We start from the raw sequence: 510,302 nt of genomic DNA, 5'->3' as shown, positions 1-510,302 counted from the left end.
AATAATAGTGGCCTTGGAGTTTAGTTTAACTACTTATTCTCTATGACCTTTGGAGGTTTTTCTACCTTCTGCTATCAACAGCTCTGTACTACTGAGTAGTACCCTTTTGCCATGTCTTAATTGTCTGAAGATCCTCATTTCACTTCTGATTTTACTCTTCAGGCCAATTTTAATTATTTCTCTGTCTTCAGTTGTCCAAACAAAATAGGCTCTGTATCTTACTATTTTTCTATTAGTTGAGAATGGGGTTTTGAGTAAATCAGATAACTGATTACAACAAGCCATATAGTATGTTATTTCCTCACAGATGATCAAATAAGTGGTGATAAATTAGCTCAGACTCAAGTGTCTGTGCATAGTACAAGATCTAGAATCTCAGCTGTGGTGAGGTTTTAATGCAGGCCCTGGGTAAAACTGGAAAACTCTTACTAGTACAGGTGTGTGTGATAATTATACCAGCAAGGCAAAATAATCATTAAAATGTGAAGAGTAAATTTCTGATAATAAGAATACAACACATTGCCACAAAACAATATTTTCAAAAAAAAAAACCCTTTTAAAGTTACATCTAATGGAATATGAAAGTACATTATTATCATTTTTTTTTAAATTTTGGAGATCAAAAAACTGAGGCTTAGGTTAGGTAATTTATCTGAGAGCTTTACCAGAAAATGGGAGAGCTATGATATGGATCCCTATTTATGTAGCTTCAAAACTCATTATTTTAATCCTTATATCTATCATCTTTTTAATGAAGTCATATGGGCTAAAGCTAAAAGAGAAGTTCATAGAATAACAAAAAGCCTCGAATGTAGTTATGAGAAGTAAAGTGAGGGCAGTGGAGACAGACAGGGGGTATTAGAAAAAGGGAGTCAAGAGGTACAAACTTCCAGTTACAAGATGAGTAAGTTCTGGGGACAGGAAGTACAGCATGATGACTCTAGTCAACATGGTTCTAAGAAATACATATGAGTTTTTAAGGGAGTAGCTCCTAAGGGCTCTCATCACAAGGAAAAATATTCATTTTCCTTTTTTTGTTTTCTCTTTTCATTGTGTCTATATGAGATGATGAATGGCAAGTAAAGTTATTAAGGTAATTATTTCACAATATCTGTGGTAAGTGAAATCCTTATGCTGTCCACCTTAAACTTGCACAATGATGCATGGCAATTATATCTCGATACAACTGGGGGAAAATTCAATTAAAAAAACACCCCCCTTTTTTTTTAAGTGAGTACATATCTTTTATTATTTTATTTTTTATTTTTTTAAAGACTTTATTTATTCATGAGACACACACAGAGAGACAGAGAGAGAGAGAGAGAGAGAGAGAGAGGCAGAGACACAGGCAGAGGGAGAAGCAGGCTCCATGCAGGGAGCCCGATGTGGGACTCGATCCCAGGACTCCAGGATCAAGCCATGGGCTGAAGGCGGCGCTAAACCGCTGAGCCACCCGGGCTGCCCAGTAAATATCTTTTAATAAATTATTAAACAGTATACAAAATAAAGCTTCCCTCAGAATTATAGATACATGAAATTTGAAATAGGTAAGAATAAATAAAAACAAAATGGGAGAAGGAGGAAATTTATTTCAAATTAGGATGTGGATTACTTGGGAACATTGTAAATATTATTTTTCAACGTGTTTATTTTAAATCAAATTTAGACATTCAATAGTTTAAAAATAAGGGATTCAACCTTTTTAGTTTCTCAGGATGAGTCTCGGTGAGACCGGCTTGATTTTTAAGACCCTGTGATTTTAGATGGAAAATTTTCTACAAAGAAGGATCCAATGGCCAACATACTAATAATGGTGATTCTAGGGGCTGTCCTCAAAAATGCTCAGTCCTTTCAGCAGACATTCACTTTTTAACCATAACTCATACCTCTGAGCAAATGCATTTTATTCACTGAAATTTGGCATTTGATAAAATGTACAGATCTTCCTGAATGTGCCAATGGCTGTGGCTTAGGTAGCTCTGTCTCCAACTCTTAAGTCCATCAGTTTATAAAAAGAGATGTGAAGGGGACAAGTCTGACTCTTTTTTTTAAAGTTGGGGTTCGATTTGCCAATATGTAGCATAACACCAAGTGCTCATCCAGTCAAGTGCCCCCCATCAGTGTCCATCACTCAGTCACCCCCACCCCCCGCCCACCTCCCCTTCCACTACCTCCCCTTCCACTACCCCTTGTTCATTTCCCAAAGTTAGGAGTCTCATGGTCTGTCTCCCTCACTGATATTTCCCACTCATTTTCTCTCCTTTCCCCTTTATTCCCTTTCACTATTTTTTATATTCCCCAAATGAATGAGACCATATAATGTTTGTCCTTCTCCAATTGACTTATTTCACTAAGCATAATACCCTCCAGGTCCATCCACGTTGAAGCAGATGGTGGGTATTTGTCGTTTCTAATGGCTGAGTATATCCCATTGTATACATAAACCACATCTTCTTTATCCACTCATCTTTCGATGGACACCGAGGCTCCTTCCACAGTTTGGCTACTGTGGACATTGCTGCTATCAACATTGGGGTGCAGGTGTCACTGCATCTGTATCTTTGGGGTAAATCCCCAGCAGTGCAATTGCTGGGTCGTAGGGCAGGTCTATTTTTCACTCTTTGAGGAACCTCCACACAGTTTTCCAGGGTGGTTGCACCAGTTCACATTCCTACCAAAAACCTTTCTTATACAAAGAGAGGCTGGAGGGATCCCTAGGTGGCGCAGCGGGTTAGCGCCTGCCTTTGGCCCAGGGCGCGATCCTGGAGACCCAGGATCGAATCCCAGGTCGGGCTCCCGGTGCATGGAGCCTGCTTCTCCCTCTGCCTATGTCTGGGCCTCTCTCTCTCTCTGTGACTATCATAAATAAAAAAAAATAAAAAGACAGAGGCTGGATCCATGAATAAACTAGAACAAGAATTGATACACTTATTTGTTTCTTTTCTGTTTCAAAACAGGAGTTTCCATCTGCAGATATGCTCTCACCCTGTTTAGCTATTGATATCAACTCCACCACAGATTACATAATCCCCCTTTGATTGGAGATTATTCATTCATTCTTTCATTAAGCACAATGCACCATCTTCCATGTTGATTTTTCATACCTTAATCTAAATGTGTAAGGAAATAGACATCTATTTATTTTGGCTGAGCTTCATATTCATAGATGAGTGAGAGGACATTTTAACTATTCTCTACCATCAAAAATCATTTTTACACATTATATCTTTTTTTTTTTTTTTTTTTTTTATCTGAGAGAAAGAGAGCCCAGAAGCAGGGAGAGAGGCAGAGGGAGAGAAGCAGTCTCCCCACAGAGCAGGGAGCCCAACTCAGTTAATCCTAGGACCTCGGGATCATGACCTGAGCCAAAGGCAGATGCTTAACCAACCGAGCCACCCAGGCGGCCCTATACATTATATCTTTTAAGAAAGGTAGAGATTGTATAGATAAGTACCCATCTGTCTTCTATGGGTAGAAGACTTCCTACTAGTTCAGAAAAAAACTGATGCAAGCTCAGTGTTATTAAAAGTATAATTTTCAAAAAACTGAAATGTATGAATCTCATAGAAATACATGGTGGGCAAGTGTCAAAGATTTAACTTTTTAATGAGGGTTCTAGTAGAACAGCAAAGCTGGTCCAAAGGTAGATAGGAAAGACTGCTATATATAGTTAGTGAACTAAAGAAAGAATGTTGAAATAAAAATGGGTTGAGTATAAAAGTAGTTGATATCCTACAGGGCAATAAAACCCTAACCTTTTGTGTGCTCTTTCTACCAGACAAAATCATTTGTAATACTTTCTGAACAAAATTTACAATTTACCTTTTTTTAAAAAAATAATTTAACATCTGATTTCAGAGTTTGGGCCGAATCAACAGTAAATGGTGTGTTAAAATATGCATCATTCCAGAGAATTGGGTAATCTTTGGGAGGATCTACTAGACAATGCTCCAGTATATCATTGAAAAGACAATGCATTCATTAGTTTGCCTTACTTTCAAGTTGAGGTAATTTTTCATACCATTTTTTTTTTGTATATCTTTTTATTGGAGTTTGACTTGCCAACATAGAGTATAACACCCAGTGCTCATCCCATCAAGTGCCCCCCTCAGTGCCCGTCACCTTTTCATACCATTCTTTACCCTGTACAAGAAATAGTACTTTGTCTAATACTATGTGTCAACACCTTGTATGCAATATTTTATTTAGTTCCCATGAATATCAATAAGCATAGGCTTTATTTGAAACTCTGATTATTTCCTTGGAAAATAATTTTACAAAAAAAAAAACTTGGATAGAGCAGTTTTGCTATTTTGAAGATTACTGATATTTAGAGCCAAATTAATTTCTACAAGGGATATCTACACTACTCATGTAGAGAAGTCTACTCAGACAATCATACTGATGGAGTTGGGTATCATCATTTTAAAAATCATGCAATTTGGTAGATGCAAAATAAAACCTCATTTCAATTCACCTATATAACATCTGGTTAGTTAGAAAGTTCCTATTTTAAAACATGGTTTTATTATTTTCTTTTAAAATTGTTTTTTGCTTATTTTTCTTTTTAGATACTAGTGCCCATGTTTTCTATTCCTTTCAGCTTTTAATATCTAAGAGACATTAACTCTGTGTTTTATTCTTACACATCAAAGCGTTTGTCTTGAATAATATCAATAGAATATTTTATGTGAGGAATAATAACATCCTAAATGAGATTCATCTGTGCTAACTTGAAACTCAACGTAAGATTATGCTAATAAAGATGTAACGCTGTTTCCTCTTGTTCCATTAAAGCTCTTAATGAAAAATGTTTTATATGAAAACTATATATACACTTAATAGGGTGGAGAACCGAAACTACAGGGAACAGGGATATTTGTAAATGCAAAATTCTTTGTAAATTGACTGCAATCATTATATTAATAAGTAAAGAGTATGGCTTTAGGGATTATATTTTCAGCAATTTAGAGTAACTGGAAAATCTCTCATAATAGTTTAAATCATTGTTTTTGTGACATGCTGGTAATATAAACTGAAAACTGAAACCAAAGTATACCCAAGATTATTTATGTTGTATGTAATGTGTATGTTGAATATATACACACACACATACACACACACATATATATAACAAGAATATATCATCACTGCTTTTGGTATTTTAAAGGTTTTCTCTGGTAACACTACTATAGATCCATTTAAAAGATGGGTATATTTTCTTAAATTAAAAAAAGGTCATTGAATTAAGGGCATTGTCTAGTGTAATGTTTTCTAATTTCTAACACCTTGGGATTTGAATATATTTATGAACTCATAAACAATACATCACAAATTTAAAATAAGATAAGGTCATGTTAAGTCCATCGATGTCTGTATACATGTAGAAATGCACACATATAGAATATGGAGAACTAGGGAGCCATTATGGTGGTAAATATTGGGAAAAATGATTTTTTCGAGCTCCGTAGAACCTTGCCTACATCAATGCACATGGAGATCATCGACACCTTTAGGACCACTTTCTTGTTCGCTGTTGCTGGGGTGAGAGAAAGTCTCCTGACCTCGGTGGAGGTGCAGGGTCCGCCAGCCTGAGCGTGGGTGCGCGGAACCCACAGGCCGCAGATTTCCTCCGCGGGGCCCGGGGCTGGGGGGGGTGGGGGTGGGGGTGGGGAGGGGGGAGGGGGCGGTGAGGGGGGTGAGGGGGGTGAGGAGGCCGGGACAAATCCTAGACAAAAAACGTGCTCCTCGGAAAATTCTGCGCCCCCCCCCACCCCGGACCCGGGCCGCTGCTCCCCCCCGCCGCTCCCCCACCCCCTTCCCCCCTCCGCCCCCCTTCCCCCTCCCCCCCGCAGGGGTGCGCGGGTCGTGGGTCCGAGCCCGCGTGGGGCCGGGGGCGCCCGCTGTCGCCCCCCGACCTTCCCCGCGCGCTTCGCCTTCGCCCGGGCCCCGGGCGCGTCCTCCCCACTGGACGGGGGTGCGGGGGGGCGGGGGGCAAACGGGAGCAAACGGTCGGCGCGTCCTCCCGCAGACGGGGCGGGCGCCTCGGGGGTCGGGCCCCAGGCCCTGCCGGGACCTCCCGCCCCCGCCGCCCCCTCCACTTCCGGACACCAACTTGGGGAGGGCGGGGGCGGGGGGGGCGCGGGGCGACCCCGGGGCTCCGCGTTCCACGGGACCTGGAGTGGCGGCTCCGGCTTCCCCCCGGGCCTCGGCCCCGCCCCGCCCGTCTCTCCTCGGCCGCGACCCGCTCGTTCCGCCCGAGCCGCGGGCTGGGAGGGGGGGGTGGCTCCGGCCCACCGGGTCCGGGGCTCGGTTCCCGGGACGGACGGAGGCGCTCGGCGGGGGTCGGGGCGTCCGCTGGTGGCCCCGGAACCCGGCAGGGGCCCCGCCCCCCCGCCCTTCCCGCTCCGGACGCCGCCCGGAGGTCGAGGCTGGGCGGCCGCCCGAGGCGCCGGGGCACCGCGATCGGGACCCCGCCCCCGCCCCGCCCCCGCCCCGCCCCCGCCCCGCCCCCGCCCCGCCCCCGCCCCGCCCCGCCGGCCCGGCCCGCGAGCCTCCTGCCGCTGCCGCTGCTGCTGCGCTGGGCGCCCGCCCGTCCGGGAGCCCCGGCCCCGCCGCCCGCGCAGCCCCCGCAGCCCCCGCAGCCCCCGGCGCGACCTCGGCCCCGCGGCGCCGGCCCCATGGCTCCCTTCGGGCGGAGCCTGCTGCGGACCCGGCACCGGAGCAGGTGAGGCGCGGCGGGCGCCCCTCGGGGAGGCCGGGCCCCGGGGGGGGGGGGCGCTGGCCCGGGGCGGCCGGGGCGGGGTCGGCGCCGGGGGAAGCGCGGTGGCGGCCGCGGGGCTCGGGGCCGGGCAGGCCGGGAACGTGCCCGGAGGAGGTCGGGACCGGGCGCGGGAGGCTCCCGGCAGCTGCCCCCCCCCCCCCACGGGCGTTTTCCTGCGATTTAACTTTGATTCCTTTTGCTGCTTCAGGCCTGCAGTGCGCGTGGTGGAAATGTGCTAAATACGGGTTTTTCGCTCTTTCTCCCTCTCTCTGTTGCTGTGTCTCCCTCACACAACACACAGAGTTTTCTTGAGCCGGTAGGTGTGTCTCAGTCCCATTAAATATTTTAGTAACACCCCAGTGTTACTTTTTTTTTTTTTTTTTGTGCTAAAACCATGTGAGGATCATTTTGGACACGGGTTTTGGTCTTTTAATATATTTATTTGGGGAATAAGGGCTTTTCCATAACTCTCCTCTCCATCATGCTTGTTAGTACTTGTCAAAATTTACTCAGGGTAGATTTCAAAGCATCCAATTACACGGTAGGAAGTGACACAATTATTTCAGAGTGTCTGCAAGATAATTTGTGGTGATACAACCTAAAAGTCCATCTTTACATTTGGTGCGCAGACGGCTGCTTGAAAAATTCTGTTTTTAACTCATTCCAGATGCATTCATGATTCAGTTGATTGTTTGCTTAAGAAGCCAGAACAATAATGAGTACCATGAAACTCCCTAAACCAGTTCTATTTGCTAATAATTTGGTAACGGATCACAAATATGGCATTTCTTGTACCTAGTGAGACTACGCTAAAATAAAGGATTCTGGCTGGATATTCTTTAAAAACATGTTAATGATGGTGGTTGAAAATAAGTGTGTATTTTAGTCGGGTCAGGGCATTAAAACTATCCCAAAAGTCTTTCCTTGCCAACAGAAGACACTTACTACCTCTTTTTTTTAAAGAAATTTTTTTTGAGACTTACTACTTCCTAAATGATTGTTCAGTAGCATTATTTTTGAAGTATGTTGGTTTAAATGCCATCAAAAAAATATTAAAATTACTGGGGGCAAAGTTCGTGGTCTTACAAAACAGATGATGTTTCTGGCATGCTGATCCTTCTAAGCGTACTCTTACATCTTATAGTTCAGGGCTGCTTCATGTATGTGTGTTTTTGTTTTTGATTATTATTAATTCTAGAATTCTGTAACTGGTATGCCAAGAACTTTGTGGTGCGCCCCTGTGAGTTTCCCTCAGGGAGGTGCATGTCTACTTCGGTTATTTCAATTTTGCCACTGTGCCATCTACCCACAAAACTGGCTTTCATCCAGGGAGGTGAGTATACAGTTTTTAATATGAGAGCTTCTATGCAAAATTTTAAAATAATGGAGAGAACAATAAAAAATGAGGAGTTCAACAGTATTTCAAGTTTCTCTGAGAAAATGGAATGGTGCTCCCGGCGGTGATGCTTTATTAAGAACGTGTTTTGATAAAAGCGGTAATAGTGAGGTTATGTAGAAGTTGCTCTGATCCTTGAGTGCTTCCCTTTACAAATTTGTATTTTTCCACCCTTAAGAAAAATGTAAGCCACAGCAGCGGTCAGAGAGATAAAAATATGGGTATCTCAAACTAAGGGGTACAGAAGCCGCATGGTGTATTGAGATAGAATTAATGTGTATTTCTTTTTTTCAGTGTCCAGTATTTGCTATACAGGAGATATTTTTATTTTGTTCTATTTTTGCACCTTCTCAAAGGTGAAACTGTAGATAAAACTTAGTGACATGATTACATCTATCTATTTTGTTTGCTGGGTTCCATAATTATTTGAATAATCTTATTTGGACATATAAAAACTATCTTTCCTTAAATGACAGGTGATTCATCCTTTGATTGTAAATGCAATTGACGATAAGACATTTATCTGATAACAGCTAAGGCATTCCTCAAATATATAGTTTAAAACTTGTAGAATGTAAAGGAAGAATTTGAGAAACGCATTTGTCTATCTTGCGATGTATAATTTACACAAGTAAAGGAGCTACTTGAACATCATTGCATCTTTGTCAGCAAGGGAAAAAAATGCAGATTACTAAAAGGAATAGTAGGAATTTGAGATCATAAAATTTTGACAAAGTTTATTTATTGAACTTCTCTGCATCTATTCTCTTTCCGTCTTTTCAAAGTCTGAGGCATGAAATCTAGAAAATACGGCTTTAGAGAGAGCAGTGCCCTCTCTAGTCACCATTGTGTTTCTATGCCTAGGACGGTGCCTGGCATATTATGGACCTGTGATGCAGTTATTTATATGATGTTGTAAATTAAATTATAAAACATAGTTGCTATTTTATTCTCTACTCAGTGTCTGAGCTCAGCTGGTATTGTATACAAATGAATACTTCTTAAAGGATTGGTTGACATTTGATATAATCCAAAACCCAAGGAAATAGATAAACAATTTTATGGATTTGGACGCCGAGTTAATCCTATTCCACTAGATAATCTTTTTCTAAAATTTAAGAAGCATATAAATAAAAAACTGGGAAACAGTCTTTAGGAAATTTGAGAATAACGCATAGCCGTGAATGATTGTATTTTGGCACACAAAACTGGTATGCTTTTCATTTCTAACTTTCATGTAAATAAAAGAAATGGGGCCAATCTAGGATCCTTTATGTTTATAATCAGAATTAATCTTTTAAAATTTTCTAATTGTAATAACAGTGCCACAAAGGCTTCATCAGAAGGAAGAATTAAGTTTTGCGGTTAGGGTAAAAGTTGTGGGCAAGATGGATGTTTTCTCTGAAATTAGAAATATGGTGTTTTGTGAATTCTGCAGAATGGAGAATTGTTGTGTACTATTTTGTCTAACCTCAAATAATACTTAAAATGTCCCTGAAATTGGATTGAGAAATGTCTGATATTTGAGTACGTACATCTTTTTAGTTCCCAGGAGTTTCTGAAAGAGATTTTCCCTAATGATACTTGGTAACTTAAGTAGTTATTAGTTGGCAGCAGATAGCCCATTAGGAACAATGACTGGAATGCTCTATCTCTGGCAAAACTACACCGAGGGCAGTGAAGGCCGTGAAATTGAGCTCTAGGTTAAATCTTGAATTGTTACCCCAACTGTAAGCCAACTTAAAAATCCACTACATAAGATGTTGTATTATGTACTGTATTAATTCATGAAACATGTCAAGGCGATAAAGGTTCTTAAGTGGACTTTTTGAAAAAAGAATGTTTAAAAGTTTGTAGCTGGTTAACAGTTTTATTTATAGAACAACTTTATTACCCGGACTGCATAACTTAGAAAGTTTGGATGTTATTTGATTGGCATGTAGTTCCAGGAGATCTGATGATAGCTCTAAAAATTCCCTAAAAATGGGGCTGTCTTCTTTTAATTTTAGTTCTGAAAATAGAATCAAGTTGGGTAGTGGCATGTATTTACCTCCTCCAGAAGTATGTAGGTTCCAGTCCTTGATAGTTAATCTTTGTCTCTAGCAAATTGGCTTTCTAAAATGAGGAAATATGTTATCTGTACTATGTGTATGTGGAAAAGAAAAATTCAAAATGCTTCTGTGCTCTAATGTTCTTTAATGTATACTTGCCTCGGAATTTTTAAAGACATCTTTTTGGCAAAACACGTACAACACGTACTAGCTTTTTAAAAAGCTAGACTGTGATTCCATTTCTGTGTAACCTGTTGTAATTCTGCTCCTTCTAGAGAAAGTTTGCGTATTTGTTGATTATCATTTAAGAAAAATTACTAAGGTGAATGGTCACCCAAGGGCAAAGTAATTACTTCATGTAAATGGAATAGAATCGTGGGTATGTGTTGAGCACTGGAGGCGAAATGCAAGGTATTTCAAGAATAAGAATGACCAGTGAGTATTAAATATGCCAACAAACAAGGGAAGTTATCCTCAAAGGTTTCTATCTGCAGGTTAGAGTGGCCTCTGTTTTGATAAAGTGACATAAGATATCTATAAAACATTCTCATGAGTATACTCAGTGAGAGCAGGGACCTTACCCGTCTTGTTCCTTTTTAGATAAGCAGTGAATAGCTTCTCAAATATTTGTTGATTGAATAAATGAATTCAACATATACTCTTCAAATATAGCTGGTCCCCATACAGTACATGGGTCAGGGTACATCGGTACATTTATGTTGACTGGATGCATAGGTAACTGGAATGAATCCATAAGTTCAAAGTGGACCTCCCATTATTCCTGCTCTTAGGCGCAGCTCCTCCTTCCTATCAAGGGCCATATCTGATAAATAGACTTTACTGGGCTTTTGATAGAAAACAAACCAAAAGAGCAGGATAGCTCATCTTCTCAAGAGATGCTCTTCCTTCCTTTCCTGTTCCAAGCATGTATATCAGTGAGGTTTGGCAGGTGGTGGTGAATGGCTACTATAGATGCCACCACTAAGTGTGGAACATCTTCTTTTGAGATAAGAGGGAAATATGATTAGCAAATATTTGTTTTCTTACATGATACGAGGATCTGTTCTCTTTGTATAAGATAATTATACTTCATGAGACAAAGGGATATTCTAGAAATAGGCAGAAAAATATCTTGGCTAAGAATTCCAGCAGACATTAGGTTATATCTCAGATATACCATTACTAATCATGTGCCCTTGGGCAAATATTTAATCTTTTTAATACAACCACAACAATAATAATAGCATACAAGGGAAAATCCAAGTTTGGCAGTTAGAGGAGGGTTGCTTTTTAATACACAATTATGAATAAAAGTATTACTAAGGTGATTTTGGAAAAGACAACTGTACAAATGAGGCAGTCCTTCTGTTTAAGCTTCATTAGCTTCAGGGTAAGTCCACCTCTGCTAATACTTCTTAGAGCACTATGTGCTCTGAGTGATTTACACAATACATAAAATAATGTTGTGAAGAAGGTACTATTATTATTTTGCCTGTTTTACATTTGAAGCCATTAAGACTGAGCAGTGCAATAATTAGTAAGTGGCAGAGGTAGGATTCAAATCTGTGCCTTTAACCATTATTGCATATGGCCTATTTAGGACTTAGTTTTCTCATCTCTAAAACAGAGTTAATCCTAAACCATTAGTATGAGATTAAAGCTAGTTATATTTAAAGGACAGCACAATATTAGAATAGTAATACAAGCTCAATAAATATTCACTCTTTGTTTAGGCCTATAGGATTGAAATGCGATGAAGTATATCTAAGTTTTTAATATTTAGACATGGTATATTTTGGTCTTTGAAATGTCAGCAGAACTTCTCTATCCCCACTGATCATTTTTCCTCCTTAGATTTAAAGAGGTATATTATAAATTACTGAATATGGTTAGAATGAGTCTATCAGTGTTATATAAAACTATCTTTTGATCTTGACATAATATTTGAATTCTAAATTTTTTTTTTAATTTTTATTTATTTATGATAGTCACACACACACACACACACAGAGAGAGAGGCAGAGACACAGGCAGAGGGAGAAGCAGGCTCCATGCACCGGGAGCCCGACGTGGGATTCGATCCCGGATCTCCAGGATCGCGCCCTGGGCCAAAGGCAGGCGCCGAACCGCTGCGCCACCCAGGGATCCCAATATTTGAATTCTGATAGCTTTTAGGCTTAATCCTCACACCTCTTTTGAGCCAAATTTTTAGACCATTAACGATTTGGCAATGTGTAGCACGCCATAGTTTAAGGGATGTTTCCTTATGTGTCCTTGAGGAGTTTTTATAAAAAGAAAGGATACATAATTTAATTTTTTTAGTCTTAGATTTATCTAATAAAATGAGAGATTGAATTCGATTTTTATTTTTTTAATTGTTTTAAAGATTTTATTTATTTATTTATTTGAGAGAGAGAATGAGCGAAGAATGCACATGCGAGAGAGCACTAGTTGGGGAGGGAGAGGAGAAGCAGACTCTAAATGGGGGGGGGGGGCTGGAACCCGAACCATGACCTGAGCCAAAGGTAGATGCTTAACAGACTAAGCCACCCAGACACCCCTGAATTAGATTTTTAAAGTCCCTTTAATTTCTAAGGTTCTATAATTCTAAAATACCCACTGCAGAATAGAGTTTAATTCTCTTGTCTTGCTTGTTTACCTTTTCAAGATAACTTATGAAAGAGAATTAAAAGATGTGGACGCCTGGTGGCTCAGTGGTTGAGCCTCGGCCTTCAGCTCAGGCTGTGATCCCAGGGAGCCTGCTTCTCTCACTGCCTGTGTCTCTGCCTCCCTCTCTCTATGTCTCTCATAAATAAATAAATCTTTTTTGTTTTTTTTAAAGAAAGAAAATAGAATTAAAAGATAGATTTTTTTTTATGTGTAATTTTATTTTACCCAAAACATGATGCCTTGCCACATAACTCCTACCATGAAAGGTAGTATTATGGCAAAAATCAAATGTTTATTTCCAACTTGATTAGTTTATAAATTATAATATCTGGGAATTATTGAGAGTTTGCTGTTTGCTATGCAGAATTTTAAGCTTAATAACACAAGTATAAGAATATTAGGAGTAGCTGTCTTTTTATTTCAGTTCTTCAGGCCTCGTGGACTCTCTATTTGGTATTGTACCAGACATGCAAAGACACAACCTCATTCCTAAGAGATTAAACTAATTGAGAGAACAGCAGTGTAGTTAAATATCTCAAGCATGAACTTTCTTCCAAATCACTCTTCCATGGGAAACTATCTTTGACAGGATAGGTAAAATCACAATCTTTATGAAGCAATTAAGAAGACGAGAGTATACTCTCTTGCAGTTGTAGAAGGCTGTTCCTTTGTACAGTAGGTGCTCAATAAATGTTTTTGATTGCCTCTAAGAAGAAGTCTATGAAAGAGGAGTACATGGAGGTAAAGGAAAATAAAAGGAGCATCATCGTAATTAGATAGCATTTATTAAACTCCCACAGTGAGGGGACAGGCTTGGACAAGAGTAGGGAACACAATACGATGCATAAAAATATGTAGGAGGGGGCTGAATCACACGGTGGTAAGTCTGACTAAGATACAGGATAATCAAGAGATAAGGATCAAGAAGCAGGTGGAAATGGGGTCAGTTTGGCAAGATTCCATAATCTCAGCTGGGTTGGTTTAAAAAAAAAAGAATTTACAATTGAGGAAGTATACAGAAAAATTTTAAAGATCTGTGTATATAGCAGTATTAGACTTACAGTCAAATAGTGGCTGATGTTCCTTCTAATAATCATATTAATATTTTAAAGATTTTATTTATTTATTCACAAGACAGAGAGAGAGGCAGAGGGAGAAGCAGGCTCCCCTCGGAGAGCCTGATGGGGGACTTGATTCCAGGACCCCAGGATCATGCCCTGAGCCAAAGGCAGACACTGAACCACTGAGCCACCCAGGCGTCCCCTAATAATAGTATTAAATTGGTCAGTTTACATCAGTTTGTAAAATGGGGTTATTCTATTTTGTGGACATTTTTAACTTTATTAATGCAGATAGTGGTCCAACTTTAGCTAAAGTTTTTATGCTCACTGATTATGGTACACGATGGCTGAGGCTTCATGACGGACTGCACAGTGTAGGCTTGTTCTCAACCAATGACTAGGATGTTTTTTAGCCACCTCGGATACCTTCGGCTACTCTAATGCTCCTCATTCACTCTGATGGTTTTCAATCCCTTTGGAATTCCCTAAAGTGATGGTCCAACTGAGGGTACTTATGATCCAGGGACAAAGCATTAGTCTGGGGAGACCATAGTCTTTCATAGGAGATAGAGCTCGAGGATACCTATTTTTCGATCTGCAGCTAAGGAGCTTACATTTGCCTGGAAGCCATGAGGGATGCTCTTGAAAAACCGTGGGTGTTTCCATGGGGTAGACATATAATAACTGCAATCTCCTATGAAGAAAAGAGTTGTACACAATTAGGAAAAGTACTTGTGAGGCTATTGTGGACCTGAGATGCCATCTTTTTTTAATAGTGCCAAGAATTAGGCATTTTTTAGCAGAAGATTTTAAACTATTAGCCTTGGTTTCTTGACCATCTGTTCTCCTACTCTGATAATGAAAGCCAAGGAATTTCTTCCTAGAACTATTAATGATAGGCATGAAACTTAGGCTATGTTACTTTTTAAAAAACTGTTGATCATCTTTAGTGGTTCTACCTTTAATTAGGAGAACTTGATGTGATCACAGTCTCCAGGATTAAGTGAAATGACAACTTGTGCTATATAATACTTTCCACAGTCCGAGCATACTGCTGTTTTATCTGCCTTAGCTTCTAAAAACAAACCATTCATCAACTATCCCGCTTTGTCAGATTTGGCATCTACTTATATTTATTTGCCTGTGCTGACTCAAGATGATGGTTATTTGATGATTTTTTAAAAAATTCAGAAATATTAGATGAACCACATATTTGGAGGAGGATGAAAGATTAAAAATGAATCAGATATAGGCTATATCTGAGATATACAGACATACATAAATAATTAAAATATAAGGCAGGCATTTTAAGGTATCAATAAAATTCATGCATTCAACAATAAAATTTATTTACCTTGTAATATGTGCTAGATGTTTTAGGTGCTGGGGATAAAATAGCGGGAGAGATAGTCGAGATCTCTGCTCTCACTGAACTGATGGTGATGGGGTGGATAGGCAAACAACAGACAATAAATGAACAAGACATGTCAGATGGTGATTGTTGTTAAAAGTCATTATGGAAGCAGAATTTATAGGAATTCAAAATTGAGTGGATGGGGCAACAGAAAATATCGGGATGAGAAAAAAAGAATCAATAATAACTATAATTTTGAGTCTCAACTGGGAACATGATTGTATCATCACAAAGAACAGAAAAAATGGCACAGGTGATTTTGGGGAGGGAACATCAGGGTGAAGAGTGAAAAATGCAAGGTGTAATTTGTATGTTCCCAAATATTCCACCTCCAAACACCTGGTGTTTGGACACATTGCACCTGAGATAGGACTGTGAAAGCAGCCTTTCATCCAGCCTACTCTCATACCTCTGACGTCCATATGGGACTGATTAATATGGATTGTACTGCACCTGGAACAGGGCTTTAAAGGCAAAAGACTGGTTTCCTAGTCAGGGCCTTCGAGCTGACTAATCCTGTGCTAAACCCACTCAATCTCCGTGAAGCATTTAGCATCCATCCTTTTAGTGATCCTTTAATCATTACCTGTGGTCTAAGTTACTTCCAAGATGGCCATCACTTCCAAGATGGTCCAAGAGATTGTAAATTTCTTCTGTTTAGAGACTACAGGATCCCTATAATCCCTTGGAGAGTCATACATAGAATGATGTGGATATGGGAGTTTAAATAATGTCATAGTATTTAGATAATGTATTCTCGATTTTTGGTGCAGGTAAATCATCTAGGTCAGCGGTCAGCAAACATTTTGTGAAAAGGCCAAATAATTAATATTTTAGGTTTCTTGGACCATGATATCACTACCTCAACTACTAAACTCTGTCAATGTAGTATTGGAACAGTTGCAGACAATCCATAATTAAAAGAGCATGACTGTATTCCAATAAAACTTTACTTACAAAAATAGGTGGTGGGACAGTTGTAACTACCAGGCCCTAGTTGACTGGCAAATTCTCATTGCTTACTTCCCCCAAACGTACTTCCACCTCCATGCTGCAAAACATCAAACAAACATTTAGCATCTACTATGTTAGGCACTTAGGCTTTGTAGATGAAAGATTCAGTCCAGGACCCAACTGACAAACTAGAGAAAGAGAAAAGTAGAAAATGCTGTTACTGAATGCATCAAGAAAGGGCACCCATTTCCATCTGGGGTGGAGGCAAGGGGGTTATTCAGAGAAGGAAAGGGAATTTCCCTAACAGAAGGGACATTTGAAGAAGAGCGTGAGCCAAATGGAGAAGAGAGAGAAAGGGTAATTCAGGCAAGGAAATAGGTTACAAGAAAAGCCCGGAGTGAAAACAAAACATGAAATCTAAAGTGATAGATGACAATCCTCAGAGGGTTATCAGTAAATTAGGGATAGCTAGTTATCTACATATTAATGTGCATATTGACAAGTGCTTGCCTATGATTTGGGGGCATCCGGTCATGGAAGCAATCCTAGGAGTAGGCAGGAGAGAGAGGGAGAGGCAAAGACAGGAGAGGGGGGAGACAGATTTAAAAAGGACTTAGAGACCATTTAAAGACTTTAATAGGGACGCCTGGGTGGCTCAGCGTTTGAGCATCTGCCTTCAGCTCAGGTCATGATCCCAGGGTCCTGGGATCAAGTCCCACGTTGGGCTTCCCACAGGGAGCCTGCTTCTCCCTCTCCCTGTGTCTCTGCCTCTTTCTCTAGGTCTCTCATGAATAAAAAAATAAAATCTTAAAAAAAAAAAGACTTTGATCAAGGAAGATATAGAGGGAGATTTGTAGTTTTAAAGGAGCAGACTGGCAATATTCTGGAGCACAGATGTGAAGTGAGCAGAAGTTTATAATGAGACCGTATGTAATAGCTTACTGCAGTAATCTGTTGTGAAACAGAGTTGTCTGAATCATAATAATCGTGGTAGACATAAAGGCGCATATTTAAGACATTTGGGGGAATGAATAAAGCAGACTTACTGACTGGTTGTTAGAGGGGAATGAGACAAAAAGGAACCTGGGAAGACCATGGTTTTCAAGGTTGAGAGAAAGGATGGGTGGACCGCAATCACATTCTAGAAGGCAGATGGAAGAGTTTGGAATCTGAGAGAAGAGGATGATGAATTAGTTTTGATCCATCAAATTTGAGGTTCCTGTGGATTATACCATGTAAAGATGAAGTAAACAGGCAAAAAAGGAAGTTGGGAATGCAGGTCCGGAGCTCAAGGACAAAATATTTAGATTTGAGAATATCAGCATACAATTGACTGATAAAGTTGTTGACAACATTAGAGTCACCCACTAAAATGAGTTTAGTGAGACAAGAAATGAGTCACAGGAACCAAGGGGATGCCATTTGTATAGTTATTATTACTTATTGCATAATAAAACTTCCTAAAGTTAGTGGCTGAAAACAACACCTTGTTATTTGTCTTGATTCTTTTTAGATTTTTGTTATTTTAAAATATTTTATTTATTTACTTACATATTACTTGTTTATTTTGATTCTGTGGGTAAACTGGGGGAGGTTTTTCTTCTGGTTTCACCTGGGCTCTCTCAATGAAGGCCTCGGGTTGGCCGAGGTCTAGGTTCAGATGGGACAACTGAGAAGGCTGGGTCTCTCTCTCCATATGGTCTTTCATCTCAGGCTTTTTCATCAAGCAGCTGTACCAGGACGGCATTCCAGGAGGAAGAAAGCAGAAGCTGCAAGACTTCTTGAGGCCTGGACTCCAGAAATTGCATACATGGTTCTTACCACATGCTACTGGCCATGGCAAGTCCCAAGGTCTATTCAGGGAGGAGGAAATAGATTCCACCTCTTGATGGAAGACTCTGTGGCCACCCTGCATGACACCTACATTTATTGAATGTGCAGAGGAAGCAGAGCCTGGGCGGGATCTGTGAAGGAGAAGCTAGAAAGGTAAAGCAAGAAGCTTCGAGGGTGAAATCCAGGAGTCAAGACGTGGATTGCTTCAAGAATGGGAAGGAAAGATCACAATACATAATGTTGCAAAGAGGTCAAGTTGAATCAGTTCCAGGGTGCTGGGTTTGGCAGTTAGGAGATCTCTGACAAGCCTAAGAAGAAACGTGTCTGTTGAGGGTGGGTGCGGTGGAAATCACTTTATGGTCACTTTATGGTCACTTTGTGGTGGGCTCTTGTAACTGAAAAGTGGAGAATTAATGAAAGTGACTGTGGATTGCTATTTGAGTTTGTGAAGGAAAGAGTTGGTGCAAATGTGTGGCCAAAATGATAGTAGTTACAATGTGACAGGAAAGTGGGAAGGACCAGGGGAAAAGGTAGAGGATGAAAGGAGTTTAAAAGGGGATACATTTTAGGGCAAAGTTCTAGAGAAGGTGGAGGCAGTGAGATTCAGAGCATATGAAAAAGTTTAAAGTTTGGGGAAAGCAAATGGATATATGATGCTTTTGACCTGGATGACCACTGTGTTTCTCTTATCAGTGATACTTTCAAGTATCTGCTTTTTTAAACAAAATGACATGACAAGCCCCAGTATATTCCTGCTTCTACAAGGTAGACATCTTTTTGTTGCTCTGCAGGTAATTTATTTGTGACTAATGCAAAGAGCTGATTATTTCAGATGAAGCTTCCATTTGGAAGTCACATATTATTATAGAGTATGTTCAGAAAGTGAAAATCAGGGATAAAGGAGCTCATCTTGTGTTTTTAGCTATCCTACTGGATAATGTAAATTCTTACATATTTTTAGTGCCATTCAAATGCCAACAGATTTCAGAATCCATTTAGGGAGGGAAGAGTAGGTGGCTGCAGGCAGGTACAAGCTAAAAAGTCACCATCATTAGGAAATATCTTCCACTAAGTAGGCAAAACCTATTATGGATTTAGCTGCCCACAGGAAAACCCATGCTAATAGTTGGCATAACTACAACTGTCATTAAACTAAATATTCAGGCTAGGGAACTTTCCTTTAATAAGTATATGTATGGTTTGTTATAAAATATTTCTCTCAAAAGTACAAATAAACAAGGAAACTTGAGGTATTTGCCAGGCACAGGTGACACTGGGAATTGAGCCTAAGAATCTCCAATGAGATTAGATATTTGCTCAGCATTTCATCTGGTAAATACTATGTGTTAAATATTTACATTTTTTATTAAATCAATTTCCGGAATCTGAACTAGGAGCTTAATTTACTTAACCCCCAGTTGTCTCCAATACACATTCTTTACACATTCCTTTCCCTTTTCTCTGTTTATGGGATTTATATATTACAGCTTACCCTGCAATTATGTTACGTGGAGGGTTTTTCTTACCCTGCATGTCTGGCTTACTTCCTAGGAGATTAAATTGGCATTAGTAGAACATAAAATTTGTGATTTCCGTGTGTGTGTGTGTGTGTGTGTAAATCCTTAACCTCTTTGCCTCAGTTTCCTAATCTGTAAAATGGGTTTAACAGTAGGACCCATCTGGCAGGGTTGTGATAAAAATGAACTGAGTTAATGTATATAAAACATTTAGAACAATGCCTGGCACATACTAAGCATTCAAGAAAGTGAGCTACTATCCAATGTACCCTTCATGCACACCCCTTTTCTCCTTAGTCACGTCACTATTTTTTGAGTACCTGTCCTTCTACTATCAGGTCCACACATAATCATGTGAAATCACAATTTGAAGGGGTCTTCTTTACAGTCAAGATCTAAAGTATTTTTATTTGTTTATTTATTTATTTTTACATAAACTCTACTCCCAATTTGGGGCTCAAACTCATGACATCATCAGGATCAAGAGTCGCGTGCTATACCTACTGAGCCAGCCAAGTACCCTTCTAGACAAGATCTCAATTGGCATATTGCCCCAAGTTAAATCTCTTGAACCTCTTTTATTTAATCAGACTTTCTTCAAAGAGTTACAGGACTGGATAATGAACTGAAGACATTGAGGCCAATTACTATGCCTTTATTATTATTTATTAAATATGACTTAAGTTTTATGATTGTTTTTTAGTTTTTGGAATTTTATACTATATCGGTTCAGAGTCTGTCTCATGATTTTCAATAATGTTGAAAAAATGTTGGTCTTGAATTTTTAGAATCTAAGTGCAGCTTTTCTCCTTCTGAGCTACATGACAAATTCCTGAACATAAGGATCATCGTATCTTCTCTATCATTTTATCCTCAGCATTTATTCACATTGGCTAAAACTACAGTTTCATTAACAACTATTGAAACAAGTTATAAAACTCATAAGACCGTGATTCAGAATGGACAAGTTGTTTGGAAGATAACTAACTTGGGATGGATTCAATTACTTTTGCATAGAACTTAAAAAAAAAAATACATTTAAGCTTTTATCCTTACCCAATTTTGTCTTTAGATTTCTGTTTGTGTTTGGGTCATTCCTTTTATTACAAAGTTGCCCATTCATATACAAAATATAAATTTTTCTTTTTTTTTTTTTAATTTATGATAGTCACACAGAGAGAGAGAGAGAGAGGCAGAGACATAGGCAGAGGAAGAAGCAGGCTCCATGCACCAGGAGCCCGACGTGGGATTCAATCCTGGGTCTCCAGGATTGCACCCTGGGCCAAAGGCAGGCGCCAAACCGCTGCGCCACCCAGGGATCCCAAATTTTTCTCTTATATAATATTGATGAAGCTAAGTAATTTATTAACTAATTATAGTTGTACTGTGATAATTTTGATTATTGGGAAAAGATGCTATTAAATTTGGAAGTATGTGGTATTTTTGTTTGAAAATAGCATGTGATTTGAATGTTCAGCATCCAGACTAATTATTTATGGCATCCTCAACATTTTAAATTTTATGATTGGCATGAATTTGGGCTTGTAAACTCAAAATTAGTTCATAACCTTTGGTATGGAACTTAATTTGGCAGACTTGCTTTTTATCATCATCCATCTTTATTCTTCAATGAATTATGTGCTTTTATTCAAAGAAATGTGAATTTTTACAGGGTATTGTCAGGTTTGAGCCTGAGATAAATGTGCTGAGTTCAAATTTCTCTTCTTAATATTGTCTTGTAGCTCCCATTTCCATTCATCATTTCTGAAGCTTGCATTGTTGGGTTATTCTATCTCCCAGTATTATTTACTGATATGTTTTTAATATGAGTGCCACATCTAGTGAGCTATACATTGAAGGGTCTATTTGATTGGATGTCATACAGTGTGAGAGTCATACCTCTCTCTAGGGTAAGATGTTTTGAGAAAGAACTGCCTAAGAATGGTTTTCATAATTTCATAGCCATCCATCTTTTCTATAAAAAATACATTATGAGGCACTAAACCTGCTTTCTGCTGGATCAGAATCTGTGCAAGAACTAAGTTTTTTTCTCTGTTTTGCTATCTTGGATTTCATTAATCAGGATACAGGACACAAAAATGAATTGCATATGTATTCATGTTCATATGTTCCTCACTATAGCGTTGAATTGCACAGTGATATCAGGATAAAATTAACTTCTATCTTTTGAGGAGTATAAATGTTTTGGGGTTTAATAAATAACTTGAAGGGAATAGGTTGTATTATGAATGAAGAAAATACACAGGAGACAGTTCTCATTTCCTTATGGAATGAGAAGTTTGAAAAGCATTTATTTACTTTCACCCTCATAGAAAAAAACATATTATGACAATATCTTTGCTTGACCAAAGGTTGGTAAAATGTAGAACATTCACAACCCTTGCTTTGTATTCGGCAATCAGCACAAAGCCCCAGATTTGTAAATATAATGTCATCTGCCATTTCATTTGAGCAATAGTGACTTCTGGACAGTATTAAAATTCAGGGTGTCTTCTAAATAACCCAAGCGAGACAGTGTTTTGTTCAGTGTAGTTTTATCCCTAGGGTAGTTTTAAAGGCTATTTCTGACTTATCTAGACATTTTACGTGCCTACAAGGCCCCCTGCCTTGCCTGGGCACTAGAGATATTTTCTCTCATTTCCCACGGTTGTTTCTGGGAATTTCCCTTTCTTTTCTTTTTTTTTTTTTTTTTTTTTTATTTTGAGAGAGAGCAGGAGCAGGGGGAGAGGCAGAGGCAGAAGGAGAGGGAGAAGCAGACTCCCAGTGAGCAGGGAGCAAGGCTTGATCCCGGGACCCTGAGATCATGACCCCAGTGGAAGGCAGTTGGGTTAACCAACTGAGCCACCTGGGGGAGCCTGGGCTCAGTGGGTTGGGAGCTTCCCTTTTATCCTGTAAAGACTAAGGTATTGTTGGGCCAGCTCCTGGGGGGCTTGGTCAGTTAAGTGGCTACTTTTCGGCTCAGGTCATGACCTCCAGGTCCTGGGATTGAGCCCTACATCATCTCATCAGGCTCCCTGCGCAACAGGGAGTCTTCCTCTCCCTTTCCCCCTCCCCCCACCTGCTCATGTTCTCTCTCTCTCTCTCAAATAAATAAAATCTTAAAAAAAAGAAAAAGCTAAGATATTGTCTTGACCTCCTCTTCTCTCAAACTCTGGGTCCGTTCCTATTTCTGGTCTTTGTCCCTTCTGTCAGGGCAGAAGAGATTGCAAAGTAGTAAGAGAGCAACACAAAAGCCCCTTCTACAGACTCCCATCTCCCAGCACACCGCTGACACTGTGCTGGCCTCTTGACCATTTCCTTCATGTCATAGGTATTCAACTACTATTTCTTAATGAAGAACAAAGATTTACTAGTCCTGAATGGAAATTAAAGATTTACTAGTCCTAAACTAAAATTAACCCTATTCTGAATGTTTGTGTTTCTATTGGATCTAAATGCAGATATCAATATTCCTTAGGACCGGTTCTGAGATTAACAGAGGGAAATCCAGTTGGGCAGGATTAATAATAACAAACATAAAACAGGCTGTGGGGTGAAAGGAGAAAAGAATGTTGCGTTTGTATTCCATTAAGGAGAATGCCAACTTTCATCATTTATTTTAGAGTACTTAAGATGGGAAATGTCTCCTTTGTTTATTATTTCTGTTTTCATAAATTTTAGTATTAGATTTTCCAAGAAGATGCAAAAAAAAAAAGGGGGGGTGGTAAAAGGTGAAGCTTTGTAGTAGTAAATCTGGAACACAATTTTTCCATTGCACCACTATTAACATTTGTGGCTGGATAAGCTTTTACTGCTAGACAACTATTCTGTGCATTGTGGGATGATTATGTTCCCAGACTCAACACACTAGATGGTAGTAGCACCCCTGGGCTCTAACATAAAAATCAAAAATGTCTCCATGTATTGTTAATATCTCCTGGGGTGGGGGGGCCAAAATCACCCCTGATAGAGAACCATTGGTTTAGAAGGAAGGAATCTCCAGTTTAAAAAATAGGTAATAGGAATAAGAAGGAAACAGAATAGTGTTTGAGCATTGGACCAAGACTGAGATACGCCCCCAAAGCTCCACAGTTCTTCATCTTTCATACGGATGGATCCTTCCGTCAGAATGTTCAGGCACAGGTACCAGCAATAGCTGGGAACTGAAAAAGTTCTAACTATTGATTTCTAAGCATGGAATATGGTTCCCAAGAGATATAAGCAATTAAAACATTTCACTGAGTCACTCCTATACATAGCAGCTAGCTTGTGCCAGTATCAGACTTTCTGGGCTGACCTCCGAAATAGTTGTAATAGAGGTTCTATGGAAAATTTATTTGCATGTTCAAATATTTTCCATAAATATCTATAGACTGCATTCTAGTGATCATATACTGGGTTTTAAAAGCATATCTTGTAATGTAATTCTTAATTAGTGAATTATCATTTTAATGATTCTTATTGGTTTGAAAAGTAGGCCTCCATATGAAACATTTGTCCTAATAAGTTTTATATGTCAACTTTCAATTAAACTTTAATGTTAATATACACTAGGGATAAATGTTGCTCTTTGATTTTTTCCCTGTACCCCAACTTCAGCGTCCTTTTCCTCTGGACAACTGAATAAAGATGGCCACAGTTTATCCATTTATCTTCATTTTTCTCTGCTTTCACACAGAGTCTTTTCTCAGGAAATATGTATTTCCCGAGATCTTCAAATTGTCACTGTAATATCGTAGTAAGTATTTTATCTTAACTCCAGATTTAGATAGTTAATTTATCCTCTGATGCTTTGTGCATAATTACTCAGTGGAAGTGTGTTGAAGAAATATTTGGGTGTATTAACATTGCATTTGTAATTACAAGCCAACTCAGTTCTGTGTCATTGTTTTTGTGGTATTAAAATTAATTATCAATGGAGAAATATTTTCAATTTCATAATTGACAATAGAGTGAAGGCAAGAAATCCAATATTTAATTTTTATTATTTCAGAGTGAATATGGAAAAGTACCCGTAAGTGAAGTTAATACATGTTGTTTAAGAGTTTTATTTAGCATATAAATCTTATTTTTCTGATGATATTCCAAAAAAGGTAAACAGTGAATTATGAAATAGTTGAAATATATATATATATACACACACACATATATGTATATATGTATTAGTGTATTGAACCTCATTAGTACAATTTTAATCAAAATCAGAGGGTTATAAATCAGAGAAAGAATAAAATCATTCTTGGCTTATCTGTGATCCAAAGATTCTATTAATGATGCTTTAAAATGTCTCTTATTGACCAAACAGTTATGTTACACTGGAAGTACACATGCAAAAAAACTGATGAGTTGAAACAGGTGAAAAAATATAGTGAGGCAGGTTGGAAAATATTTGTAAAATAATATTGTTAACTACCATAGCAAGGTCAATAAGATTGCTGAATGGGCATACTAAAAACACTCCTCCCCTCTCTGCTTTAATAACAGTAATTTTGTTATTAGTGTTAATAACCTATATTTACCCAGTAAATTTTTCACAGTTCTCAAAGGTCTCTTACTCATTCTGTTATTTAATATTTGCAGCAACCTTATGAAAAATGCGAGTCAGATATTGCAGTATTACAGTGAAGGGTACAGAGGATTGGAAAATGAATGGATAGAAACTTCATCAGAGGCCATATTGTAAAATAAATACAGTTTTCAAAGTTAGAGGTCTGTTTAAAAAGTAGATTTTAAACATGATGAATCTTTTACTAGGTATGGAAGATTTATTATGGAAATTCATTGGTCATTACTTTTAAACATATTCAATCTAAGGGCAGAACTTTTGAAAATTATCTGGTTTGAATGATGGTTGTAAAAATCCCTCAAAATATTTAGAGATAAATGACTCAAGAAAATATAAAGATGTTTAAGGTAGACTTAAAAAAATGGAACAAGTGAGACTGTGAGGTTGCTATTAAGGCACTAATTTGCCTATACATAATGTGGAAATAATAGTATCTTTAGGTGTGCTTAATGACTATTAGGGTTACATTATCCACATGGGCTGAAAAGTAGCAGATATCTATGGGAGGCCACAATACACAAGCACTTAATCTTCCAAAACAAAAAAGGTCCCAACTGGGATAGGGGTATGGAAGTATTGGGGAATTGTCACCTACATCATCATTATTATTCGACGAAGGGTACCAAAGGATTCCCTGATCTCTGCCTCTCAGTCTGCTTCGCCACTATAGTGTAGGGCTGAAGAAGTTACAGGTCATGTGTCATCCTTTCTTACAGACCCAGAGCTCATGTTTCCAGAAAATGGAACAGGGCATAGGGATGACTCTTAAGAAAACAACAGTAAGGTCTGAATATATATTATGTGATCTGTCAGCTAATGCCGGTGCCCAGGCCTGTCAGTAGTTTTTTAGTATTGCATCAGAGTAAGAACAAGATTAACAAGGAAAAGGCACAGAAGAAGATAACACATTCTTGCACACTTTTCTCCATGACTGGCCATTGGGAAAAGTCTTCCCTTGACCAATGGAGTATTCTAATGGGACATTAGAGTTCCATTCCTGTCAAAGGCAAATTTATAAAATAATGTTCCTAGTAAAAAAGTAGTGTATTTTATGATTTTTTTCTCCAACTTAATCCACATATCTAAATGATCAAACTAGGGATGCCTGGCTGGCTCAGTCAATAGAGCACGTGACTCTTGATCTTGGGGATGTAAGTTCCAGCCTCATATTGGGTTTAAACATTTTTTTATTTTTTATTTATTTATGATAGTCACACACAGTGAGAGAGAGAGGCAGAGACACAGGCAGAGGGAGAAGCAGGCTCCATGCACCGGGAGCCCGACGTGGGATTCGATCCTGGGTCTCCAGGATTGCGCCCTGGGCCAAAGGCAGGTGCCCAACCACTGCGCCACCCAGGGATCCCCTCGTATTGGGTTTAGAGATTACTTAAAAAATTTTTTAAAAAGAGAATCATCAAACTAATAAACTTGTTTTTACATTGCACTCTGGAGCCTACTTTCTTGCTTGGGTTTGAATCCTCAATGCACCTCGAACTGTGCAAGTCATTAAAAACCCCTGTGCTTTAGTTTCTTTATCTGTAAAATGGTGATAATATTATTACCTACCTTATTATCCTACCTTGTGAGGATTAAATGACTTGAGACTTGATATACGCAAGAGCTTAGAACAGTTTATTAAATGTTTTATGGCCGATGGTTATAATCTTTAGTGTTATTTATTTTTAGTAGGATATTTTTTTAGTTTAACCATGAATACTAAAAAAATAGTATAAAATAAAGATGTCCTATGTTCTTAGTTTTAATGTAATAGCTATTGGCATTATCTTATAAGCTTGACAATTACAACAGTTACTCCATTTTGTTATTTTTACCATTATTTATGCAAATTACATATTGAAATACTTGTAATTTTTAAAAATATTTTATTTTTATTTATTCATGAGAGACACAGAGAGAGGCAGAGACACAGGCAGAGGGAGAAGCAGGCTCCATGCAGGGATCCCGATGTGGGACTCGATCTCGGGACTCCAGGATCACACCCTGGGCTGAAGGCAGGCGCTAAACTGCCGAGCCACCCAGGGATCCCCAAAATAGTTGTAATTTAATATAAAGTAAGTGCATGGCGCATGGTTTACTTCTTTTCAAATTATGCAATTTGAAAGGTAAACTTCCAACACCTGCATAAAGTAAAAAAAAAAAAAAAAAAAGTTAATTTTGAGTATCTCGTATGCATGATCCAAACAGATGAAAGTAATGATTAATTTAGAAGTAATTTGTGCTGTAGAGCCATAACACAAACAGTAGTTACTTTAAGTGCTTATTTATTTTTGCTTAGAATGTATTTGTGTGCTATTCCTCTACTAATTAAAATATGAAATAATTCTATTGTTCTAAATTCTATTCTACCCACTTGTTGCTGCTTAGAATTATTGAATGATGAGTTGTAAATATTATCAAATATCACATTATTCAATGCTGGCTCATTAAATGTTAAATATTTTATAAGAGAATAATTACAGCCCCGTATGACTTTTTGAATAATTATTTATAAAATTTTGGTAGAGTTGGATATTTAAATTTGGAGGGTATCCTTTTTTATTTGGTGTCATTGATTTGTTCTTTCACTGTTAGTAGTCACTCTATGACCTCAGGAAAGTCAATAACCAAGGTGTAATAATTGGGCATTTAAAATAAAGATAATCCTGCAGGATTAGTCACTATTGGTACTAAAACATAAACACTATAAATTCTAAGTGTTAAAACATTCTAGAAGCCAGGGAAAATTTCTTTCATATAATACTTCAAGAATCATATGCTTTGAGGGTGCTACATAAATAAAGTAACTTTCACAGCAAGCCAATTACTATTTGAAAATCTTGTCTCCACAAATCATATTGGATTATAATTCAGTATATGTCATTTCTTACCATTCTTTTAAGGAGATATTATGAAAGACAGGGTCAATTTGATTTACGCTCATGATGGAAATACAATCATAAAAATTCTCTACAGGGAATAGCCTAGAAACCACTGAACTTTCTTCTTTTACTACCTCTGTGGTTTTTTCTTTTCTTCAGAAAGCTGATTTTTCCCTGCCCCTCTGTGCTACAAAGGAGATTACAATCAAGTCTTTACTTGTATATACGTCCCACCTCTGACCACTTCCTAATACCTCTGCTGCTAAAACCCTAGTCCAGGCAATTCTCTCTTTTTTAGATCTCTGCACAAGGCTTTCAACTAAGCTTTCCTGCCTCTGCTTTTGCCCTCCCCCCCCCCCCCTTTTTACACCCATGCCATTAAACAAGCCAGATATACCTAAAGCATAAATTTGATCATAAATCTCCTTTGCATAAACCTTTCTCATGGCTTCTCCGTAAAACTGGAACAAAATCCAAATGCCTTATCCTGGGATATGCATTTCTGCTAGATCTCATCACCTTTCATTCGACCGTTCCTCCAGCAACAATCCCCACCTCCACTACCCTCAAGTCTCCCAACTACATTCTCATTCTTTCTGTCTTTAGAACACATGCCTCATGACCCTTGCACTTCTGTTCACTTTTAGAATTCTTCCCTCAGATCTTTGATTGCCTCCTCAAAATTTATGCCCCTATTCAAAGGTCATCTTCTTAGAGAAGTCTCTCCTAAATACTCCGAATAAAATAGACTTCTCTTTCTTCCAAGTCTTTCTCTGTCTCTTTACCCTGTTTAATTTTGTTTAGTATTTACCACTACCTGCTATTACAATAATCATCTGTGTTGTCTTCTCCTTTGTGTACTGCTGTGTCTTTAGTATTGTCAGACATGTCTGGCATATGGTTGGCATATAATAAACATCTGTTGAACGAAAGTATGGCTGTTTTCAATAATGGGCTGTTTTTTAGCTCTATGACTCTACTATCATCCCAGCATTCCTACCTATGCTTCCATCGTCTTTCTCTGGTCCTAAGGCTCCAGGCAAAATGGTCGTATTTTATCTCTTTTTATTCATCTCCACTTTGATTATTGTCTTAACTCTAGCCATTCTGATCGTAGTTATATTGTGGCTGACTTCTGTAGATAAAATAGCCTCAGTTGTCTTTGATGACAGTTTGCTCTTTCCAGAGCCCACCAGGGAATAAAAGGAATTAAGATATTTTCCAATTTTTTTCTTGCAGTAAAACTTCTGATTCATATGTAGTCTCAAGCTCAAGATACAGCTCTCATTAAGGATAAAATCTGGAAAGAGTATTAAAGTTAAATCATGTTTCTGAGCTTACACAGGTGATGACAGAAATATAATGTACTTTGTTTTTCTTTTAGATCTCCCACTAAAGGCATGGATTCAGAGGAGAAGGAAATTGTGGTTTGGGTTTGCCAAGAAGAGAAGATCGTCTGTGGGTTAACTAAACGCACCACCTCTGCTGATGTCATCCAGGCTTTGCTTGAGGAACATGAGACTACATTTGGAGAGAAACGATTTCTGCTGGGGAAGCCCAGTGATTACTGCATCATAGAAAAGTGGAGAGGCTCAGAACGGGTTCTTCCTCCACTCACTAGGATCCTGAAGCTTTGGAAAGCTTGGGGAGATGAGCAGCCCAATATGCAATTTGTTTTGGTTAAAGCAGATGCTTTTCTTCCGGTTCCATTGTGGCGGACAGCTGAAGCCAAATTAGTGCAAAACACAGAAAAAGTGTGGGAACTCAGTCCAGCAAATTACATGAAGACATTACCACCAGATAAACAAAAAAGAATAGTCAGAAAAACGTTCCGGAAACTGGCTAAAATTAAGCAGGACACCGTTTCCCATGATCGAGATAGTATGGAGACATTAGTTCATCTGATCATTTCCCAGGACCATACTATTCATCAGCAAGTCAAGAGAATGAAAGAGCTGGATCTGGAAATTGAAAAGTGTGAAGCTAAGTTCCACCTTGATAGGGTAGAAAATGATGGAGAAAATTATGTCCAGGATGCATATTTAATGCCCAGTTTCAGTGAAGTTGCGCAAAAGCTGGACTTGCATTCTGATGAAAACCAGATTTTGGAGGACCTGACTGAAAATGACGGAATCGTACACCTGGAGGAAAGATTAGCATATTACCGAATGCTCATTGAGAAGCTCTCTGCTGAAATAGAAAAAGAGGTAAAAAGTGTTTGCACAGAGATAAATGAGGACGCAGAAGGGGCAGCTGCAGGTGAGCTTGAAAGCTCCAATTTAGAGAATGTCAAGTGTGATTTGGAGAAAAGCATGAAAGCTGGTTTGAAAATCCACTCTCACTTGAGTGGCATCCAGAAGGAGATTAAATACACTGACTCATTGCTTCAGATGAAAGCAAAAGAGTATGAATTCCTGGCCAAGGAGTTTAATTCACTTCATATTAGCAACAAAGATGGATACCAGCTAAAGGAAAACAGAGGGAAGGAATCTGAGGTCCCCAACAGCAGTGGGGAGGTTCCCTCCTTGACTCAAAGAGTATTTAACTTGTATACAAATGACACGGACTCAGACACTGGTATCAGCTCTAACCATAGTCAGGACTCAGAAACAACTGGAGGAGACATGGTGCTATTGTCAACATAATTTGACTGGCTTGTCTCTGATCTACCTTAATGTTCATGTTTGTTTAATAGGAAACTTTATTTTAGATGTCACATTCTGAGAACGATGTAAATCATGTTAAGTATTCAGTAGCTAATACAAACGAGAAAATTTATTTTTGATTTAAGAGTTCTAAAGTGACCTAATTATTACAAGTTCAGGCGGTGAGCTGTTTATTAGGAATGCAGCACAAATAGCTTGCAGGTGTAGAACAGAAATAATTTGATGGGAATTATAATCTCTTACAGTTTCTTTGAGAAATGATTTATGCAAACAGAACCAGTTCTTAATATTGCAGTCAATATATTGGAACTATTCACGTGAACAAGTAAAATCAAAAATGCGCTGTAACATATTTTTTCAAAGCTGTATTATTGGAATTTTTAAGTCTGTAAAGTACATGACAGCTATTCTGTTGTAACTGTATGAATTCAAGTCTTGGTTCTTCCTGTTGATACTTAGAATGCACTTCATCTCTGTCACTTTCTGAACCCCTCTACCTGTTTTAAGATGACGAGAAGTGGGAAGGGCTGCCCATGGGACATGTATATAGATCTAGCAGTGGATTGGATGGGGGTTACAGAGGAGAAAGAACCATGTTGTTAAGAACTAAGTCTGGGCTTTCTCTGACAAAGCAAAAATCTTCTGATCGAACAAATAGTGGGAGCAGGTTCGTTTTTTGAGTGAGGTGTGATGTGGGTTACAGAGAAAATCACAGGGTCGCAGTCCTGTTTATTTACACCCTGTCTACAAAAGTCCAAGAGAGGCAACTTGTGGTCCTTTGTGTGGGTAAAACAGAGTTCTGTATACTCTAAGTATTAGCATTTTGTCTCTGAACCTACAGAGGGGAACTCACATGGACAGAAACCTTTTATTCTGTTACACTGGAATTCAGATTGTCTCTGTAGATCTTCAGCTAAGGTGCAAAAAAAAAAAAAAAAAAAAAAAGATTAGCTTTAGCTCTAACCCCACTCCTCCCCCAAGGATGCTAGTAAATATCCAACAAACTGAACGGATAATATAGGATAATTTAGATCCTACCTTGAGTGACACTCATTAGAGTGCCAAACTAGGCTTGGTTTTACCTGGTGTTTAGTTAGGAAGTTTTCCTCCCTCTCTCCCTTCTCTGCTTCTTGCCAGTAAACACATGATGTCATCATATTGTAAACAGTTAGTTTTATTGTACTGTTAAATAAATATCACTGTGGTTTTTTTTTCTTTAAGACACTTTTCCTGTATGTCAGTGTCCATGCAAGTAAGAATATTATTTTACTTAAGTTTTCATATGTGGATATGGTGAAGATTTGTTTTTCTCATTCCTTTTTATTCCCATTCTTACTGTAGTGCATGTTTTAACTGAGTTTCCTATTTTTTCATTTCTCCATCCCCCAGACTTTTCACCAGTCTTTGGGAAGATATTTAGAATGTTTAGGATTTCACTTTTGGAGAGCATCTATCTGTGTTATTATTTCTCACACCTAAGATAATGCTAAGGCTTCGGTTGAAATTGGCTAGTAGAGAATGTAGGAATTTCAGGGAAAACATATTGATTAAAAAGTAATAATGTTAACATTACTAATTTAAAAAAAGAAGGGAATTGAATAGTCATCTGAGAAAGGGAAGTTTATTTGCCAAATATCTCATTAAATCATTCAACAATAGGGCAAGTTATTGATAAAGTCATTGTTCACTTCTGGGGATTAAATTCCTAAGATTGTCATTAGTGATAAACCAATTGCAATGTTGAAAGCAATCTCTTTGGATTACTCTGGTGAGAAAATAATGAAAAGAACATTACTTATATGCTATAAAATTTGATTACTTATCTGAATTCAGAAGAGGTTCTGATAAGAGATCAGACTGGACAGATAATTTCATTTTAGAATCTTTGAATTAACTTCTGCTTTTATATAGTTAAGTACAGTGATACATTCTAAGGACCACTCCTATATTTTTACAATATGTTATATTATAAGCTCTTGTCAGAAAGCAGAACCATTGATTTTTAAATTCACTTTAGAATTTCTATTTGTTTTTTAGTTACACAAATGTATTTGTGCTTTTGATTCATGAGAATATTAAATCTTCAGTTACCATGCTGAATCTTTAATTTAGAGTAATATATTAGTACAGATATAAGGCAACTACAATTGCCCTCATCTCTGGATACTGAGCTATTCTTTATTAAATTGAGAATTTGAATTATAAATATAGAACTTGACCTAAGCTTTAATGTTTAGTTTTAATTATGTATAGAATCTTTAAAGTGTTTATAAATTTTTGAGTAACCTAACAGGTTAACTATGAAATTGCTATATGCAGCTAGAAGTAGCAAACCAAAGCTGACTATTCTTCCTTCTTGTAACATCTTATATTTTCATGGACTGTACTGTGTTCATTCTCCCCCTCGTAATGCCTTTTTTCCCCTCCATCCACCATACATGGAAACCTACCCATTTTGCTTTTTTAACATGTTATGTCTTCTACGAAACACTTATTCCATTTAATCAGTTGTAATATCTTATCTCTGAGCCTACAACTATTTTAGGTGTACTTTTCATAGAGGAGCACTTATATTACTGCTTAGTTTATATTTATTTATGCACTTACCTAATTTCCCTTGCCCAATGTATTTTTTACTGTTTTATTACTTTGTTTTCTGTCTTATTAACTGTAATCCCTCCAATCAACCTCTTTACCTCTTTGCCCTTCAATTTTTGAATTGAAATGGTAAATTTTAGAAGGCCGCAGCCATTTAAAAAAATCATTTCTATGTGTGATAAATGATGCTCATGAGTTTTATATGTAAATATGCATTTTAGCAGACTTAAAAGAGTAACAGTAATTCTACTTATGAATTCTTTAGGGGAGGCACTAAATCTTTGTGGTATGAAAAAAATTTTAAATTGGTAAATTTTTTATTTTAAAGTCAAGGTTACTGATTTAAGGCAATGCAAATATTACCTTTTAAAGGGCTCTCAATGGTTAAATTATGGTATTTTCCTTTGCATTGTATGCATGTAGGAAAAAATATATTATCCTGCATAATATATTGAATTGAATGGAGTTGAATTTTAAGTAGTAGACACAAACTTTCAAACAATGTCCTAAATGAAATAATCTATTTTATTTTCTCTAACTCAAAAAAATAAATGTCCTCTCAGTGTATTGAACCTATTCTAATCTATTAAATTTTTATTTTTATATTATTTAAACATTGTACGTGACAAAATATACTTCTGTGGCTGCATTTTATAGTTTTTCAAAATAGGATTGTTGTTTTATTTAGAATGTATTTTTCTAGTTGACAAAAGCAATATCTTTTAATCCAGATATAGATTTTTAAAAAATATTTAGGCTATTTCTTCTCATACTACCTGACTGGTTTAATAAACCTGATGTAACAAATATAAAATATATATCATTTCTTCAAGTGTAACTAATCCAGAATAATAAAAGAAATAGTTGTATCCTTTCATGTGATATTGCTTGTCTTTCTGGGTGTGTTATTTGACTATATTAAAAATAAATTTTATATTAGAATTATATAATTGTTGAGCTAACTTAAACAAATTAAGATCAGGTATTATTTCATGAGAATATATAGCAAATAAGACCTAATAAAACTTTTTATTAGGTTTCATACATATCTGTTTCAATTTGTCATGAAAACATGTCCTTACTTCTATACTAAATGACTGTTTTTATGAGCTGGTATCTTCCTTTCCAGAATGAAATCCATTTCAGTGTAATAATATTCAAATGCACATCTTCAAGTGTAATAATATTCAAGTGTAAATTTTCCCTGCTATTATTTAGTTGGTCACTACCCTTATTTCTCAAAATAGTCCTGTAATTTTGACTGTCTTTAATAATTGAATCACTTGAAAATTAAGAAAACTCATTTGGTCTTTCTATAAATAACCAGGAAATGACTCTACTAAAAGATTGTATATAATGTCCAGTGGCAACACATAGGAATAAGTTAACCCTATTTTCTTAGCCATAGATTATCTCTAGAACAACTCATAAATAACACTTAACAATGGACATTTCGGAGGATACCTGGGAACTTAGGCCATGGAGTAGAAGGAAGACTTATTTTTCATGCTGTACATTTTTTAGTAATTTGAATTATAGTAATAATGATTTGAATATGAGTTTGTTTTACTTGTGACAATTTTTACATTAACCTGTAAATGTAATGTATACAGGATCCTATATTATTCATATAGAGAGTCCTTTTTCTGTTTGACAGCAGCAGGGAATCCTATTATATCAATTATCATAATTTATTTCACCATTTCCCAATGCGCATTTAGGTGCTTTCCAATCATATACTGTTATAAAAAGTGTTATCCAATCAATAACATTACTGTGAGGGTGTATTTCTAGATTAGAAATGCTGTGTCAAAGGATGAGAAATGGATTTTTAAATTTTAATAAGCTTTACTAATTATACTTTATGGAAATTGATCATTTATGACCTGAGTTGAAAATATAGCCCCCCCACCCCCAGTGAGTGCTGTTTGTCTCTTTATTGGTTATTTTATTTTATTTTTAAAATATTTTATTTATTTATTCATGAGAGACACAGAGCAGGAGAGAGAGGCAGAGACACAGGCAGAGGGAGAAGCAGGCTCCATTCAGGGAGCCTGATCTGGGACTCAATCCCCGGCCCCCAGGATCAGGCCCTGGGCTGAAGGCGGCACTAAACCACTGAGCCACCCGGGCTGCCCTTTATTGGTTATTTTAATGCAAAAATTGTTAAGGATATTTTTGAATTTAAAGTTAAGGATTTTTCTCATTAACAACTCATGAGGGCAGCCCGGGTGGCTCAGTGGTTTAGCTCCTGCCTTTGGCCCAGGGCCTGATCCTGGAGTCCTAGGATCGAGTCCCACGTCAGGCTCCCTGCATGGAGCCTGCTTCTCCCTCTGCCTGTGTCTCTGCCTCTCTCTCTCTCTCTGTGTCTCTCATGAATAAATAAAATCTTAAAAAAAAAACAAAAAAAAAAAACCTCTCATGAGCTGTTTTTTTCTTTGTTGTTCTTGAAAAGGCCTTCCCACTGCATGATAACTCATTTTAAAAGTACATTTCTTCCATGCATTCTTTGTACTACATATTTTTTAGTTTTACTTTTAAACATTTGAACTGTCTGGAATTTATTTTGTTACAATATGCAAAAGTGTACAATATTTTTTCTTTTTTGCAAAAGTAAACAATATTTTTTCTTTTTTGATACATACCAGTTATCCCACATCACTTACTGAAGAATGTTGTTCCACTTTTTAAAAGTCACCTTTTTTTGGGAAGCAAATTCTGGTATATAGTTGAGATCTATTTCTGGACTTTCCGTACCATACCATTAATTTGGCAGTGTATTTTACCCCTGAAGAACACGTTCTCCGACCAAAAATAATATCAAAGAAAATCTGAATATGAAAGAAGTCTAATATTTCTCCTGATTTGTGTAGGACAAAGACTATGAAGTATATATACTTAGTAATATTTGTAATGACCATGACCATAAGATAGCACTAATCAAATTATCAGTTTTCGAAACCACTGTCTCGTTACAAGTATTCTGTAGTTTTTGCTGCAATGAAATCAAAGTTCAAAAGAAATCTTGGTGGCGGGAAGCATATTTCCCTTCAGTATTGTTTGATCCTTATCTATAGAGATGGTTAATAATAGGTTAAAAAACTATTCTGAGATAAGAAAATGTTGCTTACAAAAGTTACTACTTCAGACTCCAGACAATGGGCAGAAAGAAAAGCAAAAAGATAGACTGATTAAAGAACAGTTACTAAATTTATCCATAACGACTGATTTCTTTTTTTTTTTTTTTCATAACGACTGATTTCTATGGGGGTTCCTGGTATTTAGTTCTTATGCTTTTTGGCATTATTAGGACTCATGCTGGTACCAGGCTCCAGCCCCACCATTCAAATTACTGAAGAATTTCCCACTTTGAAGATAAAATAAATAAGATGGCTTTACGTGATAGCCACCGAGATTTACTCCTGGTGATTGCTGTAACACACTGGAAAGTAATTTGGAAAAATTGGTATCTATTGACAGTCTTCAATTATTAACAGCTTTGAATCAGTATTCCTATCATTCATAATAAATGGAAGAAATGTGAAAACGGCATTTAGGTATTCATCTAGCTTTATTTATAAAAGCAAAGTAAAAGCACGATACTGAATTTAGTTAAGTTCTGAGGTATTATTTGGGTGAGAAAGTTGTAAATATTGATGGTCATGAGGCCATACCAAGTGAAATCCAGTTTAAAAGAGAGGAATTAAAAATATATACAGAACAATGATGTTTAAAAAAAACACGCACCCCAAAAAGCAAATACAAATGAAAATGGACATGCATAGTTTTTGCTGATAGTTTTGAATTCAAGTGATAATTTGGGGCTTGGTATATTTCTTTTCATTATATTTTAAAATATAGATTATTTAGACTTTTAACTCTAGAGAACAAACTGATGATTGCCAGAGAGAAGGGGTGATGGGTGGAGAATGGGTGAAATAGGTGAAGGGGATTAAAAATACACTTCTCATGATGAGCACTGAGTAATGTATAGAATTGTTGAATCACTAAATTGCACAACTGAAACTAATATAACTCTGTATATTAAGTATACTGGAGTTAAAAATTTTTAAATGCACAACTTTTATAATTTGAATACATTAAAAACATTTCTTGTATATAATATCCCTGACTTTTTTCTTTTTCTATCTCTTTAGAGCCTTTTACAAACATCAGAGAGTGATAAGACAAGATCAACTAATTGGAGACTAGAAGCCTGAATCCTGTAAACAAACCATCTGAATCCCAGAATGTCTGATTCTTAACTATAAAAAAACATTGTCTTTAAAGAAAAGTTAAAAAATCAAATTAGATAACTCTTATAGTTCTCAGCTTAGTTAAATTATGTGAGGTAACACATTCAATGTATTTGGTAAATGCGTAACAAATACTGGATATTTGCTTATTGTTCCTGGCTCTATTCTCTTTATTTTTAAAGCCAACACAACGTTAAATTGAAATAGCCTTTGGACGCCTGGGTGGCTCAGCAATTGAGCCTCTGCCTTTGGCTCAGGGCGTGACCCCGGAGTACCTGGGACTGAGTCCCACATCAGGCTTCCTGCATGGAGCCTGCTTCTCCCTCTGCCTGTGTCTCTGCCTCTCATGAATAAATAAATAAATAAAATCTTTAGAAAAATAATAAATTAAAATAGCCCACTGACAAAAGAGGGGGTTAAAACTCAGAACTCTTGTCTCTCTGGACACTTTCACTTTTATATCATTTATTTCCAAATTAGTTAGGGTGGGACTGCATGGCCGTTAGTATGGGCCTGAATAGACAAAAAAGTCACATTTATGTTAGCTAACCAGTATATGGCCAGGAAAAAGAGAACACCATTTGTGTTTCCAGAACAGAAAAACTATGTTGGAAATAGAGGTGGAGAGGAAAGTAACTTGTTTTATTTTTATAGTGCCCCAGTGTCTAACAGAGATTAGCACCTAGTATTTGCCAAAAAAAAAAAGAAAAAAAAAGCTAATAAAATCAGATGTGTAACTAAAGGGCTAGCACAGTTTTTGGAACATGAGTTGTTCTATTTTTATTTTAAGTAGTGAAAGGACAGTGAAACTTCTATCCTTGAGAAAAAAATGCGTACATATGTAATAGATTTGAATCTACATTATGTAGATTCTATTATAGAATTATGTAGAATCTATTATAGATTCTAAATGAACATACCTCTTTCCCTTCCTGCAAATTAATTCTTTCCTTATTATAATTTAAGTATCTTGGAAGGTACATATCATAAGTGTCTATCATTCAGCCCAAATACACTGGCACTCATTCAAATACATACTCAAAGTTAGGTTTTTTCATTACAATTCCTATTTTTTAAAGGTTGTGTTTGGCTTTTTCCCCCCTCTAAGTAGCATTGATCATACCTCAGACAAGAGAGTAGGAAAAGTCTTACATCTTTTTAGAACTCAAACTAAGATTTTAAAATGCTTCTCAGCATTACCTTCTATATATGTGAAATTCTCATGAGTCACTCTCCTCTAATTACATGCAGGTATTTGATACAGAGACTTTAAAGATTTTTCTGCTTTTCAAGTATAGATCATTGACCGAAAAACTAAATTATCTGAAGGGCAAAGAGCCCCCAAGTGGAAAATGATCTGGTAGGTTGTATCAGAACCCAGCCACACTATCTGCTCCCAAGTTCATCTTCCAATAAAATGGACAAATGTCAGCTAAAAGTAGGACAGACTAGAGAGGAAAATGCCCTTGGGTTGGATATTTAAGTTTGAGGTCATCCTGAGCCATGAGTTGTTCTGTGGCAATTCCCAAACCTGTCTCCACAACACAATCACAAAGAGTGTTTATTTAAAATATAGATTCCTGAACTTCACCCTGGAGAATTTGATTGAGGAAGTCTGGAATACGGCCCCACCTTTTGTGTTTTTAAAAAACTACTCAAAGGGTTCTAAAGCAATGCCATTCGAGTGTGGTTTATTAATTCTAGGATTGCTGGTGAGTAACTAAAGACTTTTCACTGCTAAAATGAAAGGATGTGAAGAGCAAGCATTCTCAAGATGACCAAGGGAAGTCATGGGCTTTGAAAAGACGTAAAAGGTTGTAGGGTCCCAAGCCAAAGGCAGTCTGAGAATAGAAACTTATTAAAAGCTCCAGAGACTGTGGGTGCCCAAGGACAGAGGGTTATTGTTTCATTCTAGATAAGGTACTTAGAAATGCTAAATGAAATTAGGCTATTGTGGGGATTGCTGTCATACGAGTACTACAGCTATTTTTGCTGTGTCTTATATTCTTTTCCTCAAATTTGCCCAGAAGAGGGCTTGAATATTAAGAATAATAAACTGTCCAAAAGTGACGTTTTCTTAGCTCAAATGTGATTTCTCCTCCAAGATAACTAAGATAGTTCTCATTCAAGAAGCCATGTAGATTCAGTTCAAATTTGGGTTCCAGCCTTTGCTACCTGTATGATTTTAGTCAAACTATTCAACCATTCTGTGCCTGAATTTCCTCAACTAGAAAAGTGAGATAATTGGAATGTTTTAAGGAGGAGATGTAGCATGAAAAACACCTACCATTGCACCAAGCACAGAGTAAGCTTTTATTATGATGACAACTATTACTACTACAATATTTTCTTGATTTTATACCTTTTAAATATGTTAGTGATAATAAAAGGAGCATGCAGTTTTCTATATACATCAAAATGACTAAAATGCTCATCAGTTTGAAGAGCAGGTTATACCGTAGTTTTTGCTATCAGTTTTGGGGGATTATTTACAGAGTATCTATTTGTTCACCTTATTGTCACTTCAGTTGGTCTTTTTTTTTTTTAAGATTTATTTATTCATGATAGAGAGAGAGAGAGAGGCAGAGACACAGGCAAAGGGAGAAGCAGGCTCTATGCTGGGAGCCCGATGTGGGACTCGATCCTGGGACTCCAGGATCACACCCTGGGCCAAAGGCAGGCGCCAAACCACTGAGCCACCCAGGGATCCCCTTCAGTTGGGTCTTTATGCAATTTGCACCACATTGTAAAACTTCACTTAATATATTTTGCGACAATCCAGCAGCATTGAAATGAAAAAAAAAAAAGTGCATGGAAAAAATAGAAAATATAATACAGGTTTTACAAGCAATGCATGCAGTTTTTCTTGGAGGGCGACCACTTAACTTGAGGCAACAATCAAAAGTTTTATATGCTTCAAGTCATCAAGATAAAGTTACACTATATTTGGTCATTGAAACATATTAGGAATGGATTGCCTATTTACAAAACAGACAATTGCAATTAAAGGTGACAAAAATTGTCAAGTATCTCAAAAGAGAGCACAGAATTTTGAAAGTTAAGAGATGCTAATATGAGTAACTTATGTGTCTCAGGCACCAAATGATAATTTGTCAAAAACATCTGATTGATTTTCAGGAAAAATTAATTACCAGCAATATTTAATTTAATTATGTTAAGAAATCAAGTTAAAGCAGAAGGTACAGATTGTTAAGAGATCACATTCATAAATATTCATTATGAAAATTAGAAGTTTATATATATATGAACAAGTTATAATCTCCAAGGCTCAAAAGTGATCTAGAGCAACCTAGGGACGTTTCATGGGAAGATTTAGACCTCAACTCCTGTTATAACAGAAGAAGACAGTGACAGAACTGTTGGCTAAAAATGCTATAGCATGGAGAATTTCTCTTATTTCTCAAAAAATTATTGAGCAAATATGCATTATTGTAAGTATAGTACATTTTATTTTATAATGAACGTTTTATAGCAGATAACATCAAGAATGACATAATCAAGATCCCAGTTTCCAAAAGGTGCATCTTCCTCTAATTTTATTTCACTTTAGTGGAGCTAGAGAGAGCATTTGTGACAGAACTTGGGCTTCTAAGGAATTACACAATGGCTGTGATACAATCAGAGATCTGACCTTTATCTGATGTCACAATTTTAAAGATTGTTTTAGCAGTCAATATGTTGGAGATACAAGGGATAAAAAACATGGGGAAAAGTTACATGACTGTTATATTATAAACTCAATATCAATCACAATGAGAATAAAGAATTACCAAATTACTATAAAAGACAAAGTTATCTACTTATTTTGAACTTGAAATATTATAAACTTGTCATATAGATATAGATAAATAGGCAACTATTCTGTAGATAATGGAATTGGAGTATGTGGTAAGAGTTAAAGCCTTGACGCAGTCATGGGTCATTCCAAGTAGACTTTTACAGCATTTTATGTGGGTCTTTGTCACCATGGAAACTCACTTGAAACTGGCTCTGGAAGCCTCTGAAAGCCTCTGTCTCCACCTTATAGTACTTATTATCACCATTACCTGAGATCATGGGTGGTCACAACTTCATGCTTTACCACACTATCTCAAAATCATAGTTCAGGCCCATGCTTAGTGTTCATCATTCCTTGTAAATACAGATTAAATGAGCCTTGAAGAGTGTATGCTTTCTGCACGCTAACTGAGTAATGAGTTTTTATGCATTATGCCAGGGGAATTTTCTAGAATGATAGAACAAGAACACACACGTCAGAGACAGGAAAAAAAAAAAAAAAAAAACGGTTATAGTTTTCCCAGGCAATCAGTGCTTAATTGTCAAACATGTGAATCACCCTGGCTGCTGCTTTCTCCTCCGTTTGCCTGCATTTTGAAGGAGGTACCAGGGAACTAACTTCTCTAAAACTGTTACCAGATATCTGTTATCCAAATTGAAATCCTTAAGTTCTCCTTGGACTCCCCAATCTATGCAATCCTCAGATGCAATGTTTCCAAATCCTATTGCTTTTTGACGCTCACATAATTCTCAAAAATCCCATCTTTCTTTATCATGGTTTTAAGGTAGATGGTGACTGAAACAAACTGAAGAGTTCATGTACTCCAAATGTTTCCTCTCATAAAAGAGTAAACAGAGTCCCAGACAACCAAAGTTTTATAGTTAATGGTGGAATTATGACTGAGATTCAGGCCTTTGAATTCACAAGTGCCCTTTTCTGCCACAAATGCCTCTAGGAAAGTGGATTCCTCACGGTCTTTGCATTGATATAGCACTTGGTGTTTCAATTCTAATTTTCTAAGAATATTTACCTTACTGTCATTTTCTTTGGAGAAAACAAAACAAAACAAAAAACAAACCGAGAATGGAGAGAAAAGTATCATGGAGACCTGGAAGAGCTAGAGCCTGGGACCAACTCCTGCAGTTCACACCACATATCCATAGGAGCAACAATGGTCCGGGACACCATCTTCCTTACTTTTTCCATCCTTAGTCACTAAAAAAATGCCTAGAGTTGATAAGCATTTAATGAACATTGGTTGAGTTCAATTCACCTCAGTCACTGGCAACTAGCTGCACAACTAGAAGGTGTGTGTGTGTCTACCCAAATATCTCAAAAAAGCAGTTTATATTTTTCTGTGTATCTACTACAGGAAAATCAACAGCACTTTCCAAAGAAGCTGAAGAGGGACTGTTTCTGAATTGGGCAATCTTTATAGAAACATTTTTAAAAATGTATTTTATTTATTTATTCATGAGAGACATACAGAGAGAGGCAGAGACACAGGCAGAGGGAGAAGCAGGCTGATCCCAGGACCCCAGGATCATGACCAGAGCCAAAGACAGACACTCAACCATTGAGCCACCCAGGTGACCCCAGAAGCATTAATCTATATTTAGCATTTTTTAAAAAATTTTTTTTCATTTATTTATGATAGTCACACACAGAGAGAGAGAGAGAGGCAGAGACATAGGCAGAGGGAGAAGCAGGCTCCATGCACCGGGAGCCTGACGTGGGATTCGATCCCAGGTCTCCAGGATCGCGCCCTGGGCCAAAGGCAGGGTCTAAACCGCTGCGCCACCCAGGGATCCCTATATTTAGCATTATTTTAAAATGCTTCATTGTTGTTTGTTGCCTTATTGCAGTTGATACATTTTATAGAACACCCACCAAAAATGTCTCACATTCAACTATAGCTGCCTTAGTTAAGAGTTTGCATCACCAGTCTCTGCAGTGAAGTGTATTTATTTATTTCACACTTGTGAAGCTCCACCAAGTACATCCTCTCATTTATTCATTTACCAAACAAATGTTTGCTGCTAGGGGCTCTGCATTTTGTCAGGCCTTTTGCCCACAAGAAGTGAATGACACAGGGACACTGCAGAAGTTAACTGTGAAGCTTCCCTCCACAGCTAGAGTCTCTGTGAGGAGCAAGCCTGCCTGCTTCTCCCACCCTGCTCTTTCTGCCCCTCCCAAGGGAGGGGAGAGTTTACTCAAGGTGACGAATTTCCAAAGCGATTTGTTGATACAGACTCTCCCAGTAACCCATTATCATAGATAATTGAGAGTTTACTGCACTCTGATTATAATAAAGACATCTCCAGGCTTAGTCTGAAACTAAATGCCGACAGTCCTAGGGATGGGTGAAGAAGCCAAACCTGGATGGGCCTCCACTTCAAGGGAGCATGTTCAGCAAGAGATGCAGGAGAGGAAGAGTAGTCATATCATGTGTAATGTGTGATATGTAAACAAAAACTAGGACTAATCAGAAGAAATTTTAAGAAAAAATCAAATATTAGAAATCTTTGGGAAGAAACACATCTATACAATATTTGTACTATATACAATGATCTCATTTTATGTTTAGTAGTTCTTTGACATTTTTCAAAGCCTTCAGATCTCTGTATATGATATCATCCTACCATCATAACTCACATGGAAGACAGTGAAAAGAGAATTTACCTACATTTTAAAGATATGAAAACTAGGGTACATTGGAGTATTTCCCTCCCAGCATTACCATGTGGTCAATGTTGTAGGAAGAAAAATCAAACCAGTTTTCTGACTCTCATATCAGTATCTTGTCTTAGACTGTATACATATTTTGCTTTTCAAAAAAAGATTTTAATCCATCCTTCCTTCTGCCTTTCCATCTTATTTTCCTTTCTTTGCTTTCTTTTCTTTCTTTTCCCTTTCTTTCTATCATCCTTCCTTTTTTGTGTTTTTTAAAAATATGAAAAGTTAGGTTTTTATTTTTAATCTATCATATTAGGAGCTCCCATGAGATCCTTCACCATTCAAACTTGCAAGATTTTGATTTGTACTTCAACAGAAGATTTCATAATTTCTTTAGAAAAATCTACTCAACAAATATTTGATGATCCTAACAATAAATATAATACATGTTAAGTACTATGAGGGATACAAAAGAAGTATGATTCAAGACAGGGGTGCAGTTTCCTAAGCGCTTACTGAAGAAGCAAGATGCATAACCATAAAAGAGTTGAATGATTATTATAATAGAAAGAAACATGTCAGAAATTTAAAGAAGGTTTATATAGCAGGGAAAATCAGTTAGGAAAGAAAGCTAACATTTTGAAGATCTATATTTAGCTAGGGACTTTGCAATCATTATCTCATATTTCAATTTCACAACTCTGAGAGATATCATCTCAACCATATAGATAAAAACAATCAAACAAAAGACTGAGGCCAAAAAAGAATAAACAAATTTCCCATGATAATATGTCAGATTTGAAACTAAATCCATGAGTCAAAAATCTTATTTTGGATCCTGAAGGACTTGGAAAGTTACAACTGGAGATAAAACATAAGCAAAGTACTATAGATTAACGAGTGAGCAAGAGATCTGAAGAATCTAGTCTGGCTAAAGGAAATGTACTTGGAAAAAGAGATAAAAAATAATGCATTTGTTTATAATTGGTTTTTTGAAAAAAATATTTGATTTATGGGGCACCTGGGTGGCTCAGTGGTTGAGTGTCTACCTTCAGCTCAGGGCATGATCCCAGGGTCCTGGGATCAAGTCCCTTATCAGGCTCCCCACAGGGAGCCTGCTTCTCCCTCTGCCTATGTCTCTGCTTCTCTCTGTGTCCCTCATGAATAAATAAATAAAATCTTAAAAAAAAAAGCTTTTATTTATTTGAGAGAGAGAGTGCAACGTGTACACGCATGCACACAAAGGTGGGGCAGGGGCAGAGAGAGAGAGGGAGAAGCTGACTCTTCACTGGGCCGGGAGCCTGAAATGGGGTTCATTCCTAGCACTTCAAGATCATGATCTGAGATAAAGGCAGATGCTTACGCTACTGAGCCACCCAGGAGCCCCTATATTTGATTTGAATAGGCAATAAACTGGGAATAACATGATCAAAAAATTGAGACTATTATTGAGACTATTGTGCATAAATGTTATTGCAAAAATCTAGGCCAGAGTCAACGAGGCACTTAAGAGTGGCTGCCGTTGGGAATATAGAAGAAAAGATATTAGAGATGCTCAGCAATATTATCTATAGTAAAGGATATGAAAATTTGCGTTATGGTGGAGAAAGGAGACAGAAAATATATAAAATTATAAATCAATCTGGACTTAGTGCAACCAAAAAGAGATAAAAGATTTAAGATTCTGATTTGCTGATTTTAAGTCTGAAAAATTCATTGCTCTACTAAGAGAAAATAGAGCAATGGCCTTAAGCCTAGGCTGTTCATTATAATGACTTTAAGAGTTCCAATTGGTTATATTGATAAATTCAAGGTGGAGGAAAGAGGGAAAGGTACATTGAATTCTGGACTGTGAGGTTTAGTGACAGGGAATTTGTTCAATTAAGAAAAGAAATAAGAGAAGTAAGGACAGAAGAGGTAATAAAAGAAATATTTCAGAGTTGAGATTAAGCAGTAGAAATTGATATTGAAATACTTTGAGGGCAGCCTGGTGGCTCAGCGGTTTAGCGCTGCCTTAAGCCCAGGGCATGAATCTGGGGACCCAGGATACAGTCCCACATCAGGCTCCCTGCATGGAGCCTGCTTCTCCCTCTGCCTGTGTCTCTGTCTCTCTCTCCCTGTGTCTCTCATGAATAAACAAATAAAATCTTAAAAAAAAAAAAAAAAAAAAACTTTAAGAAATACTTTGAGAACTAAAGAGTAAATGTGCCTGAACTTAAAGAGTTCAGTGTCATATGAGGCTATCATGTTAGAAAATTTGCATAAGGCTAACAATGTAACATAGACCGCTGAACAGGAGCTACAAAGGGAAACGTGCCATGTATTCAAAAAGAATAGTTTTTGGTATTTTTATACAAGCATATTTGTCAGGAAATGTTCACTGAAATACTAGCTAGATCTTTTAAATCTAAGAAGTGAAGGAGTTCCTTGGCTAAAAGTTTTGGGAACTATTGCATTCTACTTCACTTTACTAGATACTTGCAATGTCCATCAGCATATTAAAAGATCTAGAATGTCTGTGTTAAGAACAAAAGGAATACACAATAAGAAACAATGACAACAAATAACCTCCTTTACTTAAGATACCTATGTCCAAACTCATTTGGTTACTAAACTCTTTTTTTCTGTTACACCTAGAAAGATCCACCAAAAAAGTATTTTTTGAAGCATTTTAGAAAACATGGCTTATTGGGATCACTGGGTGGCGCAGCGGTTTAGCGCCTGCCTTTGGCCCAGGGTGCGATCCTGGAGACCTGGGATCGAATCCCATGTCGGGCTCCCGGTGCATGGAGCCTGCTTCTCCCTCTGCCTATGTCTCTGCCTCTCTCTCTCTCTCTCTCTCTCTCTCTCTGTGTGTGACTATCATAAATAAATAAAAATTTAAAGAAAAAAAATAAAACATGGCTTATCTAATCCAAATTAAATTGTAGTTATTTTCTCCTATTCATTGAAAGGTAATTAAATTCTCCTAGAATCTTTTATTTTTTTCAATTTTACTTTATTTTTTAAGTAGTCAGTGGATTTCTATTTTGCCTTGACCTCATAGACAAAGCTTTGTTTCCATTACATTTAATTTTACCTGAGTTGAAGCACACATTTGTATACTAGCATCAAAGGAATATACAAATACTCATATTTCTAAGATAATGAGTTATTAATAGGTTAGTGTTTGCCTCAAAATGTTCACAGATGCAGAGAAAAAGAGAATAGATACTACAGTAACAAGAATATACTAGCAGGTCCATCAAGCTATGTTTTTTTTCTATTTAACTACACACAGAAGCACACAAAATAAGTCATGCATGTGCCTATATTGATTTGTGTAAATACAGGGGGGAAAAATAGAAGGACATACATCAGAGTAGTTCAGGGTGTTCAGTAGTAACAGGGTGTTCTATGTAGAAACTGGTTTTAAGTTTTTTATTTGACTCAATTATATATTCTAGGTTTTCTACAGTGAGAATATGCTATATCTGCAATAAAAAAATAAAATAAATCAAGTTGGTCAATCTCTTCCACTGATCATAAGAGAAGTTTAGCCCTGGCTTTAAAAGGCTAATTCATGTTCTTATAGAAAATAGACAGATAATTGAACACAAATATGAGCCTGTGTCAGCTGCAGGTCCACACCTGGGTCAAGAGGCAATCTAATTGGTATTATATATACTATTATGTTGTCTGAAGTCTAGACATATGCTGAAAAGTATGATTATAATTAGGTTTGGAAAAGATGAAATCTTCTCATGCAAACATGTTCATTGTGTTGTGGGTTTCTTTTAAGATTTTTTTTTTTTTTAATTCATGAGCGACACAGAGACAGAGGCAGAGGAAGAAGCAGGCTCCATGCGGGGAACCTGATGTGGGACTTGATCCCTTGTCTCCAGAAATACGCCCTTGGCTGAAGGCACGCGCTAAACCGCTGAGCCACCCAGGGATCCCCTTAAATGTGTTTTTAAAACAATGTAGGAGGGGTGCCTGGTGGCCCAGGTGCTTAAGTGTCTGACTTGATTTTGGCTCAGGTCATGGTATCAGGGTCGTGAGATTGGGATCCACTGGGTGTGCAGCATGCTTAGGATTCTCTCGCTCTCCCTCTCCCCCTGCCCACCTCCACCTCTCTCCCTCTGTAAACAACAATGTGGAAAGTGGTAAGCAAATATTCTTTTCAAGTGAACAATAACCCAGATGTAGGTTAACATTTCTTAAAAGAATAATTGGAAATCAAGTATCCTGCTAGGTTCAGCTATAAAAAAAATTACTGCTATTAAGCCATTTTTCACTTAAGAGATTTGCAATTTCACTGCTCAAACCAACACTTGAACATGCATGAAATCAGAAAGTTAATCATTTACCATTAGAATATATCTGCTGAGTGGAGGGCTAGTTCCTGCGAAGAAAATAACATGAAGAAGGAAAATAAGTGTTTTTGCTCTTCAGGACTGAAAAGTCATTCTGTTGCTTTCTCTCTCCTATTTTCTTGTATTTTATGGTAAGGACTTCCAAGGACAAATAATTAATAGTTTGACTTGCATTATATTGAAGACACATAATTAAGCTCCAGGGTATAGTTATACATGGAGACATATCACTAAGTCATGGAGGAAAGAAATATAGTAGTTTTCTTTCAGGAATCCAGTGAGATGAAGGGTATTCCTTCAGGTTACAGCAAACCTTTAATTACATAGATGCAACTCACCGGTAGGAGAAAGGGGCAAGTAATTGCTTTCTTTCTAGCATGAGCCGATCCTAAAATCATGACTGTCTGTTTTCATTCCTCACCTGTTGAAAACTGAGTATATCTTACTTGATCCCATAAGCTCTTTTTCGTCAAGATATTGACCACCCACTGCTTTCATGGAGCTTTAGAGACAGAAATTTTAGGGTAATGATGCTAATTTGGTGACCTCTAAATTCCATTAGTTTTAGTTCCAGCCAATTCTTTTTCTCTAAGAAAAAACTCCTTTTGAGTTTCTTATTTTTACAAGTGACCTACTATTGTGTGGTAATCCAAAGGTGCTACCGTGGCTTTGTTGAAGTAGGACAGTAACCCCTAAAGCCTTGGAGGTCTTTGGTATTGTTTTTGTTGTTGTTCTTTGGGATATAAGGTCTTAATTACATAAAGTAAAAGAAAAAAAAGTTAATATATCACTCTGAGGGGAAAAAAATCCAGTAAATTAAAGGAAAACAAGGGTGAGTCAGAAAGAAAAGAAAAAAAAAAAACAGTAGTCATAAAATTGAGAGATTGTGTAGGCAAAGACTAATCTCAATGATGTGCCAAAACCAAAAACAGAATAAACAATCAAAAAGGCTCTAGAAGAGATAAGAAATGGAAAGTCCCACAGATAAGCAATTTCTTTTAGAAGCAATAAAATAGACTGTGTGGGAAACCAATTGAACACAATAAATAATTCAAAGCAATATTTAACCTTTACATGTAATAGGTGATGGAATAATTTATCTAACATTTCCTATTTTTCTAAAAAAAGAAAAAAACTTTTCAAGAAGTTTTGATTAGTCTTAGCTCTGGGTGATGATGCCTTTGAGGGTTAAGAAAAATTTATTTTGGAAGAAACTATACTTCACTAATGATAAATTGCTGAATGAATAAATGAATGAATGTGTTCAGGAAAACACCAGAAAAAATTTATTTTTCAAGTTCTATGCACAAATAAATTCATGCAAAATTACTTCATTTGATTAGTTATTGATTGCAGCATAACAAAGTATCTCAAAGCTTAGCAGACTAAAAACAATACCGATTTATTATTTCACAGCCTCGGTGAGCAGCAGCCTGGGGAGCTAGGTCCTCCTCTCTTTCAGAAGCTCTCACAAAGCTGTAATCAACGTGATCTCTGCTGAAGGCTCAAATTGGAAAGGAAGCACTTTGAATCACTTGGTAACTTGGAAGAAATACAAATATATGTCATATTTACTTTAAAGTTACACATCTAACTCCAAGGTAGTCTTTGTCAAAATCATTTAAAATAAAAACAACAAACTTTGAAATGGAAATGATTGAAGTAATGACAATAATTAGGAAGTTATATTCTTAAATGCTCCATTAAAAATTACAGATGCTGCTCTTCTTTTCATTCATTCTTTCATCCAGTATATATTTTTGAGTCCTCATTTGTTTCTGAGGATATGGCAGTGAACAAAACAATGTCCCTGCCCTCATGAAGCTTATATTGTAGTAAATGGAGATGGAAAATAAACATTCAAAATATTAGCTGGCGATACTTGCCACGAGACAGTAAAGCATGTTACAGGAATGTGGCTAATATAAATGATGGTTAATCAGGGTCTCTATGAACAGGTGACATTTGTGCAGAAGGAAGCAAATAAGCAAGGTGTATAAATAATTGGGTGTAGAGCACTTCGGAGAGAAGAGACAGTACATACCCTGAATTGTAGGCATATGTGATGTGTTCCCAGAACAGCCAAGAAGAGAAGAGTGGGTGGGGTGAAAGCATGGTGAAGGGTATTCAGTAACTGGGAAGCTGAGAGGTAACTGTTAGGTTGTGCAGCCATGAAAGGTCACCATACAGGCTACAGTTTCTCTAAGTAAGTTGAGAAGACATAGGAAGGACAAAATCTAAGCTATGTTTTAATAGGATCCCAATGATACCATATGTTGAACAGAAAGCTGGAAGTGGGGTATACAGGGCAGTAAAACACAGTGACTAGGTAAGAATCCACGGAAATAATTCAAGTGAGAAATGGTGATTGACATAGGGATAGCCGTCAAGGTAATGAGGACTAGTCAAATGGGATATTCTTAGATGTTATGGTGAACTTTTTATTGAAAAACTAGAGGAGAGGGCACCTGGGTGGCTCGGTGGTTGAGTGTTTGCCTTCAGCTCAGGCAGACAGGGCGTGATCTTGGGGTCCTGGGATTGGATCCTGCATTGGACTCCCTGCGGGGAGCCTGCTTCTCCCTCTGCCTAAATCTCTGCTTCTCTGTGTCTCTCATGAATAAATAAATAAAATATTTAAAAAAAATTAGATGTGGTTCAGAGGTTAAACAAGGAGGGATTTTTTTGTTGTTGTCGCTACAGTTTTTTGCAGATATTAAATTCAATAGATGAAATTAATGCCCAATTGTACTGAGGGAATTTTCATAAAAATAGGTTAAATTAGATGCTTTTTACTCAAAAATATTTTTTACTCAAAAAAACCCCCTGAATGTTGCCTTTTTTATTTCACACTCTTTATATGATTTAGAATTTGTTATAACTTTAAAATATTTACACATATTTTTGGAATATTTCCTTTCTCACGAAGTACTCTGAGAAGTATTCAGAGAAAGTGGTGTAAATCTGATTCACATTTATGTTCACTATTTCTAATAAAGGAAAAAAAATCTTTAAAAAGTCTCAGTGGATGATGCTCACAGTATACAATTATGGTAAATGTCAAAAGCTTAAGAATCAATTCTGTATCCTGGAATGTCATATTGACAGACTCACTCTCTTTTTTACTATTGATTTATTCTCTGTTGGACAAACACAAATATATAAAAGAGAAAGATATCTATTTTTTACAGTGTTAAATTTATAGAATTTTAATTCCAGGGATTTATTGTTAAAAGCAGAAACAATAAATATGAATAATGGGGCAATCCCTGGTGGCCCAGCAGTTTAGAGCCTGCCATTGGCTCAGGGCATGATCCTGGAGACCCCAGATTGAGTCCCACGTCAGGCTCCCTGCATGGAGCCTGCTTCTCCCTCTGCCTGTGTCTCTGCCTCTCTCTCTCTCTCTCTCTCTGTGTCTCTCATGAATAAATAAATAAACAAAATCTTAAAAAAATATATGAACAATGGAACTTATACATAAATGGAAGCAATGACACTAATAAGATAATGAAGTAATTCTATGTAATTTAATTTATTATCTAATTTAATTTATTATTACTTTTGCTTGGATATTCCTTTTTTACTATTTTTGTTGTCGTTGCTAAGAAGGATGCCACAAACCAACTGTGTGATCTTGGTAAAATTTCATCATTTGGATACCTATACCATTCATCTGCAAAATGACAATATTGGGTTTTATGCACTGCGGTCAAACATAATTTATAATTTTATTATGAGAAAAAAGCTAAAAATATATTATTTTAAAGTTTATAATTGCATATTTGTTTAAATTTGCTTTATTTTAAAAGCTTGCTAGGACATCTATTAATGCATTTATTCAATTATTATATATTACTGTGTTAATATTTTGCAGAATCAGACATGAGGCACCATCGTCTCTCCTTCCCACCCCCCAACAAAACCCAATTTTCAGTCTTATTTGGGTAATAAAATAAATACAAGAGAAAATGAAAGTACTCTGATGGATGTGATCCAAAGGAGTCACTGTTATTCATTAGGGCTCTGTGGTTGTGAGTGACAGAAATGCAAGTAATTTACTTGTATGAAAAAAAAGTAGATATGTTGGAAAGACAAAAGAGAAGCTCTCACAACGGAAGGGAGATCTAGAGTAACACTGGTATCTCTGGGAACCTCAGTGTTTAGAGAGGAATTCAACTCTGACAATACTATCTTTCTACTTGCCTTTCCTCTCTACTTGGTATCATTCTTTACCCTACAGACAAACTTTTTGTGATGGGGACTATGGGTACTGTCTGACTTAAATTCACATGTTTCCTGTCCTATGTGTCAGGAAAAATGGAGTTTTCTTGTTAGTACAGTAAGAAAAATATCGGAAAGGGACTCTGATTGGACAGGCTAAATCCATCCTAGACCAATAACCATTGTCAGTGCAGTGGGGATATTGTGACTGGCCAACTCGGGGCCATCTGGCTTTCTAGCTCTTGTGAGAGGTAAAGAAAGGGATCTGAGCAGGAAACAACAACAATAAAACAATAACTTTTCCAGTGGCTAATGCGGAATATGCAAATTCAGAGGAAGAAATATTTGACTCTTAGGGAATGAAGAGGAAGAAGAAAAGGAGATGGAAACATGAGGGCATGTTAGCACTTCCAGAGTTCAGGAAGCTGGACGCGGCACAGTGAAGAAGGCAGAGTGCTAGTGGAGGAGAGTAAGAAATAGGGTTGGAAATGTGGATTGGGGTACATTACATAATGCTTTTATATTTCAATGTAAAGTTTTAGAATTCATTGCTTTTGACAGAAGATAATTGAGAAAGGAGGCCAGGGGACAATTCACACAAAGCTGGTGAGAGCTTGAGGTGATGTAGAGATTGTGGAAAGAAAGGTGTAAGGAAGAGATGAAGTCTGAAGTATAATAATCGGGCTTTTTGCAAAGAGGTAGGGGCAAGAGAAAAAGTAAAGTCTAGAATAAATCCCTGGCTTGCCATTCATGCTGAGAGGATAATACCATTGATGTTGAGAGATAGAACATCAAAGGAGCTAACGTAATTGACTTAGGAAAACATGTTTTTGATGACTTCAGAATATGAAATTTTCTTAGGCATTTACATTATAAATCTTGTCCTGTGGTTTCAGCTTGGAAAGCATGGTAGTTTCCAGTACTAATTTCTTCGGTTTTTCTATAGTTCACACATTTCACTATTTTTTAAGTGTATCCTTGATTGGTTTGATATAATAGGATTTCAAATGGAAATATTTCAATCTTTGAATTTTACTAATCAAAACCTAAGGATGGGGAAAGGGTATACAATGGTATCAGAAGACTTACTAGTTGATTTTAACATGGGGTTAACTTGTGTGATTTAAGACCAATTAATCATTTTTAAATTGAGTAATTTTATCTGTAGAATGATAATTGAAATTACCTTGAAAATTTAAATATATTTGGAGTACAGCTGATCCTTAAATAGCATGGGTTTGGACTGCACAGGTCCATTTACACATGATTCTTTTTTTAATATAAATATAGCACAGTATTGTAAATGTATTTTCTCTTACAATTTTCTTGATAACATTTTCCTTTTTTTAAAGCTTTTTTGTAAGGATACAGTCTATAGTACACAGAACAAATACAATATGTGTTTATTGACTGTTTATGTTATCACTAGGGCTTCTGAGCAACAGTAGGCTACTAGTAGTTTAGTTTTAGGTGGAGTCAAAGGTCAGTATGTGGATTTTCAAAGGCATGGGGCAGTGGTGGTGGACGGAGGGGTCAGAACTCCTAATCCCTGCATTGGTCAAGAGTCAAGTGTATTTGCTTGGAGCAGAGAATTGATAATATAAAACAAAACTACATTGAAAGTGGCCTCATACAATACTCTAAAAATAGGTGGGGAGGAGGAAAAAGAACAAGAAAATAAGAGTCTGGTCCTCAATCACTGTCTCCTTGCATGCTCCTAGAAGGTTGGATTTAGATGAGAATCACTACACTTACTAAGTCTATTTCCTTGAGATTCTCAAATTAACCATTAGTCACCCACATTTGTTTTCTCTCTGCTTCCGGCTTATGCCTTAAGCTTTATGTAAAAGCTTTCTTCCATTGAAAGATGCTCTGGACACCTGGACTAGGGATAAAAAATAGTATGACCACACAGTTCATAATATGAACCAGGTACTGTTTTAGAGTGGTTTTTGTTGTTGTTGTTTTTTAAAGATTTTATTTATTTGAGAGAGCACAAGCAGGAGGAGGGATGGAGGGAGAGTGAGAAGCAGACTCCCCGCTGAGCAGCAGGGAGTTAGATGGCTTGATCCCAGGACCCTAAGATCATGGCCTGAGTGCAAGTCAGATGCCTAAGGGACTGAGCCACACTTGTGCCCCTGCTTTAGAGTGTTTTGCATATACACAACTATTGGCCATTTCAGTAATGCTATGACGTAGGTTTTTATTTCATTTGTCTCAAGTCCTAAAGGCAGGGAGTGATAGAGTCAGTGTTTGAATCCAGGTAGCTGTCCCTAGAATCTGTGTGGCTAACTGATGTGGAATTCTGCTTCTGGACAGGCAAGAGTTCAATGCCACTGGGTTTCTGCAGGACACGAAAGGCTGGGGTATCCAGTGGCTTTGATACATTTAAATCTTTTATTTTTGGATGAAGCAATTAAGGTTACTCACCTACTACATTTATTTCTAGGAGGCTCTCAGCCAGAAGAGAAGAATATTTAAATTTACTCTTACAGGGAACTGACTCTTTGGTTCCAAGCTTACTAATTAAGATAATTTTTACTGTACATTTGAGATTTTTTTTTAAGATTTTATTTATTTATTCATAGAGACAGAGAGAGAGAGAGAGAGAGAGAGAGGCAGAGACACAGGCAGAGGGAGAAGCAGGCCCCCATGTAGGGAGCCTGATGTGAGACTCAATCCTGGGTCTCCAGGATCACACCCTGGACCCGAGGCAGTGCTAAACCGCTGCACCACCACCGGGGCTGCCCTTACTGTACATTTAAAAATTTGATCCAATGACTGACAGTTGTGTCTGAGTATACCTTAATTATTAGAATTAGAGAAATAGCTTCCTGTGCATTATAGGCATGATGGCACTGTGTATTACCTTAAGATTTGTCTAAAATACAGTTTTAAAGCACATATTGACAATGAATTATTAACAAGGTGAAACATGTAGGCTTCTCAGATTAGTCCAATGTTGTGGGAAAACTGAGGTAACTGATATATTTTAATTTTTTTGTTATTCTCATAACAGAGAGATTCTCAGTTGTGGTGACTGCACTTATTATTTATACAAACACTGTTTTCAAAACCAGTCTGACCCAAAGATAGGTGGGTCTAATGAACACACTGGGCATAGATAGGTATCTCTTGGTTTCTTTGCTTTTCCTTCCATGTTGTTTTGTGGTGATGACTGAGAACCTTCAAATGTCAGTTAAACCTGTTTTGTCACCATGTTAATACACTGAAATATCTAACAAACTGCTTTTTTTTTTAAAGGTTTTATTTATTTATTCATGAGGGACACAGAGAGGCAGAGACACGGGCAGAGAAAGAAGCAGGCTCCATGCAGGAAGTCTGACAAGGGCTCGATCCCAGGTTTCCAGGATCATGCCATGGGCATGCCACGGAAGGCAGATGCCCAACCACTGAGCCACCCAGGCATCCCTAACAAACTGCTTTAGATAACAATTTAATTAAAATGTATCCCAACAGTAATTTCAAATTAAGTTGATATGCTGAATTATTATCTGTTTATTATCTTGATACTAATACACAAGAAAGCCCACTATAAACCTGTTCAGCTTATTGTATGATGGACAGTACGATAGTGATGTATTATGAGAAAATGAATTTCCAAAATGAAGGTTATTCAGCTCCCACACATTTTCAGGGTCCCTCTTATATTGTTTCCACTAAACAGAATTATTGATATTATTTTCCAACTAATATATTTTAAAGGAAATGGAGATTTCAGATGATTAGCATTACATTAGGATACTACTTCACCCTTTTAACTATCATACTGCATTATGTATTATGACATTCATATATTAAGCAAGTTCTACACACCTATTATAATACAATTGGAGGTTATATTAGAACACACATCAAAGTTAAAGGGATATATTTAATTTTTTTAAGTGACAAAGAATAAAAGGATTTTTATTTTTTTTAGTTTGGTTTGGGTAGATTTGGTTTACGTTTCGGATTTTCATTAGGTAAATTACAAATAACTTATTTTTAAAAAGGAATTCTAAAAGCTAGATCTTCTTGCTAATACATAAGGTGACGTATTAATAGAGTTCTACTCAGATGCCATCTAGACAATGTCACCTAAACACAAGTGAGCCGGGAGGAGTCCATTCCCCCCTAAGCTAGAATAGAATTGTAAGGGACCTTGAAAGGCTAGTGACTTTCCATTGTGGCATTTGCATGTCCTTGTTGTCCAGGCTGTTTCCTCTCACCCTACTTCTCATGACCTTCGCCCCTCATCTTCCTCCTCACCATGCTTGAATTATTTGAATTGACCAACAAACAATGCTAACCTGCAGGAAAGTTTCTCCCTCTTTCAGAACTGATTTTGATCAACTATTCTCCAAATTAGCTCAATTTCATATAGCCCCTTACCAAACGCTCTGTCAAATTCCTCCTTCCTTCCTCAGGACAGAACCATCTTCCTGAGCATTCTGGTTTCTATCATTGTCAGAGGCCAACGGTATTTTGATTTTCTTCCACAAAAGGAACAGAAAATTGAGCGATGTGTTCACCGAACAGGGTTGGTATAAGAACCAGTATGACTTTGTTTCTTTTGATACAAGTTAGGAAATTAACCAAGAACAAGGCAGTCTTATAGTGAAATGGAATCACTGTCTCTAACTCTTCAAAAGGTAATTTATACATATTCATTGAAATGATTTTAGTGTATGTGCTGCTGAAATGAGCACTATTCATTGAAATGAATGTTAACATTTGGATTTTTATCTGTTTTGGGGCATGGTTGCTCTCAGAAGGCAGGCTAATGATCATACAGAAATTAAAATAACTAAAAGAAAGAACAAAAGAGAAAAAAAGAAAGAAAGAAATCAACCACAATTGGACCTGTTTAATAGATTTAAAAGATTTAAATACATTCAAGATTTTAAAACAAAGAAAAGAAAAATATGAATTTTGGTCTCAAACTCTGAAAGAGAATCTTTATTCACCTTGAATACTACCCAAACATCTCTAAATCTCAGGTTTCTCATTTGGAATAATTATGATTACAATTAATTGGACTAAATGTAGAAAACTATGTCCACTACAGTTTTGTGAATTAGGCCTCTCAAATACAAGTGAAAATATCCTACTTAAACTGCCTTTAGCAAATGCGATGATGACTGTGAAGAAACACTTTGCAACACTTTGCATGTTATCTATGCTCAGCTATTCCTGTGTGAATAGGAGAAAACTTTTAAAATTCTGCTTACTTTTGTGGGGAAGCTAAAATGTACCAGAAATCAAATCTGCCTATTTTGCTATTATATAGGATATGGAATACTTGTTGATTTGGTCTGCTCTTAAACCTCCCTCTTTGGGGAATATTTAAATTTCCAGTTCTTAAGGTAATGGTGAGGCTGTCAATCCTATCACCTACACCACTCCTGGATATATGAGGAGTCTGATCCGGGACCTCATTCAGATCTTCAGACTGGACTGACTTTTGTCCTATTGATGGTGTTTGTTTTCAAAGGTAGGCACATCATTTAAAGTGCTGAGATGTTTTGTCCTTGCAAGTGGGGCTAAAAGTTGCTCTCTTGCTTCTGAATTCCCAGTGCAGGAAGTATATGTTAGCTAAGTGTTGGCAGAGTCCATTTTCCCCACCAAATGGAGGAAGAGAATATGGTTAAAACACAGAGAGAACAGCGCAGGTAAGAAGAGTTCTAGGAATAATGTATGTGAGTCCTAGGCTCACATTTATTCCTCTCATCTCCATACCTGTCCTGCTTAGTTAATGTGAAATCCACCTTTTTTAGATTTCTCTACTTCAAGTTAATATTTGATACATATGAGATTAGGTAGACTGAATTCTCTAGTATAGTTTAGTAGTTCAGTACATCATTATTTAGTACACTTGATAATATTAATAATATCAATACTAATAAGAAAAATGTCTTGTGGGGTGCCTGGGTGGCTCAGTCGGTTAAATGTCTACCTTTGGCTCAGGTCATGATCTCATGACCTGGGATGGAGCCCTGCACCCAACTCTCTCCTTACTGGGCAGTCTGCTTCTCCCTTTCCCTCTCCCCCCACCACTCGTTCCCTCTCTGTCTCTCTCTCTCTCTCTCTGTGTTCCTTTCAAATGAATAAATAAAATCTTTAAAAAAATGTCTTTTATGGTATGTATAGGTGAAAGTGGGTGAAAACTGACATAAATTGAAATGGATTTACATAAAAACTAGAATCAAATAAGATCAATTAATGGGTATGTATACATAGTTAATAGATTCCTATGGCTGCCTTGCCTATTCATAAAATATCTACTTTCATCTTTCTGTTATTGTTAAATTACTAATATTATAATTAATTCATTTGGACATCCTAAGGAGAATAACCTTTAATAATCAATAGCATTGTATTATTTAGGAAGGGATGGGGTGACTGCATTTTTTACAATGTCTCTTTGGTATATCTGTCTTCCCAAAATTCATCCCCTTTTTGACACCTTTTTCCCAAGTATGTTACACAGTGTGTGCCATACTTATTCCGAATGACTTACAAAATACAAACTTTTAACCAGAGTATATATATTGTATGTCCTTTATCAATAAATAACCTATGGGATTGTTATCTTTGGAGCGCTAATTTAGTAGTTCATCCTATTTCACTATGCAATTTGCCTTGAGGATTCCATGGAGCGGACACAAACAAAAGGAATTACAAAATTATTTCTTCACTATTAGTATACAGTGTTGATTTGTGGATCGCTGACTCTATGCATCAGTCAAGGGCATCTTGCAAAACCAGATTGCGTGGAGGCTGCCTAACAATGCAGCTTGTCTTTGTAGGGTTTTATAGGGCATCATTCTGTAGTGTTCTTTGAGGGCTGACTCAGTTCTGACTTTCTACTTTCTTAAAAGCAAATCAATATTTTCCACTGTGATGATCTCAGCAACCTATGATCTGTATCTTACAGAACATAGTAAATGATTTATAAGACTCACTTTGTTCTAGAACTATTCCACAACAGTCTTTTCTATGGCTCATCCCATCCTTCAAAAAAACGCCTAGCTTCTTTATTTGGAGAAGGATGAGTATAACCATTTTAGTGTAACCACGAACTTTTTAGTACAAGCTAGTTATTACACTGAAAACAATTTAAATGTTTTTTATTTTATTAAAGAGGGATTCTTTTTTTAAATTTTTTTTAAATTTTTTTTTTTTTTATTTATGATAGTCACAGAGAGAGAGAGAGGCAGAGACACAGGCAGAGGGAGAAGCAGGCTCCATGCACCGGGAGCCCGACGTGGGATTCGATCCCGGGTCTCCAGGATCATGCCCTGGGCCAAAGGCAGGCGCCAAACCGCTGCGCCACCCAGGGATCCCTAAAGAGGGATTCTATTTCAGATCTTCACATTCCAATTCACATCTTCTTTTGTTTCCCTCGTTTGTTATTAAATTTTGAATGAAATTAAAAACAAGGCAGGCCCAAATTTTGATTGATTTCACTGTCTTCCCCTTTTCTTCCTCTCCACCTTCCTTCCTTTTCTTCTTCCTTTTTCTTCCCTCTTTTCCTTCCTTCCTTCCTTCCTTCCTTCCTTCCTTCCTTCCTTCCTTCCTTCCTTCCTGTTTCTCCCTTCAATGTACCCTCTTAGCTACGTGAAACAAGACTCAAACTCTAAGGGTTGAAGGTGAGGAAAGATGGGTAATTTTATAGGCAGTGATGTTCTAGTAAAAACAAAGCAAAACAAAAGCCTAATTTGTACCATTTGCTGATTTCTGTGGCATAAAACATACCTACCGAGGCTAATTTCGAACTACCAACTTGCTGTTCACTAAACACGGAACTGGAGATAGACACAATCGCCTTAACTAGCTGCCATGAGCCTTCTCCTGCATATCACTAAATATAAGCAAGTAGGGAGGAACTGCTCAGTAATTTATTAATTTCTAAGCTCCTTGTTTTCCTTCAAAGTAGATTACATTCTATTCAGTGAAAGGCCACAAAACAATTTCTAAAAGCAGTACCAAAATCTAAGGAGATAGACATAAAAGGAGTCTTACCGCACCAGCAATTCTGAGAAATCGATGCTTATATAGTCTCAAACTTGAAAAATTCTCAAAATATTGCCATCTTCAAATATAAGTCTAAAAAATTACCTTAAGTAATAGATATAGAGTGTATTCCCTAAATCATATAACAGTTTCTAGGCTGATTGTAACTTAGAAAAATAATTGTTAAGTTCACTTAATCATTATTGTTATTTTTTAGAAATGGCAAAGTTTGGAACCGCAAGAGTCAGATAGTCTCATATGTAAAAACAGAGAAAGAGAAAAGATAGAATATATTAGGAGAAAGCGAAAGAATCCATTTATGGGAAGTGGAAGCATAAAGTTTAAATAAAGTAAAACATCAATGGTCTTTGAACTCCGCTAATGATAATGGAGAAGATCTTCAACGGACGTTACCAGAGTTTACCAGTATTTCTCAAAAAATAGTCCATGAACTGCCTATATCAGAATGAACTGTGATGATAGTTTAAAAGTTTAAAATAGAAAACTCTAGACCCTGCTCTACCCTACTGAAAAAGAATCTCTCCTTTTGAGAACTTGACCTCTATATCTTTAGTAAACTTTCTAGATGAATCAAGCATTCTGAATTTTGAAAACCTCTGCAATCATTATAATGTGTTGTAGCTCATTTTTAATCAAGAAGCAATACGATGGCAGTATATTATTTTCTTACTAAGAGAGCCCTGCTTTTATTTGGTTAAAACACACAGTTAAAAATAATTTCACTTGGGGTTGCTGTGTTCCAGCCAAAGTTATAAGTAAAGGTCCCTCGGTAGGACAGAATGAACTGCCTTTTGCTCTTCTTTCTGTCTGAAATGTGGTCAAGTTCCCCAGAAGAGTTGTCCAAAAATACATGCTAAGGATGGCAGCTCAGGAAGCCAGGATGTGTCTTGGTCTTTGATGATTTTCCTTAAGCAGTTGCACCGAACTTCAATTGCCTACTTTCTGACTCTTGTTACTTGAAAAAAAATAAAAATAAAAAAAATAAATCTTATTTGCTTTAGCCACTGTGGATAAGTCTGATAAACAAAATCCTAATTGATACAGGAACTACTGTAATACCAAACAACAGAGGCAATCACAGCAAAGGATTGGATTTGGTGAAAAGTAAAAAAAACAAACAAACATAAAAACATAAAATAACACTTAGTATCAATGTATGTATGCAGAATAAAAGTGTCTAGATAGTCCAATTTTGTTCATTTAATTCTTTAGAAGTTAGCCTATTTCTGTTTATTTTATTTTCACTATCTTCTTCATAGAATTTATATTCCAGAGTGCCTGAAAATGATATTCTTAAAAAACGAAGAGAAAAATCTAAGTACACAAAAGGAAACCAACTTTCTAAAGGGAGATTTTAAAAGGCTGTGAAAAAAAATAATAGTCACAAATTACGTAGCTGATAAAGAATTAATTGTAGCAAAATGTGGCAGGAGAAAATGTCAGCTTTTTGGTATAATCTCTTGAAGTAGTAATAGTCTGTGTAACTTAATTTGTCAGAGACTGTTGAATACAATGCTACATACGGAAACTAAAAAAATAATCAGTGTGAAATACTGGGTTGCAATCCAATAAATTTATTCTTCAAAAATCTCTGGAAAATGTTTTTTGTATATAAAATATATATTCTCTTTAGTTTTCCTGATACAACTTCAAATAAGCACAACTGCTGAGAGGGTAGGTGAAGGAACTCAAAGAAATAGATATGATAAATACTACCAACATGGTGGCATGGACCCACCCAAAACTTTAGTTGGGAAAAGACTTATATCCACAAAAAGATTAAATGGTGTATCAAAGATTCAGAACAAAAAAAAACCATTATGATAGGACAGGAAGTGGACCTAGCATTTTTTTTCAGATGAGAGGACATTTTGCAGATGTAAATATAAATCACCTAACTATATACCTTTGGAAAGAGAGGAAATCCCCAGACCAATCCTCCTCTGAGAAAGGTCCTCAGTTTTCTGTTTATATCTCCACTTCTTCTACTATCAAGTTGAGGAAAAATGATCAATTTCTTTAGATTTTATGCTCAGAAGGTAGTGATAAAGGAAAGGGAAAAAAAATCCCATCTACCATCAGAATGAAAAAACTGAAGATGAACAATTCTCTTGCTCATATTAATCTGTTCTTTGGGATACTTTAGTGCCTTATGAGGGTAGCAAGATTTAGCCTCCTGTCCTCAAAATCTTAACTGCCTTGGTTTGTTCTTAATTCTTAATTCTACTCTAGAACACTGCCAGAAAGGGAGGAATCTTTGTTCTATCACATACAGTTGCTCTATGAAGAAGAAGAAGAAGAAGAAGAAGAAGAAGAAGAAGAAGAAGAAGAAGAAGAAGAAGAAAGAAGAAGAAGAAGAAGAAGAAGAAGAAGAAGAAGAAGAAAAAGAAGAAGAAGAAGAAGAAGAAGAAGAAGAAGAAGAAGAAGAAGAAGAAGAAGAAGAAGAAGAAGAAGAAAGGAAGAAAAGAAAGAAAAAATTATTTACAAGAGGGATGTGGAAAAATAATAGAGCTTTCTCATTTCTCCTTTTGGAGGAAGAGAGAGACTACACACCTTAAGTGTTGTGTTAGGGGAGAATGCTTTATGTTGAATCCTCTTGATTCCACATGGAGGGACTTCTCTGGACAGTCCTCTTGTCTTTCAATCCTACCCAGAGAAGAAGAGGGGCTAATCCAATTGGAGAACCTAAAAAGAGCTGAGCTTGGGGCTCCACTGATCTTTAGGTCTGCCTGCCTGGCCTGCTCTTTGCCTTTTGAGGAGGCCTGTTTTTGAGTGGGTAAGCCTCAAAAACCCACTTTAAACCCACTACAACTGTCAGCTGAGTGGGTAAGCTGCTTTCCACTCTCCTACAACTTCACTGTATTTGCCTCTGCTTTAAAGAGCTATACACTCCAGATTCTTGATGTATTACTCGCTTGATGGTTCCAGCAGTCCATCAGAACTTCTGTGAATTGTTTCTCCTATATTTGTGTATAGAAAACTTGAGTCTCAGACTCTATTCTCAAATTACAAGTCACGTTTATATACTACTTTTTTAAAAAAATTCACAGATTAACCCAGTTTTGTGCCCTCCTTTGGGTTCATACCTAGTAATCTGGCCTTAAAATAACTGATCCCTAGTCTTATAGTCTAAGACTAACCTAAGCCTCCGTCTCTCTTCCTTCTTTACTTCCTCTCTCTGTCCTTTTTCCCAATGGACTTCATTTAATCTAACAGCTTCAAATTACTAGGTCTTAGCACATCCATTTCATCACTCTGTTGCTACACCTATATATATTTCCTACCACTTATTTGTCATTAGACCTGAAAGTAATACAGACACCTGGAGCTTAGTAAGACAAGTCCACTCATTATTTTCACCTGTAAACCTATATTATTCCTCTATCACTTTCTTCCAACTCATTTACTTTTGCCCCTTCCCAGTCGCTAAACATAAAGGGACTTAGGTTACCAAGGCTGAAAACCATAATCATTCTTGACACATCATTTTGCTCTTATCCCTAATTCCATGTTCTTGGCCCAGGATCTTATCAAATATACAATTAAATGAAAACACTTTTCTCTTAATACCAATTTATAAAGCATATTGTAACTGAAGGATGCCAAGGTAGATCTCAACCAAGTATTGATATTGGTCCTAGATTTATATGAAAAAGAAATATGAGATGACTTTAAATTGTTAATCTAGTTTTTTGAGAAACAGTATGTGAAATCATAAAAAAAATACTTAAGGATTGTTAAGCACTGTGCCTTGAAGGTGCATGGAGAGCAAAATGGTTAAAGAGTAGAAAGTGGTCAGAGAGGATAGTTCATACTTAATACTTGGAAATAAAGTCAGGGAGTTCTGTGAAGAACCTGTTTAGTGAAATTTTCGGAACAAAGGTTACTTCTAAAGATCCAATACATTTTTTCCTTTGATAAAAATGGCCATCTGTGCTCTCATTTCTGAGGCATACAGAGGTGCTTACATTTTTTTCAGGTGAAAAATGAGTTGTTTATGCTTTGCCTTCTTTTATAAACTTTGCATATGATTTAATATGCTCTTACTCCATAACATTTGTAATTTTTATTTATTTATTATATATTTTATTTTTAAATTGTGCTTTATTTTTAGTTAAGATACGGTTTAATATTAGTTGAAATTTAGTAACCTTTCATAGATTTCTGCCAAATGTAGTTTTTATTTTTCTTATAAAACAGTCACTTTTCACTAAGAGTACAATAATGGGGCAGCTCGGGTGGCTCAGCAGTTCAGTGCTGCCTTCAGCCCAGGGCGTGATTCTGGAGACCTGGGATCAAGTCCCACATCATGGAGCCTGCTTCTCCCTCTGCCTGTGTCTCTGCCCTCCCCTGCCCTCACTGTCTCTCATGAACAAATAAATAAAATCTTAAAAAAAAAAAGGAGTACAATAATGACGGCACAAAGTATCTAATACAAAGTGACTTTGCAAAGTACTGTACTTTCAAAAAACCATCCTGTTCAAAAGGGTACAACAAAAGTTTAATTTCACAGTAATTCTCATAAAGTTTTGGCTGGAACTTGAAAGTTTATTAGAAATAATCATGTATCTTATTTGAAACATAAAGTGGCTAATATGAAAAATGTATAATGTTGGGGATTAAATAAATGTGGCAGAGACACAAAGGCAGCTATAAGAGGGCAGTTCAGCAACATGTGGAAACAAAGCAATGATGAAATGAGGAGTGGGTCTTAATGACAAAGGAAATACAGGGCAGGGTAAAGTATCAAGGAATAACGCATCTTCCAATTCTTTGAACACATACAAGGAGTATAAAGGTCCTACTACGATACAATTTTTATTTTACTAATATAACTTAAACAGAGGCCATAGAACGTTGCTTCATTTTTGCCTAAAATAGCTTATAAATTAAGCATGAATAAGCTAACAAAGGAAAACAAAAGTGGAGAGGACAGGAAAATTTTAAAATTTAAACTTGAAGAAGCAATATAATGAAATAGAAATGACAGTGATTTAGGATAAGCAACTTACATGAGATTCTAATCAAGTCAAAGAAATTAACATCCTATTCTACATGACTGATGGAATGATGTGTTAAAGGTCACAAATAATGTTGAAGATTCCTTACATATTGCTATTTAAAATTATAACTGTAGAATGAGTACTGTGTCCAAGTGTTTCTTTATTGTTAGAATATTAAAAAGTCTGCAGTGTTCTTTTTTAAAGGTCAAACAACAAATGGAAAGTAGAGAGATAGCATATTTACAAAGCCGTATGAAAACTAATGATCAACTTTTGACTGCATGAATATAATAACAACAATAAAAAAAGGGTTTTTCTCCCCTCTTCCTCTAAAACATAAGGAAATAAAGGATGTATAAACAATGACATAATCAGGTAAGCCCATTCTTTTATGTGAGGACATAAATACACCAGACTTGTATTAGGAGAAGTGGAGTAAAATTTCATCACTGCAAATAAGTGAATGATCTTAACCAAATAATACTTCTTAATTATTGCTCATTCCTTGAAATTCCTAGTGTACTCTAAGTATATAGTGAATCGAAATTCCAATCTCTAAGCAGAGGAAGGATAACACTCTACTATTCCTCTCCTTAATTAGCTGAAACAGGAGAAGCATATAATCACAGTTAGTGCATCTACGTTATATGTTATAACCTAGAAAATATATTTTACACATATCCAGCATGCACGTTTGAAAAGCTTTACAAAGTCAGGATCCATGTCTTAGTCACATTTGTATAATCAGCATCTAGCACAGCACCTAATACAAATGGTGGGACACCTGGGTGCCTCAGCGGTTGAGTACCTGTCTTTGGCTTGGGTCGTGATCCTGGGTCCAGGGATCGAGTCCCACATCGGGGTCCCTGTGAGGAGCCTGCTTCTCTTCTCCCTCTGTCCCTCCCTCTTCTCCCTCTGTGTCCATGCCTCTCTCTCTGTGTGTGTCTCTCATGAATAAATAAATATTAAAATAAATAAATACATAAATAAACAAAGAAACAAACAATGGTAGAAGCAATGAATTTTGGAATATAGATGAGGATTGGTGGGGTGAGGTCCAGAGCTGATGACCAAGAAAGAATTCTTGAGACCTCTTTGGTGCAAAATGATGGTTTTATTAAAGCAGGGGACAGGACCTGTGGGCAGGAGGAGCTGCTGCCCTGGGCCTGTGACAGGTGACTGATTATATACCTGGGAGTTGGGAGGGGTATGAGAGTAGCGTACTAAGGAACTTTTTTTTTTTTTTTTTTTTCTAAGGAACTTTGGAAGCAAGGTTTCCAGGCCCTTGAGGGGGCTAGCTGTTGTTGGGACTTTTATACCGTCTCATAAAACTTGAGTCATGAGACCCTTCAGATGTGTATCGGTGGGCCATGTGCTTGGGGGTGATTGCCAATATATATCTTCAGAGTGTAGGGATAAAGGAAATTTCTAAAGGAATTTTTGTATGTTAAAGTAGACTTACAGGATCCTGGAGGTCGGGCTAAGATTGCCTTTTGTCCTTAGCAAAGTATGAACATTGAGGCAGTTGAATTCGTAGAGGACTGTCACTCTCCTTGCTTCAAGGACTTGTCAATGTGCTGCCCTGGGCTCATGCTTTGCCCTCAGCTAGCCCTCTGTTCCCTCATCAGAAGGAATGAATACGTCAAAATGATTTCTAAGATTCTCCCTCCGGTTTTATTTCCCTTATTCTCTGATTAACATTTTTCCACCAATTTCACTTCTGAATCCTATCCTTCTGTCTTAAATGAGAAATACTATATTTTATACTTCAATGTGACTAAAGACGAAAGAAAAAGTTGAAAATTCAAAGAAGATACTTTGGTGCCATCATAAGTGGAAATACTAAATATTGGCAAAAAGTGTCTTACTGGTTATTTTTGTACAATAGAAGTTTTAGTAAATAAAAATATAAAATTTTCAATAATGATTTTTGTCCTTTTAAAAACTTTCCAAGAGTAAAAAAAGCATTAGCACTTTTAAAAAATTTAATTTTCTAATCTGTAATTAAGATGCTTTTACTAAATCATTCTTAGTCCTAATTATCTGTTGAAAGACTTATGATACACCTCAGAGAATTATCAAACATAAAAAACATTCTAAATTAGTAAAGGTGGATAGTAAGAGCTGTAACTTTCTGAGATGATACATAACATTTTTGGATTTTATATTAATTTTGCAAAGGATGAAAGCATCAGTTTAAATCAGTCAAACACATCAGACAGCCTCATTATCATAACACATGTAATACTGATGAATGATAGCTCTCATATTATCTTGGTAATGAGAAAGTGATTCATTTTTATTAAGAAAGTAATTTATGTAATTTAGCAATTTAGAACTTTAAGTGCTCTTCAAAAAAAACCAATAAGACAAAATTAATTTTCATTCACCACAAGACAAATGTACTATACTAATTTGATGAATTGAAACACTTCTAAAAGATACTTCATAATACAATTGTCTTTTTCAAATTGGCACTTTGTGAATACTTAAGAAAGAAATATAATTTATTTATTCATTATGTGTTACTACCATTTTCTGAAACTATTTTCAAGAAAATGAGAAATGGAGCATATCCCATGCTTATGAATTTCTTAATATCCAGGAATATAAAATAATTCTATCTAACCATTAAGAAAGAGATTACAAACCAATACTTGTTTTTAATTCTTACAGAATTTATTACTGGATAAATTTATTATTGAATGAAAAACCAAAAGATTTTTTCCTATTATGCCTTTTATATATACAATGATTACTTTTATTGGCTCATGATTTATGTGAAAAAATTAAAGAGAAGTTGAGATTTTATTTTTATTAAAGACTTTACTTATTTATTCATGAAAGACACAGAGACAGAGGCAGAGACACAGGCAGAGGGAGAAGCAGGCTCCATGCAGGGAGCCCGACATGGGACTCGATCCCGGGTCCCCAGAATCAGGCCCTGGGCTGAAGGCAGTGCTAAACCGCTGAGCTACCTGGGCTGCCCTATACTCCATTTTTAAATGACTAATCCCCTCTGGGAAATCTTAATTCTCTTAAATATATGATATATATTCCTATTTTCTTCCTAATTTTCTTATTGCTCCTGTGTTTTCCTCTCACTATCTGAAGTTTTATATTATTCAAAGTCTTGTTATGCCAATCTTAGTCTTTTTCTAAAATTTTAATATTTGTGAACTCAGAATTTCAGTATGCTCTGGAGATGATTTTCAAATATATAGTTTCAGTCCTGGGCTAGGGCTAAGGTTGTGAGATAATTAAGGTAGCTTAATATATATATATAGATAGGGATACAGAGGTATATGAATTTATGAAACACATGGATATATATTGACATGTATATAAGCATGTGTGTAAATACACATATATAATATGTTGCATTATTATATTAATATATAGTATTTGTGTGTATATGTATTTAAATTTTTATACCAATGACCTATATGTGCCCTGTTAGAATTGTTGTATAGCCTCTAGCTACTTTTTAAAAAAATTACTTTTATTTCTGAGGGAGATAACATACTTTTTAAAAAAAATTAGCATCTTTATTGAGGAATAATCTACATGTAGTAAATGGCACATACTTAAAGTGTACATTTGATAAGATCTGACACATGTATACACCCTGGAAACCATCAGCAGCCAAGATAATGCTCATACTCCTATCTCTACCAAACTTTTTGTGTTCCATTGTCATCCCTCCATCCTGCCTCTGCCCCTAGCATCTCCTCACCCCATCATCAGACAACCAACCGATCTACTTTCTGTTCCTGTTGATTAATTTATGTTGTCTAGAATTTTATACAAATGAAATAAAAATGAAACTATAAAATATGTACTCTTTTTGGTCTAGCTTCTTTCAATTAGCATAAGTATTTTGGAATTTGATAATATTTTTTTGGTGTCAATAGTTTTTATTTCTCTAAGTAGTGTTCATTGTATGAAGACAGCACAGTGTAGTGATTGCTTCACTTGCTGAAGGACATTTGGTACTTTCTAGGTTTTGACTTTTACAGATAAAGGTGCTCTGAGCGCTTGTGTATAGGTTTTGTATAGACATATGCTTTCCTCTGGGTATGGTTAGATGCATATTTAACTTCTTAAGAGCTTCCACTTTACACATAGTATAATAATCTTAAAATAGTATACTTTTTTCTCCACCTCCTGGGCTTTGTCTATTTTTTCACATGTGTTATTAAAAACCGACAGACACTGTTAGTGAAAGTCAAGCAGCTGAGTTTAAAAATTACTTTATTGATTTGACCACAGGCATAACATAGAACTCTGGCTAAATTTATTTCTGTTGAATTCGCTATGGCTGTACTCATCAAACTGATTCATGTAAGAGTTACAACTCAAAAGAAGTTTGTAGGTGTGTGTGTGTGTGTGTGTGTGTGTGTGGTGAGCCTCTCTAAAAACCCTACAGAAACAACTGTTGTACTTCGATCACATCGTTTTGGTTACATTTGATCAACAATGGTCATTGATAAGATTGAATTGCTTGGAATTGGAATTGCTTTTAATTTTATTGGTTCTGTTTATTTTTCTAAACCATTAAGTGCACCTGGCACTGTGTCATAGCTTCAGTTAAAGTGAACTTAGAAGGCACTCAAAGATTGTTTAGCAACTCATGAATCTCCTTTTTTTCATAATTAAAACAGGACAAAAGGCCTTTGATAAATCAAACACTTATTACCAGGCAATGGTTCTCAAGATCCCCAAAGCAATCTCCTCTACATCAGACCCTGTGATGTGAGGTTTTAACATGTGTTAAATGGAGATGCAGCCTCTATACACTAGACAAAGAGTGTCCAAAGGTTTTATCGCTCTAGTGAGGGTCAAAGGTTTGACTACTTTGTAGTTTTGTTAGTGGGTGCTTTAAAGGAAGGAAGGCAGGAATTATCATCAAGAGAATGTTCAATAGTGTTCTGGGATGACAGTGTAATACTATGACCATCTGCTGATTGGGCAGCCCTCGACATATCCAGCTTCGTAGGGGGAAGTAAATAAAACCTTCCAAGAATACAGTCAAAAGTCAGAAACAAAATTTAAAAAGCAGATTTGAAATGATCATGTAGCCCTAAGAAATGATAGTAGTACAAAATATGGCTGAACAGAAAAATCAAAAGCTTTCTGCAAGGAAAAAAAAAACAGCTACAGTAATAAAAATAACAGGTCACAGAGGGCTTGGTCAACATGAAATCATGCAGAAGAGGAAAAAAAAAGATGGCATAATAATGCATTTCAAGAGTAGGACTGAGGAAGTTGGCAGCAAGTGCAAGTTATAGAATAAATGGATACTGATGACACTGCAAAGGGAATCTATAAGACTTTATAATTTACCTAAGGAAACTATAGCTTAAAAAAATATACTGGATAAACACATAGACTTCCCAGGTTAAATAATTATTTCCACTGAGATACAATCAAATAGCCTAAGTATCATTATATGTATAATTAGTCCTGTTTTAACTTATTTGTAAATTTAGTTACTTTTTTTTCAGACACTGGTCTCATATTCTTAAAAAATCTGTTTTAGAAACAAAGATCCTTTTATAGAAGAGCAACTTTTGAATTCAAGTGAGACCATCCTCATTAATTTGTATTGGGGTGAATTTCCTCGTACCCCACTATTGGCCCCATGAGAGCTCACATACACAGCACAACTTTCACAAAGACAAGTACTAGTATGGATGTGCAAATATAAATGGGGACACCTCGCATTTTTCAAAGTACTTTCCAAACATTTTCCCCTACGCTTTTCATATTGTAGTCATGACAGTTAGTACTTTAGCTACTTTATTTGATAGCAATACATTATAAATCAAAATTAATCAAGTTTTAAGTAGTTCTAAAGCTCTCTTACTCAGTAACTCAGTGTACCACATCGATGGCCCTTGATTAATTTAATTGCACACTATGTAACTTTCTTAAAACTATAATTTTAAGACATTCACAAAATAGAAAAAAAATTCAAGTGCAAAGACAAATTTTAAAAGAGAAATAGTTCAAGAAACTATAACACTATACTACACAATATTCTACAGATTCTATAACCCAAAGAAGGCATTTGTGTGGATGAGATAGAACAGAATCTGAAATGTTCTAGTAAATTTTACCTATTCCAACATATTTGAGAAAAAGTAGATTAAAATATCTACCTGTGAACTTGAATAGGTATTACTTTAACAATAAGTAAACAGAGAGCTCTGTAACAAATAGTTGGTATAAAATGTGCTGCATACATAATGTAATAGAATTTTAAAACACACCGCACCAAGTTTTTTTTTTTTTTCTTATGAGAGGAAGGGACTGACTGAGAGAGAGAGAGAGAGAATCTTAAGCAGGTTCCATGCCCCCAGTGTTGAGACCTAATGAGGGCTCCATCTTCTAACCCTGACTTGAACTGAAATCAAGAATTGGACGCTTAACTGACGCCACCCAGGTGCCCCCAAACTGTGTCTTTTATTTTCAAGTATGGGTATTTTATAAAGGATACTTATAAAATATTAAGAATTAGATGTTTCTCTGGATTGTCTTTTATTATAGATATTGGTGCTTCCTTTTGCAGTTCATAGGATATTTCAAATTAAATATTTAAATTATAGAAGTGATACATGTAAAACATTATAATAGGACATATGAATAAATATGAATAATTTAAAAATAAATAATTCCATTACTCAGAAAATTCCAATGGTTAAAAAAATTAGAAAAAAATTCCAACAGTTTAAGGAGCTCTATGCCAAGAACCAGGGATCAAAATCAAATATATTTCTTATCATGCCACAGTTATTAACAATTATATTTTATTTCAGTAATTTTCTTAAGTCTTTGGGGCTTGATTTGATTAAAAAACTCAAATGTAATAAACAGCATTTAAAAAATTTTTAATACAATTTTGTATTTTGTAGTATAAAACCATTAGTATGACTGGAGATCAAATAAAGGAAATGTGATCTTAATGAAATTTCCTGCAGGAACGAGAATCTTCCAAGTGGCAAAAGCTACCGGGGTCTCTTTTAATTATTTCAGATTTTTTTTGTTACATCTGTGTTGTACTCAAATGCTACTTCTTAAACGTTGGGTTCTACTTCTTGGATTTCTTTTTTATTTGCCTTGGCATGGCCTTGAGCCATATTTTCATACAGTTCGCTTTGGTAGTAAATTGTGTATGCATATTTCAGAAAATGTTTACTTTTTCTTCACATTTTATTGATAATTCAAATGTGTATAAAATTCTAGGATTACTTGGGGTTTTTTTCCTTCAAAGCTGCGACCTTATCTTTCAAATATATACAGTTATTGAGTTATTAGTATTTTTCCCCAAAGGCAATCTGATTTTCATTCATTTATTCATTCACTCTGCAAACATTTACTGAGTTTCTACCTCATATTAGGAATTTTTACAGATGCTGAGGAATCACCAGTGACCAAACCATAAAAAATTTCTACCTGGAAAGTTCTGTTAAAAATACTGACTGAGTCCTGTGGAGACTAACTGAATCATAATGTCTGAGGAGTCCAGCCTGAGAATCACTACTTTGTGAAGGCTCCTTATCTGACCTCATTGTGCCACAATGATTGAAAACTACAGCCAGGAGATTGAGGCACATTGCTCTATCATCTCTATCTCTAAATAGCTTTTCTGTTTGCATGGCAATAAGGAAAAGAAGGACAAGTGTCTAAAATGGAGTTCCTTAATGAACATTTATAATGATTGGTGTTGCTGCAATTGGGATTTGTTAATACTGAACTTGGAACTTATCTGAGACTCCCTTATGGGACATTCCCTGCTTATTCATGGATGTCTTCAACTGCAGATGCCTCTGTTCTTTTTTTTTTTTTTATGTCTCTGTTCTGATATAAGATTTTATCTAATTCCATTAGAAATTTTTTTTTGGAATTTTTCAAAATTTTTGTTTTGTTAATGGTACACTTTCTGTTCTCTAGTATTATAATGGCTTTGAACTTTGTTGAGTGGAACTTTCCCATTGATTATTCTGCAGCAACTAGGTTACTCTTTTAACCTGTTCAATAAATATTTGGTGAATAAAGTTAATAAGTAATCCTTGAGAGTTAAAAGAAAATTTTGAAATATGTAGAATTTTAATCAAAGCTCCTCAAAATAAATCTTCCATGCTATCCTCTCGCCTTTTAAGAGATTTATATGAGACATATCCTTCTCTAAAAAGTAACTTATACTCAGGAGGAGAGTACCAAAAGTTATCTAACCTTCCTAGGGTCTTTATTATTAAAAAAATTCTCTGGGAATGCTTAAGAACTGTTAGAGCAGCCAAATCCCTGTGTATCCTGAGATTTAGCATGAAATGGGAAAAGGATTCTGTTTCATTAAGTCATAGTAATATTTTATTGCATCTAAGGAGTTTAAATGCTTCCTCCTTTGCCCTGTCTTCTGAATGTGCATTTCCACCGTCTGAAATTTTCCACATTCATAGCAAAAATTATGTTCATCCTCTTCATTTGACTTTAAAATAATAGAGATTCAAATGGTCTGTCAGCCTGCCTGATCTGCTCATTATTCCTACTAGCTGCCTTTCAATTTGCTATGCTCATTCAAAACTTGAATCTGTTTTTCATCCATTTCAATGTTAATATGCACTCTTGTGGCTCCTACTTTGAAGTCAATGGGAAAATCTTTGTGTGAAAGACATGCCTTTGGGGGATAAAATAATTCAAGTTCTTTCTCGACTGAACATAGAAAAATTGGGCACAGCTCAGAAATTTGAAATATAGTCAGCCCTTTCTCTCTTTGATAAAGACAAAAAAAATCCTTCAAGTATACTTTTTAACAATTTTAGTGCTGTGAAGATGGTGAGGATGCCTTAGTGCTATATTTAAAAATGAAAATTGACATTATTTTGCTATACAAAATGTTAATTTGAAACCATTATCTGTCTCCTAGGTAAGATTAAGAGTTTACTTTTTTCATCATTTTCTCCTTCAATTATCATCATTAGTATTTTGGTTAAGTAGTTAGACACACTTTCAACAGGAAATATTAATAGGAGAAAGTAGACACTGTTTTATTCTGCTGATGATCTAATTTCCTACAATTATCAGAAATACTAAGCTATCACTGCAGCAAGCTTAGGCTTAATTTACTCAATGACTAAGAGAAATGAGTTATTTGTATCACTAAAATGAAAATCAGAGACAAAAGAGATAGAAGACATAAATGCAATTCATTTGTAATACTAACGTTAATTATCAGTTAACCTTACGCTATGTAGCATTATTCCTTTGAGGTTGATTGGAATAAAAATCACTTTTATATCTATCATTAATGTTAGCATATTATTATTTTCATACCAGCTCAGGACACTCCCTCTGCAAATAGGTATAAGTGAGAAAGAAATCTGGAATATTTAATGCTGAAAGAGTCCTAACTGAAAAGGAAATCTGCTCTGTCTGCTAAGTGCTAACACTCCTTCAAACATTTTTAGTATGCCAAGCACACCATCTGTGCTCAATTACTTGTTATTTTGTAATGTCAACATCTGCTTATAAGAAAATATATGCTTGCATATATTAAAGATTTGCTTTCCATACAAGAATGTGAAAGTTATTTGTGTCAATCCACACATAATTCATTCTTCATTCTTCTTTTTGTTCTCTCCTGAACAATGCAAGCTAAAATATTAGAACATCAGAAAAGAAAAAGACATATACAAATCTAACACACATAAAGCAAGGATACAAGGCATTGAATATATGTAGTCTTTATGCATTTCACTATATATAGACTTACATTTTATGTAAGTAGTCTGATAATGTCAGAGATAATTGAATACAAAATTATATTTGCACTCAGTTATATTTGTAATTCAATCAAATTACTTATTTGAAAGATAGAGATTGGATCACATTATATTTTTTCTATTAAAAAGCCTCTGCTTCTCTTTTCTGTCAAAGAAATGCTGAATCTCACTGTAGGTACCAAAACAAGTATTACCTCAACTAAGAATAATTCCCCAACTTTACTCACATATGTTAATCCTGCTCCTACTATGCACACACTATGTGGTTACATTTTTCTTCATTTTATTGGAAACTATTTAAAAAAAAATTGTCCATAGAAATGCATACAGTTGAGAAATCACTTAAAATGAAGACTTCTAGGGATCCCTGGGTGGCGCAGCAGTTTAGCGCCTGCCTTTGGCCGGGGGCGTGATCCTGGAGACTCAGGATCAAGTCCCACGTCGGGCTCCCGGTGCATGGAGCCTGCTTCTCCCTCTGCCTGTGTCTCTGCCTCTCTCTCTCTCTCTGTGTGACTATCATAAATAAATAAAAATTAAAAAAAAAACGAAGACTTCTAATGAAAACTAAGACTACACTCTTCAATTCTCACTCAACCTCGACCTCCCAACGGCAATTATTTTCAAATATTTCACTTATTTTTTTCAGGTATTTTAAAACAATATTTTTTGAAAATAATATTCTTAAAGTTTTATTTCCTAATCTATCAAATTTCGATACCATCTATTCATTTCCTGTTACATAGCAAGTAATGATTTAGCCCTCTATGATGTAGCTGCATCATAAGCATATATTAAATTAATAAACAGTGCTTATTTATTATGATATATGAATGTGACTTATGGGGCACCTGGGTGGCTCAGTCGGTTAAGCCTCTGCGTTCAGCTCAAGTCATGATCCTAGGGTTCTGAGGAGCCTGCTTCTCCCTCTGTCTCTGCCCCCCTTACTGCTCGTGCTCACTCTCTTGCTCTCTCTCAAATAAATAAAATCTTTTAAAAAATTAAAAAAAAATAAATGTGACTTATTATCCATCCAAGCATTGTATTGTATTTATTTTTATTTTCATATAAAATAGTTTTGATTTAATAGTTTTTGACATTTTGGCTAAATAGTTTTTCCTGGTATTAATAATTGCATTTTTCATTTGTTTACTTTTCTATATACCTACAGCTATTTTTTTCTAAATACCCAAAAGATCTGTCAAAGCATGGGAATAATGATCTAAAATGATCTTTTATATAAATAATATATAATTGCACTTTACCATTTTTCATGTTGCTCTTTCTGAATGATTACCTACTATGATTGATCTTTAGCTGTTATCCTGGAGCTTTTCTGCTTGCTCTCCTGCAGCAAGGGAGCAATGGATCTGGATGGATCACCTATTTTCCAGAAACTTCATATTATTCCTTCTGGGTTACTCCTTGTTTTGTTAAATATCCTATTTCAATACCTTCCTAACTGCTTAAGTGTTTAAAAAATAGGAGTACTCTCTCATATCAGAAAGAATGTCAAAGACCTGGAAATGATTACTGGGTGTCCTTTTAGTGGAGTTCTGGACATTATCTAGCAAACCCTTCTGGGATTTTTGATCTATAGGAGTATGTTCCTTTGATAATCTTCCCTTGACTAAACTGTTCTATAATTGTGTAGGGGTATAAACCAAGTGTACAAACTTCATAGTATTCAAATGATTGTCTCTGTAGTAATGCAAAAGAGATGCATCAATCTAGCAGGTGGAGATAAAATTGATTTTGCCTTGGAGAAAAGATGATCTCAAACATCACTTCATATTTCTACAGTTATTAATATTTTTCATAATTGCATATTAATTTTAGCATTTCTATTCAATATATATTCAAATTCTCCTTTGAACTGATTTTAACATCAATTAATGAGTGAAGGGCAGCCCCGGTGGCCCAGAGGTTTAGCGCCACCTTCGGCCCACGGCGTGATCCTGGAGTCCTGGGATCAAGTCCCACATTGGGCTCCCTGCATGCAGCTTGCTTTTCCCTCAGCCTGTGTCTTTGCCTCTCCCTCTCTCTCTCTCTGTGAGTCCGTCATGAATAAATAAATAAAAAATCTTTTAAAAAAATTGAGTGAAATAAAATCTTTGACTTATTTCATAAGTTCATAATAGTCATATTTTGTCTTAAAATAATTAACACATTTTAAAATGTCTTTGGTATAGATTCCTACTAAATTGATAGCTAAATTGGGTAGAGAACTTTAGGTTGCAAATCATTTTCTGTCACAATTTTGAGGGCATCATTTCATCATTTCACTGATTTCTAGCAGATCAGAAACCTTATATCTTTCCCATTCATGCAACCTAGTATATCACTTTTTAAAAAATCCTCTTTCTCTCTCTGAAGCTCTTAGAGTCTTCTCTTTTTCCACAGGATAAGATTTCAGAAATTGCTGAGTATTCAGTAGTTCTTTTTAGCCTAGAAATTCAGGTTTTTCTGGACAATGTTCCTTTGTTTCTTTGAGATAGCATGCGGTAATGGTTTTCTGTGTGAGCATTAACATTAGACTTATTTTAAAAATTTTTCTGTAATCTTATTATTAATTTACAAGAATTCTTTCTTTTAATCTGACTTTCCCTTTTCATGGCATAACCCTTTTATGATAAGAAATATACTGTGTATAGTTATGACTAGGATAGTAATTGGACAAAAAAGAACAGGTACAAAGACTCAGCATCAAAAGAGTTTGCAATTTGCGTAACATGTAAAAATGTTCATTTTTGACCAGAGCATTTGGGAAAAGAAGTGGTGAGAAATGGGGATGGAGAGAAAAGATATGGCCAGTAATTTAATGAGCTCTGCTACTATTATCTATGGTTTTTTAGTAGACTTACCCTCTCCTGTATTTTGTTTCTTTAACATAAACAAATTTCTCCTTATAGTTGGTTTTCCATTCTTAATTTCAATATGAAACATTTTTCTCTGGCTTCTCCAAACTCAGATTCATTCCTGGCATACTTATCCTTCTCTTCAAGATAATGTTTTTCTATTTGAAAACAAACTTTCACACTCCCTGACCCCACCAACCCAACCTATTTTCTGACATTTCCTGAGTGCTTTAGGAATTTATATCAATTTTGTACACCACTAATGGTGTGGGCAGGCAAACTACTTAAATCCCTGGATTTATTTTAAACATTTGCGAAATAAGGATAGTAATTCTTACAAATGGTAGGTGGTATTATACGAAATGATGGGCGTTGCATTAACACATGATCAAAATCACCATAGATTCTACACATTGTACATCAAAAGATGGGGATAATCAATTGGATTACATCAACTCTAAACATCACAAACATAAACATCACTTTAATGGAAAAAGAGTCTGGAAAGAAATTCCATTTTGAAACAGATTTAGAAAATTATGGTTCTATTAGTATGGGGTGCTCAAACTACTTAAGTCATTTCTGTCCCTTGAAATATCTATATCAAGGGCAGGAGCCCAACCTGTAAGGGCTGTCAAAGTCCTTAGAAATTATCCCGCCTCACCTCTTCTTTTTTGTTACAGTTAAATTCTATACCATGCAATTTAGCAACTAATTATATATTGTTTGCATTTTTCTCTAGGTATAATTATATGTCAATCTCATCTGTTCGATTCTTTAAAGTCAAGAATGTAACTTTTATTTTTCTATCTATCCCTCAAAGTGCTTTGCAGACAATTAGCACAGTCAGTTAAAACAGTATTTACTAATTAGTAGGTGATATTCATCTGAAATCAATAAAAATAATATATTATCCTTCTGTCTTTAATAGCAGGTGAAAGTTTATTCTGGTTTCTACAGTATACAGCTGTGGAACAGTTTTGCTGGTAAAGGAAGATCAACTTGACTTTATGATGAGAAACAGATGCAAGTCATTCAGTTCAAAGGAACATCCTCTCCTGTCTTCTTGGAATAGAATGGGTAAAAGGTGAATATTGTCCCCTTCAAGGCAAGAATGGTGGTAGCCATGACTCAACACCAGCTGTTTAGTTGGGTCCAGTAGAGAGATTTTTTTTTTTAATTTTTATTTATTTACGATAGTCACACACACACACAGAGAGAGAGAGAGGCAGAGACATAGGCAGAGGGAGAAGCAGGCTCCATGCACCGGGAGCCCGACGTGGGGTTCGATCCCAGGTCTCCAGGATCGCGCCCTGGGCCAAAGGCAGGCGCTAAACCGCTGCCCCACCCAGGGATCCCGAGAGATGGTTTTATAAGCATGATTTGCAACAGAGTCAGCATGAGATCCACCAAGGAGCCTTGAGGGGAAAAAGTAAAAGAACTGTTCTAAGTATTCCACATCCTGAGAAACCCTCAGAAAAATACTGACAATCATTTAGGGAAAATGAAAAATTTCTGAAATAAAACTAAACAAGTCCAATGAGATTATTACATGGAAACTAAAATTGTGTATGTATCGATATCTACCTCTGTTAACTAGAGTAATTAATAGATGTAAAATTTTGCATTCTAATGTTTTCCTCTATTAATATAGCATGTTTCTTAAAAACTGTCTTTAAGCATGATTTCTAAGACTGTATAATGCTCCACTGAGTGGACACTTCATAATTTATTTAATCATTTACCTGTTCTTGGGTATTTAATCTTAAATTACCACTAACCTTTTTTTTGGAGGGGGCTAAAAATAAACTACAACTAGATCAGTGATTATGTTATTAGGTAAAAATGTATGTGAAGTTTTGGGGTTCATAATACATATATCAAATGGTTTTCTCAAAAAACTCAATTATCTCAACTATCTTTCCTTAACTATAATGTGTTTCCCTGTAAGTTCACTAATACTTAGAGTTAAATATGGAAGCATTTTTACCCACTTGAGAAGTTTAAAATAAACTTTTATCTTAATAAAAAGACTGGATGGGATTCTGGCATTATTTTTCCTTGAGGAAAGTTTTAAATTGCCCATGGGTGGGAAGAAAGGGGCACATATATCTTTGAATGGTTAAATGGGCAGAGGGTAGCAAAGACTGCATCCACTAATTGCTATTCTTTTCTTCTGTTGCAACAAGTACATTATCCGTTGTGCACATTCTGCCTAAAGACCATATTTCTTAGACTTTCTTTCAGCTGGATTCAACCATGTGTTTATTTTTGAGTCAATGGGATATGAGCAGAAAAGGTATGTGTAAGTACCCTCATCACTTTTCCTCCTTGTCCATGATTGAAATGTAGATGTGAAGGAAGTGACTAGAATAGCCCTTTTGGAATGTTAGAGAGGAACTGCCTGTTCAGGATGGCAGGATATTAGCCCAGAAAGAAGCCATTAGAATCCTGATGAATGTGGAGGTGCCAATGAGACCTGGATTGCCTGTTCAATTTTTTACCTAAAATAAGAAATCAATCTGTATCTTATTTAAACCTCTGAGAATCTGTATTTTTCTATTACAGCAGTAGCCAGATAGCTTAAGTAGAAAAAAGGGGAAAAACTAGAGACGGGAGGCTTGGTGAGCCCTGGAATATGATGATTCTTGGTCTGTGTGACTATTCTTAATCTGGTAATATTTTAAAAATAATTTATGATTTACTATCTATTAGGACAAATAATCCTCATTATTTTTCATTTTCAAAATGTTCTTGGATATTTTGCCCTTTACTCTTCCAAATGAGCTTCAGAATCATTCTTAGAATGTTCAGGCTGCTGTAACAGAATACCATAGCCTGGGTAAGTAATAAATAACAGAAGTTTATTTCTGACAGTTTTGAGGTAGAAAGACCAAGATTAAGGCACTGGCAAATTTCATATCTGGTAAAGGCTTGCTTCCAGGTTCACAGAGGACTATCTTTTCTCTGTGTCTTCATATAGTGGAAGGGGAAAGGGAGCTTTCTGGGGTCTCTTTTACAAAAGCAGTAATCCCAATCATGATGCCTCCACTTTCATGACTTAATCATCTCACCAAGGCCCCATCTCTTAATACTACTGCAAGGAGTTAGGATTTCAACATAGGATTTTTTTTCTTTTTTTGGTAGGGGGCATAAACATTCAGTCCATTGTCAAATCATTTGCCAAATTTGCTTTGTATTTAATTAAAGTGTGATTTATGTAGAGTTGACATCAGCTTTTAAATATTGTCTTCCTAACAGGAAACAGCACATATAATTTGTTCATGTTTTGTTGCATATATATTAGCAATGTCTGAAGTTGACTACTCTTTAGTTGTGAAAGTTATTTTTGAACTATTTTCTAAATGTTTTCTGGGGTATAGATGAAGAGTACTCAATTTGTGTATATTTATTTTTTGTCCAACCTCCACTTGAAATCATTATGAATACAAAATTTTCAGTTAACTGTTCTAAACAGTCTAAAGAATATTTTGATTGCAAATATTGATATCCTTTTATTCCTAGTTTTTAAGGGTTGCTTTGGTCTTTTTGGTTTCTTTGATCAGTTTTGTTTTTACAATCAGAAATGGATCTTAAATTTGATCAAATAATTTTCAGGTTTATTAAAAGGCTCATTTTAAAATGTGGCCTGTTGACATTTTAGGACATTTCTAAATGTAATAATAAAGTTAGACTGAAATAAAAATTACTGAATGCATGAGAAAATGATGGTATTATTAAGATAAAATAAGTCATTTATAAAATAAGAACTAATGTGACAGAAATTCTGACTTTGGTTTAATTTTGTAATCTTTGACATGGTGGTGAGATATGTGGTGCAAATATCTAGTCGTGATGTTAAACTTTAAAAAAAATCCACATATATATAGCAATAAGAAAAGTCTGGAATTCCAGATGGATATAGTTACTGGAGACAATATATTAAGAGTCATTTATATCGAAATGATGACTGAAACAGAGAAGAGAATATGATTACTACAGATAGAAGAGGGAAGAGAAGGGTAGATGATCAAAGATACAGCCTTAATCAAGACCTGCACTGACAATGCTAGATGTGATAGGAGGTTTGGAGAATGACTGGACAATCAGCATTGAACAGCATTGAGGAAGTTTAGAGGAAAGTATTTCAGAGTCTGGAAGAGCATTTTAAAATGTTAAAAACAGGACTTTTTGTTATTAAAGCTAAACCAAAAATCATGGTAATGTTCTACTTTTATCCAGGCCAGGGGAAAAAACTCCCTAATAAGTAGACTCATAGGGACTATGAGGTTTAAAATTAAACTTTTTTATTGTGGCACCTGGGTGTTTCATTTGGTTAAGCATCTGCCTTCAGCTCAGGTCATGATCCTCAGGTCCTGGGTTTGAGTCCTGCATTGGGCTCCCTGCTCAGCAGGGAGACTGCTTCTTCCTCTGCCTCTATGTGTGCCTCTCTTTTCTCTCTCTCTCTAATAATCAATAAAATCTTTTTTTTTTAAATCAAACTGTTTTTTATTATTCATTCAGCAAGAATGATGTTTATCATCTGTGTGTGCATGCACATCTGTCAATTACAACTACATACAGTAATTTTATTTTACATTAGTAGATTTTTCCATAGTATTAATTTACAAACTGTACAATTACACTATATTAAAGGAAATTTATGTATGGAGTTAACAAATCTCCTTTAATTTAAAATATTTCAAAGTATCACATTATTTGTTCTTCATGGAAAGCTAACATTATCCTACTGATAATTGAAGCTTCATAGTGTTAGATCATGAAATGCAAGTATTAGTTTAAAATATTTGTGTTGGTATTTTTCATAAACTCTTATCAAATTGGTGAAAGAGACCAATGAAAGCAAAAGTGTGTGAAAGGTGTTGGGTTGAATTTAACTTTTGTAGAAGGATCTGAAATTTTAATTAAATTGTTAGAAGTAGATTTGGGGAGGTATGAAAGAAGGGGCAAGTTCTGGTCATATATTCAAATCTGATCAGCTATGTTAGTACAAATGAAGTTAGAAATTAACGTGAGAGAGGAAACACAGGACAGCTCCACCTACTGCAATAAATAAATAAATAAATAAATAAATAAATAAATAAATAAATAAATAAGTTTGCCAGTAGCAGCTGTGTTATTATAGAAAGACTTCTAGTTCAAAGACTGATTTTGAAACATTTCTTCCAACATGACAAGGCTTTATTCTACTTCATAATTTCACTAAAATTATATAGCTGTCACAAAGTCATGGTCTGTGAACTGTAGTAATATGTGTTAGGGGTACATTGTCATCTTCTTGCCATTAGCAATCATTATGGCTGCTATTTTTCACAAGTAACATTCATTTATTTAAGACTTTTAAAATTCATAGGGCTGTCTGATAAGACTTTTATGAAACCAAGAATTCCAGTGCCTGAGGTTTTGATCTTATGATCCATCTTAAAGCATTAACTACTATACATAAACACACAACATGTATATGTGTATATATATTTACATATGTGCATGTATATATACATACACATATATATGTGTATGCATATGTATATGTATATATATTTGCTAAGTGTTTAGCTTTGACGAAAAATTCTCTAAGTTCTAGATAATATGTATGTCTATTCTAACTATCTACTGGATATTTGGGCCTGGAATTTCTACTTAATCCTCAAACTCAGCTTGTTCAAAATGGAACACCTTATCATTTCTAGCTAATCTTTACCCCCATAATTTCTTTTTTTTATTTTTTTAAAACTTTTTATTTATTTATGATAGTCACACACACAGAGAGAGAGAGAGAGAGAGAGAGAGAGAGGCAGAGACACAGGCAGAGGGAGAAGCAGGCTCCATGCACCGGGAGCCCGACGTGTGATTCGATCCCGGGTCTCCAGGATCGCACCCTGGGCCAAAGGCAGGCGCTAAACCGCTGCACCACCCAGGGATCCCCTACCCCCATAATTTCTAATCTAGTAAGTCACAAATATCCTATGAACCTTCCATTACTTCAGATGCCGCCATCTTGTTCTTCATTAGTATCCAAATAGATTTAGATCCAGATGATCTCTTCTTCACTGCCATGTCATTATTCTTTTTAGATTCTGGAATATTCTCTGAATGGCTCTTCCTGTTCCCATCCTTTCCAGGCCACCTGAGTCAGACAAGGCCACCAAAAGTTGGCTAATATTTAAGACTGGTGAGAATAGGAACTTGGATAGGCTTAAGTTGTACTGACCAGTAAAAGCTAAGATACAACCAAATGGATACCACTCCCACTGCCTAACTCATTTCCTATTAAGGCAGAAACTGATTTCAGAGGCCAAGGCATGAAGAGAAGTAAAACAGTTTGAAAGCTAGGATTGATTAGTACTTGGGATATATAATAAAAGCATAAAACAACACGCATAATTGAGTATAATTCCAGAAAGTGTGAAGTGTGAATCAGGAGTTCTCCTTAATTACATGAGGAACTATAACAAAGAAGGTGACTGCATGTTCTGTACCCTTACAAATAGGTCTAAGGAAATGCATGACAAGAGCAAGAGGTCCAAGAAAAAACATATGTTGATAATGATCTTTACAGGATATAACAAATAAAAACTGTTGAGCTGAAATATACATACATTTTAATATAAGCCCTTTTCCTTTTGTCTCTCTCTAAGCACTACTTTCAAATTTTTATAGTAAAAGCTAGAAGTTGTGACCCTAAAACATAGATTATTCCATTTAATTCAAAGCAATTCTATAATAAATGTAGTATTTATATGTTAGAAGTTATACAACTGGGGTCCAAGATCACATAAACTGTAAGTGATGGATAAGTTTGGGTATGAGTATGTCTCAGCTATGGTGACTTTGCTCTTCAGAGAACATTTGGCGCATCTAGAGATACTTTTGGTTGTTACAATTGGGAAAGGGGAGTCTGCTACTGACATCTAGTGGGTAGAGAACAAAGATGTTACTAAATATGCTACAATGCACCAGACAGTCTTCCACAATTATCCCACCCATACTGATTAGTGTTGAGGTTGAGAAGCCCTGGAATGGCTGTATGTTGTCCTGTTACTACGATGAGAACTATAAAGGAACAGAGAGTGCTGTGTGCCTTATAACTTGGGAGGTGTATAGAAAAAATAGGAAAAGAAAATATGTTGCCGACTTTGTAAAAATAAGATGAAAATGAAGTTCAATAAGTTTGCTTATGCTTTATCTGTGATATATGTTTTGTTATATAAATGAAGAGGTCAAACAATCATCTAAAAAATTTCTACCTTCGCAAGATAACAAATGTGATTTCAATTATTTTAGAAAGAACATTTACAAAAACAATGGGATTTGAGTTGGTATTTTGCTTTGGGAAGTGTTAAGTACCATATAGGTACTATCCATTAAGACATATCACCTATTTTCTGGAAGCTCAGTGAAAAAATTGACGCACGTCATTTAATATAAACATTTAAAAAGACAACTATAGCAGAGTATTTGTTTCCATATAGTCACAGACTGTTTTCATTTTTAGTATCATGAAATTTAAATCTTTTCCTTATTCAGCCTAAATCATCTCCTGAGTCACTGCTATGAATATGCACAACATCAGGTGACTTCTGCTCACAGTTTTTGTGCATGATCTTGAAGTTATTTGCAACCCAAAAAACTATCATCTTACAGCACATCAAAAAATTCTAGGGTCTCCTGGCTCACCCATATGACTCTTGATCTCTGGGTTGTGAGTACAAGCCCCGTGCTGGGTATAGAGATTATCTAAATAAATAAAAACTTTATTTTTTGAAAATTTAAATTCAATTAATTAACATATAATGTATTATTGGTTTTAGAGGCAGACGTCAGTGATTCATCAGTCTAATACCCAGTGGTCATTACATCTTGCGCCCTCCCTAATGTTCATAACCCAGTTACCTCATCCTCTCACGTCCCCCACCTCCAGCAACCCTCAGTTTCCTATGATTGAGTCTTTTAAGGTTTGTCTCCCTCTCTGATTTTGTCTTTATTTTTTCCTCTCTTCCCCTATGATCCTCTGTCTTGTTTCTTAAATTCCACATATGGGTGTGACCATATAATTTTCTTTCTCTGATTGACTTATTTTGCTTGGCATAACATTCTATAGTTTCATCCACATTGTTGCAAATGTCAGGATTTCATTCTTTTTGATTGCTGAGTAGTAGTAGTGTGTGTGTGTGTATGTGCCCACATCTTTATCCATCCATCTGTTGATGGATATCTGGGCTCTTTGCATAGTTTGGCTATTGTGGACATTGCTGCTATAAACATTGGGGTGCAGGTGCCCTTTCGGATCACTACATTTGTATCCTTGGGGTAAAAACCCATAGTGCAAATGCTGGTCGCAGGGTAGCTCTATTTTCAACATTTTGAGGAGCCTCCATACTATTTTCTAGAGTAGCTGTACCAGCTTGCATTCCTACCAAAAGTGTAAGAAGGTCCCCTTTTCTCTGTATCCTCGCAAACATCTGATGTTTCCTGACTTGTTAATTTTAGCTATTCTGACTGGTGTTGAGGTTGTATTTCATTTTGTGGTTTTGATTTGTATTTCTCTGATGATGAGTGTTGTTGAGCATTTTTCATGTGTCAGTTGACCATTTGTCTTTGGAGAAATGTTTGTTCATGTCATAAAAACTTTTTAAAAAGTTCCAGAATGTTATGTGTGTTTCTTCTTTCATAACCTCTTTCCCCTTTTTATTTTATTTCAATGTTGGAAGTTAACCCGTTTCTTTTAAAAATCATCTGGAAGCTTTCTATAGACATTTCTTCAATGCCTAAGTGATAGATATTTGTGACACATCAATGAATCTTCAGTCTTTTCACCGTTTGTAAATTCTCTGGTGGTCTGAAGGGGCTTGACTAGTTCTATCCCTAAACCAATTTGCTGGGCTTGAGTATAGGTCTTTAGTGTTGTCCTCTTCCAATTCATTTATAGACACACACACACACAGAATGACTATCACTATTGACTTCTTAGATAGATAGATAGGCAGGTGTCATATTCTGATTGCATTTTTTAAAATATTTAAAAATTAAAATAGTGGATCTAGAAATTGAACAAATAAGTTTCCTTATCTTTTCATTATATTAGAATAATTTTTTAAAAATTTTTAATTTTTTTTGTTTTTTAATTTTTTGTTTTTTTTAAAAACAAAATTTGTTGTTTGGAATAATTAATTACATATTCTTCAAAATAAACTGCAGCCTTAAATCAGATATAATTTATATTCAGCATTAAAATTATTCCAAAATAATATGCATTTCCACTGTAAGCGAAGCACACATCTTTAAAAATAAACCATCAAAAGTTATACAATCTTCAAATTATGTAAATAACTAATTGATAACATTTAGATAACAAAATTTATTAAAGTAATTCTGGCTCAGAATTAATTTTGGAAAAAAAAGAATTAATTTGGGAATATTAAAATTAGTCTCAGAAACATGTTAACAAATTGACACAAGATTTGCACACTTCTAAAATGTAATCTGACAAACATTTTTTCCAAATTTTTCTTATCAGCTTTTTTTTTTTTGCTGAACTGCAAGATTGCTTTTCTTGGTTGCCATTAGTAACTGTGACAGTTATTATAGCATCAACCTGATAATTATGTATTTTTAAGAGATACTGGCAAATGCAAGAGTGACTAATTATTTAAAGTCATTTAAATTATACCTTTATAAGGTTATTAGCAGCCATGCTTTTGATATATATTTTTTGTCATATTTAGCATATAAAAGACATGTAAAGCTATTAAATGAGTCATAAAATCTATATATAACATGCCTTGAGATAAACGTATGTATATATACCTAGGGATATATAAATAATTGGATGATTTTAGTGTTATATAGTCCTAAACTATACTGTCAGTACAGTTGATCTTGCAAAAACACAATCTCTCATTCTAGGCCAAATTAATTTTGAAAAATAGATTAATATAAATATCTCAAAAGAAAAAGTTTCTGCCTTATCTGTTTTATAAACATAAGTTAAACTTTAACTTTTTTTAATTTAAACTTTATCTTAAGTCAAATTGTCACCACAAACCTTCAATAATCACAATTTATCATCTTGCCTTATTTTACTGCTTTTTTGTAGTTCCTTATAGGCAGGACATACAGAGATGAGAATTGTTTGAGGACAGAAAATGTAATATAGTTAGGAAATACCTTCTGCACTATTGAAAAAGCACTTTACAACATGAGAAATTTGATGACTAACAATCTAAATTATCTTTAACCCATCCATGTACTTCCAATAAACTAAGCACTCTTTGTATCAGACCCATCGAATAAGTGTGGCCTGGAGGAAAATGGTCTGTTTATTTGTGTGGTAAACAAGATGATGGTTCTAATGAGCTATGTCTATCATCTTTCATCATTAATTATAAGGAAGAAGACTAAATTACCTGAAAATTATTTCTCCCTTGTTAGATGAGGCTGATGATAAGTTGTGTGGGGATGCCTCTACCTGGACCATGATAAGGATGAACTGGCCTCAGGTAGATTTGTATGTCAGGTGTCTTTCAGATATGAGAAATGGAATGCCAGCTAGACAATCTATATGTTTGTCCAAGACTTAGACCATTTAGGGTAACTTTTAAAGATATGTAATCATTTCTGGCTGGCAGTATATTAAATCTTATCCAAAATTATCCTCTCTCCTCACTCCTACTCTCAGGGACTCAGCAATGTGACTTATTTTATCCAACAGAATTTTACCAGAAGTGATACAAGCAAAGCTTTGAAAATTGTTTCATTGATGTCCCTCTCACAACAAGAGGATGCTCAGCAAGCCAACTACTGCAGAAGAAAGAAGATTAGGGTAGCCTCCAGCCTGTGGGAAAATAAAACATTGTTTAAATCATTCAGTTTGGGGTGGTTTGTTCAATACTGTTTCATGCATGTACATGTGTGTGTATGTGTATGTATGACCATACTAAACTGACACAGTGTTGGAAGTGATTTGAGAACTTATAAAACAAAAAAAATATGAGAGAGATATACAGGATAATTTATATGTCAATGACCATAAAAATATTAAATATATTTGACTTCTGATGCTGTGGGTAAAGGAACATGGTAGGAGGGCTAAATATGCTTGAAGGGAGAAAGCAATAACTAATCAATGAGAACAGAGTTCTGAGTAATGCAGGACAATCTTAGAGATAATACTAAATTTGAAAACTATATATTTTTTACATTTAACAGTAAACTATAATGTCACTTCAACATTACCAGAGATGTTTGTAACAGTTATAACTGCAAGAGCAATCTTTTTGGATGTGTTTATATGGAGTGCCCTATGATAAAATAGAAAGAACTTGTATTTGGAATGAAATAGAAAAATTAAAGTTGAAGCTTCCCAATTATCTACCTATGTATTTTTCTGAATATCAGTATTCTCATTCATAAAATAATAATTCCTTAATATATTCATTGTCAAGATTAGTCAGATATGCATAGGATCTTTCTCAATAAATAGTAGATATTGCTGTTATTATCCCTGAGACTATACTTTGCCCATAGAGAATCTTCAGTGAAAGGCAGTGATATTATAATTTTTGTTGTTAGGAAAGAAATGACTATAGCAATCACAATGCTGCAGATGTAAATTGCATATTTGAGTTTGAATGAAAGAATGATGCAGAAGTCAAACTGAATGATAACAAGACTTTTCCACAGTAGTGTACTTGCTCTGATGACAAACAAAAGCAAGCATAGTATAAAAAGAAGGAAAAACTGTTTTATTTGAAAACAATCCAGACTTACCACGGGGGCATAAGACAAGATCAATAAAGCAGCAAGATAATAAATAAAATTATCAGCCTCTCATTTTATACAAGTCTGGACTGTTGAGGGAAGTAGGAATGATAGAACTATAGTTTCATAATGCTCACATAGTAATTGTATTATATATAATAGCTATTAATCAAGTTGTATATGGTTCACATTCACATGTGGACCAGACCTTATTTAAAATTATGTTATTATGAAAACTGCTGAATTAGAAGACCTTCTCATTTATATGCACAGACATTTAATATGGACAATACACCAATTACAGCTGCCATTCATGAGGTACTCATTATGAACTAGGAACTAAGTTAAGAGCTTTACATAGATTATTTAGTTTATTTCTTATAAACTCTACGTTTTACAAAGGGGAAAAATGAGGTTGCCAAATAGTAAGTAATTTGTTTAATGTCATAGAACTATTAAGTAGGGGAGGCAGGATTTGAATTTAGTATGTTTCTAAAGTCTGTGCTCTCAAGGATCAGCATTTGCAGTGTTTACCCAAGAGATGAGGTTTGTACATGAACAATGCCTATTCCGTTCTTTATCCTTGATCCTCCTGGATTTTGTTATCATAAAAATTCATCTAAACAGCTACAAATAAGGATAATGCATGTATGTACAAAGAAAGTTGAACAGGTAACAAATCTCTTATAACAATGTACTTGGACAATTATGAACTCCCACTGTACCTTTCAGTAGCATCCAGGTGCCATTTATCATCTGCTCTTTCTTGGAGCATGTTGCCTTCTTTTTTTATTACACTTTTCATTTAAAAAATTTCTTTAATGTATGTTCTCTCTTTCACTGGGGTCAATTTCCTCTGATTATCAAGATATATTCCTCTCTTTCAGACTTTTCCACAGGCCTGATAATGTTTCGCAAATATATTAATGATGACGGCTTAAGGTCTCTAAGATGGGCTATATCAAAATTTTTACAGATTACTATACAGTTCCTTAGGGAGATAAAAACTGAACTTGCTGGAATTTCTTTGTGCTAAGATGGGACAATTAGTCTATTCATATAATGAAAGCACTGGCAAAAGCTGTCAAAGTCAACTGTCTTAGAGCTCTGGAAGCTAACCAAAAGCTTGCAGCAATCTAAGGACATTTATTCAAGATAAATAGCTAAATCTAGGTAAGTACAACAAATCATTTGGTGTTTGTAACTTGTCCTATTTCCATTCCCCTTTCCCTAGATCTCTAGTAGCCTTAGAAACCACAGCTGCACAATCATGGTGAACACAAGCAACCTCTCATCCATTTTAGAGCAAAGAATAGGATTGGAGTTCCTCCAAAGCTTCAGTTCTAGAAAATTGTCACTATTGACCTGTTTGCAGTTCCCTGGAAAATTGCATTCATAGGCCATATCTCCATTTGACTTAATTCAGGCCTCACCCAGGATGAACAACTTTTCCTTTGGGCATTTAGAAAAAACAATTAGTGATAATTCTTTAACACTGTAGCTTCCTGTGGCAGCAATAAAAGTTGGAGCAAACAAGTTGACCAGCAAACTTAAAAGGAAAAGCTGATAGATGAGATACCCGTAACAGATTCTGAAAAGTGCAAAATATATTTCTGGGAATCTAGATTTTAAGACAAAAATTATTACTAAAAATTGCTAACCAAAGATCCCCAAAATATATGAAACTAAAATTTATGGAATTAAAAAGATATATAGAAAATTTAAAAATAATAACTTGAATTTTCAATATCCCACTTTCTGTAGTGAAAAGAATAACCAAAAAAAGATTCACAAGGAAAAATAGAACTTGAACAACATCACAAACCACTATACTGAATAGATATTTATAGAACATTCCATCCAATAAAATATACAACCTCTTTAAAATTGCATAAGGAACATTCTCCAGATTATGCAAAACAAATCTCAATTTAAAACTGTAGAAATTAAACAAAGTATATATATGGCCATAATAGAATGATGTTAGAAATCAGTAACAGAGGAAAATTTATAAAGTCACAAATATGTGGAAATTAGACTAACCCACTCTTAAATAACAAATAGGTACAAGAAGAAATCACAAGGGAAATTAGAAGATATTTTGAGATGACTTAAAATGAAAATAAAACATACACAAATATATGGAGTACAGCTAAGGCGGTGCTTAGAGAAAAAAATGTAGCTAGATACCTTTTTAAAAAGAAGATGGGGATCCTTGGGTGGCTCAGCGGTTTAGCGCCACCTTCAGCTCAGGGCGTGATCCTGGAGTCCCAGGATCGAGTCCCACCTCGGGCTCCCTGCATGGAGCGTGCCTCTCCTTCTGCCTGTGTCTCTGCCTCTCTCTGTGTGTGTGTAAATAAATAAAATGAATAAATAAATAAAATCTTAAAAAAAAAAACAGAGAAGAAGAAGATCAGTGTTATTCCTAAGAGTAAGAGCAGGGTGGCAGAGTAAACAAATCGAAGAGTGACAAATTAAGAAATGAGTTAGGTCATAGATTGTGGGATGTTGTAAGCAGTTTAAAGTTTATTCTAACTGTGATAGAAGCCGTTGAAGAGTGTAAAGCAGGCTGGAGGTGGAGGACGATAAGGCAAATGATAGGTCATGTTTGGTGGGATATGACCAATTTACATGACTTAAAAGTTACTCCAGTGACTTAGTAGATATAGGTTGAGAGTAGAAATAGAGACCAGTTGTGATGGTATTGTAGAAGCCAAAGTGAAAAATTAGAGTAATTATAGGTAAGTGGCAGAAAGACCAGTAGTCAGAACTGGCATACTTACTGATGTGTTAGATTAGGGATGTTAAGAAAGGGATAATGATTCCTAGGTTTGGGACCAGAGCGCACTGTCAAATTGAGTGAAAAAATTGAGGGGAGAGTTTTGGAAAGAACAGTAAGATGTCTAGAATTATTCCAGTAGAGGTATCAATTAGGAGGTTAATTTAGTAGTCCGAGTGACACATGATGATGGTTAAGTCCAGAATGTAGAGTGGTGTCAAAATTCTGGAAGTCACATAATCAGAGAAAGAGAAAAAATATTTTTAATGCTGACTAAGGGATCCCTGGGTGGAGCAGTGGTTTGGTGCCTGCCTTTGGCCCAGGGCGCGATCCTGGGGACCCGGGGTCGAATCCCACGTCGGGCTCCCTGCATGGAGCCTGCTTCTCCCTCTGCCTATGTCTCTGCCTCTCTCTCTCTCTCTGTGGGTGGCTATCATAAAAAAATTTTTAAAAAATGCTGACTAAATTCTTGGATAAGGAAAAATCTATTTTTGTAACTTATATTCATGAAAGTGAAGTGGACTGGAAATTGTCTCCCTAGATGGTTAAATCCCTGGGAGAAAAGCACTGTGAGTTGTTTATTTCTGTGACTTTTGTGTTCAATATAGAACACATGAAATAGTAAGTTTTAAAAAGTCATTGTTGAATAACTTAAATGAACACAAGGCTATAAATTCATATTTATTATGATTGCCAAAAGGGGATTTCTTTGCATATTTTTTATATAATTTCATGTGCAATTCAATGTAGAAAAAGTGTTTTATAATAACCTTTCAATGTTTTTCTGCATTGAAATTTAAGATAGGAAACTTACAGTCTGCAAGAAAACCAGAATATTTATATTCATCAGCCAGAAACATCATAGTTGACAGTCATATATTTTGCTTCCTCCCTTTTACTGTCTTCTAAGAGTGACTGACCCCCATAAACTCTAGAGTGCTAATAATCATGTGACTATTTCCCTTCCATGCTGTTTAGGAGATACAGTAGGAGATACAGTAGACAGAAAACTCACAGGATTCATAGTTACAATAGTTGAATAGTGTTTTCTGCTGTAATCCATGTCTAATGAATTTTAATAATAAGAATGTTAAAGTATAAAGGCAAATCTACTTGTAGGAGAGAAAAACTTTTAAAAAACTAAAATATGTATTAAGAACAAGGAAGTTCACTTGAGGTTGTAGCTTCTTCCTCTGGAAACACAACAATGTGCTTGAAAAATTCTTTTCAACGTGCTTTTCAGTACATTGTTTTGATTTGTAAATAAAAGCCAAGGAGGAAACCTCAAGTCAAATCTGATTTTCCCAGAATAATCAGATATCATTCATTGTCTGAAAAATAATACCCATGTAAAACATCTACAAAGCTGAGGCTAAAGTAACTATTATATTTGTTACTTTTTAAAGTGAATGCCTAGACAAATGTAGTAGGTTATCAAAATAGGACCTGTGAGTCTGTTAAAACCCCTGGGAAAGGAAAAACTTGGAACAAATTGGTATTTTTTTTAATCTCAGGATTTCTGTAATAGAGACAAACATTCTGATTTTTTTTTTTAAGATGTATAACACCAAGCTGAATATGCACTCTGAGCTCATGCAGTCAAATTTTAACTGGATTCTTTGTGTCCCTCAGATGGGGTAACAGCTCACATTTACTATTTACTATGTTGTAAATAGCTAGGCAGCTCTGCATCTTGTTGCATTTCTTCTACAGATCCTTGATTGATGAATCTTATCATCCCCATTTCACAGATGTATAAATGCAGCCTGAGAGGTTAACTATCATGCACATGGTCACAGGGTGAGATGAGGCCAGAATTCCTATGAAAGTCTGTCTGCCTGATTGGAAAAAAAAAAAAAAAATGCTCTTTTTGTTACTTGGCACTATCTTAAAATATTTTTAACCTTAATCGAAGGCTTATTATGTTATCTTAGCAACAATAAGAACTGAATTTTATTCTAGAATTCATTACTCTTCCCAGATCTTCAACATCCACCCCTTTACCACTCTAGGCAGATGAGCAAGGATCAATCTCACTCTAGGCTCAGACGGAGATCAAATCCTTCTCTCAACTTCCCTCTACATCATCTCAAATTACCTGACATCTCCCAGCAATCCCTCTTTCTTAGTTTTCTTATACCCAACTTATCTACCACTCACGTGTGAGGGCTGTCCCTGAAGTCAGAATGACATCTCTGTCCCTAAGACCAACATCCCATATCATTTGTCATGTTGCTTACATTTGAATTCTTCCAGAAGAAGATCCTGAGACAAATTTGGATTTAAGGACACAAAAAAGGTTCATTTTGTAGAAGATTGCAGGAAATGCTACTAGGAAAGTGATGAAAGAGAAGACAGGAAATAAAATGTTCTTATCATGCAAGGGTCTCCTGAGAATAAGTTCAAGTTAATGATGCCAGGAAAGTGCCACAGCCAGTTTAGAAGATGTACCTCAGTTATCTTGCTCAAGGTGCAAGGGAGCAGAGTACTTGCACACTAAGGTCACAGTCATTGGTTGAGGGCTACTGGGGTTGGCAGGAAATTCTCTGATAAGATTGGCCTGTCATGTGAGCAAGCAGGTTTAAGTTCTCAGGCAATGTCATGCAGGTTCTGGGAGCTGGAATTTGGGCAGCCATATGCTACTCTGGTTAACGTGAGGGGATACGGGTACACATTCACTTTATCATATTATTTAAAAATATTTATTGTGTTTGCAACCAATGATTTTCTTTACATAAAAACCTTTTGTGTCCCTTCCTACTTTTCTAGTCATTCCTTTATTTTTGTATCTATATTCTTTTTTTTTATTCCTACCACTTTATATAAACACTTAAATATTAACCACTTAAATATTTCCTAAGAATCTGTTCATGATTCCTCTCATTTCGACTCCTACCTGTGGCAATCTCATGGTTCTATTATATCCGTGCAGATGATTCTCACATTCATAACTCAAATCCAATCTTGTTTCCCCTGTCCAATGTTCAATATTACACTTTAAACCATCACCTAGAGCTCACCTCCTTCATTTAGCACCTGAGGATATCCAAAACTGACTTTGTAATATTCCTTAGAAATACTTCATATTTTAAAAACTACTCATATCTTCTTTCAAGTCAAATTGTTGAAAAATTCTTAATCATCTTTGACACATCTATTTTTCTTTCCCCAATATTCAGTTAGACTATTCTGCCAATTCTCTCTCTATAATATCTCTTCTCCAGTTCTTCCTCTTCAACTTCCAACAACTACTTCCATTCACAAGGATTTCATTATTCTTGACTTGGTCTACTTTAATAGCCTCCAAGTTCGTTCTTTCTTTCTTTCTTTCTTTCTTTCTTTCTTTCTTTCTTTCTTCCTTTCTTCCTTTCTTCCTTTCTTCCTTTCTTTTCTTTCTTTCTTTCTTCCTTTCTTCCTTTCTTTTCTTTCTTTCTTTCTTTCTTTCTTTCTTTCTTTCTTTCTTTCTTTCTTTCTTTCTTTCCTTTCTTTTTTTCTTTCTTTTGATTTTATTTATTTATTCATGAGAGACACAGAGGGAGAGAGAGACAGAAACACATGCAGAGGGAAAAGCAGGCTTCCCAGGAGCCCAATGTGGGACTCAATCCCAGATACCAGGATCACATCCTGAGCCGAAGGCTGAGGCTCAACCACTGAGCCCCCAGGCATCCCAGATTCTTCTTTAAAAAACAAAAACAAAACAAAACAAAACCTAAAAAACTTCCTTGTCAGCTATTGCTAAATTGTCTTTTTTTGAAGATTTATTTTATTTTAGAAAGAGAGAGCATGAGTGAGGGGAGGAACAGAGAGAGAGAACCTAAAAAAAAAAAAAAAACCCACTGGGCATAGAGCCTAATCCAGGGCTTGATCCCATGACCCTAAGATCATGACTTGAGCTGAAATCAAGAGTCAGATGCATAATGGACTGAGCCACCCAGGCACCCTAGGTGCCCATGCTAGGGTTTTCTTACAGTACAGTTCTGATCATGTCATTTACCACTCAAAACTCCAAGAGACTATCTATTCTTGTAGACTCTTGCTCTAATGGAAATAGCATAAGCTTTAAGTCAAACAAAACTAGTCTAAATTCCTATCCCACTACTTACCAACTTTGTGTCTTTGATCAAACTACCATATATTGTAGGCTTTAAGTTCCTCATGTATAATCCAAGCATAATAATACTGTTAATGATGATGGCATATTAAATATGGTCATTTATGACCCAGCCTGTAAACCACCCAGCACTATGTCAGGCACGCTACAGGCACTTGGTAAACTTTAATTAGTTTACTGACAATCTAACAATTCAGTTACATTTTTTTCTCTTGTTTTTCAAGATTCATTAACCTGGCATCAAAAGCCCTTTAGGATTTATAGGATAGAATATAAAAATTGCTGTACAAGTTAAAAACAAATGGATTCAAAAATATATAGATGTTTATTTTTCTAATTATGGGAAAGGGCTTAGTAGACATATAAACAAATGGAGGAACAAGACCACCTAATGAATGGTTTGGAGTACATATAATTTTTTAAAAAGCTCTTTATCAAAAATGTCAAGAATGATGTGAAAGATTTTAAAAATAGAGCAGTAATATATGCACTACATATAGGACTAATATATGTACTATATATAGGAAGCAAAAGCTAATGACCTTCCTGAATAAAAGGCTAGTGCAAATTAATAAGACTATACAAACACCACAATAGCAAAATTTACAAAAAACCATGAATTGGTAATTCACAATACTTATTACATATAAATACATATTATTATATACGGGCTCATGACCTGAGCCCAAGGTAGATGCTGTAACCAACTGAGCCACCCAGGCACCCCAATAATGACATATTTAAATATATGTATTTTACATATATCGGGTGGCTCAGTTGGCTAAGCATCTTCCTTAGGCTCAGGTCATGATCTCAGGGTCCTGGGATCTAGCCCTCTGTTGGGCTCGGACTTCCTGCTCAGTGGAGAGTCTGCTTCTCCTTCTCCCTCTGCCACTCCCCCTGCTCTCTCTCTCGCTCTCTCTTTCTCTCTCTCTCTCTCTCACCCCCCTAAATAAATAAATAAATAAATAAATAAATAAATAAATAAAATATTAAAAAATAAATCCATCATTCCTATTGGGGGCATTTTTGTCCTCCAAGGGACATTCAGCAATGTCAGGAGATTTTTTTGATTGTCACTATTAAGGGGTTATGCTACTAGCACCTAGTGGATAGAGACCAAGGATGCAGGTAAACATCTTGCAGTGTATAGGCAAGCCTCCTTCACCAGAGGGAATTGTTTAGTTCAAATGGCAATAGTGCTGCTTTTGAGAACCCTGAGTTAAATGATAATTTAAGTGATTTTATTTTCACAGGAAAGAAACACATTTTTATTTCTTAATTCTTAGTAAATTTTTCTGAGGGAGAAAGACTCTATAGATATGAATATTGTCAGGCTTTGAAAAAGATTATTCTCTGAATAGCTAACCAGCCATTAAGAAATTTCCCACTGGAAGTTCTGACCTCTGCTATGAGTTCCAGGTTGCAAACGTTACTCTCCTCACAAATACATTTGCATTCAGTTAGAGAAATATTTCATTTGCCTCATCATCTTGCCTATGACATTATTTTATATTTATATTTCTAGAGTGATATGTAGACTTTAAAAGGAAATTGGTTTTACATCTAAGGGATCAACAGAGCAACGATTTTGTACTGAAAACGATTTGAACGCCGGAATTCTTGTCAAATATTCTTGTAAAAATTATTCTACCTGAAAATTACCTCAGTTATTTGACTGTGAGGAAAGATATAATGTAAGATGAATAAAAATACACACATACACACCTTTGTGCAATCTACACGAAGAATCAGAGTCACAGTATTAATTTAACATATCATAAACACCATTCCCCCAGATTTGGGGAAGAACTCATAAAAATGTGGAGAAATATATGTATGCATTGTTTTTTTAAAAAAGTAACCTGAGAATATAATAAAACCTTATTTTAAACCAATGGTCTTTTTACCAAACTTGCAGTGTAAAAAAATCTCCTGTTGTCTTGATTCTAAGGAATGAACACTGATTCATAGGAACAGTGCCTGTGGGCAGCAAGAAAACAGTGGGAGCAAAATCAGAAGGGAGCAAAATCAGAAGTGCAATAGTGATGCCCTTGCTTCTTTTCTCTGGTAATAGTTAACAGTTTAACAGCACTAGCTAACCCCCTTCTTTAACAGCATTAACTAACCATATGGCAAAGTGATAATCAAATGGAAAGATACCAGCAACAAGAAATTCCAAGAAATTCGCAATACAATATGAACTACCTGGGGACAGGTGGATGGCTCATTTGGTTAGGCATCCGACCCTTGATCTCAGCTCCAGTCTTGATCTCAGGATCCTGAGTTCAAGCCCTGCTTTGGGCTCCATCCTGGGTGTGGAGCCTACATTAAAAAAAAAAAAAAAAAAAAAAACACACACACACACACAATAAAACAACATAAAAGTGAACTACCTGAGTTCTCTCAGGAAGAAAAGGGAAGATTTGATGATGGATCAGTTGGAGTCCCAATGGAGATGGTGTCAATTATTTGCTTCAAGTCCAGCAGAGAAGCAAAGCAACCTGAAAGATACTTGGGAAAACAGAATGTTAGAGGAAAAAGAGAAGTTTGACTACTTCAAGCCTCCTATCAAATGCCCTAGGCAGTGGTGAAGTGTAAAATTCTACTTCATCCAAAAAACATAGTTAGAAAAGGATGATAAATAGCAAAATTATATACATAGGGACAGTTTCTTATGAATGTATATGAAGTTAAGAAAGTATGTGGTGGGAGATATCAAAAAATCTTTTTGGAAGCTAAGAAAAGTAAATGCTAGTACCTGGATAGAAAGCAAATCAAATAATCACTGACTCTCTTTAAATGAAATTTCAAAAGCATCTTTTCTGAAATATAAGCTGTTAAACTGATGATTATTTTACTGGCAAGCATCCAGTTTAGTTTTATGTGGACACCATGGAGTCATAGTCAAGAGAAATTTACTAAGTCTATTTCTTTTTTTTTTTTAAAGATTTCATTTACTTATTTGAGAGAGAGAGAGAGAGCTAGAGAGAGAACATGAACATGGGGAAGGCCTCAAACTATACTGGCAGCTACTTTATTGCTCAATACCAGGCATCCATAGGATGGCCAGTGTCTTTTACAAATATCCTTGATTAAAGCATAATAAGTATAAATTTTATTATATCTTTATCCTTGATGTCTTTTTAATATTCTATATGATGATTTAAAAAGAAGATAAAGGTATAGTATGTTCACTAGGGATAGTCCTTAAGGAGAAAATGAAAGCAGGAAAAAGGAACATTAGGGCCCAGAGGTAAGGGAGGATTGGAATGTTTGACTGGGTTAAGAAGTTAAGGTGGAGGAGGTGAGAGAGTAAGTGACATGGGCAAGCATAGTTGTTTTGTTTGAAGAAACAGCAGGTACACAGGCTCTGCTGTGAGAGAATATCTGAAATATTTGAGGAAGAGCAAAGGGAGTCAGTGTGGGAAGAGGAGAGGGAACCAGGTAGAGAGTGATAGAAGTTGTTAAAGAAATCAAGTAGGGCCTATAAACCTCATAGGAATGTAGACTTTTATTTTTTTAAAGATTTATTTGTTTATTTACTTAAAGATTTATTTATTTATTTATTTATTTATTTGAGAGAGGGGTTGAGGAGGCGTAGAGGGAGAGGGAGAGAAAGTCTTAAGCAGACCCCATGCTGAGCACAGAGCCCAAGAGGGGCTCTATCTCATGAACCCAGGTCATAACTTGAGTGAAAACCAAGAGTCAGACACTTAACCAACTACACCATCTGGGCACCCCTAGGCTTTTATTCTTTTTTTTTAGGATTATATTTATTTATTCATGAGAGATACAGAGAGATGCAGAGAATAGGCAGAGGGAGAAGCAGTCTCCCTGCAAGGAGCCTGATGCAGGACTCGATTCCCAGACCTAGGATCACACTCTGAGCCCAAGGCAGATGCTCAACCACTGAGCCAGGCATCCTCATAGACTTTTATTCTTAATGGGTGGAAAATCCGAAGAATTTCAAAAGATGATCTATGTTTCAACAGAGGATCTAACTATGTTTTAAAAGGATAACTCTAATTTCTGTGTAGAAACAGACTAGAGTAGTAAAAAGTATAGATACGATCTGGAAAGTTGCAAAATCCAGATGGATCAGAGTGGAAGTGGAAAGGCCATAAAAAGCAGTGAATTTATGGCTATGTTTTGAGGCAAATAAGATCTTCTTTGGGATACGTGATATAATCAGATAAAGAATGATGGAGTTTCCATATACTGAAATGGACAACTATAGGTAGAACATCTTGACATTGGGAATTTGGGGAGTTGAAGTTGAGGGGCAATGTTGTTTGTGAGGCAGTAGAAGTGGGAACAGTGTTCAGAGGGGAAAAGACCAGGAACTCAGTTTTGAACTCAGTTTTGAACTTGATTAATTTGAGATGCTTTTTAGACATCCAAGGGCAGATATAAAGTAAACGGATGCTTATGTTTGCAATTCAGGGAAGAGGTGTAGGAGTGGGAAAATAAAAGTTGGGAATAATCTGTATGTAGATATTAGTACACTATGAGACTAGATGAGATAACAAAGGGAGTAAATATAAGTAAAAGAAGATAAATATAAGGAGAAGTTCAAAGATTGAGCCCTGGGATATCCTACTGCCCCAGGAGGAGGAGGCATGGAGGGATCAGAACAATGGATTAAGATATAGCTACCAGAAACCTAAGTGTAAACACAAGTAAAAGTAGTGTTCTGAAGAAAAAGTGAAAAAATATAGTATTTTAAGTATTAAAAACTGAGGATAAGTCAAAAAATAAGGTGACCAAGAATTCATCTCTAGGTTAATACAAAAGTCAATGGTGATACTGGTAGTTGCGGTTCTGATGGAGTACTGGGGTTAAAGACCTGAAATGGGTTGAAGAAGAAATGGAAGACGACAAGTTGGCACTGATTAGTTATAGATAAATGTTTTATAGGAATTTTACTATAGGAAAACAGGGCAGCATGTGCCAAAAAAAATGGTGTTGGGAAAATTGGACAGCCACAGGCAGAACACTGAAATTGAACCGTTTTCTTACACCATACACAAAAATAAACTCAAAATGGATGAAAGACCTAAATGTGAGACAGGGTCCCATCAAAATCAAATAGAGGAGCACATAGGAAGCAACCTCTTTGACCTCAGCTGTAGCAACTTCTTGCTAGACATGTCTCCAAAGGGAAGGGAAACAAAAGCAAAAAATGAACTACTGGGACTTCATCAAGATAAAAGGCTTTTGCACAGCAAAGGAAATAGTCAACACATCTCAAAAACAACCTATGGGAGGGGAGAATATATTTGCAAATGTCTTATCAAATAAAGGGTTAGCATCCAAAACTATATAGAACGTATCAAACTCAACACCCAAAAAACAAATCATCCAGTTAAGAAATGGGGAGAAGACATGAATGGAGGTTTCTCTAAAGAAGACATGCAAATGCGCCAACAGACACATGAAAAAATGCTCAACATAACTCAGCATCAGAGAAATACAAATCAAGACCACAAGGAGATACTAGCTCACACCAGTCAGAATGACTCAAATTAACAACTCAGGAAACAGCGGATACTGGCGAGGATTCAGAGAAAGGGGAACCCTCATACACGGTTGGTGGGAATGCAAGATGGTACAGACTCTGGAAAACAGTATGGAGGTTCCTCAAAAACTTAAAAATAGAGCTACCCTACAACCTAACAATTGTACTACTACGTATTTACCCAAAGGATACAAACATGGTGATTTGAAGGGGCACAAGCACCCCAATTTTTATAGCAGCAATGTCCACAACAGCCGAACTATGGAAATAGCCTAGACGTCCATTGACTGATGAATGGATAAAGAAGATGGGGTGTATATACATATGTATATATAATGGAATATTACTCAGCCATCAAAAATAATGAAATCTCACCATTTGCAATGACATAGATGGAACTGGAGGGTATTATGCTGAGTGAAATAAGTCAATCAGAGAAAGACAAATGAGTGAAATAAGTCAATCAGAGAAAGACAAATATCACATGATTCCATTCATATGTGGGATCTAAGAAGCAAAATAGATGAACATAGGGGAAGGGAGGGAAAAATAAAATAAGACAAAATCAGAGAGAGAGAGAGAGAGAGAGAAACCATAAGAGACTCTTAACTATAGGATGCAAACTGCAGACTGCTGGAGGGGAGGTGTGCAGAAGGAAGGGGTAACTGGGTGATGGGCATTAAAAAGGGCACCTGATGTAATGAGCACTGGGTGTTGTATCTAACTGATGAATCACTAACCTCTACCTCTGAAACTAATAATACACTATATGTTAATGAACTGATTTTAAATTTTAAAAAAGGGAGAAAAGAATGGGAGTAATGTGAGTTTTTTTTTTCTTTTTTGAAAGGAGATATAATAACATATTTGTAAGTTGATGGAAAGCATCAGGTAGAGAAGGAAAAACTGATATGGAAGGGACTGGTTTTAGTGAATACACCATGACATTTAAGCCTAGTAAAAAGGAGATGAGGATGTGAGAATGTATGGGACTCCTTCTGCACCTAACAGCACATAATATCAATTAAGGGCAAGACTAGGGGAGCCGGATCACTGGGTTTGGAATTCCAGTTCTGCCACTGGCTAGCAATGTGACTTAGGCAAGGTATTCTCTTCTCTGGGTCTCATTTTCCTCCCCTCCCAAATGATGATAATAATTTAACCTTCTTCAGAAAACTAGTAGGAGAAGCAAAAGTTATGTTTGTAAAAGGCTTAGAAGGCCAAGTGTTTCTCATGATTGTTAAATACATGCATATGTACATATATATTACATGTGTAAATAAATATAAGATAAATAAATTCCTACTGAGATTCCACTCATCTGAACTCCTTTTGTTCCTTTGGTCAAAATAATACTCCTGACCATCTGCTAACTGTCCCTACATAACACTTGTGTTAATAAGAATGTCAACTAGGCTCATGAACTACAAAGCATCTGTTAGAATGCAGGCCTGGTACTGGCCTACTACTACTGCATGTTCAATTTTATTATAACTCTAACTCCTCAGCTATAAAAAGAGAGTAAAAGTAAACTGATATCCTGGGAGTTTTGAGTAATAAATGAATAAGGCCTAGAAAGCATTTTTCTCAGTACGTGTAACCTGTATACACTCAGTTAAGGATGGCTTTTAATATTGTTATGTTACCTTTAGTTTCTGGCACCATGGCTGACATGGATATACTGCGAGAAAGAGAGTGGAATCCATTGAAATTAAGCCTCTTTATTTTGCTGGCCTCTCCCATTCTTCTTATCTATAGTTCATGCTGAAAGATAAAACTTCAAAAACATGGTATTCACTGCAGAATGAAAGGATTTAGGTCATAATAACAGCAACAGATTTTTTAAGTCCAAAAATGATCGTTATCAATGACAGATCCTGTAGCGTTTCTGGCAAGTAGGTGGGCAGGCAGGCAGCCAAAAACATTTATTGACAACAAAACTGTATTAAACACTTGGCAATTTTTACATGTTGTGTGGTATAGTGTATACTGATTGAAGCCAAACACCTATAAAGGACTCCAAAATGTGAGAAAAAAATAAGATTCAATAATCAAATGTATGTACATGGAGAGAGGGGGAAACATATTAGGGAAATATGTGCAATGGATGGAAGGTTTATCTTGAATGTCCCTATGTTGAAATCCTAAGCCCCATTGTGATGGTCTTAGAAGGTGGGAGATGATTAGGTTATTAGAGTGAGCCTTCCTGATTGATATTGGTACCCTTATGAAAGAGACCCCAGAAAGCTCCCCTCCCCCTTCTGCCATATTAGCCACGAGGAGAAGAAGACTATTTATGACCAAGAAGCAAGCTTCCCCCTACCCTGACTCCGTTGCCTCCTCGATCTTGGATCTTTAAGCTTCCAGCGCCGTGAGAAATCAATGCTTGTTTAGCACATCCAGTCTATGATACTTTGTTATATGGACTAAGACAATAGAATACCTACAGGGATTACCAAGTCACAGAAAAATAAATGGTCAACAAAGGGCCCTCAACTATGTCTATACAAATAAATACTGCTGGACTATGAGTCATCATAGCCAAAAAAAGGACCAATTGGGCAAGGTCTTTAAGATATACTAGTTGTGCAGCCTGAATGCTTCTATGTTGGGATTAATTTAATTTGACTGATTCTAGGTTACTAGTTTGGGGGAGAAATCCTGGGTTTGCAAGGTTATAGATAATTAGGAAGTAAAAATGAACTCTCTTAGGTAAAAAGGAAACAGAATTAGAATTTATACTTAGACACCATCTGAAAAACATTTGCAAGGACTTTTCAGGCCTGATTTTTTTTTTTTTTTTTTTTTTAAGGCATGACACTAACTTGAGAAAAACTAGAAAGAGAATTCGGAATGAGAAATTTAGGCAGTATCTTTTGTTCACTGAATAGAGATAGTAAGTCAAAAGCAATCCTGCAATTATGTTCTATAATAAACACCATGTGGAAGCATCTCCATAATAGAGATGTTACAGTTTAACATAATTAAAAACCACTTCCTCTAAGTAGTAAACAAAATTTTTAAAAACATAGAAACATGAGGTGGGATTGTTATAAACTGCAGTTGAATTTGATCTGATAGAGGATAATGAATATCCACATCAGACAAACCTGGTTTTTAGCTGAGCAATATCAGCTATAATGTACATCCAGAAAAACATACTTTGTGCATCAGTAAAATAATTTGAACAATATTTGTCTCTGAGTGTTGTTGCAAAGGTTATAAATCACTCTAAATGGGTCTAGCATAATATTTGGCACATAGGAGATTCTGTGGATATTTGTTTTGTGGAGCAATATTTTAACACAATTCATAGATAACAGGAGAATCTAAAGTGGAAGTCAGCTATCTCCTACAAAGGAAATTAAATTGGAGCAATATTATTTTTACTCTCAGCCTCTGGTGGTCATAGCCTGGTTGTATAACCCAGGTATGACGAAGTGGATGCCCTGTCCCATATTTGAATTTTGAAAGAGTAAAGTCACTTTTAGAAATATCTGCAAAGCACAGTGGTCTTCAGCTGGGTCCTTTTTATAAAGTCTGGAGAAATTTTTGATGTCAGGGCTCAGGAAGTGATATCAACAACTAATGGGCAGCGGCCAGAGATGCCACTGAGCATCATACCATTTACCAGAAAAACCCGCAAATCAAAGTTTGGTCCAAAACGTCAACAGTACTTAGGACGAACAGCCCTGGAGTAGCACTGGGGCAGAGTGGGCCGTGCAGTATCACAGCAGTGGGTGTGGGGAGTCAGGGAATGTCTAGCCAACTGACCAGGGCCAGTGTCCTGAGCAGATGGCTTCTGTGGACAGTCTTTCGGCATCTTGAATACGCCTTGACTTCTGGAACTCTTGCCTGATCTCAGACTCCAGTTTTTTAATTCAATTTTGTAAGCTATACAACACACTCTTCCAGTAAATTCCTTAATGCTTAAGTTAACTAATTTTCATGTTAGCCATCAATTAGCCATCTAATTAGCAGAGACGGTCCCTCAAAAGCATTTGTTATTACTAGTATTATCATTATCATCATCTTGAGTAATATAATTAATAATAATTAAATTAATTAGAAGGAGGGTGATCTAAGCTGCTCTTTAACGGTATCAATAGCTACCATTTATTCAGTACTTATAATTGGCTAACGGGTATACGCATGATATTCAATTTATTCCCTGAAGCCACTTTGTAAAGAAAGCATTAATGTCTCTATTTAAGAAATAATAACACTAAAAAAAAAAAAAAAAGAAATAATAACACTGAGGCAACCCAAAGTCACTCCAGCTAATAGTATCAGGCCCAAGTTTCAGACTGAGATCTTTTTAATTCTAAAGATTTTTTCATGTAACTATAATTATATACATATGTATCCGTATATATGTATACATACAGCTTTTATAGAAGAAAAACAGCCATTTTCCAGAAGAAAGGCTGTATACACACACACACACACACACACACACACACACACACACACACACACACAAATTATAGACTATGCATCCAGAGCCCAAATTACTGCCTCTTTTCCTCATCTCTCTTTAACTTCCATCCTACATCTCACTCTATTCTGGATTTCTATCCTTAATATTTTATCACACTCTCTTCACAAATCACCAATGGCATTGTTTTCTAGGTATGAAATCCAGCCAATCTGGGTGCTTTCTTCCCAAAATTCCATCATCCCTCTATTGTCAGAATTTCTCTTATAGTTTGGTTTCCTTCTCCATCTACCCTTTCTCAGTTTAATTAGCAGCTGTTCTAACTCAGTCCAGCTTTTGAAATTTGGTGTTCACATGGTCACTATCTTTGTCTCTTCTTTTTCACACACACACTCTCTAGATAGTCTCATCTGTACTCTATGTCTATAGGGTCCTACCTTATCAACTGAAACCATAATATTCCTTGCCTCCAAGGTGGGGCTAATGTTTATGCTAAAAGTTTTATGGTTCTCCAGCTTAGAATAGCACAATAGGAGGTCCTTAAAATTAAATCATTCCACGCTCCAGTTCACAGGTGGAGAGAATGGCTTTATTTCCTTGCCTATATTCTCTTTCCTGTCTGGAGGCAAAAATGGAATATCATTGCTGAGGGATATAAAGCCAGAAAGCCAGCCTAAGTTGTCAGAGAATCCCATTGTGCTGTGATTATAGCTACACAGTGAGAACTACACGCTGGCAGCAAGTAAACCTGGAGAGAGCCAGACAGTCCTACTTGCTGGTCTACAGCAGTTTCTCTGGGACAGCATCACAGTAGGTTAGGGAAGTTCTCTTTCTCCCCACATCCCATCCTGTGATTAGCAATTGTTACTCCACGAATCAAGACAGGTTAGGCTTCTAAAATAACAGTTCAATTTCACATGATTCTACATGCTCAGGTATACACATAGCCGTTTTCCAGAAGAAAAGCTGTATAGTGCCAGCATGGCTAGGCCAGAATGGGAATGTGGTCTCAACCACACAGTGTTCTAGGGATTGATTCTGAGCCCACATCAACAATCCCTATTTTACCCCCCTTTAAATGAATTCCCCTTCATGAGTACCTGCTGTCAGTATTTGCAAGCTGACCTTTGTCAAGCCTTCTAATTTCATCAAAGGTATTTTAATAATATTGAACTTCAAAAGGAAAAAGGTTAAGCTCTATATTGCTTTGCTTTGAGTAAAGGGGATCTGCTCAAATTATTCCCACTACCAGAAACATAAATGGCTGGCAATTTCTTTTAGAATTTATTTATTTATAGATTTTATTTTTTTATTCATGAGAGACACAGAGAGTGAAGCAGAGACATAGGCAGAGGGAGAAGCAGGCTCCCCACGGAGAGCCCGATGCGGGACTCGATCCCAGGAACCTGGGATCATGACCTGAGCCAAAGGCAGACCCTCAACTACTGAGCCACCCAGGTGCCCATGGCTGGCAGTTTATAAAGTCAGTTTATCTCGCTTGGCAGTTGACCATAATATAAAACACCCTTTTATAGAAAATAGTTCTGCTTAGGGTTTAATAAATAATAGTGAACAGAATGATGATCTTTGACATCTTCCTATAAGCTCTGGCTTTATAAAAGAGGTCTGTGAACAATATACTTAAAATTCCATCTTTATAAATATTTAAATTCATTTTCACCAAATTACTAAAAATAGTTCAAAATATGTTATTTTACATGGATTTCATCTGGATTCTGAGACTATTTGACTATTTAGGGATAAAAAGAAAATGACACGAGTTTAATATCTAGGATGCCTCATGTTGTGAAAAGATGTTATGTTGTAACATTTATAGTTTTATACTTTATCTGAAATACAAATTGGGCATTCAAGATTTACCTGGCATCATGAGACACAGGGCCAAACATAGTCACAACGCAGTATTTTCTATATGTTCACTACTAGAATTATAAGTGCACCACATTTTACCCTTCTTTCATGGAATTATACAAAATACATTTTATCAAAGTTCTTATATTTTTAGGGCATAAACCTATGGCACGGCTACAAATGGTGAGTTCATGTGTGTGAACTTACATTTTTTTATGTATTACAATTATATCTTAGTGTATCTGATGGATAATATACTTAGTTTCATACATCACATTATTTGGGCGTCTTTGACACGCTTCCCTTTTGACGGCTGGCTTTGGTGTAGTCACAGGCATTTTGGGGGGATCTGGATAAAGGGAAATTGAGTTGAATTGATAGTTAATTTGGTTCAGCAGTATACTATTATTTGATTTACAGTTGCTTTTGTGTATAATTTACTGCTAGCTGCAGTTAGAATGGCCTCCAGAAAGACTTCTATCACTTATCACAAGGACTCACAAAGGTGCATGTCAGGGGTTATGTGGCAATACAAGTACATCCTATATCTCCTAGCACTGGATTTATGTGGGTACTGGAGAAAAAACAGGTTTGAAATATAAAGAACCAGAATCAGAACTAGTGTGTGAAAAACTCTTCTAGTCATTACACGTGCAAAATATTAAACTGTGGACTTTAGTTGTTTCAAAGCCTTGCCAAAACAGAAGTCCTCTCATCAGGAATATATTCACTTAAGCAGCAAATGTAATTATATGTGCATCCCATTTTTTAAAGGGAATTGTACAAATTGGGACTACTCAGAATTATACTATGTTTGTAGGATAGGTGCAGACTCATCATAGCATTACAAGTCCCAAATACATCAGGAAGTCTCAAGTTTTATGTATAGGGAACATCTAACACATTTTGTCTAGCAGCTTCAGATAAAATGTGTAAAACTGATACCAGTGCAGCAAAGAGCCTGAAGAAACAAATGCTCCAGTGATAAAACTGCTATACATTTGTCAATAATTCAAAGTAACATAGTGTAAGAGTTATTTGTTTATACAATTCAGTAGCTCAGTGTCACCCAAGATAATCTAAGCATGCATTTTTAGGTGCTCTGGGGCAGGCCTTAATTTCAGATTAATTTTTTACATTTTTTTCAGAACTACTGATTTTGCTAAAATTTAAGTATAACAAAGAGAAAGTATTCTAGTGGAAAGCCAGACACTAAATAAATAAATAAATAAATAAATAAATAAATAAATAAATAAATAAATAAATAAATAAATAAAAGAGGCTCCTGGGTGGCTTAGTTAAATGTCTACCTTGTGCTCAGGTCATGATACTAGGATCCTAGGATCAAGCCCTGCGTTGGGCTCCCTGCTTAGTGGAGAGCCTGCTTCTCCCTCTCCCTCTGCCTCTCCCCACTGCTCATGTGCTCTCTCTCTCTCTCTCTCAAACAGGCAAAATCTTTAAAAATAAATAAATAAATAAGACCAGCAGAGTTTCAGATGTCAAAGCAATTTTATTACATCAGAGTGGAATTTAAAACTTCTGATGGTTAAAACAACAAAAATTGTTTTCTAAATTCTCAATCTATAAAAATAAAATTTGATTAACTACCTAGAAGAAAGACTAAATTATCTTTATATTGACACTATAGAAAATGATGCTTCAAAGTTGTGGTTATATGAGCGATAATAAAAGACTGTGCTAGGATACATTTTTTAAAAGTATAGACAGATGAGTATTCTATAATATTATGTAATAATATACAGTATTAATAAAAAAATATATTTTTCTACTTAAATTCTTTGAACATTTTTAAATGTTCAAAAATCAATGTAGGCTTCTGAGAAAATAAAGATTATTATCAATCACATTTGTATCCATAACCTAAACAATGAAGGCAAGGTAAATGATCTGCTTATTATGTCACAGTTAAAAGAGGAAAAATTCAGCTGGTGGCATAAGTATCATTCTCATCCAGACCTCATTATTTTTTTGTCAATCATATTCTTCATAGATTCTGAATAATACTGTCTAAGAGGTATAGCCATCAATTCCAGTATAGTTTTCAGAAATGACTTGCTTGATTCTCATGTCACAAATGACACATATTTATAGTGGGCAGAATGATGGCCCTGACTCCTCTCTTCCAATTGCTTAATCCAAGATCCTTCGCAGGATTCTTCACCCATCTCTTTGCCTTGTCCTTTTACCTGGTCCATTGGAAAATTTCATCAAGTTTACCTTCAGAGTATAATCAGAATCTACTCACTTCTCACCACCCCAAAGCTATCTTCCTGGTCTAATCTGCCATCATCCCTCACCTGGATTATTCCACTGGCTTCCTAATTAGTGAGCCTCCTGCCACCCTTGTCTTTCTTTCCTCCTATAAGTCAGGGAGGGTAATTCAGGTTATTCACCCAGGGTAATTCTGTTAAAAGTAAGTCAGGTCATGCCACTCTGGTGTCAAATGATTCCAATGCTTTTCCCCCTTACTGTGAATAAAAATCCAAAGTCTTGCCATGATTTATTTACAAGGGCCTGTGTGACCTGAACCCTGCAACTCCCATAAATCTCTGATCTCATCTTCTATTGCTTTAATTTCCTTTACTCCTCTCTAGTCATGGTGCCATTCCAGGAAACACCACTGTCTTGCACAGAGTTATTTCCTTTGCCAGAAATTCTCTTTCCAGTGTGTTTGGCTTCTTTATTTCCTTCAGGACTTTAATCTAAACCCACCTTCTCAGCAAGCACTTCTTTGGTAGTGTCTACATTTTCAGCTCTCAAATACCTCTAACCCTTCCTTGTTTGATTATTCCCCATAGTATTTATCAGTATCAAATGTAGAATATATTGTACTTATTACTATTGTCAGTTTTCTTTACACTCACCTGGAATGTAAACTTCATGAAAGCAGGAGATTTTAATGTTTTGTTTGTAACAATATTAGCAGTGTTCACAAAAGTGTCCTGCATGGGGTACCTCTATGGTAAGCATTTAGTTTCTTATTAATCTAAAGTGAACATCTCTGAGTGATTTTTAAAAAGTGGTCTGGCTATGTGACTTGTGTTGTAACTTCTCAATCTACCTTCTAACTTGCAGTACCTTTTAATTATCTTTTAATTAACTTTCTGCTGTGTCTGGTCTTAGCTTCACCATTCTCTGCAGAATTACTGCAGCAGCCTACAAATTGTCTCCCTGCTTCATATTTTGCTACTTTTCACAATGTGCTCTTTTCCAGATGCATATCTATCCCTACTAAATATACCTCAGTGGTTTTAATTGTATATGCTCACTGTAAGGTTACTAGCTTCCCTCCCATTCAAGGAGGAATATTGGAAAGATGTAAATGAGAATAATGTATGATAGTATGGGATGAACTTAGGTCCACATAGAGTTACTGAAAAAGGCAATTATTTATAAATTTGATACTTTAGTTTTTGTTAATACAAAACGTTTATGACATACATCATAACTCATGGCAAGTTACAAATGTCTAGAGAAAATGACATGGAGAACTGGGGTTTTAATATATAAAAGGAAAGCTTTCTATTGCTTCTCTTGTTGTGGAATTGAACAACTTGAATCATTTGTTTTCCATTCATGATGTTTGGACCAGCTGTGAGAGTGAGGGGTGTAACCCATCGTCTTGGATCAACTTAAAAGTAATTAACTTTTTGAAATAACTTCAATCTTGATTTCATTTGAACTAGCTAAGCAATGCAGGTGATTCATATACTCAACTGATTATGTGGTTTATACCTAATCCCTTTTAAATTCCTCAAATTGAAATTTTCATGTATGGGAATGCTACATAATCTCTTAATTTTGTATGGTAAAAATTCCAAAGCTAAAGCCTAGGCTATGTCTATTTTGAATATTTAGGTGTATCTGGGCCATTTATAAGTAACTATGGGGGTAGTTTCTTGGCAGGGATTTTATTTGCCTGTCAACATCGTGAGCTCAGCAAAAAATGCAAAGAACGAGTGCTTTGAGACTTGAATGAAAGATAGTGCCAAGGTCTTGACAGTGTAAGATGCCTATTTTGCAGATAAAGTCCAGAGTTGGAAACAGTCATTTTTCTCATGTCAGTATAGAGAATATAGCATAAGTGAGGAACTTCTGCATTACTGTGGACTAGAAGGGGAAAATAAACTGATAAAGACAAGAGAGCAGACACTGGGCAATAATTAATTGTCTTTAGAAAAAACTCCCGTTGGGCAGCCCTGGTGGCTCAGCAGTTTAGCACCGCCTTCAGCCTAGGGTATGATCCCGGAGACCCGGGATCGAGTCCCATGTCGGGTTCCCTGCATGGAGCCTGCTTCTCCCTCTGCCTGTGTCTCTGCCTCTCTCTCTCTCTCTGTTATGAATAAATAAAAAATCTAAAAAAAAAAAATAGAAAAAAACTCCCCTTTATTCCAGAAAAGGCCTCTCCCCTTTTTGGTGGGAACAGACTTCCTCCACTCCATTCTGAGGTAGTTTTGGGACATTTTCATCATGGAAATCCAATCCATTATCACGGGGATGGACACAGACTTAGGTCAGGCAAATCAGCATATTTACCCAATGGATTTTTGTAATTAAAGAAAAAAGAGTCAGTTTCTGATGGTGAAATGAACGAGATCCCAGAGCTGCCAGGTCTAAGCCACCAATATCTTAGAGCTTTGATAGGATAAAGCCAACCCACAGAGGAAAAAAAAAAAAAAAAAAAAAAAAAAAAAAAAAAAAAAAGAAGAAGAAGAAAAAAAGAAAAAAAAGAAAAAGGAGGAGGAAATGTGAAAAAGAAAAACTGGGTTATGGTGGCATTAGGGTTCTGTAATTGTTTTAGTTGTTAGCACAGTCTCTGACTTTCCTGTTCTGGGTTTCTTAAGCATGCTAGTGACCTTTCCTTTTTTTTTTTCTTTTTTTCTGAGCTGATTTTAATGGAGTTTCTGATGCTTTTACCAATAGAATTCTAACCACCACAAGGTCTAACTAACATTAGACCTTGTATGGAGAGGCTGTATGGATTGTATGGAGATTGTATGGAGACAGAAAGACTAGAACACAAATCAAAATAGATGAAGAGAGCTCATAATAGGCAGAATTTCAGTATACAGGTCTTTAGATGTGTTGCCATATAGTTTTGATGACCCAAATTTACTTTATTTTATTGTCAATGCATTCATAAAATTTGCAGATTTTGAGAACCCTGAGTATATATATATATTCTTTCTGGATCTTTGGAGGCATAGTATTGGTAATTACTACTAAGAATAACAACTTAAGTTAAAATTTCTTTTATATATGGAGGTAGAGGTGAAGGGAATTTTACCAGCTAGGACAAATGTGAGATGAAAGAATCTCACAGCTGGTGGGAATTCTTTCTTTTTTTTTTTTTGTTAATATTTATTTTATTTGAGAGAGAGTATGTGAGCAGGGGGAGGGACAGAGGAGGGAGAGAGAGGATTCCAAGCACCCCTCTCCACCACCACAACCCACAGTTAGTGCAGAGCCTAATGCGCGGGATCCCACAACCCTGAGATCATGCTCTGAACCAAAACCAAGAGCCAGATGCTTAACTGATTGAGTCATTCTGGCACCCCAGGGAATTTTTGATTTAAGGAATATAAGAACAGAATTGTGAGGCAGATCTCTTGGGAGCAGAAATAGTGGGAACGGTCAAAGAAACCTTGGACCTGAAAATGGTTAAACAAATAACTGTAGCAAAAAACAAGATCATAGACTTGATTTAAGATTTTATAATAATAAATTTGGGTTGTCCAGTTTACAATAGAATGGAGGTTCTTGTATGACCAATGCAATTATAAGTTAGGTGATAATGAAGGGTAAGTCTGTAACTGGAACATCCTGGGGTCCCCTTTAGGCTTATAGCAGGAGCACATGGTTTACTGAATATTTATAAACCTCTACTCATTTCTTGGCTGTCATGACTAATTATAATCAATTGGGAAAATACTGACAATTCTAGTGATTCATATTTGGGTTCCAGAGTTCTAATGAATCTTGAATTTCAATAGCCTTTTGAGAGACTGTCTCATATTCTTGCAGGCATGACTGGTGGGGGAAAATGATGTGAAGTAGAGAGCACAGGCTCTAGAGACAGTCTGCCTTAGTCAGAATCTTGGCTCAGCTACTCACTAGTGGTATGACTTTGGGAAAGTTACATAAACTCTCTGTGACTCTGTTTTCCGATCTGCAGGATGAAAACATTGATGATTAGGTAAAGCAACACTTAGAGTTCTTGGAGCTGTCTGCAACACATAGTGAGTTCAAGCTCTTTTTGACAATAAAATACTCAGGTGAACTAAATAAATGGCCAGATCCCAAAATGTTAAATCTACGTGAAAGTTCTGTATCATGTCCAAGACACACAGCATCAATTAGAGGTGGATGCAGATAACATGTTAACTGAAATTTATTGATGAGAAAACACTAGGAATAATGGTGATATGCAAAGTTGGGAAGACTGAGTGCAAGATAATCCTAGGTGGTTAAAACTATAAGGGACAAAGTCTGAGAAGGTGATATTTAAAATAGAAATAAAGTCAAAAGGTAAAAAAAAAAAGGCAAAAGGTAAAGTAAAAGAACAAACATATATATGTGATTTACATGACTAATATCAAAAAGGTGCATCTAAATAAGAGTAAATGTAGGAAAGACTTAAAGGATTTTGGTCAACTGCAAATACAGTGTGTCAATGACGTATTAAAGATGCCAACAAGCTACCTAATTAGCATGGATACAGTGTCCAGAAATGCAGGCAAGATTTTTGCTTTACTCTGTACTTATAAGACCACATCTAGAATAATATGCAGTTGTTTAAGAAAGAATATAGTTCAAAACCATAACATACAAGAAATTCCCATAAAAGTTAATGAAGTTTAGCTTTACTGGAAAGAGATTTCAAAGTAAAATATCTGCCTAACCTAAAGAATTGTAAGTGAAATAAACACTAGACTTATTATATGTTGCTCTACAGAACATATTTTATATATACTTAATGAATGAGACTCAGAGGAAACTATTTACCAACTCATTGTGTCATTTCCTGCCTTCTCAAATTCCACCCAGTTTCTAAACCTGACTTGTTTAAGTCAGAAACAATACTGAGAATTTCTCCTTGAATGCTGAATGCATTCTAGGATAGTGAGCCTAGCATTTTCTTTTAAGGGTCTGGAATGCTTGCGATGAGCACTGCATAACTTCACACCCTCTTAGTGGTTTTGCAGGGCACTTAGCATCTACTCTCTTTTGGTAACAATATCTTGAATTACTTTGAAATTACCCCTTCTACAGTCTCCATTCACTGTGCTTCGTATGTGGTTGATTCAACAACATACTGTGGGTAACGGCTCTGTGACTGGTTTAAGTACAACTATGCACCTTTATTTTGTCCAATGACTCTAAGACACAGATTATTTAAATTGTTAGATAAAGATACTGGGATCCCCCCTCCCCACACACACAGTACATGCTAACTGTACCTGACTCTGGGAAGCTATTGTCTTCACACAAAATCTTTGACAGAAGCCAACATGAAAGAGTACAGAATTAAGACATTTCTTAGAGTAGGTCCTAGTAATGTAACTTGAAGCCATGGTACTAGGATAACGTTAGACATTTAACTTGAGTGAGCCAATTAATTCCTTTTTATTTTTAAATTTGCTTAAACTTTTATGTTTATATAAAGTAATTAAAGTAATTACATTAAAGTAATTACAGACTCATGCAAAATTGCAAAAAATATACAGAGAGGTTTACTTATTATACCTATCACCCAGCTTCTCTTAAGGGTGACATCTTATATACCTATCATGAATTATCAAAACCTGGAAATTGACAAGTGTGGTATACTTAACTAGACTACAGACCTTACTCAGATTTTCTATATTTTGCATACACTCATTTTTTATGTTATTGTGTATAAGTCTGTGGTATTTTTTCATATGTATAAATTCACATAACCATCATTATAATTGAGATAAAGGATTATCATTATATCATAACATTCTTAATATTCTTAACTTTTTTTTTTTTTTTTAAATTTATGATAGTCACACAGAGAGAGAGAGAGGCAGAGACACAGGCAGAAGGAGAAGCAGGCTCCATGCACCGGGAGCCCAACGTGGGATTCGATTCCGGGTCTCCAGGATCGCGCCCTGGGCCAAAGGCAGGCGCTAAACCACTGCGCCACCCAGGGATCCCCATTCTTAACATTCTTAAAAAGCAACTCTCTTGGGTTCCCTGGGTGGTTCAGCGGTTTAGTGCCTGCCTTTGGCCCAGGTTGCGGTCCTGGGGTCCCGGGATCGAGTCCCACGTCGGGCTCCCTGCGTGGAGCCTGCATCTTCCTCTGCCAGTGTCTCTGCCTCTCTCTCTCTCTCTCTCAATGTCTATCATGAATAAAGAAAAAAAACAAAATCTTAAAAAAAAAAAAAGCAACTCTCTTGTGCTGCCTCCTTATAGTCATCCCTTTTCTCCCTGCATCCCCATCTCTGCTGGCATCTCCTGGCAACCACTTGTTCATTCACTCCAATATAATTTTCTCATTTTGAGAATATTTTATAAATTGAATTGTATAGTGGATAACCTTTTGATATTAGTCCTCTATTTTAGCAAAGCCAATTTATGTTTTATATCATTTCCATCTATGTTCCAGTTGACATAATCACCAAGTTAGACATTTTTTTAAAACCTCTGTTGTGTTTGCTCATTCAGTGTGACCACGATTCCTCCTCTGTTTCTTTAATTAGCTTCAGTCTCCTCATAGGAAATGAAATCTTATCCTGAAACCTAGTTATTTGACTGAGATCCTAATGTTTTGTCTTTTGCCTTCTCCTGCTTCCTCCTTTTAGAAGTTGCAGCTCTCAAACATCCAACCAATGTATAGCATGCTTTTAGAAAGTAGTAAACCTTCTTTAGAAAAATGTCTATTCAGGTCCTTTGCCCATTTTTCTTTCTTTCTTTCTTTCTTTCTTTCTTTCTTTCTTTCTTTCTTTCTTTCTTTCTTTATATTTTTTTTCCTTTGCCCATTTTTAAATCAAATTTTGTTGTTTTTTTGGTGTTGAGTTGTGTAAGTTCTTTATATATTTTGGATATTAACTCCTTATCACATAAATCATTTACAAGTATCCTCTCCCATTCATTAGGCTGTCCTTCTGTTTTATTGATGGTTTCCTTCACTGTGCAAAAGCTTTTTATTTTGATGTAGTCCTGGTACTTAATTTTTACTTTTATTTCCCCTACCTTCAGAGACATATCTAGAAAAATGTTGCTTTGGCCAATGTGAGAGAAATTACTGTCTGTGTTCTCTTCTAGGAGTTTTATGGTTTTAAGTCTCACATTTAGGTTTTGAATCCTTTTTTATTTTTGTATATGGTGTTAGAAAATGTTCCAGTTTCATTCTTCTACATGTAGCTGCTCAGTTCTCCCAATACCATTTATTGAAGAGACTCTCTGTATATTTTTTATCTTCTTTTTCATAGACCAATTGACTATATAAGTAGATTTATTTCTGGGTTCCCTATTATATCCCATTGATCTCTGTGTCTATTTTTGTGCTAGTACCATACTGTTTTGATTACCATAACTTTGTAGTATGTCTTGAAATCTGGAATTGCAATACTCCAGCTTTGTTTTTCTTTATTAAGAAACATACAGATGGCCAACAGACACATGAAAAGATGTTCAATATCACAGATCATCTGGCAAATGCAAATCAAAACCACAATGAGATATCACCTTATACCTGTCAGAATGGCTAAAATAAAAAAAGACAAGAAATAACAAGTTTTGGTGAGGACATGAAGAAAAAGGAACCCTTTTACACTGTTGGTGAGAATGTAAATTGGGTGCAGTCACTTTGAAAAATAATGTGGAGGTGCCTCAAAAAATTAAAAGCAGAAATGCCATATGATCCAATAATTCAACTACTAGGTTTTTACTCAAAGAAAACAAAAACCTAATGTGAAAGGATATATGCATTCCTAAATTTACTGCAGCATTATTTACAATAGCCAATGCAACCTAAATGCAACCTAAATGTTCACTAATAGATGAATGGATGAAGATGTAATGAGCATGTGCATGCATGTATGTACACAAACACACACACACACACAGAAACATAATGGAATATTATGTAGCTGTAAAAAAGGATGGGGATAAAAAGGACGAGATCGTTTGCAACATTTGCAACAACATAGATGGACCTAGAGGGTATTATACTAAGTGAAGTAAGTCAGAATGAAATAATTAGCATATAATTTTACTTATAGGTAGAATCTAAAAAAGGAAAAAAAATCCCACAAATGAATAAACAAACAAAAAGTATAATCAGACCTTAAATACAGAGAACAAACTGATGGTCGCCAGAGAGGAGGGTGGAGGGGGTGCTGGGAAAAATGGGTGAAGGAGACTGGGAGATATAGGATTCCAGTTATGGAATGAATAAGTCAGGGGAATAAAAAACACAGCATAAGGAATATAGTCAATGACACTCTAATAGTGTTGTATGGTGACAGATAGTAGCAACACTTGCAAACATACTATAACACATAAGCTTGTCAAATCACTATCTTTACACATGAAACTAATGTAACATTGTGTGCCAACTATATTAAAATAAAAACAAATAATAAGAAAAGAAAAAGAAAGTAGTAGGTCATATAGAAGTTTAACACTTTTACTTTTCAAATTTCTATTTTAGCAGCTATTAGGAAGATATGATAGCTGAATTTATCAGTAGACTTCTTTCAGAAGAAGAAATAGGAAAAGTAATACAATAGCCCTATATCTGTTAAAATTAAGTTGACACCTAACATCTTTTTCACAAAGAAAATTTCAGGGTCATATCCCATTCCTGGTAACATTATTAAACATTTAAGGAAGACACAGAAGGAGGGACATTTTCCAGATTGTCTATGACATCAGCACACACTTGATAACAAATTTATACTTGATAATGATAAAGAATTCCTATCAAATTCTTGATAATGGAAGCACAGAATGGTGCAACCACTTTGGAAAAGAGTTGTCTAGTTTCTTGAAAAGTTAAAACAATTCCAGCAATTCTATCTCTAGGAATTTACACTCAAAAAATGAAATCTCACATTCATATAAGGACTTGTAGAATGCTCATAGCAGATTAATTCATAATAAATTCAAAAAACCTGAAAACATTCCAAATATTTATCAACTGGGAAATGGATAAATTACAATATACTCAAACAATGGAACACGACTGAGTAATAAAGATGATTGAACAGCTGATATATGTAACAACATGGATAAATCACACCAACATAATTTTGAATAAAAAAAGCTAGACAGAAAGGGTACATACTCTGTAATTGTATGTTTATACAGTTCAGGAATAAGCAAGACCCTTCTCTGGTTAAATAAATCATGATAGACTCAGTTGTGGAAGCAGGGAGATCTGACTGAAAACTAGCAGAAGGGAACTTTCTGTATCTTAACTGGGGTGTTGACTACATGGGTGTATACATGTTACAACTCATTACACATAAAATATGTGCTTATTACTATTTTTGAAGTTATTATACCTTAATAAAAGTTGAAGTTAAAGGAAATATATTTTCTTGAATACAGTTTCTTGAATCAGCCCTTATTCAATACATATCTTTATACACACACAGGATTTGCATTATTGCCTGTCCCTCATGAATGTCATTCCTTTTATCAACACCAGTTTCCCAAGGCCTAATACCTGCCAATTCCAACTTTTCCCTATTTCTAACTGGCCATCTGTTGAGGCTTCAGCATGTCTCAGTAACAGTTCTGTCCAAGTCATGGAAATAAAGGCTCGTTAGTAATAATTAAAAGTATAGAAACTCACTTGCAATATGATGAGTTCAACATCATATTCACTGGGTATTCAAGTAAGTTCAGACAGTCATTTTATTTAGTAGATGCTTTGTAATAACCTATTACATTGCCGTTACTGTCTTAGACATTTGGGTGTATGGCTTCAGTAAATTGAGAATTAAGAACTTACAACTGCATTTTTCTAGTTAGTGTTTTTCTTTTTTCTAGCATTTCTTAGCTGCAACAATGACTGTTTACATATACAATTGGAAGGAAACCATAAGACCAGGTTTCCATCTGGACTCTTTTCATGATAAGCAGTTCCTTCAAATAAACCAGTTTATTGGTAATTGATACCACTTTCTGAGACAAGACAAATGAATCAATTGTGTTACATATTTTTGTCACATACTGGCATGACCTATGATTTAAAAATTTTTTGTATAAAATGTAAACTGATCATATTCGGTTATATGTTATTAAGGATAACTACCTTTTGATGAAATATATCAGAATATTTTTATTTATAAATTCAATATAGTTAAACACAAAATTGTCAAAATTTACAACAAAACATGTCTCTCTCTGTTTTGTTAATTTAGAACTATTTTGTATTTTTTTGCCTGTACACATACTATATTTATCTAATCTATACCTTGCTTGAAATAATCGGCATCATTAAGATACAGACTTTTATTATTGCTACAGCTACTATTAAATTAATCTACTAATAAATTCTGCAATAAAATCTTGTCATTCTATGATGGAATGCTTAACTTACTCAAATAATCAGAGCTGTCAAAATGATCAACTCGGTCAGCAAAACATTTATTTCATATTTGTCAATTAAATGTTTAAATTAGATAAGACTAATGCAATACTTTAATTTCATTTTCAACAGATCTGAATTTATACATATTTTTCTTTGAATTTTTTTAAATGTTAATGTACTATGCACTATCATATGTCTTCTTATAAGAATTAAAGCCTATATTACCTAAGGAATTCTGTATTTGCCAAGATGAGAATAGGAAATAAAATATCAGATTCAAGTTATTTAGAAATATTTAATTTGATAAACTTTAAAGTAATTTGCAACTTTATACTCAATGGAAATAATGTCTACCTCTTATCTGTTGTGAAATTAATTGCATATAAGTGTTACTAGTATTTTGTAACTCAGCATAGTTTAAGAGAAAATTTGAAAATATATTTTTATCAAGTCCCAGCTAATTATTAAGGATAATACCATAAACATTATTTATAACTGTGAATTCATGTTTTATTGATGGTTACCTAAATTACCCTCATGGAAAAAACATCTACCATACCTTAAAATATTTAACTTCCATTTAGGATTTTCTTGTCAGTGGTGAAATTAAGCACTATTTTATTCTAATTCCATTGAAAATGTTTTAAACTATTTCCTCTTATTTTTTTAAAGATTTTTTTTTATTTATCAGAGAGAGAGAGATCACAAGCAGGAAGTAGGAGTAGAGGGAAGAGCAGACCCCTTGCTAAGCAGGGAGCCTGCTGAGGGACTCCATCCAAGGACCTTGGGATCATGACCTGAGCCAAAGGCAGATACTTAACCGATAGAGCCACCCAGGTGCCCCTACTTCCTCTTATTAAAAGCTAATTTACTACATAAATTCTTGATTCTAAGGATGTAGAATTTGGCCAAGCATTTACCTGTTCAGCTAGTTTAATGTTGGCAAGCAAAAGTACCTACCCAAATTCCTGTCTGAATTTATTATACAATGTAACAAAGCTACAATTATGACAAATATGTCAAAGAAGTGTACAAAATTACTGGCTCAAATTATTTGCTATATGGGTTAAAGTTACACTGGAAATAGGCTTAACTGATCTTAATTTCGTTAAAGAGCATTCTTTCTGCTGTGTTCAAAGTACTGTTCCAAAAACGAATTAAAAGCACATCCCTTACTACAATTATTCCACCTCTCATTAAACCTGAGCATTCCTTTTGAATAAATGGTACTTACTTAATATTTTTTTTTATGTGCTGGGAAGTCATAAACTACATGTAAATAGTGTTACTGTTTATTATACTTTCTAAAATTCCAATAATTAATAAATAGGATTTGTCAAGCGTCAGAGTGTTTTCTTAAACTGGAAAGCCTGGCATTTAGGCTTTCTATCTCTGGAAAACAAACTGGCCTCATAAATTTCGACTTTTCCTTTCCTTTTTTCTCCAACTTGAGTTAGTTATGTTACAATCATGTCACATGATTCTTGCCCTCTGGGCTATACCTTACATTGCCATTTAGAAATGACATTTCTCTTCAACACAGTGCAGGGAGCTTTTCTACATATATTTGAATCCATTTTGATGCGGTTTGCTAATTAGGCTGTGTACAAATACGTAAACCATGGAACGATTTACTTCTAAATTATTTCATTCATGACTGTGTTGCTTTTCCAATTTTATACAGAAATGTTATCTTGATATATGACCAGCCATTTAAAAAGCTACATCGATGGATATCAACAAATGGAATGATAAGTTAGGACAAAGTGAATGAGCATATTTTGAGGTACAGTCCTCTTAATGGAAAAGTAAAACTTGAAATATTGAAAATAAAAATGCATAGCCATCCCCAAGTCTAATGTAAAGCATATGACATATGCATATTTTTGCTAATAACTGTGTAGAAGTAATTACCCAGTAACTATCCTATGGATTGATTTCCATATAATTTTTGTGACATGAAAAATATTTATCAGGTGACTATCACTTTTGTTGAAACGGTTTGGAATCACCACCATTCAATTTAACGAATTTGACACAACTCTATATTTTCTATTCACTCAAGAGATATCTTTCTCTTCATACACTGGGAAGTGGGTTTCTCACTGATACCTTCACTGAAGCATCAGCATATGAAGATATCCTTACAAAACAATAAATACAGGCATAAACATGCGTCTATTTTGCAAAGGGATTATTCTCTTACAGAGATTATAAAGAATGGGGCTTGGTTTTGTTTTTCAGCTGCAACTCTTAAATCTGGTCCTCACCCCACTCCCGGACTTCTACTCCCTAAACTGTTCCTCATTGCAGGGAATGTGAAGATAATCCAGCTGAACACTGTTCTATGCTGTTGCCATTGCTTGTCTGGGCCCCTTATGATGATCACATGGATACTCAGAAAAGGAAGATGACCTTCCCCTTCCCTACAGTGTCTCCTTCACTGAATGTGCTTTCCCCCTTCTCTTTCCTCTCTTCTATTCTTCCCTATGTTTTTCCTTCCTTCTCTCATTCTTTCCTCCTTACTTTGATTTTGTATTTACTGAGTGACTACTATGTACTAAATAGTAGTTAAAAGAATATAATCACGAGAGACTGTGGGGAGACTGACAAGTAAACCCAATTACAATACTATGGTAAGTGTAGTCGGAATCTTCTCTGAGAGCACAACGGGGTGGTACATAAACAAGTTTTGGTGAGTCAGGAAAGACATCACAGAAGTGGTTTATAGACTGAAACCAGAAGGATGGGAAGATGTTATTCAGTCAATTACTATAACACATTATTTTATCCAAGTGTTTTTCATTCACCAGTCAGGTCAAGATTGTAATTCTCTATGCTATCTTAAATACTGAGACAGAAATCTCATTTCAATTAGGGACAGGGGAAGTAGACGTGGGACGTGAATTTCATTCCAAATAACAACTCAAGTTGCCAATACCTTTTCTTTTGTATAAAATTGTGTTTTTCTTTCTTTCTTCATAATATTTGATGTCCTAGTTTTTCTTAATGTCCCCTTATTCTACCCCTGAGTTTCTTTACAACAATATTGTTATTCTACTGGAATTCAGATCTTCACTTTTAGAATCCTGTATTCAATTCTGTATTGAATCCTTGATATTAATTAATAGATCAAATATATATTTCCAATCTAATGGTAATTTCTCATCTGATAGGTAAATTACTCAGAAGAAGAAAATAAATTAAGTTAGACAAAACACCAGAGTGAAATATTTACCTTATTTAGTTCTAGCCAATAATGAGACTTATTTAGGTAGAGGCTTTTTAATGTCTATTAGATTATCTGTTATTTGTTCAGCTCTCAAAATACTATCAATATTTTAACTCAGCCATTCAGTGAGGACTAGAATCAAAATTTGATACACTCCAGGCCTAATTTTAAGTTGTTTCTATCCTTTTATGTGTGAGGGAATTTGAGAGACAATTTATGCATTGTCTTAAAGTAACACATTTTAGAATCTTCTGTGTTTATTCCTGAATGTGCAAAAACACTTAATTTTTCAATGATGAATAAAATTTGGGGGGGGGGGGCGTATGGTTTGTACTTTATGTAAATACACCACAAGCAGAAATTTCAACTCAGTATGTACTTTAGACACAATCATTTTCCAGAGGACAGGAAACATGAAGAGACAAAGAATGCTGGCTGACTGAAAAATTAGCTGTATAACACCCTTTGGATGCCCTTCAACAGTTTTTTTAAGAGAGAAGAAAAAAGTCAAACTAAGCTCTTTATTAGTTTTTATCAATAAGCCTTTGTTAGCAATTGACACAGCATTTCAAGTGATTCCTCTATCAGTAGACACTGAACATAATTGGCTCTAAAGTAGCAGAATTTTATTTCAGTAATGACATACTCTTTTGCTTCCAAAAGTATTTTCGGATACAAATATGTTAAACCAATTTAATGGTTGAAGTGATTTATCTTGGGTAAGTTAGGGAAAATTTTTTGAGATAAAATCTTAATAAGGTGAAATTTAAATTCAACAGATATTAATATTTTATGACCACCTGGCTAATTTATATTGCACATCCAGATACAATAAGTAGAATGCAACAAAAGTCCTTGAAGCCTTCATTTTAATTCCAATGGAATGACAGCAAATGTTTAAAATGATCTGGTTAAAAAAAAGTGATCTGGTTATTTTATTAAAGGTAATTGTCAATATATATAATTGAGTCTGAAGTGGATCATTTTCATTAAAATCACGTAGTATTGCTTTCTACTGAATTTAAAACAAACATTCTGCATTTTAATATGACTGCTATTTAATACAGTTATCACATGATAATAAAATCAAAGATATAACACAATTGCATGAACTCATACAGATCAAAATCATCATGTCATTCCATTTTTCATCTAATTCAAACATGTCTGCTGCACTAACTTAAATTGTACCTTTTCCATAAGAGAAAAGCACAGATTGTCCAGGAAATAAAATATTCAGAAAAACACTTCTGACATCAGAAGTGAATATATAAACCCCGAGAGCACCTTGATTACCATTCCCATGATGAATACTAGGAAATAATTTTCCAACGTTTTTGTGTAACACTCATGTGTAAACAAAAGATAAATGAATCTTTCCAAAATAAAATTAACATTAATTATGAACAGGTTGTTCACTGGGGAAGGAAACAAGATAATTAGAGGGATGCTTGGAGGTAAGTTGTGGGAAAGGCAAATAAAAGTTTTATTCACCACTCAGAAGAATTCCTTGGTGTGAGAACCCTGCAAGTAAAGGGGGTTTGGTGAGACTAGTAAAGTGCAGGCATAATGACTTTAATTTCAACAGGTTTCTGCCACAAATCCCCCACCTTAAAGAACTAAAGGACTGAAACAATATGATCAATTTACCCCTTCCTGAAACCAGGTTGAAAGGCTTCTTTCAAGTGAATGACCAACCCAAGACACTGATGTAACTACCACCCTTCACAGTACCAGAGAAACACAATGGAGAGTTTGCCTTTTAATGAGGCTGGCAGAAAAGAAAGTTGTATGCCTCAGAAACAAGTTTCCCTGAAAATAAATAGATAATATTCTTCATTTCAACTGTAGTAGGTAGTGAATTTATTTCAAAAGCATAAGATAACTTTGGATTTTATAAAAAAAGCATTTTAAACATCCATAACTTGACTATTAATTTCCTCATTTAGTAAAACAAACATGTCCTGATTATATGTGGGAATGTGTATTCTCAAAAGGATTGGCTCACTGCTAACAGAGTGAGGATGCAGGGAAAGACAATTTATTAGGCAATAAAACACATGGTTTTCTATAAGAAAATACACACAGAGGTTAATATACTTCAATTAAGTCTTTCAATAGCGAAAATAAATGAAAATGTATTATTATTAATTTAATTTATTTATATATCTCCTCTGTATTTCCTGGGAGGCTAGTAAACCAAACTTAAGTTGAAATAAAAAAGGGTTTTGTAACAAAAGAGGATAGAAAAGAAAATGTGCTAAATAAAATGGGACTTTAAATTGTTAAAATATAACCTTTATTGTCTAATAGATATACAAATATTTTGTTAAGATGATATCTTTGGTTCATGTAGCCAATATCTAAACAAGGTGATATCTATCTTCTTTGTTACCTACATAACATACTGGAACCTCCATTAAGAAAGGTGTCTGCTTTTTTGGTACATGTAACCAAAAATATAATAGAAGTTACTAAAAAAAAAAAAAAAAAAAAGGTTACTGATTAATTTGGATATTTCTTAGGTAATGTTACATTAAATTTTGTATCTAAAATTCCTATTTAATTGGTTTCATTTTATTCTGATTTTTTTAGTTACTGCTTTTTATTGTGTGTGTGTGCAAGGAACAAGAAGATAATTGGCAATTTTATTGATTATTCCATGTTTTCAAGAAATTTTTAGTTAAGTTCCATTTATAGTTATAATCCCCACTGACATAACGATTCTTCTTTAACTCCTCCTTAGGGAAAAGGATATAAATAAGAAATTGTGAAGGGAGTTTGAATGAGACGGGAGGCTCTTGAACTCCTCTCCTCTCATGGATACTCTGAAAATATAACTACATAAGGAGAAATGACTCCTGAAAGAAATCCAGAAAGTGGCTGATACATCAGGTGAATAAGAAAATATCCACATTGAAGAAGACAGGAAAAGGTGAGACACACTCTCACCTTCAATGCCACCAGTGGCAGAGTGCCATAAAATTAGAAGGGAATTCCCAACTCCCAGCTTCACCCTGAGGAGCAAAGGGTTTGAAACCCGCATTTAGTATCCCAACACTTAAGACCCCCACTAAGATACAGGTCTTCACCTAGCGAGGCTTGGGTCCAGAAGACTCACAAGACTACAGCAAACAAAGCAGCAGTTGTTAAGAGTGCACAGTGCAGAGGGGACCCGCAAAAATGCACAGACCCGGTCTTTCCCTGAAGGAGGTCTATCTGCATACTTTGAAAGCTATTATGGTCATTTGGGGGCTGGCTGTGGTCCTCCGTGGACATGAGAGGCTGGCAGACATCTGTCCCACTAGCTCCCTCTAGCCTGCTCCCACACACCAGTATCTTCCTAGAAGGAGACATATGTCTGTACCTCAGTTTTTGCACCCGATGCCTAAGAGACAGACCCCCTAGATCCTGTGGCTCTGAGAGCCAACAGTGATGGCATTCATGAGTCCCACTGGATTGCAGCCCTTTTCTTCTCATAAAGATAAGTATCATATCAGTACAAATGAAATGTGTAATATAAAATTTTGTATAAAAATGGTGTTGACTTACTGCTTAAACTTGCTACTAATGGGGGGCCCCTGGATGGTACAGTCTGTGAAGTCTCAGACTCTTGGTTTCAGCTCAGGTCATGATCTCAGCATCCTGGGATGGAGCCCCACATCAGGATCTGTGCTTAGTGTGGAGTCTGCCTGAAATTCTCCATCTCCCTCTCTGTTTCTCTCTGCCCATCTCACTCATGCTGTCTCTAATAAATAAAATAAAATCTTTTTAAAAATTGCTACTAATGAACAGAGAGGGACCTGTTTTTTTTAAATTAAATTATTTTTGGGGACCTGGTTTTTGAATTCTGACTGGATATCTCTACATTCCGTCATTTCTGTACTAAGAGAAGCTATAAAACCAGCAATATATTTAAAATTCATGCCTAAATACAAATAAAGCTACTCCGCCAATCACCTAAAGAATGGGAGTGTGTATATAGGAGAGGATACAGATATACTTGGGCTTATAAAAGTAGGAAAAAACATCTAATAATCAATATACATTTAGATATTACTGCACTGGAGCTAGAATTGATGAGATACTATCTAAATATTGTATAATATTTTAAATAGGAAATGAAGGAGCCCTCTCAACTGGTCTAAGTTCCTTGAGAAACTGAATTTCTTCTATTTAGCTTATTGTAAAAGAGCCAAGGTGCTGTTGTTCCTAGAAAAGGGATCACTTCTAATTTTGGTAAATTCCAAGTATAATCAAGTGAGAAAATAATTGTGAACTATTATATTTATATTAACTGAACCAAGAGTAATCATTTGAGTCTTCTTCTAATTAAAGCTTAAAATTAGTAGGGGTACCAGGGTCATCAGGGCAACAGATACTACCTGTGAGTTCTCTGCATGAATTTTCAAAGATGCATCCTTCTGAAAGAATTAGGGAAAGGTGACTTCTCTGGATGGGGGCAGGGGGAGGAGAGGAGTTCTGCTTCTCCCTCCCAGCTGACTGAGCCCTGTGTAGGTGCCTGAGCCTCTACATGGTGCCTGGCTTTGTGAGCTGAAATGGATCTGACTTTAGCCACCATCCACCCATCAGCCAGGGACCTTTGCAAGGAACATACACCACACAGCCATTCTCAATGGCTCTGATTGTGATCTATTCTTTGATTTCTTTTTTTTTTTTTTTTTATTCTTTGATTTCTAAATCAAATAAATAATTAAATTCACTGGGGGAGAAGTATGGCACGTTACATTTTCTTTTTATTTTGACAAATAAACGTTTTATTTATTAAAAGAATTACCAAAATCAATTCAAATTAATTACCAAAGAAGTAACTAAGTCACTGGGATACAATTCTCACTCCCTCAGAAAAGCCCTCCTATGCAACCTTTCTCAGTTATTTTCTATTACTTTGCCCTATTTCTTATATTCAAATTCTAATTAACATCTCAAATGATCTTGCTTAATTAATTAATTAATATCTGATTTCTCCCTCATCTTCAACATAAGCTCTATGAAGGCAGGGACACTCTTCTCTGTCCTTTCATCCCTGTTTTCAGTTCCCCTCTCAGTGACCAGAGAATGGGGCCACCCAGTAGAGAACTGTGTATCCATTAAGTATCCATCAAATGCTATGGTTCATTGAACCCCTATTGTAATTCACTTGTTATACAAAGGAAGGAAAGGAAACTGAAAAATCCTAATAAAACGAAGAATATATGCACTGTAGTTGGCAAGAGGACTAAGTAAACTGATGATTACGGTTTTGGCAGACTGGTTAAGACAGAAAAACATAGCTGGTGTCTTGAGAAGAGAATGAGTGACACTTCAAGCCCTAAAGGTCTCTCTCTACCTTCGTGCTGAGGATGAAGATGGTCAGTCATATACAGTTTTCTGGTAGAGGGTTTCTCTGAGCTAAGACTCAAAGGACAAAGAGTAGTTAGTTGGGAAAGGTATTTTATGCACAAATTGCAAAAGGAGTTCTCTGACAGTTGTTAATATTTCTACTATTATTATTATTTACTATCAACTCCTTTAAGAAAATCAAGCATATAATTATTATATAAATTAAATCCAGCTAAGAGTCCTGAAAACCTGGTGGATAGACTAAAACACAATGCTATTAAGTTATGTTAAGGTAACGGTGCTGAAAGAAGTAATTGCATAGCTCCAGTTCACTCACTCTGTAATTATAAATTACTTCATACAATCCCAGGATATAAACACCCAATTTATTGAATTTAGTACACAAGAACAAGTCTCCCTTACTTAAGCCTCTTCCCTTAATCCTTTTATGAAGGAATGGATTTTTATTCAGTTCTTGACAAGGGAAAAATATATGTTAATTCATGAACCTCAACAAAATTCTGTTCTTCCATCATCTTCATAGTCACACCTCTGACTACAGGGAAAATTCCCTAGATAGAGAAAATTTTCCTACTTAATTTTTATTTTTCTGAATTCCTTTCCTGACCTTGTATTTTCATGGGGCCAAAGGTTCTAAATAGATCATTCTGGCTCCCATCTTGACTCTCTTGGGGGAAGGTGAAATTATTCAAAGAGAAGTGTTATACATCCCTTCTTCATTTTCCTTGGTGGACAACTCCCTGGATGATAGCTTCCTTTTTGGTTTATTATCAGGTAAAGTGAGTGGAATAAAGGTGATCTGGGGAAAATAGCTTGCTTGAGGGGGCAAGTACCTCTCTTAAAGCCTTATTCAGAGAAAAGGGACCATGGGTCATAGGCAGAGGTAAGTGATGCTCATCTGAAGCCTAAAATTACTGGGGGCTGGAGGATGGTCTGGAGGGTTATTCTGAGTAGGAGTATGGATTAAAGAGTTAAAATGTTCTGTATTGTCTCATGAGAAAGAAGGAAACTTTGGAGAAGGAGAGCTTCCATGTTTTCTCAAATACCATGGTACTGGATTCCTAAGGCTGACATAACAAATGACAATAAACCAGATGGCTTAAAACAACCGAAATCTATCTCCTCATGGTTCTGGAGGCTAGAACCTCAGCAGGGCCATACATTCTTTGAAGTCTCTAGGGGGTAGGCTTTCTCACATCTTTCTCTTAGCTTCTGGCGATGCCAGCAATCCTTGGTGTTCCTTGTCTTGTAGACATATCACTGCAATTTCATTCCCCAGTGCTTACAATAGTTTCTGAGACACAGTAGGATCTTAACAAGTATTGGGCAAATTAATGAATAATCTGAAAACCTAATAATTGTTTATAACATTGCTTTTCTAGGTGATATGGGTTCTGAATTCCAAATGGCTTATTACTGAAGTTTAGGAAACCAACCTATATATGAACTGAAAACTTCCTGTATATTTTTCTGAGAGATGAATAGACATTTTGATTTTGTTAATAAAATCCCCTCATTGGTCAGGAGTAATTTGATTGACTGATTGCTTTTAAAGTTTTTACATAATTGCATATTAAGAATAGTTACAAAGTTACTTGGCTGTTAATTATTAATTAATATGTAGGTAATATAAGTTCTGAATAGGCAATTTAGTGAATAAAATTCTTATTTTAAAGGGATAGAAAGAAGAAAATACAATTACAATCAATCTCTATTCTCTCCATACAGGAATAAGCACTATTAATACTTAAGTATGTACCATTTGGATAATTTGATGCATTTACTTACAAAAATAACATCTTATTTTACACACTCTGTAATAAGATAAAATTTTTACTCAGTAATACATTTTGCTTATTTCCTATGTTACAAAATGTAATTACACAGAGTAATGTTAACAGCTTCATAGTATTCTACCAAAGAGGTATTTTATATCATGACTTATTTAAATAATTTCCAAAGTTAATACTGTGATTTCCAATAATGCTTCAGTGGGACTGTTGTGGCAAACTCTTTGTTAGTGACTTTAATTTTGTTCTTATGATAAATTCTTAGGATTAGAATGACTAGATGACTGGAGGATGAGTCGTTTAAGATATATCCTTGACTTGACTTTTTTTAAAAGGTTAATTTGTTTAGGACAAAATAGATTGTTATCCATTTCAAAATACTAATGAGAACAATACTCACTCAACTAACATGTCATAGATGCATAGACCTGATTATTTCTAGTGACTAATGAGTTAAAGTTAAGTGGATATACATGTATATAGTTAATTGCTAGTAGAGCTCATGGTGGTATTACACTGAGGATATACTTACTTCTTCATATTTAATCCAAAGGTAATAAATCAAAGGTAATAATTTATGACATTAGTTATAACAGCTAATTATTGGAGAAGAAACTAGGGTGTGTTTTCCCTGGCTACTCAAGTGAGTTATTTAGCACTTCTGAAGTCAATACAAGAGGAGAATTGGGGCAGATGTTTGCACGAGGTGGTTCTGGTCATTGTTCATTTAATTGGTCATTGCCAATAGCAATGTCTTACCATGTCCTTTTGCAAATATGCTCTATCCTAAGCTTCTCACTTTTATATATTTTTGCCACTTGCTCTGTTACTCAATTTTCTAAGGATTTGATTAAAGCAAGCCAATTCTGGGGGAACCTGGGTGGCTCAGTGTATTAAGAGTCCATCTTCAACTCAGGTCATGATCCCAGGGTTCTTGGATCAAGCCCTGAGTCAGACTCCCTGCTCATCTGCTTCTCCCTTTCCCTCTCCCTCTGCCCTTCTTCCCCACCACCCATTCTCTCTCTCTTTCTCAAATAAATAAAATATTTAAAAAAGCCGATTTTGAAAGAAAATATAATTAGTGACATTTAATAAATCAAAGGTAATATATATCAAAGGTAATAAATCAAAAGCCACTAGTTGGCAGCTTTTTAGTGTTTTCCTTTAGGAAATAATTTTCTAACCTTTGATGATAAGTGATTATTGGTACCGGAGATAGGTATGGATGGAATAAAGCAAAGATTTGTGACTTTACTATTTCAATTTGTTGGATGGCACATTAATGGCAAAATCCAGCAGCACACATAAATATGGCTCAGCATTCACTTAGAATTCAGAGAAGGAGTGATTAAAAAAAAGTACTTACAAAACCACGCTCTGTTCATAACTTAAGGTTTTGTAATAGTACATCCTTAAGAATTAGTTTCTTCATTTAAAACTATGATAATTTAAAAAAATAAAAATAAAACTATGATAATTAAAAAAGGATTTCTTATGACTTACTTATTTCTTAGGGGGAGAATTAAGTTTAGTTAGGAACATGGATGCATTATGAATTATAATTTTTCATATGTTTAGCGTTATTTTGAGGATAAAATAAAGAAGGGAGATGTTGGATAAACAAGAAACAGCTACAAAGACAAAATGGATGAGATTTAATCAGAACGGTCAAGAAATCTGCAGGTTTCAAAAAAAAGATACTTAGGGAAGAGATATTAAGTTTATAACATATTTTTAAACATATAAATGGAAAACAATATAAAACAAAACTTCTTGCTATATATTACTTCTTACATTTTTGTTCATCATGGTCTTAATACATATTTTCTACTTTATCATCTTCTCTAAGGGAAAGGATGCTATGCAATTGATTTATTTAAATGTATGACTATAGATTTAATTTGAAGCAGCAAAATAGCTTACTCAGCTGTACCAAGAAGCACTTGATACATGTCAGCACACATCTTGCCTCTCTTCCCATTTTTCTATCTGGGTAGTATTCACTCGTCGCTACCTATAAGGGCTAGGAGCTCTGAGAAAATAATCACAAATACAGTCTTTTCTGGCAAGATCAGTGTAAAAAATTGTCTTAATCTGCATTTCTTCAGGGAAGAATTTTTTTTTTCTCTTGTAGCAAGGAGACAACTTAACTTGAATATGTTGATTTTTATCTTTAGTGTGTTATGATGGATTGATCTGGAGGGAAGCATTCATCAAACCCCACTATGACATAAAGGACAGCAGTGGGTGACAGTGGGAAGTCATTAGAGGCAACAAATGGTAAGTGGTAAGATGGTTAAGTGGTAAGGTGGTTGACAAAGGTTGGATAATGGTAAAGCATTACCATTTGAACCTAACCCCAAGGGATAAATCCTACTTGGTCATGGTGAATAATTTTCTTAATGTATTATTGGATCCGATTGGCTAGTATCTTGTTGAGAATTTTTGCATCCATGTTCATCAGGGATATTGGTCTGTAATTCTCCTTTCTGGTGGGGTCTTTGTCTGGTTTTGGAATTAAGGTGATGCTGGCCTCATAGAACGAATTTGGAAGTACTCCATCTCTTTCTATCTTTCCAAACAGCTTTAGGAGAATAGGTATGGTTTCTTCTTTAAACGTTTGATAGAATTCCCCTGGAAAGCCATCTCCCTGGACTTTTGTGTCTTGGGAGGTTTTTGATGACTGCTTCAATTTCCTCCCTGGTTATTGGCCTGTTCAGGTTTTCTATTTCTTCCTGTTCCAGTTTTGGTAGTTTGTGGCTTTCCAGGAATGCGTCCATTTCTTCTAGATTGCCTAATTTATTGGCGTATAGCTGTTCATAATATGTTTTTAAAATCGTTTGTATTTCCTTGGTGTTGGTAGTGATCTCTCCTTTCTCATTCATGATTTTATTAATTTGAGTCTTCTCTCTCTTCTTTTTAAAAGGCTGGCTAATGGTTTATCTATCTTATTAATTCTTTCAAAGAATCAACTCCTGGTTCTGTTGATCTGTTCCACAGTTCTTCTGGTCTCAATTTCGTTGATTTCTGCTCGAATCGTTATTAACTCTCTTCTTCTGCGGGGTGTAGGATCCATTTGCTGTTTTTTCTCTAGCTCCTTTATGTGTAAGGTTAGCTTTTGTATTTGAGTTCTTTCCAGTTTTTGAATGGATGCTTGTATTGCGATGTATTTCCCCCTCAGGACTGCTTTTGCTGCATCCCAAAGATTTTGAACGGTTGTATCTTCATTCTCATTAGTTTCCATGAATCTTTTTAATTATTCCTTAATTTCCTGGTTGACCCTTTCATCTTTTAGCAGGATGGTCCTTAACCTCCACGTGTTTGAGGTCCTTCCAAACTTCTTGTTGTGATTTAGTTCTAATTTCAAAGCATTATGGTCTGAGAATATGCAGGGGACGATCCCAATCTTTTGGTATCGGTTCAGACCCGATTTGTGACCCAGTATGTGGTCTATTCTGGAGAAAGTTCCACGTGCACTTGAGAAGAATGTGTATTCAGTTGAGTTTGGATGTAAAGTTCTGTAGGTATCTGTGAAATCCATCTGGTCCAGTGTATCATTTAAAGCTCTCGTTTCTTTGGAGATGTTGTGCTTAGAACAGAAAGAGCTAGATTGAAGTCACCAAGTATAAGTGTATTATTATCTAAGTAATTCTTCACTTTGGTTATTAATTGATTTAAATATTTGGGAGCTCCCACATTCGGGGCATATATATTGAGGCGTGTTAAGTCCTCTTGTTGGATAGATCCTTTAAGTATGAGATAGTGTCCCTCTTCATCTCTCACTACAGTCTTCGGGGTAAATTTTAGTTTATCTGATATAAGGATGGCTACTCCTGCTTTCTTTTGAGGACCATTTGAATGGTAAATGGTTCTCCAACCTTTTATTTTCAGGTTGTAGGTGTCCTTCTGTCTAAAATAGGTCTCTTGTAGACAGCAAATAGATGGGTGCTGCTTTTTTATCCAGTCTGACACCCTGCGCCTTTTGATGAGGTCATTAAGCCCGTTCACGTTCAGAGTTACTATTGAAAGATATGAGTTTAGTGACATCATGATATCTATTCAGTCCTTGTTTTTGTGGATTGTTCCACTGAACTTCTTCTTAAAGGGGAATTTTAAGAGTCCCCCTTAAAATTTCTTGCAGAGCTGGTTTGGAGGTCACATATCCTTTGAGGTCACATATTCTTTCAGTTCCTGCCTGTCTTGGAAGCTCTTTATCTCTCCTTCCACTCTGAATGAGAGCCTTGCTGGATAAAGTATTCTTGGTTGCATGTTCTTCTCATTTAGGACCCTGAATATATCCTGCCAGCCCTTTCTGGCCTGCCAGGTCTCTGTGGAGAGGTCTGCTGTTACCCTAATACTCCTCGCCATAAAAGTCAGGGATTTCTTGTCTCTTGCTGCTTTAAGGATCGTCTCTTTATCTTTGGAATTTGCAAGCTTCACTATTAGATGTCGTGTTGAACGGTTTTTATTGATTTTAGGGGGGGATCTCTCTATTTCCTGGATCTGAATGCCTGTTTCCCTTCCCAGATTAGGAAAGTTTTCAGCTAGGATTTGTTCAAATACACATTCTGGCCCTCTGTTCCTTTCGGCACCCTCGGGAGTACCAATTAAACGTAGGTTTTTCTTCCTCTGGCTGTCGTTTATTTCCCTTAATCTATCCTCATGGTCTTTTGTTTGTCTCTTTTTTCCTCAGTTTCCCTCTTTGCCATCAACTTGTCTTCTATGTCACTCACTCGTTCTTCCACCTCATTAACCCTCGTGGTTAGGACTTCTAGTTTGGATTGCATCTCATTCAATTGATTTTTAATTTCTGCCTGATTAGATCTAAATTCTATAGTCATGAAGTCTCTTGAGTCTTTTATGCTTTTTTCTAGAGCCAGCAGTAGCTGTATAGTAGTGCTTCTGAATTGGCTTTCTGACATTGAGTTGTAATCCAGATTTTGTAACTCTGTGGGAGAGAGGACTGTTTCTGATTCTTTCTTTTGAGGTGAGGTTTTCCTTCTAGTCATTTTGCTCAGTGCAGAGTGGCCAAAAGCAAGTTGTATTGGGAAAAGGAGAAAAAGAGAGGAGAGAAAGAAGGAAAGAAAAGAGAAAAAGAAAAAAAAAAAGAAAAAAGGAAGAAAAAAAGAAAAAAGAGAAGAAAAAGAAAGAAAAAGAAAGAAAGGAAAAAAGGGTGGGGGAAGCAAACAGAAATGATTCTGTGCACTTTAAGCCCCTCGACTTCCCCTGGAAATTGTCCGTCTCGCTGGTCTTCTGGGGGAGGGGCCTGTTGTGATTTTCAGGTGCTAGCACTTGGGGGAGCTGCTCTGCCCCTGCCTGGTGCAGGGCTCAGTGGGGGTTGTTTACCCCGTGAGGCCGCAGGAGGAACAGCCCCAGTGGCGGGGCAGCTCTGCAGCCCTAGAGTCAGCCCCCGCAGTAGCTCCAGAGCTCTCCGTCTGCAGGGCCTGGAGGCTCCGGGGCGGGGCCGCTGATCTGCTCAGCTCGGGCAGGAGCGTCCTCGATGTCCTGGGCCCTCCTGGCCTCTGCCTGTCCCGGGGGGAGGCCAGATCCTGGGCTGTGTCCCGGCGCCCTGTGTTCCCAGGCCTGCGCTGTTGGATTCGGGTTCCCGCCCCGCAGCCCCCTCCGCGGAGCCGCCCCCGAGCCCCCCCGAGCTGCTCCCGCCCCGCAGCCCCCTCTGTGGAGCCGCCCCCGAGCCCCCCGAGCTGCTCCCGCCCTGCAGCCCCCTCCGCGGAGCCGCCCCCGAGCCCCCCGAGCTGCTCCCCCCCGCAGCCCCCCCCGCAGCCCCCTCCGCGGAGCCGCCCCCGAGCCCCCCCGAGCTGCTCCGGGTCCCCCGTGCGCGCTGCAGCCCTTAGGGAGCTCGGCGCACTCTCCCGGGGCGCAGGTCCCTGTTAGTGTCCCCGGGAGCACGAGGGCATCCCCGCCCTCCTGGGTCCTGCTCCACCTCCCCGCGAGCCCCTTTCCCCCGGGAAGGTCGGTGCAGCTCCTGCTCCTCCGGGACGGGGCTCTCCTGTCCTGGGGACACTCGCCCCGGCCTCAGCCCGGCTCCTCGCGGGGCCCCTCCCCCTCGGAGGCCTTTTGTGTCTTTATTTCTTTTTCCCCGTCTTCCTACCTGGATAGAAGCGCGAACTCTTCTCACTGTAGCGTTCCAGCTGGTCTCTCTTAAAATCTCAGGCGGAATGCGTAGATTTTCAGGATGATTTTAAGGTTATCTAGGTAATTTGGTGGGGACGGGTGATTTGGGGACCCTGCTCTTCAGCCATCTTGCCCCTCCCTCTGCATATAAAAATCTAAAGACAAATTTAATTCCAGAGCCTACCATAAGGGAGAGACCCCAGGGGATGAAAGGAGTAGCCAAGAATCAGAATGAGATAAAAGCAAGATGACACATTTGTGCCTGTGTCAAAAAAAAAAAAAAAAAAAAAAAATGGGATGTGGAGAACTTGACTAGGTCCACCAATGAGTGTCACAGAAAATTTGGAGTCAGCTACCAGAAAACAGTCTTCCCATTTGGGCAGGCACATCACTGGCACAGGTGGGTACAGTAGGCTCTGCAGGAGGCTGTATGATTTTTCCATTTCCACAAATCTTACAGAAAATTTCAATGTGGTAATCATTAAGCAGTATTTCTTATGAAGAGGCTAAAGCAAATTGGAGTGTCAGAAATCTGGAAAGTAAATGACATTTTGAAACTTTCATGATTGATTTTGCTCTTATAGAAGAATAAGTAATAAAGTAGCTCTAATTCTTGCAAAAGTGTAGAGGGGAGGTAAGAGGAGATTGAGTAGTCAAGATAGTGGCGAGGTGGTGGCAGCAGAAAAGCAAATTCACATATTCAACTTTGGCTTTGTAAGTAAGTGATTTCTTTCTCTATTCCAGGAAGAGGGATGACATTATGATAGTAGCGGAACCTCATCTTTAAAATGAGAAAATAATGTAATCTGGATAGTGTTGATTTATCAAATAAATGAAATGACTTCTCTAAAGGAAGCTTTAAAAAATTTTCTTCCTTTTTGTTTGTGAGTTTTGAACTCATTCTTTATGTGTCAGTAATTTTAGATTCCTTTTAGGATCCAGTGATTTGATATCTAATGAAATATTAGGTCTAAACTATTCATAGAAGTTTTAGACTTTCAAAAAGGTTTTAAAGATCCAATAGATCTTAAGTTATAGTATCTCTTCATTCCCCACCCTCTCCGAGCTATTCTTTGCACACATCTCAGCGCCCCCTTCTTCCTCAAGACTCCGAGGCTAACAAAAAAATTATCTCTGCTCATTACCAGTCTCATTTTTTTTTTTTTAATTTAGAGGTAACACAGAATGTGTACATATGTCAGTAAGATACCATTTGCCTCATGGGTGCACATACATTTTCACTGTTATTGTGGCTTAGGCATCTCTCATTTTATGTTTTTGATGGTTTATCTATTTTCTACCTCATGGGAATCACATTTGTAATAAAACAGCCATATAATTTAGAGTGACAAATGTTACTTAACTAGATTGTAGCATTCTACTTTGAGATTTAGAAACATTCTTAAATTAAGGTAGATCATTATTTTAGTTGCCTGAGGTAAAGAATTCTTGCCAGATCTAAGATGTTTGTTTGGTTTGGATGACTTTCTTTTCTTTAGACACATGATTAGTTCACTGTTTTAATACAGTAAAAAGAGTTCTTATTCTTAAGGATTAGAGATGCCTGCTTACTCTCACAACCCTTTTTTTCTAAAAATACAACAGAAGCAAAGCCAATAAAGCAGTATTAGACCTACTGGAACTTTTATTAGATTTTATTTGTTAAACCTTAAAGCACTGAAATCCTAAAATAGAAGTATTTTATTTTTTTCAATTTACTATAATTATTGAAATAAAACAATTGGGGGGGGGAAATAATTTTCTAAACTAAATGCCTTGTGTTTTAGTTATCCATGATCATTTTATTGTTTGTCCTAAAGTAAATACTTCTGTTTTTTAAGCATCAGTGATTATGTTGTTGTCTATCCACAACTTTGAAAGCATTGTACTTAATTAGGGCTAGAATTGGTTATCTTCATAAAAAGATTTTTTTCACAATTTAAAAATAAAAATTTAAAGTACTAGCTAAATGGTTTATGAACTTCAAGAATATGCTTGTAGAGCCAAGTATATTGTTATGGTAACAGTAAATTATGTAACTCTAAAATTGCTATAATAACATACTCTGTCAGAACAAATTAAGGTAGTTGCTATAACCCTATCAAATGAAATCATTATAGTTGTTAGATATTAAACATACGGTTTCTTATAAATTGATTGGTTTCTATTTATAAGGAACCATCTTGTTAATCTGAACATGGTTACATCATAATAATTATGATCCTTATTTATTTTCTAACATACAATTAGTATTTCTGTGGCCCTTCTGCTTAATGTGGTTTTCTTTTCTTTCTTTTCTTTTCTTTTCTTTTTTCTTTTCTTTTCTTTTCTTTTCTTTTCTTTTCTTTTCTTTTCTTTCTTTTCTTTTTCTTTTCTTTTCTTTTCTCTTTTCTTTTAATAATTATGATCCTTATTTATTTTCTAACATACAATTAGTATTTCTGTGGCCCTTCTGCTTAATGTGGTTTTCTTTTCTTTCTTTTCTTTTCTTTTCTTTTCTTTTCTTTTCTTTTCTTTTTCTTTCTTTTTAATATTTTATTTATTTATTCAGGAGAGACACAGAGAGAGAGGCAGAGACAACACAGGCAGAGGGAGAAGCAGGCTTCATGCCGGGAGCCCAACATGGGGCTCGATCCCAGATCTCCAGGATCACACCCTGGGCGGAAGGCGGCGCTAAACCGCTGAGCCACCCGGGCCGCCCTTAATGTGGTTTTAACACCTAAAAATCTGATCACCATTTCCCTGTTGGACTTTTCCCTTTATTCTGTAGAAAGATCATTTATAGATCATTTCTATATCTCATTCTGCTTAGAGCAGCTGGACTCAGGTGTCTGACTTCTCTCTGATTCTTAGACTTAACATTCCACTGGCTGCTTAATTCTTCCATCTCTTTATTCTCTGAGCTGGGATTTCATTATTTTTCTCCTCATAGTCCTTCCTTCAGTAAGACTTGACTTTTTATCTTAGCCTGGTTAGACACCTTCATCATTGGTGCCAGAAAAATGCCAATAATTAGTTTTTTTTACTATAGAATTTTCACTAGACAAAAAGTAGGTAGATTTGATTTCCACCCACTGCTTCTATTAAACTCTGGTTGGATGATCATATTCTTGTTCGGGGACTTATAATTTTCCTGTTATATGGAGGATCTGACATAGGTCATCTTTAAAATTTTTGCAACCTTATGCTCAGTCTACTGATATCAATAGGCCTCAATATATTCCCATTTCCTCAAAGTGAATGTAATGGAACAAAACTAATTTATTCCTTGGATCACCTCTATTCTATGATAAATGAGTCTTTTAAGAAAATTCTCCAAATAGGGCTTGAGAACTGCTCCCTAGCCCCTACTCTGTAATTATATTTTTCTTCTATTAGGCAGTCCTGGGAACTGTTAAATAAAATAAAACTCTCCTAATCACACTGAATATATCACCACTTCAACTAATTATTTCATGAACTATTACTTCTTTCACAGCCTATCAAATAACATAAAAATTCTTCTGCCCTGAATTGTGAAGAATCTGCTTTCCTGGCTTCAATAATTTCCTAGAGTTTTTTTTTTTCACACAATGCCACATTTCATACGACACAATATAGGTAACATTCACTCCTCACTGAACTTAGACTTATTTATGCATTTCTCAATTTCAACATAAAGACCCAAGCTAATTTCATATATAAAATATGTAAAAGAAAAAACTTAGTACTTATTCCCAATTGCCTTCTAAATAGATTATATTAATTGGATAAGTGTGACAAACATTGGCATTTAAGTACTTCAGCATTAAAAAGTGGCCATATGTGAGTTAGTTGGTTAAAATTACAACTTGAGGTAGTATTCTAATCAAGAACCTGTACCCAGGGGTGATGAGTTAGCATTTTACTAGAAAGGTCTTAATCCATATTAAATTATTACCCTAATGGAAACCAGATGCTTTGATAGTTAGCATAATAAGTGATATTAATAGTTTGTTGAATTAGTATAATGAATGTTAGAAATGGGTCTCTGCCAGTGAAATAAAAGGTATTCAAGATCTGTAAATTTGCTAATTTCTTTAGAGACACTTCCTTCACATGAACAGTGTTTAAGACTCCAGCCAGGTCTGTAGCCTTTGTCTAGGAATGGAGCCCAAGATTTCATTTCCCAAATGGTTTTATGTCCTGCCATTATTAGAATGACTCCTTGTTGCCTGGTGACGACTAGGTTAAGAGATTTCTGCTTCTGGCTTAATTCCGAGTGAGTTTTTTGGAATGATGTCAAGTGAACATGTCATGGAAACAGCCCCTGAAAAGACAATAGTATATCATGAATCTTGCCAAACAGTGTGAAAGAAAGAGTTTTATGCCTGCATAATAATGAATGATTGTTTACTAAATGGCTAAATGTGGCCGATATGATCTGAGAATCTGTTTACTTTCATTATAAATTGGTCATGATGTTACATGGCAAACTAAACTCTGACTACCACAAACTGTTTAGAGAGCGACTACTAAATGAGCTGCGATGACTTTTTGGCTTGGGTTGCTTTGTAATAGAGCCTCTGTTGGTGATCACCTTGAAAGGTGTAGATGCAAGTGGAATGCAGCAATAAGAAAAATGAATTATACTGCAAAAAAAGGGGAAGCATTTGAGAGTGGGAAAGAGAGGAAGACAAGAGAAATGGCCACATGTGGTCAGCATTTAAAATGTGGTTGAAGTGGTTCCTTACCTCACTACTCATATTGAAATATTAAATATACTTATCAATATTAATAATTGTTACCAATGATAAATTAAAATGACAGAATACTTTGTTGAATTAATATAACTTTAGAGTAAGTCATAGGTTTTCCAACCAAACTAAACCAGATATAAGTTTTAAAATTTTTTGTACATAAAAACTTAAAATTTCTCTATAGAAAAGATACAGAGAGTTTAAAAAAAGGAGAAAATGTCAATTTGTATTGACAGCATAGAGCAACAAAAATAGCTCATAGCTCATTTTCTCAAGGTAAATAAGTATATATACACAAAGCCACACGAAAATGATATGTACATCAATTACAATAAGAAAAGAAAGAGTAGCTTCCAAAAAACAAAAAACTATAGCTGTACAAATAGATTTTCAACCTCATTCATACATAAAGATATACAAATAAAACACAAGATTCTGGGGATCCCTGGGTGGCTCAGCGGTTTAGCACCCATCTTCAGCTCAGGGCTTGATTCTGGCGTCCCAGGATCGAGTCCCGCATCGGGCTCCCTGCATGGAGCCTGTTTCACCCTCTGCCTGTGTCTCTGCCTCTCTCTCTCTCTCTGGTCTCTCATGAATGAATAAATAAAATCTTAAAATAATTAAAATAAAATAAAACATGAGATTCTATGTTTTTCCCATCAGATAGACACATATGAAAAGTTGCATAGTACCCAGTATTGGTGAGAGGGTAGGTAAATAATTACTGCCACATCTTGTTGGTGGGGATGTAAAAGAATGGAAATGTTTTGAAGGAAATTTGGCCATATCTATCAAAATGTATAATGCAGGTGCTCTTTTTTCCAGCATTTCCTATCTATAAATGTGACCTTGGACAGACTCACCAAAATTATCAAAACATATGTTCAGAGGTCTTCACTGCAACATTATAATTTAAACTAGAAATAAAGTCAATAGCCAGTATTAAACAGAAAACTGGTGAAATGAGTTATAATGTGTCAATATCAGGACATAATATAAACCTTTTATGCAGACATAAAAATAGCTATATTGAGATAGACAGATCTCATATAAAAATCAAAACAGAATCATTGCAAGCATATTTGTATAGTTTTTAAAATGTTAATTAAATTATTTTAGAAGAATACATAAGAAACTTGTGCTCCTGACTTATGACCAAGTGGAGGATTTACTAAAGATCTAAAGTATATAATAACTCACTAAAAAAGTAAATAAATGATAAAATAGATATAACTTACTGTTTCCATATTTAAAAAAATGATGACTTAGCAGTAGTTCTGTTATTTTGGCCAACTTAGATACAAAATTAAAAAAAAATGTAGAGTCAACAGTTTCACCTGAATTTTCCCATATTGAATTTTTCAGGGGTCAGATTAAATAAATAATTGTCATATATTCATTTATCCTGCGTAGAAAGGTCTACAAGTCACATAAATTACTGCTTTCAACAGTATGTTATGTAAAGATGGAAGTATTTGGACAGAATTCATAATGCCACACTCCATAGAAAGAAGACCAATGTTAAAAAAACATATTTGTATCCAGAATTCTAACTTAATTCTATGAATATATATTTCTTGATTGGGTTAGAAATATCTAATTCAAATGAGTAGGTTTTTAAGGTTTGCTTTTTTTCATTCCTTAAATGTGGTGTACCTCTATTAGCATTTATTCTGATATCCTGCCTGTTATAGCATGAGAAGAGCCATTGTTCAGCTGAATAAATGTTTTCAAGGAGTAATAATATTTTGATAAGCACATATATGTTCTCTAGGGAAGAAAACAAGTACGAAGAAAACATTCTCTGTTTTCCAACTAGTAATAACTTATAACCCAATTCAGCTTTCTAATAGGCTGCTCTGGAATAAAAATTCCCATAAAACACCTGTAAAATCTCAGAAGACATTATACCATCAGCCTAAACTAAAATGTTATTGGCAGTTTCAGTGTTTTGAAACCAGAAGAAAAAATAAATATGAGGATCAGTGCCAGGTGGGGAACACTGAAATTTCATTTGTCGGGGCCATTTTCATCATGTCTGCTAGCCTTAGCAGTAGGGAACAACTTTGAAATCTAAGGTGTATACCTGCATACGCATTTAGGGAGATGTCATCACCTTTTCTTAATTGAAATACTTTTCTATTTAAGCTCAGTTCTTAAAAACTGTAATTTAGGAATTCAGCTACTTGTGTGTTTAGTGCATATTTGGATTTAGGAGAATACATTTATCCATGAAAATATGACAAGCCCAATCAGATATATGTTGAAAACAGATTAACAAACCATTCTATCTCTACTTATAGTTACATTACCTTCAAAAACTTGTTGGGCCATTCTAAAGCTTCCATAATTTAGTTATTATAAAACTATCTAAGGGCATATAAAACAATTTACCCAATTGTGAAATATGGTTATTTATAATAAAATATAATTCAGTCACTTATTTAAATACCCAGGATACAAACCTAATTTGCGTTAGACTGTAATTGGACTAAATGACTTGGTATCAAAGATTGAGTATAATCAATGGTAAAACAATAGCATAGATGAGCAAGGAAAATTGTATTGAATTATGTCAGGAAAAAAATCAGAATGGTAATATTTGAGTTGTGTGTTAAAGAAATAAACTTTACTTTAAAAAAACTATTTTAGTATAATTATTTAGAAAGGCTTTTACCTTTTCAGAGGTACTTATTACAGTCTTTATTATGAAAAGAAACTTTTACCATATTATGTTAAAATATATCTATAAATAGCTAAATCTTTCAAGAGAGCATATCTAGTTTTTTCTAAATAATATTAACCCTGAAAAAAAATGTTTCTCAAGATTCAACAAGATTCATGAAGCAGCATGTGTTTATTTTCAAGGTCTGTCATTCCTGAGAGACACAGGCCCAAGCCTGCTTGGTTTGTGACAGCTAATAATATCTCAGAATTGAAAGAACTATTATTTTTATTTTAGTTATGCCCTGTACTTGTTTGGTGAATTAAGTCTCAAGCTTTGAAAGTCTTACTTCATGAGCAAGCTCAATGTCTCGTCATCAAACATAATTTAGCTGCAGTACAACTAAAATAGCAGTGGTTGTCCAGAAATCTGTTGATACCTGAGGAAAGAAGAATGAGACAGTTTCTAATTTGAACGGGACGTGGATGGTGAGCAGTGGGCAGATGTCAGTGTCAAAGGATGGAGCTACTATGAAAATGTCATGTTTACAACAGGAGCTTTAGAGATTTTATTTGAAAGAGTGGAGGCTTCTCTCAAAGGAGGGGCCAAATCCCATTTTCTGGTAGCAATCCTGTGCAAGAGAGCAAGAGAATTCACAGGAGAATTCACCTTCAAGGAAAGGCCAGTTGGGCAAGTTTCTTGGGAACAGTGTCCATGGTGCCCTAAAGTACCAAGGCATCCAGGCTAGGCAGCCCTGGCCTGAATCAGAAAGGCAGTTTCAATTGGATTGGAACATTAAAAAAAAAAAAAAAAAAAATGATGACCTAGTCCCTGGTGGCTGTTCAAAAGCTCTTAAAGTTCATTGACATTATAAAACACCAAAGGCAAATTCACTTAGTTCACTTTAAACTTGAAAAGAAAGATGGGTGGGAGGGATTATTTGAGTACCTTCATCTCAGTGGAGAGCTGTAAATCACTCTAGTACTTAAAACATGAAAGGAATTTATTTCCCTGCAGAATGTCTCCTAATTTTGTAGTTCTGTTGATGAAAGGCCTTTCCACAGAAACTGAAAAAGAACATTGTAATAGAGCCGCTAGCATAAAAACATATAAATTTAATTCTTTCATATGGCTTTTTAAACATACCAATAAAATTCTGTAGCTTTTGACTACCTTGTAAACAACAGAATTACCAATGGGAGTAATTTAAGTTTTCATTATCTATCTATCCTGATTCTGAAAGGTAATAAAGGAGTAAGTTTTAGTGAAAAAGATATCGTAATAGGCCAGGCTTGAAACTTGCAATAACCATGATGGGACTGCATAGATAGCAAAAGATTCTTAAGCAAGATGTAACAGGGTGGAATTAGTGTTGGAGCAATTATTTTAGCAACATGCTCATTTTCTTTATGTAATTTATAACCTTAATCACTTGTAGGCAAATTCAATCATGAGGCAGTGCTCCTGCTATTTACACTTAGTAACACTGGCAGTGCACGGTGGATGAAAATTCTTCACACATGGCTTCTTCTTCCACAAAGGAAGTTTCCTATAGCTTTTTATTTGTTTTTGATTTTTCAACTCAACAAAAGGATGGAGATCTGGCTTTTGAAAATAAGCCCTTGGAAAGGAGCCACAGATAGGTGTCAACAAGCCTAGGCCTGATTTCTCATCCACAAAGCAATGCATTTATTTTCTTTTGTGCTAAACAATATATGTGGGGAAACAGACCTCAGGTTCATGTGAAATTGAGACTGAACTTGATTGCTAATCAGCATTCTGAGTTATACCCAAGAATGTTCTGACTGTATTATACTAAGCCCAAGTACACAACCACAACAAAAATATAAAAGAACTGGTTGATGAATATGGGTGTGGGTGGCAGTTTCATGTTGGTGGGCCAAGACTGGTCTGATGCAATGCTTCATTGAAGTGTTTGCTTCAAAACAGACCTTTCTAGAGAATAAAAAAAAGGTTTCAGACAAAGCTAAATAAGTAGTATTAACTTGAGAACACTTTAAATTTCTTTAGATTTAAATTCCAGCTGGCACATGTTTCAGGTCTTCTATATTCTCATGTTTTATTTACATCTCTTATCATTCAGTACTATTATTTAAATACCTATTTCTGTTATTAGGTGCTGAGCTTCTTTAGGATAAGAACTAAATGTAGTTTGTCTTTGGATCTCCAATATCTACCTTATGCCTGGTATATCCAGAAGTTAACAAAAAAATGACATTAATATATGTAAGACATAATGAGTCATTAGTTTGCTAAATAAATGACTTGATTGATTCTTGAGAGACAGAAAGATACTTATTGTCAGCCTATTTAAAATTCAACACCAGCTTTTATTATCCCAAACCATCAACAGATTCCAGTTGAAGATACTCTAGAAACCTTGTGTTAAAACCGTTAGTCAAAATACTCTTCTCAACAAAACTAACTGACCAGATTAGAGTTATGAGAGGTGTTGAAAGGACTGGGGGAAATAGGAAAACAATAACATTCGGAGGATGGATTTAGCAAAGTATTTTCATCGTACCATAAAAATTCCAGAAAGTGCAGGTTTATGGGATTTTTGGACCCAAGTAAAAAGACTACATAGCTCTAATGGAGCAATCTGCAACATTTTCTATGGGATACTTTTAGACAATATGTATATGTGAAAAAGATGACAGTGCAGTTAAATGTAAGTGAATAAATCACTACACATAATGGATGTCAATTTGAAAAGAGGTTTCTAACATGTTGCAGGCTCTTTGTGTTATATTAAAAACTACAAATTACATTTGTAATTAACATTCATGATTCCAACTTATCAACATGTTTGAAAACACAACACTGGAAAGGACTATCAGTACAGTAGATTTATGCCATTTAATATTGACTGATCAAACCTAACTATATTTCATACATACATACATATAATACATATTGAGAAAGAAAAGTAGGGCTTTATAGGAAGTTATTTCAATTTAGGCCAATAGTATCATGTTAAATGAGCTAACCACAGCACTCTGCTGAGCTTATACTCATTTATCCATTGGGAGTATCTTAGCCTTCCTCTCTATTTAGGTTAGGATACACTGTGTATACTATTTCTAAGTACCACACCAAGAAGGACATTGAAAAAGCCAAAGCTTGCTCAAATGAGAGAAGTTTGAATAAGATAGGGAGCTATATGAGAACAGTTAGTGGAGAAAAGGGGAACATCTAAAAGCTGTTCATAAAGGCAAACACTGTGCTCTACACTAGAAGAAAGAAACTCCTTCAACTCTTACCCCAAAAGAATTATAAGTCACCAAGCCCCTATCTAAGCTTCCCTTGCTGAGACACCAGGAGAGCCTGTGTCCAAGGCAACATTAGAATTCCAAACTTTAGGTCAGATCATTACAATACTCTTTACAACCTTGATCTTTACATCTGATCATAATTCATTATGGAAACCTCTCTTCTACATACTATTTATCCAATCCCACTCTCTCACAAAGCTGTTCTTTCCTTCACCCCTCTTCTCACACCTTTCAAATATGCCTAATGAATTACTAGTCTAATATTTAAAAATATTTATAAAACAAAATAAAAAGCCAAAGTCTTTCTACCTCTCTTACTAGAAGAAAATTCTTAAATCTTTCCCCAAAAGAAAATATTTGTTTTTCTACATGTTATAAGGTCTGGAAGGGTCATTACCATTATTGATTCTTAAACTCTTATTCTCTACTCTCATGTAATATTGTAATGTTCTCTATTTGGATTTCCCAACCTCTGAATATATTATTCTCTATTTTTGCTCTTTACAATAATTTAAAAAGCTTATAGTTACCCCTTCATATTGATGAAAGTTTTTGGAATCTGAATCAATATTTTTCTCTATCCCATGTTCTATAATTAATCATGGTGATTTTCAGAGTCTAGAAGGACTAATTTCATAGATTCTTACTGCTTTTATTTTTTCTCTTTTAAATTCATTTTATTTTTTTCTTTCAAATATTTTATTTAAATTCTAGTTAGTTAACAAATAATGTAATGTTGGCTTAAGGAATAGAATTTAGTGATTCATCACTTACATATAATACCCAGCACTCAACACAAGTGCCCTCCTCAATACCCATCACCCACTTAGCCCATCCCCCACCCACCTCCCTCCTCAGTTTGTTTTCTATAGTAAAGAGTCTCTTATGGTTTGCTTTCCTTTCTTTTTTCCCTTTCCCCTACATTCATCTGTTTTATTTCTTAAATTCCATATATGAGTGAAATCATTTGTCCTCTATCTTTCTCTGACTTGTTTTGCTTAGCATAAGACACTCTAGTTCTAACCAGGTTGTTGCAAATGGCAAGATTTTATTCTTTTTGACAGCTGAGTGATAGTCCATTGTGCGTGTGTGTGTGTGTGTGTGTGTGTGTGTGTATGGTGTGCATCACATTTTCTTTATTTACTCACCAACTGATGGATATTTGGGCTCTTTTCATAATTTAGCTATTGTTGATAATGCTGCTAAAGATCCGAGTGCATGTGATCCTTTGAATCAGTATTTTTATATCTTTTGGGTAAATAACTAGTAGTACAATTGCAAGGTTGTGCTGTTGCAACAACCAATACCAATGAACTATTGGTAGATCTATTTTTAAGTTTTTGAGGAACTTGCGGCTTTCAATTCTACTTCCTTCATATCAAAGGTTTTTATCACCGGACCTTTTTATCACCAAAAAAAAAAAAAAGTGCAACAGAAATCATAAGCCTTAAAATTTCTATCTTTTAATATCATGCTTCTCTCATACTGTCACTTCTATGATCTACTTTTTGACTTCATAGAGATCTCTGAGCCTTTTTCCCATACTCTATTAGTCTCATCTTGACCTTTCATTTCTGACCCACCTAAGATGCTTAGTTAATCACTGGGCCTCACTCTAACAAGTATTCTCAGCCTCTTGATACACTGTCTGCTACTACTCAAGAAAATCATAGAATTGCCTAGATTTGGGCCACTATAAGTTAATGGAATCTCATTTCAGCTGGACTACAAAAGCACCCAGCCATTCTATTTTTCTTGGTTACTTTATCCTTTCTGTTCAGTGCCTTTCATATACTTATCTTCCTCTTTGACTTTTACACAAAATCCACCCTCATATATTCAACAACCTTACCAGCATTTTTAAAATAAAATGGAAGTCATCAGGCATGAACTAACTCATCTACCTTCCCCCTTTGTATAAAATGATTTATATATGCACATGTTTTTACTTTCTTCCAGGATCAGAATGTGAGTTGTTCTCATCTTGTAAAAGTCAACCAACTTACTCTACCCATCATCTTTTGTCTTTTCTAATCTTTGTCTTTAAATTTATCTTCTCTATACATTAACTTTTCCCAATTTCAGCTGATTCTTTGCCTTCAGGCAAGGCGAGGCTCTCAGTTCTAAGTATTTTTTTCCAATGACTCAATTGACAACAACCTATCTTCAGTTCCTCAGTGGAGTCTCAACTCATACTTGTTAGTCTCCTTTTTGGCTCTGTCATCAGGTTTCTGTCCCTGAACAATCAGTGTTTTTCTTCCATGTACACACCCTCATTGGCAATATCATCACTCATGGTTTTAACCAAAACCCATAAGCCCAATAGCATCAAATATGTATGTCCAGGTTAGACCTTGAATTTAACTTCCAGAATAGTTAATAGCATCTCAAACTCAACATAATAATGTGAAGTTTCACATCATTCCTCTTTTCCATATCTACTATTCACGTACAAAACCTCAGTTAATGAAACCTCTGTTTACAGAGAATCTGTGTACAGAGATGCTGACACCTCTGAGTCATCTTCCATGCTGCATTCTCCCTCACACCTAATTCATCAAATCCTGCTAAATACACTTTTGATCTATCTCTTCTTTGCTATAGCAACTGCACTAGGTCCAGACGACCATTATATCCTAGTTAAGACTATTGAAAGTAACCATTTAATTGGGCTCCTGGTCTTCATTCTTACCTATCTTTAATTCACCTTTGATACCACTGCTAGTAACAGCACATGAAAGCACATCTAATTTATATAAATAGAGAGTGATTTGAGTATATTTGAGTATATTTGAAAGTAGGTTCAAGGAGCAATTAATCATATTGTTATACCTGGTGAATAATCTGGAATGTCATTCTTCAGGTCACCAATAGAATGTGATTAGTTTGTAAAATAATTAGTTCTTCATCCCCATAGCTATACTCCTACAAACTGATTCCTTGGAAATCTAGCTCTGTACAAATGCTCCCTCTGACTAGAAGGAGGAAGATATTTTCTGAGCTGTTTTTAAAAGAGTTATTATATCTATTTGGCTAAGATATGGCTCAAAGTGCATGTATCCACCCCTCAACACCACTCCAGCAAGTAGAACTACTCTGGCTTTCATCACAGAATAAGTGATCCACTGACATACACTGTCACAGAAAATCTGTTTAAACTCCCCTTCTACTCCCACTCTTGGCTCTATTTGACAGTAAAGAAATTTGTCCTGGCCCAAGTATAATAGGATTAAAAGAACTTCTGGGCATGAAGTTAAGGAGGAAATAGAATGAGTTTTGATCTTGGGAACTGGAAATAGCTTTGGATTTAATCTGGGCATTGGGCTCATAGTTTAAAACAGATCACAAATCTTTCCTTAGTGTTTACAGAAGCAGAGAAAGGAAAGTACAGCTTTGCCTGGAAAGGACTGAGCTCAGAAAAGAAACAATAAGAAATTCTTGAGTTCCCTCCCAAGTTGAATAACTCTCCTAAGCTAGCTAAATCCTGAACCAGTATATTGCCCATCAAGAGTGAATACCCTTAAAAAATCAATCACATTGTTGAATAACAGTGTGTTATTAGACTGCGATAGGCTCTTCTACTGAGAAAAGAATCCTGGAAAAGATTAAACATCAAGATCACACTCCAACATTAGATACAGTTTCAGAAAAAAATTTCCCAAACTGACAAAGAGACTACTGGATATGCTTTTAGTGGTTTTATCTGAGTCTACCAGAGTGTATAGCTTTAACTGGCTTTCTGTTGGTTAGGCCATTTTACATGTCTGTAAAAGCAGAAGATAACATTTAAATGATAGTAGTCCAAATCAGTATGGCCCAGGAAAGATAGATAAAATTTATTTCTGCCCTCTAGAAAACAGAACACCAAATATTACCTATTATTGCTGTATGGAAAATTAGGCAGTTTTGCATCTAATTAATTTTGCAAATTAATTTCAGCATTTCTGAAGGCCTGACTGCCAAAATCTCCTCTGAATTGATTATAATATCTTATTAGTTCCCTCATTACCTAATGAGTTAAATAAAAGTTTTGGCTCATGTTCATTTTATATGAGAGTCATGATGTTACTTTTTTGTATTATAAGTTAATAGCATCATAGTTAGAAGGAAACACTGGGAAGACCAATCAATAAATTCAGTGAACTCTCTGATAGGAAGGTACAAAAATTTTGTCACCTAGCCAGTGAATGGTGATTGACTGACTCACTTCATGCAGCTATCTATACGACAAGATGATGAAGGAAAATCTTGCCAAGCAAAATAATTTTACACTTCAGCTATCTAGATGTGTAGTATTTCTAAACATAGAAAGCTTTAATTTAGAGTTTGCCTAAAGGCAGCAGGTGCTGGATATTTCTCATCATTTGGTTTTTATGTGAATGTTTCTTGCCAGCAATGAAAATCCCCATTTTCTACTAGAGTGGTAAAATTTTTGGTAGAGGAAGTTTTGTGGTCAAGGTTAATGCTGATTGGAGTATACATTTCTAAATAGAAATTGCTTGGAGTATAATCACAAAACAATACAAATAAAGAAATCTTCCCTCTCCTCAAAATAGCTATCATCTCATGAGATTTAATCGAATGCAACTTGACTCAACAAACATTTTTTTATGTACCTACTCTAATGACTAAGGCAATGTATTATGTTCTATCAATGCTAAGAGAAATAGGTATTTTATCCACAGGAGCTCCAAATCAAGCAGGAGAGAATGAAATGCATAATTGTATGTAGAATGCAAGGTAGACTGTAAGAATTCTAATGCTGTATACCTCGTTTCATTTATAGATGATTAATTGATATGCTTTTTTTTGCAATACTGTGGTGAGATGGTATTTATTCCTTCCTGTAAAATGTATACTCAGATGAATAAGAGAAATTCAAAACTAAGAGATCCCATCATTTGAGTATTCAGCATTTGTCCTGCATAGGAACCCATTTTGGTATCCCAGTGAATGAAGGAAGCAAGATAAGTTCTGAACAAGATGACGGGTGACTTCCTAAGTGGAACTGACCTTCCCAAATGACACTGAATTCATACTGTTCAGATGCTTGCTTGGTAATATAGTTTATGAATGTAGAGTTATCCCAAGTTATAATTTTTTTTAATTTTTAAGTTAAATCAAAACTAAAAAGAAAAATCCTTTTGTTTCAAAGAAGATCTCTGATGATAACTGTTAAGAGGCCATCACCACAAAGGAAAAATGGGGCTCATCAGACACAAAGCAAACAAGAATATGTTGTTGCCTCAACTTGCTTCACCATAATGAAAACATAACCAGAGCAAAGCTAGTATGATTGAGGAAAAACTAAATATGAAAAATCCTTGATCATGACAGACCCTTGAATGTAAAAAAAAAAAAAAATTATAATGGAGAAGCAGGTAACAAATTCATGGTTATAGACTAATGCAATCTGAAGTTTCACTTTTATCTGTAAATATTAATATTTTATTCAGATGTATGTAACGTAAAAAATAACACAGGATTTTTCTCGTGTATTTCTATCATTTTTACTACTTTTGAGAAAATTCAACTTGATTAAAATTTTCAAATCACTTCTCAATTTTCAAGAATGTCACTCACCTAAAAATTAATGAGTAGAGATGGGATGCAATCAGAACTATGCTCTAGGAAGATTATATTGGCTAAATTTTTTTCTTTTCTTTTTATTATTATTATTTTTTTAATCTTTATTTATTTATGATAGTCACACACAGAGAGAGAGAGGCAGAGACACAGGCAGAGGGAGAAGCAGGCTCCATGCACCGGGAGCCTGACGTGGGATTCGATCCCGGGTCTCCAGGATCGCGCCCTGGGCCAAAGGCAGGCGCTAAACCGCTGTGCCACCCAGCCACCCAGGGATCCCCTATTATTATTATTTTTAATTGGAGTTCAATTTGCCAATATATAGCATATCACCCAGTGCTCATCCCGTCAAGTACCCCCCTCAGTGCCCGTCACCCACTCACCCCCACCCCCCGCCCACCTCCCCTTCCACTACTCCTTGTTTGTTTTCCAGAGTTAGGAGTCTCTCATGTTCTGTCTCCCTCACTGATATTTCCCACTCATTTTCTCTCCTTTCCCCTTTATTCCCTTTCACTCTTTTTTATATTCCCCAAATGACTGAGACCATATAATGATTGTCCTTCTCCGATTGACTTACTTCACTCAGCATAATACCCTCCAGTTCCACCCACGTCGAAGCAAATGGTTGGTATTTATCATTTCTAATGGCTGAGTAATATTCCATTGTATACATAGACCACATATTCTTTATCCATTCATTTTTTGATGGACACCGAGGCTCCTTCCACAGTTTGGTATTGTGGACATTGCTGCTAGAAACATTGGGATGCAGATGTTCTGGCATTTCACTGCATCAGTATCTTTGGGGTAAATCCCCAGCAGTGCAATTGCTGGGTCATAGGGCAGATCTATTTTTAATTCTTTGAGGAACTTCCACACAGTTTTCCAGAGTGGCTGCACCAGTTCACATTCCCACCAACAGTGCAAGAGGGTTCCCTTTTCTCCACATCCTCTCCAACATTTGTTGTTTCCTGTTTTGTTAATTTTCCCCATTCTCACTGGTGTGAGGTGGTATCTCATTTTGGTTTTGATTTGTATTTCCCTGATGGCTAGTGATGGGGAGCATTTTCTCACGTGCTTGTTGGCCATGTCTATGTCTTCCTCTGTGAAATTTCTGTTCATGTCTTTTTTCGCTAAATTTTCAAAGGAGTTGTTATGGTGGGTCAAGATTGAAGCTGGCAAAGGAGAGATCAAGAAGGGAGGAGAGAAAATGATGTCCACAGATTACAGTTTCTACAGCCAAGTTGGAGCCCAGCAGGGCTATAGTGCTTGCACAGCTCAGCCCACTCTAGGATATGCACAGACAACCCAGGCATATGGGCAGCAAACTTATGGAACCTATGGACAGCCCACTGATGTCAGCTATACCCAGGCTCAAACCACTGCCACCTATGGGCAGTTTGTCTATGAAACTTCTTAGGGACAGCGTCCTGCTGGTTATACTACTCCATCTGCCCCTTCCCAGCCCCTACCCAAGTGTACAGTTAGTCTGTCCAGGGGTACAGTACTGGTGCTTATGATACCACCACTGCTACAGTCACTACCACCCTGGCCTCCTATGTAGCTCAGTCTGCATATGGCACTCAGCCTGCTTATCCAGCCTACGGGCAGCAGCCAGTGGCGACTGCACTTGCAAGACCACAGGATGGTAACAAACATGCTGACACTAGTCAACCTCGGTGTAGCACAGGGGTACAACTAGCCCACCCTAGGATATGAACAGAGCAACCGTAGTATCCCCAGGTACCTGGGAGCTACTCCATGCAGCGTTAGGGCACCACCATATTATCCTCCAAATAGCCAACTAGTTATGATCAGAGCAGTTGCTCTCAGCAGAACACCTATGGGGCAGCCAAGCAGCTATGGAAAGTAGAATATCTATGGTCAACAAATCAGCTACAGGCAGCAGCCACCCACTAGTTATACCCCCCAAACTGGATCCTATAGCCAGGCTCTGAGTTTACCTTAATTCCAAAGCCAGACAAAGACCCCGCCAAAAAGGAGAATTACAGACCAATATCCCTGATGAACATGGATGCAAAAATTCTCAACAAGATACTGGCCAATAGGATCCAACAGTACATTAAGAAAATTATTCACCATGACCAAATAGGATTTATCCCTGGGACACAAGGCTGGTTCAACACCCGTAAAACAATCAATGTGATTCATCATATCAGCAAGAGAAAAACCAAGGACCATATGATCCTCTCATTGGATGCAGAGAAAGCATTTGACAAAATACAGCATCCATTCCTGATCAAAACTCTTCAGAGTGTAGGAATAGAGGGAACATTCCTCGACATCTTAAAAGCCATCTATGAAAAGCCCACAGCAAATATCATTCTCAATGGGGAAGCACTGGGAGCGTTTCCCCTAAGATCAGGAACAAGACAGGGATGTCCACTCTCACCACTGCTGTTCAACATAGTACTGGAAGTCCTAGCCTCAGCAATCAGACAACAAAAAGACATTAAAGGTATTCAAATTGGCAAAGAAGAAGTCAAACTCTCCCTCTTCGCCGATGACATGATACTCTACATAGAAAACCCAAAAGTCTCCACCCCAAGATTGCTAGAACTCATACAGCAATTCGGTAGCGTGGCAGGATACAAAATCAATGCCCAGAAGTCAGTGGCATTTCTATACACTAACAATGAGACTGAAGAAAGAGAAATTAAGGAGTCAATCCCATTTACAATTGCACCCAAAAGCATAAGATACCTAGGAATAAACCTCACCAAAGATGTAAAGGATCTATACCCTCAAAACTATAGAACACTTCTGAAAGAAATTGAGGAAGACACAAAGAGATGGAAAAATATTCCATGCTCATGGATTGGCAGAATTAATATTGTGAAAATGTCAATGTTACCCAGGGCAATATACACGTTTAATGCAATCCCTATCAAAATACCATGGACTTTCTTCAGAGAGTTAGAACAAATTATTTTAAGATTTGTGTGGAATCAGAAAAGACCCCGAATAGCCAGGGGAATTTTAAAAAAGAAAACCATATCTGGGGGCATCACAATGCCAGATTTCAGGTTGTACTACAAAGCTGTGGTCATCAAGACAGTGTGGTACTGGCACAAAAACAGACACATAGATCAGTGGAACAGAATAGAGAATCCAGAAGTGGACCCTGAACTTTATGGGCAACTAATATTCGATAAAGGAGGAAAGACTATCCATTGGAAGAAAGACAGTCTCTTCAATAAATGGTGCTGGGAAAATTATATAGCCAATAGAGCAGCAGGTACAGGAAGCAGAATTCATTCTGACAGGACCACCCCAAGAACATGGGTGTTTATGGGTAGGAGTCTGGAGGATTTTCCAGACCAGGAGAGAATTGGAGCATGAGTGGTCCTGATAATGGGAGGCAGGGGAAGAAGGAGATTTGACTGTGGAAGCATGAGCAGTGGACAGGAAGGAGGACTGAGTAGAACGGGTGCTGGAGAGCGGGGTGGCTTCAATAAGCCAAGTGGATCCATACGGGAAGAACCAGATCTTGATCTAGGCCCCACTGTGGATCCAGATAAAGATTCTGACAACAGTGCAAGGCTTAAATGACAATATGACTCTAGACAATCTGGCATACTTCTTTAAACTGTGTGGAGTTATTAGGAGGAACAAGAGAATTGGACAACCCATGAGCCATATCTACTTGGGTAAGGAAACAGGAAAGCCCAAAGGTGATTGATGTAACAGTGTCCTACAAAGACCCACCAACTGCCAAGGCTGCTATGGAGTGGTTTGATGTGAGAGATTTCCAAGGGACCAAAAGTAAGATTTCTCTTGCTGGGAAGATGCTTCTGATGAATTGCATGTTGGGTGGTATGCCTCCTCGTGAGGGGAGAAGGATGTTGCCACTACTCCGCAGAGGTCCAGGGAGCCCAGGAGATCCTGGGAGCCCCAATGGGTCACATGGGAGGCTGTGGGGTGGAGAGAGAGAACTTTCCCCCAGGAGGGCCCCAGAGTTCCTGAGGGAACTCATCCGAAGGAGGAAACATCTAGCATGGAACATGCTAGACTGGAAACTGACAGTGCTCCAGTACAGGGTGTGGAAACCAGAACTTTGCCTGGAGAACAGAATGCCATTAATGTTAAGGCTCTGAAGCCTGAAGACTTCCTTCCACCACCCTTTCCACCCCTGGGGAGTTAACATGGCAGAGGCGGCCCCGGTGGCCTGTGGGGAGTAAGGGGAGGCCTCAGGGACCACAGTGGGTACAACGTTCAGAGGTGGTCCTGGTGCAGAAAGAAGTGGCTTCCATGGTGGCCCCAGCCATGGACCAATGTGAATTTGCAGGAGGAAGATGAGGTGGCTCTGGTGCGACCCTTGGACTTCTGATGGAAGAGATGGGAGAGAGAAGAGGCAGGTATGGAGGACGGAGGAAAAATGGATAAAGGCAAGCACTGCTGTCAGGAACACAGAGACCCACTCCAACCAGGCGCAGAGATCCCGCAGAGCTGCAGGGACTACCAGATTTATTTTTTAAGCCAGAAAATGTTTTAAATTTATAATTCCATACTTACAATATTGGCAACAACATTATGATTATTCCTTGTCTATACTTTAGTATTTTTTACCATTCGTGAAGAAACATTAAAGCAACTGAAATGGTAGTGTGTCTAACTTTCTCCCCCTTCTTTTAAAGTCCATCATTTAAACAATGGGAACTCATTATGAGTATGCTCAGTATCACTGTAGAGAACCAAGAGGGCCTCTGTCACAGTATTCATTGTTGTGATGTTTTGTTTTCTTTTGTTTTAAAATAAAATTCCAAACAGTCACAAACAATTAAAAAAACCCAACAACACTGAAGCTGGAAAAAGCCACTAGGAGACTATTCAATGTCTAAGTAAAAAATAAAGAATACCCACTGTAGGAGAGATTTTGTGGAAATGAATAGACTTTTCCTTTTTTTTTTTTTAAGATTTTATTTATTTATTCATGAGAGACACATAGAGAGAGGCAGAGACATAGGCAGAGGGAGAAGCAGCCTTCCCATGGGGGGCCTGATGTGGGACTCATTCCAGGACCCCGGGATCATGACCTGAGTAAAAGGCAGACACTCAACCACTGAGCCACCCAGATGCCCCGAAGCCTTGTTTCTGAAATTACAGATGCTAGTGTTTTTGTCTTTCAGAATTAATTATAATTGTTTATTTTAAAAAAAAATTTAACCTACCGACATTCTCCCAATAGTAAACTAGTATTTTTGAATGTCATCTTTAACCTGAGCCTGCTTCAATTTATAACACATCAAAAGCTTGCCATATTTGGTTCTAAACAACTGTACTGATTTTTACAATGGCCTTTTAAAATTACAATTGCCAGGTGTTTTGGCTAAGGAACTTGTCATCTGAGCACCCTAATGCTTCCCTTCTACCATTACATAGATCTGAAAATTAATGGAAGAGTACCTGAAATTAATGGAATAGGCTTCTGGTCTCATTAAACTCTAAAAATATTCTTAATTAGAATTTTTACTTTTAATATTGACTTTCCCACTCTTCTGTATATAAATTCTCGTCGTAGCTCAAGTATCACTCACATGTGCCAAAAGGCTAGTGAAAGTCTTTTGTATACCAGGCTTAAAACAAGACAAAAACTAAATCTGAAAAAGATTTAAATAATCCAGCTCTTACTTCCTTTTTAATCTTATCCTCAGGGGATACCTTGCACCCCTGTGGTAGAGTTGTTCACTTTTGTTATTTAGTAAACATTTACTGAGTACTTACTATATGTATTTGACACTTGATTTCACAGATAACCTGGTCTTTAGGACCTTATGGTCCAAGAAAAGCTGTCATTTACTGAAGGCTCACTCTGTGCCAGCCTAAAAGCTAAGCACTTCAAATGCATTACTCATTTAATCCTTGCTACTACTCCAAGAAGGGGAAATTATACCCACTGACATATGAGAAGACTGAGGTTTAAGATCCTCAAATAACTTGACGGAAAGCACATAACTTGAAAGTGGTAGAACTGGATTCACAGCAGTCCATGCGACTTTAAAGCCTGTGCTCTATCAATTACCAACTACAGAACTGCATCATTAGTGGGAAAGAGAGTTGAATAGGGAAGTGGGCCACAGAGGTGAGGGCTGGATTTCATCAGGATAGGATTCTTGAGGGGTGCCTAGGTGGCTTGGCCAGTTAGGTGTCTGCCTTTGGCTCAGGTCATGATCCTGGGGTCCTGGGACTGAGTTCTGGATCAGGCTCCCTGCTTGATGGGCAGCCTGCTTCTCCCTCTCCATCACTTGTGCTCTCATGTGCTCTCTCTCTCTCAAATAAATGAATAAAAAACAAAACAAAACAAAACCCAGATAGGATACATGAGCTGAGCCTGACACTTAAAGCCTGACACTTAAAGAAACTTTCTTCCACACTGGGTAGAGATTTTGGTCACTCCAGGAAGCAGCAGGAGCACACTAAGTGTGAAATAGTAACTTCTGGGAGCTTTATGGAGAACTAAGGAGACTAGGACATGAGGAACTGCATATACACTGTGGAGTCTGGAGAGAAGACAGAAACCATATCCTGTTCTAAAGAGTTTTAACTTTATCACAAAGGCCCTGGAAGTGTTCTAAGCAGGAAGTTATGTGGTGAGATTGACCACACCTCTACCCAGTAAGAAGCTGTCATGTAAGGGATGGGGGGGAAGCATGCAAAAGAGATTTGAAAATAATGAGCACTAATATATCTTTTTTTTTAAGATTTTATTTTATCTATTCATGAGAGACACACACAGAGAGAGGCAGAGACATAGGCAGAGAGAGAAGCAGGCTCCATGCAGGGAGCCCAATGTGGGACTTGATCCTGGGACTCCAAGATCATGCCCTGGGCCGAAGGCAGGTGCGCTCAGCCGCTGAGCCACCCAGGCGTCCCAAGCACTAATACATCAATGACATATTAAGAAGTTTGATTTAGTGTGCATCACACAGAATACTTCAGTGCTTGAGAGAATGCACAGAAAGGATTGATTAAGGCCAGGTATGGTTAATAAGGAAAGGTTTCCTAGAAAAGCTTTGTTGGGAGCCTGAGAAACATGAATAGATAATATAAGGACAGAAAGAAACATCTAGTTGGAAGCAGTAAAGCCAAAAAACAAGAAGGAGCAAGTTACATGTGAGCAGGAGAGTGGGGCTGGTAAAGAATGAGTTGGAATATAAGAATGGAAGATAAAATTAATTTATGTTATCTAATTCATTTGGCAATGATGGAGAAAATGGTTGTTATTTCAATACAGAAACAGCAATGTTTCCAGAGAGATTTTAATCAATCTTGTAGTCACATTACTATATCGGTTAGCCCCTTGAGAAAATTCTCACTTAAAATGCATATGTAGGGATCCCTGGGTGGCTCAGCGGTTTAGTGCCTACCTTCAGCCCAGGGTGTGATCCTGGAGTCCCAGGATTGAGTCCCACATCGGGCTCCCTGCATGGAATCTGCTTCTCCCTCTGCCTTTGTCTCTGCCTCTCTCTGTGTGTCTCTTATGAATAAATAAATAAAATCTTTAAAAATAAAATAAAATAAAATGCATATGTAAGGGTGCTTGGGTGGTACAGTCTGTTAAGTGTCTGACTCTTGGTTTCTGCTCATTTTGGAATCTCAAGGTCATGGGATCCAGCCCCCTGCAGGGCTCCACACCCAGTGTGCTTGCCACACTCTCTCCATCTCCCTCTGCGCCTCCATCCCCATGCTCTTCCACGTGCATGCTCTCTCTAATAAATAAATCTTTAAAAAAAGATGCATATGTAAACACGTTAACAAAAACCTGTTAAGTGATTTCAGTTCTTTGTGAGACGTAAGATGACTAAAATAGATCCTGATTTTAAGGAGTTAAGAGATAAAGCTTACCACACATCCATAGATGCATATGACAACATAGGCCTTTACAAGTGTATGTTTACATTGACTTGTACGAAATAAAACAGGAAGTGGACTGTGTAGTAAGTACATAGAAAGTAGTATTGTTCCCTGGAGAAAAGACTTATAGTAAGCACTGGTGATTTTTTCTTGGTGATATTGAGAGTTGGTTGTATAAACTTTCCCCACAGCTTATGGGGAAAGGTGTTATCATCTAAGAAATTCTTATCTCAGTTAAGGAGGAATCTGCCAAAACCTAGAAAAAGCTCAAGAAGTTTCCTTCTGCTGAGTCATGAGAAAACGCATGATATCTCAGAAAGGAACATGAATTACATTTCTAGTAACTTGGAAGCCCGAAGGCTTTGGTGGCAGGGTTTTTGGATGGTACAGGTGGAGTTGTCATCTCTTTAACCAAAAAATGCACTTTGGAGACAAAGATACACTTGGAATTGAATCCATCCAGATGATATCAAAAAACTTAATTGTATTTTCTAGGCTATGGCTCCTCATTTCAGAATGATGGATGTCAGAGAAGGAACAAGGAGCAGTAGAAAATGAAAAGATCTAAAGTTCGGGTTTTTCCATATGCTCCTTCCTATAGGAAGGCACTTAATTTACTTTTATCATCTTTATCATTTTAGGTTATTTTTAGTTTGAGTGAAAAGAGGGAAAGCATACTTCTATACCTGAAAATATCACAAACATACAGACAGGAAGGTTTGATATGCCATAGATGCAATTGCATTGTTTGAAAAGAAAAACCTAATAAATAGGATGTATTGTAAGATATTAATGTAAATTCTTACACCTAGGTTCAGAAATTAGTTGGACAAGTACAGAAAGACAGAAAACTGGCTTAACTGCATTTTAGGTAAAAACAAACACCTGGGTGGCTAAAGTTGGTTTTACAATTCTATACAAGCCAACTGTGTGATGTGGCAGCCAAAAATATCTAATGAACCCTCAGATTGCATTAGCAAAATTATAGTGGCCAGGGAAAGCAAAGTAATAATTCTCTGGCTCTTTGCTCAGGCCAGACCACATCTGGAGTTATGTATTAATTTCTAGGCCCACTGACAGTTAATTACAGTACACCCCAGGAACATGATTAGTTGTTCAGCTTATGGAAACCATGAGGTATGAAGAACAGTTAGAAGGAACTGTGTTTAATGTAGGAGACAAGATATTCACAAAAAGTGCCTTAAAGTCTGAATGACTGTCATATAGCAAAGAGTTTTTATTTACACAGCATAGCTTTTGAATAGTGATTAATGCCAATCTAGGGGCAAATTTCATGGAAAAATATGTTGGGTCAACATTAGAGATATTTGTTTAAAAATCTGAACTGTCCTTCAATACATGGGTTACTTTATGAAGTCGTTACAGGAAACTTAAAATATTCTAGATATAGTTGAATATCTGCAACATGTGCTTGAGTCAGCTATTACCAGTGTATGAAAGCTTATTGTTAAATGTTTAGGACCTTTGCCAGCTGGTTTGGTAGCCTGAAATCAGAAAACTGGAAATATTTACACTAGAGAAATTGGTAAAAAGTATAAATTAGTATTTTTTCTTTTGAGATCCAGCTTACCAGCATACCCCTGCATTTTGAGAGATGTCAGTGTAATAGATAAAAAGTTTTCACTCTTCCGAATCTAAAAGCCTATGGATATATTAATATATAGCAGAATATAATCTGAGTTTTAAAATAAAATAAAAAAGAAGTCATATGGGTAGTAAACCCAGGGAAATTTATAAAAAGATGTTAGAGGTAAAATGTCAAGAATAAAAGAAGAATAAATACTAGTGGATTATATTCTACAGGACCAGGGAAAAACAGCATTAGGGAGAACTTTACAAATATTTTGAATTTTTGAGATTTGTCATTTTAAGAAGAAAAGCATATCTTAGACATATCTGTTTTTTTTTCTTTTTTAGAAATAGATATATTAAGGAACAAATGAGTAAAGTTTATATCCAGAAATTGCCAAGCAGTTTAACTATAAATTTTGAGTCTAGAATAATTAGCTTTCAAAACTGCAAATATATTTCACTGTATTTTTTATAGTTAATGTAAATGCTATCTGAGATCATTGCTTCTGTAACATGAGTTTATATTCTTCATTCTATAACTTAGGGATGGGCTAATTATTCCTACATTTAATCATAAACATAAATTACCTTAATTCCAGGGGTATTTAAGATTCTTTTCATATGGGTGGCCCTTTTGATATGTAGTTAATTAGTGCCTGGCTTGTATGTTTTTTGTTGAAATAGCCATAATACGATGTTCAATAAAAACAAAGCTCTGTAGTCCCTCATGCTATAAAAATTTAACTATCTCATGTTTCAAGGTGCAATAGCTTTGAAATTTAAAAAAAAGGTAATACTTCTCAAATGTCGTTAGTTTTGTGCGACATTTTAATAGACTCTTACAGATATTTTATTTCAAAATGGAAAGAAAGTTTTTCCAATTTGAAAACATTTCTTTCCTATTTTCCATCATATAGCATAGAAATAAAAACACAAAACTCCGTATTTATCTCTTCTTTCTTTGAGTAGCTATATATGATACTATGTATATGCTCCTGGTAGAGTAATGACTGAGTTAACACTATGACTCACATGTTATAATTATTTTTACATCAAATAAAATTCAAATATTTATTAGAGCCTTATGAGCAAGGTCTGTGTCTCATTCATTTTTGTGCACACATAAACACATACACAGAACAATTTACAAATATATGCGTTCAGTACATACTTTAAAACATCTTTGTTTTTCATTCTTCTTTTAAAGATTTTATTTTTATTTTATTTATTTATTTATTTATTTATTTATTTATTTATTTATTCATTCATTCATGAGAGAGAGAAGCAGAGACACAGGCAGAGGGCAAGCTCCCATACAGGGAGCCTGACGTGGGACTCGATCCCAGGTCTCCAGGATTAGGCCCTGGGCTGCAGGCGGCGCTAAACCGCTGAGCCACCCGGGCTGCCCTCTTTTAAATATTTTATTTATTTATTTGAGAGAGAGAGTGAGAGAGAATATGAGCTGCGGGGCAGTGGCAGAGGGAGAGGGAGAAGCAGGCTCCCCACTGAGCAGGTAGCCCAATGCCAACTGGATCACAGGACTTTGGGATCATGACCTGAGTCAAAGGCAGGCAGTTAACCAACTGAGCCACCCAGGCACCTCTAAAAAATATCTTTGATTGAGGAAGTTAGTTTACTCAAGATTCTATTAAATAATACAAGCAACATGCTTTTTTTGTCGGTGGTGGTATATTCAGAAGCAACATAAGTCCATTCCTCTATTATTTTCCCATAGTCTGTGAGTGCTAACTTTCTGTCATCTTCATTAAAAGTGCTGATTTTAAATTTATAGATACAAGTTAAGCCATGATTTTTTTTTTGTAGAATGGAATTTTGAAAAAATATTATGTTTAATAGGATCCAAAATAAATATATTTGCAATCAATCCATCAAAATAATAAATTGTAAGACAAATAATGCACACACATATATAAGTATATATATGTGATACATAACTATATATATATATATATATTTATTTATTCATTCAACGAATATTTTAAGAGTGCCTACTGTAAGCCAGGTACTGTTTTAAGGAACTCTGATACATCAGACAACAACAACAACAAAAAAAGAGAAAGATGCTGATCTAACAGAGTTTTCATTTTAGTAGAGGAGGTAACCACTGAACAGTACATATAATTTTTAGAAGGTGATTAATATTTTTTGTAAGAAGGTAATGTTTACCATGAAAGAAGGAAAGAAGGAAAGAAGGAAGGAAGGAAGGAAGGAAGGAAAGAAAGAAAGAAAGAAAGAAAGAAAGAAAGAAAGAAAGAAAGAAAGAAAGAAAGAAAGAAAGAAAGAAAGAAAGAAAAAGAAAGAGAGAGAGAGAGAAAGAAAGAAAGAGAAAGAAAGAAAGAAGAAGAAAGAAAGAAAGAAAGAAAGAAAGAAAGAAAGAAAGAAAGAAAGAAAGAAAGAAAGAAAAGATAAAAGGGCAAGTACAAATAGGAGTATCAATTTCATGACTATTTCAGACAGTAGTTTGAACCTGAGATTCCACATAACTTTTTGGGTAGAGTCAGCAGGATTCCTGGCAGAATAAATGTGAAGTGTGGGAAAAGGGGTCATGAATGGTGCTATTGTTTTTGGCCAGAACAATTATAAAGTGATGGATGGTGTTACTGTCAACTGAGTTGTGGAAAGCTATGCTTGTGGCAAGTTTGGGAGGGAAGCACATTAAGAGCATGAATTAGGAAATTCCAAAATAGATGTGAGCAAGAATAAGCCCACCACACACCATAAAATGACCTAGATTTCAGACCACAGAATAAATATAAGAGGTGACCAACTTTGTCCCAGTGAAATGGAACAGACCCACCGTCTTCTCGTTGGTTACCACAGAACGGTAACTAACACATATTTATATTAATTGACATAACTTATAGGATGTCTGACAACATTTCTCTTTGCATTTTTAAAAATATTACACGTGTGGTTAAGAAGCTATCCTTCCTGTGGCATAAAATTCCAAGAGGAAGGCCTTCTTCAGGGGAGGTTGAATATCCCTACAGCGTTAGAGCTAAGGATTCAGGGTATCTACCATTTAACTGTGCTCTTTCCCACTTCTGCTGGTTTTCAACTTTGTGTGGGCTGTGAACTTTCCTCACCAGGTAAAAAATGTCATTAGTTTTCACCTTAATTGAGGCGCAATTTATGATTTTATTGACTGAAACTGGAATTAAGCTGATCTTTATATCGTCAATAAAAAACAACTTGTTGAGCAAACCAATTCCATACCAAGAACAAAGAATCTTTTCAATCTACTGAAGGGAGCAAAGGTTTCTTGAGCACATTACAGTCCAGAACAACACGCAGGTGAAAGTATACCTTGTTCTAAGCAGCGCAGGGGTGCAAAAAGTAAACACTTCATGATTCCACCAGCCCCCTAACTGTTCACAGAGCAGATGACAGTCAAGAGGAAGGTTTTTCTAGGAAGAATAACCTTCCCTGGGGTCAGAAGTAGTAATTAATTCTAACAATGTGATTGTAAGAGGAGAGTGTAGCTCAGGTAAGCCCGAGATTAGTTGTAACAATTGCTTTTCTTTATTAAAATTATTTCTCTGCTAGACATTTATTCTAGTTTGAGTTCCTATATCATAAAACCAATTAACTGAATCAGTTACACTAGGTTGGGCAAAGGTAGCACAACTCTATTCTTTTGCACTTCTACTTTTTGGATTCTTCTTTTTTTTTTTTTTTAAGATTTTATTTTACTTTTGCAAGTAATCTCCACACTCAAAGTGGGGCTCGAACTCACAACCCCGAGATCAAGAGTCATGTTCTCTACCGACTAAGCCAGCCAGGAGCCCCCATTACCTTTTGGATTCTATCTGAAGATTTGTTTTTGTTTTGTTTCCTAGATGAAGTTGGGCAGATTCCATCGTTTTTAGAAAACATTTAAATAACAAAAAATGTAGGCCTTTCTCATTAAAAATACACGCCACCATCCAATTTAAATGTCTCTCCTACTTGAGCTTGTACATGACAGAGGCTGCACGGGGGAAAGTCATGATCAACTTCATTCTTTTTCTCTGATGTACTTCTGAAGTCACTCTCTGGCACTTCTTGCCTTACATTTCTGGTCTCCACGGCATCAAGTTCTGGGGAGTAGAGGATTGGTGAAGGGGCAAAAATGGCTTTACTGTGATGGATTCAGTTGTAACTTAATGTTGGGTCTTTGTATTGGATGCTGGCTTTTTTCCCCATGGGATGCTCCTCCACCCCCTCAACCCCCACCCCCTCCCAGCATCCCCTGCTGCCACTTTAATGTTGAAAGGTAATGGTTGCTCCAGGGATGCAGCTTGCTCCTAGCGCTCAAGAAAGCTGACTGCATCAATTGCCAGATCTGTGTTTAGTAACTTCATGGTGGTAACTTGAAATCGACCACAGTGGGAATAGTTACATAATGGAAATTGGCAAATGCTACAAATCAGAGCTTTTAAAAATTTTGGGGGGAGGCAGGAGCAGGAGTGGGGGGAGTACCTGGCGATTATTAAGTCATACTAGCACATCAATTCATATATCAGTTCCTCGGGCCTCCTCAGCTAGACTTTTGTTCAAAAGCTCTTTTTGAGAGTGATGGTACATACCAAGCATTGTTCTCCTTAGAAGTATAACATAAATTGTCAGAGTTCTTTTAAAAAGTTCCTTACTTTGGAGGAATAGGAAGGGAAATAGAATTCTAGCACAAGTAATGTCAAGTCTTTTTCCCAAATCTCCCACTACCGGAAACCACTGTTGATAAAGTGATGGACTGGTGTTCAATTGCACTTTCTTCAGCATTTCTCGTAATACGTAGACTTTTTCTTTCTTTCTTTCTTTTTTTTTTTTTTATCTCTGTCTAGTGCCTGTTTTAATTTTAGTGGGGTTTGAGAAGGGCAGAGAGATAAACCATATTATCAAATGGCCACTCTCATTCTGTAAGTCTCACTTCTGGCGCTTTAAAATTAGAATAACTTAATCTGCTTGCTGGGCTTTTTGTGAAGATTAAAAGTTAAAATTCATATAAAGAACTTAGTGCCATGCCTGAAACTGGCCTATAAATAAATGACTTACTTTACAATGCTGAACAGTGGAAAATATAGTAGTTGCTTTGTTTTAGATGTGGCAAATAATACTATCTCTGAGGCAAATAACACACATTATTATTGTTGTTATTATCATAAATAGCTCCCATATATATTATATATATAGCTATATTAAAAGTTTTAAATCTCTGAAGAGTTATTTTAATAACAATTGCTATCTGCTAAAAGTTTTAAGAAGCATTTTTTCCTTTTTACCTAATAGGAAAAAAGTGAATGATGGTTCAATTTCTTTATAGGGTAGTTAATTACTTTATTTTATAAAGTACTACAACTAGCCACGACTGGAACACTTATCGTTATTTCCTGCTTTGGCAGGAACTGGCTATAAACCTTTTTATCCTCTTCACAGAATCCCATATACATTAGATTTTCAATACATAATTCATAAAAAATTAATTACTCAATATTAAAATTGAGAACACCTGAAAAATTTATATATGAACTATATAATTAAAATAAAGGACACAGTATATAATTAAGCATCCTTATATTTGAAAAGTATCTGACATCTATTGAGTGCCTACCATATGCCAAAAAAGCTCATAGCATTTCTTTTTATGGAATAATCTAGTGCAGAGTTTAAATATTATGTTTCTGCTGCCAGCTTCTGATTCATAAAATTTTAAATTGTCTACTTGCTTAACAACCAGTTAGGTTTTTTTTTACTCCTCCCTCCCCACCAATGTGCTTATTAGCTCCTCTCTATCATAACTACACTGTGATAGAATCTGTGATGGTTAATTTTCTGTGACAATTTGACCTGGCCACCGGGTGCCCAGATATTTGGCGAAATAGCTCCTGTTTTGACTGCTTTCAAACTAGAACATTAGATTTTTCCTACCTTTACATTTCAACTGAAAAACTGGCTCTTCCTAGGTCTTGAAACCCTCAGCCTATGGACGGAACTATACCATTGGCTCCCCTAGTTGTCCAGCTTACTAACTTTGTACATCTTGAGGCATGTCAATCTCTCTAATTGTGCGAGCCAATTGCCTATAAAAATGTCATATATGAAAAAAATGTCATATATGTGAGATAATTAAATCTCCATCCTATTGGTTCTGTTTCTCTAGAGAACGCTAATACCAGAATCCAATGTAGTTCTAGAACAATTTTTTTAAAACAAATATTCAGCATTTATATCATTAGGACGGTGTAACTATTGCTCTCTGGAAAACCCTGTCTTCTAGGACAGAACTGGGTGGAAGGAGAAGATATTACCACTGTGTACATATACTTTCTTTTCCTCCTTAGTTTTATTATTTATTCATTTATTTTTCTGAGAGGGGTCATTATTTTTTTTCAAATTTTTATGTAAATTTTAGTTAATATATAGTGTAATATCGGTTTCAGGAATAGATTAGTGATTTATCGCTAACATATAACACCCAGTGTTCAACTGGGTGCCCTCCTTCATACCCATCACCCATTTAGCCCATCCCCCACCCACCTTTCCACCATCGACTCTTAGTTATCTACAGTTAAGATTTCTTATGGTTTGCTTCCTTCTCTTTTCTTTGTCCCCCCTTCCCCTATGCTCACCTGTTCATCTGTTTTGTTTCTTAAATTCCACATATGAGTGAAACCATATGGTATTTTCCTTTGACTTATTTTGCTTAGCATAATATACTCTAGCTCCATCTACATGATTGCAAATGGCAAGATTTCATTCTTTTTGATGGCTGAGTAATATTCCATTATATTATTTATGTATATATATTATATATATCCATATATTTATATGGATATACCACTTCTTCTTTATCCATTCATCAGTCAATGGGCATTTGAACTCTTTCTGTAATGTGGCTACTGTTGATAATGTTACTATAAACACAGGTGTATGTACACCTTTGAATCAATATTTTTGCATCCTTTGGGTAAATATCTGGTGTTGCAACTGCTGGATTATATGGTAGTTCTATTTTTAACTGTTTGAGGAACCTGCATACTGTTTTCCAGAGTGGCTGTACCAGTTTGCATTCCCACAAACAGTGTAAGATAAGAGGGTTCCTCTTTCTCCCCATCCTTGCTAACATCTATTGTTTCCTGTCTTGTTAATTTAAGCCATTCTGACAGGTGTGTGGTATCTCATCACAACTTTGATTTGTATTTCCCCAATGATAAGTGATATTGAGCATCTTTTCATGTGTCTGTTAGCCATCTGCATGTCTTCTTTGGAAAAAATGTCTATTCATGTCTTCTGCCCATTTCTTAACTGGATTGGTTTTTAAGTGTTGAGTTTGATAAGTTATAGTTTATAGATTTTGGATACTAGCCCTTTATCAGATATGTCATTTGCAATTTTTTTTTTCATTTCGAAGGTTGTCTTTAATTTTGTTGATTATTTTGATGTGTAAAAGCTTTTTATCTTGATGAAGTCCCAATAGTTTCTTTTTTGCTTTTGTTTCTCTTGCCTCCAGAGATGTGTCTAGTAAGAAGTTGCTACAGCCGAGGTCAAGGAAGTTACTGCCTGTGTTCTCTCCTAGGATTTTGATGGCTTCCTATCTCATGTTTAGGTCTTTCATCCATTTGGAATTTATTTTTGTGTACGGTCTGGTCTTAGCCTCAGCAAAGACTTCCAGTACTATGTTAAATAACAATGGTGAGTATGGATACTTCTGTCTTGTTCCTGACCTTAGAAGAAAAGCTCTCAGCTTTTCCCCATCGAGGATGATATTAGCTACCGTTCTTTCACATATGGCCTTTATGATGTTGAGGTATGTTCCCCCTATTCCGACTTTGTGTAGGGCTTTTGTCAAGAATGGATGCTATATTTTGTCAAATGCTTTTCCTGCATCTATTGAGAGGACCATATATATGGTTGTTATCCTATATCAATGTGGTGTATCACATTGATTGACTTGTGAATATTTAACCATGCTTGCAGGTTAGGAATAAATCCCACTTTATCATGGCAAATAATTTTTTTTTTCAAGTAGGGTACATGCCTAGCATGGAGCCCAATGCAGGCCTTGAATTCATGACCCATAGATTAAGACCTGAGCTTAAATCAAGAGCCAGATGCCCAACTGACTGAACCATCCAGAAACTTCCATGGTGAATAATTCTTTTAATGTACGGTTGGATTGCTAGGATTTGGTGAGGATTTCTGCATTCATGTTCATCAGGAACACTGGCCTATAATTCTCCCTTTTAGTGGAGTCTTTGCCTGGTTTTGGAATCAAGGTAATGCTGGCCTTGTAGAATGAGTTTGGAAGTCTTCCTTCTATTTCTCCTTTTTGGAACAGTTTGAGGAGAATGGGTATTACCTCTTCTTTAAATGTCTGGTAGAACTCCCTTGGGAAGCCACCTAGCTGTGGACTTTCATTTGTTGGGAGTTGTGGGGTTTTAAAAAAGATTTTATTAAAAAAAAAAAAAGATTTTATTTATTTATTCATGAGAGACAGAGAGAGAGAGGCAGAGACACAGGCAGAGGGAGAAGCAGGCTTCATGCAGGGAGCCCAACGTGGGACTCGATCCCAGGTCTCCAGGATCAGGCCCTGGGCTGAAGGCAGATGCTCAACTGCTGAGCCATCCAGGTGTCCCTTGGTGGGAAATTTTTGATTACTGATACAATTTGTTTGCTGGTTATGGGTCTGTTCGAATTTTCTATTTCTTCCTCTTTCAGCGTTGGCAGCTTATACGTTTCTAAGAATGTATCCATTTCTTCCAGATCTCCCAATTTGTTGGCATGTAATTTTTCATAATATTTTCTTATGTTGATTATGATTTCTCTACTCATTCATGGTTCTATCTATTTGGGTCGCTTTTCTTCTTTTTGATAAGTCTAGCTAGGGGTTTATCAATTTTCTTAGTTCAACTTCCAAGTTTCTTCTCCTGGAATACCACATCGTTTTTAAATGAAATGTGGGGATGAGAGACAACAGAGACTGAAAATACTCTTCTATTCCTTTTCAACCCACCATGGATTTATGCACTTATTCAACAAACAATCATTGAGCTCTTACTCTATGCCAGATATCGTGCTATGTGTTGTGAGGGAAATAGAGATGTCCTTTAAAAGCTGACCCTGAAACTCAGTCAGGAAATGGCATTGTGTGAATGCCAGTTCGATCAAGAAATACCCTTCCATGGATGCAGAATTCAACTCAGAATCTAAGTCATTAGGGAATTTAAAAAAAAACTTCTAAAAATTATATATATGTATGTATCTTTTTTAAACAATACAAAATGTCAAACCATGAATATTTTTAAATTAGTTATCTGAAAAGTCCATAGGTGATTATTACAGTTTAATGACAACCTGTGCTACTAGTTCCTAAATGCCAATTCTTTTAAGAAACCGAGAGCCACAGACAGTATATGCTAATTATCTACATTATTTGCAAGGATTTTTTTTTTTTGTAAGATTGTTAGAGTTTAGGGCAACTGAACAATGCTAAAGAAACATCAAAATAATGAACAACAACAACAACAAAAAGCCTTTAAATATAGAGAATGAATAGTTATTCCAAAGATACTGGTAGAATTTATATAAAAGAGCGAACCATTTCAGTCCTGAGAAATCATGAGTAGTTCATGAAGAGCTAATAAATAGAAGTAAAACAAAGAACACAAACATTTTTAAGGAAGTCTTTTATACTCTTTCCCCTAGTGTTTATCCTCATTCACTCAGTGGCTGGAATAGCTGCTTTTGTGGGCTGTCTTCCCAAAGGTCATGCAGGAATGAACCAAGAGAGCCCTTTACGTTAGCCTGGGTCACAGTGACTTTCAAAAAACAGTTCCATTGGAGAGGTGACAGTAGACAAAGAAGGACAGAGAGAAAGTGGTTACTGTCGCTGCCAGCTGGCATAAACCTTGTCTTCATGAAGTTCAATATAAATGAAAAGGGGAGACGTTAAATATTTCAAGACCTGATAACATTAATGAAAGTATTGAGTTGATTAATTTTAAATACAGAAGAAACCTGGTTGGAAACCAGCTGAAAAGTCAGTGAAGTGGGGGAGAGATGGAAGATACTCGAAAGGAAGGAGAGAATTCTAGCACAATAGTCTGTGTGAAGTAATCCGATCAAAGATCAGGTGAGAAGCCAGCTGAGTTAGGGACAGAATAAAGTGCTGAGACATGGACACTGGGTAATGTTGGAATAAGCATAGAGAGCCATGTGGAGAAGGGGTAAAGGATGTGTGTGGACCCTGGGGCCAGACAGCCTGGGTCTGGAGCTAAACTCTGCCAGTTTTTAACTGTGCTGTCCCAGGACAATAGTTTTTACTTCTCTGCACCTTCACTGCCTCACATGAAAAATAGGGATACTGTTAGTATCTTCAAAGTATCTTCACTGTAGCCTCCTTGTGAGAATGAAATGTGTGAATACTTACAAAGCACTCAGAATAGAGCCTCACACATGACAGACAGTCAATGATAGCTGTACCTATTTTTTAAAATATCTGCAGCACTAGGAGGGTAGAAGAGGGGAAACTGAAATCTTAGAGAGAAAAGTCTCATTAGTGGTCTACAGTGTCATCCACACATAGTAAATCACATTAACACAATAACACTGAAAGTAACAGTAAGTAACCAACAGGGGGCTTGCTCTTCCAGGGCTTGTGTACACTCATTAAATCTTCACCACAAACCTTTGTGGTAGATACTATAATCATCCTGGTTTGCAGATGAGGAAACATATAGGTTAAACAATAAAATGTGCATCAGATATCAAATGGGCTACAGAAGATTACTCTGAATTGCACTGAACTAGAATAAACTCTATGGCCTTTGCAATTTGTTTCAAACCTTATCCATATGTGAAGATGTTCGGTGAAAGCTGGGAGCAAATTCCAGCATAAGCCACACACTACAGAGGTGATATATTTATTAATAAATTTGTATAGTTGATATAGGTTAATGATAAGTTGAGAAAAAGGCAACCCACTAGGATCAGCAGAGAAGAAAGGAAAGCTAAGCTGAGGAGTGCGGGCTAGACTGTGTATGCAGAGGGGAGCCATCCAGTGAATGGAAGTGTCAAGATACTCTCAGCAGGGAACACAAGAGGAGTCTCTCCCCACCTCATTACAGAACTTGGTACCCGTGCTGCACTCTTTCGATGGTGTACACATTATGCAGCAACAAAATTATTAAATGCATTTATCCTGTCATTAGGGAAGAGTGACAGGCCCAGACCACCCGCCCATATTAACCTTTCCTTTTTTTTTTTTGTATTAAAATTTTTGCCTCCCATTCACTTTTTCCTTTCCTCCTTGCTCATAAACATTCATCCTCCATAGGCTTTGCTGAAATTTGCAAGTTTTCCCAGAGCTGCAATCCCAGTTGGTGTATCACTAGCTTTTTTTCTCCACTTATCTGCGATATGCAAGTAACCATCTGCTGTTTGAAATTGCATGGTTGCCAGCATAAACTGTGAGAGGTATGCTAGGAGGATTCAAATCTCTCACTACATTGCAGAGGAGAAAATCTGTTTTAAATATTTCTAAAGGTTGCTTTATATCAAATGCTTGATTTATTTCCACTTGAAGAAGTTAAAAAAGAAGTAGGATTGAAAAGCACAGATAATGCTACCTACAGGCAGCCAGCCGAGAGATTAGTACCTCACAGGAAAATGTGTTGTTATTGTTGGTTATAAGGCTCTGAAGTTACACAATAGAAGGAACTCTGTAATTTTAGTTTTGTTATTTTTTCATGTGTGTTCATAATTCTAATCAAAGTAATTCTTTGTGATTGTTTCATGTAACATCTTATTGCATTTTATGTATTAGTTTCATTAGTATTTTTCCAGAGCAGCTTTCACTTTATGTTTTTCTTAATAGCTAGAGACGACCACTTGGCCCAATAGGTGGTTTAAATTGGGAATCTTTAAAAAGAGGATGCTCTTCAGACCAGGGTTTGAGGTGTCTGGGTGGAAGGGTTTTTCTTACCCAATTGACTTGACTAACTACAAAGATAATGCCTTTCTTAGGTCAGATCACTGAGACTACAAAGCAAAAATCAACTGTAGGCTGTGTACAAAAGTGATCATTATAGTTTGTCATATAAAAGATCTGAGATTTAGGGCCCAAATTACTTGTTACCAAAGATTAAATAGGTGATTTCCATTTTTAAAAACATATTTGGGAGAAATCTATCCTTTTGAGAGGCAGAAGGGAAAAGACAGCGCCCTATCTTCTACCTTAGAAATTCCCCATCAAAGTCTGTCCTCGAAAAAGACCATAATATCTTCTTGAAGCAGCATCTCGGCCCCCAAAGTGAATTACCAAATTCTTTCCTTTCAGTCTAGCCACTGAAAAGTTTTTGGTAAGAATTTTCAAAGGAAAGTAATAAAATATCATTTAAAGAAGGGAAGTAAAAATCATCAGGGAATCTAAAGTGTATATAGTTATCGTGCTTGAAAGGAGAACTGGGGGAAAATGTCATATAACATAAGACACTAAATGTCTAGAAGCCATTTAGCATTTAAACATGCAGTCTTGAAATTATAAAGCAGTGATGAAGATAAAGCTGATTAAAAGGAATCTGTGCATTTAGGTCCTTTGTATGTTTGATGTGTGTATAATTTACAGAGATTTAGGGTGTGACTGCTGGAGCCAGGTCAAGGGCACTCTTGCACAACTGAGTGTACTCACTGGTCAAGTTACCCTGGGGTCTGTTTTCGAGTGGCTGCACTTATCTCCTCCAATAAACAGGATGTTGATGGAGCACAAGATTTGCTCTTCTGTTTTGTTCATCAGTGTAATTTTGCTAAAAGTATCTATCCCAAGATATATCCAGCTATACTCTCATGGAGAGTTTAAAATTTTATTCTCAGGGTAGAAGGAAAGAGAAATGTGATCTTGAGGCTCTCCACTCATTGCCTTTGAAGACATGCAATGCATAATAGGTGCTCAAAATTTTTCCTGAATGCATTATTAAATGAATTAATATGCCAGGTGGTACAAAAAGCAGTTTCAAAGACATGATGGGAATGAAGATCCAATGATAGTGAGTTAAAGAAAACATAAACAGAATAGAAGGGGAGAGAGCAAAGAAGACAACACTGCTGAATAGTTTTGCTGTAAAAGGGATGAAAGACGTGGGATAGGAGCTCAAAAGGAAAGTAGAGTGCATTGGATTTTTATTAAAGTTAATGACTTGCTATTTTAGGTGGATATACTACAGTATGTTTGTGCTTTGATAGGAATGATCCAGTGGTGGGGGAAAGTGAATTGACAGTGAGAGAGAGGGAAAAATTACTGAAGCGATGTCCTTTGGTGGATGCCAAAGGCTGGCCATGAACAAGACAGGCTTGTATCTTTGTTCTTTGGTTACAGGGAACCAAAAGCTATGCAAGCTGATGGATGCAGGCTAGTAGATGCTGGAATATAAAATAGCACTCTTCTGATTCTTTTGGTCTCCTAAGTGGAAAAGGAATCAATTTCATCGGCACAGAATGAAGCAAGAAGTATTTTCAATTTAAGGAAAAAGAAAAGGGTATGAAATAGTCCAGGAGTGTGGGAGGTTGCATGGACGATACAAATATACTGAAATTACCTACCAAGTAGCTCTAACAAAATTCTTGGGAGTCTTTAAAACTTCTTTGCTGATCTTTTCTACCCCTGAAGTTTGTTTAGAACTTGAAACTAGGTTTACAGGGAAAAGCTTTGTAAGAAAAAAATCCTGCCACATTTTTGACTGGTAATGTTTAAAAGTCACACATTTTTGGGAGGCAATATCACTATATAGTCTTTTGCAATCATACTGGTCTTTTATAGATTGACAGAACTGGTATATTTAGTGAAGCTTTGTGTTGCTGTTTCTATAGATGAGTGGCTGTTTTCAGAATAAGAACTTCACCCTGACTTTGGATTATATAAGTCAGTGAAACAGTGTGAACATTTCAATTCAATCATAATCATATGGTTTTGCAATGTGTAATCACTTTGCAATTTTGGGAAACTTTGGATATAGTTCGATGTTAGCATCTTTCTTGTGAATATGAAAAGAGAGGCTCAAAAATGGCATAACAAGAGAAAAAAAATCTGGGAAAGGGGACATTTGGGTGTCTTGGGCTTCTGGGAGTGAATTAACTGAATTACCCGAGGGTGTATGTGTTGTTTTATTGATTTGCTTCTCATACCACCTTAAGAATATGAAGGGGAAATAAAAGTAGAGATTATGGGTAAAAAAATCTTTTATATAGGAAAAAAAATGCTATCCAGGGAGTTATTTTATATATTGTTACATAAAAATATCAACTATAACAATTTCCTTGTCTGCTCAAAATTATTTTATGAAAATCTATAACTGTAAAAAGGATCTGTAAAAAAGGTAGATAGGGTAACCAAATTTCACAGATAAAGTTAAAAACAAAACAAAACAAAACAAAACAAACAAAACACATTTCAGTCCCCATCTCCTGGCTTAATTTAACTAATCTTTCTTTGGACTGAAATTGCCTCTGGTAATTTCTGACTACAAGAATCGCAATTCTTTTGGAGGTTCTGTATGGTATTCATAGAAAATATAATTATTATTTTTACTAGTGTGTGGAATGCACAGAGAATTTATAATAAACTTTTGTATGTTCAAGGTCATTACCATCATTAGTTCGCCATGACATACTCTTCCAGGAATGTTAACACCTCATGTGAAGAAACTGAGGCATAAAACTTGTTGGGGCAGTGAATGGCAAAGCAACAGTGAATAACAGCTTCCTTCTGCCATCTCCTTCCCAAGGAAAAAGAATTCATGGGCGTTATTTTCTCTTTCCTAATCCATTATCTTTTATTTCTATTCTTTGTCTAAGGCACTGAGATATTTTAGAAAAGCCTCAGTCCTTGGACACATGCTGGGATGGCCCTATAAATGCCTCTGAGAATTCTGCCTCTGGTACAGCTTGACAGACATCAGTCAGACTAGAGAGGCTGACACGTACTGAACATAAAATGACTCACAGACTTAGGGCACCGTTTCAGGGAGCGACTGAGTGTCCACAGGCTTTTGTGTCATTGTACCCCAGCAGTTACTAAGTCTTCTCACTGGCAGAAATGGCAGTGGCCTAATAAGGGATTTTCCACTGATTACCCTCTGATTGTACTTGTACAATCCTACAAGTAGGAGCCAAGAACATTTTCTCCCTTGAGAAGAGGGGGAGTCAGAAGGCAGCGGGGAGACTCTGGAAAGGAACTCTAAAAGGGATTTCAAAAGAGTTTCATGTTGCATATTGGAAAGGAGAAGGTTATAAAACTCAGGGAAATACCAGATGAGATAATGTTCTGGTTGCCCATGAAGGAGAATAAGGCTAAACACAAGGCAGTGGCAAATATGCATATATTAGCTGAAATATTTGAGTGGGGAGGCATATTAGAAAAGGAAATTCCCTGTAGGGATATTTGATTTCATCAGATTGATAAATTGTTATGCTGGGAAACTGTGAAGGTAAGCATATCAGTTCAATCCAATGACTTTGGCATGTGTAATGGAGTGTGATTTATAAGATATATGGATTCAGGCATTTCAACTTGACATGTGATTATTGATGATAACTTGATCACCTAATTCCAAAGTAAACATGGTTGGCATTCTTAGAAGTTCAGAAATATTTATTGCTCCGTGTACATGTTGATGTTTGAGGATCATTCTTTCAGAATTTTCTTTATGAGAGAAGAAGAAGGAGGGAGCAGAAAACCCGAATTACTATCTTTGTTATGAACTGAACCATCTCCTCCGAATTCACATGTTAAAGCCCTAAACACCAATAACTTGGAATATGACTTTCTGGAAATAGAGCCTTTAAAGATGTGATTAAGCTACAATGAAGTCATTAGAGTGGGCCCTAACCCAATATGACTGGTGTCCTTTTAAGGAGAGATCAGAACACAGAGAACACAGACACAGAGACCAGGAGGTAAAGATAGAAAAGGCTGTTGTCTGAAAGCCAAGGACAGAGGCCTCAGAAGAAGCCAAACATCCTGACACCTTGATCTTGGACTTCCAGCCTCCAGAAATATGAAAAATGCACTTCTGTTGTTGAAACCACCCAATGTGTGGGATTTTGTAGTCCTAGAGAACTAATATTCTTTCCTCTGTTCTCTCTAGTTGCTCTCTTCTCCAATCTAGAGATAAGGCTTAAGGACTATTTAACAACTTATTGAAGTTTCATTTACACAAAATGTACACATCTAAGGTAACTTTTGTCACTATAGGCAATCATTTTCCCTGCTTTTTGTTACAATACATTACTTTGCAATTTCCAGAATTTTATGTAAATGTATAATAGAAATAGACTTTTTTTTTTTTTTTTTTTTTTTTTTTGCCTGACGTTTTTTCACTCAACATAATGAACTTGACACTCATCCATATTCTGGGTGCATCAGTGGTTTCCTTTCTATAGTTGGGTGCATTCCGTTGTATATCTTATATGTTATTATATCTTATATGTTGTTTATCTATCTGTTGATGGACATTTTGTGTATGATTTTTTCTCTCTTGTTTGAGACTATTACAAATAAACCTATATTCAAAAATTATTTTTCCATAATCATCAAATATTGATTTCAGCAATAGGCACAGTAGCTTGGTAGTTCAAATCTTGTCACTATAAATTTTTGTATACATTGGCCAAGTTTCTTATAAGTGCTTGAAGTATCCTGTGTCTTGTTTTTCTTTTGTTTTTGTCAATACCAGAAGAACAATGAATTAGTAATTAGAAGCGAGTTTCTTTGGTGGAATGAATAATGTTCAAGATATGTAGACTGTGTAGAAATCTTCCATAGGAAATATATCCTTGCATAAACAGATAAAAAATGTAACATATCTAATAAGAGTCTGTACCCACCAGAATGATGTCCCAGAATGGGAAGACTGATGGCCTTGTGTTAAGACACTTATTAATGGGGCACCTGGGCGGCTCAGTGGTTGAGCGTCTGCCTTTGGCTCAGGACATGATCCTGGGGCCCTGGGATTGATTCCCTCTGCCTGTCTCTGCTTCTCTCTCTGTATCTCTTATGAATACGTAAATAAAAAATATTAAAAAAATACTCAGAGGATTTTCTCGTTGACCCCAACTGGAAAATTAGCTGATTTCTGCTACTCTGACTGTAATGAAATTTTGCCTGCTTTAGCTTTGAAATTTTCATGATATGTGCTGTCAGAGTGCTAAAGAATAGAGAGCTGAGATCTCATCAAGCATACATAACAGGTGGTATGACTATTTTTATACCTATTCGCTGTGAACTATGAGACAAATTTCACTTAGGAGACTTGAATTCATTATAATTCATGCCACCTGTATCAAAGTTGAATCTCAATGATAATTATAGCTACCTAGAACAATTTAATAATTGTGAACAATGAAATTGATTTAGTTTGGTTCATAACAGTGTTACTTCCTGTGTAAGATGGGCATAACAATGACTGAATAGAGTCTTTGTGAAAATTAAAGGAATAACATATAATGTGTTTAGAACAGTGCCTGGCATTTGGTAAGGGTAACAAAGGATGATATAGGTATCTATCTATCTATCTATCTATCTATCTATCTATCTATCTACCTACCTACCTACCTACCTATCTACCTATCTACCTATCTACCTATCTAATCTTAGGAATCATTCAAGCTAAAATTTTTATCAATACCAAAATGTTGATCAGAATGAAAACTTTAAAGATTTATTATTTATTCATGAGAGACAGAGAGAGAGAGGCAGAGATACAGGCAGAGGGAAAAGTAGGCTCCCTTGGGGAGCCTGTTGTTGGGACTCGTAGGAAATCTAATATTAGCAGATGCTAACACCTGAGACAATGTTGTGGGCTGAATTGTGTCCTCCCACAGAGATACGTTGCTGTCCTAAACTCCCTGTATCTGATAATGTGACCTCATTTAGGACTAGGATATTTGCAGATATAATCTAGAAGTCATCTTGGATTAGGATCTACCCAAAAAGAGGAAATTTTGGATACAAAGACATATACAGACACAGGGGAAAAGGTCATGTAAAGACTGAGGCAAAGATTGGAATTAGGGTGCCACCAACAAAGGGAATGCTAAGGATCGCTGGCAACCACCAGAAGTCAGAAAAGGGAAGGGAATATTCTCTTCCGGATCCTTCACAGGAAGCAGCCTTGTGGACATTGCAGTTTCAGATGCAGCCTCCAGAGCAGTGAGAAAATTGATTTGTTTTAAACCACCTAGTTGGTGGTACTCAATATTCGTTAACTTCAAATTAAACAAACACATAAAATCTCTCATCTCAGAAATCAGTGATTCCAATGGAAATAATCCAGAAAGATACAAAATTTCCATTTGACTGAATTCTTACATATGCTCCATTCTTTATGTCATCTCCTCTCTTTGTCTAATCATGCTTAGATGACAAAAATGGAAGACCACGTTTCACTTAAATTTTAAGTATCATGTAAAATTTTTACCATCTCAAGAATTACACTATTAAAATAATCATATTTTTAGTTTTGTTTTTTTAATTAAGATTTTATTTACTTATTTGAGAGTGAGAGAGCATGAGTGGAAGGAGGAACAAAAGAAAAGGGAGCCCAAGGCAGGCTGATCCCAGGATCTGGGGGTCATGACCTGAGCCAAAGGCAGACCCTTAACTGACTGAGCCACTCATGTGCCCCCAAATAATCAGATTTTTAAAAAAGAAAGATAATTTCATCATAGTATTTCCTCATTTGTGAAAAAAAGGAAATAAGGAACTAAATTTTGGAAACAACACTTCCAGTCAGTGACTCCACCAAGCATTTTGACTGCACTTCTATTTAAGCATTTGATCCTATTTTTGAATTCCTTTCTTGGTCTCAAATCTAAAACTCAAAAAAATATCTAATTAGGATTGATAACTTTAAAAAATTACATTCAAAGATATTTTGTTCTTTAAAAAATGTTAAGGATTGAGAAGTTCATATAATCCTCGAGTAAAAGAATAACTAAATATAAATGCAAATCTAGTGTAAGAAGAAAAGTAATGCCATTAATTAAAAGAAAACCTCCCAGTTGATTAATGTTAATTATTATTTTTCATGGATATTAAGAGACTGAATATGCAAATGAACAATGGCCAGACCACATGTAAAAACAGAATTCTGATCCACAAGCTGTAGCAACAAGTCCAGGAAACCAACCCATTCTCTAACAGTAAGCAGCTCCACAAGCCAACCTGCTATCTATAAATCAGACTTATAAAAAGTCAGACCACCATCACTAGTAGCAATCCAGGCAGCTAAATAATAATCCCTATAAAAATTGGCCCCAAATGGCCAGCACTTAATTAATAACTGACCACTTCCCTAATTTTTATCTCAGCTTCTAAATTTAAAGATCAACCAGAGAAAGCCAAATATGCACCTGTAACTAATCACAGGATTTCCAGCTTCCGGTTAGCCCACCTGCAGCTTCCCCTTGCCAACAAACTAATCAAGGCATACCTGAAGGCTTCTCTTTTCTATAAAACTTGCCCCACTCCGCTCTCTGCCTTTAAGTCTCTGCCAAGATGCAAGTGATGGTGTTGACTCTCTTGCTATAGCAAGCTCTGAATAAATAAATAATCTTTTATGTTCTCATAGAAACCTTTCCGGTAAAAGAGCCAGAGGACAAACTTAAAACTACCAGCTATTTCTATGAGCATACTACCCACAGGTGAGTGTGCAACCACAGTGCTGAAGATATGTAACTGCTGAATAATTTATTTACAGTGGAATTCTAAACTCATATTACCTTTATTCGTTTATTTGTAGAATTAAGATAGGTGGCATAGGGCATATTCAACGATGAGCAATAATTGAGGTGTGTGAACACGTTCAGTTTGGCACAGGTTGAAGACTTAGCAGTATTATTCTCTAAAGACAAAAAATTTTGCTGCAATATTTTATTTTATTCATGCAAGGTGTGGAAGTAATTGGTGAATAATTACAAGTGTGTTATGTGTGCATTCAATCCACTGGGACTAAAGTTCACCTGCAAAGTCAAACAGGCAAACTGCATTTCTCACTTCGCTTGGTTCAGGAAATAACACTGGATTCACAAATTATAAGGCACTTTTAATTAAGAGCTTCCTTATATATAATTGGTATGTTTGATTTGTTAGGTTTAACACTAAAGTTTTGACTCCAAATTCTGTTTTTCTAAGTTGGTCTCTGTTTTTACAACACTAGAATTTTTTTTAATGTAGGCTCCGTGCCCAGTGTGGAGCCCAAAGTGGGGCTTGAACTCAGAACCCTGAGATGAAGACCTGAGCTGAGATCAAGAGACAGAGGCTTAACTGACTGAGCCACCCAAGTGCCCCTTACAGTAGAATTTTTAAAAAGATTTGAAAATGTGCTTCACATCATACTCTGCTCTTGATATAACTTTCATTATAACTGGAAAGAGCTGAATATTGAGCAAGTGAATTTTAACAGAGTCAACATTAGATTACTCGGCATCTGATTATCTTGCTTGTAAATTTTACACACCCTGTTCTTTTCTCTATTTGCCTAGTATTTCATAATGTTTCTCTTTCTAAGGCTGCCTTTGTGACTTCAAATTTCTCAGTCTAGAGCTGCACTAACTGGTACAGAAACCAGTTGCCATGTGTGGCTGGTCACCTCTTAAAATGCAGCTAGTGGGGCTGAAAACTGAAATTTTACTTTCAATTAATTACAATTAAACTTAAAATACCCAATACTCAACTCAGGTATTAGGAAACTAAAACAACATAAGTATGTAAATTCCCTTTTTTTAGCTGTAAATATTATGACCTCTACATACAGAGCATATATTTCTGATAGAGACTGTCTCAATTGATGTGGCCTGTAGGTGAAAGATAAAGTCCACATTCAAAAACCTAGTATGAAAAAAATAGAAAATATCTTATAAATAATTTTATATTGAGTACATAGAGAAATGATGCTATTTTGGACATATTGGTTAAAGATCATTAAAATTGAGTTCACTTCTTTTTTACTTTTTTTTAATGTCACTACAGAAATGTTTAAAAATTTTTAGTTGGTTTGAATTCTATGTCTACAGAACAGTACTGGTCTAACACATTCCAGGCTCTTTCTCAATTTTCTCTGAATAGATTTGCCTTTTCTAATCTCAGCCTACTGTCACTTTGCACTTCCTAGAGAATTCCCACAAACCTCTCAAACACCTAGAGTTTCCCTCAGTCTCTTTCCTTTAATCTTCGTTAAAGAAAACTCAAAATCCATTTCTGTACCTAGAAAACCCTCTTTGCTATTCCTTTTGTATTAGTCAAGGCTCTGATTATAAATACCATAACCCAATTTAGGCTCTATCAAACATGGGAAGGGGATGGGCATTACAATAAAAACTCAAAGGGTACCTAACTGGCTCCGTCAGTACAGCATGTGACTCTTGATCTTAGGGGTCATGAGTTCATATATCACATGGGGTGTAGAGTTTACTTTAAAAAACCTCAATTACTTCAGGGTGCCTGGGTGGCTCAATTAGTTAAGTGGCTACCTTTGACTCAGGTCATGATCCAGGGATCCTGGGATCGAGCCCAGTGTCAGGCTCCTACTCAGTGAGGAGTCTGCTTCTCCCTCTCCCCCTGCTCATGCTCTCTCTTTCTCAAATAAATAAATAATATCTTTAAAATTTCCTCAATTACTTCATCAAATGAATGATGACACATAAAACACATATTACAAGTTAATGGTAGAACATATAATGCTTGAGTGAATTGAACTAATTATTTGCCTTTTTAAAAAAATATTTATTTATTTGAGAGAGCGCAAGCACACAAGCTGGAGGGGCAGAGAAAGAGAGGGAAAAATCTCAAGTAGACGCCAAGCTCAGTGTGGACCCCCATGTAGGTCTCGAGCTCATGACCCTCAGGTCAGACTTACCACATTTAACCTACTGTACCACCCAAGCACGTCCTAATTACTCGCCTTTTAAATTTCAGTCTTCCTTGCTTAGTTTTCATTTTGGTACATAACAAGGACAATCAAGGGGGAAAAGGCGGCAAATTAATCACGTGAGAGTAACTTGTTATTCATTTTATTATTACCTAATTATACTAGAAGTGTAATTGTGCCTGTTTACACATTGTTTTTGGAATTATTTTTAAATGTAAGAAACTGATTAAGTCATTTAAACTCAGTTCAGAGGTTAGGTAAACAAGGGCCTTTCACAAAAGGTTTAATATTAATGCTAATGTTTTAGAATTACGAACTCCCTTTTATCAAACAAACCTTCAAAGCAACAACTTTTATGATTGCTTTTAAAAATTAACAACTGAGGGATCCCTGGGTGGCGCAGCGGTTTAGCACCTGCCTTTGGCCCAGGGCGCGATCCTGGAGACCCAGGATCGAATCCCACGTCGGGCTCCCGGTGCATGGAGCCTGCTTCTCCCTCTGACTGTGTCTCTGCCTCTCTCTCTCTCTCTCTGTGACTATCATAAATAAATAAAAATTAAAAAAAAAACTTTAAAAAATTAACAACTGATTCAAATGAAAATAAATGCTCACAAATGCGAAGAAATAAACCAGTCAGGAGTTAGAGGATACAATTGCTTCTCTAATTAATTCAGCAAATATTTACTGGATGCCTCCTGTCTGAGGGAATGCTTTATGAGTATATGCAAATAAAACAATCCTTGATCTCCAGGATTAAGAATTTAGTGACTGGGGTGAGTTATTATATACTCGGGGGAATTATGAGGACAAAAAAAATACCATTTTTCATGTGTTTTGTTTTTCCTTTCCACAAACTCATAGAATCTCCTTTCCCCCCATCCATCAGTATTAAGTCCTTCAAAAATCCAAATGCCAGGTAATACCAAATCTTTTTCCTAGTAAGTAGCAATCCTAATTTGTTACAGGCCCACTGCTGGAGGAGTAAAGCTGGATGCCACGAGAAGGTTAGGGAAGTGGCTGGGCTTTGAGATGAAGAATGGGAATGTACTCTGCCCTGTGAACTAGAATCTACAAGAGGGAGAGAGTGGAGGAATCAAAACCCCATCTCAGCGCTACTCGTCCCAAAGCGGTGGGATCTCTGGATAGGATTAGCTCCATCCGTGGAACAACAATCTTATAAACTCTAGGGAGAGGCGGGGTGGTAGAGAAGCAGGGGAGAAATGGTGGGACAGTGTAAGCACATTTCCCCTACACACGGATTCTGAGATTAACTTCCTGCCTAGCCCAAGAGTTGGAATTGAACCTGATATATCTGATTTTAGAAAAAACTAAAGACCGCTAACAGTGCTAACATCTGAGGCTGAGAAGCAAGTTCATAGTGTTACAGGGTGATAACCAAGACTGATGGTCCTTTGGTCATCCAGGAGGCATTCGCATGGCCTATTAATAAACAGCTGCTGGGCCAAACCCACAGAGTTTACTTTCTACTGCTTCCACTACCCTGCTTCAGGTTATGCTTTTATAGAATCCCCAGACTTTTCTCAATCCAGCAACTAGAGGTAACACTTAGCAAGCACACCAGGAGCCCCCAGGAACCCACTTCCACATTAAAGCAATCATCCTTTGGTCTGTGTGTGTCCATTTACAGTCTTAATATTCTGATATCTGCCCTGTATATAACCAATCAAAGCTGGCAAAAATTGGGTTACCAAGAATTACTTAGACAATTAAAAAATAAGTCTACTCGGGCACCTGGGTGGTGCAGTGGGTTAAATGTCTGACTCTTGGTTTTGGCTGGGGCCATGATCTCAGGGTCCTGAGACTGAGCCCTATGCCAGGCTGGTGCTCAGCGTGGAGTCTGCTTAAGACTCTCTTTCCCTCTCCCTCTGCCCCTCTCCCTATGCTGTGTGTGTGTGTTAAAAATACATCTTTAAAAAATAAGTCTATTTCATTATTTAAACATGAGAAATAGTATAGATTGTTCCTATTTTGAATAACCCCACTTCAAAATTAATTTTTTCACCTTGTGTTTAACTTACATTGAAGTTTACTGGAGCATATACTTAAAAGGGAGTGAAATAATAACTAAATACTATTAAAAAATCAACAATTAGAATGGTAGTGATAGCAACCGCTGATTCACTGTATTATTGCTACTCAAGTTTTCTGTTTGTTTTTTGCTACTCAGGTTTTCTGTTTTCGTTTTTGCTATTTTGTTTTCTGAAGTGTACCAGTATGTGTAGTGGGAGAATATTTTTGACATATTAACACTTTTATCCCTCTATTTCTTTTATTATCATGATTTATTTTATATCATGAGTCCCTCCCCCTATTAAAACTTAACTTCCAAGTTAGATTATGTATAATTCCTACATGGTGCTCGAAAAAATAGTATTTGAAATCTAGCTTGGGTGCCAAAATAGTCTTTTAAAACTTACAACAGAGACAATAACCTTGAAAGTAAATGTCTCCTTTGCAAGAGCTGGGTATTTTGGAGCTCAAAAGACTAAGCCTTGATGGGAGCAAAGCACGAATATTATTCCAAATACAACACATTATAAAAGCAATTAACAAAAGGGCCAAGTCACCCAACCAGAGGGCTGCCCAGACTGAGGCAAAGAGAGAAAAGGAGAAATGAGACCAAGGAGAGGATTTTGTGGTGAGGGGACCACACCTGAAAATCCTAATAGTCAGCAATGAAACTATCAACTGTCCACATAAGGCATGCCAGGGAGCGCCTGTGTAAACTGAGTCACCTCAGGGGACCATCCTAACACCTCCAGTGAGTATAGCACATCATCCCAGGCCAGAACATAAGAATTCTTGTGTTTCTAAGTGCCACGTACAGCCAGCTAATCAGCTAAGCAGGAATGATGTCAATGTCCAATCCTACCTTGTGAAACACTGATGTGCCTTCCACCTCTTCTATTGATCTTAAAGCCCTCCCCCTGCACCTCCCACCAAACAGAAAGGCTGGCTACTCAGAAAGGCAGTGATGGTACAAAAGACAACTGGTGGTGTGGAAAACCACCAGCACCTTTACTTGGTTTGGGGAGAAAGGAACTAGTTCACAGTTATCATTTTTCTTAATTTGAATATAGACCAATTACATATTATCTTGTTTTAATATTAAATACCTAAAAATAACTGGTTTCCTAACACTACAGATAAAGAAGTCACCAGATACTGGGCTAGAATCTTATGCCTCATAGATATGCATTGGCAATTTTTTTAAATTTTTGCCTTTAAAGTAATGTTATATCTTCAGTTTCTCATTAATGTCTTTTACTATGACAGTGGAGATGAAAATTATTCAAAGCTTTTTAAAATGTGTTCTAACCATTGGGAAATATCTGTCTCATATTTTAAGCTACAGAGCCTCTCTTAGTTCAACAATGTAAAAAGAAAAAAAAAACTCGACTTTTAGAATTTTATTTTGTGATTTATTTATTTATTTATTGTCAAAAGGTGTATCCTCATCATCTCTCAGCAGGCCTGAAAAGGCAACAGATGTTTCCTATCATGCGTTTCCTTTCAGTCTTCAGTTAGCTTTTGACAGGCTGAAACTGGAGTATTTATCACTGTTGGTGTGCTCCCTCAGTAATTGCTATTTGTTGGATTCACAAAAATATCTTTTAAAGAGATCCAGCACTATTTAAACTAGGGCTACCTAATATGGCTATCATGCCAACTTGTAGTCAAAATCTCAATCAAATAGGTGTATAGAATGAACTTTTACTTTCCACAACACGTGCATGCTCATGTTAGCTATTCACATCGAGTTAAGTGTTCAACATTCAAGATGTCTTATAACAATGAATTTAAGGCAGTTTCCAAGTATATGTGAAAAACAAAAATAAAGCATAATTAAAAAGAAAAAATTAAATCTGTTGAGTAAATACAACCTGGAAGGCATGCAATATTATTAATATGGTTATAATAAAAATGGTCATAATTCTGTATCATAATATATTCCATTACTTAATAAGAACTCATAAGTTTAATGCTTATCCTATAATTCTCTCAAGATAACCTGATGAGTTAGAATGGATATTATTAGTTATTATCAATGAAAAAAGAGAAGCAAAGAAAGGTTAAGAGATGCAGCTAGGTTCACACTAAGAAAAGCTTTTAATTTTGTGCTGATATTTTAGCTTATTAAAATTAGTGGCTGGCATACATGGGTGGTGGAGTCAATTGAGCCTCTGACTGTTTTGGCTCAGGTCACGATCTAAGGGTCCCTTGGCTCAAGCCCTCCCAAGAGGCTCTGCCTCAGCACGGCGTCTGCTGGAGATTATCTCTCCCTCTCCTTCTGGACCTCCCACTCCTGCCCCCCACTCAAATTAATAAATAAATCTTTTAAAAAAATTAGTGGCATCCTTTGATTTGCAACAAATCATGTCATTCCTATGTATGCCACAAGCCCAGATGGACATGGGGCCAGGGCACTCCATAGCGCTGAGAAACAAGGCAAAGTCACACTCCTTATACATTCTCATAGCACCTGCTTAAACAGAAACTCTGTAGTTGGGGTCCTGGCATTTATTTGACACAAATTGTTTCTAAGTTTCTTATTATCAGGATGGCTTGTCTCTATTTTTGGCATGAAATGTGTTGGGGCTGATCTTCAAGGCTGAACTGTATTTTTCATTCCAAATAGTAGTTTTTAAATAAAATCCCATTGATACTTACCTTCAACCATCAGGTTCTATTCTTTTCAAGTCTGCCTAATAGAGTAGATTTTAAAATGAAGAAGGGTCCCCCCTCCCCTCAGTTTTGAATACAAGAATTTCTTGAGGTATCCAGACATAGCAGTATCAGGTAGATCTGGTTTTTGCATATATTTCTAGGTGAAAACAATACAGTATCTTAAGTTCTGAGTCTGTATGAATTGATGAAAATCCAATCTTCAACCGACATGGATAATGCTGTTAATTTTATGTAACATACTCAATCCCTTCACTCCACCTTTACCTTCTCATGTTCCATGAAGGCAAGGACCTTGTCAATCTTGTTTACTGTTTTATCCTCAGCATCCATGGGGATACTTGATTTTATTAAAAAAAAAAAAAAAACCTACTCTTTAGAATGAAAAATACTGTTTGGACCTTCAAGATCAGCCCCCATAACATTCCCTACCAAAAATAGAGAGGAGTCCTTCTGGTAATAAGAAACACCGAAGCAACGGGATCTATAATAATGCTGACACATGGCAGGTGCTAAATAATATGTACTGAATGAAAAAAATGAATTAATAATCCCTGCATTTGAGAAAATATGCCCTGCAACTAAATAATTCATCTGGCTTCAGGTGCTATGAACTATAGCTTTCCCTAAACAGGTAAGTAGACACAATCATGTATCCTCATTAAAATGTAGGCATTTTAGCACTCTGGCTATTAGCGGAGCAATTATGATAGCAGAACTACATACTATTCACTTGTCCCTGGTCCTGAGCAGAAATATATTGACAAAAGGAGTTATTGAAGGAGTCTAGGAAGGTGTAGCCAGAAAGAAAAAAAAAAGAAGCTTGGCTTTGGGAAAGGATTGGGGAAAGCAGATGCATGTCCTGAATACATGAGAAAGGAAGTATCTACAGGCAGGAGTAAACAACCATGATGAGTACCGATCAAAGTGTTCATTGTGTTTGACAATATGGAGATCGAGTCAGAGGCTGGATTGAGGACTGAAGAGTGATAGGCAAGTAGGAAATAAATTTGTCATATAGTTTTTAGATCCTTGGTTTTTAAGGAGTTTAGAAATTCAAGGGAGCAGAGAAATGGTACAGTTTCTGGAGGGTGTTGTAGGGTAAGAGAAATGTATTTTAATAGGAGATATTTGAGATTGGTTGAAAATTAATCAGAATAATCGATTAGAGAAAGATAGCTTAAAGACTTAAGACAAAATGAATGTAACAATGAAAAACAGTTCTTGACAGGGTGAGAGGCAATGGGATCCATGCCACAAATGGGGATATTAGCCTTTGCTACCAGCAGTGACACTTCCAAGAGATAGGAATTTGAACAAGATTGAGTCAGGTACAAATAAGTTCATAGATGTACTGATGGAAAAAGAAAGAAATGCCTGTTTGATCATTTTTATAATAAAAGATGAGAAGTGTTATCAGCTGATAGGAGAGTGGTACAAAATTTAAAGGGAAATAGTTGTTAAAGAAACATGCTCTTATTAACTTTTAAGTTTGATCACTCCATTTAGAGCTAGCCATTGGTGGAGATTTCCACGACAGATTTGATAGCAGGTGATAGGAATCTCTTTTTTAGAAAATAGGACGTTAGAGAAATACTTCCCTGAGATACATTTTTAGAGACTGAGGTCTTATTTAAATTCATGTTTCCCAAGTCATTTATTCATAGAATAAGAGATTGTGGGGAAAGATGTCTACTTCTCTCTAATGAACAGCTTCCAGTTTTGCAGGTGTTTGTCTTTTTTTTTTTTTTTAAGATTTTATTTATTTATTCATGACAGACACATGCAGAGAGGCAGAGACACAGGCAGAGGGAGAAGCAGGCTCCCTGTGGGGACTCCATCTCAGGACCCCGGGATCACTGGGATCACCACCTGAGCCGAAGGCAGACACTCAACCACTGAGCCACCCAGGTGCCCCTCGCTGGTGTTTTAACGCTGGATCTCGCTGTCTCAAAACCCATCAGCATGTGGATTAGATAGAGGAAGTCAGGCTTGAGCAGTCAAGTAATCTGAGAGGGTTTCGAACTGATCCAAGTCCTATTGTTAGCATTTATTTTTTTAAGGGATTGTTTGTAACTCTATCTCATGTACCCTAAAGATAATGTTTGCCTTTCATAATCCATGATGATGTTGTAGATATGTTTAAATATTTTTAAACCATTCATATCCCACCTAAATAGAATCTAAATACTCTTCCTCAAATCACTTACCTAAATTTGACCATTTTCTCTCCCAGCCTTAATGTTCTTCATGATTTCTGCCTGTTTATGGTTAACCTATTGTAGCCCAGTGCAAATACCACCTGCAGTATGAAATCATCTTTGAATCCACTGGTACACAATGGCTTTTCTAAATTATTGATTAGGTCTCTTTTATTGTCATTATTTCCTTCTGACCTTTTGTTATAGTTTACTGTGGAGACTTTTCGACAAACCTACCAGATGATGAGTTTGCTAAAGATAAGAATATCACTTATCTTTCTATCTGTTGCCTTTGTATCCTGCACGGCACAAGCAAAGATAGTGACTGTTATAAGTTAGTGACTTGTACCAAAAATGCAAACTTTTTTGAATAACTCAATGAACTTCCTGGTCATATACATTTCAGGGACATATCTAACTAAATTCACCTTTTATAAGTATTGCTTGTATGAGATTTTAAAACATCAATACAGGAAATATAAAAAAACCCACACTTGTTCTATTTACGGTTTACTATTTCTGAAAGTTAAATGCATTGCTGTCTTCATGGCACTTGTGTATGACTATACAATAAAAATTGATTCCTTTCTCTGAAAAGGGGAGTAAATTGAATTTATTTATTAAATTGAACCGTTACTAAGGAACATCAAATCCAGGTGTCCTACTGACTATCTGAATAAACAAGGAAAATAGAGTCTTGCAACCCTAACAGCTTGAAACTGGGCAGGATATCTACATGTAGTGATCACTAAAATGTTCTTTCAATATTTGAAAGCTAGAGACCATATTATCCTAAAAATAAGTATGGATTATAGTTCCCAAATCATTACTCATTTCCTTAAGTACTCATTACTGTATTCAGGCAGGGAGTGAAAGACCTGATGTAGACAGAACAAATGTATTTTTAATTTAGTTATCCACTGCATAGATGCAAAATCTTGATTTTTAAAAAGCCATACTTTTTTCAAAGTTTTACTGAGATGTAACTGACATATAACATTGTATAAATTTAAGGAATATAAGATCATGATTTGATACATACAAATATTGGAAAATGATCACCACTATAAGTTTAGTTAATAATTATCACGTCACATAGTTACAAATTTCTTTGTGACGAAACTTTAAAGATTTATTCTCTTAGCAAATTTCAAATATATAATGCAGCATTATTAACTACAGTCAGTATGCTATACATTACATACCTAGAATTCATCTATCTTATATCTTGAAGTTTGTACCTTTTGACCACTCTCATCCAATTCCCCTGGCCTCCTGCCCTGCATTTGGCAACCACAAATCTGATCTCTGTTTTTATAAGTTTCTATGATCTCTGTTTCTGCGTTCTCTATGAGTTTCTATGAAATTTTGTTTTAGATTCTACATATAAGTGAGATCATACAGTATTTGTGTTTGACTTTTTCACTTGATATAGAGCTCTCAGGATCCATCCATGTTGTCCTAAATGGCAGGATATCTTTTTTTATGGCTGAATGGTGTTCCATTATATATAAATCACATTTTACCAATTCACCCATTGTTGAACACTTAGATTTTTTTCGACATTGTGGCTACTATAAATAGTGCTGCAATGAATATGAGAGTATGAAGAACTCTTTGGGGGTAGTGCTTTCATTTTCTTTCGATATATAGCTAGAAGTGGAATTTCTGAACAATATTTTATTTTTAATGTTTTGAGGAGCCTCTATACCGTTTTCCCATAGTGGCCACACCAATTGACATTTCCACTAACAATGTACATTGGTTCCCTTTCCTCCACAACCATGCCACCATTTATCTCTTGTCTTTTTGATGATGGCCACTCTAACAGATAAAACTCATAATAAGAATAGGAAATACTTTTCGTTTATAAAAAATTAGATTCATTTTTGCCCATATCACTTGTTACAGTGTCAGTTTTTCTTCTTCTTATCATGCTAATCATCTTTTAGTTCTGAGAATTTAGTTTTTAAGGTTGGTACAAGTAAATATGTGTCCAAACTCCCTGGGAGAAGGGATTTTGTCGATCTTACTCATTACTGTATGTCCAGCAACCAGCCAGTCAACATTTAAGTGTAGGTGCATATCATTTCACACATAAGAGCATAAAAACATTTTTCCATGTCTGTTCTCCTGACCTTTGTTTCATATGATTACTTTTCCATATGTAACAAACCCTTACACTACATTGTTATTCTTTAAATGATCAACACTAGGGACGCCTGGGTGGCTCTGCAGTTGAGCATCTGCCTTTGGCTCAGAGCGTGATCCCCAAGTCCTGGGATCGAGTTCCATATCCATCGGGCTTCCTGCATGGAGCCTGCTTCTACCTCTGCCTGTGTCTCTGTCTCTTTCTCTCTGTGTCTCTCATGAATAAATAAAATCTTTTAAAAATCAACAACATGTTAAAAAGGTTTGTAGTATGAAAAATGTGTTATACATAGTTACCACCTCTGGTACTCATCATTGCTTTCTGAAGATTCATATCTCCACGTGTTACCTTTCTCCTTCTGTCTACAAAACTCCTGCTAATATTTCTTAGGTCTACTGCCGATGCATTCTTTCACCTCTTGTCTATCTTTAAATGTTTACCTTTTCCCTTCATATTTGAAAGATCTTTTCTCTGATAGAATTCTCAGTTGAAAAAAAAAAAAGAATTCTCAGTTGATAGTTAACTTGCTTTCGTTTTTTATTTCAGTACCTTCAAGATGATGCTTTATTGTCTTTTTGCTTTTATCATTCCCTTATCTTTGTACCTCTTTAGGATGTCTTTTTTCTCTACTTCTGGTTGTTCTTCAATCTTTCTGTCACTGGCCTTGAGTAAATTGCCTCTGATGTGCCTTGCAGTTTTCTTCACGTTTCTTGTGCTTGAGTTTCATTGAACTTCTTAGATATGTAGATTTATAGTTTTTATAGTTTTTATCAAATTTGCAACAGTTGGAGCCATTATTTCTTCAAATATTTTTTCTGTCCCTCTTTCTCCCATTCTACATGGACTTCAATTGCATATGTATCAGACCACTTTAAGTTGCCCCACAACTTGCTGAGATATTATCTTTTCAAGTATTTTGTTCCGTTCCAATTATCTACTTTCAATTGCTAGTTTCCAAATTCCCTAATCTTTTCTTCAACATCTCATTTACCCTTTTCCCTATTCAGTGTATTTTTTCATCTCAGACTGTCGAGTTTTATCCTGAGGTCTGATGTGAGTGTATTTTTGCATCTTCCATATTTCTGTTTAACATTTCAAATGCTCTAGCTTTTTGAAACATTTGGAATGTAATTGTTTTAATATCATTGTCTTCCAATTATGACATTTGTGTTAGTCCTGTGTCCACTTTGGCTGATTGACTTTTCTCTTTTCTGGTTACATTTTCCGGCCTCTTTGCACATCTCATCAATGCCAAACATTGTGAATTTTACCTTTTTGGAAGCTAAGTATTTTTGTTACCCGATAAAAATTACTGAGATTTGTTCTGGGATAAAGTTAAATCAGTTGGAAACAGTTATTTTTAGTTTTGCTTTTCAGATAATGTTAGACAGGACTAGAGTTTTGGGCTAAATATTCCCACCACTCAGGCAAGAACTTTCTAAGTACTCTTTGTAATGTTCCATGAATTATGAGATTTCCCAGTCTGGCTGATGATAAAAGGAATTATTTTCCATCCAGTGTAAGCATCAGATAATGTTCCCTCTAATCATTTCAGATGAATCACCCCCAGCTGTACCAGTTTTCCACTCAGGAGGCCTATCAATAATAACTCTGAAGCACCCAAGGAGGGCCTCTACAGATCTTCAGGGTTCTCTGTGAACAGCTCTCTTCTTTCTGGTACTCTGCCCTGTGAATTCAAGCCACTTTATTCTTTTCAGATTCAGTTCTGACTCCTCAACTCAGGCTATCTGTTGTATCCACCTGATTTCCCCCTCCCTGCACCATCCAGGAATCTATCTGTAGGGAGCAAGGGCGGGGAAGGGGTGGGGTGTGGTAATCATAGGGCTCATCTCATTTGCTTCCCATTTTCACAGGAATTACCATCTTTAATAATGAATGTCCAATATCTTGAAGGCATTTTTAAATCATTTATTACATCTGGATTTAGTTTCTTTGAGGTTTGAGGGTTAATCTTGAAGAGAAGTTGAAGGCCTAAGAGACTTCCCCTCTTGAGATACTCTCATTTGTCTTTCATAGCATTACCTATTTTGCTTTTATCTGTGACTTCTCTGGCCATCCTTTTCCATCTTTTGGAAGTCCCTAAAGAATTAGTGCTAGCCTTTTGTTCCTTGAAGTCTATGAGTCAATACACACTGTTTTCTCTTAGCCACTCCTCTAAATGTTTTACATTTTATTATTACATTTAATCCTTGCAAAAATCCTAAGACAAGGACCAAACTAACCTTCACTAATTTTACATAGCTAGTAGGTAATAAAGAGGTTATGAAGGCAGATTTTTTTATTTCAGCGGTCATGTTTGTACAACTATGCTTCATGGCTTTTTCTTGTATTATTCTTCCTTTCTAGGTGGTCTCATCCATATGCATTATTTCAACTGCCATTTATTGTTAAGCCTCTCAAGACCTGGTCTTCTCAATATGATCTGTCCTTCAACCTCTCAAGTTCTGATACCAATGATCCATATTATTGAAAGATGTTCTTGGCTGGATGTAAGCAATTAAAACTTTCCGTTTTGTCAAAGTCTTTGGATATTAATCAGAAGCAAATCTCTGTATATACACATACAAATATGGATATAGATGTAAATATGTAGATATAGAGATACACACATATACATACATATATACACACTAAACAGAGACGATATCAACGCTAAAGAATTCTATAACTGATATCGTAATGAACAAATATTTACAACAATAAATTAAATATGACCGCATAAAGTATTATTAAAAAGTAATATCACATTGGGCTATAAAGTAGGAGAATAAGAGTATGATAGATCAGGAAAAGCGTTTGGAGAAATAACAATTGAAATAAAACATGCAAATACACAGAAATAAAACTTTAAAAGAGCTGCCTTTTTGATTGATAAGAAGAATCTTGGTAGATATGGTAATATTTATTTCAATCTAAACCACTTCCCTGTTAACTAAAAATATTATTTTGGAGAGAGTATCATTATTATGTTTTTAAAAGGCTCCTTTTAGCAAGTCTGATAAAAAAAATGTGAGTCTGAAATAACTTCTGACAAGTATACCTGCATCAACTATACTGATTTTTATTTTAATTAGGATTTTCAATTAGTTAAAATATTTATTGCATATTTACTTTACTCAACACCTGTTGTAAGGACTAAAAGGGGTATGTAGAATTAGAGTCCTTGTATTATCACCATCATCAACAAACATTCATTAAGTTAGTTTGGGATTGCTAAGTATAGTAGATACTAGAAAGATATACAGTTTTCCTTGCCAATGAACAAAATACAGTAATAATTTCCCTAATACATAATTCATTTTTTATTTGTAAGGAAAATCTTCATCTATTATAGTAGATAATTAAGAAATATTTTTAAAGTTTTAATTTAAATTCCAGGTAGCTGACATACAGTATAATATTAGTTTTAGGTGTACTACATAGTGATTCAATATTTCAATCCAACAGTTGGTGCTCATCACAAGTGCACTCCTTCATCCCCATCACCTATTTCCCCTATCCACCTCTATCTCACCTCTGGAAACCATCAGTTTCTTCTCTATAGTCAAGAGTCTATTTTTTCCTTTCACTTTTATTTCCTTTGCTAGTTTGTCCTGTTTCTTAAATTCCATATGTGAGCAAAATCACATGCTATGGTCTTTCTCTTATTTCTCTCTCTCTCTCTCTTTCTCTCTCTCTCTCACACACACACACACACACACCATTTCTTTATTCATTCATCAATCAGTGGACATTTGGGCTATTTCCATAATATAGCTATTGTAGATAATACTGCTATAAAATTGAGGTGCACATATCCCTTTGAATTAGTATATTTGTACTCTTTGGGTAAATACCTAGTAGCGTAACTGCTAGATCATGGGTTAGTTCTATTTCTATTTTTTTTTTTTTTTGAGGAACCTCCATACTATTTTCCACAGGGGCTGCATTCCTACCACCAGTGCAAGAAGGTTCTCCTTTCTCCACGTCTTCACCAACACCTATTGTTTCTTGTGTTGTTCATTTTAGCCATTCTGACAGTGCACGGTGATGTCTCATTCTGGTTTTGATTTGCATTTCCCTGATGATCAGTGCTGTTGAGCATCTTTTTTATGAGTCTGTTGCCATCTATATGTCTTCTTTGGAAAAATGTCTATCCTTGTCTTCTACCCATGTTTAATTAGATTCTTCTTTTTTTTTTTTTTTGGTGTTGAGTTTTATAAGGTCTTTATATATTTTGGTACTAACTTTTTATCAATTATGTCATTTGCAAATATCTTTTCCCATTCCACAGGTTGCCTTTTAGTTTTGTTGACTGTTTCCTTCCTTGTGCAGTAGTTTTTAATTCTGATGTAGTTCCAATAGTTTATTTTTCCTTTTGCTTCCCTTGCCTCAGGAGGAGGCATATCTATTTCTTTTTGGTTTTTGAAAAATTTATTTTATATCCAATTAATTTTTTTAACAATAAATTTTTTATTGGTGTTCAATTTGCCAACATACAGAATAACACCCAGTGCTCATCCTGTCAAGTGCCCCCCTCAGTGCCTGCCACCCAGTCACCCCCACCCCCCATCCTCCTCCCCTTCCACCACCCCTAGTTCATTTCCCAGAGTTAGGAGTCTTCATATTCTGTCTCCCTTTCTGATATTTCCCATTTCTTCTCCCTTCCCTTCTATTCCCTTTCACTATTATTTATATTCCCCAAATTAATGAGACCATATAATGTTTGTCCTTCTCCGATTGACTTATTTCACTCAGCATAATACCCTCCAGTTCCATCCACGTTGAAGCAAATGGTGGGTATTTGTCATTTCTAATGGCTGAGTAATATCTAGAAAGAAGTTGCTATAGCTGATATCAGAGAAGATACTTAATAAATCTTAATTCTCTGGCTCTTTGTTATTCTGCCCTGTCACTTTTGGAAGGATACTGCCAAAAATGACAATGAGGGAAAACATTCATATGTTGTTCACAGATAGACTTAAAAGTAATGTATAGAAAATACTTCCAAAGTGAGAAGAACCAGAAATTCACCAAGAAGCTAAAATTTTTAATTTAAAAAATGTTACATACCTTCAGTATAGGTTTTATTTTAGATCACGCTATATTTGTAAATTTTTATTTATTTATCTTAGTTAAGTATGTGTATCTGTGCTAAATCTGATAGATATAAAGGCTGTAGTTCAAGTGAATGTATGAAATAAAATATGATGGTGTACATGTTAGAGAGGGCCACCATAACAATGTACTTCAAATGGAGTGGCTTAAACAACAGAAATTAATGTTCTCACAATCTGGAGGCTGGAAGTCTAAGATCAAAGTGACAGAAGGTCGGTTTCTGGTGATACTTCTCCTCTTGGCTTGAGGACAGCTGTCTTCTCTCTGTGTCCTCACATGGTCTTTTCTTTGTGCAAGTATGTGTTAGGAGAGAGAGAGAGAGAGATCCTGGAATCTCTTCTTCTTGTACAGATACCATACCATTTCTATAGGATTAGTGTCAAACCCTTATGACTTCATTTAACTGTAATTACCTCTTTAAAGGCCCTATCTCCAATTGCAGTCACATCGGGGTATATGGCTTCAACATATAAATTTGGGGGGGAACACAATTCCATCCATAACAGTATATGTAATTTTCTTATAATGTCTTAAGTGATTCCTGAACATTAAGTGTCTCAAGGCAAAAACAAAACAAGACAAAACTTGGAATTTTAAATGCATTCAAAGTGCAAGAGATTTGGGAAGACTGGGTGGCTCAGTGGTTGAGCGTCGGCCTTTGGATCAGGGTGTGATCCTGGTCCCGGGATGGAGTCTTGAATCGGGCTCCTTGTGTGATGCCTGCTTCTCCTGTCTCTGCCTCTCTTATGAAAAAATAAATAAAATCTTTTTTTTTAAAGTGCAAGAAATTTAATTAGTACATGCATACATGTATCTTATGACTGCACTTAAGGAAACATATGAGATTTATTTAGCTCTATTATAAGAAATATTTGATTTTTTAAACCTGGGTCTGAGTTAAGATTATAAACTTCAATAATAAAAAAGGTTGAATTTTTTCTAACTTTTTCTAAGTTGCATATTTGCAATATACTGTTATATATTCTGTGAAGCTCTTACAAATCTTTCAACCATTTGATCCTTAAGAAACTAGAACTTTGTCATTAATTTTGTACTTGAGAGAAGAGTAGGACTGATTTAATCAAGACATAATTATAGTACTTGGCAATATAATTTTATTGTTACACTGATGGGATGTGATCATATATTTATTTTTAAAATTTGACATGAAGTCTCTTAATGACATGAAAATTTCTTTTCCTTTTTCTTATCTCTCTCTAATTTTAGCTTCCTTTCCTCTATCTTTCCACTTCCTCTATTCCATACTATTCTCTCTCCCCTTTATTCTTTGAACTTCCTTTTCATATGAACAAGTTTTATTTTATTTTAATATTATAACTTTTTGGTTATATCTTCCAATAACAGGATTGCTAGCATACAACTTATAAATTGATCTGTCTCATATTACTAAAAGTGCTTTTGTTTGAAACTATGAATATATAATATTCAAGATGTCCTGAAACTGTAGTAGCCATTGGCAACAATATCTACATGCTATCTACTTTCTCAGCCTTATCAACTCTGGAACAGCTGTTTACCTGATTTTGATAGCTACAGTAAAAGACCATTCTCAGGAAATATCTTCTAACCATAGTAACCCTAATGCACAAACATAGACAGACACTCTTGTAGAAGGCTATACTCAAACATTGTTGGCACTATTGAGATTGCATAGTTTGGGGTGGATTTAGGGAAAATGTCATGACTCAGTCAGGTTATAAAGTATTAATGGAAGCTATTATGAGCAAATTGGAAAGGAAAAAAAAAATTCCATACCTGCATGTAACAGGAACCATTCTGGATGACTAGCATTCTCTTCAAGCCACAGGTAGCCAGTGTTACCTCTTATTTTATATGTCTGTCACTTTTCTATTTTTACCTACACAAGAAACTCTGGAATTTTATATTGAGCAATTCATTATTTCCCTATGGTTTCACCTTTGGATTCAAATGCTAAAAAGAAAATTTTCATTTCTTTCTCTATAAAACATATAGACCTGAGTTTATGCATTTATTGATTCAACAAATATTTTTTGAGCCAGGGACTGCACTAGCTACAAAAACTGATACCTTCCTTTCTTCTCTACTGGGGTAAACAGACATTAATCAACTAATCACACAAACCATTGGGATATTTCAACTCCAACAAATGTTGCAAAAAAAAAAAAAAAAAGTATACCATGCTAGGAAACCTTTAAAATGAGGGACTGGGGATCCCTGGGTGGCGCAGCGGTTTAGCGCCTGCCTTTGGCCCAGGGCATGATCCTGGAGACCCGGGATCGAATCCCACATCGGGCTCCCGGTGCATGGAGCCTGCTTCTCCCTCTGCCTATGTCTCTGCCTCTCTCTCTCTCTCTCTCTCTCTGTGTGACTATCATAAATAAATTAAAAAAATTTAAAAATAAATAAATAAATAAAATGAGGGAATGACCCAAAATGGAAATTCAGTGAAGTCTGTCCTATGGAAGTACCATATGAGCCAACATCTGAAGGGTAAGGAGCAGATAAAAAGGTGAAACACGGAAAGAAAAACACTTTTGATAAAGGACCAGTTTAGCGTCCTGATGCCGTATCATGTATAAAGGAATAAAGTCATTCTTGCAACTGTAGTACAAACTTGAGAGAGTACAGGATGTGACACCTGATTAAAGGAGGAACTGGGAGCCAGTCTTCATTTTAGGAAGAGAAGATACAGAGTAAGGGTTGCATTTTGAAAAGGTACTTGGCGGGATGAGCACTGGGTGTTATGCTACATGTTAGCAAATTGAACTCCAATAAAAAAAATAAAATAAAATAAAAAGTGACTTTGAAAAGGTGTAGAAGTTGATTGGGTGCAGGGGATTCTAGCTCAGATGCAAACAAACCAGTTAGAAGTCAAAGAACAAATTCAAAGTGAGGCTGTGATGAAGTGGGAAGAAATATCTTGACTTAAGGAATATTTAGGAATTAAAATCAGTAAGACTGCATGATAAATTATATACAAAGGGTGAGAGAGAGCAAGATGTCAATGCTGACACTTAGGTTTCTGGGTTTTGCTCCTAGATAGTTAGTGGTAACTTTTTTCTTTTTTCCAATGCAGAACATTAGAAAAGGACAGATTTGGAATGAGAGGTCCATTATTTTGACATTAGGTTCATTTTCATGGAAATTTCAGTCCAAAGAAGGAAAAAGACATCAACAGATATTAATCACGACTGTGTTAAGCACTATGAAGGAAAAGTGTAAGATGTTCAGGGAGAAAAACATGTAGAGAAAACATCATCTAGGTGAATAGGTATCTTAGTAGAATGAAAACAAGACCAAAGCTGGAACCAAACTGGAGAATGATCACTATCACATTAATTGCTTCAGTTCTTTAACTGACACAGACTTTTACTGTATTTTTTTTAATTTTATTTTTTTTCTCTTATTTCCTTTTCTATGAATATTCCAAAGGGTACAATATAACATAATGGCCTAACATTTTCTTTAACTTCAGTTTCAAATTGGATCATGCCCTTTCTGTAGATTATAACAAAATATGGAAATCAACTATTATCCCTTGCTTACAAATGTGTTTTGTATTCATTTGAGAAAAAAATTTTATTTTATTTTATTTTATTTTATTTTATTTTATTTTTTTGAGAAAAAAATTTTAAAGAGCTTATTTACTTATTCCAGAGAGAGAGAGACAGAGTGCATGTGTAGAGGGAGGAGCAAAGGAAGACAGACAGGCAGACTCTGCACTGGACAAGGAGCCCGACATGGGGGCTTGATCCCAGGACCCTGAAATCATGGGCTGAACTGAAACAAATAGTCAGATGTTTAACCGACTAAGCCACCCAGGTGCTCTCATTTGAGAAATTTTACGGCTGTCACTTAATATTTACCTTTTGTTTCTCCCTCTCAATCTCTCTTTCTCTGATAGCTGGTAGATAGATGATAGATACATGATAGATGATAGATAGATGCATAGATAGGCACAAAATCATGTAGTAGATCTCCTGAATATCCATAGGTTTTAGTCTCTGTCAACTTTGGAACAGGGCTCAGCATTTTTCTTTATCCTTTGAAGAAAGTCCATTTTAAAAACATCAAGGAGTTTGTGAGAAAATTTTGTATAGGAGATAGAAGAGGGAGAGAGCAGTCACATCCCAAGACTCAGCTTTTCACCCCTGAAATATCTTTTTACCCTAATGTAGCCGTTCTTTCTCTCTCCCTACCTCCCTAGGCCTCTTCCTTCCTTGCTTCCCTCCTTAGGTTCCTTTCTGCATGTACCCTCCAGCCTCCTCCCACCTCAGACAGGATCCGCCTGCTTTCATATATTAATAAATGTATTTCATCACCAGTTCTCTCCAATTGTCCATACCTTTAACCATCTGTGTATCAAGTCTGTGCAAGGCTGTTAGGCTTAACAGCTTTGTGTGACCAGCAAAAAAACAAAAAACAACAAAAAAAAACAAAAACAAAACAAAACAAAAAGAAACATTGCTGTTAAGATTCTAGGATCTCCAATCCTGAGATGGTGACAGAAATAATAAATTTCTACATTTTCTGTTACAATTTTCATAACATAATCACAAAGCTAAACTGACAGATATGTACTTCTTTTTAAAGATTTTATTTATTTATTAGGGAGAGAGAGCACAAGCAGGAGGGGCAGAGGAAGATGTAGAAAGAATCAAAGCCGACTCAGAACTGAGTGCAGAGCCTCCCCCTGCCCCCCAACTCCCAATCTCACAACCCTGAGATCACAACCTAAGCCAAACCAGAGTTTGGTCGCTCAACTGACTGTGCCAAGCAGATGCCCTTGATATGTATTTTAACTATTAATTCAAACATCTGCAGTAATCCAAAATCAATGTTAGCTACTATAACATCAATAAAATAATTGGATATGCTGGAAAATTGTTATATAATTATTTTTTTCTTAAATTGTATTTACTTGGATGATTGGTTATGTGGAAGAGAGGGAGGGTTCCCTTAATATCTCATGTTTGTACATCACAACAACCTTTCTTCATCCCCACCATGTGTGTGCACTTATACTCAATGCCATGAAAAATTTAGAGAAGGAAGTAGAGGCACATGGGGAACCTGTGTTCCACTTTGACTTCATCTTTTGATAATTTTAGTTTGGAATTTGGGATATTTCTAGACCTTTATAGAGAGCTGGTCCACCCAGAAGGATTATGTAGCAGAGGCTTACATAGAATAAACTGAAAGTTTGCAGTTTGTTTAAAAAATGATCAACAAACATAAGTCCAATCTGTGGTATGAGAGATATTAAAGATCCAAAACTTTAAACCAAGCCAGATAACTAGAAAGTACATAGCTTGTAAAATAGGACATTCTACCTACCTTTAAATATAACTTATTAAAACCTTTAAAGGTTATATTTTCTGACACATTTATTATTAAACAAATACCAAGACAAAGAATGTATTTTTCTGTGACGATGCTATAACTTTGAAAGTTCTGAATCTCCAGAATATTAAAATTAGTCTAAAATACAGTAAAATAGTTACTCATTACCTGTAAATTCACTGAGTTTTAATGCTTAAACAGATTGGATACTACAAGGCCAGAAAATAAAATCTGTCAATGTTCATTGCAGCATAATTTTATTGTACTTACAGATAATGGGTTAGCACATCAATACTTCAAAATCATTGCCTTCTCCAAGAAGCCATCAGTACTGATTAAAATATCTTTTGAAATACTATTGAATATTTTAAATTTTCTTGGAATTATAATAACTGTAAATTTGTGTTTAACTTGCCAAATTTCTCACAGCTCTTTCAATTGCAAATTTCTGATAATGTGAAAATTATCTGAAAATTACTGGATTTCTAATAATGTAATCTGAATCTCTATCTGTATTTCCATGAATAATAGCTTAAAATGCAATTCTTTTGTACATTCCCATAATCTGATATTGCTTTTTTCACCACTAATGATTTAACACAATGAGAAACGTCCTACATAATACCTTGAAAGAATGTGTTTTCAAAAACTGATCTATTTAAGAGAGGCAACCTGCATATTTGCTTTCTTAATTAGGAAGATCTTTGATAGCAAAAATGGCTGTATTTATGAAGAACTGCAACTTATTTTCTATTTCTGTTTTTAGATAATGGCTGAGAACAGACTTGTAGAAATCACTTGAAGTAACATGATGCTAACATGATGCTTTATTTCATGATGCTAACAAAGAAGATTGGTAAATAACAAGAATATTCTATCACAACTGTATTTTCCCTTTATTGAATATTTGTTACTGGAAAGGATGTTACTCTGTATAGAAAGGGAGAAAGAAAGAAAATGAACATTTCTCGCTATTTTCAACTCCTGAATCTTAGATTATAAAGGTAAAAAAAAAAATAAGGCTTTTTAAAATAAGTTGAATGTGGAAGTAAGCTTGTAAAATAGAAAGAAAAAAAAGTAAAAATGCAAGCCTTGAGAGTCATTTGGCATGTTTCACTTCTACCCACCCAAATTACATTCTTATCAGGTATGTGGTAAAAGAACACTGACGTGAATTTCTAAAAAAATATCTGCATTCAAGATGGTCTCATGTGGATAGACTAGAAATGTTGAACAACCTAGATTTTTGTATATAGAAGCTGAGACCCTTTTACATATAGTTTTGCAAATTTTCATTGTCTGGTGCTTATTAGATATTTCAGAAAGTTCCCCCTAAAATTTTCCACATAAGCACGTATGCCATCATTTTGTAACAGTGCAATCCATCATCCAAATTCTGACAACTGTGAGAGTGAAATGGAGAGCTATTAATAAGTGAGGCAAGAAATGTAAAGTAGGTCTGTCCCCAGCACACATGGATATTTACTCACAAAAGCTACAGCCATTTTGTGAATATACTTACCCCATCATGAAATTACCTTCTAGGATCTATAACTTCATGAGTTATTGTTTGTTTGTTACTACACTCTGTCATATGGACACCCAGGCTTTTTGTTTGTATTTCCTTCATCTTATGACTTTCCTATTAGTCTGAATTATTATTATTACTTAAAAGCAATAATGCCAATACTTATATGTAAGATTATTGTATTTAATATATACCAGGGTGTGATCCTGGAGACCCGGGATCGAGTCCCACGTCGGGCTCCCTGCATGGAGCCTGCTTCTCCCTCTGCCTGTGTCTCTGCATCTCTCTCTCTCCCTGTGTCTCTCATGAATAAATAAATAAATATAAATATATATATATATATTTATATATATACTAAGCATGGGACTATTCTTTACATACAGATTATTTCACAGCAGTACTACAAAACAGGCATTACTCAAAAGCACAGATTCTGAAAAATTACGCACCTTACCTCTGTCAACAAGACGACCCATATTCTAAGCTGGGTGGTTTTTTTTTGTTTTTGTTTTTTTTTTTGACACAAAAGACTAAACTTTTAGCCACCAGCTGCCTGTCTCATTCTTTCAATTCATCTGGAATTTTAGATTTAACTCTGCTAAGTAACCTTCTGAATCAATAAACTTAACTACTCTGTATTTCAGATTTATTTTATCTATTACCATCAGGACAGAAAAAAAAATAAAAAAAAGGCATGTTGAAGCTAGACTGAAAACAGAGAGTTAGTTGGGTTATCTGAAGGAAAGAATGCCCAGCCAAAATGACGGTCTCATTCACTCATGGATTCATTCAGTTCATCCACACAACATTCTAAAGCATAGGAATATATGAATTCACTCGAACTCAAACTATTTAAGACTAGGTAGGAAGTCTGCAAAGAGGAATAAAACATACTTCCTGTCCTGAGCTCACTGTCTGTCTGGGACTACAACTCACAATTATAAACCATGTGTTAAGTGTAATGACAAGAAATATGGAAAAATAAAGAAGAGATACAGTCTCAGGGCAGGAGAGGGTATGAGCAGTATGCCCATTGAAAAAAGAGAGGTCATGGAACAATTTCTCTAGGAATTGATACCTAGACTAAATCTCAGATGCACTGCTCTGGCTTTCATATTCTTGAACTGTCAATATTCAAGTCATATGTTAACTAAGGAATTCTCCTGTTTACCTGAAAGCACAACTCTGTTTTCATCTCCCCAAAATTACATAAGTCAACAACAAACTTAATGTATATGAATTGCTAACTACTATTGTAATTCTATTGTTTGATTTTTATTTGATTATTTTAAAGTGATGAATAAGGCATGTTATTTGCCCTCAGGGAAATTCTAATCAGAATAAGTACGAAAATGAGTCACAGCATAAGATTGTGATTTTGCCATTCTTGTCAAGCAAGCTATTCAAATCACTGCAAGTAAATGAACTGCATGTACAGCAAAATAACGATGGTTCAATGACAGAGGTTTATTCTGGCACTGTTTTTGGGGAGTTACATTAATATTTCAGGCCAGTGAAGAAATAAGAACTATTCCACACATATCTGACTTCTACATTTGCTCATAGGTTATGAGGGCAGTATATATTCTGCACTGACTTATTTGAAATAGAATAGTCACAAAGAAATAGGGAAGAGAGTAAGAACTCTATGAATGATAAACTGCATATTACCTCTTTTGTGTCTAAAAAATGAATCTTCAGAAAAAATCTTTTATTTGCTTTCGAACAATTTTAGAAGATCAATTCAATGTATAGGTAAAAGGAGTATGGGTGGGGAGTAGAATGAACATTACACTTCATCACTTTGAGAAAAAGTTCAATGTACAAGGAAATTCAATGTATTTCTATAGCAATTGCTATTCTCTCTTTAGTTATACTCACTTATCCTAAGTCACCCAGGGGTAGGAAGTTCTTTCCGTTTTTCTTACTGTGTCATTAGTACTAAAGAGGTATGCCCAATACAAAGTCAGCACTCAATCAAGATGTACTGAATGAACAAAGAATAAAATTATAAAGAGTCCCATATTGCTTTTCTTTGTGTTTTTTTAAAGAAAAAAATTTTCAAATTGAAAGATACTATTGACAAAGTGTTTCTAAACTTTAGAATTCTACATGCAGCCTAATGGATTTAATTTGTTCCACTATCTCCCTAAATTGAGTATCAAAAGCCTTATAAGTGCATAGAAGTTAGCATTTTAGTAAATGTGTATTAAGAATATAAATCTTGCATATAAAACATTGTTATATTACTTTATCTTATAAAATAAACTATATATAAAAAAATCTATTTGTTCAGATGTCTTTACATTTTCTTTTTTCCTTAAGTTTTAGTGAGCTAAACAGTATGTTATCCTTATAAATGGTGGAGTTAAGTTAGTCACTTTGTAGGCATGTAAAGAGAAAAGTAATTCTTAAGAGAAGTACACTGATAGAGAATATATACTAAGATGTTTTTATGTCTAAAAACATTTATATAAAGACAAACATTGCTATCAAGGCAAATTTCAAATGTTTTATCTCATAACACATGATATTTAAAGATTTGCCTTCTTTTTAGAACTTTAATACTATCTAATTTGGGAAAAGAAGAGTGGGGGGTGTATTCCTATCCCAAGGTAGAGAGAATTTTGACAGGGAAAGGAAACGTGCTTGCACTCTCTATTGTGCAGAAATAATCCTCTTTATAAGGAATGGTCTTGGCAACAGTGTTCAGGTGGCTATATAGACTGATCTTGTGTTTCCTTACAAAATCAGAACAAAAGAGAAGAAAACACATTTTAGCCATTGTGCTGCAGATAATTGAAATGAAAAATTACAAAGTGAATTGTTTTTGGCAAAACAGTTTCCTCCCCAGAAGTGAATATCAAAATGTCGTTTCCATTTTTCCACTAACATGTCACAAGTTCCACTCTAGGTGACGTCTGAGATCCTGATTCAGGATGTGGACTAGGAGGGGCCAGGTCACAGTGACAGTAACCAAGGTTGTTAGATTTATTAATGTATTAGTCATCTTGCTAAATAAAGTTTATATAAAATTGGTATATAGTTTTAATTTCTATTTTATTATTCTGATTTAAATCAATTACATAATCTAATTTGATTGAGCTTAAGAACATAAATAGTTCTAATTTCTACTTGAGTGGATAAGGAAAAGAAAAAAAAAGATACATGAGAGGCCAGTGGAAACTGAATTCTAGTAAAAATTCAACTTTCAAAATTTAACAGTCTTGAATTTCAAAGTACCTCTAAGCTTAGCTTTATGAATAAAAGAAATGATAACCATGTAGTAATTAGGGTTGTGCTCTAGATTCTAGCATCTCTGCCCTCTACAGTTCTTTACATCAAAACTTATTTACTCTCAAATTTATCTTTCAATTATCATTAGATTGAAATATATTAGTAAGAGAGTCCAATGGGAGTGCAATGGGAGACTACTTTAACTGTGAATCATTACACAAAAGCAAACCCCTCCCCCCACCAAAAAAGGCTACCAGTCATATATATCCAAGTTTGTTTATCTTAAACTATCAATAGATTAAAATAGTTTAATAAAATAGCCTTCTGGTGCCCAATGAGAATCATCAGAAAGTATTACATGAAAGGAAAAGTGATAAAATAAGGCAAACTCATGCAAAAATAGTTATATCAAGATGTTTTTATTTTTATTTATTTTTATTTTTTTGAAGATTTTATCTATTCATTCATGAGAGACACACAGAGAGAGAAAGAGAAGCAGAGACACAGGCAGAGGGAGAAGCAGGCTCCATGCAGGGAGCCCAACGTGGGACTCCATCCCGGGGCTCCAGGATCAGGCCCTGGGCTGAAGGCGGCGCCAAACCGCTGAGCCACCCAAGCTGCCCAAGATATTTTTAAAGTGTTGCTTATTTACAATAGCAGCTGATGCCCATTAATCAACATAAGATAGTCTTCACTTATGATGACTAAAATCTAATTCTGCTACCAAAATTATGAGTTTTTGAAAAAAATGATTAATATAGGCTTCCAGTAAATAGTTTTCATTGCAGTATTTGCAGTGCCAACAGAACGCTTCTTGGCTCAATGTAAACATGTATATTATAGGAAAACACACACAGTTGACATCCTATAGCATAAGTGCTACAGTAAAAATTTCAGTGAGATATATATTGCATGATACAGATATAAAACTATAAGGGCTTGACATGGATTTGGAAAGGTATAGGACATTGTGAGCCATTTTTAAGGCTTTTTTGTTCTGAGTAGAAGGGGAGGGTAAACATTGCACAATTTCAAGCAGAGGAAAATCTGGTTTGATGTACGCTTTAATAGAATCACCCTGACTGCTATCTTGAGACCACAGACAATTCAGTGAGAACAGGGCAACACGCTTGTAGCTGTGGGTGTAATGAGAAATGGTCAGATTATGTATTTACCTGTATTTTTAAATAAGAGTGATGGCTTCCTAACCAATTATATATATGGTATGACAACAAAGACAGATAGTCAAAGATGACAACAATGTCTTGGGCTGAGCTATGGAAACATGGTGTTATCATTGACAGCAATAAGGAAAGACATGGCAAGATAAGTTTGGGGTAAAAAATTAAGGGTACAGTTTTAGTTTGAAATTGAGATGGTAATTTGGTATTCAATATATGTATACTTCCTAAAACAATTGTAGCAGTAGTTTGTTGTAGTCAATTACTGTTGTTTGCTTGCTTGTTTTTTTTTTCCAGTTCTCTTGGTTTTCATTTGCCTGATTGCTCTTTATTATTTGCTAGGTTCAATATACAAATCTGTAAAGAGATATTCAAGGTCTAAAAGAACTTTATTTTTTCTGAAGCAGATTTGTGTTTGCTTCTGTAAGTGGCTCAGATCATCCACAAACTAGAATTACCTCACTCCTACCAGGAATTGAACTCAGAAGTCTCACTTCCTATTTTATACTTATTTTGGGGGTGCAGACCATTTGGATTTTAATAAAAATCTAGAGTGACTTACCAATGCTCTCTGTTGACCACTGAACCCAATTTTCATTATGATTCTTATAAATTTGTCAAAAACTCTCATCAGCTTTTTTGACCTGTCAATTATCTCTTCCAGAATTGGCAGATCCCACAAAGGAAAAATGGAGGTAGATAAGAGACTCACATCTCTAGGTCTTACTTCTTTTCCTCTAGAATTTGGCCAATTGCCTTGGCAGCATCACGTCACAGCATGTGCGCGCACGCACACACACGCACACTTGTGGGCTTTCTTAATCCTTTTCTGCACAGTGGACTGAAACAAATCACCATTGCCACTCCTAGAAGCAAAATCCCTACTTCATTTCATTTTTAAAGCAATTTTATTATTTATTTTTTAAAAAAATACTGTATTTCTTTATTCATGAGAGACACAGAGAGGCAGAGACACAGGCAGAGGGAGAAGCAGGCTCCATGCAGGGAACCTAATGTGGCATTCAATCCCGGGTCTCCAGGATCACACCCTGGGCTGAAGGCAGACCCTCAACCACTGAGCCACCCAGGTGTCCCAAAGCAATTTTAAATCCTTATTTTATACCTAATACTAATAAAAAGAAAGATAAAGGTTTAACAAGTACATAAACTGAGGTCTTTTACTCAAGAATCTTGTTTTCAATTCTATTGTTAAGTGGCAGGAGATAGTAAGGAACAAGTAGCCAAGATACTTATTTTCCTGGATTTTCCATTCTACTGGGGAAAGACAGAAAAGACAAACATGATTGTCACATATCACCAGTACTACAATGGACTTTAGGGAGCATCCTATCATATAGAACAGGTACTGGCTACCTAACATTAAATACTCAGGGAGGAGTCTCTGTGGAGAGTACACTGAGCCAAGAAATGAAAGACAAGAAGAAACAAATTACATGACGATCATGCTTGAAGTGCTGAGGAAAGTCGGATATGAGGAATAAGGAGGAATGAGGAGCAAGTGCATCTGTACTGTGCTAATCACAGACGAGAACTGTAAAGAGCTTGAGAGGTCAAGTAAGAGGAAATTCATATAGAGACTCAGAGGTCTGGATAGGAAATGTAGTAAGTAAAATGTATGTCTGTTGAGGTTTAAGACAGTCAATTCCCAACTAAATGTTAAGGAGAACAGTAAGTGTAAAAAACTCTTGCCTGTTGGAATCTCAAAAATATACAATGGGAAAGGTTTTGATTTTTTAATTCATTTTTTTCTTTAACTGGGGAATCATTATAGGATATACATGTTGCAGGACCCTTCCTTCTAGAGACCTGGCTACCTCTTCCATCAGTACAAATGGATTTGAAAATTGGCTTAGGCCCAAGAACTAAGCAAGTGACTATGACCTTTTTTCACTATTTCTTTTTTTATCTTTCAATTCAAATATCTCTTCATTCCCTCTTCTAAGGCCTTCTAAACTGGTCTGATACCAGGCTAAACCAGGGGGCTGATGACTCGTGTTTATGTATTTTTTTCTCTCTTGGAACAAAAATAAAATGAGAGGAAATAAAAAGGCCTAAACTACAAGCTGCAAATCACCATTTAAAATCTTCGATGTAATAGCTGATTTAGGCAAGATCATTAATGCCTCCTAAAAGTAAAAAGTTGCTGCAAAGAGAAGAAAACAAGCACATTTATGTGTAAGATATCTGGCAGCTATACTCTCTTAGTAATCCATGAATATGGCAAGAATTGAATTTTCCAGATCTGGCAAATACTTATCATCCATGTGTCATCAATGGTAGCTCCAGGTTCCATTTGGATCCCTGAAGATCATGGGAACCACATTAACACATGCCAAATGTCTTCTCTTCCTGTGTGCCACTGTAGTTCAGGAACGGGTTTTTTTTTTTTTTTTTCAGAAACATTTTTATTCTTGATAAATTGAGCTAGAATATTTATTTAATCTTAGATGTTCTGTACGGGTGCATGTGATCTCTTTCTCCCAAGAAGTCACATACCTAGTTGGAATACATTGTTTTAGTAAACAGAAAAAGAGGGGGAGAGCAATACCCAATGTCACAGAGGCAAATGGCAATAAAAAAATCAGTATTCAATTGTAATACAATCAAATTCAATTGTAATACGACAAAAATACTGAAATGACTAGGGCCAGGCTGCACATCTAGCAAGCTCCAGGTGTACAGCTGTGTAACCCAGACCGGTCTGGAGCTTGGTTGAGATTTGGTGCCATCTAATGGCAGTTTTCTGCTATGGCCAGCCATCGGTGGAGGTGATTCTGGGTCCCGAAGGGGAGGAACTTTGGCTACCTCAAGCTTAAGGGGAGGCCTGTGGTGCTGGAGGGCTACGCCCCTCCCCATCAGCTTTGAGCAGGCCTTACGTGGGTGTGACAACAGAGGGTCTCCGCTTCTGAAGCTAGGAAGCTACACCAGCAGCTGACTGCTGTTGCTTATTATTTGATGCAAAGCTCATGAGAGGCAGAGAAATTTCTTTGTTCTGGGGCAATCTCAAGAATAAGGTTCAGCTTCAGAGTGGGGTTTTCTCAGCTTTCCTCCCATCTCCCCCTCTCTTGTAAGAACGGGGGTTCGTGGGCAAGGGACTGATCTGCCCTCCTCCAGCAGCTCTGCTTTGTGTCATGACAAGGGTACAAAATTCTGGCCATGGTCTTACCTCTGCCACAGCAGTGGAAGGATTTTGCTCCCATGAGAGAAGAGTTTGGATTTCTTCCTTATCCTTCAGCAGCTGATTCTTCAGATCCCCTTTTGTGATCCCAAGCTTCCTTATATGCCTAAGACGGGAGGCTTATGTTAAAAGGATGATGAGAAAATACAGATGACCTTTGTGTCTGAGGTTTCCAGGGATTCTAAATTCTTTTGCTGACACTCAATCTTGAAAAATTCATTAAAATTTCAGTCATTTCCTTTTATACACGTTTATGTATGCTACTACTTCCTCCCATATTCTGCCAAAGGCAAAACAGTTTGCATGTTCAGTGTTTTTTAAAAATTTTTTATTTATTAATTTGAGAGAGAGATTAAAAGAGAAAGAGAGGGTGCAGGGGGAAGGGCAGAGAGAGAGAGGAGAGAGTCTTAAACTCCATGGTGAGCACCAGCCTGACATGGAGCTTGATCTCACCACTCTGAGATCATGGCCTGAGCTGAAACCAAGTGGACGATGCTCAACTGACAGTGCTCCCAGGTCCCACTGCTGAACACAGTGTCTTTTTGAAGGAGCTTGTTGCTCTTTGGAATTCAGTTCACTGAGTTGGCTTTCTGATGGGTTCTAAAAACTTATGATTTTACAGATTATCTTTTCTTTCCCCTTTCAAGGTTAGAGTAGAAGCAAGATTCTTTTGAGATCTATATCCACAATGGAAGTTCAAGTGCTATTAATTATACTGAGCTATATGTGTACATTAGTTTCACCTCTATTAATCCCTTGTATACAGGACATTTTTCTATTCTCAAGGCATAGTGGTATTTATTATTGTATTTTTGTAATAAGTTGTTCACATGCTTTTCTAACTAGCCTATGAACACTTTTGAGACAGTGACTGAGTCTTAATGTCATTATAATACAAGGACTAATAATGATTATTTGCTATGAATCAGACCCTTTTATAAGTTCATCACATATATTAACTAATTCAGTATCATCACCAACCCTACCAAGTAGGTATTAATCTATTTTCTTAGTTGAATAAGCAAACACAGACAAGGCAAGCAAAGGGCCTTGCTCTCGGGAGGGCCTTGTACTTGGTTTATAGCTTTGATGTCACCACTTGAAATTCTTAATGATTTTATCTTGGAACTCCATGTGATCTGCGAGACAAGGAAGTGTGAGTGAACAACGGAGAAAGCTTGGGAGTGCTCATGCCACCTCCAGCTTGGGATCATGGCCTGATAGGCACATGGGCATTGAACAATTGATCTGGGCCCAACACACAGGTGCAGTCTTCAGAATAATCAGGGGTATCTTCGGGTATCTAAGGTGGCTGGGTGGGACCTGGACACAGTCACCATAGCTCTAAGGGAGAGGGGAGGCCCCATATGTGAACAGCACTGGGCCCATGTTGGGAGACTGGCTTGACTGTCCATCTCCATGGCCGGTGCACTGATATGAACCCTTTAGAAGAACTGCTGGTGCCCAGGCCATATATGATGATAGCATATTATTACAAAATAAAGGGTACATATGGGCATTTTAATAAAGCTAATCGGGGGGAGCGCCTGGGTGGCCCAGTCGGTTAAGCATCTGAGTCTTGATTTCAGCTCAGGTCATGATCTCAGGGTCATGGGATTGAGCCCCACATCAGGGCTCCAGGCTCAATGGGGAGTCTGGTTGAGATTCTCTCTCCCTCTCATTCTGCCCCTCCCTCTGTTCATATGATCTCTCTCTCTCAAATAAATAAATTAAAAAAAAAAAAACGCTTATCAAGAAGCGATTAGAATTCTTCAGAGTTCAGAATATTTACTTTTGAAAACTGAGGTAATACTCGAAAGCAAATATCCACATTAAAAATAGGAATTAAGTTTAAAGACCAATATATTAGAAAAGGGCCTGATTTCCATATGAAACTTTAAATAAATCCATCCTTAATGAGGAAAACAATTTTAAAGTTAATTTTCCCCCGCCCCGATTGAGGATTTGGAGATAAAATACTGTATTAATAGGCATTTGGAGTTATACTCACATCATGAATCTACTTTTGGTTTCTTAAACTAATTACAGAAATTGTGGGAGGAAATATTAAAATATCATTGTGTCTACTTAAGTTTAAAATTAAATTTAGAGTTATGAAAATTGATTTGCACTGAGTTAAACCTTTTTAGAGTAACTGTTCCATGAGGATCATAAGCTCTAGATCCACCAATTATAATTATTTCTAAAAAAATGATCAGAAATTAATCCTAATATTAATATAAAGATTTTTAAAAATTCATTCATGATAGAGAGAGAGAGGCAGAGACACAGGCAGAGGGAGAAGCAGGCTCCATACTGGGAGCCCAACGTGGGACTCGATCCTGAGACTCCAGGGTCGCACCCCAGGCTGAAGGCAGGCGCCAAACAAACCGCTGAGCCACCCAGGGATCCCCTCCTAATATTAATATAGTCTACAAAATACCCTAACTGCTCTATTAGTTACATCAGCAGAAAGTTTTTTCTCAAATGAAAAATTACCAAAAATTATTTGTGATCTTACATTTGCCAATAGTAACTGATGTCATTTTCAAATTGTTGAAAGATTAAATTTTTTCAAACAAATTTTGTTAATAATAACAAAATTTTGTTAAATAATAACTTAATAAATGAATTTGTAGAAAATTGAGTCAGAATAATCTTATAACCAAGCAGGATACCACAATGAAATATTGTTATTTATTGTTATATATAAGACTTTTTTCTTTTACATTTTGTAACTCTATGTTGTTATCCACGTCACCATTACCCTGCTACATTTTATGTTATAAAATATTTTATAAAAATAAAGTTTTCTATTTTAGTATTTTTAACAATGCTTTTTTCATGCTGAATTCACAAGGTGAATTATTGTTTTGCACTAGGCCTCATAAGTTGTGTTGACAGATACGACTACAGATAAACTGCATAAAAACATACAGCCATAAATAATGGAATCAGAATTTAATTTCATGGAATCAGGGGGATCTAACTCCAAATATGAGATTTTAACCACTAAGTCAACACACTATTTCTGCATTAAGGCATCAAAACTCATGACAGCTGATGGAATGTAGGACATGATCAATAAATGATAATAAAAATAAAAGGGAAGACTACCCCTCATTGGATAATATCAGTTTTGTCTCTTCTTTCTAGTTTCTAGAAACTACTACTAATAACTAGAAGACAATACTAATAAGCACAAGACGATACAGTTTTAAGGTACTTGTATTAGTTTCCTAGAGCTGCCATTACAAAGCACCACAAACTGAGTGGATTAAATGACAGAAATTTATTGTCTCTGGAGGTTAGATTATTATTCTGGAGGTTAGAAGTCTGAGAGCAATGCATTGGCAGTGTTCTGTGTAAGGACTGTGAGGGGGAATCTGTTCCAGACCTCTGTCCTCGGCTTGTAGATGGCCATCTTTTTGCTGTAAAGTGTGATGTCTCATCACATCATTATTTCCTCTATGCATTTCTCTGTTTTCAAATTTCCCTTTTAAAGGGACACCGATCATGTTAGATTAGGCCCCACACTAATGACTTTATTTTCACTAGATCATCTCATTAAAGACCTATCTCCAAATAAGCTTATGTTGTAAGGGACCTTGGGAGGGGGGAGTAGGATTCCACATACAAATTTGTGGGACAAAATTCAACCCATAACTGTACTTCATGCTTTAAAGTGCTTTCATAGCATGCTTTTACCTTTGCCTATAGTAAGACAATGAAGAATCAGAAAGGAAAATATAATATTGTCTGCATTTTGCAAAAAAAAAAAAATACTATCTTTGATTATATATTCATGTTCCTCAATGTCCCTAGATACTGAGACAAGTTTCAGTCTTTAGGTTCTGATTCTGTTAAATTAAAATCTGGTTTTCAACACTGTTTATTATTTTCTATTGCTAATGTCAATAAAATTTAGCATTTTGTAACAATAGCATTTCCTTTAGAAGAAAAATAAAAGGAGATTCCAATTCCATTGCAAAACATTGCCATAGGTGAAGAAAAGAGCAACACTGAAAATTAGGAAAAAATTATACATATAGCCAAAAAATACTGGACTAGAGAGTGAAAAGATATCATTAAAAATGGATTGGCAAGGGACGCCTGGGTGCAGACTCTGCCTTTAGCTCAGGGTATGATCCCAGGGTCCAGGATTGAGTCCCACATTGGGCTCCTTGCAGGGAGCCTTCTTCCTCTGCCTAAGTCTCTGCCTCTCTCTCTCCCTGTGTCTCTCATGAATAAATAAATAAAATCTTTAAAAAATGGATTGGCAGTAAACAAGATAGAATTTGAGAAACAAGAAACATTCAAGAACAACTATATTTTAAAAATAACCACTCATCTGATGAAAGTTCACAGAAATTAAAGGGGCTGGCCATACTTATATAAGGGGATGATAATCTTAAATGTCATATTCCATGTAAAGAAGATTTTTATTTTCTTTTAATTCTTCTCCTGAGAATTGAAGTAAGGAAAAGAATAACTTATTTTCATAACATTTTAAATTAGCCATTAAAAAAAATCTGCCATTTTCTTGAGCTGAAAATGGATTTGAGATAGGCCAAAGTGTTCAGCTCTGTAAAGTCAGGCACAGAAAGAAAGCTCCAGGAAATTATATAAATTTGTACAAGTGATGCTGAACCTGATCTGTGACCTTAGCATCTTACATATTTTCAATTGTACTTGCATTGCAATATGATTTCTAGAGGCTTTCAGAAGAATTGTTAATAGCGCCAAGAAATTACGTATTTGTACATTAAAAAATATATATGGTTTATCCAATTACTCAAACTATGCATTCGAGGGTAGATTGTTGTAAACCCATGGAAGAAAATTTTCTAAATCTACGGATTCGTGTTGAAGGAGAACATATTCCCAATGCCCTAGAAGAGTTCTTTGAGTACAGCTTTTGTTTCTGCTCTGTATATTTGAAATAGAAGTTTTAGAGTTCTTGTACTTTTAAAAAGCTGACTTTTCATAGGATCTTGATACTCCCAGGTTAAAAAGGTTAACTACTTTGCTTTCTAAAAACATACCTATCTAGGAATTTAACAAACCTATTTATATATTTCTAATTGTTTTTTTTTAATTTGAAATAAGGAATATTTTTTCTTTGCATTTCTTAGCTTATTGTGTGAAGAAAATGGCAAATAACATTTAGATTATAAAAAGTGAACCTGGATCATTTGTTTGGTCATCATTATGGAATATTTTGGATATAGTGTAATTATCTATTTGAATTCAATGAGTTCTATGATAAAAATTGAAAATTTAAAAAAAAAGGAATTGAAAATTTAGACTGGAAAAAATATTGAGTACTCAGAGCCCGTATTTCATTGTATGAGCTTTTTTAATTTTTTCTTTTCTGCCCTAATATACAAAGTAGATCAGCAGAGTGAACAGGGTGGTTTTTCATGAGAGTTAAAGTAGCACACACAAGGGGAGGTCCATTAGGTTGTATGAATTTGTCCAAGTAGGCAGAACCCAAGATCACTTGTTCCAAGACTCATGATTCTCACCACTGGTATGCTTTTGTGTAATCCCGTCCCCTGGAACGCAGACAGACATTTTGCTTTGTTTTTTCACTAAGGCTTTATTTTTTTTGAAGTTTCAGGTTCACAGAAAAACTGAGGAAATGTTGCAGAGATTTATGATCCACCCTCTGCCTTTACACATATGTAACAATCCGCATTAAAAGCATCCCCCACCAGATTATTAAAATTAAGGAATCTATGCTTATATATTGGTATCACGAAAAGTCCATAGTTCACATAGGTTCACTCTATTGGTTAAACAAACGTATGTTTGTTAATGCCACGTACCTGTTATGGTAACTAGGAGAGTATTTTCACTGCCCTAAAAAATTCTCTGTGTCCCACCTATCCATGCCACTGTTCCCCACCCCAACCTCTGACTACTACTGACCTTTTTTCTGTCTCTGTAGTTTTGCCTTTTCTAGAATGTATTATGTTTGGAAACCTACAGTAATACCCTTTTCACACCGGCTTTTTTCAATTAGTAATATGTATTTAAGGTTCTCCCATTTCATGTGTCAATTAATATTCCACTGTCTGGATGGAACAGAATTTATTTATCCATTCACCCACACTGAGTTATTTTGGTTGCTTCCAAGGTTTGGCAATTATGAAAAAAGCTGCTATAAACAGCCGTGTGCCAGGATTTGTGTGGACATAAGTTTTCATCTCTTTTGGATAAACAGTGAGGAGTGTGATTGCTGGATCATCTGGCAAAAGCATGTCTAGTTTGCAAGAAACTGCCAAACTGTCTTCCAAAGTGGCTGTGCCAGCACCAAATCCTACCAGCAACAAATGAAAGTTCCTTTTGTTCTAAAACCTTACAGCATTTAATGTTGTCAGTGTCATGGATTTTGGTCATTCTAATAGGTGTGTATTGGTATCTTGTCGTTGTTTTAGCTGCGTTTCCTTAATGATATATGACGTGGAGCATCTTTTCATATGTGCTTATTTGTCATCTGTAAGTCTTTTTTGATGAGGTGTCTATTTAGATCTCTTGCTAATTTTTTAACTGGATTGTTTTCATATTATTGAGGTTTAAAAATTCTTTGTATAGTTTGGATAATAATCCTTATCAGACGTGTCTTTGGCAAATATTTTCTTCTACTTTGTGGCTTGTCTTCTCATGTCTTTCACAGAGTAGATTTTTTTTTTCATTTAAGTCCAGTGTATTAATTCTTTCTACATGGACCTTGCCTTCGGTGCTATATCTAAAAAATCATAGCCATACTCCAAGGTTATCTAGGTTTTCCCCTGTTATCTTCTAGGAGTTTAAAGTTTTGCATTTAGATCTATGATTGACTCTGAGTTAGTCTTTGGAAAGTATATAAAGTCTGTGTCTAGATTCATTCTTTTGCATGTGGATGTTCACTTGTTCCAAAACCATTTGTTCAAAGACTTAGTTCCCTTTTACGGCTCTTGCTGCTTTGTCAAAGATCAATTGACTATTTTATGTGGGTCTCTATCTGGGCTCTCTATTCTGTTACATTGTTCTATTTGTCTGTTCTTTCCCTAATACCATGCTGTCTTGATTTTCATAGCTTTAAGTCCTGAATCAGATAGTAACTCCTCCAAATGTGTTCTTCAATTGTGTTGGCTATTCTGGATCTTTTTCTTTCGTATAAACTTTATAATCACTTAGTCAATATCCACACACACACACAAAAACAACTTGCTGGAATTTTAATTGGGATTGCATTGAATCTATAAATCAATTTGGGAAGAACTGACATCTTGACAATATTGAGTGTTTCTATCTATGAATATAGAATATCTCTACATTTATTTAGTTCCTTGATTTTGTTCATCAGACTTTGAGAGTTTTCCTCACATAGATCATGTGTGTATTTTGTTGGATTTATACCTAAGTATTTCAATTTTTGGTTACTAATATGAATAGTATTGTATTTTTAATTTCAAATTCCATTTGTTCATTCTTAGTATATAGGAAAGTGACTTTTATATATTACTCCTGTGTATTGCAACCTTACTATAATCACTTAGTAATTCCCAGAATTTCTCTTATCAATTCTTTCAGCTCTATATAGATGACCATGTCATCTGCAAACAAAGGGATTTTTGTTTCAGCTTTACCAATCTGTATCTTTTTCCTTTATCATCTTATTGCCTTAGCTAGACTTCCAGTACAATATTGAAAAGTAGTGGTGAGAAGGGACACCCTTGTCTTGAACCTGATCTGAGAAGGAAACTTTGAGTTTATCAACATTAAGAAAGATGTTAGCTGTAGACTTTTTTGCAGATATTCTCTATCTTTCCCCTATTTTAATCAACAGAATATGACAGAAAGTAAAGACATTTTTAAATATATAATTAAGGTTTCTAACCAAAAGAAGATTATGCTGGGGGCATATGACCTAACCATGTGAGCTCTTTTAAAACGGGTCTAGGCATTTTATAAAAGAGCAACCAAAATGCTTATCCCGGACCTTGAAAAACCAAAAGCCAATTTTAAAACCATCTATTTAGAAGACAGCTTCTAGAATCTGAGGGTCTTAGTCCTATAAATACAAGGAATTGAACTGTACCAGTAACTTGAATAAGCTTAGAAGAGGACCCCGAACTTCGAATGAGTATGTAGCCACTGACCAACACCTTCATTCAGCCTGTGATAACTGAGAATAGGACCCAATTAAGCAGCCCAGACTCCTGACTCATGCAGACTGCAAGATAATAAATGTATGTCTTAAGCATTATCTGAAGTAACTTGTTATGCATCAATAGAAAACTAATATAATGGTCATTAAAACATAATTGCACTGAGGTCATTATACAGATGTTATTGCCCACAGCTTTTACATAGATTTAGAATTTAAAGGGTTAAATGTTTATTTTCAGTTGCTTATGATGTTTACACAAAGATAAACACACACACATATATATGTATACTTGAGAAGCTCTAAAATGAAAAATTCATTGCATTCACATAACAGCTGTTAAAATTACAGAACCTAGCATAGCTTGGCTCCATGTTAGGTTTATCCTGGAATTTGGAATTACCACAGCTTGTAGGTACTTGCCCATTTTAAAAACATGATTGTATCAGCATGCTGCCCATTCTATCACAGACCACATGGCATGAATTCAAAATGAGATGTAAACACTACAATTTTGTGTGAATAGCAGGTGAGTTGTTGATAGAAAATTTCTAAAGTAAATGGATTAAATCTATTAAAAAACAAGAATTTCTTGTAATTTGTATCAATAGAGAACAAATTATCATATTTGTTTCATTCATTTCATTCATTCATTTCAAAAGGCCATATTATTTATAGAAATTAAAAATATCACCAAAAACAAGGGATCAGAGTGCTAAATCTGACATTTTGGGCTCCTCATCTGCTCTGAACTCTGGCAATCAGTTAACTCAACAAAGGGACTCCAACGCATTGGGAGAGCCACTCTGTACCAAGCACTGTTCTTGGTCGGTCTCAATTCTAACAGTAGCACTATAAAATGGAGACATGATCTCCATTTTGCAGATGAGGAACTGAAGATAAGAGGAGTTAAATAATTTGCCAAAATAAGTCACAGAGCTAAGATTTGGCCCCCAAAAGATAATCTCTAGTCTCTGAGTGCTTACTCACTTCTCCAGAATATATCTGAATATAATCAGTGATGTCCAGAACTAGTAAAACAGAACCTAGACCATCTAATCTCATTGTCTAGCTTCCAAAACACATGTAGCCAGTTGACTTAAAATAAAAAATTCTGTAATAATTTTAGTTTTTTTTCCATAATAATGGAATTATGAAATAATTTTAATTTTATAATAATTTAATAATAATTTTTATCAATGTTCAGGGACACCTGGCTGGCTCAGTTGGTAGAGCATGCAACTCTTGATCTTGGGGTTGTGAGTTCAAACTACATACTGGTTATAGAGATCATTTAAAAATAAAATCTTAAAAGAAAATAAAAATAATTTTTACCAATGTTCAAAAGATATTAGGTATCCTTTTCCAATGAAAGAAATCAGGTCTCCTTGAAAAAATGGTTGATTCTGCACTAAGGCACATCATCCAGATAGTGCCAGATAATTAAAAAAAAAAAAAACAGCTAAAAAAATTTATGGGAGTATGTTGAAGCAGCACAGGAATCAATTTGTAAAAGCTCTCAACAACCAAAACTAAGATAATTTTAGCAACAAAATAAGCAAATGTATGGTTTTTAACTCCAAGTGGAAAATTATTTTTTTGCATGTGGATGTCTAGTCGTTCCAGCATATATTGAAAAGATTTTTTCTCCTCCCTATTGCCTTTACTCCTTTGTCAATGTTCAATTGGCTATATTTATATGGATTTATGTCTGGGTTCTATTATAGATGAGTGCGTGTGTGTATATATATATATATAGACATATATGAGTATATGAGTGTGTGGATATATATATGTATATACGTATGTATATACACAAACATAAAATTTGAGACTATTCGTTAAGGAAAATGTGTCCCTTATCCCCATTTATTCATCTAAACAATAGTTTATTTATATGAATGTGTATTCATGTCTAGTTAGTTTATGAATATATTACTGTAGCAATCTAAAATGAAAAGTTATTATTCATATAAAATCTGAAAATTTTTTTCATTTCCATTATCAGAACAACTTATGGTTAAGAAGTTAGGTTTAAGTTAGAGACCAAGGTAAGAGTCAATTTTTTAAAAAAGAAATCCTTTATTTATGGTCCTTTAAATATTATGTGCATATTATTTTATTAGGAAAGTTGTTTATAATATAAAGTAGAATTAAGATTATTTTTAATCTTCTTTCTACAAATAGTATTATATTCCCTGAATGGGCTCAATAAATGAGAATGTATTATTTCATTAGAATAATAGTAATGATCATTTCTGGAAAATGATAGGCAATCTTCTGAATAAAACCCCAAATGTCATATATACCATTTTATAGGTAGTTAGAAATTAGCTTGGGCATTCTTTAGGAGAATATATAATCTTGTGCTTTGAAACTTGGAAAAAGACTCCTATATTTTCTTCATAAGCTTGTTGGGGTATTGAGAGGTACATATACATATATACACATACACAGACATACGTGTACATATATATATTCTAACTTTAATCTAGAAAGTATGTTCTAAACATTGAAGTTTAAACAATAATGTTGTATAGTTTGGTGGTAAGCAAAGACTTGCCTGACAAAAATAGTTTCTGCATCTAATTTCGGAAATATCCAAGATTACTTTCATTATCAAAATTTTTAAATTTTCATAAGATGACACATATTTAATAAATATGCTTAGTGTATAATTTCCATTGAAAGGTAACTTATTAATTAAAAGGAAAGAATAGTGATCCTATGGCCAATGACAAGAAAACAAGTTCCTGAGGACATGGGCTTGGGGCATGATATTTCCGTGTGTGTGTGTGTGTGCATGTGTGTGTGTGTGCATGTGTGTATGTGTGAGAGAGAGAGAGAATATCTATCTATATAGAATATATAGAATATAGAATATATATAGAATATAGAATATAGAATATAGAATATAGAATATATAGAATATATATATATTTTCAAACAAATTACAATACAGTTATTTAAAAAGAAATGTTACAATACAGTTGAAGAGATAAAAAAAAACAGAATTCAGCTGACAGCAAAGAACACAGTATACAATGTAATTAGGTGCATATCAAATGTGATGACTTTAAAAGCGCTAGGAAGTGAGTTCCTAAGCTGTTACTAAAAAATGTTTATAGCAATCCTGCAATCTATGTGTGTCTGTAAAGGTGAGTAGACAAAAATAAGGTCAGAGAGGAAAGCAGACATTTTATGTAAAAGCAAAAGCATGCTGGTAAGTAGTTTTACTGCTATTCACTCAGAATATTCTAATTGTTCAAGATTGCATAATTTTCCTGTCTGATGCAGAGCAGAACAATAAATCTGTGCAAAACTGAAACAGTGAGTTCCACCACATGTGACTTAAATTTTTTCTGAAGTGAGCTCAGAGACCATTGTTTCTTGAAAGAAGAGCTTTGATAATTGCATTCTCCAACTTCCAATTATTTTCCTTTTTCCTTGCCCTATAACTCTTTTATATTTCTCTTTTTAATATTTATTGTTTTCTCATTTCTCCTACATGTATCCTCTAACCTTATCTACTTGAGGGTTAATTTTCCTGCAGAATGGAAAAATTCTCAAAAGTAATTGTATTAAATCAAACGCACCTATTAAAATTTCACAGATGACAAAATTCTCAGTATCTTAATATACCCTGATATAGTTTTTATATCTTATATTCACTAATTCCATTCAATTTGCCCACAAAATATGTCTGATAAAGACTCTATGTATCTTTATCATTTGATTAATGTTAATAAATGAGGCAAAAATATGAAGTAAATACATTATGGGCACTATTATGATTTAGGACATTTTATATCAAGCAGCAGTTCTTAGCCAGGAACAAATTTGCCCCATAGGGGATGTCTGGCAATATCTGAAGACATTTTTGATGGTCATGATGGAGCAGGCACTACAAGAATCTAGTGGGGAATATAAATAATAGTGAAAGGGAATATAAGGGAAGGGGGAAGAAATGTGTGGGAAATATCAGAAAGGGAGACAGAACGTAAAGACTGCTAACTCTGGGAAACGAACTAGGGGTGGTGGAAGGGGAGGAGGGCGGGGGGTGGGAGTGAATGGGTGACGGGCACTGGGGGTTATTCTGTATGTTAGTGAATTGAACACCAATAAAAAATAAATTAAAAAAAAAAAAAAGAATCTAGTGGGTGGAATCCAGGTATGGTATTTAAATTCATTAGAGTTGGGGTGGCCCAGGTGGCTCAGCGGTTTAGCGCCACCTTCAGCCCAGGGCTTGATCCTGGAGACCTGGGATTGAGTCCAACGTTGGGCTCCCTGCATGGAGCCTCTTCTCCCTCTGCCTGTGTCTCTGCCTTTCTCTCTCTCTTTCTCTCTCTGTCTCTCATTAATAAATAAAATCTTTTAAAATAAATCAACCTGTTGAAACACAATATTAAAATAAATAAATAATTTTGTTAGAGTCCTCCACAACAAAGAATAACTCAGTCCAAAATACTATTAATAATTTCAAAATTGAAAAGCCCTGATAAAGAGGGAATTTATGATTCTCCTTATTTATCAAATTGTTACTTTTTTCTTGATGGATAAGGAATTTCACATTTGATTTTTAGTTCCAATAGCTCCTGTATACATTAGTCCAAATTGAGGTGTGCAGTTCTCCACTTAGTCATTATCATTCACTGTGTGAAATCTATGTAACAAAGAAAACTACCTGTTACCTAATGGCATGAATCATTCTAAAGTGTCTACAGGGAGAAGAGGATGGGGAGCTTTTATGGCATCACATGCCCAAGAATCGATGGCTATTACTGCATTATAAATTATATTAGTGGGCAGAATGGGGAGATGAGAGTATTCTGTAGAATTTATATATTAACAATTTTTAGCATCCAACACATTTTGTCGGTTTCAATTTTGATGACAGAAAAAGAGAGATGGTTATTTACCTCTTGCAATCTTTAAATACATTTCTTGTTTCTGTAGGAAAATCTTAGTCTAAGCTGATCTGTCATACTAACCCAAGAGAGAGTAATCATTATACATACACACAGTGTCATCATCATGTCACATACTTGTTATACTTAGTATTAGCTACTGATGTTGAATTAGGTACCCATAATGGTCAAAAGAAATATTACTAGTCATGATTTGGGATGAGAAAGTCTATTAGCTCATACCAGCTGATTTGGGCAAATTCCTGAACAATGTGTAAAAGGGCCCATGATACATTGAAATTTCATAGAATCTAAGCAGATAACCTTTAAGTAGATTTACAGGAATAACATTTATAATCAATCATTCTACTATTTGTATCGCTTATTGGAAATGTTTAAAACACTTGGCAGACTGCACCACTCTTATTGTTCTCATTGTCTTCCTGAAATAAGAGGATCTTGCCTGACTTTTCTTCCCCGAATTACTTCAACCTGGAAAGAAACCATTTCTCATATTATACTTGTTTGAATCAGCATAGTAATTAAGAGTGTTGCTTCTTAAAACTAAAAAATTCAATGCACAAATCACTTCTTTGCCATCTACTTCTAACTCCAATAATTTTAGTAAGTTACGTGACCTATAAAATCTTCAGTTTCTCACTAATAGTGTAGCAATAATAGTAATAATAACAGTAAGGCTGCAGGTTTTGTGGAGATTAGTGAAAAATGCATGCAAAGATCTCAGCAAAATACCTGACACATTATATGAGTTTAGCAAATTATAATAAATTTCCAAAACACTGTGTTATACAGCAAATGCAGTAATCCAGATCTCTTTTCTGGTATATCCAACAACCTACTCATTATCTTTATATGGAAGTCTAAAGGCACACCAGCCTCAATGTGTCAAATTCAAACTCTTTTCCCTGCATAATCTGCTTTCTTTCTTATGTTTCCTATGCAGTGAAGATGTCCATAGAGGCTGTGCCAGTCAGAAACCTAGCAGTCATCCTTGCCTCTATCTTCACAATTACTCTCCGTATCAGAGAGTTCCTTAGTGTTTTCTAATCTCCATTTTATAGCACTAGAGGTGGACCATTTGTCTATTCGCACAGTCACTTCTTTATTTTAGGCCATCATCATCTCTCTCTCTAATGGAAGGTCACAATCCCTTAAGTCATATCTATATGAAAACCAGAGTCGTGTTTCAAAAATGAAGATCATATCATGTTTTTCCTGCTTAAAGGCTTTCAATGAGTCCCTACTGCCCTTAAATTGAAATCCACAATACATAACCAAGCTGCAAATTGATCGAAATTAAAATTTTAGAGGAACTGAATATTGTTTTACATTCTTTCCCATAAGAATTTAAAATAAATAGCACACAAAAGGAAAACATAAAATGTTAGGACATATAATAATATTCACTTTATCTTATAATGACTAATTCTTTTTTAAAAAATATTTATGTATTTATTTTATAGAGAGTGGGGGTGTACAAGTGGGCCGGGAGAGGGAGAGAGAGAATCTTCAGCAGACTCTTCCCTGATTATGGAGCCCAACATGGGGCTTGATCTTATGACCTTGAGATCATGACCTTGAGATCATGACCTGATGAGCCAAAATCAAGAGTCCAGATATATAAATGACTGAACCACCCCCGTGTCTCAAAATGGCTAATTCTTATTAGCTGTTCTTCAAAGGTTGTCCTCTCCTACCACGCACCCTGGAACTACCTCTTTCTGCTGGAGTGATAAGTATGTGTTCAGTATCTCCATAAGAAAACTAAGTGTCAAGGTCCTAAGACTCTAGCTCTACTTTCCAGGCCCCTCTTCCAACTACTTTCTGTTCTCACACTCTCCAGGACATGTGTGCAACCACATTAAGTTGTAATACTTTGCCTTTCTTATGGGCACTCATAATTGCTGATTTGAAATCAAATCCCTCTGATTGGAACACTCTGTTGTCTCCTCTTCTGTTACTTTACTCCTGCTCTACTCTCAAGGTACAGCTTAATGCAATTCCTTCAGAAAGGCTTCCCTCATTCTTTTTTTCTTCCTTCAAATACCAAGTTAGGGTCATACCGCTACAACTCCATGCTGCCATGTATTTATCACTAAAACAGCTCTCCTTGCTCAACTACTTAACTCTACTGCTTACAAGTAACTGCTTTTTCTGTGCATCTCAGGAATCCACAAAAATCTGTTCTGCCTATTTCTGTATGTCTCACAAGCTAAGAATGTTTCTTAACTTTTTTAAACAGCTAAATTTTTAAAAAATACTTTAAGAATATAAAAATTTTATGAAATATACATATCATCGTGTCTATTTAAGTTTTATTGTAATACATCCCCCTCATTTCATTCACGTGTTGTCTATTACTGCCTTTGTACTATACCTTCAGAGTAGCTACAACAAAGATAATATGGCACACAAGCCTAAAATATTTACTATCTGGTCTATCTCATCAGATGTCAAATTCCTTAAGGGAAGAAATATGTTTTTCTAATTGCATTTCAGACATCTCCACAATGTATTTTATTTTATTTTTATAAATATATTTTTTATTGGTGTTCAATTTGCCAACATAGAATAACACCCAGTGCTCATCCGTCAAGTGTCCACCTCAGTGCCCATCACCCAGTCACCCCCACCCCCCACCCACCTCCCCCCTTCCACCACCCCTAGTTCGTTTCCCAGAGTTAGGAGTCTTTCATGTTCTGTCTCCCTTTCTGATATTTCCCACTCATTTTTTCTCCTTTCCCCTTTATTTCCTTTTACTATTTTTTATATTCCCCAAATGAATGTTTGTCCTTCTCCGATTGACTTATTGTACAATGTATTTTTATTAGATGAGTGAGTTAATGAAAGAATAGTAAATGAGGGGTAGTAATGAACAAATGCAATAGTGCTGAAAGTCAAATTTCTTTTTTGAAAGTAAAGTAAATCAACTCTGGCTAAATTCAGCAAAAAGGAAATTACTGGAAGGAAACAGGATTATGTCACAAAATAAAAGAAAAAGTTGAAGAACTGGGTTTTGGAGGGGATAGGAACTAGAAGGACTCTTGAGATCTTGGTACCAGTAACCACTAGATAAGCTCATTGAAATAAAATGATTGTTCTTGCATCTACATTTGGCTCAAAGTTCATATTCCCAAGGGAGATAACCTGATCACACCCTGGCTAGGAAAACTGATCTCTGTTTGGCAGTGCCAATCAGATATATGATCTTAGAGAAGACATTCCCAACAACACTGCATGTAAAGGAAAATTAGTATTCTATTACTAGAGCAATAGTGTTCCTGGTAGGTTAAAAAAACAAAATGACAAGATATATCTTACAATAGAAAAAAATGGGGATCAGAAGATCATTTTAAATGAAAGTAACTGGAATTTAGACTATCGCTGCCTGTTCTAGGACATGTTCCTTCTATCACATTGAAAAACAATTTAGTCATAAGTGTCTTACTCAATTCTCATAAATTAATGCACTTGGTTTCAACATTATTGTTGAAAGCGAAACTATAAATGGCATTATTCATAGTGTACACTGAGTATAATATACCCGTCTGCCAGTTTAATAAGAGAAGATAAAACCATTATTCTATTCATCAGAGCTTTCACAATAACTAAGAATGACAAGGGCTGGATTGTGACTTAGTGTATGACGATAAACATACTGGCTAGATTTTACAAATGAAATTCTCCAAATCTCAAACATTTTTGTGATAAAGAGGCTAACGTAGCACATTAATGGTATGATGAGGGATGAGATATACTTACTAGTGAGAAAAGTATGAAGGAAAAGCACAAAGAAATGGGCATTAGTAATCCCTGTTATTACTCATCTTCTAATATTTCTCTTTTCATTCTATCTACGAGTATTTCCTGTTCTCCAGGCTAAATGTGACACATTTAGTATTTCCTGTTCTCCAGGCTAAATGTGACACATCTCACATGAAGTAACTGTCCTATGAGCCGTTAATCTTGAACTTTCTGAAAAATCTATGTTCCTCTCTGAATGAGGCTATAATGACTACATTCTGGATCATTCATTGCATCATGACAATTATTTGAACTTCTCACCAATTAGGTATTACATATTAAAATCTTTCAACTTTTATATCTCCAATTCATGTGTGCTAAGTTCTTGAAGTGTACACTTTAAAAATTTCCAAAGAATTCATATGCACCTGCACCTGGGGTTGTTTTCATTATTATTGATGTTTCCTAGATAAATTATCCTAAATCTTGTACTCTTTTCTTGCATAGATTTCACAAGAATGTCTCTTGTATTAAAGTTTGTCTCCTTATAAGGAAAAAGTACCCATTTAAAATATTTATGTAACTATCAAGCATTTTATAGTTTTTCCAATCACTCAAGCCATATTTACTAAAAAATAAACAAGTAAAGGAGCACCTGGATGGCTCAGTTAGTTAAGGATCCCACTCTTGATTTTGGCTCAGGTCATGATCTCAGGGTCCTGAGACTGAGCCCTGAGTCAGACTCCATGCTCAGCAAGGAGTCTGCTAGAGATTGTCTCCCTCCCCTCTGCTCCTTCCCTTACTTGCTCTCTTTTTATCAAACAAATAATAAAATCTTAAAAAAAAAACCATAGTATCCAATGATCTTTCCTCTCCCAGAATGAAAAAATATTCAGCTTAACTTTTTATGTCTATTTAGCTTCCATAGTAAAGGAAATTAAATTATAACATATAATAATAATTATTATTATTAATAATAATAATTATTATTATTATTATAACATCTTACCACATGGAGATTGCACATATAATACTCTTCAGCTGATTAAAGATAAGAAACAGGTCATTTCATTTTTACTGTGATTACTTTCTATATAATAGATTCACCGTCTATTTCTCCAGCTTATAGTTAAGCTTCCTTCCAATTAATTTATGTTTAAATTAGGTAAATTGCTAAAAGTTACTGAATATTTAAAGCAAAATAATATCCCCACTAGACAAACATTTTATTCTCATTTTCTATATAGATTATAATATACTTCAGATCACATTATACAAAATTACGCTGTTTCCTAATATCTTTGCCATCAATATCTACTTTTCTGGTCATATATTTTTATTAGCAATCACCAATAAAAGAGTTATAATGCAACCCAACTCCATTTTTAGATTTTTAGTCAGAGAAACAATATTTTTACCCAGATTATGAACACTTATACTTCTAGAAATACTCTTGAGGCTTTTTTTCTTTCCTTTAAGTATAATTATAGTCTTACCCAATAATTGTGATTGATGAAATTTTACAGTGCAGCAATATCTCATTTTGAAGAGGGATTTTTCCTGAGTTATGTTAGGGTAATGCTTTTATAAGCTTGTGATTTTATGCACCAGGTGGAATTTTCACATTTACTTCTGATTGTTATATCTTCTTGATATTTTTATATGACTCCACTCTGTTATATACCCTCCAAAGCCAAAAATAAAAAACTGTCATTTTAATCTTTCTTTAAATATTTTCCAGAATGCCTAAGTGCAGCCATGAGATATATTATTGTGGAATTTTATTTATTTTTTATCTTTCTTCCATAGCAGTTTAAATTCCATAAAAATAGAACACATACTAAAATCTTGTTTCTAAAAAATTCCTAGCGGTGTATGTTTTATTTTCATGAACAAAAAGGGCTTTTTAAAAATTTTTAAAAATCACCGTGTCTCAAAATACAAGTTAAATAATGTGTTAATTTTTTTTCACTAACATGAATCATTTTCCCTCTGGTTGTACATTTTATATGAGAAATATCCAATAGATACTGTTTTGTAGTATAAAAGAACAGTGTTTACTGTCACAGAGCAGTAACAACCCTGTAATATTTTTTTTCCAGGAACATGGAATGTCTTTCCATTTATTTGTGTCTTTGAAAATTTCCTTCATCAGTGTTTTATAATTTTCAACATACAGTATTGCACCTCTTTTGGTTCCTAAGTATTTTATTCTTCCTGTTGTTATTGTAGATGGAACTGTTTTCTTGATTTCTTTTTTAGATATTTCATTGTTAACACCTTTAGAAATGTCTCCAACTTTTGTATGCTGATTTTGTATCCTGTAAGTTTACTGAATTTGTTTTAGTAGTTTTTTGTGGAGTCTTTACAGTTTCCTACATATATGATCTTTCTACCTGCAAATAGATAACTTTACTTCTTTCTTTATGATTTCTATACCTTGTATTTCTGTTTCTTGCCTGATTGCTTTGGCTAGGACTTGCAGAACAATGTTGAGTAGCGGTAGTGAGAGTAGGGATCCTTGTCTTGTTCTGGATCTTTAAAGAAAATCTTTCAGTTTTAACTCATTGGTTATATTAGCTGTAGAGTTTTCATAGATGGCCTTTATTGTGTTGAGGTTTGAGAGATTTTATTGAACATGACTGGATGTTGAATTTTGTCAAATGTTCTGCATTTGTTGAGATGATGATGATGTAATACTTGTCTCTCACTCTGTATTGTGTCTCACATTGATTGATTTGCATGTGTGAGGCCAACCTTGTATCCCAAGGATAAATCCCACTTGGTCACGATGTAGGACTCTTTTGATGTAGTGTTGAATTTAGTTTGTTAGTACAGTTGACCCTTGAGAACACCATGGTGGATAGGGATGTCAACAGTCAGAAATCTGTATAACTTTTCTCTTCCCCAAAACTTAACTACTAATAGTGTACTATCGTCAGAAACCTTACCAATATGACTAACAGGTATTTTATGTTATGTATGATATACTGTATTTGTAAATTAGAGAAAAGGAAATATTAAGAAATTATCCCTGTAATATTTTAAGATTAACTTCTCTGAGCTATTCCCAAGATTATTGGGAAAACTTCAATTAATCCAGGTTGCTTTCATCTTATTCCAAAGCACCCTTTTACTTTAACTCTTAGAGATTATACAATTATATATTTCATTAGGGGATATACTCATGATTTCTTCTCAAATACTAGAGTAGAAAACTCCTCCAGCTGCGAATATAAAAAGACAACCTGCTGTCAAGTCTTTCATTTGTATCACAAGCCAAGATTACAGCAGTGAAAAATACTCCATTTGGAACTCAGTTTGCTGATTTTAAAAAGTCAGGGGGTTGGACTAAGTAACTCTGGTCACTCTCAGTTTTAAAATTAGATAGGCTTTATTTTATTTTTAGAATAAAAATAATAAAAAAGGGAAATGATAATGTTTCTTAAAACTTTGTATGAAATATATTGGAGTATTCTGGAATAGTAATATATTTTGTTCATCTAATAAAGTTCTTTGTAAGAACAAGGGTGAATTATTGTAAGAAATCTTCCTAATTTTGCCATGTTTTACCTAGACATGAGTCAAGACTGAAGAAATAGTAAAACCTACCAGAAAAGACATATTAAAATGACAGCTAATTGCTAAGAGAAGCTTAGAGTTGATGCCCATTCTGTAATGCAGTGAAGTGTTTAAGGAAACTTGTCATAAAGATATTTCTAAAAAGCCAAAAAAAAAAAAAGCTTATGAATCACATCTGTCAAACAGATGTTTTACATTATAGGTATCTACCTGCTTTACTCATTTAAAGAAAACACTTTTATGGCTTTTAATATTGATTGGTAATGCTATAAAGTGTATGTCCTCAGGTCTTCAAAGTAATAAAAGTAGATTGTTAAAAAGGGGCATATCTTAGAAATCAATAAAGTGAGACTTAAAAGATACTGAATAAAAACAATATGTAAGTATGTTTACCTACTTTTTTTCTAAGCCTGATTTACTACTTTACACTAAAAATAAAATACATTGATTACAAGGTTGAATTTCAGTATCACTATGATGTTCGTGGTGTTAATAATTCAACCAATACCTCCCATACCAGCTCCCAAAGATGGACTTTGGTGACCACTTCAGAAGCTAACTATTGTTTGCATCTTATGTGTTATGCATGAAATGGGGGAGACACTGTATACTGTAATAGTTAAAAGCATGTTTCTTGAAGCTAAATTGTCTGGGTTAAAACTTTAGGTCTGCCACTTTCTTCATGATTTTGACCAAGTTGCTTAACTTGTTCTTTGCCACAATTTTCTCATCAGTAAAATAGTAACAGCAGATATTTCAAAAGGTTTTGTAAAGATAAACATTTAATATATATGAAATACTTTGACCCATGATTAACACATAAGTATAGCTGAACACCTATTAGTTCTTATAACACGTACATGGGGAAGCTGAAGAAGCCATGGGAGACACTATCAGATCCCATTCTTGCAAATTCTAAGAGTCAAGTTCTAGTTTACAATGAGGTGTCCATGATGTCATATAAAAAGTTTATGCTAAGCATAAACTCAGCAGCATACAGGCCATTCTATCGGAGAGACTGTGCAATTCCCTTTACTATCTCAAGGGTAAGTAGTTGTATAGAATTAATAATTTGATAAACCTTTATGTACAGAAGGAATAATTTTGTTAAAGACAGTACTTTAATGATTCCTTTATTTTAAAAAAATAAGTGACTAGTTTACTGATCCCTCATAAGAAATGTTTATATATCATCTACTGATTATATATTTTATGATAAAGAATCATAGTTTATTTATTATACTTCCTAGGAATTAGTGTTAGAGCAATTATCAGGCAAGAAATATTTAGTTATATAGTTATTATTTACCCTCTAATTCCCTCTATTATTAATCTATAGATATTACATCCAAATTTGGAGAAGCAGAAAATAAAAGGGAAACATGAAAGCAAATGACAAACAAATATGGAGACTTCAAGAACCAGCTCAACAAGATGCATAATCTCAACAGTGGTTTTAGCCATACCAGCTATTTGTATTAACTGTTAACCTATTTATTTAATAAACAATTATCTAGTAATTACTACCTGACACTATTTCAATGTACTTTTCAGACACTGAATCATTTAATCCTAGTATCAACCCTATTCAGTAGGTGCTATAATTATTTTCATATCTCCATGTGAAGATACTAAGGCATGAGAAGGCTATGTCACAAGCCTGGGGCCACATAGCCTAAGTGGCAGAACCAGGGTTTGAAGGAAGTTTGGTCCCCATGTCCTTGCTCTTTACCTCCATATCATGCTGCCTCATACAAAGAATTGTTCCTCATTACTCATCTACAATTATTTAAATTATTTGCTTTTCAAAATACACATAATTAAATAATTGGTCAAGTTAAAGTCTGTACTTCAATCTGCCTTTAATTTGACTAAGATACCCAGGTATCAGTGCTAGTTTTAGCCTTGAAACTATCTCCATTGTCATCATCATAATTTTTTTATGACATCTTAAGTATATTTCACTTGGTCACATTAAAGCAAGAGTTTTCAAGCACTCACTAGCTGTCAAGTACCACTGAATTTGTTTGGTATATATTGTCACCACATTACCTTTTTTTTCTTTTTTCTGAAATCATAGAGGAAATTCCAATAGGGAAGCAACTCTGCAATCACTCCCAAAGAGCTATACTTCCAACGGAACTTATGTTAGATGTCGAAATGCATTATGTAATATTGTATAACACAAAATTTGCTTTTACTGGTGCTCAATTCAATAAGCTTGAAATAGAAATCACACCACTGCCCACTTCAACAATAGCTAATAAGAAGAGAAAATAGTTTTCTCTAATGTGGACATGGGCTTAATATGGAAAAGTTAATGTGGGTAATAAAGTCTCAGTGACATTGATCCAGAATACAAACCAAGTATTACTCAAGAATTGTCCCTCTGTTTGATTTCACCATTCACTAATGGCCAACCACGCTTAAATCACTGAATTCTGATTATTAGTTATATGACACTTACCAATCTTAATGTGACTAGTAACACACAAAAGCCAATGAGAAGTGGAAATAGTAAGAAGGCATAAGAGCAGAAGGCATAAGAGCAGAAACACCTGAAAAATGACATGTGAGTAATTCATTGAATTTTTTTTATTCTCCCTTGAGTCTCTTAACTATCTTGTTTATTTCATCAAAGACACTTATCAGAATATTAATATAACCCGCAAGTTAAAAATAAGTTGTATAAGTAAATCTAGTTTTTGACAATGTTGGCCAGACAGGCCTATGCAGAAGAAAGTTACTGAATGCTTAAAGCTAATATTTAACTTACTACCGCAATTAACTTTATAGAATCAAGTGTGATTGAGTTTCTCCCTGCACACCACTCCTGCCTCTCCATTCTGATTAAGGTATTAAGCACTGCTAGTGTTATTAGGTAAGCAAATACAATTTCAACTCAATGGGGCTAATTATTAGTAATAAGGTCAATAAATTTTAACTTTATATAAGCTGTTGAAAAAAATACACTACTGAAAATTAACTTCAAGTGGAGTACTGTGATAAACCATTGTTTAGAAAAGTCATAGAAATATGAAATCCAGTGGCTATAAAAGAAATCTGAACAGTAACCTCTCAATAGGCATCTTTACCTGCCTGTCTCTTAACTGGTCACTCCCACTCAATCCATCACATCTAATAGGTTCAACTTATTATGTTATTATTTTTTAAGCATTATTTTCATTATGGCATTCTTATTTTTGAATTATAAACTAACTCTTGCATACAAATATAGATGACAATATTTAAAAAAAAAACCAGACACATATCTACAACCAAGCTGAACAGAAATAATTACTAACAAAATATAAGCCCCTCTATATATTTGTCTCTAATTTCATTCTCCATTGATAGCAGATGTAATCACTCTTCTATTTGCATACACCATTCTATGTGATTTTATACACTGACTATATGTGTATGTATCCACAATATACAGAATTTCTTTACACACTGACATGTTATAAGAAGGCACAGTGTATATATTCTTTAAATTTTGGTTTTGACATTGATCCATGCTAATATTTGCATATTTAATTCATTTTAACTAAAAATTTATCCAATGGAATCCCATATTCAAATATTCATTTTCTTGGTGATATGTATACATATATACATATATATTTATATATATATATACATTTTAAATCTAAGAATTATGGATTTTAAGAAGGCATTATAATTTATTAACATTTATAAGATCAGTCCACACTCTTGATCTCAAGATTTAAAACTTTTCATCAGTTAGTCCTACACTGCTTATACAATTTTATTTTTCTAAACCAGTGGTTCTCAATATGTAGTTTCTGACTAGCAGCATTGGTAACACCTGGAAATTTCTTAAAAATGCAAATGATAGGACCCTACCCCTGGCCTACTGAACCAGAAACTCTGGAGGTGAGAGCCCAACAATGTCATTTGTTACACACTAGAGTTTAAGAATCACTGATCTTGGCCATGGTAGTGCCTGGTCTTTCTGGCTACTCACCTTACCTTCCCAGCCTATTCCCACTCCTTATGACTACTCAAGTGCTTTAATCCATATTATTGCATGAAAGGTTTTCTTACTTGTTTGACTTATTTACATGTCCTGTTAAGTTGAAACCTTTGCTGAACATTGAACATTCGAGCTTATCTGACATATAGTAAAAGTGTTCAATATCCCAGCCATACTGAGTTTCTTATATCCCCAAACATAAAATTACTATTTCACATCTCTGGGCCCTTTTTTTTTTTCTTTATTCTTAATGCCCTGTTCCTTGCATTCCAGAAGAAATTCCAATATCCCACCAGATCTCCTCCTTGGAAAGACTACTCAGAAGGGAAGTACTTGTTGTCTTTCGTGCCATTGCTATGCCTCATACATGCCACTACTCTGAAAGCAGGACACAGATTCACCACAATTGTCTGCTTACAGGTCTTTCTTTTCATCAGACTGCAACTTCTTTGCTCTGGCATCCTCCTATGCTTGATTCATAGCAAATGATTCCATTTGCATGTGTTCAGTGAGTGACAATACATTCCACTCAACATTTATTGAGTATGCGTATAGATCTGATTCTTTTCTAAGTACTAGGGAGACACAAAGGACACTAAAACACTGGCCCTGTCTGTGAATTATTTCTAGAATTTATCCTTGAGAGAAGTTTTCTTTGGAATTTCTACATTCTGATGTTCATTCTTTTGATTGTGTAAGTATTCTAGAGCTTGCAATCAGGGGACATTTGTGTGCTATCCTAACATGCAATACAATATTTAAATTGTTTCATAGATGTCAAGCTTATTTCTCTCAAGCATATTTTAAAGTACCTAAAAATAAAATGTGTACTTCAACTTACTTTAACACTTCTTTATTAGGCCTAGCACAGGGTTGGGCCCAACTGCTATTTAATAATTTTGCCTCGATTTTTATGAGCTACATCTTCACTGTGAAAGAAAAAAAAACACATGGAATTATATTAAATTTTCTTTTGATACAGTTACAGATGGAAGATATATTTCTTATCCATTGATTTGATAAATTTAGCCAGTTTTGTATTTATGCAACAGCTTTAGAAATAAAGTAAAAATAGAACTTTGGAACTGTTATCTACCATGATAGACAATAATTTGACTCACATAAATTGCTTTCTATTATCTTCCACAATTTTCTCACATCTGATTTCTTTCCAGAATCTCTACTATAAAGACAATTTTCTCTAAATTTAATACTTTAGTGCCTACATCACTACATGTTTATTGTCTGTGATTACAAATGATATTATTATCAATACTGCTTCTTGACTACTTAGCTAGTTCTGAACTCCCACCTTAGGGTGTAACAGAGACATCTCTGTTCTACGTAAACGTATAATGTCTTAAGATTAACATAGTGCTTTTCATTTTGGGTCCGTATTTTGTCTTATTTATTATTATACTTCTTAATCTGACCCATAGAGTAAATTGGCCTTCAAGAGGTGTTTGCTGAGCTCCTCCAAGTGCTAACCCCTGGATATCAGCACAACAGGCCCCTCCCCCAGAAGACCAGCTAGACAGACAGGGGAAAAACAAATTATTGACCAAGCAGCACTGGAAAGTTTCAGGGGAAGTCAAGGGACTTACAGTATACAGAATCAGAGGATACTCCCCCTTGTTTTTTTTGTTTGTTTGTTGTTTGTTTTTTGCTTTTTGATTTCTGTTTGCTCCCCCCCTTTTTTCTTTTTTTTTTCTTTTTTTCTTCCTTTTTTTTTTCTTTTTTCTTTTTCTTTCCTTCTTTCTCTTCTCTCTTTTTCTCCTTTTCCCAATACAACTTGTTTTTGGCCACTCTGCACTGAGCAAAATGACTAGAAGGAAAACCTCACCTCAAAAGAAAGAATCAGAAACAGTCCTCTCTCCCACAGAGTTACAAAATTTGGATTACAATTCAATGTCAGAAAGCCAATTCAGAAGCGCTATTATAAAGCTACTGGTGGCTCTAGAAATAAAGGACTCAAGAGACTTCATGACTGCAGAATTTAGATCTAATCAGGCAGAAATTAAAAATCAATTGAATGAGATGCAATCCAAACTAGAAGTCCTAAAGACAAGGGTTAACGAGGTGGAAGAACGAGTGAGTGACATAGAAGACAAGTTGATGGCAAAAAGGGAAACTGAGGAAAAAAAGAGACAATTAAAAGACCATGAGGATAGATTAAGGGAAATAAACGACAGCCTGAGGAAGAAAAACCTACGTTTAATTGGGGTTCCCGAGGGTGCCGAAAGGGACAGAGGGCCAGAATATGTATTTGGACAAATCATAGCTGAAAACTTTCCTAATCTGGGAAGGGAAACAGGCATTCAGATCCAGGAAATAGAGAGATCCCCCCCTAAAATCAATAAAAACCATTCAACACCTCGACATTTAATAGTTAAGCTTGCAAATTCCAAAGATAAAGAGAAGATCCTTAAAGCAGCAACAGACAAGAAATCCCTAACTTATATGGGGATGAATATCAAATTAACAGCAGACCTCTCCACAGAGACCTGGCAGGCCAGAAAGGGCTGGCAGGATATATTCAGGGTCCTAAATGAGAAGAACATGCAACCAAGAATACTTTATCCAGCAAGGCTCTCATTCAGAGTGGAAGGAGAGATAAAGAGTGGAAGGAGAGATAAAGGAACTTTCAGTTCCAAGACACGCAGGAACTGAAAGAATATGTGACCTCCAAACCAGCTCTGCAAGAAATTTTAAGGGGACTCTTAAAATTCACCTTTAAGAAGAAGTCCAATGGAACAATCCACAAAAACAGGGACTGAATAGATATCATGATGACACTAAATTCATATCTTTCAATAGTAACTCTGAACATGAATGGGCTTAATGACCCAATCAAAAGGCGCAGGGTGTCAGACTGGATAAAAAAGCAGGACCCATCTATTTGCTGTCTACAAGAGACTCATTTTAGACAGAAGGACACCGACAGCCTGAAAATAAAAGGTTGGAGAACCATTTACCATTCAAATGGTCCTCAAAAGAAAGCAGGGGTAGCCATCCTTATATCAGATAAACTAAAATTTACCCCAAAGACTGTAGTGAGAGATGAAGAGGGGCACTATATCATACATAAAGGATCTATCCAACAAGAGGACTTAACAATCCTCAATATATATGCCCCGAATGTGGGAGATCCCAAATATTTAAATCAATTAATAAACAAAATTAAGACATACTTAGATAATAATACACTTATACTTGGTGACTTCAATCTAGCGCTTTCTATACTCGATAGGTCTTCTAAGCACAACATCTCCAAAGAAACGAGAGCTTTAAATGATACACTGGACCAGATGGATTTCACAGATATCTACAGAACTTTACATCCAAACTCAACTGAATACACATTCTTCTCAAGTGCACATGGAACTTTCTCCAGAACAGACCACATACTGGGTCACAAATCAGGTCTGAACCGATACCAAAAGATTGGGATCGTCCCCTGCATATTCTCAGACCATAATGCCTTGAAATTAGAACTAAATCACAACAAGAGGTTTGGAAGGACCTCAAACACGTGGAGGTTAAGGACCATACTGCTAAAAGATGAAAGGGTCAACCAGGAAATTAAGGAAGAATTAAAAAGATTCATGGAAACTAATGAGAATGAACATACAACCGTTCAAAATCTTTGGGATGCAGCAAAAGCAGTCCTGAGGGGGAAATACATTGCAATACAAGCATCCATCCAAAAACTGGAAAGAACTCAAATACAAAAGCTAACCTTACACATAAAGGAGCTAGAGAAAAAGAGCAAATAGATCCTACACCCAGCAGAAGAAGAGAGTTAATTAAGATTCGAGCAGAACTCAATGAAATCAAGACCAGAAGATCTGTGGAACAGATCAACAAAACCAGGAGTTGGTTCTTTGAAAGAATTAATAAGATAGATAAACCATTAGCCAGCCTTATTAAAAAGAGAGAGAAGACTCAAATTAATAAAATCATGAATGAGAAAGGAGAGATCACTACCAACACCAAGGAAATACAAACGATTATAAAAACATATGAAAAGCTATATGCCAAGAAATTAGGCAATCTAGAAGAAATGGATGCATTCCTGGAAAGCCACAAACTACCAAAACTGGAACAGGAAGAAATAGAAAACCTGAGCAGGCCAATAACCAGGGAGGAAATTGAAGTAGTCATCAAAAACCTCCCAAGACACAAAAGTCCAGGTCCAGATGGCTTCCCTGGGGAATTCTATCAAACATTTAAAAAAGAAACCAGGGATCCCTGGGTGGCGCAGCGGTTTGGCATCTGCCTTTGGCCCAGGGCGCGATCCTGGAGACCTGGGATCGAATCCTACGTAGGGCTCCTGGTGCATGGAGCCTGCTTTTCCCTCTGCCTGTGTCTCTGTCTCTCTCTGTCTCTCTCTCTCTATCATAAATAAATTAAAAAAATATTTTTTAAATTAAAAAAAAAACCCAGCTTCTACTAAAGCTGTTTGGAAAGATAGAAAGAGATGGAGTACTTCCAAATTCATTCTATAAGGCCAGCATCACCTTAATTCCAAAACCAAAGACCTCACCAAAAAAGGAGAATTATAGACCAATATCCCTGATGAACAGGGATGCAAAAATTCTCAACAAGATACTAGCCAATAGGATCCAACAGTACATTAAGAAAATTATTCACCATGACCAAGTAGGATTTATCCCTGGGACACAAGGCTGGTTCAACACTCATAAAAACAATCAATGTGATTCATCATATCAGCAAGAGAAAAACCAAGAACCATATGATCCTCTCAATAGATGCAGAGAAAGCATTTGACAAAATACAGCATCCATTCCTGATCAAAACTCTTCAGAGTGTAGGAATAGAGGGAACTTTCCTCGACATCTTAAAAGCCATCTACGAAAAGCCCACAGCAAATCTCATTCTCAATGGGGAAGCACTGGGAGCCTCTCCCCTAAGATCAGGAACAAGACAGGGATGTCCACTCTCACCACTGCTATTCAACATAGTACTAGAAGTCGTAGCCTCAGCAATCAGACAACAAAAAGACATTAAAGGCATTCAAATTGGCAAAGAAGAAGCAAACTCTCCCTCTTCGCTGATGACATGATACTCTACATAGAAAACCCAAAAGAGGGATCCCTGGGTGGCGCAGCGGTTTAGCGCCTGCCTTTGGCCCAGGGCACGATCCTGGAGAACCAGGATCGAATCCCATGTCGGGCTCCCGGTGCACGGAGCCTGCTTCTCCCTCTGCCTATGTCTCTGCGCTTCTCTCTCCCTCTCTCTCTCTCTCTGTGACTATCATAAATAAATAAAAATTAAAAAAAAAGAAAACCCATAAGACTGCACCCCAAGATTGCTAGAACTCATACAGCAATTTGGCAGTGCGGCAGGATACAAAATCAATGCCCAGAAGTCAGTGGCATTTCTATACACTAACAATGAGACTGAAGAAAGAGAAATTAAGGAGTCAATCCCATTTACAATTGCACCCAAAAGCATAAGATACCTAGGAATAAACCTCACCAAAGAGGTAAAGGATCTATACCCTCAAAACTATAGAACACTTCTGAAAGAAATTGAGGAAGACACAAAGAGATGGAAAAATATTCCATGCTCATGGATTGGCAGAATTAATATTGTGAAAATGTCAATGTTACCCAGGGCAATTTACACGTTTAATGCAATCCCTATCAAAATACCATGGACTTTCTTCAGAGAGTTAGAATAAATTATTTTAAGATTTGTGTGGAATCAGAAAAGACCCCGAATAGCCAGGGGAATTTTAAAAAAGAAAACCATAGTTGGGGGCATCACAATGCCAGATTTCAGGTTGTACTACAAAGCTGTGGTCATCAAGACAGTGTGGTACTGGCACAAAGACAGACACATAGATCAATGGAACAGAATAGAGAACCCAGAAATGGGCCCTGAACTTTATGGTCAATTAATATTCGACAAAGCAGGAAAGACTATCCACTGGAAAAAAAGACAGTTTCTTCAATAAATGGTGCTGGGAAAATTGGACATCCACATGCAGAAGAATGAAACTAGACCACTCTCTTTCACCATACACAAAGATAAACTCAAAATGGATGAAAGATCTAAATGTGAGACAAGATTCCATCAAAATCCTAGAGGAGAACACAGGCAACACCCTTTTGGAACTCAGCCACAGTAACTTCTTGCAAGATACATCCACGAAGGCAAAAGAAACAAAAGCAAAAATGAACTATTGGGACTTCATCAAGATAAGAAGCTTTTGCACAGCAAAGGATACAGTCAACAAAACTCAAAGACAACCTACAGAATGGGAGAAGATATTTGCAAATGACATATCAGATAAAGGGCTAGTTTCCAAGATCTATAAAGAACTTCTTAAACTCAACACCAAAGAAACAAAAATCCAATCATGAAATGGGCAAAAGACATGAAGAGAAATCTCACAGAGGAAGACATAGACATGGCCAACATGCACATGAGAAAATGCTCTGCATCACTTGCCATCAGGGAAATACAAATCAAAACCACAATGAGATACCACCTCACACCAGTGAGAATGGGGAACATTAACAAGGCAGGAAACTACAAATGTTGGAGAGGATGCGGGGAAAAGGGAAGCCTCTTACACTGTTGGTGGGAATGTGAACTGCTGCAGCCACTCTGGAAAACTGTGTGGAGTTTCCTCAAAGAGTTAAAAATAGACCTGCCTTACGACCCAGCAATTTCACTGCTGGGGATTTACCCCAAAGATACAGATGCAATGAAATGCCGGGACACCTGCACCCCAATGTTTCTAGCAGCAATGTCCACAATAGCCAAACTGTGGAATGAGCCTCTGTGTCCATTGAAAGATGAATGGATAAAGAAGATGTGGTTTATGTATACAATGGAATATTACTCAGCCATTAGAAATGATAAATACCCACCATTTGCTTCGACGTGGATGGAACTGGAGGGTATAATGCTGAGTGAAATAAGTCAATCGGAGAAGGATAAACACTATATGGTCTCATTCATTTGGGGAATATAAATGATAGTGAAAGGGAATAGTGGGGAAGGGAGAAGAAATGGGTAGGAAATATCAGAAAGGGAGACAGAACATGGAAGACTCCTAACTCTGGGAAAAGAACTAGGGGTGGTGGAAGGGGAGGTGGATGGGGGAGTGGAGGTGACTGGGTGGCAAGCACTGAGGGGGGAACTTGACGGGATGAGCACTGGGTGTTATTCTGTATGTTGGCAAATTGAACACCAATAAGAAATATATTTATTATTTAAAAAAAAGGTGTTTGCTGAGAGTCTGAATGGTTAGATAGAGGACACAGTCTCATTTACTTCTTACACTAAGCCAATTTCCCCCTTTTTGACAGATAAGAGCACAGAAGCTTTGGAAATTTAGGAAGCTCAGCCAGGATAACAGAGAAAGCAGCTGAGCAAGCTATTACTGTTCTTGGTCTTCTGAGTCTAAATATCCTGTTTGTGCTACTCTCGCCTTTGTATCTCCTGTGGAAGTTTAGATGAGATGAGATCCTAGTGAGTCAAAGGAAACTGGATCTGCAATGTTCTTTTGAAAGCTGATATTTGATTTCTAGTCTGCATTTAATGTGACACAGTCTTACCAAATGCATGAAAATGATACTTGGTTTATCTGTTAAGGGCCAGGGATCTCAAGAGATTCACAATTTGGGGGGGTGGGAAGTAGAAATGTTATTAGTGCATTCTTCTGACTGCTTTTCTGAAAATGATTTGTAGCAAGCAAGCAGAACAGGGGGGAGATAAACCCTTACAGCATATAGAAGGAGCAGTTGTGCTCATTTAGACATGTGACAAGGTTGTTACACCTGCAGGCCTTACTTACAGCAGATTGTGGGAAATGTGACACCCCCGCACTGCCAGTTTGGGACTGCAAATTTGAATGTTCTCCATTAAAGAACTGAATCCCTGCTGCTTTTCAAACATTAGAAGCTTCACTGTTCCTTTGGAACATCATGTTTGAAGCTGGGAAAACATTCAGTGAGCTGCTGCAAATCAGGAAGTGAACTTTTAAAAGTCTTGATCTGTGGTTGCAAAGGTTTGTTTGAAACAGTGAGAGTGGAGGTAATTTCATAGCGTTGTGTCAAGCTGAAGAGCTTACGGGGTGAGTGCAATATAGCCGTATTTCTGCAGAAGTGAAATCAGCATGGTACCTGTTTTTTTCTAACTGATTTAATGTGCTTTCAAGGGGATAAAACTGCCATTGAACCAAAGTGGTCAAAGAAAGAAAAAAAAAAAAAGAGGAAACAACGAAAGATCTGAGTTGATATAGAAGCAGTGGGAGAGCAAAGAAGCTTAGGGTAGGAGTATGTCTTTAAAAGGGCTGCTGTTAAAGGTTTCTACAGTGTGTGAAACGTGATATCAAAATAGAGTAAAGCCAGACCCCTGTGTTAAATCAAATATAGGGAAGGGAAAGCTTTTTTAGCTTTATTAGAGGAGTCACTCTCACATGTGCTAAGAACGCCCCAAATATAGTACTTTATCTTATAAAATTATCACCATTATCCACAATACCCCTTGGAAAGACATTGCAATCATAATAAGAGTTTTACTACCAGCTCCGTTTTTTCTTTTTTTAGTCTAGTTCAAATTATGATTAAGTGATAAGGATAATAGCTGTTAGGTTAACTACATGTAATATATACTCCAGTTAATTGTGAGATGATTTATATTATTCACATAACAGGTGCTCAGATTAATCTGTTGTTGCAGGTAACAGGTTTCAAAAAGGTTATGAAAAATCTATTTGTTCTATTCTTTGTATTGTCTTGTCTTGTTAGTTCCCTGACATAGGTTTGGAATGGATCTGTAGACATTAGATCATCTGTTCTGACTGGGGGGGGAGGACAGATTTTTTACTACACCAGACTGCAAGGCGTCTACAACAATTTCCAGGAAAGAATACATAAGTCTCTCCTGGAAACCTACTAGATTGCTCCTAATCTCATATCAGTATATGTCAAACATTTTTTGTCTACCAATCTATAGTCCAGGAATGTTTCATCAATATTAACAGCAATGATTATGAGCATCCTTAATCCCATCAGCTAAAATTTAAACTCATCTCCAGATGGCTGGCAACTTAACACATCCTTGGATACAATAGCCCCTTATGTATTTAGGACTTTTAATTGTCCTTGGCAAAGAATATCATATAATGTAATGGATGCAAAGATGGTGCAGATTGTCTAACAGCAATAAATAGAATGTATAAGAGTTTGTTTTCCTTTAATGATTGTGGATGTGCTTCCATCCATTCATAATAACGCTCTATCTATGTTGTGACCAGTGGCATAAAGTTTAGTGATAGCTAACTGGAGTTAAAGTACAATCTTTTTCTTTGGTAGTGACCTTATCCTTTTTTTTTTTTTTTAAGATTTATTGAGAAAGAGTAAGAGAGAGAGAGATAACACATGTGTGCAAACACATGTGTGCAAGAGCAGGGGAAAGGGGAGAGGGAGGAGGAAAGAGAAAATCTCAAGCAGACTCCATGCTGAGCACAGAGCCCCAGGCAGGGCTTGATCCCAGGACCCTGAGATCATAACCTGGGCTGAAATCAAAAGTTAGATGCTTAACTGAGTCACCCAGGAGCCCCTGGAAGTGACTTTATCTTAGTTGGCACGTGGCCATTCAAGCTACCTAAGTCAGAGAGACATATAGCTTTAGGAGCAAAGGGTTTCAACATTTTCTCTTTAGCAGATGTTAGCAATTAGGATAGGTATTTAGGCACCAAGGTGTGAAAGAAAAAGAACTAAACCAATGCTTTGAAGCTCTGTAGCTTCTGTTTCTGATCAGCTATGTGACAATGTTATTTGTAGCATACTGGAGAGACCAAGGTACATAAGAAAGGTATGCTTACCTAAGTATCTTCACACTGAGCATCAGAACTTCAGCTCAAATAATGAGGATGTGCTCATTCTGTCCATGCACTGCCTATGTATTTCAATATGTAGAGCTTTTTTTTTTTTTTTTTTAATCTTAGGGATTATGAAGGTAACTAAAGTGGTTTTTTAGTGACTGAACTTGATTTCTGGAATTAAAACATCTATATCAACTATATCTGTATCAATAACAGACTATAAAGGATATATAGAAGGATTATAATGTCAGTCTCACTTCCATCAGATAAAAAACTACTGATAACTACTTTTGTGAACTTTGTTTTCTGTTTGTTTGTTTTTGTTTTTTGTTTTTTGTTTTTTTACTAATGAACTATAAAAGGATTCTCTTTGGAGGACATCACATTATCCTGTCCCCAACTACCAGGTTAGAAGGTTGGTTGATCTACCAGGTTAGAAGATCCATTTATGTAATTTCAGGACTCTATTAATCACAGAAAGTTTTATGTATTATTTCATGAAGTTTTTGCTTCTGAATTTTAAAAATTTTAAAAGTTGATTTCTACAAGAGGTTTTTCCTTCTTCTATCATGTTCTTCAAAATATTAGTTCCCAGTCTTGCTTGTTAATACAAATGTCTAACTTTTGTGGTATCTCTTTTTAAACTAAGCTTGAGCTTTCTGTATTTATATTTTTCTTTCTATTGTTTTTTTAGGCACTGTGGCACTTTAAAGCTGTCTTGTGGAAAGGATCACTTTATTTTCTTGGAGTTCTAGCTGAAAATAACTTAATTGTATAAATGTTCATACATATTCTGCATTGAGTTCATTATTATATCTCTATCAGGAGAAAGTTTAATGTCCTATATACCTAGTAAGTGTTAAAGAAATGCCAGTTCATTTCCTTCAGTAAATGAACCTAATCTCTAGAGGGCCAGATTTTTTTATCTGCTTCTGGTAGCAATTTTATTAAGTTCATTTTAATCTGAAAGAGTACAATACTCAAAATCTATGTCATATGAACTCAAGAATTCTTACTAGAATAATTCACATTCCTGGAAATGATTACCATGATTGTATATGTTGTGTCAAGATGATAGTAACCAATACGTTATTATACTTTCTTCTCACCATATGATTACCCTCATTTATACAACACTGTGACAAGGAAAGTAGAGTTGAATACTCTACTGACATGAATATCCACTGACATGAAACTTACTAAATAAAGTATGGCGCATAATCACAACTGAATATTATCCAACAACAGAAACAAATAAAGTAGAGCACCAAGAAACAATATAGATGACACACAAACTGTTTAAAGGATCCAAAGACTGTGTTTTAGTTTTATTTTCACTAATCAGGAAGAGGAACACAGGGGAATAGAATAGGGGAAGAATACATAGATACTAAACACTGAAAATGTTCTAGTACATGCATTAGGGAAGGGGCTCCAGGAATCCATAATAGTGTTATATATACGCTCTGCATGTATATTAAATATTCTTTTTATATGTATGTGACATTATATTACTAAAATAAGAATATAAGTTATAAATAAATTATAAGAAGTGTTTCTTCAGTAATTCACGTAAGACAAGACTCTACCAGGGCACTGATTTTATAATATTCAATATCTCATCTACTGAGTTAAAATTGGTACTTAAGAGTAGAGACTAGGATAGCACTAGATAAAGATCACAGTAGCAGTTTGGTTCTCTCAGTTCCAGGTAGCTCTACCTTTTAATTTACCTGAATTGCTATTTTAATGCTCAAAATTTTTAAAGGGTAATACATGCAATGAGATCATGCATGCTTTATCAGTCAGCTACACATGTATTGCTGTGTAATACACCAGTGCAAAATTCAGTGGCTTTCAAAAACAATCATTTATTTTCACATACATGGATCAACTAGAAAAGCTCTGCTTCACTCTGTTCCATGTGTCATTGTGGGGGCGGGGGGAGGTGAAAGGAACCCAGGTTGAAAGGTTATAGAAGTGTACTCTCCTAGCAGCAGCAGAAGTACAAGCAAGCAAGCCAAACTATGCAAGAAAGTTTAAGCTTCTGTTTACATCACATCTGCTAACATTAGCCAAAGTAAATCACATGGCCAACCTCAAAGTCAAAAGGTAGGAAGATGAACCTGAGTGTGGATCTGAAGACTTATAAATTTATATTTATAGACATAGATCTTGAGTATCAAACTCTCTCAGATTATAAGACTTATATACAGGGGAATATAAAATCAGGACCTGTAATTCAATCTATCATACAAATTTACTAAGTCAAATCAGTTACAAGTTGTTCTAGGTGTTTCCTTACTCAGGAAGGAAAACCTTCTCTGATATGCTGTGCCCCACGATGCTGAATTCTAAGGACGACCTATCGTAAATTATTAGGCTTGTCCACTGACCAGCTTCACGGAATGGCCAAGAAAAATTAGTAGCGGAAGACTGGAGGTCAGTAGAAATAAAACTTGGGACATTTCTTCCCTGCATGGTATCACGTCTCTGACAATGCCCTGTCCTTCCTTCCTTGACTGTGGTTTTTTTTGAGTGGCTGCACCTGCATTATTTTAGTTGCCTCTGGCGATGATAGCAGCTACCCACTGTTGCTATGCTCTAGGTATCTCATCATTCTTACTTATTTTCTTAACCAAAAACCCAGATAGTCTTTTTTCCAAGTCTTTTTATTTCAACTGTCTGAAGTAAATTCTATTTCCTTACTAAGATTCTGATACAGATTTGTAATTAATTTCAGTATGTATAGTACAGATACATCCTTACTAATCACAAATTCCTTCTCAAAATAATGTGGTAATTTGTGCTAAAGATTAAAAATAAATCAGGCATGGTCAGGCTACTTTATGATGCTACATACTGACTCTCTTTATAATTGTTGGGATACAACATAGGTTTTGGTTATTTGGCTAGAACTCTTCATATGCCATATTATGTGTCCAATATACTTTTTAATTGTAGAAAGTTCTCTACTTTGGTGACATTGCATTCTGAGCATCTATTCTTGGTTCACTTCTCTGATTTCTTTTTTTCCAAGGCTGAATTTGGGTACCTGCTCTTGTCTTTGCAAATTCAAATCTTTCACTTAAATAAAACACATACCTCATATGTTCCAATTGTTTCAGTTGCAACTGGTGATTTGCAGTTGGAAATTGCCCCAAGGGTAGCCCGGGTGGCTCAGTGGTTTAGGGTCGCCTTCAGCCCAGGGTGTGATCCACCTCCAGCTCCCTGCATAAAGCCTGCTTCTCCCTCTGCCTATGTCTCTGCCTTTCTCTCTCTGTCTCTCATGAGTAAATAAATAAAATCTTAAAAAAAAAAATTTTCCCCAAGATAAAAAATTTGCCCCAATGATAAAAGGGTTGCTTCTCTGTGTCTTCTCTAGCTTGGTACAGACTTTATTGACCACATGCAGTCCAGTGTCTGATACCCACACCTCAGTGTCAGCTTCATCTTCCATAGGTTCTAAAATAATTAAAAAAAAAAATAAATCCTACCATAAGGAATCCCTTGAGAATCTTTTCTTGCCATATTTCTGGTTGAAAGAGGTTTTCTGAAAGTACATTTAAAATAACCTTCCTCAGGAAAAAAAAGAGAAAAAAAATCCTGATTTCCCCTTTCAAACATTCATCTTTGCTGCTTTCATAATTAGAAGCTATGGGTTGAAGAGGCGGGTCCACCAAAGTAAGTGATAATTGTAGGTACGTTGACAAACACATGATGAAATCAAATTTTAGAGAGATAATTAAGTCAAGGCACAAATCACAGGAAAGAGAAGGAGATGAAGAAAGGAACCAAAGCAGAAAAGTGATTGAGTTATTAAACAGAGCACTCCCAGCCCAGAACAACAACAAAAAAAAATGTACTGCACTCAAAACATGTCTGTCTGTGATCAGAAGCCAGGGGCATATGGCTAAACTGGATTTACATAACTTCAAGATGATTTATAGTGAACTAAAGCTAGGAAAAAGCTTCAAGGCTCAGGGACAAAACAACCCTATTTCTGTAGTAACCAAGTTAATTAAGAACAATATTTCAGCATTAAATGTGTTTGGGAAAGTAAGGAGAACTACAAAGAAGGCTGGTAGCTTAAATTACATTACAGGAGAATCTTTACTTTTATTGAAAGGTTAAAAATGATCTGGAAAAGAGTAAACAAGATTTATGCTAATGGAGTAACATCTGAGTGTTATTCCTCATATATAATCTGCCTGTACGCAATTTAGACCCCATTTGCATTCAAAGTATTGCTTTCTTTTAAATATCTGCCAGCAAGTATTGTGATGCAGTGGATGGCACTGGTGTCACAAAAGTCTCAGACAAGTCCCCATTATCAGCATCTTCCTGGGCAATGATTATTAAATAAAGTTCCCTCTGAGCTCTGAATTCATAGTCCCTGAAGAAGAAATACTTCCAGATTTAGAGAATGTTTCAACATCCGTATTGAGAGACATGTTGTTTGCAGCCTGGGCTGAGAGAATACACTGAAGGACAGCTTATTATCAATTTCCATTGAACAATAAAAAGTGTCTAGTTATTATTTCAAATTCAGAACGCTTACAGTTGCTTCCATCTGGTTGCTATAATTTGTTCACCCACACACAACTTCGGATTCTTTCACTCAACCAAATCCCCCGGGTTACAGTCTAAATTCTGTTTGTCAACATATTAAATCCCAATCTATCTCCTTATTCTACTCTTCTTTAAAATCTTGTCTAAGCACACATTACACCGTATGGTAAATATGTACTACAGGTCTTTTTTCCTGACATATAGTCTTCAACATCAGAGACCATGCTTTCTTTCTGAACTACCAGTGCCTTGCAAAATGTCTACAATATAGTAGGTACTTACTTAATAAATGTTCATTGATGATCTTAAAAAACTAAAATTATATCTTCCGGATGAAATTTTAGAGCTTTCTGTAAAGGAAAGGCAAATGCCATGAGAGATCAGTTCAAATTTCCTAGGGAAATCTGCTTTTAGTTATATGGATGTTGATGCTTCAAGATAAATAAAATTGTTCTTTGATAATCCAATTTATAAAAAATAGAATATCATAGGCATCTAACTGTTCATTCAGCTTTGTCTCAGAATTTAGTCCACTAACCAAGAAAATAGCAATTTAAAAAATTTCCTTATTTCATCCTTTTTAAAAAATATATTTATTCTTTTGAGAGAGAAAGAGAGAGAAGCAGACTCCCTACTGAGTGGGGAGCCTGTCTCTGGGGTCCATCCCACCACCCTGCGATGGATCGTGATCTGAGCTGAAATCAAGAGTCAGATGCTCAGCTGACTGAACCACCCAAGTGCCCCTCCATATTTCATCCTTAACTAGCAAACCAAAATATAGGAATTTTTTACTTGATCAGACATAAAGTTAATCTACATTTATTCATCAGTGAAACACAGTTTTTATATGTAGCTAGAGACTTGTAAATTAATCTCTAGATTATTTTATCCTAGCATCTTTCTAAAAGGAAGAAGCTATAAAGAAGCATCATATACATAAACGCTATTGAGGGCAGCCCTGCAGCCCAGGGTGTGATCGTGGAGACCCAGGATCGAGTCCCACATCAGGCTCCCTGCATGGAGCCTGCTTCTCCCTCTGCCTGTGTCTCTGCCCCCCGCCCCCCCGAATAAATAAATAAATAAATCTTTTAAAAAAACACTATTGAGCATTTGTTATAAAAATGTAACTTTTAATGATATTTCAAAGAATGAAATCCATCTGCAGAGTAAGTGCTGGGGTCTCCAGAGAATTAGAGCAACACAGATAGCAGAGTTCTCACAGTCATTTCCAGAGCAGTCTCCACAATGGAACAGCTTCTTAATTTACAGCTGGATTATAGCATTTTCCTTCAGTTTGGAAAATGGCTCTTTGGATCATTCAAGCAAGAAAAACTAGATAGCAAGTTGCATCTTCTTTGACACTTATTGAGGATTCTCAGCTCAAATTTATGGAATGTGGGAGTTAGCAAAAGAAAAGAGCTTTTTTGTCAAACTCAACCGCAATTTGATGAAAAAGTCAGGAGAAAGTGGAAATTTATCTCTGTCTCTTTGATCTTTTCTCTATTCATGTCAAAATACCACTTCTGTCTAACTAAAGAAACTTTGTCATTTCTTTTGTAATTCATTCAACTTGAAATGTAATAGAAAATCTCGACATAACATAATTTAGTTTTATTTCCACAGTTCTCTTCTGGGAACAATTTTATCTAATCAGAATTAATCCATAAATTTATCTCAGAATCAAAAAGATTGGCTGCTAATTGGCAACACATTGAGACTTGTTTGTTTCTGAATTAACCTCGATCTGGGGCAGCAATATGCAGGCAATCAGGAAAAATATAAATCTAAAAATATATATACATTTAAAACACACTACTATCTTAGGTAATTTAAAATCTCTATACTGTGATTTTTTTTTCCATCTGAAAATAAAGAGGCTAATTGTATAAGCTCATAAATCCTTTCCTCGCCTCTTACATAGGATGACAAGACTTTTCTGCTCCATGATAGTTCCAAAACAAAAACACAAGCCTAGAAGCATCACTAATGTTGACTTCTATTTGTTTTTCCTCTTTCAAACAATATCAAGTTTTCATCCATTAAGCAATCATCTACTTTGTCTTTAGCCTTATGCTTTATTTCAGAATTTATAAAAAGTAAATTCTTAGTTCATAGAACACAATATGTCACTCTTGACAATGACTCAAATTACAATCTACAGGTAAAAGTGAAAGTTCTCCATGGAAACACAGTAGCCTAAATATAATTACCTGAAAAATGTAAATATTAAAAACTGGCTTAATTGACTACATATACCAACAGGACATAAGTATTTATTTTTCAAGGGATATGTAACATAGAGAAAATGATAAAAAAAAAATAAGAACATCTGAGAACAGAGAAAAACTACAATCAGCACTAAATGTGGAAAAAATTATTTCTCCTTAAATCCACAGGGGTCTAGCAAACCTCAAGCAGTAGAAGAAGGCACTAGAGAGTACAGCACATTTACCTTAATCTGCTTCCTCAGCATTGTATAAAACTGCGTGATAGCAATTAAGACTAGAAATCAGGGTCCAAGAAGAAATTGAAAAAGCAAAAAGTGTATATAACTTGAAGGAATATCGATAGAAAGACTGACAAAGTTTGTATTATTGCTTGAATAAGTGATCGTGGGCCATATATTAATTCATAACAAAATACTTTTGATTCTTTACAATTTGTCAGTCACTAATAATCAGATATTAATTGGAGCAATATAAACACTGAGTAAAAACCTATGCAGTCACTTTCTCATTCAGCATAGTATTCAGCTTCAGAGAAGCTAGATGAATATTTTAATTCAAATGAATGTGGTTTTTGAGTATAAAATAAAAGAACCTGATTGGGACTGGTATAACAGAGTTAGTTGGCTTCCCTTTGGCCGAGATCTGACGAATGGTTAAGATTGAAGAGAGTAAGGTGATAAGGATAGTTACACTGGGCAGAAGAAAATATGTGCAAAGGTTCTGTGAATAGATAGACTATGTGAATTTTAAAAAGTTAGAGTGGACCACCAGAGCACAGAGAGGGAAGCACACAGTGATGTAAGAGATATAAGACAGTGACATGGCTTCACCATGCACAGCCTCCCACATTGTTAAGGAAAGGGTGTTTTCTGTATCCTAAAAGCAATTAGAAGTCATTGGTGTGTTTTAAGCAAGAGTAAGAAACACAATCACATTTGCAGTTCAAAATATCACCAACACTCTCATGAGAATGCTCAGAGTGAATTTAGGCAAGACCACTGAAGAGCTAATTCAGTATTATAGTAAAGAGCAGAGAATAAAGGCAACCATGGAGAAAGAGAGAAACCTATATATTCAGGGGATATTTAAGAGATCAAATTGAGTGATAGGACTCAGTGAAAAATAAGACAAGGGGGATGAGGAGGAGGAAAGTGTCAAGGATGATTGGATTAATGGATTCCTGCCATTAACCCATACGGGAGACAATGGAAAAAGAGACTATGAATTCAGTGTTGGGTATTTCTTCTTTTGAGGTGCATTTGAGATATCCAAATGAAGTTGTCAAGTAGGCAGCTGGATTAAAACAATACTTCCACATGTTATCTAATCAAATACAGAAGAGCACATGGTTAAAAGCAGTAATTTTCAAATATCTTATTTCCTTTGCTTTGAGTAACCTCTCTTGGCCATTTCTTTTTTTTTTTAAATTTATTTATTTATGATAGTCACACAGAGAGAGATGAGAGAGAGGCAGAGACACAGGCAGAGGGAGAAGCAGGCTCCATGCACCGAGAGCCCGACGCGGGACTCGATCCCAGGTCTCCAGGATCGCGCCCTGGGCCAAAGGCAGGCGCCAAACTGCTGCGCCACCCAGGGTTCCCCTAATTCTGTTTTCTATATCCTCTTAAGTATCAGTATCTTTACATATTCATCCTCAAAACATTAAAGTTTCCTCCTATAAATTATAATTTTATAATAATTATATTAATCATTATTAGTAAAACCTCAGCACACATGAGGAAAGAAAGTATAACAGTCTCACTTATTACAAACTAGCATTAGGGGCATATAATTAACTCTTAGTATATGGGTTTTATGTGTCCTAACTAGTCAATAGTATTTACATTGCATTTTGTCTATATTAGTCATATGTGAAACTTTTATAAAAATAATAATACCTGTGCTAAACACTGTGCTCTATACTTACATGCACTGTCTCATACTTTGACTAGGTTATACAGCATTGTTTAGCAACCTCCAAATTTTAGTGATTTGAACCAACAAAGGTTGATTTCTTGCTCCTTTTACATGTTCACCACTGATTGAGGGCTCTGTTCACATAATTCTGACATTCAAATTCTGAGAAGACATAATACTGAGTGTCACAATTTACACACAGGCTCTTGAAGCTTTCAAATTGAAGTGTCATACATCTTTTCTACTTGTGACCAAAACAAGACACAAATCCCAACTAACATCAAGGGAACTGAGAAGTGCCATCCTACCATGTGCCATGGAAGACAACTGGAATTACTTAGTTGTCAGCTTATTACAGTTTATAAATTGGATCTTTACTATCTCCATTTTGTAGATTTAAAAAATGACGTTTTATAACTAACATTAGCAAACTTCGCAAACACCATTTTTCAGGATCACATAATATTCATGAAGTAATAAACTTTGTTATAGCAAGAATATCTTAACAAAAAAAGTAACTATCTTAAAACACGACTAAAACTCAGTTTTAAGGGAAAGTATTATCAAATTATATTAAATAATATATTAATAAAATATTTTAACATGTAAATGTTTTTTTGTCTACATTTTAAAAGGATTTTTTTTTGTAACAGACACATAAATCAATGGTAGAGAATAGAGAACCCAGAAATGGACCCACAACTACCCACAACTGACTTTCAATAAAGCAGGAAAGAATAGCCAATGAGAAAAAGTCTCTTGAACAAATAGCGTTGGGAAAATTGGGCAGCAACATGCAGAATGATGAAACTGGACCACTTTCTTATGCCATACACAAAAATAAATTCAAAATGGATGAAAGACCTAAATGTGAGACAAGAAACCATAAAAATCCTAGAGGAGAATACAGGCAGTAATCTCATTGATCTTGACCAGAGAAATTTCTTAATAGATATGTCTTTGGAAGCAAGGGAAACAAAAGCAAAAATAAACCATTGGGACTTCATCCTTCATCCCAATAGCGAAGGTAGCAATCAACAAAACTAAAAGTTGACCTTTGGAATGGGAGAAGATATTTGCAAATGTCTTATCAGATAAAGGGCTAGTATCCAAACTGTATAAAGAACTTACCAAACTCAACAGCCAAAAAATAAATAATCCAGTTAAAAAATGAGCAGAAGACATGAACACACATTTCTCCAAAGACATACGAATGGGACAACAGACAAATGAAAAACTGCTCAATATCACTGATCATCAGGGAAATGCAAATCAAAACCACAATGAGATACCACCTCACACCTGTCAGAATGGCTAAAATTAACACCTCTGGAAACAAGAGATATTGGCAAGGATACAGGGAAAGGGGAACCCTCTCACACTGTTGGTTGGGAATGCAAACTGGTGCAGCCACTCTGGAAAACAGTATGGAGTTTTCTCAAAAAGTTAAAAATAGAACTATCATATGACCCAGCAACTGCACTACTATGCATTTACCCAAAGGATATAAAAATACTGATTTAAGGGGGCATATGTACCCTGATCTTTATAGCAGTATTATCAAAAATAGCCAAAGCGATAAAAAAGAATGGAATCTTGTCACCTGCAATGACATGGATGGAACTGGAAATATTATACTGTTTTTTAAATATACTTATACAAATATATACATATACATATATTTACATATTATATCTAGTTGAGGTGTCTTAGATAAAATCTACTTGAATACAAAGGAAAATAAATTGTTGAGGTCCCTTTGAGTATTATATTTCTATGAAAACATTTACCTTTTAATTATTTGAGCATTTAAAATAGCAATAAAATGGATAAATATAATTTGATGAAACTGAACAACATTCAATACATACTACTTAACTTTTAAATATAAGTAACAGAAACCATCATCACTAATCAAGCAAATGTCTATCTGCTCTGGTGATTTTTCCTCTGTTCCTCCATCACAGGACATTCTGTCAGAAGACAAACTGTTGTTATAAATCAAATAAAGAACTACACAAATCCTATGTTTATGTAATCAGAATAATTAATGATATAAAGAACAATATGGATATGTTGCAATAAAATTTTTTCTTAAAATGCCTTGTTTTATTGTTAAGTAAAAAGAGAGAGAATTATGGATGTACAAAAATGGGTATAAGAAAAATAAGAAATGGCTTTTGTCTTCAAGAAACTAAAATTCCGTAAGTAGGGAGAGACAACTCACAGGAATAAATTAAATAATGTTGAATTGATAAAATTCATAGCAGGGATTTCAAAAGTCAGAAAGAGCAGTTCAGAAAATAAGGGGAGATCCATTCATTGAAATAGCTGCCTCTCTGTCTTGAGGCATAGTCTTCTCTTTTAGGATGAATGGCTGAATCAATACTTAGACTGTAGGAACAGAGTTTTATGTTTTCATTCCAATAGAAAATTTAAAAAATTATTTCTCTTAAGTGTTGTAGGTATTTTTATAATCATTTTAAATAGAAAACCTCTGGAAATAAATGTTAGAAAAGATAAAACTGTACATTTTAGTAGTAAAAATTGTAAATGGAATATGTAGCCAGCAACTTAACTTCATTTACCTAAGAGAATATGAACTGGATCTGAAAATATCACCTAATCCCCAAACACCTGATATACTTCAATTAACTCATAAAATCTGAACTTTTGCAATGATTGCAGCTGATTCAAGTCATCAATCAATGAAATGGCAACTTTTGGTCATTACTCACTGAACAAAGTTTGAATACATAATGAATTAGAGAAAGATACTTGAGAATAATTATCCATCTGCTACACCATAAAATTCCATCAAGCTTAATTTACAAATATAGAGTGTGATTTTGACTCAGTGATAAGCTGTTAAGGTCAATCATTCTACTCATCAATATTAGCATTCTTACAATATAACATATGATTAGTCAAAAATAACATCAATATTTATTTTCTAGATAAATGGAATTTTTTACCTCCAAGATACAGCAAGAAAAAAATAAAAATAAGACATGGAATTTCTAAAATTTCACAATTAGGATGCTCTATTGTGTATTCCTTCCAAGATAAGCATATGTTTTATTTCTTTCATTATTATATGGAATTCCAATAAAAGTAAAGTTTAATTCACTAGAGTGATATCCAAAAAACTATTCCCTGTAAAAGTCATCAAATCCTTTCATTTCTAGTGATGTTCTACACACCTTACAAATCATGAATTGATTCAAACTGGAACTAAATCACAGGACCTAAAATACTTAAAAATTAAGTCTAACAGGGCAGCCCGGGTGGCTCAGTGGTTTAGCGCCGCCTTCGGTCCAGGGCGTGATCCAGGAGACCGGGGATCGAGTCCCACGTCAGGCTCCCTCCCTGCATGGAGCCTCCTTCTCCCCCTGCCTGTGTCTGTGCCTCTCTCTCTCTCTGTGTGTCTCTCATGAATAAATAAATAAAATCTTAAAAAAATTAAGTATAACAGATAATGATTTTTTTATCAATTCCAGAACTAGGGTACCCTCAAGGAAAATAGATCATTAGACTTTTGTAGAGGTTGCATATGTATATTTTGTACATGGCAGTACCTTTAGGATGGCAGATGCGATAGAACAAGAAAATATAAATTATATACTTTCTTCTTATAAACTGAAGTGAGGATTTGTCTATCTTGATTTGTGAATGTGCATAACCTCGATTAGTCTGAATTTTTATGATGCATCAGAATAACCAAATCCTAACAATCTTTAATGAGATTAGATTTAAACTTTACTAACAAATTTCTTTAATCACTCAACCATATTTTGTGAAACATTTAGTTAGTTAATATAAGATATAAATAAAGCTCATAGTTTTAAGACTATTATGTGGAAAAGTTTAATTTTTGAGGTAGAACTATAAGTCAGAAGTTGAAATATGATTTGGAGGAAGACACTTTAATTTACTGAAATTCTTTTGCTTTGATTTGTGTCTCTTAGTCCCTATCACCTACTCTTCCTTTCCCATTCTCTCATGTTCAGACTTTGAAGTTTATAATGAGTGGGGTCTTCATGAATAAACATGGAGAAATAATAACTAGAAATTATCAATATGGGAAATAGAAATCAGTTCATATAACACATTCAAAATATCTTTACCATCTCCTATGGATTAAGTGGTATTCTAAGCACTAGTGGATCAAATTTAAACAAAAACATCTAACATTCTCCTGAAGCTAAGATTCTGGTAAAAGTAACACGTGAGGAAAGAACTGAAGGACATGAGGGAATGAGATAGTAAAGAGAATTCTATCAAATGGAAAGAAAATTTGCTATCTTGGTAAAGAGAATTGTAATCAAAGGGAACTGCAAATGCTGAAAATTTTTTTTTTTTTCAAATGCTGAAGCTTTAAGACAGGAGCCTACTTGATGTTTATGAGGAAAAGTGAAAAAGCCACTTCAGCATAATAGAATGAGCAAGAGTAGAGTTGAAGGAGATGTCAGAGAGGACACTGGTAAGACAAGAAAAAGGACAGACCATATTGGGTGAAGCTTTTATTTTATTTTTTTAATAAAGTTCTTTGACATTTCTCCACATAGCGATGGGCTCTACATCCTCTCCTCTTAAACGTAAGTAGGCTTACAACTCTTAACAAATAGAGTATGGCAGAAGTGATATTATATTACTCCTGAGGGTAAGTCATAAAAAGGCATGGAGCTTCCTTCTAGTTCTCTTGAAATTCATTTTCTGGACTTTTACTTAGTGGATCCCAACCACCTTGCAATGAGAAACCCAAACCACATAGGCCACAAAAAGAGGCTCTGAATGACAACCCCAACTAAGTCCCACTTTGAGTCATCTCAGTCCAAAATGGAATGCGGCCTTTGGTGATTCTTTGAAGACTGTTAGTGTATTTTGCCCTTACAAAGAATATAACTACTTCGTACTAGGGCACAGGTTGTGAAACTTAAAAATGTTCTGCAAATTAATGTTTTTTCCCCCTTGAGAAGCGCTATCTCGGTCCCTTCCCCTTGAATAGAGGCAGTGTTGTATTTGACCAATGGAGTATGAAAGTAATGATGCTCTATTACTTCATGGATAAATTACAGAGAATCATGCAGCTTCTCCCTGGATCATTGGGTATATTCATTCTCCAGATGCCTCTTTCTGAGATACTACCTCTTGGAAACCAGCCGATACACTCTTGGGAGCTCAAGCCACATGGAAAGACCATAAACAGGGGTTCTGGTTGACAATCCAAGCTGAACCCAGTTGTTAAACCATCCTATCCTGGGCACTAAAAATTTAGTTAAAATGCCTTTAAATGACTCCAGATATCCTCAGTCTTCAAGCTATTCAGCTTGAATATTCTCAGCTATTCAAGTCTTCCTGGCTAAGATCCAAGGCATTCAAGAACAGAAAGTCCTCATTACCACTGCACCTTGAAAGAATTCCTGACCCAAATGATATGCAGTTGCTACTGTTTCCCATTACTAAACTTTGGCTTAGTGAATATATCAAATATATTGAGCAAAACTACATGATCTGGCTTAATTTTTAGAGATATAAACTGATTTACTAAAAAATACGGGTACTATCAGAGGTATATTACATCTTGCCAATGCCACGAACAATATTTATAAAATAGAAAACTGTATGTCATAGCTAAGTTGGACCAAAATGGAAAACAAAAGTTTTGAGTATAGTTGTTAAAGAACAATTAAAACTGAATTTTGAACATGAGGAATAAACCAGATCATTGAATTATATAGCTACCCAACTCACTAGTCTAGGTCCCACTGCTTTCAAAGAAGGTATCTGTGCAGATACAGTAATACATTTTGGCACTCAGAGGATTTGGTGGAGGTGTACCCATCATAGCTGGCAGCAGAGCCAGCAGACCAGGAGGGCTGCGGGAGTCCAATGAGCATGTCTCTGAGGCAACCTCATCATTACTATCCAGCTAGATAGAGGCAGGTGGATGGGCCCAAATGGTCCCTACTTTGGTCTCTTACCATAGCAGTGTACTTTTAGAGGCTCCCGAGTTGTATACTACCAATGATACCACAGGTAACTTTAGTAGAGATGGGCCTACAAGCATGACAGTACAAGACCTGGACCACAACCAAAGGGTTTCTGTGAATAAGATCAGTATAGGGCTGTGGAAATGGGTAGGATAGAGGGGTTCTGTGAGTTCAAAGGGACAGCTAACTTCCTCTGCTCTCCATGAATAAATAAAAGAATCAAGTTTTTAGCAATTGAATATAACATTAAAAATGATTGTTGAGAGAGAGATTCCATATACCTAAGACCTGTTTTAAGGCATTAGATAGTCAATTGATCTTTTTTCAAAGGTAGTGGCATAAGAAAGAAAAGTTGACGTGAAGGCAAGCTAGCTATAATGACATATCAAACACTGATGAAATAGACAGTGAATGATTTCATACTACTCATACTAGCTTTAATGGAATCTTAGAAGGGAGAAGTAATTCAACAAAGTCTTTTCACTTAAAGGAAGCTTTAAATTTAAGCAATCAATATCCCATCTGAAGGGCTAAGTAAAATTACAATTTGTCTTATTTCTGGAAACTAAAATAACTAAAACTTATTTCTGGAAACTAAAACTATTTAATCTCAATCTTCAGAGCTTAATAGTGTTGAACTGTTTCCCCTTCTCTATTGTGCACTAACTCAGAATAGAGTATTATCTTTCAGTGGTCAAACATGGATGAAAAATGAGCACAGCCGGATAGTAAACAGCAGCCCAGTACTTTTTCATATTTGGCAATAATGCATCAATTTTCTTTCTCAAATATGTTTGTTTCTTCAGAAAATTTCCTGAAATAAGACCTCTCCTTCTTCAGACTTCATCACACTCAATATCTTCCATCATTATTTGTAATACCATTAGCAAGTGTGTATACAGCCTTTTCTCTGTGCTAGCAGAGTACTAACTGAATTTCCCTGATGGCAAGTGATGTGGAGCATTTTCTCATGTGCTTGTTGGCCATGTCTATGTCTTCCTCTGTGAAAATTCTGTTCATGTCTTTTGCCCATTTCATGATTGGATTGTTTGTTTCTTTACTGTTGAGTTTCATAAATTCTTTGTAGATCTTGGAAACTAGCCCTTTATTTGATATGTCATTTGCAAATATCTTCTCCCATTCTGTAGGTTGTCTTTTAGTTTTGTTGACTGTTTCTTTTGCTGGACAGAAGCTTTTTATCTTGATTAAGTCCCAATTGTTCATTTTTGCTTTTGTTTCCCTTGCCTTTATGGATGTATCTTGCAAGAAGTTGCTGTGGCCAAGTTCAAAAAAGGTGTTGCCTAAGTTCTCCTCTAGGATTTTGATGGATTCTTGTCTCACATTTAGATCTTTCACCCATTTTGAGTGTATCTTTGTGTATGGTGTAAGAGAATGGTCTAGTTTCATTCTTCTGCACATGGCTGTCCAATTTTCCCAGCACCATTTATTGAAAAGACTGTCCTTTTCTCCAGTGGATGGTCTTTCCTGTTTTGTCGAATATTAATTGACTATAGAGTTGAGGGTCCACTTCTGGATTCTCTATTCTGTTCCATTGATCTATGTGTCTGTTTTTGTGCCAGTACCACATTGTCTCGATGATCACAGCTTTGTAGTACAACTTGAAATCCAGCACTGTGATGCCCCCAGCTCTGGTGTTTGTTTGTTTGTTTGTTTGTTTGTTCCAATATTCCCCTGGCTATTCGGGGTCTTTTCTGATTCCACACAAATCTTAAGATGATTTGTTCCAACTCTCTGAAGAAAGTCCATGATATTTTGATAGGGATCGCATTAAACGTGTATATTGCCCTGGGTAACATTGACATTTTCACAATATTAATTCTTCCAATCCATGAGCATGGACTATTTTTCCACCTCTTGGTGTCTTCCTCAATTTCTTTCAGAAGTGTTCTGTAGTTTTCAGGGTATAGATCCTTTACCTCTTTAGTTAGGTTTATTCCTAAGTAACTTATGCTTTTGGGTGCAATTGTAAATGGGATTGACTCCTTAATTTCTCTTTTTTTTTCAGTCTCATTGTTAGTGTACAGAAATGCCACTGATTTCTGGGCATTGATTTTGTATCCTGCCACACTGCCAAATTGCTATAGGAGTTCTAGCAATCTTGGGGTGCAGTCTTTTGGGTTTTCTATGTACAGTATCATGTCCTCAGCGAAGAGGGAGAGTTTGACTTCTTTGCCAATTTCAATGTCTTTTATTTCTTTTTGTTGCCTGATGGTTGAGGCTAGGACTTCTAGTACTATGTTGAATAGCAGTGGTGAGAGTGGACATCCCTGTCATGTTCCTGATCTTAGGGGAAAGGCTCCCAGTGTTTCCCCATTGAGAATGAGATTTGCTGTGGGCTTTTTGTAGATGGCTTTTAAGATGTTGAGGAATGTTCCCTCTATCCCTACACTCTGAAGAGTTTTGATCAGGAATGGATGCTGTACTTTGTCAAATGCTTTCTCTGCATCTATTGAGAGGGAAATACAAATCAAAACCACAATGAGATATCACCTTACACCAGTTACAATGGTGGAAATTAACAAGACAGGAACCAACAAATGTTGGAGAGGATGTGGAGAGAGGGGAACCCTCTGGCACTGTTGGCGGGAATGTGAACTGGTGCAGCCACTCTGGAAAACTGTGTGAAGGTTCTCCCAAGAGTTAAAAATAGAGCTACCCTAAGACCCAGCAATTGCACTACTGGGGATTTACCCCAAAGATACAGATGCAGTGAAAAGCCAAGACACCTGCACCCCAATGTTTCTAGCAGCAATGTCCACAATAGCCAAACTGTGGAAGGAGCCTCTGTGTCCATCGAAAGATGAATGGATAAAGAAGATGTGGTCTATGTATACAATGGAATATTACTCAGCCATTAGAAGCGACAATTACCCCCCATTTGCTTTGACGTGAATGGAACTGGAGAGTTTTATACTGAGTGAAGTAAGTTAATCAGAGAAGGACAATCATTATATGGTCTCCCTTATACAGGGAATACAAAAAATAGTGAAAGGGATTATAGGGGAAAGGAGAGAAAATGAGTGGGAAAAATCAGAGAGGGTGACAAAACATGAGAGACTCCTAACTCTGGGAAACAAATCAAGGGGTAGTGGAAGGGGAGGTAGGTGAGGGTATGGGGTGACTGGGTGATGGGCACTGAGGGGGCACTTGACGGGATGAGCACTGGTGTTATACTATATGTTGGCAAATCGAACTCCAATAAAAAATATACAAAAAAAAAAGTACTAACTAAATTATGTGTAACACTTTATTTATATCTACCTAATAATTTTAAGTGGGTAACATTATTTTATCTATTTTATAAATAAGGAGAGTGAGTACAAAGAGATTGAATAAACTTCCCAAACATTTGAATGTAGAAAATCCATCTCTAGTGCACACTCTCTTAACTACTATCCTATAGAGTTTACAGTTAACTGTGTTTGTGTATACATGTTCCTAAATCATGATTCACATAAGATTGATCATATATGCATGAAGTATAGCAAATTATTTGCCACAAAGGGTTTTTATTTATTCAAAACATTTAGCAAGAATAAAGACTTAAGTCCAGTGTTACATATTGACCAAAATTATTAGAATCCATGAATGAATCATTTTAGTCATGGTATAGACATTTTAGAAAAAGAGAAAAAGCATATGTATTTGCATTATATCTAGTATATATTAGATTTTGTTCTTTTTTATGTAGCTGAATACTCTAATTTCAAAATAATATTCTCTGGGGGCACCTGGGAGGCTCATGTCATGATCTCCAGGTCCCAGAATGAAGCCCCATATCGGGCTCCCTGTTCAGCGGGAAGACTGTTTCTCCCTCTCCCTCTGCTCTTTCTCTTCCTTGTGCTCTCTCTCTCTAATAAAATCTTAAAAAAAAACATTCTCTGGAGAAGGACAATAGATTTCATGTACGCATCTGAAACAAATTTTAAGGAGACAAGAGAGAGAAGGCACAGGAACATGCTCAGTGGTCTCCACACTATGCCACGCATTGCACTTCTTGGATTTGAGGCCAGTGAGGCAACAAGGGAGGTAGCAAGCACTATGGTTAAGTCTGAGGAGGACTCTGACCTTGCCCCTATCATTTAAACTAGCACAATTCTCTTTCACCTATTTTATATTTTCAAGGTGTGGTGCCTGAATGATTCCTGATCTCATCCTTTGCTGAAAAACTTAGGTCTTAGCATCTGACAATTTCTCAGGGTCCAAGTCCACAATTAAATTATCTTTCAGAAAAAAAAAATAAAAATAAAAATAAATAAATTATCTTTCAGAAAGCTAGGCAATAAAAGGCTTGTAGCTTTTTAAAGAAGTTACTTTTAAAAATATAATTGTAGTTCTGGTGATAGCAAAAAAAAAAAAAAAAAAGTACTTCCTCTTTCTTATCAGTAGTGAGGTCAAATTATCAACAAAATGATTTTATTATACACACTGCCACTTTTACATTGTTTTCTCAGTTCACTTGGGTGGAAAAGGCACAATTAAGGTCTTTTCCGAGTCATTTAAAGGGAAACCTGAAGCATAAAGTTAAACTAATTAGTCATATTTGAGGATGAGCAGTTCAATGATGATCCTAAATGCTTTTGATTCTTTTTTGAGAAGTAAGTGGGTGTTAAATTATATATAAAAATTGCTTCTCATAAAAGAAATAATTATTAAAAATCTTTTTAAAAGTTGGATACATTCCCATAATCAAATTTCATAAAAGAAAAATCTGACAATGATTTAAAATTTCCATTTACTGAAAAGAATATTTTATCAATTAATTTGTACCAGACACACAATCCAAACAAAATATTGAAGATAATCCTGGAGAAGGTTATTTTACTCATTTGAGAGAAAAACCATTTTTGTATCTTATGAAGTGATTAGAAAGATATACTGATGATAGAGAAACAAATTTTAAGATTTTATTTATTCATTTGAGACAGAAGGGGAGATGGGGAGAGAGAGAGAGAGAGAATGAATTAGTAGAGGGAGAGGAAGAAGAAGCTGACTCCCCCTGAGCCCAGAGCCCAATATGGGACTAGATCCCAGGACCCTGAGATCATGACCTGAGCCAAAGACAGATGCTTAAGTATCTGAGCCACCCAAGTGCCTCAAATTAAAAAAAAAAAAAAAAAATTGACATAAACTTTCAGGAAGCTAAAGGGAAATATGAAATTTCAAGGCTAATTGTTATTGGGAATAACAGAATTAAGGGAGGAAACTAGACACATTTTCAAGCCAAATCTTGTTCAAAAGGAATACGGTAACAATCCTAATGGCTCAGAATTTGCAACTCAGTTTTCTTTCTTAATCACAACTATTCTTAAACCTTTTCTTTAAAGCTAACAAAAATGAGACCAATAAACACTTACTTACAAGGGCCACTTTCTGACATAATTAAATTTCTATTCAATTAACTGAAGTCTCTTCTCCAGGTTTTGCTTGGAGTTTGGGAGTTTAATGAAGCAATAAAGGACTGTAATTAATGAAAAAATATATAAATACATGTTTCATGAGGTACACTTGTAAGGATCAGATCTTTATCCTATTTTACCTATCTTGTACAAATTCATTTCTACTTAACAGGTATTTATTTTGTACCAGGAATTGGGGTTTAAGAGACAAGTAAGATAGACTGCCTTTTAATAAACAAATTGCAATAGCAATGGGAAAAATTGTTTTCAAGGGAAAAAAAAGCTCACTTATCCATTACTACTAAAATAGGGGCTGGGAAGAGAAATAGTTTTCCATAATACATTTCAAAGAAAAGTGCTAGTGCCTTATCTCTGTTACTAATTGTACGAACTCTGACTAGATTATATGACTAGGTTAAAATTTGCAGTTGAGAATAATTATTATTTTAGAGAGATTAGTTTGCTTAAACTCACATAGTTTCAATGGAAAAGATCTGACTGGAACTGAGGTAGATCCCACTCCACTCATGTTTTAAAGCTCTGATTCTCTTCCTTTGAAGTAGCATGTAATTACATCTCTGAATCTGGCCTCACAGGTAGAAACTAAGCCTGTACCCCTCTGGGGCCAGGAGCAGAATCTTCCCAGTGTCAGACTTGGGGGTTACAACTTATATTATACCTGGCTTAAGTTTAAGTTTAAAAAAAAAAGAAAAAAGAAGCAATGTGAGAATAAGATAACCCCCAGAGCCTTATTATCTCAATAGTCTGATGAATGCTAAAGGAATAAAAATTTGTTTTTGTGTTGTTTTGTTATGCATGCATGTGGCAAAAACAAAAATTTCATAGGAATATACATAAGCATGCTTTTTAATGCAGACTGCTTTAAGGAAGAATGAGTTTTGTTTCTCTCAGAGTTGATCTGAAGATCACACCTTCACACTGACATGACTTACTAATAGAGGAATGACATGAAGCTTATTTTAACATTGTCTTTATAAAAAATTCAGTACAAATTTAGGTTGTCGTAAGGCATCATGATTAAGAGCCCAGGCATTGTAGTCAGGCAAACAAGAGTGCAAAACTCAGTTCTGAAATTACTAGTATTCTTTAGCAATTAACTTGCTTGTACATGTCTTCTTATTTGTATAATTGGGGAATTACTAAGCATTCTATAGTGGGTTTTTTTGGTGCAGATTTAATAATATATAAATTATTTTAGTACATGTCTGAAAGATATATTAATAAATTATTTTTATTTTAGTACCATTGTTATTTGTCATTATTGTTGTTTTTGTTAGTTACTATTATTATTGTTGTCACAAAGACTCTAATACATACATCATTGCTGTATAGGTTAGTTTTAATTAAACTAACCTGGATAAAATGAAAAAACAGTTTATTCTGAAAACCTATAAAAGAGCACAGGAGTTAAATGGGGTTGAAAAATCCACATAAAAATTAAAATATTTTAACTATTTTATTATATATTATTCAGGAAATATTAATACAAAAATTAAAACTTATTGAATTGTAAGGATTAAAGCTAAATATATTAGGTATAATTAATGTGCATAATATTAACTATTTTTGAAGAATTTATAAGAAACTCATAGAACTCATGTATTTTTTTTTAAGATTTTATTTATTTATTCATGAGAGACACAGAGAGAGGCAGAGACACAAGCAGAGGGAGAAGCAGGCTCCATGAAGGGAGCCTGACGTGGGACTCGATCCCAGGTCTCCAGGATCACACCCCGGGGCTGAAGGTGGCGCTAAACCGCTGGGCCACCGGGGCTGCCCAAACTCATGTACTTTATTAATAATTATGCATATCGGTTATTTAGGTTTGGGGGAGCTTTTCAGTGGGAGTATTTTCTTAAGGTCACCATTTTTTGTTCCTAGAAACAAGTTTTCTACCTCCTAGAAGTATAAATAATTTCAGAAATATATTTATTTTGGAAAGACAGAAACTGTAAAATTTTAATTTCTTTTCACCAGAGTTTAAGAATTACAGAGGGCTAAAATGGATAAAGAAGTTGACACTTAATTAAATTTGACCTTTGTTTATTTTGTATGATTTGATCCTTATATATTTGTGTTCTCTTTAATAAGTTAAATACTTAGCCAGCTCTTATATATAGGAAAAACAAAACTTTCCTCAAATGTTTGATCACAGATTCCAGAATAAGAAAGAGGCTAAAAACTCAGAAAAATAAAGGAGTGAAGTACTGTGGGTGGTAGTTAAGGAAGTTGAGGTCATGCTACAAATGAAAATCATGGTATCGGAGTGGAAAGACATGAACAATAGCCAGGTTGAAGACTCTAGTCAGATTTCTGAGTTGAAGACTCTGACAGAAGCCCTGAGTAAGGTATGAAGCAGACCCCATAAGTAAAGTCACAAATATAAAGGGAATAGAGATCTGTATGCTGGGGACAGGGAACAACTTCAGAGTCAGAGAGTTCATCAACACTGATGTGAACATCCTGTTGTTCAAGACAGAAAACACGGATGAAAGAAAGATTAGAGGTAAGGTATCAAGCCATTGATGGAGATGGGAAAGTATCTTAGATGTTGGTAAATGACTACAGTGACAAGGGATAGATAGTGTCAGAAGTGCTATCAAAAGAGAAGCCATTTAGTTAACATAACATAGCGATGATGATCTATAAGCAATAGTCTGAATCAAAGAGATATTTGGCAACCTCATTTTGTCTCATTGAAGGGAGAAATTTTTAAAAAGTAGATTTCCTTTCTGGGAACTGCTGGGCTCTCAGGGAGTGTAGTGGGTTGAACCATGCCCTCCAAAAATTCATGCTGACCAAGAACCTCAGAATGTGACCTTATTTGAAGATAGTTTCTTTGCAGATATAATTAGTTAAATTAAAATAAAGTCATAACTGGATCAGCCCCAAATCCAATGACTGTGTCCTTATAAGAAGAGAAAAGGACACACAGGGACATAGAGAATACCATGCAGAAATAGGCAGAGATTGGAGCGATGCAACCACAAGCCTAGGGATACTAAAGATTGTTGGCCATCACGTGGGAGGGGCACAGAACAGATTCTCCTGGAGATCTCCCAAAAGAAACTATATCTGTCAGCATCTCAATTTTGGACTTCTGGCCTCCTTACCTGTGAGAAAGTAAAGGCTATTCATTTAAGCCATTCTGTTTATAATTATTTGTTTTGGCAGGTCCAAGAAACTAGTACAGAGAAAAAATAAATTTTCAGCCACTCCAAGAAAAGAAGAATTTAAAGAAAAAGTTAAAGATAGGCATCATATCTAGCATAGTTATGGACAGTGATCAACTTGACTTGGCCTGAAAAGGGAGGAGCTGCTCTTTCCAAGGGATAATGACAGAGAAGGAGGTAATATTAAGGAAGATGCTTTGACCCAGATCAGCAATTGCTCATAATAGGGAATATGACTTTGAGAGTCATAAAGAACACACAAAAAAGACAGTATTGGAAAAGTTAATATAATCCATTCACTCCCACTGATAATATCTAAATTTGAAAAACTTGGTCTGAAATTTCTTTCCAGGAATCATCATGATATAGCAGAACTCAGCGGTGGAGTCACACGGATATGGATTACAATCCTTATTTTTCCATAAATGAGTTATGAATATTTGGAAAATTCTTGACCATCCTTTAACCTTGTTTTTCCTACTTATGAGAACAGTATTAACCCTTTTATCAAACTGTGAAGATTTATATGACATTTACTGAGCCCTAGCACATTGCACTCTATATAATGAAGATAGAGAAATGACCCCTTGGGTTATTATGAGATTGAATATATGTAAAATACATAGTAAGCACTCTATATATGTTAGCTATTATTTGATATTAGCTTTTCTTCTCCCTCTCTTAGGTCTGATGACTAATACAAACTCCAGGAAAAGGAGTGAGCTGATGTGGAGCTATAGGATGTATGTCAGCTCACGCAGTCCATTTAAGCTTCATGACACACCAGTTGAAAAGCATTAGTTTAATGTGTTGTCACAGAAAATGCTGAATGTAGAGTTTCAGAACACAGTGTAACATTTACTCTTTTGGAGTAAAAAAGAGCCAGCTCAGTGAAAATATGCTGATGACATGAGAGAGTATGTTATTAATGACACATTCTTGGAACATCACTATATTTTGAATCCCATTTTATCATTGCACAAGTGTGTACATAAAAGTAACAATAGATTACTCATCATGAGAAATACCCAAAGCATAAACACTTGTGCACTATCTCTGATTTCTATTGCTCCCAGATGTTCACATAGTAAAAAAAAAAAAAAAAAAAAAAAAAAAAAAAAAACTCTGTTCAAACAAAATAAATCAAACTTCTCTGATCATCTTGCATAAATGGTATCAGAATTATAGTTTCTTAACTATATTATCTATTGATAAACTGTATCTGTAGATTAGGATAATACAGTTAGTATCTATTTCCTATTTTCTGGTTTTTATCTCAACCTTTGGAGCAAATGAACAATTCTGCAGCACTTTTATTGGGGTAAATACTCACAAACACCTTGGGCACTGAAGTGAGTAAAAATTATTTTCCCTCTCTCTAAGACTTCTAAATTCCTTTCATTCACTTTGCAAGAAATAGATGTGTGCAATATTCCACGAACTGGCCTAAGTATGGGGTTGGAGCTGCAAACCAGCAAATGTCATCCCTGCCCTCGTGGAGGTGACATTGTGTGGAGTATGGGTAGAGCAGGCTGGCTGAGAAGACAGATCAAAAACAAGTAAACAGAATAACAAACAGATGTACATAACGAAGCAAATACGGCAACTACTAAAAGGTATTCCTCAGTGGATGCCTCACGGAGGGAATGTGGGAGGCCTGAATTATTTTAAAAGTCAGGTATGAAGAGAGCTGAAGGAAGGGTTTTCTAGGCTGAGGATCAGAAGGAACAGAGACCCAGAAAAGGAGTTCCCTTGTGGGAAGAGGGTAAAGAATGCCGTCGTGGCAGGAGTGAAGAGGAGAGCAACAGGGCAGTGGGCCAAATAATAGAGCCTCTGTGGCAAAAGTCAGGAACATGGATTTTATTCTGAAAGTCTGGTGGGGGAAGAAAGGTAGAAAATAGTTTTATGTAGGAGAATTTATGAATTGGTTTATAACTTAAAAACCTACTCTGGCTACTCTAAGAAACTGCAAAGGAACAGGCTGGATCAGTTACATAATCTGCAAAGTACAGCACAAAATGAAAAGGCAAGATGCTTTGTTCAAAAACAATGAACAATTTCAAGCGGATGAGAACAGAACATTGAACCAAGTGAGAGCCCTTCTGTGTGCCATTAAACAAATCCCATTTCCATGAAGCCAGCAAGCCAGCCCTGGGTTCTCTCTCTCTTTTTCTGTCTCCCTCTCCCCACCCCTCCGCACCTCCTCCCCTCTCTCCCTGCCCTGCCCAATCCCCTGGCTCACTAGATTTTTTCTTTCCTCTCTCTATACCTCTCTTACTTCTCTGATGGCTGGTGTATTGTTTCCTCATGGTCTCTACTTCCCATAATTGGGTTTGCCTTGGTTGCAAATTCAAGTTCAATTCTACATTACGTTTCAACTTGTGGTTGAAGAGCCCACAAGCAACAATATATAGAGTAACCTCATTTGCCTCCTGAAAGTCCCAAGGGGAAAATATAATGCATTCTTTATTCTCAAGGACATAATTCTATCATGGACTGATCACCCCCCTGTCAGGGGTAAGTGAAGTATCATATAATCAAAAATGACCACCTGCACCTGCCCTTTAATCAGAAATTTCTTCTCAGGGGGTGCAGTAGGGGTTCCAAAATATATTTTGTCCCATCTCTGTTTTCCAGAGAACAGTGAAAACTTGAATGCAGTAAACCTAAGGGTTTGATCTCCCCCAATAAAAAAATTGTCATTTTTAATTTGAAGCAATTAAAATTAATTACCTTGAGAATATTTTTACTTCCATGATATATGGTCACAAAAGGTTAAATATTTGCAAGAAAGGATAAGGTATAATGTTTCTGTGATATATATCATTGTTGAAAAACTGATCCATTTCTTTAACACTGCTCGTATGCATTTGACAACATAAAGCAATAAATAATTACTAGCTGCCATTTATCAAGGGAAAACTAATTTAAAATTAATCGCTAATCGAACTGAAGACAGCCTCTGTCTATTACATACTAGGATCATTACATCTTATTTTTTAACCAGATTGTGATAAAGTATGAACTGTAAATATGAAAAGTGATATGTCTGTGGACAACCTTCTTCATCCTGTGTACCACTGACATTACTTGTTCACTTTTTAATTGAGAGAAAGTCCAAAGACTTGTTTCATTTCTTATACCTAAAATTCAAACAAAAGACAACAGATTTCATGTCAGCATATTCTGTTTCCTCCAAGGCCAGACTGACCATGAGGACCCTAAATGAATTTGAACAAGGAGTTCACCACCTTAGCCACATTTATGAAATGGCAGGTATTTCAAATAAAAGCCTGCAGTCTTAGAATTTTTTGATTAAGCTAGATCTTTAGCAAGTTTTAATATACAATTTTGGCATGGGAAAGAAAGTAGACATTTTCGAACATGACAAAATAATACATTCTTAGAAGCTATTTTTATTGTTCAATTATGCTTGATTTGATATGCTAAACTTTCTATTCTTTAAGTTTTGTATCTCTTAAAGTATAGTACACAGGCTATCTTCATCAGAATCATGGAGTAATAGATGATGGGGAGGAGGACTTGATAGAAAACATGGATTCTGGGCTCCACTTAAGGCATACTTACAGAATCAGAACATTCTAATTATTTTCCACAACTCCCACCTGCAATCACTACCCAGAAATTATGCAAACATCATTCATGGGGCACCTGGGTGGCTCAGGTCCTGATCCCAGGGTCCTGGAATTGAGCCCTGCATTGGGCTCCCTGCTCCAGGGGGAGCCTGCCTCTCTCTCTGCCTCTCTCTCTCTTTCTCTCATGAATAAATAAATAAAATCTTAAAAAAAAGACATAATTTGCAATAAATGGTTCATTTGCCCCTACCCCAACACTAGCAATTAGTTCAAAGTTTGGTCCTTTTGAGGGCTTGCTTTCTCCAGAATGACTGAGAATGGATATGTCCATCCCCTTAGGGAAAACCAGGGGACTGTGATCTTATACCCTGCCCGCATTACAATTAGTATCAGAACACAATACACAACCGACTACATTCAGGTTACTTAGACTTACATAACATTGAGACTTGGTCAGGAAACTTTTTTTTTTTTTTTTTTTTTTTTTTGGTCAGGAAACTTCTATTCCAGGTAAGCAGTATAGAAAGCCAGGCCAAGCTTCACTGGGTCTTTCCCAATGGTCGCATTATTTGTGTATCCTCTGCTGAGACCTCTGGGTAATCTCCCACTACCTAAGTGTAAACAAACTACATTTGTAGGCACAGTGTTGTGTTAATCTAAGGAAATAAAAATTCCCTTATTTCATTAAAAGCAAAAGTCTGCAGAAACTCATCCCGGGGCACCTGGATGGCTCAGTGGTTGAGCGTTGGCCTGCAGTTCAGGTCGTGATCCTGGGGTCCCAGGATTAAGTTCACATGTCTCCCTCTCTGTGTCTCTCATGAATAAATAAATAAAATCTTTAAAAAAAAAAAAAGAAACTCATCCCAGACTCACCCCCACACATAATTTATGTAATAAAATCCCACACAGAAATGGAATTTTGCCATTCTCCATAAGGATAATGAATAATATTTTCTTTTTATTTCTGAAAATAAAGAGAAATTTTTTAAAGAGATTTTTCTTCCCAAATAAAAGTATTTTCCAAAGGTAAGTCACACCTCTGATTCTTGAGAGAAAATTTAAAGACTTCTTGAAGCTTAGAAAGGAGAGTTTTTGCACATTGTTCTCCTCAGAGTTAAAACAAATATTAAGCTTACTTTCCATTAAAAGCATACATATTATACGTAATATATATTTCAAAGTAGGTATATATGACATTTTTGTAGAATCATAGTCACTTTAGGGGCAGCCTAGGTGGCTAAGTGGTTTAGCACCGCCTTGGCCCAGGGCATGATCCTGAGACCCGGTATTGAGTCCCATGTCGAGCTCCTTACATGGAGCCTGCTTCTCCCCCTGCCTGTATCTCTGCCTGCCTCTCTCTCTCTCTCTCTCTCTCTCTCTTTCTTTCATGAATAAATAAATAAAATCTTTTTTTAAAAAAGTAAATATACATGTAGGATTCTTCAGCAGTGCTCACCCTCCCTCATAGCTCAATGGAGATTGTGGTCAATAGAATTCATCTAGTTTTGCTATCTGAGGACAATGAAGGCAAATGAGAATTGATTATACTCTCTTGTGGTGATGCTTGGAATTAAACTGATTAGGAAAGACAATTAAGACAGGATGCAACTATTCAGGGAAGAAAAAATAGAGTGGTCAGGAGACTGGTCATCTCCAGGGGGTCACAGAAAATGTATGATGGGAATAAGAGAGGGAGGCAACCAGAAGGTTAGGCTGCTGCAGCCAGAAAGAGGAATGTTTAAACTTACTATTACAAAAATCAACTTCTGTGATGCCAAGTTTTACAGTTTGGGCAGAAGTGGAAAACTAAAATGAGATGAAGGTCACTGGAGTTAGCTGAAGAATCTGGTAATATGTTAGCTTGTTCACTGAAGTACTCATACTACATTTCAGGCATCCCCAATGATCATGATCTAGAAGCTTTTCATAAATTGGAGTGGCTAGGAGTTTGAGTAGCTGTCAACAACTCTTATAAAGAGTTTACCCCAATTTCATAAGCTCCCAGAGAAAAAGGAACTTTACCTCAGAATAAAGAATAGTTGAGAAGCAGTACCAGGAGGAAAAGAAAGGAAACAACTTCCCTTTCTACTCTGAAATAGATCTGCTAGAAAAAGAATGCCTTTACTGGAGAGCCAAGATTAGCAAAAGTATAAATAGCATTCAGTAAACAACTATGGAACTGAGATGCCCAAGAACGGATTAGAAAGATTTTGTAAAGAAAAGGGGCAGTCTGGGAGTGGGTTGGATTGAAGAATGACAGAGTGATATGGGAATTATTTTATATTAAAGATAAGATGACAGGATGATCTACATCACCATCATTGATTAAGAATAACAGACACTCAAAAAAAAAAAAAGAATAACAGACACTCTAGATTTATTTGGTGGCAAGGTTTATAAAGCAATTTCAAGAGTTGCTTGTTGGGCATATAATCAGTGGCTTGATCTCCTAATGTTTAGGGAAGTTTTGTCCCATGGCTAGGCAGCCAGTGGTAGAGGACCTGGAGTTGGAGCCCTGACTCTAGAATCCAGGGATGGTTAGTCAAAGGCTACTGTGATCTACTGATTTATCTATCTTTCCATTTTTTGCCTTTGCTATTTAAATATTTCACTAAACTTTAATATGTTTATAGCTGGTTTCCTATATTGTATAGATGTACTGCTATATTTTAATCAATCATCCTCCTAGTAGTTTAATTTGACTGCTTTCTATTTTTTGCTACTATAAAGTATCCAAAAATAAGCATTAGTATAGACAAACATTTATGGACATCTCACATAATTGATTATTTTAAGATAAATCTCTTTAAATAAGAGTACTAAGTAGGGATGCCTGGATTGCTCAGCAGTTAAGCATCTGCCTTTGGTTCAGGGTGTGATCCTGGAGTCCCAGGATTGATTCCCACATCGGGCTCCCTGCATGGAGCCTGCTTCTCCCTCTGCCCATGTCTCTGCCTCTCTATGTCTCTCACGAATAAATAAATAAAATCTTAAAAAGAAATAAGGGTACAAAGTAAATAGTATAAACCTTTTAAAGACTTCAGGTTGGGGGCACTTAGGTGGCTCAGTGGTTGATAATCTAGACACCTTTGGCTCAGGTCATAATCCTGGGGTCCTGGGATCAAGTCCCACATTAGGCTCCCTGCAGGGAGCCTGCTTCTCCCTTTACCTATGTCTCTCATGAATAATAAAAATAAAATATTTTTTAAAAAAAGACTTCAAGTTGATCTTCTGAATGTTTCCAAATTTTTTCCCAAATTTTGAGTAACAGTTTTTGACAAGTTCTTATTCAAATATTTGTTTTATAGTTTTAAATAATCTTTGACAAATTGAAGGTTTAAAAAATATAATATTTTACTTTATATTTCTTTCTTCATTGACATTTATGATATTCTCATATGTTTCTTTAACATATGATTTTGTGCTCAGGGTTGTTTTGCCCAATTGTTTTTTGTTGTTTATCCTTTGTGCATGTGTGATGCATATGAAATTATACATTAATAAAGCTAAACTATGATCAGATATTTCATATATGTTTTGGAGTTGGTTGGCCTTTGAAATTTTTTATGGTATTTTTCTCCCTCCAGTTTTGGTCATACATATACATACACATGCATATATATATGTATTTCTAAACTTGGTGAGAGATATTATCAGGTATCATTTTCTGGACTATTATATAAATTACACATATTACATTTTCACTTATAGTAAATTTTACAAATTTTGATTATTTTTAACAAAATTCTAAATTGTTTCAAATTTTTAGTATTTCCAATAAGTGGTTGTTATTATAGATGCTATTCAATTAGTTTAATTATTTGCTTTTGAAAAAAAGAAAATGTTGCATATTCTACTGATGTTCATTGCCTGGAGAGCTAGAGAAAAAAAATCACATTACTGATTTTTGTCCTTAGGTGAAAAGAATATGTATGTGTTATACATTGATATATTCTTATTCAAAAATGGAACTAAATTTCTGGGAATTCAAGAGTATATGAGGATAGGATTTGCAATTTTCTCTATACTCTTTTTTTTCCCTTCAAGTCTGTTGTTACAGTAGTGAAAAGTAATCATGATGGTCTAATTTTCTGAACTATTAGGAGAATGACAAGACCAATTTTTGCAGTGGCATTTATTTGACATTTCTTTCAATATTACACTATTACCTAGAACTAAAAAAAAAAAAAAAATCAAACCTGTTTTTTTTCCCTAGTTCAAAAATGAAAACTTCAAGGCTGCTTTCAAAATGATTCTGAATGTTGCTCTTATTGAAGAGCTCAATAAACAGGAGAAATAATAAAGTTCTTGGCAATTTATTTAAGTCTTATTTATTGGTACGAAGTGTCTTTTTTCTAATTAAAAATTAAAGAAAACAAATAGATTGTATAGTTTATTAAAGTATTATTAAGAATCCCTAGTCTAACTTTAAATACCAATTAGCAATTTCCAAATGCATATAATCAAGTAGTAAACTTTACATTAACAATTACTATGGAAGAAATGGCCAGTCTCTGTTGGTATTTTAATTACCTTAGTTCACAAGAAAAACAGCCTACACAAATCATTACTCTTTTAAATTAAGTATGGACTAGAGAGGCCACACATCTGACAAACAGAATCAAGAACAAAGTTTGTGATAATTGACATTTATAAATAGCTTGGTTAAGTAAAATAGGCAAAAATTCTGAATCTGAAAAAAATGGGGATCTGAGTCTTACTAAAACCATCATGAAATATTAGTAAAATCTAATGAATTGAATAATTATTATCCTGATGCCAAGTTCTCTACAGGGCATCTTTCTAGTGTAATACTAAGGGACTAGTAGAGGCGCGTAAATGAGGAAGATAATTCACTATTGGCCTAATGTTGAAGCCATCACTGCACTGATAGTTGAGTTTGTCCTGATTTATCATATTTCACTCTCTTGTATCATCTCCCCAATGATACTTTTTTCCACAAGAATTAAGAACTAGACTCTCCATTCTTGTTGGACAAATCCCTATTTTTCATTTAAGAATTATCTCAAACAATATTTTATGAAGTCTTCCAGGCAGGTTGTCATTCTGTCATTCTTCACATCCCTTTTTGTAATGATCGCCATACATTTTAACGAAATGTTCCTAAGATTCTCCTTAATCTTTCACACTAGAACTGTATTCCACTTATTCTCACAGAATTAATAATGTTGTGAAGGAAAAATAACACTCAGCCAAGTAAAAGTATGGGTGCCTTCCCTCCTCCTTTTATTTTTTTCCTTCCTCCCTTTTTCCTCCTCTTCCTTCTTCTATTCTCTTCTCTAAAAATACAAAACCAATTCTACAACATAAAATGAATTTATTTCATTGTGCAAATAATCCACTTTATAAAATTATCTTCATGATTATTTTATATATTGGTTTGTAAACATCCCATTTCAAAGCCTTTGCTATGCTCCTCTACCTCTAACACCACTTCCCCATCCTCCTCTCACCAACAAATCTTTTTATTTCACCAGAGGATAAATTAAAAAGAAGCCATAGAAGAAAATTTACCCAAGCTCCCTGCAAAATAATGAAGAATCCTCTCTTCACTATGGAGAACCTGTTCATTCTAGTGTCCTAAGATCAGCATCTTCACACATGCCCTAGAAGCCATCCCTCCTTGCCTCCTCAAAAATACATTCAAACAGCTCAATCATCTCCAGAAACATCAGCTTTCTCTCTCTTTTGGATCATTCTTATCAGCATACAGATATTCTTGCCTCTTAAAAATTCCTTTTGGCCCTGCTTTACAACTAATTATTGTCCTGTTACTCCATTCTCCTCTGTAGGCAAAATGAACCACCTTCTCAAAAATACTTCGTGTCTCCAATTGTATTCTTCCAGTAGTAGCTCAAATTCTAAGATGGTCTCTAAGACTCCCTGCCTGCTTGTTATACACATCTCCATAATCCCTGGGACTACATATATGATGGATATACTTCTCTTGCTTAGGTTTTGTTACGTAGCAAGTTAAAGTAGAAGGATTATCTGGATTAGTTGGAACTGATCGCATAAGCCCTTTAAAAGCACAGTTTCACTCCGGCTGCCCAAGAAGAGGGAGTCAGACATTCAGAGTGTGAGAAAGATTTGACATGATAGAGATTCTCCACCCTGGCTTTCAAGATAGATATGACCACATAGCCAGGACTAAAGTGGCTTCTAGAAGCTCAGGAAAGTTCCCATCTGATAACCAGCAAGGAAAACAGGGACCTCTGTTCTATTGCTATAAGGAACTGAATTCTATCACAACCAGGTGGTCTTAAAAGTGAATCCTGGGCTTCATATATAAGCTCGCTGACATGTTGATGTCAGCCTGGTAAGATGCTGAAAAGAGGGTCATGCCAAGCCAGACTTCTGTTCTAGAGAAAACTATGGGTATTATTTTAAGCCACTGTTTGTGGTAATTTATTATACAGTGCTAGAAAATGAACACACATCCCATTTTCCTTTAGAACCCATCCCAAACAATCTTTGGCAACACGATTCCAACAAAACAGGTCATTGATGACTTCCATGTTGATAAATTCCAAGGACAATATTTGATTCCCTCTTTCCTGACCACCAGAAGCATTTTGCCAAGGGGACCACTTTGTTTTTCTCTACTGAAATTCTGTGATACAACATCCTTTAAGCTTTCTTTTTACCTCACCGGCCCCTTTTCTTTCTCCCTCACACTTTTTTAAACTTAAGTTTCTGAGAGACCACTTCACTCTCTGTAGCCTTTCCTTCTATTCCCCTGATGTCCCTTATCAATCTCCTTTGCTCCTTATCTTCGTAACCTCTCAAGTGAAATGTTCTAGGTCTTCCTCCTCAGAACTCTCTTGTTTTTGTTTTTACCATCTTCACCCATTTCCCTACCCCCTATCCCTCCACAAATCTGTCTTCTCTTTCTATGAGTTTGTTTATTTTTAGATTCTGTACATAGGGAGATTACACAGTGTTTGTCTCTCTCTGACTTTCTCTGATATCCATTGATCCTCCTGCCAAAAGCTGATTCTTTACAGACTTCTCCATCTCAGAAATGTCATCTTCGTCCTTCTAGGTGCTTAAATCCAAAAGCTTAGAGGGTCAACTTAACTCTTTCGTGCTTCCTCTCACAAATCCAATCTATCAATAAATTACTTTAGGTTACTCCTTCAAAATATATCCAGGATCTGACTATCTCTTTGTCATCTCTATCACTAACCACCTGGTCCAAGACACTGAATTCTCTTTCTTGGAGGTTCTTACTGCTTCAGGCCACCACTACCACTACCACCACACAATCAGAAATAAAAGCTTTTGAGAAGCACCAAACATAAAACACATCACATCACTCCTTTGACAAAACCCTCCACTGGCTTCTTACCTCACTCAGACTGAAAGTACTTACAATGGCTTTCAAAGCCCTTCAGGATCCAGTGCTCAGCTGCCTTTCTGAATTTATCTCTTACTGTTTTCCTTTGGTTCATTCCACTCCATATTCTGTTCTTTGTCCAGCTTGACAAGCTCACATCTGCATCAATTCTTTACATTTGCTGTTCCCTCTCCTGAAAAGACTTCTCTCCAGAGGTCTTCATAGCTTAATTCTTTACTTGTTTCAGACCTAGTTTAAATCTCTTATTAGAGAAGCTTTTATGATCATCTTATTTATCTCTTCCCTGCCTGCCCCCTCATTAATCTTTTCACTTAGTTACCCAGCTTTATTTTTCTCTATAAAATGTACCACCATTTAACAAATCCTATATGTATTTTCAAGAAATAGCTTAAGGTTTTTTTGACGCTAAATTGTCAGTTCCATGAAGGTAGGGACATTTTATTCACTCTTGGTTTCCCTCTACACCTCAAAACTATCTGATACATAGTTTACACTCATATACATTGAATGAATGAGTGACTTGTTAAAGATGATGTCCAAACCAATTAAATGGTTGAAAAATTCCTGTGATATGAAGTTTCATGCAGCTGATACCAAATAAATAGTACTACTGATCTATCCCCTAGCACACTGAGCTTCCTAATGCTCCAACTCAATCCCGCTCTTCAGCACCTTGAGCAGTTCCTCTGGAGTATTGTTACATTTAATAAATGCTTTATATTTCAGGAGAGAAAGAATAGGGCTATTAGGGCTATTCTCCCAGAGTCACGGTCATCTTTCAAGTGAGCACATTATACTTGCCTCCCAAGAGTGTGGTTTCAATGGGATGATATATGCAAACCTTTAAATTCCATAAAAATTGAACTCCTAATTTATTATACAGTGATTTTTTAAAATAAAGCATATGCTTGCTAGTGAACAAAGGCAAAACATACCAATGCAATGATCCACATTTTGTTACACGCTATGATGTTCAACGTCTAACAGAGGAGTTTTCTTACCTGCTCCTCTATCTTCTTTATTTCTTATAAGCTGAAAATAGTATCTAAAGGTTCAGACTCAATTTTTTTTGACAAGAACATTCTGCCTAGGTGAAGTTGTATACCCAAATGCTCACTACAATAAAAAGCACATAATGCCTGCCTGTATTACCACTGCTGGTGCCAAGGTTTGTTACAGTAAATATGTCATTCAAATCTTCACATTGTTCTCAGCTAAATGAACAGTGGTTAGAAAAAGCCAAAAAGGTTTTTATTTCTTGAATTTTGGGGGGCATCTTAACTGATTGAACAATTACCACAGCTGCTCTCAATCCACTGCTGAACCACAACAAGAAAAAAAAAAAGACAAGTTTATGATTCTCTCAGGCTTAATCACTATGCAAATAACTACTTATATTAACTTTTAAAAGTCTTTGGGAATATTAAAGGTTTACAATTGAATTTTTTATAAAAGTTTATTAAATGATATAGAAACATTAATTATGTAAGGGAACCATGTACTTTAAAATGTTGAATATTATATTTCTGAAGACAATGATTTTTCATCTAAAGTCAAGAGTCTGTATGTAATTTAATGTATGTTGTTGTTTCTTTCAATCACATAAGTCTAAGATAACATTTTCCTATTAAGTCAAAGTCCTACATACATTTTCACTTATTTTTAATATATAACTAGTAATTCAAAAAAGCAAATATCCTTAGTTTTCTTTGTCTTATTCACCAACATATAAATATAATAACTCTAAAATGTAAATCAAATTTTAAAACTCATATGGTAAATTAATAATTAGAATAAGAAAAATTCTTTTTAAGTACTGTATACCTAAGTATAAACAGAATATCTTAAAGCAAAATGTAATATAATTTTATCACCTAATACACATCTACTACTATAAAGTACTGTATACATTTATGTACATCCACATTTGGATCTATTTCCAATTTCCATTTTAAATAAAGCATTAATAAAGAAATCAAGATTCAGAGAATGAGTCTAGACAAATAATCTTTTGGCTTAATAATGACTCAATGAGCATTCCATTTGGATATATATAACTGATAGCCAATTATTTTTATAGAATTTGACAAAGGGATCAAATATTTATTCCCATACAAATACAAAATAATCTTGACTATGTATGCTATTATCTCCGGATACAGTTGGATTATACATTCACCCAAACAATAAATTAAAGGATTTGCTAATATTCTATAATTTAATAACCTCATCTGGATCTTTTCTGCCTCATTCAATTTCAGAATCTAGGGTAACCAGCTGAGGAATGGTTATATATAAAAGCTAATTATAAAAGACCAAGAGTATGTGGCAACATGTTGAAATTGATAAGACTGTTCCTCAGGGAGATTAAATACTGTTCTAATGTCAAAGAGAAAAGTGCTTAGTTCCCAATAACCTGGGAACAAGTGTAAGATGACATGACCCAACAAGCCACTGGCATTGCAATGACCTTGTGTTTTTCACTGGTGCAAGTCTCCCAATTGTTCTGCTATAACACTTTTCAAAAGAGTCAGAAGGCTACTTTAATCTTACAAAAAGTTATAGAATAAAAGACTTGAAAGGTCTTGGAAAATGGGGATTTAAAGAGAAAGAAGGGTATATTTCAAGTTCTTAAGCACAATCCTCCAGTATCTAGCTGAAAGTTTTAGAGTGAGTGAAGTATCTCAAGTCAAAAATAATGAGAAGAAGTAGTATGCAAAGTATGGAAAGGTAGGATAGGACACCATAACTTTTCACCCAAAGGCTTCATTGTGAGAAGGAGGAGGCATACTGCCTCAGGGGGTAGTGGTCCTAGAGAATATTCACCTTAAGCTTAGCCACTTTAAATAACAGGATTAAAAACAAAACAAAAAAAAAACTGACAGATTGGAAATTGGAAGGTTAAAGGAAGAGGGCTGTCTGCCAGTTTCTTATTACACCAATCAATGCTTCCAAATATATTTCTAATAATCATTAAAATCCCTAATAGGTCAAAAAGAAGTGTACTTGCAAAATACAGTAGAATATGGGAACAAATCATTTGCTATTGACATGCTCAGGTTTAACACATATATGTAACAAAATAAGAGTATTAATAAGAATTTTAATTTGGGTCTTTCACAAGCATAAGAGTTGGCACAAAAATGAGTTTCTATATGCTACCTTTACATAGGAGCTTTATAAAAAGGGGACACAGATAGAGAAACTGTCTTAAACCTGTCCTAATGGTTTCCTCTTTTGAATAACTGGTGAACTGATCAAAATTAGCATAGGGCTTATAGTTTAGCTCACAGAATTAGTTTAAGACCTTTTCCATATCTAAGTCCTAGAGATTCCTTTCTGATTACTTAAAAGTCTTTTTAAAAATTCTCAGTGCTATTATTCAATTTCCGCAATACATCGTAACCTCACCTGACCAATTTCAGCCACCCACTGCCTACTCTCCTACATTCGATTACATTTCACTTGTGTCAAAACTGCTAATCATGGCTATACAAATCCTTATAAAGAAGAGTTCTTACAATTTCACTCCCATGAGAGGAAACAGAAAATCAAAGAATGTTTCTAAGTAAATTAAATATAATTTCTCAGCCTCGAATGGAGGACTTGGTATGATAACACCCAAACCTTTCTTCCAACCTTATCTGCTACACGAGTCCAACCAAACTAAATTCTCCAACACATGCAATAGCTTCCAATGTTTCTTGGCTCTTTTCATGTTCCACCACCTCATCTTTACTTATAGATTACTTACACATCCTAATATATCTTCCAAATCATTTAGTTACTCCCTGAAAAATACCTTTTCCATTGTTAAAAATAAGATAACAGGTCTAAAATGGACTCACTCATGCTAAGCTCCATATTACCAAACTGAGATTTGACTTAATTACATTTGACTCTCCCAGAAATGGAATCTTAAACCAATCAGGAATTACTTGATCAGTACTAATCTGGTAATATGCCCCATAACTCCTGGCAGGTCCTAAAGGAAAGTGACCTTATAATAAGCAACCTGCTTTTTTGCCTAGTATAACTTCCTTGTTCCTGTTCCTTTCTATCTAGAAAAGTCTCATTTTGTACAGCTCCTTAGGGCTCCCTCCTTTCTGCTAGATTGGATGCTGATTTAAATCAATTTTTTGCTCAAATAAACTCCTAAAAATTTTAATATGACTCAGTTTATCTCTCAACACCCTAAAGACAACTAACTGATAGCTTGATTTGAACATTTGTTTCCATTTTCCTAACTCCTTGCAATATGCTTTGATTTATAGTTAGCTATTCTTTTACCTCACCTTTCTCTCAGGAGCATATTCTTGAAGCAAGCTCTGTGTTTCATCCTAAGCTCATGCCGAATATATGGTCTTCTATAATTTTTAGGAATTTTGTTTCTTTTTTTTTTTTTTTTTTTTTAATTTTTTTTTTATTGGTGTTCAATTTACTAACATACAGAATAACACCCAGTGCCCGTCACCCATTCACTCCCACCCCCCGCCCTCCTCCCCTTCCACCACCCCTAGTTCGTTTCCCAGAGTTAGCAGTCTTTACGTTCTGTCTCCCTTTCTGATACCTCCCACCCATTTCTTCTCCCTTCCCTTATTTTCCCTTTCACTATTATTTATATTCCCCAAATGAATGAGAACATATAATGTTTGTCCTTCTCCGACTGACTTACTTCACTCAGCATAATACCCTCCAGTTCCATCCACGTTGAAGCAAATGGTGGGTATTTGTCATTTCTAATAGCTGAGTAATATTCCATTGTATACATAAACCACATCTTCTTTATCCATTCATCTTTCGTTGGACACCGAGGCTCCTTCCACAGTTTGGCTATAGTGGCCATTGCTGCTAGAAACATCGGGGTGCAGGTGTCCCGGCGTTTCATTGCATTTGTATCTTTGGGGTAAATCCCCAACAGTGCAATTGCTGGGTCGTAGGGCAGGTATATTTTTAACTGTTTGAGGAACCTCCACACAGTTTTCCAGAGTGGCTGCACCAGTTCACATTTCCACCAACAGTGTAAGAGGGTTCCCTTTTCTCCGCATCCTCTCCAACATTTGTTGTTTCCTGCCTTGTTAATTTTCCCCATTCTCACTGGTGTGAGGTGGTATCTCATTGTAGTTTTGATTTGTATTTCCCTGATGGCAAGTGATGCAGAGCATTTTCTCATATGCATGTTGGCCATGTCTATGTCTTCCTCTGTGAGATTTCTGTTCATGTCTTTTGCCCATTTCATGATTGGATTGTTTGTTTCTTTGGTGTTGAGTTTAATAAGTTCTTTATAGATCTTGGAAACTAGCCCTTTATCTGATATGTCATTTGCAAATATCTTCTCCCATTCTGTAGGTTGTCTTTGAGTTTTGTTGACTGTATCCTTTGCTGTGCAAAAGCTTCTTATCTTGATGAAGTCCCAATAGTTCATTTTTGCTTTTGTTTCTTTTGCCTTCGTGGATGTATCTTGCAAGAAGTTACTATGGCCGAGTTCAAAAAGGGTGTTGCCTGTGTTCTTCTCTAGGATTTTGATGGAATCTTGTCTCACATTTAGATCTTTCATCCATTTTGAGTTTATCTTTGTGTATGGTGAAAGAGAGTGGTCTAGTTTCATTCTTCTGCATGAGGATGTCCAATTTTCCCAGCACCATTTATTGAAGAGACTGTCTTTCTTCCAATGGATAGTCTTTCCTCCTTTATCGAATATTAGTTGCCCATAAAGTTCAGGGTCCACTTCTGGATTCTCTATTCTGTTCCACTGATCTATGTGTCTGTTTTTGTGCCAGTACCACACTGTCTTGATGACCACAGCTTTGTAGTACAACCTGAAATCTGGCATTGTGATGCCCCCAGATATGGTTTTCTTTTTTAAAATTCCCCTGGCTATTCGGGGTCTTTTCTGATTCCACACAAATCTTAAAATAATTTGTTCTAACTCTCTGAAGAAAGTCCATGGTATTTTGATAGGGATTGCATTAAACGTGTATATTGCCCTGGGTAACATTGACATTTTCACAATATTAATTCTGCCAATCCATGAGCATGGAATATTTTTCCATCTCTTTGTGTCTTCCTCAATTTCTTTCAGAAGTGTTCTATAGTTTTGAGGGTATAGATCCTTTACATCTTTGGTGAGGTTTATTCCTAGGTATCTTATGCTTTTGGGTGCAATTGTAAATGGGATTGACTCCTTAATTTCTCTTTCTTCAGTCTCATTGTTAGTGTATAGAAATGCCACTGACTTCTGGGCATTGATTTTGTATCCTGCCACGCTACTGAATTGCTGTATGAGTTCTAGCAATCTTGGGGTGGAGACTTTTGGGTTTTCTATGTAGAGTATCATGTCATCGGCGAAGAGGGAGAGTTTGACTTCTTCTTTGCCAATTTGAATGCCTTTAATGTCTTTTTGTTGTCTGATTGCTGAGGCTAGGACTTCCAGTACTATGTTGAATAGCAGTGGTGAGAGTGGACATCCCTGTCTTGTTCCTGATCTTAGGGGAAACGCTCCCAGTGCTTCCCCATTGAGAATGATATTTGCTGTGGGCTTTTCATAGATGGCTTTTAAGATGTCGAGGAATGTTCCCTCTATCCCTACACTCTGAAGAGTTTTGATCAGGAATGGATGCTGTATTTTGTCAAATGCTTTCTCTGCATCTAATGAGAGGATCATATGGTTCTTGGTTTTTCTCTTGCTGATATGATGAATCACATTGATTGTTTTACGGGTGTTGAACCAGCCTTGTGTCCCAGGGATAAATCCTACTTGGTCATGGTGAATAATTTTCTTAATGTACTGTTGGATCCTATTGGCCAGTATCTTGTTGAGAATTTTTGCATCCATGTTCATCAGGGATATTGGTCTCTAATTCTCCTTTTTGGCGGGGTCTTTGTCTGGCTTTGGAATTAAGGTGATGCTGGCTTCATAGAACGAATTTGGAAGTACTCCATCTCTTTCTATCTTTCCAAACAGCTTTAGGAGAATAGGTATGATTTCTTCTTTAAACGTTTGATAAAATTCTCCTGGGAAGCCATCTGGCCCTGGACTCTTGTGTCTTGGGAGGTTTTTGATGACTGCTTCAATTTCCTCCCTGGTTATTGGCCTGTTCAGGTTTTCTATTTCTTCCTGTTCCAGTTTTGGTAGTTTGTGGCTTTCCAGGAATGCGTCCATTTCTTCTAGATTGCCTAATTTATTGGCGTATAGCTGTTCATAATATGTTTTTAAAATCGTTTGTATTTCCTTGGTGTTGGTAGTGAACTCTCCTTTCTCATTCATGATTTTATTAATTTGAGTCTTCTCTCTCTTCTTTTTAATAAGGCTGGCTAATGGTTTATCTATCTTATTAATTCTTTCAAAGAACCAACTCCTGGTTCTGTTGATCTGTTCCACAGTTCTTCTGGTCTCGATTTCGTTGAGTTCTGCTCGAATCTTTATTAACTCCCTTCTTCTCTTGGGTGTAGGATCTATTTGCTGTTTTTTCTCTAGCTCCTTTATGTGTAAGGTTAGCTTTTGTATTTGAGTTCTTTCCAGTTTTTGAATGGATGCTTGTATTGCGATGTATTTCCCCCTTAGGACTGCTTTTGCTGCATCCCAAAGATTTTGAACGGTTGTATCTTCATTCTCATTAGTTTCCATGAATCTTTTTAATTCTTCCTTAATTTCCTGGTTGACCCTTTTATCTTTTAGCAGGATGGTCCTTAACCTCCATGTGTTTGAGGTCCTTCCAAACTTCTTGTTGTGATTTAGTTCTAATTTCAAGGCATTATGGTCCGAGAATATGCAGGGGACAATCCCAATCTTTTGGTATCGGTTCAGACCCGATTTGTGACCCAATATGTGGTCTATTCTGGAGAAAGTTCCATGTGCGCTTGAGAAGAATGTGTATTCAGTTGAGTTTGGATGTAAAGTTCTGTAGATATCTGTGAAATCCATCTGGTCCAGTGTATCATTTAAAGCTCTCGTTTCTTTGGAGATGTTTTGCTTAGAAGACCTATCGAGTATAGAAAGAGCTAGATTGAAGTCACCAAGTATAAGTGTATTATTATCTAAGTATTTCTTCACTTTGGTTAATAATTGATTTATATATTTGGCAGCTCCCACATTCGGAGCATATATATTGAGGATTGTTAAGTCCTCTTGTTGAATAGATCCTTTAAGTATGATATAGTGTCCCTCTTCATCTCTCACTACAGTCTTTGGGGTAAATTTTAGTTTATCTGATATAAGGATGGCTACCCCTGCTTTCTTTTGAGGACCATTCGAATGGTAAATGGTTCTCCAACCTTTTATTTTCAGGCTGTAGGTGTCCTTCTGTCTAAAATGAGTCTCTTGTAGACAGCAAATAGATGGGTCCTGCTTTTTTATCCAGTCTGAAACCCTGCGCCTTTTGATGGGGTCATTAAGCCCGTTCACATTCAGAGTTACTATTGAGAGATATGAGTTTAGTGTCATCATGATATCTATTCAGTCTTTGTTTTTGTGGACTGTTCCACTGAACTTCTTCTTAAAGGGGAATTTTAAGAGGCCCCCTTAAAATTTCTTGCAGAGCTGGTTTGGAGGTCACATATTCTTTCAGTTGCTGCCTGTCTTGGAAGCTCTTTATCTCTCCTTCCATTTTGAATGAGAGCCTTGCTGGATAAAGTATTCTTGGTTGCATGTTCTTCTCATTTAGGACCCTGAATATATCCTGCCAGCCCTTTCTGGCCTGCCAGGTCTCTGTGGAGAGGTCTGCTGTTACCCTAATACTCCTCCCCATAAAAGTCAGGGATTTCTTGTCTCTTGCTGCTTTAAGGATCTTCTCCTTATCTTTGGAATTTGCAAGCTTCACAATTAAATGTCGAGGTGTTGAACGGTTTTTATTGATTTTAGGGGGGGATCTCTCTATTTCCTGGATCTGAATGCCTGTTTCCCTTCCCAGATTAGGAAAGTTTTCAGCTAGAATTTGTTCAAATACATATTCTGGCCCTCTGTCCCTTTCGGCGCCCTCGGGAACCCCAATTAAACGTAGGTTTTTCTTCCTCAGGCTGTCGTTTATTTCCCTTAATCTATCTTCATGGTCTTTTAATTGTTTGTCTCTTTTTTCCTCAGTTTCCCTCTTTGCTATCAACTTGTCTTCTAGGTCACTCACTCGTTCTTCCACCTCGTTAACCCTCGTCGTTAGGACTTCTAGTTTGGATTGCATCTCATTCAATTGATTTTTAATTTCTGCCTGATTAGCTCTAAATTCTGCAGTCATGAAGTCTCTTGAGTCCTTTATACTTTTTTCTAGAGCCACCAGTAGCTGTATAATAGTGCTTCTGAATTGGCTTTCTGACATTGAATTGTAATCCAGATTTTGTAACTCTGTGGGAGAGAGGACTGTTTCTGATTCTTTCTTTTGAGGTGATGTTTTCCTTCTAGTCATTTTGCTCAGTGCAGAGTGGCCAAAAGCAAGTTGTATTGGGAAAAAGAGAAAAAGAGAGGAGAGAAAGAAGGAAAGAAAAGAGAAAGAGAAAAAAAAGGGAAGAAAAAGAAAAAAAAAAAAACGAAAAAAAAAAGAAAAAAAAAAAGAAGAAAAAGAGGAAGAAAAAGAAAGGAGAAAAAAAGGGGGTGGGGGAAGGAAACAAATCAAAAAGCAAAACAAAACAAAAACAAAAACAAAAACAAACAAAAAAAAGAACCACCGGGGAGTATCTTCTGATTCTGTGTACTTTAAGTCCCTTGGCTTCTCCTGGAAGTTGTCCGTCTAGCTGGTGTTCTGGGGGAGGGGCCTGCTGTGCTGATTTTCAGGTGTTAGCAGTTGGGGGAGCTGCTGTGCCCCTGCCTGGTGCAGGGCTCGGTGGGGGTTGTTTACCCCGTGAGGCCGCAGGAGGAACAGCCCCAGTGGCGGGGCAGCTCTGGAAACCTGGATTCAGCTCCGGCAGGAACTCCGTCTGCAGGGCCTGGAGGCTCCGGGGCGGGGCCGCTGATCTGCTCAGCTGGGGCAGGAGCGTCCTTGCTGTCCTGGGCCCTCCCGGCCTCTGCCTGTCCCGGGGGAGGCGGGATCCTGGGCTGTGTCCCGGCGCCCTGTGCTCCGGAGCCTGCGCTGTTGGATTCGCGCTCCCGGGCCGCGCAGCCCCCTCCGCGGAGCCGCCGCCCAAGTCCCTCCGAGCTGCTCCTGGAACCGCGCAGCCCCCTCCGCACGGAGCCTCTTCCTCTGCCCGAGCCCCTCCGAGCTGCTCCCGGGGCCGCGCAGCCCCCTCCGCGGAGCCGCCGCCCGAGCCCCTTCAGCTGCTCCGGGTCCCGCCGGGTCCCGCCGTGCGCTGCAGCCCTTAGGGAGCTCGGCGCACTCTCCTGGGCGCGCAGTTGCTGTTACTGTCCCCGGGAGCCCGAGGGCATCCTCGCCCTCCTGGGTCCTGCTCCAACTCCCTGGGAGCCCCTCTCCGCCGGGAAGGTCGGTGCAGCTCCTGCTCCTCCGGGACGGGGCTCTCCTGTCCTGGGGACACTCGCCCCGGCCTCAGCCCGGCTCCTCGCGGGGCCCCTCCCCCTTGGAGGCCTTTGTTCCTTTATTTCTTTTTCCCCCGTCTTCCTACCTTGATAGATGCGCGAACTCTTCTCACTGTAGCATTCCAGCTGGTCTCTCTTTAAATCTCAGGCCGAATTCATAGATTTTCAGGATAATTTGAAGGTTTTCTAGGTGGTTTGGTGGAGACAGGTGATTTGGAGACCCTACTCTTCCGCCATCTTGCTCCTCCCCCCTCGGAATTTTGTTTCTTAATTAAAAGACTATTTAATTCTCTATTTAGTTAGAAATGATTAGAATATGGACACTTATAAAACTCATAGGTATATAGAAGTTTATTTCCTTTATTCATATTTTAGTTAATATGTTTATTACTTATTAATATTATATTCTCATAATTTTTGAAGAGGACTATTAGATGTTGTGGTTAAATACAGCTTTCAATCTAGCATTCTATGGAAGACTTTGCTGTTTTATGCAATGATGATCTAGCACTAAACAAGATAGAGACATTTGCTCAGAGATGTTACATTCTTATGAAGAATACAGACAATAAACAAACAAGGTAATGTCATACTGTAACAAGTGCTATAAAGGAAATAAAGTAGAAATTAGAAAAATAGATAATATGAAATAAATGGAAAGGGAAAAAACATATACCTGCTGTGAGGTAATGTTTTAATGGTTTTTACTTTTTTCAGAATATTTAGGATGTGTTGAGACATAATTTTATTTCTTCCTAATACCTACATGATATATAGCTAAAAAGAATAGTGCTTACATGCTGATAAAATTTACTAGCCAAATTTCAACAGCAAGTAGTGTAATTTAGTAAGCTATTACATTGAGAGATTGCAAAATTAAGAAAAAAATTATCTCCATGCAATTATGGGATATGAGTTTGGAGAGTAGAGTGAAAGATCATACGAAAGGCCTTTCATGAATCATTGGTAAAAGATTAGCAATGTGTTCTAAGCTTCCTAATGTAGAAAAATAAAAATTATGGAGGAGCAGATGATTCAAAAGATCATTAGTGAATACCTCTAAGCTGAGTGAAATCTCAGCTCCAGTTCTTTGAGGTACACATATTATTATAAGACAACAGCTGTTTGAAAATAATGTAGTGAATTGTTTTTTGTTCAGCTGCTAATAGACCATAATTTACATTTTTGGAACCAACTGTAAAATGTGCTTATGCTTGGTTGAAAGACCCTCAGAGAAAAATAGTCACAAAAAAATGCTACTCATTGAAACTGTGTAGAGATCATAAATAGTGATTTCTTTCTGGTAAATCCAAAGATATTATTACATAAAGCAATGCTAGTAGTGATTTACCCCTAAGTATTTCAACAGACTTAACATTTACAGACAGATCAGAGACAAAATTTCATTCCACAAACTAGTGATGATGAGGTGCCTGCAGTTGTTTTCAATTCCAGTAACTATTTCACTGCAAAAGTTTTATATTCTTAAGGGAAACACATTAATTTTAAATCATTTATAAAATGTGTAAAATTAGTTTTGAGTCATTCATTAAAGGAAAATACAGGAAAAAAAAAGCCTTAACTTTAAATTCACAGCCATTCTATCCATGTACTATTTTCACAACACATATCACTTTCATGAACACTGAAAACAGTTCATAGTTCACAGTGAGAGAAACACAAACCTATCTTTAGACAGTTATGTGTACAGTTCTAATTACTGTTCAGCATTATTCTAAAATATAGAATATACACATATGTACATACATATATGCACATATGTATTAATCTTCAAATCCTTCTCATCTCTTGCCCACCATTGCCTTTTTTTAAAAAAAGATTTTACTTATTTATTCATGAGAGACACACAGAGAGAGAGAGAGAGAGAGAGAGAGAGAGAGAGAGATAGAGAGGCAGAGACACAGGCAGGAGGAGAAGCAGGCTCCATGCAGGGAGCCCGATGTGAGACTCGATCCGGGACTCCAGGATCACGCCCTAAGCCAAAGGCAGACAGACACTCAACCACTGAGCCACCCAGGTATCCCTCCACCATTGTCTTTCAAAAATAGTTAACAGCAATAACTTTCTTGAGCTAGCCCCAATCAATTAAAAAACTCTGCTCTTATTTTTCTTAGATGCAGGGATAGATTTCTTTTTAAAAATTTATAGCTTACTGTTCTTATTTCTATTCTGTGCTTTTCTGTCTTCCACATTTCTTGAATTGCCCTTTTCATGTGAGATAAGCAGATACTGAATGGAACAGTAATTTTTAAGAGCCATCATAACTGGTGAGCAGGACATTTAAAAGACAAGTGTATTTAAGAAATCCTCAGCCCTAAATCTTATATGTAGCAAGTGCTTTGAGGCACCCACAGCTGTGCAAATTGAGTCAGGATATTACCATGGTTCTCTTCAGCTTTTTGGTCTTACTGTTGCTATTGAAGTCCAGTATGCAACTCACCATAACAAATGTCACAATAAAGAGGTTTGTTTTGTTTTCTTTGATAATAGAGCTCTTTGATCATAAACTGACATAGTATACAGCATGGACTAGAGAAGAGAGAAATTCCTGGGGGTGGGGGTGGAAGGAGGACCCTTCTGTTAAAAAGAGAATTTATCATAATATGCATAGAGTTTGGTGATGACAAGGGCACCTGGGTGGCTCAGAGTTAGGCCTCCAACTCTTAATTTTGGCTTAGGTCATGATCTCAAGGGTTGTGAGATGGAGCCCCATATTGGCTTCTATGCTCAGTGTGTGAAGTCTGCTAGAGATTCTCTCTCCCTCTTCCTCTGCCCCTCCCCCATCACTCTCACATAAATAAATAAATAAATAAATAAATAAATAAATAAATAAATAAATAAATAAATAAAATCTTTTAAAAAAAAGAATTTGGTGATGACACTGAATGTTCTAGAAATAGGGAGGAAATGATAAATCTGAGAGACATTTTAAGTGGACAAGTAATAGGTTCTGGAGTCTGATCGGAGAGTCTTACTAGTTTAAAAGCCTACGAAAGCTCTCTTATTGATGACCTCACAGCAAATGATTGCCCAATTTTCCCTACTCCCTGCCTAATATATTGTGACTCATAGTATCAATCCATCAATCCAGTTGAATTTATACTCTTACTACCTCTCTCCACTGACTTTACCAATTACCACTCCCATGCTGATGCATGTTTACTGCTAATGTGCCTTCCTTTCTCTACCCCACTTATTTTACTTTTAGTCTTCATTCACTGTGCAAATCATACGTCCTCCACAACCATACACTCAACTACACTGATCTCTCCCTTTTTTTTATTAAAAGATCAGAAAGAGTCTATACTGACTTTTCAGGATTATTGCTATTCTCCCTTAATATAACACTCTGTCCATTATTCCCTCAGAAGTCATAAATTATTGCTATTTCTTCCCCCAAAATGCATCTCCAATTTATTCTCTTCACTTCCATCACTCAGCTCTACCCCCTTGTATGCAGTCTAGTTACCTCATGCTGAATGACTATAATGGCTGACTAGCAAAACTCTCTAGTCCTAAAGTAAAAAGAGCTATCACATATTGAAACTCACTATTGAAACTCTACCCCCTTGTATGCAGTCTAGTTACCTCATGCTGAATGACTATAATGGCTGACTAGCAAAACTCTCTAGTCCTAAAGTAAAAAGAGCTATCACATATTGAAACTCACTCTGTATCAGACTCTGAGTATCATACCTTTAAATTCTCATAATAAGGCTATTATCCCATTTTATGGATGAACAAGATGCTGAATTCTTCCCATTACAGTATGAAGGAAGGGTGGATTAAACCAAAAGTCTAAACCATAAATCTATGTTTTTATACTAAATCAAGATTCACCACCCTTTGCCCTCTCAAAATATCTTGCACATCACTTTCCAGTAAATTTGCAGAAATTATTACTTTCATTATGTTACAGGGAGGAATAAAAAACACAACAGGAGCAAACCAAGTATCATGATATATGGCCTCTAAGAAAGTGAGGTGACTCAACATTTGATAGGGTGGACCTTCTGTTTGAATAAAATTAAGAAATTGTTTATCACAGACAAGGGTGAAACAAAGAGAACAAGTCTTTGATCTGTAAAACAGAAAGGACAAACATTTTGCATTACATTAAGCCATCAAGGGAGAAAAGGGAGGAAGGGATCTGGAATACAGAGATAGAGGAGAAGAACTTGTGAGCAAATGATGGGCCTAAGCCAGGGCATAAAGAAGGAAATCACTCATATAACCCTTTGTATGGCAAATGGTTAATTTCCATAAAATAGCATGTTTGGCATTGGCTTTGAAGTTATTTCTTGCTTGTTTTATAATTTTCCCCCAAATTTCCTGTCAAAGACTATTCCATCTGACAGCCTTGCATTGGCAGTGATTTGCAGAAATCATCAGAGATCTGAGAGAAGTCTTAGGTTCAGAATAGTGCCAGGAGAGATTGGAAAAACCCATGAACTGACTGCTTTCTTTCCTCCAAATATAACTAGAAAGAAGTGGCCCTCGGAGAAGTATAAGTGTGTGGTTAGACAATCTTATTGCAGAGGAGCATAAATATGAAAGAAAAAGGGTACCCCGAGCACTTGGGTATAACCGATTAAAGTATAATTATACATATATCTTTTGTGCTCAAAAACCCACAAAAACTTTCTACTTCTTACATTGATTCTAATTTGTGGGTTTTGTTTTTCAACTTCAAATCTATTTAACATACTGTTTGTCCATAGATTCAATCATTCCCATTTCAATCTATTGTTTTTATATAGATATTCTATTGTTTTTATATAGATATTCACTTACTGTCTACCTGTGTACCTGCCAGCAAAGAAGGGACTAGACATCTTCATATATATTTCCACCTTCCACTTGTTGATTATACTCTGGAAATCCAGTTCTACAAACTGTCCTGTCAGGATATGCCTCTTTTGCCTTTTCCATCCTTGCTCATGCACTTTTTTTAAGCTTCTTCCAAATAAATTCTTCATTAATAATTAATTGTGCTTGGTTTTGGCTTTACTAGCTTGGCTTTTACATAGACTAGGTTATGCTTTACTGAGTAACAGAGGCTCCTTTTGTGTCTCCACTTACATTAAAAAGCCATGGAGGACCTGCCTCCTTACTGTTTTACATCTCTAATGGTAATAAAGAGCAACACTGGTATGGTTGGCTGAATAATGTCCACAGCTTAAGCCCCAGAATCTGTGAATGTTACTTTAGATGCCATTTTAAATAAATAGATTAAGTAAGAATCTTGAGATGATTATTAATTAATTAAGAATCTTGAGATAAAGAGACTGTCCTGGAGTAGCTGGGTGGGCCCTGGGTATAACTGCAAATGTCTTTACAAGAAGTAGATAAAGATTTCATTATAGTAGAGAAGAAGGCAAGGTGATCCAAAAAAGCAGAGAATGGAGTGATGGGATCAAAATCCAAGGAATGCCAAAAGCTACAAGAAGAGAAAGACGCAAGGAATATATTCCCCCATTGGAGCCTCAAGAAGAAACGGCCTTACTGACTCCCTGATTTGAGCCTGGTGGTCTGATTTTAGAATTATCTCTAGAGCCACAGGAGGATAAATTTCTGTTATTTTGGGTCTCTAAATTTGTGGTAATATGTAATAAAGGCAATTGCAAACAAATACAACTGAGTACATAGTAGCTATTTAATAATTATTTAATTGACTGTGGACTATGGTAGGGACTTCTGGAAAGCACTTTCCTAGCACCCTGGAAAATAAGAGTAAATTCTTCATCATTCCTATTTAACTTGAATAAAAGCAATATACTCCAGGTAAAATGCAATATGATAGAATTTATATTGGAAAGGAAATTTTCCTTAAATTATTTCTCCATTTCTGTACTGATTGATGTATTTATTACAACAACATACTCAGTTTATGATGTGTTAATTACTAAAAAACAATACTTATGACATATATGGAAAAAAGAGAGTAACAGACTACATTTTGCTGGTCATGCAGTTTATTCTTCAATCTCTAATGTTTCTTCCCAATTTTACATTGTTGCACAGGTTAGCACAGGATCTTTCTATTACAAAAAATAATTTTCTTGGACTGTTTTAGTTCATATTTCAGGGGCACCTGGGTGGCTCAGTGGTTGAGTGTCTGCCTTTGGCTCAGGGCATGATCCCGGGATCTGGGAGTGAGTCCCACATCAGGCTCCCTGTGAGGAGCCTGCTTTTCCCTCTGCCTGTGTCTCTCATGAATAAATAAATAAAATCCTTAAAAATAAATAAATAAATAAATAAATAAATAAATAAATAAATAAATAAAGAGGTGGTTAAGTTAAAATGAAGGTAGCCACCCTGAATGGTATCCTTATAAGAAGAGGAAATTAGGGGACACCTGGGTGACTCACTAGTTGATCATCTGCTTTTGGCTCAGGTTGTGATCCCAGGGTCCTGGGACCGAGTCCTGCATTAGACTCCCCACAGGGAGTCTGCTTCTCCCTCTGCCTATGTCTCTGCCTCTCTGTGTCTCTCATGAATTAAAAAAAAAAAAAAAAAATCTTAAAAAAAAAAGAGGAGGAAATTAGGACACACCAAGGAGATGCTAGGAATGTAAATGGCAAGAAGGGAAGACAGTGTAAAGAGAGCAAAAAGGTGTCCATCTGCAAGTCAAGGACAGAAGCCTCAGAGAAAACCAAGCCTGCTCACACCTTCACCTTGGACTTCCAGCCTCCAGAACTAAAATAAGCTGCTTTTCTTTAAGCCATTCAGTCTTTCTTTCCCTTTTTTTTAAATGGTAACCTTAGCAAAGTAATATAGCATTTTAAATATTTTGTCATTCCAGCAATGATAGATTTTGCTAATATATCTAGTCTTTTCTCTAGTTATTCACAGTTCATGCAGCTATGATGTCAGTAGATTTTTAACTGTTAATACTTATTACAAGTGTTACCAGTACTTCAAATGCTCATGTGTATGTCTATATATATATATATATAAAACCCCACAAACATGTGTATGTCTGTCTATATATATATATATATATATATATAGACAAACATATACACAAATGGGAGAGAAATAATACTCATTGTTTAGCCCTAAAATGTTAGCACTCCAAAAGTTGTCAGGATGAGATTATATGGCACCATCAGAAAAGACAGGAGAAAATTTTCAGTCACTCACTGGAAAGAAAGAGAGTATGTTTTGCAATTCAGAGGTGGCCTTTTCTAGTTGGGGACTGTGATAGGCAGAATGCCAAATTTCTCCAAGATTCCCAACCCCTTGTGTACAGGCCCTGAATCATCCTCAAGATAGTGAATTTTATTCCCATGATTAAGTTATGTTATATGGCACAACTGAGTTTAAGACAGGAAAAGTAGCCAAGTGCTGACCTAATCACATGAGCCCTTTATGAACATTCTGGCTAGTTGCAGGAGTGGAAATGAGAGATTTGAAACAGGAGAGGATTTGATATGCCATTGCTGGCTTGAAGAGGAAGCCATAGAGAAAGAACCTCAGAGAGGCCTCTAGAAACTCTTTCAAGAGCAAAAACTCAGGATCTCAGTACTCAGCTGCAAGGAGCTCTACTCGGCCAACCACCTGAGTGAACTAAGCAGATCCTTCTCCAGCAGCTCCTCCCATCAGGGAACCAAGCCCTTATGACATCTTTATTTCCACCCTATGAGTGAGCAGAGTGTCTAGCCTCATCTTGCTGGACTTCTGACATACAAAATCATGAACAAAGAGATGAGTGTTGTTTTAAGCTTCTAAATTTGTGGTAATGTGTTATTCAGCCACAGACAACAAATACAAGGACTACTTAAAGAGTCACCAGTAGTACACTCAGGCTTCTTTAGATTTAAAATTAATTCCAAGATTACAAAAATTGGATAGTGTCCTTGTATGTCCAACATCTTTTAACCTTTGAGTTTACTGGTTTTTAAATGTTCACTAAAATATCATATTATTCTATGGTAACATACCTTTGAGAATCATTAAATAACTACATTATGTGTTTACTGGTATAGGAAAACTGATTAAGATCCAATTATAACTCACCAAGGAACCACTCTCTAAATTACTCATAATCATTAGGAACCAACTTTGTCAATAATAAATCAATTCTTGATCACTGCTGTTCAATCAGCGGGTCCATATCAATAGAGAAAAATGTAACCACAAAGTAGATATATGGTATAGGGGACAAATGTATTAATGCACATGCAGTGTTACTGGATGTGTAACAATAAAGAGAAAAATACATTTTTCAGCTCGCTAGACTGAACCCAGAGGAGAGGAGAGTTTCTTTGAAATGGGGATACTTGTGGAGCAATTAGGAAATAACTTTATTAGAGAAAGAAATTTTAAACACTATAGAAAATCTGCATAGATTACTTTTCTCCTGTTTAAAACTGCAAAGATCTACAAAACCTAATTATCACGGAAGCCATATTTACATTTGAAAGATCACATTTCCTGTGATTCCTACTCTACACAGCTTTGTGAGATAGTAATTAGGAAGGGAAACAGAAAAGACAATTGAAGTATAGGCCCTAAAATCTGGGTACCTGTCACCAACATCCTATTTTTTATTTTTATTTTTTATTTTTATTTTTTTTTTAACATCCTATTTTTTAAGGAGCAGTTTCAGGAAATAAGCATATGCTTTTTTCAGAGAGCTTATTAACTTTGGATTAATAAAGACAAGCTAAGCAGATGTTGAACCAAAATGAAGAAAAATGATCAGGATTAGCTAAGTACTTCACCAGGTAAGAAAGATGAAAAATGATCACCATGGTACCTAAAATCTTTATAATCTTTATAATCTTCCTAAATTGCCATTTTAGTAGGTTAAATATGGCTGATGTCACGGTCTAGGTTTTTATCTTGGTTCATCTTTAAGAGCAGCATCCAAAAGATAGTTGGCTGTACAGCCTTGGCCAAACTGCTTTACTGCTCTGGGCCTTAGTTTCCGTATCTGTAAAACATTACTTGGCTTACAGTGAGAGAAGTTAGTTCATAAGATGTGAGGATCTAATAAACTGGTATTTGTGAAGCATTTAGAACAGCATCTAGCATCACATAAACATTGTATAAATGTGTGCTATAATAATCTTTAAAACACCAGACAAAAAGAATTCTTGTATTAGAGCATGAATTCATTAACAAAAGCATCAACAAAATTTTTTTTTAATTTATTTTTTTATTGGTGTTCAATTTACTAACATACAGAATAACACCCAGTGCCCGTCAAAAATTTTGATTATCTCTTTGGCACTGTTATCAGATGTTGTGAATGAAACACTGCTAGATACAGTCCACATCCTCAAAGAGTTTACAGTTTAGAGAGGATTAGGCCAACAAGTAACAAAGAAATGCCAATGTCATGTGAGAAGTATTCAGGGGGATATATAAAATGGGCATAAAGATAAACACCTACTTTTAAGATTGGCATGAATAATTCCTTAAAAGATTTTAGCACAGTATTTGGTACAGAGGAAGAGCTTAATAAAAGTTCTTATCGTTGTATTATAGTCTTTTTTGCTTGTTTATTTTCATGCTTGTGTTTCTGTTAGTTTATGAGTTCCTCTAAGGGGAGAAAAAAAAAAAAAGACTTCATCCTCAATCAACATTCAACATTTTTTGGACAAGACAAACCTGATACTCTACTAAGTACTAAAGACATTAAGGTTAAACACAGGGTCCTTGCTATAAAGAGAAAGACTTGTATGCCTTTGAATTAAAACATAATGTAATAAACACAAATGCAGTGACATAGGCAATAAACAGCGGAAATGTAGAGAATGGGACAACATTCCTTGAGGAAGCAAGAGGTTTCAAAGGTTATATTACCTCATCTGGATTTTAAATTGAAGGTATTTCAATTTGCAGCTAACCACTGAGATGAAATGAGCCATGTAATGAAAATATCTGATCAGATTAGAGGTTTTAAGGAAGATTCTCAAAGGCAGTAGAGAAGAAAAAGAGGGAAAGGGTAGAAAGATATTGGAGAGCAGACATGTGGGTGACTGAGGCACCAGGTTCTGAAGTAATTTGCACTTCAAGGTAAGAAATTTAGATTACGTGCACAGTGAGGTCGAACGTTGCATCAACGCCCTGACTCTGATGCTGTGATTCCCTCTGTGCTTAAGCTACCATGGACCGTGCTTTTCACAAAGTAAGCTTTGCTTTAAAGAACATCCTGACTGAAAGATTTTAGGTTAGTGAGTCTCTAGGTTGCTGCCTGGATCTGATTTTCATCTTTAGTTCTGTGCTTAAGAATCACTATGTGTTCTATAAACATCTGCATAATTAAATTGAGTTTGGACTTAGCCCAAAACTCTTTCCTACTGAACTCACAATAAAAATCATTCTTGCTAAAACAGTTCAGACTCGAATATATCTAAACTTGTATCCTCACAAGAGACACCTCTTATCCCACAATTTGATTGCTTTAACTAGAAAGCTGACTCTCAAACCATTTACTGTTTTGAGAAAGATCGAGATGGGATCTTGGAATTATGGGAGATTCTCTTCTATGATGGATGAACGCTTCTCATCATAAGTTTCCTTGCTTACAATATCAAAGCGTAAACATACTTTGTTCCATTTTTGTCTATTTTGATATCTTGGGGTTGAGCAATGAGGTATGCCATTGTGGAATCTGCAGGTATCAGGATATGCTGTCACAAGTTTCATTTGTACTCTGAAAGTCAATGGTGCACTTGATTCTGATCTAATCAGTTGTCAGTCTAGAAAAATGGGAGTCTGGTAAGTTAAGATTCTAAAGTTGAAAAATAGATTTCTTCTCTTTATCTTAAGAATCTCTTCTAAAATATTTTCTCAAACATCTAATAACTAAATTTATTATCCAGTCGTGCATGATCACACTGCATTTGTAATCTATTATTTGGCCAACATGGGTCTGAATTTTGTAATGGGTGTGCCTTGGTATATAGTAATTAAACTATGATTAAGTCAATTTAGATGAGTATCTCCTAGTGTTTATGTTTAATTTGAAGGCAATAATAGTGTTAGTCATAGTATATGTTAAGCACACCAAACTGCCTAATGAGGTATCTTTATTAATATATGGACATTGAAAACTGTAATTTAGTAAAATTCAATCCTAGCAAAATAGCAAATCAAATCATGATCTAAGTAGAGACCATTATTTTGCACCATATATAGGGTTTTTCCCCCTAAAAGGTTATATGCTTCAGATAATATTTTATATTCCTCCTACTTTCTATGACCTAAGTTACTGTAAACTAAATTCCAATCCCCAGTGCACTGAGCTTGTTTGCATATGTGGATGAAGTGGGTAGGGGAGAAGTAAAGATCTATTTCCTTATACCTTACATTTAGCTAAATAGAGGGTATCTCATTGTGATTTTCTGGATTAACAGTTTCTCATCTTTTATCTGCTGTCCATAGAATCCAGTGGTACAACACACTTTCATTGCACATGTTCATACTCAACTGGGGTGGGGGTTTATAATTGCCATGGGAGATGTCCCTCCATACCCACTCGGCCCACAATTTAAACATTTTCTTAAATGATAGTTATTATATATTTATGTATTTACACAGTTCATCATTGTTTAAATGCATTAGTGTTTAGGAATGGAAATCCCCTACTAAAAAAATATGCTTTTCATCAATTTTATCCTCTGACTTTCCATGCAGACTGTGTCTAATCATGTCCACTTAGAGCTAAAGCCTTTGTTCCATCTAATTATCACCAGACTCGAATAAAATGAAATAAAGGCAGCCATTGTCTTTTTTTCTCTGATTGGCCAAGAAAAAGCTATTTTATACTGTGATTTATAGTTCATGTCATTAAGTGGCCAGTTCTGTAAGCTAAACCATATAAACGTTATACTCTAGGCTTATAAGAGAAGAAGCTGTGAAGAAGAAGGGGGAAAAGAGAGAACCATTATTTAAACTCTAAATGAAATAAAATTTGCTCTAATGTCATATTCTTCTAACAATAACAGATTGATGTCCAATAATTTGTCTCCTACTTTCAAGACTTTTGTGGAAAAAACAAATGTGTTTATGGGCTTAAAGCATTTTTTAAAGCATGTGTTCAGATATTCCCTTGGCAGCCACACTAAACTGTGCTGTATAAGTAGAGCTCTTCAGTGGGTTTCGATCATTTGTACACATGAGAAATGGAGGGATTTTTGTTTTAAAAAGTTCTTTTTAAAAAAAAAGATTTTATTTATTCATGAGAGACACACAGAGAGAGGCAGAAACATAGGCAGAGGAAGAAGCAGGCCCCCTACGGGGAGCCCAATGTGGGACTCAAACCCAGGACCCCAGGATCATGACCTGAGACAAAGGCAGATGCTCAATCACTGAGCCATCCAGAGTCCCCATAAAAAAGTTCTTTAGATGACAGCAGTGTTAGCCCAGGCTGTCCAGAGTGGTAAGAGCAACTATCCATATAAACTCTGAAAGAGAAAAAAATAATTGATTTATACTGATGATCATGTAGAGAAAGTCTTCATTCTAATTAAAATGATGATGTACATAAGATAAACAGTTCCAGAAGAATTAAAATGATCCTAACAGAATCTCTTATTTCATTAACCTAGTTGAGTGTGATGTATTGTTTTCATAGTATACTTTAATTGTGATGCTTGTAACCACTTGGTTACACACATACCCTATTTATCAGCCTGAATTTTAAACCTCCTCAAACATGTAGCACTGACTTTTCAGGGTTCCAACAGGGGGGAGAAAAAAAGGATGTTCTATATTTTATTTACAGAGTCTACTTTTCTTTCTTCAAGCTCAAAAATGAGTAGCACAATAGAAGAGGCACAAGGTACCTAGAAGTATGCTTGTTCCAACATCCTCAAAAGTTATCTCAAAGAAAACAGGAGATTTAAGGACATGATCAATGTCTCAGAAGTTGCTGGCAAAAGAGCCCTGCCCTGAGTTTCAACACGGATCTGGCAGTAGAAGAAATTATGTAAACGATTATATTACCAAGGAAACTCATGACCCAGATACTAATTCCTCTCTAGGTTCCTTATAGGAAGGGAGGTGAGGGAATAGAAGGCCAAACAGGGATATAGAAACAGAGCAGTTTGACAATAATCGTTCACTCTTCCCTTATGAGAGGAAATTACTCATTGCACCCCAGTTCCATAGTCTACTTGGAGTTCTATATCATGCTTTTACTTTTCTTATTGCTACAGTGACCTCTGTCCTTTAAAAACTCCACCTTTCAAAATCTGTTGCACAGTTTTAGGAAAGATTGCATAGTTACATTTCTATAATGTGCTATCATTACCTATTAATGTTTTCTCACGCCTCATTAATTTTTCTAAATCCCGGGCACAAATCCCAAAAGGAAATGTCAACTGCTTGTAATATTTCCTCTTTAGTAGCTTTTCAATACTGAGAACCTCAATAACCCAATGATTTTGTTCAAAGGACAGCACAACATTAGGAAAATTTGATCAAAATGAAATGTTTTCTAGAGAGTTGGGCTACTATTTTGCAATTGCCCTTCCAAAGTAATCACTGAATTTACAATGAGGTTTTGTGGCAATGACTTAAGTTTCTCAACCTGGAATTTCCAGAAATCTTCCCCTCGAAAAAGAAAGAAAAGGAGGAATTAAGAGAGAAGTTATTTTAGACTTTTATACCTATTAGGAAAAGCTGAAATGCCTGTAAATTACTAATTCTTACCCTTCTTAGATTTTACATACAGCAAACAAAAAATTGAAGGGAAAAAAATGAAACATTTCAGAGAGAAAAAGAAGGGCACAAGGTGACTACTCCGGAGGATTCTCTGAAGATCACAAGAAGACAAGCATTTATATTTCTTAGGGCCTTCAGAATTCTTCTGGCCCAACAACCATGCAAATTCTTGGAGAGAAATGAAAAGATAGGAAAGGTATCCTTATTTTTCCTACAATGCTGGCTTTCCAAGAAGGCAGCTGAGGAATCACTTGGTTACACACATACCCTATTGCTTCTCATTTCAATTTTCTCAGTGAGGAAATGGCTTGACTGGCATCCTGTATCACAGAACTAGAACAACTGGAGGACACTCAACTCTACAATTATCCGGATCTGACATGAGCAGGGTTCTTTGAAGCCTTGAAAGGAATGAATGGATCATTCTAGAAAAGCTTGTAAAGGGAAATGTTGTCTTATGAGTCTTTGTAGGGAGTTTTAGACTCATGGGCCTTCACTGTTCTTAATTTACCTTTTGAGTAGTACCTAGATGTGCCTTATTTTAAGATATTCTTTGAAGGCTGGGAGGGGGCAGGGTAAGGTCCCAAGGACACACAGTCAAACAGTTAACTGCTTGGGTGTGACAGTCTAATGTACTTTTAATATAAAGGGATTAAAAATCCTGGGGGTTAGGGTTGCCTGGGTGCACAGTTGGTTAACGGCCAAATTCTTGATTTGGGCTCAGGTCATGATCTCCAGGAGCTGGGATCAAGTCCCGAGTCTGACTCCAGGCTCAGTAGGCTTCTCTCTCTCTCCCTCCTCTGTCCCTTTCCCTGGTCACACTATCTTTGGCATGCACTCTCTCTCTCTCTCTCTCTCTCTCTCTCTCTCTCAAATAAATAAATAAATAAATAAATAAATAGTAAAAAAAAAAAAAAAAAAAAAAAAAATCCTGAGGGTTAAATAGCAAGACTTCTCTCTTCTATGCCAGAGTTTAAAACCAGCAGAGATATAAAGAGTCAGAGATCAAAACTGAAGGTTAATAATAGATAAAAGCGAGGCTGGGGTACACTGCTTACTTAGGGTGTAGCCAAACAGGCTCGTGGAAGAGGCAGAGCAAGAAGGTGGGGGTGTCATCATAAAGGAAGTCTTTTCCCAGGAAACTAATGGTTGGGGAACATTAGCAAGTGTTCTTCAAGAACAAAAGGGATCTTTGAGTTTTCCTTATTGTCTGATTCATATCAACAGGACAGGAAAGCTGCACGAAATGTGGCATAGGCATACTACCATGGAAGAGAGAGTATGCATTTTACTTATACATTACCTTTATTTTCCAAATTTCTTTGAGCATCGAATGTTTTGTTGTCTATGTAATTGCTGTTTCTTAGATACACTTTTTAAAATTCTGCCTAGCTACTTGTTCTATGGAACATTCCACAGAAAGTGCTGGGCTTGGGAACTACAAGTATATTTGTCCTTCAAATCTCCCTTATGGGAAAGACATGCCATAGTTCACATTTTTTTAAACATGTTTAAGAGGGAGATTTCCCCTAAAGGTGCAGTGTGGTGTACAAATCTCAGCTTGTCCTTTAACTGGCATTCCCTTTTCTTTCCTAGTTGTATATAAAATGATGGTATGCCCTACACCAACAGTGTCTGATCTCATGAAATGTCCCATGGGAAGACGGGATGCAGAAAGTCTATGTTTTCTTTTCCCAACTATATATATCCAACACAATATTCCAGGTCAAGAGTGTCTCTATCATCTAACTTAGCACTTGATACATAATCAAGTTTTTGGTAAAATTAAAGTAAGGAATGAAGACAGGCATGTGACTTCTCTTACATTCTATAAAGAATTAGATCTCAGAGGTTTCCTGATTGGAATGGAAACACATGCTCTTTCTGGAATTGGGTAAGGTTTCCATGGCAAATTATTTCTTCTTGGCCTCTGTAAAGAAAGTACTTGGCATCTCCTTTGTTGACATTAAACAATGTCACTTCCCAATTTCCATGCAGCAGAAGTTCACTGTTGCCAGTTTTGAATAGTTTTGCATTATAAATGCTTTTTTGGTTCCTGTTCACTTCCCCTGTATATTTCAGTCTCCATTAAACATACTTGTCTAATGTGTTTTAATTCTGAGAGTCTATTTAATTTTGATGACTTGAAAGTACATTGAAAAAAAATAACATTGCTATTATTATCTCTTTAGTTGGATGCTGATTGGTTTCACTATTAATTTAATATCCTAGCCATATAGGGTCAATACTAATAAGCACTTTCTGCTGTCACACAGCTATTGCGATGACAGCTTCCCAAATAAGAGCAGACTTTCTACCATGTAATACAAACTAATTTTACTTTATACTACAAAAAATACTTGTCAGCATCAAATTATCTTAGATTCCTGGCTAGAGACACAGTGTTTAATCGTTATTCTGATACATCAGATAAGCAGATTGTTTTTAAAACTGTGAAAAGTGTCAAACAGTAATTTTATTATTTTTGAAATAATGGTTTACATAAGCAAGACGAAAGATTATTTGCTAACTTTCTGACTATGAGACAAACACTTGTAAGATCTCTGAAACAGTGAATCAAGATTTTTATTTATTTTTTATTTTATTTTATTTTTTTTTAATTTTTTATTTATTTATTAGTCACAGAGAGAGAGAGAGAGAGAGAGGCAGAGACATAGGCAGAGGGAGAAGCAGGCTCCATGCACCGGGAGCCCGATGTGGGATTCGATCCCGGGTCTCCAGGATCGCGCCCTGGGCCAAAGGCAGGCACCAAACCGCTGCGCCACCCAGGGATCCCTGAATCAAGATTTTTAAATTCAACATGTGGTCTGAATAAGCCCCACATCACTTTTTTTTTTTTAATCACTATCCTTTATTTCCCACATTGGAGATTCTAGACTCTTCAGATTCTTGCTAGAATAAAAATTCAGTTGTCTTTTTTTTTTTTTGAAAAAAAGGTTTTATTTATGTATTCATGAGAGACACACACACACACACAGAGAGAGAGAGAGAGAGAGGCAGAGGCACAGGCAGAGGGAGAAGCAGCTCCATGCAGGAGGGCTGACATGGGACTCAATCCTGGGTCTCCAGGATCAGGCCCTGGGCTGAAGGCAGCGCTAAACTGCTGAGCCACCTGGGCTACCCAATTCAGTTGTCTTTTTAAAGGTTGGTCATTTCACCTCACGGTATAGGAAGTAAATCTATGTCATTTTCAATATTTATATTGTATAATTATAGAGGAAAGTTTGAGAAGAGGAAGGAAAGTGTGATTCATCTAAACAACAATTATTTCAAAATTGTATTTCCTTTTCTCCTCCGTTAAAAAAAAATGGTTAGAATTAAAGCCATTGAAAATGTATGTTTTTACATGGTTTTCTAAGACATTCATTCCAAGAGTATTTCTTTCATTGTACAATATCGCAGTTAAAAATGTGGCTACATAGATGATTTATTAAGATGTCAGAAATGAGTGACTTCCACTTGAGAACATTTGTGTTTTGAGGAACTAACACAAGGCAAAGACAAAATGGAGGGATTTATGTTTTGATCTCCTAGGACAGCACAAGAATGGCTAATTATCAGAAATACTTCAAGCCAAGGGAATCATGGCCAGCCAAGATTCCTTAAGAAGTCTACTACAGTGCCTCAATTAACACTGGATAATGGAGGAATGAAAATTAGGCCTTAAAACCTATTTAGGACAACTTGACAATATTTTGAGAGCACCCATGGAATAAAGGAAAAGTGTGAATTGCTCTGAATCATTTTTGTTCCAAATTGAAATGTTAACATAACTGGATTTTCTCCCAATATAAAACATAAATCATAGCTGTATTCTCTTCCCTACCTAGTGATAATTACCTTTTTTCTCTCACTTAGTGTACTTGATAAGGGAACAGAAGGAGCTGAGGACAAAGCACAAGCTGTCACCCTGCAAACCCTGCCCCCTACACCAGCCAGGTGGGATGAGTGTGACCCTCAGGCACTCCTGGTTGCCCTTAAGATAAGAGAAGGAAAAACAAATGGTTAACTTTTAGGGATTACAGTCCCGTAAAACAAGAGTCTCCTTCAGTTTACAAATGTCTTAATGATTTACAAGAAAAAAGCATTCTTATCAATAACCTAACTTCCAGAAGGAAATGTAGACAAAATTAAATGTCCTTATAACCTGCAACCCATTGACAAATACTCGAGGCAGGCAGAGTTTCTCTCTCCAGGAAGCTCCCAGCTGTCTTAAAGTCATGCCTTGCTAGAGGGGAAAACAACCTTAACTTGACAGTAGCCAGGCCTCCAGTATCTAGCAGGTTCTCCTTAGCATATGAAAGTTCCTTTGAAAACTTCCCTTTTCTATACTTCCCCCCAATCCAAGTACATAATCAATTTCTCCTCACCATCCCAGTGAAGCTCTTCCTGCCCAGGGGTCCTGTCCTCATGCTTTAATAAAAGCATCATTTTACACCAAAGAGGACTCAAAAGTTCTTTCTTGGCCCTCAGCTCCAGACCTCACTCCAGCAAACCTCTCCTATATTCCAAAACTACATCATAATAAGGAAAGAAGCATTGATTTTTGGAGCCAGACAAACCAAATATTTTATTAGACTTTAAGATTGGATTCTAAGCAGAGCATTAAGAAAGACAAAATCAAGTTCTGCAAGCCTGTTTTACTGTCATTTCCCTTCCTAATACTCCTTTCTACTTCCCTTTCTCAAATGTCCCTCTTATCTAGACTTTGTCTTATCATCCGAGAATTCAAAAAACAAATCTCTCTGACAAAAGCCTCCTCTAAATATGCATTGGGGGAGGAATGCATTGGTATCTTCCTCTTAGACTTGGGAGCTCCTGAATCAGTACATCGCTGTCACTAGAGCCTCCAATTCCAGTATTTTTCACCATCAATAGACAAAAAGCATAGATACTTCTAACTTGGGTGAGTTCAATTCTTTTTTTTTTTTTTTTAATCCAATCAACGTTCTATATAAAAGACTGGCAGGGCTATCCATGACTCTGTTCCTCTCTGCTCTGGGTTTCCAGCAACGAAAGCAATGCCTACTTTCCTGGTGGCTTCCCTGTACTTTCCCACTCTTCAATTCTTTCCACAGAGAGATATGCTATGACTGAGCATATCCAGATATGAAGTAGTAGTCCTAAAGCATTTTCACATACATGCAAGCACATGCACACATGCGCGCGCGCACACACACACACACACACACACACACAAATTTCTCTCTTCCTACCTTATCACTGAACATGTTGAGTAAGAGACAGGCAGGGCTAGGCAGGGAGAGACAAATAGGGGGCTATGTGATCAGGCTTACAGAAATCCCCAAAATGCTGAGGTGTAAGAAAATGATGAGGAACAAGCTAGACCACCTGCCTAGGTGTGGGTGGGGAGGGTGTCTTTTTTATGACAGTCATCTCTGGCCAATAAAGAATAACCAGACCCTAAAAAGAAGTAAGCCATGAAAGATGGCATCACCAGTCCTTACTCAAACCAAGACATCACAAGAATGATAAGGCTACAAGCTCCCTAAAGTTCTAAATAAAAGGCTGCCAGTGGAGGCCCACATTGGCTACCCTGTTGGGACCCCTGGGACCCCTCTCATTCCAAAGAGCTTTTTCTGTATCCCTGCTTAATAAACTTCTATTGCTTTACTCACTGTCCTCTGTCCACGAGATTCATTCTTCAACTCCGCAATACAAGAACCTAGCTCTCCCACTTCAATGTGGGAGTTTGTAAGAATAAAGGACGTACCTATTTGTGGCTCTATGAAAAAAAAGCATCTCAGATTTAGAAGTGATAGCTTCTAGCACTCATGAAGAACATATTCTAAGTTAATAAGACATAGGAGAAATCTCTCACCCAAGAACTCTCATCATTGAGTCTTTGATAAAATTAAGTCCAGGCTAGTATATCAATCGAGAGAACATGGTCATGAAGTCTCAGATTTTATTTTTATTTTTTTACATTTTTTTAAAACTAGACTCCTCAGCCAACATGGAGTTTGAACTCATGATCCTGAGATGGGGAGTCACAGGCCCTACCAACTGAGCCAGCCAGGTGACCTTCACATTTTATTTTTAAACCTCATGTGTAATCTCATTCACTCACATGAAATTTTTTTCTGAAATCTGTGAGTGTTCAAATAGTCACATGTAATCTCAATCACCTTCTATTTTGGAAAACTGTCTAATAAAATTTTCTAAAAGTAGAGTAATTTTTAAATATTTTCAAAGGGATATATAGTGGAAAAGCCATATATAAATGTATATATTTATCCCGTATGTTTGATAGATAGATAGATAGATAGATAGATAGATAGATAGATAGATAGATAGATAGATTTCCCTCCCACTCTCAAGGAGCATTTGGGGTTAAGGTAGCTAACTTTCTAACAATGAGCTCCATCTAGTGGAACAATTAGAAATATATTAAAGGCAGCTATATTTTAAGAAAAAATACTAGCACAAACTACTTTTTCTTACATATTCTAAATTTTTGTGTGTACATATGTACCTACGTGTTTCCGTTTGCAAGTGCATGTATTCACTAAAGCATCTAGTTAGAAATTAAAATTCAACTTCCCACATAACAATATTTTTACTGTATTTTATAAAAATGGCTGTAGCAAATGTTTAATTATTTACAAAATTGCAACTCCTTATTAACTTGATTAACTGATTGTTAATTTATTTCTTATGACCACTTGTGTATAGCATATATATCAATACCAAAGATAAAGGATGAAAATTAGTATTTTCATCAATCCCAGAGATATCACATTATCCTGTGAGATAATACTTCACAGTGAGTTTAGAGCATCTAGAGCATCTAAATTATATTCAGAAAAATGTCCTAAATATGGTGGCCTTTCTTTCTTCTTGTCTTTCCGTTATCACAAACTAGAATTCAAGCTCATAAGACAGAGCACCAGTTAAAGGTAAATTAAGAAGACCACAGAATATAAGAAAAATAAACAACTGACACTTCTCAGTGACTGTCAAAACAAAGCTCAAGTGATACACTTTATATTTGTTGGCTGAAAACATCTTGCAAGTAAAACTACATCTTCGTATACAGAGAGGAGAATGCTTTCTTTTTTGAGATGCTCTGTGCTCATACGGGTATGTAAAAAAGATGCACGACAAATGAAAATATGTAACAAATGTACCATTTTATATCTGTGGCTGTTCTGGGTAACTACTTCAAAACTAACTAGCTTTATCATATCACATCTCCTGTCTTTGTGAGTATTTGAATAGAACTTGGCTGGGGTTTCTTCTGTCCTGTGAAGCAACAACTGCAAACAGTGAGATCTAGCTGGTATGGAGGGTACCTTCCCTTTCTGAGAAGGGCAGGGAGACGGAGGTCAGCTGGGAGTGACGACTGGATATCCTGGTTGTGATTTCTTCAGCATGGCATCCTCAGAATGACTGGACTTCTTATGTGATTCAACAGAACAAGGAGGAAGATGCCACATGGCCTTAATGACCTAACTTTGTACTTCATAGAGCATCACTGCATTTGCACCTTCAATCATGAGCTCACTCAGAGTCATTCAGATGAACAGCCCATTTCTGGATGGATAAAAATGTCACCGAATTTGTTAACCACGTTTCCAAACCATCAGAGATCTAAAGGGAAGAGTTGAAAGCACTAAGAATGTCTCTACAGAAAAGAAGATGCAAAGTTCTGATGACTGTCTTCAACTATCTGGTCATCAATGAAATTAAGATACAGTCTATATTATTCAAGAAAATTGATATCAGTAGTAATAAGTGAAATTAGAGAGATAAGTATTTCAGTTTGAAATAAGGAACAAGAGTTTTCTGATGGCTAAATCTTCCCACTAATATAATAAGCTGCTTTGTGAGGCAGTGAACTATCAATGCACAGCTATCAATTGAACTATCAATGTCACAGATGCTCCAGATGTGACACCTACATCGTGTGAGAAGTTAAGAATAAGAGGTTCCAGCAATACAATCGCATGTAAGAGATGAGCCTAGCCCTCCATAGTTTGGAGGGAAGATACCTAGAGTAAGATTTATGTAATATATAATAGGATAAAACACCTACTTTCCATGTTGCCTTTCTGGTGTAAAACAATAACTAGTAACTCTGAATTCATTAGTGATCTGATTAAAGCCATTTTGATATAGCAAATGTCTATGGTGGTATTGCTGAAATTGGCTGCATATTAAAATTACTCTAGGAAATAAACAGAAAGTGGTTCCCTAGTTCTAGCCCCACAGATTTTTGACTTATTTAATCCAGAGTGGATGCTTTGCTGTTTTTTAAAGCTCCGGGTTATTTTAATGTGCAGTTGGAGCTGAGGACCGATGGCTATAATACAGGTGGTTCCTCAGGCTCTCTGGCATCACTTTGGTAAAACTGTGCAGTGAAGTGATCCCCTGGACAGTGTGGAAAAGTAGTCATAACTTTAAAACAATATCCTGTGCCATCAACCAGAAGAAAATAAAAATATTTTTTCATTACACTAATAATTAGATCTACCTAAATGTTCATATAGAGCCTGAGGACTTTTCAGAGAAGTTAGGGAAAAACTGTTCATCTGTAGCTCATATGTGGTCTCCATACATAGGAAGTTCTTATATAAGATGATTTCAGGAGACAGATCTGTCCTTCTAATAAATATACATAGACTATGACCAAATGAAAAAAAGAACCATATCACAGTCATTTTGGGGACTCCAATGCCTAGCACCCTGGCTTTATATGTTATGTCTTCAATAACTGTTAAGTTGAATAACTACATAGAATAAAAACTTGACAATGTGTTTTAGGGACATATATTGAGAGGTCATTTACAGAGACTCTTTAGAGGAAAACAAAGATTTATGAACTAACTTTTCTAGAACCAAATGCAATATATTGCAATATACTGCAATATATTGCAGACAATTTTCATTTGAACTTAAGCAACATTTTTTATCAGTCCCAATTTTATCTCAAACATTTCCTGAGCTGTTTGTTTTTAATGAAATTTAAAAATTTAATATCTAAAAAGTTTGAGACCAAAGCTATGATTTCTAGTACACTTCCTATTAAGTCCTCCATGTGTTACTCAATATGAAACTCAGATTCAAGTGAAGGGTAAAATTAAGTTTGCCATTTAAAAATTAGTCAACTAAAAATTTCAGCTCCCTCAGGAACCAAATCACATCTAACTTTCTGCTCCAGTTTGGGAATGAGAATGGGAGAGAGTGCACTGTGAGCTCTGAGTGAGAACTAGAAACATTCTTTATTTTTATTTGAAGGCCTTAAATTTCTAGTTAAGAAAGTCACTGGAGTGAATCATTAGTTCCAGGCATCAGAGTAAGGGCCAAACACGATACCTCACTGTTAATCATCACAGTGTGAAAAACGCAGCATGATGTTCAAACACTCAAAAGCAAGGATCTCCAAAAAGGATGTTTGACAGTCTTTAAAATTTCCTCATAATTTTCGATAGAAATTATTTCGTGCTATCAGCCATAAGAAATAGGTGGGTTGCTGGGCCAAATTCATCATGAAGATTGCTGCACATGACAAATTACTTGACAATTTTACTTTCTAGGCCTGGAAAAAAATAAACTATTTTTATTTTGTGAGGTTTCATTTTTATTAAAATGTGTTTTAGTAATTAAAGGAAGTTTATGCCTTGTCCTTACATGAGTGATACATAATGCAGAAAGCAAAACTGGAAAAGCAGGAAAAATATGTGTATGTGGGCAAACTCCATGTAAAAATCCATCATTGCTTTGTTTCTAGAGTGTACTTTGCAGTGAATGTTACTTCCTTGAAGGCTGGTATTTTTTTTCCTAGGTATTTTTTTTTAATTTTTTATTTATTTATGATAGTCACAGAGAGAGAGAGAGAGAGAGGCAGAGACATAGGCAGAGGGAGAAGCAGGCTCCATGCACCGGGAGCCCGACGTGGGATTCGATCCCGGGTCTCCAGGATCGCGCCCTGGGCCAAAGGCAGGCGCTAAACCGCTGCGCCACCCAGGGATCCCTTTTTTTCCTAGGTATTTTTTTTTAATTGAAGTTCTATTTGCCAACATATAGTATAACACCCAGTGCTCATCCCGTCAAGTGCCCCCCTCAGTGCCCATCACCCAGTCACCCCATCCCTCTGCCCACCTCCCCTTCCACTACCCCTTGTTCATTTCCCAGAGTTAGGAGTCTCTCATGTTTTGTCACCCTCTCTATTGTAACTTTATTTATCACTGGATTCCCAGACTTGGCATAGGGCTTAAACTAGAGCAGGAATTTAAACTTTTTATTTGAAAAGAAAATTAATAATTAATTATGCTAAAATAAATGAACAAATGAATCAAGGAGGGTCCCTTTCTAATAATCACAAATTGTATTTTAGGGCAGAATTAATTGTCAGGGCATAATTAATCATGACTTATACTTTTTTCCCCCAAGTCTAAGCATATATGTCAATGTTTCTTTTTATAATATCATGAAATTTTAACTATTTATATACCTTTTTCTGTCAATGTCAATTTTAAATTATGAAAGTTAAGCAGATAAACTAGATACTTTAAGATGTTGCTATATCCACAGTGATGTTAGTTTAACAAAGAATATTCCCAAAGGTCTTTATTCCTTTCAATCCATTAAAAAATAATAAAAAGGAATACATATGAAATCTACTCAATAAATGGTGAGAGCAATGACTTCCTTGTAGTTTCTGTCATATAAGCAACAACAGCTCCAGTCACTTTTTACCCAAATAAAAGAATAAAATCTTAATTTTCAGAGTGGAATTAAGTCTCAACTTATCTATTCCAGTTTGACACTTCTTTTTTTCTTCTCTCCCAGGAATATTTACTTTTCCTTCTGCTTATGTTTCCTGTCATCACATCCCGGCTGAGTTTTTCTATTTCTGTTCTTGGGATATCTTATGAGAAAACAGAAAGAATGAAGTTTAGCTTCCACTTACTACACTTCGTTTAATCCTTATGACAGCCCCATGAAGTGAAGGTAGGAGATTTCAGAGTGATTAAGTAAATATTGAACATTATTCAGTAGTTTGCAAAGTTAAGATTTGCAAATAGGTTTGAACTCTAAGCTACTAGGGCACCTGGGTGGCTCAGTGGTTGAGCATCTGCCTTCAGCTCGGGGTATGATCCCAGGGTCCTGGGATGGAGTCCCCACAGGGAGCCTGCTTCTCCCTCCCTGCCTGTATCTCTGCCTCTCTGTCTCTCATGAATAAATAAATAAAATCTTTAAAAAAACACATCTCTTTATTAGTGATAGATGATCTGGGGTTAGCAACACTCTCCATTCTATTCTCTGAGGAATTTCTAATTCGTGTAGCCAATGATCTTGGAAAAGTGACCCAGTACTACTGACTTAACTAGTAGGGCTGTATTCAGTTCTTAGGAAGGGCAAATGTTGTTCAAGGACAACTGACTTGACTATGTACCCTCACTGCCTTGTGCCAGGAGCCAACTTGTGTTACTAAGAGGGAGACCAGTTTTGGGTCTCAGAGTCATCATGATGATAAGAAAACCAGGAGCTGTGCTACTCTGTGGTTTGTCTTCATTCTCATGTCTGTTTTCCTTCTCTTCTCCTAGTATTGCCAAAGGTCTGAAGTTAAGAGAGAAACCTCCAACTCAGAGAGATGGAACTCTGTGAGAAACCTGGTGGTCTTATGCTGTGATTATTTTGATTTGTATTTTCCTACATGAATCTAACTGTACTTTGCAAATAAAAACATTTAAAAAATATTTTTAAATATACATTGATTTTTCCAGGAACGCAAGTACTGTATAATAAGGAAAAATTGTACTTTCACTTCTTTCTGGAGCCTTAAGATTTATTCGCCATGTTAGAAAATCATGACATTGACCAAAATCATTTATGGTATTATGAGAATATACTTGGCAAAACAAAACCCTTGTGTTAGTTTACACTGTTTAGCTGTTTGTTGCATTACGATGGTTTTGTGTTTAAGTGCAAATACCTAACTAGATTGTTTTCTAGTACACCTGTGCCTGAGTATTTACATATGGTAATATAGATCATTTTATCATCTGTTCTTTTATTGTCCTTTACTATTATGAATGGGCATTATGTAGATTTATGAGTTATGTTTATAGATAAGATATATTACCGATGAATTTAATTTTAGGATATTTGTTACAAAATGGAATTGGATCTAAAAGGTATGACAATTTTACTAGCTCATACTCTCCTTAATGTGGCCAATTTCTTCTGAAAATCTGAGCTGAAGAGATAAATATTTAGAAGATTGAGAACAGTTTTACTTGGCTACTACTCAAGAACTCAGGTATATCTGCAGTAGTCCCAGACAACTGTTTCTTCTACTAATGATAGAGTGATGCCAAGGAGCATGACACTCCTTTAAATCAATCTTTTTGTCCAGAATTTGCCTATAAAACACATGATATATTCTATTTCCATGAATTCATTCATTCATTTATACCTTAGTTTTGAACTTTTATTTAAATTCTAGTTAGTTAAAAAAAAATAATAAATAAATAAATTCTAGTTAGTTAACATACTGTGTAGTATTAGTTTCAGGAGAATTTAGTGATTCATCACTTACATATAAACACTCAGTGCTCATCAAAAGTTCCCTCCTTAATACCCATCACTCATTTAACCCATCCCCTTGCCCACCTCCCCTCCAGCAACTCTCACAGTTAACAGTCTATTTTCTGGTTTTCTTCTTTTTTTTTTCACCCTACCTTCATCTGCTTCATTTCTTAAATTCTACATATGAGTGAAAATGTATATTTGTCTTTTTCTGACTTACTTTGCTTATTAAGATATACCTAGCTCCATCCACATCATTGCAAATGGCAAGATTTCATTCTTTTTGATGACTAATATTCCAATATCATACACAACACACACACACACACACATATCTTATTTATCCATTCAGCAGCTGATGGACATTTGGGTTCTTTCCATATGTCTACTGTTGATAATGCTGCTATAAACACTGGGGTGCATGTATACCTTCAAATCAGTACTTCTGTATCTTTTGCATAAATATGCAATAATGCAATTGCTGGATCGTAGGGTAGTTCTAGTTTTAATTTTTTGAGGAAAGTCCATACTTTTTCCAAAGTGGCTGCACCAGTTTGCATTCCTACCAACAGTGCAAGACGGTTCCCTTTTCTCTGTATCCTTGCTAACATCTGTAATTTCCTGTGATGTTAATTATAACCATTCTGACAGGTATAATGTGGTATCTCACTGTAGATTTGTTCTGTATTTCCCTGATGATGAGTGATATTGAGTATCTTTTCAGGTGTTTGTTAGCCATCTATGTCTTCCTTGGGAAAATGTCTATAAATGTCTTCTGCCCATTTTTTAACTGAATAGTTTATTTTTGGGGTGTTGAGTTTGATAAGTTCTTTATAGATTTTGGATACTAACCCTTTATCAGATATGTCATTTGCAAATATCTTCTCCCATTCTGAAGGCTGCTTTTAGTTTTGTTTCCTTCATGGTGCAGAAGTTTTCCATTGTGATGAAGTCTCCAATAGCTCATTTTTGTTTTTGTTTCCCTTGCCTCCAGACATGTATCTAGTAAGAAGTTGCTATGCCTGATGTGAAAATGTTATTGCCTGTGTTCTCCTCTAGGATTTTGATGGTTTCCTGTTTCACATTTAGGTCTTTCATCCATTTTGAATTTATCTTTGTATAGTGTAATAGAGTGGTCCAGTTTCATTTTTTTGTATGTTACCCTCCACTTTTTCCAATACTACTCATTGAAGAGACAGTACCCCGCTCCTTTGGATATTCTTTCCTGATTTGTCAAAGATTAGTTGACCATATAGTTGTGGGTCCAGTTCTGGGTTTTCTATTCTGTTCCATTGGTCTATGCATCTCTTTTTATGTCAGAACCATACTGTCTTGATGACTACAGCTTTGTAATATAGCTTGAGATCTAGAATTGTGATGCCTCCAGCTTTGCTTCTCTTTTTCCAGATTGCTTTGGCTTATTTGGGATCTTTTGCAGTTTCATGCACATTTTAGGACTGTTCTAGCTCTGTGAAAAACACTGGTGGTATTTTGATGGGGACTGCATTCAATGTGTAGATTGCTTTGGGTAGTATAGACAATTTAATAATATTTATAATTCCAATCCAGGAACATGGCATCTTTTTCCATTTCTTCGTGTCCTCTTCCATTTCTTTCATCAGTGTTCTATGTTTTCAGTGTACAGGTCTTTTACCTCTTTGGTTAGGTTTATTCCTCAGTACCTTACGGTTTTTGGTGTAACTACAAATGGGGTCAATTCCTTGATTTCTATTTCTGCTGCTTCATTATTGGTGTATCAAAATGCAACAGATTTCTGTATACTAATTTTGTATCCTGAAACTTTACTGAATTCATGTATCAGTTCTAGCAACTTTTTGATGGAATTTTTTGGGTCTTCTATATAGAGTATCATATCATCTGCGAATAGTGGAAGTTTGACTTCTTCCTTGCTGATTTGGATGACATTTTTATTTCTTTTTTGGTATCCGATTGCTAAGGTGAGGATTTCCAGTACTATGCTGAGAATGGGGAGAGTGATCATCTCTCTCTTAGTTCTGATCATAGAGGAAAAGCTCTCAGTTTTTCCCCATTGAGGATGACACTAGCTGCAGGTCTTCTGTATATGGCCTTTATGATGTTGAGGTATGTTGCCTCTATCCCTACTTTATTGAGGATTTTTATCCAGAATTGATGCTATACTTTGTCAAATGCTTTCCTGCATCTATTGAAAGGATCATATGGTTCTTATCCTTTATTAGTGCAACGTATCACACTGACTGATTTGTGAATATTGAATCACCCTCACAGCCTACAAATGAATTCCACTTGATGGCGGTGAATGATTCTTTTAATGTACTATTGGATTCAATTTGATAGGATTTCGTTGAGAACTTTTGCATCCATGTTCATCAGGGACATTGGCCCGTAATTACATTTTTTAAAAAGTGAGATCTTTGTCTGACTTTGGAATCAAAGTAATGTTGGTCTCATAGAATCAGTTTGGAAGTTTTCTTACATTTCTATTTTTTGGAACAGCTTGAGAAGAATAGATATTAATTCTTCTTTATATGTTTGGTATAATTCCCTTGGGAAGCCATCTGGCCCTGGGCTTTTATTTGTTGGGAGATTTTTGATTACTAACTCAGTTTCTTTGCTGTTTATGGGTCTGCTCAAATTTTCTATTTCTTCCTGTTTTACTTCTGGTAGTTTGTATGTTTCTAGGAATTTATTAATTTCTTCCAGATCTCCCAATTTTTTGGCATATAATTTTTTTATAATATTCTAATTATTTGTGTTTCTGTGATGTTGGTTGTGATCGCTCCTGTTTCACTCACAATTTTATTTATCTGGATCCTTCCTATTTTCTTTTTGAATAGTCTGGCTAGGGCTTTATCTATCAATTTTATTAATTCTGTCAAAGAACCAGCTCCTGGTTTCCTGATCCATTCAACCAGGTTTTTTTGTTTCTATATCATTTATTTCTGCTCTAATCTTTGTTATTTTCCTTTTCTGCTAGCATTAGGCTTAATTTGTTCTTTTTCTTTAGGTGTAAGGTTAGGCTATATATTTGAGATTTTTCTTGCTTCTTGAGGTAGGCCTATATTACTATGTACTTCCCTCTAATGACCACTTTTGCTGCAGCCAAAGATTTTGGACTTTGAAAACTGTCATGTTTTCATTATCATTTGTTCCCAGGTATTTTTTTTAACTTTCTTCTTTAATGTCCTGGTTAACCCACTCATTATTTAGTAAGGTGTTCTTTATCCTTCATGTATTTGTGATCTTTCCAAATTTTTTTCTCCTGTTTGACTTCAAGTGTCATAGTGTTGTGGTCAGAAAACAAGCATGGTATGATCTCAATCTGTTTGTACTTGTCGAGGCCTAATTGTGACCTAATATGTGATCTGTTCTGGAGAATCTCTCATGTACTCAAAAAGAATGTGTATTCTGATTTAGGATGAAATGTTCTGAATATATCTGTTAAGTCCATCTGGTCCAGTTTGTCATTCAAAGCTGTTGTTTCCTTGTTGATTTTCTGTTTAGATGATCTGTCCATTGATGTAAGTGGGGAGATTAAAGTTCCCTACTCTTATTGTATTATTATCAGTGAGTTCCTTATGTTTGTTATTGTTTTGTATATTTGGGTGCTCTCAAGTTGGGGGCATAAATATTTATAATTCTTAGACCTTCTTGTTGGATAGATCCCTTAATCGTGATATAGTTCCCTTCCTTATCTCTTGTTACAGTTTGGTTTAAAATCTAAGTTTGTCTGACATAAGTATTGCTACTCCATCTTTCTTTTGATGTCCATTTGCATGATAAATGGTTCTCCATCCCCTCACTTTCAATTTGCATGTCTGGTTAGGTCTAAAAAGAGTCTCCTGTAGGCAGAATATGGATGGGTCTGGGTTTTTTTTTTTTTTTTTTTAATCTAACACCCTACATTTTTTATTGAAGCATTTACTCCATTTACATTCAGAGTAATTATTGACAGAAATGAATTTAGTGCCGTTTTATTAGTGTTTTGTCATTGTTTCTGGAGATTTTCTCCGTTCCTTTCTAGGCTTTGTTGCTTTTGATTTTTTTTTCCCCCACTAAAAGAGTTCCCTTTAATACTTTTTGTAGGGCTGGCATAGTGGTGATGAACCCTACATGTGATGAACCTTTTGCTTATATGGGAAACACTTTTTCTCTACTTCTATTCTGATTGATGGCCTTGCTGGATAGAGTATTTTTGGCTGCAGATTTTTCCCATTCAGCACATTGAACATATCATGTCATTTACATCTTGGTTGCCAAGTTTCTGTGAAAAGATCTGCTCCTAATCTTATCTGTCTTCCCTTATAAGTTAGGAACTACTTTTGTGTTGCTTGTAGAATTTCTTTCATCTCTTTATTTTTCAAATTTAACTAGGATATGTCTAGGTGTTGGCCTGCATTCATTGATTTTGATGGGCGTTCTCTATGCCTCCTGAATTTGGATGTCTGTTTCCAGATTAGGGAAGTCTTTACCTACAATTTCCTCAGATAAACTTTCTGCCTCCTTTTCTTTCTTCTTTTTCTGGGACTTTTATGATATGAATGTTATCATGCTTTATGGTCTCACTGAGTTCCTTAAGTCTACATTCGTGATCTAATATTTTTCTTTCTCTTTTCTTTCCTGCTTCATTATTTTCCATAATTTTATCTTCTTTTTTTAAAATTTTCATTTATTTATGATAGTCACACACACAGAGAAAGAGGGGGGGGGCAGAGACACAGGCAGAGGGTTCCATGCACCAGGAGCCCGACATGGGATTCGATCCCGGGTCTCCAGGATTGCGCCCTGGGCCGAAGGCAGGCACTAAACTGCTGCGCCACCCAGGGATCCCCATAATTTTATCTTCTATGTCATTTATTTGTTCATCAGCTTCCATCCTTGTGGTCACTAAAGACAATTTTGAATCTCAGTTATTGCATTTTTCATTTTGGCCTGACTAGTTTTTAAGTCTCTTATCTCTGCAGTAAGGGATACTCTGATGTCTTCTATGCTTTTATCAACCCAGCTAGTGTCCTTAACGATTGTTGCTCTAAATTCTGGATCAGGCATATTATTTATATCAGCTTTGATTAAATCCCTAGGCATGACTTTTTCTTGTTCTTTCTTTTGGGTTGAATTCCTCCGTTTTGGCATTTTGTCTAGGTCTATTGTCTTCTTCTGTGTATTAGGACAGTCTGTTATGTTTCCTGCTCCTGAGAGTAATGGCTTTATGAAGAAGAGCCATATACTGTCCAAGGCATTGTGCCCTAGGAAGGATCTCTGGCATACGCTGAGTACACTCTGCTGCTGTATTTTAGCTACTTTTTCCCTCACATGAGTCCTCTGTAGAGTTTTTCCTTGCCTGCAGTGGGGGAGTATTTGGATCTTGGCCAGAGTGCAGCAAATTTTAACTAGGTGTGCTCTGGTCTGCTTGTTAAGAGGCCTGATGCTATCTCCACTAGAGCTGAAGCTTTGCAGGACTCTTTGGTTAGTAGACAAGGTGCATGCAGTGGCTTTGTGCTGGTTTTCTGGGTGAGGGGCAGAAAAACTGCACTGGTTCTTAGGCACACTTGCCCAGGAAGCACCTGCAGAATGCAGGGGGCAGGGCTTGTGTAAGTGCTTTAGATCTCCAGTGTTGATTCTTCACTGCTTACTTAAGTTAGTTTATATTGAGGGACAGGGGAGAGAAATAGCACCAATCCCATCTCTTATTCCTGGAGAAGGGAGTTCACACCTGCTGCTATCCAGGAAGCCCTCCCAGAAGAATGAACAATCTCCCCTTGTGTGTCTCATGTATCCCTCCACTGAGTTTAAGACTCCAAACGTTAGGGACCTGGCGTGGCACAGATCAATGCCAGTCTTCTTAGGAAGAGTCTCATGTGCCAGGACTTATGTAGGTTTATCGTAGAAGGCACCAAAGTGCAGGTGCGTGGAGTACAGCCCAGAAAAGGGCCAGTATCCAGGTTAGCCACCCTCAGTAGGCATCTCTGTGCCAAGGGTGAGGGACGGGGCAGAGTAATGGCTCTTGCCAGCTCTTTTGTCCCTGGAGCGGCAATGCCACCTCTCCCTGATGCACTCCAAGAAGAGAGCATTGTCCCTGCCAGTGCATCACAGGGGATCCTCAGATCACACTGTCTGCTCCCAAGCCTTTGCCCTTCTTCACTTTAGCACCACACCACCCTCAGGGCTCCACATCAGTCACACCACCAACTTCTTAAAACTCCAGTCTTCGGGCCTCATGGGCTGTGAAAATTCATGAAAATCAATCCATCTCACTTTTCCAGTCAATGGCTTTGGAGAAGTGTTTTCCTTGTGGATCTCCTGTGAGCTCCCATGTCTCTCTCTTTCCCTTCTCCTTCCCTCTGCAGCACCTGTGATCCATTTCTTCCTCAAATCATATCTAAGCACCTCCACCTTCCACGATGTGACCTTTCCTCTCCATCTAGTTGTGCAGTTTGTTCTGTCAGTACTCAGATAAAGTCCTTGGGTATTCATAATAATTTGATATTTCTCTAGCTGTGTTCAAGGGAAGAGGCGAGCCTAGGGTCCTCCCACTCCTTTGCCATCTTAGCTCCTCTCTTCCTCCATGAAATCATTTATAAATGGATTTTAAGTAGCCATTGCGCAGAGGACATGTTCCTTAGGAGGCTTTTGTGTGTGTGTGAGCTATTTGATACCGACTAAGAAAAACATCTCATTAGAAGATTTATACAAATCAGCATCTATGTGTATTCATGGCTTAATTACATTTATAATTTACCTATATAACATTCTTGTGAATCATCTATGTAAAGAGTTCTAAGGTTGAGGCACTTACTACTGTGTAAAATGAGTAAACTGACTGTTAAACCACTCCTAATGATAGCTCTCTCTCTGTACTCATATTCCAGGAAGTGAGAGAGAAGAGAGAAACAGCAAAAGTCAGTGTGTTCTTTCTTTTCTCTCCATTCCTTTGTCCCTGTTTTCTTCCATTTTTTTCTTTAATTCTTTCATTCTTTTCATTTCCTTCTTTCTTCCTACTTTCCTTTCTTATCTCCTTCTCCACTCCTAAGCAGGTGGCTATAGGTCAATTAATAAATAAGGACTCCAGGTGCCATCTTGAAGCCTGAAGCAAAAGAGCCAAACCTAAGTTTAAAATCTTAAAGGTCTCTCAAAAAAAAAAAAAAAAAAAAAAAAAATCTTAAAGGTCTCTCAATTAAAAAAAAATTCAACCAGCTTTGTTGAATTTTTCATTTAATACAGACTTGAAATGAAAACTAGAAGCACATTTGTAGACGTTGGTAAAGTCAAAAATTTAGAGAAAGATACCAAATACATTTTGTCATTTGTATTTCTTTAAAATTTTTATTTAAGTTGCAGCTTATATTTAAATGTGCTTTCATTAATAATTATATATAGACTGGTTTTTGTGTTATCTCTAAAATTGAAAAGAAAATTGGAAAATTTCTACACTGTCAGTCATTCCTATAAGTGGTTGAACATTTGAGACCAGAGCTATCAGGAATGTGCAATTACTTGTGGCTACTGGCAACGTTTCCTAAAGAAAAGAAACACTGGTACTAATTTTGCACTCAGCAAAAATAACAACTATCTCTTGGACTAATGAAATGCTAAGGTTCTTTCTGGCTTTGTTAAGTATACCTTTTTATTTGCCTTAAATCTGATATATTAAAAGTTTGAGAAGCACTCTCTTAAGCCTACCAGTCAAACAACTCTAGTATTTTTCATATCTGCAAAATCTCATTCAAAACAATTAAAATATAGGGTTTTTTCCCCTGCATTTTCCTAAATCTGTTGAATTCTGGCATCCAGAAAATTTATAAAGATTACAACTCTGGATCTGCTTAGTTTCAATGCTCTTTTTGTCTTGACTCCAGTAAGTGGTTTTACTTAGCATATTAATAAATAGGATAAAAATAATTTCATCCAGGGACTCCTGGGTGGCTCAGTGGTTGAGCGTCTGCCTTTGGCTTAGGTCGTGATCCTAGGGGTCCTGGGATGGAGTCTCCCATCAGGCTCACCACAGGGAGCCTGCTTCTTTCTTTGCCTATGTCTCTGCTTCTCTCTGTCTCTCATGAAAAATAAGTAAAATCTTAAAAAAAAAAAAAGTAATTTAATCTCCATAAACTGTCATTAACAGGCCACTGTCAACTTGGAACACATGCTCATGGAAGTGTGTCCTGTGTCCTGTTTTATAGGAAGCTATCTTTTGCTGATATGAATTATTGAAAACATTATTAATAAAGTTACAGACAGTATCAACTTACTTGCCTTGTTTTAGAAGTGGCAGGAATTCAGAATGCCATTGTAAGACATAAAAGCAGTCAGAAATAAGGGAAGTTCACATGATTGCAACATCTGTGTTATGCAGGTGTCCACACTTCATAGTATTACTTTAGTTTGTTATTTGGAGACTCTACAACCAGCCTTTTTTGAAGTGGTAATATAAATCTACCTTTCAACCCAATCAAAGCTTCATTCCAACAAAAAAGATAAACATTGTAACAGGCCATTTTTCTAAATGTATTTGCTAATTGCTAGATTTTTTATTTTGTTTCAATATTTTAAAACTGAAATAACAGTCTGTTATAGGGTATGATTAAGAAAACAGTTAATTCATAGTCATTCTCTGACAAGATTCCCTATAAGTGACAGAAATTTATGAACCTGCTTCAGACTATGCATATACATTTAAAAGGCTGGAATAAAGTAGAAAACATCTCCAATTAAAAAAAAAAACTGAAAAAAAAAAACCTGTTTAGTTTTAGGACCTTTGAGATTTATAAGTAATGTTCAAAGACATCATCATTGTGAAAGAGTCAAGAAATTCAGTCATTTAACAACTTGAAAATCTAAAATGGCCTTGATCATTTATATATTTTTAGTATATTTTATTTTTATCAAAGTCTAAGTGAAGAGTTTATCATAAATATAATAAACAACAGCAAACAGAATGGGTTCAAGAATAAGCCCATACTTTATTAACATATTCAACCAGTTTTTTTATGGTTTTTCCACAAGCTAACGGCCACTAATACCCACTAACTTGTATTATGCTTTCCAAACCCTCTCTTTTATTATCCCTTATTCTCTTGAAGGATTAAAACCTCACCTCACTCCTTTTCCCAATCCTGCCTCCACCCCAGTTCTAATATCATTTTTTTCCTCTTTCTACAAATATGCAAATAAGTGCACTCTTTCCCAGATAAATGCAGAAAATTAGCATTAACAAGGAAACTCTAAAGTATAAAAGCAAAGTGATCCAACATGTGTTTATTTATTAACTATTTAAAGAGGATTAATTTAAAAAAAAATAGTAATGCTTCCTAATACATGAGATCCTACTGTACTAAGACATAAGTGTTGGGAGAACTGCTCACAAGCATGTATCCCTCTCTTCCCCTTTTGTATTAAAATGCCTTGTAGCTAATAAGCTTCAGAGCAGTTCTTCAGAACAATTTCAAATTGTCTCCAAGGCCATACTCCTTAGGAACACAACAAAAAAGCATTTACTAACCTCTTTAAGACTGGCTTTCTTCCAAGTCGACACCACTTTCCTAAGAGGGGCATCCAACTTAAGACCATAAATTCTACTTGCATATGGTTATTACTCATGGTTTTCTTTCTTTTTCAAACTTCCATTTCTCCTGCCTCTAAATACTGATACTTGCTAAATGTCTTACTAATTTGGACAAGGCATTTAAAATGAAAAATCACCTTCCTCCAAAATGCTGAGCATATCTTCTCTGGAAATATATTTATTTTCTATTGAAGTAGTCATAGACTGGAATAACAAACACGAAGTATAACCAAAGTCATTACTATAACTTAGTCTGTTTAAGTATAGAGAATCAAGAAAAAAGGTCTAGTGAAAGGTTGCAGGATGGTTCGTGCGCTGCTTAATTAGGAGTTGGAAGAAAGGTACCTGCGGAAATAGAGTTGTCCCGTGAAAGATATAGGAAGGCCCAAGCTCCATCTTTGTGGAAAGAGGCCCTCTTTCTGAGGTCTTTGGTCTGCAGTAACAAATAGTATTCATCTGCTTATTACTGTTTGCCTATATTATGATATACCCCCTCCCCAACATACCACAGTATATCTCAGATTCAACAATGCAGTATTCCTAATTCCTGAAACAAGGTGAAATACTTTCATCCCTGTAACCAGCCAAGTAAATCATGAAATATAAATCAAGGGTTTCTGTTCTTGGTTCAATGTGAAAATTAATCCATTGCACTGAAGGAAACTGAAAACAAAACTAACCTAGGAGTGCCATCTAGTGGAAAGATCTACTATGACCACACCAGGCTGTTTCCTTCCACAGGCTTTTCTTTAAAAAATGAAGATTGGGGAGTATGCTGTCCAGCAAAGGAAAGTTCTAGCTAATAACTGGCAATTAAGGAAAGAAGTTGAAACCTGATAATTATTGCCTTCTCTCTTCCCTCACAGAAAACCTATTATCCAGCTTAGAGGCTATGGAGGAGGAAAAGAGGGAGGCCTGTTGTGTTATCTCAGGAGAGTTGTACATACTATGCCTGACACAGGGTGAGAAGGGCCACACATCTCATATTCCAGGGGAGGAGAGCACATTCATTGGGGTAATGACTGTGAGACAGAAAAAAATGGCAAAGAAAATAGGCCGGAGTTGATAAAAAGTGCAGCTTTCCCTCAAGAGGATTTGACAGTGGTACAGATGACTGCAGTAAAGTCCATGTAAATAATGGCTGCTACAGGGGATCCCTGGGTGGCTCAGCGGTTTAGCACTGCCTTCAGCCCAAGGCATGATCCTGGAGACCCTGGATGGAGTCCCACGTCCGGCTCTCTGCATGGAGCCTGCTTCTCCCTCTGCCTGTCTCTGCCTCTCTCTCTGTGTGTGTCTCTCATGAATAAATAAATAAATAATCTTTAAAAAAAATAAAATAATGGCTGCTATGGAACAGACAAGAGAAAGGAAACCCTAATGGGAGCTTGGAAGTTCAATGACTGCCCTGGGAGGGAGAGGAGAGGGAGCCACTGAGAAAAAGATATTTGAAATCCCATATATACAGCAAACATTCTTGTATGGGGGATAGGTTTGGCAATCCCTGGTGTTTCTAACTGTAATTTGGAGCTTTATTTACATAAGTGCCTATATTTCCTAAATAAAGTTGAGTGCCTTGAAAAATAAGTGTGAGGCTTTTGCAAGCACTTTACTTACCTAAAGTTGATCCAGACAGGTGGGCAAAGGAGAATCTCTCACCAATCCATAAATGGGTTCCACAAGGAAATAAAGCCCAAATTGTAGTACATTCACATTTCACCATAGTGCCCTTATTAGGAATTTGAGATTTTAAGCCCCAACTGTTAAGGCTTGGGCAGTTGATCTGGGGGTAGAACCCTGGGATTTATATTTTAAAAATCACTCCTATTCTGATGCATGTGGTGTGGGACTACAATTTGATAATTACTTTCTGCTGAGCTAAGGGCAAGTGAGTTAGGTTTACTACCTCCGGAGTAAACAAAGTCAAGTTGAGGGATAAGAAAGTGTAGTTCGTGCTTCTGTTGTTACCTAGAAGTTCTAGACAACTTTAAGACTACACGAGGACCAATTCATCCCAGTTTGCTGGGGATTTTCACAATTTTAGAACCCCCAAAGATTCATCAGTCCCAAGAAAATTGTGACAGCTGGTCACCCCACTGAAAAAACCTTCTATAAAGTGTTGTGTACAGTTGTAGCTTCCAGAGCAAGCTGGGTAAAGAACAAGTGGGCTTCCTGGGGGTAATCTGGACTGAAAATCCAGCTACTAGGGAATCACTATTAGGAATACTACCAGGAGGGATCCCTGGGTGGCGCAGCAGTTTGGCGCCTGCCTTTGGCCCAGGGAGCGATCCTGGAGACCCGGGATCGAATCCCACGTCGGGCTCCCGGTGCATGGAGCCTGCTTCTCCCTCTGACTGTGTCTCTGCCTCTCTCTCTCTGTGTGTGACTATCATAAATAAATAAATAAATAATTTAAAAAAAAGGAATACTACCAGGAGGTGTAGTGTAGGCCCCACTAAAGCAGCTACCTGTGTCACAATAGGGAAGAGGCAGTTATTCAGAAGGGCTTATGGACTGGAGTTACCACAGTAGATAATCTGTCCTGCTAGAAGAAACATTTTTCAAGCTTTAGTAGTCTTTATTTCCCAACTGAACAAATAAACTGACAATAAAAGGAAAGGAGAAGAGGGAAAAGTGAATTTCGCACAACTTGCTATCAGGAAAGCTATGTCCATTTGAATAATGTAAGACTGAACTTAGTGTGAAGTCTTCTGAAGCTTTCAGTTCCACCAACATGTAAGACCTTTACATCCAAAGGACAGTATAACTCCTCATTTGAGTTTTTAGTATAATTCTTCCGAATGAAAAAGAATATATCCTTTTGGGAAACCTGGTTGAGTTTTAAGATCCAATAACTCAAACCGGTTCTATAGCCCTTGAAATTTTGACCTAGCTCTGAAATGGTCAAGTAAAGGATAGAATACAGGCTTACACAGGGATAGAGGTGGTTGACTTTGTCCAAACACAGAAAATATGATCACAAATTTTGTAAAATCTATTATAAATTACATCTATTTGAAGTTATATGTGTTGGTAGCAATGATTTCAATTTCATTGAGGGAAATCAGGTCTACTTTCTTGAATTAAAATCCAGGAAGTTGACTAAAAGAATCTCATTTCAGAAGACCAACCTTTCCTATTTTTGCCTTCAGAAGACCAAGCTTTCTTAAGATCTGTCCAAGCATAAGGTATTCCCTTGTCTGCACCAATGGAAATTGAATGAACTTGAATGGGTGTCGCAGAAACAACCAGCTGCTCGCCCAAATCCATGAATGTCTCTTCTTTCCAGACACAAATCCTGAGAACGTTTTCCTGCTTCACTTGTACTTAAGTATGGCCATCTGACCAATGAGCCAATGGAAGGCAAGCAGAAATGGTATGCACTACGCTCAAGACTGGTCTATGAAAATCTACCACACATTCTCCTAAAGCCACCACATTTTTCCCTTCAAGCTGACAAGGATGGTGGCTCAACAGGTATCCTTGAAAACATCTGTTGAAGATGACAGAACATCCACTGGGGAGCCTACATGACTGCTGAGGAAGACATTTGGTCCAATTCCCACCTAACAGGTAATCTATGTGAGCAATTATTTTTTTCAAAAAAAAAAAACTATTTTGTATGAGCCATTATATGATTTGGGAAGTGTTAGCAAAGTTCCATTATCTTCACTAATTTAATAAGCAAAACCCCAAGGATAGCCTGCATTATAGAGCTACTGTTTTCTAGGGCTTGCTATAAAAGAAGGTATCCAAGGAGATGAGCCTGCACTAGGGCAGATGGCCCCTGTGCTATGCCCTCACATCACCTCAATGCAAAAGTACTTCCTCAAAGGCAGTCCATTTCCCAGCAAGTGTTAAATGTGAAGGGATATTATAGCTGGCAAGCAGCATTTTTCTAATTCATTTTTGCGATAGGTAATAAACGTTATGAGCTCATAGTAAAAAATAAATAAATAAATTACATGTGAAAAGGAATGTGTTATGCTGCTACTTAACATTTCCTTTATCTCTCCAAGTTGAAATTCTGATCAAACATAAGTTTTGAGTTAGAAGTCATTTGAGAGGCTTCTGAATGTTGAATCCATATTTTAAAAAGTCCATATGTCTCCTAAGGACCAATAAAGTGGAGAGTGGGTCAGATGTGCCAAAAGCTTCTGGAAAGGAAACCCCTTAAGTGGGGGAAGTGTTGCTAATAAGTGCAAAGGTTACCTTTTATTGAGCATACACAGTTACGGTCACAGTTTTAAGTTTCGTTCAAGCAGCATTGCCAAGATTAAAGTTTATAATTAAATCTTCATTTTACAGAGATGTCAGTTAGTTTATTCAGTGGTTTTATGATTTAATTAATGACTAAGACAATTTATTTTAAGCATGAGTAGTTTTAATAGTAAAGTATAGTTTAGATTACTAACTTGATGTTCCAGAGGGAGTGCTCCCTTGTGAAAGGGCATTTCCCTCTAAAACTTCCTTATGTACAAACCTGTTCTCTCTCCATAGAGTGCATTTTAGGACTCAGCCACGTGGTTTCCACACAACTGTCTTAACAGCAGCTGCTTCCCAACCTCCTATCCACCAAACACATTTTAAGTTTTTATAGACTTCTTCTGTATTTGTGGTGAGGCCAGTCAGAGAGAGGCAAAACTCCTACACATGTATTGACAAAGATGTACTCTGTCTAATGAACATAGGGACTACTGCTTGTCACAATTTCATGACCAAACAAACCTGAATAAGAATTAAGTAATGGACCAGAGAAATAAAAAGCAGATCGTAAAAGATGCAGAAAGTTTTGTTACACTGAGCTCTGGTCTTTGTGGCCTCGTTGAAAGATTCGTTTTGGTGGAGAAGAGAGAGTTCTTGTCACATACAGAGGACTGCTTTATCCTACTGCCAAGGAAAGCAAAAGGAAGAGAGGTAATGGGCCTGATTAATAAGGATCAGTATGTCAGACATAGAGGAGAGTATGAGAGTCATCAAAAAATGTTATGATCTAGTATTTGGTCAAAACTCAACACAAAAGATTACAGAATTCTCCAACAAAGTTTATATTGGGTATATAAAGACTTCATAATAAAAACCCCTGAAAACAGACATCTCCCTAATGTCCTGATGTAAACTATGAACCTCGGGTGATTGTAATGTGTCAATAGAGGTTCAGCAATTATAACAAAAGTACTACTGTGGTGGGGATGTTGATGATGGGGAAGCTATGCATGTGTGGCAGCAGGGGGTAAATGGGAAATCTCTTTATCTTCTTAGTTTTGCTGTAAACCTAAAACTACTCCTAAAAGAATAGTCTTTAATTAAAAAATAAAAACAGATATCTGCTAAATCTATAGTTGGAATTAGGGTACCCCCTGACACACACAGAGGGAAAGAAAGGAGAGGAGGTGTGCACATATGACAGCTCCATGGCTCAGACTGGGCTGGCGCATGTGGAGGATATACACCCAAATATGAGCCTGATTTTCAATAAGCCTCTACCAACCTGGGAAACAAGACTCACACGATGAGACAATAAAATAAACCAGAAAGTAGTATGTGACTAAATATCAGAACCAAATTGCTGGGGTGCCTGGGTGGCTCAGTTGGTTAAGCATCTGCCTTCAGCTCAGGTCATGATCTCAGGGTCCTGGGATTGAGCTCTACATGGGGTTCTCTGCTCAGCAGGGAACCTGCTTCTCCCTCTCCCTCTGCAGCTCCCCCTGCTTTTGCTCTCTTGCACTCTCTCTCAAAAAATAAAATAAAATAAAATCTTAAAAAAAAAAAAACTGGAGAAAGATCATGATCATGTGATATAAAATTTGGAAATGTAAATTCTAATCTTAATTGTGCACCCGCTAGTCAGCCAACACTGACAAATTCACTTAAACTCTTTAGGCCTCACCAAAAGATTGAATTACATGATCTCTAAGAGTTCTTCTATCTCTAAATTCTTGGACTTTAATTTTAAAGATAATCAGACTAAAAAAAAAAAATAGAATAAAATAAAATAAAATAAAATTAAATAAATAAATAAAGATAATCAGACTAGGATAAGAATAAATGTGTTCTCAGAGGACATTTAGAGAAAACAAGACTTGAAATGAGGCTTAAAGCAAAAGTAGATTCCATAAAGTGTCCAAGGAGGACAAGGAAGGCATCCAAACATGGAAAAATCTAACAGAAAATAAAAATCTAATACAGTGAATGACATGGCATGTCTATTTAAACGTGATAACTCATCTGCATGCAGAAGGACCATATCAGAGGCAGCCGCCAAATGAGATCATGAGGTGTTTTGAAAATGAAAATGAGAATTATCACAAGTATCTTTAATAAACAATAGAAAAGATACAATTAAAGGATAAAAGAGAAAGAACTAAGTGGTAAGGAAGTAGTTATATGAATGAGATGTAACAGAATCATACAGGGAATCAAAATGATACTTTAACAGACTGGGGATATTGACAGAGTAGCTGGTCAGATAGTAGGTTTTGAATAAGAATATAATTATGTCCAACAAATTCAGGTATACTGGTTCTAAGCTGCTCCCAAGGTTTAAAAAGGCAGAGGGATTTAAGGCTGTTCTGTGATTGCTGATTTTGTGAATTATTATTAGTTTTTTAAGATTTTATTTATTTATTCATGAGAGACACAGAGAGAGAGAGGCAGAGAAATAGGCAGAGGGAGAACCAGGTTCCCTGTGGGGAGCCTGATGCCAGACTCGATCCCAGGACCCTGGGATCACCATCTAAGCCAAAGGCACTCACTGAGCCACCCAGATGTCCCTGATTTTGTAAATTAAGAAAAGACTCATAACCAGCACACTTCTGCCCTCCCCAACCTGCATCCACACACAAAAGCAGGCACAGGGAAGACCACTGCTATTTCCAATATCAGGGAGAGATGATGAAATAAAATAATTATCGGCATTTTCTAAATGTTTACAGGTAATGTACATTATTATAACAAAAAATAAAAGTAACCTTAAAAAGTATTTCACATAGTCACTACTTAAAATGTTGAAATACATGAGACTATTGGTAGCCAGATCATGCTGAAATATTTTGTCTTGTCATCCATAGTCTCATCTTAAAAATCTTCCAATTACCTACAGCTTCAAGTATGAAAGGATCACTTTATGTATTAGGGAAAAGAACAGGAGGATGTTCCTGTCATTATGGCATAGAAATTGATAAAAGTTTGGCCCATTCAGACACAGTTCCGTGGAAAATGTCATGTTTTTGTACAGCCTGCGGAAACAATAAGAAACAAGCAATACAGGAAATAAAGTTAATCTTACATAGAGGAGCTTAGCTCCTCTAAGAGGAAATTTAAGAATATAGCACTTCCTCTATGTGAAAAATTGCTAAGCTAAAATTGGTTAATAGCAGTTGCATTCTGTAGACAGGAAGCAACAGTACACTTAAATTGTTTCATGCTATTAAGTTAAACATAAGGAAGGTTCACTTACTCAAGGCATTGTTTCCAAATACAGGAAAGAAATACAACACATGGGGAAGTTATGCAATAAGTTTTCATAGCCACATTCAGAGATGGCAAAGTAAGTCTTCTCTGAGATGTGTGCCTGTCAAATATAAAATGACTTAATAGTCTTCAGACATTTGGATAAGAAATATTGTATCAGAAGCCAAAGAAAGGGTGACAGGTTGTAAAGAATTACAAATGAATATTGGCGTCATTATTATACTCAAAATGCTTCCCTCTAAGAAAGTGACAGTTTGTGTTGATCTCATGATAAAAAATCTAAACAATGCAGAGAAAAAGTTTAATTAAATTTAATAAAACTGTACTTTAACTGTAAACAAACCACCCAGATTACCACTATCTAGAAACAACCACTTTTTTATTATTAGGTCAACACTGTTATAAATATAAATTTATAAATATATATTTATATTAGCTTTATTGAAGTATAATTAACACAATAAACTGTACTTATTTAAAATACACAATGTGATGAGTGAGTTTGATATAGGAGATAACCATGGAATTGTCTCTTTTGGGACTAATGGATATATTTATTATTTTGTTCACTTAACAGACAAAGGTTTTTTAAAAAATAAATATTAAATCATTTTAGCATTCTTAAAGCCCTACAAGGTTGGTGTTAATTTTATCCCCACTTAAAAATAGGAAAACTAAGGCATAATTGGGTTACGTATATTTCCAAGGTAAGACTACCAGTAAGTGTCAATCTGAATCTGAGCCAAGCATTTCAGAATATAAGATCTATATGTACTGATAGAAGTGGTGGGTAGAACTCCTTGTGTAAAAAATTAAATCACATAATAATTATATTTTAAATTAAAAGTAATTTATTTTATTTTACTTGATTTAAAAAAACAATTGAAAAGGAAGGAGTGATTGAACTTTAAATAAGTTTTTCTTCACAACTAAAGATATTATTTCTACAAAAGTTTACAAAAATAAATTATTATAAATGGTAACAGAAAAAAGGGAAATTGTGTCATTGATTTGGTTTATTTAACCTCCCTTAAGGATAGATATTATTTAACTCTCATGGAAAGACCATGGAAGGTACTGGCTGGGCATACTATCACTATCTGGGAAACTTTCTCTCCCTGAAAGTGAGCTTAACTGTGAAATAGTAAGGGGGGGGGGGAAGGGAGGGTGAGAAAGAGTGGAAGTGAGAATCAGGGAGAGAGAGACTCAGAAAGGGAGAGGGAGAGAAAGGAAGGGGAAGGAAGGGAGAGACCATAAGGAGGGATGCATAAGCAGAAAGTTTTAAGTGTAAGTGGTTGAAACCAAAGGGAACATTTAGCAATGTCTGGAGATAGTTTTGGTTGTCACAACTTGAGAACTATTTGTGGTATTTAGCAGGCAGAGGGCAGGGATGCTGCTAAACATCCCTATAATGTATAGAACAGCCTCCTTCCAACAACAAAGAATATTTCGTTCCCCAAAGCCAATGATACCTTACTCAGCTGAGTATGTCCTGAGGGAGAAGTTCTGAGTGACTCAAAGCTCTGGGCAGGACAGGACACAGCAAGAACACTTGGGTGGTGGTAGCGGTAACAGTAAAACCCAAAGCAGAGGGTAACTTAGCGGTTACCTACAGTGGCAGAGATCTTGTAGAGAAAAACAGAAACCGACTTTTAAGAAGAAAATAGAGGTTGTCAGAGAAGAACCGATTATCCTGGACCTTGAGTCACATTCTCTCCCCAACTCCTGATGGGACATGTTTCCTGCTTTATCACAGATGAACCTGAAAAATAAACTTCTCTCACCTGCTACACTCTAAGTATGACTTTTCCTTTTTTGAAAATGGCAAGAGCTTAAAAGAATCTCCAAGTTGATGAATTATATTATAGTCCTATGATATTCACTATTGAATATATACAGTATAGAATATATTCTAACAAAGTGTTTCACCCAAATCATTCATTCATTTCTTCAAAATGTATTCAAGTAGTTTATATTGCTGCTCCCCTGTACACAGTAAAATTAACCTTATAGTACTGGCTGTCTGATCCTTAAGTAGGATTTTCAGTAACTACGGAGTTAAAACAATTCAGATTACTTAATATTAAGACAAAGGTTACCATCTCTCCTACTATTATTCTAGTTTTTTTTTATTATTCTAGTTTTATTAAAGAATGAATCATACAATAAAATTCTTTACAATTCCCCCAAAGAAATTATTACTGTCTTGATATAATATTTTTCTATTAGAAAATTATAATAAATATCCATACTTTGAGGCAACCCGGGTGGCTCAGCAGTTTAGCACCACCTTCAGCCCAGGCTGTGATCCTGGAGTCCCAGAATCAAGTCCCATGTCAGGCTCCCTGCATGGAGCCTGCTTCTCCCTCTGCCTGTGTCTCTGCCATTCTCTCTCTCTCTCTCTCTCTCTCTCTCTCTGTGTCTCACAAATAAATAAATAAAATCTTTTAAAAATATATCCATACTTTTATTAAGGGATCAGTTTTTTGACATTTTTGAAAGCCTGCGATGAAATTTCACAATATAGTTAGATAAAATGCTTCAACAATCTCCATTCTCCCTTTGAATACATCTTCCATATTTATTTATGATTATCTATGATATAGTTATTTCAAATACATCTGAAATTATAATTTAGCATGAATTTCATTTTATTAACATAACATTAATAAAATTTTATTTTATTACTAACAAAGTCCATAATGGGATGGAGTATCAACTATAACCCACCCATCATTACTCCAAACACTGTGACACATGAATAAAGAACCACCACTGATTGCTACACTGGAGATAGAAAATAAGGACCAACTGCTACTAGGAGGAGACTCGGCAAAACATTAACTGTCGCAGGGATGCCAACCTACAGTCTGAGAGGACTTTCAAATTTAGAAAAGAAGTAAAAATCTAAGTAATATTAGGATGTCAACAGAGAGTGCAGATATAGCTCTAAAAATATCAAGAGAAAGTTGGAGATGGGGGATTGAGGAGCAGCCTGTGTGCATTGTAGGCCTAATTTGAGAGTTAAAGAATAAGGTTATGAGAGAAGATTTTTCATTTCTTCATGACTCTATTCCTCTAGGGTTCATTTTTGTGTCCTATAGAACCCACAGGAAGAATTATATAGATTCTTCTATGATTTTAGCCACAGGAAAATTGTAGCTTATTCAGATTATTTGGCAAGTTATAAGGAAAGGAATTCTGTTTATTATGTTTTTGGACTGTTACTCCAGAATTTTATAGCCCAGCCCCTCCCCCAATCCTCCTGTCTGCTTCTGCTCCCTCGCTCCCTTTGCTTCTTACATATATACAGACATAGACACACAGACACACATTATTTTTTTCAAGACCTCAGATTTTTCTCAGTGAAAGAAAATTATTCAGTGTGTTCAAAGTAATTGTCAGGCAATCGTGTTATTTAAAATACTTTAGAAGGTGCTTTCCTGAACAACTTAACAATTTAGGAGAAAACCCTAATTTCAAGCCCCAAATTAAACTCCTAAAGTTCTAAAAGACTTCAATAATATCCAGAAAGAGTATAATTCTTCTTTTTTTGCAATAGAGATTTTCAAGGAAGGCAGATTTTTACATTTGTCTTCCTATATCCTGTAGAATGAATTAACTTGATATGTCAAGTTAGGGCCAAGCCCAGCTGCCCAGACCCTCTTTGTATTTCTACATTTAACAACACAACATTGTAGTTATATGTGCTGTAAATGTGATTTTGACTATCCAGTGGGGGGAGGGGTACTTTGAATATTCCAAAGAGGGGGAAATTACTTTAATGTTTCTTTATATCTAGCACTCGCTTTTAATTTATTGTCCATTATGGGACGCCTGGGTGGCTCATTGGTTGAGCGCCTCCCTTCGGCCCAGTGCATAATCCTGGAGTCCCGGGATCGAGTCCCACATTGGGCTCCCTGCGTGGAGCCTGCTTCTCCCTCTGCCTGTGTCTCTGCTTCTCTCTCTCTCTCTGTCTCTCATGAATAAATAAAATCTTTAAAAAAATTTATTGTCCATTAAATAATTAATCAATTCTGGACTCTCTTCAACAACTTTTCTTGAGCAGTGAGTGTGGGGACTGGTCCTGCACTCAATGCTTCACATGAGAAAATATAATCAGCGCTTATTGCTAGAGGCAAATTTCTGTTACAAAGATGAAAGGGCAGAGCCCAACACTTTCTGTTTATTTGTTATTATTAGAACATGAAGAAACACTGATTTACCCCAAATTTGTATCTTAAGCTGTAATCGAGTAGGAGTGATGCTTATTCTCAGCATGCAATAAGGCATCACTGTAACAGTGGATGAAACAGCAGAGATAGGGAACATCCCTGGCAGTCAGCATGAAAACTTTCACCAGTTCTGGGGCCCCACCCAAGTAACTGTGAAGAGAAGCCTCTGGTCCTGTAATATAACTGGTATTATCAACTCAAGCTCGTTAACTAATTTGGACTTATTTTGAGCTCCTAGTACACAATCTATCACATCTAATATTTTATATTGAGAAAAACACATATATAATAATACAAACAACATTTATAAACAATATGCTGGGAAAAAACAACATGCTTTGAAATAATTATTTATAACATGCAACAGTAACTTTGAAGATGAAGTAATTAAGTCTTTCCAGTAGAAAAAAATGGTGGCATAGGGAAGATGAATTTGATTTTGGTCTGCTTTGGAAAAATGAGTCATTCAGACAAAAGAAGAGAAGAACACATTCAACTCATTGAAAAGAACTTAATTTACGTATTCATTCCCAAATATTTTTTGAGCACTTTCCAGAAGGCAAGCACTATACTTGAAGAGATACAGCAAAATAAAGTCCCTGTTCTCAAGGAGCTTAAATTCCAGTGGTGGAAAACAAAGAATGAACTAATGAACAAAAACATAACATGTTAGTTGGTGAGAAGTGCCATGAAGTGACAAGAAGTAAAACAAAACACTAAGAAGTGAAGAGTGCCATAGGGAGGATTGATCTTTTAGACAGTGTGGCTAAGGAAGGCTCCTCTAATAAGGTAACATCTGAGAAGGTACCTGAAGTGAGAAGTCTGTGTGCAGACAGTATATGTGTGAGAAATGCATTCAAGGAAAACAGTAGGGTAAATGTGCAAAGACCCAGAGGTGGGAACATGTTTAGGCATGTTTGAAGAACAGATTGGACAAAATCATAAATAACGTATCAGTTTAGTCTGGCTAAAGAGTGGTCAAGATAGACTGGAGGTAAGGCTGGTAAAGTTAGATTTCAGATAGATTGTGTAGCATCTCCTATGAAAGGGATATGATCTTTGCCTTAGAAAGAAAATAAGTAAAAAAAAAAAAAAAAAGAAAGAAAGAAAATAAGTGGTAATGGTGTAGACAATCAATTCACCTGAAATGGAGAGACTAAACCTGAGGCTAGTAAAATGGCCCAGGTAAGAGAAGATAAGGGCCTGAGGTCAGAGAGTGGCCATGGGATGGAGAGACGGAAAGATGGTCATAAATTCAACTTGCAGGATGAAGAAGAAAGATTCAAAGAGGCTCTAAAATGTTTAGCTTCCACAACTGGGTGAATGACACTATCTACAAAAGTGTTAGTTATTAGAGGACAGTCACACTTGAACAGAAAATAATGAATTGCCTTGCACACAGTGAATCTGAGGGGCCAAAGGGACATCCAGAGAGAGCTATTAAGTAGGCAACAGAATGCCTACAAGTAAAAATAATAAAAAAATTAAATGCTTATTTTAGTAATCAGTGCAGTGCAAAAGATATAAACACATATGAAGAAATAGACATGACCAATAAACAAGTAAAAGTTTCATACTATTCATGAACTCTCAGTCCCAGTTCAGCAATGAACTGAGAATGTTTGGGTAAGCAAACATGGCAGCCTCATTCCAGCCTTTCAGGCTATGCTGAATCTAGACCTTACCTCTTTCTGTCATTGAAGTTGCCATCTCTCCAAGATACATGTTGATATCCAGCATTTCTCAAGTATTCTATTATTTGCCTCTCCATCTACCATTAAAGAGATTCTTCAATCAGTATCCACCCCCCACTTAGGGAACAGACAAGATAGGGATTATAAATGCTTATACTTCAAAAATTTCATTCCTCCCAAATTTTATCCCTCCCAAAAGCCATCTCAGGAGATGGTATAGAAACAGTAGCTCTGAAAACAAAAAAAAAAAACAGAAGACAAATGAGCTATATTTTAAGTACTGCTTTTAGATTCATCTTGTATCATTCAAGAAATCTTATATTTTTCTTTTTGACTGATTGCCATTAGATATACAACTAGTGCCTGAGCCTCTCTTAAATTAGATTCTTGGAAACTGAATAAATGCAAATAGTAACTTACAGTGAAAACACTTCAATTCTAGATCTTTGGTGAGGTTTACTATGAAACCTCTTGAGGACACTTATCTGACATCTTTTAACTTAATCATTAGATTGAAATGCCACAGAAGAGGTCAGAGAAATAGAGAATGACTTTCTACAGCGATTCTGTGCTTTAAAATAGCATACATGAAAATCATTTGTGTAAGTGAAAAATAAGACAGTAATCATTCTGTGACCTTTTCAGAAATAAGTCATGGTTAAATCCATTTGCCTGATTTGCCCAATATACTTGCTGTATCATGGTACTAAAGGTGTAATTGTGCCACCAGGCTTGTTAAAAATGTATTGAAGTAATTTGTCTTAAACATTATCCTAGGGGTCCCTGGGTGGCGCAGAGGTTTGGCGCCTGCCTTTGGCCCAGGGTGCGATCCTGGAGACCCGGGATCGAATCCCACGTTGGGCTCCCGGTGCATGGAGCCTGCTTCTCCCTCTGCCTGTGTCTCTGCCTCTCTCTCTCTCTCTCTCTCTCTCTCTCTCTGTGATCCGGGAGACCCTGGATCGAATCCCACGTCGGGCTCCCGGTGCATGGAGCCTGCTTCTCCCTCTGCCTGTGTCTCTGCCTCTCTCTCTCTCTCTCTCTCTGTGTGTGTGACTATAATAAATAAATAAAAATTTTTTTAAAAAGTTATCCTATGTCAAGTTTTCTGCCATTTTCTGTGTATTATTCATCTTGCTATTCCTTTAAAATTTAATTTGACTGTTTTAGGACAGAAAACAGCATGTCGGCTCAAGTGGCAATGAGTATTATCAGCAACAACACTGTTGTAACTTCACATTCTCCATATTGGAATTAAGATGAAAAATCACATCTGAAAAATAAGAGCATAGCTGCCAACAAGAAAAGTCAGAAATGCATTTCTATCCAAACATATGATTAAGACACCTATAATTATGGATTTCCATAACACATCTGAAAATAACAAAACTCTGTTGAAAGGGGAAGCATAATAACCAATGTCTCAATTACTTTATTGCTCCAACATGAGGGTAAGAGCTCATATTTGCAGATCGCATTTTTTAAGCAGCTTCAAGAGAGAACTCTGAGTGGCAGGTGGACAAATGAGGTGGCTCAAAATCTACAGGGTGGGGGAGGAGTAAACCTCAACCCCATTTGGCTATATTAACAGGGTCCTTGCATATAAATTTGCCCAGCACAGTGCTTGGTATATAGCTGATGCTGAATAAATGTCAAGTGAATATGTTAATTCATAATGCATATATATAAAATATTAAATATATTAATATCTCTATATTAATATAAATATTGAGCCTAATACATAGATGTATATAATTTTAGTTACTCTTTGGTAGTAACCAGCAACTTTCTTATTTTCTGAATCTTTGCTCTATCAATTTTAATTTGATCTAGATTTTTATATACTGGGAATTTTACATAGAAATGTAGCCACCATAGTGCTATAAATCATGGTGTTCTATAAAGTCCACAAAACTCTCCTTACCCAAATGATCTCAATTTATTAACCAAAACATTTGTGTCCATTCTTTATTGCATTTGTTGAGTGTTTCTCCGTGTTTATATCTACGTTTCCCCTCCTTATACCATTCCTCAATGCTTTCTCTGTTAAAATAAGGTGGAATGTAAGGCAGGTTTGCTGAATTTAATTAATGCAAAGGAAACGGCTATCCTAGCAAAAGAAACAAAGTAAAAGCTTTCAGAAATCCCTCAACTAGTGAATGAGACTTTGATTTCAAGGTGTAGAGGCTAGGAATCCTGCAGGAGGAAAGCAATCCATTCAGAGATAAATTACTTGAAAATAATTAAATTACTGCATTACTTAAATAAAATTTTAAAGATCTATTTATAACTCCAATGATAGAAGTCATTCATTTTTAAAATTTCAATTTAAAAAATATAGCAAAAGCTGAAATTTCTGGAATGATTAGGATTTGGATACACTGAATAATTGAATTATAATATCAAATAATCAGAATATAATTTTATATTAAACTTTAAATAACAAATGTATATATTATTGTTCATTCAGAAAACATTCTGTGGTATTTCAGAGTTAAAGGCCATATATACACATAATGTCAGATCTTATATTTTTGTACTTGAGACAGAATACTTAAAATCCATGAAAACCTAAAATCTTAGAACTATCTGAACCCTGAACTTCCACTGAATTCAAATCTTTTATTTTATAGACTCAAAGTACCCTGAGAATTGACAATGTCAAAAAGTCAGTGAAAGGCAAAAGTTAAATTCAGAAAACCGTTATGATCAGGAGATTAAATAAACTGGTATTCCCTAAACTAGTTCAAAGTTTGTGATTATATATGCTGTAAAGGCAACACTGTAATGTGGCAAGGTCAAAGGATTTACAGTCAAGTCTTGGACCTTTATCACATTTGAATTTTGTGAGTAAATAGTCTAATATTTTTTGAATATTGGTTTCAATTTTCAGTGTATTTTTGTAGCCTGCTTTATTTTAAAAATATGAGGCATTTTAGAAAAAAATACATAGTAAGCAAGAGCAGTTTTTCCCTAATTTCCTTCGTTTGCAAATTTTCCAACCTATAAAAGTTGAAAGAACCCCAAAGGCCTTTAATCTAGGTTCAACAGTGGTTAACAGTTGCTTCACAGATGTAAATGTAGGGAAGATATAAGTATAGGTATAGAGACAGATATAGACATAGATACAGATAGATTTCTTTTTTTTTTTTTCCAGAAAAAACTGAGAGTAAACCGCAGACACAGACAGACTTTATCCTTAATTACTTAAGGATATTTAGCCATTATCTCTAAAGAACAAGGACATTGTCCTATATGGCCACAAAACACATTATCATTATTACACCCAAGAAATTTAACACTACTGCAATAATTATCATCTTACCTAAAAAAACTCCCCAAGTAGTTTACAGTGTTTTTTTCTCCTCTGATCAAAGATCAACTAAAAAATGAAATACTGGGATGCCTGAGTGGCTCAGCAGTTGGGCATCTGCCTTCAGCTCAGGGCGAGATCCTGAAGTCCTGGGGTCAAGTCCCACATTGGGCTCCCTGCATGGAGCCTGCTTCTCCCTCTGCCTCTGCCTCTGATGGCCTCTTTCTCTGTGTCTCTCATGAAAAAATTAAAAATCTAGGTCTTAAAAAATTTAAATACTACATTTAGTTGTCTCTTTAGCTCATTTCATCTACAACAGCTCTCTTATTTTATATTTTATGGAATTCATATTTTTAGAGTCTCAGCCAGTTGTATTATGAATACCTTGTAGATGGGTTTAATTATTTTTTTCATGGTTATATTCAGGTTAAATATTTATGTCAACAATACTATTTTTAGGTGATATTGTGTCCTCCCTACTGCATCATCTCAGGAGGCATATAATTTAGGTTTGTACCTTTTTTGATGATCTTAAACTTGATCATTTGCTCAAGGGGATGCCTACTAGATTTCTCCATTCTCAAGGTACTTTATTATCTTTGTTATTTATATGTTATCAGTGGTGATACTTTCTGACCCTGTGATCATGTTACAAAACAACTCTAAAACCAAGAGCTTTAATATGTATTAATGATCTTCACCTGAATCAGTTACTAAAGTGATAGCTACAAAATGGTAACTTTCTAATTCTACCATTCCATCTAATTTATTATATTTCTCTATAATTCATTGGTTTCATTATTCTTTTACTTTTCAATCCATCCCATATTTGGACAGTCTACCAGAACGGCACCTCCATCTTTTCCACAAGACCAATCTTTAAGTTCTTCTTTAGTTTCTGGCACAAAAGTATGTTTCAGGTTCACCTATCCCTTTCCTTCTCCAAAACTGAAATCATGCTTTCCTGGTTCCTTTGAATGGACATGGTTTTAGAAACCAAGATCAGGGGGTAGAGAAGGTGCTTACTGCTACTTAGATTTCACTGCTTTTACATCTTTTGTAGATAGAGCTTAACAGCTGGAGATTGTAAGAGAAACAGCAACGTACCTGCACTGATTATTCAGATTGTATTTTTTAATTTTTTTTTTGAAATTTAGAAACAAATTTTATTTAAGATCTGAAATACAATTCCTAAAATATCAACTTCTCCAGAAAACCATGGCTACACAATGCATTGCCTCTATCATGTTAGAATGTGCATTAGACTCAAATACAAAAACCATGAAACAAATCACCATCCTTCAACAATTTGAGCAAAGATAGAATGCCTAAGGAACAACATAGATGGACTTGCAGAGGATGGGCTGTTTTACTTCAAGCACCATAAAAAAAAGAGCACAAATGCATGGGTTTTCAGGTATATACATTAAGTTGAACCTTTGGCACTAGGAATCAGGGCATTTTGTCACATAGCAGTAACACATATTAGAAAATTGTGTAGTGTCAAAGGGATAGAACCACCAGCATTCAAGCAATGTTGTCAACTACGCAATAAAATGTTCTACTGAATGTTTCTTCTTCGTCTAATTACTGTGTACATTGGTAGCAACTTTGAAATGAGAAAAGGAGCTTGTACTCCTTTCATTTTCTGTTTAAAAACACAACAGAAAACAAACTGAAACATAAGCCCTGTTATACATTAACTATTTTAAAGAACATCAATTATACAAGAAAAAGACTAAGAACGAAAAGAGTGTTTACAGATACCAGACATAACAGTGAGTGGGTCAGTAGACCCTCACAGGGCTTTGCGGTGGTACTCAGCTGAAGCTACTTTGTAATCACTCGCAGTAAACAGAGATGTACCATTCTTTGCCAGATATTTTAGGAAATCATGCAAATAGCCCAACAATAAATAATGCAAGGCTCTTCTCATCAAGGGATATATATATATATATATATATATATATATATATATATATATATGACTTCATACTTATGGTTATATATATTTTATGTATCTACGTGAGCTCATACTTACAGCTCCAATTAAAATCTATCACCAGAGATTTCTTTCTCAAACTTTCCACACTCCAAATTTGTACCTCACTTTCCTCACAGTGGAAATATTGGCTCACAACAGCATCTATATATTTACTCATTTGTTTTATCCTACAATTCACCAGAAATTAAACATCACTACACCAGAGGTGCCTGGGTGGCTCAGCTGGTTAGGCGTCCAACTCTGGATTTTCACCTAGGTCATGACCTCAGGGTCCTAGAATTCATTGAGCCCCATGTCTGGCTTCGTGCTGGGCATGGAGCCTGCTTAAGATTCTTTCTCTTTGGGATCCCTGGGTGGCGCAGCAGTTTGGCGCCTGCCTTTGGCCCAGGGCGCGATCCTGGAGACCCGGGATCGAATCCCACATCAGGCTCCCGGTGCATGGAGCCTGCTTCTCCCTCTGCCTATGTCTCTGTGCCTCTCTCTCTCTCTGTGACTATCATAAATAAATAAAAATTAAAAAAAAAAAAAAGATTATTTCTCTTTCTCTCTTTCTGCCCCTCCCCCTGCCCTCTTTCTCTCTGAAAGAAAAAAGAATGGATCACTACACCAATGCTACCAACAACAAACCTAAAGTTCAAAATTCTCTTGAAGTTGTTTATGTGAGTATAATCAAGATATTGTTCAAAATCTAGCTGAATTATCTATTTTCTTATGATAGGTTGTCAACTTGATATAATGTTATATTCACTGATTTTTAATTTTAGGATTTTCCTTGTTTATCCCTTTAAATTAGTTTTTGTAATACAGAAAATGTTTGCATAGTTCAAAATCAAAACTTTATAAAAAGGTATATTCAAAGGAGTCTTACCTCTTTCCCTTTCCCTTCCACTATTCTCTTGGCAAGTATTCATTCATTTCTGGTTTATCTGAGTGGAGTTCTTTTTTGTGATAAGAGCCAAGATTAGTTGTCTGATGCTTAGCAAATTATATGTTTATTTTAATTTATAAAAGATACCCCTCTTATTAAAAAAATACATTAGATGATCTAACGAAATATACCCCTATTGCCTTGTTTAAAGAATATAATTAAAGTGAAAGGATAAGCATTATGGAATTTGTATCCTAACACAGTATTTTAAATGTTTTATATGCTCATTTACACAATCAAAGTAAACTTTCTTGCACACTCTATTTTTTTTTTGAAAAAATGTTGTGGAATTCCTGAAGCAATTTGAAAAACAATAGCCTAAGCAAATATTTTGATTCATAAGTAGCTACGCTATACTTACTACTTCATTGCTATAATTTATCAATTTTATTGTTCCTTAAACTTTAGTAAATGGTAAATTCACTTAGGTAGTAAGTTTCCTCAGGGCAGTAATAATGGTTTATATATTTTTTCTGGTTTCTCACTGGGTCTGATATAATTATGCATGTACAGAAAATGTTTTTTAATGCTATATGAGGAATGCATAAGTGAATTAATGAGTTTCCAGGAAGCAGTCGATCAAAGGTAGAATTTACATTCTTTAATAAATTATATGTATAAGCATACATAATCATCCCCTCTATTTTAAAAAGTTACTGATTATATAACCTCCTTAGAAGATTTGTGAGATAATTTATTGAATTGATATTTATTTGAATTATCCAAGTTGCTTGACTTACTGGTTTTGTCAGCTATTTTGGCACCCAGTAGATATAACATTATATGAATACACTCAGAAATTTGTGTGAGTTTTCAAAATATTAGTAAATAATTTCAGAATTAAACTCCCTTAGAATATAGAAACAAGTATTTTCACATAGATTTTCTTTAAAAAGTTGTATAATATTATCCACAAGATGGTGCTGTCTTCCCACCAGCAAGCCTATAAATTGTCCTATGGGATATATATACAGCCATAAAATACAGTATATTGGACAGAGGGGAAAATAGTTTCCTATTTGAACAGAAAACACATAAATGCCTCTCAAACTGTTCCTAAAGTCTGTTTTCCTCAGCTATTCTTATTAGAACTTAAGTCTGTTTCCTAATGCTTCAGCCTCATGTTATGTTTCACATAAATGTGTTACCTCAAACTCGGCATTGACCTTCATCATAGCCCTCACTCAAATCTGTGTCACCAAACAATTTTGCATTCAATCTGTCAAGAAATCCTGTTCACTCTACTTTCATTGTATTTCCAAAACCATCCCTCCTGCTATTAGCTTATTCTTTAGCAACCATCACCTCACCACTGGTCTCGCTTTAGCCCTCATTTTTCCCACCATTTTTTCTTGACTTACAGATTATATTCTAATCACTACTTAGACCATGTCACTATCCTGCTCAAAATCTGCAAAGCCTCCTCACCTCACTTAGAGTAAAAGCCAATCCTGGTTCCTGGTTTCCCCTAGAAAACTTCTACCATTTGCTCCTCTTCCTTGACTCCAGCCTCACTGGCTTCCTTGCTTTTCTCTAAACACAGGAGACATACACTGGTCATGCACCTCTGCTCTAGTTCTTCTCTTTACTTGGAATGCTATTTCACAAATGATTCCTTGCCTACTGCCACATTTTCAAGTTACTGTTCAAATGGCACCTTCTCAATGAAACCTCACCTGTCCCATCCATATTTCAGTACTTTCACGCCACTTACTCTCCAGCTTACTATATAGATAGATACTTACTTATAATTGTTAACAACTGACTCCCTGCTCCATGAGTTTAATGGATTTAAACTCAAGGTCCAGACTAGTGGTATTAGTAGGTACTCAATAAATATCTGAATGAATTAATTATACTACAAGCATTAATCAGTGTTCAATCAAAACACATTTGATTTGCAGTTTGATGAGGATTTTGATTAGAACTATGAAAAAAGATGTCAATTATACTGCATAATTGGTATCAATCTCAATTCAAAAGATACTTACAAGCCATAATATAAAACATATTGGCAATAAATGATGAAACAATAAGCAAAATAGACATCTCTAAAGTTTGCCAAAGCTCACTTGACATTACATGCTATAATTTGATGTAAGACTTCCTTCTGTGAAGAAGAATTAGGATAATGCAGTGAACCAAACCAGGTTTCCTAGAATGTGTATTTTTATAACATAAGTGTATCTGTCGCATAAATGCATATACTAACTTTTATACTTGATTTCACTCTTTGGGTTCACGTGAGAAATGCTCTAATGTGGCTTTTATGCCCAGTCTGTATATGTGCAATTGTGGTAGAATCAGATGTGGGTAAAAGAGTCAGTTTTTGTCTGATTCAGTAAGACATCCCAGTGAGAAGTTGATCCAGGGTATGCAGATTTCTAACATTTACACCAAAATGGGGTCAGAGATTCCAAAACAAAACAACTTCTGGTCACACTCATTTCTGTCATAGTCTTTTAGTTATGATTTGAAGTAAAACTATATGCTCCACCAGTTTGACTATTTTTCTTAGTTTTACTAACTACTTTGGCTAAACACATGTGTTATTAGTAGGTTATTTGACTAAATTGAAAAATAAGTACTTAGTAAGCTCCAAAATTAGTTAAAATGTCAAAACTGATTATGTAGACTAGTGCAAGGCTCTTTATGAAAATCTGTGTTCCCATTTCTATGAATAGATACTTAAGTTGCCAAAGCATGGAACTTTGCTTGTAACACTGTCCCTCCATTCCCATAATCATGGTGACTGCTTTCACTATAATCATTACCATGCTCTATTTCAAATATTTTCAAAAGCAGAGTAAAGTGATTGAATGATTTTATCAAATATTATCTCATACTTTTTGTATATGGTTGCTACTTACATTTTTAACCCATGAAAGCTCTTTAAAGAAATATAAAATCCAAAAAAAATCATTTGAGTCTGTTTCATTTCTGATTTTTAATGAACCTATGCCACTAGTTTATAAATTTCAAACTTTCGAATTTATTGTTCAAAAGAGAGAGAAAGGACAGAAAGATGGAAGAATTGAAGAAACTTAAGTTTAGCAATGTTATTGACAGATGATGGTTGAGGTTCAGCGAATAAGGTTAATTCATGGCACTTTGCCTTTGAGAGGACATTCTCTGATCAAGTCCTGTTGCTTTATAGGAATTAGCTCTCTATTATCGTATAGGCAATTCCTCATTCTAACACCTGAAATAAACATTTCCTAGTATAAAAATTTTACTCAATGGTAAATTTTTTATTAGTTTTCACCACATCTACTTTTCCTCTCTTTCCTCTGCATAGAAGATGATTTGTTAAGCAATGTGACAGAACTGAAAGAACAAATGGGCATGGTCTCTACTATAAGCAAGTTTAGGATCTCTGGGGGAGACAGCTGATTTTTTTGTTTGTTTGTTTATCAACCTAATCACAACAAATGTCTTGGAGGAACAGAGCAGAGGGCAATAAAGGGGTGTGACCTAACCTGGGAATTTAGGGAGGGCTGGAAAGGGATATTTGAGTAAGAGCTGATACTTGATGTTTGAGGCTGGGATCAAGAGCAATTATGGAGGACTTAACCTTTGCAAAGATGGCCAACTTCCTACAGAAATATATCTAAAATGACATCACTGTCTGGATCATAAGAACACAGATACATTTGTAAGCAACATTTTATAATTGCCAACAACTTGATCCAGGGAACGAGTACTCAAACTTAACATTTTTGTTAAGGGGGTGGTGGGGGAGCTTATTTTCATGCTTGTAAATATAAGTCTAAAGTTGGAAACAAGCATGAGCACAGAAAATTAATTCTCTTCCACTAAGTGAAAAAAAAAAGTCAAGAAACTGCACATTTGGCAGGAAAATTCTAAACAGCCTACAAGTGCCAATATCAGAAGAACAATCTTTACACTATGTAGAAAATTGCTAGTTAATCCTTCTCCAAAAATTTAATTTTATAAAATGAAAGCAAGTTCTATGTTTTAGCTATAGTAATGAGTACATACATAGTTCACTCAGATTGTTGGAAAATGTAAGCAAGATTTCAAACTATTTCAAACAGATTTAAACTGTAATCTTCCTAATATACTACTTAATCTCTTACATTTATAGATTTATTTAGACTTTCTAAAGCATTTTATATACATTATCTCATTTGACGCTAATAGATAAAATATACATAGATATAGAACTATAATAAAAATGTAAAACCTGTGACAATTCCACAACCCTCAAAATTAAATATAAATAGAAAAGAAATCCAGTCTGTCTGGGGCCAGAGTAAGTGAAACAAATCAGATTTAGGATAGTGTAAATGGCAAAAGAACACTGAAGCAAAGAAAATAAGAATTGGAAAGAGCCTTTACAGATACAGTTGAAACTCCCCAAATATAAAAATGACCATAATAACTTCGTATAGTTTCTAAGGCATTTTTAAAATATGCATGAGACTTTCAGAGTACAGGTCATAAGTGGTACATGGGCATAAGATAATCCTTTTTCTGGGCCCGCATCCTAGAAGCAAATGACACAATAACAAGGCTTTCTCCCTGCTGTCCATAAACTGTCATCTAAATGCACTGAATCCTATAAGCCCTTAATTAAAAACAGGACAATACAATGGTATTTTATTTTTTAAATGTTCTTTATTTATTTTAGTAATCTCTACACCCCACAATGGTATTTTAAATTTAGGGCCAGATTGTTATCCCACCCTCAAGTCTTACTGAGATTTCATTGCAAATAGTTTCCCCAAACTGATCACCTTATTTCTACCCTTAATCTCTTCTTCATTCTACTTCCAATGCAGCAGTTGGAATCATACTGATACCTTAATCAGATCATTCAAGGTCATACAAGAAGTGTGGCCTCACTATATTCTATACATCTACTGCTGTCTATCCTGCTCACTCCTCTCTATCTGGGGGGACCTTACCACTATTCCCCTAAGGACAAGGCTGCCTGTGTATGTTGTGGAATCCAGTGCAAAATAAAAATGCAGATCATCTGAAATGTATTAAGAATATCAAGATGGCATGGTACTTGCCATGGGTACTTGCCAGAGCACAGATTATATACCCATGAAGCCAGCCCTGATTACTACTACCAAGACACCCTTCCTCCTGTGTGTTCAACTATTCCCTACATATTTTTCTCCCACACCTATTCCCTGAACCTTCAGTCCTTCTTTGAAATATAACATTCTCAAGCCTTGCTGCCTATTTCATTTAATCTTGTAACACACACACTTATTTTTGTCCATAGTTCATAGTGCTATACAGCACATGATAGATTTTACTTATTCAACCTAATTTCTGCCTTCCCTCATTAGAATAAAAGTTACAAGAATGGTTTGTTATTTTTTTAAATTTTCATTACTCTATCCTTTGCATTTAGAACAGTGACAAATACTCAATAAATGTGTTGAAAGAACAAATGAATCAATGAATGAATGAGAATTATGATTAGCTTTCAGCAATAAAATGCTAAACAACTGTGTGTGGATAAACTACAGGCTGAATTTCAGTCCCTTTAACAAAGGAAGAATCTCAGGAATTACTTTAGAGCACTCTGAGGTAGCCCAACATGAACTTCTTTATAGGTCATTAACTAAAATCTGTTGGTAGAATTGTGGAGCTAAAGAAAGGACTCAGAAATTCTCAGGTAAAATGTGATTACTAGCACACTACCTCTGTTTTCCCCACCTCTAACAGCAGAATAGAGGCTGCCTTCCTCCTCCAGCCTCTACCCTGCTCTGCAGGCCTGGTATATGAGATTTGAGACCCTTAGTATGGATCTTCTTCTTCCAGCCTTTCAGGTAAGTTTGGAGGGTAGGCAGCATGAGGCAAATTCACTGTTTTTCTTTTGTTCATTTTCAGTAAGACTGATTTTTCTCTCTAAACATTCACTTGGTTAGGAGATACAGAAACTGTTCTCTATATTAGTTTCAGAATTAGAAATTTAGGTTTAACCAGATTATTGCAAGTACAGGAACTCAGATCTGGTTCTTCTTCATACACAGGAGTGCATAAATATAGTTGTCTAGCTTCTCCCTCAAGTATTTCACTAACTCAAAATCATCTGGGCATATCTTTTGACATACAGTAAAAGGAACTTAGTCTCTCTATAACTTCTGTTAACCCTAGATCAGCCCTCTTGACCATATACTAGATGGCATTACAAATTTCTGGAGACAGCTGTCTTCCTAGAATCTGATTATTCTTGTTTTATTTTCCAACTAAACAGGAGTAAAGATCTGAGTTCAAAGATCACTGGAAGTCTGTGCAGAGCGAGAATATGTGCCATAATGCTCTGAGAAAATAAGTAGGAAAGAAAACATACTATCAATATAATGGAATGGTTTATCCATGTTAAGTGCATATAGCACATCTGAGGTTTGTCATGATGGACAAGTGAAAAGGCAGCACCAGTGTGCCTGAGTGTATGTGTATCATGAATTTGTGTGTGTGTGTGTGTGTGTGTGTGTGTGTGTGTGTTGCAGTGCATGTGGATTATGGTTGGTTTTCTCCTCCACTCCCACAATGCTTGTATGCAATGGAATCAGATTATAGTTATAGGGGATGATCTTAACCAGAAACCACAGAATGTAAAGTGTGTAAGAAATAAGGGTATGATGGGTAATGAGAACTGAAAGACTATTTGGATTGGAGGTGCCAAAATATATTTAACAAGAGAATACAGCATAGGTCAGAGAAAAGAGTGCTTGAAGTCATTATATCAGAGTTTACAATGTTGGTGATAACTACCTGAGATATGCCTTCAGGTTTTCACAAATTAAGGCTGTCGTAAATTAAGATCTTGTATACTGTTTTCAATCAACAAGAAATCTGTCCAGTTGTAACATCATCTATAGCTTTCTGTAACTTATGTGTAAACATGTTTGAAAACAATGTTATCAAAGGATAAAATTAGTATATATTTTAAAAGAATTCTTCTGAAATAGTATGTCTATCAAGAAAAGAAAATGATCTTAGTTTTGCATAATTCTGTTGAGAGACCATTCTCCTCAGGTCCCTTGGCATTTCTTTACATCTTGCAAGAGAGGCAATAACTTCCTTTCTTCCTGGTCTTTTCAAGAATGTTCCTAGAGCAAACAGCTTCAGAAGACAGCAACAGTGTCTCAAGAGCAAAGGGCTACTGCCCTGACTAAAAGATTCTATTTTTAGGCATTATCTGGCCCTCTTCATCACTCAATGCAGAGCAAATTGATACAAAGCAACATGGTGATACACTCACTATCTGGTCTACTATGAATAATTTTCTTGGTCTCTGGCCCAGGAGTCTTGTCTCTCCTGCCAGCATCTATGCGGTTGAGGCAGTCTAATCTAACTTTAGACCTAGTTAGACTAACCTGTTAGTTTGCAAGTAGGCTAAAATCTCAGATCCACTGAGATTCTTGATAAACTTTATTCTAAGTGATTTTAATGTTTCCTAGTGATCGATGATTACTAATTACTATAATTCCCAGTAAATATTTTAGAAATTTACCAAGCATTGATGTAAAATTTGTAACACTAAAGTTATTGCCATGAATTCCTCTCCATTTTGTTAATTTCCCTATCTCTAACTTCCTTTCAGGATTGCCCTAATTTCCATTATGTCTCATTCATAACTTTCATAGACCTGAGTCACATTTCAAAATGTGACTCATTTGTCCTAGAAAACATGAAATCCTGTAAGGGCACCCTATAGGTTTTGACTGATATTTTTTTCCTAACAAACTCTTAATTGATTTTACTTTTCAATTCTCCTTATCTACATTTTCCCTATCCTTTTCTATTTCCAGAAGAGTAATCCTTGATAGGAAAATAGAGACGAATTATTCTAATTTTTAAACTTTATCTATTCTGTGCATCTCTTTTGTAGCTGTTTTACAATCCTTCTTAGATAAACCCTTTTAAAATCCAAGTTATAATAAAATTGAATAGAAGCATTTACTTCTTTAGATCTATCCAATTTTCTTTTGATTTGAATAACGATCTAATTCAACAGTATTTAGTGTTTATTGCACAAGATGCTATATTTGATGTTGTGGGGGGCAGAGAAGGATGAAATCAAGTTAAAATATAGTGAGGGCAACAAAGTAAATACTCAGTAAACTCTAACCCAAAACAGAGTAAGATAAGTATATAATACCCTTCTGGTATCAGAACACAGATATGGTAACTGTTTTTTTTTTTTGAAGACCCCCTCATCTCTTTTCATCCATTTTCCCTTTAAAAGCCTCAAGCCATTTGTTCAAACTTCTTTTATCTGGACTTTCTGGAATCCTATTTTTTAAAATCAGATATTCATTTCTAAGGAACCCTTCTTTGACTAGACTCAACTCACGTGATTTGGTAAATTTCCCTTAAGACTCTGCTAAATTTGGGCAGCCTGGGTGGTTCAGCGGTTTAGCGCCTGCCTTCAGCCCAGGGCGTGATCCTGGAGACCCAGGATCGAGTCCCACGTCGGGCTCCCTGCATGGTGCCTGCTTCTCCCTCTGCCTGTGTCTCTGCCTCTCTCTGTCTCTCATGAATAAATAAATAAAATCTTAAAAAATAAAAGACTGCTAAATTCTATTTCACCACCAAGTCCTTATTATTCAAAATTAAGTTCAGAGGCAGATTGTCCTAGAGAAAATTTATGAGCTTGAATGCTCAGCAAACTTGTATGTCTATCCCACATCTGCCCTGAAACCAAAGAATGGTCTTTTCTTGCTTATCTTATTGGGAAGATAGTCATTCATTCAAAAAATATTTATAGAGTGTCTTACCATGTGCTAGTTACTATTCTTCATGATAGGGATAGAGCTGGAAACAAGATCAGCAAAATACAGGGCCATAAAACTTGCTTATAATTATTATCTTAATTTGTGTTTTGTCTTAATCTATTGAAGATGTTTGCATTTCTTCTCATACTAGGAAAAAGTAGGTCAAACATGGATAAGGTGAGAAGGAACCATAATCAGTATGTTGCTAGCAGGAAAACAGAATGGAGTTTACATTAAAAAATAAAAAGTAATAAGCAAATAAGAAAATTCTACATAGTTGTAAGTGTTGAATGAAGTACAAGATATTAAATACTTCTGTTCTTCAAAACATATCATTAAGACAATGAAGAATAAAGCAAGGAAGAAAAAAATACTATAGATCAGGATAGGTATTCTACAACTGCACTGCAGAATAGAACATGCTGGGGGTTCCTGGGGGTTAAGTGGGGTAAGCGTCCAACTCTTGATTTTGGCTCAGGTCAAGATCTCAGGGTGGTGAGATCCACCCTTGCATCAGGCTTCACTCAGTCCAGAGTCTGCTTGAGATTCTTTTTCTCCCTCTCTGCCCCTCCCACTGCCCCCCTCTAAATAAATACATAAAACCTGAATTTAAAAAAAATCTGCAATGTCTGTAACTGCACTGTCGAATAGGGTAGCTATTAACCCTATGTGAATACTGAACATTTAACATATGACTATATGACTGAGAAATCAAGTTTTAAATTTAAATTTTAACCAAGATGCCTAGATGGCTCAGCGGTTGAGTGTCTGCCTTCAGCTCAGGGCATGATCCTAGGATCAAGTCCCACATCAGGCTCCGTGCATGGAGCCTGCGTCTCCCTCTGCCTATGTCTCTGACTCTGTCTCTCATGAATAAATAAAATCTTAAAAAAAAAAATATTGACTTGGGACGCCTGGTTGGCTCAGCAGTTGGGCGCCTGCTCCTGGCTCGGGCGTGATCCGCAGACTCAGGATCGAGTTCCCCGTTGGGCTCCCTGCCTGGAGCCTGCTTCTCCCTCTGCCTAGGTCTCTGCCTTTATCTCTCTGTGTCTTTCATGAATAAATAAATAAAATCTTTAAAAATTTTTAAAATAAATTTTTACCTTTAGCCATTTAAAATTTGAATATAAATAACACACATGTGGAGCAGCCCAAGTGGCTCAGCGGTTTAGTGCTCCCTTTGTTCCGGGATGTGATCCTGGAGTCCCGGGATCGAGTCCCGCGTCAGGCTCCCTGCATGGAGCTTGCTTCTCCCTCCGCCTGTGTTGTCTCTCTGCCTCTCTCTCTCTTTCTCTCTCTGCGTGTCTGAGTAAATAAATAAAAATCTAGAAAAAAAAATAACACACATGTGACTATTGGCTACCATCCTGGAGAGTGCATTTCTAGAAGTTTTAGAGACTTATTTATAGTTACTTGGATAATTAGAACCCAGGCCTCCTGATTCCAAAGCCAATCTTTTTTGATACCACAGTAAATGTATAACAGAAGCCAGTTTTGAAGGTAACAACAGAAGACTGAAATAATTTATAAGAAATAAGTTTGTGGGGATCCCTGGGTGGCGCAACGGTTTGGCGCCTGCCTTTGGCCCAGGGCGCGATCCTGGAGCCTGGGGATCGAGTCCCACGTCGGGCTCCCGGTGCATGGAGCCTGCTTCTCCCTCTGCCTATGTCTCTGCCTCCCTCTCTCTCTCTCTCTCTCTCTCTCTCTCTGTGACTATCATAAATAAATAAAAATAAAAATAAAAAAAAGAAATAAGTTTGTAGGGCAGCCCCAGTGGCTCAGGGTTTTAGCACCGCCTTCAGCCCAGAGCCTGATCCTGGGGACCTGGGATCGAGTCCCATGTCAGGCTTCCTGCGTAGGGCCTGCTTCTCCTTCTGCCTGTGTCTCTCTCAGTGTCTCTCATGAGTAAATAAATAAAATCTTTTAAGTTTGTATTTAATTCATTTATTTTTTATTTTAGCTCTATTCGTGTTAATAATTTCATTAATTATGATAGCTGAAATAGCTAAAAAATATTCATGAAATTTTTTCACCAAATTTATAAATCTTACTTCCTTAAGACAGACATCATGAAATAGCAAGAAGAAGAAAAAATTAAATTGAAGATTAAACCTTGTGGAATTTTTTTTTAAACTTTTGGTTAAAAGTTGTGTGTTTGTGTGTGTATGTGTGAGAGAGAGAGAGAGCAAGCCTGTGTGCGTATGTGTGCATGTGCACATGTGTTTTAATTTGTCCAAGTTTGTGGAAACCAATTTGTAAATACACTTGGTATACAAATTTATTTGACGTGTTTTAAGAAACAAGAAAGGGTATTCTGTTATAAAAATCTCTCTCCATCCAGACCAGGATCACTATCATTGATCTTTACCATAAATCTTTATTTGCATCAGCATTGCCATTAGTAAACAGCAGCCAGATTAATCAATTTCAGAATGAGAGGCCTATTTTTTTAAATCAAAACCTTGTTAGCAATAGAAAGGCTGAGTAATCTATCTTGGTCCAGGAGAGGCAGAGAGAAGAAAATCACTGTAGGAGTTAACATCACAGAGAAATAAAGATTTTAGAGGAATATGAAATTAGAGAAAAGACTGACTCTCAGAAAAACAAATCTAGAGGAATCTCATAGCTACGAAGAAGATATTAGTTTTTGCGAAAAAAAAAGATAAAAGTAGTTCAGATTATTTCTTTTTAATTCAAAGGTAACGGTGACCTTGGATACATCTAAATCTTTCACTATGCCGTACTTTGTTCGTGATACTTATCCCAACCTTAAAATTTTTTTGAATAATGTGTTTTTGTTTAGAGTTTGTTTCTCCCGAGAAACTAAGCTCCATGAGGGCACCGTTCTTGTCTCTTTTATTCACTGTTGTAATATCACCACCAAAAAATCCCTGTCATACAGTAGGTATTCAATAAACATTTGCTGAGTGAGTAAATGAATGAACAATGAATTATTAACTGCATAAATCTTAGTGCAGTGTGTCTTATAATCAGTCTATGCAGTGCCATGCAGAGGTAGGTTTTTTTTTTAAATGTTTATTCTTGATGACAATAGCTATCACCTATCGAGAAGTTTGCATAGGCCAGACCATTAAGTTCCTCATACATTTGCTATAACTTAATATTCAAAAGCACCCTTTTGAGTTATGGTTATGCAGACTACTATTCCAATTTTCTAAGGTAGGTAAAAGACATACAAGAATATTAAGTAAATAACCCAAGATCACATAATCAATAAACATCAAGATTCTAGCCCAGGTCCATTTAATACCTGTGTTTTTGTTTGATCAGCTCTATTGCATGTGATGTACAAACAAGGCCAGGGAAAGAAAATATCGTTATCAAAAACTACATCACCTACTTCAATATTTTGCATATAGCTGGCTCTGGTTAGTGAGAAAATATGTATGACTGAGCAAAGGTCATATGACTAGGTCCTAGAGGCAGCAAGAGAGTTTGGCCCTAATGTATACGCTACATATACCAGTAACGCTGTTCGTTCTGTAGCCAAGAGAGACCTATAAAATAAGATCTGCAGAGCCGATATGCAGAAAGCATAAATCTCTACATAAGATCTCCTATTTTCTGTAGATGGCCCATGTGGATCGCAATAACGGATTATCATCAAACTAAAATGAATGTAGCATACAGCCCCGAAAATTCAATTCCCAGAAAGCATGAGAATGGTTTGTAAGAGCTGTTAATAATGGGACATAACCCAAAACTATTATTAAGTAAAATGGTATTTTTCTGGAATTTTGAAAGTTATTTAGGACTGGAACTATATTTTCCTTAAAAACTGAAAGAAATTGGGGGAAAAAACTTAACTGCAGGGAAATTTTCATGGTCATGTGGCCATTCAATTTATACATTGAGTAGAAAATATTTATTCTCAAAAAATTTTAGTTTACCAGCATAAACCATTTCCATGGCTCAAAAGTTTCTACGTGGTCTCTGCGATGTGGAATTATTATTGACCACTCAGCAGGTAGTAGAGGTACAGTCTGAGTGACTTCTGACACGATGAACTCGTAACCCGATTAGAAGAGTAGTAGTTCTGAATTAAGCTACCCTTAAAACAGTTTAAAAATCAGATTTGCAGTTTCCAGCGCCTGAGCTGTCTTCACTAGCATGGCCTGTGTGCGCCACCCAGTGGAAAAAGCAAAGAGCCTTCAAAGCTTTAAAATGTTAATTTTCCTTAAAGTCCAAGATCCATTCTTTAAATATATAACCTCATGAGCATCTGGATTAAATCTCATAATGGGAGAACGCAGATTTTGTATTTTCTTCTGCAGCCTGGGAAGCCAGTAGGACACTGTGTGGGCACCCTAGAGGAAACTTCTCCATGCACTTCTGCATGCAGCAGCCATATGGTTAGAATCAGCGGGTTCACCCAGTGCCAGTTTACAACAATGGGCGTGTATATGAATAACATGCAGGCAATCAGGGCAGCTCTGGGTTTCATAGCCTCCCTTTGTATAGGGTGCTTTTTTACACCTCATGGAAAAGGTAAGCCGGACAAGGGCTAATATTTTTCTCCCCAGTGAAGGCAGCGGGACTTCTGCTAAAGTGATGTCAGAGTTTCCATTTCAGCTCCATTTTTTCAATGCTTTGCCCTTTGCCGAAAACATTAACTCCATGAAAAAAATATATATATTATTTAGTTATATTGCATCTCAGTCCAGGAGAATTTTCTTCTTCTTTAAATAAATGGTCTTGAAAATAAATTAGATCAAACATAATAAAATCCTATTTTTAGAGGAGGTGAGACTTTACGGGGGGGTGGGGGATAAAGGAATTTTTCTTTCTCAACTACTATGTGTTTTCTTTCCAATGTCTTAGAAAATAGCAGGAGTCATCACAATATAGAATTGATCTTGTCCTATCAGACCTGATTCCCTGCCCTCAGGAGATTATTATAAAGCTACAAAAGGACTTTAGTCTGTAAAAACCAGCTCAAAGCTACACTTTCCAGTTCTACCCTCCTGACACAAACAAATCATTTAGAAAATATGTTTGAACAGACAGACATTCCCCCTGTCCACATCAGCCTGTCTGGTGGCACTCCCCCTCTCAAAGTCACCACCTAGGCAGACTGAGGTTCCCGTGGTAAGGCCTGTCCCCATGCAGTACCTGTTACCATGATTAAAAAAAGGAAGGGGGGCACTTTATCTTCCCTGTTGTCAAAAAAGTTCCAGTTCTACGAACATAATTCATTTGTGGGCAAAAAAATTTTAAAGATGGAGAAAACTCAGCTGTCTGATGGTGGCCATAGTTCTCTTTTGTGTGATCCACAATGTGTGTAGAAGGGAAGGGTGGGGGGGCCTCAGATCTCTGCCTCTGGAGGTAAAAAAAGAAAGAAAGAAAGAAGACCTGTGAATTTAGTATTAGGTTAAATAATGTGTATGTTTGGCATGAAAGCTGCTCTTTAACTTGTGAGAACCTTTTTTTATTGAAAAAAGGTTTTTATTGATTTTTTTTTTCAATTGAAGGACTTATAGAAAGGGCTTCCATGATATTCTGAGTGGATTTATTTCAACTTTTATGTAAAAAAAAAAAAAGAATATGTGCCATATGTTTAACTTGTTTTCTAGTATTAGGGCCATGCCACAAGCAGGCAAAAATGATTACATTCTAAGAATCATGTCTCACCCAATCACACCTCAACCTCAAGAGGACCAAAGTACCTAACATAAATTTAAATTTCCTGAGTTGTGAAGAATGTGAACTCTGGTGTCATCTGTATTTTTTCCTCACGTCTCTCTCTATTTCCTTGCACCCACCAACGAGGCTTATAGATGCCTGGCATTTCTTAAAATGTGTTTTGTATTTTCACATCATTTACTTTTCTCATCTTTGTAAGAAATGCAGACCCTAAATAATTGTACTGGGGATCAGAAGAATGAAGGCTATCCAGGAAGGCAGATCCAAGGCTTTGGATGCAGGGCAGAGAGTTAGGATACAAGACTTATTATCATCTCCCTGAACCTCAGACGTTATCAGTCTGCAAGCGAAACTTAATCCTGAACATAAATTGCATTTCCTAAAAAAACATCATCTTGCCTTAAGACACCAACCTCCCTGATTACACGGAATGTCTGTGTTTACACGTTTGTGCGGAGCATGCTGACTGTATTAGTGTCCTAGGAAACAAACCGTGTGCCGCTCACAGACCTGCTGCAAGCACTGAGGAGAGAGAGAAAAAGAAATTTTGAAATCAGACTCCCGATCTCTAACTCCTTTCAAATTCCTGAAGTACATTAGCTTTACTACTGCATGATGTGCACGGTAGTATTTCTTCTAATGAAATCTGACTAAAAGTTTAAATGAGTTTAATGCATGAAATGTATAAATAAAATGTGGCCTTGATTAAATTTAGACTTGATACATAACTTAAATGGGTAGCACAAGAACAGCTTTGGTATCATGTGTCCAGACTATTTTGGGCTCTGCAAAAGCAGTTTGGATTTTTATCAGTGAGTGCAGGGCGCTTTCTATCAGGAGCACAGTATCTGTTCAGAGCTGAAATATGCAAAAGTGCTGTGGAGGAAATAGTGTAATTGAAAAAGAGGTAAGAGTGAGAAAAGAAAACCAAGTACTAGGAGACCGCAGAATGGAATTTGCAAACAGCAGCTCACGTAGGTTAAGAGATTTCAGTTAGAGTTTCTTCTGATGTCTCTTAGTTTTAGGACTTTAGGAATAAATCTTAATTTCATGGAGCCTCAGTTTCCCTCATTTGTACAAGTGGATCAAGATGCCTTATCTGCCTACCTCCTGGTTTGCTGGACAGATCAGAAGGAGATATAACAAACACAAAAGGTCTCTGTGTATATCCCAGAGCTTCACAAATCTAAGGCATGGTTATAACAGACTTTCTTAACTACAGAAATTTCCTATTCACATCGAAGAATTAAAAAAAAAAAAATACTCTTTCCAGCTAACATCTAATGTATATAACCCATATTAGGAAGGGAAAAATGAGCTTAAAAAAAAAAGCTCTCAGGGAAAAACACCACAGCTATACAGGAAACTTTGTAAAGTAGTAGTAAAGTGTATGGCCTTTGAAGTCACACATCCTCTGCTTCAACCCTTCCTCTGTTACTTCCTAGTTTGAAGAAATCTAGCTATACGATTGAGCAAGTGACCATCACTTCATAAACTGCTTTCTTATCACTTTGAAAACAGAGATGATAATACCTGCTTAATAGTTTTGCATCAATTAGATATGATGTATGTTCATGCCTGGTATTTAATAAGTTTTCCAAAAACTCTACTTTCTTTATTTCCATGTTCTATATACCATGGGAAGGCCATCATACGCACTTCAAGGAGATCACGTCCATACATGTACAGAAATTATTCCACTCCCAAAGAAAGTCAGAGTTACTCTTCACCATCATTTCAAAAATGAAAAGCCAATGCCAAAGTTACGGAAGTGAAAACAAACAAAAATAGATGAAAAGTCGCTGAAACATAAGGATGGAGGATAGAGTGATGGAAAGGTCTCATAAGCCTCCTCAGCGGGAATGTTTGATGATTCTAGGTGAAACCACAGCCAGTCTTTTTTTTTTTTTTTTCTTTTTTTCTTTTTTCTTTTTTCTTTTTCTTTTTTTTAATATTGCACAATGCCACTCAGTTTCAGGCACTCAAAAGAATGAAACCAGGTGAGTTTGAGCCAATTTTGCCTTTCATTTTTCAAATTTGTTTATTACTTTACTTAAACCACAACATTCTGAGATCTCACAAGAAAATCTGTTTCTGTAAAATTTTCAGCCTGATTTCCAAACCAGAAAAGAGGTTCAAATAAACTTGGGCCCAATTCCAAAAAGCATCTGAGATTCTGGATGTTTATTTGAAGCAATCTGGACTCCTGACCTTTTGAGGTTCACCCGCCACCAATAAAGAGCCTACAATGAATTTACTGTGTAAGGATCTAGTGCCTCAGCGTCTGGATGGATAAAAATCCCATTGGTCTTAAGGAAAGTTGTTTCCGAACACATGTGGTGGAATCAAGCCTTCAGCAGATATACTGATACCCTCCTTTTAGGAAAAATGTACCAGCCAATCAGGGTCCTAGCTCAGAAAAAAAAATCTGTAAATAGCTTATTTATTCAATATGCTTTATGAGTTTAAAAAATTTTCCTAGGTTGACACCATTAAGAAGAGACTCTTGTTGGAGTAGGCAAAGGGTGTAGTATTTCCTGGAGCACTATAGAAAAATTCAGACCAAACTGCTCTCTACATACAGAGCTGCCTTTAACACCAATGTAAGACTTTAGAAAGGATGCCAATCCTCCCCAAGTTCTTGAGCCCTTTCAAAAACTGAATTCTACCACTTTTGAAACGATGAACACTGAGAAATTGGATTTGAAACCACAGCATTAAATGCTTAAAATCCGATCCTTCTGTCAGGACCTGGGATAAATTAAACTGATGTACATTATTTTTAAGAAAGGAAAAAAATATGGGAAGTGGATTTTGAAGCCTGAAGGCATAGAACAAAACAAGTTATGCAGGTGATACAAACCATCTTAGTTCATTCCCATAATGGCTTTCTACTTCCATATGGTGGCCCATACTGGAAATAATTCTTAGGAAAACACGTTTATATGTGATAAATAAAACATTATTTTAGAGGTTTCTGTTTTTATTTTCAGAGTAGGCTACTTTTTTCTTCAGTGTTCGAACTGCTGTTTAAGTCTTGTTTTGTTTTTACTTTGGTGTTTGAGTTTATTATTTCAAGGAAATAATACGTAGAGAGTGCTAGGGAATGTGTATAAGTGATAAGGGTATAAGGTGAACAGCTATCAAGTGTTTCCATCACATGAATTCAATGCAGCTGGATGATATGTATTAGGATTTAATCAAAGCCTCAGGAATTTTAAACACAAAATGGGTTGAGTTTCGCTTTAGCATATTTTAAAGTTATTAAACTTGTTACTTTATTAATATTTTATTAGTAAATTTTATTAATCTCTGATTCAAATAGTAGCATTAGCCTAAAGATACACACATTGTTAGGAGCAAAAGCCTCTATTCTTATTGACTGTTGTCAGGGGTAGAGTCTGACTTGGTAACAGGAACAAAACTGATTAAAAGCTTCCCAATTTAGAGAAATCTTTTTAAAAGGTATTTCCTGACAATGATTCAGGCAGTAATAGGGCAAGTTCAAACATCAGAAGAGATTGAGCTATAGATAACCATCGCCCAATATTTTTATTTGAATTTCAAAAATCTGACAATTGAAGCCTACTGCCTGTATTTCTGCCAAAGAGCCTAGATCTTTTTTTTTTTTTTTTTCTTTTTCCATCACAGATCACTCTGACATCAAGTAGAAACTTATTTTCAGATCCTGGACATTTGCAAGGTAGGAATTAGAAGAAAGATGTCTAGCAATGTTTATTTTAGAAAAGATGCATTTGTACATACATACTAATATTACTATTAAAAGTAGCATGCTTTGTCAATAAAATTAAAATTGTTAAAGCGAACTTTAGCTTTAGTGTGGGTTTTTAAGGTTTCCATAAATTTCACTTATAAGCCTTATATTGTTAAATAATTAAAACATAAATTGTGCATTATAGACTTAAAATTAGGCATTATAGACCATAGACCTGAGGGTCTCTGCAGGCTATAGAATATTCAAGACAAGATATATACAAACTGAATTGGAGACATTGAATAATACCAACTTAGAAAAATGAGATGAAGTAGAATTCATGAAATACATAATATTTGAGACAACAAAACCTTCAAAACTTCACTATTTTATTTACCATTTTCACATAGATCTTCTTCTATTTTTTTTCCCAAGAATATTTCCAGAACAAGGCCCAAATATCAGAGGTAGAACAAATGAATGCTTACTAGCATACTACCAGCTGGTTGAGGCCAGGAGGCTGCCACTCCCATGTAACCTCCTGTTTCATTTTGCATTCCAAATAACTTCATTAGATTTTAGAGCATCACAAGTGAGCAGAAAACATACTCCTGACACAATACAACATGCAACCCCCCTAATTTTGTACTTTTATTATATTGTTTTTTACGTCTGATCTTAAACAGTTCATGCAAACTAAAGCAAAAAGGGAGCTTCCTATGAATTCAACCTCTGTGTGCAGTCGCCAAATAGTCCTAATCATTCAAGATATCGAATCCTCAGCCTCAGGACTTGGACCATAAAGTGCTAACGGTGTTGGTATGTTTTTTTTTTTTTCTCCACATCACTTCATTTAGTTGGTTATGAGATTCAGATGAAAGTCAAGGAATGCTGCAAATATGAGGGCTGCAATCACTAGTGTTAGGACCAGGTCATTCCTAGCATAGGATGTGTTCTGGGATTTGCTAGACTCTCCACTCTTATATATACTGCAACTCAGTTTGAAGGGTACACTTTTTAAAAGGGAGCTTGTTTATCTGTATGTCTATCCTCTCTCTCACAAGTGAAGATGGAGATTTTAAGTTAACCTTTGCTAATTTACTTTGTTATTTTTTGCTAATTTTTCAGTCTACTAGATATATTGAAACTTAAAAAAAATAAACATGCTAAGCTACAAATGAAAATTCTCATTTTTTCTCATATATGTAATAAAGTTCATACAGAGGGGATCTTTTGCTAAGATATAACTAATACCCACCTGTCATTGCCCACTGCCAGCCAGTTGAGTATTTGTTATATGAGAAAATGTATTTGAGTCCATTATATATTAAAATCATGTGATAACAATTTCCATTATTTAAATAGTTTATAATGAAGAATGGCCTACCAATGACTTTCTTCGACACTTTTTCCCCTCAAAAATAATTCTTAAATTTGTTTCTTTAGGAGCACTTAAATAATTTAGTCTTCATCTGAATTTTTTTTTCTCCATTGAATTTACAGCAAAAAAAGAGGCAGATAAGTAATCAGCTGAATACTGTGGTTTTACACAGATAAAAATTTATCCCATGAATTCACAAAGGGCTGCTTCGTACTGGATTAACACCTCACACAGTGGGTTTTGTCGACAGAACTCTTAGCTGAGGGAAAAACTATTTGTGTACTGTCACAGTTTTTATCCAAAAGGGACTCAGAGTACTTTTCGAATTAAACACTACCATTAAGTTGAAACAGAGCCACCCTGGAGAGACTTCATGGTCTGTCAATCACCGCATGGCCACTACACAGCTGATGGGGGAACAGCATATTTTTGGCAACATGGTAAAACCCTTTTCATACCAAAAATACAGTGGTGTCTTTGATCTCATAGAGGGAAGGCAAGACTTGTTGGCTTTTTCCTCATGGATTCATCCAAAAATCCACAAGACCAAATCCATTACTCATACAAAACTCTTGCTGGAGTTGACCACATGACATAGAAAAGAGACCTTTTCAGAAACATTCAGTAGGGAATTTTTCTCTCATGCTAAAGTTTGCAAAATTCCTGAGAGATTTTTTTTTTTTTACTGGAAAATAACTCTCATTAAAATCTATGTTCATCTGTTATCCCAAAGGCCAGCTTCCAATTGAAATCCTTGCTATTTTGTTAATAGCACTCATTTAATTGTTTTATGTTTTTTGGGAGTATCTTTGTGTCTGTGTGCGTAATAAGTTGGGAATTCCTGAGAAGTTAAGAAAGTACTTTTAAAAGCCAGGTCTTAATTCGTCAATTCTTTATTAAGAGTTAAATAAGAATACTAAGGTCTTTCTAACTTACTGTGATTTTTCAATAGGATTTTAATTCTTTTAATTTCCAATTTCTAATGAGAAACATAGTATATCTCTTATTTGTAGTTCTCTCAATTACTGAAATAAGGTCATAGAATGAATACTTCAAAACTGTTATATACAGTTGCAGTATTTCCTGAGTTTGGCCTTTGTTCAGCTTGACTCTGGATCCCCAGTGTCCCGGATGAAAGTGAAATAAAATTTCTTGAACATATAGTATGTGCCTAGAACTCTGCTAGGAACACCGTTTTTTTCATCTCATTTACTCATCATAACAATAATGTGGGCGTTACAGTGGGCTGTAGGATTGTTCTCAATGATTCACTGCCTTCCCTATGAGACGAGACTTTCTGCTTCATTCACATAAGGCTTGGGTATGTGACATCCCCCCGTGGGCCATTTAAAAGTCAGTGAGAGCGATGCATGAACCATACAAGCAGACCCTGTTAGAGTCATCCTATGGTTTCTGCATATCCTTTCCCTCTGTCTTGAATAAACAAGTGCTGAATGGGGAAGCTCCTTCTGCCAAAAGGAGAAAACAGCAGAGCTATGCCTGACCTGAAAGGATCTGCAATCCAAGCAAGAAATGAACCTTTGTTGTGAGCCATTCAAATTTTAGTAATGTTTGTTACCCCTGTATACCTTAACAGAATGCAGGTAAGTATCAATAATATTCATTTTGCAGAGGAATGCATTGAGGATCAGCATAATTAGGTATGCCAAATAACACAAAAAGTAAACTAACCGTCAAGAAATGAATTCAGAGTTGCCCAACTCCATAACCTATATTCTACCTTAGAGTACTTTAGAAGGTCAAAATACATGCCAACTCATTATCCAGAAAATTCCTAATTCAACCAGATAATCAAAGAGGATGATCTGTTAACCAACTGAATCACATAAATCTTCCTGGGTAGGCTCTTACCTATACTAGACCATTAGTTTGAAAAAAAAATTCATTTTTTTCTTTTAATTGAACATTTATCCTCTGCTTATATTTCTTCCAAGATTAATATATTTTTTCAATATTTTCAATGTTCAAATCTCAATTCTGTTTAGTGGGTTCAAATTCCTCCTCAGGCACGTTAGGTATATTGCCTTGAACAAGTCACTTAATCTCTGAACTGCAATCTTTGGTGAATATGGGAAAATCACTGTCACAGGCTTTCTGCGAGAATAATCTATAAATGAATGTTGGCACAGCAGGCACAGAGCAAACATTAAATCTGTTTCTAGTATCCTATCTCTCCTTTTGGTTAGGCAACTCCTGTCTAGAATAGCTGGCAAAGGGTTATTGATAGATGGATTGGTAAAATGTTCAAATAGCATTTTTGAAACCAACCCAGCAAAGACAATAATTTGCTTGACCTTGGTTCTCCTCACCTTATACCTTTCAACCTTTAGTTTTCTCCAAAAAGACAAATGACTTTGTTTTTCTAATGGGCTTTTTCTAGGTTATTTTATAACAGCAGTGAATGTGGCAATATTTTTTGTTTCCATTAAATCAAAAACATCAGATTGCCTATATTAGATTCATTGGGTATTACTGTCTTTTTATTCCAACACATGCTATAGCCCTAAGCACAAAATACTATAATGTTTTTTAACCAGGTTTCTTTAATCTGATTATCAACCAGAATTTGAGAGGTAATTATTTGTTCACTTTCAGCATTGTAAAAATATAACATCAGGGTGACAGATCCAGCCTCCATTTAATGTTAAAGTGTTTATCCTTACGTTAAATTTTGGTATCAGTCACTAAGTAAGTCTTAGGTCATATCAACAAAATCCTAATTTTATGAGAACCATAAAAAAAGGAGAGACTTCAAGTTCAAAACCTGGATTGATTGCATCAATTACTAGAACCTTAAGTTTCAATTTTCCTTTCTGCCAAATGGATAAAACAATTTATCTTTGTGGTATATACATACTTTTGAATTTCAAAGGAGAAAGCATTAGAAAAACATTACTGTACGTTGTAAGAGTGATATTAAAGTATTGGGAATTTTTGCTATTTGTACCTAAGGTAATAAAAAAAATTCCAGCATTTTCTTCCTATGCTATAATGTCATCTTAGGCAGTTCAGGAAACTTCAATTTAATACTTTTAACATATATGTGTAAATAATTTAAAAAATGTAGTTACATATATAACTATATATGCACGAAGTATGCTTTTTTAAACTATGTGTTTTTAATTTGCAAGAAAGTGAACTGTTTTCCACATTTACTTAAATCACATTATTAATAGATTGGCACCAGAATTACTTAATGATTTTGATCCACCTAGAAAAGATAAGCACATTTTATGGAAGAGGAGATTTTAAAATATAATTGAGTAAAGCAATCCCATATTACAACTTTTGGTTGTAAATCTCACCAAAAACAAAAGCAAAAAAAAAAAAAAAAAAAACAGTTTTGCTGACCCTTTTCGTGTAGTTCAATTTTACCTTTTCATTCTAAGATGTACATATTATGTTCAATTTCCTCTTCCGTTCTCTAATTCAGTGTCCAGGTTATTTTCATTTCTGTAACTCATCACTATTTATCAGGTATTATTAGTGCTAGTATTTTCTGCTCCAACAAATGTGAAACAAATTTAAAACCAAAGGAGCTGATCTTGAAGTAATCCTAGAAGAAAACGTGGTTTTCAAATTCTCCACAGCCTGCACAATAAATTAGGCTGAGTACAGAGAGACTTTTCACAGAGAAATGCCACAACATGTGTAGAAAACATAGATATTTGCCTGGGTGCTCATGTTTCTAGATTGTTTTTCCTCTAACACTACCAAAATGATACTTGACTTGACCTGAGCACTTTCAACAAATGGTAAATAACCAGATGCCCACTTGTCCCCTCCCTTTTTGTGTCTTTGTTACCAGATATTGTTAGCTGATTTCTGCATTATCTTTTCACATGCTTGTAATAATGCATAATCACATCCCTTTAGTTGTTGTTTTTCTTAATGATTTAACTTAAGTGGTTTCAAGTATAAACTCACCATCAAAAAAAAAATGTACTTCTGTTACTATTTGTTAGAGTCCACCATGTTGGAATTCACCGTTTAATTATCACAGAAACTTGCCTTTGTGGTTGTTCAAAATGAAAGCAGCAGAGTTCATAATCTTGGCTCACCATGCTATCTGTCCATGGTCTTTGAAAGATGGCATATTTTCAAATATCCCAGACTGGCTCAAAATGCTGTCATATGTCACATTGGATTACCTTAGCCAGCTTGTGTTATGTTACATCAAGGATGTGACTAACATCAACCACATGTAATGCAGCAGAGCAGTGCTATCCGCCAGATAAATTTCAAAATGGCACGGTTTTTAGAAACCAGGATTTAGAAATTTCTGGTCATTAAGGAAAAAAAAGAGAGAGAGAGAGATCTTTAAATTTTAAAAGGGATTTCTATTTTTTTCACCCTCACTTTCAAAGGAGTTAGCAGTTATAGGCAAATTACAACTCACCATACTGAGTATTCCAAATCAAAGTTAAGCAGCAAAGAAACTCTGAAATGTATAATATTAAGAGCATTCCAGAGTAGAGTCTAGGGAAAGTTAAATGCAAGTACTTTAGAAAACCCTATTCAACTGAATATTTGTACATGAAGAAAGTAACTTTAATTTAAAAAGGAGCAGATGTTGCATAATATAACCATACTTCAGGTTAATACTAGTTTCAGTTTGTAAAATAATTATATATTTGTATATTATTTAGGGGACAAAGGAAATATTTACCAATAAAATAATCAAAAGAATTCAAATATTTCAAACAGACATAATCTGTTTAGACATAATCTAAATTTATACAAGTTGATTAATAAAAATTATGTATTGAAAATACATAACATATAACAAATAATGTTGGTATATATGATTCAATATTCTAATATTCTATCAACCTTCAAAGATACAAAGATTCTCCAACCCCCCAGGGGATGATTTATAATGTCTGGAGATATTTTTCATTATCATGACTAGGGGGCTGCTACTAGCATCTGGTGGGTAGAAGCTAGAGATGGTCTGAACAACCTACAATGCACAGTAGATCCTGTACAACAAAGATTTATTGGCCTAAAATATCAACAGTGCCAAGGTTGAGAAACTTCAGTTTAAGCTACATATTGATTATGTATTAACATTTTTACTATAAATATTTCCTTTGAATCTTTTTGATCTAAACATTCAAATGTCTATATACTTACATGTCCATCTCCACACACGAGTCACTCAAACTCAACTCATCACAAACTGCTCAAATTCTCTCCTACAAGTCTTTAACTCCAATCATAGCAACTGGCGTCACCACCCACTATGTAGGGTAGGTCACAAAGTTTACAAGCCATACTGCCCAGAATCATCCTTCATCTTGCCCTCATCCATATACCCCACCTATTACTAAGTTCTCCATTTCTATGGCCTAAATATTCTTAATCACCTCAATTTCTCTCTAATGCCAAACACCTTGTGGGAACTACCACCATTTCTACTTTAACTTCTGTAACAGCCCACCACCTGGACTTACCACATCTATTCTTACATTTCTCCAATCCAGTTGCCAAAATGCATCTAGAGTGGTTTTTTTTGAAAGCTCAGTTCTCATCCTGTATCATCTTCTAATATATACATTCTTCCAATATAACTACTGGTAAACACTGAGAAAGGCTTTTCCTGCTTTGGTCCCTGCTTACTCCTCAGCTTCATTTCATGCCACTCGCCTCCTCTGGTTCTCAGTAGAACCACCTTAACTCTACCTTTCCTCACATTTCTCCTTTAAATAGCTGCATGCTTCGAACCTACTTCACTAATTTCACAATACACATTATCTTTCAATAAATATTCTTAATCTTTAGTTATTTTAAGCTAATCTTTGTAATAACCCACAAACTTAGCTTAAAATGTTAGAATTTATCACCATCCCTTTTATCCAATGTCTTATTCGTTCCTAAGCTCAGCTTTTTAAAACGTATCTTCATGTCTTTTTCTAAATGAAGCATATACTATATTTTCCAGGTAACTACACATATAAACATGTCTTTTTATTGCATTATACATTAGTCCAGTGATCAAATTGTTGGTCACAAGATTTATTTTTTCCCTTTTCCTTCCTGGTATTTAGCACTACAGAGACATGTGAGACCGCAATATTTTTTTTGGGGGGGGGTAGATAACATTTATTCCCATTTCTCGGGAATTATTCAATGTAATTAGGGGCACCTAGGTGGCTCAGTTGGATAAGCATCTGCCTTCGACTCAGGCCATCATCCTGGTGTCCTGGGATAGAGCCCCACATTGGGCTCCCTGCTCAATGGGGAGTCTGCTTCTCCCTTTGCCCTCTCCCTCTGCTCACATACTCTCTTTCTCAAAATAAATAAATAAAATCTTTAAAAAATTATTTGACGTAAGTAAAAAGCATTTTTGTAATATATATCTAGGTTGTATGTCCTATGTAATATTAAAACTGACAATAAGAGTATTATTATTAATTGAGCCTTTAGTATGAGTCAGACACTGAGTTAAGTGCTATATACCTAGCATTAAACTTCACTGTTGCCAGGGGAGCAGAAATGTTATCCCTATTTCACATATGGGAAAACTGGAACTTAAAAGGTTAAGTAATATTCCCAAGGCTATGCAAATCAGGCTTAGGTAAGGCCATATGACTAATTTTGGTGAGCAAAATGGTGATAAAAGGGATTTGTCACTTTGGGGACAAGACCAAAAAGGGTGTATTTTTTTTCTACCCTCTTTTCCATTAATTCACCACTTGGATGTTGCTATTCAAGGTAACTGTGGAAGCCATCGTCAAAGATGGCAGAGTCTCCATCAACCTGGGTCCTTGAATGTACTGAATGGAACAGAGGTCCTCCTCAGTCCAAATCAGAAATATCTACACTGGATTGTTAGGTGAGTGACATATAAATTTGTATTGTGCTAAGCTACTAAACCTTTGCAATTTGTTTTGTGTTTCTTTCTAAACATTTACTAATGCAGTCAAAAAGATGAAAAGCTACGCATTTAAACTTTTCTAGGAAAGAGAGGATATTCAGTAAATGGTATTTTAGTATGTGTTAAAGGAAAATACTCCATGTAGAAAATTAGTTGTTGGACTGCCACTGGAAAGGTATCTGCAGTGAATAGTTTTCCTAGTGATAGTATAGATATAACAACACAATGTCTAACTACAAAGATTACAAATGCAAATGATTTTCAGTGTTAACAAGTATATTCATAGCTAATTATCTGAAAGTCAAAATGTATTAATGAGTTGATTGGAAAAAATATTTCTGTAACCAGTGGACACTTTGCAGTATTCACAAATACACTACTCTTCATCAGAAAACTTAAAGTGCTTACACTCTCTGACCTCAATTTCAATTTTGGTGATCTACCCAAAACAAATTATACTAAACCCATTAAAAAATCATACACAAAAATATCTCAGTTATAAGTTTGGTTCATTAAAAACTGGAAACAAACTACATGTCCAGTAAAAGGCACATACTTGGTAAATTCTAGCACATATGCTTAAATATTATCTGGAAATTTGTTGTTCATAAGAATATTTAGTGTAACTATAAAACAATTTAACCTTCATTTTGGGTTATGACTCAGGTAACTGATGGTGTCCACTTTGGCAACTAATATGCTGAGAGCCAAAATTTGGGCCTGCTTCTGGTAGGTGCAGGATTTTGTAGCACATGTTTTTATGGTTTTAATTTCCACCTGGCATATTCTCATTTTTAATCCTTATTTTACTTTCTATTTTTTTTTTTGCTTATTTTGAATTAATTTTACACAACTCTATTGTTGCATCCCAGTAGTACCTAAAGCTCACTGCACTTATCATATGCTAGGACTGTACTAGGCAGTTAAAATATGAATCAATGACTCCTCTTAATTGCCCTAAGAGGTATGCAGGATTATAGTAGTATCCATATTGTACAAATAAGGAAACAGGAAAGAGTAGTCATCTGACCAAGTTCACACAGCTAAAGAGAGGCCACAATGCAAATATAGGCAATGTGGCGTCATATTTAAAGCTCACAAAGGCTATGCTTGTGTCTTAGTAAGTCACCCTAAAATATTTTTGGAGTAAGCTAAAATACAAACACATTATCCATTAAATAAATAGGCTTATTAAATGCTATCAATTAAATAAATAGGTTTTAAAATGGTTTTAAAATTTAAAAAATATAAAGGTTTTAAAATTTAAAATATATATATATATATATTTTTGAAACTAGAAAATAGCTACATTTTAAAATGAGAATCTACAGCAAGGGAAGCTTTTCCCATCCACAAAGAGAAAAGGCAACCTACCAAATGGGAGGAAATATTTGCAAATAATATATCTGATAAAGGGTAGTAACATGCAAAATCTAGGGAGCATTTATACAACTCAATAGCAAAAACATACACATTCCAATTAAACGTAGCAGAGGATCAGACATTTTTCCAAAGAAGACCTACAGTTGGCCAATGGACACAGGATAACGGGCTCAACATCACCAACCATCAGGGAAATGCAAATCAACCACAAGGAGAGAACACCACACAGCTCTTAGTGGTTCCTCTCAAAAAGACAAGAAATTTGACAAGTAGTGGGGAGGAGGCAGAGAAGTGGAAACACCTGTGCACTGTTGGTGGCAATGTAAATAGGGGCAGTCCCTGAAGGAAAATAGTGTGGAGGCTCCTTAAAAAAATTAAAATAGGGGGGATCCCCGGGTGGCTCAGCGGTTTGGCGCCTGCCTTCAGGCCAGGACGTGATCCTGGGGTCCCAGGATCGAGTCCCATGTCGGGCTCCTGCATGGAGCCTGCTTCTTCCTCTGCCTCTCTCTCTCTGTGTCTCTCATGAATAAATAAAGAAAATCTTTTAAAAAAATTAAAATAGAACTGTCATATGATCCCGCAATTCTGTTTCTGGGCACCCACCTGAAGAAAACATAAACACGCAGCGCAAGATACACGCAGCCCCCAGGTTCGCGGCAGCATTATTTACCACAGCCGAGAGACGGAAACGGCCTACGTGTTCACCGACAGAGGAACAAATAAAGACGAGGCGTGTGTGCGCACACGCGTGCGCACAGGCAGGAATATTATTCAGCCGTAAAAAAGAACATTTCGCCTTTTGTGACAAAAACCGATGGACCTTGAGGGCACCGCACTAAGTGAAGTAGGTCAGAAAAAGCAAACACCATAGGATCTCACTCACACATAGACTCTCAAGAGAAAGCGCAGCTCACAGACACATGGAACAGGTGGGTGGCTGAGGGGAGGCAGGTGTGAGGGGACAAGAGGTCCCAAATTCCAGATGTAAACCAACTAAGTCCTGAGGATGCAATGCGCCATATGGCGACCGCAGTGAATTACACTATATGACGTATTTCAAAGTCTTCAGCGTTTTCATCAGAAAACAACTGTATCTGTGTAAGGTGATAGACGTTAACCAGACTTATTGTAGCATTTTTACTATATGCAAATACTGAGTCGTTACCTCCACACCTAAAACTAATACAATGTTTTACGTCACTAACAGCTCAATTCAGGAAAATGGGCTCGTCTCACAGACCTGAGACGTCCAGGTGATGCACGCAAAGATGTACCTGCATCCGGGGCCCTGTCTGAATCCGTCGCTCGGGTTTGCTCCTCTCTCCGCAGGTTTCCTCGTCAGCCAACGGCCCCCGCCCTCAGGGCGGCAACGGCAATTCAAGGCAGCTTCCTGCTTCCGGCTTCCGGCCCGGCCGGCTCCCCGGTTCAGCCAACTGGAGCAGCCTTCCGGTGCAGCCCCCAGGCCCTGGGAAAAGCTCTCATTGGTAAATGCAGGGTCACGTGCTCCACCCCCTGGACCAATCACTACAGGCCCATTGGCCAAGCCAGGGTCTAAGCCCCGCCCTTAGATTCTGGTCCCCCTGAGCCTGACGAGACTGGACGTGGGGACCGAGTGGGTTTCAAGAAATATAAAAGGATATTGGAGCAGTTAAAATCACAGATGTACATAACACGCTGAAGCTCCCTAGCCTACTCCCACTAATGTTTCTGAAAATAAAGTAAAACATAAAATATGAATCTCATTCATTAATCCCATAGTCTACATAGCTCTATACATTTTTCTGCTAAGATTTACTCTTTTTTATAAGATTCATTCATTGATGAGAGTCAGAGAGAGAGGAAGAGATATAGGCAGAGGGAGGAAAAGCAGGCTCCCCGCCGGGATCCCGGTGCAGGACTCAATCCCAGGACCCAAGATCAGACCCTGAGCCCAAGGCAGACGCTCGACCACTGAGCTACCCAGGCATCCCATAGTTACTATTTTTTTTACCGTACAAGCAGAAAAGAGAAATATGTACAATTCTTAAAAACTTGATCTAATGGTAATTGAAACCTCAACTGTTTTTTCCTCTTGAAAGAGAATGGCTTAAAAGTTCTTTTTAAGTTACATTTGCACACAAGTCACCTGGGCTGTTAATGTGCAGATTTTTTTTTAAATTTTATTTATTTATTCATGAGAGACACAGAGAGAGAGAGAGAGAGACAGGGAGAGGCAGAGACACAGGCAGAGGGAGAAGCAGGCTCCGGAGCCCGCGTAGGACTCGATCCCGGTCTCCTGGGTCATGCCCTGGGCCAAAGGCAGGTGCTAAACCGCTGAGTCCCCGGGCTGCCCCTAGTGCGCAGATCTTTTTTCTTTTTTTAATTTACTTTTTATTGGTGTTCAATTTGCCATCATATAGAATAACACCCAGTGCTCATCCCGTCAAGTGCCCCCCTCAGTGCGTCACCCAGTCACCCCCACCCCCGCCCACCTCCCCATCCCCCACCCCTAGTTCGTTTCCCAGAGCTAGGAGTCTTTCATGTTCTGTCTCCCTTTCTGATATTTCCCACTCATTTTGTCTCCTTTCCCCTTTATTCCCTTTCACTATTTTTTATATTCCCCAAATGAATGAGACCATACAATGTTTGTCCTTCTCTGATTGACTTATTTCACTCAGCATAATACCCTCCAGGTCCATCCACGTCGAAGCACATGGGGGGTATTTGTCGTTTCTAATGGCTGGAGAATATTCCATTGTATACATAGACCACAGCTTCTTTATCCATGCAGATCTTGATCCAATACGTCTGTGTTTTGCAGCCTGAGATCCTGCATCTCTAACAAGCTGGCGGGTTGATGGCCACAGGAGACTAGCAAGACTTCAAACAAGTAAACGAGGCTTTGGATGAAATTGTAGCACTTTTTCAATTGATTACACTAGTATAATACCTGAAAGGCTTAATGAAAATTTCCAAAGCTCTTAATTTGTAGCCCAATACTACTTTTAGAATACTACTTTTAGAGCCCAATACTACTGTTAGGCCTAGGAATAGCCACATTAAGAAACAGGGATAGTTACATTCTTGTGTGGGATAGGAAGAAATATTCCTTGAAATGAAATGAAGCGCATATTGATTATTGAGTTAGTACCATTTTTGCTTCTTATTTGTGCTAATTCATTGTGCTTTTAGATTTCGTTTATTTACTGCAATTAATTATTTTAATAAAGGAAATGCCTTGCTTGCAAACTGTGGATCTTAGAATCCATGAACCCCTTCTTCTGGGCGATGCATAAGATCTAGGAAGCTTGGGATCCCTGGGTGGCGCAGCGGTTTAGTGCCTGCCTTTGGCCCAGGGCGTGATCCTGGAGACCCGGGATTGAATCCCACGTCGGGCTCCCGGTGCATGGAGCCTGCTTCTCCCTCTGCCTGTGTCTCTGCCTCTCTCTCTCTCTCTCTGTCTCTCTGTGTGACTATCATAAATAAATAAAAAAAAAAAAAAAAAAAAAAAAGATCTAGGAAGCTTGCATGAAGGATTTTGTCAGCAAATGTGTTGTTTATTGTCTAAAATGGGATAGTAGCCAATTTTTATTTGTTTACATCTTTATTTTTAGTGATGAAGGCAAGGCACCAACCCTGAACACAGACAACCTGGATTCAAATCTTACCTACACTTGCTTATAGCTGTGATGCTTAGGACAAACCACTACATAGCCACAATATTATCTATAAATGCATTTGGCGAAGAGTAAAAGTGCTTAAGACAGTAATGGTGCTTTATCAGCACTACATGTGTTAATTATTATTTGTCTCCTTGCAATTAAAAAATAGTTTCAAGATGCTTGATACTAGCTGGTAATTAATCATTGAATGGTATAGGCTCAATTTAAGCAAACATAGTAACATTGATTGAATCGAGAGAATTAGCTCTTATCTTTTGGCAATTATAAATTATAGCTGAGGTTACTGCTTAAACACTAAACACTAACTAGTATTCACAGCAGGGGAGAATAGTTAGCAAAATCTCCAATTAGGGTTTTGTTTATACTTCCACTGGGAGGGATGATTTGTTAGTTTGAAAGAGACCCTTTGTGTTGATTACAGGTGTCAGCACATCCAAGTTTTGGCTGTGCTTGAATACCTGCTGTGAGATGCAAGACACAGGAAAATCAAGCCTAATTGTTTTAATTCAAACATATTTTCATTTGCAACTGTGTTGATTGTCCTAACCCAGACTGGGTAACTTATGTGAAACAAAACTTTAAAATCAATGTTTTTTAACAACATGAATAATTTGACCTAAATCAATGAATTTCCTTGTTGCTTTTTTGCTACTTAAAAAAATCTGATGTTTAGCAATTAAACACCAACAGATGTATTGCATTCATCTCTTATATAAATAAGGTATGAGTTTAATTTTATCTTTGGAAGGGACTAGAATGTACATGTGCTTGTCAGCATGATCAGAATATTTTGAAGTCAAAGAATTCAGGAATAAATAAATCAGACTCAGGTGGAAGTACATAAAAATATTGCTAAAAATGGACTTAGATAGAAATTGATGCCATCTTAGACTCCCCCATATGCAGTTTTTATTTTTGGATGTGAATGTGGGGATGGCTTTAGGGGCAGATGGATGACTACCTTCATGAAAAAGGAAACTAGATTGTAATACTTTCAGATGTGCTGATTACTATGAAATCCCCAAAAAGTGATTATAGAGGAATGGATAGTCTTAAAGTGATTCTACAAATATATATACAATTATGTTCCTTTTATAATCTCATAATATGCTTAAGATATTTAATATATCAGGGGCCTTTTTTTATAACTGGCTCCTTAAGATTGATTTAACGCCAAATAACAAAATCACCCAAGTATTTTCAACCTTATGAGAGTGATACAAGCTCTTAGTTAATGCTACTATTTTGTTGAATGACTAGGAACAGAAAGCATTAGATAAGTGGAGAAAAAATTCAATAAAAATAATAAGTATGTCAAACTAATATTTTTCTTTTTTTAACTTTCAAAAAAGATGTCTGTTTTATCAACTTTAACTTTTAGCGACTCTTAGCTCAGACTGTAATGAAACAAACAACCCCAGATTGTCTTCTCTGCTGAGGTTAATTTGAATCAGAACAGAGTATTTACCTTTTCTTGGAGTTTGTGTGATTCAAGGTTAGTCTATTTTGGAAAGACTGAGTGAGGCGATCTTAATCCTGCTCTGAAGCTCATTAATTGGAAGCAGGACCACATTGCAATCACCTTTTCTAAACTGAAGGGACAAATTAAGAATTTAAATGAGGTGAAAAGTCTAAAGCAAGGTTCTCCTAGTGGCTTCTTCTGTTTATACAGTTACACTCTAAATATAAAGCTGACACCATTCGTGTTAAATTTCACTAGGTAACTGATAAGCTAGAGCAGAGAGTACATTGGCACTCTGGGTAGTCTTGTCAGTCACTCTAAGAGACCTCATAAATCAGGATTGAGAATTGCCGCTTATATTTGCAAAACTCTTTTTAAATCAGTGGGTGAATGGATAGATGCATAGTCAAAGAGATACTTATATGAATTAATTATTTCCTTTAATTGTGCCTCAGTATCACCATCAGATCTTGAAGATTTTAGATATTATTTAAGTTTCTCCTAATGAATGAATCTACACTGACATTTTGCTATAAATATCTGGAATGTATAACATTCCTCATAATTGTGCAACTAACCACAATGTCACCACCTTGTACAATTTCAGTCTATGAAATGACTGATATGAAAACCAAACTGCAGATTAAAGTGAGTTGGAAAATGGAATGAGATTCTTGCACCAGTATTTTAATCCTTGTCTATATTTTTAAGCTCTCACTTAACCATCAAATATTTTCTCATCAACTATAACTGGCCAGTAAGTTTCTCAAACTAACCAGGAGTTAGTTACAAAGTGACTTTTCATCATGTTTCAGCAGTACAAAAGAATAATTCCAGTGCAACGCATTGTTCATCATCTATATTCAATATATATTTTGATGTAGAAAAACACCAATAACTTATATACTGAAGCATCTCAAGAACAGCTAGGAAGTGCAGGAGGACAACCTCGTTCTTCTGAGGGGACAGTATGGTATAGCAAAAGGAGTAGGGGCCCTGACTCATGACATGTGAAATCTAATCTTTGCCCTGCAACTAGCCAGTTGGAGATACACAACAAGCGTGCAACTGGGGCCACCTGGCCCCTGCTGTTTCATGTACAAAATGAGGATGATAGATGACCTCTTTTGTCCCTTCTATCTTGATTCTATGGGAACATAAAGGTTCAATAATTTAGGCATGAACAGGGAAGTCAGAATCATAACTCCATGCCTTTACATTTGTTCTCAAAATTCCCAAACACCAGTATGCACAAACTATCTGCAAACTTACCCTCTTCTACCATCTTCTGTCCCTTTCAGCTAGAGCATAATATAGAGTCTGTAAATTGCATGCAATATTATGTAAGATTATGATACATGCTTACATGTGCTTTGGGGAGTGAGGGCCAAAGAGTTCTGTTCGATTTTCAAAGGAATCCATGACCCAAAAAAGATTAAGAATCCTTATTCCAATGTCTATCCCTGGTCCATCTATGTGGTCTAGCCATTGTATAATCCCATATCCTCCTACAGTTTCAAATATTCTCTTTAAATTTAAATCCCCATAAAATAAAGTTTTGGAGTCAGGAAGAATCGGATTCAAATCTCCTCCTACAGTTTCAAATATTCTCTTTAAATTTAAATCCCCATAAAATAACTAAAGTTTTCGAGTCAGGAAGAATCAGATTCAAATTCCAACCCTATAATTTACCAGATATGAAACTTAGAAACTTCATTTAGGTCACATGGTCCTCATTTTCAATATACAGACCGCTCTTTGAAACGTTGAATATCCATTTAGTATTTTTGAACACCTAGTGTGTGTCAGTGGTAGAATTGAGAGGCTTGTTTCTTTTGTTGTTGTTTTGTTTGATCTCTTTGTATATAAATTGGTTAAGCCAAGATTCTTTGATCAGGTGACATTTGAGCAAGACCTAGAGATAAAGAAGGGGTGAACTTTGGAAATGTAAGAGAGAAGAGCATTCCAATTCAAAGAAATTCAAAGATACAGCAAGTGTAAATGCCCGGAGGGTGAAGTCTGCTTGGTGAGTTCCAGAAATAGTAAGAAATGTATCCCTGATTGGAATAAAAGAAGTTAGATGGGGTTAAAGAGATCATTACACATTTTGGTAAAGTAATTTTGGCTTTTTTATTCTGAGGATTACTAGCAGAAGAGCAGCATGATCCGACACATGTTTTAAAGGAACAACTCTGTTAAATGGATTATAGGCTGAAACAGGGCAAGAGTGAAAGGAGACAATCTGAGGAACAATGTATTAATCCAAGTGAGCCTCAATGTTGCTTTTTACCAGGATAGTAGAGTAAATGTGGTAAGAAATGGATGAATTCTAGATATGCTTTGAAGGGAGAGCTTACTGCATTTATTTATGGATTGGATAAAAAGAGTGAGAGAAGAAAATAAGTATAGAATGGTTTCTTTTTTGTTTTGTTTTGCCTCAGTAATTGAATGGATGGAGTTGCCATTTTCTGAGATATGCAAGAACAGAAGGAAATGTGGGTGAGGAAAGTAAAATCAAGATTTGCCTTTGCCCATGTTGAAGTCAAGATATCTATTAGACATGCAAAGTTCTGGGAAAGTCCAGCCCAGTCCATTTATGTTGGTGTCTTCAACATAAAGATTGTGCTTCAAGGCAAGATTGGATGCAAGATCCCTTAGGGAATGAGAATAGATAGTTAGAGGAAAAAAGAAAGTTAGAGACTGAGCCTTGGCGCATTCTCATCTTTAGAGGTTAGGGATGTGAGTTAAAACCAATCAAGAAGACAGAAAAGTGCCCCAGTAAGATATAGTGAGATATTATGAGCTAATGGGCATGTAAAATTGTTGGGCTTTTTTTTTAACAATTGTATATCATCAACCATCAATAAATAGCATATCTTTTATTCATAGTAGACCTCTCTAGCCTTAGACTTAGCCTAAATCCTTAGTATTAAATACGTATATACATACACACATACATAGGATTCTTAGTATGAATTGCCCAATGGTCTTTTGGATCTAATCATTCCACTCACTAGTTCTTCAAAATCAATATGTCTACACTGAGTTTAATCATCTTTCCTAGAAACCAGATGATCCAACTGTGTGCTTTACTTGGTTTTGAGGATCATTGTTTTCCGGACTAGGTAAGATAAATATTTTTCATGTTTACTTTGTGGCTTTGCTTAAGTGCAGAATGTCATGAACCTGCTTTCTGAAACATGATTCTATTAACACAAATCTAAACCTCTTAATCATTCAAACCCCTTGATGACTGGCACCTTTTCCAGATCACCCCATATTCCTACTTGCTTTTGAGACTAGCCTGCTCTGGTCAACAACAGTAAGTTTGTGGGAACTGTTTTCAGGTACGCAACCTCAAGAGACGAATGTATTGTTGAGATTACCTGGACCATATACAAGACTAATCGCAGTTAGGGCCTCCATATGAATATTTAAGATTCTGCAGGTGGGTGTGGAGATCTACTGGTCTTGCGGCTACTGGAGATCAGCCTCTTGTAGTAGTTACCTTGCTAATTAAACCTGCTGTCCACTGACCTGTAGCGGTTGGCCTTGTTGTTCAGTCTCTCCTTGCCCTTCAACAACAATGGCCAGTTTCAGAGTTCATCCAGGGAGCCCCCAAGGTTGTGAGCCAACACTGAGCTCCAGAAGCTGTTCCTCTCACTCCTGCTGGAACAGCGTGCCCTCACCTACCTTGGGTTTTGTGCTGCCTGATTCAAATCGATGTTTGCTCAAATAAACATGAAAATCTCAATGTCCTTCAGTTTATCTTTTAATGCTTCCACCACTAACATCTTTCCCAAGTGCTTTTGTAAAAAATTACTTCAATATTTGTTGGACCAAGAACCTTATTTTACAAAATGAAGAGCTAATGCCCCACCAGTTTAAATCATCTGCTCATGGGCTACATAGTGACTGTGGTAGAAATATGAGAGTTATGTTCAATTTACTTTTTCTCCCCATAGCAGCACACCACATTAAATATAGATATTAAGTAATTGTATGTTTGATTAACAGAGAATATTATTTAATGGAATAGTGTTTGACTTTACAGTATCCCAAACCAATAATTCTGTGAGTTCTTGAGAAAGGAGGGTACATATTGTCGAATTATGTCAACAAATATAAACACTTAACCCAGTTTCTCCCTAAGACACCCAGTAGCATCTACTTTGTAAATCACTTGCATTATGATATCACCTTCTAATTTTGTTTCTTTTTTTTAAAAAAAAAAAAGCTTTATTGAGGTACAACTAACTCAGAACAAACTGCACATATTTAAAATATGCCATTTGGTAAGTTTTTATGTATGTTTACTCACATGAAACTATCACCAAAGTGAAAATCATGAGTATACCCAGGACCCTGAGACTTTCCTCAAATCTCCTTTGCAATGCTTTTCTCTAACCCTTTCCTCAACTTTCCATCCTCACCTCACCCCAACTGAGCAACTACACATGAGGCTACTTTCTGTCACTCCAGAAGTTTGCGTTTTAAGAGTTTTAAGTGTATCTTAATATCAAATTAAAACTGACCCAGATAGCATGTACTAGGTTTTGTCTGGCTGCTTTCACTTAACATAATTATTTTGAGATTCATTTACATTATTGCATTTCTCCATAGTTCATTCTTTTGCATTGCTGTAAGTAAATATTCCATCGTGTTGGGTATTCCGCAGTTTGCTTATCCATTCATCTGTTGATAGACATTTGGGTTGTTTCCTGTTTGATGTTATTAAAGCTGTTATGAACATTCATGTACAAGTTTTTGTGTGGATGTGTGCTTGAGTAACTATGCAGGAGGGGAATGGCCAGGTGATATAAGTATATGCTTAACTCTTTAAGAAATTGCCAAACTATCTTCCAAAGGTTTTGTACTATTTTGCTTTCCCATCAGCAATATGTGGGAGTTCTAGTTTTCCACATCCTTGCCTTGACTGATTTGGTTTGCTTAGCCTTTTAAATTCTAACCATTCTTAGAGGTGGTTGACCTTCAAATTTAAAACACAATGTACCAAGCATTGGCAGGAGAAATACAAAGTTTAATAACATATGCCCTTTCTTTCACAGATGTAGCAACTGATGAGAAAATAAATACTCAACCACATAATTTTAGTAGAGTGTGGTAAATTGTTTAACATAGGTGTGTAGAAATTATTTTTCTTAAAGATTTTATGTATCTATTTGAGAGAGAGCACAGGGGGAGGGGCAGAGGAGAAGAGAGAGAGAGGAGAAGCAGACTCCTTGCTAAGCATGGAGCCAGTGCAGGGCTCAATCCCATGCCCCCGAGATCATGATTTGAGCTGGAACCAAAAGGCAGATGCTCAACTGACTGAGCCACCCAGGCGCCCCTGGAAATTCTTTTAACAATATAGGGAAGTGAAGTCAAGGAAAGATGAGAGAAGATTTTTATGGATTTGCCATTTGAAAGACCTTCACATTACCCAACTCAAAAGGCAGGAAAGAAAAACAGAAAAGATCGTGGCATTTACAGACATAGGGAGATATGTATGGATAGTGCGTGAGTGGTGGGAACATAACTGGCCAAAAAGGGCAGGGAGTGGATTTTAAAGGAATGTTTCTGCCATGCTAAGGGGGTCAAATATTTTCAGGCTGGGGACAGGCATCTCCAGATCCGTGCTTTTGAAAACAAAACAAACAAACGAACAACAGAGCTCTGAAGAAGGGGCTAGAGAAGAGACTATGAGTAGAAAGAGACTTAGGAGGCTAATCAAAGAAAAAGATGAGGATCTAGATTTATGTTTTAGTTTCCAAATAAACAAAACTTCAACATGATATATTTTTGAGAAATAAAAATCTCTGTGTGTGTGTGTGTGTGTTTCTTTCCCCCCTTCCTGTTTGTGAGGACACTGATTTCCCAGAAGACCAAACTCTTTATTATACATTTATGATGGAATCCCTTGAGAAGGAAAGTTTTTGAATCCTTAGCATCTATTTATTCTCTTAGAGATTTCAACTGCTATTTAGTATTTTAATAAGAGAAAACCCACAAAACTCAAAACTCTTAACACAAGCCTTTAGAGGATTTACAGAGGGTTTTCATTAAACTACATATGTCTTACCAAGCAGCACCACATTCTCTTCGGTAACTCCATTAAGTAGGAATAATTATTCTTGCAGTATATTTGAGAGTTCCATAGGGCAAAAGCCACAGCATATGGTTTTGACTCTGATAACTCCCCTTAATAATGAAAAAAAAGTTTAAGTTAAAGTGGTGTATGGTATAAATTTATAAGTAATATTAGTGCCTGGGGTATATGAAAATTCTATCATTTATGGCTAAAAATTGCAAAAAGTACGTTTCCACAAATTTTATTTTTCCATAAGAATGAGCAGTAATTTCACAGTATAATAAAATGGCTACATATATGTGTTTCCAAATCCATCTTAATATGTCCCTTATTCTAGAGCAAGCTGAAACATATTTCAACTCTTCATTTACATGCATTCTGAAGTGTGTCATAAACATAATTCTAAAAATGCTTCCCATACATTGAATAGGATAGATCGCCCTGCAGCAATGATCACTAACTTATTTTGGTATAGAAAAGAATAATTACTTGCATCTTTTTACATACAAAAACTGAACAAATCTTCAGGGAACAACTGAGTTTCTACAGTGTACAAGACAAGTTATTAACCAAACAGAGCCGGGTCCTAACTTCTTAATACTTACATGATTATTAGCTCATCTTTATTGCACTCTCTAGCATTAAGTTTCTTTAATACCTCTACCTCAGTGTTTCTCAAAATTGGCACTATTGAAAATTACCGAAAATGTCTCCAGACATTACCAAATGTCCCCATGGAGAACAAAATCAACCCTCATTAAAAATCATTGCTCCATTCAAACATGAACAGAGAGCTGTGTTTTTCACTTTAAATAATGGTGTTTTGAAAAATATTTAGCAACTAAAAGGTCCAGCATGAGGAATGCAAAATAAAAAAAATATTTAACTAAATTTAAATCTGCTATTTCTAAATGATAAGCAAAATCTTAGTAAAGTGTAAAATAAAATTTCATTGTGTTGATCCTTCATAACATGTCAATACTCCCTATATCTTGGTATCTTATGTTACATAACCCAAACAATTAGATGACTGAGCAGTCCATTTTTCATATGGCAATGTAGTAGTAGAAGGTTCATGTGTAGTAGGTTCTCTTTTGAAATATAATCTTTTACATTATAATTTAAAAATGTGCATTTATTTAAAGTATCTTCTAAAATTCTATAGTAGCTCAACGAGTGAAAATCAAAGCACTAAATGAACATGAACTGTTATAAAATCAAAGTGGCTATAATCAACATTAAAATTATTGTATTAAATGTAATCAAATTAGGACAGATTGTGAGTAATCATACATAATAAAGATAATAAAAATTTGTCAATTCTGATAGAAGAACCAACTCATTTTTTCAAGCATTGAATCTAGCTTTATATTGGTGGAAAACACACAGCTCTGGGATTTTAACATAACACGTTTCAAAATACTCATAAGATTTTCAAACATCAGGTAAAAGTTTCTGAAAACTGAATATAAATTAGTTAAATGAACTGAAATTATGCAACTTTTCAGTAGCTAAAGTAAGAAACCCATAGGAAAGGAAGATTCAGAAAATAGAAATTACATTCTGCAATTCAAAATAGAACATACTTTTTCTTTTTTTATAAATTTATTTTTTATTGGTGCTCAATTTGCCAACATATAGAATAACACCCAGTGCTCATCCCATCCAGTGCTCCCCTCAGTGCCTGTCACCCAGTCACCTCCACCCCCACCCACCTCCCTTTCTACCACCCCTAGTTCGTTTCCCAGAGTTAGGAGTCCCTCATGTCAAAATAGAACATACTTTTTCACTCACATTTTCCCCATCCTTCTAAAAGTTAATTACAGTACAGATCTACTTTTGATATGTAGGCAAAATAGAATATTTTTAATTTCATTTTAAACTATCTAGTTTATATTTCCATCTTTCTCTTTAAAGTGAAGTCTATTTTGAAACCAGGAGTTGTTTGAATTAATTATTCCATTATGTGCTAATACAAAATCAAAGTCAGTGGGTAATTCAGTTTTACCAACGGACTAGCTGATAACCATTCCCTCTCGTCTTCCTACGAAAATTGATCTCTAGTTATTGACTCAGAAGCAATCTCTATTTACCTCAATGGGCTAAGATGATCATCAAGATCCAACAGCCAAGAAGAAAATAAGGCATCATCATTTACCCCCTTTGGCCTGAAAGAGGTCCCTGGCATAGTGCAATAAGAGAAATCCACCACTGTGGACTCAAGAACTCTTGAGGACATGTGTGCAAATCAGTCTTCATAGAAAATGCATGTGCATCATTCTTATACTCCTACTATCTTATGTGGCCAATGGACGGAGGGACGAGAGGGGGAAACTGACAAGCAGTTTGTTCTCTGGCCCATTTTGCTTTGGCAATTGTGTAATTCTATAGCTATCGTTTACTCTAAAATAAGGAGATATGACCACGGCAGTTTTATGGCACTGCACTGTATTCCCAAACTGGATAGACTCTTGTTGATTGAAAAGACACTGATAAGACTACATGTTATTAATCATTACTCTGTGTTCCTTTTTTCCTAGTCCCTGAAAAGAAGGTTCTGATATTTCATATTCATATTCTTTCGGGTATTTTGTAAGGGTGAGAAGGTTCGCACTGGTTAAAACAATTACTCCTACCTACTGATACCCTACACTTGCAAACATATATGGAAGCATTATTTTTTTTTATGTCAATGTCTACCTACATCCCTGTTAACTAGCAAAAAAGAATAAATTATTGATTAGCAGGGCCACTTAGTGTAGCAAAATAAATAGGAACTTTTCTGTTGGAAAACCCTTGGTTCAGACCCTGCCTCCCCTACTTAGTCAATATATTGACTTCTGTGGGTCTTTATTATTTGCAAGTGAGAACAATATCTTATGCTCCAGTTGTTAGAATTAGTGGAATCAGCCCCAATTATTATATTATTATCAGAGTGATCATAGCAGTTATTATTAATACATATTATTATAAGTCATGATTTGTTGTTGAAGATGTATTTGTGGAAGTAAAAATTACTCTATAATGATCAAAGAAGATTTCAGGAAGGACACACAGCTTGTAGATATGACAGATTGGGAAGTAGAGAAAAAACAGCATCTCAGGAGGCTGAGGCAAGGTGATATTGACAGTACACACAAAAGACAGATTAAAAAATCAGGAGGACTTTATCAGGGTTCCACTACACACAGGAAACCCTGTCTATTGCAGGTTGTCTTACAGAGTCTACCCTACAGCAATAAGAGAGTGATTATAAATCTACCTCGACTACTCTTCTCTTATCATCTGTTCTCTACAGAGCAAAAAGAGGGATCTTTTTTATAAAAACATAAATAAAATTGTATTATCCTCTCCTTAAAATCTTTCAATGGCAGGGGCACCTGGGTGGCTCAGTGGTTGAGCGTCTGCTTTTCAGCTCAGGTCATGATCCTGGGGGTCTTAGAATCAAGTCCCACATCGGGCTCCCTGATGGAGCCTGCTTCTTCCTCTGCCTGTGTCTCTGCCTCTCTCTGTCTCTCATGAATCAATAAGTAAAATATTTATTTTATTTTTTTAAATAAAATATTTAAAAAACAATCTTTCAATGGCATTCCATCACAGCTAAAAAAAAAAAAAAAAAGCCAACCTCCTTGCCCCAGCCTATGAGGTAACATGTGAGAGGGAGGCAAGGCCTCTCTTCTTATGGCTTCTACAAGGTCACACTGGACTCTAGCCATAGGTAGCTTCATTTCAGTTCCTCAAACACATACTCCCTCAGGGGTTCTGCATGTGCTATCTGGAATTTTCTATACAGAGAGTCCAGTACTGGTGCCATTTTGTCACCTCCACAAGTGGCGGTAGGAAGGGCTTATTATTTCTTAATATTCTTATTATTTTCAATTATTTCATCATTATCATTTTTATTACTTTATTATTTTCACTTATTTATGATCCATTTCATATCATTAAATACTCCACTCCCTGAGAATGGGCTCATGCCTACCTTCTTTATTGCTAACTCTCAGGACCTAGCATGATGCTTCATAAGTGGTAGCATAAGGGCTCACTAAATATTCATTGTAGGAAGAAATGAATGAACAAAAGCCATAGTGAGTAGGAACTTTTTTTTTTTAATTGAATTCATCGGTGGTGAAGAGGGGTACAAAGTATGTTGCTGGTTCCTTTTATGTGTCTGGGAGGATTTTTAAAACACAGCAAGGTATTTTATACTTCTATCATTTGTTTCTAGTGTGTTTGGTCCTCCAAATATAAAGAGGGAATGCTAACAACAAACTTATGAAGGCAATAATTTGTATTATCTAGTTCTTGGAGCTTCACCAATATTTTTAGATATTCACACCCAGAACATTTAGATCTATTTACAATGTACTGTATTTTTTTACATGATTGGTCAAATACTGAAGGGATGGATACAAAGATAGATCCAACAGTTAAAATAAACAACCACCAAAAATCCATAAATTGAGGACTATTTCATTGGTGGAAAGCAACAGCATAACTTATATTACTTAAAGAGAAATGTGTCTTATTAAAAAACCTATAACTCACTTCCTTTGTGACATTAACTGCGAAGAGCTTTATTTCAGCACATGTGTACAACACCCTCTAATTCACAAATCCTGTTCAGTTTAATAGAAAAGAAGGTTTTGAACTGTGTAGTTATGAATGGGTGTTCTTTCTTCAGCTATCTCTTGTTTGATTATCTTAAATTGGGGTTACTGTAACAACTGAAAACGTGACAGGATAGGATCTTTGTTCTTACAGCACAGGACTGTTTAATTTAACCGTATAGCTTTGACACATCATTTTACTGCTTTGAAGCAAGAAGTAAGTGGAGCCCGTTAAAAAAAATAGAAGTTAACTTGTAGTAATAAAGTGAGGAAGAAATTTTTTGAATTATTCTGTCCTTTCGGCCTGTCTATCCTCACGTCATCACATTTTCAGGAAGAAGAATTGGCTGAAAGCTGGCTCCAACTAAATCCTTTCTAGTAGTGTTTCTCTGAAGGCCTGGAAAGTGACAATTCCTATCAAGCAGCTGTTTTTTTCTTCCCTTGCCAGACTCTGGGGCAATCATATTAAGCTGAGAAAAACCACAACTCAATCGTTGGTCTTCCACTTAATTTTTCATACAAATTTAAGGTCAGACTGTGGCCTAGCAACCAGCGAGGTGCTTACAACACAGAAGAAGTTGCACACTGTGCAGCTATTCAGGATATCACAGCCATCCTACCTGACAATTAAGAGAGTGCTTTCAAGATGCTAGCAGAGATGGAATTCATGCAATGGTGTGTTTTGAGGACTGTAGAATGCTTATAAGAAGTTAGTTTTTATGTCCCATGGATTATAAAGTATTGTCAGTAAGCAGAATTGAAAAGTTTGAATAAGTTTTTGTAAAAACATATATTCCTTTTACAAACATCAGGGATTGCAATTAAATAAACTACTATAAATAATTATAGGTAAATTGTAGATATTTTTATGTAAATAAGAAGATAACAGAGGGAGAACTATGTATATTCTTGAATATGAAGTGTCCATTAAAAACAAATTATCATGTTGTTCCTGTTTTTTTATTTGCTGAAGCATATGATTATTGTTTTTAAGTAATTGAATAAAAGTGATCATTATGTTATACAATCTTTTTTTTTTTCAGGAAAAATCTGGTACTTTCTTAGATTTTCGATAGAACCTTGAATACTTTGATTTTTTTTTAACCTGATAACTCCTGTTCCAGTTACTCATGTGGAGGGAAATGCAAATATTAAACTACATTTGTTATGAGTCAGCTCTTAACTCACTCTTAAGTCTTTTGGTTAACATCTTATATGAATTGACCATGTGATGCCTGATAGCATCCTGAACTCTATGTTTTTCTGATGACTAGATTGGCCTTTCAGTAACATTTGCTCATCATCAATATTCTATGAATGAGGTGACGTTTCATTGGAAGGAACAGATTGAAAACTTGTGTCTCCTATTTTGTCACATCTGGGTGAAACTTCCAATGCAATGTTTTACTTTCTTTTAATCTTACAAAGACATGTTAAAATTGAAGGACTGACCCTGTGTTCAAAGTTATTGTCAGAAACAGTGAAGTCATAGGCTCCTGTTTTTAATAATCCCTCACAAAACACAGAGCATCATTAATCATAAATGACTGCAGATTTTCTAGATCCTGGCATTGCTATGGGGCCTGAGCATTTTTAAGTGTCTTATAAATTCGAGCAGACAACAGCCTCATGACATTGCATAAAAATTTGTCCGTGATGTAAAGATGAAACAACAGTTGAAAGTATTAAAGTACTTAGAAACCGAAGATAGTTTTATTGCATTTCAATAAATTAGAAGTCTAATTTTCAATTAATTGCAGTTTCTATGTTTCATTAACATGTCAATCAATCAACAACTATTTATTGAGTGACTACAATGTGTTCAGCACCATTAAACACTGTAGGGAATACAGAGCCTTATGAGAAATTTATTCATTTGTGAAACATATTCAGCATCTGAGTGCAAGGCTCTATCCCAAGTGCTTTAGAAGTATTCTGTGCTTTGTAAAGATGAGGATGAGGTTTCTTTCTTCAAGAAACCTACATCCAGCTAGGAGGTAAAATTTTTACACATAAAATGTAAGAATACTGAGTAAATGAAACATACTGAAGTTTAGACAAAGAAACTCTCCCTTGGCTCCTATTTTCAGGGAATATTTCCTGCTTGAGTTGACAGGCAACATTGGTTTTCAGGTTAGGATTCAGACAAGAGGAGAATGCTATGATCTGAATGTTTGTGTCTCCCCCCAAAATTCCTATGAAATCCTAGCATTCAAGGTGATAGAATTAGGAGGTGAGACCTCTGGGGACTGATTAGCTCATGAGGACTGCACACTCATGAATAGGATTAGCCCTCTTATCAAAGATACTCTGGAGAGCTCACTGGCCCCTTCTACCATGGGAAGACAATGGGAAGGGGTATCAGCTATGACTAGAAGAAGAGTCTTCACCAGAACACAACCATGCTGGTGACTTGATCTTGGATTTCCCAGCATCCAGAACTTTGAAAATAAATTTATGTTTTTTATAAGCTGCCCAATCTGTGGTATTTTCACAGCCCAAACAGACTAAAACAAGGAACCTGTGTGTTAGAGAAATAACACAGGCAAGGGGCATGCATACATGTAAAAGCTGTGTGTCAGGAAAAAGTGAATAGATCAGTTTTACTAAGGTGAATTATATGAAAAACGTAAGCCTGACAAAAATATCCCAGAAATTTGATTTGTATAGTGCCTATTTAGCTCAGTTTGACTATGCATATACTATGCATAAGACATATGACTGGATTCCATAAGGAGTGAAAAATGGAAGAGAGAGAGAGTGTGCCTTCTCACAGAACTTTTCATCAAGCATTAGGGAGATAAATAAAGAACTCTGACAAATGTTGGAAAGAAATATAAAAACAGTGCTATAACTATGTAGGGCAGAAACAAGTTACATGTGACCTGAGAGGTCCTGGAACTTTTAATAAAGGTGCCATGGGAGCAAAGGCTTAGAGAACATAAAGAGTACTGATGAGCAGAACTAGATCATGATGTATGGGCACAGGGAAGAGAGAAAAATGAAAGGTATACCATGAAAGAGTCCATATTCACTTTAATTTGAATATATACACATGAAGAAGAAGAGCTAGAAATAAGGTTCTATACAGCAGTCTGTTGGCAAATGTTTAACAATCAGCTTTCTAAAAAAATACACACATATATGTTAATACATATATTTAAAGATTTTATTTACTTTTTTATTTGAGAGAGAGAGGGTGAGAACAGGTGGAGGGGTAGAGAGAGAAGGAGAAAAAAACTCTATGCTGAGCACCAAGCCCCATGTGGGCTTGATCTCACCTCCCTGAGATCCTGACCTGTGCCAAAATCAAGAGTCTGGTGCTTAACCGACTGAGACAACGAGGCACCCCATGCATTTATACAAAAATATACTTGAATTTATAATAAATTTTACTGATGCAAAATATATGTAACTCATAATTTTATAAATAATAATAAAATATAAAATATTTTTTCTTTTTTTTAAGATTTTATTTATTTATTCATGAGAGAAACAGAGAGAGAGAGAGAGAGAGAGAGGGGCAAGGATGCAGGCAGAGGGAGAATCAGGCTCCATGCAGGGAGCCCAATGTGGGTCTTGATCCCGGGTCTCCAGGATCATGCCCTGGGCGGAAGGCAGTGCTAAACCGCTGAGCTACCCGGGCTGCCCAATACAAAATATTTTTTATTAAATTTCCACATAGCCAAATGATTTTCAGAATGCTCTCATTAATTTTTGCTGCACTCTTGTATCCAGAGGCAAACTGTAGTTGCAATTGACAATCCAGTGTAATTCAAATATGAATACTGGTTGATATTTTTGCTAACATTACTTAGTAAAATGAATTAAAACAATAAAGATGAATGTCAACTTTCATTCGTTTTTTTGTTTTTTGTTTTTTAAAGATTTTATTTATTTATTCAGAGACACAGAGAGAGAGAGAGAGGCAGAGACATAGGCAGAGGGAGAAGCAGGATCCATGCAGGGAGCCTGATGAGGGACTCGATCCTGGAACTAGGATCACGCCCTGGGCCAAAGGCAGGTGCTAAACCACTGAGCCACCCAGGGATCCCCTCATTCATTTGTTAATGACATGAGAAAACTTTTTTGTTGAATCAAATAATAGCTTTTGAATACTGAAATAATATTTTCTCAATTTGTTATGATATTCACAACTTGAGAGCTGCAGACATGACACATATTTAAGTTTGAACTACATTATTATCATTCTTCTCTAGGACTTCCTCAAGTCCTAGACCAGGGGTCAGCAGAGTACAGTCCATGGGCCAAATCTGGTCTACCATACATTTTTGTAAATAAAGTTTTATAGGAATATAAGCCTTTCCATTTGTTTCCCTATTATCTTTAGTTTCCTCTATAATGGCAACCCCTGGTCAGTAAATGTTTCCTTAAAGGGCTAGATAGTAAATATTGGGAGCCAACTATCTCTGTTAGAACTAGTCTCTGCCTAAGGACACCTGTAGCCTGAAAATAAAAGGTTGGAGAACCATTTACCATTCAAATGGTCCTCAAAAGAAAGCAGCAGTAGCCATCCTCATATCAGATAAATTAAAGTTTATCCCAAAGACTGTAGTAAGAGACGAAGAGGGACACTATATCATAGTTAAAGGATCTACTCAACAAGAGGACCTAGCAATCATGAATATTTGTGCCCCTAATGTGAGCTGCCAAGTATATCAATCAATTAATAACCAAAGTTAAGACATACTTAGATAACAATACACTTATACTGGGAGACTTGAACATGGCACTTTCTGTAATTGACAAGTTTTCTAAGCACAACATCTCCAAAGAAACAAGAGCTTTAAATGATACACTGGGTCAGATGGATTTCACAGATATTTATGGAACTTTACATCCAAACGCAACTGAATACACATTCTTCTCAAATGCACATGGAACTTTCTCCAGAAAAGACCACATACTGGATCACAAATCAGGTCTTAACCAATACCAAAAGATTGGGACTGTCCCCTGCATATTTTCAGACCATAATGCTTTGAAACTAGAACTAAATCACAAGAAGAAATTTGGAAGGGATTCAAACACATGGAGGTTAAAGACCATCCTGCTACAAGATGAAAGGGTCAAACTAGGAAATTAGAGAAGAATTAAAAAGATTCATGGAAACTAATGATAATGAAGATACAAGTGTTCAAAATCTTTGGGATACAGTGAAAGCAGTCCTGAGAAGGAAATACATCGCAATACAAGCATCCATCCAAAAACTGGAAAAAACTCAAATACAAAAGCTAACCTTGCACCTAAAGGAGCTGGAGAAAAAACAGCAAATAAAACCTCCACCCAGCAGAAGAAGAAAGTTAATGAAGATTTGAGCAGAACTCAATGAAATAGAGACCAGAAGAACTGTGGAACAGATCAACAAAACCAGGAGTTGAAAAAATTAATAAGATAGAAAAACCATTAGCCAGCCTTATTAAAAAGAAGAGAGAAAAGACTCGAATTAATAAAATCTTGAATGAAAAAAGAGAGATCACCACCAATACTAAGGAAATACAAACTATTTTAAAAACTTATTATGAGAGCTATACATCAATAAATTAGGTAATCTAGAAGAAATGGATGCATTTCTGAAAAACTACAAACTACCAAAACTGGAACAGGAAGAAATAGAAAACCTGAGCAGGCCAATAAGCAGGGAGGAAATTGAGGCAGTCATCAAAAACCTCCCAAGACACAAAGGTCCAGGGCCAGATGGCTTCCCAGGGGAATTCTATCAAATGTTTAAAGAAGAAACAATACCTATTCTACTAAAGCTGTTCTGAAAGATAGAAAAAGATGAAATACTTCCAAACTCATTCTATGAGGCCAGCATCACCTGAATTCCAAAACCAGACAAAGACCCCACCAAAAAGGAGAATTATAGACCAATATCCCTGATGGACACAGATGCAAAAATTCTCAACAAGATACTAGCCAATAGGATCCAACAATACATTAAGAAGATTATTCACCATGACCAAGTGGGATTTATCCCTGGGATGCAAGCCTGGTTCAACACTCATAAAGCAATCAATGTGATAGATCATATCAACAAGAGAAAAAACAAGAACCAAATGATCCTCTTAATAGATGCAGAGAAAGCATTTGACAAAATACAGCATCCATTCCTGATCAAAACTCTTCAGAGTGTAGGGATAGAGGGAACATTCCACAGCATCTTAAAAACCATCTACGAAAAGCCCACAGCAAATCTCATTCTCAATGGGGAAGCACTGGGAGCCTTTCCCCTAAGATCAGGAACATGACAGGGATGTCCACTCTCACCACTGCTATTCAACATAATACTAGAAGTCCTAGCCTCAGCAATCAGGCAATAAAAAAGAAATAAAAGGCATTCAAATTGGCAAAGAGGAAGTCAAACTCTCCCTCTTCACAGATGACATGATACTGTACATAGAAAACCCAAAAGACTCCACCCCAAGATTGCTAGGACTCATATAGCAATTCGGCAGTGTGGCAGGATACAAAATCAATGCCCAGAAATCAGTGGCATTTCTATACACTAACAATGAGACTGAAGAAAGAGAAATTAAGGAGTCAATCCCATTTACAATTGCACCCAAAAGCATAAGATACCTAGGAATAAACCTAACCAAAGAGGTAAAGGATCTATACCCTAAAAACTATAGAACACTTCTGAAAGAAATTGAGGAAGACACCAAGAGATGGAAAAATATTCCACGCTCATGGATTGGAAGAAGTAATGTTGTGAAAATGTCTATGCTACCCAGGGCATTTTATACATTTAATGCAATCCCTATCAAAATACCATGGACTTTCTTCAGAGAGTTGAAATAAATCATCTTAAGGTTTGTGTGGAATCAGAAAAGACCCCGAATAGCCAGGGGAATATTAAAAAAGAAAACCATATCTGGGGGCATCAAAATGCCAGATTTCAGGTTGTACTACAAAGCTGTGGTCATCAAGACAGTGTGGTACTGGCACAAAAACAGACACATAGATCAATGGAACAGAATAGAGAATCCAAAAGTGGACCCTCAACTCTACGGTCAACTAATATTCAACAAAGCAGGAAAGGCTATCCACTGGAAAAAGGACAGTCTCTTCAATAAATGGTGCTGGGAAAATTGGACAGCCATGTGCAGAAGAATGAAACTAGACCATTCTCGTACACCATACACAAAGATAAACTCAAAATGGATGAAAGACCTAAATGTGAGACAAGAATTCATCAAAATCCTAGAGGAGAACATAGGCAACACCCTTTTTGAACTTGGCCACAGCAACTTCTTGCAAGATACATCCATAAAGGCAAGGGAGACAAAAGCAAAAATGAACAGTTGGAACTTAATCAAGATAAAAAGCTTCTGCACAGAAAAAGAAACAGTCAACAAAACTAAAAGACAACCTACAGAATGGGAGAAGATATTTGCAAATAGCATATCAAATAAAGGGCTAGTATCCAAGATCTACAAAGAACTTATGAAACTCAACAGCAAAGAAACAAACAATCCAATCATGAAATGGGCAAAAGACATGAACGTAAATCTCACAGAGGAAGAAATAGACATGGCCAACAAGCACATGAGAAAATTCTCCACATCACTGGCCATCAGGGAAATACAAATCAAACCACAATGAGATACCACCTCACACCAGTGAGAATGGGGAAAATTAACAAGACAGGAAACAAATGTTGGAGAGGATGTGAAGAAAGGGGAACCCTCTTACACTGTTGGTGGGAATGTGAACTGGTGCAGCCACTCTGGAAAACTGTGTGGAGGTTCCTCAAAGAGTTAAAAATAGATCTGCCCTACGACCCAGCAATTGCACTGCTGGGGATTTACCCCAAAGATACAGATGCAATGAAACGCTGAAACACCACACCCAATATTTATAGCAGCAATGTCCACAGTAGCCAAACTGTGGAAGGAACCTCAGTGTCCATCAAAAGATGAATGGATAAAGAAGCTGTCATCTATGTATACAATGGAATATTCCTCAGCCATTAGAAACGGCAAATACCCACCATTTGCTTCGACATGGATGGAACTGGAGGGTATTATGCTAAGTGAAATAAGTCAATTGGAGAAGGACAAACATGATATGGTCTCATTCATTTGGAGAATATAAATAATAGTGAAAGGGAATAGAGGGGAAGGGAGAGAAAATGAGTGAAAATATCAGTGAGGGTGACAACACATGAGAGACACCTAACTCTGGGAAATGAACAAGGAGTAGTGGAAGGGGAGGTGGGCAGGAGGTTGGGGTGACTGGATGATGGGCACTGAGTGTGGTACTTGGCGGCATGAGCACTGGTTGCTATGCTATATGTTGGCAAATTGAACTCTAATTAAAAAAAAAGAAAGAACTAGTCTCTGTATCAAGTATACTAAATAAATAAATAAATAAATAAATAAATAGTCTAGATGATTAAACAAACAAAAAACTACTATACTCTCCACTACTGTGCAAAAGCACTCAGGCACTCCACAAAAGAGCCTGGCTGAAATCTAATACAAAACAGACAGCTGGTCACCAGGCCATAGTTTGCTGACCCTGGCTCCAAACACTCAACAAAATAATTCATTTTAATCCCCAATTTGCAATGTTTTCCAATTTCCATGGTGTAAATATTCTGATAATAGTGATTTCAATCTTCCAAGGTCACATTCTGAATGTTATTAGTAAAAGATGCCTAGTAGCATACCATTATAGAGTGTTTCCATCATTAGGTACAATATATGTAAGGAACCTCAAAAACATAGTTGTAAAATACATTAAAATGATCAAAAAATGAGGAGTTTTGAGTATTTATTGTCTATTTTATTGCCTTTGTTTTTAATACAATTTTTAATTATAGGTTTATACAATATAGTTCTTTATAATGACTGTGTTTGACAATTTGCTCACAAAATTCCTGAAAACTTAACATTCACTCTTGGGTGTTGGTGCACCCAAGCTATCTCCATTGGCAAAAAAATAAATAGAATACATTATGAAGGGTCTTGAATGCCAAACTCGAGACAGAAATGTAATTCACTAGGAAACATAGTATTAGAAGTGTTTTAAAATTGTGAATCACATGATTATGCCCATGTTTTAATGAAGATTTATCTGGAAGCAGTGTGAAGGAAAAATTAAACTGGAGACAAGTTGAAGAGTGGGATACCAGGTTGGGAAGTTCTTAGAGTGGTGTCACGGATGTGATGAGAAAATAACCTGTAGTGGAGACAGTAGGAATAAAAAGTAGCAGACTAAGGTATACAAGTACAGGAAAATAGAAGTGCTACATCTTGGCCATTGCTTGGATCTGGAGAAGGCAGTTAAAGATGTTAATGATGACTTTAATTCCAAGATTGTTGATCATGTAAAAATTTATAAAAATTATATAAAAAGTTACTTTCTAGTATATTTGATGATCAAAAATTTTGATTATTGGTGCCCCATCATAAAATAAGTAACTGAGATAAATTTGAGCAAGTTACTATCTCTTTTTGGGCTGTAGTTTTCTCAAATTGTAAATAAAGATTGTAGTAGTATCTCACTAGTAACATCACCAATAGATTATGAATTTTAAATGTGACTATTCATATAAAACACCAAGAACAGTGCTTGGCAGAAGATGAGTCATCAATAAAATGTTTTAAATTAATTTTTTATTAATAGAAATAAATTTAAATTCAAATGGAATATTCAAGAACTATGCCTTCTCCCACTTACATCAATGGACAGATCGTCCAAACAGAAAATAAAGAAGGAAACAGTGGTTTTGAATAACACAGTGGACCAGATGGATTTAACAGATATATTCAGAACATTCCATCCTAAAATAGCAGAATACACATTCTTCTAAAGTACACAGGGAACATTCTCCAGAATAGATCACATATCAGGCCATGAAACAAGTCTCAAAAAATTCAGAAAAATCGAAGTCATACCATACATCTTTTCTGACCACAATGATATGAAACTAGAAATTAACCACAAGAAAAAATCTGGAAAGAGCACAACTACATAGAGGTTAAATAACATGCTGCTTAAACTATGAATGGGTCAACCAAGGAATCAAAAAAGAAATAAAAATTTCATGTAAACAAATGAAAGTGAAAACACAATGGTCCAAAATCTTTGGGATGCAGTAAAAGTGGTTCTAAATGGGAAGTTTTGTAGGAATGTAGGCCTACCTCAAGAAGTAAAAAAATCTCAAATTAGCAGACTAACCTTACACCTAGAAGAGCTAGTAAAAAGAAGACCAAACAAAACCCAAACCCAGCAAGAGAAAGAAAATAATAAAGAGTACAGCAGAAATAAATGATATAGAAACTTAAAAAAAAAAAAAACACACCATAAAATAGATCAATGAAACCAGAAGCTGGTTCTGTGAAAAGACCAATGAAATTGATAAACCTCTAGCCAGACTCAGAAAGAGAGAGAGAGAGAGAGAGAGAGAGCCCAAATAAACTAATGAATCACTGATAAAAGAAAAAAAATAACACCACAAAAATATAAATAATTATAACAGAATATTATGAAAACCTATATACCAACAAATTGGATAACCTAGAAGAAAGAGATAAATCCCTAGAAACATATAACTTACCAAAACTAAAGCAGGAGGAAATAGAAAATTTGAACAGACCAATTACCAGCCAAGAAATTGAATCAGTAAAAAAAAAAAAAAAAAAAAAAAAATCCTCCAAAACTAAAGTCCGGGACCAGTTAGCTTCATAAGGCAAATTCTACAAAAATTCTACAAAGCATTTAAAGAAAAATTAATATTCATTTTTCTCCAACTATTCCAAAAAAATATACAAGAGGCAGGAAAACCTTCAAATTCATTCCATATGACAAGTGTCGCCCTGATACCAAAATCATAAAAAGACTCCATTAAAAAAATGAACTACAGGTCAGTATCTCTCATGACCATAGAAGTAAAAATCCTCAACAAAATATTAGCAAACTGAATCCAACAATACATATAAAAAAATCATATACCGAGATCAAGTGGGATTTATTTCTGAGATGCAGGAGTGGTTCAATATTCACAAAACAATCAAATGATAAGTCACATCAATAAGAGAAAGGATAATAACCATGATCATTTCAATAGGTACAGAAAAAACATTTGATAAAGTACAACATCCATTCATGATAAAAAATAAAATCCTCTGCAAAGTAGGTCTAAACAGAACATACCTTAGTATAATAAAGGCCTGTACAAAAAACTCACAGCCAATATCACACTCAACAGTGAAAAACTGAGAGCCTTTTCCCTAAAGTCAGAAATAAGGCAAGGATGTCCACTCAACACTTTTATTCAACAGAGTACTGAAAGTCCTATACACAGCAATTAGACAAGAGAGAAATAAAAGGCATCCAAATTAATAAGAAGTAAAACTCCCACTATTTGCAGATGACATGATACTATATACAGATAACTTAAAAGAAAGATACAGATGCAGTGAAAAACCGAGACACCTGCACCCCAATGTTTATAGCAGTAATGTCCACAGTAGCCAAACTGTGGAAGGAGCCTCGGTGTCCATCAACAGAGGAATGGATAAAGAAGCTGTGGTCTATGTATACAATGAAATATTACTCAGCCATTAGAAACGACAAATACCCACCATTTGCTTCAATGTGGATGGAACTGGAGGGTATTATGCTGAGTGTAGTAAGTCAATTGAAGAAGGACAAACATTATATGGTTTCACTCATATGGGGAATATAAAAAATAGTGAAAGGGAATAAAGGGGAAAGGAGAGAAAATGAGTGAGAAATATCAGTGAGGGAGACATAACATAAGAGACTCCCAACTCTGGGAAACAAACAGGGAATGGTGGAAGGGGAGGTGGGCGGGGGGACAGGGTGATTGGGTGACGGGCACTGAGGGGGGCACTTGACGGGATGAGCACTGGGTATTATAGTGTATGTTGGCAAACCGAACTCCAATAAAAAAAATACAAAAAAAAAAAAAAGACTCCACAAAACCAAGAAAACAAAAAAACAAAAAACCTACTAGAACTGATAAATGAATTCAGTAAAGTTGCAGGATACAAAATCAATGTACAGAAATATTGCATTCCTAATACACTACTAATGCAGTAGCAGAAAGTAAAATTAAGAAAACAATCCCATTTACAATTGTATGAGAAACAGTAAAATATCTAGGAATAAACTTATTGAAAGAGGAGAAAGACCTGTAACTCTGAAAACTATGAAACACTGATGAAAAAAATTCAGGATGATGTAAATAAATAGGCTTTCCATGCTAATGGGTTGAAAGAACAAATATTGTTAAAAAAATTGATACTATCCAAAGCAATCCACACATATAGTGCAATCTCTTTCAAAATACCAATGGCATTTTCCTCAGAACTGGAAAAACAATCCTAAAATGTGTATGGAACCACAAAAGACCTTGAATAACCAAAGAAATCTTGAAATAGAAAAACAAAATTGAAGGTATCACAATTCCAGACTTAAAGTTACATTACAAAGGGGTAGTAATTAAAACAGTATGGTACTGGCATGAAAATAGACACAGATCAATAGAATAGAATAGAAAAACCAGAAATAAACCCACAATTGTATGGTCAATCTTTAACAAAGAAGAAATGAATATACAATGGGAGAAAAGAGTCTCTTCAACAAATGGTGTTGGGAAAACTAGACAGCCACATGCAAAAGAATGAAACTGGACCACTTTCACCATACACAAAAATAAACTCAAAGTGGATTAAAGACCTACATGTGAGACCTTGAAACCATAAAAATCCTTAAAGAGATCACAGGCAGTGATTTCTCTGACATCAACCATAGCAACATTTTTCTAGATATGTCTCCTAAACCAAGGGAAACAAAAGCAAATGTAAACTATTAAGACTACATCAAAATAAAAGTTTTTCTGCACAGTGAAGGAAACAATCAACAAAATTAAAAGTCAACTTACAGAATGGGAGAAGTTACTTGCAAATGACATATCTGATAAAGATTTAATATCCAAAATATATAAAGAACTGATACAGCTCAATGCCAAAGAAACAAAAAAATCAATTAAAAAAATGGGTGAAGACATGAACAGGCATTTCTCAAAAGAAGACCTACAGATGGCCAACAGAAACATAAAGATGCTCAACATCACTCAAGATCAGGGAAATGCAAGTCAAAACTGCAATGTGAGACCACCCCACACCTATCAGAATGGCTAAAATCAAAAACACGAGAAATAAGAAGTGTTAGCAAGGAGGTAGAGAAAAAGGACATTTTTTAAAAATTTTTATTTATTTGTGATAGTCACAGAGAGAGAGAGAGAATGAGGCAGAGACACAGGCAGAGGGAGAAGCAGGCTCCATGCACCGGGAGCCCGACGTGGGATTCGATTCCGGGTCTTCAGGATCGCGCCCTGGGCCAAAGGCAGGCGCCAAACCGCTGCGCCACCCAGGGATCCCCGAAAAAAGGCATTTCTTGTACTATTGGTGGGAATGCAAATTGGTGCAGCCACTGTGGAAAACAGTATGGAGTTTCCTCAAAAAAGTTAAAAATAGAACTAGCCCCAATCCAGGAATCCCACTGTGGGTATTTACCCCCCAAAATACAAAAAAAAAACAAAAAAAAAAACAAAAAACAAAAAACCCACTAATTCTAAGGGACATATGTACTTTTATATTTATTGCAGCATTGTTTACAATAGCAAAATATGGAAGCATCCCAAGGGGCAATCCATAGATGAATGGATACCGAAGAGGTGATATGTATGCAATGGGATATTATTCAGCCATAAAAAAAATGAATGGAATCTTGCCATTTGCAACAACATGGATAGAGCTAGAGAGCATAATGCTAAGTGAAATAAGTAAGTCAGAGAAAGACACATATCATATGATCTCACTTATATGTGGAATTTAAGAAAAAAAAAACAAATGAGCAAAGGAAAAAAAGAGAGGGGGAAACCAAGAAACACTCTTAACTGTAGAGAACAAAACTGATGGTTACCAGGGGAGGGACGAGAGGGGAAATGAGTGAAATAGGTGATAGAAATTAAAGACTACATTCATCATGATGAACAAATAAAATAAAATAAATGAATATTTTGAAAAAATAAAATAAAATAAATGAATATTTTGAAAAAAATGAACTAAACCTTCTTTGAAATTTTATTTTTATTATTTTTTTTTAATTTTTATTTATTTATGATAGTCACAGAGAGAGAGAGAGGCAGAGACACAGGCAGAGGGAGAAGCAGGCTCCATGCACCGGGAGCCTGACGTGGGATTCGATCCTGGGTCTCCAGGATCGCGCCCTGGGCCAAAGGCAGGCGCTAAACCGCTGCGCCACCCAGGGATCCCCTTCTTTGAAATTTTAGTAGCTAATAATCTATAATGTATAATGTATTCTTTACCTGTATAAATATAGGTTATTTTAAAATAGAAAAGTCAAGAAATACTTTGTATTTGTAACTATCACTGTCCCTATAGGAACTATTTACCAGTATTTCTCAAATTTGGTATGTTTTTTATTTGTTTTATTTCTACTATGGTTCAGGTCTAAGCATTTGACCATCACCCTTGTCCTTTGTAACTCAAGTGTCATTTAATAATATACCTTTGAGCTTCCAGATACATGGTATTCTAAAAAACACATTTTATTGTGTTAAGGTAGGACAATATATTCTGTAGAATGCTAATTCCTTGGAATTTGTTTAATATTGACTTGTGATCTAGAATTTGATCAATTTTTGTCAATGTCTCATACATTCCTTAAAAGAATGTACACTCATTTTTCATTGAGTTCTGAGTTCTTTATGCATTTATTGGTTCAGATTTACAATTAAGTTATATGATATTCTGTAACTGCTTATTATCTAGCATCTGAGATATGTGTGTAAACATTTCAAGCTACAATTGATTTACATATTTTCTCCTTGCAATTATCAGTAATTTGTAAAAAAAAAAAAAAGGGCATCTGTACCTGGAATTATTTAATGTTTATTATTAATACATCTAAAATATATGAGATTTGGTAGCAGTATACCATATCCCTTGTTAAAAAACATGGTGTGGTGGGGCACCTGGGTGGCTCAGTCAGTTGAGTGTTTCACTCTTGATTTTCACTCAGGTCATGATCTCCGGTCATAAGATCAAGCCCCACACTGGGCTCCATATTGGGCATGGAGCCTGCTTAAGATGCTTTCTCTCCCTCTCCCTCTGCCCTTCCCTCCAGAAAAACCTGTTGTGGCTGGGGAAGTCATCTGTGTTCCTTTTTCTTGTCTCACACTGTGATTTGCAGCCCTGAACCCCTCTTTAGAATAGGTAGTCATTTACTCTGATGCTGAGGATATTGATAGTTGATAGATCCTCTCTGATAGTAGAAGTTCCTCTCTGAAAAATGGTCTCCAGTGAAGGGAATCACACACCAGGTTCTGTCCCACAGTCTACATCTAATGGCTCATCAATATGGACATTTAAAACCAAGTCCCTTATATCAAGTAAGGAGTCATACCACCTCTAGGGCATCCTATGAACTAGGACATTTTTTACAACTCCATCCCAATTAAACTCCTCCTTTTGCCTAGCCCTATCCCCTTCTCTCCCTCAGAGAAGATAATCCCAGAGCACTCTCCCAAAATTGCCTGCACACAAATAACCATTCCAGTCTCCTTCCTGGGGACAATTTAACTGTAAACAACACACTTGCACTTATTAGATTGAGTGTTTAAGAAATAAATGTTGAATGGCATGATAGTTCTTGCAACATGGAGTTCAATATATCTTTCTAGGGTGGTGTCAGCTCCTAAGGAAGCCACCCTGACACAGAAGATATAAAATATACAGCAATACAATAGAAAAAGAAAAGAGTATTAAAAATTAAAGGATTGGGGGCTGGATAGAGAGCTCATAAAAGATATATAAAAGCTGCTGAGAAACAAGTTTGAAAGGGGAGTGAGTCAAAGTAGAAACAAAAGTTTGTTCCTAACAAGATTAATAAGTTTTAGTAGCAAAATCTAAGAGTGATGGCAAAAGTGAAGGAAAGACACTTCAAATACATAAAAAATAGAGAGGTAAGGAGGAAAGCTATACATTAATATGTTGTAAAGAAATCGTAATACTGAAGACTTCAGAGTGAATCAAACTATTCACATGACCAGGCTCCTCAATTTTCATCTCTCACCTCCAATTTCCTTCCTCAGGGAATTCCTTGATTACCCAATCAAAAGTAGGTCTGCCTATTACTTTGTATCTCAGTACCCAATACAGTTCAGAATAGCACTTATCACAACTTTTAACTCATTATTTGAGTTTTTTTTTTTTTTAGTCTTTCATTTTCTAAGTGACCAGACTTCCATAAGGGAAGAAACACGATCTTTCTCCCTGACCATGATCTGGAGGGTATCTAGGACTGACCAAGCACAAAGAGGAGAAAACATGTATCAAAAGAACACAGGAGATCTTTATAATAATGCACTGTGTAGTTTCATCTCTATGCAATAAGACTTTGAAAACAGAATGTTTATTAGACTTGGAAGCTGAAATCTTTTAAGTCTTACAGGTCACCATTTCCTATTGAATTCACAGATAACTATTAATGTATAATTTGTGACTGGCACCATACTAGGAATGGAGATCAATAATAATAATCACAAAGTAATTATACATTGTTAAGAACTTATAGCCTGTTAGGTCAGGTAATAGACTTACAGGAAACAAATTGAAAATAGTAAAGACAGATAAAAATCGCATGGGCAAATGAATTCATTTATTCAACAGTTGTTGAGGTGAACTTAAGTGCCAAACCTTAAGAGCTGTGGGTCATCATTTCTACTCAGTGAATAAATTGAAAGGTGAGGAATGGCAAGTTCCCAGATGGCTTTAGTTTGGTTTGGCTCTGAAACACAAATACTGTACTCTTTAAGGGAAAAATGATATTTCAGCATTTTGTTCCCATGGAAAAAAAAAAAACCTGAAGAATTGTAAATCTTTGAAGAGGAAGTTAATTTTCACCAAACTTTTAGTCTCAGTTCCAGAGGGCTAAAGAAATCCATTTATGTTTGGATAAACACTATGACTATTTCAATTCCCAATAAATGACAACCGATTTTAAGTTTTTTTAAAGTTTTGTCCCTTAAAAATTATTTAAATGAAATAGCTGTTTTGTAGGCAAGTTACTGATGTACAGTAGCCAAAGCACATAAATACTGGTTTTCTCTCTTTTTGAGCTGCCAGTTCAATTACATAAATTATCTAAGTTTTCTAAAGTGTACATTGGAAGATACTTCCTAAACTATTCTGAAGCATGTATAGACTTAAAGTTTATCAATAAGTGTCTTATTTTTTAATATATCAAGATGACAGAAGTCTCCATGAAGAAGTACACAGGTACATAAAATAATTTCATATGGTTATATATGTGAACTATAATGAACTTAATTAGATATATTTTTAAGCTACTTTTGTTTGTTTTGTTCCACTTTTTAGACAGGAGATGGGAGGGGTGGAGGGAGATTGAAAATCTTAAGCAGGCTCTATGCCCAGTACAGAGCCCGACATGGGGCTTGATCTCACAACTTTGACATCCTGCCCTGAGCCAAAATCAAGAATTGGATGCTTAACTGACTGAACCACCCAGGTCCCAGAAATCTACTTTTGAATAAAGGATAAATAACAACTTTTCCACTGCAGTATATGTGTTAATTTGCTTTTAGCATATATCTTAAAGATTTAATTAGTTTTAATTAATTTATGTCTTTATTTTTTTGTTTTAATGAAGCCATTCTAACATCAAATATTTAAAAATACCTTCTTTTATTTATTAAAGGTATGCAAATATTTTTAATGAAGGGGTACATTTGAATGATTATTTCATACATCAGTCAAAAACTTGTAATCTTTAATCTCATAGCTGTTTAATATTTTCCACTGGATTGTCATAGAAAAACGCCAACAGATGATCAATATATATTCCCTGGAAGAGCACTTGAAGTCAAAGAATCTTTCAGCATTTAAAGCCAAGATTCTTGTTCGTGCTATCTGTGATGAGGATTGATATTTTTAAGATGATAGTCATTCATGCTTCTTCCAGCATCTGTAAATTTCCATTCACTAGGATGATTAACAAGTATCAAAGAGTTTCCCTGGGGAACAGGCCAAAGTTGGTATCTGCTTTCTGTCTAAGATGATGAGGTCGATGCCAAAAAAAGTACAGAATTATTGAGGCAAGGTTTTGGCTACTCACAGTTCAACATTTATTTGCTTTCCATGTTTAAATGTATGCTACAATAGAAGCCAACCATTTTCTAACTTTTATAGCACAGTCAAATCAGGTCAGAGAGAAGCTAGAACAAAAATTTCCATATACTGCATGTTCATTATATAACCAGAACTGTGTTTGCTTTATTCTTCATAGTAGGCCAGGGAAGTAAGCGCAATTATGAAAAGACTAGAGAAATTAAATAAGTGAGAAAATCTCCATGTTTAGAGGTGGAGCCAGGATGGTAAATGTGGAAGCTCTTCTGACATTATCCTTGCCCTCCTGCCCACTATCCCCACTTCACATTAAACACATAGAAATCGACCCAGCAATTGCACTGTTGGGGATTTACCCCAAAGATACAAATGCAATGAAACGCCGGGACACCTGCACCCCAATGTTTCTAGCAGCAATGGCCACTATAGCCAAACTGTGGAAGGAGCCTCGGTGTCCAACGAAAGATGAATGGATAAAGAAGATGTGGTTTATGTATACAATGGAATATTACTCAGCTATTAGAAATGACAAATACCCACCATTTGCTTCAACGTGGATGGAACTGGAGGGTATTATGCTGAGTGAAGTAAGTCAGTCGGAGAAGGACAAACAGTATATGTTCTCATTCATTTGGGGAATATAAATAATAGTGAAAGGGAAAATAAGGGAAGGGAGAAGAAATGTGTGGGAAATATCAGAAAGGGAGACAGAACGTAAAGACTGCTAACTCTGGGAAACGAACTAGGGGTGGTAGAAGGGGAGGAGGGCGGGGGGTGGGAGTGAATGGGTGACGGGCACTGGGTATTATTCTGTATGTTAGTAAATTGAACACCAATAAAAAAAAATAAAATAAATAAAATAAAATAAACACATAGAAATCATCTGCTAATAGTTTCTCCAAATAAATCCATCCCTGTCAAATATAGAAATTTTATTGAAAGTTTTAAAAATTTATATATTAAAAGAAAAAATTAAAGAGTTACAAAACTGCCCTAAATATGAGTAAAACTCACTATAATAAATTTCGTTAGAATGAAAAGTTGTCACAAAGCATTTGGAAGATATAATCCAACATAACAACATGAAGAGCATCACAACAACCAAAAATACTTTAATGCAGCAATTGCCGATATGATGAAAGACCAGAAATACAAGAACTCAGAATAGTTATACAAGGTGAAGTAGGTAACAAGTAAACAATAGGAAAGAGTAAGTGGAACCCGGGAGAAAATTGAAGTAAAATGGTGAAAATTTTTCAGACACAAAGGCTTAAAGTACAGAAATAAGAAGAGAAAGTAGATACTAGAGAAGCCATATATACATATATATGATAGACGAAATGATAAATATAAAAGACAAGAAAAGGTAATGCATTGTATATATAATTGAAATTCCTGAAGGAGAAACTGAAACCAAACAAAAAAGTTCAATATATAACTGAAGAAACTTTTCAGAAATAGAAGAACCATCAATGCTTCCATACATTGAAAGACGAGACGTTGTATGCCAAGGAAACCTTATTCAGAGCAATAAGACATCTCTTTGTGAAGTTTTTGGACTTTGAAATTTAAAAGCCAGGCAAAAACGATCATGTCACATACATGAGAAAGAAGATAAAGCTAGTGTCAGAATTTTCACACAACATTTCACAAAAAACATATTCACATTACCTCAAACTCTCCCTCAGGTGTCAAGACTAAAAGCAAATGGTTCCAAGCCTGACATTCCAAAAAAAGTGGTTCAACTGGGAGCTATATCTTTTTTAGGACTGATCCTTGGGAGTCACATAGTATCACTTTGGCCATATTCTACTGATGGAAGCAGTCAAAAGATCCATTGAGATTTAAAGGGAGGAAACAGATTCCACTTCTCACAGCCAGGAATGTCAAAGTTACTGTCACGGATTAAACCATGTTCCACCAAAATTCAACAATCACCAGGACCTCAGAATATGACCGTGTTTGGAGAAGGGGTCTTTAAAGAGGTATTAATTGGATTAAATGAGGTCATGAGGGGAGGCCCTAAACCAACCTCAATGGTCTCCTTATTAAAAAGAGGAAATTAGGTAAAAGACCATGTGAAGGTAGAGGAAGACAGCCATCTACAAGCCAAGGAGAGAAGCCTTAGAACAAATCAGCCCTGGGCCCCTGAGTGGCTCTGGCGGTGGAGCTGCTGATACTGGATTCCAGCTCCTGTCTAGATCCCAACGTCCTGCGATGCAGCCCCCGCCCGCATCATATTCTGTGCTCAGTGGGAGGCTGTTTGAGGTTTCTCTCTCCCCTCTCCCTCTGCGCATCACTCTCTCTCTCGCTGTCTCTCAAATACATAAATAAATCTTAAAAAGAAGAACAAGAACAACAAGAAGAAGAAAAAAAGAAAAAGAACAAGAAAGGGAAGGAGAAGGAGGAGGAGGAGGAGGAGGAAGAGGGGGAGGAGAAGATGAAGAAGAAATCACCCCTGCCAACACCTCCATCTAGTACTTCTGGTCTCCAGAATTGTGAGCCAATAATACATTTCTGTTGTTTAATCCACCAAGCCTGTGGTACTTTGTTCTGGCAGTCATGGCGAACTAATTCAGTCACATTGTAATGAAGAGTATGTGGGATAGAAGATCATGTAATCATTTGGAAAATGCGATTTTCCAGAACCAAAATTCAGAAACAAACAACCACCAAAAAAAAAAAAAAAAAAAAAAAAATCCAAACATTTTGAGTACACAAATACCAAGGTTTCTACATGGTGAAAAAAAAAAAAAAAAGATCAGAAACAAAATCAGAAGACACATGGAAAGCAGAGAGAATAATTGGAACTCACATCACATACGAAGGGCTCATCTCATTAGTCAATAAATCTCTGAAAGCAAATAGACAAGAGACATGAATTCATATTTAGCCCTCAAAAATACAAATGACCCTTAAGCATATTAAATGATGCTCTACCTTAATTATAGTATGAGAAAATAGAAATTAAATAATTTTCTAACTATAATGTTAGCAGAATTCAAAGCTTGAAAACATTCTGTTGTCAAAGCTACAGTGAAATAGGCTGTGGTAGTGGAGCATGTGATTTCTGTGGAGAGCAAATGGGTGCTAACAAAACTGCTGTATTCACTTTTATCTCTAATCTTTGGAATCTATCTTACAAATAAGCAGGCACCTTTATGAGATGACACACATATGAGCTTATTCATTGTGTCATTTTATTTGTAATAGCAGAAGTTTTAAAACAATATATTTATCCAAATTTAGGGTATGAAACAAGCCACATAGTATATACACTCAATGGAACATTACACAACTTTAAAAAAGAATAAAGTCACCCCTTATATACTAATGTGGAAAGAAATACATGATATATTTTTAAGTTTAAAAAAATAAAGCATAGACTGCATATATTGTGTTATATTTTGTATAAGAAAAGGGGATAAGTAAAATATATATGTATTTTAGTTTTCTTGTCTGTGAAGAAAAAAACACTGGAAGCATAAACAAGAATCTAAGAAAGCGCGTAATCAGAGTGGTGGACAAAAATAGGGATGGAAGAAAAAACACAAATGTAATATTTTTGCATTTTTCTGATTTTTGAAGCATATGAATCATCCATTTAAAAATTATTTAAGTAGTTAATATTAAATTTAATTACTTAATATTATTTACATTATTTTTTAATTAAAATTTATAAAGATTGAGAGAGAACACCATGAGAATTTTCTACTCTAAATGCTATGAAATTTAAAAATTTTGTAAGAAAAATGTGTTTTTTGTACAAATAAGTATGGAAAAGACTATCTTAAACAAATATAGGGCTTCTTTACATGTAGGTTTTTCAGAGAATTTTGTATGATAATTATCATTGTTAGTAACCAATAGGTAATTAATATTTGACAGCATTTGCCAAATGTATTCAAATTTACTTTTTTCTCTCTTTCTGAAAATATCTATTAATAGCTTGAGAAATTCTATTCTATGTATTAAAATGGCATCTTAATAAAATGTCCAACCAGGCAGTAACCTTGGAATGATAAATTTTTGTGGTTATTTACTTAAATTGAAGGTTAAATATTGTGGTATTCCTTCAACATGTCCTTGGTAGAATTTTATAAACTGTCCAATAAAAATAATGGGTCACTTTTAAAGCCCCTGGTCTAGAAATAAGTTGCTTTCTACATTATGTTTGGTTTTTACCCCTGTTATTACTTCCTAGAAATAAGGCCTCATGCTAAGCCTCTTACAGAAGTGCTGTTCTTTTAAAGAATGAGGGGGTGAGGAGGTATCACAGAGCTATAGAGGAGGTGGGGTCCACTTTTGGTTAAAGTGATCAGGAAAAGATTATGGGAGGGAATGCAACCCAGCCCTTGATCTAGTATAAAGAGTGAAGGATTTGAAAACGTCATTCCCAACAAAACGATGAGAACTCTGAGAAGCACAATTCTGACTTAGCTAAGGTGACACCAAACAGTCACAGAAAGGGTCTCTTTTGGAAATCTTTATCAAGAATTCTGCAAATAAAAAATCTTAAAAAAAAATTGGGGGACACCTGGGTGGCTCAGTGGTTGAGCATCTCTGTCTAGCTCAGGGTGTGATCCCGAGGCCCTGAGATGGAGTCCCATATCAGGCTCCCTGCAGGGAGCCTGCTTCTCCCTCTGCCTGTGTCTCTGCCTCTCTCTCTGTGTCTCTTATGAATAAATGAATTAAAAATCTAACAAAAAACAAACAAACAAACAAACAAAAACCTCTGCTGGTCTGGGGTGCCTGGGGAGCTCAGTCGGTTAAGTGTCTGCCTTCGGCTCAGGTCAAGATCTCAGGGCTCTGGGTCAGAGGCCCGAGTGGGGTTCCCTGCTCAGCGGGGAGTCTGTTTTTCCCTCTCCCTTTGCCCCTTCTCCCACCCTGTGTGTGTGCTTGCTCTCTTTCTAGCATTCTCTCTCTCTCTCTCTCAAATAAATAAAATTTAAAAAAAATTTGGTTTGTCATTTTTTTTTTCTTTCCTTGAGCCAGAGCCACACTCTCTCACTTACTACAGCTTCCTACTAAGTTCTAACACCGGCTATGGCAAGTCCTCATTCTTGGTTTTCCTTAGAAATCTCGTGGCTGATCTTGGGCATTTACTCTACCACAAAAATTTTATCAAACTCCATGAAATTTTTTTCAATTATTCAGCTGAGTAGCTTTTAGCCAAAGATTTTTTTCTGGGACTTATGTACTATGTTTTAAGGGCTGCCCTCAGTAATAACCAATACATAATACAGGATGGCATTGTGAGAAGAGTCATAGACCTTTCCTCACTCTGTATTTTCTGTCCAGGTGAGATTGGTTGGGTGAAGGGGTCTTTAAACTCTCTGAACTTCTGATTTTTAAATTATAAAATATGCATAAGTAGTACTTATCTCATATGGTTGCTTTGAGAATTAAAGGTATAAATGGAAGTTTGGGAGTTTTTCTAGTATATATTCAATATGCTAAAAGCACTGTGGAAAGATAATAATACAAAGACATACAGGAGGTAGTTTCTCAGTTCAGAAGCATATAATTTAGTAAAGAACCAAAGCATAAACAAGAGCAAACTTAAAGTCTAATATAGGAACTGAAGGATAACAGAAACTGAAATGATTTCAGAAGACATAATAATTTCCCATACCGAATGAGTATTATAATCTCAAATTAGTATTTATAATTAAGGTAGCTATGCATAAATCCTCATTCATTTAGAAGTAAATGCCCTTGGAATTCATTTAGAAGTAAATGTCCTTGGCATCTAAATCCATAGAAAATTGACTTTTCAATCTCAGGCAGTAATTGGCCACCAAAGAAAAATATACAATTCCGCTTTCAGAAAATCCTAATGAATTGTGAAGCCCGATCAAACCCATCATTTAGTCAATTTTCAGGATTGTTGCTCTGAGTATAATTTTATAGTCTTGTCAAATGTGAAGTGAAATAAATTATTATTGAGTACAACAACAATTTTCTCGAGAATGATTTGGATTTGATGCTCACACTGATTGAATTAATGAATCCCTTGGCACAGCCAGAGTATCTCCAAACAAACTCAGAAGAAACTATTATTCTTGAATCCCAGTCTTTTTAAAATAGCTGGTCATAGCAGCAAAGGTTTCACCACTTCTATTTTCTTGAAAGATTAGCAGTCTGTTAGATGCTGACTAACCTGAATCGAGCGTGGATGGGAGGTTTTATCTTGTACCTTATCTAATGAGAGAGCCTGCTGTGTTGTCTTGGGTTGTCTGGCAAAGAGGGAGGTGTCAAATATTTGTCTGTGACCTAATTCTGGGCTCGACAGTCACTAAAGTTCTTCTTGGATTCCCTAGCAGGCTTAGTTAGAGAGGGCCTATCATGGATTCTTAACTCTCTAGGAAAACATTAAAAAGTGGCTTCTAATTAGCCTCATGCAATGGTAAAAGATTAACCAGAGAGGGTGTATCTTGATAGAAAAATGTTAAATTAAACTTAGAAACTTCCTGCAATAATCTGTGTAAGATTCTTTTAAATGAACTATGCAGTTTAAACTTAACAGATTATTTTAGATATTACAGCTCACCAAAAGTTTTACTAATTATATGTTTTAAATACACACAGAGTAAGCACCATCTTTTTTTTTTTTTTTGGTCTGTTCAGGACTCTATTTGGTAAACATAATTTGATAACCATGAAATTTTAAACTGCATTACATCATAGTTCTAAATAAACTAACAATCGTTCTTCATTTTGTTTAACAAAGAGCTCTGTGCTAAGCACTGGAAATATAAAAATGGATAAGGCAATATTTGTGCTCCTTACAAATATCAGTCAAGTAGAGAAAAATATAAGTAGGTTTTTAAAACTCTGTAGGATCGCTCAAGTGGCAAAGAAAAGCATAAACTGAGAGAGGGTATGACAGCAGGCAGGAGAACACTGAGAAGCTGAGAGGCCCACAGCCAGGTAGAGAGGATGAAGTCCTAGAGGGCGGCACCAGTGATAAGCCAGGTGATAACTCTTGAAGGTATTGAATGCTAGTGCCCATGAGGACAGCAAGAGCTCACACTTACTCAGTGCTCACTTTTTGCCAGATCATATTTGATAGACTTTATTCATAACACGTTTAAAGCTCAGAACAACCTCCCAGGAATTCATTCAATTATTACCCCCACTTTATGGATGAAAAAACTAACACACTGGGCTGTCCAGTGTCTCCCCTGAGGTCACACCAATAGTAACTAGAGGACCTGTTGGGCTAGAATTCAAACAAGGGTTCCTGAGTCTGCTTTTATAACCAGGAAACCTTAGGGAATAAAGAATAACATGGGTACCAGATTTCTCTCTTATGACTGCATGATGTCATGCTAGTATTGAAAATAAACATGAGAGGAGAATGAGCCATTTGGTGGTGGTGGTGTGGGTAATTTTTAATTATGTCTATGTTGAATTTGAGGGTCTTGCAGGAGATCTAACTGGAGTAGGCTGCTGTTAGAAATAGGGATCTGGAACTGGGTTGAAAATTAGAGATGGGGGACACTTGGGTGGCTCAGTGGGTTAAGCATCTGCCTTCTGTGGAGGTCATGATGCCAATGTCTAGCTCCTTGCTCAGCAGGAAGTCTGCACCTCCCTCTCCCTCTGACTCTTCCCCCTACTTGTGCTCTTGATCATTCTCTCTCTCTTACTCTCTCTCAAATGAATAAATGAAAACTCTTTGAAAAAAAAGAAAATTAGAAATTTGGAGGACATTGTTCTGAAGTCATAAAATCACCCAAGAGTGAGTCAAATCAGAGAATATCCCAGAATGTGGCTGTGGAGTAAATCAATATTTAATGCACAGGCAGAGGAAGGTGAGCCAGCAAAGAATTCTGAATCAAAACATGCAAAAAGAAAGAAAAGAAAGATTTCAAATATCTGGCAGAGGGCGAATTCCAGAGAGTGTGAAGATCAAGCAGAGGTCAAGTAAGTGGTCAAGGAATGAAAAGTAATGATTCAATATGGTATTTAAGAAGTTGTAAGAGCAATTTCAGGTAAAAGATGAGGAGAAAATTCAGATTTTAGTTGCCTAAGTGGAAATTCTAAATATCTAGGTAAGTAACCAAATGCTTAACATGGCACAGGTAACTGGCCAATTGCTTTACATGATGATAAAGAGGTTAAAAAATGAATACAGAAAGTTAAGTGATCTTTTCAGTGCTCTATGTCAAGTACCCCATCTTGTTCATGGATTTCTGTGCTCATCTCTGCTACTTCTGTCAGTACTTTGTACCTTTCTTGAATCAAAATATTAGTTCATCAAGCACCTGTGTCAAATTATACAAACACTTGAACAATCAGAAATGATGTTGCAGTAAAACAAAACAAAACAAAACAAAACAGAAAAAGAAAATAAAAAGCACTATTAAACTCATGAAGAAAACTACAAGTATAAATTTAAGCAAGCCAGTTAGGTGATCTTTAAAAGCACTGTATTCATTCAAACCAGATCATTTGTCTCTATATACATTCTGAGTCATGAGGCATCACTAAATGTTAGAAAGGGGTGGAAATTGAAAAGATAAGACAACTAAGGCCTTTGGAGTTAAAATAATGTGCCAGAAGTCACACAGCTAACAGTGATAGAATGCAAATCAGAACACGTCTCCTAATCGCAACTGGAGTGTCTTTTGGCTACACTATACTGTGTCCTTATAAACTTTGTAGTCTAAGTAATTTGCACTTGCACCCAAAAACCCTTATATACCTGAATGAACCAATTACATTAAGTATTTATACATAGATTGATAAATAAATTGAAGTTTAATTGTGTGTGACTGGACATATTCCTAAATATGTTGCAACTTTTTCATAATTATTCTTGTATCTGGTAGGTAAAGCATCTGTTAACTAATGGAAAGACTAATTTTCAAAGAGAATGTCTATTTCCAAGAAGTGTGCAAAAAGATAAATCATCACTGTCAGTTACCATTAGTTTCTTGACATTTTGGCAAAGTGATTATCCTCCCCAAACAGTGAGGAAAAGCTGCCAAAGAATAATGCTCAGAAGGATGTAAACTTTTTTCCTCCTTGCTAATGTAAATATGCCAATGTGTAGATGTTACACTCCTTCATAATGTGTTGTCTGAGTACTTTTAAGTTCTTTTTAAAAGGGGAGGGCATAACTTAAGTTTAGGGAAACTGTGGTATTTTATTCAAACCTTTGCTTTCTGATAAAGGAAACCAGGAGATTGAATCCAAAATTTTAAACATTTAGGTTTTTGGAAAAGTGATATTGCTCTACAAGTAAAATGTTGCCTATAACCATATACGACTATGTTAATTAGTCCAGAGAACTAACCAGACATTTCTGTTCTGTATATTTGTTTGTACATGTATTCTACTTCAATTAAAAGCTTCCTTCTTAAAATAGAAATATGCAGAAACCATTATAATTGCTATGACCAAAGTCTATATTTTTAAGTCATGATTGTAAAAAGTCATAAATCAAAATTGAAACATTTTTATTCCTTAAATGCAAGAGAAATTTTTGAAATTAAAAAAACATCTATAGATAAGCATACTCGTATTTTATGTAGGTAAAGAAAATGGAACTTTTTTTGCTGAAAATATATTCCATGTTGCTCATTACAATCTCTTAGATTGACAATAAGCATAGGGTACATAGACACAAATCACTCTGGAGGATTAGGTTTAGCAGTTAGTAAAATTAATTGTCAGAAATGACTGGGGAGGGATCTCAAAAATAAGGAATTCCAAATGAAGATCAATTATAAAAATGACCAATAGGTAATACTTATAAAGGTCAGAGCTCAGCCTTATCACAAACAAGAATCTATAATGGAATTTGGCAGTTAGAATCTCTCAGTGATCCCATAATTTTAAAATGTCAAGTTGGAAATTTTCACTACAGAATAAGCTCCTCAAGAGAAAGGACAATGAAATATAATGTCTTTTTTAATTGGCTACTTTCACCTATCTCCACATAGCAAGCACTCAATCAATGTTTGTTGAATAAGTAAATGATTACTGAACCCTCCTTGGCCCAAACTACTGCCCTCGAAATGTTTTATTTCTTCCTTTAGAAATTCTAATAAGCTATTTCTCAGAGGCATTGGTATTCCTAATATGCTCATTGAAACAATACTGAGGGTGGCAAGTTACTGGAAAAATGCAAGCCTACTTCATGCTGATGTTTTACCCCACTGAGTTTAGGGGAGATGTTCCAGGATGTCTCTTTTCATCAGCATATTTTCAAGATAAAGGGAATGAGGAGAGATCAAGAGAAATGAGAAATATCAGTGTGTTGAAGGCACATATCTGTGATATATGGCAACAACCGAACAAGTCCCACGAGAATTAGAGAGCTTGGTACTAACCTAACAAGAGTGTTCCCTGAAATAAGGTCCCAAGAGTTGTCCAGATGTTTCTCTAGAGTCCTCAGAGTTATTTTTTTACTGTTGTTGCTTGCTTGTTTCTCTCATATTTTTGCTTTCCCCAAACCTCTACTTCCCCATTTTGAGTGACCTAACATGCCATAATTCCTGCCCACTTCTCCTTCTCCCCTCTCCCCCACCTCCCAAAGAATAGCCAGTACCTTCCATTGGGAGCTTCTAGTTAGTAAATGTCATCTTTTGAATGGGGAAAAAAAAATGTTTCATTACCAAACACATTGTAAATATATCTCCATGTGAAGCAAACCATGTCAAATGCATTATCAGCTAAGAATTTTTTTTTTCTCCATGGTAACTTGAAACCAAAGTCAGATCTGGCTGCAGCACAGAGATCTAGTTTTTCCTTAACCCAAAAATGTGTAGTAGTTGAATTCCGCAGAAGGATTTGGCAATGCAGTAATACGTTTCTAACCAGGGCCTAATTTCTTGCTATTACCAGTGGTTTATGGTCAAAGCGTTCCAGTCAGCAGATTGTAAAAGACATTTGGGAGAGTGGCTCACTCAGTGCCAAACTGGAATTGAAATTTCATTCCTGGTAGCCTATCTGCACACATCTCTAAAGGCATCCTAGTTCTGGTACCGGGAGAGACACAAAGGGGGAGTCAGAGTAGAAAAGCAACCTGATTCGTGGTTGGTTTTCAAACTGTCTTTCTCCTCTACTTGAGCAAACTAACCAACATACAATCAGAGTGAGTGCTGCCCGGAGAAGAAAGCGAAATTGAAGCTATCTTACAGTGCAGGAAACTCAAAAATGTAATGTTCACAAACCATTTTTAAAACCTATCATTTGGGCTAAAATGACTCACAGAGTGATGGGCCTTTCATGCAGCTGAGCATTGATCTTCCCCCTTTCCTCTTAGTTTCTTGAGGCCTCCGACAGCTAGTCTGCTGGACTGTGGCTTGAGGTATCTGTTCATTCATTTCTTTTGAAAGCACTTATGGCGAGGCAGCCTGTCAGGAGCCCGGCACGGTGCTAGACTCCAGGGGGTTCCTGACCGCACCCCCCCCCCCCATCCTGGCCCTCCACCAGCCACTTATTACCAACTTCGGAGTGAATTAATAGCAAGACCTTGGAGTGGAGTAAGTGCTGGGATACAAGAAAATCAGGGTGCGCTGAGAGGTGAGGAATAAAAGTGTATAAAGCCCAATCCATGACATCAGAGAAGGTTTCCTGGGCAGAATAGGCCTGAGTCTTAAAGAACAGAACAGACTCTCATATGGTAACTATTCTATAACTAGCAGCTATTATTGTTATTATTATTATTCTATCATTCACACATATGGAAGATAATTATTCATTTCTAATTCCAATAGTTCATTGCACAGGAATGGTGAGTATTGTAGTGGGTACACATTATTTTTTAGAAATTAGCAAATGGAAAGTGCAGAGTAACAGGTCAGATAAACTTTACTGTGAAAATCAGTGGTCTTCGAAAGCTGCCAATATCACAGTAAAGCACTCTTTTTCTTTAGGTGATCTATACCAACTGTCCTAAAAAGTCAAGTTGAATTATGATTATAAATAGTGCTGCAAAGAGACAGCTTTGGCTGGTTCACTCTAGACTTACCTTGTCCCTAGCATGTGGACCTCATAGGTCCTAAACTGGGATCCCCTGATATAAGAGAAACGTCAACCATGGAAAAGAAAGGAAGCTAGAATCATAACTCAGAGAATCAGGCCAGTGTTTAGCAAGCTGTAACCCAAGGGCAAAATTCAACCCACTGTCTGTTGTTGAAAATAGTTTTATTGGAAAAGACACACTAGTTTAATGGGTGCTTTCATAACTACAGGAGCAGAATTGAGTATTTGGGACAAAGACTTTATGGCCCTCGAAGCCATCTGACTCTTTCTCTCTCTCTTTTTTTTTAAAGATTTATTTATTTGTTTCATAAAGAGAGAGTGCATGCAAATGCGGGGAGGGACAAAAAGGGAGAGCGCCTAGTATGCAGCCCTGACTCGGAGCTCCATCTCTCCACCCGGAGTTCATGACCTGAGTCAAAATCAAGAGTCAGAAGCTCAACTGACTGAGCCACCCAAGCGCCCCTGGTATCAGACACTTTAAAAATAATGTTTTCTGAGGGGTGCCTGGGTGGCTCAGTGGTTGTGCCTGCCTTTGGCTCAGGTGGTGATCCTGGGATTCTGGGGTCGAGTCCCACATCAGGCTCCCTGCAGGGAGCCTGCTTCTCCCTCTGCCTGTGTCTCTGCCTCTCTCTGTGTGTCTCTCATGAATGAATAAATAAAATCTTAAAAAAGCCAAAACCATTGTTTTCTGAACTCTCTGTTAGACTATTAAAGTAATTCATAGCAGGTTGCACACTTCAATCACTTCTTTCCCACACCCAAGAAAGGAAACCAACACGAATGCTTTTATCTCTAAGTGTCCACATGTAAGTGGCCTATTTGAAATTATTATTGAGTCATTTCATATTTGTACTGTATTGAGTTGTTTAAAAATTATAATTCTTTTCTTGTTCTGATGAATTTGCTTCTCAATTTATTATTCATAAACCTGCCAGATAGTATATGCCTATTCTTTTTTTTTAAGTTTGTAATCTCCCTTTTGTCCTATGAAATTCAATTTTACCTTAAATATGACCTTCATTGACACATGTGGGAAAAGTACTAGGTGGAATGCTTATGACTAATTTTATCTAATATGAATCCAGACCAGTCAAGTATATATGAAAACAGAGAGATCACAGGTTTGTTATTTCAGTCCTGGCCTAGAGTTTCATAGCCATTACATATCTAAAATGCTGAATAGGGATCCCTGGGTGGCGCAGCGGTTTGGCGCCTGCCTTTGGCCCAGGGCGCAATCCTGGAGACCCCAGATCGAATCCCACATCGGGCTCCCGGTGCATGGAGCCTGCTTCTCCCTCTGCCTGTGTCTCTGCCTCTCTCTCTCTCTCTCTCTCTCTCTCTCTCTCTCTCTCTGTCTCTGTGACTATCATAAATAAATAAAAATTAAAAAAAAATTTTAAAAAAAATAAAAAAAAATAAAATAAAATGCTGAATAACTGCTCACGTACCTTCACTGTACATCATCCGGATTGGAGGCAGTATAGAGGTGGAGGGAGGAGACTCCCGAGTTAATAGGATTTAAAGATTCTTTTGATGGTGGACCACAATATGCCCCCGGGAGAGATGGAAAGCAGAACTCTGCTACTTACAGACCTAAAGCATTGGTGGGTCACACAGGGTTGCACCTGGGGTCAGGGTGATGGCAATTAGGAGCTGTAAGGAGGCGGCTTATGTAAGGCAAGTGGGGTGAGTCAGGCTGCCCAGGCTCCCTGAGGATTGGCTAATTTGAATAATTTCACCTGCTTCACCAAAAGGCTCTGGTCCTGGTTGTCCAGCACTTGGCTCTAGTGTGACTAGCGTTGGTGCAGAGGTCCTGAGTAGACAACCCCCAAAATGGAACGTGGTTGATATATGGACTTAATCAGCTTAATTAAGCTTAATTACCTTCTTAATCAGATTAATTAAGAAGGTAACTAACCAGCCTCTAGTTCAGGGTCAAGAAAACAATTCAAGAACTATATTGCACCTTGGAGTCAAATCCAGCTACAATCCTTGCTAATGTTTTGATGCCAAGCAAGTTACTCAACCACTTTTGGCCTTCGTTTGCAGATCTTTTAAAATAGACAAAGAATGCCCACCTTCAGGGCCTGTTGTATGATGAAACCAGAAATCCATGTCAGGAGTGTGGCCCAGCACCTCAGTGTGTGCTGTGCATTATTATCAAGGCCACTTCTATATTTGATACACAGTATTATAGTCTTTTACACTAGAATACTATTACACAAAATGAGCTTCAGTGTAGGTTTTATTATTATTATTTTTATCTGTGGGTCTTTAAATACAGGAAGCCAAATATACCTAGGCTGCCTGTGATGTCTAAACTAATTTTTCTTATAACAGCTTTTTCTCAAACTATTCTAATGATAATATATTGCTCATCACTGAATCGGTTCTACAGTGAATCCAAACCAGTAGGCTATAATTTTGAAAATCACAGCTCAAATAAAATGGCTTTTTATTGATTCTTAAAAAAGAAAACAGCATCATAGAATTTTAATTTTCTGCAATACCCATAGTAAACTAGGGTTTAACAATAGCCTACAGCATCTTTTTAAACTTAAAGATCTATTGATTTGTTCACTTGCTCTTTTATTATAGAAAACAAAAACTCTAAATTTCATCTGAAGATTCTGAAGACAAGTCTTTTAGCTGAACACCTGCAGATATTATCAATTTTTTCTATATTTTCTAACTGTGCTGTTAAATTGCCAGACCTTCATCCATTAACCATATTTAAAAGATAATTTATTACAGAACATTAAATAATTTTGGAAAAAGCAAACCTAGAGTTATAAGTGTGATATAGGAAATTTGAGAAATTTATGGAATTATATGAAATCTCTGTATCTAAATGGAATAGTAACATCTTTGATTTTAGTGTTCTAACTGCATTACTCCCAAACACTTGAAAATTTTTTTGTAATAAAGAAACAAGAGTGTCCAGCATGAGATTGTGCAATAGGGCTCAACATGTATAACTTGGTTTAGAAAACTTTGTCTGCTCTAGTGGCTAAGTCTCAGGAGATGGGTTTTATGTGATGCATACAAACAAGTTTTAAATAAAAATGATCTGGGAACACCTGGGTGGATCACTGGCTGAGCATCTGCCTTTGGCTCAGATCATGATCCCAGGGTCCTGGGATTGAGTCCCGCATCAGGCTCTGCACAGGGAGCCTGCTTCTCCCTCTGCCTATCTCTGCCTCTCTCTGTGTCTCTCATAAGTAAATAAATAGAATCTCTTAAATAAATAAATAAATGAAAAATGATCTGTTTTCACATATTTATTACTGTGGCATCCAATCAAGTATATTGGTAACATGAATCAACATTTGTGATGATGTAGACCTTTCCTCACCGTTTTATTAAATGTCTTATGTAACAATATTTATAAAACATTTTGTCACATTTATTTAATTTTCATTAAACATTATTCCTTTGTGAGCATAAATGACTATAATTATTAAAGAATTAAGTGATGCTTCTATGTTTATCTATAACTTTTAATCTAAGATCATTCAATTTGCAATTTAATATCTATAATAGAATATTAAAAGTATGCAATACAAACTATATATATAAATACATAAATAAGCCATACAATGCAAAAGCAAAGAGCATCAGAATCATTCAACACCGAACACAACAATAGATACTACTGTTTATAAATCTATAGCACTCAAAGTCTGCATATAGAGACATGAAGTATTCTATAATTCAGAGATGTGTGAGCTTTCATTGATTCTATAGGATCAGGCAAACATAAATCTGCCCTTAGCAATGATTTGCCTAAAAAACTGGGGTCTAGATAACCATCCTACTTCCTTATCTCTTTTAGACCAGATCCTGGGTTTTTTTGTAGAAATGTATCTGATCAAGTGCTTAGGAAAATTTCTGAAATTTTAAAAAGCTTTCTCTTACTATTTTGTCAGAGAACAAGCACTTGTAGGAAGAAGATTTGCAGAAGAAAAATTTATTTTCAGCATCCTGCTGGCAGAAAGAAAAACTCAGTCAGCCCCACCCTGAATATTTGGATAAACATTCTTAGAGACTGGCCAAAATTAACCTCGTGTTCCTGGATTGCCGAATTTATTTCGTGACCCATCAATTGGCTCTGCGTCAGGATTGGCTGCCAATCTAGCTCGTTACTCATTCTCAGAAAAAAATGAACTTTTGATTTTGACATAACCTTTATTTTGATTTGGAAAATATGAAAATGGGAATGTGATTAAATTAGATTTCTTCACAACAGTAATTTTCATTACGCAAAACCTATTTTTAGTTCATTGGACTAAATGATTTTGCACTGAAACAATAATTACAATATATACAAAGAATATTATTTCCCATAAGTAATAAGCGACCATTACAGGAAGTCATCTTGTGTTTACTATGAGAAGCAGTTTTCATCCTGAAGCTGTCATTTATATTTTCCCAGGTCAATTTTTGTACTGACGCAATTTTGTTCATTGTTTATCATTTTACACCCTATCACCTTTGCATTGTTCCCAGCCAGTTATGCTTTAACATACCAAAATAAAGGGCTTAAATTAGAAAATGGGATTTTTCTTAGTTTTTGGATGTCTCTTAATTTTTTACTACCTTGATTCTTTTGTCTCTGCTTTGATACATTTCAATCTATCTTGACACAACTTCAAAAGAATATTTGAAAAAAATCTAGCGTAACAATAACAACAAAAATGATGACTTGCAAGGCTACCCCAAAATTTGGTTGAGCAAACTTTCTTTTTAACGGATCGAATTTCCAAATGAATGTATCTACTAGTAAATGTGTCTTTGAAAATCCACATGATTTATTTCCAACATTTATCATTTTTTTAAAATTATGATAAAAATTATATAACTATCAAGAATAAACACAATGCTACAGTTTCAACAAAAGCTTCAATTTTCATATAACTCATAGCAGTATCACAGGAGACAGTCGTTAATGGCTTGAGTACTTTTTTTCAGAGACAGTCACTGTTAAAACAGAATAGCATGTTTTTTACTGATTAACATAAAGCTATATAATCTATATTTATTAGTATGATTGTGTAAATGGAGACAAAGCAAAATCAGCTTCTCATTCTTTATGCAGATTAGGTTTTTATAATGTATCAGGTAAGAAGCTTTCAGCTCTAAGTAGGTCAAAACTAACAGAGGCCTAAAGCCTTGCTGCTGAAGGACCCTAGACTTTAGACCTATAGCATCAGCCTCATCTGGGAGCATATAGATTTACTGAACTATAACCTTAAATTTAAGAAGATTCCCAGGTGATTCAGATGCACATTACAGTTGGAGAATCACTAGCCTAATCCAGAGAATATTTCATTATTTCACAGAAGTGGAAAGCAGTTTCCAGCTCCCCAGGCAGCATCTCTGTATTTTTCTTGGCTTTCCACTCATGTTCCAAAAAAGGCTGCTACAGCTCTGAACATCATGTCTTCACGTGACTTTGTTCAAAGACAAGAAGGGCAGTTGCTCTTTTGATGTCTCTTTTGTCAGGGAGGAAAATCTTTCACCAAAGCCCCAACCAAACCTCTTTCGGTGTTATTGGCCCCTGCCTGGTGAGTCCATTAGCAGGGAGGATGAAATTGTCGAGATTCCCTGAGACTGACCAACATTCATTCTGAAGCTAAAATAGGGTCAGCTTTCCTGGGCACACAATCACACAGAGACTCTGCTACTGAGAAAGGGGTGGGAGGAGCAGGGTACCAGATGGCCATCAACAATGACTACCAAGGGACACCTGGGTGGCTCAGTGGTTGAGCGTCTACCTTGGGCCCAGGGCATGATCCTGGGGTCCTGGGATCGAGTTCTGCATCGGGCTCCCTGAGGAAAGCCTGCTTCTCCCTCTGCCTGTGTCTCTACCTCTCTCTCTGTGTCTTTCATGAATAAATAAAGAAAATCTTTAAAAAAAAAAAAAAAGCAATGACTGCCAAAACTATTGCTGCTTTCTGCTTCTCTATCCAGACGTGTCTTCAAAGACATATTATGAGACTTTCAAATGATACCACAGGAATCCATTTCTATGATAATGACTGTAATCTGAATGTCAAATAAGTCTTCCTAAGACTATAATAATGCATTGTCTCTTTTTATGACCATTTTGTAAACAAAATATGGTACACAATATGAATGGGTAGAAGGTGTGCTTTTTTTTGCACTGTTATCCATAGACTGAACAAATAAGAGTAAGTATGTTCTCAGGTTTAGCTGGAAGACAGGACACAATGAGCGAGATAACAGGATGTTTGTGTTAAGCTCCATTCTCTGTGTCTTAAAACACATAAAAGAGTTTGACGTAACTCAGTGTTTAAAGCACTTGAATTATAGTGAAATGAGTTAACAGAATTAATTTAGTCAACAAATATTGAGCACTTACCAGCGTGTACCAGGCATTATTTTAATTGTGGATATACAGAGATAATGGAATAGACAAGATTAGGGAACAACATGTAACTAAATGAAAAGATAGAATAAATAACACCCCCCCAAAAAAAATCAGAAAATAATTATCAAAAGAAAAGAAAAGGTGATATACACGAAAATAACAGTGCTGATGTAAGGAATAGACTTAATCAGATAAGAGAATTAGGGAAAGTCTTTACAAAATGACATTGAAGCTAAACATTAAACAGAAGGGCCTGCAAGCCACACCACTTGTTTTTGTACCCTTGAGCTAAGAATGTTTTTTCTACATTAAAAAAATTTAGAAGAAGAAGAATTGCATATGAAAATTATATAAGACTCAAATTTTAGTGTCAAATAAAATTTTATTGGGACAAAATTGTCCGCATTTGTTTAGAGCTTTCACTCTCCAATGGCTGACTCGAATAGTTGTGATGGAGACTGTAAGACCCAAAAGACTAAACACATTTACTACCTGGTCTTATGCAGACCTTTGCCCATCCTTGATGTACAGATCAGCAGAACTCAGCCTTAGGAAGAGGCAGGGACAAAGCCTTCCAGGCAGAGGGAGCAATATGCACAGAAGTTCTAAAGTTAAACAAAGCCAAGTGGCAGAGCCACAGTGACAAGTTGGAACACAGAAGGAAATTGAGTAGGAGAGATAGTCAGGGGCCAGTTCATATAAGGTTCCCAGGTCAACCACCTGTGTTAAGTGCAAAGGGAAACCCATGATGGATTTCAAGCAAGGAATTACTTGATTGCTTACATTTTTAAAAAGATCACCCTGGCTTCTATGTGGGAATTATTAGAAGAGATAAATCCAAATGCAAAGCTACTTACTGGCATAAGCCATGCAAGAAGCCACCATGGTTTGGTTAATGAACTGCTTGTTCCAAATCCTTGTTATTCCCAAGACATTCAAGCATTTGATCTGGAGATGTGCCTCCTTGAATAAATAGGCCATAGGCCGGCTCAGGTTTTGGAGAACTCATGTAGTGAGTTGCCTATGATAAAAGTTAGAAATCAGGCATGGGTAGGAGGACCATGTTACATACCATGTGATATGTTAGGGTAGTTAATCGGCTGTTAACCCAAAGAGGAATAAAAAGAAGAGAAAGTATATGCGATTATTTTTTTATATAATATGCTCTGAACTTTATAAAACTGTGCCAGGTTGCATTTGAGATTAAGCATTTCTTTCTTTCTTTCTTTCTTTCTTTCTTTCTTTCTTTCTTTCTTTCTTTCTTTCTTTCTTCTTTCTTTCTTTCTTTCTTTCTTTTCTTTCTTTCTTTCTTCTTTCTTTCTTTCTTTCTTTCTTTCTTCTTTCTCTTTCTTTCTTTCTTTCTTTCTTTCTTTCTTTCTTTCTTTCTTTCTTTCTTTCTTTTTCTTTCTTTCTCTTTCTCTTTCTTTTTCTTTTTTTCTCTTTCTTCTTCCAGAAAGAGAGAGAAAAAAAGGGAAAGAGGGAGGGCATGAGCAGGAGGGAGGCAAGGAGGAAAGGGAAGAAGAAAACTTCCAGTATGCCCTCTTTGGAACTCCAGTCAACTTCTTTGCCATGTGCCTGATTCTAGCTATGCTTCAAACAGTGAAATAAATGGATTCTTTTTATGATACCTCATAGGGAGAAAACAAAACCCAAAACAATGAAGCTTAATAAATCATTTACCAAAGGGCTGTGTCGATTGCATCTCTGGCTCATTTTCTTATCGTGTACTTGTGAGAATTTCACTCTGAGGATGCGCTTATTTGGTGCACAGAATGCTGGAATTCTCACTCCCTTCCTGTTGGAGACTTGTTAAAAACTATTTAACTGAAAAAAAAAAAAAACTATTTAACTGGTTGGAATTTAAATAAGAACTTGGAAGAAAAAAAACAGGTGAAATGATCACAGCCAATCTTACAAGTGGAGTCGCTCCTAACAGCTTCTCCACAGCAAAACAATATATCAGGGCCAACTCCCAACGGCCCTCTCGTAGGAATGCTTAGGAAAACTGAATTGATAGTAACAGCACATTCAGCACATCATATAGATGTTTATTTTCATTGTTGTTAATACACTGGGCACGCAGTCAAAGTTAACGGCCAATGCATGTGAAGTTTAGGACTTCCAGCAGAATGTAAAAGAGGTTAATTGATTTATACTAACACAGATAAAGGGGCTTTTGTGCAGTTGAGAATTGGCTAAAGCAAATTTGTCTAAGCATGATTCTACCCAGGAAAGACATTAAACATGAAATGTCAGGGTTAGATTCTGAATGTGAATTGAGAAAAAATTTTCGTATTTCAACATAATAAAAAGTAAAAGGATTAAGAGTCAGGAATCTAGAATTCCACTCTATAATTTATTAATCATGTGACCTTGGAAAGGTTATTTTAAATACCTTTAGCCTCAAATTTTTCAATTAGAAAGCGGGCAATTTTATTTTATCTGTTTCATTTATAATTATCTACTGTAGCTAAATGAGATAATGACTAAGAACATACTTTGAAAATTGCCCATATGATTTTTCTAAACGAACTCATTACATGAGCCCTAGAGTCAATATAGTTACAAATCTGTGAGAAAAAAAAAGTCAAACTATTCTGAGCATAAATAAGGTACAAAAGTCACTGAAATATTTCCATGGGTGTCTGAGGAAGGTAAGAGGAGTCCGAGGAATATAAATCATCTTCTACCTACACCATCACTGTTTCTTCTCATGTTGACTTCAGAGTTGGAAAGGTTGTCTCATCTCTGAATTAAGCTCAGCTCCCAGACATAAGACAGATGAAGCAGGTTATCAGCAACTAGTTTGGGGAGGCCAGCTTCTAACTTTTCAGTTTACAATAGGATCTTTTCAAAATTCCACTATAAATCTGAACACGTGAGTCTCGTGTGACTTTTTTTTTAAGATTTTTTATTTATTTATTTATAGAGATGCAGAGAGAGAGAGAGAGAGAGAGAGAGAGAGAGAGAGAGAGAGGCAGAGATACAGGCAGAGGGAGAAGCAGGCTCCATGCAGGGAGCCCAACGTGGGACTCGATCCAGGGTCTCCAGGATCACGCCCCGGGCTGCAGGCGGCGCTAAACCGCTGCGCCACCAGGGCTGCCCGTGACTTTTTTTTTCATGTAACTCCTATTTTCAAGCATATCTATGGGGTGGGGAGTGGAGATTAAAAATATCATTTTGTAATGTACTGTGGCCCTTTGTACCCCATCAGGAGCAAAGGATAGAATAGATGCTGAAACCAAACCTGTGTAAAAAAAAATCCGGAGTTTTAGCCAGAAGCTAAAACACTCTCTTACAAACAGTAATCGCAAATCTTTTCTAAGGTGACCAGGGTTATAAAGAAAATGGAAACCTTTCCTCTTAAAAGACCATAAGAAATAAAGTGTTATCTTTCCAGCTGAGTTGGTTGTGACTTTAGAGCTGGCAGCAATGGAAAAATCATGTTGAGCTTTAATATGTTCCTCACATGGTAGTTTTTCCAAAGGAATAAATGTGTATGGGATTTTGATGACCTCATATGAGATATAGAGGTGTTACATTAGAGTGGAAGACCAGCAAACCTTCACTGGAAATCTTTTTCATGCAGGCTGCTAAAGATATTGCCCACACCATATAAATTATAACAAGTTTTTCAAATTTATAGCTGCTGGCTTCTCACTAAAGCTAAAGCCAGCATGGCTATAGGATTTTTGCTGTGTTGACCTCCAATAGCAATGAAAACAAGGCATGAATATTGACTTTAAGGGGAAAGGAACAGGAAGTATTTTTTAGTGAGATTATCCTCCAGGGGTATCAAATAGTGAAGAAGCAGCACACACATACTGAAGCTACATCTATAAATAAAAAGCTCCTCTGGGACAAAACAAGTAGATGATTAAGTATTTGAAAAACATAAAGCAGACACACGTAACAGAGTCATTAAATGAAAAGAAAATTATGCAGACTGGAATAACAATAAGCCGAGATAGGCTTGTCTAGCCTAGATACAAACGGTAGTGAAAGTCTGGAAGCATTTATCCTTCCTTTGATTAATTTTTACCTATCAGCACATTTTTAAAAAGACTCTTCTGAACCCATTTCTTGAGGCAAATGCTAGAATCCTGAAACACATATGCCAACTTCAGAAAAATTAGCTTTCCCAAAAAGTCTGACCATTTAAAAGAATTAACAGTAGTTTTAAAGGATAATACAAGTAGTTTATACATATTTGATGTACATGTATATATGAAATGTGTATATATTTATAAATAAGTAGGTCCAGAATGTTATGTACATATATACACATAAATATACACATATATGCATATGGATTTTACAAATATATTTATGAAATGTGTACATATTTATATATAATATAGAGCCACAATGTTATGTGCATATACACACATAAATATACACATACACGCATATGGATTTTACAAAAAAATTCAAAACCATCATGCACACTTCTTCATGAGCAGCTAATAAATATAGTCATGGCTGCGGACTTACAGACACATCTCAAATGTTTGAATTTTCCCAACTTGGTCCTTGTGTTGGTAATGCTCAATGTAATGGTCAAATATAGTTTCCTTGACCACTGTAATAATAGCAATAGGGTAAGAAAAAGAATATTAAACCAGATAAGTATCCTTTTGTTGTTTTTTTTTAAGATTTTATTTATTTATTCATGATAGTCACACAGAGAGAGACAGAGAGGCAGAGACACAGGCAGAAGGAGAAGCAGGCTCCATGCACCGGGAGCCGGACGTGGGATTCGATCCCGAGTCTCCAGGATCGCGCCCTGGGCCAAAGGCAGGCGCCAAACCACTGCGCCACCCAGGGATCCCGATAAGTATCCTTTTGAAGAATATAGCTCTGTTACTCTAAAAATGCAATGGAACCATCTTAATACTTGAGGAAAATGGTGACTAGCGTAATTTCCAAGGCATATGTTTCAAGGGATGACTCCAAGAGAGCTGCTTCCACATATTTACCCTGTGCTTATGGACTTAATTCACACTTTTTTCCCCTGTTAACTTGAGTTAGTCTATGGGAAAACCTGTAACACATATACCTCTCACTACTTGAAAAATGATTTGTTTTAAATTATAAAGGAATTATGGATTTGCTTTTACACTGCATCGCTATTGTGTTTGTTAGTGTGTTTACCAGTTTTAACCAGTTAAAAGAAACACCAAGAGTGTAACTGGAAGATTCTTCTTATTTTTGCATTCTAGCCTTTAGATCTCTATTTGCTTGATGTTTTTGAGCTTTAGTTTCTTTCCTCTTATTTATGATCTTGAACTCATATTTTCCTACCTCCTTTGGGGACGTGTACCATTAATCATGCAGTTTCTCGCTTTTATCGTCAGAATCTTTCCTTCAACTGCTTCCCTACCATGTGCTCTCATAAATATACTTATATGTTTCCGTTGCTGAAAACATACAAACCACACACACACACACACACACAAATACACAGACACACACTGACAAACTTTCCCTTGATCTTATCTCCCCATAACCTACCATTCTTTCTCTACTTCAACAACCTCCTATTCCTTCAGTTCTTCAAGAACTCTATTGTCTCAAAAGTATTTTGCTATTACGTGGTAATGAGAAGCAGTTCATAGCCAATGACCCAGAATTCTACTCCGAGGTAAATGCCCCAGAAATTCTCACACATGAGCAATAGGTAACGTACAAGAATTTGTAGAGCTAGGTCATGGTCTCAGGGTCCTGAGCTCAAGCCCCACGTTGAGCTCCATGCTCAGCAGGGAGTCTGCTGAAGTTTCTCTCCCTCTCCCTCTGCCCCTCATGTCTGTCTGTCTTTCTCTCTCCAAAAGAAATAAATAAACCATATAAAGAAAGAATTTGTAGAGCTGTATTGTTGGTGAAGCAAATTTCTGAAAACAAAGAAAAGATGCCTGATAGGCGGATCCATAAATTTTTATATCTTTTACATTGGACAACTATTCAGCAGTGATAATGAATTTACCCCAGCTACCAGGATAAGCATGGATGGGTCTCAAAACATCATGTTGAATGAAACAAGGAAAATCATAAAATAATACATGCAATAAGATTCCATTTACACAAAATTCAGATACTAATAAAATTTAATGATGCATGAATTAGACATATTCACATATGTTAATAATATAAAGCAAAACAAGTAACATGCACTAAATTCATAATAATAACTATATATGACTATATTATATATATATTATATATATATATATTCCAACTTCTACATGTTGAAGAAAGAAAGAAGGATACACAAGAATAGGAACACAGAATGCTTTAATATGATTGGTATTATTCTGTTTCTTACATGAAGTGGTAAATCCAGAAAGTTACATCTAAACTTCCATGGGTATGACATATCTTACAGTTTAAAAGCTCTATCGTCTCTCTTGTTTCTATCCTTTTACATTCCTCTCATCCAGTAACATTCTTTCCCCATTTTTATGCCCACTAACCACCCCCCAGCCCCAGTGTTTGCTGGCGACCTCCCCCTCATATTCCCCTTCTCATCTTAGTTGTCTCTTTCCCAAAGAGGTCTTCCTTGATCTAAAGTAGGTCAGCTCCTGCTCCTTTGTTATAGCAGCTCCTGTCATCTTGTGCTTACATCTTCTTAATACCCAGCTTACTCATTAAATCCCTATTTTCTCCACCAGGCACTAAACTCCACTGGGAAACACAGTGGAGTTAGCACAGCACTGATGCAAAATGGATAATCCATAAATAACTCTTGAATTGCATTATTCTCTTTGTGGCGAAACTTAGAAGGGCAGTTGATCATCATTGTGAAAGCTTCCTCAGGTTGAATTTACTCTTCATTATTCTAAACTATGACTTCCATGCCCACAAATCTGTGGCATTTGCTCTCCAAGAGGTCACCGGTGACCTTGTGGCAGTCTCTAGTTAGTGCCCATCCTTAAACAATTTGTCCCTTCTGGATATTTGATACTCCTAAAGAGAACATTCTATAATCTTGCTTAACCATGACTGAATGTTTTGTATGTGTCAGGAACTGTGAAAATGCCCCCCTGGATCAGCACATTCACATTGTTCTTTTACATCTCTGACTATTCTCCTTCTTCCTTAAGTTCCATGTGCTCTCTTGTTTTCTCCAGGGATTGTTCCTCTCCCTTGACTCTTCCTATTGTATATGACTGTCCCCTTAGTTAAGCAGATCATCATCTTTTAAATTATTACAATATCCGTCTTCTTGCTCCCATCCTGCACCAGCACACTTCCCAACACTCACCTTTCTTTTTATTTTTTTTTAAAGAGTTTTATTTTATTTATTTGACAGAGGGATCCCTGGGTGGCGCAGCGGTTTGGCCTGCCTTTGGCCCAGGGCGCGATCCTGGAGACCCGGGATCGAGTCCCGCGTCGGGCTCCCGGTGCATGGAGCCTGCTTCTCCCTCTGCCTGTGTCTCTACCTCTCTCTCTCTCTCTCTCTCTCTCTGTGTGACTATCATAAATAAATAAAAATTTAAAAAATTTATTTATTTGACAGAGAGAGAGAGAGAGCATGAGCAGCAGGAAGGGCAGAGGGAGAAGCAGGCTCCCGCATGCTGGGCTCGATCCCAGGACCCTAAGATCATGATCTGAGACTAAAGCAGATGCTTAACCAACTGAGCCACCCAGGTTCCCCAACCACTCACCCTTAAAGAAGAAGAAAAAAAGAGGAAATCCACTGTTATTCCTTGCTTTGAAATTTGTAATTTCCCCTTATTAGTCATAGACTACAGCTTAAATTCATTAGTCCAAACCATAAGGCTCTTCACTACATCTGACAAATTCCTCTCAGCCTCCTTCAGGTATGCTTCTTTGTGCCCCACGCTCCAACCACTCCAAATGAAGTGACTTTTAAAAAAATGCATACTATACTTACACATGGGGCTCTACTCACATTACACCTTATACTAAGAGCTCCTTTTACTCTACTGCCTTACTCAGAAAATTCCAACGTCAAAGATTCTAAATTAGGGAAAAGAGGATGTCAGAAAATCATTTGAAAATCCGATAAAAAAAAAAAAGATATTGGGCCCTTTGTCAGATGAATGTATACTTACATACATAATTTTACATAGAATTTCATGGAATTTTCTCTGTCTTATTCATTTTAATGAATGAAAATGAGTTAAAGGTATTGGATGGGAAAATACTATGTAAATATGAGGTACTCTTCTTTCTTCCCCCGAGAGAAAAATTTTGCTCTGCACTTTATGGACTATAAATATAGAACCCAGATGAAATGGTTTTCAATAAATTTTGAACAAATAGGCAATGTTATAAGGTTGGTTATTCTTTACAAAGAGTTGATATAGTAGTCTCTATCTTGGCCCACAGTAGTATATCAGGCAGTTGGGTATTCCATGAAATGATATGCACATTCCCAAAAGTTAAATTGGAGCATCCTAGTAGTAGTAAGGGTCAGAAAAGAATTACCTGAGCAAAACAGTAATGTAGGAGATTATGATTATGGTTAAGACTACACAATTCTTATAAGTCATTATCTCTAAACAATCTCTAGCCTCCTGTTCAACAAAGAAAACTTCCACGAACGTGTCGTATGCATGTTAGGCACTATACTAGATATTACCACACACCTAATAATAAAAATGATCTCTGATCTTGAGGTTTCATTATCTGAAGAATTACAGTACCTTTATATCTAGCTCCCCGTGAGATACTTACGTGAATGATTTATTCCTCACATCCAGACATAGGGCTAAACCTGAGTTTCAAGGAGACAGGCTGGTGCTACATACAGTCTGAGCTTGATCACTATCGACATCTCTGATTACCTAGATGAGTTTGAAAAGCAAAAAAGGAAATCACAGAAGTGCTAGCATGGACATAATAAAACCTGATGGTAAACAACATATATATTTTTTCAGTAAAAGCGTGGCATGGAATTCTCAATCTTAGTCATAAAAACAAGCTACTCATGATTTTGCTGCATGGGAAGTCATGAGGTCTGAACAATCCGATTAACTGGTTTCAAGTGAAGGTAACTGTTAAGTCTGAGCCATACAGGCAATTCTGTGATATCCTATAGCAGCATTTTAAAAGACATATCCTGAGGACATGTCTTTTAAAATGCTGAGCATATTTTGAAGGAAAAGGACTCACCGCTGGGCAATTGAACCACAGAACTTTTACTGTATCTCAAAGGAAATGCGTATTCCCTGAAACCGAAGTTTGAAACATATAGTTTTTTAAGCTAGACTTCACATTTTTGTTGATATTTTGCATAACACAAAAAGCAATCCGATGTGCATAAACATTTTAAAAGGGAGGTTACAAGAGGAATAAAAAAAAACAATGAAACAGCTAAAATACATGTGATGTCCTTGGGAAGCAGTATTTAGATGTCTACTGGCTTTTTTAGATGTTCACAAGCAACTCAAAATTTCTGAAAGTCTTGTTTTGTGTTTATCATTTCCTAAAAGTTAACAAGCAACAATCAGCTTCACACAAAGCCTTTTATAGCATATTGAATATGCTCACAACAGAAAAAAAATTTCTCATCATTATTTTTAGTCACATCTACCACCAAAAAGAAATACTGTATGAGTGAGTGTATAGTCACAGAATTCAAAAAGTAACCTCTCAGAGCATTAATTTTTTCAAAACCATAGAAAATATCTTCTAGATAGTAACATATCCAAGCTTTTCTGAAAAAAAAAAAAACCTTAAATATAATCTAGTTTCAGTTGTAGTACATACACTAACAATAAATAGGTAGATTAAAGGAAGAAACAAGTAAAGCATAGCTTAATATTTTAAATAATTAGGAGGCCTTCAAATTTACAAAATATGTGCAGTTCTATTTCACTCATTTAACTTTTACAATCTCAATTTTACCAATGAGAAAAGTAGACAAACCTTGAAGCAATTGAACAAGTAGTTCAAGCCCAGATTATTTTCTAATCATCAGAGTTTGGGTCTTAATGTGTAAAGTCTCCAACTCTTAACCCATCTAGCAGAGTAACTGTCTGAAAATCTCATCAAGAAGGGGAAAATATCTATCTTTAGAAAAGAAAAAAAGTCAAAACGAACAACCCGTGAAGTGAGAACAAGTCATCTAAAGTAATTTGCAAGAACCGAGAACATGGTACACTCTACGTTATCCTGTAAGCTTATGTAGGCAAGATATTGCTGTCATTTAATCTCAGTAAATACACATCATTAAAAGAAGCATAGCTTTTTCAAGCTAACCTTTTCTTTTTAAAAATGTAAATTAAGAATGGGGAAGTTGAAAAACTAAATTTAGCAAGATGTTGCCATTCTCTTGAGTACCATTAAACTGAGGGTAACAACTCTGAATTTGATCATCTCACAAGTAGTTCTTTTACCTAAGAGACACATGGTCTAAATCAGTAGCTCTTAATGCACATGCCAGAGGAGAGACCCAGGAGACCCCTCCACCTGCCAAGTTACCTACAGCTGCTGTGCCACCCTGCCTCTCCAGTCTGAGTCCGTTATGGGGGAGACCTGACCTCCTCTGATAGGCAAGAGGTTAACCACCTCAAAATCTTTTGAAAGAAACCAGCAGTTCACCCTTTGAGCAGACATCCTGCCTCCTTCTTTTCCTTTAGCCATCTTCAGATCATCAAAATAAGCAAACCTGGGTGTGGACATTCAGCCTTAATTCTGATAGTTCATCAGAGTCATAACTGAGCGAGTTTTATGATAGTCTTTGAGAGACCAAATATTTTCAAAAGATGCATAAGTTAAACACTAGGTTTGCAGGTTAAAAAACTATAATTATTAGGTAGAAAATCAGGAACTCAAGGAGGTATTTTTGTTTGGGAGGAAGGTTATTCCATCTGTCCACAAAGAGTGCTACAAAGTGCCAAAGATTAATATGATTAAATATGGATTTATTAACCATTTTTTCTTAAAACACATTGTAGACTTATACAGAGTAAGCTTAAAGGCTCAGCAATGATTTTACCAGAGTGAAAAAAAGTTTTAAAGACAGATAGCAAAACAGAATTCAGCATTTAATAAGGGTTATCACATAGGGGATGTCATATACTATCTGTGAGATGACTTGGTGAAACTATTTCACTGTAATTTGAACAATTATGAGAATAATGTTGACGAGTTTTTAAAATTTTATCCACCACACATTTATTGGTGCCAGCTAGGTATAACTCAATCAACATATATTATAACTGGTGAAAATTCAAAGTTATATTAAAAATACTGAATTTTCCAAGGAACTTGCATTCTGATGTTTTCATTTTTCTCTTATGGGATGGGTTTCAGTCACAACTGCAAGAAAATTGTAGCAAGTAACACCAAGAAATCTGTGATAGTCTGAGACTTAGAGAAAGAGGTTACTGGAGAAATTAAAGTATCCATATTTTAAAAACATATGTTTATTATTTATTATATATTATGTAATATGTTATGATGGATTTGATATGATGATTTAAAATTAACATATTTAATCTCTGAAAGTTATTTTCACAAAAATATTTTTGCTGTTAGACAGACAATGGTATTTTAAGCAAAATTATAGCAGAGCAGTTATTACTTGAAAAAATACACATTTTAGATTAAATAGCATGTTAGAAAAATACAAGTCAACAAAATGGCATATTATTGATTTCTTGTGATGATTTTTACAGAAGATAACCATTTTATATTTCTGATTGCCATTATTATTCTCCGTGAGCCCTTGCTGAAATGTCTTTACATATAAGATGTGTTAAAACCATATTAAAGAAGTTAGTCAATTATAGATAATCCATTGGCTAAATGAGGTTTCTATCAATGAACGAAAGTGGTAGCTGCTTGAAATAGGGCTGTAGATTGAATCTATTAATGACAATGTGTTCCCTATTGACTGGTGCTTGGGGAACTTGATGATTTGGTTTTAATTTAGGAACTGTAGTTAGTGTCCGAAACTCTACTTGAAATTTCTTTTATTAGTCTTTTTCACAAGGGAGCCAAACTGTTACTTCCTTATAACTGCCCTGCAATTTTCAGGGATTACTCTAAGTGTGAATTGTCAAGTATCCCTTCCAGCTGCCTCCTGTCAGGCTATAATCCCATACTGAGCCTTGTCAGAGGTCACTGAGCTCTTGACTAATACACTTCATTAGGGAAGGAAAGCAGAATGTCTCCAGGACACAAATGGCAGGAGACATACAGCAGAACTGGGCATTACTGAAGAATAAAATTACACCAAACTTTAAATCCATGAACTTTTAAAAGTCCTTTTCAGTACCCAATAATTCAGGACAAAAGTTACTATATTCAAGGTTTAAAATCACTTGGCATTATTTTTGATTGTCTGATCAATTTGAGAATTAAAACATTCGAGCCATTAATAATGATGAGTGAAGTGTTGTTAAGAAAAAGACTTATACCAGCGAATCTGTTCCTTTTTCACAATTGCCACCTTAAATCAACGTGAGGGATATTTAAATTTTCACTCTTTCCTGATATTTAATATGGCGTTGCATTTTTTTAAGCCTTTGAAATCCTTTATATTAAAATCTACTTTTAGTGAAGGTGGAAACCTGCAAATATAGAAAGTGGTAAATTTTTAAATTTCGCAAAACGTATCTTGTGGAATCCTTTGATGCATGAACATCTGGTTGTCTCAATAACATGTAATTAGAAGATACATTTACCCACCATTTTGTAATTCACTGGTTTAAGAATCACTCTTTAAGCAAACCACTGAGTATTGTTCTCTATTTGATCTTGATGCTGAAGTTTCTTTATTATTGTGGTTTAGCCTTATAGGAATGATCTTGAAAGACTACTCTTTAGCTAGAAAGATACAAATGTTTGCTATGAAACATGCTAAGAAATACTTTCTTGTATTTCTATTGCCAAATTTAAATAATCTTAACAAAGATAGGGAAAAATATCTGTCTACTAAACCATTTTATGTATAATAAGCTAAAAAAATCCTTTATTCCTACATAGGATCAATTGCTTTTTTTTTAAGTGTCAAAACTTTTAACCACACCTGTCAGAACTACAGAATTAAGCTATATTGTTGAGAAATGTAAAAGGAAATAACCAATATCTCACTGTCATACTCTCTCAACTGACAAGTTATTATTTTGAGAAAGGCTTCTTTCCTTTAGGAGATGATTTACTTTGTCATTTTAATAGAAAATATTATTTTCTTTTAAAAATAAAAACATAAAATACATCAAAACATGTTGAAAAAATTTAAGAAGCTGTATATTGAAAGGTAGTGTTTTGCTTGTCCACTTGAAATGATTAGAGTCTGCAAGTTTTTTTGTTTTTTGTTTTTTTTTTTTTTTTTTGAGAGAATGAACTAATTGATTCCACATCTGTCATAAGGAGTTACCTTTGTAGGGAGTTAAAGTGATGCATGTTCCCCATCCCAGCCCTGTTTTTTGTTTTGTTTTGTTTTCAGAATGAATATGAAAATATGAATCGTTTAAAGTAGCTCTACTATTGGTATGTTTTCATCACTTTTATTTTCTCTCTTCTTTGCTTTTTATTAATTTTCCCTCTAAAACGTTATTATCTTCTTCTCCTTCCATTTCCTCTGAAATGAACATCGTGATTAAATTTACTATGGTAAAATAGGTAAAAAATTGTGGCATAGTTTCACTAATATGCATTACGTTCTGGTCAAAGAAATCTGGAAGTGCACAATTATTTTTCAATCAAGGTTTTAAAAGTAATTTGGCAAATCAGAGCTTAATGTAAGATTCACTGATTTCTCATAATTACTTGAAGTTCTTTCTGACTTAGAAAAAGTCATAAGCTGATACCATGAAGTTCTAAATGCATTCTCTTTTCAGTGTTTTGGACCCAGTTAGGTACCATTAGGCACGGAGAATTATTTCAGGACATTTTGATATGGCCTCACAATTTCTTTTTCACCAGAGTTTCCAGTCACCTGTTGGACCTCCATGGCAGTGGAACTGAAAAAAGTTTTTTTCTAAAATCCCCAGCTTGCAAATTAGGGATCAGGAGTAAGCTCTTCTCAACAGAGGGCTCATTGGTCTGGAATTTAATTAAAGTTCTTCTAGTGGTCTGAAATATTCTCAGCTTTTTCTTCTTTGATCTACTTCTGGGATTTAATTTGAAATTTAAAATTTCATTCGAGGAAATTCTTCAGTATCACATTTGAAAATTAGTTATGTTTATACTAAAGATATAAAACTATAAGAAATATAGAATTTGAAAATGCAATGTATTATTAAAATACTAAAAAGAAGACTATGTTGCAATGTTATCTGTATAGAGATATTAGAATATAGACTTTTTAGTGCATTACTAGTTGCAGCCCAAGAAATTTCTAAATTTGTAGCAAGGTGGATCCCAATTCCATCTGGAATTCATTCTCATTGAAATAACCCAGGGAGATGTTTTCTTAGACATCCCAAATATAAAATAATAATTTTGTATTATTAGATTTAAATAGATTGTAGTCTTGGAGCCATTTTCTATTTTCTTAGTAGATTAATATACTTCCATAGTGAAGGAAAATGAGGGATCAGGAAAACATGTATTGTAAAGCATGAGGAAATTGGAGTTATTTCACTAGGATTAAGGAAGACTTGAAGGCCAGGAAGACTGGCATGAAAGCTTTCTTCAGTATTCGAATGGCTGTTACAGAGAAAATATATGTCCTTTCTGTCTGGCACGAATATGTGGAACTAGTATTAATGTGTAGAGGTCTGATAAATAGGCATTTTGATTCATTTAAAAGATTAGAATTATCTAATATAGAGAAAGTCTCAAAAAGTAGTGAAGTGGTCTCTATAATGGTTCAAGAACCTGGGTAGCAGTCAATCAAGAATCTACAAAGATATTTCTGCAGTGGGAGAGAGCTGAGATCATATAGCCCCTAAGATCTTGTTCGACCCTGAAATTCTTTGCTTCTTATGTTTAGATAGATACACAGTGAAATAATACAAACTAGCAATGGTGGGCTGGGAAACAACAACAACAACTCTGTAAATTGGTTCTGTACCTATTCTTTGCCAAAAGTTTGAATTGAAAATCTGAAGTATATAACACAAATAAAGAAAAATGTTTCATAAGAAATTTTAAAATGATAAATTGGAAATGAGCATGTATATTTTGACTTTTAAAAATATCACTTGCTGGTCCATTTTTTCTTTTCTTTTTTTAATCCAGGTTGAGGCAGGGAAAATATAAAATGAGGCTGGAACATTTTCATATACCAGGAAGCAGGAGGTGCTTCATAAATGATTGAGGACATGTCAAAAGAATACAGAAGCCAGCTTGAATGGGGCTACCATTAGCCAAATTGGTGACAATATAAGCATCAAAATAGTTAAATAAAACCAAATTATACCACATTGAAAAATATAAGAAACTCTGAAACCATATTGTTATCGATAAAAAGATGAATTAATTGAAAGTTGTTGAGGAATAGGATATTGACATAGTATGTAGAAAATATTTATTAACTATAAAAGGCAAAAGATTAATTTTGCAGTAGAGAAGTCTACCTTAATGAAGTGATCAAAATGAGTATGATCAGCATGGAACTAGTTGAAATCATGGACCTAGTTGAAATCATGGACCATATTTACAGGATGTAATAATTAGAATGTGCTGATGTCAATGATGCATAACCTGAATCCAGTCATTGGGAAACATCAGATAAGCCCAATTTGAGAGGCACCTCAACAAAATAAATGACTTGTAATCTTCCAAAGTGTCATAAGAGTTGAGAAGCTAGCCCATCTTGAAAAAGACTGAAGTGAAATGACAACCAAATATACACATGATTCTGAACTGGATTCTTGTGCTAATGAACATCGCTGGGACAACTAGTGAAATTGGATGGTGTCTGAGGATCAAATGGTAATAGTGTGTCAATGTTAATTTCCTAGTAGTGATGCTTGTACTGTGGTTATATGAGATAATGTTGGTAATGGATATACACTAAAGAATTTGAGGATGTTGGGGCATCATCTTGACACTATGTACTTAAATAGTTCAGAAAAAACATTCTACATGCTGTGTACTTTCTATTTTTTTATAGATTTGTGATCATCCAGGTGATATACATAATCACCATATTAATATAATTTAACTTTGAGCTTTAGACATGTAAGGGCTGCTATTGATTAAGGCTATCTAATAACATAGATTTGTTATTAGTGAACTTAACGTGTTTCAAAGTTTTTCAGTCAAGGATCAATGACTATTCTTTATCATTGTAATTATTTTAAAAGAATTTTTTGTGTTAACAAGAGATTTTTGGATAAAGCAGGGAACAGGAGGGCCTTAGAGTATTCTTGTGGTATAATACAAATATTACCACTAACTAGATTGTTAGTCTCAAGCATATCAGTTAGCTTCTGTGCATAATTCTTTCCATACTTTAAATGGACCTAATAATTCCAATCTAGCCCAGGCTCTTATATGGATTAAGTAAGTCATCCATCCCATCAAACAGCCCCAGTATAATGCCTACCACATAGTTGATATCCGCCTATCCTTTCCATCCATTCACCGAATATTTATTGAGTAGTGTTTGGGATCCTGCATAAACTATGCACTAGGACTACACAGATTAATAAAACACATCTGTATCTCAAGAATTTCATAATCTAGGGAATCCCTGGGTAGCTCAGCGGTTTAGCGCCTGCCTTTGGCCCAGGGTGTGATCCTGGAGACCCGGGATCAAGTCCCCTATCAGTCTTGCTTGGAGCCTGTTTCTCCCTCTGCCTGTGTCTCTGCCCCCCACCTCTCTGTGTCTCTCATGAATAAATAAATAAAATCTTAAAAAAAAGAATTTCATAATCTAGTAGGTAAAATGCACACACTAGGATACATAGAGATAAATGAAATGAAAAAGGAATGTAACAGAATATCATGGAAGAACAGACTAGAGATACTGAACAAATCCATTTCCCTTTGGAAGAAAGATCAGAATAAATAAAACCACTGCTCAATTCCAATTCTAATATTAAGTATCAATTCTTTTCTTTTATTAGGTCATTGTAGGAAAATATGCTTGAGAGAAGATTACATATGAGAAGGCTGTTGTATCAAATAATACAGTCTTCACTTACCAACATAATTTGGGGCTCAGGATATCTGAAGAGGGCTGTCTCCATCTATTGTGCTTAAAGTAAAACAACCACATTTACTATTCATTGAAGACTTACTACGTACAGATAATGCGCTCAGCATTTTACATGTATAACTTATTCAATTCTCACAATGATCAATTGAGGCAGATCCCATCAGCCTGTGCACTTTATAGGTTCTAAATTTTTCTACCTATACGTACTCACATATTAATGTTATCTAATCTTATTCTTTTAAATACTATCTATGTGTTGAACTGACTTCCTTCTTTGTGTTTCCAGTTCAGATCTTTCTATCTGAATTTAACATTCATGAATCTTTCTGCCTAGGATATATAATAGACTTTTCAAACCTAGCAAAATGAACTAGCTTTTATCCTTATTCAGCAAAAGGTGCTCCACAGCCTTTGCCTATTAGTGAATGTTAACCACACTTCTGCTTAATCAGGTCAAAAATTGTTGAGTTTTTCATGACTATCTTCTCTCATTCTCATTCTGCAATCCACTCAAAACCTACTAACTCTATTTTTAAAAATATATTTCCAGGACTGACCTCTTATTGTATCACCCTTGTTACCATATGGTCAAAGCTTCTTAAAGTCGGCTAAATTTTTGCAATATCTCCTAATTAGTATCATGCTTCTGACCTTACCCCATTTCCATCTATTCTTAATAAAGCGACCAAAGTGATCCTGTGAAAATCTAAGTCATATCAGGTCACATTTATGTTCAAAGCATTTTCATTGCTTCCCAACACAATCAAATAAAACCAAAGTCCCAGAAATGATCCAGAAGACCCTAAGGGGACTATAACTTCTCCACTTTCCTCTTAGCTGATAATTTTTTCACTTGCTGTTTCCTTCTTAGAAATCTCTTTCTCCAGTATTTGTAGAATCTTCTTTGTCTCCTTTTAAGGAGATTTTCTCAAATATTATATCCTCAATGAGGTCTTTCTGGATGTTCTTGTTAAAAAATCATACCCATTTATCCCTATACTCCTTATCTGTCTTCCTTATTTTCTCATTTTTCCTCAGAAAATTTTACTAACATTCTACATATTTTTGTTATTGTTGTCTATTGTCCTCCTTCTCCCTCTAGAATGTAAGCACCATGGCAAGAAGTAACTTCTGTCTATGTTATTCATTACTTTTTCCTGAGCACCCAATACAGCATAGGAACATATTAGGTACTCAATAAACATTTCTCAAATGCTTTAACAAACATGAACAAACATGCTGCATAAAGCAAGGGGCAGTACCAGGGCTGAAACCCAGTAGTTTGGTTACAGGCGGTGCTCTGTAATTCAGAGATTACCTTTAGCTCACCGCCACCTCAATCCTGAATACCCATTCTTCCCACCACTCTCAACTCTGACCACATGTGCAAATTGATAGACGCAAATTATTGTTGTTACAAAATATGTGGTTTAAGAAAGGATATATTCCTGGAGGAATTTAAAAGATGTAAAATAGGGAGATCCTTGATTGTAGAAGGTCAAGTCCTGACAAAACGTCATATGGTTCTAGAGTCAGAGCCTGAAGTACAGCTATTAAATCCAGTAAATGGTTTCTAAGCACTAGAAAGTTTTATGTTTTACAGATTATCTGTAACACACACATACACACACACACACACCCCTCACCACTCCTCTTCCCCCTAAATTGGCACTGATATTCCATAATATTCTACTCCCTAAACATAGACACACCTGCATAGGTTAGTATGAAAGCCAAGTTGACAGCATGTTTTATGCATTGGCTTATTTCTTGGCCAAAGATTTGTTTTCTGTCATGAAGACCAGGCTTTGGAGCTGTTTTTAATGCAACATAATAGAATACATATAGAGAGATCTCAGCCAACTTAAAAAGTTTATATTGAACACCTCCTCTATCCAAGGTGCAATGAGCTAGAAAGAAGGATAAAACAAGCTGTGTCAAGACGTGGTTTGCGGTTTGGATGAGGAGAGAAAATTAATACATAGGTAAAATAATTATCAAAAAACTAAGAGATGAGTTCTATTCTGACTGGAGAGAATTAAACTAAAAAGATGAAACTATGCAACAAAGTAGTTATGGAAGGCTCTGTAAAGGAATGAAAAGGAACACTTAGTAAGCACCTGCTATGTGCCAGGTGCTTTGCATAGATTGCCTCACTTAATCATCATACTAACCATATGGGGTCTGAATTATTATGTTATTTTTATAGGTGAGGAAATTGCATTGAGGTCAGTCCAGCAAGAATTTATTGCAACCTTATTGCAATCATTTTATATCTTCAGCCAGGAACACAATGCCATGCTTGGCTGAAGATACAAAATGATTGCTTTCTACCCTTTATGAAATTTTGATCTCAGTTGAGGAGGTTGGTAACAAGATAGGTGAATGTAATTTCAATTTAATGTTGAACCATACTAATAGGACTAAGCTTACATTCTGTGGAAAAAAGAAGCTTCTACCCAAAAACATGGGTCCCGAGGTGATTTTTCGGAAAGTGGTAATGCCCGTACTGAATCTTGATTAATGACAATGATGAAAATGATTTTCCAGACAGAGGGGATTGCAAGGACAAAGCCACAGAGTTCTAATGCAGTATGGCATGTGTGTTAGTCAAAATCCTGCTGTTACAACAACAAACCCAAAAATATATATTGGCTCAAACCTAATAGAAGTTAAGTTTTCTCATGCTTGTACTATCAAAGCAAGTTCTCCTGATGTCAAAAAGATTCCTCATAAAGTGTCCCAGGATCCTTCCATATTAAATCTCCACCACCATCAATGTGTGGCAAGGTCTTCAAGCTTCTTGGCATCAGGTTGAAAGAAGGAGAAGAGAACCTATAAGAGGTTTTCATGCACCAGCCCTTGAAGTAGTTGGTCTCACTTCCATTTACCTGTAACACCGTGATTGGCACTCCTATCTGCAAGGAACACTGGGAAGTTTATTCTATCTTTTTACACAGAAAGGAAAGCGATTGTCTTCACGAATACATAGTGTGTCTGTCATTGTGTATGAATTCTGTTGTTGCTGCAGGATAAGGCTCAATGAGAAAGAAACAGTCCCATCACAGAGAACTATTTATTTCATAATAAAGAACTTCTAAAATATTCATTTTCTAGGAATAAATATGTAGATAGGTGATAGTTAAAACCAGGCTGCTAGATATGCACTTAAAAAATGTGAGGAAAATATAGAAGACAGCATCCTTAGAATTACAAAAATTTAAGAAACAATCAGAGGAAAAAAAAAAACTTAGGAGTATTGATTAGGAATAGATGAGCAGGGCGGTATCAGGAAACTATAGCATCAAGGTTAGAACAAAGGTTATGAACAGAATAAGGATGAAAATGAGTTAGCAGTAGGTTCAAACACAGGACAAAGGTTTTAATAATTGAATGAACATAAATTGTTTGAATGGGAAAGAGGTATTACACCAGAAAAGAAATTGGAAATGGAAGAGAGAATATCATCTTGGAGCATTCTATTTCAAAACACCAGTGATGTTCTGGGGATCATCTGCTGTGAAGTTTTGATCCTAAATTGTGTTCTGGACCCAATTCCATTGAGTGTGGTGGTATGTGGTTGACCTCACTAACAAGCAATGCTCTGGACACCAGTGGAGTGTCCTAAAATTCAACTCAATTCTGACATTATCCACCCAGAGATAGCATCAGATTCCACAGGTTAAGGGTTCAATCCCCCAAGACTGCTACCTGCCCACAACTTCAGACACCAGCCACAAACCCAGGTTGTTACATGTACTTAGACTTGCTATAAATTAGAGGTTCTTGAGATCCCCTCACCAGGTTCAATTAATTTGAATTAATTAATTAATCTAGTGGATCATGGAACTCAGAGAAACATTTGTCTTACTAGATTACCAGTGTATGATAAAAATATATAACTCAGGAACAGCCAGAAGGAAGAGATGCATAGAGTAAAGTACAGGGAAAGAGTACAGAGCTTTCCTGCCCAATCCAGGCATACTATTCTTCTGGCATCTCCATGTGTTCACCAAGTGGAAGCTCCCTGAATGCTGGCCTTTTGGGTAGAAGCTTCATTACTTAGTTATGATTGACTAAATCCTTGGCCACTGGCAATTAATTCAACCTCTAATCCCTCTCCCCTCTTGGAGGTTGGAGATGAGGTTGGGGGCAGGGGCAGCAATTCTGAAAGTTCCAACTCTCTAATCTTAAACTTGGTTCCTCTGGCAACCAGTCCCCATCCTTAGGGTACCTGAGGGCTTTTCAAAAGTCACCTCATTAATACAACAAAAGACACCTTTACTGCTCTTATCACAGGAAATTCCAAGAGTTTTAGGAGTTTCAGAAGGGAGTTGAAGACCTATCACATATTTCTTATTAGTAAAGCACAATACCACAGATACCAAGTTCAAACTGATCTTTTTGTACTCCTCTCCTGACTCTTGTCTATGGCATTCCATTGTTTTTTGTTGATACCCTCACTTTCTCTTTGCAGTACAACTTACTCCATGGATACATCCACTGATTCTTCTTGTTTGAAAAATGCACCATGATTCCTCTCTTTGGAATATTTTTCTTCCAAACTTCTTGGGAAATAACATTTTGTTCCACTTGAAGGATGACAAACATCAAGATGGGATTTCTATGGGAAGAGGTGCAAGGCCATTAACTGTGAAATCAGAACGGTATGAAAGTTCTCTTCATCCATCAGTGCCTCCTATTCACTGGGTTGACTTTGCATTATTTCCTTCACATGCACAACTCTTTATGTTATGTTAAAGAAACAGATAACAGACCCAAAATGGAGTCAGGCGGGCTAAATCCACATTACCTAACTTAATTGTAGTTTCAACTTCTCCCAGGAATGTAATCTTAAAATCCAGTAAATCTGGTTGGTAATATGCACTCCTGGGTGCTTAGTTGGTTAAGTATCTCCATTGGGCTCATGTCATGATCCAGGGATCCTGAGATGGAGCCCCATGCGTAGGGCTCCCCACTCAGCAGGGAGTCTGCTTCTCTCTATTCTCTCTATTCTCTCTCTCTCTCTGTCTCTCTCTCTCTCTCAGATAAATAAAATATTTAAAAAAAAAAGTCTGGTCTGTACTAGTGAGGTAATCCACCTGATAGTCTCTCACCATCCTCTAAAAAAAGATGAGGTACTCCATTCTTTCCTTGTCCCTGCCTATAGTTCTGACTATGAAAATTTCCCATTTCTTTTTTAAAGATTTTACCTATTCTTTTAGAAAGAGAGAGAGTGAGCACACATATAAGCAGGGGGAGAAGTGGAAAGAGAAAAAATCTCAAGCAGACTCCACATTGAGCATACTATCCGGCCTGGAGCTCCAGCCCAGGACCTTGAGATCATGGCCTGAGTGAATTCAAGAGTCAGATGCCTAACCATTGACTGAGCCACCCAATCACCCCGAAAGTCTCCCATTTTGTTCAGATCTTCTGTGCTCCTTTCTATCTAGGAAAGGATGGGATACTACTCAACTCATGAATCACTAAATAAAGCCAATAAGATCTTTAAAGTTTACTCAGTTGAATTTTGTTTTTTGACATATTGCTGTCACAATCTTCAATTTACATGGCCAAGAGAGAAACTCGAGAATTGAACCCACTTGCTGAGGACCATAGCTAATATAACGACAAACTGGATTTCCATCCATAATTATTTCAATAAAAATTCAGTTCATTCCACTGCTCCATTCTATGTTGGTCCATAGGATGAAGTAAATAGGAAGGAAATTATATTTCATAAGCAATTATTAATAAGATTCTTATAAAGTGGAATTTTTCAATAAAAAAGAAGGTCTTACATATATTTTTCTATAATAAAAGTCATACCATAGCATTTTTAATACTGGGTACTTTTATTTAAGTAGTTAAGTACAGTGTGCTTCTTCACGTGCTGTCTGCTTGATGAAGATATGACACAGTTTTCACTTTTACTACCTCAGTAAGTTTAGCATTTAGTAACTAAACATAATATATGGAAAAGCACCTTAAATTTTATGTACTATTAAAAAGATATAAGCTGGAACATACTTCAAAATATTCCCCATAAGTTAGTAACATATGATCCTACTAGACTATATACACTTTGTAATTCCTGTAATTATATAAAATGTGCAAAATATAATGGTGAATCTCTGACTTCAATATTGCTCAAATGTACCATATCTCTTTCTAAATGAAGTGTTTCCTCTATAAATGTAAACTGCTCCATTTTTTCATGTTTTCCCCATTTTCAGAGATTTTCCTGCAATTTCACTTCAAGGATTAATGAAAGTGCAGCTGTGGTTTTTAAGAGGTGTTTACACCACTTCTTGTACAGAGTTCATCCATCATTTTCTACACACACATTTCAAGAATTAAAATACAGAATGACAGTGGCAAATGCATTTGACACCGAAGGCAACTCCAGAAATGCAAGATACATAAAGACAAGTCGACATCAACCAAATCAACACATAAACATGAAGAATATCTCCATATGACATTTTGCCCAAATGAATGTAAAGATGTTTAAGATTTTAGTTTTCATGCTTAACATTGAATAAAAACTGTATGTTGAAAAGGTGATATTAAAAAGGAATGAAATACAAAAACAAAAGATGAACTTCTCTTTTCATAAGTCAGTTTGCAATGATTTGACATTCCTACATCCCATCCTTTGATTCAAGAGGATCTTTTCAGAGGATAGAACATTTCATGCTCCAAGTTTTTCAAAAAAACTTGGTTGAGTGTCTTTGGTACCCACAGAATAATACTAGATTACATTACTGCAGCATTCCTCATTATTGGGTGTGAATTTTTATATCAGACTTATCTCTTGTCCTTTCCCTACGGTGGAACCACCATCATATTTAATATACCCCCAAACATAGTGTGTACATTCAAATTATCCACATACTATGTATGAGCAAAGCATAGACCCCAGGACTGACAACAAAAACATTTTTATTAAAATCTTTCAAAGATGTCTATAATCCCCTTCAATGCTTAACTACCTATTGGCCATGCTTCAAACCTCAGCTTAAACACAGTTTCTATCTGAAGCCATTCTATTAAGTGCAGGCCTACCTGCTTACTCCTCTTCTAACTGCGATCACACTCTCATCAAATCTCTAATGTAATGCATTATGCATTGCATTGAAAGTTTGTGGCTTCATGTCTATGTCTCTGGTTGGACTATGAGTCTTATATAAATGGAGATTACATCTTATTCTTCAGTCCCTAGAGATTAACACAGTACTAATTCTTAATTCCATATCTGAGATTTTTCTTGGTGAAATCCAAAACTCTTTTAGATTTTAGAAAAAGAATAGGGACTTTACAATGTGTAATCTATAAGACCACAGTCAGGTACTAGGGACTGCAGCTTCTAATCACCTGTAATTACCATAATAATATTTCTGCAAAGAAACATAATGTGGCAATCATTAGTGCTATTTACCAATAAAATTCCCAGTTCTCTTCCCTACCAGAGGTAGAATAGTATTATACTTTCTGTGGTTGAGAGGAGCCATGTGGCCAGTTCTGTTTGTGAGTGGAAGGGTATGTGTCATTTCTAAGTCAAGTAATAATTTTAATGGGAGATCCTCTCCAGCCCTCTACCCTCCTGGCATGACAGCCAGCAGTATTTGGGATCGTATGTGCTCTCTAAGTTCAGGTTCTTGAGTGACTATAGTCAAATCCTAGTGGACATGTTGTTTTAAACCACTGTATTTGGAAGTTGTTTATAATTGCAGCATAACCTAGTCCTTTCTAACAGATATACACATAAGTATTCATACTTAGTGGACAAAAAATGACTATAGATATCATACATTTCAGATATCATACTATTTCAGGTCATTTTTTGTAATCAATTAATTTATTTGGTCATATCAGGTTTGTCTACCAAATAAGTCACAAAAATCTTCCATTTTCAGGGTTCATGATTTTAGAATAATGAAAAAGGAACTGTATGCCAGTATAAGCCAGTATAGCAGAAAATATTAAAAAGAAGGGGGAAATCTCTGAAAACATTAAAAGGAAAGGAGAAAAATAAGAACACAGAGACATAAACTTTTTGATATTTTATGTGATTCTTTTATAAGAATTATACATGAAAATGCTAAGAAAAATAAAATAGGGTAGGTCCACCAATACTGATTTTTGGTTTTATTTTTATGCTTATCTTGACTTGGAGAATAAAGAAAAAAACATTAGATTCATATGTAAGATAAAAATAGAAATCATTGTTCTTCTCTCTATATAATTTTATTAGACAAATGTCTTGAGTACCCCCTATGCATAGGCATTTATTTACTTATGTGCAGTGGACACACAATATTACATTAGTTTCCAGTGTAAACATAGTGATTAGACAAGTCTATACAAGCCTGTCACCATACCACACTATTCTAATATCATTGGCTATATTCCCTATGCTGTACCTTTTATCCCTGTGACTTATTCATGCCAAAGCTAAAAGCCTCTATCTCCTACTCCTCATAGTAAGTACTATTTTTAGAACTTTACATGTATTAACATATAGAAGCATAAAAATTAGTTTGTGGAGTATTGTTAGGCCAATTTAATAATATTGGGCAATGAAATGAAAGCAAAAAGGAAACCAACTTGTCTAAGATCATAAAGTTGGTAAGTAGATCATATCTAGGCAGTCTGACCTCAGAACTTGTGCTCTTAACAACTACACTATGGAAATGATACAACTCTCAACTGAAGGAAACCAAAAATGTCCACAAATATTTCTTTTGCTCCATTTATCATTGGTATTATTTTTTCACTATTTTAATCATATTTAATTACTAAAATTCTATTCTTGTTCTTTGATCCTGAGTGTTTGATTACAAAATCTTTAATAGGATCTGTATCAGGAAAATTACTTTGTGTTACAATATGATATTAGCATTGTCTTAAGATACTATTTCTATATTATTGATCCATATTTTGTTTGCCAGCCATTAAATAGAAAGTATATGTTTTCAGAAAACATGTCACAGGTGAGCATCTTTCTGTTTCAAAATGTCTGTCAAGATCCAGTAATTACCACTGAATGCATAATAATAAAAGTATTACTAGCTACCATTTATTGAGTATATAATATTTGCCAGATGTAATAGTAGTCATTTTGTATTCATTACATCACTTAGTCCATCCAAAAATCTTTCAAGTTTTGCATTCCTAATTTTATTTTACAGAAGAGGAAACTGATAGCATAGATTTAGTAATTTACTCAGATGTAGAACTGGAATTCCAAATGAGATCAGCCTACCTTCAAAGCCTATGCTCTGTACTCTGTAAGACATCAGATATTTGGATGGCTACTTCACAAGTAAATAAACTAAAAATAATTCCACATGGGTTTAGAGGGGTTTGGCTTTTATTGATTTATTTATCTTTGTATCTCAAGAAAAATACCATAGCAATTGATATAAAAAGAAAATGCATTCCGGTTTAGTATGCATTTCAAAAATGAACAAATTAGTGAATATTCCTCTCACGGAAAGCTCTAACAAGTCAAATCAATTTATATGGTACGGTGACACATAAACCCAGAATCTGTAGTTTGGTCTCTTTAGAAGTTCATTTTATGTAATTTAAATTTACCATGGGGTATCTCAAAGAGGTATAATAATTTCTTCAGCTACAAACCAGGAACTTTTCATTTCAAAAGGTAGCCCATATTGATATTTCTTGTACAAAGAAATCTGATCTCCCTAGCACTTTTTAGGGAGGGTATATTTCGATGTGTATTCTCTGTAGACCATCAGCATCAACCAGCCCCAGTACATGTGGCACTTTAAAGAGCTTTGATGAACTTCAGTTAAAAGGGTATATATATATATATATATATATATATATATATACACACATATATATATATATATAGTGAAATGCATGAGATATATATGTATATATATCTCATACATTTCACAATTCAAATGCAAAGATCGTTTGTAGGGAATATGATTACACCTCTACCAAGAGATCTATTTCTAATAAATTATGGTAGTTATTTATTACCAGATACTGCCTAGTTTTCCTTAAAAATAACTCCTCTTAAGCAATCAACTTCAGAAACACTCATGTCTAAGAGAACACCAGAAGCAGCATAAATCCGCTAAAAGAGCAATAAAATACCTTTCCAAGGAAACCAAATCCAGATTCCATACCATAATTCAGGCAGCACGGCCCATCATAAACAAAAATTCATTATGCCTGCTGTGTGGAAAAATGTTAAGCAAGAAGAAATAAACAGAGAATGTTTTAACAAATCATATTAGCCAAATGAAAAAGAGAGAGAGAGAGAGAGAGAGAGAGAGAGAGAGAGAGAGAGAATAAAGCCACAATTCTGAATGAGTCTGCCAATAAAGCTTAAAGCTGAGCCAAAATTTGGAAGAAATCTAAACATAGCCAGACCAAGTTTGAGTCTTCCTAAGATATTATATTCTGGGTTTTTCCTTTCAACTATTTCCTTTAGGTTTAAGGGAAAGCCTTGACCAGATCTAGAGATGTGATATTGAATGCACACAGACTGCATCCAAACCTAAATTGAGGATGCAATCGAGTAAAATTTAGACATGAAACAGAGCATCATTCCCATAAAGGAATTATAAAGTGCATCAGGAGAGGATGAAATGTTTCTGGTTTTAGAATTTGCTTTAAAAAAAATCTGAAAATGCTTGTTTGTAATCCAGTCTTCCATTAATGTGCAAAGCCATAAGTACGTGCAGTATGTATATTCCTCAGAAATTTAGCATCATATTGCACTTTGTTATGGCCATGTAATAAACCGCCCAGTCTGCGTAGCCAGATACAATCAGAATCCTTTCTGTTTGACATAACACACACAATGGCAACTGGCTGCCTGAGAAAATCCAAGGAAAAATGAAAATCCTCATCCTTAAATAAAATCTGTCATTTGTAAAACAAGGCAAGTAAGTGTTTGGTTCTTTTCCATCCCAGTCCTAGAGACCAGTGCCCTCTGCCTCATGAAATCAGGCAGATATAAACTGACTTCACAGTATGGATGAGAAGTTCTTCATGTGTTTCTTGGTGTCCCACAACGATGATGTTCGGAGAAAGGGAATGAATAAAGGTGGTGTGGGGAGAGAGGAAGAGGTAAAAAACGAAAAGAAAATACCTTACAGGAGCCAGAAGAAAATGTCACCTCTGCTGGGGACTTTGTGAAGTTAGGCACATCTTTCCTTCTTGGGGAATGTTTCAGATCTGTATTCAGGAGTAATCCAGGCTGCAGTGTCAGGCTAAATGTGTCTTTGTGAATTATCCTGAGATCTTAGCCACCATTTTACTACTGGAGAAAATAAAAGGGTCTGCTAAATTCCAATCAACCAAATTAGGAAGGTATTTTTAGGATACAATGCCTTTGGAAGTTGTAGTTTACTCATATAAAGTGGGAAGCCTTGAACCAAATACTATCCCCGTCTCAGCCACAGCAATTGGAGTGGCTCTTACTATATTTGTAATAGAGACATATAAAATTAGGAACCAAATAGATTAATCACTTGAAAATAATAATTGATCAGATAATTATATACAATCAGTATCATATTCTTTTTTTTTTTTTTAAGAATTCACAGCTTTATTCTGAATAAGCACAGAGATCAGAGTGTCCCATTCTTCTTAAGTATAGACTTCTTTTTTTAAGGATCCCTCAGATACTGAATTCTCTCTTCACGGATAAATTTCTGAATTAGATGTTTGCTTTGAAACAATCTGTGTTCTTCGTACGCTGCCTACCTACATAGACTCGAGTGATCTTCAAGAAAGGAAGAGATCACAGAGGAAATGAAAGGAAGACGTGTAGCACATCTTGCTTGCACACCCTTATTCAGTATCTTAAGGCAACTTCCTCTCCTGTTGTCCCCTTTCCTCACTTTTCTCTTTTATATTTCTGCGCCTCCTCCGTTTTATCTAAGTCATCGCCGTCCAATCTCCCTTCCTGAAGAAGAAGAAAGAGGGTGATGGTAGATGGAGGGAGAGTACAGAAGGGAGAGGCTCCATGAGGACCACAAGGCAGTGAGAAAACGATCTGAGGGTCAGAGTGAGGAAGCCCTGTAGTGACACACAGGTGTCATCCAGGCAGGTAACAACTGTGTATCTCTGTGTGTTCATTACGGCCTTCATCCTCAATTGAGAGGCAGTATTATCTGGTCAGTTTTCAGAGAAGATAATTTTTAAAAAATCTCTGAGTCCTATGTTTAATGAATGTCTAGTTTCATTCTCTTCTTGAGTGCCCAGAAGAAAAACTAATACGTTGAAATAAAGGTTTGTTTGCCCTCTCTCTTTTACCCTTTTAATAAAATGAGCGTGTGTTTGTGTGTTTATGTATGTAAATCATGAAGAAGAAACAATGAGTCTACAGTGAACAACTAGACTGAAAAAATTAGATTCACTAAACTTAATATACAGTTGATCCATAAATATTATAGGACACGGCTTGTGAACATTTTTTTTTTATAATTAAATCCAGCCCTATTCTGACACACAAGTTTGGAAGATTATTGAATTCAGTAAAAAAAAAAAAAAAAAAAGTTAGGAAACTTGTTTATTGCCACTAAATAAACAAAGACGTTTATTTGCCTAAACTTTAAAAAGAAATTAGTTTCCGTTTTGAAAAAATGCTAAAAGAAATACTTTCGTTACTATGAAGTTATGACTAATTAGAATTTTCTTTTCAGGTCTTAAAATAAAATCCCAGGAAACAAATAGGCCATTACTTATTTTCATGACATCTACTATTTCACATCCTTTAAATGCTATCAGAGTAAAAATTATAGCAATGAATCTGTTTCAGACTAATGGTTAAATATTCTAGTTTAAATAGATATTCTTTCTTCTATGTGCTTTTCAATAAAAGCTTTCCTTATACCATACTCAGGGCTGACAACTTCTAGTTAATTTACTGAAACTTAAATGTCCATATTTATATTATCAATAAATCATTTATGCCTTCATGGGCACAGAAACAAATATTTTGTTGTTTGATTATACATGTTTAGGATTCACAACTTTTCAATTTAGCCACATTACACTAGAGAATTAAGTGATATCCTTATAAGTATATACAACATGGAACTACTGATATAAGTAAGGACTTATTCAGAATTAAGAATTAAAAAGAAAGATGGGGACTACTTCTTGAATATACCGTTTTACTAAATAATCTACAATATTTTTTACTTTTAGGCATCCTGTTTGGGGAAAAATGTTTGGTTTTTATGCTTTGAAAATCATATACATGGCCATTGCTTTAACATGTAACATGAAATCAGATTACTGAAAAGATAATAATTATATTGAACAAATGTTTTATATAACAAAAATTGAAAATTCTTTAGCTATTTATTCACTTTCAGTTACACAGGTATATTGTTCAATCTGTCCTAAGAATAAAAACCTGGCTTGGTCAAATGAATTACATAATTATTCCAATTTGATATCTTACCCTGTTTGAGAAAGTAAAAGCATTATGATTTTTAAAATTCAGGAGCATTGGAAAAAGCTTATATTTACATTTTGGCTAAATGGCCGCACTTCTAATATTAAGACTTTGCTTTTTTCTCCGTAATTGGTAGCACAATTATTAGCCTAATTTTTAATAGTAGTTATTTTTGGTAGCATAAAATATCTTCATTTACAAAATTAGAACATACACATAAGCAAAAAGATCTATTTCTTAAGTTGTATTTATTTATTTGAGAGAGTGGGTATGAAAGCATGAGTGGGGCTCATGAGAGAGAGAGAGAGCAGAGGGGGAGAGAGAGAGAGAGAGGGAGAGAGAGAATCCTCAAGCAAACACCTTGCTGAGCGCAGAGCCCCAGGTGAGCTCCATCCCAGGACCCTGGGATCAGGACCGGAACCGAAGCAGGACACTCAAGTGACTGAGCCACCCAGGAGGCCCAAGCAAAAAGATATTTAAATTACGAGACAACACATGGAGAATGAGATACAAAGGTGTAGATGTAGTTGTGCATGAAGTCCAGTGTTCATGGATTCCCACCCAGGGGCACAAACATAAACATGCGACCCCGCTAAAACATTCATTCACATACATATTTCTCATATTTCTTTCCTCTTTTCCTCTTCTTTCTGGTTTTTCTTCTGCCTGCAAATATGCTTATGTGGTATAGAGAGACAAAGGCATAAATAAATTTTTAAATGGTTTTATTTGTCAAAGTACGAGAGTACCTAGATAGATTTAGTAAATTTTAGAAGCTGCAAAGCGGAAGCATATAAACAGATAAGGAGGATTTGTATCATTTTGTTATATCTATATCCATAGGTATACTATAGATACATTTATATACATAGACATGCACAGAGCACATGTTACCAATTAAGAGTTACATAAACTTAAATCTAAGTAAAAGCTTCAAAGCATGTTGGCCTATAAAAAAATGTATATTGCCTTTAACTCAATGAAAAAAAATTAAAAAATTCTTTCCATAAATAAGCACAAGAATTCAAATTTACTTATTTTTCCTATAGGTCTATATAGCAGGGAGAGGAATAGGGAAAATGAACTATTTTGCCACAAACGATTTTATATAAGACCTCACAGTTACATAGTGACTATTTTTCTTTGAAATTGCATATCATATTTCCTGCTGCCATTTGTTTATATAGTCTTTTTATTTTGGCTGGTGTTAACACAAAATTTTGATTTTGAAAATTAGGATGCAAGCACTCACCTCTTCATAGAATGTATACCTACCTATGCACCTAAATAAAAGAACTCAAAAATACCTACAATTATTGCTTAAAATCCCTGTCTGAAGAATGTATAATCTAGCAGAGGAAACATTTGCATGTTCAGCTAACGATACTCATGAAGTAATGGGGATCTGATCAAAGTGCGGCGGAAGCACCCAGGAGAGAGTGATGATTTCCAACTGGGTAGTTGAAAGCCCAACACTTCACAGATACCTTCCTTAGGAAATAGTAGCAGCAGATTTCAAAGAAAATGTCATAACCTGAAGTTTACAAAAACGTCAGGGAACCATGGCATGTCATAGCAAACAGGACGCAGAGTGATGCTATCTAGTCATAGAAACCAGTTTGATGTTTTGACTGGTTTAATCAGTCAGGACTGGGGAAAAAAAGAAGGGTGTATTCCGTGATTGATGTGACTGGTACAGAAAAAACAATCACACTTGTTTGTGTCTGTAAAGAACCAGTGTGCCTATGTATACACGTTGCACAAGCAAAAAAAAAAAAAAAAAAAAAAGGACACGTGGGTACTGGAAGTGACTGTGCTAAATGTATTTTATGATCAAGTGGTTCTCTTTACCCTGTAATGACTGAAGAACGAGGAAAGCAAATGAAGAAATAGAGTTATTAGTGCTAAGGAAATATAGGGAAGAATTACATGGAGTCCGTGATAGAGTACTAGAGGGTCAAAGGCTGAAAGGAAAGCAAGATTTGACAAAGTGGAGAGAAAAAAAGGGAAGAAAGAAGAAAAGGGAGGGGAAAGCACGTGTATGGATCACTTTCCAACAAAGCTGAGGATGAAACATCTGTAGGTCCTGTTGGCAGGGAGGTGGGAGGACAGTTGAGCTTAGGCACCTGGACAACACGACTCACACCAAAACGCTTACTGTGATTGGGTTTATCCAGGAAAATTTCAGTTGATTTACGTGTGTCTAATTAGCCTTTGGTGATGCAGGGTGTATTTTAACTGTCCTAAAATTCCTGTTGCAATTGTCCACTGAAGATGCACCTGTGTATATTGAATAAAAATGAAACAAAGGTATTTATTAAAATAATTTGAAGGAAGCTCTTTTACCCTAAATTTGTTCTCTTTTGGCTCAGGATGATAAACCATGAAAGACAACTGTCATTTTAACAAGCTAGTGAATAGTATTTAGCAAGTCAACTTCAGTCCCATGGCACTTCTCTATTATTGCTATTTGCTCAGTGTGGCATCCTCAAGAGCTCTACCTGTGTCCACAAATGAGCTTCAAAAACTTTTGCTATTTTTGTTTATTTTGGTGTAAAAATACATTTAATGTAATAGTCACTAAATTATAGTATGTGTTATCTCTCAGGGCTATTTTTTACTTTATAAGCTACTCTACTACATAGTCAAGTAAAATATCAAGCTTTACAACTTTTAGAGCCCTCCTCAAAGAACAATACTTATGCCATTTTGGATGGTATTTCAGAGACACACTAACCATAAACAGTACAAGTCTCTTCTTGCTTGGACCTGGTCAGATTCAAATGGGCACACAGAACTCCCAAATGAAGAGCAGAGATGTGGAATAGTAACTACTCTTTTGCAATTTAATTCTCTTTAAAATGTGCAAAACCCATTTCCCTTAAGGAGTAGAAATAGAGGAACACCTGGTTGGCTAAGTTGGTTAAGCGTCTGTCTTCAGCCCAGGTCTTGATCCCAGGTCCTGGGGTCATGCTGAATTGGGGTCCCTGCTAGTGGGGAGCCTGCTTCTCCCTCTCCCTCTGCCCCTGGCTCATGCTCTCTCTCACTCCCTATCTCAAATGAATAAATAAAATCTTTGAGGAAAAAATGGAAATGGAATTATTGTGAAAGGATACATATAGTTTATATACAGTTAGAGATATATGACATATATACCACATATATATAATATATGTATTATATATGTAGTTCAACTGCCTTATGGAAGAATTTCAAATAATAAATACAGAAGAAATGAGGGAAATAGAAAATTACCATTAGAACACCACAGTGATAATTACTGCAGGCAAGATCCACTAGTGAATTCTATAATTAATAAGTAAAGCTTTAAGGAAAAACAGGATATTTGCATAGCTTCAAAGTATCTCCCCCAAGGACCTACTAATTCTGTGGCAGTTTTGATGTATTCCACAAATTATCCTATTATCTTCCCTCCAGGGAGTAAAGCTGAATTCCCCTTCCAAATAAAGTATGGAATGAGAAAAAAAATAGTAACTTTACAGAGCAGAAACTATGTAGCATCTTAGGTGAGTGATCAAGGTTAACATGGCTAGTGGTGAACCATGTTGATATGATGTACCCCCTAACATGATATAATGAGAATGGCATTCACCTCTGCAGGTGTTCTTTCTGGAAATCCACGACCACACTCTCATCATAAGTAAGAAGAAAAGAAAGAAAAGAAAAGATTAGAAAAGAAAAGAAAAGAAAAGAAAAGAAAAGAAAAGAAAAGAAAAGAAAAAAGAAAAGAAAAGAAAAGGAAAGGAAAAAGAAAGGAAAAGAAAAGAAAGAAAAGAAAAGAAAGAAAAGAAAAGAAAAGAAAAGAAAAGAAAAGAAAAGAAAAGAAAAGAAAAGAAAAAAGACCAACTCAAATTGAGGGCTATTCCACAAAGCACTTGACTAGGACTCCTCAAAAATTTCAAGAATGTAAAAAGTACAGGAAGACTGAGAAAATGCCACAGGTAGGAGAAGACTAAGGAGACAGGACGAGGTGCAATGCAGTATCCTGGATGGGAAACCAAAGCAGAAAAAATGGGCATCGGTGGGGAATCTGATGACATCTGACGAGCTTAGTTAACAATATCGCACCAGTGTTAGTAGACCCGTTTGGTAAATGTACCCGGTTATGACCGATAGAAAGTGTAGAGGAAGGTAGGTCAAGGATATGAGAGAGTTCCATGTACTATCTTTGCAACTCTTCTACCAATCTAACATTATTTCCAAATAAAAACTAAACAAAAGGTCAAAGTTCTTACAATAGCTGGTAAGTTCCTGGGTGATCTGGCCCCATTACCCATCTGATCACGTGTCTCCACAATGTTCTTCACACAATGGGTACAACCAGGGACTGACAGTTACCTCTAGTGTGGCAGCGCCTGCCTCCCAATATCCCCTTGACCTCTTCTGTGGCTCCATGGAGAAGATTCCTTGGAATCCTTTTTTTTTTTTTTTTTTTTTTTAAGGTCTTGATTTTTAATCTCTACACCCAACGTGGAACTCGAACTTACAACCCTGAGATCAAGCGCCCCATGCTCCACTGACCACGCTAGTCAAGCGCCCCTCCATGAGGCTTTTTTTTTTATCATCTCAGTTTAACTCTCTTCTACTCCAGTGACTTTCTATCGCCCTTTCCCTCTTCACTTTTTTGACTTAGCATTCATCATTTCTAACCTTTGTTTTTATTTATTCCTTTAGAATAGAATTTCTGTCTACGAGGACAGAGGACTTTATCCATTTTGTTCATTGCTGTAGGCGAAGCACCTAGAACACTGCTTAGTAGCAATGAACACATATTTGTTGGTTGAATGAATTCTTTAAATATTGTATTTCTGCTATGTTCCAGGTGCTGTGAACAAAATAGACATTATCTAGAACATCAAGTGAGAAAGGTAGAGATGTTAGTGGATACCAGGTCCCAGAAGGCCTTGCCAGACACGTTACAGGATTGGGACTCTAGTCAGAGGCACTTGAAGACACTGATGAGTTTCAAGCAGTGACTTGATCACTGAGTGATCACAATAGATGTGAGTTTTACACTCTATTGTGGTACAGAGATGAGTTATGGGCCTGGATGGATAAGACTAGACACAGAAGTACGGTGATCCACATGGATGTGGGGAATAGATTGTTTATTCCAAGGTAGAATAAACCTTGGAAGTAGAAGTTTCCCTTTTTATCTTGCTTTACTTGGACTGTTGAGGAATAGCCTTTTCTTCAAACTAATGTTAGTCATTAACTCATGAAAGGATTAATGAGAAAGAGCTCTCTTTTATTCTCCTTCTCTCCCATGTTCTTAACCTGCACACATGCAACCACACACTGACACATTTACACAAATCACACTGAGATCTACTTTTAAATCGGTGTTGTTCAAGTAGGGATTGGGGTCTTTATTTGAGGGAATTCTGCAAGGTACTGACACACATGTATTTACATGATAATGAAACCAGTTTTTTTTTGTAGATACACGAGCTTTCTTAAAAGCTGAAGTTTGGGTGGCCTAGTGGTTGAGCATCTGCCTTTGGCTCAGGTCGTGATCCTGGGGTCCAGGGATCGAGTCCCACATCAGTCTCCCTGCAGGGAGCCTGCTTCTCCTTCTGCCTATGTCTCAGCCTCTCTCTGTGTGTCTCTCATGAATAAATAAATACTTAAATAAAAATAAAAATAAATAAAAAGCTAAAGTTTATCTATCCCTGCCAACGGAGAATCTGTTTTAAATGTTTTTAAAGTGCCATGATTTTCTCATTCACTCAAGATCAATTTAATGCAATTGACACTACATGAAACTTTCTTTTAAACTTATATTATGTTCAGAGTTAAACGGTAAGCCCCTCGAGGCCAGAGTCTATGTCTAAGAATGTTCTCGTGTATATCCTCCACAAGACTTCACATGCTGCTTGACAGAAAGTATATGTACAGAGTTGATGAAGAACTATATTACCCATGCATGGCATTTGACTAAAATTAATTCCACAATTTTTATTGAGCACTTCTCATGGACCGTTCATTATGTAATGTATTGCTGCCCATTGGAAGCTCAAAGAAGAGCAAAGGAATACACATTTTTTACATGCTGTTTGTAAATCCTATGGCCATATTTAATTCAACTGATTATTTTGTTAGAAATTGATATCTAGATGCCAATACACAGTAGGTAATTTTTGGTGGCACATAGATTGGAAGCTAATACCATTAACATCACAAATGAAGAACATTCTTTTCTCTTCCTTTCTCTCTTTCTTTCTTTCTACACTCCTGCTTTCATGAAATCCTTCTTCACCATCTCCGGGGCCTCCAGGGCTCTCCTGCTGCTAAAGCTCCATAATGAGGTGTCTGAGCAAGCGATAATCCCCAGAGGTCCTCAACGTTCCAAAATCCCCTCTCTCCTTTCCCTCTCACAATGAAAACTTGAGACCAGTATTTTGGAAAAGCATTTCTGGAAGGCTGCCAGCCCTTGCCCTGGACCTTAGTGAGACTTGATTTTCATTCCATTCCTGTGACCTTCCTTCTTCTTCAAAAAAAGCCACACAATAGTGGAAGGTTTTTCAGAGGTGGGAGCATTGGTGGCAAAGACAATAGAAAAAAAAGACTCAAAATTATTTAACAGAAGCCAAAAGAGAAAGCAAGAGACCTCGATGTGTTTAACACTTACTGGTCTCTTCTTTCAAGGGCCATGTTATGTGCACTTATGATTAATTGCACATTTGCACTTTCAGATCACCCCACAGAGAAAGTGCAAAAAAATGAACCTTGATACTTTGCTTTCATTTTTGCCATGTCGGTTTCCTATCACATTAACTATACATTTGTTTTTTTCATCTCTTATTCTTTATGGCACTGAAAGACAGAATTATCAGCAGCACACAATAGTTTGATTCACACTGAAATGACCTGGAGAATGCCCCAGAAACAAATAGGCCTACCTATGGCTGTGCCACAAAGGGGAATTCAAGATATCCAGGAGATTCCCTGCTTCAATCACCACATCACCATGCAGTGCATAGTGAGCTTACACTACTTATTTTGTATCCTGGGTAATAAGACCTCATAGTTAGGTTGCTGAATGAGGGACTACTTAACACATCTTGCGGGAAGTTTTTATAGTCAGCACCACTTAGCCAGTCTCCTATGAGTCCTAAGAGTATCTTAAATGCTTGTATTCAAAGTTCAAAAAAGTGATTAAAGACATGGAAGCAGTTTCTCTGAAACTTGTACCCAAACAGCCATGGAAATCAACATGGCTGGCACTTCAAAACATATGTTAAAAGCGAAAGGTTAGTTAAAGGTCAAGAGGGGGGTGACAATTTACCTTATGTCCTCTCAAAATGGTTCACAATCAAAAGTACCTTGTTTTCAAGGTTACCTAATTTTCTCCCTCTATCAATGAAATCAAAAGTCATAATCCTGAGGAGATCTCTTCCTCTTCAAGGCAGGAAGCTTCCACACCATGCCACTCATGTATTCCTTGCAATTGATTAAGATCGTCTTAGATGTGGGGAAGCTGTTTCTGATCCCCTTATCACAGTGTAAAGTAAAACATGCTTGACTGGTTAATAAAAATGGAAGATGAAATTACAAAGAGGAAAAGTTCACTTGAAAATCCAAACAAAGACTAAAGGCCTTTGGTCACACCCAAGAAAGTCAGACAAGCACATTTTAGAAATTGGGGGTTAAAGTCTCTCTGGCAAAATTTTTCTAATTTACCATTAGTTATGAATATAACTGAGAAAAAGGGCACTCCGTATTAGCTGTCTGAATTCAAATACATAAAACAAAACCAAAAAAAGCAAATGTTTTCCAGGTTTAAGTTCCACAGTCTAGGTATGCAATTGCCAAAGGCATCTGTAAAAGCAATTTTTTCATATGTACAGGGAACATTAAATGAGTTCACTGTACTTCATACATTATTAATATGTATGATTTTAACTTCCTCTATCATAAATCACCATTCATTCTCTATATTTTTTCCACTTATAATATAATCCATTTTGGACATTGCACAAGTAGTCATTTCTCTAAGGTTTTGCTAAAACAATTAGAGAGAATCATATAGAGCCTTAGATTTTCAATGGATCTTAAGGGTCGGCTAGATTATGCCCTCATTTTAAGCGGAGGAATCCAAGACACAGAAATTAAGGTCAGAGTCATGTCAGAACTGGTTTCCCAACAATGCTCTCTCCTTGGGAGACCATATAGACCATAATGGTAACATGTGTTGTTTTGTGGAGTCAGGTTGCCAGAGTTTGAATCCTGGCTCTACCACCGACTAGCTGTGTTATTTTGGATAAATGCTTAATCTCTCTCAACCTCAGTTTCCTCATCTATAAACCGGGTATAATAATTAGAGCTGCCTTAGGGGAGTGATTTTGAAAGTTGGTGATGAAGTGCTTAGTGGAATAATAATTTACTATATTGACCTTAGTGATATATCAACTGTTATTAATAATCTCACCTGCATCTGGGCTGTGGGAGTTGGAACCAAAATTTTCTCCAAGGGATATCTGCTTGAAAGGGAGGTTGTTTGAAATCGAGCAACAACCAAGACAGATTTTTAGTTTCTGCTTTCCAAAGCCTCTGAGGAGAGTGTCTGAGATCACTCAATGTCCATTTTTTATTAATCTCCATCTATAGTACCCAGTCATTTAATAGGACATTGCATTAAAAAATCGTGAGATCTTTAATGACAATCGTACACATATGAAAAAATAATGGAAGACATTAAAAACAAATTATGGGATCTAAAGAACATTAAACGTATACTATTTCATTATGGCTTTCAGAAGCTTACTGGCTGAAGATTGAACTATTTGGGTTTTCAACAGGAAGAAAATCTTTTCTTGACACTTGTTTTTATGGAAGGAGACGCACCAACTTATAGCCGGCACTTGCTATATCACTGTGAATATATTTTCTTAAAGCATACTCCTCTCTGTGGTTGAAATGTTCACAAGAGGCTCCTTTGGTTTTTCAAGCCTCACGTAAATGGAGCCATTTCAGGACGTTGTTAAGCACTTAGAAAAAGTTTGCAGTGTGGTTCCTTTCAGTGTTAGGAAATTCTTGGTGTTACCCTGACCTCAAGTGGTTTCTTTCCTAATGTTTTTAGCAGAAAAAAAAATCATATTACACCAAACCTATTTTATTATTGATATAGTTTGTGAATTAGATAGAAAATATTATCAAGTTTAAATTGCTGGAGATTTTTCTTAAAATCGAAAACAGAATTGCTAAGAAGAACATTTTGCCCTTTGGGAGTCAGCCTACTCTGTTTTGGTTTTACTTCTGCTGACCTCTCCACACAGTCAAAAACTCTATGTTTTCATTGCCCTCAACCTTACTTTTGGTGCTTTTCCTTACTTTGGTAGTTTCACACAGTTTTTACATTCATTTTCCCAGTATTTAGTCCCTCAGTGTCCTGGGCAAAGTAGATATCTTTTCTCAGCCTCAGTTTCTTTCACAAGAAAAGAGGTTAAGCGTACCTACAACATGTTCGGAGATCTATCCAAACTAGGACATTATGATAGCATAGTGCTGCTTAAGAACGCAGGCTCACAGGCCAGATAGAGATCATTTCTTTTTCTTTGGGCGGGGGGGGAGTGGAGTGTGATGGGAGGGGGCAGAAAGAGGGGGAGAGAGAGAATCACAAGCAGACCCCACACCCCGCATGGAGCCCCACACCGGGGCTTGATCCCATGACCCTGAGATCATGACCTGAGCTGAAAATAAGAGTCAGCTGTGTAACCCACTGAGCCCCCAGGTGTCCCAGATAGAGATCATTTCCAAGCCAATCTCAGAGCTATTTACTGTATTTCTGAATAAGTCACTTGAACTTTCGTCATCTGTAAAATGGATATGCATAGTGAGATCGCCCTCCAAGAGTTATTGAGACAATTAAAGGAAGTAATGCGAACAGACAATTCAGCAGTGTATAGCACACTAAATGCTCAAAAATATTAGCTCCTGTCACTATCATTACATAAAGCAACTGGCATAGTACTTGCATTTGTGGTTAAACAAATGGAAATTATTATTATCAAATATTAGTGCTACGGTATATAACAATGATAGGAACAAACTCATACTTACTTCTAGGTTGTTAGGTGATGTGCCACCTTTCAGAATCAACACAATATATATTAAGCCTCTGGTAATACTCAACCTCATTCAAATAATGAAGGTAAGTATGATGTGGGGAGGTAGGGCCCTCAAACTACAGCTCACAGGTGGCTGAGTACTCTGATCACACACCAGGCTTTGCCTTGACTATTGCCTATGGGGGGTGAAGGGCTCCAGCCGTATCACATGTGCTTTTCATTAGTGAGAATTGTATCTTACCTTTGAAGTTCTTGTTTTAAAATCCAATAATACTAAATATTCAGCGATCTGAATTATATATAACTGCTCTAGGATTTTCCATAGCTCCTCATGGGCTTACCGATTTCTGTGTCAAATACAAATTTTATTTTATATACACTAAATCCTCAAGACATTTATTTTGGAAACTTTTCAGAGCTCTAGTTCAAAACAGATGAATGTGACCTAATAAAGCTGGTTCTATTAGATAAGTTATATAATCACATCTCTGAGTCAGGCATTCCAAAGAGCCTGTTTTTTAACAATAAAATCTGGTCGATATACTCATTTACCCTGAGGAGAGCATCAAAGTCTACATTAGTATTTCCAAATTAGGCGATAACTAACAAAAAGACTCTATGATTAGTTAGACTAGCAATATCCCCCGTATTATATATCACCTCCCGAAGATTCACTATTTACGTGTTAAAAGTTCTGAGAATTCCGAGGATAGAGACCTATTCAAAGTTGTTCTACCCAGCTGAAAAGCAAACTTAAACATATGTCTGCATTTGAAGAATACCTACTATCAGCATGAGGAATCAACGTTCCTTGAAACCTGTAGAGAACAAATATCAATATAGATGACTAACGTTGAATATAATGATTTTTCCCCTTACCTGAGGTAAATGAGCATATATTTGGCACCTCAGCTATCACTTCCAGCTTCTGGAAAGGAGAGGAACCCACCATCTTGCTGCTGTCTAGATGAGTTACAGACTTAACAGCCTACCATTGCATCGTGCATACTTTTGTCTTTCTGGTTAAAGGACCTGAGGCCGGGCAGGAATTATTATTATTATTATGTAATTTCACAAAATTCTAAACCAAGAACTTCAAAGTTAAATACAAAAAGCAATTTCTAGTAGATATATCAACATTAGGTGTGAAATATATCTTAATAGTACAAACAGCTAATAGCAATTACAATGAAAAAGAGTTAGAATTAAATGTGTTGAATCCATTCATTTAAAAATACTTAAACATTTGTTGAGCACCAAGCGTTGGATGTCTAGATGCTGGAACCAGGCTGCTGGAAAAGATACAATTTCTGTCCTTAAGGATGGTTGGCAGAGACAGATGTATTCCATGAATAATGGACAGGAAGTGAATACTCTGATGGGGTACACATGGGAGGCTGTGGGAGCGGATCAGAGGGGTAATTAGCCCAATCTTAGGTGATGAGTTTACAGACAAGGCTACCCCAGGACATAGGATTGCCAGAAAAAATGGAGAACACACAGCTACATTAGAATTTTTTTTATAAACAATGAATAATTCCTTAATATAAGTACAATCATGCAGTATTTTAACTAGATGTCCTGTATTTTTATTTGCTAAATCTGGCGACTCTCCTAAGACATGATGTTTAAGTTACAGTCTGAGGGAAAAGAGTCAGATAAAGAAACAGAAAAGACCAACAGTGGCAAATGGACCTACGTGCGGGAAGATGCAGATTTAAGCATAGGCAGTGCCCTGGAGAAGTACAAACAGGTCATTAGGGCAGAATCTGAGATTTGGCTGGAGTGGGGAGTTGTAAACATATTTTGGAATGTCTGCTTTCTTTAGCGGCAATGAGGAGCCATGAAATGGTTTTATGTCTAGTGTTATCAGATTTGTACTTAACAAGAACAGTTCGGAATAGAGCCAGACTGGATGCAAGAAACCCATTAAGAAAGTATTGTTAGTAAACTTTCTGAAAAGTGTTGGTGCTTGAATTAATATGATGACTATAAGGATGAAGAGAGATTATGATTTCAAAATATATTTAGAAATTAGTGTAATGGTTGAAGGTTCCTATCTTGAAGTCCAGTTGCACTGCTCCTTATGAGCTTTGTGTGGTAACACATCACAGGGGTTAAAAATAAAGATGTTTCAGTCTATTTATACAAGTAGAGTTGTCTCTGAACTGAGGTTCTCACTATTAATATAATCCTAATAATAGAACAGGATTACTGTAGTATTACATTAAGTAATACATGTGAAGTGCTTAGCACAGGATTATGAGAGAAAGGAGAATAAAGAATGAAACTCAGGCCTCCAGCGGGGATGTTAGAATAATAGATGAAAATCAGAAATAGCCCGGAAATAGACACACACAAATGTAGTCATCTGACCTTTGACAAAGGAGCAAAGGTGATTCAAGGGTAAAAGGGTGGTCTTTTCAACAAATGATGTTGGGAGAAGTGGACATCAACCTGCAAAAAAAGTGAATCTAGACATAGATCTTTATACTTTTTATAAAAATTAACTCAAAATGGACCAAAGACCTAAAGGTAAACAACAAAACTCTAAAACTCCTTGGAGATAATATAGGAGAAAATTTAGGTGGCCTTGGGTTTGGTAATGACATTTTAGATATACCAAAAGCATGATTCATGATAGAAAAATAAGTTAGACTTCATTGAACTTAAACATTTCTCTCTGTGAAAGACACTGTCAGGGCCATATAATAAGGAGAAAAAATCTTTATGAAACACATGTATGATAAAGGATTTGTATCTAAAATATACAAAAAATTATTAAAACTCAACAACTAAAAAAATATCCAATTTCAAAAATGAGGAAAAGATCTGAACAGACATCTCGCCAAAGAAGATATACAGGTGGCAAATAAGCATATGAAAATTGGGCAGCCCGGGTGGCTCAGCAAGTTTAGCACTGCCTTCAGCCCAGGGCTTGATCCTGGAGACCTGGGATCGAGTCCCATGTCGGGCTCCCTGCATGGAGCCTGCTTCTCCCTCTGCCTGTGTCTCCGCCTCTGTGTGTGTGTGTGTGTGTGTGTGTGTGTGTGTGTGTCTCATAAATAAATAAATAAAATCTTAAAAAAAAGAAAATATTCTCAACATCAAATTAGTGAGTTGCAAATTAAAGCAATGAGTTACCCCCATGTACCTATGAGAATGGCCAAAACCCAGAATACTGACAACACTCCACGCTGTGAGAATGTGGAGCAATGGGAACCTCTGTGGAGCAATGGGAACAGAACCTCTGCTCATTGCTGGTGGGAATGCAAGGTAACATACTCATTTTGGAAGATGGTTTGGCAATTTCTTTTTTTTTTTAAGATTTTATTTATTTATTTGTGAAAGACATATACAGAGAGAAAAAGAGGCAGAGACACAGGGAGAGGGAGAAGCAGGCTCCCCTGCAAGGAGCCTGATGTGGGACTTGATCCCGGGACTCCAGGATCACACCCTGGGCCGAAGGCAGGCGCTTAACTGCTGAGCCACCCAGGGATCCCCCGGTTTGGCAATTTCTTACAAAACTAAACATACTCTTACTATACAATCCAGCAATCATGCTCCATGGTATTTACCCAAATGACTTGAATATTTATATCCACATAAAAATCTTTACATGAATGTTTACAACAACTTTATTCATAATTGCCAAGACTTAGAAGCAATCAAGATGTCCTTTACCAGGTGAATGAATACAGAGTGTGACATCCATTCAATATTATTTATTAAAACAAAGAAATGAGCCATCAAACCACACACAAGAAAAAAGACCCTGGAGGAAACAGATGCACATAGTTAAATGAAAGAAACCAAACTAAGAAGGTACATACTGTATAATTATCTATATGACATTCTGGAAAAGGCCTAACTATGGAGACACTGAAAAGATCAGTGATTGCCAGTGGTTAGGATGGAGGGAGGGATTTTAAGGGATTTTAAGGTGGCTGAACTATTCTGTATACTACTGTAATGGTAGATACACTTGTGGAAGGTGATCAAGGGATCTGCAAAGAATAGTGATGGTGAGGAAGGAAGAGGACAGAGGGGAGCGCCCCAAATCACACTTCTGCATGGAGGGAGAGTAGGCTGGGGCAAGGAGGGAGAAGGAATAGGATGACTGGGTGCATGTGGTGCCGCAGAAGCCAACAGGGAAGGCTCCCTGAGCAGGAAGGAGTAGTAGAGTCACAACGAACCTGTGGATTCGTACTCATTTCCTCAGGCTGCTGTTAACAAAGCACCACACGCTAGGTGGCTTAAAACAGCTGGAATGTAAAAAATAAAATAAAATAAAAAATAAAAACAGCTGGAATATATGGAGTCTTGGCGTGTTGGTGTACTGGTGTCAATAGGCATTGCAGGCCTGGGGGCCTGAGGGAGCACCTGCCCCACGCCCCTCTCCTAGTTTTGGGGGTGGTTGGCAGTCATTGGTGTTTCTTGCCTTGTGGACACCCCGCTACACACTTTGCCTTCATCATCGCGTGATATCCTCCCCCTGTCTGTCTACCTGCAAATTTCTCTCTTAAGAACAGCAGTCATTGGATTAAGATCCATCTTAAACCCAGGATAACCTTGTTTAAGCTTGGTTAGGTCCACAAAGACCCTGTTTCCAAATAAGGCCACATCCACGGGCACCGAGCATTAGGCCTTAAAGGAGGACACAATTCAACGGAAAACAGAATGGATCAGAAGAACTGAGAAGCTACCATTGGATTTGGGTTGGTAATGTTGAAAAAAAAAAAAGTGATTTTCATGAACTGATAGAACTCAAGCCCCTTTTGCGGAGGTTTGAATATTCAGTGAGGGGCAAATGACAAAGTGGAGATATTAGGGGCAGATATACCTTCATGCAACATCTCGGGGCAAATCTGGAAGCCGTAAAGAGGCATGAAGATTTTTTGGCCAAGTTTAACTATTATTATTTTTTTAACAAATGAGATGGCCGAAGGAGAAATTTAAACATACAGGAGATGGCAGGAAAACCGTGACAGGATCAGAAGGGATACAAGACAGAATGAGAATCAGAATTAGAAAGAGAATCTCTTCCCCTAAAATAAATCAGAAGAAAAAAAACAAAACACTTATTGCTAAAGATATAGTTTGGCAAGAAATCGACAGTTCCCTTAAGAGGCCTTTCCCCGCCCCCCTTTTTTCTTGTGAAGAAGGTGCAGTGAGATGGGCGAGCATTAAGGTGAAAGATTTGAAGTGTAGACAAGCTTGGGAGGGCGTACGGTGGAAAACAGGAAGCAGGACTGACTACTCGGCCAAGCAAACCTCCCTTTGGGACCGAAGACACACATTTTTAGTGGAGATAATATACATTCTTTTAATGGAGCTAATCTGCACGCATTCCTCTTTAGCGAGTTCATTACCCAGGTGGAGGCAGGTGTGATGAAAGGAAGACAGCAGGCCTTTGAAGGTATTGGCCAAAGGGTAGTTGAAAGGATGGCCTGTGAGGTGTAAGAGGGAGAGGACAGGATGTAGATATGGACCAGAGTGTCAGGAAAAACGTGCTACGGTCAAGGGACAGAGGACTTGATGAGGTTGGATAATAGGCACATTGAGGAACCTAAGTCAGAAGGTTCGAATGGTGGAGGGGGGACTGCAGGAGGACGGCAGGCTGGGCTCCCAGCTGTCCACGATGGCACAACTGGGTGCCACTTGGGGACACAATTGTGGGTGAGCTGCCTGCCACCAGGGATGGAGACACCCAGAGTAAGGAGGAGGCAAGAGTTACTGCATTGATGCAGCAAGACACTGAGCAAGTCAAATTCTGCTTGTTCAAGTTTTTTTTTTTTTTTAATTTTTTTAAATTTATTATTATTTTTTATTTATGATAGTCACACAGAGAGAGAGAGAGAGGCAGAGACATAGGCAGAGGGAGAAGCAGGCTCCATGCACCGGGAGCCCGACGTGGGATTTGATCCTGGGTCTCCAGGATCACGCCCTAGGCCAAAGGCAGGAGCTAAACCACTGCGCCACCCAGGGATCCCTGCTTGTTCAAGTTTTTAAAGTACTTTAGTATTTTCCACATCAGCCAGAAATAAAATAGAGCTGGACGATGTTAAGAATATATTTGTTTTAACAATATGCAGCGTCCTGCTGCTAAGCAAGGCTGTGAGTTGGGGAATCTTCTGCCTGGCATCCTCTCCTCTTCTTTGCTGCCCCTAACAGACCAACACGGCCCCTCCCTCCGAGGTCCCCTTTGCTGTCCTCGACTTTACCCCCAAGCCCCTAAGGTTCTGTAGGTTTCTGATTGGAATTTATCAGTTTCTACACCTTGGGTTTTCAAGTCTTTTCTTTTAAAAATGTTGAAATGTTGACTTACTTAGATGGATGAGTAATTCAGGTTGGTAAATTGGGAGAGGGCAAAGCAGAGGGGGCACAACTAGATCAAAAATCTGGGCCAGTCCCCATCCTACCACCTGCTAGCCGTGTGACATAAGGGAATCGTCATCCCTCTCTGCTTCAGTTTTCTTATCTGAAAAAGGAAATAAGAGGACCTGCTCATGTGTCACATAGTAAACACCGTCTAAGTGTTTGATAAATAAAATTAGTGTTAATGAATTTATGTTCTTCCCCCACATATACCTGCTAGGACTCCTGGGTACAATACTCTCGCTATGGAAGAGAACTCTAGTGGAGGGCGTTTCACACCAGTGAGCATGACTGACTATCCTCTCTCCCCGCCAAATCACATGGGTGTAGACATCTTTTACACCTGTGCAGTGCCATCTACTGGTAAATAGTAATAATAGTAGTAGTAGTAATAATAATAATAATAATATGAATTTAATATTTCCCTCCATAATAAATTTTGTGAAGCTTCTGAATCTTTAAAAGTGCACTGACATCTCTGATCTTTTGCTAGTCTGATATCCTTCCCCCTTACCTATATTTTGTTTTTCCAAAGGTAGATGTTGCCAAATAAAGCATAAAATAAGCAAAAGGTATGCACAAAAGTTTTAGAAGGAACACCTTTCTACAAACGCCTTGAACAGACTATAGCATTTGCGGGGTGAAGCAGCTTTTAATCTGTATCCAGGTGTCTACATTGCTGAATGGTTTACAAACTCAGACAGAAAGACAAATGAAATAGCAAGACCAAAGTACTGCAGGTCCACGGTAGATGAGCAGCCTTTATGTGGTTTATCAGCTGGGTTTACTCAAGATTGTGTCAATCACTTTAATAGCATTGGCTGAGCGTGCCCTCTGAGGACAGCAAGGAAGCTGCTTTTTCACTATTCTTGTCATCCCAGCGATTGGTAGCAGCTCTTTCCCTGAATATCACCCAGGACTTGAGACTTGAAGAATGGGTTTTAGAGAGGAATGGGCTCTGGGAAAGAGGAAAACAGATAAAAGAAGAATAAGGAAGAGATAAGGAGCGGGGGAGGGGGACAGAAACTAGGGAAAAGAGATCATGAATTAGGAACCCAATAGATTAGTGAGTTGAAGAGAAAGAGGCAAAGCACATCCATCTTCTCCTTAGATATTATAAATTGTCCCCCAGTGGAGTTTTCCACCATCTTATCTAGATTCTCATGCTTTTCTCTAGTTTTGGTTTACACATTGCCATCAAGTTGATCTTACGAATCTCTTTAATGATTTCTGATCAATATGACTTATTAATAATTGATCATTGACATGATAGCTGGGGTTAAATCCATATGATTTTTTTTTAAGTGTCCATGAAATTCTCTTTGCATGGAAAGGCTTAAGTTAGAGATGATTTCTGATCCGGCAGTTTGGATTCTTTTCAGGTGATGAGATTCCACTGTCTTTGCAGCATAGCTGTGAGCACGTTAAGAAAAACAAAAACAAAAACACCCCACATTTCTGTCGGAGGACTAGGATAAAGGCAATCTGCCCCAAAATGGGTTTGTTTGTTAATTGCTTTGGTCTACTTTACAAGGTCAAATCCATTCTCCCAATGACGAATCTCATCTGTTCTGGCAGAGAAAGAAATGTTTTCTTTCACTTCTACGTGTGGCAAGAGCTCATTCATCTCAGTAAGTTCTGAAGAGAAATCTAGCTACATCAGAGAGAGGAGGATTCAAAGGGCAACCGATGGCCAGGAAGATATATGGAATTCACTTTCCTGAGACAGACATTCAAATGGTACCAAGTGATAGAAAACAGCTCTATATTTCAGCGTGATGTGTGTTCGCTCCTGATGATTAAACCCTGTGAGCCATCTGCGTTTAATGGGTTAGAACTACTTTGTAGCTGCAGTTTTTTCCTTCCACTGCTCTCTTATTTATTTGAGAGGAGACCCAACTCCACTCTTTAAAAGTTAAGCATGTAGGAAACCCTGCCAAGAGAATCAGAAAGCAAAGGCAAATTTATAGCCTAGTGTTGTTTTAAGCATTTAGTAGTATAAATAAGAAGTGTAGATAAATGTGTACAAGTAGACGCATAAGTGACCCTCTGTTTATCTCAGTTACATTATTTGCCTAAATTCCAGAGCAGAATTAACCCAATTAGTTTATATAACGGCTAATGCTGTCCTTCAGCCGAGCTATTAGGGATGTGCATGGCTGATGCTAGGTGGGGGATGGGGTTGTTGTACGTGGAAGTCAAGCCTTGGGGACTGTGATTTGTATCCAGCATGCAGATCAAAATCAGAATCCAGTGTAGAAATTATTGTACCGCAAGGCGATGTACACGGTTGGTGTTATTAATGCAATTAAATCAGACTTCTGTTTAAAAGGCCAACGATGATAATGGCTTTCTCGAAGTAGTGCTGTCTGACTCGAGACGTGTCACATTTTACTAACATCTCATTATTTTTCTCTGACTTACCAAAGTCGGCAGCCATAAGCACTCAATAAATATTTGCTGAATTGAATTGAACTCTGAGAACTGCGAGGTGAGGTGGCACTAATCATCAGTGACACGTCTGGGATCAGAATCTTGATTCTCTTCTGCTAAATTGGTAGTGATTTCAGCCAAAGCCAATCAAAAGATTTCACGACCTTAAACCTAAGGAACTTGTGCATCGTTTTACAAAAAGCTCCTCTGAGTCACCTAACTAACTATAAGAGCCTGGCAAATTCTCTCTTGCCATTTATTTTCATTCTTTTTTTTTTTTTTAATCATTATTCTTTTCACTCGTAATACATTCACTAATTTAAGGGTTTACCCTCTGACTAACATCTAGCTACATAGCTCTCTTCCTAGGTCTTCACAATTTTCTTCTAAGGTATTTCTCCAAATTATCTTTTCCAGCTCTCTCCCCCCCCCCCCCCCCCATTGAAACAGAAAACGTATCTATGGAGCGAGCTGTCTTAGGGCTTTAAAAACATCGATCAATTTCACAGCTGGGAAAAGAGGGATCAAGATAAGAGAGCAATTCTTCCCTTAAACCTCTGTTTATAGAATTTAGGCAAGAGTTTTGTATGAAGTGAGACAAACTTTGACCATACTGAGGCAGACAAAGAGTTAAATTAAAGACACAAAAGCAACCCCCAGCTGCAGCTTCTTTTTTCCTTTTCTCTTTCATGAAGTGGGGAGTATTTTTCCTGCAATGACCTCAGAATCTTCTGTCTTTTTCTTGGTCAGAGATCAAGGGGTATACCAGGGTGAAACCCTTTTCTAACTGAACTTTTCTATCAGCTTTTTGCAGATGTGTATTTTGAAGCTGTACTTGCATTTTTCACAACCTCCACTTAGGAATATTATGAGTTTGACACACATTCACTGAATTATTTGAGAGCAGAAACTTGTAAAACATTATTTTTAAAAAATTTCTTAAACATTATTGGATAAAACAAAGTATTTCTCTGCTGAATCTGAGCACTTTGGTTTAATTAACAAACTGATAATGATAAAATAAGGATAATAAATATTTAAAAGTACAGAAAAAATTGTGGTATGTAAACCAAAAAATTGCAAATATTTTAATTAGCATCAACATAGCTTTTCAAAATTGATTTGAGTTCTCTTTCAGAGGAAAAAAGGTAAAATGATATATTCGTCTAAGTTCCTATTCATCTTTTTTTTTAAGGATTTTATTTTTAAATAATCTCTCCACCCAACATGGGGCTCAGACACACAACCCCTACATCAAGAGTTGCATGGTCTACTCACTGAGCCAGCCAGGCACCCTCTACTCATCTTTCAGTATCTGACTCAAGATACCTCTTCTCTGCAGCTTTCCATGACTTAAAAAGGGTTGAATTAACTGCTCACTTACCTGCTTTCCGACAGTATTTTGCAGAAGCCACTTCCACATCATGTTATAGGTCTTTATCATAGCTTTTCACCTCCTCAGCCAGCATGTTAGTTTCTCTAAGGTCTTGGCACAAAGGGGGTTCTCATAATTTTGTTTGTTAATTGAATAAAAGTGAATTTAAAGATTAAAAAAATGAAGGAAGAAAAACCTTAACATTGACTCAATAGGAGGAAAGATTGGCGTCTAAAAAAGGTATGTAATTTAAGCACCTCATAGACTACAATAAACTATTTTTAGGGATCCCTGGGTGGCGCAGCAGTTTGGCGCCTGCCTTTGGCCCAGGGCGCGATCCTGGAGACCCGGGATCGAATCCCACATCGGGCTCCCGGTGCATGGAGCCTGCTTCTCCCTCTGCCTATGTCTCTGCCTCTCTCTCTCTCTCTCTCTCTGTGACTATCATAAATAAATAAAAATTTTTAAAAATTAAAAAAATAAACTATTTTTAAATGCAGATTTCAATTTTTTTTCTTCATAGCTCATAGGAAAGTCTATGGGATAAGAAGGCAGGAGGAGAGTCTTTGGATTTAGAAATTTCTTATATTCTCTGACTTTATACCTCATCTGTGAAATGCAGATGATAATAAGGCCCATTGTCACAAAACTGTGAAAGTCACAGGAGAAAATGAATGTGAAAGTGCCTTGTTAACTTAAAGCCTTATGTAAGTTTTTCACTTAACAATGAGAAAACTGGGGATCCCTGGGTGGCTCAGCAGTTTGGTGCCTGCCTTCTGCCCAGGGTGTCATCCTGGAGACCCAGGATCGAGTCTCACCTCGGACTTCCCGCATGGAGCCTGCTTCTCCCTCTGCCTGTGTCTCTGCCTCTCTCTCTCTATGTGTGTCTCTCATGAATAAATAAAATCTTTAAAAACAACAACAATAAAAAAAAAAAAAGAGAAAACTAAGGCCCAGAGGAATTGAATGACTGGCCTACAGCTTTAAAGCTAAAAAGTGGTAGAACTAGAAATCCTAAGGCCATACTCTTTCCATGACATTACCAAACACTTCTCTATCTCTTCAAAAGCCTAGTTCCAACCTGTTTGGGTGGCTCAGTCAGTTAGACTCTTGATTTTGGCTCATGTCATGATCTCAGATCTCAGGGACCTGGGATCAAGCCCTGCCTTGGGCTCCACACTCAGTGGGGAGTCTGCTTGAGACTCTCTCTCTCTCTCTCTGCCGTCTATCTTGCTCACATGCTCTCCTCACTCTTTCTCTTATAAAAAAATAAATCTTAAAAAAAAAAAGGCCTCATTCCTACCTAGTGCATCCTAGCTTCTCAGTAATCCTCATTAAAATGCCTCATTCATTCATTCATTCAACAATGAATACTGTGGGGCTTCCTGCTTAAAAAGCCCCATTCTCTTTCAATCCTACCCTCTGCTTGTAAGAGATAATCTGGTAAATTATTATGTACCTGATTTTACTCCTTCCGTAACATATGACCAGCCTCCAGGGTGAAAAAATTACTCGATATGGGAAGTGATAGTGGCACCTAAAAGGGGTTTCTTAATCCTTTCTGCTCCTTGGACCCCTCTGGCAGTTTAATGGTCTCGGGAACCCCTTCTTAGAGAATGTATTTTAGTAAATAAAATGTATAGGCTTAAGAAGAAAACCAGTTGTATTGAAATAAAGGTGTCCAAATATTTGCAAAACAAATTTGTAATATCTGTGCATCTTTACTGATAGATTAAGAAGACCCAGCAACAGAGCTAAAAATTCCTTAATGAAACTGTCCTAATCAAGAGATAAACTTGAAGTATAATTATTGCAAGGTATCTATATTAACTCTAATGTAATATGCAAACATCTGTTCCTTTATTGGGTGACAAAATCACAGGTACTGCTAATACTACTGAGATTTGTTGTCCATATTCATAAATAAAAGAAAGTGCCACATTTCTTTTTAGGGGTTAGTGAAACTAAGGGTCTATTTCCCCATCTCAATATGTGGACCGTCTCTGACTCCTGTCCAGAGATACATCCTCCTCTATCTCCACTCCCACCTAAGTTATGAATCTGCTCTAGTGATTTGGGGAGATTTAAAGCATCTGAATCTTTTTATGTCCACCAGTTGGACAGCATAAATAGCCTGTAGGGGGCTCCTTTAGCCTTCTAGTAAAAACTTGTCAAGTTTTGACAATGCTGGTGATTATTCTGAATTATTCTCTTAAGTCTTTAATGTGTACGTTAAAGTAAACAAGAGAAAATATTACAAGTGTATAATATGTAAAGATGTATGAAAAACTTCAGTAAGTAATGTCTCTAAAGTCAGACATGCTATAAAATAATGTCATGATGAAGTACTCAAGTGAAGTCATTTAACTGCCGCTGGAACTTACAGAATGGTTTAATTCTCCTGTTTTATGCAGTAAAACTGAAGAATTAGCTAGCCTTCGTCTTGAAAACTTGCTCACGATTTTTGCAGTATATTTCTAGGAGGAACAATGACAATATGCTCATTTGCAGAGGAGAGTTATTCAAACAAATAAAAAATCCTGTTTGAGCATTTTCTATATGCTGGAAAACCAAAAATACATTTAATCTGTTTTTGAGGATTCCTGCCATAAATGAGGACTCTACTGCTAGGCATTTCACTTGTGATTTTGTTTTCATTTGGATCATTAGTGACATTGCTGCCTGGCTTGTCTAAAATATATGTAATGAGACTTAGACACTAAGAACAAAAGTACTATTTAATATAGGATTTTATTAAGTAGAGTCCCCTACAAAAAGCCATAGTTTCTTCAATGCAAAATACGAATAACTAGAAGGAAATAATGTCTGCTGAAATTTTAGATGCCTAATGTCTTAAAGCAGAAATGGTTGAAAGTTAGCAATTATGTTTTAAATAATAACCACACATCTTTATGTTTCAGAGAAAAAAGGAGTTAGCCCAAATAGGATTCTAAAAATAAGACCATTCCTAGATTTCTACTAAAATAAATGGCAGCAAATAAAAAATGGCTAATAATTAAAAATTATATCTAACAATTACTCATCATTTATAATTCTCTTTGATTTAAATATTGAAAAACAAAAGTTAGGGTCATTGTTAAGTTTGGAAAAGTATTTAAATCTTTCAAGGAGCTTATGCAAACACTGTAGTCCATCTTTCCACTTCTTTTTTAGCCAATTGTTTAGTTGCTGAGAGACTAAAACGACAGCATTATATTGAAAAGAGCATTAAATAAAATATAGGGAGGTGATAGATGAATTGAACCATGAAGGTCAAATAAGCAGCCAGTATTTGAGACAAGAAAGCAAAGACACTACAAGGAACAATAACATATCATCTTTGTAAGAACAGTGTTAAGTGCATAGGTATGCCCCTTCCTCCCTTCCTCAGAGGTTAAAAAAAAAAAAAAAAGATCAACAGTCTATTGAAACAACGAAGCTAATATGCTCCAGTAATTTATATACTCAATTTCATGAGTTTCCTCAAAGTTATATAGGTTAAGTAATTCTGTTATTCTTTTGAGATACGTTGTCAAGACTGAAGGCAAAGGTTACAGTAACTTTCTTTTTCTGATTTCATGAGAAGTTATATAAAAAGGAGATAATCACTATTTAACATTCTCAAGTAAACTGTCTCTTCAAAAATCCACAAACCATTTTCTGAAATTTCATCTTATGTTTATGAAAGAAACTACAAAACTTACCTAATTCTCCAATAAATTTATCTCCTGTCATGAAGACCAAATCTTAACCAAATTGCTCAGGAGAAAGAGCACAAGAATCGTCCCTTAAACCATCTGTGCAAGAAAAATGTGTAGAAGGGGCAAATAGGCGATGAGAATGGCATGGAAACAAATGTCCAAGTGGATCAACTATTTCATGGGCCAAAACTCTCAGGGAGCAATACTGTCAATAATTTGAGCCCAAACAAAAGTAAATCAAAACCCTCCTTAGTTTTTCCTAAGTGTGTAAGTTCAAAACATTTTATTTTTATTTTAAAGATTTTATTCGTTTGTTTATCTCTCTGAGAGAAAAAGAGAGAGTAGGGGGAGGAGTAGAGGGAAATGGACAAGCAGACTCTACACCGAGTGCAGAACCCGACCCGGGGCTTGATCCTACAGCCTTGAGATCACCAGCTGAGCTGAAATCAAGAGTCAGACACTTAACCAACTGAGCTACACAGGCGCTCCTAAGTTCAATGTTTTTGTGAGTGATCTGAATTCTAGCATATGAAACTTAGTTTAACCTAAGTTCAGAAACAGCAAGAGAAAATTCAGGAAGTGCATTCTACACACTCTTTGTTTTAGCTTTATCTTATCCTATTGCATGAAAAGTTCATTTTGTTATATTTTAGTAATTTAAATATGTAGTAAAATCCAGCCAGTGAAAGAGAAAGGTCAGAATAACACAAAAAATTGCATTAAATTCTTACTGCCTTCATAAAATGCAAGGCATGGCTGAGGATGCAAACTTTATGGATGCATTTGTCCAGGAAGATTGTGAACTCACAGAGGACAAAACCAGGGATCTATTATCTATTTTATCATCCCCAAAAGTACTTCACACCCTGGAGGTGTTTTTAAAAATGTGCTGATTGAATTGAATTTATACAAAGCCCTGCAGATGTAGAGCAATCAAAAGATGTTGTTAAAATGGAAAAAGAAAAAAAAAAGGATCTACAGAAGCTCCAATTATTAGAATATAATGAGAAAAAAAAAACAGTAGGAAAGACAACTGAAAGATGAAGTGAAATTCAAACATGATTCAAAAATGAGTTTTATCTCTCATTTTAAAACTATAATGTATTAGCCAAGGGATATTAAAATTCCAATTAAGAAAGCAGAAGAAAATGAACATGAACACTACTAATTTGGTAATTTTTAAAAAGAAAACCGTACATTTTCTTTCTAAGTTTTAGTTCACAACTATATCTATTGAGCAGATATACGAATATATTAAAAGAAGTCATTCTGTTTTGAAACATGAAGGATATTTAACAGCTGCCTAAACAATCCTTTAACAAGAGCTCCTGCATGTAAGCAAAATTCTCAGGGCCAAAGTTGAACAAGTTTGTCCTGGGAAGAAAACTAAAAAGAGAGAACACAAAAGTAATAAAGGACAGAGTTATTATGAAGTCAAGGAATGTTTGTTTAGGACATCACTCATCTCCATCATCTGCTTGATTTTAAAGTTTTATTACAGAAGATGTCTAACTGCTATAAATATTTTCCCTACTAGGAAGAGACACTGAATTTACATGTTTTTTCTGAAATTTAATTTTAAAAATTCATTTATTCCTGTCCGTTAGGCTTTAGGGCTTCCAAGCATATCCCTAAAAGGCTGTAGGAACCACAAGGAAGATTCTAAGGGAGTACAAAGAGCAGACCTTGCTCTGATCCAAGCCATGGGAGCCATCTTCATTTCAATTAATTTACTTTGCCTTTATGAATTAAGAGTCTTTTAAGGAGGTTGACATTTCACTCATCTGAAAAAGCTTGGAATGTGACAGGGGAAAGGGAGGAGAAGTAAATCAAAGGGGTTAGCAATTTTCCAGATGCAATGTATTTTTCTTTTCTTTTCCACCAGAAATTTTAGAGAGCCTTCTGACATTTTAATTCCCTATGCAAAACCACAGTAGCAAAAAAATGCTTACGGCTTATATATCAAAAAACAAACACGCACACATGTGCACTTACATAAGCCCATGAAATAAATATAAATTCAGATCTGCTGCTCTTTTAGCTAAAAATGTTTCATAATATAATAAAGCATAATAATGTTACATGTCAAAAAAGTTTCTTTAGTGTATTTATTAGATGTTTGTGTGTACAGTTTAATCAACACCATTTTAATTTAAAAGCAGCAGCAGGTTTTGTAGCTTACTTTTTTCCTAGTGATACGAAGTCAATGAGGTGAGTCAGTGTTGATTTTTTTTCACTGAGTTGGTGCTGTTTCACTGAAAAGATAGCATTTATAAAAAACTGTTCTCGTGACTGTATTTTAAATCACACCAGAATATTTCAGTTATCACCTTTAGCCACATGGTTTCAGGAAACTATGCCCAAATATTTCATGCAAATGCTGGTCATTTTAGAAGAGTTCTATTTCAGGGGAGTGGAAATTCACTAAAACATCTAAATGTAAAAAATCTTAGAGGCCTGAAGACAGATTCTCAGTAACAGGGGATATGTCCATTGTGTCCTGGAGCCAGAGAGGGAAAAATAATAGTCAACTCCCCGAAACACCCTGCTTCGATATTTACCTGACAGCTTTGGTATCTTGACATTTTCCCCAGCGCATTTCCTCCTTTATCAGGTATTATTTTACAAGGGATTTCTTGTTATACAGAACTGACATAAATCAATCTATAACAGAGGAATTTGTTTAATACATTTATTCTTTTAAGAAGTTGCATGATCGTATTTCATCGACTCGTACAATAGAAAAAAATTTACTACTAAAACAGAGTTTGTGGAGACGGATGGATGGTAAATCTATTTAGTCTTTTCAGAGGTTCATTCTTAGATTTTAATGTTAAATAATAACAACTATTCATTTAAAGCTGGTCTCACTGTATATCTTGACCTTTAGCAATTCCACACACAGCAGCTTATTGTGGTATCCTTTAAATATGAGAAATAGAATGTTTTACTTTGCCATTGAAAGAAAAATAAAAGAGTACTGTATGTTACATGGCCCATGAAATATTGGCAGTGTGCTCCTTGGCTTTCATTCGAAGAACTGCGATACTGGAAGACCTCCTTTCAAATTCTGGCTTTGTTTCAAATGCGTGTCCATTGGTAGCCCCAGTAAGAAGAGAGTCAGTGAAAAAATTGTTGAGGGGCACGTGGCTGAACTGGTTCTGGTGGTTTGAAAACCCTGTGTAACTGGAATCTGTCCGAGGCGAGTGAGAATAAGGTGTCATACAGGAGGAAGTGTCACGTGGTAACATGCATGAAGTAACCACAGAACCACCACTCGCATTTCCTGCCCACAAATTGTTCTGAATCTGGAATATATAAGACAACAAATATTACATTTACGCATTCTCACTTTTGTTCCCTTACATTTGTTAAACAGCGTTTACTAAATTTTGTCAACTATTCATTGTTTGCTCCCATTGGGTGGTCTGTAATTACATTCCTAGTACATAAAGTGATTACTAAAAAATAATTATTTGAAGGATCCTTCCAATCTGTTATACTGCAATAGTTCACCAAAACCCACGTACTTGACCACATAAAATACTCAAAACATGTCAATCTCCTGAGTATTCTTTTTATAGTCGTGATTGTTAAAGTGAAATCTAGAAAATCTGGTCATGATTCATGACAAATTCATGTGTTTAGAAAAACAGTTCAAAATACAGTTTTAAGTTTATATATAGTTTTCATCCTTCTAAACAAAATGACACAAACGCATTTTTTAAAGTTTTATAGTTGGACTCAATGTGGCGGTTTTGGTTGGAAACCATTCCTGATATGAGGCTATTACCTTTGTTGATATTTGAAATCAAACTCATTACTAGAAATGTTTGCCCTTTGATTGCTTTTTATTTCCCATAGTCTTAAATACAGAGCTCTGTGAGTATGAGCAATATATACATATTTTAAACATTTTTCTGTGCCTTATGTATGATACAGTGAGATTGCAACAGAATTATGACATGTAAAACATTTTAAAATTCTAAAACATGACCTTATCAAATAATGGAAGTACAACTGAGAAAAGCCTGCTAGTATTAGCAAAAATATCATATGAGTATAATTAAAGTACTATATAACATCTTACATAAGATTGAAAACTAGGTTGTCACTTGTGCCCAGGAAATTCACATTTCTTAGTATTAAATCTCTATAGAAAACAACAAACAGAAATTTCTCTAAAGTTTCTAGCATGGAAAGGAGACACTAAGTAGAATTTGTACAACAGAAGTTTTACATAGGAGGGATCTTAAACCAGCTATTTAAACAAGGAAAGAAAACAGTGCTCACATGCATTACTGAGAAACATCGAGAAAAATCACACAAACAGCAGGAACCCGGGAAAACTGTTGGATGGTATAATATGAAAGACAGTTCGAGCCTTAGAAGACAAAATTTAAAAACTGTATGCTTTTGCAATATTAATACAACAGATCTGAACTAGAACAGAGCAGGAATACCTATGTTTATCCCCTCTGGCTCCCTTTTTAAAAATCGTAGTAATTAGAATCATTGATTGTTTTTAACACATACACAAACACTGTTTGCTTATATTTACTTTTTCGTAAGAATTCAAGTCTACCACATATAGCCTCTGGTGTAATCTCACAACACCCATACTTAAATCCTGCCTTTTAAGACAAATTATTTTCAATTAATAGCATAAAATGTTAATGAATCTTCTACATTATACTGGTAGAGATATTACTCTGTCACTCAAGAAGAGACCGCTTAACCGGTTTCAAACATAAGGAAAAACTGAAACAACTAATTTCATCTGTTAGTTGGGGCTTCAGAGATTGGCACGATGCTCACTTCAGTGTTATTTTAGAAATAGTCATTTATATAGATATCTTTATAAAACTGCTTTAAATATATTAAATCTGTGAGACATTTCTACAGATATATATATAATATATAATACATATATATATATATAATGATTTGCACATTCTATTAATCTTTAAGCCATCATGGGCTATGTTGTTCTAATTTTGGCTGGTTCTAACTAAATGCATCCCATTTGAGCCAAAATATGATGACTGGTGCCACTGATTGCTGAGTTATGTATCTCAAACCAACAAGAGGGACTGTTAATGTCATTACTCTGTCAACCTAGCTCTTCTAACTTGATCTGGGTGATTTTCCTCTGACATTTAATCAAACATTGTGCTACACTGCAAAAACCACAGTCACATGTCTGACAAAAGGGCTTTCAGGAAATGAAAGTGAACTTGCTTGCTTATTTTTGAAAAAATAAATGAAAGGCAAAATAGCGGTAGAGAAAGATTATTTACGGTTTAAGTTTGTTAAAGGATTCCTCAATTTATACATAGCATTGCTATGTAATTTATTATTAAAATCATCTATTCATATTTCAAATGCATAGAAATATATTTACTAAGTAGGCAAAAAGAAAAGAAGGTCAAGACAAGGAAAGTGATCTATGAATATAAATTAAGAAAGATTTTTCTCTTTAAAATAATCCACATTAATCTACCTATAAATTGAAAATAAATTCTTCAGTTTCTATGGTATGAACAAATTTTTTTTCATGAACAAATATTTTTATTTTGACCAAAACTTTTTATCTGGACATGATCAAACAAGATGAATGTGCTACTTTTGGTGAAATAATTTCTAGCATATAGAAAGAAATGTTTTCCGAAAAGAAGAGATGGGTAAAGCAAGTTACTGCAGCAATATTTTAGTTGGATTTGAGAAGATACCATGGGCATCCCAAGGGTAGTGACACTGTCACACATTTCTACTGATATGTCCTATTTCCTGATCTCTATCTTCTCCACCTTATATCTTTTTTTCATTTAAAACATTCCTGGCATGTCTTCATTTCACTTTAGGGTTTTAATTGGTTTTGATATCGAAAGTTTAGATGCAAATCTTAAAAGACAAAATTGAGGTTTTGTTTCCTCTGAAGTGTTCCCTTGGGATGATTAAACATCTGATGACAACAATCAAAACAATGCTCATGACAGCTAATGGTTACCAGTTATTCACCATATACATGCTATTAAATGCACTGTACAGACTTCTAGTCATTTCAACACACTAAAAGATGCTTCTTTGCTTTCAGTATCCACATTTTGTAAATGGTAAAAATATAGAGCAGGGAGCTTAAAACCTTCTACAAGATGTGTAACTTCAATGTTAGAGGTCAAATCTGAATGCAGGCAATCTTAAGAAATGCTACAATGATACAAAAACTAGTCTTTATAAACTGAAATTATTTACTTATTTACAATCCTAACTTTGTGGGGGTTCGTAGGCTCTGTTCTCTGAAAGCGAAATCCCTGATGCTTGCTCATAAGTTTTTCCTCATCCTTCAGCCTAACACAATACATGATAAGCACTTAATACAATTTTATTAAATGATCAAAAAATCTCTGAACAGTCTGAAATTTGCACTGATCCATCTTGCAGGTGTAATCAAAATTTTATGGACAATTTATGGTAATATATCTAAATTTTGTTTCATGATTTGAGCTCTATAATCACTACTATGTATAAGCTTGACAATTATGAAAATTTCATCCCAGACACTGTATTTCCCAAGGTAGTTTTATTTTCCTATTACATACTTATTCTTCATCACAGATACATCTTGTTGGAGATTCTGACTCATTAAGCATGGGGTGTGGCTTATGGGATCTGTATTAAAATAATGGCAATGATAATAATACAGGAATTCTGAAAATCAACTGGGATTAGGAAACATTATTGAAGCTCCACTTCCCTCCAAATGCAAAAACCCCTTGTACACGTTCAATTACATTTAGTTCTTGTAATAAGAAGCTTCCCTCTTCAAAAATTTTTCATTCCTTTTTGGACAGTTCTATAAAAACGTGAGCTGTTATCTTCCTCTATCACTTCGATTTCTGGTCTTTAAAATGATACAGAAGCTGGCATTCTTCTTACATGTGAAAATCTTCAAGTATCTCAGGCAATTATTGCACATGTCTCTTTTCTTCAGCATTTCTCAAGGCAGTATTTGATCAAACAGCAGCTTGTGGTTTAATAAATCTACTGCTGTCAAGGTGGGCTCAGTCTATGGGCCCTCCATCCCTCCACCAATTCTATTCTTATACAAGTGGTCATTTTCAAACTCTGTGCTCGAATCTACAAGTCATATTGTCTAAAACTATAGATTTGTTAGCAGAGAAGCCACATAAAAATCTTGCTGACTCATTAGAAGAAATATTGTATTTGCTGTTAGATTTTGGAATGAAAGAGTACTTTTTTTCCCCCAAATAGGATCACTACTTTTCTTTTTTTTGACTATTTCAGAGACACCTACGATGGTGAAGCCCAGCAGCAAATAAATTTTAGGGTTTTTTTTTTTTTTTTCTGTGGGCCTCTAACTGTATATTAAAGAGCTTCACAACCAGGAACACTCTTATTAAGTAATATCCACATCCTCCTTTCCTGTGTGCCAAAAAAAAAAAAAAAAAAAAAAAGACTGCCTTTACATTTTTTCTTCTTTATTGTATAAAAAGGAGTAGAAAATCTAAAAACATTCCATGTTTTAATGTGCTTTGCAATGTTTTAAAAAAATTCTAGGGGTACGTTCAAAGCATTGTCCAGGGAACTTAGCCAACTGCATCCCGTTAGCACGAATGCAGGTTCAGCTGACTTACCACACTCCACTTTGAATGTTTGCCTCTTAATGTTTTCCTAATCAAATGAAAAGTTAGCACTTAATTATTCCATGACTATGAATTTAGGAGGAAAGTTGTTTTTTTGTCTGATTCCTTCCAAAGAGAAATTAAATTTATTTAATACTCATTTTTTCCCCAAGGAATTAAAAGTAATATATAGGAAGGAAAGGGTCAATATATATGCATATTTTACATACATGCACACACACACACACACAGAGTTCTTCACTGTGGGTATATATTCATCATGAGTTGAAATTATATGGTAAATAATGAAATTATAAATCTCATTTACCTCCACCTTAGAAACTTGTTAGAAACTTGATATAGATATATTCTTTGTAAAATCAAAACTGCAAAGAAATTTTTAGAATACTAACCCTACCTAGTATATATTTCTAATATATTTGCAGATTTTATTATAGTAAGCAACTTCTCGTACTTTTAAAAAAACTTTGAAAACAAATACAAGTTTGTTAGTCTTTGCATTAGTTGTATCATGATGTATAAAATACATCAAATACCTTCATGACAGCATTATATATTCTATATCCTAATGTTAGTGCTATTTAGAAGACAGTATTCTATGAACTTTAATCTGGATTTAATAGAAACACTGAATACCATGAAATCAATGAGTAACAATCATTCCTTAATTTTGAAGCAACTCTAAAACTAAATATTTTTCTATGAAAGCAAGTTTATATGGCCTTCCTCCTCCACTATACATAGATTGCTCTTACCTGCCACCAATGTCCATATGTATACACACCACAAACACACGTGAACACCCCCCCACACACACATACTACCCTTACACCATATGCCTACACACTTCCCTGTGGGAGTTAAAAGTTGCTTTAAAAAGACACAGATTAGGGATTTCCCAAGAGGTATTTGTAATGTTTTAGCAATAGCTTCTTTGCATTAAAATCCAAAAGCTGATTTTTGTTTTTCCTCTTTGAGAGAATGTTTACAACTATTGACCACTTTGTATATTATTCAATACTTACTACATAGTTTTATTACCACATTATCACTTACATAATTTTCCAGATTTTTTATATGGTCTCTTAAAAAAGTGCAAACATGAGTTTCCACAAAAGCAGTTTAGTTTTTTAAGAGGCTATTATATTTTTTACTAGCATATCCCTCCCTTTAAAATTTATGGTGATAAAATGTCAATAAGAATCATACACTTAGTAACTTGTAGATATTTTTAGATGTTGACTAATTTTAGGGTCCCATTAACTTTTCTAGTAACTGCAACAATAAGTTGCTGGCAGGGAGAAAGAGTATAAATGCTTTTCTAAATAATGAATTAGCTACCAGTGAGTAAGTCTCACTTGCTACCAGAGAATAAGTGAGTAAGTCTCAAATACTGATACTGTCCATCTGGGGAAAAAAAAAAAATCCCAACTTAAATTAATTACCTAGTGAAAAGATTAACCTGAGCATAGTTAGGTACTACCTAAAACAGAAATGAGGGTATATTTTCATCAGTGCCTACTTTTTAGCTGTAATTTTCACATTAAAAAAGGGGTTTTTTGGGTAATCAATTTACATTTCAAAAATTTCAAAGGTATACTTTGTCAACATAGTGTATCATTAAGCTGAAACGATTAGATATTACTTATCAGAAAAGGGTCATATGTTAAATATTGATTGCTACTTTGATATTTTTTAAAATAACATTCCATCTTACAAATATGTACAGAGATTTGGAACAAGGAAGAATGGATTTTCCACTAAAATAAATCAGATATAATAATCATATGAGACTAAAAACCTGAGAAAAAACCGCTTTACAGAAAAATAAGTGTATATATCTTTTTAGTGCAGAAATTAAAAACACAACCCTCAGAAGAAATGTTAATGTCTGGAAATTTTCAGAATGACATCATATAAATGTGTTTAAATTTTGCATTATTTAAATAGTATTTGAAATATGTGCTCCAAGTCAAAGATGTAAGAAACATTAAGGACATATTTTCCTTTCCTTTAGGATTAGATGTGTTCTTAAACTATATGGTAATTATGATCATTAAAAAGATTTAGAGGAGATCTCACTCTATATGTCTTAAAAGGACACTTTTCAAGTCAACTCACTTAAGGAGGGAATAAAATAACAGCACTTAAGATTTGCTATTTTACTTATTCAGCAACAATGATCAACATGGAATATTTTCCAATTAATTGTCACATTATTTTTCATGTATTTTAATACAGGCATGATAGCCATTGTTGACAGTGCTTGATTCATTTTTAATGACACAATTCCTCAAAACAAAATCCACAATTACAAGAAACAAAGATTAAAATATAAATGACGTTTTCCTTGTGAATGAGTAACTTAAAATACAAATCAAATATGCAAATACTTTAATCTGCACAGAATATTTTTAAATCTAGAGATTTCATGAGGCTTAATAAATATGGAAAGCATAAAACTCTGGGTTAAAATATATCGTAGGTTCACAATAACAATAACCGTGTGTGCTGGTTTTAACCTACGAGTCTGTTCTCACGGACTTTCAAGTTTAATTTCCCCTCTGGGTCTCCATCCTCCGTAAGGTAGTTTTTTAAAATATATTTTTAATTTATTTTTACTTTTTTATTGGAGTTCGATTTGCCAACATATAGCATAACACCCAGTGCTCATCCCGTTAAGTAGGTAGTTTTTATACATATAAGCAACAATAGCAGTCTTCAATGATTTAGATTTACATTTTTTCTTATTATTTAGTTTGGTAATCTACTCAATTTCTTATTTATCCTTTCCTTTTAAAAATATAAAATACTCATGACCAATTCAGTTAAATTCAATGCTTTAACAGCAATCACCTATTAAAAGTAAAAAAAAAAAAAAAAAAAAAAAAATCAGCTAAGTTAGTATTACTGTGTAAAGTCATTAAGTCATATTAAAACTTACATACCATGTTTTTCAAAAAATATGCCCAAATTCATAATCTAAAATATTAATGCACTTTGCTTCTTTTACAGGGTATTTTTTTTAATCTCTGTAAAGTGTATTTTCAACAAAATTAAAATTTTTCCCTCTTTGTGTCTAGCTGCATCTTCACTTGACTGATGCTAACAATACCTGCCTCATGCTACATATCACTTATTTTTAATATGTACTTATACACCTATGTGAAATATTTTTCATACAAATTGTTATACAACCTGTATACATTTTTTTTCATTTTTAGACATTTAATTAAATAAGCAATTTTCTATCAATATGACTTGATCTAATGATGTTAATATTTTTGTCCCTCCATTCTTCACAAGAGAGGTTTCATTGTATCACTATGTGACCATTTCACTGGCTGTTTCATAGATACGAGAATATTTATCATATAATGTCTCAAGTATAGCTATATTAATAACGCTTTTTAAAAGATTTTGTTATTTATTTACTATTTTAGATGCCTTTAAATTGCTAAACCACAGTGGTTGAGGGAGACAAGTTCCATATTCTTTATTTAGTTTAAGTGAAGGTAAGCTTCAAGATGAGTACAGAGACTGATGCTACAAGAAGGTGAGAATGAACAGTATCTTTCCCAATCACTATTTTACAGAAACTTTAACATTTCCTTTAAAACACTGCATAATTACAATGTTTGAAGGAGAATTTGTTAAACTGGAAGTGTTGTATACCTATCACCTGGGTCTTAAATTATTCCAATGACTAAAAATTATTTATAACTTGAATCCAACTCCAAGTGGCATTTATTTGTTAAGTCATCAATTAAGCAACAGAAAGCAAGATACTGCAGGGGTCCCCTTGTATATAATGTAAACATAGATTTAGTTATGATTCTCACTATACACTAAGTAAAAGCCCATGGAAAATTTTGGTGGGAAAAAGCTTCAAACCTTTAAAAATTTTTTGATGAAAATATTTTCTTCATGAGAAAATAATTTTGGTGGGTTAAGAGTATACTCAAACATCCCTCAAATTACTGTATTTGATTTTCCTAATTTAAAGAGGAAAGCACATTTAACTAAATTTGATCTTTCCCTAGATCCTTAAATAGTGAATTTACTAAAAAATTGGATTAGTTTAAATGCTACAAAAACAAAACATTCACACCACTTAGCTAGCTCGCTACTGTAGAATCAATAATGAGTGACTGGCTATTATAGAACTGTTACTATTTATTGAGCACTCGTTATGTACTAGGCAACAGTCCTAAGTACTCTGCAGAAACTATTGTGTCTAATCTTCACAAACATCATGTGAACTTTTATGCTCATTTTATAACTGAGGAGAAATATGCCAAGAGGTTGATTTACTTGCCAAAGGTCTAAAATCTATTAAGCAGCAGATTCAGACTCATTTGAACCCAGAACCCCCTGGCTATGAAGCCCATAGTCAAATATTAACACCTAGCCCTCCCCCAGCCCCATGACTTAGCTCCACAGATGTTTGGAAATCAATTTAGTCCTCTCAATAACAGAAAAGGTACTAGGATGATGATCATTATCATCAACCACACCACCAACTCCAGCACCAATAATACCTCCATTTTACAAATAAAGAATCTGAAGATCCCAGGAAGTCAGATTTACCCAAGTCACCCAGCAAGTAAATGATAAAGTTAATGCACATGGGATATGAGCCAAACCGTGAAACTAGACTTTCTAGTAGGAAGGAAAGATGGCTATAATCCTCCAGAAAATGTTTATACCTGGAAAACTATTTTATTCAACAAAACAATTATTTAAAGAATTGCTTTGATGTCCATAAATTAGAAATAAATTAGAATCTACTGTTGATAGATGCTTGCTTTTTCAATTCGAAGACAAAATTATGTAGGTTTTTTTGGTCTGCTGGGTGTAGATTCTATCAAGAAGTGTCTGCAGAATTTGGTACAAATATTACCTAGTTTGTCATCTGCCCAAAAAGTAAGAAATTTTACCTGGATCATTTATAAAACCCCCGGGCCTCAAACAGTACTTAACCTGTATTTGTTGAATTAAATGAAAATAACTCTGGAAGAAAAAAAAATTAAGCCGAAAACATTCTGCAAAACCTTCCTAATCTATTCCTTTTAACAGAGGAAGAAATTGAGATTCAGAGAGGCAAAGTTAACGCTGAGGACCCCAGAGATGGTTAATAGCAGAGATCCAGGAATCAGCTATTTAACTGAAATCTGATTAATCTGGGGGTTCATAAAGTATTCCAGAATGTTGAAGCAAGACTCCTTTTTTCACACCTATTTGGTGTATACATACTTTGTTTAATACGGTTGTCATACGAAGTTAAGAACTGACTCCTCTTTTTGAACCATAAATACTTTATGTTGTAAAGGGGGGAGCTGACATTGTATACAGTCCACCACCATGTCAGTGAGAACTGTGCCGACTGAAGGAGAACTGAAGGAAGGTTTCCTGGAGGAAATACAGTTTAGGTGAGGAAAGGGAACTGAAGACGGAGGAAATGGAGTCAGCATCGCGCAAGGAATAGATGTGACACGTGACTGTTGTTTAAGTGTCATGTCATGGAGAACATTAGGCAGTCAAGTAGTTTCATTTAGCTAAATCATAGTGTTGCCAAATGACAATGGATATGGTGAGCCAAAACAAAGGGCTTTTTAAAAACAGATACTATTTTTCAGTACATCAAAATATACTGCCCTAGGGACGCCCAAGTGGCTCAGCGGTTGGTTGAGCATCTGTGTTTGGCTCAGGGCGTGACCCCGGGATCCTGGGATCGAATCCCCACATCAGGCTCCCTGCACGGAGCCTGCTTCTCCCTCTGCCTGTGTCTCTGCCTCTCTCTTGGTGTTTCTGATAAATAAATAAGTAAACAAACAAACAAATAAATAAAATCTTTAAAAAAATATATACTACCTTAAAGTATATTATTACTGACATCACGCCTCTCACTGTTTGCTATCCAACATGATATCAGATGTCACATGTGAGCAAGCTTAAAAAAGAATACCTGAAAGCAATCTAAAAAGTGTCTACGCTTTTAAAATGCTTTATATCACTATTTTATATATTTGAAAAATGAAAACATTTTTTGCTTTCCAAAGTGACTTGGTGTTTTAGGGTCAACATTGAAATATTTCATGGCTCAGTGGCACTGCGTAAAGAGCTCTGAACCCCTGCACTTCAATTCCGTGAGTTAATGGCTGTAAGAAAGAAGCCTGGCTTAAAATAAGCCTTCAACTGGTAAGTATTAATTTTACCAGTAGGGCTGTTGTTACTATTTTGTAATGAGAGCAATGGAAGCAAAGTAGTTAGAACACTTTAGAAAACATTAATTACTACTCATAAATAAACTTATTATATGTTATACAGAGATACTTTTATAGTTGGTAAGATCATTATTCATATTTGAGCAGACCTGAGGAGATCGTTTTCTCAACCATTTCTGTTTTTCATGTATTTCTGTATATGCTTTTGCTTTCCTGCCAAACTTTTCATTCTTTATTTCTGTCCTGTTTCTAGTTTTCTAGTTTCCAACTTTTTGGTAATTAATTTTTTTTCTGTAATTAGTAACAGTAACCAAGCTCAGTGTTTTTCTGCACTGAGTTGTCAGATTCTATTTTGGTTCCCATTTTTCTGATTATAATTTCTATTTTCAAGACACATGCTTAAAAAAAAAAAAAGTTTCCTTTAGGCTGAAGCTTGAGAGACATGATCTTGGCACAACTATTTCTTCAAAATAAAAAAGTCCACCACATATTTTTAAGTTAAAATGGAATTTTACTGACTTTATCCCCACAGTGGGGAGTGAGAGACACTTGATTTCAGTATTTTTGGCAACCAAATAGTTAATGAATTACCAATATAGAAAATAAGTATGGATTTTACAGTATTGATTTTTAGGATTCTCGATGAATTACACCATCAAAATAACTTCAAAAACACAAACTTCAACATGTGATGTCCGTGTTGCCATACTTAAATTAAGAGTTGACATCACCAATGGACATAGCTTTGGAGAAGCCACAGGGAGAATTAGTGCAACATTCCCATGATTCCTGAGGGGAAATTTTTAAAATTAATCCCCTGTTGGAGTGAAAAAAGACTATCAAATGTATAATTTGATTGGACCATCTCCCTTCCTGCTTGCGCGACCTTACTAGGTTACCTCAGCGTGCTGAATGACAGTGTCTAAAGCTATGAGGCACAGTAACACAATGGCAAGACAATCCTAGGAACAAAGTATGACTAAGAGTATATTAAGTTACATGAAGCCTTTGTAAAGAGCTTAGTTTGTGCCAGGCACTATTCTAAATGTTTTATGTTGCACTGAAGAAGAAAGGGAAGTTCGAGATAAAGCAACCACCAGCAAGGCACAGGGAAGTGGGGAACCACACACACACACACACACACACACACACACACAACCGGAAATGGGGTCTCCAAGGAAAGGAATGAAGACTGAAATAAATGCGGCAAGAGAAGGAGATGGTAGTCAAGGGTGGTGGAGCACACTTGACTAGGAAGACTGTAAAAAGTCCATTTGAAAAGAATTCATTAATTTGTAAGTTTACTATCTGTACATTCATCACAGTGAGGTAGTTCAAAATTACATAAAGTACATGCCAGCATACGTCATCTGTCTCTACTGTTTTCATCATTGTTCCACTTGCTCTTAGTTTCTGCTCCTCTGAACTGAGCTGCAGACTTGTACGGTGCAACCTTAAGCCGTCCACTCCTTTGGTATTCATTTATCAATCATTCAATCCTTTCAACACAGTCGTTGGGAGAGCCAGTGTGCTGTAAGGGCTAAGACCTTGCACTTGGGAGCCAGACTGCCTGTAATGAGGTCTCGGCTTTGCCATTAGTGAAAGTGAGAAAATCTCTGCCCTCTCTGTGCCTCAGTTTCCTCACAGGGAAAACGAGGACAATTAATTAATGACACCTAGTGCATAAGGTCGTCGTAAGGATGAAATGAGGTACCGCGTGTAACCTGCTCAGAACAGACTGATATAAGGACCATGGCTGGGTCAACAGGTAAGAAATCACTGCAGTGCCTGCTTCCATGGAGTTTGTAGCCTACCAGGGAAACTTCCTCATGGCACTTTGTTCAGAACTCAACTAGGACACTCAAAACTATCCGGTGAATAAAAGCTCATTGGCCCTACGATGGTAAGTAACAGAGTACATACATGCTTTTAAACTGAAGAAAAAATTTTAAAAATAAAGGAACTATTTTACTATAAATTTTTAAAAGTAAGAAAAACAAGGTTCTTCTGATGGCAGGTATGGACATTTATTTATTCAAAAGGTACCGTCGTCTTCTAGTAAACTGCAGTAGGGAGGCTTAGCTGTAGCAGCATATAAGCCCCTCGTGGGCTGTCCTATAAAGAGGAACCAATTCCTTCCATAACTCCCATGGGTCTCGTTTCCTAACGTTTAAAAGGACTGAACTAAGGTGATCTTATCTGGAAGGGTGGAGGTTTCAAAATAGGTTTTTAAGAATCATCAAAAGCATCAGAATACAAGGATGCACAAAATTAAAGGACTGAATTCATGCTCACAGGGTATGAACCTACAGTTGAAGAAAATGAGTACCCTTAAGCCTGGCGTTGTGAAGATTTGGTTCCTGGACTATCAAGGTAGTCCCCCAGCATATGTGTTATTTATTTTCAAAATGGTCTGTAACAACGCATATCCTTAAACCGTAAGGAGTAAAATAACAAATATCATGTTCCTTATAATACAAGTGCTCCGTATCCTGTATCAAAGGCAGATGCAAATACTGGAACTCAGTAATAGGGAAAATTAATGCCCAGTTAAAAAGATAATATGCATTTTATCTACATGCATTACAAAGTCTGAAAAAGAAAAAAAGGCCTCTAAATTAAAAGTAAAAAACTAAGAAAAACAATAAGTGCTCTTTAAAATGAGATGAGAGCTCCCATTATAAAGGCGTGGATGCGTTTTTTTTTATTAATGTGATCGATTTTTTCAAATGATGTCCAGTACTAATCCTATGTATGTTTTAAGTAACAAAGGGCTAAATGTTTCCTTGAAACAATGAGTAACTTCAAAGCTGAAAAGACAACATAGGAAAAGAGATATTTTTAAATGGAACTGAAGGTTTCATAGACCACACTGGACAGTAGGTTAGGGGATGGAGGCTCATAAGACATTAGCCACAGGGACAGCACGCCAAGCAAAGCTTTTATTTATTTTTAAAAGTTAACGAAACGAGCCTGAATAGTCAAAATGTAGACTAGTTAAAAGACTCAGACTGTGTATGATGCTACTTCAGCTGTTGCCGTGTATAATGAGGAAGGGACCCTGAAATATTTTTGAATGAATGGCTCCAAAAGAAAATAAAAACAAAATAAACATTTCGGTAAAATAAACATCTAACAAACATGCAAAAAGTCTTCTGGAGGTTCAAGTTTCCATTCTCGATTATTGTGTTGGGTATAATAAAGCCAATAATAATAGCCCTTTTAAGAATATACAAACCACATCTATTTTTCGCCATCAGTATTCTGTGAAGTTAACCATACCTGTGGATAGCTGTCAGTCCTCGGCAAAACCGATATGTCATAGGTGGCAGCAAAATGGCTTTTAGCTTGTTGTATTTGGCCATAGCGTTCTCTTTTTCTCCACTTGGCCCTTCGATTTTGAAACCAAACCTAATTTTTTTAAAAAGTAGAATTTTAGCTGAGGAATATTTGAAAATGCAATGGTCATGTTAAAAGACACAGATCAGAAAGGGCCAACCAGGCCAATAACATCACTAAGAAAGAAATTTAGGTCAGAAAAGTATCCACGAGTTTTACTTTCTATTTTACCCTGGTAAGTGGCATGTCCATGAGGTACTATAAATTAATAGAAAGGGACGGAATACTTCAAAAATTATTTAATGTGTCTCAGGCTCTGGGTTTTTCTTTTCTTTCATTTTGGAAAATAAAAAGGAATTAGATCACATGACTTTGAAGACTCCTTATGTCTCCAAATTATCATAGATAGCCCTCCTCTCAGAGAATGCTGCAAATCTGGAAGACATTCATAACTTTTTAGTTTGGCGTTATGCACATAACATTAACCCAGCCAAACTATAACCAAATTAATATCTGGGTCTGTCAAAACAATTATCTTTAAAACATGTCACAGAGTGAAGACTCTGCTGGGTTGTACCCATACTTAGATAATCTTAGAAAAATTTAAACGCAATGATTACATCCAAAACATATGGCACTGGCAGAAATATCATGATTATTTAGAAACGGAAAATATTAAGATCACATATCATATTGAGCATGATAAAGACTATAGGTAAAATGGAACCATCTGAAATTAAACTCCGGTTTTAAAATATACAAATGTCCTTATTACACAAATTACACCACTTATAATATTTATCCTCCCTTATAGAAAATGCTCAGAAACCTCCAAATCATTTCTCCAATTCAAGCGACTTACAGGTAATATAAATAAAATAAATGAGGAAGCTATAACCAAGTGTCAAGAAAGCCTGTGGGCTACTACAGTCTCTACAGGGTCACTAAGCTGTCATCCAAATTTCTCTAATTCTATATTAATAATATTTGCATAACAACCATCTTTCTCAGAGAGGTAAATAATTACTAATTCACACCTGAATTAGCTCTCCAGATTCTTCACTTTAATATTTTAATGAATTAAAGGGAGACACAATATACTACATTCACTATAAATCATTTGTTATTTTTGAGTAGACATTTCACAAGTAGCTGTCAGGAAGTATTTACAAAACTATGTTCAGGGCACAAAATACTTACAAAAGAAGCTAGAAATCACACACAAAAGTGCAGACTGTTAAAACTGCTAAAATTTACTTGAAATTTTTCTTTTTTTTCATATTCAGTTGTAATCTTCTATACCTTTACCATCACACTTATGGATCCATATTGAGCCTCAGTTCAGTGCGCAAGCATGGACTGCAAATGTGAGGTTGTGCTTTAAAGAGTTTCCAGCAATTAAAATAAGGCAACGAGAGCTACTTGTTCAGTATGATTTCTTAGAACTCTGTTGGTAAAGGTGTATTACACAGGATGCCCAGGGCTCAAACCAACATTGACAACAACACAAAACCTATTTTCTTCCCGTCTTCTCAGGCACTAGAAGCCTAGTAAGGGAATTTAATAGTGAGTTGTTGTTTTAATTTTTTTTCATTAAGAAAAAAGATCATTAGGTGTGAATTACCACTCTGATGTGAAAGCAGGAAAGAGAAAACCTGAGTCAATTAGGTTTGGGCTGGTTCTCTGGGCATGTTTTTAGACAAAAATTATTCAGCGGTTGATGAAATGTTAAGGGGAAAATATCCATTGTGCACAGATGATCATCCCGTATGTAAACATATTTTTCTATGGCTACAAGTATAACTAATTAAAATATATGAACACAAGGCAAACACACACACACACACACACACTTGCGGGGACTGGTGTTAACACCTGACAATTCTAAAATTCTTCATTAGCATCAACGTTCTGTATATTTACTTCCTGAACTAAGATAAAGTAACTATTTGCCTCCACAAGCTAAGGAAAAATCCTGCTGCTTGGTATTCCTGTATCACCAAATGTCGTCTTTAATCATGTAAAGGCCTTACAATAGTTTAATCTTCAGAAGTAGTACTACTACTTCAGAACAAAATTTTTCACTGTCTTATTCATTTCCCTATGATACTGCATGGGAACTGCAAAATTCAATATTCTGATATTTAGCACGGTGAAAACACACAAAGAAACGGGCCATTCCCTGAAATTGTTGTTACTAGAGAACTGATAAATGTAGTTTGAGAATACCAACTCTAGTAAAAATAAAATATGCCTCAGAGATAGACTTTTAACCTCATATAACTTTTTTCAAATAATTTTAATAGTATATTGAATCATCCAATTTGATAACCCGAATGCAACTTAAAATATAATTGAGTATATATCTGAAAATTACTTCAAGATCAGTATCCCTATTGCCTCTACAAAAAAAAAAAATAAAAGCTATCTACATTTAAAAATTAAAATGGAATGGCAAGGCAACTGTTAGAGCTAGAAATGTTGTAGGTGAGGTACCTAATCGTTCCTTATGCATAGTGAAAATCAGTCATGGCATACACCACAATTGGGACATTTGTGAGATTGGTTCATTTTTGTTTGTTTTATTATAACCCCAACCTCAATAAAATTATAGATCTATGGGCCATTACACAAATGGCTTACCAATACTTGCTATATAACCTAAAAAGAACCTTAATAGCTGATAAAATAAAAATAAAATAAAATACATGTGTTAGTAAGGAGATAGCTAGGATTCTGCTGCCTGTCCTTTGAAAATCATTTTTTAAAAATTAGAGATATTTATGCTATTCTGTTTCTTTAAAAAAGGATCGCCAATTTATATGCCTACCTAATAAGTCAAGTGTTCTTTTATGTTTCTTCTGTGTGAAGGATTAAATCCTTTGCAAGGAAGAAGAACTTTTAGTGGACCTCCATGCATATAGAATCAGTTCCTTCTTTTGTGGCAAAACACAACCATTGAATGATCCCAACAGTATCCCCCCCACTTCCCCCACCCCTCTCCACCCAAGGCCCCCCTTGGCTCCTACCTGGACCCTGGCCTCCGTGAGCTCTGTCCTCAGAGCAAGCTGTTCTCTGACATAGACATCCGGGTAGTGGGTTTTCTGAAAAACCTTCTCCAGTTCCTCCAGCTGAAGGCTGGTGAAGGTGGTTCGGTGTCTCCGCTTCTTACTGCTGGACACGTTGCTGTCACATTTATCCCCAAGTTCATCCAGGTCTCCCTTTTCTGGCATCCCTTTCCCGGGCGACATGCGGAGGCTGTTGCAGTTGTCCAGGGCCCTGTTCAGCTCCGTGTGGAGGGGCTGGCCTTCCACCTTCGTGATGCCATAGTTCACTGTACCCAGAGGGGGAAACAACACTTCTCAGGACTGTGAACCGAGCCGGTGAGGCACCTAAGCCCAACTACTGCAGGGCCCGAGCATCAGGAAAGCGGGCTGTTAACGACTCCCTGTGCCACTATTCATTCAATCATCGCGTTGTGTACCATTATTAATCCACTTTGGGCAGGTTTGAAGCCATTTAAAAATGTGTACGTGGAACTCCTATAAACGTGCCACGTCTTACGGGCTCTACCTTACGGGGCTGATGCAGAGCTTAGAAATGGAACTTATCAGCAAATAAGGTGATCGAATTAAAAGATGCTCTAGATTTAAGAAAAAAATAAGTGAGCACAATTTTTGAAAAGCGAACCACATTTAACGTAAGCGATGGGTACGTATGTACTCACAGCAGGCAAAATCGGGCTAATTAGGTGGCCCCGGGAAAGGTGATTTCAATTTTAAATAATATCTGTAAACCCAAATCCAAACTCTTCCCCAAAGTTATTTTCCTGCTCCACACGAAACGTATGGACTACAGATTTAAGATACGGTTTTGTTTCTATCGTATTTTGAATATTTTGAGTGTTTATTCATGGCTGCTTTTTAATCTTTCTTTTTTTCAAAAAAGTGACCTACTAAATTAAAAAATGACTGTCATATCGGTTTCTGGAAGTGCTTCTTCTAGAACAGAATAAGATTTAAGTAAACTTCATTAGCGTAAAAACTCATTTGCACCTCTTTCGAAATAGGTCGTATTTATCTGTAGCTCACGGAACATGTTCTAAGACAGAAAGCCTTATTCTTCCCTAAAGCAGAGAAATTAAAACATCTATGAAAAGATCGCAAAAGATGTCATCTTCCATTCTCCTTAGGGTTGTTTTACTTTCAGTGATTTCCTCCAGATTTGATTGAATGCTTGCAGTATGATATAAAACAAAAATGTATCCTATGGTGCCACACACACACACACACACACACACACAAATGCAGTGGATGCACATCATGAAATTGGAAAGAGTTTTTAAAAAGGTAAAGCGAAGCGAGCCAGAACAATAATTTCCAACGAACTGCCATACTTTCTTTCGTTTTGATCTGTTCTTAAATTCTCATAACCTATTTCAGCAACTGCTCTAATGAGTATGCAAATGTTTTGAGCTGTAAGACCTATAATAACTTAAATGCTTAATATCTTGTAAGCAAAAGAGGTGATGTGAAACCAGATATAAAAGAAGAGCCAGGACTGATTAACAATAGGGTTTTGTCTTGGGCAGAGTTAAATGGGGGAACTTCGGTAATTAGGGATGGGGGAGGGAAAGCAGTGGTGAGGCTAAGGGCATCTCAGGAGAAAGACAGGAGCTTTCCTAAATTTAGCCAACTGCTGCCTCCGTTCATCTTACTTACTACTTTCCTATTAAAACTCATCCGAAAAGTGTGATGTTCCTTCCCAAGTTAAGGCATAATAATAATTTTTTAAAAAGATCACCTATTTCTCTTCCTGTTTTGGATTCCCGACAATTTAAAATAGGATATAGTCCTACCGAGAGCAGGACAGCAGAGAATCGCTTTTTGTTTTTAAATCCCGCCCATTCAAATAACTTCACGTATATACATATAAGAATGCCAGAAATATGGACCCTGAAGTCTGAAATACCACCAGAAAAGCCAAAAGAGCTAGCATATTAAAAATAAAAAATTCATCGCATGTGTCTTTCGAAATAAACGACTGAAACGATTTAGCTGATTTTTCTCTCCTTCCCGTCTATGTTCTTGGTTCAACCTTGCGAGTCAAAAGTAATTTGCAACGTTGAATAAGTCAAATACAAGAGATGGGGTTCTTTTTTTTTTTTTTTTTAAGTCACTGTGTACAAAGTACTTGGAAAATGCGCTCCTAGGAGCCAGTACCTTGCCAGATTTTGACCCTCTGCACTAAAACAGGGGGCGGGAGGCTTGTTGTAAATATTTCACACTTAATTCGTTTGTTATTTTAAAGCAACCCGCTCCTTACAGCTTAACTGTGCAATATATACAATGATAAGGAAAAGTCCTCTTGGAATTGTAAACTTGCTCTAGCTGTCGCGATCTGGAAGAAAAAAAAATAGGTTTGTCTTGGGTTACAAGATAGAAGAGATAGATGGCTTGTTTTGATAACACTCTGACTTTGAGATACTTGGCCGCTCAAAGTTGAAGGTTTCACCCAGAAGCCTTCGGAGAGGGGGTTCTGGGGGGGGGGGTGCTTTTCACGTGCGGTCAGAAACACAGAACAAAAAAAATATATAAAACAGGATTCGGGAGTTGAGTGCTTCCACGGGAGATTCTTTACCCGAAGCCCTTGAGAAGGATTTGGCGTTTAGGGGAAAAAAAAAAAAAAAATTGGGTGTTGCGCTGCAAACCCAAGCAACCAGCAATCCCAGCTGCACACGAGCCGCTCTTAGAACCTTGCAGCTTCCCAAAGAAAGACTCCCGCTACGTCCTGGACAGCTTTTTTTTTTTTTTTTTTCTATACAAAGAGGTTTTTTGGGTTTTGTTTTGTTTTCTGGGGTTTTTGTTTGTTTGTCTCCACCGGGAGGAGCTCCGACTTTCGGAGCCGTGACAGCGGGGACGCGGGCTGCGGCGACCGCGGCGGGGCCGGGGCGAGGGGTGCGCGCCCCCAGGCTCGGCCCGCGCAGCCCCGGGACCCGGGCGCCCAGCCCTTCCCGCGGCCCCCGCCCAGGCCCGGCGCGTCCCGGCACCCCGGGGCTTGCAGAGGGGAGGCGGGGGGAGGGGGGAGGGGAGGGGGGGGAGGGCGCGCGGCCGGGCCGCCGACTCACCGCCGCCCTCCTGGCAGGGCGAGGCTCGCTCCAGGCGCACGTGATGCTCGGCGCGGGGCAGCGGCCCGAAGGCCTGCGCGCATTTGCCCGCCGCCGCTTTGCCGTAAAAGGGCTCATTGTCCAGCGTCTCCATAACGTGCTCCAGCGCGCCGCCGGCGCCCATGTAGAAGTCCCCGCTTTTACCCGGCGGGCTCTTGAGCGCGAACTTCTCGCTCAGAAACTCCATAATCCCGGCGGGGCGGTCGCGGGGCGGCAGGCCCGAGGGCGCCGGGGGGCGGGGGGGCGCGCGGGCGGGCGCGGGCGCGGCGGGCGCGGCGGGAGCGGGCGCCGCGGCGGGGGGCTGCCCGGCTCCGAGCCCTCCGCTGCGTCCCGGCTGCGGCGCGGGCATCCGAGGTCGCTTTTATATCTTGAAACTCAGCTGGGCGCTCCGGGCAACCTCCCAGCTCTAATGAATATGAAAATAGGCAGGCGACTAACTCCACCCCGGGGCCCCCCTCCGCCCCCCACCCCACCCCCGCCCCCCCACCCCCGCCTCCCCGGGCAGGGCGCGCCCGGGCCTGGCTTAGGCAGCCCCGTTCCAGGCCGGTGCCGGGAGCGCCGAGGCCGCGGCCCCCAGAAGCCTCGTCGCCGCGACAGCCACGGGCGCCTCGGAGGAGCGGGTGAGATCGCGGAGCGCTGAAGCCTCGGCTCGGCGCGCGGCCCGCCCGGCGCCCGGTCCGCCCCCGCCCCCGCGCCCCCGCCCCGCCCCGCCGGCCGCTCGCAGCCGGAGAGATTTAGAGGCGTCTTAAGAACTTGAAAGGAAGTTATTACTCCAAAGAGCTTTTATTTCATCCGTAAATCGTTTATGTGGAAGGTCCACGTTAAGCCGGATCCCCAGAAGCCAGCTCCGGCGCAGCCCGGGACTGGGGGGCGGGGGGCTCCCGCCCCCGGCCCCGCGCGCCCCCCGCGCCCTCGCCGCCCCCGCGCCCCCGCCGCCCGGCCCGGCCGAGCTTTCTGGAAGGCCGCGCGTGCGAAGGGTGGGAGCAGGAGGCTGAGCCAGAGGCCCTGCCGGCGTCAGGCCCCTGCCAGTCCGTTTCCTCCTCCTCCTCGTCCTCCTCCTCCTCCCGCTCCCCTCGGGCCACGGTCGTCTCGCTCCTTCCAGAGGCTTCTAGGAAAACCCGCTAGGAGCAGGGCCTCCTCCCCGGCCCCGGGGCGCAGGCCACACGGAGGCCGCTACACAAAGGGGCTTATGAAAGGGGGAGGCCTCCAGCGCCGGTTTTGCAACAAATCGTTTGCGAGGGCGGCGGCGGCGCGGGGCGCACGAGGCGGCGGGGGCGCGGGGGCGCGGGGGCTCCCTGCGGGCAGGGCAGCGCCGCCGCCTCGGCTGGGCCCGGGCCTCCGCGGCGTCTAAGGGGCTTGCGCTCGGAGCCCCGGGCGCCCGGAGCAGCCGTTCGCAGCGGGCTCCGGACCTGGCGGGCTTGCTGCGAAGCTCGCACGGTCTGGGGACCACGGCCGGCAGCCCCCCTCCCCCCGGCGGACTCTGTGCCAGGGTCCCCGACGGCCTTCGCAGCGCGCCTCGGGCACGCGGGGCAGCGGAGGCTCCGAGAGCGGGGAGGCCGGGCCCGGCTCCGGCGGGCGCCCCGGCCCCCCCCCCAGCCTGAAGCCCCCTCGGCCGCCCCCAGATGCCCCGGGGACCACCCCCCGCCCGCAGCCTCGGAGGAACCGCCCCGCCCCGCAGCGCAGCGCAGCGCGGCGCCCCTCTGGGCTGCTGGGCGGGCCGCGAACCCCGGGGCCGGGCGGCGGGAGCCCTGGCGCCCCGGGACGCCTCCCCGACGGGCTGGGGCCTCGAGCGCGCGCTCGGCTCCCGGGGAGCTGACCCCGTTCCTGCACCCACTGCGCTTCCGCAGCGCGCGCCCTGCACCTCCCAGCCCGGCGGGGCGGCGGGAGCGCGACCTGAGCCGTCCCGGGGGGCGCGGTCAGGGCACAAGGTCCCCCCGGGGGACTGCGCCCCGAGGACGGAGCCAGACTCCACGGAGACGCGGGGCCCGCCCTGGCGTCGTCGGCTGGAGGGGGTGCGGGGCGCACCCCGGGCGTGCGGACCCCGCTCAAGGCCGAGGAGCCCCCACGCCTTGCAGGGCACCTCCGGGCGGGTGCCCGCGCCGCCCCTGCCGGAAAGCCGGGGGCCACTTAGCCGGCCCATCCCCATCCCCATCCCCATCTCTACGCTGCCTGACGGTCTTGTGCTCTCCCCCCCCCCCCCTTACCTTCAGAGATAATCTGCAAGACTGACTTTGTGTAGTAAACAAGGAGGGGGAGAGAGATGGCCATTGAATAGGATTTTAAACATTTCTCAGCAGCAAGAATGACGCCTCGCGGCCTCGGAGATACGCGAACAACCCCTAGCTCTGAGCTCAGTTACGAGGTACCGCGCTGTCAGCCTGTTTATAAATATGCGTCTTAAGAACCCTAAATTTCCTGAAAAACATGCGATGTAGCTTAAATGAAAGACATATGAAGCCAGCTCCGGAGTACTTGTCCACCGCGGAAGGGCCAGCTCAGGGAGGAAAAACTACGGGGGAGCCCGGCAGCCCAGCCGCCTGGTAAACCGGCCCTGCCCCACACCCAAACCCAGTTTTGGTGGTGGTGGTGGTTGGAGGGATGGGTGGGTGCAAGGTGTCACCAGCCACCTTTCACATCCCCGGAGCCTCCTGCAAACGCAGATCTATTTCACGGGAAGGCTGTGTGTTTGGGGACACGTAACCGCTTGTGCCCCTAACAGAGGGAACAGCTAATGGCAAACTCCCATAACGAATGCTTAATCCGCAGTTTTTGGCAAGAAGTTGGGTGTCTGGTTGCCAAAAGCTGTATTAAATAGATGTGGAGAGGCTGAGATGGAGTTTAGGGTAATGACACAGCTCCCACCATGGGAGCTTTGATAACACGCTTAAAATAAGCCTCGTTAAAATAATACCAATTACATGATTTCTGGAAGTCGCAAGAAGAGAGACCAAATCGGATTGGAGGCTATCTCGCCTTCGGTGAGACCTACCTGGGCTTTTTCTTCCTTGATGTTTTTGAGGATAACTTTCTTGGAAATTGACCGTAGCACTTGGATAAATACTTTCTACCCAAACCTGGCATAGCTCTTCCCTCCTCCGTAGGCTTTTAAAACCTCCCCTAACCTTCCTTCCTCGTCCCAACCCTCTCCAGTTCCAACCAGTCAGCCCGGCCAGGGCCCCAGGGGTCAGGGTTCGGAGGAACCATCCGCTGGCAAGTAAGACCCAGTTTGTTAAGTCAGGGTCTAACTGAGATTTTATCTCAGCAGGTTCAGTCCGTCGTGGCCCCCAGGCTACCGCTCCCTCC

General features: G+C 36.3%; 2 protein-coding genes, 2 long non-coding RNA genes and 1 pseudogene across 14 annotated transcripts; 2 read left to right on the top strand and 3 right to left on the bottom strand.

Annotated features, from left to right (window-relative positions):
* Window positions 1-6,627: 6,627 nt before the first annotated feature.
* Window positions 6,628-34,250, top strand: RASSF9 (Ras association domain family member 9). Of its 5 annotated transcripts, none has more exons than XM_072772967.1 (3): window positions 6,643-6,727; window positions 18,040-18,295; window positions 29,489-34,250. In XM_072772967.1, exons 2-3 carry the CDS (start codon window positions 18,243-18,245, stop codon window positions 30,747-30,749), a joined length of 1,314 nt encoding a protein of 437 aa, XP_072629068.1. In that variant the 5' UTR covers window positions 6,643-6,727; window positions 18,040-18,242; the 3' UTR covers window positions 30,750-34,250. The 5 variants fall into 5 exon arrangements, with proteins under 5 accessions (XP_072629069.1, XP_072629068.1, XP_072629070.1 ...); XM_072772970.1 differs by lacking the exons at window positions 6,643-6,727; window positions 18,040-18,295 and adding exons at window positions 6,986-7,079; window positions 7,962-8,096; XM_072772968.1 differs by lacking the exon at window positions 18,040-18,295 and having other exon boundaries at window positions 6,628-6,727.
* A 53,602-nt stretch (window positions 34,251-87,852) lies between these two features.
* Window positions 87,853-378,037, bottom strand: LOC140602823 (uncharacterized). Of its 5 annotated transcripts, XR_012005751.1 has the most exons (20): window positions 377,897-378,037; window positions 358,682-358,903; window positions 342,559-342,644; window positions 317,824-317,945; window positions 275,926-276,100; window positions 270,074-270,108; window positions 268,662-268,761; window positions 259,166-259,259; window positions 257,297-257,448; window positions 253,424-253,491; window positions 239,543-239,630; window positions 237,169-237,259; window positions 214,278-214,395; window positions 109,128-109,206; window positions 104,871-104,990; window positions 104,194-104,324; window positions 99,235-99,351; window positions 92,327-94,753; window positions 90,862-91,037; window positions 87,853-89,210 (listed from the first exon to the last, which is right to left on the bottom strand). It is a non-coding gene; the product is annotated as an uncharacterized lncRNA (long non-coding RNA). The 5 variants fall into 5 exon arrangements; XR_012005752.1 differs by lacking the exons at window positions 87,853-89,210; window positions 90,862-91,037; window positions 92,327-94,753; ... (3 more) ...; window positions 109,128-109,206; window positions 237,169-237,259 and adding an exon at window positions 211,315-213,607 and having other exon boundaries at window positions 377,897-378,034; XR_012005754.1 differs by lacking the exons at window positions 87,853-89,210; window positions 90,862-91,037; window positions 92,327-94,753; ... (4 more) ...; window positions 214,278-214,395; window positions 237,169-237,259 and adding exons at window positions 225,396-227,846; window positions 232,129-232,160 and having other exon boundaries at window positions 377,897-378,034.
* LOC140602181 (uncharacterized) lies at window positions 140,527-148,700 on the bottom strand. Of its 2 annotated transcripts, XR_012005153.1 has the most exons (4): window positions 148,635-148,700; window positions 146,299-146,417; window positions 145,700-145,789; window positions 140,527-142,255 (listed from the first exon to the last, which is right to left on the bottom strand). It is a non-coding gene; the product is annotated as an uncharacterized lncRNA (long non-coding RNA). The 2 variants fall into 2 exon arrangements; XR_012005152.1 differs by lacking the exon at window positions 140,527-142,255 and having other exon boundaries at window positions 145,547-145,789.
* Window positions 155,443-158,748, top strand: LOC140603220 (RNA-binding protein EWS pseudogene; annotated as a pseudogene).
* A 108,241-nt stretch (window positions 378,038-486,278) lies between the features above and the next one.
* Window positions 486,279-507,214, bottom strand: ALX1 (ALX homeobox 1). Of its 2 annotated transcripts, none has more exons than XM_072771567.1 (4): window positions 506,961-507,214; window positions 503,863-504,167; window positions 500,777-500,905; window positions 486,279-486,908 (listed from the first exon to the last, which is right to left on the bottom strand). In XM_072771567.1, the coding sequence occupies exons 1-4, from the start codon at window positions 507,184-507,186 to the stop codon at window positions 486,588-486,590; spliced, it is 981 nt and encodes a 326-aa protein (XP_072627668.1). In that variant the 5' UTR covers window positions 507,187-507,214; the 3' UTR covers window positions 486,279-486,587. The 2 variants fall into 2 exon arrangements, with proteins under 2 accessions (XP_072627668.1, XP_072627669.1); XM_072771568.1 differs by lacking the exon at window positions 506,961-507,214 and adding an exon at window positions 504,889-505,979.
* Window positions 507,215-510,302: the final 3,088 nt, after the last annotated feature.

The sequence above is a fragment of the Canis lupus genome, chromosome 13 (assembly GCF_048164855.1).
Source record: "Canis lupus baileyi chromosome 13, mCanLup2.hap1, whole genome shotgun sequence".
NCBI lineage: Eukaryota > Metazoa > Chordata > Mammalia > Carnivora > Canidae > Canis > Canis lupus.
This window is presented reverse-complemented; position numbering and strand designations above follow the sequence as displayed.

What these genes read in the sequence shown, in the direction of transcription:
- ALX1 (XM_072771567.1), bottom strand. Translation starts at nt 507,186, where the DNA reads ATGGAGTTTCTGAGCGAGAAGTTCGCGCTCAAGAGCCCGCCGGGTAAA. An exon ending in TCACGGAGGCCAGGGTCCAG is followed by an intron (nt 500,906 to 503,862) that starts GTAGGAGCCAAG and finishes TAAAAAAATTAG; the next exon opens with GTTTGGTTTCAAAATCGAAG. An exon ending in GGACTGACAGCTATCCACAG is followed by an intron (nt 486,909 to 500,776) that starts GTATGGTTAACT and finishes TATATATTCCAG; the next exon opens with ATTCAGAACAATTTGTGGGC.
- RASSF9 (XM_072772967.1), top strand. Translation starts at nt 18,243, where the DNA reads ATGTGCAGAGGAAGCAGAGCCTGGGCGGGATCTGTGAAGGAGAAGCTA. An exon ending in GTGAAGGAGAAGCTAGAAAG is followed by an intron (nt 18,296 to 29,488) that starts GTAAAGCAAGAA and finishes TTTTTCTTTTAG; the next exon opens with ATCTCCCACTAAAGGCATGG.